Source organism: Solanum verrucosum, unplaced genomic scaffold (assembly GCF_900185275.1).
Source record: "Solanum verrucosum unplaced genomic scaffold, falcon-dt-bn FXZP01000261.1, whole genome shotgun sequence".
NCBI classification, from domain to species: Eukaryota; Viridiplantae; Streptophyta; class Magnoliopsida; order Solanales; family Solanaceae; genus Solanum; species Solanum verrucosum.
The window spans coordinates 13,515,727-13,997,196 of record NW_026019969.1 but is presented as its reverse complement, the minus strand read 5'-3'; the positions used below and the strand labels follow the sequence as shown (position 1 = coordinate 13,997,196).

General features: G+C 32.8%; 42 protein-coding genes, 5 long non-coding RNA genes, 3 other non-coding genes and 5 pseudogenes across 70 annotated transcripts; 23 read left to right on the top strand and 32 right to left on the bottom strand.

The window, feature by feature from the left end:
• Positions 1-3,521: 3,521 nt before the first annotated feature.
• LOC125816642 (polyol transporter 5-like) lies at positions 3,522-271,332 on the bottom strand. The gene is made up of 4 exons (XM_049496265.1): positions 271,072-271,332; positions 6,865-7,031; positions 6,205-6,567; positions 3,522-4,795 (listed from the first exon to the last, which is right to left on the bottom strand). The coding sequence occupies exons 1-4, from the start codon at positions 271,182-271,184 to the stop codon at positions 3,693-3,695; spliced, it is 1,746 nt and encodes a 581-aa protein (XP_049352222.1). The 5' UTR covers positions 271,185-271,332; the 3' UTR covers positions 3,522-3,692.
• LOC125816664 (uncharacterized) lies at positions 17,148-22,547 on the top strand. Its single transcript, XM_049496287.1, has 9 exons — positions 17,148-17,242; positions 17,324-17,449; positions 17,986-18,088; positions 18,959-19,006; positions 19,334-19,431; positions 19,516-19,630; positions 20,515-20,597; positions 21,220-21,784; positions 22,196-22,547. The coding sequence occupies exons 1-9, from the start codon at positions 17,201-17,203 to the stop codon at positions 22,252-22,254; spliced, it is 1,239 nt and encodes a 412-aa protein (XP_049352244.1). The 5' UTR covers positions 17,148-17,200; the 3' UTR covers positions 22,255-22,547.
• LOC125816703 (uncharacterized) lies at positions 22,908-23,848 on the bottom strand (annotated as a pseudogene).
• LOC125816688 (deSI-like protein At4g17486) lies at positions 27,377-31,708 on the top strand. 2 transcript variants are annotated; one of them, XM_049496315.1, is made up of 5 exons: positions 27,531-27,731; positions 29,509-29,605; positions 29,732-29,761; positions 30,258-30,545; positions 31,013-31,708. In XM_049496315.1, the coding sequence occupies exons 2-5, from the start codon at positions 29,551-29,553 to the stop codon at positions 31,261-31,263; spliced, it is 624 nt and encodes a 207-aa protein (XP_049352272.1). In that variant the 5' UTR covers positions 27,531-27,731; positions 29,509-29,550; the 3' UTR covers positions 31,264-31,708. The 2 variants fall into 2 exon arrangements, with proteins under 2 accessions (XP_049352271.1, XP_049352272.1); XM_049496314.1 differs by having other exon boundaries at positions 27,377-27,731; positions 29,509-29,761.
• LOC125816686 (probable NAD(P)H dehydrogenase (quinone) FQR1-like 2) lies at positions 32,344-34,589 on the top strand. Its single transcript, XM_049496312.1, has 2 exons — positions 32,344-33,001; positions 33,913-34,589. The coding sequence occupies exons 1-2, from the start codon at positions 32,508-32,510 to the stop codon at positions 34,178-34,180; spliced, it is 762 nt and encodes a 253-aa protein (XP_049352269.1). The 5' UTR covers positions 32,344-32,507; the 3' UTR covers positions 34,181-34,589.
• On the top strand, positions 35,719-50,155 carry LOC125816660 (dolichyl-diphosphooligosaccharide--protein glycosyltransferase 48 kDa subunit). Of its 3 annotated transcripts, none has more exons than XM_049496281.1 (13): positions 35,719-36,125; positions 36,295-36,431; positions 36,809-36,934; positions 39,382-39,435; positions 39,531-39,644; positions 40,239-40,294; positions 40,375-40,416; positions 41,036-41,111; positions 41,292-41,363; positions 41,460-41,585; positions 41,670-41,774; positions 42,780-42,863; positions 43,936-44,206. In XM_049496281.1, exons 1-13 carry the CDS (start codon positions 35,861-35,863, stop codon positions 43,981-43,983), a joined length of 1,305 nt encoding a protein of 434 aa, XP_049352238.1. In that variant the 5' UTR covers positions 35,719-35,860; the 3' UTR covers positions 43,984-44,206. The 3 variants fall into 3 exon arrangements, with proteins under 3 accessions (XP_049352238.1, XP_049352239.1, XP_049352240.1); XM_049496282.1 differs by lacking the exons at positions 42,780-42,863; positions 43,936-44,206 and adding exons at positions 49,145-49,228; positions 49,857-50,155 and having other exon boundaries at positions 35,720-36,125; XM_049496283.1 differs by lacking the exon at positions 43,936-44,206 and adding an exon at positions 49,857-49,989 and having other exon boundaries at positions 35,720-36,125.
• Positions 45,951-48,151, top strand: LOC125816684 (probable NAD(P)H dehydrogenase (quinone) FQR1-like 1). The gene is made up of 2 exons (XM_049496310.1): positions 45,951-46,508; positions 47,743-48,151. Exons 1-2 carry the CDS (start codon positions 46,009-46,011, stop codon positions 48,008-48,010), a joined length of 768 nt encoding a protein of 255 aa, XP_049352267.1. The 5' UTR covers positions 45,951-46,008; the 3' UTR covers positions 48,011-48,151.
• Positions 51,285-94,422, bottom strand: LOC125816669 (tyrosine--tRNA ligase 1, cytoplasmic). The gene is made up of 11 exons (XM_049496291.1): positions 94,135-94,422; positions 93,974-94,060; positions 93,559-93,706; positions 92,375-92,664; positions 92,192-92,288; positions 91,426-91,531; positions 91,249-91,331; positions 90,915-91,060; positions 90,699-90,804; positions 90,176-90,241; positions 51,285-51,296 (listed from the first exon to the last, which is right to left on the bottom strand). The coding sequence occupies exons 1-11, from the start codon at positions 94,170-94,172 to the stop codon at positions 51,294-51,296; spliced, it is 1,170 nt and encodes a 389-aa protein (XP_049352248.1). The 5' UTR covers positions 94,173-94,422; the 3' UTR covers positions 51,285-51,293.
• Positions 53,092-53,893, bottom strand: LOC125816706 (telomere repeat-binding factor 1-like). 2 transcript variants are annotated; one of them, XR_007442236.1, is made up of 2 exons: positions 53,686-53,893; positions 53,092-53,443 (listed from the first exon to the last, which is right to left on the bottom strand). XR_007442236.1 is itself a non-coding variant. In XM_049496328.1 (2 exons), the coding sequence occupies exons 1-2, from the start codon at positions 53,886-53,888 to the stop codon at positions 53,253-53,255; spliced, it is 327 nt and encodes a 108-aa protein (XP_049352285.1). In that variant the 5' UTR covers positions 53,889-53,893; the 3' UTR covers positions 53,092-53,252. The 2 variants fall into 2 exon arrangements, 1 of the variants encoding a protein (XP_049352285.1); XM_049496328.1 differs by having other exon boundaries at positions 53,092-53,376.
• LOC125816716 (uncharacterized) lies at positions 59,151-59,526 on the bottom strand. The gene is made up of 3 exons (XR_007442238.1): positions 59,462-59,526; positions 59,308-59,365; positions 59,151-59,185 (listed from the first exon to the last, which is right to left on the bottom strand). It is a non-coding gene; the product is annotated as an uncharacterized LOC125816716 (long non-coding RNA).
• LOC125816715 (uncharacterized) lies at positions 61,701-62,123 on the bottom strand. The gene is made up of 3 exons (XR_007442237.1): positions 62,081-62,123; positions 61,864-61,991; positions 61,701-61,767 (listed from the first exon to the last, which is right to left on the bottom strand). It is a non-coding gene; the product is annotated as an uncharacterized LOC125816715 (long non-coding RNA).
• On the bottom strand, positions 71,142-71,272 carry LOC125816942 (small nucleolar RNA snoR83). Its single transcript, XR_007442265.1, has one exon. It is a non-coding gene; the product is annotated as a small nucleolar RNA snoR83 (small nucleolar RNA).
• TRNAG-UCC (transfer RNA glycine (anticodon UCC)) lies at positions 74,076-74,147 on the bottom strand. The gene has a single exon. It is a non-coding gene; the product is annotated as a tRNA-Gly (tRNA).
• LOC125816671 (UPF0496 protein At4g34320-like) lies at positions 79,040-156,494 on the top strand. 5 transcript variants are annotated; one of them, XM_049496295.1, is made up of 3 exons: positions 80,779-81,228; positions 81,805-82,961; positions 156,483-156,494. In XM_049496295.1, the coding sequence occupies exon 2, from the start codon at positions 81,847-81,849 to the stop codon at positions 82,957-82,959; it is 1,113 nt and encodes a 370-aa protein (XP_049352252.1). In that variant the 5' UTR covers positions 80,779-81,228; positions 81,805-81,846; the 3' UTR covers positions 82,960-82,961; positions 156,483-156,494. The 5 variants fall into 5 exon arrangements, with proteins under 5 accessions (XP_049352254.1, XP_049352250.1, XP_049352253.1 ...); XM_049496297.1 differs by lacking the exons at positions 80,779-81,228; positions 156,483-156,494 and adding an exon at positions 79,040-79,093 and having other exon boundaries at positions 81,805-83,117; XM_049496293.1 differs by lacking the exon at positions 156,483-156,494 and having other exon boundaries at positions 80,683-81,228; positions 81,805-83,117.
• LOC125816667 (probable 1-acyl-sn-glycerol-3-phosphate acyltransferase 5) lies at positions 83,996-86,593 on the bottom strand. Its single transcript, XM_049496289.1, is given in 4 exon segments — positions 83,996-84,490; positions 85,485-85,593; positions 85,595-85,616; positions 85,762-86,593. Coding segments are annotated over 4 exon segments (1,227 nt in total). The 5' UTR covers positions 86,448-86,593; the 3' UTR covers positions 83,996-84,080.
• Positions 103,189-103,934, top strand: LOC125816697 (uncharacterized; annotated as a pseudogene).
• On the top strand, positions 106,045-122,750 carry LOC125816633 (uncharacterized). Of its 2 annotated transcripts, none has more exons than XM_049496251.1 (22): positions 106,045-106,245; positions 106,776-107,107; positions 108,226-108,329; positions 108,574-108,642; positions 109,129-109,189; positions 111,313-111,452; positions 112,203-112,392; positions 112,893-112,954; positions 113,314-113,402; positions 114,023-114,095; positions 114,191-114,250; positions 115,946-116,092; positions 116,219-116,257; positions 116,352-116,383; positions 117,253-117,339; positions 117,680-117,845; positions 118,778-118,855; positions 119,118-119,254; positions 119,741-119,817; positions 122,155-122,224; positions 122,374-122,439; positions 122,535-122,750. In XM_049496251.1, exons 1-22 carry the CDS (start codon positions 106,186-106,188, stop codon positions 122,667-122,669), a joined length of 2,274 nt encoding a protein of 757 aa, XP_049352208.1. In that variant the 5' UTR covers positions 106,045-106,185; the 3' UTR covers positions 122,670-122,750. The 2 variants fall into 2 exon arrangements, with proteins under 2 accessions (XP_049352208.1, XP_049352209.1); XM_049496252.1 differs by having other exon boundaries at positions 106,079-106,245; positions 116,355-116,383.
• LOC125816691 (uncharacterized) lies at positions 125,519-126,302 on the top strand. The gene has a single exon (XM_049496318.1). It carries the CDS (start codon positions 125,543-125,545, stop codon positions 126,206-126,208), a length of 666 nt encoding a protein of 221 aa, XP_049352275.1. The 5' UTR covers positions 125,519-125,542; the 3' UTR covers positions 126,209-126,302.
• LOC125816651 (protein DETOXIFICATION 32-like) lies at positions 138,808-141,152 on the top strand. Of its 2 annotated transcripts, none has more exons than XM_049496273.1 (7): positions 138,808-139,104; positions 139,238-139,779; positions 140,015-140,101; positions 140,188-140,244; positions 140,324-140,562; positions 140,658-140,863; positions 140,940-141,152. In XM_049496273.1, exons 1-7 carry the CDS (start codon positions 138,841-138,843, stop codon positions 141,036-141,038), a joined length of 1,494 nt encoding a protein of 497 aa, XP_049352230.1. In that variant the 5' UTR covers positions 138,808-138,840; the 3' UTR covers positions 141,039-141,152. The 2 variants fall into 2 exon arrangements, with proteins under 2 accessions (XP_049352230.1, XP_049352231.1); XM_049496274.1 differs by having other exon boundaries at positions 138,916-139,104; positions 139,242-139,779.
• Positions 145,915-150,437, bottom strand: LOC125816658 (4-hydroxy-3-methylbut-2-enyl diphosphate reductase, chloroplastic). The gene is made up of 10 exons (XM_049496279.1): positions 149,946-150,437; positions 149,526-149,722; positions 148,581-148,760; positions 148,366-148,497; positions 148,198-148,272; positions 148,001-148,106; positions 147,819-147,913; positions 146,357-146,542; positions 146,190-146,276; positions 145,915-146,020 (listed from the first exon to the last, which is right to left on the bottom strand). The coding sequence occupies exons 1-10, from the start codon at positions 150,205-150,207 to the stop codon at positions 145,955-145,957; spliced, it is 1,386 nt and encodes a 461-aa protein (XP_049352236.1). The 5' UTR covers positions 150,208-150,437; the 3' UTR covers positions 145,915-145,954.
• Positions 155,092-157,056, bottom strand: LOC125816672 (uncharacterized; annotated as a pseudogene).
• On the top strand, positions 159,821-163,902 carry LOC125816685 (uncharacterized). Its single transcript, XM_049496311.1, has 7 exons — positions 159,821-159,941; positions 160,016-160,112; positions 160,217-160,355; positions 162,987-163,069; positions 163,198-163,332; positions 163,517-163,621; positions 163,723-163,902. The coding sequence occupies exons 1-7, from the start codon at positions 159,868-159,870 to the stop codon at positions 163,849-163,851; spliced, it is 762 nt and encodes a 253-aa protein (XP_049352268.1). The 5' UTR covers positions 159,821-159,867; the 3' UTR covers positions 163,852-163,902.
• On the top strand, positions 167,160-174,155 carry LOC125816641 (probable E3 ubiquitin-protein ligase ARI2). 2 transcript variants are annotated; one of them, XM_049496263.1, is made up of 7 exons: positions 167,160-167,484; positions 167,924-167,956; positions 168,046-168,325; positions 168,809-169,289; positions 171,358-171,906; positions 171,979-172,145; positions 173,615-174,155. In XM_049496263.1, exons 1-7 carry the CDS (start codon positions 167,365-167,367, stop codon positions 173,755-173,757), a joined length of 1,773 nt encoding a protein of 590 aa, XP_049352220.1. In that variant the 5' UTR covers positions 167,160-167,364; the 3' UTR covers positions 173,758-174,155. The 2 variants fall into 2 exon arrangements, with proteins under 2 accessions (XP_049352220.1, XP_049352221.1); XM_049496264.1 differs by having other exon boundaries at positions 167,344-167,484; positions 171,979-172,214; positions 173,615-173,796.
• LOC125816647 (uncharacterized) lies at positions 181,863-185,171 on the top strand. The gene is made up of 10 exons (XM_049496269.1): positions 181,863-181,890; positions 182,073-182,147; positions 182,231-182,320; positions 182,558-182,962; positions 183,413-183,816; positions 184,081-184,180; positions 184,263-184,322; positions 184,404-184,490; positions 184,596-184,724; positions 184,817-185,171. The coding sequence occupies exons 2-10, from the start codon at positions 182,085-182,087 to the stop codon at positions 185,117-185,119; spliced, it is 1,641 nt and encodes a 546-aa protein (XP_049352226.1). The 5' UTR covers positions 181,863-181,890; positions 182,073-182,084; the 3' UTR covers positions 185,120-185,171.
• On the top strand, positions 186,189-191,515 carry LOC125816680 (plastid division protein PDV2). Its single transcript, XM_049496306.1, has 2 exons — positions 186,189-186,578; positions 190,771-191,515. Exons 1-2 carry the CDS (start codon positions 186,357-186,359, stop codon positions 191,383-191,385), a joined length of 837 nt encoding a protein of 278 aa, XP_049352263.1. The 5' UTR covers positions 186,189-186,356; the 3' UTR covers positions 191,386-191,515.
• LOC125816687 (uncharacterized) lies at positions 205,310-207,239 on the bottom strand. Its single transcript, XM_049496313.1, has 2 exons — positions 206,773-207,239; positions 205,310-205,905 (listed from the first exon to the last, which is right to left on the bottom strand). Exons 1-2 carry the CDS (start codon positions 207,151-207,153, stop codon positions 205,531-205,533), a joined length of 756 nt encoding a protein of 251 aa, XP_049352270.1. The 5' UTR covers positions 207,154-207,239; the 3' UTR covers positions 205,310-205,530.
• On the bottom strand, positions 210,788-211,498 carry LOC125816702 (CASP-like protein 5C1). The gene is made up of 3 exons (XM_049496327.1): positions 211,359-211,498; positions 211,068-211,200; positions 210,788-210,988 (listed from the first exon to the last, which is right to left on the bottom strand). The coding sequence occupies exons 1-3, from the start codon at positions 211,496-211,498 to the stop codon at positions 210,788-210,790; spliced, it is 474 nt and encodes a 157-aa protein (XP_049352284.1).
• Positions 212,288-216,984, bottom strand: LOC125816711 (mitochondrial import receptor subunit TOM6 homolog). Its single transcript, XM_049496335.1, has 2 exons — positions 216,696-216,984; positions 212,288-212,600 (listed from the first exon to the last, which is right to left on the bottom strand). Exon 1 carries the CDS (start codon positions 216,892-216,894, stop codon positions 216,730-216,732), a length of 165 nt encoding a protein of 54 aa, XP_049352292.1. The 5' UTR covers positions 216,895-216,984; the 3' UTR covers positions 212,288-212,600; positions 216,696-216,729.
• Positions 218,879-220,675, top strand: LOC125816662 (RING-H2 finger protein ATL65). Its single transcript, XM_049496285.1, has one exon. It carries the CDS (start codon positions 218,893-218,895, stop codon positions 220,138-220,140), a length of 1,248 nt encoding a protein of 415 aa, XP_049352242.1. The 5' UTR covers positions 218,879-218,892; the 3' UTR covers positions 220,141-220,675.
• LOC125816636 (probable CoA ligase CCL6) lies at positions 225,354-230,473 on the top strand. Of its 2 annotated transcripts, XM_049496256.1 has the most exons (20): positions 225,354-225,372; positions 225,483-225,634; positions 226,255-226,318; positions 226,424-226,513; positions 226,630-226,686; positions 226,834-226,882; positions 226,974-227,050; positions 227,305-227,344; positions 227,424-227,518; positions 227,599-227,763; positions 228,030-228,140; positions 228,246-228,333; positions 228,457-228,523; positions 228,621-228,696; positions 228,776-228,893; positions 228,977-229,222; positions 229,360-229,499; positions 229,623-229,805; positions 229,881-230,000; positions 230,201-230,473. In XM_049496256.1, exons 2-20 carry the CDS (start codon positions 225,489-225,491, stop codon positions 230,246-230,248), a joined length of 1,980 nt encoding a protein of 659 aa, XP_049352213.1. In that variant the 5' UTR covers positions 225,354-225,372; positions 225,483-225,488; the 3' UTR covers positions 230,249-230,473. The 2 variants fall into 2 exon arrangements, with proteins under 2 accessions (XP_049352213.1, XP_049352212.1); XM_049496255.1 differs by lacking the exon at positions 225,354-225,372 and having other exon boundaries at positions 225,431-225,634.
• LOC125816694 (cold-regulated 413 plasma membrane protein 2-like) lies at positions 230,946-232,095 on the bottom strand. The gene is made up of 4 exons (XM_049496320.1): positions 231,852-232,095; positions 231,629-231,736; positions 231,467-231,537; positions 230,946-231,337 (listed from the first exon to the last, which is right to left on the bottom strand). The coding sequence occupies exons 1-4, from the start codon at positions 232,031-232,033 to the stop codon at positions 231,084-231,086; spliced, it is 615 nt and encodes a 204-aa protein (XP_049352277.1). The 5' UTR covers positions 232,034-232,095; the 3' UTR covers positions 230,946-231,083.
• LOC125816652 (allene oxide synthase 3-like) lies at positions 246,875-248,907 on the bottom strand (annotated as a pseudogene).
• Positions 271,333-290,487: 19,155 nt separating the features above from the next.
• On the bottom strand, positions 290,488-294,783 carry LOC125815600 (uncharacterized). 2 transcript variants are annotated; one of them, XM_049495109.1, is made up of 7 exons: positions 294,617-294,783; positions 294,340-294,505; positions 293,772-293,830; positions 293,358-293,476; positions 292,248-292,482; positions 291,439-291,561; positions 290,488-290,740 (listed from the first exon to the last, which is right to left on the bottom strand). In XM_049495109.1, the coding sequence occupies exons 1-7, from the start codon at positions 294,674-294,676 to the stop codon at positions 290,660-290,662; spliced, it is 843 nt and encodes a 280-aa protein (XP_049351066.1). In that variant the 5' UTR covers positions 294,677-294,783; the 3' UTR covers positions 290,488-290,659. The 2 variants fall into 2 exon arrangements, with proteins under 2 accessions (XP_049351066.1, XP_049351065.1); XM_049495108.1 differs by having other exon boundaries at positions 292,248-292,494; positions 294,617-294,746.
• A 13,918-nt stretch (positions 294,784-308,701) lies between these two features.
• On the top strand, positions 308,702-310,270 carry LOC125816469 (protein JINGUBANG). Its single transcript, XM_049496080.1, has 2 exons — positions 308,702-309,755; positions 309,865-310,270. Exons 1-2 carry the CDS (start codon positions 308,760-308,762, stop codon positions 310,258-310,260), a joined length of 1,392 nt encoding a protein of 463 aa, XP_049352037.1. The 5' UTR covers positions 308,702-308,759; the 3' UTR covers positions 310,261-310,270.
• A 5,930-nt stretch (positions 310,271-316,200) lies between these two features.
• On the top strand, positions 316,201-331,990 carry LOC125814943 (extra-large guanine nucleotide-binding protein 1-like). Of its 2 annotated transcripts, none has more exons than XM_049494369.1 (9): positions 316,201-316,580; positions 316,681-317,946; positions 318,041-318,178; positions 318,262-318,366; positions 318,452-318,637; positions 319,029-319,203; positions 319,656-319,909; positions 320,018-320,181; positions 320,263-321,007. In XM_049494369.1, the coding sequence occupies exons 2-9, from the start codon at positions 316,858-316,860 to the stop codon at positions 320,855-320,857; spliced, it is 2,706 nt and encodes a 901-aa protein (XP_049350326.1). In that variant the 5' UTR covers positions 316,201-316,580; positions 316,681-316,857; the 3' UTR covers positions 320,858-321,007. The 2 variants fall into 2 exon arrangements, with proteins under 2 accessions (XP_049350326.1, XP_049350327.1); XM_049494370.1 differs by lacking the exons at positions 318,041-318,178; positions 318,262-318,366; positions 318,452-318,637; ... (2 more) ...; positions 320,018-320,181; positions 320,263-321,007 and adding exons at positions 329,024-329,161; positions 329,245-329,349; positions 329,435-329,620; ... (2 more) ...; positions 331,001-331,164; positions 331,246-331,990 and having other exon boundaries at positions 316,207-316,580.
• Positions 325,170-332,517, bottom strand: LOC125814945 (uncharacterized). Its single transcript, XR_007442151.1, has 2 exons — positions 332,417-332,517; positions 325,170-325,231 (listed from the first exon to the last, which is right to left on the bottom strand). It is a non-coding gene; the product is annotated as an uncharacterized LOC125814945 (long non-coding RNA).
• Positions 332,518-336,150: 3,633 nt separating this feature from the next.
• On the bottom strand, positions 336,151-343,518 carry LOC125814946 (uncharacterized). Its single transcript, XR_007442152.1, has 2 exons — positions 343,401-343,518; positions 336,151-336,212 (listed from the first exon to the last, which is right to left on the bottom strand). It is a non-coding gene; the product is annotated as an uncharacterized LOC125814946 (long non-coding RNA).
• A 1,527-nt stretch (positions 343,519-345,045) lies between these two features.
• Positions 345,046-345,375, bottom strand: LOC125815982 (uncharacterized). Its single transcript, XM_049495559.1, has one exon. The coding sequence runs from the start codon at positions 345,329-345,331 to the stop codon at positions 345,107-345,109; it is 225 nt and encodes a 74-aa protein (XP_049351516.1). The 5' UTR covers positions 345,332-345,375; the 3' UTR covers positions 345,046-345,106.
• A 2,310-nt stretch (positions 345,376-347,685) lies between these two features.
• Positions 347,686-347,758, top strand: TRNAA-CGC (transfer RNA alanine (anticodon CGC)). Its single transcript has one exon. It is a non-coding gene; the product is annotated as a tRNA-Ala (tRNA).
• Positions 347,759-348,728: 970 nt separating this feature from the next.
• Positions 348,729-369,907, bottom strand: LOC125816726 (uncharacterized). 3 transcript variants are annotated; one of them, XM_049496346.1, is made up of 18 exons: positions 369,641-369,907; positions 362,706-367,665; positions 362,445-362,633; positions 361,447-361,561; positions 359,881-360,934; positions 359,160-359,607; positions 357,052-357,105; positions 354,107-356,963; positions 353,833-353,946; positions 353,220-353,350; positions 352,369-352,461; positions 351,126-351,395; positions 350,664-351,053; positions 350,466-350,589; positions 349,735-349,810; positions 349,384-349,654; positions 349,231-349,281; positions 348,729-348,745 (listed from the first exon to the last, which is right to left on the bottom strand). In XM_049496346.1, the coding sequence occupies exons 1-16, from the start codon at positions 369,871-369,873 to the stop codon at positions 349,555-349,557; spliced, it is 11,208 nt and encodes a 3,735-aa protein (XP_049352303.1). In that variant the 5' UTR covers positions 369,874-369,907; the 3' UTR covers positions 348,729-348,745; positions 349,231-349,281; positions 349,384-349,554. The 3 variants fall into 3 exon arrangements, with proteins under 3 accessions (XP_049352303.1, XP_049352305.1, XP_049352304.1); XM_049496348.1 differs by lacking the exon at positions 348,729-348,745 and having other exon boundaries at positions 349,230-349,268; XM_049496347.1 differs by lacking the exon at positions 348,729-348,745 and having other exon boundaries at positions 349,231-349,293.
• Positions 369,908-371,924: 2,017 nt separating this feature from the next.
• LOC125815863 (diphthamide biosynthesis protein 3-like) lies at positions 371,925-372,344 on the bottom strand. Its single transcript, XM_049495426.1, has one exon. It carries the CDS (start codon positions 372,291-372,293, stop codon positions 372,048-372,050), a length of 246 nt encoding a protein of 81 aa, XP_049351383.1. The 5' UTR covers positions 372,294-372,344; the 3' UTR covers positions 371,925-372,047.
• Positions 372,345-374,101: 1,757 nt separating this feature from the next.
• On the top strand, positions 374,102-376,381 carry LOC125816218 (pentatricopeptide repeat-containing protein At2g15630, mitochondrial). The gene has a single exon (XM_049495801.1). The coding sequence runs from the start codon at positions 374,116-374,118 to the stop codon at positions 375,985-375,987; it is 1,872 nt and encodes a 623-aa protein (XP_049351758.1). The 5' UTR covers positions 374,102-374,115; the 3' UTR covers positions 375,988-376,381.
• A 1,029-nt stretch (positions 376,382-377,410) lies between these two features.
• On the top strand, positions 377,411-379,094 carry LOC125815630 (uncharacterized). Its single transcript, XM_049495151.1, has one exon. The coding sequence runs from the start codon at positions 377,650-377,652 to the stop codon at positions 378,922-378,924; it is 1,275 nt and encodes a 424-aa protein (XP_049351108.1). The 5' UTR covers positions 377,411-377,649; the 3' UTR covers positions 378,925-379,094.
• A 278-nt stretch (positions 379,095-379,372) lies between these two features.
• LOC125815631 (uncharacterized) lies at positions 379,373-380,192 on the bottom strand. Its single transcript, XM_049495152.1, has 2 exons — positions 380,045-380,192; positions 379,373-379,964 (listed from the first exon to the last, which is right to left on the bottom strand). Exon 2 carries the CDS (start codon positions 379,944-379,946, stop codon positions 379,575-379,577), a length of 372 nt encoding a protein of 123 aa, XP_049351109.1. The 5' UTR covers positions 379,947-379,964; positions 380,045-380,192; the 3' UTR covers positions 379,373-379,574.
• A 261-nt stretch (positions 380,193-380,453) lies between these two features.
• Positions 380,454-381,505, bottom strand: LOC125815954 (uncharacterized). The gene is made up of 3 exons (XR_007442201.1): positions 381,452-381,505; positions 380,888-381,030; positions 380,454-380,713 (listed from the first exon to the last, which is right to left on the bottom strand). It is a non-coding gene; the product is annotated as an uncharacterized LOC125815954 (long non-coding RNA).
• Positions 381,506-411,483: 29,978 nt separating this feature from the next.
• LOC125815918 (methyl jasmonate esterase 1-like) lies at positions 411,484-412,649 on the bottom strand. The gene is made up of 3 exons (XM_049495493.1): positions 412,206-412,649; positions 411,979-412,110; positions 411,484-411,765 (listed from the first exon to the last, which is right to left on the bottom strand). The coding sequence occupies exons 1-3, from the start codon at positions 412,647-412,649 to the stop codon at positions 411,484-411,486; spliced, it is 858 nt and encodes a 285-aa protein (XP_049351450.1).
• A 4,697-nt stretch (positions 412,650-417,346) lies between these two features.
• LOC125815093 (methyl jasmonate esterase 1-like) lies at positions 417,347-418,467 on the bottom strand (annotated as a pseudogene).
• A 2,285-nt stretch (positions 418,468-420,752) lies between these two features.
• On the bottom strand, positions 420,753-425,189 carry LOC125815413 (receptor protein kinase TMK1-like). Its single transcript, XM_049494874.1, has 2 exons — positions 422,661-425,189; positions 420,753-421,557 (listed from the first exon to the last, which is right to left on the bottom strand). The coding sequence occupies exons 1-2, from the start codon at positions 424,966-424,968 to the stop codon at positions 421,031-421,033; spliced, it is 2,835 nt and encodes a 944-aa protein (XP_049350831.1). The 5' UTR covers positions 424,969-425,189; the 3' UTR covers positions 420,753-421,030.
• A 9,076-nt stretch (positions 425,190-434,265) lies between these two features.
• Positions 434,266-435,731, bottom strand: LOC125815712 (1-aminocyclopropane-1-carboxylate oxidase 5-like). Its single transcript, XM_049495257.1, has 3 exons — positions 435,232-435,731; positions 434,783-435,110; positions 434,266-434,712 (listed from the first exon to the last, which is right to left on the bottom strand). The coding sequence occupies exons 1-3, from the start codon at positions 435,699-435,701 to the stop codon at positions 434,458-434,460; spliced, it is 1,053 nt and encodes a 350-aa protein (XP_049351214.1). The 5' UTR covers positions 435,702-435,731; the 3' UTR covers positions 434,266-434,457.
• Positions 435,732-440,128: 4,397 nt separating this feature from the next.
• LOC125815365 (protein DMR6-LIKE OXYGENASE 2-like) lies at positions 440,129-445,648 on the bottom strand. Of its 3 annotated transcripts, XM_049494822.1 has the most exons (4): positions 445,534-445,642; positions 441,010-441,375; positions 440,486-440,813; positions 440,129-440,409 (listed from the first exon to the last, which is right to left on the bottom strand). In XM_049494822.1, exons 1-4 carry the CDS (start codon positions 445,638-445,640, stop codon positions 440,146-440,148), a joined length of 1,065 nt encoding a protein of 354 aa, XP_049350779.1. In that variant the 5' UTR covers positions 445,641-445,642; the 3' UTR covers positions 440,129-440,145. The 3 variants fall into 3 exon arrangements, with proteins under 3 accessions (XP_049350779.1, XP_049350778.1, XP_049350777.1); XM_049494821.1 differs by lacking the exon at positions 445,534-445,642 and having other exon boundaries at positions 441,010-441,513; XM_049494820.1 differs by lacking the exons at positions 440,129-440,409; positions 440,486-440,813; positions 441,010-441,375 and adding exons at positions 444,168-444,567; positions 444,644-444,971 and having other exon boundaries at positions 445,168-445,648.
• LOC125815366 (uncharacterized) lies at positions 442,237-451,834 on the bottom strand. Its single transcript, XM_049494824.1, has 9 exons — positions 451,585-451,834; positions 450,133-450,324; positions 449,826-449,923; positions 449,043-449,133; positions 448,753-448,956; positions 448,411-448,667; positions 447,909-447,999; positions 443,433-443,649; positions 442,237-442,723 (listed from the first exon to the last, which is right to left on the bottom strand). The coding sequence occupies exons 1-9, from the start codon at positions 451,771-451,773 to the stop codon at positions 442,515-442,517; spliced, it is 1,548 nt and encodes a 515-aa protein (XP_049350781.1). The 5' UTR covers positions 451,774-451,834; the 3' UTR covers positions 442,237-442,514.
• A 1,633-nt stretch (positions 451,835-453,467) lies between these two features.
• LOC125815883 (pollen-specific leucine-rich repeat extensin-like protein 3) lies at positions 453,468-455,390 on the bottom strand. Its single transcript, XM_049495450.1, has one exon. It carries the CDS (start codon positions 455,318-455,320, stop codon positions 453,488-453,490), a length of 1,833 nt encoding a protein of 610 aa, XP_049351407.1. The 5' UTR covers positions 455,321-455,390; the 3' UTR covers positions 453,468-453,487.
• An 816-nt stretch (positions 455,391-456,206) lies between these two features.
• LOC125816133 (CCG-binding protein 1) lies at positions 456,207-458,401 on the bottom strand. Its single transcript, XM_049495723.1, has 3 exons — positions 458,062-458,401; positions 457,441-457,514; positions 456,207-456,753 (listed from the first exon to the last, which is right to left on the bottom strand). Exons 1-3 carry the CDS (start codon positions 458,300-458,302, stop codon positions 456,463-456,465), a joined length of 606 nt encoding a protein of 201 aa, XP_049351680.1. The 5' UTR covers positions 458,303-458,401; the 3' UTR covers positions 456,207-456,462.
• Positions 458,402-464,862: 6,461 nt separating this feature from the next.
• Positions 464,863-478,662, top strand: LOC125815127 (uncharacterized). Of its 3 annotated transcripts, XM_049494510.1 has the most exons (16): positions 464,863-464,974; positions 465,172-465,325; positions 466,161-466,563; positions 467,176-467,353; positions 467,436-467,575; positions 469,799-470,666; positions 470,875-470,975; positions 471,169-471,313; positions 471,392-471,460; positions 471,558-471,603; positions 472,872-473,350; positions 474,913-474,992; positions 476,181-476,316; positions 477,200-477,386; positions 477,982-478,064; positions 478,148-478,662. In XM_049494510.1, the coding sequence occupies exons 2-16, from the start codon at positions 465,226-465,228 to the stop codon at positions 478,268-478,270; spliced, it is 3,138 nt and encodes a 1,045-aa protein (XP_049350467.1). In that variant the 5' UTR covers positions 464,863-464,974; positions 465,172-465,225; the 3' UTR covers positions 478,271-478,662. The 3 variants fall into 3 exon arrangements, with proteins under 3 accessions (XP_049350467.1, XP_049350466.1, XP_049350469.1); XM_049494509.1 differs by lacking the exon at positions 464,863-464,974 and having other exon boundaries at positions 465,002-465,325; XM_049494512.1 differs by lacking the exons at positions 464,863-464,974; positions 465,172-465,325; positions 466,161-466,563 and adding an exon at positions 466,588-466,691.
• Positions 478,663-479,436: 774 nt separating this feature from the next.
• Positions 479,437-480,739, top strand: LOC125815128 (B3 domain-containing protein Os11g0197600-like). The gene is made up of 4 exons (XM_049494513.1): positions 479,437-479,551; positions 479,667-480,030; positions 480,189-480,307; positions 480,390-480,739. The coding sequence occupies exons 1-4, from the start codon at positions 479,471-479,473 to the stop codon at positions 480,660-480,662; spliced, it is 837 nt and encodes a 278-aa protein (XP_049350470.1). The 5' UTR covers positions 479,437-479,470; the 3' UTR covers positions 480,663-480,739.
• The last annotated feature ends 731 nt before the right edge of the window (positions 480,740-481,470 follow it).

Genomic DNA, 481,470 nt, shown 5'->3' with positions numbered 1-481,470 from the left:
AAAATGGCACAACATGACACCCTATAGACTAAATTAGCAATAAATAGCCCACTTTTAATTTTTTAGCAAGAAAAAAACTTTGTTTTATTTATTTGGCATTGAATTGTTATTTTTCTTTTCTTTTTTAAAAATGTATTTTTGTCCTCCTTATTTTTCTCAAACACACGTTTGATTGCTGCTTTTTTTTTTTTTTGAAAAAACAATTATTGTTTTATTATCCCTATTTTATCTCTTTTTATTATTATTTTGTCAACAGTTTTAAAATAGAGTTCTTCTCTTTTTTTGTCTCATTTTTCTCTTTCCAGAATTCTTTTCATTCGTATAGTTGATTCTCTTCCTAATTTTCAATTCTTCTCCTTAATTCAATTTGTTTATGAAAATCAGATATAACAATATGTTTTTTCATGGATACTTCTAAAAATCATCTTTATCTATAATCTTATTCTTGTCCAATTAATTGTGAATTTCATGATTTGTAGAATTGAAATTTTTGCGAAAATTTAGGTTATTCAACCTTCTTTTGTTTTCTTTCTAAAATCCTTTTCATATGTATATTTGCTTCTCTTCTAAATTTTCTCTTATTCTCCTTAATTTACTTTGTCTATGCAAATCAGATATAATTGTATGTTTATCTATTGATCCTTCCAATAATTTCTTTTAATATATAATTATGTAGCATTTCTTTCCCCATTAATTTTGAAATTTCGTGATTTGTGGAATTAAAGTTTTTATAACTTTTTTTGGCGAAAATTCAGGTAATAGTTTTTTGAAATTTTTGTTCTCAATTTCATGGGTAAGAAAGATTCTCGTTAGATCTTCGTAAAAAATCAGAATGTTGATTTTGATAAATACAACCCAATGTATACCAATGAATTCCAATCTCAATTTAAATTACAATATACGAGTTTATTGTGTGAATACAAATCACTGAATACACGATGAATACGAACTAATGTATACATAGTGCAGCTACTGTATACATAAACAAAATCACATGTACAATTAATGAATAAAATTTATATATGTATCATATTAATCTCATTCTTGTATTCATTATAGTAATACGTATAATTGATGGTAATATTCTTATGTATACAATATAAAGTTTATGTATACATGCTACAATTACTGTATACATCAATAAAATTTACAAGTCTATTTTTATGAATACATATTTTTTTTATGTATACATTATGTAATCGCAACTTTAATTATTGTATAATTTATGCATATGTATTATTACAGTTTCTAATAAAATGTCATTTAATATTATATGATTAATTATTGTCGATTATGTGATAATTAATACACGTTAGAGCATTAATAATACATTTTCTTACCTTAAAATTAGTCACAATCTTTTAATAAGTTATTTAAAGAATTCCTTAAAAGTTGGTGCAACCTTTTTTTAATGGGTTAATCAATAAATATATATATATATTTCACTTCTTAAAAGTAGGCAATCAGTTTTCTAATAAACTAAGTATTGTTGATTGGTAAAAAAAAATCATAAAATTACAATCAAATATATCTTTATGTTTCTGTAAATTGCGTTAATATTTTTTTTTAAATAGACAGTTAAATAAAGTTGAGTTTGAGAATTTAAAGAAATTGAAAAGCTAACTTCCTTAATTATAAGAGTTAACAACAAGGAAGAAAAAACAATCCCACATCTCCTTAATTAATGCGAGTTGGTTGCACATGATTAAAAGAAAAAAACTATAAAAAGTTGGTTTTATTTCTTTTAGGCTAATACGTGCTAATTTTGTTTTAGGCTATTAATTACTAATTAATTTGGGCTATATATTGCCAATTATATATAATAGTTGTATGTCTGTGTCAATTCCTCAAATAAAAAGACATTGGGTTTTGGCTCCTTGTAGAAGTCCACTATAACTAAGTATCAAATATGGGTATCTTGATTTTTTGAGCCCACACTATTTCCATGGATGAGGTTGCAGATTAGAACGTTTAATTAGGCCTACGTATAATAGGATAAAATTCACAAATAACCACCTTTGACCCATATGTATTGAAACATAATCAAAATTACAGATTTATAAACAAATGTTAATTTCCTCGCAAATCCTATAATTAAAGCTGACGCCATCCAGTTGGCCACTAATGAAAATAACAACAAAGATGGTGGCGTAATAGGACCATGAAATTTGGGGCACAATCAGGGGCGGAGCTACCGTTGCCCGAGGGGTGTCAAGCGACACCCCTTCATCGGAAAATTACGTTGTATAGGTAAGTCAAATTCTGATTTTATACCTATATATATATTAGAATTGACACTCCTGAACCAAGTTGAAGTGTTGGTTCAGTGGTTCAGGGGCTACAAAGTTCTGCCTTGTCATTGACCTAGGCGTTGGGAGTTCGAACCTTGCTGAAGCCAATATATATTAGAATTGACACTCCTGAACCAAGTTGAAGTGTTGGTTCAGTGGTTCAGGGGCTACAAAGTTCTGCCTTGTCATTGACCTAGGCGTTGGGAGTTCGAACCTTGCTGAAGCCAAATTTTTTTTAAAGGCTTTCAGCGTTTTTTTTGAACTTTTTAGACAACTTGTGTGCATACTACTTTATATTTTGACACCCCTCAATCTAAATCCTGGCTCCGCCACTGGGCACAATTGGGCTAATATACATGCACATGGCAAGAGTAAAAGACTAGAGGACCATCAACATTTTATGGCCTGGGCATTTTCACTTTTCAGCTATCATATCAAGCAAAGTTTGTGTGTCACTTGTCATATATTTAACGGAACGACGTGAAGTCAAAGATTATTTTTTTTTGTAGGAATCTCATATAAGTTAATAATAACATATCTAGTGAAATGTCATAAAGCAAGAATAGACGACACATCCTATTCTTACCTTTTGGAGGGAGAGAGAACATTTTCGAAAAACCCTTCGTTCAAGTGAAACAAAGCAAAGTAGAAATAAAAAGGGAAAAAGTCAAAATCTCACAAGTTATGGCCTAAATTTCTTCTTGAAATAGACGACACATCTTTTAGTGGCAGGACAGAGAAGGAGAAAGTGGACGATGGGCCTGAAAAAATATTAAAAAGGTGAAAGAGAGTGTTTGTAAGTTGTAAGAAGACGCAGATGGTTGAGATTTTAGTGGTACCAATTAACCATTGAAGTAGCAATTTCTCTATCATCTTTTCTTTGATCTGCATTGATTCCAACAGTTTGTAGGTCTTTCGAGAGAATGTGATCTTAGGGACAACTCCACCCGCTAAATTTTCAGAACTATGATACATTTAGAGGTTGATGCAAAGCATGATCAAAACATCTCAATCGACCTTTGCTCGTTTTATCTTGTGCCTTTTCGTGAGCTCAACCAAAAACGTCATGGGACCTAATTTTTATATTATGTTGGTTTGCTCGAATAACTACATACTCAATGCTGATCTCGAGTTTGGTTATTTGTTCGAAAGAAATTCATGGACCATTTTAAGGAAAAAAAATATTTTGGGTAATGAGACAAAAATGACATATTGTTTAAGATAATTTTTACCTCTGTTTACACATGATGTATTGGTTTTGAAAAATATTTGTCATATATCATCGTAAATGAAGTAGTTTTTACCCAAACTATGACATATTGAAGTAGTAGTATGTACAAAATTAGGAAATTGCTGTCTCCTTTCATATATTGTTATCCAAAGTCTCAAACAATCACACAACTATGTCATCAAATTTTGCATAGCTGGATTATTAGTACCCATCTGAATCTGGCCGTTATCGTTACTGTTTTTCTCCGTCTTCTTTAATTCTTTCAGTTCTCTCGCTCTCGCTCTCCAGTTCCAGAAAGTTCCAAACAATGTTTCCATTTCTTCTAGAGTCTTCCCTTGAGTTTCCGGCATCAATGTGTAGAAAAACACCCACGCCACCGCCGCGAAGGAGGCGTACAAGAAGAAGGCCGCTCCGATAGTTATTGCCTTTTCAAGGGACAAAAACGTCATTGACACTACTCCACTTGTTACTCTGTTCACTGCTACCCCTATACTGCATCCAGTTGCCCGGAGCCTCAACGGAAATATCTCCGAACTGTAAACCCACGTTATCGGACCCATACCGATTGAGAAGAGCGCCACGTAAGCTAACACCATTGTTATGCAAAGTGCTATTCCCCAAACTAATTTCTGTTCTGAGTGGTCGATAATTGTGAGGCCGGTGGCGAGAAGCACCAACGACGCCACCATTCCGCCGACACTGGTTAATAGCAACGGCCGGCGACCGGATCTGTCGAGCATAAATGTGGCTACTAGTATGAACAACGTTTTGACTACTCCGACGGCGACGGTGCAGAGCAACTTGTCGTGATCGGACTTGATCCCGGCTTTTTCAAAAATCTTCGGGCTGTACAAAACGACGGCGTCGATTCCACTTGCTTGCTGAAAAAAATGGATTCCAACGCCGGTGATTAAAATGTGTCGGATGGCCGGCGTCGGGGAGAAGATCAATTCCTTCCATACGTTGTCTCCATTTGCGCGTTTCGGTACTTCGACAATGTCGTCGTTGCAGTTCTCCGGTATGCCGGCGGCTTGTTTGATATCGGCGAGTCTCAATTGAGCTTCTTGTAAGGAGTCGGATGTTTTGTTGAGAACTCGCCTTGCATCGCCGAGTCGACCTTGCATAACTAACCAACGCGGTGACTCCGGCATAGCCAGAACACTAACGGCCAAGAATACAGATGGGACTGCTCCGATTCCGAGCATGAATCGCCAACTCAGGTGAGTTGGAAGTTTGGAGAACGCCACATTAGATACATATCCCATCAAAATACCTGCCATTAACAAATTTATCCGAGTCTATTTGATAAAAACTAAATATAAATATTTATCACGTAAACTTCGATTTAATTTTAAAATATGTATATAATTTTATTTAACAGCGTCTCTATAAAATTAAATATGGCGACGTTAACAGCCTCACCCTTGAAATAACTCTGATTTTATGTGTTGAATAAAATGACATGGTAGTATCTTTTCTAATACAGTAAGAATTGTGTTCATTTATAGATATCTTTTAAATCTCAACAACTTAGATTACTTGCAATAACTTGTCACACTTTTTATTTGACTTTTTAAACTTCACTCCTGATAGATATTTTCAAAACGTCTTTATGTTACCAACCAGAACTTTATTAGAACAAGCAAGAATTTTAAAATAAAGAAATCTCTCCCAAGTCATGGAATAAAAAATTAAAATGGAGAATTATATTATTTTTTATTTTAATTTATTTGATATATATATTGACTCGGCACAAAAAATTTTAAAAATAAAAAAGATTTATGAATCTTGTAATTATAAATTAAAAAACATATTGAATATATTTTATAATTTTAAACATGTCAAGTGAAAAATTCAATATAAAATTGCTACCGATTAGACAACAAACTAAAATAATAAAATAGGTGATGGCACGAAATCTGTAGTAATTACAACCGACAAAAGTACAGATTATTTTAGGATATTATATATAAATCATTTGAATCCACAAAAAAATATTGGAATAGGAAAGCTGGTGTTTGTCTTGCCTTGAGGGGTAGAAATTGAAGTTTTGTCGGACTCTACAAGATACGTTCAATTTTAGTTAAGATTCTAAAAGGTGTATTCAATTCTAATTAGGATTCTTTGAGGCTATTTAACTCTGAACCCTAATTCATGTCTACATAAAAGGTAATATATTTCCTTGAATAGACATCTAAAATATTTCACAAACTCATGAAATATAAGATCAAATCGAAATCATCTTTGAGAAATACGACGTCCTCAAATTATGGATAAATATTTTATTAATTATTTTTTTAATTTGTTGTAGAGGGATTCTACTGTCGAATTATATAGAGTAAAATATATTTTTTTCTCTATCGTATCAATAAAATGATACGACAAAAACATGTTGTTTGTCATTACTATTGACTCAGAAAACGACAATTTCAACGTTAAATTCAAAGTCCCACGCCATTGGTTTCAATTTTTTTCTTTTTTTAATTATAATTAAAAAATAGTAATAATTTCATAAAATATACTACTCCATTATTATTAAAAGGATCTAAAAATAGAGTTACATTGATATTTTATTAGTCATACTATCCATCTTTTTAGGATCATAAATCTTGCTCGAATGCGTGAATATTTATACTATATATAACTTAAACTTTTAACTGTTAACTAAAAATTACCACGTACCGAAATTAATGAAAACTTCGGGGAAGGAAGTAAGAAAACCGCGAGATGACGCCGGCGAGACTTCAGCTGTGTAAACCGGAGCAACCATGAGAGCATACCCGACTCCGACTCCAGCGACGAATCGACCAAACATGAGAAAGGCATAAGTTGTAGCAAAACCCATCAAGAGAGCTCCGGCGAAAAAGATTCCGGCAGCCACCACCATAGTATACCGACGGCCAATCCAATCGGAGGTCCGACCGGCGGCGGCGGAACCAAAGAGAGAGTAAACATTGAGAATTCCGACTAGAATCTCTACTTGGACATCAGTAATATGGAGATCTTTCTTAATATAGATAATTGCTCCACTCATTACACCAATATCTGCATGGACCAAAAAGTTATAAAATCGTCAGAAATAGATTCAAAATTTAAACTAAACGAATAACAATATTTAAGTGTTTTAGTATTAAATTCATTATATATTGATAAAATTAGTGGCATAGAATTCAATGATGATAAATATTACTGTCAAATAATAATAATAATTTGAGATAACTATTTTCAGAAAAAGAGACAATTAATTTGAGAGTGCTAGAGTATATGATATTTTAAGCAACTAATACATAGGTAATAAATGAAGTAGTATGTAATAAGAAGGGAGAAAATGAAAGTAGTTACCATAACCAAGCAAGATGGATGACAATGAAGCTAGAAAACTACAAGCAATTGCATATTTGTTTGTTTTTGGCTTCTTTGGTGGATCAAAATCTTGAATTCTAGCTACCTGGTTTTGTTTATTTTCCTCCATTGTTGGAAGAGAAAAACTGCTAGCCAGAGAGAGAAGGTATACTTGGGAAGAGTCACCCAAGAGTGTGTGGTCTTCATCTTTGTGTTTATCACACACCTTTATTTATATACAAAAAGGGCCCCTAATATTGACCTAATATATGTTAAATTATTGAGCTTATGGGGTCCATTTTAATTTTTGGTTTATTGGATCTTTATACTTGACTCGTTTTTCTAAGGTGGATGTGATTTTTAAATTTGATTATAGCTGATATTTATGTTTATTACTTTGGATGTGTATAAATAAATATTAATTAAATATATATAAAGTTGAATAAGTGGACATATAACGTCGTACTTAGCATCCTACATGTATTATATATGCCACGTTGGACATGTCTGGTGTGTGTCTACTTGTTCAATTTTGTAGTACAAGTTTAATTTACTAAAGCATATATAAAGTTGGAAGTTTTAAATGTTAGTTGAAGTCAAGTTAATTTAACTACAACAAGCTCATTATAAGCACCAGATGGTATGATCGATATCAATTATATTTTTACCTTTAAGTAGATATTTCAAATTTAAACTTTATGCTAATATTTTATTCCTCAAATAGAATTATACAAAATGATTTTAATTAATCGTACTCTAACATGAATAGGGAATGAGGGAGAAAGTCAAAAAAAGAAAAAAAGGTCATTATATATTATTGTTCGTTTCGATGATGCCGACATCCAATTTTATGGTCGGTTTACACTTAACCACGTCGATCAATTAATGACTAAATTATCTTCTTAAGTACTACGTACCATATATGGAACAGCAGTGCAGAAACATAATTAGGAACAATTGAATTAGCTAATTCGATTGTTTGATGTATATGCAAAAGTACTAAGTTTATACTCCTACTGGAAATTTTATCCAAATGTTCCGCAGAAAGATTATATCAAAACTCTTCCTTTCATAGAAATGATGCGGATAAAGAGTACCCAATATAAAATCAAAAAGTGAATCTATTGAAAATCAGATAAGAGTTACTTTATATAGAGTCCGTTTGGATTAATTTAAGAAAAATAGTTTTTAAGTTAAAAGAATAAAAAGTCAAATTTAAATGATTTTAAATAAAAAAAATAGTTAGTGAAATTTATTTTGGGTTTTTAACTTATTGAACTTCATTTTATACTTATTTTAAACTTTGTCAAATACTCCAAAAGGTGAGAATGACTTTAAAAAAGTTCTAACCAACTTTTAAGTTAATTCAAACATACTCATAAACTCATTAATGACAAATTGAATTTATGAGAATTATTAGGCAATTTGACTGTTCTTCACATAATCGTTAAAAAGACAATTTTAAATTACTACAAAAAAAAATGGAAAAGAATTTTACTTATTAATCAAACACCTCTAAAAAAGATAATTAAAAATACTTTTGGTTTTCAATTATTTTTTTTACCTCCAAATGACCAAATCGGTTGGCCAAACAGTTCCTTTTTTAAAAATTATTTTTTAAGGCCAAACATCTCTAAGTTGGACTCATTGGTCATTTAAAAGGCTAGAAAAGTCAAAGGAGAGTTTCCTCCATACCTAGGAAGGCATTTTAGTTTTTAAAATGAAATATTGGGATCCAATGAACCCTTATCCCTATCCAATTGCTTCATTTATGCTAGCTGCTTCCTTCTGTCATTATTTGTCTTTGATTACTATTCCCATTGTTTGTTTAATTACCTTTTTTTTGTTTTCGACCTAGTGTCAGAGTTTGTATTGGAGGTTCAATTAAATTTGAATGGTGCATTGCAAGATCCATTTGAGGATAACACTCTCAACAGAATTTTCACCATACTCAAAACTTGAAATCGAGATATCTAGTTAAGGATAGAACAGTTTCATCACTGCACCACCACAATCTATGTTCGTTTTTTAATTACTTACTCCTTACAACAACATAGAGATTTATTATTTTATTTGTGTATTTTAACAAATCAAAATAGATCTATTATTTTCATAATAGATTTGTATTTAGATAACAAATACTATAGGTGATAGGGGTTGGAAGTTGTAGGGGGTGTAGGATGATGGGGATGAGAGCTAGGGGGATGGGGGCGAGGATGAGGTATTTTGGAGAGCGGAAGGACACTATTTTCATTTGGAAGATCAATTTCTCTTTTTTAAATTAAAAATTAGAAAACTTCTGAAAAATGTTTCCTTAATTCGTACGCAACACAACCATCGCACAAGAAATAAATTATTTAGGAGTACTCTCACATTTTGTAAGCACTAAATTAAGCTAGTATTAATTAACTAAGAAAACAGCTAAATCCATGTGCTAATTATAATATGATGCTAGATTTAAATTGGATAATTTGCAACTCCTAACTTCTTGATATAAAGTAGTAATTGTTTTTTAGAGAAAAAAAAAAGGAACTGCCTTTAAAGCATGGGAAACATGAATTTACATGTCATAATCTAATAATCTTTGAATAGAAATGCCACATATTTTGAGAAGAACAACATGATATACCACTATAATGAAGTCATTATCAAAACCAATGAAAATAACTTGCACCATATTTTAAAAAAAGAGTACATGTTATAATCCAACTTAGTTCTAGTCATTAAGATTAAGGGGATTCATTATCCTAAGTTCGGTGATGATCTTATTGAACGAAAATAAATTTAAATAATTTTGCTACACGATTCTTCAAAAATGAGTGTCTTTTTGAAATATTTATTCAATTTTCTTCTATTTAATTTGTAAGTAATCATAAAAGACGATATAAAATAGTAGTTGCAGTTTTCAGTAGTAGGTATGCTTTCACGGAACACGCCGATGATGCTTATCCATAGTTTCTTACATTATTTCAGGCAAGAAAAAGATTATGGAAATATTATTATATTACAATGTTTATTTGTTGGACGTAAGTATTACTTAGGAAAAAGGTAAGATACTTCCTTTTTGTTCCATACTATGATGAGTCAATTAGTTTATGTGAAATATAAGTCTATTTTCATATAGAACAGTGAACTAAAAGTTAGTAAAAAAGATGAAACAAAGGCCCCTACTCTTGGGCGACTTTCATGTTATAAAAATAATAATTACTTTTTGAGATAGTTATTAATAATTGAGTCATTAGAAATGTGACCGATACTTTTAGTAGTAAAAAAAAATTAAATAAATAATTTTATGAGATAATTATCAATAATTGAGTGATGGTATACGAAAGAGTTACTTTCCAAATTGAAATAAAGTCAAATTAATGATTGCATCACGAAGAAAGAAAATTTGAAAACATGGATGATAACTGTTGATATGGAGTCAACACTGATGGGCTTGATATCTTGAATGCCCCACACTCATTTCATTAGAAAAGTCCTTATTATATTTAGTTATATATTCACACTACAACTTGTTATATTTTCTTTTTCATTTTTGTATATTATAAAGTGCATGTGTCGTAGTATGAATATGAAGAGAATAAAATATACGTAAATTTTATGCACCGCATATTGTTATGTGGTTGAGTGTCCCCAAATGTATGTGTCAACAAGTGTCTTTATGTATGGCGATGGGATAAACAAAATTATCCTATGGAATGAAATTAGTTATCCATGCTATATATATGTGTAGTTTATTTTATTACAATTGTATTAAAAGTGAGATTTTATCTCGAGATTATTATCTTTATCCTTCCTGCCAAACAACTCCTTCATAATCTAACTGTTTGTATTTTGTTAAAATTCTTGAATGACATGAGATATACTAGTGTATATAATTGGAATCTGTAACTCTTAAGTACAAATATCGAGGTATATTTGATAGTAATATATTTTTGCCACCTATGTTTCTCCACTTGCTACTCAAGTTGTCAGCAATTATACAATGCAAGTGTAGCCAGTATTATATATGATGATTGTTGAGCCAGTTGTTATACCTGGCTTCCCCGCAACTTCTCTTTTATTTATTTTAATTTTAATTTCTTAGCTTTGATATTATTATTGTGATGACGACAATTGACAAATATATTCCTCTACTATACTTATACCTTAAGACTCAATCGCATCGTAGCGTTTGTCATTTCAACTAGATTATGACATGTTAAATGGTCTTCATTTTCTCTAATAAATTACGTTTTTATTTCGATTTATTGCCGTTCATCAAATCCTTTAAATATAACAGGATTTATGATTGAAAATCACAAAGACTTTTGTGAGTTATCATAATATTTAAGGAATCGATATCTCTCTTTGGCACTCAACTACTGGCTCGTTTGGTGAATCATCTGACAGAATATTCAAGTATAAAATTAATTGTTTAAATATAAATTAAATATGGACTAGTAGACCCACAGGGGATATTTAATTGGACAGGTGGATATTTTTTACTAATAAATGAACAGACACAAATCCATAACAGGACTTCTCTAAATTCAAAGATTACTACAATTGCCATTGTTATTATTTTAAATATCGAATTAATATAATTTAATTTAACTTTAAAAATTAGTTAAATTAACTTTTGAAAAGCGCATGATAATTAAAAGTGGACAAAGTAAATATATATTATATGAGTATCACAACTAGTCTATTTCACTGTATCTTCAGTTCACCAAAATGTGGAATTTGTTGTCTTGTTCAATTCAAAATAATCTATTCATCGAAATCATGACTCATTACATATAGAGAATTGGAAAATATTTCTCTATGTTGCGTAATGCGTATTAGCTGTTAGTAAACGGAACGGTCAAGCCGAATATAAGCAAGTCAAATATTTATTGGTGTGTGTTTAATCATTAAACACATAATTTTCAATGCAGAATATATACTTATGTGTATACATATTAGATATAAATTTATAAAATTTAAATCTTGAATTCATTTTTTGATTAGTTAGAATATGGAGATAAAAAGGATTCGAATATGGGGATTAAAAAGGGGAGTCCGGAGCCTAAAGGGCAAAAAAAATTGTCAAAAATTTCAAAAGGGCACATCACTTTTTATTCTAGCCAAAAGGGCAAAATCGCTGCGCCAGCAGCGATTTTCCTCTGACAAAAAGACGAAATAGCAGCGATTTCGTCTAAAAAAAAAATTTTAATTAAAAATCGCTGCCACAGCAGCGATTTTGTAAAAAAAAAAAAAAAAAATATTTTTTATTAAAAATCGCTGCCGTGGCAGCGATTTTGTAAAAAAATAAAAATAAATTATTTTTTATTAAAAATCGCTACCACAGCAGCGATTTTGTAAAAATTAAAAATCGCATTTTGTAATTTTTTAAAATTAAAGATCGCTGCTTTTTCTTTAAAAAAACTAAAACGACACATAAAAAAATAAAATAACCAAAAGGGCTTCTGACAAAACAAAAATAAAAATCGCTGCATATTTTCTCATGATATAAAAATAAAAATTTTATTATTATTTATGATATATAATTCAATTTTCCTCATGCTTCAACAATTTTATTGAGTATACTGTCGTCTTGTTTATCATTTTTATATTATTAATAAGTAATAATAGGCATGAAAATAATAGTACTCGGCATGAAAAACACTGCCCCTGCAGCGATGTGTAAGGAAAAAATTTTTTTGACTTAAAATCGCTGCCACAGCAATATATTTTATTTTATTTTTTACAATGGCAGCGATTTTTAATAATAATAATAAAAACAAAATTTAACAAAATCGCTGTTGTGGCAGCGATTTTTAATAAAAAATATATATATCTTTTTTTTTTTACAAAATCGCTGCTGTGGCAGCGATTTTTAATTAAAAATTTTTTTTAGACGAAATCGCTGCTATTTAGTCATTTCGTCAGAGGAAAATCGCTGCTGACGTAGCGATTTTGCCCTTTTGGCTAGAATAAAAAGTGATGTGCCCTTTTGGAATTTTTGACAATTTTTTTTGCCCTTTAGGTTCCGGACTCTTAAAAAGGGTATCAATTTTTTTCAAGTGTGAAAGTGTAAACCCACCCACAAATAATTGAATATGTACATGAGATGATTTTTAAATGGATATTAGTGAATAGTTAAATGACTTATGTGTGACGGAAACAAATAATATACGGCTTTTCAATAATATTGAGTACCAAAAATTATTATTTTTTTTCCTGGTCAAAGTATTGACTTTTTTTTTTCTTAGTTGCACGTAATTATATTAGAACCTGAGAATTTCTTTAAAATACAGTTTAACTGATTTTGTAGGTTATTCATAAATTTTTTTATTTTAGAATTTACTTTTTATAAGAATTTTTTTATTTTAGATACAAGAGATCAGAAAAAAACAATTTTTTTTTAAATTCAATTTGTAAATGAGACCAACAAATCTTATTTTCCTTAGAGATAAAAACGGAGATGATAATAATAGCAGAATCCTTGAAATATATGTCCACATGAACAATCCGAATTAAAAATACTCTGATCCCAATAAATCAAGCTTATATACTCCACGTCTTATCATTTACCTAATAATTAATTACTAGTTAAATTTTCTAGTCAACCAACTCATGCCTTTCAATTATTGCTGCTTTCTGATCTAGTTAGTTGGATATAATTATAAAATTATGGCTGCCCACTTTCTGGCAAGTTAGACAATTCAACTTCTATAAATTATGATTCAAAAGTAAGATTAGTAGGCTAACTATACAAATTCAAATTTATGTTAGTCCATTCGTGTTGATTTAGTGTCGATAAAATTGTGTAAAATATCAATATATTTCAAATTTGATTTAAATACTTTTACTGTGAACGTTTTAGTAACTCCAACACGTCTTTGATATAGTTGATTTTTAATTTTGTCTCAATTTTATAGTACTGTTCGTATCTTGCAAAAAATAATTATTCAAACATATTGTGGTTTTAGAAAATTAAAAATGTATTAATGATGTTTTTTCATTTATATCCTAAGTATTAATAGAGTGAGCATTTATTGGAGAAAAAAAATGATATTATGTCAAATAAATTATAATCAAATCGATTATTAATAGCCCAACACTAAACTCCTGTTGGGTTGTAAATAGCCTGATCATAAAAGTCTATTATACGCGGTTTGACCTGCCCATGCATTAATCATAGTACAATAATAAGTTGAAATCAAGTATTACTAATATTAAAACTCATCAATTTGACGTGTTCATGAAAACACCATGATTAATACACCAAATTCATATTTAAGAAATTACCATTAGAAATTAGGACTTGTCAAATCTTATTCATACAATTAATTATTTAATTGAAGTTATAAATAGGAGTTGATGTCCACATTCCTAGCCTTTTCATGCTTACGTCTAATTAAACAGTTTCTTGTAATACAGGGTGTTAGGCTGTTAATAACAGCGACGTGCCATTATATATTTATAGATTTTTTAAATAAAAAAACAGTTAATGAAATGCTATAATCACCCGTAAGGGTTATGGAGTTGGTTAAGTAGGTAATCTTCAAGGTCTTGAGTTTCCAATCCCATCATGCTTTCTAGCTCGGTAGAGCATGTCTCACGACATTTTGCTTCGTGTGGTTTAGCCTCTGTAATTTGCAGACTATTATACTGAAGCGAGATTTATCATGTACGAATATAAAGAATAGCGACTGTGAATTTTCTTATCAACGATAAAAGAAATGCTAAATAAAAATCAATCAAGTTTCACTGGTTTTACCTATGCCCAACGCATAGTATTTCTGACATAAATTAAGTTAAAAATTCACACAAGAAAATATGTTAGTTATATAATTAATTTATCAATAACTTCTAATTCATTTGACGCTAAAAACTTATAGCTAATTAAATAATCTTTTTATAGTCCATCACTAAATGAAATTAACATGATTATTTTTTTTGCTATTTAGCTGCAATTTTTTGTTTATTGCTAACTAATTCTTTATTTTTTAATAGAACCTGTCTGTATCAAAAATATTTTGCTTTGGACTATTTGGTAAATCTAACAATTAGTTATTGTACTTTCACAAAGGTTGTTTTACTATTATAAAAATTATGGCTAATGTTGTGAACCTTTGACCAACTAATGTAGCCACATGCAATAAATCATTTATTTTCTTACCCTAATTAAAAAGTGTTTTAATTAATTGACGACAAGGATAGAAAATGATATTAAGTATTGTGAGTATTAATTACGTATCAAATTGTGGGACAACAATAATTGACCAAAAAATAATGCTTAAAAATCCACTTCACGTGGCTTTGAACATTACTATATTGTTGCAGATTTTCTAAGTCTTGCTGCCAACTTTATTATCTTGTCATAAATCATAAAAAATACCCCCAATTTTGGGGCTTTGATTTGGACTGCCAACAAATTACGAAAGAAACAACGATAACATAATTAGTATAATTTCACAAGTTAAATTTATTTGAATATGAAAATAGGACGTATGCAAATTTTATCCTTGCGAGGTTAGATAGATTATAATTTCCGATAGACCCTCGATTCAAAAGAAATGAAAATTTATGTAATTTTTATTTTAATATTGTGTTTAGGGAAGTAAATTAATTTGATGGCTTACATTTATTTCTCAAAAGTTTTTTATACACAGGATTTTAATATTAGGAAAAAACAGAAACCTTTGTTCGACATAATAATCGATTGATAGACTGTGCATAAGTTGTATACAATAATCAAATAACAGACGCGACAAATTAAATCATGCAGAGATTTTAAAATAACGTTTATATTGTCTGTTTAGTATACTTGTTTTAAATAAATAAGTTTATAGTTTATAAATAATGATATCAGATGCTCAATCTTTTATAATATTGTTGGTTACACTTATCTGTCAACAAGAGTAATACCACTATTATTAATTCTAAGAGTCAAAAGTCAAATATGATGTACTAAAGTCCAATTTGGTTAGGGCCATATAGTGTTGACTGTTGCAAAAGATCTCAAATTATATATCTTCATGCTCACCAATCACCACACGTATATACTACACACTTTTTGGACTAGTCTATTGCCTTATTTGACTTCGGGCATGGTTCAGTTTGTGCAGATCTTAATTATTTTATTAAATAATTGTAACTTTCTATCAATACGTATATTAGTGAATTTACCTGATAAAATATACATAAATATTTTTTCATCTCATATTAGTTGTCCTTTTTTTCGTTACAATTTCTTTATTTTTCATGCCCCAAAAATTGCTGTGTTTATGTAGGAATGTCATTCACTGACCATTTTTTAATCTCATCTTTGAGAAGTAGTCAATATCATGAAGTTTCATATTTCAAATGTGTTGCCCAATTATATCTGTGAAATTTAAAATTTTAAGACAAGTTATTTTTAATAGGATAAATATAGTCCTAAATACCTTAACCAACTACTTTTCAAAAATGTATAAAGTGTATAAGTTGTGTGTATATATATACACTTTTCTAGGATTTTGGACTTTTAGCCCAATAATATCAAACTCTTGTTTTTTAGAGCAACTTTCACATATAGCAAACACAAAAATTATATTTGTATGTTATAGCTATAATTTGCATAATTGCACTCCATAGCAAACTTTATATTTGTTATGGCTATTAATATGTATATTTCGCTATACATATATACAAAAGAAACAATTGTATAATCTGTTTCAGTATACATATACAAAAGAATCAATTGTATAATATGTGTTTGTATAAAGCGAGAAAAGAGAGAAAGACAAAAGAAAGTTGTCCAGGGAAAGATCTGTATTTGTATAATCATAAGTGTATAGGACGAAAATATATGTATTTGTATATACAATTTTATCTCGCTTTATACAAACACAAACACAATGTATACATTTGTGTTTGTATAAAGTGAGAGAGGCTAGTGAGAATGGCGAGCGAGATCTGGGAGAGGAGAATGAAAATATATGTATATATACAATTTCTCTCGCTTTATACAAATACAAACACATTTTATACATTTGCGTTTGTATAAAAGCGAGAGAGAGACTGCCGAGAGTGGCGAGCGAGATTCACCAGGGAGAGAGGCAAAATAACAACAATTTACTACGGGGTACAATTAAATCAAACTGTGATTATAACATTTAATTTGAATTAATAATTTGCTATTATATACAATTTTCCCTTTTTTCAAGTTACAAACAAAAAAGGAAGCCCAATAAGTGAATGGGCTACTGAGGGCCCAATAACTGAGATGAATCAGAATATTCTTCCCACCTCAATCAGTGCAGCTGCAAAGTGACAGTAAACGGAGAGTAGCGTTTTCAGTCAAAGAACTCGTTTTTCCGATATGAGTTCGCCGGAAAATGAAACCCCTCGTGGCGTCCAATCGGTGACCATTTTTTCTAGAGAATCGTTATTACTATTCAATATTTCTTGATTCGTAATTCATATTTATCTATGCTCAATTTAGGGTTTCTGCAAAGAGGATCAAGCTAGAAAGTGTACAGTACAGCCAATAGTCATTGGGGGTATGGTGTTGGATGTAAATGCAACATCTTCCATGCATGCTAATCCAAGGACCACCACTCCCGGAAAGGTATCAACTTTTTTAACTATTTTTTTTTCTGGATCATAAATATAAGTATGTACATAATGTTGTTTTACTGCTTTAGTCTGTAAAAGTGTAATATTTGATACTCATTTTTTCTTCAACATATCAGTCTTGTCCAAGAATTGAACTTTAGTGTGTGAAATTCGGTTAGCTTTTGATAATTGCAGCATTTGCCTTGTCACGGTTGCTGAAGCACAATGCTACATGGTTTTGAACTTGCAGATGAAAGGCCAATTTATCAAGTTCGAAAATTGTAAAAATATTAAGATATTGGAAGAAATAAAATCACAAAAGACAATGGACAGAACAATGAGAGAGATATTTCATAGATACTCATATAATGCAAAAGGAAAGGTTTCTTATTTATTCCTATTGCAAATCAATCATGCTAAAATTAGTCCTTGTTTTGTGACAGAATTAAATAATGACACCATCATATTCGCAATGGGTTAATTACTTAAAGTTTAAATGATCCATCCATTTGGTTTTGATGAACTAAATAATTACACCATCATATTCAGGTTATCTTTTCATTAGGTGGTGTGGCAAGGAACGTTGCTGACTGCATCTCGAAGCTTGAAGCGAGACCATTTATGATAAGTGCTGTTGGATTTGACATGGCAGGTGAATTCTCTCTATAGTTAGCACAGTTCCGTTGCCACTCGTCCCACATTTTATGGAGTTGGTCTTTTTGGTAATAACTGATAAATTCTCCCACAACATGATGGTTAGACACTTCTGACAGTCCTAACGGATTGGATTTGTTGAAAGAACATGCTGTCAGCAGGTTTAGGAAGGTGTTACCTTCATTAGTGTTGCTATCTCTCTCATCTCTTCCAAGAAATCTCAACTTTTAGCGTGAATGATGTAAGTAGGTTATGTTCTCCCCCGTCTTATATTTTGCAGTATAATGACCACTTTATAAGTGTTACTATCTCTGTCATCTATTCCAAGAAAACTTAACTTTTAGCGTGAATGATGTAAGTAGGTTATGTTCTCCCCCATCTTATAGTTTAGAGTGTCATATCAAGTGAGCTGGAAAAATAAATCCATTTGAATTTCCACCTTAATGTTACAGGTAAATCTATTGCTATGACCTTATTGACTGAATCTACAGTGATGCGCTGTTATACAGACACAGTGGCGGAGCCAGGATTTTCAATAAGAGGGTTCAAAATCTGTAGAAATAGACACACGAAGTAGCCGAAGGGGGTTCGGATACTACAAGGTGGCTCCGCCCCTGTTAACAGACATGTGTAGATTATGATAAAACTTAGCATTGAAATTTCCAATAATGTCGAGGTGCCCTTTAGCTTGTACTCATGCTGATTATGTTTGTCTATGGTAATATTAACAGTGTTACCAAAAAAAAAAAATTCCAATAATGGGATAGCTTAATGTTTTCTAGAAGCTTTTCTGTCTCATCACTCTAGAACAACAAATTAATACGAGTTGAGAACTGAGGACTTGCACATGGTGTTTCTATTTTTATAGGAAATATGCTACTGGAACACTGGGAATCTGCTGGATTATCTATAGAAGGTAACCTTTTTGACCTTTTAATGAACTGTCAACCTATATGTTCATTTGCCATTAACTATGTTGACATGAGAAGAGGGTTCATTTTCTAACTACATACACCTTTACTCTCTCTTTTTCCTCCCTGTAACACATTCCCAAGTGCTTGAGAAATCATTTTGCCTACTTTGGAATTAGAGTGATGCTTTCACTTTATGGAAGCGGATTGCCTACTGCCAAATGAAGGCTAGTTGCATACCATTTAAGTGAACAACTAGTCATGTTTTGACATTGGAGTCTTCTCATGTATTAAAGATCAACTGCAGAATCTGATTAGTCATCCTTGACTAGGTATCCAGAGACATCAGAATATTGAAACTGCTGTTGTTTGTCATATCTTTGATGAGAAAGGTGAAGTGGCAGCTGGTGTAGCTCATGTAGAGTCAATTGTGAGTTGATTTAAAGATGAAGCAGTTAAAAGTTAATACTCCCTGTTACCTACTATTAATGTGTGTTTAATGCCTCTAAAACAGGAACAGTTTCTCACTCCAAGGTGGATAGAAAAGTTCAAGTGCAAAATAAGCTGCAGTCCAATATTGATGGTTGATGCAAACTTGACCTCTTCTTCTCTTGAAGCATCTTGTCAATGTAAATACCTCCCTCTATACATTGTCAATTAATCTGCATTTCGTTGTTCAGGAGGTGCTAAGTTTCTCATTATATATATTTATCAAGTGGTGATATGCATAGCAGAACTTATTGATTCTCAAAGTACCACATACATGCTCTTCATTGAAGAAAAAGATATCACATATATGCTTAAAGCGACACATAAGTTGTATTTTAGGAAATAATGTTGAAGCTTAAAACTACAAAGCATATTTTCTTCTGCACAAGCAATCTACTTCTAACTGCTGTCTGTGTTGTCCGGCTAGGGGTGCAAGTATCCGATACAGGTGCAGATCTAGAAACCGGATTCATCATGATGTAAATCTTAAGATTCAGGGCACAGATCTACGTAGGGATAAAGTGTTGGGATTCAGCTAAAAGTATTTCAAACTTCTAAAAATAGAGCTACACAAATATGCTTGAATTATTAGAAATATTCTGTAGATAACTTATATGCAGCTTGTAGAGTCCATTTTGTTGCTTGTTGGTCATTTTCTATTGTCTAAATTCCAAAAGTTTAAGTTTTACTAGATGTTCATCTACTATTTGGAGTCTTATCTTGAATGATCATCTTCCTCACTGGGAGATGAATTACTCTTCTCCAACATTTCTCCATAGTAAATCTCTCGTGTTTATGTAACTGGGCAAATACTGAACCGAGTATTTTGTATTATCTATTGGGTAGGCGCAATTAATCAAAATTCTATCTAGAAAGCTCGAAACCTACTTACTGCCTTGCAGTCTAATATCTCTTGTTTGTAAATGTTGTAATATACTCAATATTGCTTGTTCTTTATCTACTACTTTAGTACTTTAGTACATGGATCGATATTTATGAACCATTTCAAACATTTTCCTCTCAGTGGCTGCTCAGTTTAATACTCCAGTATGGTTTGAGCCTGTATCAGTTGCCAAATCTAGAAGAGTTGCTTCAGTTGTTCAGTATGTGAGTTCTTGACATCTTGTGTATATGCCTTTTATTTGGATATTAAATAAAAAACCTGAAAAGAGGAGTGTACTGCATGTTAATATGATTAAAAAACTGTGAAGAATAACTAGCTTTGTTGGTATATGATACTAAATGCAAAACCCTTCAACTGTATTTTATGATTTCTACCTTCTATGTGTTTCCTCAAACAATATGTGTAGGCATTGCTGTTCTTAGACCGAATCTGGATGCTTAATTTGGACTTGAGCACAGTAATTTTTAAATTTCTGAATGAGTCAAATAGGGGTGGTTTCAGAGGCAAGAACTCTCGAGAAAACTTGTTGTTTTCATGCTCTACTGAAGATTGTACTGCTTAATCTTCTTATTGTGCTGAATTTTAAAACTTGAAAGCTTCAAACATGAACGTGACTCGTAGCAATTTGGCATTAAGCTCTTTTTAGTAGAAAATATTGGTGTCTAAATATTCTAGCATTGGGAACTTCCACAAGTCAGGAAGAATCATTTTGGATTGGCTGTATATCTTTCCTTGTTAGGCACACAGAAGGACCTTTTGTATGATTTTCTCTTCTTAGATAAGTAATATCATTGTTATTGTAACTAAATAATAAGGTTTTTGCAGGTAACTTTTGCATCACCTAATGAAGATGAACTTGTAGCCATGGCAAATGCAGTATCTGGCAAAGAGATATTTCATCCGATTTGGAGAGATGATAGTAGTACTAAGCTGTCCAAGGAATATTTCTTCCAAACGCTTAAACCTGCTATTTGGGTTTTGCTAGACAAAGGTGTTAAGGTACTTGTCGTAACACTTGGATCAGAAGGGGTACTCGTATGCTCCAAAGCAAAGTTCAATCTTCAGAGACTTGCTTTCAAGGGAAACCAATCCCCTTACTTCAGTAAGCAGTTGTATGAAGCTGTTAGTACAGTTTGCCCAAAGGACAAAATATTTGGTGCTTCAATGTGCAAGCCGATGTCAGATCTTTTTGCTGTCCATTTTCCTGCACTTCCTGCTTCAGTAGTGAGGCTTACAGGTGCTGGAGATTGTTTAGTTGGTGGAACGATAGCTTCTTTGTGTGCTGGTTTAGATGTCATGCAAAGTATAGCAGTTGGGATTGCGGCTGCTAAAGTAGTTGTTGAAGTAGAAAGCAATGTCCCTGATGAATATTGTTTGGCCAAACTAGCAGGTATTCACTCTCTGTTCCCTGATAAGATATAGCTAGGCCTGTATGTGTGATATTATACACATTCTCATTTGACATTGCTTGCGGACATATACAACACATAAATATGCCAGCATGGTTTTCTTAAATTGTGAACATTTCACTCTTCCGACCACTCTCACTCAGAAAATAAGAATCTTCTTCTCCCTCTTTCCTTGTGTTTTTTTTTTTTTTTTCCGTTGAATCATCTTCTTTTTTTTTCTTTCTGAAGAAGAATGATAGTTCACCTTAAGTGTGCTGGTCTTGTCTTCATAACTTCCCAAGCTATACACATGGGTTAACCGACAATATTTGAAGTGTTGCAGTAAGATTTATTTGCACAAGGTTTATTATTAATGATAATAAGTGATAACACCGGGTGTTCTCATTTTGCAGATGATGCAAGGTCTGTCTACTCCGGTGCCACCATGCTTCTGTGTCAATCCAAGTTGTAGGTCACCAAACTATGTGAATTCTATTGTGTAATCTTATTGCTTGTTCTTGCTGTAATCTGTTCCAAATAAGAAACAGGTCACTAAAGTCTGTAAACAACAAACAAGGTGATTTTTTCTCTTCTACTTAGCCGGGCAGAGTTACCGGTACTTCATACTTGTGCTAGTGGAAGGTAGCAAGTACCTAGTAAAATAGTTGAAATGCACAGTAAAGAGAGAAGAGCATGCAGTTGGAAATCATTATCAGAAACTCTAATCCAATAGGATAAATTAAAACCTTCTACAGATTGTATGAATTAACTTCTCCAGTTTACTTAGAATTGTATGAACGTACAAACACATCACAAATCATTCAGTTACAAAAAGTTGTTCACTCCTTTATTATTAGCATGGGTGTGAGTGAATCAGAATCATCTCCTTCTTCATCATCCGAATAGCAAGCCGTAGATGAGTTGGACTCATCCGATGATTCTGAAGAAGTCTGGCAGTGTTGTTCATTGTCGTTATCAAGAGATTGTGAATTTCCATCAGGATTCATGGCTTCAAGTTCTGAGATCTCATTCTTGCTGAGTTTATTCTTCAATTCTTGCTGCTCCATTTGAACATGTTATTTAACTTGTATTAGTATCTCCATAAAATTACTACATTAAACTTTGTTAATTCTGACAATAAGTGTTTATTATAAAAGTTTGTGCATAATCACCTCGCAAAGAAAAATTAATCAAACAATGTATATAACTTAAAACTTATAAAAGAAGAAGGGGGAACTGATCCAGCAAGTTGTAGTTCTCTTTTTTAAGTTCCATGCAAGATTTTGCACTCTTCTTCAGTAGGGAAGAGAGAGTACAAATTTCCTTCCTCAATTCATCTTCTTTTGCTTTTAAAGAATTAGCATTTTCCTGCAAGGAATAACAAGTATGTGTGTTTATTAGTACTTTAAAAGACAAATACTCTATCCGTTTCAATTTGTTTGCTTCATTATGATTTGGAGCGAAGTGTAAAAAACAAAGAAGATTTTTGAATTTTGTGATTTTAAATTAGAAATATGTCATTTAATCTCATTGTCATAAATATCTCAGGTGGAAAGTTGAAATTAAGAAATTGCAAAAAGAGTAAAGAGACATTTTTTGAAACGGACTAAAAAGAAAAATATGATAAATAGATTGAAACAAAGGGAGTATATGCAGCTTCCAGTATACTAAAAGTGGAAATACATATGTTGAAATTGTAAAATTATTTGACATGATTATAAGTCAAAAATCCAAATGTACTTACACTTTGGTGAGGGTTTGAATTGTCTTCAGCTGGTTGATTCTCATTCCCTCTGTTTTTTTTTAAAAAAAAACTTATAAATAAGTGAGAAAATGTGGAAAACTAATTAAATAGAAGAGTGCATATCATATATTATAAGATTAGAGAAGAATTAAATTTAACAAATTTGTCACGTCTAAAAGTACCTTTTTGGAGTCTGAGTATTTGAAGGACATTGTGTATCTGCCTCAACACATTCTGTACCTTCATGGCCTCCCTCATGACTTTCACTCCTCAAGTTCAATTTCATTAATATTTCACTTTGTATTGAGTTTTCACTTGTCATTACAGCATCCTAAGAAAAAGAAAAAAAAGAGGGAAAGGTTACAAGAAATTAAGAAAAACTATAGAAAGCTAAAGTTTAATACTTCTACGGCGGTGTAAAAAATATTTACGTAATCAGATCACTTATTATATAAAGTATAGATTACAAATAAATTTTTATAATAAGCATTAATTAAAGACATTGAAACATAATTCTACATGGCGTGAAACTATCTCATCTGAATAAAATTTTAATTTTTAAATGAAGTGATCACACAATTCAAAATTAAGTAAAACTAGGTTTTCAAATTTAAAATAGGGGTAAGGAAAGAGGACTACATGCATGAAATCGAATACTCATATATGAAATTTCAAGTAATCAACTAACTAAATTACTAAAATTCTTCAATTACACAACTTAAAGTATCCCGTTCAATGGAAATAATTCAAGAAAAAAAAAATATAGCAAGAATATGAACCGGAATGTTGACTTTGATTATCGTTCAATATATCTGGCTAATTTGACAAATCTTTTTGTTTGCAAAAATATATACCGTCAAATTGTATAAGAACGAAGAATTGATGAGAAAACGTACAAAATAATTAAAAGAATACTGCAATATATATATATATATATATAAATAAGAAATCTGTATGGCTCAAGGATTACTTGTTCATGTTATATTCAATTTCAAATTTTAATCGTAAATTTCCCATTTAATTTCCTAAACCTTTTCGGAATTGGGAAATCAAAGCACTGCCAGCTGGCACCTTTTGATTGGGACACATAATTCCTTCCATGTTTAACTTAAATTATAATTTCATATGACACGTATAATAATACTCCCCCTTTCCTATTTATACGTGTGCTTACTTAAAAAAATAAATGGTTCTTCATATTTGTCATTTTACAAAATTAACATATAAGTGACACTATTCTTTTTATTTTATCCTTAAGAGTTATTAGTCTTGAAAATATAAATTTGACCAATATAGAAAAACTAAATGATTAATACATATTCATTGATCAATTTAATTATTTTCAACTTCCAAACATTTAGTTTATACTAATACTAGGTTGCATATTTGTTAGTATTTTAATAATATATATGTTATTTATTTAACTATATACTTCGGTATGAATCACGGGTCGGTTTGGATCGGTTTTGATCAAAATCAAAACCAAACCAACTTAATTGGTTTTAAAATTATCAAAACCAAATCAAATCAAATATAATATACATTTATCGATTTGGTGGTTATCGGTTTCGGTTTGGTTTGGTTCGTTATTCGGTTATTAACCATACACAAAAATATAAAAAAAACAATTCATTCAATATGTGAAAAAAGTCACAACAATCAATTCAAAACGAAAAATAGTTAGAATGACTTAAATTCCTGAACTTTCGATCACTAAATTTACTATCAATAAAGCTTTAAAATTCACTATATTGGCCCAGAAGGAAGAGACAATAACATTTTCAACCCCATAAAAAATTGTCATAGACACTCATATACATGAAAACAATTAGATAAATGTTTCATCTAGGATATTTTTGTTTTCAATAAATAAATTATAAAGAAATTTGAATGAAAATATGTATAAGATCTGTAAAATTGTTTATAAAAACAATATATTAAGTATGTATATTAATGAAATATATGTATATAGTTCATCGATTCGGTTCGATTATTTCGAATAAAATCATTAAAACCAAACCAAATTCAAATAAAATTAATTTTATTTTATTGATTTGGTTCGATTTTTCAATTTGAATCAATTTTTATCCAAACCATGAACACCCCAACCTTGGGGAGTATTTATTATTTTATTTTTTATATTATAAAAGTGAGTTTAAAGAGAGAAAAAAAAAGGACAAGAAAAGAAAACTAATGTGGCCTTTTAGTAATTGACTCGTCAAAAGGAGCTGTCCAAGATTCCATGTTTTGAGCTTTAATTAATCACTCCGTACCTACGAATTTGGGTCAACAGTAAAAGACAGAAATACGGATAAAACAATAATAGTACTATTAATTCCATAACCAAACAAAAATATTCCTATTTTGTTTCTATTATTTTTCCTTTTTTCTTATTTGGATGTCTTTTTAGCAGATTGAGACACAAATTTTTATAAGTATTACTCTAAAAAAAAAAGTAATTATTTAGACCACAAACATTACTGTGTTCGTTTCGCAGACCGCGATCTGAAGTTTGATATAATTTGATTTCTCTTTTCAATATTTAACAGAAAAATTAAATGAAATGATTAATCTGAGTCAACATCAAAATTTATCTTAATAAGTAAATAATACACAAATTTAAACGTAATTGAACTAAGTATTCTTTTTTCCACCTTAACCTTCAATTTATATCTCAGACATTGTAAGGGCATATAGCATTGAAGTTATTTGAGGACTTTACACTATATGATAGTAATACAAAATTTAATGAATGCAATGCATTAAAAAGGATTATATTAACAACTTGAAATGATATTCCGTTTGTTCCAAAACGAGTGATGTTCTTAATTTGGACATATTTCTTAAGAAGTTATTCATTCTTAGAAAATAAAGAGTGTTTTTTATTATTTATTTCTAATAAAAAAAGAGGCTAATAAATAGTTCTTGATTACGTAAACAAGGATAATTTTGAAAGAATAAAATCAGTTCCTTCTTGAAATCCTTAAATACATAATTTATTTTAAAACAAAATAAAAAAGCTAAAACACCATTTATTCTGAAACAAAGAGAGTAATATTGTAGTGATCGTTTGATAGGAGTGTGTATTAGACCGAGTGTATAAAGAATAATATATTAACACTATATTTAAGTACATTACAAATTGAAGTATGGTTTGTTATAAACCATATTTAGTAGTATTATTTTTATACATGGTAAATCATGACATTAATAATATTCTAATACATCATATTATTCTCATTCTAGTAATATAAATTTTATTCATTTAATACAATCAATAAATAAAAAATAATATCAACATAACTAATTTCAACACTACTAATAAAACATCATTATTATTATTATTGTTAATACATGCTATTCTTAGTACTATTTTTATAATACATTATTATTATTATTAATACATGCTATTCTTAGTACTCCTTCAGTCCCTTTTTAGTTGTCTACTTTAGAAATGACACACAGATTAAGGCAACAATGATTAGCACAGTAAAGTTACAATTTTACCCTTATGACAACTTTTCACTTCAAAATTACAACCACTTATTTGAATTCAAGTGAAATAAATTGGAGGGAAACAACATACACTTTTACAATTTTCAAGAAGTGTAAATAAGGGTATATAATAGGAAAAAATTTGTTGTCCTTTCTTGATTTGTCAAAATGGACAACTAAATAGGGACAACTAAAAAAGGAAATATGGACAAGTAAATAGGGACGGAGGGAGTACTATTTTTATAATGTCAAAAACAATCTTTTGTGTTAAGCAATGTCTCTGTCATAACTCATAATAGAGTTTGTTTACTTTTGTGAAAAGGTGCAAAAAATGATCATGAAAAGAATTTATCTTATCTCACTTCTTGGACCTCTAAAATGGCAAGTCTTTCTATGATAAACCAAAATAATAAACTTTGGATCCTTTATAAATCAACTTTCACTTTCCTTTTTCTTTTCATTTTCATTTTCATTTTCACCTAAAAGGGTTTCAACAAGACCACTATCCCTTTTTTTTTTACATCTCTGATTCTCACAGCTCTGGCATTTGTCAATCAGTCACAGGCTGGAACAATGTGCATATTTTTTCAAGCAGAAATTATGCACTTTCAGTCCCATTTGCTCTTTTTATCCTGAATATGTATACCCTTTTGGAATCTCGACATAGCGACATTCTTTTCTTGGTCTCATGAGTGTTATTTCCAAAAAAGGTATTTGGGTTTATTTGGTTTTTGATTTTTATTGTGTGGGGTTCTTGAATTCTTGGGTATTTTTTTCTTTAATGTGTTAATGTATATGGTGACCTGCATTTATGTGAAATTGTTGTTTTGGGGTTTGTTTTTGTGAATCTGATCTACTTGCTTTCAGAGATTTATCAGCTTATTGTAGTTATATATTTCGTGAGATTTTTTGGAAATAAGATGCATATGTATCTGTTTCTATTCAGATCCAAATTTGCTTCTTTACCAAAATGACAATGTGTAAACCCAAATTTGTATATCTTTTTTCTTCATAACACAGTCATTAACACGCGATGTCACTATTCTAGAATTTAGAACCCGTAAAGTTCAAATCTTGGCTTCGTCTATGATTATTTATTTGTCGACTATTCAATGAATTTTGTCTGTCTGTTTAAGTTGCTGTGAAATAGGTCTTCACTCATAGTTTAGTGATCTCCTTTCTCAATTCTCATTGAGGACAGAAAATGGTTACAATTTGAAGTCTTTAAGTGAAAGAGGCTAAGTTATTGATCTTTAGGTGTTCTTTGAAGAGAAGTATTGTGCCAGTTGGTGTAGATTTAAAGACCTATAACTTGATATGATTCGATACATTTTTTGATGTTTTTTGTTTTCTGTTTCACTTGTTTATTTCTGTTTGTGTTAACCAGTGAAACCAGGTTCATTTTCTTGACAAAATTAAAGCTAGAAACATGATTTTATTTCTTCAGACCTTACTTGTTAGGTTGGTTGGAATGTTGTATGTTTAAATATCTTGCTGGAATAGATTCAACTCGAAAGTACCTAGATCATTTTTGCTCCCTTTCCCTTCCTTTAAAGTCCACTTTACCATTTTGAATTGAGACCACCTTTTTGACATTGTATATTCGAGTCTCTGTAGTCCTTTCTTTTTGCACAGAGGTCTGAGATATTTATTGTCCATTATCGCTCTCTTACACCAGTGTTACAAGTTGTTGAATGCTATGTACTTATTGAGCCCTTACCCATGACCAGTATTGAGATGTATAGATTGATATGACCTATTTGATAATTAAGTTCAGATATCACTGCATTTATGTTGTCAAAGAGCATGAATAAGATCGTATCATGAGAAGTTTGTATGGACAAATCAATTAGGTAGTCTTTAGCACAATAAACCTTGTTTTTAGTTCTGTCAGTTCCACAACCATCCCCCAAGCTCATCCCTTTGGAACCTTCAACAGATTTTCAGTCTACTTGCCCATCTACCTTTTCTACATCTAATTAAGTTGAACCTGGTTCACCACCTTTTTCTTCTCAATCAAAATGATTTCTTTTTGGCCTTGTTCTATCCCAAAAATCATGAATGCAGGCATATTTTACTCAAAAAAGGTTAAGAAGATACTCCCTCTGTCCCAATTTATGTCCCAATTCATATGACACACTTTCCTTTTTAGTTAGTCCCAAAAAGTATGACACATTTCCTTATTTGGCAAATATTTTATGACACTGTCAACATTTTACCCATGTTGGGTCCCACTTATTTAGCAAAAAGTCCACAAATGTGTACTCTTCTATTTAAAAATTTGTTTATTTTAAGGATAGTTTTGGAACATATCAAAGTCTTCCCATATTTCGTTAATTCCATGTCCATTAAAACTACATCACATAAATTGGGACAGAGGGAGTATAAGATATGGACATATTTGTTTGTCAATTTTGTGGGATTGTGCATCCTATATTGGCTGAACTTAGTGTAGTTGACACTTGACACTTGATTTTCTTGTTGCAGGTAGAAACTAGGTATTGAAGCATTCCTAGTTTTGCCTTGAACATGAAATCAAAATTAAAGAATGGCTTGTGTTCTGTGGTCCCTCTTCATTTGCAAGGTGAATCCGCAACACGTTTTTGCATGTTTCCCAAAGTGAAGTCAGCTTGTTGTAGTCCAGGCAACACACCTGTTTACCTTAATGTGTACGATTTGACACCCGTTAATGGCTATTTTTACTGGGCAGGCATAGGTGTCTTCCATACAGGGATTCAAGGTGAGTCCACATTTGATTTTTGATGTATATTTTTTGAGATCAAGACCTTATTTGGCTAGGTTCTTGGACATTCATCTTGTTTGTTTAGAGCATCTACTTTATGTTAAGTTCTTGTTGGCCTAAAAATCCATCCTTTGTAAATTCATAATCTTAAAATTTAGAGCAACAACAAAAATATTTGTGATAATACGAGTGAAGACAACAGATGTGGTAGCTTACTGCAACTCTCTCTTGTCCACGCTTGTGTATCCCACTGATTACTCACACTGAAACATGCTCCTTTCATTAAAGGGAAAACATGGTGCTGCCACATGTTGTGTAGCGCTACAATGGAGAATCTGAGTATTAGTTATCTGGGAAGTACATATTCAATTAGTCTACTTTTTTTCCTTGAGATGATGAGATAATAGTATCTTCTCGTACACATGTTTTCTCAAAATGCTCTTTATTAATAAAACATGAGTATATTTTTCTAATGCTTTCATCATATTTGCAGTTCATGGTGTTGAATATGCTTTCGGAGCACATGACTATCCAACAAGTGGTGTCTTTGAGCTTGAACCTCGACAGTGCCCTGGCTTTAAATTTAGAAAGTCGGTGTTCATGGGGACAACATATCTGGATCCTATCCAGCTTAGAGAATTCATTGCGCGCCAATCAGCAAACTACAATGGTGACTCATATCATTTGATTGCTAAGAACTGTAATCATTTCTCAGATGATATCTGTTACAGGTTGACTGGGAAACGGATACCTAAATGGGTGAATCGGCTAGCACGAGTAGGTCTGTAATCTATCATCTGCATCGTGTTTCTTGTTCTGCTTAATTTCCCAACATTTAAATGCTTCAGAGTGCTAACACAAGCCTCTCTTACTGCTCCAACATAAAACTTCAATTGTCATTCTTTTAGCAATCCTTTCTTTGATTGTTTGTTTCATTTTTCTTTTCTCTTTACTTATCTGCTATTGGGAAAGCTGAGTTATATGATGAATCATCTGTGAAGCTACATATGTCAGTCCACTTCTTTGGTTACATGGACATAAATTATAACTAAGTCATTGCTTTGGCAGAGACCATCTATATCTGTTTGTCTCTTGTTTGTCCTCTCATTCTGCTTGTTGAACTGAAGTTGTTGTAAATTTGAAAAGGACTTAGAAAATGAATTATATTGATCTCTTCTTTTTTACTTAATAAAACTGTATATTTCTTCTTTAAGTAAAAATAAACTTTTTTTTGGGGTATTCCTGTAGGTTCATTGTGCAACTGCATTCTTCCAGAAGCCCTCAAAGCTTCCACGGTACAACATGGCACAAATGCACAAAACTATGACAGTGAGAAGAGGAAACTAAGAAGCTCTTTTAACTGTTTGTCTTCAATCTCAATGCGTCAAGGTGAGAAAGAAGTATCAATATCATCGTTGTTCTTGCACTCCCACTATAAAGGATGTCTGCCGCCTTGGGAATCCAAAAAGTCTAGAAGCAGGTCTTTGAAGGAAGGATAAGGTCTTTTTAATCCTCTATATGGAAATCCTGTGTGAATACTGACTTCTTTGTCAGACAAGCATTTCTACGTATAGCCATTCTGTGAGCTTGTTGAAATATTTGCCGGGCTCTCATTTGACTACTGAATAGCGCTTGCTGGCTGAGATTCTTTTTGGCTTGCCTGTGGTGATTTATGCACATTCTCTGAGTTCAGATTTCTGGTGTCACAAGTTCTGCTGCCCAGTTCATATTCTGATCCTACTGAAGATCAAATCTATGCATCAGTATTTTGTCCCAGAAATGTATTTGTTTGTTAATTCTCAGTCGTTTTCTTGTTTGATACTTAAAACAGAGAGATTCTTGTTTCTCCTGTGGTAGAAATTTACTTTTGAAAGATCATGAGCTATTTGCAAACAATTTTCTCAACCAAATTATGACAAATATACCAACATCACTTGCGCAAAATCCTGCTTATATCCCCTCTAGTAAATTGGCATTACTGGAATTACTGTTTATGTGCTGTGTACAGTATACTCAACATGATTTCTGTACTGATCCTGCGCATAACGAGAGCTTAGTGAACTGAGTTGTCTAAGCTGCAAAACCAATGACAATGTCAACGCCCTGTAATATATGGCAATGAAGTTGCAGTGATTTCAATAATAATAGGTGAGAGATATATTGCCAGCTAAAACAATTTGGCAGTACATGTGCCATAATTTTATCACACTTCAAAACCCATTAGCTGTCTTCTGAAGTTCTATTAGTTGTATCGTATCAAAGGAAATCTTTTGACAAACTAACAATCTTGATCTTAAGCTAATAAAATATCATCTACAACACAAAATATTCTAACCGGAATATCTTTAATACATATTTCATACATTAAAAAGATAATTAAGGTAGTTATATGTCGTAATAAAAGATGAATAGTACTATCAACTATGTAAAGTTATTTGTCAGCAGAGTATAATTCTGTCAAAATCATTTGAATCGTGGAATCCACTTTGAGGTTGGCAGCAAATTAGAACTTGCCAGCGAAGCTTCTATTAGAAAGTTCCAACGTAGCTAAGGACTTCTGGTCAACTCTGCTTGTGATAATCCAAGAATCAAGATAATCTAAAAGAGCTAAAAGTCGCTATTAAATTCTCAATTCAAGAATTGCTCATAACCTATTCGGAAAAAGTCCCACCTGAAGAAAAAGTTGAAAACTTTGAGATAAAGGGTTGCGATAATTTTGGATTTCTTGATTAAATTCAGCTAAATGGGTAAAGGAGGGGGTTGTATGTCAAGCAAGAACAAGTTTCCTATAAATGAATCAGCAGAGAGACCAGTGAGTCAAACTGATATAACAGGGTCAGAAGCAGAAAGGTCCAAGAAGTTGAGAATATTCATTGTGTTTTATTCAATGTATGGACATATTGAAAGATTAGCTAGAAGGATGAAAAAAGGGGTAGATGGGATTGAAGGTGTTGAAGGGGTTCTGTATATGGTTCCTGAAACGTTAGCACCAGATGTTTTGGAACAAATGAAAGTCCCCCCAAAAATTGATGAGATTCCAGTGATATCCGTGGATGAGCTTATGGAAGCTGATGGATTCTTGTTTGGATTTCCTACAAGATATGGATGTATGGCAGCTCAGATGAAGGCATTTTTTGACTCGACGGGGAAGTTGTGGAGAGAACAAAAGCTTGCTGGATTGCCTGCAGGGTTCTTTGTCAGTACTGGTACACAAGGAGGTGGACAGGAGACCACCGCGTAAGTCTGTCTTCTGTCATCCATTTACTTGTGTTTATACTATTAATCGTTTCTTTTTATATCATCGGTGATGTCTGATCAGTGATCACTGTGTGTGAGCTAATTGCAACTTTCAGTTGGATGTTAATGCATTTGGGCAATGACTAATGTGTATGTGACATATATGTAAACCAGAAAAGAGGAGAGTAATATGACAATGTTGTACTTAAGCAAATTGATAGATACCCTTCAGATAATTGCTTCACCTAGTTGTAGTTGCAAATGAATAGACAGAAGAAACGGAGAACACTAGCAGAATCTAAGTCCACAACTTAACTGTTAAGAGTGCATACTAGTGACTAGTCTGAAAAATCATTTTGGCAGCCCTACAAAACTGTATGTAGGCTGTAGCTCTCCATAGCATCCAAAGGATTGCCTTTAACTGTTGATCCGTTTAACTGGTACTGATTGAGTTAAAGGAATCCCTTCATCTCAATGATTTGCAAGGTATCATTGAGGAAGAAGGCTCTACAGACCCAAAAATACTGTTTCTGATTGATCTTCCAACAATTAATATACTTGAAGGAATTTGATTTTCCAACAGGCCTAAGGGAAAGTATCTTGCAGTCAGATTTTTCTGTAATAGGTAATTAAGGCATCAAGAACACTTAACAATTGTCAGTATAGAATCTCATTTAGCAAACTGGTTGCCTGCTATGATAACTATCCATTATAGTTTATGAAGGACTATAAATGTACTCTTATGTAATCTCTATATCCTTTATCTTCTGTTCTATTTTCTTCTTTCTGATGATCCACTTATATCCTTGTTCCAATATTAATCATGCAACCAATTGGGGGACAAAGCTTGGTCAACGATAATCTGCTAACGAAATCACCATTTTGAAATGTTTCATTTTTCGTATTTGCAGCTGGACAGCAGTCACTCAGTTAGCTCACCATGGGATGCTCTATGTTCCAATAGGATACACATTTGGAGCAGGAATGTTTAGAATGGATTCAATAAGAGGAGGTTCTCCATACGGAGCAGGAACTTTCTCTGGAGATGGTAGCAGGGAACCTAGTGAACCAGAGTTGGCGCTGGCCGAGCACCAGGGCAAGTACATGGCAATGACAGTTAAAAGATTGGCTCAGCACTATTCCTTACCACCTGATAATGCCAGCTCCCGACGTTTTTAGAAATTGAAAAATGTCCAAATTTACCCCTCTACTATATGAAATGTCTTAATTTTAAGTTATACTTTGGGGCCATTCATACCTTTGTCGTTAAGAAATCGTCTTTGTATCTGTCTTTGCCTTTAACAGAGCTCCAAAGTGAACCGGATGATAAGGTTTCAATTTACCCCTCTACTTTTCACTATACTTTAAAATTACCTTCCGTTATACTTCAGGTTGGAGTTTCGTTAAGGGTGAGAACGGCAAGGGTGTGGATGCCCTTCAAAAGTATAACACATTAGTAAACTCAAGATCTTTCATTTAGTAGAATTGTAATTTTACCCTTTTTGGTTTAGAAACACCCTACATGTAATTTTTGTCCATTCCTAAAAACATTTCCTAAACTGAATGTATCAAAATTTGTGTGCCCTTAGAACTTAGAAGGTAATGTTTTTTTTTTCATTTATTAATTTGATTTTAGATTTTACAATGGGTTAGGGGGAGGGGAGGATGGAATTTGATGTGCCATAAAGTATAAACTATGATTTGTGTTCCATTTTCTATATGTTTTGGCCTCTCTTGTTTTGAGGAGTCTTTTGTGATCCGGAGAAAATAAAGCATTTAGATAAGCACTTTAATTTCGCGTTGGACGTCAATTTCAAATGCTAATAATTAAACTTTATATTTACTGATTTTTTAAAACACAAATACATAGTTTGAACAAAAAATATTAAAATATGCTGAATTTATATTTGGACTTCTACCTCTATTCGTGATGGTAACACTCATTAATTGAGTCTAATTTCATTGGTGACCAACCCAATTTTATTTTATTGAACTAAAGATACTAAACTACATTTTATAACAAAAAAAAGTCACTTAACTTTGTGTAAATATCATTAAAAGTCACTAATAAATAAATTTTATTTGATTAAAAAGTCACATAAATTTGCCTAAATATGAGAGAAACAATATTATGATTAATGTCATGTCTCTTTTGTTTCATCCTTGAGAAAAAAATGAGGACGAGGCTTAGATTATTCGATCATGCGAATAAATAATTCACAGATGTTCTATAAACAAGTGTGAGACACGGGTTATAGTGGGTTTAACGAGTGATAGAGGTAAGTCGAAGAAGTCTTAGGAAGAACTGATTAGATAAGACATGCCTCACCTGTAGCTTACCAATAGCACAATTCTAGATAGAAAAATCAGTAGATCGAGGATTAAGATAGAAGGTTAGTAGGCCGAGAGTTGTCTAGTTCATTTTTTAGTATTGTTATTATTACACTTTTACTATTTTATTTATCCTATTATTTATCATTGTTACTGTTCTTCATTGTATCTGACATGACTTTTTCGCTACTATGTTGTACATATTGTTTTTAGTCGATGCCCGAGGTCTAAACTCTAAAATGAAACTTTTACATTAAAAAAATTGGGGTAAAACTGTGTCTATAAAAAAGTCGAGTGAGTTTTTCTTTACCAAAAAATAGTTTCGCGACTTTGGTGCAATAAAGCGAAAGTTGAGTGATTAACCATAATTAATTGTGGATGCAATTACCTTTCGTTTTACCTGAACTGTAAACTTCTTCTTATCACTTGGTCGAAGACTGAAAAACTCTCGTCAACTCTGAAGTGGAGTGAAGGGATCTTTAAGCTTCAAATCTCGCTAAACCCTAGTGGCTTGCGAGCATTTTCAACATGTCTCGAGCGCCAGTAATCCTCAGTTTCCTTCTTCTTGCGGTTCTTGGCAATGCATTTTCCCCTGAAAACCCAACAGATCGGAAAATCTTGGTTTTGCTCGATGATTTATCCATCAAATCTTCACATTCTCTCTACTTCCAGTCTCTACAAACCCGTGGTTTCGATCTTGATTTCAAACTCGCCGATGATCCCAAGATCGCGCTACAGAGATACGGACAGTATTTATATGACGCCTTAATTCTCTTCTCACCTACCATTGATAGTAAGTCTCCATGCCAGATTTCTTTATGTTACATATGTGTATAGATCCGAGCTGAATGCAGTGGTTTCCAGTGAACCCGATGCGAAGGGATAGATCGAAATGGGTTAATTTTTTGGGTGTTTTAGGTAGATTAATAATGTCGTTCCTTTTTTTTTTCTTCTTTTTTAAGGTTTAGGTGGATCTCTTAATGCGGCAGCTATTCTGGACTTTGTTGACTCTGGCCATGATTTGATCCTTGCGGCTGATGCATCTGCATCTGATCTAATTAGGGAGATTGCTACTGAGTGTGGGGTTGATTTTGATGAGGTATCAGAAAACGTTTCTGTTACTTATATTTTTATTCAATCAATCACACAACTTTACCTATTAGGCCCAGTTCATACTAAAAGACTTGTGTTTTAAGTGAATGATTCATATTGCATACAGAAACCCTTTGCTTAACATTTTTACTGTGGTGAAGTGAATTCGATGGGATTTTCTTTGGTTACTAATGATGTTGCTAATTTGGATCCATGTTCTAAAAGCAAATGATGAACATAATTTTTTTGATTTTCTGAACCCCTATCAATCACTTTCATTCTTATGGGTGATTGCATCTTTGTGATAAGTATACTCATACTCCTCTAAAGTTAAGCATGACATGCTGACTAATGTTTTTCTACTCTTTATGTTCTACATAATAGGATCAGTCAGCTATGGTCATTGATCATACAAGCTTTGCAGTTTCAGATACAGAAGGGGACCATACCTTAATTGCTGGTGATGATTTCATTCAATCTGATGTAATCTTGGGCAAAGAAAAGATCGAGGTAAAGGACTATATTTCATCTATAATAATCATGATTTTTGAGTCTACTCTTCTATTTAATCATGGAATCAACGTGATCATAAAATATTAGCACATAAGTGTGGCCCTCCATTCCCATTTTTTTTTGGGGGGGGGGGGGGGTCTGTAAATACGAGAGATCAAAAATAGATCCTAGAACCCAATTCGCATACTGCTCTTAAGGGCTGATGGCCCAACTGTAGGAACACACCACATGCCCAAGTGGGGAAGAACCAACATCAAACGTGTCGAACCATCCAAACAGCGTGATCTCTTATGAAGATGCTATATCTATAATTTAACTGGAAAGGTTTGAACGAGTTTGTTGTGGTCATCTTTCCCTTAAGATTGAAAGAAATAATTAGCAGTTTGTCTTTCTGGAGCTATCGCCTATAAAAAGGATTTTTTAACTTATTTATCAATGTATTCTGTTGATGCCTTTTGTAGAAATACTGATATTTCATAACATGTAGCAATTTTAGAGATCAATTGGATTGTCCTGTCCCACAAGAGAATGGCCGAAACTCTCTCAACATGTAGCAATGTTTGTTTGCATTGCAAAAGAGTTGTTTCTTTCCTCCCAACATGGGTAGCTATCCATTAATTTTTTGCTTTCAACCTCCCATTTTGGAATCGTATCTACACTAATAAGCTGTGAAAACTCTATAAAGCTGATACATTCAACCAACCACTGTCATTTCACTCAATAATTTCTTAAAGATTTTAGAAACCTTTATTATTTAGGCTTTTTACTTCCCTAGCACATCTTATGTGACACTTAGCATTTTGCAATTGTTTCTCTTGTTCTCTTTGTTCATTTGTGTATTTGCCATGTTCGTTGGATTGTATCCTTGCAATTGTTTGTTGTAGCTTGTATATATGCTAATCCACATAGGGAAGTCATTGAAATAGTGACTCAAATTGCAGAAAGTACCACAATTTGAGTATTCTTTAGCTGTATACCACTCTCGTTCAGTCTATTATTCTTGAACAAGGGTGCTCTATTTTCTGATAATAAAGGAACAGATTATTATTCAAGCGGTAGAGTGCTTAGCCACATGAATAAACTTATACTAGACCTTCAATTAGAGATACAAGTTCAAAATTCTTCAGGGAAGTTCTGAGGAAGGATCTGGAACCAGATCATTATTAGTACACATAGAAGAAGGTTCTTTATTGATCTGTCTATGGGATAGGGATGGGGAAGGGAGGAAACAGAAGTTTAACTCCCTCAGAGTGTTCACCTTCTCTTTATAAAGTCCGGATAAAGACCAATGATCTTGAGTAACCGATATGGTGTAGCAACTGAAACTATCAATAAGTATACAGTAATTTCTTCATGCTCATTGTAATCTCTATTGTGCTCTCTTTTTGAGGTAGCTGCTTTTGTAAATAACACAAGGATTGTCATGTATCCTTTTTTAGAAGGTAAATAAATTGATTAATAATAGGAAACTCTCATTCTAAGGTGAAGAAATTGATTAATACCGGAGATTTTTCCATTATCTCTTATAAATAATAATAGGAAAATCTCACATAAACCAACAGTTCACCAAAGAGTAGAGAATCTATAACATAGTATAATTCACTGTGAATGACACCAAATCTTCTATATATATAAACTAGAACCTCAAGGGTGAACCTGAGAGAAACTAAATTTGAGAGGCTATCCCAAATGTATGTGGCCATTCTATACCCTTCAAATTCAAAAGCTCTCATATTTCTCTCTTTCAACAGAACCAACATAAGTGCTAATGAGGCAGATTCTCAGCTGTCAGGATCTCCTGTATCTTATCATATGTGTATCAAATAGGAGTCAGAATCTAACCTGAGGTACCAAATTAGACCAATGGAACTTAATCTACTCTTGCCATATTTAAAGCCAATAAACAAAGGCTTGTGAATTTATCTTCAATTTTTTTAATTTTCTTGTATTGATTAATAAGCTTGACATGGAATCAAATGCACTATATTTATCAGGTATATATTTAACCTCAAGTTTTCAATTAAAATTAGTTCATGAATCATGACAATGAAGGCAAATCATGATGTCAGAAAAAAGAGTATGCAGTAATAGGATAAGGTCGCGATGGAATAGATCAAGCAAGCTCGAATTGATGCAATAAGGAACCTATTTGGCCAAAGCCCTCATATAACAATGTGCAATTTTTGAGGTGGTCTTACTTGAATGGTCTGTTCTATAATCTCCTAACATAGACCTTTTGAGTTTTACAATGTCCATTTTTGAGGCATTTATGGTGTTATTTTGATATTGGCATTGGGTCATAAACTTTGTATGTACAAACTTCCCCAGTTACCTTTTTCATTTTTTACACTGACATGTGATTGTGTATCGGATGATACAGCTCTTGAGTCCTGCTGTAATGGAGCAGCTTGTTTCTAATACATATTTCTGTTATATAAATCCAGGCTCCTGTACTCTTCAAGGGGATTGGTCACTCTGTAAATCCGGCTAATAGCTTGGTAAGTTTCTGCAAGTTCTTTCTGGACATACATGTGTGTGAAGTACATTCTGTATAGTTATTTAATGTCAAAGGGTGCATCCATCATGCTTGCAGGTGCTGAAAGTTCTCTCAGCTTCGCCTTCAGCGTATTCAGCTAATCCTAAATCCAAATTATCAACTCCACCAACACTAACTGGATCTGCAATCAGTCTTGTTTCAGTTGTGCAGGTGGTTCATCTAATATGTGACCTATTAATATTCCTAATCATTTTCTTAAATTTCTACGTTCATTCAGATTATTGACCTTGAACCTCAAAAGTTGTTCAACCGGTGCTGTTTAGCTTTTTAAGATAATGAAGCCATGCTGGGATGCTTGCATAGAAGTTAAGCAGAAAAAGAATCATAATTTACTTTTTTAAAAGAATAAAGAAAAAGGGAAGATGGAAAGTTGTAAGCAGAAACGCCTCTCTACCTCCACGAGGTAGGGGTAAGGTCTACACTCTACACTCCCCAGATCCCATCTATGTGCTTACACTGGATATGTTATTGTTGTTGGAAAGGTATAGGCAATAGATGTTATACCTTTTGCAGTAGCTAGATCACATTTAGATGAAATTTATTTGATCTGGTCACTCTGGTGATGACGTATCGTGGCAATTTTCATATGTAAAGACTGCATACTTTGCTGACAATCGTTGCCTCATAATGCTACCCCTGGCCCATCGTCGTCCTTCCTTTTGTTGCTGAACAATTAAATGATGTTTAAAATAAGATCAACAACACGCCCAAAAAAAAATCAATGACAATTGTTTCCAATTGCAGGCAAGAAATAATGCTCGAGTTCTTATATCTGGCTCCTTAAGCATGTTTAGCAATCGGTAAGTAACTTTTGAGGCTTTAGATGGAGTAATATCTAATCTGAATTGATCAAATTGACAAGCCTTTTTCTCATGTCCAGATTCTTCAGATCTGGGGTGCAAAAGGCTGGAAGCACAATCAAGTAAGCACTCGTAGTTACTCTGTTGCTTCTGTTTGTTTGACATGATAGTACCTTGAGTCTGATGTGTGTGGAAGCCTCAGCATGAATTGACTTAGAAAATGAAAAAGAAAACAAAAACTAAAAGCCTTGGTATTGGTTGGACTTCTCTAAGACTGAAGCTGCTAAGAACATCATTGATATGTCAGTAATGTATCCATCACCTGGGAAAAGGTTTCTCAACTATTGGCATCCTGATTATGGACCTGTATTTCCTGTTTTGAGTTTTGACTACCAGAAAGAAGTCCACTAACCAAAAATATTTGTTGGATGTTGGGAGTTCTTTCATTGTTGTAATAGCTAGAATGTATTGTAAGGTTTTCTACTTGGTATACTCTTCAATGTATTGTAAGGTTTTCAATTATGCGGATCCACACAATTTTAGTTTGAACAGTGTATGTGTAATTTGATGTGATTTGATTTCTTTTCACAATTTCTTTGTTTTCACTTAATGCTGCTAGAGAAGCAATATCTTGAAGCTAATTGTGCCTCTTCCTGTCCTCTTCCACGTAAAGTAGAATTCAATTTTGTATTGTTTATGCTTTCTGACTTGATTGACCATAAATTTATTCCATGATCACAGCCATGAGAAATCTGGTAATGAGCAGTTTGTGACTGAAATTAGCAAGTGGGTCTTCCATGAAAGAGGCCATCTCAAGGTGCAGTATCAGATATAAGTTCTTAATTCATATCCACTTGCTTCTTTATTTTAATATTTTACTTTGGGCATTCTTGTAGTCATAAAAGAAATGCACTTCAATTGGCTGCATTTCACTATCCATATTTGCTGTTCTCAATATGTGAATTGGGAATTTATGTCTATACACTTTCATATATAGGCTGTGAATGTAAGACATCACAAAGTTGGGGAGGCAGATGAACCTTCTATATACAGAATCAATGATGATCTGGTACTACTACACTGCAAGTTTGAATAATCTATCAATCTTATATTATGTTTACTTAATGCTTTTGGATGTGTACTGAAACTGAGATTTTGATCCAAGGAATATTCTCTTGAGATTTATGAATGGTCTGGAACAAGTTGGGAACCTTATGTTGCAGATGATGTTCAAGTTCAGTTTTACATGATGAGCCCGTACGTTCTGAAAACCATGTCAACTGATCAGAAGGTACTCTTTAAGTGCTCCAGAATTAACTTATGGTAGGAATTGTTTTAGCACTTGGATTAATATTTCTAATTTCATTTTCTATAGGGTGTCTATTATACATCATTCAAGGTTCCAGATGTTTATGGAGTATTCCAGTTTAAGGTTGAGTACGAGAAATTAGGAGTCACAAGCTTGAGCCTTGCAAAACAGGTATGTTCTTTCGAAATCTACAGGAATCATCTCTTATGGAGGCATCTATTACTTTAAAAATTTTGTTATCATACTTTAAGCTGGTTAATTGTTAGAAGAGGTAGGTGCAGTCGTTATTTTCATGTTTTACAGATTTTGTAGTGAAGAGCTAATATATATGCTGTATCAGTCACTTTCTGGACACAAATTTATCTAGGACTTTTGCTTTCCCACTTATTTGGTGAGAGAATTACAACATGATAACCCATCGGGGTGGCCCAGTGGTTTGGGTTTGGGACTTCCATGTTGGAGGTCTCAAGTTCGAAACCTCTTGCCAGCGAAAGCAAGGGGTTTGCCTTCTGGGTCGAGCTCGTCGCACCGGGCTTGCCTAGTGCGGGTTACCTCTCCTATGTGGTTTGCGAGCTATTGCAAAGGAGCGGGGGTTTTACCCTGTGCGCACCCAAAGGGTAGCGGCTGCGGGTTTCCCTTGTCATCAAAATAAAATAAAATTACAACATGATAAATAACTTCTAATACTCTTTAGAATACACGCTAGTCTGTTGTCATTTACTCAAATGTATATGTAGAAGCAGCGCACCTTATTATGAAAACATTCTTTTTTTTTCTTTTTTTAGTTATCACGAAGTTTGTTGTATATCTGCACTTTGTCTTGTTTCATCATTTGTTTTGTTGCTCTAGTTCCCAGACATTGTTGGATGAAAGCAGTGAATATAGTCGTTGTTCCTCAGTGACCTGCTGTTCATAAAAGATACTCGTTTAAGAGATATATTTATGAAAGCCATTGACGCCTGTGCTCTCCTTATTGCTTTAGTTTTTTTTAAAAAAAATAATGGTGACAGTCTAATATTGCTTTAGCTTTGAAGTGCAAGAAAACGACTTTTGCATATAATTGGTCTTAACTATGTCATCTTCCGAAATTCAATAATGAATAATATAATAAAGGAGGTGTTTGACGACACCTTATATAGTTATTTGAATTAATATGGGGAATCTTTTTACTTGCAGATTCCTGTTCGACCCTTCAGACATAATGAATATGAGAGATTTATAACAGCTGCTTTTCCTTATTACGGAGCATCCTTCTCTATGGTACTTCTCTCCCCCACTCTTTCTTTCTCTCTCTCTCTATCTATCTCTTTGTTACACATTACAATTGATTTACCATCTGCATATTTTTAATGTACTATATGTAGTTCCAACCCCTTCTTTCTCTGTAGACAATTCCTCCCCAAGTTGTTGAGACTTAGGGGTCGTTTGGTTTGAAAATGAGTTATGATGGGATAAGTTATGTTGGGATAAGTTATGTTGGGATTAGTTATGATGGAATAAGTTGTGTTGGGATTATTTTTTATTGAGTGTTTGGTTTGTTGTATTCAAAATAATAAATTTTAAGAACAATTTATTTGTTTACAAAAATGCCCTTCATTAATGTAAAAAGTGATATAACAAAAGGGTTGAAAGAGACATTTTTGTCATTTACCTATTTTATCCCGGGATAAGTTATCCCGGGATTACTATACCACCCAAATAGAGGGATAACTTATCCCAGTACTAATTATTAATCCCGGGATAAGTTATCCCGAACTTGCCAACCAAACAACAAAATAAGCGGTACTATAATTTAATCCCGGGACTATATGGTATTATCCCTCACACCAAACGACCCCTTAGAGTATAAGGAGTCTTGTTATCTGATTTAATGAGGGTATTTGTCAAACTTTTAACACCTAAAAAGTACAGATATGGTGGTAAATTCTGCTTAGTTATATCAGGAAACTGAGGATACAGAAAATTTGTTGCAGTTGGTGTCCTATTGTGAAAGTATCTCTTGAGGAGTCTTAGATTACAAATTAATTTTACAAGATTTTATTTGGAAAACCTAGAAAAATCTAAAGATTCTGAAATATGTACTGTCTGTTAAGTATTTGTTGGATGCTCCTCTTAAAATGTTTAGAGTTGGAAGAGGGGGGAGTCAAATGAAACATACACGCAATATGATGACAACGTTTAGTCTTCTTATTTTATGATCTGATCTGTTGGATTATTTCGTACCTCTTTTCTGTCACGGGATATTAAAAAGCAAGTGCTATTTAAGATATTGTTTGGTTGTTGTTTCATCTACAAGAATATTTTGTATGATTCTGTTTTGTTTGTATGATAGATGGGTGGTTTCTTCCTCTTCTCCTTGGTATATCTGTACCACAAGTAGTAGCTGCAAAGACTGCTGGAATTATGAAGAATCAAGTGCAGATTTTGTATTTGATGGTCTAACTTTTAAAGTTATAAAATAGAGGATGTAGTGTTTCTTGGAACGGAAAAAGGTAGTTTTATTTTGTTTAGCAACAATGGATTATTGGGAACTTGTATTTGAAATTACATCCACTGATAGTTTTATGCATACAATTCCCAAGGAATTTTTGGTCTTGGCAAGTTGCTCCCGTTTCTTTCATTTTATTACTTACGATATTTTTGGGTTAATTGTGCAAAGGTTATCAAATAATTTAGCTTAATTGAAAATTACTAGTTTAATTTTAAAATTTTCGTTATACCCATCAATAAGATGATCAACCTCAAGGAATTTTCACAACACCTTAACCATTAGACTAGATTTTTAACTTGTGTCAAAAGATGTCAATACTTGCATATATATTTATTAAACCAAAATTTGATCTTTATATACAATGTTATATTTGTATGCGGGTCTGCCCCTGCATACAAATATTTATAACTTATCTAGACTATATATTAAAAGAAAAAACTTTTTAAATGTTTTATCTAGTTAAACACGGTCATAAATTAGGACAAAAAGAATAAATCAGAAGAGTAGACGGGGTAAGATGGTACTATATGCAGGGCAGACCTACATTGGTTCAAGAGAGTTCAATTGAACCCACTTTGTCATTTTTAAATTTTTGCTATTTATATGTACAAATTCATTGTAAAGTTGTATATCTAAAATGAATCCACTAAATACAATCAAGAAGCATGGCTCAGTGGTTACTGGGTTCATTTACTTGTTCTCATACCAAGATCAAATCTCAGTGTAAGCGATCTTAAATTGTTTGTTCAGTTTTCCTTTTAGTTTGTTATTTGACTGTTAATAATAATTTAGGTTACATATTTATAGCTTTTAAATAGTACTACCTTATATTATACTTAGTTTAAATTCTTTTGTAATCTACAAAGTTATGTAATTTTTTTTCTTATTTCTTGGTATACATAAAGGTTAGGTTAGTATATTTTTATTAATTTATTATTTACTAAATTATTTTTTCATTTTATTTATATTTTTTCAAAATTAGTACATTTTTATCGTTAGGTGAATTTTTAGTTCGCCCCCAAACTATTGTCAGTCTTAATAACTCTCATTTAATTGACTAACTGAACTTAAATACAAGTTTGCTTTGCCACATGGTCATAATTTCATATCACATGGTCAAACGGACCCTTAGTTAGATAAGAAGGAGCAATTGTACTTCAACAACTTATAATTTGCGCTTTTGATGATTTCATACTTATTTAAAGGGTTAATAGCATTTTTAGTCCATCAAAAATTAATAAATTCTAAATTGTGATTTTTAGTTATGCATATTTAACTTTTGATTAAAAATATTAAAACTTACAAATTCTATATACTTTGATATAAATTTGTTATAAGTATTAAAAACTTAACATAGAGAAATTATTCAAAAAAAAAGGAGCCCAGAAGCCTTTTAGTATTGGATATTTCAAGGCGGACCCAGTCCATTAAATTTCTTACCTCTGAAAAATTGGAGTTGGGCCGGCCTGTTTTGACAAGAAGTAGTGTGTATAGAAGAAGGAAGGGGCTTAATCGGAATAACACAAAACAAGGGAAGTTGGATGGTGTTCAGCCACTTCTCTTGACGGCAATAATTTCAAGATCCAGAAAATTGCTTATTGAAATTTCTTTGTTTCTTCAGTCAGATCTTTATGAAACATTTGTTTCTTCAGTATAATTCTGTCAAAATCATTTGAATCGTGGAATTCACTTTGAGGTTGGCAGTAAATTAGAACTTGCCAGCGAAGCTTCTAGTAGAAAGTTCCAAAAACAGTTGAGGACTTCTGGTCAACTCTGCTTGTGATAATCTAAAATAGCTAAAGCTCCCTATTAAATTCTCAATTCAAGAATTGCTCACAACCTATTTGGAAAAAGTTGAAAATTTTGAGATAAAGGGTTGTGATAATTTTGGATTTCTTGATTAAATTCAGCTCAATGGGTAAAGGAGGGGGTTGTATGCCAACCAAGAACAAGTTTCCTATAAATGAACCAGCAGAGAGACCAGTGAGTCAAACTGATATAACAGGAACAGGGTCAGAAGCAGAAGGGTCCAAGAAGTTGAGAATATTCATTGTGTTTTATTCAATGTATGGACATGTTGAAACATTAGCTAGAAGGCTGAAAAAAGGGGTTGATGGTATTGAAGGTGTTGAAGGGGTTTTGTATATGGTTCCTGAAATTTTGGCACCAGATGTTTTGGAACGAATGAAAGCCCCCCCAAAAAATGATGAGATTCCAGTGATATCTGTGGATGAGCTGATGGAAGCTGATGGATTCTTGTTTGGATTTCCTACAAGATATGGATGTATGGCAGCTCAGATGAAGGCATTTTTTGACTCGACGGGGAAGTTGTGGAGAGAACAAAAGCTTGCTGGATTGCCTGCAGGGTTCTTTGTCAGTACTGGTACACAAGGAGGTGGGCAGGAGACCACCGCGTAAGTCTGTCTTCTGTTATTCATTTACTTGTGTTTATACTATTAATCGTTTCTTTTATGTCATCGATGATGTCTGATCACTGATCACTGTGTGTGAGATAATTGCAACTTTCAGTTGGATCTTAATGCATTTGGACAATGACTAAGGTGTATGTGACATATATGTAAACCAAAAAAGAGGAGAAATGTGACAAAGTTCTACGTAAGCAAATTGATAGATACCCTTCAGATAATTGCTTCACCTAGTTGTAGTTGCCAATGAAGAGACAGAAGAAACGGAGAGCACTAGCAGAATCTAAGTCCATAACAATTGATGAGAGTGCATACTAGTAACTGGTCTGAAAAATCCTTTCGTCAGCCTTACAAAAATTGTATGTAGTCTCAATAGCATCCAAAGGATTGCCTTCAACTAGTGATCAGTTTAACTGGTACTGATTATGTTAAAGGAATCCCGTCATCTCACGATATGCAAAAAATCATTGAGGACGACGGCTCTAGAGACCCAAAAGTACTGTTTCTGATTGATCTCCAACAATTAAGTACTTTAAGAAATTTGATTTTCCAACAGGCCTAAGGGACTTGAAGTATCTTGCAGTCAGATTTTATTGTAATAGGTATATAAGGCATCAAGAACACTTTACAATTGTCAGTACAAAATCTCAGTTAGCAAACTGGTTGACTGCTATGAAAACTATCCATTATAGTGATAGAGATCTGTAGCTATAGCCACTACTCCATAGGTGCATCGTCTACTGTCATTCCAACCATATTTGCTCAGAAGTCATTTTAGAGGTATACTAATTCAAAAAAATTGTTATTATTGTAGTAACTTCCTCGGGCTAATAGGTCACTTTTGTTATTGATCTTACTGGTTTTGCAACCTTGGGAAGTCATCATGCATTCATGCTAATGGATGAACTTCAAATCTTGGATGAATTGGATTGTGATTAGTTATTTTATGAAAATGGCTTGCTTGTATGTGTTGTCGCAGAATCCTTAAACAGGACATTTTATCCACAGACTAACATAGTCTATGAAGGACTATAGTTGTACTCTTATGCTATCTCTATATCCTTTATCTTCTGTTCTATTTTCTTCTTTCTGATGATCCACTTATATCCTTCTTCCAATATTAATCATGCAACCAATTATTGAAGGACAAAGCTTGGTCGACGACAATCTGCTAATGAAATCCAGTGGACCATATTGAAATGTTTCATTTTTTGTATCGCAGCTGGACAGCAGTCACTCAATTAGCTCACCATGGGATGCTCTATGTTCCAATAGGATACACGTTTGGAGCAGGAATGTTTAGAATGGATTCAATAATTGGAGGTTCTCCATATGGAGCAGGAACTTTCTCTGGAGATGGTAGCAGGGAACCTAGTGAACCAGAGTTGGCACTGGCCGAGCACCAGGGCAAGTACATGGCAATGACAGTTAAAAGATTGTCTCAGCACCATTCCTTACGACCTGGTAATCCTAGCTCTCGGCGGTTTTAGAAATTGAAAAATGTCCAAATTTTCCCCTCTACTATATGAAATGTCTTAATTTTAAGTTATACTTTGGGGTCATTCTTACCTTTGTCGTTAATGAGTCGTCTTTATATCTGTCTTTGCCTTCAACAGAGGTCCAAAGTGAACAGGATGATAAGGTTTCAATTTACCCCTCTACTTTTCACTTTACTTTAAAATTACCTTATGTTATACTTCAAGTTGGAGTTCCGTTAGGGGTGAGAACGGCAAGGGTGTGGATGCCCTTCAAAAGTATGACACATTAGTAAACTTAAGATCTTCCATATAGTAGAATTGTAATTTTATCCTTTTTGCTTTAGAAACATCCTACATGTAATTTTTGTCCATTCCTAAAAACATTTCCTAAACGAATGTATCAAAATCTGTGTGTCATTAGAAGGTAATGTTTTTTTCATTTATTAATTTGATCTTAGATACTACCATGGGTTTGGGGAAGGAAAGGATGGAATTTGATGTACTATAAAGTATAAATAAACTATGATTTGTGTTCCATTTTTCAAAAATTTAACAGACAAAGTAATTTAGCTCCAAATCGATATCATGAAGAAAGCACATTGATTTCGCATAAAATGGTAATTGAAATTTAAATTTAACAATTGTTTTAACACAAACATATAGTTTACATGCTAGTCTGTTGTCATTTACTCAAATATATATGTAGAAGCAGCACACACCTTATCCTGTAAACATTTTTTTTTTCTTTTTTTAGTCATCACGAAATTTGTTGTATATCTGCATTTTGTCTTGTTTCATAATTTGTTTTGTTGCTCTAGTTCCCAGACATTGTTGGATGAAAGCAGTGAATATAGTCGTTGTTCATCAGTGACCTGCTGTTCATAAAAGATACTCATTTAAGAGATATATTTATGAATGCCATCGACGTCTGTGCTCTCCTTATTGCGTTAAGTTTTTTTTTTTTTTTAATAATGGCGACAGTCTAATATTGCTTTATCTTTGAAGTGCAAGAAAACGACTTTTGCATTTAATTGGTCTTAAATATGTCATCTTCCGAAATTCAATAATGAATAATATAATAAAGAGGTGGTTGACGACACCTTATATAGTTATTTGCATTAATATGGGGAATCTTTTTACTTGCAGATTCCTGTTCGACCCTTCAGACATAATGAATATGAGAGATTTATAACAGCTGCTTTTCCTTATTATGGAGCATCCTTCTATATGGTACTTCTCTCTCTCTCTCTCTATCTATCTCTTTGTTACGCATTACAATTGATTTACCATCAGCATATTTTTAATGTACTATATGTGTTCCAACCCCTGCTTTCTGTGTAGACAATTCCTCCTCAAGTTGTCGAGACTTAGAGTATAAGGAGTCTTATTATCTGATTTAATGAGCGTATTTATCAAACTTCTAACACCTAAAAGGTACAGATATGGTGGTAAATTCTGCTTAGTTATATCAGGAAACTGAGGATACAGAAAATTTGTTGCAGTTGGTGTCCTATTGTGGAAGTATCTCTTGAGGAGTCTTTAGATTACAAATTAATTTTACAAGATTTTATTTGGAAACCTAGAAAAATCTAAAGATTCTTAAATATGTACTATCTGTTAAGTATTTGTTGGATCCTCCTCTTAAAATGTTTAGAGTTGGAAGAGGGGGGAGTCAAAATGAAACATACACGCGATATGATGACAACGTTTAGTCTTCTTATTTTATGATCTGATCTGTTGGATTATTTCGTACCTCTTTTCTATCACGGGATATTAAAAAGGAAGTGCTATTTAAGATATAGTTTGGTTGTTCATCTACAAGAATATTTTGTATGATTCCGTTTTGTTTGTATGGTAGATGGGTGGTTTCTTCCTCTTCTCCTTGGTATATCTGTGCCACAAGTAGTAGCTGCAAAGACGGCTGGAATTATGAAGAATCAAGTTCAAGTTGCTCCCGTTTCTTACATTTTATTACTTATGGTATTTTTGGGTTAATTGTGCAAAGGTTATCGAATTGATAGTATTGTTGCAGTGTAAGTACAGCATTGTACCCAGTGTGATCCCATAAATTGGAAGAAATAATTTTTAGCATAACAAGTACTGCCGTGCCTGAAGGAGTATTATATTGGCAAAGGAAAAAAAACTGCCTTAATTTTTTGGAAAAAAAATGCCTTATTTATTTTTTTTGGCTAAACATACATACGTTTGACGTGTCCAAGTAATAAAAAAAATACATAGGTTTCCCTAAAGGTAGTTGTACTAGGAAACAACTAGTATATGAATTGAGTCAAGGATGTGAGAATTGGGTTATTACGACTCAAAGTCTGAATAAAAGATGAACTACTATTCATCAATCACTTCCAAGGAAAAAATTGATGTTAACAAGAAGGGGAGATATTGCTTGGCTCGTTGGGGTTTTTTCATTGACCGGACGGAATGTTTTGTTTGGCACTTCAAATACCACATACCAAATTCAAGTTCCCTTATTCTCATTACCACTACGATGAATGGACAAAAAAGCTGATCAAGTATGTTGTTTCCCCTTCAACGCATGAATATTTTCTCAACAAGGATGAATGCTTATGCAACGTCTCCCTCTACTTCAATGAAGAGCCGTATTTGCGGTCCTCCTTATTATAAAAAGTGGGTAAAGGTAAGACTTTATAAAAATAGCAGGTTGGTCGCCTTCTGTAATGGTGAGAAAATATGCACTTTGTTCCAGAAAGGGAAACTAGGCATAATACAAATGATCCCTGAAATAACTACTAGTCCGTCTCCTGTCACATTCAGGGCACCAACAGATGCCACTGCTCTCTATCGACACAGACACTTTGTAACTTGGCAAGACCAATTGTTTCTAGTTCAACGAAAATTCGGATCACCTTCCGTCTTTGACGTTGGGAGGCCGACTTTGAAACAAATCAATTCAACAGACTATTCAATTTGGACGGATTTATTATTTTTCTATGTAGACGATTCTCCGCTGCAACTTGTTCATCTCTGCCTCAAGAAAAAAACCATGTCTACTTCACACATAACAACACTTTATATGCCTTCCACATTCAGTTCTTCTATTCGTCAGGTAATTAATTTAGATATTTCGTCTATCATAAATGTTTGTGAATATTGTTCATAACATTTGATTTATTTTGACTTATTTAGGTCAGGAGGGGCCAATATTCAACATAACACTAGTACTGGAGGTGACAAGTTGAAAAAGTGTCCATCAGTGCCTGTAGACAGCAACATTTGCATCCATCTTTCTCTAGACCTTCAAAGGCAAATTTCTCGTTACCTACTTTCTCAAGAAGCATACATGAGTTTCCGCTTGGTGTGTAAATTATGGAGATCCGTTGCTCCTCCATTACGTTGGAAAGTGGTTGATCAATCAAGACTCCATGTGGCTTCTATCTCTAAACCAAAAGGATGGTTTGTGCACCTTCTATAATCCCTTTAGAAATTTCAACTGTTATATGACCAACAATGACTTAGTAGGCTGTGAAATTCGGTATGCTAAAGATGGATGGCTTCTTGTGTCTAGGGGAAAATCTATCTTCTTACTTTCGCCTGGGAAGCAAATAATCCATCTCCCACAAAAAACAGACAACTATTTCTGCGACACTATGTCATTCTCAGCTTCTCCAACTAATTCTTCTGCCTGGGTAATCTTTGGTATAGCTTTCTTAAACTTGTTTCAAGTTAGGATTTCATATTTGAGACAAGGGGATGATAAATGGACTAGCATCACAGCAGACAATGAGGTGCCTTTCCTACTTTCATGTTCTAGTCCGATCTACTTTGGTGAAGAATTTTATGTCATAGGCCAGCACGGTGATGTTGCTGTATTTGGCTTCTTTAGAGATGGAAACGGAACCCCTTACTGGGTTATCCATAAACTTTCTCAACAATATTCACCTCCTATTTCTGGTTCTTGCCGTTTATTTTTAGTTCAACAGGATCAAAATGTGCTACATTCCGTGGTTGTGACACCACAACATGATGTTCATGTTTATGAACTAGACTTTGGACGGAATCTAATAGTCAGATTAGTAAAACAAGTCAAAAATTGGCTTTTTTTCACTAGCGAAGCCTCGTCTGTTGGTGTTTGTGGCAAGAACGTAAATGTGGATAATGCAGTTTTCTTCCCCACTTTCAACACTTGTAACGACTATACTTACTATTCTTTGGAAGATGTCGCTTTCAAAGTATTGAAAGACAATTGTACGGATAAAACGCAACAGAAAGAGCTTTTAAATCGTGTTTGGATCCATTGTGAACTGATAGGGAATTGATCTCTCTACTCTCTCTTATGTATTGTAGTAGTTTTTTTTTTTTTTTGTTGTTGAAGTGAATAAATTAGTCTTAGTTAGACAAGAAGGACCAATTGTACTTCGAAAGCTTATATTGCTTAGCCTTTTAAGTTTCAAACTCTCAACAAAAAGAAAAATCATAATTTGGAATCCCAAATTGTGATTTCAATTTCTTTTTTTTAAATGTAAAACTTGACCCAAATACATGAAGATTCATAATGAATAGGTTGGAAGAGTAGTCTTTAGATAGTATAGATAATATTTATGTCTTGAGAATGTACAATAGGCAAGTGTTTGTAGTCCTACGGTTAGGATAATTGCCTTTTAAGCAATAGACCCGGGTTCGACTCCTGGCAGATCAATTTAGTCGGTTTACAATTAAATGAAAAAAATAACGATTTTTTCTAGTACAACCAAAACGCAATCAAGAAAAACCAAGTAACTGACCGGATATTGTACAAATATCTTACCATCGTTGGGGTGCTTCTCCCTTGTAGTGCTTTCATTGCAGCTTCAGCATCAGCTTCGGCCTCTCTAGAGAACTAAGATCAAACACAGAGGAAAAAATAGGCAATATAGCACCATCATATTAATGTTACAGTCATAGAAGGTAGCATTCAGTTCATACTGAACAGGATACTAAACCAGGACCCATCCATACTCAAAAAGTAGTTGAAAAAATTAGACTCCTACAATCTTATGCAGTTGATACTGTTGCGAACTGCTTAAAAAATTAACAACTGTACAAGGTAAGAACTAAAAACTATTAACAAATGAGTTCCAGAAGAACTCATACTTGAATTAGCAAGAAGCACCAAGAGCAAACACCATTCAGAATGTTATTGATGGCATGACAAGCAAGACTTCAAAATTCCAAAATGTGTTAAGAGGCCCTATGAAAGAATATAGTGCAATTTAACTAAGCAGTACTGCTCTAAATTGTCTTACTTTTCGGACATTAAGCTCAACAAGAAGATGAGTACCTCTATGTACGTTGCTATAGTAGTCTTGTTGGAACCACCCGGCTCCTTCAAGTTGCTTATAGCCTCCATTATAAGATTTTCCAATCTATAATAGTAGTAAAGCAGCAACACTTAGAGATAGTCGTCCTTCCAGAAAAAAGTAAGACAAAAAACTGGAACATAACAAACTTATTATAAGGCTAGGACAACTTTTATCCATCTACCACAGTCAGAATGCTAAAAACAAAACACAAACTATTACTTGGAAATAACATGGGTAGAATGTGAAAATAATTAGAACTATAGAAGTATGAGATCATGCAGAAGACAACATTTAACTAAATCCGCGAGCAGAAGCAAATGTATAAGGCGACAACTTGAGTCATGCTGTAACAAGTAATGAGCAAGGTTTAACCTTATGATAGATCTTTTTGACCCACGAATCTGTGGAGAATCACTAGAAGTAGTAGCTAGCCTTGCTTCAGCCATTTCCTCATCACTTTTAGCCTTAGTGGAGATAGATAAAGACCTCTTATCCTGTTTACGGGCTTGATTCATTCTTTTGAGAGCCAACCTTGCTTTCTCTCTAGAACCACAGCCGTTTGTCATGACACTCATGTTCCTCCACTTGTCCTGAACAACAACAAAGACAAATTAACATATCATGCATAAATACATCGCTAAGAGGAAAAAAAAAGATACGTGACCTTCATCAATTCGAATGACACCCAAGCTTCCTCTCTGCAAAAGAAAACTTTATCCTAAAAGAAATGGAGAAAAGGGAAATTCTACCTTTAGATCTATAGTAGTTTGATACCTATCCTAATGGATACTATTTACTAAAACTCAAAAGAACTTTACCTTCAAAGCTTACGATATCCATTTGGCCTCCCGTGAGTTTTGGTAACAATTCCAACAAAGAAACATCAGAAATAGAGCTCAGAGTCTCTCCTTTAAGGCCAAAGCTTGCTGGGAAAGCATGCATATCATCTGAATGGCAGTATTTTGATGTCGTCGTTGTAAAGCAAGCATACGAAACCATAGTTAAAATGGCGATGAGAAGGAAGCATAACAAAAGGCAGAAATGGTTGACCTTCTTTTTGTTTTATTTAAAAATACATGTAAAGGGAAAATGACTGAGTTTTTGAAAAAAACCGATTAAACTTATGGTTTAAGCAAATCGAATTCTCAAAAGAACAGAGTCGCCACTTAATTTTTTTTTTTATAGTAAAAATCAAGAAAAAAACTATAAGATTTTCAAAAGATTTAAACAGATAAAATCAATTGAAAAATGAAAGGGTTCGAAGTTCAATATACATTCCGAGAAGGTGTTAGGCCCTCGGAATGCCCGCTAACTTGCGATTGACCGGCAATTTGACTTAAAATGATTTGACTAATTTTGAGAAATTTAACATAGGAATATTTAAATAAATTACAATATTTAATTAATTCAAGAAAAATAATTAGATAAACGACACATTCTCTTTTTAGAGAAAAAGATTTCAATAATGACACATTTGGCTTGTGATACAAGTGATTAGAATTTTAATAAAAAAAACTAGATTAAAATTTTATTTTTTATTTTAAAAAATAATAATTTTAACCAATTTGATAAATTAAAGCATGAGACCATTTTAAATCAATTGGTAAAAAAAGAACACATACAATTTTTATTTTTTGGTTCATTTGAGAAAAGTGTTAACTTAAAACCATTTAAATAAGCAAGATGATTAAAGGAAGAGGCATTCAAAACATATCTTTTAAAGAACAAAAAAAAAAATTAATTAAGATAAAATATAGCCAATATATTTGATTAGTAAGATAAATGAATACAAAACAAATAAAAGAGTGTATTAAAAAGTAAGCCAATACAAAGAAAATGACTTATCGTTTGGGGAATTTAATTAGGTTAGTTAATAATTTAAAAGTTAGAGTCAACACACAATAAACAATAAATAATCATAATTGAATAATTAAAGAGTAGGGAGAAATTGAATTTGGGCCCTTCTTGGGCCAAATTCGCTGCTGATTTTAGGCTTAGGTTCAATCCCGTTTTTGTATACACTGGTTGTATATCAGTGTATATCGTATGAACCCAGCCCATTTTGTTTGTATATAAGACTGTATACCGAATGTATACAACTTAATTCAACTTCCAGAACACCTGTTTCAATTTTTGGACTTGTATATCGCTGTTTTTTTCCGTGTATACTTGTGTATACAGCTGTATAGGTCATGTATACAGTCCGTTTTTTACTTCTCCAAGACCTGTACATCAGTCCCTGCTTGCTGGGGGGCCGACTCGATGGAGAAAAAGTAAATAAATTAAGCCTCTACGGCTCATCTCGAGGATGCAAGAGAGAAGGAGTCCACCACGGGCTCGGGGAAAGGTTCACACAACAAAAGAAAGAAAAACAAAATTAGCATTCGAAGATAAGGAAGCAAATGAGACATAACTTAATTGAAAATTAAAATCAACTTAATTATCTCAAGACCAAAAGGGGACCACTGCCAAGGTCTACTGTTAGAACTTCTAAGAATACAAAAGATGAGCTACTGAATATTAATCAACAGACATTTGGCCCCTTAATAGTGACAAACTCAACAAGAAAAAAAAACCATTGAAGTTTAAGGTAAAAAATAAGGCTAAACAAGGAAGTAATCAAAACTAGTATGATCAACAAAATCCTAATACTAAATTGTGGAGAGTCCAAGCTTGGAGAGAACCAAGAATACATACGTATGAAAGAAAATAATCTTAGTAAAGCAAGCAAACATAGGTGTAGCAAAGGCAGATGGCATTACAATGGACAAGTGACAACTTAAAGTGTAAAGGGGGCATGCCAGACAACAATCTGATCAGTGAGAAAGACCACATGGTATAGTCTTAAGTATTCTATAAAGCTCGCAATTGGAACTAGATTACAAATGGTAAGCGATTTCGACTAAAATTTAAGCAAAATAGAGACATAAACTTAATTCAAACATGACCTGCAGGAGAGTAAGAACGTCATGGTTCCCAAAAATGGATAAAAACCAACTCCTACAGCCCATCAAACAATAGCTAAGACAATATACAACTTCATACTCAAAGATTTTTATTTATTTTTATTTTTTAGCTCTGCCCTCATTTCAAAAGGAAAACAAAGAACATTAACAGTAACAAAGTGAATAAACCCGGATGTTTAAGACAACGAAAACAAAGGGATACTAGTTCAAACATCAAGACAAATAAACGAGAAGCAAGCGATGAAACAAATTCGAAACAAAGAAACACCGACTACAAAAACAGCAAAAAGAAAACTTTGAATCAGCACTAAGAGTAGGCACTAAAGTCGCTTAATAAAAACACCCACAGCTCGGTAGCGAATAACAGAGAACAAACACAGCTAGTAGCGTCATGTCTTAATGGAAAGGAGGGATATTATAAAGGGGGAAATGTTACCTTTTCCTGGGCAGCAACTAGGACATTAACGAACTGACCACGAAAAAGCTTCCACCACCACACGAGGCTCCGGCGAGATTGGAATGGATAGAACACAACAAACGGGAAGTTTCAAGAACTTTTCACTCAAGTGGATTTCTTCCTCCAAACTCTAGCTAATTTTAATACTTACTCTAACTATTATTTTTATTTTTTAACACCAAATTTTTCAACTCCCAAAAAAAAAAATCCCCCTCTTACAAATGAATGATCCCAGAATATATAGCCGAAACTCGGGTTCAAAATAATGGGGGAAAAGGGATGAAAATTCAAGTGAGAATGAGGGTAGACTCGGAATTCTCCTCCTCAATCCTCAATTCAAAAAATTTCAAGAACCAAAGAGCTGCTCGTTTGTACCAAAAATCAACCAAAATCCCCCAAAATTCGGATGAAAAGATCGAGGTGGGCGGCTGTTGCAGAGAAAGCTGTGGGAGTTGTTGGATATTGACGTGTGAGGTAGAAGAAAAATGCACACTGCTGCTGTTTGGTTCACGTGAGCTGCTGGATTCGCGTGGAAGAAAGAGATGCAGCGCGTACAGGGCTTGCTGGACTCGGGTCACACTTTGAGGGCTGCGACAGTGGACTGTTTCTCACATTTTTTTGGGTTCTGCTCGTTGTATTGAGGAAGAAGAACGAGAGTACAGGGGTGCTGGGTCGGTTTGGTATGCTGTTCCTGTATGTATTGTAATGTTGTTAGAATTGGGCTGATTTGGAAAGGAAATGGGAGTGGGCTGGGAATTAGTGGGAAAAAGGGAAATTGGAAAGCTGAAAGTAATGGGCCTGTTTTAAATAGGCCCAAGTTGGGTCTGAAAAATGGGTTTAAAGTGAGGCTAAAAGGGTTGGATCTTGGAGTTTAAGAAATAGCCAAATTGAGTTAGAGTAACAAATTCGGCTAAAATCTAAGTAAGACGAATTAATATAAATCAATCAATGAGCTTCTTAATGTTAACAAAAATAAAATAATTAACTTAATTATAAACTAATCGACTCAAAAATATAAACTATCAATTAAACTAATTAACCAAATATTTAAATAAAACTAAAAACATTTTTTTTTGTAACAATTTTCGAACATCCGTAAAATGTACTAATTATATATAAATATATATATTATATTAAATAAATAAATAATAATAATACAAATACAAAATGACAAAATTACTTGAAAAATGCTCGGATTTTTTCTTAAAGTCAAATATTTTAAATCATTTGAAATTTAAGAAGCTCGATGATTAATATAGTCCAAAATTGGGTGTCAACACTTTTGACTCCCCATCGCGTGTACTTGTGCACTCTCTTGACCTTGTAATTTGATATTTCAGATGTTAAGAAGATTCATTTTCACACTTGGCCTGAAGAGAGAAACATCAGGTCATGCGAGTAACTAATATATTTGATTGAGAACTAGCAAAGTGATGTACATGAACATCTTCTAATAAACACAAAACCAAAGTGTAAGCATCAATATTTTGTGGTGTGTACAGAGTTACCACTTTCCTCAATTACAAGTAAAAACACAAAATAATAAATAAAAGGACGTCTGTAAAAAGACACTAATGAACACAAACTGTCAAAGAGCCTATCAGTCGAGTAATGCATGCAATCCTATAGCAGTAGAGTAATGCATGCAATCCTATAGACTACAACAACCATTCAAAGTTATGAACATCCTAGTTGTCAGGCAAAATAAATTATGCACAGCAGCATCAATACAATAGAAAAGATGATGTCAGTTCAACGTTTTGCAAAAAGATTACCACATCTTTCTCCCATCAGCACCAGTCCATCTGGTGACTCCAGATCCTTCAAATAAAAACGACGACTTCAGGTGATGAAGTAAAATAATAAAATTCAGCAGAACTTTCTGCATATCAAAATGCATTAGATTAATGTTAAAGAAACTAACACTTACCTTTGTCATCCACCTTGACATAGCAGGTCCCAATGCCTATAGCAACAGATACCTGGTGGAAAGTGGAAACTAGATTAAAGTTCAAACTAGTAGTACACAACTTATAAGAATAACAAACATCAAAAGAACAGTCCTATAAGGAAGTAAATCTCATGGAAAAAAGAACTAGAGTTGTGATAAAAGAATATTCATTTGAAAAAATAATAATAATGATGCTAGAAGGGGAGTGTCATACTAAGAGGAGAAAAAATAGTATCAATTTTCATGTAAAACATATGCCCTCATCATAAGAAGTAGCAAACAAAGGAACATAAGAATTCATAGAAGAGCCTCACTGGACAATAGTAGGCATGGAGAAAGAGAAGCACGTGTGCAACACAGGTCATTCTCACTGCACACAAATGGCAAACTTTAAGAAACCAGACAGTATATCCATAGGTTAGCTGGTGTAACAAAGACGGACCTTTCAATCTCAATAATTTGAAAGAGAAGAGACTCTTTCAGAGAATGCAAGACCTTCTTCGGGCTTCCGGATCATATATGCAAACCAAAAGATCAACCAGGTCAGAGTACAACTTTAGAAGTAAAGTATGTAAATCAATACTTTTCATTTATTTGAATTGTGAGAAAACTATAAGTACTTGGAGTGCATTTGCTTCCTTCTAACTGGCTGGTTGTAAAATACATCACGAACAATGACTGCAAAAAGAAAAATCCCAAGAAATTTCCTTATTAGCAAACAACAGTCAATTCATGTATCAGGTAGGCTTATACAGAATTACCTGTTGTACCAACATTTTGTCTACAATCATCAACTCCGAGGTACAAACACTTGCCGTTCTGTAAACAATGGCAATAACAAAGACCAAGTTAGTAGTTTTATACCTATCCTAATGGATACTACCAACTAAATCTCAAAAAACTGTACTTACGATATCCGTTTGGCCTCCCATGAGCTTTAGTACAATGTCCAACAAAGAAATGTCAGAAATAGAGCTCAGAGCCTCTCTTTTAAAGCCAAAGCTTTCTGGGAAAGCATGCATATCGTTTGAATGGCTATATTTTGATATCGTTGGTGTAAAGGAAGCATAAGAAACCATAGTTAATAAAGAGAAGGACGGGGCGCCAATCCTACAAGTACATTAAGAACCAACCAGTCACCACAAGAGATTCTTGAAAAACACATTAAAATAACTTTATCAGATTAACACAATCAGTATCAATGATGCCAACAAAGGGAGTTAAATGCTGCACATAATTTCTGGCAAGTTGACTGCACATCTAACATGGAACAAAGATGAACAAGTGACACATTTTTTCTTTTTTGGGCAATAAGTCAAACCACTCCTCTCTTAACCTACATTCAAACAAAAGATCATAATCCTTGACTATGTAAAAAGAGACGCACATTTATTTTGACTTGGGCCTCAGTTTCTACATAAGAATATACTCCACCAGACGGCCACAAAGTGATGGGATAATAGATAAAGCACCCTATATCACTATCCTTTTCTTCAGTAATATCACAAAATTGCAATACAAAAGAGTAAAGACATTATTTGGTGAAAGTATTAGTCATGCAGGGGATGTTTATGCAGTGATGATAATGTAAAAACTGTTATGCGGTAAATAATAATGTAGGTGATCCTAATGCGGTGAATAATAAATGAGTTATTCTATGCAGGGACTATCTAATATAAAGGGAATTTTGCCTGTAAATACTCATCCGTGCATTGGTGACACCTGCTTTCTTATTCCATATTCAATCCCGCATAAGTCATGAGGATAATTAATAATGAACAGTTAAATACTGCCAACCAGACGCTGCATAAGTTATGTTGAGCTTATTTTTCTTATGCAGATAACTGAGTGGTACATAGTTATGCAGTTATTATTTTTACTTACACGACCAACAGATGTTATTCTATTTATGCTAAGATTTATATTTGCTAATGATGGAACCAAACGATCCCTAAGAGAAACAATTTTTAAAGAAAATGCACTATAAAGAATTTTATGAGAAACCAAGAACGGACATAATGGACTATGCAAAGGCCAGAATAGACCTGATCAATTATAGCAACTGTTGTCCCGCCCACAAGCGGAATAAACTTCTTATCAACTTGTTGAAGAACTTTGGCACCCTCCACCAGGCAGTTTTATCAATGATATCAGGAACCAATGAAGCACCAACAAAATGCAAGATGCCAGAAGTGACATTGAGTATATTATTCTGATTCTTAAGACTGTTCCAGTAGCGCTCTGCATCTCATATTGGAAAGAAGAAATTCCACCATATTAACATAATAGAGAAGAAGTCACAAAACTGTCCGAGATATAGCTAAGGTACTTAACTGTAATCACTGGACGGAAGTCACTCCATTTGTCCCAGAATATAAGATACATTGAGTTTTTTGTTGGTGCAACTTCTGAAGATTTGAATAGAAGTGTCAGGCATGACAATTCTATCACAAAATCAGAACATAAGCAAGATGGAATTTGAAAGAGACTATGTGGCCTAGGACACTTAGAAAGAGACACTGTAGTATCTAGTGCTTTCATGATTTATAAGAATACAGTCTAAGATAATCTTGAAAAGTCGGTGAAAGAAATGAAGCTAATTAACTGAAACATGCACTAGAAATATTAAGCTCTTATTCAGGACAGGAACTGTTAAGAGTGGGTTGGAGAATGGATTGGTGGTCTGCTCATATGGACTTAGGCAATTCACCCCTCATGAGCAAGTTTTTGGGGTTAAATCAAGCCCAAGGGTCATATCTTCATATGGTATCGGAGAAAGGTTCATCTTGTTTGGGCTCCCGGTCTACGCTCTAGTTGGGACCTAGGCGTGAAAGGGATGTTAGAGTGGGTTTGAATCCCACATTGATGGGATAATGGACTGGTGGTTTGTCAAATGAACTTGGGCAATCCTCTCCCCGTGAGTCGGCTTTTGGGGTTTGGTTAGGCCCAAGGGTAATATCTTCACAGGAACAAATGGCAGGAATGGTTTACCTTCTTTTGACTCTCCATAGCGTGTACTTGTGCACACCCCTTGAGTATGTAATTTGCTATTCCACATGTTAACAAGTTTCATTTTCACACTTGGCCTGAAGAGAGAAACATCAGGTTGTGTAAGTTACTAACATATTTGAGATAATATCAGAAAGAGACCTAACCCTCCCAAGAAATTTGATAACATTACCTTTCATCAGAGAATACACTGTCACCACAACTTTGGGTGGAAGATTGATCACACTTATGGGACGACTGCTGTGGAAGCTCTGAGCAGATAGCTTTTGAAGAATGCTGAAGTCTCCTTACAGCTCTAGTTTCTGCACGGTGGAAACGAACATTAATTAGTTACACATATTTTCTAATATTGTTGATTATTAACACAAACAAGCACTCAAGGACAAATTATCTGGCATTGGATGAAAGGGGTTGCTCTGAGTTTCTGGATTTATAGTTTACACCAACTGTGCAATGAACAAGTGATCCATCAATTCACCAACTTGAAATTTAGGTCTGACAGAGGAATCTGGACTCGGTATCAAGCTTTTCAGAAGCACTTCCCAACAGAATATTCTGTGAAGATCGAATCTCTCTCCTGACAGTGCACTCTCCAATCAGTTTCTTTGGCTGTGGGGATGGAAGTTCAAGTGTGACTTTGCAACTCTGGGCCCTACACTTCTTTTTCTTGATCTCATAATTCACAAGTATATCTGAAAAGCGGAGCAGGGAATGGGATAGCAATAGATGAGGCGGATACTTCAACAACTATATTCTCATCTAGGTTTTCCAAAAGTAGCTTAAGAGAAAAGAAAGTAACTAAACTACACGATCTCATAACACTGAAATGCTTTGTAGCTTCTGATGGGTAAGGACTCTCTCTTCCACTAACCTTCCACAGTGCCCCTCCCCCCCTCAGGGAAGCAGGTGAGGGGCTGCAGCCTACAGGAAAGGGAATGTGGAGTTGCTCTCACCAACAGAGTTACTTCCAGTCCAAAGATTCATGACAGTATCCTCAATAAAGAGAAGAATGGAGCGCCAATCCTACAAGTACCATTAAGAACCAACTAGTCACCATAACAGATTCTTGAAAACACATCAAAATAGCTTTATCAGATAAACAAATTCAGTATCAATGGTTCCAACAGAAGGAGTTAAATGCTGCACATCATTTCTTGCAAGTCGATTGCACATCTAACATGGAAAAAAAATGAAGTGGCATGTTCTAAACCTCTAATAGACAAACAAGAACCACACACACACACCTCTTCGTTATTTTCCTTTTTGTGGTGATTAGTCGAACCTCTCTTAACCTACATATGGTACACAAAGTAGAAATTCTGAGCTGGTGATGACCAGCATTTCTAACAAATAAGATGGCATTGAAGTCAATAGCTTCCTATCCAGTTCATAGCAAGATATCTACATAATCAGACAATGTAATCAGTTGAAACAAAATTCAGTAATCCAGAAAAGTGCAACAGTTCTCAAGTTTGATCTAGTCCATGGTGTGCAGTTGAAAACTAAGAGGAACCAAACGCAGTCCTCAGCTTACATGTGCTCCCACTTCCTCCACTCATCAAAGAAAAATAAGAAAAATTTGTCACTGCCTCGGAGCCTATTCTAGTTATTCCTTAATCACCTCATTCTAACTAATAATTTCTAGTATTTATTAAAACTGTTAGAACTTAAGAGTAGTCTTAAAGTTTTCAAATGAAGCTAGTTCCTCTAAGATGTGGATTGTATCTCATACAGGTTAGACCTACTGGCAGTTAGTCTAAGCCAATACCGGCAACTAGTGTTACTGCTCTCCAGCAACCCACCCTACCTACCAAAGACCTGCACCTTGTACTATCGGTGCCCTTCTCTCTTCAGTATCACATCTCTCTCTCGTGGCCATTCCAGAGAGAACATACCTCTTTTAGGCAACTGATCAAGAAGACCTCTTTCCAATGATAGTTCTAGCGATGTCATGCCTCTCTACGACAACCATTCTAACAGAATCACGCTCTTTCCTATAACTTTCTGACAGAGGCGTGACTCTTTTCAGATGATCGTCTGGTCATGTCGCTCCCCTTTCCGAAGAGCATTCCCACAGCATTGTGCCTCTTGTTGGTGACTATTCCTGTAGAGAAGTGGTCATTTTTCTGACAGCAATATTAACTCTCCTGGTAAGCTTCCAACTACTGGAACTTCTCTAGCCAGATCATCCATAGATATTCAGTTTCTTATCTTTTCGCTATAAGAAAACTAAGGCGGCTTCTTAACTTTGTGCTTTTCTGGTGTCCAATATTAGATAATGCTAGGTGTTAGTACAAAGTTAGGTTCAACTTTAATGAATGTTGCAAAATTTAGTGCAATGGATTCTGGTAAATGGCAATTTTATTGAGTTTCACAGAGTGGTTGTGTAATGAAAATCTAATTAAAGATAGTAACTTACCAGGTAAATGATCTTGAAGCTTGTGAATGAATGTTGTACATCCAACCCCAGTTTTGAATTTGGTCAGCACAGTTGTGTAGTAATTGGTAACCAAAATCAATATACCAATTCTTGCTCGAAATCAAGATCAATGTTACCTATTATAAAGATCCCCACAAAACTCAAATTCAATGTTGCCTATTCATCAAAATCAATATACCAATTCTTGCTCGAAATCAAGATAGGTTGATGTCCTCATTTGTCCAGATAGGAATTGATAATTCAATAAGTTACAGACTCCAAGTACATGCGGGATTTCACTGGGTATGTAGTTGTTGTTGTTACAGACTCCAAGTCCAAGTTGAAATAACATGTTAATGAGCTTTTAGACAATCATTACCTTCTCACGCAGTTCTTCCAAAAGGATTCACTCATCTGCAGAATGCTGTAGAACATTACAATTAGTGTAATATTCAATATAGATAAATGCTAGAATCAAACAAAAGATCATAATCCTTGACTATGTAGTGCAGATAACTGAGTGCTACATAGTTATGAGGATATTGCTTTTTCTAACGTGGCCAACAAATGATATACTATTTATTCGGAAGTTTATGCTGAATTAAATTTGCTAATGAGTCCAACCAAACGATCCCTAAGAGAAACAATTGTTTAAAACCAATGCATTATAAGGAATTCATGAGAAACCAAGAATGGCCATAATGGAATATACAGAGGCCAGAATAGACCTGATCAATTATAGAAAGTGTGGGCACACCACTAACGGAATAAACTTCTTATCAACCATTGGAGAACTTTGGCACCCTCCAGACAGTTTTTATCAATGCTGTCAGGAACCAATGAATCACCAACAAAATACAAGATGCCAGAAGTGACATTGAGTATAGTATCTCATACTGGAAAGGGTAAAAGTCCACTTCTTCAGATTCTCTGTTCCAGTTCTGCTCTGCATCTCATACTGGAAAGGGTAAAAGTTCATCATCTTAACAAGATAGAGAAGAAGTTGCAAAAACATCCGAGATATAGCTAAGGTACTCAACTGTAATCTCTGGACGGAAGTCCCTCCATTTTGTCCCAGAATATAAGAAACTTTGAGTTTTTGTCGGTCAAAATTCTGAAAATTTGATTTTAAAATGTCAGGGGGCATGACAATGCTATTACAAGATCAAAACATAAGCTAAATGGAATTTGGAAAAGACTGTGTGGCCTAGCAGACATAGAAAGAGACATTGTAATCTCTATGGCTTTCATGATTATAAGACTGCAGTCTAAGATAATCTTGAAAAGTGGGTGAAGAAATGAAGCTAATTAACTGAAACATGAACTGGAAAAGTTCAGCTCTTATTCAGGTCAGGAACAAATTGCAGGAATGGTTTACGTTCTTTTGACTCCCCATCGCGTGTACTTGTGCACTCCCCTTGAGCTTGCAATTTGTTATTCCAGATGTCATCAAGTTTCATTTTCACACTTGGCCTGAAGAGAGAAACATCAGGTCATGTGAGTTACTAACATATTTGATTGAGATAATATCAGAAAGAGACCTCACATTCCCGAGAAATTTGAGAACATTACCTTTCATCAGAGAATACACGATCATCACAACTTGGGATGGAAGATTTTGATTATATTGATGGTATGACTGCTGTGGAAGCTCAGAGCACATAGCTTCTGAAAATGATGCAGTCTTCTTACAGCTCTAGTTTATGCACGACGGACAAGAACATTAGTTAGTTGCACACATTTTCTCTCATCATTGATTATTAACACAAACAAGCACTCAAGGAAAAATTACCTGGCATGAGTGGCACATCATGAACACTCTATTCTTATTTCCCGCTGCCTTTCTTGAAGACTCACTCGTGGCAAAGAACTTCATCTTGCCTTGGTAAAATGGAGAGCAATGGCTTATTCTACTCACTGTCTTCCTTATAAGTTCATCTATTTTACCTCCATTTTCAGCATCAATCCATTTATGTGAGTCCCCATCCACCCCAGAGGAGAGCATAGCTCGTGCCTCGTGGTATCAAATAATTCTTAAGATTCTTTTCACCGTGAGAATGCACAAGTATTAAATCATCTCCATCAAAATAGAATGCAGAAGGACCTGAACCATAAACACCCATAGATAAATCCCCCTATAGTGGCCATCTCTTCTCTAGAAAGAGCATAAAAATTGAGATCAAACTTTGCAGTCCTCTTTTTTTCAAATTATTTATGGCAGGGACCAAGAGATTATGTTCCGTGTCTCCAAAATTATATGTCACAATAACTTCACGTTTAACAGGAAATCATCCTCTGTGGGTAAAACATTACTTGAAACATTATTCTATCTAGGTTTTTCAAAAGTAGCTTAACAGAAATAAAACTACATGATGGCATAACACTTGAATGAATTGCACCATCTGATGCATAAGTAACTCTCTCTTCCACTAACCAACCCTCCACAATTTGTTTCCCCCCACCCCCACCCCCCTCTTCTTTTAGGGAGGCAGGTGGGGGCTACAGCCTACAGGAAAGGGAATGTGGAATGGACAAAGGCACGCACATGTACAAATAATATCAAATACAATAAATCCTAAGTGATGTTGCATAAAAATGTCAAGACAATTGCTCTCACCGACAGAATCACTTCCAGTACAGAGATTCGCGACAGTATCCTCAATAAAGAGAAGGACAAGGCACCAATGCTACAAGTACTTTTAAGAACCAACTAGTCACCACAAAAGATTCTTGAAAAACACATCAAAATAGCTTTATCAGATTAACACAATCTGTATCAATGGTGCCAACAAAGGGAATTAAATGCTGCACATCATTTCTGGCAAGCTGATTGCACATCTAACATGGAACAAAAATGAACAAGTAGCATGTTCTAATAGACAAACAAGAACCACACTTACCCACCCTTTTTTTTTTCTTTGTGGTGATAAATCAAACAAGTGGAAACTCTGAGCTAGTGATGAGCAGCATTTCTGACAAATAGCATGGCATTGAAGTAAATAACTTTCTTGCCATTTCATAGAAAAATGCCTACATAATCAGGCAATGTAATCAGTTGAAAGAAAATTCAGTAATCCTAAAAAGTGCAACCGTTCTCAAGTTTGATCTAGTCCATGGTCTACAGTCGAAAACGAAGAGGAACCAAACACAGTCCTCTGATTACATGTGATCCCACTTCCTCCAGTCATCAAAGAAAAGAAAAAATTTCTGATTACATGTACCAACATCTTGTCTACAATCATCAATTCCAAGGTACAAACACTTGCCGTCTGGTAAACAATGGCAAGAACAAAGACGAGGTTAGTAGTTTCATACCTATCCTAATGGATACTACCAACTAAATCTCAAAAGAACTTTACCTTCAAAACCTTACGATATCTATTTGGCTTCCCGTGAGTATTAGTAACAATTTCCAACAAAGAAACGTAAGAAAGAGAACTCAGAGCCTCTCCTTTTGAAAAAAGCCATAGCTTGCTAGGAAAGCATGCATATCATCTAAACGGCTGTATTTTGATGTTACTGGTGTAAAGGAAACATATGACACCATAGTTAGAATGGCCAGACAAAAAGGAAACAGAAAAAAAGATGAAAGAAACAGGCACATGTACTGGCTCCATAAGCACCAATATGTTTGTTCCAGCTCAACTTCAGCTAGAATAAATAATCAGAACATCTTTAGATACAATAGCGACTTTCTTGATTTTTTCTTAAATTAAGAATTTCAATGTAGTAACTTCAAGAAGACAACAAGTTCTTGGTTTTTTCTTAAATCAAGAATTCCAATTGTAGTAACTTAAAGAAAACCAAGAATTCCAATGTAGTAACTCCAACAAGTTCTTGACTATTTTTTTAAATTAAGAATTCTAACAAGTTAAAAAGACAACAAGTTGTCAAATTTTCCTTGAAGAATAACAAGATACGAGTGGCGAAATCTTATGAAAGAGCAGAAGCGTTCATAAGAGTTTTGATCGGAATCGTCACCGGGAAAGTTAAGAGCAGCGCCGGTAGCGTAAAAGATAGGCGGGTCGGGTCGGCTATGGTGGTGAACTTTTCCCTTTCTATAATGCGCAGGTGGGGTCTATTTATAGATATTAATAATTAAATACACGGAAAATAGAATGAAATTGAGTCTGATTGTTTTTTTAGAGCGTGTTTGGAAAGATAAAACTTATTTATTTTAATTGAATTTGGTGCAGGGGGATTAATAATTATTTTATTAGCAAGTTATTGGTATTGTGATTACCCTCTTTCAATTCTCAGAGCGATAAATTGTTGATAACTACATAATGTAATGGTAATCTGATTATTTTGTAATTTCTACATTTTATTTTTATTTTAGTTTTAATTTTATTGTTTTAAATTCCTTTTAATTTTTATTTCTAGTATTTTCTTTTTTTTTAAATCATATTTCATTTTTTTTCTCATTCTCAACCTTTATTTCATATGATTTCATATAATTTTTTACATTATCTGATTTTTTAATTTTATGTTGGTTTTTTCATTAGCATAATTTTGTTAGTTTTCTCATTTCTAAAATTGAAGTATGATTATTGTTGAATAAGGTTATAGACTTACATTTTTTAAAATTCTTTTATATCATATTTATGTGTGTTATGTTGAAATATGAAATAAGAGTATTGTATTTGTACAAAAAAAAAAGTATTGTATTCAAATTTTTGTTTAGACATTAGAACTTGTGTCATATTTTATGTTTAATTTGTCATAGAAATATTGATTTGATACTTCTTATTGCAAGTCATTTATTGTATAGTTAGACATGATAAATTATCTTTTTGTCAAAATATTTTAATAATTTTATGATATTGTATTAAATATACAATTCATAATATTCATAGAAATCTTATACTTTTAATTTCTATGATTAGTTTAATTAAAATATACTAATTTAAAATATATATATTAATTTATTTTATTATATTATTTAAGAACATACATTTATTAATTAATTAATACATTTTTAAAAACGATAAATATCTTAAATTTTGATTTTATAGCATTTATAAAGGTCTTTATTTATCTATCTAATACAAATTTTAAATGGTTAATTTTATTTTTTTAAACTTTAATACAGCTTTATGAATTACATAGTCAATGTCAGATAGTTAAGTTTTATTCTTAGACAATGTATCTTTTATCTATGTTGCCTTTTCAAATTTTTTTCTCTGTGTTCATGAACATATATAGTTGAGGCCAAAGCTTGTTGGAAAAGCATGCATAACATTCGAATTGAAGTATTTTGATGTGGTTGGTGTAAAATAAGCATAAAAACTATAGTTACAATGGTCAGATGAAAAGGTAAAATATTAGAAGATGAAAAAAAATAGACGTATCTCCATAAACTGGGCTAATAAATACTTAAGCACCAATATGTATAATTCAACTCAACTTTAGATAGAATAAATAATCAAAACATACATATCGTAATGATTAACAAAAACAAAATATTTGTAATTAGGATCAGATATTATATGTATACAAATACAAATATTTTGCTACATTCTAAATTAAAATACTATTATATTTTGAAATACAGCAAAATCTTGCAATTCTTTTGCCAAATGATTGACATTAGCTGATATTTCTCTCCATTCATCTTTATTTGACCAATATCCTACGCATTAGACATTAGCTGATACTTCTCTCCATTCATCTTTATTTGACTTAACATAAAATAATTGTAGATAGTTTATCACATTATCTCTATTAGTTGATATTTAGTATTAATTTTTGTAAAATAATATTTAATATTAAACATAAAATATAAAAAAATTAACTCCCTTTTCTTAAAATGTCCAATGACAAAATAAAAATAAAAATTTATTTTAAAAATATATGATATTGCTTTTGAAAAAAAAAACAATTTATATTTAATTAATTCATTTGAAAAGTGTATTCGATAAACAATTTGTATTTAACTAAGAATCAAATTACAAAAAAAATTAAAGTACCTATATATTTTTAATAATATTAAAATTAATGTCTATTATTTATCTTTTTAATTAAAATGTACATATTCCAAAGATCAAATTACAATCTCTTTAAATAAAAAATTTAAAATCCAAATATCACTATTAAGGTAATTTATAAGTAGCTCTTGCTCCTTTCAATTTATATTAAGCTAGCATTTGCTCATAGATTTCCAAATATTATTAGGTGAAATTTCATCATGTGTTTGGACATAGTATTTGAAAAACATATTTAACCTTTTTAGAAAAATATGATTTATATCCACAAGTTTTAAAAATTATCAAAACTAATCATAAGTTTGTATTAAATCAATTGAATCTTCGTTGCAACAAATAACAAATAGTGTCCACGACACTGGAGCCATGTGATAGACAAAACATATGACTTTGTTACCGTGATAGCTTTGTTATCCTGAGTCAATTGTTTATCATTTTCATCAACAATCATATCATCATATTCACTAAATATTTCATCAATACTTTGGTTTTCACATAAAAAATTATGTAATATAACGCAAACAACTACAATAGAGGTATTTTTGTAAAAAATAAAAATTTGGTGTAAAATTTCCCAAATAATTAAATTTGACCCAAATACTAGAAAAAATTAATATTTAAAAATTTGCCAAATAATGACAAATTTTATGGACAAATACTATCTGTCAAACTTTTCCTCAAATATTACTTGAGAAATAGGTCCTAAGATTGATAGTCAGGTTGATTTAATAGTCATGTTATTTAAACAAGAAAATAATCAAACTATTTTTTCTTGATATAAATTACTCAAACTTAAACTAATTGCTGCGAGTCATTTTGATGATTTTTTAATAAAATTTATACCTAAGGAAGGCTAGATCGTCTGTTATAGTAAATTTAATGATTGAATATAATTTTAACTTTGACCATATCCAGTACTAAAGTCACTACCAATCAATTTATCCAGATTCCAGAGAAATTGCTGTGTTCAGTTATCAAATAGTGCAGTTTTTTAACTAAAAAGAAACAATCTCAAAGAGAATTGGATTCAGAAAAAATAAAAGTATGTATGGATAGTTACTAGTAAACGCCTCCTTGAAAAAGTAGAAAAGGCATTATCAGCGAAACCTCCAATTGATTTAGGCCTCCCATGAATCAAATAAGCACTTTGAATTAACTCAGCTTATTTGGGATTATGAAGGCCATTAACACACTTAACAGCCAAAACAAAACACATTTTAACAACAAAAAATATTGAAGAAAAAATTAAGAGAAGAAGATGAAACCCTAGCAGGATGGTGGCGATGAGTACTACAAATCTTGTGCGGCGAGGCTTTATATAGTGATCAATGTGAAGCGTAACCCTATGATTATTACTCTTTTGACCCCTTAAATTTGTTCAAATTCACTTATTGCTCCCATTGTTTCAACTATTTCACTATTGATATACTTTTCTATATTAAGTTATTAACCTATGTAAATAAAAAGGGCAAAATCTTTGATAAGAGCTTTTTGAAATCTAGCGACCTTAACTTTTATCGGATACTCAAACTGAACATGGCAAAACTTTTTCCGACTACAAAATGGGTCATAGTTTAACTACAGTAAAATTTCTATAAATTAATACTCGGTAAATTAATAATCTCTTTAAAATAATATTTTTCTTCGATTTTGATTTCGATTAATGGAAAAAATCATCAATTTCGATAAGATAATAAGATAATATATTTCCAGAAGACCCCTATATAAATATATGGTTCTATTAATATCATAAATTAATAATTCTTTAAAAGTACAAATATATTTAAGACAATTTAGTAAAATATGATTCTATTGTGCTCTGTTTTTTCTTAAAATTTAAATCTAGTTGAAACTCATCTCTAACTTTTCTTATTGCATCCAAAAGCTCCGGTGTTGTCTTTTCAAAATGCACCATAAAATTGTAAAGAGTTCTAGATGCGATAAGTGTTTCCTTACGCGTAACTGGTTCCAAAGGTATAATATCATCTTCAATTTCATCATCAACATTGCGTTTTTTTTATGGTATCCACAATTTCTTCTAAGCTCTGGACCTCTGAACATGTATCACTTTCACCCGGATAATCCAACAAGTTATTGACATCCATTTTACTATGGTAACAGAGATAATTAATCAATGACCTCAAGTTCATGAATGACGTTTTCACAAGTGGGTTCATTCAAATTTTCTGAGATTGCATCCCCCGAACGAATTTTACAATGTCGAAAACAATTTGCTATTGTCTCTTGCTGAACATTTGTTGTCCAAACAGGGATTGCAAAATTGATAGCATCCAAAACATTAAACTTTGTTGGATCGGTTTGTCCCACTTCATAGTCTTCTAATATTCTACAATAAAATCTGTTCGATAATACATCTTGAGAGCTCTTATTATCCCTGCATCACAAGGTTGAAATTAGTAAGATGCAATGATTTTGATGTATTCGTTGTACTTTATGTATAATATTTTGTTATGTGAAATCAATAAATATGATACATAAATTAGTAAGATACAATGATTTTGATATATTCAAAATTAACCTTCATAAAATCTCAATCCATTCTTTAAATTAATAAATATTAATTCATCGATTAAATAATATCTCTATAAAATAATAAAATTTCATGGTCTCACCTATATTAATTTATAGAGGTTTTACTGTAATAAACTAAAAATACAATAGCATTTAGAATCGATAAAGCTTTTGATCTTCCTACAAATTCTAATTAACAATTTACTTATTATAATAATTCCTTTGAGTTCAAAATATAAATGACTACTCAAACCTAACGTTTTTTTTGGCACATGTAGACTAATATCTCAGAGTTATCTAACTAAGAAGCACATATCACACTCATCTTAACATTGGTTTGTAACTTTGCATTAACATGTCGATAGTAACAAAAAAAAATCATATATTCTAATAATGGATCAAATTTGGGCGAGTTGGGTAGGGCATACTTCTCTAATATCTTATACTTGAAGTGGAAGACAATCAAGGCATTACACTTGAGTTGTGTAGGAGGAGAAATACGAAAATATTTTTTTGTTTGATATCCCAAGACCATTTTCAAAACTTAAAAACAAAGAAAGTAAACTTGAATAGATAGAGTATGTTGTTATAATCAGATCTGGCAAATGACAGTTTAGATTGAATTGGGACGAATCAAGACGAATTGATGAGATATTAAATAAGTGCACTATTGATTCGTTCAATAGTTACTTTGACAAAAATAGGTTAAAATATAAGAAGATACTCGATATATAGAAGCAATAAGTGAGAATTTACTTTAGACAAAAATAATAGCAAAAAAGATGTCAAATAGGTTAAAATAGGGGTGTGCATTCGGTTTTTCGGTTTGGTTTTACACTATTCGGTTTGGATTTTCGGTTTTTGATTTTGTAAAAGTGTAACCCAATCCGATCCAAAATAAATTTGGTTTGGTTTGGGTTTCCTCTATTCGGTTCGGCTTTTTTCGGTTTAGTTATTCGGTTATGTCAATAATTAATAACATATATAACCAAAGTAATAATATTTAATCCCTTAAATATTCTTTCTAATATAAATCATAAGTAAAACTTAAAACACAATACTTATAAGTATACCTATTATAGATGTAATTCAAACATAAAATATAAACGTAATCATCATGAAAGACAATAACCAAAAAGGGACAAAAGTGGTTAACTCCAACTTAATTCTAAACCTAAACATTATATATATATATATATAATTCGGTTTTTTTTTTTTTAAAATCCGAAACCAAACCAAAAAACCAAACAAAGTAATTTATTAATCCAAAACCAATCCGAAAAACCAAAAAACCAATCCAAATAAAAATTCGGTTTGATTTGGTTTGGTTATTCGGTTTAATCCGAATAGTGCACACCCCTAGGTTAAAATATAAGAAGATACTTGATGTATAGAAGTAATAAGTGAGAATTTACTTTAGACAAAAATAATAAGAAAAAAGAATTGCGTCTGCCGGGAGTCGAACCCGGGTCTATTGCTTGGAAGGCAATTATCCTAACCGTTGGACTACAAACGCTTGATGAATCCTTTTTCTCAACCATTTTACAAGTCTCTAGTCGTTTTGATGGTATTATCATCTTGTTTAAAATCAAAATCAAATTATCTTTTATCAATTAATAAAATGAAAAACCAATTTCAAACCAAACCAAGAAATTTCATTTCTTTTTACTTATTTGATACTACTATTTTTCAGTTAATCCAATAATTTAATATGTCATTTTGAGTGCAATCAATTTTATCACATTAACAAACATATTGTATAATTCAACCGGTTTAAACTTGAACTGATTAGACAAATGGCTAGATCACCTCAACAAACAAAACGTCAAAGTTTATTAAAATAAACTATTAAGATCAACCACACAAAGTTGATCAACATAAATTCTTACCATAAAAGTAAAATAATAAAACAAAGCACATGACTATAGGAACCACACACTTAAATTCAAATTTCAAACAACAACAAATTAAACCAAACATTAATTCACCACTCACTACTCATTAAAGGGGTACGTGTCATTACTAATCTTCAAATCCCAAATTCGCTTCTAGTTTAATTAAGCGGAGCAATTAGGTGAATCAAGTTTGCATTTAGATGGAAGATCCATAGCAAGAGTGGAATTAATCTTGAAACTAGACAACATTGGACTATTCTTGAAAGTACAAAGGCAAGGCAAATCTGCTTTGGTTAAAGCAGCACAACATTTATCACATGGTGGCAATGGTTTAGGCCCAGATACTGCTGACTTACATGTCATTAAATCATTTATTGTTAATCCACACAAGGAATCTGCACTGGCCATTTCAATTCCAATGGTTGCAACTATAAGCAATGTTGCAAAAAATATGACCAAATTTTGCTTTGCTTCCATAATGATAGATCGATTTCAATTTTTTTGGTGGTGTGGTTTTTGTGAAAGTGGTTAAGGGCTTATATAGAGGATTATTATGAAGACCTTGGCTAGTTGATGATTTTTTTTTTATGTTGGTTAAATGACATTTCACGTGCAGTTCCAAATGATATGTTGTAGGATAATATAATGATTTTAGTACGTACTAGATAAGAACGTACAGTTACATATTCGGATTAAAGGTGTACTCGGCACGAAAGGAAAATAAATGAATTTTTTATTTATATTTCTGTGTTAGATACGTGAGTAAAAAATATTTGAGTATAATTTAGATAAATAATATGAAAGTTGGGGGTTGGGTGGTGGGAGTGAGGGCTAGGGGGTGGAGATGATCAGGTGTGTTGGACGGTGGGAATGACACAATCAATGTGGAATACGTGGAACTTGTTTTTCATAATTCCATTATGAAAGTCATTTTCTTCATTTTTAAGAAACTTTTTTTCTATCGAATAATTCTTTTTTTTAAATTTGGACAATCAAATATGAGAAAAAATAAGATAAAGAACTTCTAAACTTTATTTAGACACATACATAAGTAGAGGTTGAGCTAGAAGGTAGAAACGGAATCGTCTCAACAAGTTTGGGCCTAAAGTCAAACGTTATAGAGAGTCCTTATATTTTAAGTTTTGTGAGAAAAATTCATAGTTGAGTGATTTTGAGGTTATAGAGTGACTTTCTGTGAAAATAAGTACTCCTAGTTGAGTCACCATATGATATATTAACTCTACAATTAACTAAGTATTATTTCATTTCTCAATTATTACGACCTCCACATTAAATAAAGTAATTATAAATTCTATCCAAAAAAATCCTTATATATATATATATATATATATATATAAAAAAAAAAAAAACCTTTAGGAAAAATGAGGGTCCTAGTGATTGCTTTAGTGACCTTATGTTCGAGACGACCCTAAATAGAATGATTTATCTAATCTCTTTTATTGAAAAAATACACTATACAAATGAACTAAACATCCCGTGAGTAGGGTTTTAAAGGTAATAAGTGAATTAAAAGGAATAAGTTTGGGAGAATCTTAACACAGACTAAAAAACAGGCAAATTCTAAGGTTGCAAAATTGGCTTCACATATCACGGACTTCATATCCCTAATTATACTATTTACAATTATAAACTTTTTTTAGAGAGAATAGAAACAAATTTGTAGTGCTTTTAGTCTGTCTAATCAATTATTCTTTAGTGGTCACGAGAGTCATAAATTTTAATGTATAGTAATATATATAATATATGATATTTCTATACCATTGAAGTACATTGAAACCAGTTATTGATGCCCATGGTACTGTTGTGTTGTTCACATATAATTTACATTAATAACCACTTCTGGCATTATATTTAGAACTTAGCAACTTAATGAATATAAGAAAAGTTCGACAGTAGTCACCTCCTCTGAAGATTAAATTCATAAATCAAAACTAATATTAAGACCTTTAAATATAACATGAAGTGAGAAAATGGTTATCAAGATTTGATTTTAAAAACCTTATACAACAAATTAACGAGGGGCAAGTATATCATCTATTAGCTCATGAACCTACCTAAATGAAAATCTAAATTGGGAAGCAAGACTTGATAAATAGTGATCGCAAAAAATGAGAAAATTAGTGATATCTGTTTGTTACCAGTAGAATGATCATAAATATCTCATAAAATTAGTTGAGATATATCCGTACATCATAATTATATAAAAATATTTAGCCTAAGCAAGTCCCTTAAATTTAAATGGAATTGATTTGTACCATCATTACTACAAGACTTTTTACTCTTTGTTTCATCATTTCAATGGGGATCACAATTCTAAATGACATTCAGTCATTCAAATCATAATTTCACTTGAAGGTAAAGCTTCATTTATATTCCTAATTAACTATAAAGTTTTAAAATAATAAGCCAAATTATAAAACAAACTCCGGTGTAAATTAGGTAATAAAATTAGCTCATAAAAATATAATCATCATTTCAACTCTATCCGTACTATAGTTGATTTTAGCTCAACTTTTGAGTAAATCAATAACATGTCGATATATTAACCCAACTCATTTTAACCCACTCAAGAAAAAAATCATAGGAAACGGGAAGAAAACAAAATCAAAGTCTGTCGTCTTCTGAACTTCTCTTTTACTTTCTTTTTATCGATAATGTACAAAATAGTTTGGAGTAGAACACTCATATATCATAGATGAACAAAATGTAAGAAATTAAAATTATTACGAAATAGCTGCAAATGAGCATATTAAATATAACAAAATATAAGATGTAAACATATGCATGGCAAAACAATATTAATCAATATATGTATTAATATTGACACTTCATTTAATTAAAAGTTAAATATGCTTAGTCTAATAATATAAGGATCAAATTAATAATATGACAACAACTCAAGCACTAAGATTGCTCCTTATTTTTGCTTTGAGATTCAATTGAGTTGAATTAATTCGGTATAAGACCTTTTAAAGAAAAAATGTTTCTACCCATATACTTTAAATTTTATGAATTGCTATAATGATTTCAAGTTAATACAATTAATAATTTAATATGGGTAAGTTATTGTATTCATTTGATCCTGGTCTACCATTGTTTTTATCAAAACTTCTTCACTATTAGAAAATGATTCCAATTTTTTTTTTATTAGAAATGAAAATCTTATCCATCTCACGGTAATCGTGGGAGAGGCAAAAAGGTTAGGAAGCACGTGAGGGATAACAAATAAACTTAACTAAAAGATTGGTTTTCTCTATTTGACGTAGCGTACAATCCTTTTGAATCCTACTTAAGGCGGCAACCACTCAATTGCTGACACGCGTCCACTATGATGACGTGTCAACCCCCGAAATGCCCGGGTTCGATAAAAATTCCCAACTGCTCCGAAAATAACGCACCCTGCGTATGTTAAAGCACGCGGTGCTGTTTTGTAACATAACGGTTTATGCTTCTTTTTTATCCACCTTTTTTTTAAAGCTACCTTGAATTCAATGAAATTACGAATATACCATTGTCAACTCTAGTTGTGTTAAATATTTTAACAAAAAATGTGTTAAATAAATAGCTTTTTCTTTATCCTTTAAAAAAATAAGATTGACTGATGAGTACAAAATGTGAGCTTATGGTGGGAAAGGGTGGTCTCGATCTTGTTTGGCATGGTAGCACTCTCGATAATTGTAAACTCAATAAAAGATTTCGTGCTCAAGTTGAAAGGCACTCCTTTTATTCATTGAGTCAAGAATTAATTTGCTATTCGGTGTTTGATTGTCCTATATTTTCTTAGTTTTACATTGATTGATATTTATTGATATGCTTCAATATTTTGCTCATTTTTTTAATTCAGTATTTTCAACGAAGAGTATAGATTTTGTATGTGAAAATTTGACTAAAATTTTATGTTAAAGTAAAATGTATTCAATTAGAATTTTAAGAGGCAAATTTGTCTATACTCGTATGTATTATTGTAAATAAACTAGATTCATATATCGAAAACAAGTAAATTATTCTCCAATGTTATAATGTGGTACCTAAAATTTGATAGTAAAGAAAATATAGTGAAGAAAATATTGTCACAATAAAAAGGTGTATTTGTAGAAATTTTCGCAATAATTGCATTAATGTCATCGCGTAGTAATAGAAACTTCTTTTATCTTTTGACATCAAATACTCCATACGTTTAATTTTCATTTGCATAGTTATTAATTATGGAAACTATGATGCATTAATTTAACCTTTCTACCTAAACATTACGTACACAATTTCAAAACCATTGCATTCAAACATCATAGTTGACACTTGTAACAATGACAACTGTTATCTAAACAACAAAAGAAGAACCAAAAAAGATAAAAAGGGGAATAAAGAAAGCAACAACTAATGACTTTCATGGCAAGTCACTTGTCTTAGCTTGGTCTTTCACATAACTAATTTTGCCTATAAATATTGCTGCTTCCCATCATAATTTTAACCCAAAAAAACTACAGCTATAGTATAACAAGCTACTTCTCAAGTACGATTGAAGATTTAACACACTTTGAGATCATCGGTAAGTTAACTTCTCCATTAATTCCTTACTACATTGTGAATTAACGAATGATTTATCATCGATAAGCAACACAAAACGAATGCATGCATTAGTAAATGATTTGCTGCTCCTTGAAAAACATCATATATAGCAATTAGCTAATTGAGACCTAACAAAAATGTAGCATTACTCAGCGCTGTGAAGGTTTCTATACCATTTTCTTTAATTTTACTAAGGAAAATGGTGCCTTTAAAACAAATTTGTGACAATAAAATGTGTTGATGAGTTTGTCCCATCTATCAACATTCCCCTGATCATGAACTAATATTTGGGATTTGAGTTAGATTTAATAATAATGTTGATTCTTATCGTAGTATATTACAGTTGGACTCTTTCCATTTTTTGATGAATGCGTTGTTGGGTTCCCTTCTTATGTTGTCTTAGCTCCACTAGTGGCAAATTAAACCTGGGTGACGTGTGCAAGTGATACTAGTGTTAAGATTATTTCACATCAGTTGTGAAGGGATGAAGTTTTTTTATATGATCTTGAACAATTTCTCAGACTTTTTATTCTATAATTTAGATGAACACAAATGAATAAGCCTCAATATACCATTAAAAGACCATAAAATAATCTCATTCCTAAAAATATACCATTAGAGATTATATTTTTTAAAAAACTCGTCATTAAATCTTGGTCCCTAATAAATCTTTTTCCTATTGTGAAAGTAAGTGTAGAGGTAAAGGGGTGAGACTTGAGAGTGGGATGATTAGATCATCAGTCTAGAATAAGTTTAAACTTATTTCTTTATGATTAGATCATCAATAAGTTTAAACTTATTTCTTTTTAAAAAAGTATTTTTCAAAATATTTCGACCAGCCATATACCAAAACACACCCTAAAAGACACTAATTTGCATCTATACAGAGAATGGTCAGATTAATTAAGATTAATTAATATTGATGAAACCATATAGTCCGAATTTGACTTTTTCTCAGCCCAATTGGCTATGGAATCCATTGCTTTGTGTTCAAGGTTGACTCTTAAGTACATCAACTACCCTCTAGATTATTAAACCAGTCAAAATGCAGGAAAATGTGCTGCCCATCCATGTAATTTAACATGTTGTAGTTGGTTGTTCATTTTATTTTTTAAATAGTATTTAAATTTATTTTTTAGGTATAATATCTTTTTAAATGTGCATTGTCAATATATAAGAATCGAAGAAAAAGATTACAACTCGTGGAAATCTGAAAAAGGTAGAGTGTACGTATAACCTTATCACTATCTCGTAGAAGTAGATAAGTTATTTTCGAAAGATTCCCAGCTCAAGTGCGTCAACCCATATAAAAGAAGAAGAACAAGAAAACATAGTAGTACATTCATAAGAAAAGCACGGTAAAATCTATAAGAAAGAAACAATAACAATAGCAAAATAGTGTGGTAATTCAAAATGCTACTAATAAACAATATATGACAAGAATTATAAGATTACGACTATTACTACAACATATACTAACAAGCCCGAAACCTTCACAAAACAAGGTTTCAAAAATAATCTTTATTGAAACATTTAAAAAAAAAAAAAAAAAAAGACCCATGTTTTCTTGTATAATCTCTCTCTCCTTGACTCACTCTGTCTTTTCTTTAAGCTGAAGTTTCACAGTTTCTTCCTAGGTATCCTTCATTATTTTTCCTTGCTTTCCGCGTTAAATTAGAACTAACTCTGTTAGCATTTACATTTCTCTTTTCTCTTTATATATATGAAATTTTTATACATATCTATCTACACTGAAAAATTAAGCTTGAACCACAAAGAACATTGCTTCCCGTGTTTTCCATCTCAAATTTAGTTTAATTAAACTCATGCGTGCAAGCTATTTGTTCTAATTTGTGTTGTGTCAACCCCAAAGCATTTTACTTGGCTCTTAACACTTTCATTTCTCTATAAGCTTCTTCCTTTATCCCTAGCCTTTAATCTTTATCTTCCCCCTTTTTTATAAATACCTGTTCTTTACCCCTCTTTCATTTTTCAGAACCCCCATTCTTGAACAGAGCATCATAACTTGAAAGATTAGCTGAAAATTACATTTTTAAGTTGCCCCATTTGAGATCTTGGGACAATTTGTTGCTGCTAGTTGGGGGAATATATGAAGTAAGTAAGAATCTGTTGGATAAAGTTTGGATCTTTTTCTGTTTCTGAATTCTTCATATTTTAGGTGAATTTATTCAGTTGATGCTATTTCTTGTTTGTTTTGTTTTGTTTTGATTTGATGTTGTGTTGTGAAAGTGATTGTTTTGTGGGTGGGACCTATTATTTTGTTCTCCAAACTCAGATTCTTTAATAAAGCTTCTCATTTTAGCAGAAAGTCTTGAAAGTTTTACATGTAATTCAGTTGCCCATTTGTGATCTTGATTTATCTGTTGCTGCAAAGTTGGGGAATATATGAAGTATGATTCTGTTGGGATAAAGTTTAGATCTTTTCTGTTTGTTTGTTTTATTGGTTCAGTTGTTGCAGCTTCTTGTGTTTTTGTGTTTGATGTTATATGTATGAAAGTGATGTTCTGGTAGGACCTTTTTGTTTGGGCGTTTGTTATTTTGTTCCCATCCTATTATTTCCCTTTTGAATTTGGAGTTTAGCTTAAAAGAGGATTATTTGTTTTGGGTTTCTGACTTTCTGTCATAGTTTATGCTGTGAAATTACATTTCTAAAATTTTGCATTGTTGCAGCTTGTGTGGAGATTTGTACTGAATTTGAGCTTTGAGAGAATTATGGGAGGACACATGAGCAAAAAGCCTGGTGAAACTTCAGCTGCAATCGACAATCTGCAGTATAAAATTGAGCTGAATTCATATGAAGCTGCGTGCAGGGTTGACACAGATTTACAGTCCTTTGATACTAATCTACAAGCTCGAACCAGTCACGTTATCAATACCCTTGCTGATGGGGTTGAAGTTAGAGCACTTTCGTTTGATTCCTTGAGGGAAGTAACTGGATGCCTTTTGGAAATGAATCAGGAAGTTGTGAAGGTGATATTGGATTGCAAGAAAGACATATGGAAGAATCAAGACTTGTTTGAGCTAGTTGAGGAGTATTTTGACAATAGCCTCAAAACTCTGGATTTCCTTGCTGCTTTAGAGAAATGCCTAAAACGTGCTCGGGATAGCCAATTGCTGATTCTTGTAGCACTTCAACAATTTGAAGAGGAAAGCGGGGTTGAAGGGAATAGATATACCAAGACGTTAGAGGAACTGAAGAATTTCAGAGCTGCAGGGGATCCTTTCACAGAGGAATTTTTCCAAATTTTCCAGTCCGTTTATAAACAGCAAATGCTGATGCTTGAAAAGCTGCAGCTAAAAAAGAACAAGCTTGATAAGAGGCTTAAGTACATCAATGCTTGGAGGAAAGTGTCAAACATTATATTTGTGGCTACATTTGCAGCTGTTTTGATTTGCTCAGTAGTGGCTGCTGCTATAGCTGCACCTCCGGTCGCATCTGCTCTGGCAGCTGCAGCGTCGATTCCATTGGGCTCAATGGGAAAATGGATTGATTCCCTTCTCAAGAACTATGAAGATGCTGTCAAAGGGCAGAAAGAATTGGTCAACACAATGCATGTAGGTACTTTTATCACAATTAAGGATTTAGACAGTATCAGGGTGCTTATAGATCGATTGGAAATCGAGATTGAATCACTCTTGAAGAAAGTTGAGTTTGCTATTGATGAAGATGCTGTTAAGGTTGCTATAGAAGAGATCAGGAAAAAGCTGGATGTCTTTATGAAGAATGTTGAAGATCTTGGAATGCAAGCTGATGTGTGTAGCAGGGATATTCGTCGAGCCAGGACTGTTATCTTACAAAGAATCATCAGACCCCCAAACCATTGAAGGTTACAGCATGCTGAAATTTGCCTAAGCACTTTAACAGTTATCTGATTTTCATAGCTTGTGATGTTAAATATGTGAAAACTTAATCTGAAACATATATATCATGGTTAGAGGACTCCTTAACTTTTATACCATGAATAATAAGTTTTTTTATTGGATTCTTTTATAAACTATATCAATAGTACTTCTTCTATTTGTTGTTCATTTATTCTTTTACATGAATAAATAACTCTCTATTATACATGTTAATTTTATCTTCTGATACATGCTGAGGCTGCATTCGTCGATGCTTTTCTTTATTTTCTGATTTCATCATGGTTACGAGGGGGATAGTCGAAAATTTTCACTTTTTCAGTGGCTATATTTGCTTCCCTTCAATAACAGGTGAGACCATGTGACGCCTCAGCTTGGAACAATAAAATCTGATCGTTCTCTGAAAATGGAGAACTACTCGATAGAAAACGTTTTACCTCTTTAACTAGCTTCCCCGGTGCATTTGCATATCCAGTTTGGTCAAGCTTGTGAATTTCGAATAGCCGATAGTTAAACACAAAATATGATAGTTATCTTTCTTCATTTGACTGAAAAAAACATAACTTATATATGACTTTCTTCATTTGACTGAAAAAGCATAACTTATATTTGACTTCTCCAGTCGTACCTTCAGACAATTTAAGAGTCAACACGAGGACCATTGTTATTGTTATTAATACATACGAGTCATGGAAATGGTCCCAAATGCTTTGAAGTTTTCATCAAGGATTCAGTCAAGAAAAGGAAATAAGAAATTTCCACAATATGTGATGAATATTCACCTCACAATATAGAGTTGAGAGTTTATAGGAAACAACATCTCTACCCCACAAAGGTGGGAGTATAGTCAGTGTACTTCCTACCTGCCCACACGCCACTTGTGGGATATTATTGGGCATGTTGTTATGTTGTAATAGTATTCACATCACAATACAAACTATAGAAACATGACTAGTAAGGATTCATATAGCCCAATCCCTATGGGATTGAGGAAGGAACTTCAAGGGATCACAACAGAAATTGAATACAACACAACAGCACAGGGAAAGTTGTACTAAATTAAGGCTCCCTATAAAAGGCAATTACATTCATAAAGATACAATGGGAGAAGGTCGAAAGTTGAAGTATGTGGCTGTTGTCAAGTATGCACATACAGAGGAAACATATATCTTGAACCAAATGGATGAGAAAAGTGTTAGATATGTACAAAGTGCAGTCGATGTTAGCACAAAGATGAAGTTTGCTAAACACTTGGCCGTAGACAGCTCACTTTCTATTCCTTCGCGAGGGAAATGACCTTGGGAATGAAAATCAGACAGCAATTTATCCTTGTCACAGAATGTATCCATCAACCATGAAGCAGCCTCATTTTCAGATTCTGGTATATCCACAATAGCAATACAGCGAACGTGCATATGAACTTCAGCTGGATCAACCCCAAAAGCATTGTCCAAGAAAGAAGGGCAATGATGCTTGTAGCCAATTGTGATGTCATAAACTGAAATAGCACGAAATGGACAGTCAAAAGAAGCGTAATTGCTAGTCTCATTGAATGATCATTTATGGACTAGCAACCAAATGAAAGTATACTTGAGAGATAACTGCATGAAGAAATTCTGCTTCATTTGAATTTTAATGAGAATAATAAAACCGATAGGACATGGCAATGATGAATATAGCATGGCTTGTGTCTATCTGATTTTAATGCATATGCAACAAAAAGCATGGTATATTAGAAAAGACATTAAGACAGATATCTGTTTGACGGTACTCTGCTCTCTCTTAAGTGGACTACCAGACCACAACTATTTATATCAAGAAGAGATAGAACTTCTATTTTTGATATGTGAGGTACTAATGCCACATACATCAGGAGATTTAGAAACAGCAAAGCTATTAAATCTATCGACATCGAACACCCTTGTCCACCGCGGTCAGCTTTAACATGACAAGCCTCTAATATACCAACTGCATCTTATCCACAATACACCTACCAGTCTAAGAATATCCCTAATCAAGATGAGCAGATTATAACTTCACAGAGAAAAGCATGACTTATATTCTACCTCTATAATTACCAAATATCAGTAGAAGATGCGATGTTGCTCGCAAACAGAATATTAGATGTCCAGGAAAACGCAACAATTAAGTTACAACCAAATCTGAAGGCAATACTACTGAACCAAATGCAACAAAACACAGCCATATCTGAAGGCAATTAGTTATTGTACTGCCATTAAATTTAGTTCAAAAGCAGAATCCATCTAAATAAATCCACTAAATGCCTTATGCCCCCTCATTATTTAGGCAGGACAAATGAGGAAGTAATAGCAAATACTTGGATCATCTTGGTGAGAACATGGAGGAATGATACTGGATTCAATTTAGCATCAGAAAATACTAATCCTGCTTTATGGAAGGTCAAAAATAGGAAAACTATGATTAACATCAGCCCAATAGTTACACAAGGAAGAAGATAAAAGAAGTGCTACCTGCATCCAAGGAACCTCTCAATTCCTCCAAACATGCATAAAAACCCTTTGTCTTTGGAAGAAGTACATTGTTCAGGATTGGCAATCCGTTTTCAGAAGCATATTTTTTTACTACGAATGCACTTCTGTTCTCTGTTTTGAAAGTAAGGAAGCCAGTAAGTTCTTAAACTAGTACTGGAGAGAAAATGCACTAATTTAGCATGCCATACGGGCACAATCTCAAACATAAATATACATTAGAATTTTAAATACAGAGTTAAAAGGGAACAGGAAATACGTGAAATCAGTGCCTTCTGGAAAAACAACAAGCCACAGTGGATCTTCAGGATCTTTATAGGTGTAAAGAATCTGACGCAGCTTCAATGCATCAGCCTCCCATCTTCTCTCAACAGGTATGAACTCCATGATATGAAAAACCCATCCAAACACAGGCAATTTCATCAAACTGCTCTTAAGTATATACCTGATTGAACCCACACATCCCTTGCGCAAAGCAAGATCCCACAAGTACATCCAATCAACCTCAGTTCGATGGTTTGCAATAACTAAGACTCGTTTGGCAGGTGGAACAGAATCTCCAGAGATTACCACTTTGGTTTTGTTAATTTTTTCAAACCAAAAGGGCCACAAAGCTAACCAACATCCAAAAAAGAAGGATGTTCCCACTCTGCTATAATGGACACTGATAATTCGCAAGCCAGTAGCAGTCCAAAAGCCAAAATACACTAACACCATAAATGCAGAGAGTACTAACACAATTAGACAGAAAATACCCCTCATCATCCTCAGCGGTGTTAGATTACGGTGCCTTGGTTGCTTCCCAGAATCATCACCCATTTGAACATTCATGTAGTTGCAGAAAGCAGAGTACAAGTACCAAAAAGATAAATAACTTAATACAGGCAAGTAAAAAATTATGTATTTTCTGTTGAGCTTGAATCTGAACTTTCTCTCACATCTCATAAATCCATCACAGATTAGGCATCAAAATGTCAAACAAAGGCCTCCCTAACCTAGTCCCCTACCGGCCTACCCTGTAAAACATGAACAAAATGTTATTCTGTTAGTTAAACCGAAAGGAACAGCTCTACACTTGGTATAAACTCATCAAAAATCAAACTTTGATGGAAAAACACTGCTTAATACAGCAAGTATATTTATATGTATTTTTTTTTTTGATGACTAGGGAAACCCACAGCCGCTACCCTTTGGGTGCGCACAGAATTATATGTATTTCGTGTTGAGCTTAAATAAGAACATCCTCTCATCCCAGACTAGGCATCAAAATGTCACTCAATCCAAGTGGGATTTGGTCCATGTATCAAACAAAGACCTCCCTACAAATGGTCCCATACACTGTAATACATGAACAAAATGTTATTCTGTTAGCTAAAACAAAAGGAACAGCTCTACACTTGTTATAAATTCATCAAAAATTAAATCTTGGATGTAAAAACACTACAACTTAAACAGAAAGTTGAAGCTTTTTAGCTTTTTCAAGAAACACATACAAGTTAATTTCAGAAACAAGCAGCATTATTCCTCATCAAAACACCCAATTCAGCAATCTTAAACTTAAGGGTAAACTTTTCAGTAATATCAGTCAGAAATGTAAACCTGAAGTTGCAGAAAACTTTGTTGAATTGAAGGATCCAATGTGGCTCGACTCTCAACGGTACACAGTTTCAGCGGAGATACTTCGTAAAGTAGTAGTGCCAGCACACTGTATATGGAAATTGGGCTTCGGGTCGGTCCGGGTCAGCCCGTATCTGGCGGATCATGTGGGCCGGTTTTCATATAAGGTCTAATAATTGCTTTTTTTTGTCCTCTGGGTGGTTATCGATGATGGCTACGGTTTTCCTTTCAACCACATTCTCATGATGTGACTCTTATATTTTTATTTTATATTTATTACGTTTTGCCGCATAAGTATTTGTTAATTCAATTTATGTAAGTTTAGATTGATTTTTGAAAAAAAAAAACTTTGTATTTTCTTTTTGATACATGCTAATGAATTCAATATTCATAAAACGACATCATACCTAAGAATCCTTGAATTAGGTACTTTCTTTATACATGATGACATGTGAATCTTTTTTGCCCAAATGACATTTTAGTAGATATAAAATAAACACAACAATTAAATCTAAAAATGAAAATAAAAAATACACAGTAAAACTTTCGTTATTTTAAGAAGAGATAAGTGTCAAAAGCACATCTAAATTATACATTTTTTTTTAGTTTCATACCTAAACTATTGAGAGTGTGAGATTCATACCTAAACTATTACTTATTATTTTGAGAAATACACTTGTCTCTTTTATACCACTCTCATCACGATGTGTGTAATACACTCTCTCTTTTATTATAAAAAATTGTCATATCACATTTCACATGAACAAAACATTTCACCTTGACAAAATTAAATTAATTATTAGTATTAGTTAAAATTAAAGATTAAAATTATTATCCCAAAACAATAATATTTTTATATAAAATAAAATGTAAAATATTTTTCTTACCCCACTCCATCACTTCCTCTCCCCCCACCCCCCATCCCGTGCCCATTTTTTTTTTGTTTAAATTTCTTTTATAAAAGTATTTAATTTTTTTCTACTTCATCTCCCCCCCTCTCAAATACTAATTTAGATATTATTTTATTTTAAAAAAAATAATTCTATCCACTAGTCCACATAACCCTTCGCTTCCAAATTTTTTTCTTGTTCTGTGTTAGATATATATCAAAGATATTTGTTACTTTCCGCCGCAAGACTTTTTTAGAATTTTATTTTTAAGATAAAATAGTATCAATTTTTTTTGGGGAATGAGTGAGTGGTTTTTTTTTTTTGGGGGGGGGGGATGGTGAAGTAAAAAATATTTTATAAAATCATTTTTTTTAAAAGGACAGGAAGAGGGGGTGCAGGAGGAAGTGATGGAATGGGGTAAGAAAAATAATTTAAATTTTTTTTTTTTTTAAAATATCTTTTTGGGGATAGTAATAATTTAATTTTTAATTAATATTAATAGTTTATTATTTAATTTTTATCAAGGTGAAATATTTTATCCATGTGAAACGTCATGTGTTAAGGTTTTTTCAAGAAAAAGAGAGAGTGCATTATACAAACCACTGAGGTGTGTTTCTCAAACTAATAAATGATAGTTTAGGTATGAAACTAAAAAAAAAAGATAGTTTAGGTGTATTTTTAACACTTGTCTCTTATTTTAACTAAAACTTTAGTTCACTCTACCTTCACACAATAGATATAAGATTTCCCTATACATTATCTTTTTCAGATTCCATTTATAGGTTTACACTAATACACTGTAAAAGTAGAGGAAGTCTAGCCAATACGTTTTTTTTCTTCTTCAAATTTTGTCCGATAAAGAAGAAATACATAGTTAAAACACCTAGTAGATCATCGTATATGATTACGTACAATCAAATGGATGAGATATGCCAGACTTAGAAGCTGAATAAAAATACTATCTGGAAATCACCGTGTAGGTTGTAGCAAACAAATGTTTCAGAGGCATTTCCTCGGTGAAATTACAGTTGACAAAATTTAAATATGTGATTCGGGCATTTCAATAACACAAGTACAAGAAAATACTAAATCAAAAATGGTGTTGAAATTTCTTGTGAAACCAAGTTACTAAAGCATAGTGATGAGAAACGGCATGGAACTTCCAGACAGCCATCACCATCTCTCAATCCATTTACACTTCATTCAACTAGACCTCATCTTGTTACTTTGTAGCTCTGCACAACAGAACACAGAAAAAAATGAGATCAGAAAGTTGCCATGAAACTAGTTTTGAACACTCACCCCCCATTTAATACGGTCAAGACAATCGCCACAAAAATGATATACTATAGTGCTATTGTTTCTGAATGTTCAATTTTCAAATTATCTTTTAAGCTTGCTTACAGAATTTGACTATGTGAAACAGTGTTTCTGTGATTTGTACGAATGTGTTTTTGCCATTCTCACCTACATTGTGCGCTTTGTCATTGTCATTTTTTCATTAAAAATTGTATGTTTAGCAACAGAAGAAATGTACTCAATGAAGTAATCAATTTGATCATCCCTTTCAAAAAAGGGGTAAATCTGACTCTCAACTCAGCACATAATTCAGATTACTCTTTTCTTGTATCAAGAAGCCTCACTAGTAAGGAAAGCAATAACATGAGGTTCGGGGAAAAAAAGAAGAGAGATGATGGTGATTCTTGCACGGGGATTCAGAAAACTTGATATAAGAAACAACATCATATTTCAGCTCTGGCTCAACTTTATCACCAAAAAGAATAAACATTGATGGCTTAGTCCGGGTTAAGGTGGGTTTAAGTGACGAAGGAATGATACAAGGGGATCATTGTAGCCCAACCCACAACTTCAAGATGGTCTAAGAAGAATTACCTTTCTCAAAACTCATGAAAAACATCAATTATCTGTTTTATTATTCAATCATAATTTGCTTTTTCAATAATCTTCATTTTGATAAACAGAGCAACTTAAAATATACAGTAGTTGCACTTTCTTCAAGAGAGAATCAAGAAACTATATTCCCCTTCGCAATTGTTTTTTTTGAAAAATAAGCAGTGGTACCCTGACCCCCCAAGTGACAAAGTCTAATTAACACTGATGAGACAATTTATCCAACACACAGAACATTCAGGCAAATTCAAGAACGCATACCTTCACCCTTTTCATAAGGTCTTTGGCTTTCTGGTCATTCTTAAAATGATCACGCACCGGCTGCATATCACATTGAAAACTAGGTCAGGACCACAAAGAAAGGTAGAATTACAAATATATTGAACTATAACAAATAAAATTTGTGGTGTATCTTGAGAGACAGTAACTAGGCATCAAGAGTGCAATATCTTAAATTTAGTATTAGTTGATATTAAATTGCCGATATGATTGATTACTGATTTATTTTTAGCAAGTAAAAATGAGATACGCTACAAACAAAGAGTTATTCTAGGGTGTTGGGACTATATTAATTGTATATATCAAACTCAAAGAACTATGAGGTAATAACATCAACAATTGAGATATCACTTTCACATTAGTGCTGCAAAAGTAAAAGTAGAATATCAAAATGAAGAGTCAATGAAAACGAACAGAGCAAAATTTGCAAATTTATCAATTTGTAGTTAATACAAGGACTACAGAAGAGATTGGATGAAGAATGTATCAATGTATCAACCTGTAATATCTTATTGACTGCTTTTGATAATGCAGGTTTCAGGTCTGCAGGATGCAAACTCCCACTTTCATAGTCAGCAGCTAATTCTTCAAAATTTGTGTAGGTCCTAGAGTGGGAAAAAGAAGAATATGAAAAATGAGCCAAATTGAATAAATGACTGTACTGTAGTTAGCAAATCAGCTAGATGGATTTGAGCAAATGCGGGAAGTGACACACCTGTCACCACCATTCTCAGCACTTCGCTCAATTTTGAACTCATTAAACCAAGGGAGGACGATATACTTGATGTACTCCAGACATGGATTCTTTTCTACAACCTTTGGTGGACAAAAAGCCTTCTTTATCTTGACATTTACTTCTGCCTTAGGTGTTCATGCATGGCACAGGGAAAAAAATACAGTCAGTACACAAGGACCTCGGAGGCAACGAAACCACCAGCTAGAAAAATCTATTACGAACACTGACACTCTACCTAAAAACTATTGTAGCACTGTGTTACAGGTGACAAATATATATAGCTAGAAAGCCTAGAGGAAAAATCTGAAGATACCTCTTCATCTTCCATGTAAATGGAAGAAGAGGGGTCACTCTTGGACATCTTCTCTTGACCTTCCTGCAAACCAGGGAGCATATCTGCGCGCCAAGATCATAAGGAAACAAACATATCAGAAGAGTTAGTCAAGTAAAAAAAGAGTTTGAATTCTAGAATAAAAAGAGACTATCATACGATGGGACAATATGATAGGCTTGTTTTTCCTCTTGATGTCATCACAGTACTCTCTTGCAAGTACATTAACCTTTCGCTGGTCCATGCCTAGTTGACAGATGTCAGCCTATAAACAACAAATATCCTTATTTAGCTGGTACAATCATAATTTAAACAAATAATTACCATTGTCACACAGACCATAGAATTGAAAGAAAACACAAATTGTTCACAGGCAACAAATGAACAAAAAGTACGCAGCTCTCATATCTGTCCATATCAAGAAGCATATGCTTACTCAAACTAGAAACTCAAGGCAAGCCAGCTATATGCATAGAAAGTAGGAACAACAGGCAATGCATATTTTACTCATTGGTAACCTAGACAAACAAGCAACATAATAGCATTGCAGGGTTTACCAAGACAAGCAAGAAGTAGATTATGATACTAGAGGGGTAGCTTGCATGCCTAAAAAAATGCAGTGAAGGTGCTTTGGTTCTTTCTAATTAAGTCTCACAAAAGATGCTTATATTTGACTTATCCTTTTTTCCAAAAGTGTCTCTTTTTTTTTCCACCCCAACCCCAGGAGGATCAACAGTGCTCCCACTCATCCTCCAGCATGAATCGAACCCTCAACTTATCGGTTGATGGTGGAGGTGCTCAACCACTCGAGCAAGCCTCATTTGTCTTCCAACTAACTGAGCAACTTAGATTCTCCTTTGAGTTATCCAGCTAACTGAACAAGAAAGAAAATATTTCCAAATAGTTAGTCATAAAAACAGGTTACCTTAAGGAAGAATATATCAGCACATTGCATGCACGGGTAAAAAATCTGGGCTGCAGTCAACTCATCTTGCTCAGACCGACCCATAATTTGGCAGCACCTTATAATAAAGAAAAAACATGTAAGCAATAACTGACTGCTCCTTTTCAGAAGAAATAAGAAAGGTTCAAATGCTTTAGGCTTTACCTTAAAATCCTTGGAAGCTTGTTCTTTCGAGCTATGTCCATAACAAGAGGCCAGTACTCATGAGCTCTGGAGTTAATCTCTTTTGAAGACCACAAAAATTCCACTTGATCCCCTTCAAGATTCATTCCCACAGCCTTCCATATCTCAATCAAATATTGACCAACAACCTCAATTTTCTTCAAATCACCTCCCATCTTGTTATTTAGCTGGGCAAACCAATCTGCAATCCAGATCTTCACCTTGCAGCCAGCCGAAGTCAGTTTGTTGACATTTAGTGCCTTCAAAACTCCCTGTTTAGCAATGAAATTGCAAAAGAGAAAAAAAAATCATGAGATGCTAAAAGGAACACAACTGCACAAGAGCCCCTCCACTAATTTCAGTTGTTGACCTGCACAAATGTAACAGGAAGAAAGAATGGCATAAAATATAGATTTTCCTGATGATTTATTCAACAATGTATCACTTAGCTTGCAGCGATCTAATTGCCTAGTGCTTTTTATTTGGTTCTGAATATTTGACATCCCTTTTCAGAAAGTCCAATAATTAGTTGGTTGTCATTAACATCTTAGAAGATTCCACAAAACCTTTATCACTTAGTTTTCAACTTTATGGGAATATCTCATCTGATGAAATAGTAGTTGTTCTTCTTTTTCTTTAGTACCTTTAGTAGTTCCTGCACTTGTCATGTTTTTTGGATAATTTACAAGTGATAGTTAAGCTCTTATTTTGCAAGGTGAAATTAAAAGTAAGTTCTAGTGAAACATCAATAATTCCATTAACCTGATGTATATGCTTATCAATCTAAATAATTGATTATGGATTGATTTCATTGTATGACATACAAACAGTTCATATGAAATAATTCAGGCTTTTTCATCAATCATCACCCCTTAGAACAAAGACAAATCTTCCCATCCCCAAATCTGAAAACCACTTGAAGTCAACCAATGAGTTTCTTTCTTTCTTTATGACGTTTATTTTATGTTATTAACAAGTGAAAAAACCCTGCATCTGAAAGAAGTAGATTACTGATCAGGAGACAATGGGAAAACAATCAGATTCAAGTAGAATTGTGAAACAACGTAAGCCGCACACATTCTACAAACCAGACACTTGGCAAGTGGCAAATTTGTATCGTCTTCATTGCTGCAGTTAAAATGTGGGTGGAATTGAGGTTCACATACCTGAGCAATGTGCATTCGACCAGAAGGCTCAAAACCATCATAGCAAATGGGCTGTGGCTTCTTTGCCAAAAGATTCATCAACTCATCCTCCTGTATGCACTCCTCCCCAATACTCCTAACAATCTTGAACTTTTCCTCCAAACTCATCCTAAAACATCAGTATGTGATAAATTCAATATCACATATGAACAAGACTAAAAAACACCAAAGGAAGGTTTTCATAGACGAACAAAAAATAAAAATCTTATTTCACTAATATCAAACAACTAATCATCTATTCAAGTGGAACATCTATCTGGATCCACTATATCTTTTTCATGCTATTCAATGCACTTTCATTCCAATACTCAATAACTAAACATAAAAAGAAGTATCTCAAATCGAAATTACACTACCCGAGAGCATATTGACTTACTGTGAAGCTGAAATGGAAGGATTGGATGAGGAAGCTGTCAATGAGAGTGCATCAATAGCTTCTGAAGCTTCTTGGTTATCCATCTTCCTGCATTCACATAGAATTACGGTATTAACTGATTTTTCTGGTAATTTTTAAAACTAATTTGGGCTCAGACTTACTGGGAAGATGATTTTTCTGAAGCCTCTTTGTTATCCATCTATCTTTCAAAGCTGTTTTTGATTTTTCTGCGGAGAACAAGAATTAGGGTTTAGGAGTGGTTGGAGAAGATGATGGTGTCATTCTTAAAATATACAACAGATAGCATTTTGACACGTGCATGCGCAGCAAAGAATACGGGTCAACACAATTTAAATTAAATTCAAATACAAAATTAAATCTAAAGATTCAAAACAAAAGTAAAACAAACAAGAAAAGATGAACAGAAACAAAGAGAAAGAAAACCTAAACCTTCAGCAATGGCAGAGATGGAAGAAGAAGAAAGAGAAACAAAGAGACGAATATAAATTAGGGCTTTTGTTTGAAGGCTGTTTTTGGAATTACAAAATATAATACTTAGAAGAAAAAACTGATATTGTAACAGTTGGTACTATTATTTATTACTAGTATATATGCCCGCGCGTTGCGCGGGTGATTTAAAATGTAGTAATTTTATAATTAAAAATAATTAATAAAATGTATAATGCACTTAATAATATATTTAAATTATTATAATAATAATAATAATAATAATAATAATAATAATAATAATAATAATAATAACTTGTGTATTTGAGCAATATTAAATTAATATTATTAATACACAATTTAATTTATTGTATTAAAATAATATATATATATATATTCTTTTTATGTCGTTTGAATAAAAAATAATATTAATAATTTATCAATTCTAAGTTTCTAACCTTCCATATGAAATATTTGATATCATAAAAGACTAAATAACATGTTGAAACATTTTATATATGTTTTATTCAAAATTAAAAGATTCAAAATATTATTTATTGTATTAACTTGTGTAAAATATAATAGAAAATTGATATTAATGTAATAATATAATAATCTTAATTAGTACAACACTATATTAGATTTAATCAATGTATGTAGAGGATATATTAAATTTTAATTTGAATTATATCAGAAAACATATGGCTATGAGGGAGAGACTGTTTATTTGAAATTTATCCAATAAAGCATATTATGTGTAATTATAGTTATCTATGAATTAGATTTTAAAAAGGTAAAAATTGAAAATTAAAAACTTATCGTATATTTTAAAATCACAATTTCAACTTAATTTAATGTTGTTATATAATATTGTGAATGGTCTTAAATTTGCTAAATGACTTATAATAGTGATATTGTTCAAGATAGAATTTAATGCTAGCTAGATATAGATAAATATTATCTATCTTAAATTCAAAAGTTTAAATTTTATTTCTCATAAAATTATTTTCCAATTTTGAAATTTGATTGTCCTTTAAAAGTAATATTATGAAAACATAACTTAATGCCTTCTATGTTTATGACAGTGATAGAGATTATCATTATATAATTTTTGCTATGACAATTCCTCAATTATCTTGTGCTAAGGTTGAAAATTCATAAAAATAAATAAATAAATAATAATAATAATAATAATAATAAACATAGAAGACATTAAATTATGTTCTATATTTTTTAGATTATAGGTTATATCTTATTAAAAAATATTTATTTTAGAAGTAGGAGTGTAAATGGGAAGTGTTAAAACTCCCATTTAGTTGAAAATTACTTTTCTTTTCAAAATAAAGATTAAAATGTCATATTTAGTTGGATTTTTTTTTAAAAATTTAATATATTATTATTATTATTAGTATTATTGTTATTATTATAGATTATTATTAATTATTAGTTCAATTATTTTAATCAATAAAGATAGAACATATAGATTATAAGTTGTATTTTCCTTAGAAATATTTATTTTAATTACAAATAACAAAAAAGAAATTGATATAAAACTTCAAAATATTAAATATTATTTAAATGATGAATTTTAAAAGAAACTTATATACGTGGGTTTATAATATGAGGATATCTAATTAGATGTCATTTAGAAATGATAAAATAAGTAATATTTAAACGTAATTAGTTTCAATAATTTAAATTAAGATATTTCAAAGGATAATACTTGGTAGTTCCAAAAATTAGATAATGCTTGATAGTTCCATAAAATTAGGCTCAAAAACTAAATTTTAGATGCTGAACTTCCGTGTGATTTTTATTTTATTTTTTTATATTTTCAAAGTTAATATTTTTTATTTTAAACTTGAAAACCACAAAAATTAGCATTTCTATTTTACAATTTAATTTAAATATTTCAGTTTTTTTTTTTAATCTTTGTTGGAAATTTCTTAAAATTTAATATATTATTATTATTATTATTAGTTCGATTTTTTTATCAGTAAAGATAGAACCTATATATTATAGGTTATATTTTATTTAAAAGTTTTTATTTTAAAATTCAAATAAGAAAAAAAAATCTGATATATAAACTTAATATATTAAATAATATTTAAATGTTAAATTTTAAAAGAAACATTCATACGTGGGTTTTTTAAATAGATAGTTTTAGTTTAAAAGTTTTTCAATTTGCTTAGAAGTAGGATTGTTATGAGAAGTTTTAAAACTCCCTATTTAGTAGGATAATTACTTCTTTTTTTAAAAATAAAGATTAAAACACCATATTTAGTTGGATGTTTTTTTAAAATTTAATATATTATTATTATTATTATTATTATTATTATTAGTATAGATATAGATTTTTATTATTATAATTATCATTATTATTAATTATTATTATTATTATCATTATTATTATTATTTATTTATTATTATTATTATTAATAATAATATTATTAGTTTGATTTTTTTATCAGTAAAGATGGAACAAATAGATTATAACTTGTATTTTCTAAAAAAAAAATTATTTTAAAATGCAAATAAGAAAAAAAATTGAGAAAAAACTTCAAAATATTAAATATTATTTAAAATGATGAATTTTAAAAGAAGCTTTCATTGGTGGGTTTATATATTGAGGATATGGAATTAGATGTTAATTTTAAATATTAAAATTGAATTAATTTTGAAATGTAAAAATAACTGCCATTTCAAATCCAAATTTGAAAAATCTGGAAACTGTATAACCGTTGTTATGTGAAATTTTTTAATAATCTTATCCTTTTTTATTATACAGTTTTTTCTCTTTCAAATAACAATAGGCTCAAATATTTTTTAACTGATTCGCTTAAATTTTTCTGAACATTTTTACCCTTTTAATTTTAATACCATTTAATTAAAAAATGGAAAAACGATCAGTTTATTTAAAAACGATATTAAGACTTTTTTAATTTCTGCCCAAATTTTCTGACCATTTAGCATTACCGTTTTAGAAATTCATTACTGCCATTGATAAGAAAAAACTAAACTAAAAACAACTACATCACTTTAAAGTAATAAAAAAAAAAATCTAACCTCCAAATGTACATAAGCAAATTTAAAAAAGTTAACGAAAAAAACAAAACAAAGAAAGTACATCTCCTTTAAACTAATAAAACTCTTTAAATATAATTAGAGTTACTTCAATAACTCAATATTTGCATATAGCCTTGTATTCTTCTCGCAACCAATATCCTCACTCGTAAAACTTATAAACTACTACTTACGATGTGGATATTATTTCAATTTAGAATCCAAAACTATGTCATCTAAAGAGTCCAAATAAAACTAAAAGTGTTATGCAATTTTATTCACAATTAAAGTTAGTAGAATGAGAAATCTTAAATAAGAAAAATATGAATCTATCACTAAAATTTATGTGAGAATTTATCACTAAAATCAAATAAATATAAATAAACAAATAAATAATTAAACTTACATGGCTAGTGTTTCTAATGATAGCCTATTGTTGCGGGCTCGCGGCATAACGATTACAGAAGGACTCACAATTTCCAAAATTTTATGTCATGGAAACTGATTTTGATTTCAAGAAACAAAAGGAGTACAGAAGGCTATTACTTATACTTAAAGAGATAAAACCGCTTCAAGTGTGCTTATGTATATTTTTTATTTTTATTTTTAGAAAAACTTGGGATAAAAGTTAAAAGTTTTATTTTCCTAAAATTTAGTAAAATAAAATAGTAATATATTATTATGTAATTAATAATAATTTTTAATTAATATAAAAATCTGTTTTTTTGTGGTGCTGACACGTAGGCGCTATCACCTCTCCTATTATATATATATAGATTATTATTATTATTATTATTGTTATATGCATTTATTTTGCTATAAATAAGGAGGTTGTGGAAAGATAGTTAAAAATATTTTTCAACAAAAAAAGGAACCATAAACGTTTGAAATTAAAAGTTAATTTAAAAATCATTTAAAAATAAAATAGTAATATATTATTATGTAATTAATAATAATTTTTAATTCATATAAAAATATGTTTTTTTGTGGTGCTGACACGTAGGCGCTATCACCTCTCCTATTATATATATATAGATTATTCGATTTTATTTATTTCTATTATTTTGTCTTATTGCAACCTTTTGTTTCCCAAATTTTCTCTTTGCATTTCTTCCTTTTCTCAAAATCTCATTAATAAGAGTTATCGATTATTTACTACTCTAATAAATTAATGTTCTTTTTAAGTGATAATTGAAGCTTCAAGTCTATTAGAGGTACGTACTAAATTAAATGGTGTAATATATCATAAATGTAAAATATTATAGTTGAAAATAAAATGATAAAAATGAATAAACAAATTCTTAGACTGAGGCGCATATATCTCGCTTTCTTTAAGGAGATTCAAGCCCACTGCGGCATAATCTATACCGATCTAACAATATCACTCTTGGCTTGTCCACTCGAGGATACAACAGCCCAACAACATCGTATAACTCAACAACTCTGAATTAATAGAAGAGTCCAAAGCTCCACAATCTTTCTTCAACATATAAATACTTTCTTTTATATAATGAATATAGTTGAAGACTTGAAATATTTTATTTGTCTCAATTTTCTCTTTTACTACACTAACTCAATATACACGATATAATACTACTCTCTTTTTCACTCTATATTTTCTTGTACATCTCTTCCTTCTTATTCATAACATAGGAAGACCACACTATTTATAGGTGATGAATTATTCCTTGCAATGAATATGAAGATAGTGGGTAGTAAATTTGCCAAATTAATGGCTCAAATGTTAAATAAGTTACAGGACATAGAGATAGAATAATGAGTGAAATGAATAGTTGGTGGTTACATAAATTACTAAAAACTAATGACCACTTTCATCCACAATTGATGAGAGTAAAGAGACACAAATAGAGTGAAGACATAAAGACACAATTAAAGTTGTCCCGTATTTTCATAAAGACACCTTAACTTTCAAAGTGTCCTATCACCCCACAGAACTATTTAATATCGTTGTAAATGGGCCATTTTGACCCATTCCCTCGTCTATGTAGTGGCGCGTGTTGCTCACTCCCTGTGATAAAATTCATTCCGACCCGACCCCGACCCGACCCGACCCGACCCGACTCGACCCGACCTGACTTGTTCTTTGAAGAAAAGTATTTTCTCCTTTTCCTTTTCTTATTTTTCTCAACTTTTCCTAAAATCTGAAGAAATAGAAATGATTTCTCATCGTGTTGGTGTTGATAATCTCGTTGTTGATGTGTCTTGGTGAAGATTCTTGGAGATTGAAAGTCTAACAGGTTAGGGCTCTACATCATATGATAAAGATCTTCTCTTTTTTTGATTATTATGATTTTAGGGATTATTATAGAGTAAAAGTGTTGGAATCGACCTCCAATAGTTGCCATTGTTAGTATATTATAGTTTTTCGTTGTTACTGTTAGGGTTAGGGTGTTGTGTTATCGACTTAGTGCGACTATTAGTGATTGTGTTTTAGGTTAGGGTTTGATGTTATCCACTTAGTTCGAATCTTATTATTTGTCTCTTATACATTTGTAGACTTCAATTTGTACATTATCGACTGCTAATGTTAGTGCTTTTGTTCTGTTAGTGATGGGGCTAAATGTTAGTGCTGTTAGTCTCTTATACATTCGTTGTTATTGTTAGGGCTAAATGTTAATGTTGGGGCTTATACATTTGTAGACTTTAATTTGTACATTATACATTTGTTAACAGTCTTTTGTTCTGTTAGTGATGGGGCTAAATGTTAGTGCTACTGCTATTATTGCTTGTTTTGTTCTTGAAATGTGTGTTTGAATTGTGTTTGTCTTTGTTACATGCTTTTTCAGGATGGTTTTTACTCTGATAACTCTAAGATGGTATCATGGGGGGTAATAGAATTTGGTCCCCCACCTAAATATATTGGAGGGCATGTGACAGAATTCCTAGATGTAGATGTTGATAGGATGTCTTATTTTGAGTTGAGGGGCTACATAAAGGAATTAGGATATACGGTAGATTGTGATTTTTTCATCAAGTGGGATGGGTTATTAGTCCTTGTTGATAATGATAAGGTTATATTTGACCTTTTCAATATGATAAATGATGGGGATACAGTAGAGGTGTATGTTTTTCATGGGGTTAGTGAAGCCAATCAGGCCCCACTTGAATTGGAGTTTGTCCCCAATGTGAGTGATAGTGGGGTAGGTGAGGAATCTTTTAATGAGGCTTCTAACCCTAATAATCAGCCTCCTACTTCTACTTTTCATATCCCTACAACTGGTCCTTCTGAAACTTTTAGCACTCTATTTGAAGACCAGTCTACCACTGTGCCTCCACCATCTCCTTCTACTGTGCCTTCTTCTTCCACTGTACCTCCTCCTTCCACTGTGCCTCCACCCTCTCATTCTACTGTGCCTTCTCCTTCCTCTGTACCTTCATATGATCTTATAATAGATAATGATCCAACTGATGATGAAGTAGAAGATGAATCAGGATCTGAAGGGGATACTAATGAAGATACTGAGGTTGACAGTGATGTCCATCAAGAGTATGTAGATATAAGGGCATCCAAAAGGCATTTCAAAAGGTCACAAAGGAGAAGTAGAGGTACTAATTCATATCAGATTAATGTTGATGAAAAAGGTACAGATATAGGGTATGATGAGACAAATATTGGTATTAGGGAAAGCTTAGTTGGTAAGCTAGGAGGTGATGAACCTTACTATCTAAGTGATGAAGCTCCTAGTTTTGAGATAGATGATGAAACAGGTTGGGGAGATGGTGAAGAGGTTGATCAAGTAGTGCATAAACCTGTTAGGAGGAAGAAAACCCCAAATATAGTTGTGTTTGATGCAACTTTTGAAAAGATTGTTTGGGAATTAGGACTGGTTTTTGGAACTATTGAAGAATTTAGAGTGGCAGTGACAAGATATGCAGTCCAAGAACACATTCAAATTGAAAAATATGTGAATGAGCCTGGCAGAGTTAGAGTGAGATGTTGTAAAGAGACCTGTCCTTGGTTGTTGTGTGCAAGTAAGGATAAAACTAGTGGAGATGTCATTGTTAAAACATACAACCCTGTCCATAAATGTTTGACATCAACTCATAACTATCTTTGCAACTCAAAGTTTTTGGCCACCAAATACAAAGAAAGAATAACTCAACAGCCAAACATCAGCATTGTGTTGTTGAAGGACATTATTAGAAATGAGTTGGATATTAATGTTGGTAGGACAACAGTGAGAAGAGCTAGGACTAGAGTGTTACAAGAGATCATGGGTGATCACATTGTGGAGTATGGTAAGATTTTTTATTATAAAGATGAAATTTTAAGGAGTAATCCAGGTAGTACTTGTGTAGTGAAGGTTGGAGAAGAAGATGAAACTGGGCAGAAATTTTTTGAAGGATTTTATGTTTGCTTCAATGCTTTAAAGAAAGCATTTTTTGGAAGTGCTAGGAGGTTGATTGGTTTTGATAGGTGTTTTCTCAATGGTGTGTGTAAAGGCCAGTTGTTAGTGGCAATTTGTAGAGATGTTAACAACCAAATGCTGCCTATTGCTTGGGCAGTTGTTGAAGTTGAGAATCAGTTTACCTGGACATGGTTTCTTGAACTAGTGAAGAATGATCTTGACCTTGGAGAAGGGCATCAACTATCCATCATTACTGATATGCAAAAAGGTAATTATCTTACTGATCTTACTGTTTTATTGCTGTTGAGTTTTGCATTTTAATTATTCCTTTTCTATTATGTTGGTTTGTTAGGGACTAGAAATTGCAATTGAAAATGTATTGCCACTGGTTGAACACAGAAAATGTGCAAGACATGTTCTTGCAAATTGGTGTAAAAACTGGAAAGGAGTTGAAAGATAATGAGAGTTTTGGAGAATTGCTAAATCCACATTTGAAGCTGAGATAAAGGATAATATACAGGCAATGAAGAAATTAGGACAAGAATGTTTAGATGATCTTTTATGGTACAACTTGAATACATGGTGCAAGAAATATTTTCAAGACTATAGCAAATGTGATGTTGTGGACAACAATATGGCAGAAAGCTTTAATGCTTGGATACTGCCTGCAAGGTATAAAACAGTAATCACAATGCTTGAGGAGATAAGGGTGAAGATGATGAAAAGAATTGGTGATTTGAGAGAGTTCTCAAACACTTGGATCACTGATATATCTCCTATGTCTTTGAAGATTTTGCAAGAAAATATTGAAAAGTCTATGCAATGTAACTTGATTTGGAATAGAGAAAGAGGTTTTGAGATTAAACATCATGGATTTACACATACTGTGGACATTGTTAGTAGGAGTTGTAGTTGCAGATCCTGGCAGCTCAGGGGCATTCCTTGTCCTCATGGTGTTGCTGCCCTTCATTATAAGGAGTTGGAACCAATCCATTATGTGGTTAGTTGTTATAGCAAGGAAACGTACCTCAGCACATATGCCCATTTTATTCAGCCAATGAATAACATGAAAATGTGGCCAACATCAAATAATCCAATTGTAAAGCCACCAAAGATCAAGAAGTTGCTTGGAAGACCAGGTAAAGTTAGAAGAAAGGAGGCAGATGAAAGAAGAACAACTGGAAAGCTTAGCAAAAGAGGTGCTGTTATGACTTGTAGCAAATGTGGTACACAAGGACATAATAAAAGAGGATGTCCTACAAGAAATCAAGCTGGTCCAAGTCAATCAACTGAACCATCTTATCAGGCACATGTACTTTTATTTGTTACTTTCAAATGTAAGTTATATGTACATGTATTGATATATTAATAGACAGGCTACTGAAAGTGGTAGAGGAAGAGGCACAGAAAGAGTTTCAAGTTCTATAGGTGTTCCAACTCAATCACATGGAACTGCTACAAACACAGAGGTAATATATCTAATTATTATATCATTTTTAGACAACATAGATATGGTTTAATATTTTGGTTTCAAAGTACAGACTGTAAATGGTAGAGGGAGAGGTAGAGGTACAGGTACAGGTACAAGTAGAGGTAGAGGTAGATGAACAGGTAGAGGAAGAGGAATACCTCAAGAAAGAAATGTGAATGAAGGACTAGGTAGAGGAAGAGGAATGACTCAACATAGTCAAACTAGTTCTGAAGCAACCTGTAGTGGAAGAGGCCTAGAAAGAGGGAAGAGACCAGTAGAATATGAGGACAATAGTGGAGGACAAACAAGACCTTTTAAAAGGCCAAGAATGGTAGGTGTTGGCATATACCAAGCTGGAGATGGATTTACAACTCTAAATGTAAGTTTACAATTCTCAATGTAAGTTTACAATTGTCAATGCAAGCCTAAATGTCTTATATTTGAATGTGTATTTATCTGACTAAGCAGCCTGGATTGCCAAGTAGAAGAGTCATCAATACTGGTACAAGAGTGACAAAAAGGGCTGATGTTGTTACTAGTGATATTGGCTACACACCAATACGTGGATTCAAATGGAAGGGGAAGACAACTATTACCAGGAGCAACCTAGAAAGAATGAGGGCTGAAAAGGTTATCCAAACTAGGTCTGCAGCTGCTGCTGCTACTGCTAATAGCCAAAGCCAAACAACTTCAAGTAGGAAGACTTCTGTGCCATGGAAGTAGGGCATTTTGATGTTGTCTTGTTCATTTTGACAAACAAAATTTAATTATGTATATTTTGGTGTTGTTTTTGGTTGGAATCAAACTCAATTTTGCGTGTAACCAAACAAAACTTGAATGATTATGTTGAAATGAAGTCCTCTTTTTGATCAGTTTTGTTGTTGCCTTTTTATTTGTAGTTGAACATATTTTTGAAGTTTCTCAAATGGTTGCCACATTAATATAGACAAGAGAACCAAATACATTAACAACTTGTTCATATCATAACTATTTCAACAACAAAGACCAACAATAACTTGAGCATTCATCAAGTTCTATCCTTCAAGTTACACACACCTACAACTAGCAAGATCAAGACAATTAGCTTAGCTTCTAGTTACACACACCTGCGACTTCAAAAACTTGAAAGTCACTAAAGATGTCTATGGCAATTTTGGTTGCACACACCTACAACTTCCATCCTTCACATTCTTGGTTAGACTTAAAAATAGAAAACACACAATAATAATCAAAACAATTAGCTTTAAGTTACAACATTTGTTCTTCTTTTTCTCCTTCATCACGACTTGGTTACTTTCAACACGACTTTCATAAGATGACAATACTTCTTCCAACTCCTTAATTCTCTTTGCTAATCTCGAAATTACGTACTTAGATCGTATATCAACATCTTCACGATCCCTCCATCTAAAGAAGTTGCACGCATCCTCCTAAAATACGCAAAAAAATAAATTAAAGAAAAATACATAAACAAAAGATCTCCATAAAAGAATTAGGAAACATACACGATAGCGTGGACAAGACCAAAATCTTCGAGCTGGATTGTGCTCCGACCATGAAGTTTGCATTGATAGTAAGTCACCATGTTTGCATCGCAATTTCACTCGCAACATCGGATCATTCTCATCATTACAAATACGATTCAACATTGCATTTGACATTTTCAATCAAAACCTAATCACAAAATTCAGAAGAAACTAAACCATAAAAAACTTTAAATTAACGTTTTATACTGGAAATTAAAAGATAAAACGAATTCCTACCTTATTTTCTTGGGGAAGATGATGAAGTCGTCAAACAAAGAGAACCAACATTGATCTTGCTATGGAAAAAACCATGAAATCAAAAAATTAGGGCTGCCAACAGCTATTTTTGGGTTTAAAATTGGGGAAGATGACATAAATTGATTATATAATTAATAATAAAGAAAGAAAATGACACGTGACACTTTTAAATTGGTCCATGGCAGTAAAATCACTGAATGACGCGCCTCATGTGCGTGGTAACAACCCAGACGAGGGAATGGGTCAAAATGGCCCATTTACAACGATATTAAATAGTTCTGTGGGGTGATAGGACACTTTGAAAGTTAAGGTGTCTTTATGCAAATACGAAACAACTTTAATTGTGTCTTTATGTCTTTTCTCACACAAATATAATATCTATCAATAGACATAACATAATACATAATGTGACATAATATATTTTTATTACTATTAAAATGTCACATCAACATTAATTACGTCAAATATTGAAATAATAAAATTTAAGATAATAATATGCATTTTTCACTCAACTTATTATTAAAGTTCGATAAACCATTTGATATATATTAAGCAATTTTTTTTTTTACCTAGCTAATAACACAATACGTCTTATTTTTCAAAATATATATTTTAATGGTAATAATTTCAAATCTTTTATATACTTAACATTTTTACGGACACAATTACAAGGAGCATATTTTATTAGAAGAAAATGCATAGCAGCTTCAACGGAAAGAGTAGACCACTATTTTTTTTTCTTGTTGAACTTGTACGTAAATAATTTTTTTACATAAAATAAATACATTAATTTAAAATAATTTAACACCTGCATAGCGTAAAAATTCCGAAAGAAAAAACTTAAAAGAGAAAATAATTTTACTTAAGTTTGTTTTCTTTCTTTTTCTTTTTCTCACCCTATAAAGTTTAGATTGCTATTATATATCCTCACACAAGAAAAGAATAAAGAAATAAATATAAAGGAAAATCGCGGAGAAGGCGGAAAGACGGTGGAAAGAACTCAGTAGTAAGTCTTGGAGAGCAAGTGATTCTGTTCTCAATCTAGTCGGAACCCTAGTTTCCTCCGTCAAGATTACTATGGAAATCGATTCTGCTGAGTATCAGTTGAGGTGTCAGCTTACAGGTCACGAAGACGATGTATGATTCTTTCTTTTCTTTTGCATTACGATTATTTAGTAATTCCTGGCTTTACATGTGAATTTCAGCGCCAGGAACTTATTGGTTGCGCAATTGATTGGATTCTTGAATATATTCCGTGATTCAAGAAAATTGACTTAGAATATATTTTCATTCAAGAAAATTGTTCTTGCATATAAGGGACATGAATCTTTGGAATGTGGAAGTAATTTTTTCTAGATACATGAATGATATGAGCTAATTTCTGTTTAATAATTCTTGGCTTTACATGTGAATTTCAGTCCGGTTAACTTATTGTTCCTAAGAGTTCAGTTATTGGTTGCACAATTGATTTGTTAATACTACTATTAACAAATCTTCCGTGATGATTGACTTAAAATTTACTCTTATTCAAGAAATTTGTTGATATATATATATGTATATATATTCTTGCATATACAGGGACATGATTGAAAGTGTTGTCTTTGGAATGTGGATAATTTTTCTGGATCAGCTTTCAAATTCTTATTATTTTTGTTTGTCAAAACTAGGTCCGGGGTATATGTATCTGTGACAAGGTTGGTTTTGCAACCTCATCTAGAGACAGAACCATTCGGTTTTGGTCTCCAGATGAATCTAATCACTGCAGTTTTACTACGTCAAAGATACTGCTAGGGCATACAAGTTTTGTTGGCCCAGTTGCTTGGGTTGCTCCCAGTGAGGAGTTACCTGAGGGAGGACTTGTATCTGGTGGCATGGACACTCTTATCTTGGTGTGGAATTTGTCTACTGGAGAGAAAATTCAGACACTTAAGGGTCATAAGTTGCAAGTTACAGGTATTGCTTTGGATGGCTCAGACGTTGTATCAACATCTGTTGATTGGTATGTGAAATTTCTTCGTACTGAATATGCTATTTATTCATAGCACAGTTCCTCACACTTACTAATCTAATCTATTGACCTTTGTTTTTCTAGTTGTACAATTGAAAAAAGAGAATTTGCTCGTCATTTTTCTTGTATTGAATCAGCGATTATAGTACTCTCTCAGTGTATACTAGGTTTCTCATTTGAGTGACAATGGGCAGCAACAACAACTACAACAACATTCCCTGTGAAATCCCACAAAGTGGGGTCCGGGGAGGGTAGAATGTATGCAAATGACAATGGGCATTAAGTCAACAGTTGAGTTTTACGGTACGTACAGAAATAGATCTTAAAGGGGAGATAAAGTGAGCTCATCAGAGACAAAAAAGCACTAGGTGATTTCTCCCCATTGATCAAGTCTTGGTGGATGGAGTTACTAGGTACATGTGCTAGTGAGCGGTAGTAAGTATCTGTGGAATTAGTCGAGGTGCGCGTAATGTGGTCTAGACACCATGATTACAGAAAAAAGTGGAGATAGAGTGGCTTTAGACAGAATTTGAACTTTTGTTAGTTTATGAGTGATTCAATGCTCTGCCTATATTACCTCATTTGGTTATTCAAAAATATTGATTGTTGAGTGTGGTCAAAGACTCTTTTTTAGGAACTACTTAGAAAAAATGATTCTCTTTTAGGAACCATGAGGTTTTGACAATTGCAAACTGTATCTTTTAACAGTGGATGACTAGCATTTGTAAGTAGGATATTTTTTGGGTAAGGAATCTAAGTAGGGTTGACAGATTTTTCTGTTCATGTTTGTTGGAGTGCCTTGGGTATTTCCGATCTTTGCAATGTACAGCCAAGGTCTTGTCCTGATAGCATCCTTCTTGCAATGTGTTAAGGTCGATGGCCGTTAGTTGTTCAAATTAGTGGTTATGCATGCCTGTCTAGTATTCCCCTTCTCAAATACCTCACTGGGTGCATGCCTTCATGGTGTTCCCCTTGTTAAATGGTTTGCTTACTTGTCATTTGTGCCAAAATTTCCAGCTGGTTAATGTCTGTTGTGGGAGGCATGCATATAATTTTATCAATGTGTCAATGGACTTTTTTGTCTGAAGCTTTCATGTTCCTTATCTCAGTACATTAAGACGATGGAGGAAGGGCCAGGAGGTTGAAGTTTTGGAAGCTCATAAAGCAGCAATCCAAGCAATTATTAAATTGCCCTCAGGCGAGCTTGTTACAGGTATCAAGTGAAGTTTTACATTTTTAGGCATTTCTAATTTTTCTGTTCATCTCGACACTCTTTCGAATTTTGAAGATCTTAAAACTTCGTTGCATTATCAGTTCATCCAAATATCAAGTTATTTGCATTCTATTGAAACTTCTCCTTTTAAGTGTCATCAAGATAATATGTAGGTTGATACTATAAAAACTAGGTTTTATATCGAATAGCGTTGCCTGAATAATGTTGATTACATTGATACTAGGCTCAAGTGACACAACACTGAAGCTTTGGAAGGGAGCAGCATGTATACACACTTTTTCTGGGCATACAGGTTCGGTGCATGCTTTATTCATATGAATGTGACTTTGGGATATTTTGTGACATTTATGTATTTGTTTGTCTTTGTCATCTCTTCTTAAACCACATGTGCTACATTCCCTCTCCATCTATTCAAGTTCTATTAATGTCTCTCTTTAAGTATGGATGTTAAGAAAGCATTTGTTAAAAGGAAACAGATTTAGGTTGGTGGTGTGATGTGATGACTTTCATGATTAAAAAAGTTGTGATTTCCAGAAGTAGCATTTGACATTTAGGCTGTTCCGTGAGAGTTTAATCATTCTATCTCTATTAGGTCATTATCGTTCTATCTTATTATACATATCTTTCTCTGTGTAAAAGCATGTTTACTTGTTCTGATTTCTTTCTTTATTTGCGGTGTACTCCATGCAACTCCTTATGCTTGTTTGTCAGTCTTGTCCTTTTCAAAAGTTTCATGCTGTGCTTGCGATATGCGCTTATGAAATGTTGCATCTTGCAGACACTGTTCGAGGCCTTGCCGCGGTGCCTGGTCTAGGAATTCTTTCTGCATCCCATGATGGGTAAGGTTTTGCTTTATATTGTCATCTCTTTTTTCTGTACAGTTGTTTTTGATCTCTAGTGTGTTATGCTTGGTGACCTTTAGTACAAAATACAAGAACTTCTGATGTGGGATCTCAATGGAATTTTATGTCTTGTACTTTAGTAAATAGTACGACAAGAGATGAGAATCAAAGCAATAGTCTGTTTCTCGTCTTGCCAAATGATAAAGGAGTCTTATTTGAGTTGGCATACTTTGTTATAGAGTAAGCTGTGTGTGTAGCTGGAAAGTTAACCTCTTTCTTTCCTTTTGGATTCGTCTTGGTTAGGAAAAGACAGCAAAGATAAATTGCACACATTAATACGTCGCCAAGAGTGACATGTTTAGTGTTTCTTTTGGAAGAACTGGGGAATATCATATTCGCTCTTTTTGGGCGTTACAATGATTGGGCAATATTCAGGGCATTGTATAGAATATAACCACACCTCTCGTGATAAAGTTGCCATTATTCCCCGTTTATTATTTGAAATCTCAATAGCTTGTTCAATGTGAGAGAGGTTGTGTCAGTAGATCCTATGTTGCTTGGATACCGGTGTTGATATCTGGTACAGTTGTGGATCTAGAGTTTGGATTCTTCATCACATAAATTTAGGGTTCAAGGGTATGGATTGGAATACAGGTATGAGTGCTGGATACGACTATAAATGTATGTTACAACATATATAAGTGTACTTTTCGACAATTAATTGCAGTGCCAAATGCAATAAATAATTTTTTTGTGAACACTTGATATTTTTTCACAAGTTATCTTGGGTAATCACAAAGTATTTTAGTACTTTATGTGTATATAAATCAAAGCTCAAACTGAATAACCAATCAACTTATACTTATTCACCATAGGTGTAGTCGAAGCACCCAAGTTAGGTTACCAAATCCGGTGCAGATCTCACACACGCCACACCACAACCAAATCGTGTTGGATCGACACAAGTGCAACAAGCTTTTTGAAGGAACTGAGCAACATAGGATCCTTGCAGTGAAAATTGATAGCAATACATGGTGTATACGTGTAACTTTGTATTACGATAATCATTTGGAAATACATATGAATGAGTAGGAGTTTTAATGGATATTCAACAAAGACTCTTAGGGTATAGTGCTTGGAGATATAACAAGTTAACAACAGGGTATAAACTTTATGGAGAGTTGTGATTCCAGAAAGTATGGTAGGGGTCAGAAGAGTTCAATGGCAACAGTAACTTCAAATTAGTGAAAAGAGGTAGAGATCATTCCTGGAAGCACAGATGGATGGCAGCTTGAGCGTTGCCTTTTCCAACCATTTTTCAGCATCTCATGTAAGTGGAGCATGATAATTCAATCAAGTGCACATGTTTGAAGATGAAAAACCTTGTGAGACCCAAGATTCAGGAGGAATTTACAAGATCTAGAGGTAAAAGAACTCCAGAAACTGTATGTAATTTATATAAAAGCAGAATCATATAATTAGAATAGAACAGTTGGTATACTACATTTTCAAACTTTCAGGAGAAGATGTGGGTCACTCTGTTAGTGGATTTGCGGTTGTGAGGAAGTTGTGATGGTCAACACTAAAGGTTTATTAAGTCCGACGTCAATCCCGGAAACTGTAAAGCAAATTGTTTAGTTGGACCTTCAAAAGGAGGATGACGATGGAGAGCATGGATATAGCTCCATTGGCAGTTATGTTGGTGATTGATGGAGAGGAATTGGAGACTGTTTGAAGGGTTAAAAAGTGACATTGTACAACTGAGATCACGACTGTTGTTTTTTGATAAACTACTATTGCACTCATGAGATTCCCCTTAGCACTTGACTTATAGCACTCATGAGATCCCCCTTAGCACTTGACTTAGCATAGATTTCTGGGTGTGATTCGTGAAGAATCAATTCTTTCTGTAGGTTCTCTACTTTTTGTGCTTTTCCTTCTACTATTCTCATCTGTAGGGTTCATAGTTCATACCACCAGTTTAGTAGGTGCATGGTTAAGATTCTGAAGTTATTCGGTTATCTCACAGAGCCCTAGTTTAATCTCCCAGTAAGTTTTTTTGGTCCTTTTCCTTCCTAGCAAAGTGTTATTTCTAATCTGTGCATATCTCATTTTGACAGTACCATAAGGCTGTGGGAACTTAGTGGTCAAGTTTTACTGGAGATGGTTGGTCACACTTCTATTGTATATTCTGTTGATGCTCATGCCTCTGGGCTTATTGTCAGTGGCAGTGAGGATCGTTTTGTGAAGATATGGAAAGGTAATATTTTTGACAAAAATTGTAGTTGTGTACATTTTTTCACAATGATGTTTCTGTATATGCAGCTCTTGCCATACCTATCTCAGCCTTTTGGCTAAGATCAAATATATGCAGCTCTGTCTATTTAACCAGTAAAGTTTTGTTTCAGAAATATGATGGCTGATAAAAACCATTTATTGTAAATTGTGAAGATTGGAATAGTGCATGCAACTGTTTTGGTTGTTGCTTATTCAAGTGAAGCTCTTTGGAGTTTAGCCTCTGACTTTGCTGAATTTGTTCTTTCTTCTTCTTTGCTCTTCTAAAACTGGCATTGGTCTCCTCAATTAGGCACTGATTATTACATAATAGTATTTCAAAGGTCATTAAATTACTGATGGGACAATTGGAAGCTCTCTTCTCATTCTGTTATTCATATATAAAGGGGGGAAATGTATCATGACCACCACACCCTTTATTGTGTAATTTCCTGTATAATGAAAAAACACTAATGTACTGGATGGTGAATGCTTGCTGGTAGCTACTGTGACCCCACATGCCCCCCTTTTATTTTAATGTGGTTCCTTTGGCAAAGGACAGTTGCATTAAAGGAGTTTAGGGAAAACTGTCTTTCAAATACCTAAGTCCTAGTAGTCACTGCTGTATCCTAACTGCGATTTGTAAATGTCCTCTATTTCCTTGATTTTTTACATTGTGATATTTCTTATCTGATTGTCTCCCTCTAATGGTGGACGTGAAATCACTGTGTTGCAGATGGAGTCTGTGTCCAAAGCCTAGAGCATCCCGGCTGTGTTTGGGATGCCAAATTCTTAGACAACGGCGACATTGTGACTGCATGCTCTGATGGTGTGGTGCGCATTTGGACTGTCCATCAGGATAAGATTGCTGACCCGCTAGAACTAGAGTCATATGCTGCCCAACTCTCACAGTACACGCTCAGTAGGTTTGGCATCCAGACTCTTCTAATTTGTCTTTCTTGCCATTTTTTTGGGATTCGGATTAGTCCTTACTGAGGTTTGGCATCCAGACTCTTCTAATTTGTCTTTCCCGCCATATTTTTGGGATTCGGATTAGTCCTTACTGTATCCCTTTCGGCAGGCGTAAAGCTTTTGTGTGATTAATAGTGTAAGATGAAATACTTTGGCATGCTGCGCTTGTTCATGATAATCACTTTGCCACAAGTCTACAATTTTCATGTTATCTTTATGTTTTTGTTTTCTCCTTTGCCCTTTTTTGGGTTCTAAAGGTGCTTGCTTTCTTAGAAAATTCTAAATTCCTGGTTTAGTTTGTGCATGGAGTTTGTCAAAACTAAACGTTTTTCTTGCTGTTCATTTTCTCTTACATGCAGCTGTTGAATTAAAAGATGCTCACAAATGCATTGCTTTTTGGATACCAAATTATATATTGGTGGTCTAATTCAAGTTATATTTCATTTTATCTTAGGAAAAGAGTTGGAGGGTTGAAATTGGAAGAGCTTCCTGGGCTTGAGGCCTTACAAACCCCAGGTGAATATGATAGTGCCTATTGCTGTTGTCCTAAGTATCAATGGTTTCAATCATCTCATCATTTTTCATAAGATGTCTCGTCAATTTACTGTTGGACCAATTAAAAAGAAGTGTGGAATTCGAGTAGAAGTTGGATAAGTGACCCATCAAAAGTAGAAATGGAAAAGAACTAGTAGTTGCTTATGTGACTGTTTTTTCTTCTATTTCAATATTCAAAACTAAGAACCTGCTCAAAAGAACCTAAGGGTAATAGGAAAAATCTAATATCTGACACTGCCTGAAACCTTTATGATTGGAAGTGAAAGCTGGATTGAAGTTCTCTCCTCACTATAACACTTTTATTTTGATGTGTTGAGCAGGTACTAGTGATGGACAGACCAAAGTTGTCCGTGAAGGAGACAATGGAGTGGCGTATGCATGGAATATGATGGAGCAAAAGTGGGATAAAGTAATAATAATGTTTATGTTTGTATTTTGCTTTCAATGATATATTCTCCATATATTTGGTAGTAGTCAATGACGTGGGTTGAGAACCATGAGGTCTCAAGTTCAAATCCCAACACTAGTTGTTGATTTCTTCCCATCTGTCCCAGCCTTGGTGGACATAGTTACTTGGTACGTGCTGCTGGTGGGAGGTTTGCAGGTACCCTGTGAAATTAGTTGAGGTGCCTGGGCACCGCGGTTATATGAAATTTTTTTGGTCATTTTCATTGCTGGTCTTTTTGGGCTTTTTACTTTGTTGTGTTTCCTTCTCGCTGGGGATACCCTGGGAGTTGGGAAGGTGTGATCCTCTACTAGTGTATATTTGATTGTTTCTTGTGCTCTATAGGTAAAATTTTGGTCTGAATATGCATAAACATCCTTATAGCTAATTTGTATTAGCGTATGTCACTGTCTGCATTTTATAGGGTCTGCATTTGTTGTGGATTTACGTTCTTCTGTGTTGTCAAAATTGCACTTGAGTAGTTTCTGACTTTTTCTGTTGCTAGCCCGTCTACATACTTTTGATGCCTTTGTCATATGCAATTACGCATGCTGTTGTTCTTATGATTTTTGTTATCAATTTAGATTGGTGAAGTGGTTGACGGACCCGATGATGGCATGTCACGCCCTCTTCTTGATGGAATCCAATATGATCATGGTCAGCACTGCTTATTCTGCTCTACCCTCTTCACACTGGTCTTTTATATCATCTTTTAACTTCCAATCACCGTTTATCTTGTTTTTTGGATACAGTGTTTGATGTTGATATTGGAGATGGTGAACCTGTTCGCAAATTGCCCTGCAATCGCTCAGGTATTTTAATTTTCTGTTTTGAGTTATTGAGGAGGGATGTTTCTGTAGTATCTGGAATTGGGGTCTTCCTCTCAGGTTTTGTTGGCATGGCATGGTGAACTTGTATTACTTGGCCACATTTTCCTCTGAGTTTTTCTAGAGTTAGCATCCATGGTTATGTTTGTCTATGTTCTGCATCACTTGGAATAACCTTGGGAAATGTGGATAGGTTTGGAAAATGTTTTATCCAATTGGGGAACGTATTTGCGATTGTCACTACTGCCTTCCGATCATTATACGCATGCCATTTACTTAATGATGAACCAAAATAAAAAATCTATATTTATGTGAGTTTTCCTATTTGATATAATTTAGGCATGAAACCATTAATGGCATAATTTAGGTTTTTCTTGGCTATTGAATTAAAATCATCAGAATTTTTAATTATATTAATTCCTGGAAGTAAAAAGAGAGAATTCAAGAAGCCAAGGACTTCTTGGACCTTTTGTTATTGTTTGTTTATTCGTTCAATTTTTTAAAAATCTTTTTTGGTGTTTATTATATATTAATTTAATACGACTAACTTAAAAAAAACAATTTATGTTTAAACTGTTTGTGGTTGGAGTTTTTAAGTAGGTCTAGGGGTGGACAAATTACCCTGTGAAAATATGACCTGCCCAAAGCAGATTGGGATATTCTGTCAGGTCAATTTTCCACAATCCAAGTCGACCTATCTAAAAGTCGGATTGATTTGGGGTAAATATGCTCTACCCATATTAACCAATAAAGAAACTTGTCAGTATATGCTTTTTAATTTTATTGTTTGATATGTTAAATATAGCCATAATATTGAGCAAAAGGTTTTATTAGTTTCGTTTTGTAATTCATCAAATTATCAGAAAAGAATTTAAAATTTGGTCACAATTGGGTGAGTTGCTCTGTGGCCCATTGTTTAGCCCATTTTGACTCATCTCATCCCAGTCAAAGTGTAACCTTTTCGTTGATTTAGCCTATTTTCACCCGCCCAAATTCAGGTGAACTTGTCCATTTGATAATCAAAAGTAGGTTGTATCACTTACAAATAGCATTTAACTAAACCACATTTTGAATAGTAGATGAAACTCTAGAAGCAAGCTGAGGAGATTAAGTTTGAAAGATTTGGGAATTTTCCCCGGAAAAGACGTGTCCGTGTTGTTGAAGACATTGTTAAGTAAATAAATCAGAACTATACTCTCTCTAGTAATTTAGCTTTTAGATGAGGATGATCACACACCTAAATATGGTATCAGAGTAAGCAAAGGTCCTGGTTCGAGTCTCACTGCCTCCCATCATAAAAAAAGTATCTTCATGTGCTCGGCTCATGTAAAAGAGTCAGGCTTGTACTTAAGGGGCCGTTTTGAAGATACGATTAAGTAAATTAATTATAAGTGTATGTGTTTCTTCTCTCAAAATGAAGTGTGTATTTTATCCTCTCTTCATCCTTATAAACCTTTCTCTGTTTTACTTTTTACGTTAGTTAAAAGTGTATGTGTTTCTTCTCTCAAACTTGGTCCTGCATGACTTCTGCATGGATTTTTATGTTTTGAGGATTATGCGTTCTTTTTCTGTCATCAATCTCTATCTAATTTCTTAGAAAATTGAAGGGGTATAAGTTCTCTGTTTCTTAGACAACTCTTCGTGACCTGACATCCAAAACTTCTTTTGAGTAATTGACAGATAATCCATATGACGTTGCTGACAAGTGGCTACTCAAAGAGAATCTGCCTCTTTCTTACCGTGAACAAATTGTGGAGTTCATTCTTCAAAATACTGGTCAGAAACAGTTTACTCCGGATCCATCATTCCGTGACCCCTACACTGGCAGTAAGAAATATTTATTTGGTTATGGAATAATACTTTGATTTTGATTTTGCTGCTGCCTCCACTTTGTCCCTCTGTTTTTGTGGCACTAAAACATGTCTCATATTTGTTCCTATCTCTTACTTGCAGGTAGCGCTTATACACCTGGTCAACCTTCAAAGCCAGTTGGTAAGTTTGAAGTATTTTAAAATTTACTTGTTTCCCAATTTGCCTTTTTTGGCTATTTATAAAATCAACTTACTTTTGTCATTATTACTTGCAGCAACAAAACCTACTTTTAAGCATGTCCCCAAGGTAATCTTTCTATAGAGGAACCGAACGAGTTGACCAGACTCATTCTACAGACAGTCAAATGGTCTCCTTGTACTGAATGTTCATGTACATCCAGTTATAAAACTGTAGGCACAAGTGCAGCAAAGCATAGTAAAGATGATCAATGTAGAATTCGTATGTTCTGTGTGATACAGTTAGTATATGTGGTTTTAGTGTTGCACATACAAGTTGCTTAATCTTTGTGCAAGGAATGTTTAATATTTCAAGAGGGTTTTCAGATATGACAATTAGAAGGGTGTCAATTTGTTTTTGGCACTTCAAAGCAGTGAACTCTTGTGGCTTCTATGCAGTCATAGCTTTACGTTGTTCTAGATCTTTTATGATAGGAAATAGCTAATAGATTTATTCGACTCGGTGTAGTATTCAGTGATCACAGTAGCACAATTCAGTTTGTCTTTTGTCAGGATTGTAGGCTGTTCTAGTATATGATAAAAGGTAATTATGGATTATGATGGTGTAAACTTATTATACACTACAAAAAGCTTATTGTACACTATCAGTCTGTTATATATGGATGAATTTAATGATACAAACATATGGAATGGATTTTCCCCTGTTGTGGTTCTCTGAAGTTAAGTGTGGAGAAATGAATAGTGTCAAAATAATATGAAGCAACTGTCATATGTTTGACTATATTTATAATATTACATTTCAGAAAAGAGACCAACCACACCATTTAGTCAATTATTGTGCATGCAAAACTATGAAAAATTGAACTTGCTTGTATGAAGTATTGAACTGATGAAAGAGCACTTTGCTACTTTAAAACACAAAAGATATTTTGGTTTTGTTTTACTTATACCAGGATTTTTCTTTCATTTTCTTTCCAGAAAGGAATGCTTGTCTTTGATGCAGCACAATTTGATGGTATCCTCAAGAAAGTTTCAGAGTTCAATAATACTTTACTATCTGCCTCAGTAAGTTGTGTTTGTAATCGGTATAAACTATTTCTTGTCCTGCCATTCACAAGATGTTATAATTCTATATCCTGTTAGGAAACTATTTTTGCACCGTGATAAATATTTTAACTAAACATTATAAAAACAATAAAAAAACTAACATTTTGAGATGACTACTCATCTTCTTGCTATTTATTGATTGAGTTTTAATTTGCTTAAGCAGTGTTTGAAGTCCTTATGATACAAAATGCCAATATACTCTTTTTTGCTATAAAGTTCAGAATATGAGATTTGAGAAGGTTCAATTTTTCTATTTCTTCTTTCATTACTCACGTTTGTTCAATAAATCATCCTGAAGGAGCAAAAACATATGGTATTGACTGAAGCTGATATGTCCAGACTGGCTTCTATCATTCATGTTTTGAAGGACACATCACGCTACCATAGCAGTAAATTCTCAGATGATGATGTTGTAATGGTGCTGAAGGTTCTAAAATCTTGGCCACTGACGATGTTATTTCCAGGTGACCGTTTCTTCTGAAATATAGTATTTAAATTGTTAGCAATATTTGAAGTGTAGGCATTGAATAATGAACCCACAACAAAACCAAAACTTTGTTCCAAAAACTAGCTTCCTGTACGGACATCCTGTTTTGTCTAAATTATGGAAATGATGTTCATCAGTTGAACACTACTTTTCATTATGAATATTATTAAACCAGGAAATTCAAATTAAAGCACCAGGTATGAGATTCCAACAGAACAGGCCTTGAAATTGATAATCAATTCCTTCTAACCCGTAGCATTCTTTTTGGCATGGTTCATCTGTAAGGAATTGTAGGTGCCAAAACTAAGCAATTTCAGGTGGTTGTCAGATGACACAAGTAAAAATTGTACTCTTATATTTCAGCTTCTTTTTCTCTTTTTTCTTGTGAGGAGTTGTAAACGGTAGATTATCAGATTTCATCTCTACCAGAGTAAAAAGATTAGTTTAGTTCATAGGCTTTACCTTGGGTTAGGATTACTTGTATTTTATTTTCTTATGTGTTCAAAGTGTTTCTTATTTACTAAAATTTGTGTTTACGAAAAAGTATTGATGGGAGAATAAATCAAGAATAAGTGGAAAACAAAACTACAATTTACTTGGATTTATTGAATACATAATGGATTATTTGAACTGTTTCATGTAAATTCTTCCATCTTTGATCATAGAAATGGAAGTTGTTGACAAGAAGCAGACTCAAAAGAGATTGTGGAAGTTTCAATATTTTTCAGTTGCTATATATGCATAGGATATTAAAGTTGTTCACTTGTTCCTGTGAAGTGGTTGATGCTATGCTAGATTGCTAGTCCTTCACTATTAAGGAACTCAACATGGTTGCGATTATGCAAATCCTAACTTGATTATTCTGAATCAAGGTTGTCTTCTAATCTTATTGTTCATTTTTGTTGGCAGTAATCGATATTTTGAGGATGATCATACTGCACGCTGATGGTGCTGCTGTACTTTCCAAGCATGTCAACAATGCGAATGGTACTGAATTTGCTCTCTTTATGACTTACCATGCTTGTTATTAGTCTATATCTGTGAGTGAGTTATAAATGGTGAATGCTGTCTTCTGCCCCTTGCCTAACATGCAAAGTGGGAGGGGGTGAATCTTGAGTTTCCGTTGTTAATTTAGCCAAGTTGAAATGCTAGATCTTCTAATTAATTTTGCATGGGCCAGCCATGGTGGTGATCACCAATTTTAGTACAATGTGGCTTTCATAGTGATTTGTTTTCTAATTTTACATAGATGTGCTTATGGAGTTGATCAAGAAGGTTACAACCAGTCCTCCACTTCCTGCAAATCTTCTGACAAGTGTTCGTGCTTTGACCAACTTCTTTAAGAATGAATCCTATCATGATTGGCTGTTAAAGCATCGTGGGGAGGTTAGTGATTTTTCCATGTTGAATTCTACGGCAACCATACTTGATAGGATTTCTCTCGTTGAAAGTTAAATTTGTTCAGAGTTTATTATTTTTGAGAAAAAATATGATATTTAATTATTTTTGAGAATATTTCCTTTGTGTTTCCTTGTATTTCTGTGATGGTCGCTGGTAAATGCTTGGGGTCATTGGATTGTGAGGACACTGGCATAGATGTCTTTTGATTATTTCCCACCAATCGAAAATAAAAAATCTTTATTGCTTCCTGTTTGATGTAGATCCTCTGGGATTTCTTGTGCCCAGGCTGAATAGATCTCTTCTGCTCAACTTGAAAACTTGATTGTTAGCTTCCTTATTTTCTTGCTCTGAATATGTACATAATATTCCTATACCATTTTTTGCTTTATCCAATATTATGGAGCTTTTATTTGACTTGTACAGGTTATAACAGTGATTTGCGTGTTTGTTTTTCTTTTGCTGTCCTTGTAGGTTCTGGATGCCTATTCCACTTGTTACTTATCTTCCAATAAAAATGTTCAGTTGGCTTATTCAACATTGATACTCAAGTAAGTAGCTCAATAAATGTCTGTCCAAGTTTTTATAACCATCCATGACAAATATTCTGTATCCTTGAGGATATTCATGCGCATTTATTGTGTTAGATTAGTTTTACACTTAAAAAATCCAAGTCTCTCCCTTCAATGTGAACTTATAGAATTCTCTAATTTTTTTTTATAGTTAAAGTAAACTAATTCATTAAAAGAAGGGCAAAAGCGCTCCTGTATACAAGAAGTATACCAATCTTTGATTCAACTAGGAATCTCATGGGTGCACCAAAAGGAAATAAGGGAAAAAGAGTTTTTTTCAAGTGAACAAAATCTTTCTCAACTCTATCAAAAGCTCTTGTATTCCGCTCTCTCTCCATATGGTCCACATTAGTATGGAGCAACATTCCATGCGCTGCTGCGTCTTTTCTTTCTTCTTCTAAAGGTTCAGCTAAACATTGGTTCTTTCACAGTGCCTTGCATCACCCACTCAATTCCAAACCATCTCAGAATTTCCCCCACAAACAAGACGCTACCCAGAAATATAGAATTTAGTTCTTTCGACTTTGTTGTGCATTTATCTCATCCCTGTTTCAGTTTGTTGTCTACATTTATATATTAAGATCAGCTTCTTCTTTTTTCTGCTTGACCCCATGGAAGTGTAGTCAGAGTTAATTAGGTAAAAATTTCTCTGAGAAAAGGAGCTTATTCTGTAAATTCATCCCTTTTTTTTTTGATAATAACTGTGAAATATTACCTTAGACAAAAAACAAACAGATAACACCCCATTCCTTGACTTCTTTCTAGGAAGGCTATCACACATGTGAGGCCTCAAAAAAACAAATCAGTTACATATTTTGTCAATGAAAACCCCCATTTCTTAGTTCTTTTTGATGTTCTGAACATGTCAATTCTTTCTCTAAGTTCTAGTTGTATTTGTTGTATGATAGTATCCCTTTGCACAGTATGTGGTCCCATTACATCTTCCAATTTCTAGCTATCCAAGTGTGGACTAAAGCTCCCAGTTCAGCAGCTACAATAACTTTCTTCATTCTCCTTGAATGCTTGCTCTTTAGTTTGAGTTGAGATATTACAACATCATGCTGTTGTAGTGCCAACCCAAACCATCTAGTGAAGTCGTCCCTTAATGCAGTAGTCCAATCACTTTCAAGCAAACAGGTGATGAGCAGATTCCATGGTATCAGTCACATAAGCAGCAGGTATCAGTTTCTCAATGAATTCCATTCTTTAGCAGTCTTATCTTTAGCTAGAAGCCTCTTCCCTGCACTTCCAACCAGAAAATGAATCTGGGTGTAGGAATTGTCACTGCACCCCATATACACTTTGCTAGATTCCAAACAGGCCTACTTTCAAGCTAAGATAAAACTCAGTACTGAGTACTTGCCATTAGCAGCCAAGGAGTACTTACTATCAATGTACCAGTTCACCATATCACCTTTAAGTTTGTGCAAGGTTTTCCTGTACCAACTGCAATCCACCTGAAGGGGTCTGCATCCAAAAATCTACAGTATGTTCCATATTTACTCTATGCTCCCATTTAACCCAAAGCACATCTTTCTTCTCATTTAACAGCTGCACAAGTTTACACACAGAAGCAATGGTCCGTAGCTTACAATCCCTGATGTTGAGACCACTCCCCACAACCCTCATAGGTACTCCCTGCATTTCCGATCTACTGCCTTTAACACACTTTAGGGTAAGATGAATACTGAGCCCCATAAGTTGTATAGTGAAAAAAGGACTGAGTTGATAACATGTAGCCTTCTAACATATGATAAATGTCTAGCAGAGTCTGAACATATCTTCAAGCAGTGATCTTCTCCAGTAGTTGGTGACACTCCAGCTTACTCCATTTTTTTGGAGAAAATGGTAAGCCCAGGTATCTTATTGGGAAAGATCCCAGGGAAAAACCAGTCAAATCCGAAAGGCTATTATTTGTATCATCCTCAACACCAGCTATAAAAATATTTGATTTCTCCAGATTTGCCGCTAGACCAGTAGTCATAGTGAAATGCTGGATGGCCTCCTTATAGATTCATCCTTTTATTAGGTAGAGCATGCACGGAAAATTTGTATTGCATTTAGGCTTCTGGGGGATGAACTGATTATAATCTAATCCTTTTGCCTTTTCTTTTTAGCTATTTTCACTTGTGTACTACTAACTAATGTTTTGAAATGGGTCACATGATGTTTTGGACTTTATATGCAGTGGAGCAGAAGTAATTCTGCAGATGGTTATATATATCTATTTCTGCACTGCCTTTATTCTCATATTATCCAGCTTCCACAAGTTCTTTTGTGTTCTTGTTCTAACCCAGTAATTTATTGAATTTGCAGCTATGCTGTACTCTTGATTGAAAAGAAGGATGAAGAGGGACAGTCTCAAGTTCTTTCGGCTGCACTTGAGGTTTTTACCATTTAGTGATTGCTTCTGCCTTCCCCTTCCCCTTCCCCTTCCCCTTTGGAATTCTGTCTCCCCCCTCCCGTGCATTTCACTGTCTACTGAGAAACAAAATATTAATGTACTTTTGGTGGGAATATCTTTTCTACCTGAAGATTGCAGAAGAGGGAAGTGTTGAAGCTGATGCAAAATTTCGGGCGTTAGTTGCCATAGGATCACTGGTATGTTTGGTACTCTCGTAGGTCTTTTCTTGAATTCCAAGTAGCAAATATGCCTCAAAGCCTGTTATTTAATTCATAATATCTCTCATTAATAGATGCTTGAGGGTGTTGTCAAAAGAATTGCAATGGACTTTGATGTTGCAAATATTGCAAAAGCGGCAAAGGCATCTAAAGACACAAAGATTGCTGAAGTTGGAGCGGACATTGAGCTCATCACAAAGCAGAGTTGAGCTGGTTACATAGCATGGGTGGCAATTTAGGACACATTTTTTTGCCAGAGTGAAGATGCACGCGAGTAAATTATGCTATAGTTGTTTACAGCTTTGGCCAACAAGAAAGATGTGGATAGTCCCTTCATATGTTTGTTGCTGTAGGAGGGTTCCTTTATACTTGAAACAATCTCACAACTTCTCTCTGGAGACAAGATCTTTTCAGTTTTGTTATTTTTGTGGTCGACAACTGTGGTGAAACAAGTATAGCAAGGGAAAAGAAAAAAAAACATGAATGTGATGAGAGAGGGAGCTAAACTTGTAAAAGCAGTCAAAATTGGCAATGAAATCTAAAGCAGTGTGTTGAAAATTAAAGAAATACAGAAACCACTTAAGTGACAAGAATGGTATATCCTCTCGATTCCCAAACTATATAAAAAAAGAAGTTAAAACTTGCTATGCTACATGCTGTTTAAGTTCTTTAGAAAGTCAAATTTAATTTGTGCCAAAGTGGGTATGGTTGCCTATAATTGTATGACTTTATAAAGGATTCTAAAATTAGGCAGGAGTTCACGTAAAAAGCCTCAACCTAATTTAATTAAGAAAGCCATTAGGATTTCGACTGTAGTTACTTTTAGGTAAGTGAGAAATAACAGATGTTTACTCTTCATATTTTGTATTTAAGAATATTGGATAAAAGAATTTGTTTTATAAAAAATGATTTTGGATGGTATAGGCTGTTTTTCCCCCTTTCTGTTAAAGCATCAAAAAGCTGGAAATTGAGCATCTTTTTTTTGTTGTCTCTTCCGATGTTTTGCTAGAAAAGGAACTTTTTTGTAACGCATATAAAGCCATTCCTTATATTATTGGGTGTACTAATGTTACTAGGCCGAACCAATCATGTGCTACTTTTATGTACTATGATGCATAATATTAAATATATATCACCTTTTAACCCAAAAAAATAAAAATTAGGCCACCTTACCACAGCTCTCTACGTGGCAATATTGTACAATTATCGAATTGTTATAATTCACTAATAGACAGTTCGTAATTGACTGTTTCTCTTTAATTTATTTATTGACAATTTAGATCGCGTACAATTATTATAATTCACTAATAGACAATTCATAATTGACAAATTATATTGAAATCAATTATGAACTTATAATAGTTAGATTTGTTGTTTGCATAATTTTACCTTCTACGGCAATAAATCAGTCTTATTTTTATTTTGATAAGGTAAAAAGGATATTTTCGAGTACTGTTCACAAAAATACCTTCCACGTAGTTGAGTTGAAAAAAAGCATAGCGATTAATTAACATTGACAAAACTAGCTAAGCAGACTGTATAGGTGACTAGAAAAATTAGGCAGCTACCGACAATAGAGCTGAGAAAATCACTTTATGGTATTAGCCAAACCCATTCCAAATTTCCCTTTTCATCTCATCTCATCTCATGTAGTGTCTGTCATCCATTTTCTTTTCCCTCTTCTGATTCCTGGTGGATTCTCTCTCTTTCTTTCTTTTTTAGCTTACTGTGTCACTGGATCTGTTTTGCTTCTTCTTTTTGCCAGTTTTTAGGTAAGAGAATTTGATACAATGTTTTCTTGAATAAAAATTGTTGCTTTTGAGAAGATTAATTATGGGTAAATAATGTTTGAATTGACATCCTTGTAGTAGTATATTTTTGTGGGTTCAAGTTCAACTACGCTGGGATCTTGTTTTGGAATATTGTCTTAAATAGACGTTTCTAATTTTAACTTGTTGGTAGTTTCTTGGGAGATTTAATTAAGGGTCACAAAAAAGTCTTAGAATTCAATTTTCTTTTGATTTTATTTTTCATATTTTAGGTTGCTATCTTATATCATTGCTTTTTATTGGTATTAGTATCAAGGAAGTTAGATGGTCATCATTATAGTGAAAGTTAGAGACTCTGTGAGTTTTCACTTCATGGAAAAATCCTTTCTTTTTGATAAGCAATGCTCATTGTGAAAATAAACTCATAGAGGACAGCCCTGTAGGCTATGTGCAGTTTTTGCACTTTTGGGAGAGGTTATTTCCACGGCTTGAAATTGTGACCACCCTTGATGACAGAGAAAGCTTAAAACTGAACTTATTACCACTGTGCCTTCACTAACAAACTCATATCTAGAAAGCTCCTTCACTTATATGCAGGAATGAGTTTCTTTGGCAGTTACTCCTTCTGTTTCTTGTTGACTTAACTTGAAGTTTAAGAAAGTAAATAAGACTAATGAATCTTGTGGTCTTAAACATGTCATGTGGAAAGTTAGAATTAACGAGCTGCCAAAAAAGCAAAGAGACGTTCTTTTCAACACGGACTAAAAAAGAAAGTAAGACAATCAAATTGAAACGGAGGAAGTGTTTCTTACTTAAATTTATGCAGAAAATATTTTCATTTCCTTCAGACTTGGTTCTTGATCAGTCTGTGATGTGAAAGTTCAGAAGTAAGATAGTTGAACTGGAGGGTAGTAAGTTATTTACACTATTTGATGTTTACTCCTACGAAGGTAATACAGTGTGGAAATTGGTCCATGTTAGCTTCTTCAATACCCCTAGCTGTAATGTCTATAACTTGTGATAAAGAAAAACTTTTAGGCCTTAGGAGAGGAGCGTTACATACTACTATTATTATTTATAGATTTTCATTTCTCTTTTCTCCGGAAGGCCATTTAAGTTATTGTTCATGTGTTCTTGTAAATGTACTAAAAAATAATGGTTATCTCTCTCTGCTCTATGCCTGGTTAACATTTTCTGCTCTCCTTGTTCTCTGTTTCTTTCTTGTCATTTCATTCCATGATTTCACTAGGTTAAGTAAAGTCCGGCCTCTGGTTATGATTTGCTGGCAGGTTTTTGATTCTTGGTTTGTGGATATGGATTATACGACAGGTGAATCATTGGATGCATTGCATTCAGCAGATATGAATTCTGATTCTGGTGATTTTGAATGCAATATCTGCTTTGAATTAGCTCAAGATTCTATTGTAACTCTTTGTGGACACCTTTATTGTTGGCCATGTCTTTACGAATGGTTACAAGTTCATTCACATTCCCACGAGTGTCCAATATGTAAGGCTCTCATAGAAGAGCACAAGTTAGTTCCAATTTATGGACGAGGCAAAGCAAGTTCTGACCCAAGAACTCGGTTAAGACCAGGAATCAATATTCCTAAACGTCCAGTAGGGCAGAGACCTCAAACCGCTCCAGCTGTAGATATGGACTACCTCCGACATGATGAATTTGATTCCATAGGGGGGCTCATGTCCATGCCCATGCCGAGTGCAAGGTTTGAAAACTCAACATTATCTGCTCTTGTTGGAGCTATTTCAGCTTTGTTTAGTCTTAATAATGTACAGGGATTTCATGATGCTACTGTTTATGGGGCGACTAGCGGAGTTCCATACCTCTTTTCTGGTTCATTTCACGGAGGTTATGCTCATGGTTTCCATCACTCTAACCACCTAGATTGGACAAAGTTCTTTATGAAGGTGCTTTTCTTGATCGTCGGTTTCCTCTTAATTGTTTCCCTAATTTCATAAATATATAAGTGTATATCCTATAGTGTGCTAAACCTGCATATGTGTAGTAAACCAGTGCAACTTTCTTGCACGTCGTTAGGATTTAGGATTATGTATTTACTGGTTTTAATTAGAGCTAGTCTCTACACCATGTTTTCCCTCTCCAATAAAAAGATGGTGGTAGCTTCTTTGTATAAACCCATAGGGGCCTTTTGGTAGCTGGTTAAAGTTATGCACGTATTAGTAATGTATGGATTAGTTACGAGTGAATCTATGTATTATTTTACGCATGTATTAGCTATTCCACCTTCTATCCAAATAATACATAGATTTTCTCATAACTATACATGTATTAGTTATACGGATATTAATACATGGACAACTTATTTCTTATCCAGCTACCAATCGACTCCATACAATTGTGTATGAAGTTTTTGGTGGGTAATATGTTTGGGCTTGGATTTCAATCAAAGTACAGTTTCAAGTTGGACTAACGGCAGCCCAGGTGAAAGTTCAAAATGAGTTCTTGTTTGGCCCAAAAGGGTTATAGGTCCATCCTTTGGATTATTTGCATCGCATGGCCTTTCTTGACGTCACTCTTTAAATTCTGTCCCTCATTATTCAAATTTAGCGCTCTGGACTAAGGGCATCTCCAACCCGATCCTTTATTTTACTCTCTAAATATAGAGTTCTCTATTTTTCCAAACAACCAACTCCAATTCATTCTCTATTTTACTCTCTAAAAAAGAATTTTTTTCTCTCTCCTCAATATTATATTATTATTTTTATTTCATTTTTATTTTCTTATTTCATAATATAAATCCTTTATTTCTTTTTTCCCAAATAATTACTTTATATAATTTTTTAATATGATATGAAATTATAATTTATTCTAAATTTTTAAATAATATAAATTGCAAGAAAATATAATATAATACATAAATTAAGGGACAAATTCAAATAAAAGTGATGTACAATTACATAAACACTCAATTTTCAAAATTATTACGTTGCTCCCATAAATGCTCTATTAATGCTTTACGGAGTTCAAAATGAGCATTTTTGTCCTTAATTTTTTTATGTCTAGCTAAAAATTGTTCAAATCGGAGATTTTCATCTACCACCATTTCTATAGTTGGAGTTGGAGCCTCTACGGCATCTTGAATTGGTGCATTGAGATCACGTTCATCCTCAATTATCATGTTGTGCAGTATAATACATGTAGTCATTATATCATGTAGCACTTTCTTTCTCCAAAAGTGTGACGGTCCTGCAATAATTGCAAAACGTGATTGCAAAAAGTTCGAGGACAAGGCTCTATTTTGCAATCATCGGAATCCAAGACGAAACTAAAATTTTAATGAAAAATTTAGAAATCATTAGTGATCCAAATGTTTGTGATTATTTGCAACGAGAACAACAACGAATACTTGAAAAAAGAAATCGACAATCACAACCACAATCGCAACAATTCTTGGAGTCATATCCTAATTTTTTTTCGAATAGTGCTAAATCTGGAAACGACCTATCGGATTTCTAAATTATTGTTGTGATCAATTAATTATTATGTCATGTATTGTATTTTATCTTGTATTTAAATTATTATGTTATGTATTATATTGTATTGTTATCTTGTATTTAAATTATTATGTTATGTATTGCATTGTTATCCTGTATTTAAATTATCATATCATGTATTGTATTTTTAAATTAAATTTTTTCATCTTGCCATTTTAATTTTGCATATTCTTTATAACGAAAATGAATAATTATTCATGAAAATTAGAAAAAAAAAATTAAAATACTATTAATTTGAAATTAAAATAGTATATGTTAAAGCGATAGACGGAACTGCCATGAAACGACTTATTAGTATAATATTTTTAAAAAATATTATATTACATTTAAGAAAGAATTATAAATATTAGATATTTAATTAATGGAATTATATGTAAAATAATATGTTAATTAGAAAGTAATAGAAATAATAATAAAATAATGAAAAAGTGAAATAGAGTGTGAATAGTAGTTCTCCAAATTTGGAGAACTACTATTAACTCTCTAAATTTGAAGAATAGAGGGTGATTTGGAGGTGGGTTGAAGTGCCCATTCTCTATTTTACTCTCCAAATATAGAGAATGGAGAGTAAAATAGAGGTGGATTGGAGATGGTCTAAGAAGGGACAATTTAAATTGTGGCCTCACGAAAGGCCATTTGTGCAAATGCTTCTGGTAAATCATACGTTGGGCTTCTGGTTTTGATTAGTTGTGTATGTTTGCTACTTCTCTCTTATATAATCGACTTTCTTTCTTAAAATGATTGTATTATTCATGATTTCTTGGTAACTTCTAATTTGATCGGGAAATTACAGAAAATGAATATTTTTCAATAATTACATTATTAATATATCGGTATCCTACAAGCTAAGTAAAGCAATATTTGAAAAATTGTTGGAGTGCATTGCATATATTCATCCTTGTACGTAAAGGTAAAGAAAGTCCTTATTTTTTCTGTTTTAATTTGTGGTTCACTTTCTAATTTGTTGGAATCAAACCATTTTCAACCCTTTGCATAAATGGTAAGTTAAAGTATTAGCATTAAAGTAAGCAACATACGTTTAAACAAGACGCGTGTCTTTTTTTTCTTTTCTGAAGTGTGAGATGATACAAATGCAAATAATCAAAATGAAGTTACCTTGTTGGGAAGTGATTGAAAATGGTTTCATTACGCAAGAAATGAGACTTTTGTTGAAAGGAGTGAGTGTTGAAATTGGTTAGTGTGTAGTCCAATGGAAGTCTTACAAATAGCACATGTCCTGTGTATTATAATGCAAGTTGTAGGCTTATCCTAGCACGCCATCTCTGTCTCGGCGAATCTAAAGTTTATAAGATTTATATTGACAACAAATTTATATTACGTACTATGATAATAACTATTTGGATTTACGTGAATCGTACCCTACCTTGTACACTTCCTTTTCTTTATAAGAAAATGGTGTTAATTTTATGAGAATGAAAAAGTAAAGTTCTGCTATATATATATTGGTAAAACAATATATAAACGATTTCTTTCCATGTAATTTTAGGTCGGACTTGCCATGTATGTGCCTAATAATTAACTAACCTATGATAAAAATACAACGGAAGCAAATGATCCGTACGAGCAATATATACTAATTTTGAGCTTTCATCAGTCTAATTAGAGACTTGTCGTATATATGTTGACATTGGCAATTCAAATTGGTTTAAGCGATGGTATTATTCTTTTATGAGAATTATTATAAATAATTAAACATATCCAATTAAAGATAAAATAGCTAAGTTAGGATATCCCACAAGTAAAGCAATACTTGGGAATTGTTAGAGTGCATTGCATATATTCCTTGTGCGTAAAGGTAAAGAACAAATAAAATCCTTATTCTAGCTGTTCTCACGGCAAGGTTGGAATCTTGCTTTTGCATAAATGGCAATTTAACAATATTAGTACCTAATTTCAAGGAACTAATTATTTATGAAGCATACGTATTGTTATTTGTCCTAAACTAACAAGTTTGAGATGAGGCAAATGTAAATTCCCCCTTATTGGGAAATGGGAAGTGATTGAAAATGTTTTGATTTCGTAAGAAATGAGACTTATGTTGAAGCATGAAAGGAATGTAGAATTGGTTAGGTTAAACACATGCATATGGTCATGGAGATAGTGTGTATTATAATGCAAGTTGTAGGCTTATGGAAGCACGTCATGCATGGTTGTCTTTGTCCATATGCCTAAGCTTGCGCCATTGTTGTATCATTTAGTACATTACATATTTTTGGGTATTTCTCAATTTTCAACATATTCAGTGTAATCCTGCAAATGGGGTGATCTGGGAAGGGTGTGTATGTAGCCTTAACCTTATCTTGTGAAGGTAGAGACGTTATTTCCGAGTTGGCTCAAGTAAAACATAACATAAATCAAGCATGTAAAACAAATACAGTATTGAAGAAATCATGTTGAAAATGATTAAGAAGAGATCAACAAGTAGCAGCAACAAATAATACGATAATTGAAGCAAAATAAACATGTAATATTAAAATTGAAGAATAAGATCGTAGGATAGTAGTAATAACAATAGAACTACCGATAAGGAAATTAGACAAATTTCGATTATCTACCAAAATGCATTTAGAAAAAAAAAATGCAAAATGGGTTCATCAAAATATGTATTCCGATTAATTTCTAGATTATGGAGAATGACAGTTTTATTTACGAGAATCAAAACATCTCAATTTAATTTAGTGTGAATTTATCATCAAATATTGATTCTTCAATTTCTTTAATATAATAAAATTTATATACTCAATAATTGTATAATAAGTTTTATTAACTCGCGATTTTAAGAATGTAAATTGCAAAAAATATACGTAAAACCCTTTTTATCTCAAATATAATACACTACTAACAATCAATAATACTAATATTATACAAAATGAGACAAATATTTTTGAGCTTGGACTCTTTAGAGAAATGAAGAGGAAAATTATGCATTAATTTACTCTGATCCTTATTTTGTTTGCTTAAAATGTTGGCCAAGTAGTACAATTTGTGTAAAAGTACGTTGGAGTAAGTACTAAGAAATATTAACGAAGTACTAAGTATAAATAGTTGTAGTAGTACACACCCTCTCTTGCACCCCGGGCCCTTATATATGTAGATAGATAAATTAACCAAAAATAGTAGTTACAACTCCATTAACTAAACCAAATTAATTAAATCCTCTTTTAAAAATTCCCACATCAATGGAAACTCTTAAATTTTCAATTAAGCCCCTCCATTCACATAATCATTTATGGATTCCTCAAAATTCAAGAATTCTTGGTGTTTATAACAAAAAAGGTACCTTTTCATTTACTCTTACTGCTAAGTTCAAAACTTCAAAAGGGAAGAAAATTAGCAAGAAAAAGAAAATTTCTTGGCCGGATTCTGGCGTAGCGCCGCTGCTTTTGGAGAGGAAGAAGGCGGAGGAAGCAACCACTAGCAATAATGGAATTAAGCTTAAAAGGGAATTATTGAGAGGACTATTGGATTTGCCTTTGGCAATTAGTGAGACGTTTGTTGTTGCTGCCTTAATCGCCTTAGGTAATGACAAATACTTGCGCTCTTTTTTCGTTCATCCATGCAGTAGATAGTGGATGTAGTTAAGAACATACAAGTTCAACTGAACCCAATTTTATTTTTTTTACATGAAGCTGATGTATGTTTGTCAAACGTCTTTAACTAAAATTTCAACAAAATATCAAATTTTAACACATAATTTGTAAAGTGCAATTGTTGAATGGTAACAATATAAAGATTGAGACGATCAAGTTTAAATTTTGAATCTACCTCTACTTGCATGCTAATGTAAATATGAAAGACTTGGGCGGGTACAGCTATTAGTAATTCCTCGATGAATAAGCCAATCCTTATGCCTCGTATATTGCACATATTTGTATACATACGGAGTATAAATAAAAGTGTGAATTACATGGGGATTTTCCTGAGGATTAGTATGAAAATCTGTAGGAAACTTATTTTCCTACAAATTTTCATACTAATCCCCATGTAATTCATACTTTTCTTGTAGAAACATTTGCAAAATATATGCACACCTACAGAGTCAATCATAAACTATTGGTGTTCGTTATATGAATCCTCAATGTCTATTCCGTGTTCAATTATACGTGTGTGTTTGTATACTTATGATCAGAGATTGCATTATTATGCTTGGATGATTTTTACTTAGAGAATTTTGTCTTTGGGCTATTCCTTTCCATATTATTTGGGCAGCAGCCATTCTAATTGCAGTTCTAGGCTGCAGAACATGCATGATAGACAGAAGATACATTCAATTAATGAGTTATTGGTTTGGCCTTTGATCTTTTGTCATTCATTATTCGGGAATTAGTAGTTCAAATAACAGTCCTAGACTGCAGAGCATCCGTTTTATGGATTACGTGTGATTGGAGTTGTCCATCGATATCAAAGAGGAGAACAGAAAATAGAGCCTGCATTATTTCTATGGTAATAGGACTCGAGTATATTGATGTCTATATATGTACTGAACATTGTTGTTTTTACTAGAATTCACCTTGATGATCAGTTTTCATGTCTACTTAAACTAATAGGAAACCTTGTTTTTATACCTTCTTGCTTTGGGTTGTTTTTCCTTGAGTCGAGGGTTTATTGGAAACAACCTCTCTACATCTGAGGTAGAATGTCTGCGTACGCTCTACCTTCCCGGCTCCTAGACCACACACTTTATGGGACTGCACTAGATATGTTGTTGTTTTTATACTAGTTGATAACACTCAAGTATTGAATTCTTCACTTGTTCTTTCTTTTTTCAATTTCTGTATTATAATGTGTGCCTCTCTATTAGAATATTCTGTGATAACTGGATTTCTTTCTATTTTCCGTTTTTTCCTTACCTGCAGGAAGTTCTATAATTGGCCAAGGCGATGTTCCAGAATTTGTCTTTCAGAATTTTCCTGAAGATCATCCTCTCTTTGGCCTTTTCTCTTCGAAATGGATCACCCTCGACCTTGATCACATGTTCTCGTTGCCTATTTTCCTTGGGACACTGTCTCTGTTAGGTGCATCATTGATGGCTTGCACATACACAACACAAACTCCACTTGTGAAGGTAGCAAGAAGGTCAGCTTTTGATTTCCAGTTCGAATGAATTTTTTTCCTAAGGTCTCTAAAGGAGATTAAAATTAAAACTTACTGATTATATCTGCAGGCAGTTTTTCTTGAATTCAGCTGAGGCAATTCATAAGCAAGATGATGCAGACACTCTGCCTAGAGAATCGGTTAACAACTCGGGTGTCACACCAATGGGGGCTGGATATGAGGTATATACATAGCAATGTGTTCTACTGATTAGTCTATCATTTATCTAAGTCCTTAGTGTAATAACTGAAATGGCAGAGTATACATAATGGAATTAGTGAATCAAGATATTTATTGCTCTACTCGTAGAACAGATGCTAGAGTGCATTAATCGAGAATTATCAACAAGGCTGCTAAAGCACTTCCCTAGCTTTTTTCTCGAAAAGTTACTTCGTTAAACAATATAGAAAAAATTGGATTATATTAACATTTCAGCAACCTGTGCATCTTTAGGTATTCGTAAAAGGTCCAACTCTACATGCACTTAAGGGGTTGGCTAATCGAATTGCTTCAATTGGAGTACATTTAGCGCTGCTACTTGTAATGTCAGGAGGAACTCTCGATGCAGCAGGTAGTTTAGGAGAGGTTGTGACTGTTCCACGGAGTTTAAATTCTGTTGTGGAGGATGTACTTGCACCATCAGGGGTTCTATCGTCTCCTTCTGATGATGCTTTAAGTACTGATATTCATGTCAATCGATTCTACATGGACTATGATGAAAGTGGAGAGGTATGCACATTCATTTAATGCGAGCTAACTAACTACAGTTTCCCTTTCCACAAACTGCTGAATAGCTCATTTTGTCATTTCTATTGACTATAATATATATTGCAGGTTTCTCAGTTCCATACTGATATTTCTCTGTTTGACCTTAATGGAAAGGAAGTACTGAGGAAAACCATAAGTACTGGAGTTAGACGACCAAACTCCAAACTCCCAATTGAGATTGACAGATCAAAAACTGTTATTGCAGATGCGATTGGTAGTCGTGACTCAGACCTAAAGGTACAAAAATAATAAATCCTCATTTGAAGTAGCAAGATTCAAATAATTTTTATTTTTTATGTTATGTTTGCATTGGTTATTTAGTGTGTACTATGTTTGCCTACAGACTGATTCAGAAGCAATTGTCTATGCTAATCTTGGTTCTTTAATGCTTTCAACTTGCATTAGTTATTTGTCACATGCACAGGTGAAACTTTGTCCCATTTAGACTACAACTTTGACCTAGTAAATTCAACTTCTGAATAGTTTTGATTTGTATGAATCTTTTCGATAGATCTCGGTCTTTCAAGATGGAATAACTGAGGCAGTTCGTGGTAAGACTAACCGAGACAAGGGAGAGTCCTTGGACACAGTGGATCGCTCACTTGATCAAGTCCCTGAGGTATTTGAATCATCTTGTACAGAGGAATTTGATAGTTTCATTGGCATCAGAATGCAAGTTGGAATTTGGAACAAGAAAGATTTTGATATGAAGTTAGTACAAAAATGAGAATGCACAAGTCAAAAAAAGTTGATCACAAAATCTTGATTTGATAAAGACATGTGTAGGACAAGTTATAGATCAAGTTACTGACTTTGTAATGTAATTAGCTGTCCCTTGTTGTGGGGGGCTGATAGGTAGAGATACTACAGGTGTATAAATTAGTATGTATGATAGGTAAAAAAGATTCTTGAGGATAGATTTTGACTCTTTTACATCACAAAAAATGTTATGTTTCTGTTTATAGCTAGAAAGAGTTGTATATCTACATGTAAATAGTAGTTGTTCATAAAAAAACATTTTAGGTAACCTGTCTTATTTTCCGGTTTATTAATTCCACTTTTTGCGGACGATATTTGTGGTTATGTGGTAGCATAAACATTTTCGGATGCAGCTTAATGTTAGCAGCAGGGGTGGAGAGAGAGTGTTAGTTTAAAATCGATAACTTAAAAAGATTAGAATCTAGAACTCTTGAAGGTTCAAACATTGGTTGTGCCTCTGGTTATCAGGTTCATCTGAATCCAGTATTTTGAATGTGGAGCATAAATTTATTTGTAAGAATTTACAACTTACATCGCAAAGCATAACTTTAAAAATATAATACACCATAATTTCCTCTAGTATAGTGTTGTTTCTTGATAATTATTTCCCAGTAACATTTTAATAAATGAGGGTTGTGTAACAACTTGTGTTGGTGGGGTTTTGATTACTGTTAGTCGACAGAGTTTGGTGGGACTTGTTTGTTCATAAGATGTGTAAAGAATTTGAACACAAATTTGTTTCGTATAGCTAGCTTTGACAAATAACAACCAGGTTTGCTAAATACCAAACCTTTTAAGATTTCCTATCTACATATATTATGGCTGAGCTTTGGCCATTTAATGATCATTTCTTTCTTTTTCTGTCTTTTATACCCCAAAAGAGCGTTTTCGCGTTTAATAGGTCTTACACGGTGTGAATCTAAATTAATTAGATCAATAAGTAATGTCATATGGTTATATACAAATAATTTTTTTTAAAAAGGATAGAGTAAAAAGTTGACAATTAACGCAAAACTAGTTGGCTTGTGATAATACAACCAATCGGCTTTAATAATAAACAATGATGAAGACTCAATTGGACGAAAAGTTATCTTTTTGTGGTACTATGGACAATTTTTTTCACGAGGGTACACAATTTGAATTCTGTAACATGGTATTTTGATTTGTATTAAATTATCGTGGTAATTAAGAGTGTGGTCTAATAGCGGATGAAAAAAAGTGTAAATCACAAATATCATAGTTAAATTCTAATGGAGACAAAAGAAAAATATTGGATTATTTTTTTGGTTATGTACCGTCAAACTTTGTTACAATGATAGGGTTTGGTTGTAAATATTATGAATGTTATTGTGAAGTGTTATTATATATGTATACTGATATTTGACATTTAGATTTCATCTAGTTGTTATAAGCAAAAGTACACAAAAAAATAATTTAATGATTTAGTGTATGGAGAAGAACAAATGCATTTTAAACCAATTTAACCTAAAAAATTGAAAGAGTATGAATGTAAAAAGGTAAACATCAGTTATGAGTTATGACCATAATCGATAGACATCATTTAAATACAATTTCTTCTTTTTAAATAGTTATACTTGAAATTTACTTTGTGAATGACTTGCTATATACATTTTAATATTTTATTTTTATATATAATATATTTCTTACAAAATATCATTACACAATAATTGAGTATGCTTGTTATGGAGGAATAGTTTTACAAAAAAAATATATTGTTATATATAATAAATGTCGATGATATATAAGTAGAATATTGTTAGTAAAAAGTAAATATAATATGAAAATCAGTTGCGGAGAATGCTAACATTAAAACGAGGTTTGACGATACCCAATAAAATAGTTCACTTATGTTGATGAGAGATACCACCACATATTTTACCTGATGAAAAATTACGGTGCATCATTTTACCTTTTTTCTCCCCTATTGTTTCTTCTTAAATACGATATATTATTCTTTAACATTATGAATATAGTTGAAAACAAAAAAATCAATTCAAATTTCTAAAATAGTATAATTATGTTTTTTTTTTAAAAAAAAAACAAACTAAAATGACGTTTATAATGTGAGAATACCAAAAAATTATCCTTAAAAGAAGTTTAATTGGATAACCGACTTTTCCTCTTATAGCTTCCTTCCTGACTTTTGTGTCATTCGATTTCAGTGAAAGAGAAAATGACAACACATTTGATCAAATTATATTTCTTAAAAGTTGTTACGTGACCAAAAAAGTAGTTTTCGTAATGACTTGGTTCTTAGACTTCAGTGGGAAAATATAGGTAGTAGTAATTAATTAAATTAATATATGAGTACCACGTATGAAAACGATAATGATAATTTCAAAATTAAGAGGTTGGTAAGATGAATATGTGTGTAGTTAGTTCTTGCTGTCTAATTACGAGATGGATATCATATCATTATCAAATATTATATTATATTATATGATAAGTATAAGATAGAGTCAAAGTATTATAGAGTTTGGTAAGAGTTGAACTTCTACAAAGATTTTATGTTGTACAACTAACTTGCATGACACCAACTATTTACGCTTTTACATCATCCAAATTAAAAGTGTTACTTTAGAAATACTTTGTATCAAATAATAAAAATAAGCTCGCAAATCAAAAGTTTCTCTATATTTGAAGAAGGAGTTTGTTGTTAGGCCATCGAAACATAGATAGGGTCAATAATGGAACAAAGCGCCTTTTAGGAAGTACTATCTCCGTCCACTTTTAATTATCATAGTTTCTTTTTTAGAGTCAAAGGATACTAACATTTTACGATATATTATTTCATCGATAGACAAAAAATTAAAATTTATAGTATTTTTCGTATAATTTTTGAATATATATTTATTTGTTAAAAATATCGAATTAATGTAATCTAATTTAACTTTAAAATTAATCAAATTAACTTTCAAAAAATACACCATGACAATTAAAAGTTAACAAAAAGGAGTAACACTTTGAGGCAAAAAAACCCTAGAGATAGTTGGTCCAATTGGTCCGCTTCCCAAGTACCAACAATCCAGTAATGAAGATTTTACTTGAAAGGATTTTGCTCGTTATTAAGAAAATTAAAGTAAACATACATAGTAATAAGTGTCTATCGATCAACATGGGTTGTGGTGCACTGGTGGAAGTGTTTCATCCTTAACTAGAGGTCTCGGGTTCGAGCCCTAGATATGGAGAATATCTTGTTGGGAGCGCCACCCCCGAATGGACCCTGCAGAGTGCGATCCGAATTAATTAGTTGGAGCTCCAATGTGAGCTCCAGACACGAAAACAAAAAAAAAAAGTGTTTATCGACTTCTTTATGCTATTATGAAGTTTTTCTTTAAAATTCCATAATAATCATATATATGTTTTGTTTTAGTTGCACATTTTTCTTTATATATACAAGAAAGGGAAAGAATCATATTCAATGTTCATTCATAATAGTCAATACTCAATACATTGATAGATCAACCGAACGAGTATTACAATAATATGATCGAAAAAATATTACTAGCTCTCTCTCTATATATATGTTTTTAATAATTAGTACATCCAGTTGTATGGTACAAATTCAATATTCGATTAGATTTGAATACATTTGTTATACATGTATATGTGTAATATGTCTATGCTAAATTGTTAATAGTGCTACTATTTTATGATATATATGAAAATAGAAGGATAGAGAAATGATAACAGAAATACGAACAAAGTGGTTGAGTTGTATTGAAAGTCAACTATGCCTTTCACCAAATTTTTGATATATTTATTTTTCCATCATGTATGATCTAATAATTAATTAAATTTTTTCTCATTTTTCAACTACGTAATTAGTTCCTAATTTCATAAATAATTAACCTCCCACCTTATCATTAATAATATTACACTACTATTTTTGCAACTGTGTTTTATTCACACCTATATAGTTTGAAAAGGTTGCCATTATAAAAGCAAAAGTAAAAATTAAAAATGGTTTTCACATACTGTAATGTTTTCTAAGCACAAAAAAAAAATATTTTTTCTTTATGGTCAAAGTATTCATGTCTATAAATAGTTGAATAATTTAGAAACTAAAAGAAGAACACTAGTAGCTAAAATCTTTTCTAGAAAGAGTATATATAACTGACATCTCAATTAATCTATTTTCGTATCTAAACATATCGTGAATAACAATATTTATTGTGACAAGACCTCGATATTTACTTGTGGTGAATTTATTTTCCACACAACAAAGTGAAAAAAAAAAAAAAAAAAGGTCAGTGTTTTATTCTTGTAGTCTATTATTAGTGACTTTTTATTGTATGCACGTAGTCCGTAGCTACCAACTTTTATATATAAAATATAGTTGAATTTAACTAACAAGATAACATGTAATTAGGAAAAAAAAACAGAGGAAGAAAACAGGGGATTTTGTTACAATGGCAGTAGAACCATTGGGGAGTTTTGAAATGGAAAGGAGATTTGAAGGTGATGATTGTGATGATGCTAAGAAGATGAGTAAAAAGAGCTTGAATGAATCCAAGAAGTTATGGGAAATAGCTGCTCCTGCCATTATCACCGCGGTTTCTCAGTTCTCCATTGGATTTGTTAGCATTGCATTCGTTGGACATCTTGGTTCTCTAGAGCTAGCAGCCATCTCTGTTGTTCAGAATGTTGTTGAAGGTTTTGTTTTTGGAATTATGGTACGTAATTGCAATGTGTTTGTTAGATTGTGCTACTATAAGCTGTTAGAGAGAACACACTTTTAATTAGTTACTTAATTTTGTGTTCATATGGATTGAATGTTTTCTTTGTTCTTTGTGTGTGTTGTATTAGTTAGGGATGGGAAGTGCTCTTGAGACACTTTGTGGACAAGCTGTTGGAGCAGGGCAATTTGATATGCTTGGCATAAATCTACAAAGATCATGTGTGATTACTCTAGCGACAGCGTTGTTATTGACACCTTTTTATGTATTCACATCAGAAATATTGAAGCTACTACATCAGGACAAGGAAATTTCAGAAGTTGCAGGGAAGTACGCGATTTGGGTGATTCCTCAACTCTATGCTTACGCGTTGAACTTTCCTGTTCAGAAGTTCTTACAAGCTCAAAGCAAAATATGGGTTATGACAGTAATCAATATTGTCATATTGGTATTTCATATTGTATTGAATTGGGTGCTGGTGACAAAGCTCGGACATGGACTTTTTGGTGCTGCTATGGCAGGGAACGTCTCGTGGTGGCTCGTGGTTTTAACTCAGATTTTCTATGTTATTGCTGGGTTTTTTCCTGAATCATGGACTGGATTTTCTATGTTAGCTTTCAAATCTCTCTGGAGTTTTGTTAAATTATCACTTGCATCAGCTGTCATGTTATGGTAAGTTCTATTGATTTTTAGTCATACAAGTACTTTTTATTCTTGAGTTATGGTCAAAAACACGTCTGAACTGTCACTATGCGTGAGTTTCACACCTCAAATAGTTCAGATTGATAGTTATAGGTGCTCGCGAAAAAAAAAAAGATAGTATAGGTCTGTTTTTAAGCATTCTCTTTATCCTTATATGATTGTTATGATGATTCGATGATATATTTGACTTGTGAAACATTGGCAGTCTGGAGCTTTGGTATTTTACTGTGGTGATCCTCATGGTTGGCTGGTTAAAGAATCCGGAAATAGCAGTAGATGCTATATCAACCAGGTACTAAACTTTTGAATTTTAATAGAATTTGATTAGTTTTTTCTAGGCACGCGTTGTTCTTACTCTTTTCTCATGTTTTTTCACAGCTTGGCGTTGCAACTTTGGGTACTAATGATCACTCTAGGTTTCAATGCTGCAATCAGGTTTACAAAAATCACATTTTTGTGTTATCTATTTCACGTCAAATATTCCTCTTTGACACTTCAAATTCCATGGTTGCAGTGTTCGTGTTTCCAATGAGCTAGGAGCTGGTCGTCCAAAAGCTGCAAAGTTCTCAGTACTAGTTGCTGTAATTACATCAACTCTAGTCGGAGTTGTATTTACAGTTGCTGTAATTGCTACTAAGAACTATTACCCGAGATTGTTTTCTGATAAACCTGAAGTCATACATGAGACATCTAAGTTGGCATACTTCTTAGCTGCTACTATCTTTCTAATGAGCATCCAACCTATACTTCATGGTAATCAAAATTCATCCCAAATGTTGGAAAAAAACGATACTAAAGACAGTCGTAGTGCTAAGTTATTTGAACGAACATATCTTGTGCAAGTGCAGGGGTAGCAGTTGGTGCTGGATGGCAATATTCAGTCGCGATTATAAACATCGTTTGCTACTATATGGTTGGGCTTCCATTAGGTGCTTGTCTTGGTTACATTGCCAATACTGGTGTTAAGGGAATTTGGACAGGAATGCTCGTTGGTACCCTGCTTCAAACAATAGTTTTGACGTTCAAAATGTGGAAAGCTAATTGGCGAAAAGAGGTTTGAAAGTTTACAATTCTGAAATTTGATCCACAATTTATTTCGGGAATGTGAATGTATACTTTATCTGATGCAGGCAATTCATGCTGAAGAACGCATCAGAACATATGGCGATCAGCCTTCTCAAGATGAGATTGAGCACATTGGTTCGCGTAATACCTCGCCTCTGCAATAAACAAAGTAGATCATAAAAGAATCGGATAGGTATATAGTATAGTAAAACTGGAAAATTTTGCATTAGAATTGTTTAGGACTGCAACAAAAATTTGGTCACAATGGACCTGATTGCGCAAGTCTTATATTTTCGTACTTACAATTTTTGGTGTTTACCAAACGCGATAAAGATGTAAAGAATTGAACTCTGCTACTTCCTAAATAAATTGTGTTTGCTGCTGCCAAAGGGGAGGCTAGATGGGGGTTCGTGGGTTGGAAGAATCAGTAGCTTTTATTTTCTGTAGTTCTTGTATTTGTACTAGAAAATTAAATAAATATATATGTATATTAATTTGTGTACTTCTAATAAAATTGATAGATGATTCAGTGGTAAGGAAATATCTTCCATGCTAGTGGTAAGGAGAGTACTATTTTTCATGCTAGAGTTGTGGGTTCGAAACCCCAAACTCTTTTTTAAAAAGAAGAAATTTAGAACTCTTAATCTCTACATATAGAGATAGTGGTCTTTATATATCATTCCATGAAGGTTGAAGATGAGTCAAATATGATGATTATTCAATCCCGATATCTATCAACTCTAGATGCTTCTCCATCTATCATTTTCTTTGAGTTCATGCAAATTTTTCTTTTAAGGGAAAAGAAAGGGTAGATTAAATAAAATTAACCTATGTATTTATCGGTTACTAATTTAAAAGTCCTAGAATTTGAAAAGCCAAAGTTAAGAAAATGAAAATACAAATTATAGGAATGGTATAGACATTAATATGTGATCTACTAGCATTTATGAGAATTTACAAAATTCAAAATGCTGGTAATCTAGTCAAAGACTATATAAATCCTTGTCGATTAGTATTATTTGCCCTTTATTTATGTTAGGGCTATATATAACATCATTCAAGAAGTAAACTACCACTAAGATTTATTTATTTTAATTGATGAACAGAGTTACTTGCCCTTTCAACAAATTATAAGGTCAGATACCTGCTATTTCAAAGCTTTTATTAAAATTTTAAATGCAATCTTTTGCTCTTTGTTGATAATTTTAAATAGTGTTTTGTTTGTTAAATATACTTTTGACAGTTTGAATTATTTTTTTACTGAGTTGAGATCTGATGTTATAAAGTTTTCCCTAGTAACATTGCTGGATTCCCCTCACTGCAGTACTTTTTATTATTGTATTATTTTCTCATAGGATGTTAGAGTACAAAGTTTTCCCCAATAAAAAGTCGTGTTACTTTTTAAACTCTGTTTCAAATTAAAATTAAACAAATAAATTGAAACGGATCGAGTAGTTTGATAGAGAGATGATATGAGTCATTGCTTAGATAGAACTGAATCTACACATCTAGAAGTAAATAAAGATTTGTTTCCTTTTTTATTTTTTTATGAAAGGAAATTAATAAGAGAATAAGAACATAGAAGTAAACAAACCTGACCAAATATTTTCCTATTTTAAGGAATATATTTCTTTGGAAAAAAGACTATTAAAACTTCTGTAGAGAAAAAGATAGATCTGCCTACATAAAATCATGGACAATTTAAATATTTGACAGATCAATTTGCAGTACTCACTCCGTTCCAATTTCAAGTATTTTAGTTTGACTAAACAGAAAATTTAAGAAATAAAGAAATATTTTTAAATTATGTGATTGTAAATTAAAGATGTGTGTAGTCATTAAGTCTTGTGGTTATAAACTTGGTAGGTAAAATGTTGCAATTGAAAAACTTAATAAAAATTTGAAAGAAAAAAAAAACACTCTCTTTGAAACAAACAAAAAAGTAAAGTAAGGGACGACAAATACTAATTAATTTAGTTGTTGCGGAGATAGATGTCAAATTACTTAATATATCTGCGGTAGAAACGTACACACAACTCTGTATTTAAGAATAACTTTGACATCCACATATTATCCCCTTTTAAAAAAAAAAAAAAAAAATTTGATAAAATGGAGGAACCGATTAAAAGCTAAGGCGAATCCAGAATCTAGAGTTAGTGAATTTTGAATGTATGTGATTATATTGTACGTATACATCTGAATAATTTTTGCATAATATATACATAGTTGGAGCAAAAACACTACTAATTTTGTATGGTACATTGAAGGGTTGCAAGAGCATCAGGTATGAAATTATGGAAGAAAGCAATGTACTTTGGTTATAGAAAACAAATAGCAAAGAAATGGATAGATGAATTCAAAAAAGTATGGCACATAGCAGGACCAGCAATTATAACTTCAGTTTCTGTATTCTCTTTGGACTGTGTAACTGCGGCCTTTGCTGGCCAACTTGGAAAACTTGAGCTTGCTGCAGTCTCTGAAGTTCAAAATGTTCTACTATGCTTTGTAATTGGAATAATGGTATGTTCGACCTCAAAACAATGAATTCAATTGAACTCTCACACAACTGATTGATTCAAATTTCGTGTTGAATTCTATGATATTATTAGTTAGGATTAGGAAGTGCACTGGAGACGCTTTGTGGTCAAGCAGTTGGTGCAGGGGAATACAACATGCTTGGAATTTACTTACAAAGATCATGGATTATCAGTATAGTGGCAGCATTGCTATTGACACCGACTTTTTTCTTCGCGTCTCAAATACTGAAGCTCCTACATCAAGATCCAGAAATATCTTATCTATGTGGTAAATTTGCAATTTGGATAATTCCTCAAATATTTGCAAGTGCATTGCACTATCCTACAGAGAAGTTCCTTCAAGCTCAGAGCAAAGTCTGGTTTATGGCTTTTAGTTCAATGTTGACATTGGCAATTCATGTGTTGTTGAATTGGATTTTTGTGACAAAGTTGAGTATGGGACTTGTTGGTGCTGCAATAGCTGGGAATATATCTTTTTGGATTTTGGTTGTGGCGAAGATTATTTATATTGTTTGTGGTTGGTTTCCTGAGGCATGGACTGGTTTTTCATTTTTGGCTTTTAAGTCATTAACCAAATTCTTGAGGCTCTCAGTTTCCTCAGCTATAATGTTATGGTAAGTGTGGTGAATGACTACAAATTCATATGTTGCTCGGACTCTCCAAAAATGCTGCACCCATACATTTTTGAAGGACTCGACGAGCACTTATTCACATTTATGAAGAGTCCGAGCAACATAGACAAATTCAGTTTCAGTACATCTGAGAGTGTGTTACATACTCTGAATCAAATTTTTTTTCCCTGACGAATGAATCTAATGATGGCAGTTTAGAGGTATGGTACTTCACAGGAGTGATCTTAGTTGTAGGAGGCTTGAAGGATGCTGAAGTTGCTGTTGACTCACTATCAATCTGGTAAAATATATTCCGTAATTTCATTCATTCACTTTCAGGTTCAATTCCCGATTTCCCCATTTGCAACCCCCCTTGTTTTAAGCATTCTGAATCCTTAGTACTTTTTTTTTGGATATTGCAGCATCAATTTGCAAGTATGGGCACTTATGTTTATCTTTGGTTTCACTATATCAGCCAGGTTAGCAGTTTCAAACAAGCATCTTTTATCTTATAAAAATTGATATTAGTAATTTGGCTAAATATATTATGTTTCACATACCAGTGTGAGAGTTTCAAATGAACTAGGGGCAGGAAATCCAAAAGGTGCAAAATTCACAATTGGAGTCAATGTCTTGATAGCAACAATATTTGGAGTTCTTTTTTCAGTTATCATATTGACCACAAGAAGACAGTTTCCAAGAATGTTCTCAAATGAGCCAAAGGTTATAAGTGAAACATCCAAGTTGGGCTATATTCTTGCATTAACCATCTTCATTAACAGCATCCAAACTGTTCTCCATGGTATGTATTTTTTTACCTCACATTAAATTTACCAACTACAACAGTAAAGTCAGATATTGAAATCATTTTGTAGGGGTAGCAATTGGTGCAGGATGGCAATTTCTAGTGGCCTTTGTAAACTTTGGATGTTATTATGGTTTGGGTTTGCCATTAGGAGCACTTCTTGGGTACAAGTTTAAACTTGGTGTACAAGGGGTATGGTATGCAATGCTTGGTGGAAGCTTGCTTCAAACAATCATCATACTTGTCATTATTGGTCGAACCAATTGGCAGAAAGAGGTAATTAACATCGAGTTTACTGTAATAATAGCTATCTGAAGGGACAATGTAACTGCATTGATAGTGTAAAACTAAGAAATCACATAATTGCAGGCAGTTCAAGCTGAGATAAGAGTGAAGACATGGGGTGGACCAACACAGACTCAGCAAGATTCGTGATGACGTGGCATTTTATTTTATTTTATTTTAATATATGATATAAAACCATTAATACTCAATTTTAGGACAAGTCAGCAGACTTTTCAAGTTAACAAAAGTATACTTAAGATTCTTTTCCCACAAAAAAATGGAGGAAGGTGTCTTTTTCAACTCTCTTTTTCTCCATTTTTTTGGCTAGGTATACAATAAACTTTTGGATTAGACTTTGATCAAATGAATATGTGTTTCAAATGGCTCTTGGTCCAAACAGGTGATTATTTCATTTTTCTTATGGGATGACTAACGAAAATATCTTCTCTCAAAATATTTATGAATTAGGCATAAATTACTAACACGACTTTGCGTCATTTGTATTAAAAAAAAATTGGAGAGAAATTTCAAAACTCCAAGTCAAATTTTGTATACGAAAACAGGCAGTCATCAAAATTATATCGACTAGTAGTCTTCTCATTCTAAGAAGTTCATATTACTGTATCTAAAAAGGGACTCACCGGCAAATTGACATTGATTCTGGCAAGGTTTACATCACTACAGAGAGCTGGACAGCGGCATATTAATATTAAAAAACTTGAGTTATACATCTACAAGAACATGTTATTTAGCATAGTTGAGCTAGCACATACAGCATATCCTACATTTTTAAAAAAAAAACAAATTGCAGCACTCCTATTATCTTGGAGCTCCAATCTTGTTTAGGCCAATTGTAAGGCTTCTTCGCGCTTGATATCAAACAGCTTGATGAGGACATCTTCAACAACCTACAGAAGTCCATTATTCTCATTATGATAAAGTGATCACAGAAGAGCCAATACATCAAAGTGCTTCATAGAAGGAAACATATAACTTGGATTGGTAACATAAGAACTAGAGGGAAAAGGATAATTATAAAAAGCACAATAACCATATTAGCAGCTTCAGTAGAACTACCTTATCGGGGGTGGATGCACCAGATGTCACCCCAATTGTAATAGGACCCTCTGGTAAGAAGTTCTCTTTCTCAACCAACTCACCATGCTGTCAAAATAAGGTGGGTATGAGAACCAAAATACTCTCTTAAAATTTAGTTGCAAATCACAAGGTGTAAATCAGCTCACCATTAACTTGTAACTTATTTTGTTTCCAGGACCTACTCTCTGCTCACTGTCAATCCAGTATGAGGGAATTCCACGTTCCTCTGCAATCTCCTGTAGATGTGAAGTGTTGCTTGAGTTCCAACCACCAATCACTAACATAAGATCCAGCTTTTGTTCGACCAGCTTATACATTGCATCTTGACGCTCCTGTTATAAGTAGGGATAAGTTATAGGTCAAGAAATAATGATATAAAGCAACACAAGAAAGGAAAATACAGAAGGTCCTATAATGGTTTGGTAAGAAAGAATATATCCAATGTCCAGGCCTTCATACAACAAATTCTGTGTTTTCTTAATCCAAAGAAAATTAACAACAGATGACTTTTAAGAAAGAAATAAAAGAGGGCAGCCGGGTGCACATCCCGCATTTACGCAGCGTCCGGGGAAGGGCCGCACCCTAAGAGGTGTGATATAGACAACCTACCCTAATGCAAGCATTAGTGGCTGCTTCCACGTCTCGAACCTCTAACCTATAGGTCACACGGAAACAACTTTACCGTTGCTCCAAGGCTCCCCTTCTTTTAAGAAAGAAATAGATAACAATAAATGACTCTAGAAAACCAGGCCAAAAATCCACCCTTCTAGTGCCAGAAGCAAGAGAAACTTTGAGATGTATTATTAATGTCTAGTTAATCATGCCTTGCACGAACATGTCATGGTGCGTGCACATAGTACATCCACATATAGATAATGCAATCTTAAGTATCAGAGGTACAAAGAAGAGGGAAGCCATAGATTATGGGGGGGAGAAAAGGAAACCAATGCAGGCTTTTTTTTCATAACCGTAATTTCCATTAATTAATCCCATCTAAATGAGAAGAATACAAATTTTCCAACTTAACCATTGTAAGGAGAAGGCATTATCCACCCAAACATTGTGGTCATCTGTTAGCGTGAGGTGAGAAGACCAGTTGGTAACCACTTTCTAGTATCTTAGAAAGAGAAAAGACCAACACTTGTCCTAAACAGGGATCACTTGTCTCCACTCCCCAAACCGCCCCCAATCAAAGAAATATGATTATCGATGTTAACCGAAAGAACGAAGACTTGGTAGTTTGGGCTAGGAAATAAACAAATTATACTAGAGAGTAGGCTGAATTTACCTTCTTTGATATTTTACATCACTTTTAATAAAACATATTATTAGTTAGGTAATTGAGATCTAAAATTGATATATGAAAGGAGTACTGCTGAAGAAATTGAGGTTGGTGCTATGGGAGGAAAATAAATACCAAAAATGGATGTGCATCACACAGAATGATAGATGTAGAAAACCGATTTGTAAGTCAGATGTTATTATGTTAACTGGAATGTCTCAAGGCAAAGAGGAAGAAGGGAACAGATGATGCAATAAACAAGCATATAACACATCATCTGTATGTACAGTGAAATTTAGGGAAAACAAGGATGTAAGAGAACTTACTTGAGTCGCATCGCATATAGTGTTGAAACTTACGAAGTGGTTGTTAACATTTTCCACCCCATATTTTTGCATCATGGTCCTCTCGACCAACTTCCCTGTATATCAAAAGAAGCTAAATCACTACATGATTGCAGTATGGAGGAATTCTATAATAGGGAGTGATACTCTAAATATAATCTAACCAATATCTTCTGTTTCTCCCTTCAACATCGTTGTTTGGTTTGCAATACCAGCTTTTACAAGATCAACATCCGGATCAAACCCTTCAGAAACTGCATATTTAAATTTCTATACAGAAAAATATTCACAGAAAATATCAGTATTAATGCAAAGTACTGCAACTGTAGACGGCAGGTCAAATAGACAACTCAGGCAGCACCTGCATAAATGCCTCTTTGGTTGAGCTAGAACCATCAAGTTTACCTCCAAGAATATAATCACAGACATAAGTTGCCTGCATCAAGGAAAAATTTCCATAGAATAAGCAAGATGAGATTCCAACTCATTATTTCAAGCAAAGAACACTTATGGTGTGAGGTTGAAATACCTCTGCCATGTTCTTCACAATGATGTATTTCCCAGCAAAGGATGCAGTCGCAACAGTTTCCTCATGAGCATATTTACCATGGATAATGGAGGTATATTCTCCCTTCTTGTGCTTTTCAACGGTGTTCCAAACCTGTACTAAGAATTATGAGGAATCCTAATATAGTTCAAAGGACATAGAGGCCAACGATTCATTTTAGCAACTGTATCACAAACCTTAGTCACCCACGGGCAGGTTGTATCAACAATTTGTACGTTTTTATCACTCAAAACCAACATTTCATCAACAGCAGCCCCAAAAGCAGGCAAAACCACAACATCATCCTTGTCAACAACATCAAAGTTTTTCTTCCCTTCCTCAAGAGGAATGTTCTTAACATCCATATCCTCTAGCCTCTGATCCAGACAAAGTAATTTATCAGAATTTATATGAGATAAGATAGAACACAAACAGACAACTGGCATCAACTAGAACATAGCCTGTCTAAGAAAGTACAAAAAGCACAAAATGCAGAGGATGGCATCAGTGGTATCGGAAATATACTTCAAATTAAGAATGTTCACCAGCTATATATCCCATTCGAAAATTCTGCACCAGAAATTTACTTTTATACTATTTTAGCTTTTCAGCATACTATTAAGTAAACTAAAAATCCTTTCTTCTCACATATCCTTCTCAATTTTCATGCCATTCAAGGACTTTTTATGTCTAAAAGAAGGGAAACAGACAATAAACCTATCAAAGAGGAATGGGGCACCAGAGAAAACCTATACATGATTTGAAGTAATAACTACATGTGAAAAAGGACATTTCAAAAATCATCTATAGGATCCCAGCATTTGAAAAATTAGTAGAAGTCATTACTCTTCTACGTGTAACTAGTCTCACATAAGAGTGAAAGCCAATGTCTTAAAGCACGCAGCAGTTACTATCCTTAGCTGCAACTTATTCTGAGTAAGCAACTACTATAAATACGAAACCACTAACAGCCTAAAAGTCAAGGCACATTGAAGGTAATTTCTAAAACTGCCAAGATATTTGTAGAGGTGGGAAGACCGGAGCAAAATGATGTAAACAATTTCACAGTCTTCCTCCTACAATAAAGAAAAACTGAAAATCTTGAACAATGGCATGCACATCTGCGGATTATAAGCAGAAACCTTATTCACAGTGGGGTTGTGAATAATTTCATTAGTTATCCAAATCCTCTCTGTTGGAAACTGTTTCCTCGCTTCATAAGCAATCTGAACTGCACGCTCAACCCCCCAACAGAAACCATAGGACTCTGCAAGTTTTACGGTAACGTTTCCCCAAGTATACTCAAATCCATTCTCCTTCAATTTCTTGATGATATCACCTGAAATTCATAAGAACAAATGAAGAAAAAATGTTATTTATCATCCAATTCAAGAAACTGTTTCTTGAAGAAAAGAAATCGGAAGACTTTTTATCCAAACAAGTTCTCTAAATTCACATGTCCAAAGCCTTGTATAATTTTGAATCGCAAATAATTGATGATCGGTAACAGAACCTAAAGTAGGCATTTCAAGTAACTGAAATTGAAGGAGGCAAGAACTTACTGGTATACTCGCGATTCATGAGTTCAAGAGTAGCTTCTTTGTGTCCAAAACCTTTACGATTGTAATTAGCACTTCTGGTCAAATTCTTCCGGAAAACCTTAGCATCAAACTCTGACTCAGCAGTAGCCGACGAGGAAGGAACAGCTTCACCGGCGGAGCATCTGACGACGGAGAAAGGTTTGGGCAACCGGAAAGTTCTAGTCTCCGGCAAGGAGAGGTCTCTACGAGTGGATATACTAGAGAATTGGAGAGGAATAGCCATGGGAGCAGCGAGAGAGAAGGAGAGTGCGCACGTTAGCGAAATGCGTTGGCGTAGCAAAATGGGTGAAGTTAACTAAATGGTGAGCGCAATTTATCCTTGCCAAGCTAGTACATGACCACATGCTTTTCTCGTTTGGTTCAATTTTTGGCTTTTAGTTAATTGGTAATTAATTTTTATTTAGGTTGTTATAAGAGGGAGTTTGGCCTTAAGCTTGAAGAGGATCCCGTAACTAAACCGGCATTTTGATACTGTCGAGCCTAATATGAAGTGGGATGGAATATTTGTATTGGTTAAGTTTGTTCCTTTTTTTTAAAAAAAATGTCTGGCAAGTAAGCTGAAATATATTATTACACGAGTATTTATATATATGTTATTTAGCAAATCACTAATAGAAAAGGAGATACAAAGTTGGGGGAATTGGATGGGTGCAGGAAACAATAAACTTGGAAGTTATATGTCCAATTTGTTTTTCTGCTTGGGTTAGAAAAGTCATCTTCATTTTTAAGAAAGTTATTCCTGTGTCCCTAATTACTTGTCCACTTTTGAATTGACACATCTATTAATAAACTAATTAATGACATAATAAGTTTATTATTTTACCCCTATTAATTATGAAGTGGATGAAAAATTCTATATTTTTCAAAATAATTAGTCATTTAATTGAGGATATAATAGGTAAAAAGAATTTGTTCTTTCTTGATTTGTCAAAATGAACAAGTAATTAGGGACAACTATAAAAGAAAAAATGGACAAGTAATTAGGGACAAAGAAAGTAGCTTTGATAGTTTTCTTTCTATTTTCTATTTCATCATTAAAAATTATTAGCTTTGATAGTTTACACTTGTCCAATATAAAAAACTAACTAATTGATTCATGTTCATTGATCAAATTAGTTAATCAAAGTAAATTAAATCGTGTTTATATTGAAAATTTGACTTCAAAAGAACCTTAAATAAGGATACAAAGATAAACTTACTTGATTTTTTAAAGAGCGTAAAACCTAAAATGATGACATATAAATAGAAACGGAGGAAATAGTATTTTAAATTATAAGTCCAACAAAAGAAAAATTGACTTCCTTAAACGGCATTGACTATATTGACACATTGTGTTTTGTGTTAGAGGAAGTGTCCAAAAATATTAGGTTCTCTCACTAATTCATTTTGCCTTATTTAGGCTGTGTTTAACATTTTTCAGAAATATTTTTAAATTTTTTATATTTAATTAATCAAAAAAAAAATTAAAAATACTTTTTAGTTAAAAATAAAAAAATATTTTTTTAACTTCATTATTTTGTTATCAAGCATCTTCGTTTTTATTTGCTGTTAGTGTTTTTTCTTTTTTTTTCCAACACGGTTGTTGGAACTTTCGCATTCCAGTGATGTGGAGCTTTCTTATTTTTTAACAAAACAAATTTATTTATTCTACAAAAGAATTGGGGATAAAGACGTGGAATTTTTATAAATTGAGGAACTATTTAAGAAAAAAATTGATGGTTGTACAAGTCTTATTGTGGACTCAAGTAGGGACAAGATCCACGGTGGTGACATCCAAACTTGTCGGAGAGATCTAAGCCGTTGCTCATTCAATAAGAAATCAATGGATGCCACGTGTTTACATACTTTTTGTCCTTCCTATACGATCTACAGTAAAATCTTACTAAATTAATATTTGGTAAATTAATAATCTCTCTAAGATAATATTTTTCTCCAGTCCCGATTAGGATCAATGAAAAAATCACACATTTCGATAAGATAATATATTTTCAAGAGATTCCTATATAAAATATATCATCCCATTAATATTATAAATTAATATTTCTTTTAAAAGTACAAATTTATCTAAGACAATTTATTGAAATATGATTCTATAATATTTTGTTTTTTGTTAAAGTTTAATTCTAGTTGAAGTTCAGCTCTAACTTTTGTTATTGCATCCAAAAGTTCTGATATTGTCTTTTCAAACTGCACTGTAAAACTGTGAAGAGTTTTAAATGTTATAAGTGTATCCTTACGCATCACTTGTTATAAAGGTATTATATCATCATCAACATTGTTTTTTCCGATGATATCCTCAATTTCTTCTAAGCTTTAGACTTCTGAACATGTATCATTTTCATCTGGGTCATCTAACATGTTATTGACGTCTATTTTATTGCGATAACTAAGATCATTAATCATGACGTCAAGTTCTTAAATGACGTTCAAATCCCTTGAGATTTCGATCCCCCAACGAATTTTGCAGTGTTGAAAACAATTTGACATTGTTTCTTGTTGAACATTTGTTGTTCAAATCGGAATTGCAAAATTGATAGCATCGAAAACATTTATCTTTACTTGATCCGTTTGTCCCACTTCATAGCCTTCTAATCTTCTATAATAAAATATGTTGCGGTAATGCATCTTGAAAGCTCTTATTATTCCAATATCATAAGGTTGAATCTCAAAACATTTTTTAAATTAATAAATATTAATTTATCAAATAAATAATATCTCTATAAAATAATAACATTTTATAATTCCACATATATTAATTTAATGAGGTTTTACTACAATTTTTTGTTCACGTGATGAAAAGCTATATAAATAAGTGTTTGATTATATGAAATTCTAAATAATAATTTTATTTTTAAAGTGAAAAAGATACTTTGACATAAACAATATAATTATTTTTGAACACAATTATAAGAACCTAAAATATTTTTGTTCAATTTCGTATAGTTGAAAACCTTTTTAAAAATCTGCAAATCCTTACACTTCCGCATATTTTCAATATATATAATGAGAGGGAAGGATAATATGATTAAGAAGTTGGAAATAAATCTCTCAGACTGTCCAAAAAATAAAAATGAATACGGAAATGGGTCAAAATTGCCTCCGAACTATATGAAATAGACCATTTATACCCTTCGTTACATTTTGGGATCAAAGATGCCCCTGCTGTTATCCTAAGAGACCACAAATACCCCAAGAGTTAACACCCCAAATTTTGTTGACGTGGCAAGCCACGTGGGACTAATCCTTTCACCTAAGCGTTGCCAACTAGGATTCACTACAAAAGAACTAGACCTTTAGCGGCAACAACAGTCGCCACAAAAGCCCAGAAAATCGTCACTAAAAGTTTTTAACATTAAATTCTAATTTTGTGTTTTTTTCTTCATTGTTTTTAAAAAACCAAATATGATATCGATTAAGTAGGAGTTTGAATATGTTTTATTTTTATGTCATATGTAAATGTATAAAATGTACAATGATGCATTATATATATATATATATATAGTAGGAGATTTGAATTGAGAAGTAATTTTGATTATTTTTCGTAATAATATTGGATGTTTTTAATATGGATATTGCAAGTTATTTATTTTAGAAAATTAGGTCGCAATCAAAAATTAATTATCATATTTTTTTGTTGAAAAAATAGGTTTTATTAGCGAATGGTTGTTAGAGCCATAGTCGCTACTAAAAATCACTCATAACCTTTAGTGGCAATATTTTTGGGATTTTGTGGCGACTTTGTCGCCACTAAAAGTCAAGTTCTTTTGTAGTGAATCTTAGTTGACAATGCTTAGGTGGAGGGATTAGTCCCATGTGGCTTGCCATGTCACTAAAAAAAATGGGGTGTTAACTCTTGAGGGTATTTGTGGTCTCCTGAGATAACTGCGGAGTATTTTTGATCCCAAAATGTAATGGAGGGTATAAGTGATCTATTTCACATAATTCAGGACAATTTTGACCCTTTTCCGAAATGAATAATTAGAGACTTAGGGGTCGTTTGGTACAAAAATGAGTAATGCAGGGATTAGTAACGCAGGGATTAGTAACGCAGGGATTAGTAATGCAGGGATTAGCAATGCAGGGATTATTTTTTATCCAGTGTTTGGTTTATTGCTTATTCAAATCTTGTGTTTGGCTTAGAACTCTTAAAAAAGAACTTTTTTCCAATTTTACCCTTAAATTATTATGTTATCTATTTCATGTAATTACCATATTTATTACGTTTAAAACTTGAATACGAAGTGCTTAACAAATTTAATTCACTTGAGGAAGTCTCAAGTCATAAACGAGAAGACGTTATTTTAAGTACCCCGACCAAGGCATACCTTCCTCCTCTCTTAAGAAAACAAGAAAATATAAAATAAAACTAAAGTTCAAGTAGTGTGGACAGCAGCAGAAGTTTCTAATGTTAAAAGAAATATAGTTTGATCACAGCTTCATATAAAGTTAGTAAAATTAAGCAACATGAGCAAGCCACCTGAAGCTTTCCTGCTACATTGTCTCTATCCCAAATATTGAACATTGTAAAACTTCAAACATTTTCTTTGCCAATCTATCATAGACAATGCTGCATAATCCAAAGACGAACCCCTTTATTGCAGGTTTGAGGTTTCTTTCAACTGTTTCAAGCGAATCCAAAGTCTATTTTTGGCTGCTGCCAGTTTTGTCCGAAAGGACTGTATGAACCTACCCCAACTCCTCATTTAAGTTTAAAGTATGAGCTTGAGCAGGAGTTCCTGTCTCATCATCGTACATACTGATATCCTGATTTATGAATGATCATGTAGGACTTCCGCGACTTCAATAAAGATATAGAGCGATATGGAAATTAAATAACCACACAAAATAAGTGCAGTGAGCAAATACAGAAGGCTAGACAACTCAGTCTCACTTATATCAGCTTGACTTTGAAGTGAAGCACAACAAAGGAAAAGAAGCAAAAGAAAGAATATACGTATCGAAAATCCATTCATTTCACATTTCAGTATATACTGAGAAAAGGAGAAGCGAGAATCATGTACATCAATTGACAAAAGCAAGCCAAATAAACACATTTACATACATCATTTGAGTTTATCACAAGTGACACCACATTCAAGTTTTTCCATAGATTCTAGTTACACAAAAGCTATTGTCCTCGTGTCCGTCTTACGCCAATCATTTTCAATATAGGACATAATCTGAGGTATCAGAAAGTGACACTACACTCAAATATTTAAAGGTCTTCAATTAAGCAAAACTAGCAAAATGAACTTTCCACTTATCTTGCAGTCTACCATACTTTAAAGTTTATCATTGATGATCATAAACATCATAGTTTGACGCTCAAGTTCACCCATGCGTATAAATAATTCCATCTTTTTGACGTCATCACAAAGAACCATTGTTGCTTTGATGCGTTGCTCTGTGGAGTACAAGTCAAATATAGGGGATTCAATGATGGAATAAATTTGATCACGAAGATCAGATTGGTCACGATTTTCAATCTTGTCAATCAAGGCACCCATTCGTTTGTCTTGACTGTCAGTAAAGTTTTTTATAACCTCAACCATACCCTTAAGAAATATCTCAGAATCATTCTCCGGGATCTTTTTTCTTTTCTTGCATTTCTCCTTTTCATTGACATTAGACGACCTTTTGGTATACTCACCTTGTTTATTGGTTTGTTGAAATCCAGCTTCTTCAGGTTCAAATGCTCCAGCATTTTCATTTTGAGATGCTTCAGGAAATGTAGCAGCTCCAGTAGCATTTCCAGCTTCTCCCGTAGTCACATTAGGTCTATGACTAGAACCAGCTTCTTCATCGCCATCAAGATCAATAGGAAATTCCAAACTCATATCGTTAAACAGTACTGAGGATTGACTCCTTTGAATTTCCTCAACAGCATCTAATGGGCCTTCTGCAAACTCCCCTGTTGCTCTATCCTTGCCAAAGATTTCCTCCCAATCCACAAACATCGGCCATTTTTTCTTATTCATGTTTTTGGCATTTGGATCAACCTAGTAAATAATCACAAAATAAAACAAAGTGATATAATTAATAACTCTTTCAGAGAACACATATATAAATACATAACTATAATCATGAACAACTAAAAAGCTCTCTAAGTTGTGCAATCGGTATCTTTGAAATCTAAATTTATTGGACACAACTTTTCAGTATTCAAGCTAAAAGACTTATTAATGCTCACTGTAGCAGCTATGTTTGGGTTGACACTAATTCATATCGAGAAAGGCTTTGGTGGCCCGGGACAGGGTGTGCACTCCCAAAGCAGTAGTTGACTTGAACCTTACCAACATTCAACTCTGGAACAAGACAAATATAGACGAGATTGGTGGGTAGTTATCCCCTATCAATGTTTATAGTTGAGGGCAAATCGAGGATTACCCGCAACTTTTGTCCATAAATTTAGAACACAAAGAGCGTAAAGTCTGAAACAAGATCATTCATTTGTTTATCCGTGAGAACACGAGGCTAGTATGATGGATATTATTGAAGTGGATGCAGAAGCACGCTTACTTTTCTAGTGATAGTCGTGGACAGTCCACATGAAACATATTCAACAAATTCACTCCCTAGTGAAGAAGTGCAGATCTAAACAATTAAAAGCATCAGGCAGATAGTGTAAAAAATTATAATAACTTTAATAAAGTATTAATTACCTTTAGGAAGTCATCCCAAAATTTGGGATCATCAACTATTATAGCTCCATCACCGTATTAAAATCCCAATCCACTTCGACTCTTTAGCATAGCTATACTTGCATAACATCTCTTCCAATATCTTATTCTAGATAAGACATGTGGTTCACCTTTCAATCCGCTGTTAGGGTGATGTTCACATAAATAACATTCTAATTCCTTTAGGTATCCTGGCTTGAAGGTTCCATTATCACCTCTCCAACCATTAACACATAACTCTTTTAATCCATCTATAAGAGTTTGTTCTTCTGCTGCAGTCCATGTCCTTCTAGTCGAAGGAGTTGAATTTCTTGATCTTTTTGATGCGTGGGAAGATGTTTGACTGCTCATTTTGCCTTTATATTCTTGTGGAATAGATTATAAAAATAAATAGGAAGAAAATTATAATGATAATAACAATAATGCACACATTAAATAGTTGAATAAATCTATAACCTTGTCATGAACTTAAGAACTGATTATAGAAACACTTTATATAAAAAAAAAAAATGTAGGAGAAATTGATATATTCAGGAAGTGGTTGGCTCTCCAGATTAGTAGCTTAAAAGATATTGCATTCAACAGGTGGTCGTGCAAACATTCACAAGTGGAATTATGTCAAGAAACTGACTAGCTTCATGTGGATACATTGTCTACAATACATAGGTAAATTCCTTTCTCTATATCCTTTTATGTAGACGTTATCAATTTGTTCCTTTCTCTAATGACCATCTTCATGGTTGCTGGAAATCAAATATAGGAAGAGCAATACTAATTCCTTTCTCTCTATATGCATACTTATCATTTAGTTTTCTTTTCCTCTATCAACTTTCAAAAATTATAATCTGCACTAGTGTTGCAGGGTTCTTTTAGTTTTAGGAGATTGGAGTTGTAAAATAAAGTCAAATTTTACTAGTAGAGGAAGTGATGAAGAGTAATAATTATAACATATTAAGAAAACCACAAATTTCATAATAACATATACCAAAAGTTACAAAAAGGATTCAAGACTCCCAATTAACTTGTATAAGATCACTAGATCACTGAAACAGAGGAGAGATTCTAACTTTTGATATAAGGCTGACCTTAAAAGCCCAAGTTAGCTAAATTCATCGCAAAAAAAAAAAAACTTAACATGTCATCACTGATTAGATCTTGCATTCCACATTGATTGAGCCAACTCATCCCTCCAAGTGGTCCACTCTTCAGACGATTCAACAACATCAATATGTTCAGGTTGATTCTCAACCTGTTCTTCCATATCCATGTCTAAAGGATCCACATCCATCTCTCTACGGATATAGTTGTGAATCAAACAGCAAGCACTTATAATTCTGTTATGAACTTTAACAGAGTACCACGAAGAGCTCCTAAGAATTCCCCAACGTTCTTTCAAGAGACCAAACGCCCTTTCGATAACATTACGAGCCCTAGCATGCTTCATATTAAAAAGTTCTTCTCGACATCGAGGTGGGGGGTTGTCACCTTGCCAATCCCTTAACCAATATCTATACCCTCGGTAAGGTGAAAGAAAACCTTTTCCATTTGTATATCCTCCATCACATAAATAATAATTACCTATAATATAACATGAAATTTAGTTACCTTTCTATTCTTTTCATGTACAGTTACCTTCTCAAAAAAATAAATACATCATTCTTTTTGTGTTCTTATATGCATATATACATGGCATACCCTCAGGAATTTTTAAACCATTGCGCCGCACTACAGCGTCTCGTAATACACGACCATCAGCAGCTGATCCTTCCCAACCAGGTAACACATAAGTAAAATTGAGATTTCTATCACAAACTCCCAATACATTAGTAGCTATATCTCCCTTCCTTGTCCTGTATCTTGGTTTGTACTCAGATGGAACTCTAATGTGAATGTAAGTACCATCTAGTGCACCTAAACAACCCTATAAAAAATATAGAGTTATCTCGCACTAAAACGAAGTCTTAGTAAAATTACCTTATTTAGTCATATACAAATGCTAAAATTAAAAATCTCACCTACCTTAAACCATTTCCATCGATCTTCAATCTCATCTTCAAGGATCGGTTTAGGATTGACAAGGAACAATGAAGTTAGTTTGAGTATAGCTCTCAAGCATTCATTAAAAGCTTGACTTACGCTCCATCCAGATCTAATATAATCGACCTTGATAGATCTATTCTTCTCGTGATGAGCCAAGATGTTTAAGAACATTGCTAGCTTTTCACTACTTGACATATATTTACCATCAGTCAAACCTCCGACATCCTTAGTTAATAGAACTAAATTATGAAAGGCATTTCTATCCATTCTTAACTTGTCGATACATACAATGTCACTATCATTTATGATACAATTTAAGTGAGAAATAACTTTTGGTATTCGGACACTCATACGGTACCTAATCTCATGCACATTTCTGTATTGCCTTCTTAGTGAATGACCATGAATAGCCATAAAAAGGCAAATAAGGACTACAAGAAATTGTTGGCACATTATCTCCTCAAGAATAATATAATCAGTACTCGAAAGATGTTGAAGATCCATAATAACACCTAAGTTTTTCATAAAAATTAGACAAAATCAATACACACAATATGAACAGAAATCTATAAATTTTAAGCATAGATACTAATAGTGACGATGTTGTTCAGAAACTTTCAACCCACAAAATACTAATTAATTTGCAAGCACATTTCAATTCACCTATTTACAACCATTTGGGAACAAGAACGAAAGAAAAGAAGAAAAGAAAAAAGTTCAAACCTGTATAAACCCTACACGGCTAATAGTGACGATGTTGTTCAGAAATTAACCCTACACACTACGCCTTCTCCATAGCCAAAGAAGAGAAAAGACCGCGAGAGAAAAAGGAAAGGCGCCAAAAAGCAGAATAGCGTGAATTCTTTACCAATTCTGAAGGATGTATATAGAAATTGAGGGGCAATTCAGTCATTTCGTTTCCTTGTCCAAGTATTAGTAAACCTGGGATTAGTAATCCCTAGATATCCTTGGTATTAGATAAGACCACATATGATGTATTAAGTTATCCATGTATTAGGTATGTTTGAGTTGAATTGTGTAACCAAACATTGTATTAGGGGGATTAAATTTTAATCCAAGGACTATTTTAATTAATACATCCTACCAAACGGCTCCTTAAGGTTTAGGGTTTTCATCAAGGAAGCGCCCCCATTTTCATCGTCATGGACCGGCCGGAGCCGGAAAAACCCGACGTCCTTCCTTCTACAGCTTTGGCATATCTTGATCGGAACTACTGGTAAGTAAGTAGCAGTATGTTCGTTCTTTAGTCCAATTCGCTTTCTCCTTTTAATCTCCCTTTCACATGCTCAGGGATAAGAGGTTCGCTCAAGAGGAACACTACGAATGGTTCAAAGATTACTCCCATTTCCGTCACATTGTTCTTCAACACATTAAACCTCAATCTTCTGTAAGTTTCTCTCTGTCTGTCTAATTCAATCTACTAAGTCTTGACGTTGAAAATAAGGGAGTATTTATTGTAAAAGTGGAACTTAGTTTTAGCTGAGGTGACAGGTTTTGGAGCTAGGATGTGGAAATTCTCAGTTGTGTGAAGAATTATATAGAGATGGCATTACTGAATTGACCTGCATTGATTTGTCTCCCATTGCAGTGGAGAAGATGAAACAAAGATTGATAAACAAGGGATACAAAGGTATGAGATAATTTCTACTTGTTCAAATTTATGCTATTTGATTGGTTGCTTTAGCTTATGTTTGGCTGTTATAGAACAAATTGGTTAGTCTTTTTGTTGTTTGATTGCCTTAGAATATGATTCTATTTGACATGTGAATATTTTTATATACAGAGGGCCAGATATGATTAACTACTTTCCTCTTAACGTTAAGGCAAACAGAGGAGGTTACCAACTAGTAATGTAGTTCCATCTTACCAATAGGAAGGAGAAAGAAAGGAGAGGATCATTACCTTTCTTCTTTATTTTCGTTACTCAAACTGATAGTCTATTTTCTTTATGAGTTGATCAGGGTCTAATGATCTTTGGACTTTCCTTTGGTTTTATTCTATTTTGACCAATTTTATTTTTTTTATTTGTTGATGTGCAAACGTTTTATTCATTGCCAAAGAATGTCATATGAAGATACTGATGAATTCCCTTTAGCTTTTTTACCTCTTCCGCTCCATCAGAAAACTGTGCCAAGATTACACATTAGTTGTTGTAGCGTTTACTCTAGTAGGAGCCATCAATGCCAAAATAACAGTTATTGGCGCTGATCCTTTATTCTGTTTTCTCTTTAGAACTTTGCCTTTGCCTTTGCTTTGATTAGTTTTAGTGTCTGATTGGTAACGTTGGGTTGGCATGCTGGGACATCTTGGTGTAGCCATTGAATCCTCTACAATAGTTTTGTTTACGCATTTTACTCCCATCTCCTTTCCTTCAATCCGCTTGTTAGAGTTCGTAACTTCTGAACTACTCTGTGTGCTTAACGGTGTAGAATTAGCTCCACAATTTGACAGTTCTTGTTTATCTGCACCAGTACCATCATGCGCTACGCTTGTCAGTTTGTGAACAGTATTTGCACCAAAATTTAGAGTGTCTTCCTTAGGAGTGAGTAATGTCCTCAAAGTGCGAGATAAGCCCTTCTCAGTAGGAGCTGAGCTTTCTTGAGACTCAATCTCAGTTTCAATGTGTTCTACATCATCTTGGGAATCACACGTTGTTTCGTTTGCCCCAGCCAATTTTTTAGCTTCTCTGTGTTTCAGGTTTTCTCTGATGCCTTGTTATGTGCTTTCAAGATCTTAAATGCATCTGGAAAATCACGAACTGCAGACACTTTACGTCTTTTTGGAAACCGACAAGGGTACACCAACAAACATAGCTTGTTTAGCAAATGAGGATTTTCCGCATCTTCTAATGCATTCTCTACAATTGGAACATTTTCAACCATTGGAAAACTGTTATTATCATGCTCCCCACATTCAAACTCGCCAATGGCTTCTTTATCCTTGATAGCCTCATCATGGAACTCCAAATCTACATCAGATTGTAATACTGCCACTAGTTTGACCGTCACCACAGGCTCTTGTTTCTCAAATTCTTCTCCACTCGAGAATGCACCTACCACGGGATCAGCTAAACCTCCTTGAGACATAAAATCAACCTCAAATGTTCGTGACATTCATCATTTGTTTCTACATCACCAGATTTCCCCACGCAGTGCTCTTGGCATTTCTTGTCAACTACTTCATAACTCTTAAGATCCTTTGGAAAATCACGAAGTGAGGAAACCATACGCCTCTTCGGCTTAATCCTATCACATTCTCTTGTTTTTAACTCATTTACCATATCAACACAATCTCCATCACCCACCTGAAAATTCTGTTTAAGCGTATCTACAACCTTAATCACATCTATATGCTCAGTGCTTCCACACTCATCAACACTTCCTATCTGAACAATTTGTTCACCATCCTTCTTATCCCCTGAAATCTCATAACCTAATGTTGAATCTGCATTTCGTTCACAAACAACTGGCTCACCATAGACTAACTTTTCTCCAACTGTTCTTAGAAGGTTTTGTGGAAATTGTTTATTTTGACCAATTGAACCGTAAAATTAAAACATTTTTCGTTAGCTTAAGTGGAGTGTGATGGATGATCCTTTGTATGAAGATTGAGGTCTCAGGTTTGAACCTAGGTTCTCATTGCTTGCCCACTCCAGATAAATTATTCGTTAACGCCTAAAAGAAAAAAAGATAAACTTAAACAATGATGGCATATAGAAGTTAGGAGGAGTTCTCGAGTAAATATAATATCTTCTAAGAGAGAAAAAGGAGCAAGAAGATGCTAAGAATCAGGTAACTTTTGAAAGTTGATGGTAACTCATATGTGCATTGCTGCATTATACACAAGCTTGTCCAACCCTTGACTCTAAGCTGCCTGAACATTCTGTATAATAATTCTTTTTCTGGTTGAGATAGTGTCTTCACAATTTTCATGCTTATGAAATGCTCTGTGCAAAGTCAAAAACAGGTTTTGACAAGGAATTTCTATGGTAGCTTAGCCAACATTTTTCTGAAACTAAGATTAGATGACAGAGAGTTGTGTTTTATAAGAATATTTGTTTATTATCATCCCATCCGGAGTTTAAGAAATTTTCTGGCTACAAAAACTTAAATAAGAGTATTCGCATTTGGTGATTCCAAGTAAAAGAGTTCAATTGTATTGGATAAAAGAAGGTTAACACATAACAAAAGTTTATATGTCTGACAAATTAAGGGTGTTGAGATGCTCCACTGTTGATGTTTTATGTTATCAATGTCAACAGAAATAAAAGTGCTGGAAGCTGATATGCTAGACCTGCCTTTTGAAGATGGATGTTTTGATGTGGTTATAGAGAAAGGAACAATGGTATTATTAGAAGTTTTATTTTGCATGTACTACCTAGTGCAGCAGACTGCCAATCATTTTTCCTTTTCAAATGATCAGTTAATTATATGTAAGTTTTTGAACTTCATTTATATTGTTTGAAATTGAAGGATGTGTTGTTCGTGGACAGTGGTGACCCCTGGAATCCACACCCTGCAACAGTGGAGAAGGTGATGAAAATGCTTCATGAAATTCACAGAGTTCTGAAACCTGAGGGCATATTTATATCTATCACATTTGGCCAGGTATTAAGAGCTTTTTCTGCTTTATTTTTTAGTTTTTATTTGTAAATAGTAAGAGCAGCAGGACGTAACCAACACCTTATCTCTTTTCTATCAATTCCCTTACTCAAAGCCTGTTTTTTTTTTTTTTTTTTTCATTCTGTTGCTAAACGCCTCTAAATTTCTTCATTTTGCTTTTGTTGGCCAGCCACACTTCAGGCGCCGGTTCTTTAGTGATCCTGAGTTTACCTGGTCTATTGAGTGGAACACTTTCGGAGAAACATTCCACTATTTCTTCTACGTCTTGAAAAAGGTAAGTTGTAGGTCCAGAAAAGTTGTCTCGCTCCATATGATGTTGGCTTACCTAAAGGGTTTTAAAGTTAGATACTGAATTGAAGTACTAAACTAATACAGGGACAAAGATCATCAGAGAGCGAGGAGTGCAGGGAGAAAACTCATATGCCATCAATATCTCTATACCATGACGAATTAGAGGGTGAAGACTTTTTATTCAGAACCAACATTGATGAGATGGAAAGCTAGAAGTGAAATGTAAATTGCGATTCGCCACCCATTGCTTTATGTCTTTGTTTTAGGATTGGGATTTTATATTTAAAAAAATGTAATTTTTCCATCACTATGACATTAGTTAATTTCATTTTTAACAATTTGGCTGTACATTCTGGGACCAAAAAAAAGGGGTTGAACCAACCTTCGAACTTGTGGTTAACAGCCAGACGCTCTAACCAACTGAGCTACTCCAGCTTCTTGTTATTGCCATCTCATGAAGAGCAATTTGACTGGGGCTGGAACTTGGAGGAATACGCTCTTTCTCATCCATTCAGGAGAATGACGGGAAGTGAATAGTAGTTAAGGATGGGTGTAGACCCGTAAGGCATGAATAATCATCATGGGAAACCTGACTATCATTCTGAAGAACCAAAATTAAGTTTTATCTATTCATTAATGGGAAACCTGCAGCTGTTCTTTTTCTTTCTATAAGAAATTAGCTATGGGAAGTAGATAAATTTCTTTTCAAAAAAATATAGTTGAAATTAATTATACTATGTTACTCCACTTAAATTTTCTTTTGGGATATCGTAACAAGTTTTAATATAGCAAGTTGTTGCATAAAATATAGTGAGGTGCAAAAGTCGTTCTTGAAGTATTAAGGAGCAGATTATCAGTCCTACTCAAGTTGTATTATCCTCTTTACCTATTATTCAACACAAAATTACAGGTTTGTGTTATGTTCCTTTGCTTATATTCTTGGCCATGGAATGGACATTAAAAATTGGATAGTTTTTGTTCTTCAATTTCTTAGTTCTAATTGCTAGTTAAATTATTTCTCGATTTTATTCCTTCAAGTCATTAGAGGCTACAAAACTTCTAGTCTAACAGTGATCGCATGATTTGCAAATACAGTAAAACTTTACCGAATTAATACTTGATAAATTAATAATCTTTCTAAGATAAAAAAAATTTTGGTTCTGACTTAGGTCAATAAAAAGAATCACTCATTTCGATAAGATAATATATTTTCAGAAGAGTCCTATATAAATATATGTTCCCATTAATATTATAATTTAATAATTTTTTGAAAGTACAAATATATATTAAACAATTTAGTAAAATATGATTCCATTGTGTTTTGCTTTTTGTTAAAATTTAAATTTAGTTGAAATCCATCTCTAACTTTTCTTGTTGCATCCAACAATCCTGATATAACTGTAAATCTTTTTGAGTGCATGTGGAATGATATCATTTGTACTCTCATAATGCTTTACGTATTTGATTTGTCATTGTTGATTTTGTGACACATTTTAATGAGAAGTCATTTTTTGATATTATTTCAAGAATTTTCCTATGTTGCGTATATAATTTATTCTCTCATCATCATCATCATAGATCAATTAAAAATTTTATATGGTCTTTAAAATTTATATGTTGTTAATTATTGTTATTTATAGTACTTCATCATTTTAAATAATATATGTTACTTCCTTAATCCCAACTTATATGACAGTGATAGAATTTCAAAAGTCACCCAAACTTTTTGTATGTCTTTAAAAAATTTTAAGTTGCTAATTGTATAAAACAATTCTAAAATTGCTAATCTTAAAGTTAATATTTCTACTAAAACTAAATATGAAATAATCTCATTTTTTTTTTATGAAATTATAATTCAATTGTAGACAAACCACCGCTAAGGCTTTGAAATAACATTGTCAGATGCAGGCATATCGACAAACAACTCTGCGTCTGGACGCTTCTAATACTAAAGCAATCACCACAATTATAATATAAACAAATCTAAAATTGTTATAATTCCACTAAAAGTAAATATGAAATAATCCCACGTTTCATTATGAGATTATAATTCAATTGTAACCAAACCACTGCTAGGACTTTGAAATAACCTCGCCAGATGTAGATATATCGATAGACAGTTGTCTGCGTCTAGTCGCTTCTGGACGCTTCTAATACTAAAGTAATTACCACAATTATAATATAAAACAATTCTAAAATTGTTACGTTTTCACTAAAAGTAAATATGAAATAATCCCACGTTTTATTATGAATTATAATTCAATTGTAACCAAACCACCGCTAAGACTTTGAAATAACCTTGTTAGATGTAGGTATATCGACAGACAGCTGTCTGAGTCTGAACGCTTCTAATAGTAAAGTAATTACCACAATTATTACATAAAACAATTCTAAAATTGCTAATTTTATAGTTAATATTTTTACCAAAAATAAATATAAGATAATAGCTTTTTATTTTTTATTTTTTTAACTGCTACTATAAACTATAAAATTCAATTGTAACCAAACCACCGCTAAGACTTTGAAATAACCTTGCCAGATACAGACAACTGTCTGCGACTAGTTACTTCTGGACGCTTCTGATACTAAAGTAATTACCACAATTATAATATAAAACAATTCTAAAATTGTTATGTTTCCACTAAAGGTAAATATGAAATAATCCCATATTTTATTATGAGATTCTAATTCAATTGTAACAAAACCACCGCTAAGACATTGAAATAACCTCGCCAGATGTAGGTATATCGACAGACAACTGTCTGCGTCTAGTCGCTTCTAATACTAAAGTAACTACCATAATTATAAGATAGAACAATTCTCAAATTGTTATGTTTCTACTAAAAGTAAATATGAAATAATCCCATGTTTTATTATGAATCACCGCTTAGACTTTGAAATAACCTCGCCAGATGTAGGTATATCGACAGACAGTTGTCTGCGACTGGTCGCATCTAATAGTTACCACAATTATAACATAAAACAATTCTAAAATTGCTAATTTTATAGTTAATATTTTTACTAAAAGTAAATATAAAATAATTTCATATTTTATTATGAAATTATAATTAAATTATAATCAAATCGTTGTAATTCTTTGAAATAACCTAGTTAGATGCAGATGTGTTAACGGACAACAGACTGTTTCTGACCATTTTTATAAATGAAAAAGTAATTACCACAATTTATAATATAAAAACAATTCTAAAATTACTGATCTCAAAGTTAAATTTTTTACCAAAAATAAATATAAAATAATAGTTTTGTTTTTTAATTACTACTGTAAACTATAAAATCCAATTTAACAAATTCACCGTTAACTAAACAAAGGAGGATACTGACAATCTTCTCCACATCAAAACGCGTCGTTCTGTTAAATTCTTCCTTTGTAAGCCTCTCCAACGACGTCGTATGACTGTCCCAACTCCAACTCTAACTTGGATTCCCAGCCTCAGCTCCGGAGAAGCTAAAAATAAGTAAAGCCCTTTTCCCATAAAATTAAAAAAAATCACAGAAACATACATATTTTTCTCTATATCCTCTCGCCGGCCGGAGATATACCTCGCCGGAAAAACAACAACTTTACTCAAGGAATCTCCGTTTTTCTATATCATCTTCGGTGATAAGCTGATTGGAAAGCTCGAATTCTCTCTTCGATCCATCTGTTTTTTGATTCATACATTTTTTTTGGGGGGGGGGTTTAATCTGTGCAGCGGCGGCAAGTGAATGGAGGATTACGGGAGCAGCGACGAAGATATATATTCGTCTGATCAAGAATCTTACGACGGACTCGAGAATGAGGAGGCTGATTCTCAATGGGGCTCTTCCACAGGAAATTCCTGCAAGGTGCTTTAGAATCCCTAGAATTTTTCTTTATGACTGATTTTTTAGTTTAATTGTTTCGTGTTTTGTGTTGAACCTATAATTTTGATGATCATGTATGTGATAGGAGTAGTAATTTGTAATTTCAAACATTTAGGATTTTAGGTCAGTAAGTATTTGTGTAATTATCTTGCTAGTTTGGGATTAGGGCATAGTTGATTGATTGAAGTTTAGGGTATTTACCAGGCTTTTTTATTTATAGGTTTTAAGTTTTTTTTTTTTTGCAAATTTCTTTGTCTAAACTGTAGTAAAGAAAGTGTCTTTGAAATTACCACCTTCAATTAAGGTGGGTTTTCTGTGGATTTCAATTGAATGCTTCGCCATTGTTGTTGGCTCCCTTTTTTTATATTCTTTGGCCCTCACATTATAGGTTTTGTTTGAAAATTTACACTTTGTTTTACAGGTAATCACAAGGGAGTCTCTCTTGGTGGCACAGGTAAGAAGTCTTGCAAAGTTTTGCTTGACGCTTGAAGTTTGTATTGTATTGTTCGTCTTAATATCTCAGATGTTTCATGATTGTGCTAGAGAGAAGATTTGCGGAGAGTAATGGACTTGCTCTCACTAAGAGAACACCATGCAAGAACCTTGCTCATTCACTACCGTTGGGATGTTGAGAGGTTGTTTGCGATTCTTGTTGAGAAGGGAAAAACTTGCTTATTTGCTGAAGCAGGGGTAACTATTCTTGAAGAAGTTGATGTTGACTCGTCTGTGTCTTCTTCGACTATGATGTGCGGCATATGCATGGAAGAGGTAGCGGGGAGTGAGGTCACGAAAATGGACTGTGGCCACTGCTTCTGCAATGACTGTGAGAACTAATTCTTTGAGTAGAACCACCTATTTATTGATTCCACCAGACTTCATTCTACTTCTTATAAACTTGTTAATCTTGAATTTTTGGCCTTCTGGTTCTAATTAGTAAGTAGCATAAAATACAATTTTGTTGCGACTGTTTTTAAGATTTATGAGCAGAGGGTCTATGGGAAACAACCTCTTTACCTCTGAGGTGGGGGTAATGTCCACGTACACTCTACCTGCCTAGACCCCACTTTGTGAGACTACACTGGGTATGTTGTTGTTTTTAAGATTTATAAGGTTTTTGCTTCTATATCAAAAGGTGTGCTCTTTTTATTTTCAAATGGTTTCTACATTTGGTTTCTTTAAGACCTGTCTAACTAAAGTAGTTCCAGTGTTCTCTTTTTTGTTACATGCTAATCAAATTGCAATCTTTTCTGCTACTTATTTTCATTTTTGTGCTGGAGATAGACTAATTCTTATTTTGTTTGTTTAGGTTGGACAGAGCATTTTATTGTGAAAATAAAGGAGGGGCAGAGTAAGAGAATAAGGTGCATGGCTCATAAATGCTTTGCTATCTGCGATGAAGCTGTTATCAGAAAGCTAGTTAGTAAAAGGCATCCTGATTTGGCAGAGAAATTTGATCGGTTTCTCCTTGAATCATACATTGAGGACAATAAAATGGTGAAATGGTGTCCAAGTATCCCTCATTGTGGGAATGCTATACGGGTAGAGACCGATGAGTTCTGTGAAGTAGAATGTTCATGTGGTTTACAGTTCTGTTTCAGTTGCTTATCAGAAGCACATTCGCCTTGTTCTTGCTGGATGTGGGAACTTTGGACCAAGAAGTGCCGAGACGAATCAGAGACTGTTAATTGGATTACAGTTCACACTAAGCCTTGTCCGAAGTGTCATAAACCGGTCGAGAAGAATGGAGGTTGCAACTTAGTTAGCTGCATTTGTGGGCAAGCATTTTGGTGAGTTTATTCTGGATGTCTATTTTGTACCTAGATTTCTCTTAACTGAAAGCTTATTCTGATGTTATTGATGAACAAATCAATAACATATATGTCAACACCGTTGGTGCTCCATTTGCAGAGATCATGGCTTGATGGCACAACTTTTTGTTTTACCCTAGTACTTTAAAAACTGGAAAAACCTTAAAGATTGAGACTCCTTTTGGAATTTTAGGATCAGGGTCGGATTTGATGCAATACTTTCTGTTATAACTGAGATATCCCCGAGGATCAGTGGTGCACAGACCGAAACTCAGCGGACAATGGCTCCACTCCTCTGTCCTTCTCCACTTAAATACCATACTTTTATCTGTGGCAAGGTTTGAACCCGTGACGTGCTCCTAGCTCACACATCACTCGCTGCGCTGCACTGCACTCTTACCACTAGACTAAAGCCTGGAGGCGATCCAAAATTTTAATCTAGTTTGAAGTCAACTTATATCTAGTTTAACTTGAGTTGTATTGATCTTTGCTTGGAAGAATTTGGATTTCTAGGGCTCACTGTCTTGTCTTTAGTTGAGGTTCCTTTTTTTTTTTGGATAAAGTAACTAATTTTGTTGATGATGGGAGAAAAAGAACTTCAGAAATATACCAAAAGTAGGAACCTAATTTTGATTCTCTATGGAAGTTAACTACTTATCTATACAAGTAGGAATGTTGTGGATGCACCACACAACATTGACAACGACACGTTAGTGGCGGGGACACCAAAACGAAGCTGATCCTCAAGTGTATGATGCCATCTTTTTTTTGATGAAGTAAGGAGATTTCATTAGAAGGCATCAATAAGATGCAAGTGTACGATGCCTTTCTCAACCCCTTCAAATGCTCTCATATTCCTCTCTTTCCAAATCACCCACATTAGGGCTGAGGGGCAACTTCCCACGCGTTGAATCTTCTCTTTATTTTCCCAAAAGACCATGGTACAACATCCCAGTATTTAATTAAGGTTTTTTAAACTAGAAATTCTAGACCTCACACTTATTTCAACACTAACAACGTCTAACCAAACCCAAAAGGTTCATGTCAGCACATGTAAGTATACCAACAATAACTAAACATTAGTCTCAATCAGTTGGTATCTCCTGTATATATACTTAGTTTACATTGTGTTCTATGCTTTACTAAGTCTGCATGAGGAAATTATATGCCTTTTGAGACAGCTTTTCCTCCATGTAAGTTTAAGTTTATTTTGTTCCCATATTAATATCTCCAATGATCATGGTGTCAGTGCTATGAGCTTGTGCATTTGGATGTTTGTGTAAGACATGACTTAATCATCTCAACAATCTTATCTCATTCATCCGTATGTTTCTACTTGCACTATGTCATACGTGATGATTTCTATTGTTGTCTAGTCTTGAATGATTGCACATATATCTTTGTCTGTTCGCACTGCTGTAACATTTATCTTATGGGTATGGCTTGATTTAGTGGCCAATATGCACACCTATTTCCATTGTTAGTCTTACAATTGTTACTAGGATTTTCTCTACACTAGGTATTCTCTTATCACATAGTACTCCCTTAGCATCCTTCATTTCAACATGATATTATTCCCGAAAATGGAGTCTAAGTACCTTAATTGTATACATTTTAGGCACTACAACAGTACAACCTTGTCTAATCTCACTTCAACCTCATTTTTGTTATATTGGCTAAACTTGCAATGCTTATATTGTCTTACTTGAACTGTGTTGAGCTATATCATTGTCTTTATATGGACTGTGTAATGGCTTCCAAAGGGGTTTTTGAAGATTTTATACTCACTCCACCTTAACTTTAGAGTTTTGAGTTGGATGTTCAAATTCTTTTGCCTGGTGCGCATATTCACTCTTTTAAGTTTGAGTGTTGTTTGACCCATTTCGTTCCAATAATCAACAGTTTGGGTTTCCTAACGCTAAAAAACTTCTCTACATTCTCTCATAAGTTTGAGTGTTGTTTGACATTACTTATGCCAGCACTAAAGGGAATTTCTTCTTTCTCAGTTTAGTTGGTTGATCTTGTTACATTTTTCTTTGTGCTGTAGTTGGCTATGTGGTGGAGCTACTGGCCGAGATCATACTTGGTCAAGTATCGCTGGTCACAGCTGTGGTCGTTATAAAGAAGATCAGGAAAAGAAGTCTGAACGGGCTAAGCGTGATCTCTATCGCTACATGCATTATCACAATCGTTATAAAGCTCATACGGATTCTTTTACACAGGAGTCTCGTCTGAGGGAGACCATAAAAGAAAAGGTAGCAAGTTTGGAATCAAGGGATTCAAGATTGAGAGATTTTAGTTGGGTTACAAATGGACTTTATAGGCTTTTCAGATCAAGACGGGCTCTCTCGTTTTCATACCCATTTGCATTTTATATGTTTGGTGATGACTTATTTAAGGATGAAATGACAAATGAGGAAAAGGAAATAAAACAGCATTTATTTGAGGACCAGCAACAGCAGCTTGAGGCCAATGTTGAAAAGTTATCAAAAGTTTTTGAGGATCCATTTGATGGTTTTGAAGAGACAGAGATTATGGACATGAGGATGCAAGTCTTGAATCTCTCTGTGGTAACTGATACACTATGTAAGAAAATGTAAGTAGACATTTGGATGTCCTGAGTTATTGGTAGTTTTAGTGAGAAACTGATGTTAATGCTGATTTTCAGGTATGAATGCATTGAGACTGATTTATTGGGAGCTCTACAGTTCAGTAGTCACAATATAGCTCCGTACCAGTCAAAGGGCATTGAGAGAGCAACAGAGCTTAATGGAGGCCGGAACACCAAAGCAAACAACAACATTACATGTCAAAAAGCCCATGACCAGACAAATGGTGAAGTTTCCATCCTCTCTCATGCCAGAGTACCTATGTAGATCAGTCATCTCTTCCTACTGGGGTGTGGTAGTTTATTGTGTCTACCTTACAGTTTTCATTGCTTTTGCAAGTGATAGAAGTACTTTACATCATCTCATAGTTAATCAAACTTATTCCCCCAAAAAAGGTTACCCCACACCATAGAACGGTATTTGACTTGCTTGGGAATGCTTTAATTTAAGTGTTTTAGACATGCTATTAGTTGTTTGGGAATGCTTTTTACTTTTAAGTAGTTATGCTTTCTATTATTCAATAATGCTTTGCATCATCATCATTCAGTTGAGCTGGTGGACTGGCAAACTGTGTCAAAGGGAAGCAGGTTGCCTTTCTTTAGTTGTTATCTTAGAGAGGGGCAACATTCTATGTTGCTGCTGTTTAAGGTAGTGGGTGCTAGTTGGAGTGGTCAGAGAGTTGGAGAATGGAAAAGTAGCCTTAGTCTCAAGCTATAGATTGCTGAAGCTAATATGAGAAGTATGTTTAATTAAAAGAAATGCCATGATTCGTAAATTTTACTTTTTTTTAAAAAAAAGGAGAGAGAGAGGGAGATGTCGTGATTGGTTGTTGCCCAAAGTCCCAAACCGTTTCTATTCTCTAGAAGGTCCCTATCTCCAGGAACTAAACCTATGAGAGAACTTGGCACTATTGATGATGGTCTTTGATTATTTTATGTGATGAATTTGTTAAGCATCAGGCAAGAGCTAGGTCGTAATTTGCAATTTTGCAAAAATAATATACTGTTCTAGTAACTTAATTGGTTGACCTGTGATTGATCAAGTACTAGACAAGTTTTCTGGTTATGTTGCAATTTCACCCAACCAAGCATTTGAGTTCAATATTATAATTCTGAACTGTCAGTGTTGAAAACATCTCCTCTTATTTCATCCTTGCAGTCGTCCACAATGAAATTAACTCATGTACTAACTTGTAGTGTTAAATCTCATAAACAAATTTGCGTTTTACATTCGAGAACTATTTACTTTCTTATCCATATCCATAAAGCATCTTCATCAGTTTGTTACCAAAAAGCACTTTAAGAACTATGGTTCCAAACATTAACAGTCACCATCACCATACAACAGTTTTTACCTTCCATATAAGAATTCTATTAGATCTTACTCAGTTCAATATTACACTACTAATTTTGTAGACAATCAAATCAATGCAAGTTATGTGAAATGCCTATTTTCTTTAGAAATGCTTCTGTTCTTGCCTACGTTCCCTCTTCTCCCTTATTCTCTTTTGCAGGATACGTCTTCCCTCTGTTTTTAAGGGGGGGAGGGTTTGATTGGGATGTACGGTGACTGTTTATCTAAGTTTGTTTCCTTTATTTTCATTCTTTTTGTTTGTTTTGGTAATGCAGGTTGTACATTATAACCAGAAAAAAGAGTTGTATTTGAACATTGTACTGCTTCTTGTACATCTTGCAGGAGGTTCCATAGAATTGGTTCATCCATCAGGTTGTGGAACTTCAGATGAGAGTGGATGCTCCTCAAGGAAGCGTACAAGAAAGGATTCCGGTGGTAGCTTTTTCGATCTTAACTTGCCTGCTGAGCTCATTGATAGGAATTGACTTTATTGAGTTGCTAGTTATTTTGAACCAAGTGTACAGCTCTGAAAAAGGAAAAAAGAAAAAAGAAAAAAAAAAAGACAGCTATTCTCAGAGAGTTGAGATGATAGTTTAACAGGTGATTGCATTTCACTGCGTCATCCTATTCCGTTCTTCAAATTTTTTGAGATGCCCTGTTAGAGGACAAAAATTACCTTAAAAAGTCGTTAGTTTTGGTCCAGATTTCAAATGTATAGCCTTTATTTGGCTTCTTTGGGCTAGGTAGTTATGTATTTTCTTACTGTCCCTTCCCAACACCCTCCTGTGAGCTCCTCTCATTGTGCACTCTAAACGGGCAATGCTCCCTTAGAACTTTTGGTTTCAAGTCCATTATGGGAAATATATTTGGTGAAATTTCTACATCAGTGTTGTTTTCTCTCGTAATTAGATGTCTCCTAATGCCTCTTTACATATTTGATGAGATTGATTCATGTATATTTGTAGACCTCCAGCATGATTTCTAACTAAATGCTGCAATTTCCCTGGAGATACAAATTTGTATCGTGATTTGAAATTTGTATCCTGCACAGTGAGTTATAACTAGTTTAACAACACCATGTATGTATGTTGGCTGCTAGCCTAGTGCAACCTTCTTCCTCTGTCTTGGTTTGGACCTGAAATATGAGTGAATTTACAGGTGGAGTTTTAGATTAGTCTAACAATGTTGCAACATGTAGGAGGAAGAGTAAGAGGAAGGGAAAAGTTCACTATATTGAAATGCTTTTCAAAAAAAGGTTTGTATACATGCTAAGAAAATAGATAATTCTAGAATCATACCAACTAAATGCTTTCGCGCAACATGCACCAAAGTAACATAGAAACAATGCATCTAATCACATAGGTATCCTAAAGGGCACATAATTATTAATAACATCAAAATTCATGAACTTTAGTGTATATAGAAATAATAAGAGAAAAAGCCCAAAATAGTCCGTTATCTTTAGGTTAAGACTCAAAGTCATCTTTGAATTTTCACATGGAGCACTAACAGTCCCTCATATTTGCAATATTGGTGCATTTTTTATCCTCCTTCAATTTTTTGCCTATTTTTTAATGTTGATTTGGTCCACAATTTCATGTATGGAATGTTCAACCATATTTATATATGTTTATAAAGAAGGTGAGAAGAAGAATACCTTATTCTATTCAATAGAAATATTATTGCTTCTAAACTAAGAACACCTTGACATATGACGTTGCAAGAAAATTATTTTTTGTACTATTGCACGTGAAATCAATGTGATTAACCTTTTGATTTTAGCTGCAATAGTGTTTATACTAATTAGAACAATATTTTCTTCTTCTCACCTTCTCTCACATCGAGTTATTATTTCTATTAAATACATAAAAGATGATTAAGTATTCCATACATAAATTGTGGATAAAATCAATGTTAAAAAAATAGGCAAAAGTTTAAGGGAGGTTAAAAATGCACCAATATTACAAACATGAGTGCCTATTAGTGTGGAAATTCAAAAACGACTTTAAATATTAACTAAAAAATAAAAGACTATTTTAGATTTTTCTCGAAATAATAATAATAATAATAATAATGATGATAATAATAATAATGTTTTTGGCTATTTAATAGCATAGCATATAAAAAAGAGTCCTATTTGCTATAATTCTTATCTACAACAACCTAACTCCTCGATATGCTGAAATTGTGGACAATATAAATTTATGTTGCTGCCTGTTATTCTCAATGTCTAGGTCCTCAGACACCGGGTTTTCCTAACACACTTTAATTACTATGACGTAAAATATTTATGCAATTAGATCACTTATAACAAGTAAATTTCTGTTATATTTGCACATGCAATATGTTTTGGTAAGATTTCCAGTAAGTCTTTAGAACGTTCTTTTCTAGATTCACACAATTACAAATACAGCACAAAGTGTACATTTATCTATGCATTATTTTTATTAAAAGAAAATATGGTTTTATTTTCTTATCTTCATCTAAACAAAATGGTATCCAAAGAAACAAAATAAAAAATATACGTAGTATTTATCAGTTATAGTTCCGAGAAAAATAAATGAATTTTCTACTGATTGAACATCTTTCTTTATCTAACCCCAGATTCTCTCTTTAATATTACTATTCATGTCCCCAATTTCCCATAGTCCAATTGTTGTTAATAAATTCAACACATCATATTGGTTACTCCCTCTCCGTTTCATTTTATTTGATCGTATTGATTTGATACACTCTTTTAAAAATTGTTTTGTAAGTTATCAAGAGATCTAAATTCTTAGAACAAAAAAAAAAAGGAAAAGTTGGGTTCTTACAAGATGCTAAGTTCTTTGATAACATTATTGACATTAACTTTAACATCAAGAGTCAAGAGATATTACAGGTAAATTAAATAATACAAGATTTCTCATATTATCTTACACTAAAGAAAGAAATATAGGTTAAAACAAATTCTAGAGCAAAGAAAAAGCAAAGTAGTTCAATACCTGGAAACGGAAAGTGCTAACCCTGAAAAAAAATGTAACAAAAAGATTATAAATAATGGAAGAGAGATAAAAGAAGTTAATCTCTATAGAGAAATTGTAGGAGATATTTGATTCAGTTTCAGAAAATTAAGGAAGAATTATAGGTACCGTTTCACAAAATAAATTAATCTATTAATTTTACGAATTCACTGTTTTAAAAATAATTTTTATTTTTAATGTATTAAAAAATGTAATTATTCTTTTTCTATTTTAACTTCAATATTAATAATTTTTCAAAATCTAAAACTAATGACTATTTTAAATATCAATTAATAAAATTTAATTTAATTTTAAAAATTAATAAAATTAACATTCAAAAAGTATAACACAACAATTAAAAGTGGTAGAAGAGAGTAACTTAAAAGCTACCTTTTTAAAAAAAAAAGTCAAATCAACTTTTAAGTGTGGCGTTATATATGAGATGATCATTAATATTGAACCTCTTACAATATATATATATTTTTAAAGTCAAATAAACTTTTAAGTGTGGCGTTATATATGAGATGATCATTAAGGAAGCTCTTAATTATCTATATACTTATTTCTATTACTATATATAATTGGTCTGTGAGCATGTGGAAATTATTAGCACTTTGGCTTAAAATAAGTAAAGCCCTTTCCCCATAAAATTAACAAAAAAACACATACATATTTTTCTCAAGTAACCTCCATTTTCTATATCATCTTTGGTGATAAGCTGATTGGAACGCTCGAATTCTCACTTCGATCCATCGGTTTTTTTATTCATTGGTCATTTTTTTGGGGTTTTCAATCTGTGCAGCAACGAAAAGTGAATGGAGGATTACGGGAGCAGCGATGAGGATATATTTATATATACATCTGATCAAGAATCTTACGACAGACTCGAGAATGAGGATATATAACTCCTCGATGCTGAAATTGTGATCAATATAAATTTATATTGCTTCTCAACATTTAGGTACTTTAATTACCATATCATAAAATATTTATACAATTAGATCACTTATAATATGTAATTTTTGTTACAAATATTTGTGTGACTTAAAATCACCGCTGAAATTTTGTTTTAAAATTTTAAGGGGCACATGCAATATGTTTTGGTAAGATTTCCAGTAAGTCTTTAGAACGTTCTTTTCTAGATTCACACAATTACAAATACAGCACAAAGTGTACATTTATCTATGTATTATTATTAAAAGAAATGTGGTTTTGTTTTCTTATAATCTTTATCTAAACGACTATGGTATCAACGAAACAAAATAAGAAATATATTATTTATCAGTTATAGTTTCGAGAAAAATAGAAATAAATAAATTTGGTACAGATTGAACATCTTTCTTTATCTAATCCCAGATTCCTTCTCTTTGACTAATATTACTATTACTATTCATGTCCCCAATTTCCCATAGTCCAATTGTTGTTAATAAATTCAACACATCATATTGATTACTCAATAAAGTTAAGTACTCCTTTCATTTCATTTTACTTGATCGTATCGATTTAACACTCTTTTAAGGATCTTTTTTTAATTAATTATTTTATAAATTATCAAGAGATTTAAATTCTTAGTAAAACAAAGAAGGAAAAGTCGGGTGCTTGAAAGATGCTAAGTTCTTTGATAACATTATTGACTTAAACTTTTAACATCAAGAAATATTATATGACTGTATATATTATATATAAAATGTCTCAGATTATTTTACACGGAAGAAAGAAATATAGCTTAAAAAATATTCTAGAGCAAAGAAAAAAGCAAAGTAGTTTAATACCTGAAAATGCAAAAAAGAACTACTGAAAAATGAAATAGTAAGTCAAAGAAAGAAGGCAGAGAAATTGTTGGAGATATTTGATACTGTTTCAGAAAATTAAGGAAGTTACGTGTACCGTTTCACAAAATAATTTTTTATTTATTTATTTGTTATTTTTAATATATCGATAAAAAAAATTTTTATCTTCATATTAATAATATTTCAAGACCTAAGATTAATGATTATATATCAATTAATATGAATGGCGTCGTAAAAACTTATATTAATTTATTTTTTTAAAAGTGAAAATTTTAAAGTGGACTAACAAAAATTAACCTTAACTTGTGATACTCATCCTAATGTGTTGGGAGTTAATCGAATCAGCGGTAAGTGTGGCATCATATGAGATGATCATTAATGAAGCTCTATTATCTATATACTTATGTTTTTATTAATTGGTCTGTGAGCATGTCTGTCACTTCCTTTAAAAATTGTTAGCACTTGGCTTACCAAGACCTATGGTTTTTTTTTTTGTTTTTTTATAATGATAGTGTGGAATCAGCTTATGTATCTCGATTAAATAACGAATTACTTTTTATTATGAAATAAAAAAATAAGAATAACTTACATAATAATGTATCTCGTGATTTTCTCCTATTTTATTAATCACTAAACTACATTGCCATGACCTAGGTTTTCTGCTAGGATCATTAGCTAATATTTTACATATTTCTTGTATTTATTTTTCAGTAATTAAATTAGAATGGATTTTTGTAAATAGCTTTTTCGTTTTACTGTTTGGCAAGTTACTTACGGTTCTTATATTTTAGACGAATATATGAAGTTGCTTGTTTTTTTGTTCTAGACATTTTAAATAAATACTCTTAATTAGGAATAAGTCAGTTTATGTATCTTGCTATGATATTAGTTCAAGTTGTATATATAATTGAAATAGTGAAAGGTAATATTCCTTCAATTTGCCTTAAAGAGACAAATTATTTACTTGTATTAGATTGAAACGTGACTTATCGCTAATCATAATTAGTTTGGAATTGATTGATCAATTGAGTGGAAGAGAAGAGAATTCACACGTAATGCAAGAGTTAGCTATCTTATTTTTTTAATTCAAAATTTTTATTAATTATTTGAATATAATTATCTTTGAAGTAATTAGATGTGAGCCAGGGAATAAACGAGGAGTGGATGTAGTTAAAAAGTAAACACGAAGTAAATTTTAAGTGTAAAAAATTATAAAAATACTGTAATAAATATGAACTTATAACTTTAGAATATAACGACTTCAATCATAAAAATCTCTGAGAAAGTAAAAATTCTGAATTTGCATATTAGCTATAGCTAGGAGTTAACCCCACATAAAAATATATCAAGCTAAATTAATGACATTGTTATCCCCGTTAATTTGAGTCTCGACTAAAGCCACAAAACCATAGGAAAGAAAGTGATTGTCGTACCAACATGGGTTGTGGTGCATCGGTAGAAGTGTTTCATCCTTAATTAGAGGTCTCAGGTTTGAGCCTTGGGTATGGAGACAATCCTGTTGGGAGTGTCACCCCCGAATGGGCCCTGCAGAACGCGATCCAAATTTAGTTCGAACTTCAATGTGAATTCTGAACACCGGATGAAAAGCCAAAAAAAAGTGATTGTTGTAAGGTGAGGCAATGAGTCACACGTGGGCGTTGGTCATCGATGTGTGCACCAAGAAAGTATTCACCCTTTAAACCAAAGAATGCATGTTTGTCTTTTCTCTATCAATATTTGTTCATCATCACTTTACAACTTTTAGAAAGAATGTCGTCTTTTCTTCTTTCAATTCACTGTTAAGTAATCATCCAAAATGCACATTGTCCCATGCATCTTACTAGCTGTGACACAATATATACTTTTCGGTCGTCCCACAACTAACAACATTCTATTACGATGTTTAGATTAATCTGAATTCACGCCGCGTCACATAGAATTAATATATAAAAAAGTATTTCTTTAACTATCAAAAATTTCCTTAATTTTAAGATTTAGATTCATGACTTCAAATAAAGGTTAATCTATAACGAATCATATTCATCTCGTCACACTTTTTTTATTATATATAATTACAACATAAATTGTTGACAAATGAATATTACTACTAGACTAGTCATTTCAATTTCTCACATTCTTTTTGCTTTGACCCTTCACCTTTCAGCCCTTTTGAGGTGATCTCTTGTTAGTGCATCTCCTTGAAGGATAAAGCCCACCAACTTACTTTTTTTAATATATCCATTCCTTTTCCCCCACAACTACGTACTGATAAGATTTGTTTCCCCCCGTGATTGGATTTGGGTGATATGATCTTATTTTTACGGTGTTATAATTAAATGATTTAAAAGAACGGTGAAGGAGAAAACATTATAAAACGACAGAGACATAAATATACAAAATTTTATTTATAAGAAATGCGAAGTACTTGTGAGGTATTGTGACGGCTATGATAGAGGACAAGTCAGAGAAGGATTGGCAAACTTCTAGGATAATAAGTTTTTAATTAAAAAGTGTGCATATGATACTTTAGGCGAATCATACATGAGACATATTGGATTAAAGCAGACAATACGTGTCATGATTTTGAATCGTGACATTACTTAGCTAATTAGTTGAACTAAATTACATCTCTAATTTTAGTTAGCACATTAGCATTGTATCTTTATATCATGATTAACAACCATTATATTGGTTTTTTGAATGTAGCTCAAATTAAAGAAGTAGCTTGTCCACGTTAGTTCTCATTTGAAATAAAATTGGGAACATGTTCATGTGTAAGCTAGGAGGACCTTTCAATTTATAAAATCAGTCCTTTCCTGTCGGATATATATGTTAAGTGATAGTACTGCTTCTTATAATGTCAATTTTAAAGCTAGAGCATACATTAAATACGTTATACAATTTCCTTTTGCCATTTGGTAATAATTGGGCAAATGCATTAAAGAAAAACTTTGGTACTTCTTTAGCATAGTGTATATTCCAAAGTCTAAAATGTGACTTTGTTGAAATAAAAAAGGTTACCAGCTAATTTACTTCTTTTAATGCAACAAAAGGCTCCTGGCCCCTTTTCATAAAAGTAGTCCACTATAAAGGTAGTATTGTTTTCTAAGTGACTAGTCAAAGCCTCACCAACGAAGAATAATATTGTGCAAAATATAGGATCCAAACTGCATCTAATAAAAAACCTCGGTTTCTATTTCACTAGGTATTTCATTTGGACATTGCTATTTAACTTATATTTTTTTTTCACGTCTATTCATTTTGAAACAACTTCAAAGATGCAAAAGCCTAGTGTTGTCTGAACTTCAGCTATATCTACATGAGCATTAGGCAGAAATGACTCAAATTTAGCATCTGAATTTCAGCTACAATATGAAACTTCACACATTTGTGTGAGGTTCAAGTCTAACTTCAGTCATCGCATTTCTAAAGTTATTCCAAAGTGAATAGACTTGCAAATTTTTACGCACTTGAATGATGATCCAAATACGAGATGATTAAACAAAAAGTAAAGGGTAATGAAAGACTTAAAATAAGCCACACGTTTAAAGAAACCTCAAGTGAATGAATGCATGCGCTCATAATTCATAAATATAAGACCATACCTTGGAGTGAAAAATATGAAATGCTACTAACAATCAGAGTGAACCACTAGATATATATATATATATATATATATATATATATATATATAATTTAATTGAGTATTATTTTAGGAAACTTGTGGTGACTGGGTAAGTAGTCTCAATATTTAAAGTATTCTTGTTGTTACCAATTTAATGTTTCTTGGAATTTGTCATAACTTGTTTTTCTTGCTTCTGTTTGGGTAGATGTACATCTTTTGTTATACATAGCTGCAATAAATGCTCTGTTTCAGTAAATTTTATTTTTAAATTTGTGGGGTCTTTTCCAATATGCTTAATTATTTTCTCTACTTATACATTTTTTTTCCACTCTGCTATACTACTTGTCATGTTAAAATGAGTGAACTTTCACATTGACATGCAGTTTAATTAATTGATGAAGACAATGGAGGAAGAAGAGATTAGTGAATTGTGCAAATATTCATACCATCTTGATTTGGTAAGACTTTATTTATTTACCATTACCTTTTGTTCTAAAGCAGATTGTTCGATTGAGGCGTAGTTCATTGTTGTTGTAAATAGGATACTGGGATAGAAAAGAACTATGTTGAGCTGAAGAAGAGACAAATATATGGCGGCAGACGCCATGATTCTTCTAAGAAAGAGATTGATGTAAGAAGTTTGTTTACCTGATTTTCTTCTTTTTTTTGTACTTGTTCTGCTTCTTGTTTACTTTAATGTGTTGAAAGGAAAATGACTTCCCTCCAAGAGTTTTGATGATATGAAGTCATTCTCCGCGTTTTGATGGAAAATGTTTTCCCTGGAAAATATTTTTAGTCATACGAAATACACCAATGCTGGCTGAATTGTTCTGTCTTTAGTAATTTATCTTTACTTCTTAAATTTCAGCATGCTCATGAGGATCTGGTTAGAGAAATTGCTCTTCTGGAGCTGGATATTGTGTGTTTGGAGAAGTATCTTCTATCAATGTATCGGAAAACATTCGCCAAGCGATTAGAATCACTGTCCATGAAGGATGATAGAACAAAAACTAATTCAACTCCCAATGAAAAGAAGTTTGCACAAGTGAAGGAGACTCCAAGGACTAATATTATCACTAGTCCTATTTTGCCTACTTTGAGTAATGCAATCAAAGAATGTGATGATGACAAACAAAAATTAGTTGACTCAACCATTTTGAGATGCCATTCTTCCCTATCACATGCTGCTTGCTCATTCAGAGCTTCACCTTCAGTTGCAGCTCTTGCTGATGCTGTAGACTCATACCATTCTATGCCTTTATCAATGCTGGAGGTAAGTGTACTGCTAGGAAAAGAAATAAAGTCATTTAGTGTTGCAACAAACTCTCGTGACTATAATTTTGTACTTGGAGCAACAGAGGGTGGCCTCCTCCTCTTGTTCCAGCCCAGTGACATAGTCGAGTGGGGTTGGTAGCGAGGGCATTGGGTTCGAGTGTCACCTCCTCCTACATTGGACATGAGTTAGAGAGAGGCCTAGTCAGTTTATAAATGCTCTGCAACCCTTCACCTCATGAGTTAGCTTTTGGGGTTGAAGTTAGGCGTGTCCTTAACATTAGTCTTGGGCTCTTGGGGTTGAAGTAACTTTTACCTTACTGCTAACTAGATTATTCATCTTAATTTAGTTTTATTTCATTTACCACTCTGCACATAATACAAGAACTAAGTTTTGTTAATATGCACAGTAGAGTAACTAATAATTGAAATCTTATTATGTTGCAACCAGCATGCTCAACCATCAACTTCAAACAGGAGTCTCACGGAGCATCATGTTACTAGTTGTTCTAATAATCTTTATGATTACTCGCCAAGCCGGTTGTCTGAGGAAATGATCAAGTGCATTTCAGCCATATATTGTCAGCTTGCTGATCCACCTTTATTCAGTCGTGATTTAAGTTCGTCTCCCATCTCAGTATCATCATCAACACTTGAATCTTTTCCTCAAGCTCAGAGTGATATGAAGGGACATCAATGCATAGAAAATTTACCTTCCAATTTGTTGAGCAATCCTTTCCACTTTGAAGACTCAAAGGGATTTAACGGATTCATTGTTAGAATGGTTGAGGTGCAACGATTGTGTCGAGATAGTCAGAGCTTAGATGGTGTTGAACAAATGCTGAAACAATTTAGGTAAAGCCTTTTAACTCAATTTGTACCTTATATTATACCTCTTACATACAAGCCAACAAAATCTTAAACCACTCTTCTGCATTATGATGATTATAAGTACATTTACATGACTATTGATGGTATTTTCGTGTTGATAGCTTCTGCCTTCTATAAAAAGTTGTTCATTACATGGATAAATTAAATTTCTGTTTGGTGTAACTTTTGATCGTTCAATAAGCTTGCAGAATAGTGCAACTCTGAATAATCTTGAACTTGCCAATGCAGGTACCTAGTCTCAAAATTGGAAGAAGTCGCCCCCAAGGAAATGAGACATGAAGAGAAACTAGCCTTTTGGATTAATGTCCACAATGCATTAGTAATGCATGTAAGATTTCTGTACCTAAGAGTTATTCCAAGACCTTTTTTACTACGCGATAAATTATGAACCAGCATCGTGTATTTTACAGGCATTTTTGGTTCATGGGATTCCAAGAAGTAATCTCAAGAGAGCATCTTTACTTCTTAAGGTAAGAAAATTCTGCTAAAATGTATCAGTTTTTGCTGTGTAACTTGCTCTTTATAACTCAGTACACTTTTTCATTTTTCAGTCAGCTTACAATATTGGAGGGAATACAGTAAGTGTGGACATGATTCAGAATTCTATACTACAATGCCAGTTGCCTCGTCCTGGTCAGGTAACTAATCAAATTCAGTTCCTGTTTCTGTAGTACTTGAGAGAGCTCATGTTACTACATTTCCTCCTTGAATTCATATGTATTAATTTTTCCTGTACGAAACAGTGGCTTCAGTCATTTTTCTTTACGAAACAAAGATTTAAGGTTGGCGATGCAAGAAGAGGATATGCAATTGAGCATCCAGATCCTCGCCTACGCTTTGCTCTTTGCTCAGGAAATCATTCTGATCCTGTGGTAATACACTGACAAAAGCATTACTGTCATTTCATCCAAACTATCTTTTTTCCTGTTTTGCCTAAAACTGATGATATCTTGTAAATATGCAGCTTCGTTTGTACACATCGAAGAGAGTATTCGAAGAACTAGAAGTGGCTAAAGATGATTACATTCAGGCAAACATAAGGGTACACAAAGAACAAAAACTAGTCCTTCCAAAGAATGTGGAATCTTATGTTAAAGAAGTGAATGTGAGTCCATCTGGTTTGTTCGAAATGATAGAGTTAGCATTACCTTCTTATTTGAGGAAGAAATTTCAGCAGCCCAAGCAACAAAATTTGTGGAAGAAAATTGATTGGATTCCTCACAACTTCAGTTTCAGATACCTTATTTCAAGTGAATTGGTTGAATGATCAGTTTCAAAGTTTTGAATGTCAGATGAATCACAATCAAAGGGGTTATTCAGATTGAAAAGTGGTTCAATTTTGTGAAAATATTTGAACCTATAGTTGTGATTCAACTGTCATTCCTAATGACTAATGAGTGTATCCTCATTTTCATAAGTTAGTTTGTAACAATTTGGATGGTCCAAACCTCATTTATTCTCTTGTTTTTCTATTTTTCTTTGTTGTTGAGAGTTTTTCATTGGTTATTGTAGCTCTAAGCAGAAGAATTGTATGCAAAAGCCTAAAGGCAGTTAGACACTATAAACAAGTGGTGTTGTAAATTATAAAGGAGTGAATAGGTTAAATTTACTTCAGTTTTGTGAGTTTTATATTTAAACTATTAGGTGTTTTCATTATCTTTAACTATAACCCCTTTTAGATTTAAAAAGCCTCAGTCAAATATGAAAAAATATGTGGGATAATTTGCCGAGAGTTGAGTGAAGATGAAAAAAAATAACAACTAAATCTGATCAGAGACCCCTTTCATATATTGGTTGAAATATATGAAAGACTATTTAACTAGATGTGTGGCAAATGCAGAAAGGACTATAGTCAAATATTGAACCATTCAACGTTAGTCAAACCAAAAAACTTGTTAGACCATTTGAGAATTAGCTCCAAAACCTCCTCCTTACTCTTGGAATAAAGTCTGCCGATATCATGTCAAATTAGGTCTTGAAACTAATTCACACCTCAAAAACTAGTTGTTGGTTTTGTTGTTATTACATTACTTTCCTTGCATCCACATTTTCAAAAAATTAATATAATTTAAATTAATTGATTTATTTTTTTGTGACCTCATAAACAAATAGTTAATGAAAGATAAAACTAATAAAGTAAAAGTAACAAGCTTCAAGTACTATCGTTATTCATTAATTATAACCCAAAATAAATAGCAACACTGATCGTGGACCAAAAAAATAATTTCCGAAAATCAAATGTTTGTTGGAGATATATTAGTTTCAGGTAAAGGACAAAATCGACAATTAGAAAATTTGTTTTGTTTTTTTTGTTAAGAGGGTTTATATAGAAAAAAGTAAAGCTCTAATGTCATCTCTTTAGTTTCAAGAAAGCACCACAATCACTTGTATTTCGCTACTTCTTTTTTCTTTTGTCACTTTCTTGCCACTTCTTTGTCCTCATTGCAGAAACCCAATTCGAGATTTTCAATTTGCAGAACCCAAAAATCAAGAATCTTTAAGTTATGGATGAAGATAGAATAGGGTTAGTACTGGCTAGAATCTCTGAGCTGAGGGTAGAGATAACGAATTGTATTCATAAAGCATCTAAGAAAGATGAAGTGGAATCTGGAAATGGAGAAGACCCAGATGGGAAAACCCATGAGGATGATGATGAAGCAGTGGATTGCTTGTTGAAGATTAAGGATGCTCTTGAATCACTTGAAGCCCAAGTGTCTTCTTTGCAGGTCTCTTCTTGATACTTGTTCTACTTCAATTTTGAACCTTGGAATTTTTCCCCTGTTTGGGTAAATGTGTGATTATTGAAGATTTTTATCTGTAGCTGACTGACTCCAATTAGTTTGAGATTGAGGGGTTGTAGTTATTTTTTATATGCTACAGAATTTTGCAAGATTTTCAATTTTTTTGATTTGATAGGCAAGGCGGCGCCTAATCTAGGGTTCAACCCAGGGTTTACATAGCTCGGTTTGGTTTAGTTTTTCATTAAAAAAAATCTAAACCAATTATGTCGGTTTATTAAATCTAAAAACCAAATCAAACCACATAAAGTTGGTTTTTTTTGGTTTCGGCTTTACTCGATTCTTTCGGTTTTTCGTGTTTTCAGTTTTTTACAACTATACGGTGTTTGAAAAATAGATCCAATATATTTTCACTTGCATGTGTGATAAGCTAAACTTAAAAAATATTAAATGAATAAAATTTTTCAAAAAGACGGTAAAATTCACATGAGTATAAAATATTTTTTTTGAAATATCAACCCTCATTATATTAAAGGCTACATGCAAACTGAATACAAAACAAAATATTTACAAAGTAAATTGTTAACTTTGAATTTCAAAAACTATAACAATATAATTGTAACTTCGGATCTAACTACAAAATAAAATATTTACAAATTTTACAAGCCCAGATTTGAAATAAAATATATAAACATTGAAAACTATAAACTAACTAAAAATATATTAACAAAGCATATTATAAATAATATTTTTTATCTATATATAATATTTACAAAATTTTCCAAGCCCAAATTTGAAATAAAATATATAAACATTGAAAATTATAAACTAACTAAAAATATATTAACAAAGTAAATTATAAATAATATTTTTTATCTATAAATAAAATAATATATATATATATATATTATGTCGGTTTGGTTTGGGTTCGGTTTGACTTTTTTTCTTTTAATACCAAACCAAACCAAGAGTGGTCTGTTTTTTTTTTCAACCGCCAAACCAACCAAACCAAACCACAAATCGTTTTTTTTTTTCGGTTTGATTTGATTCGTCGGTTCGGTTTGACTTTACTGTTTGACTTGTACACCCCTAGTTCAACCTTAATGAGTAGTTGCTAAAAGCTTTGTTTGATTTTCTTAACTCACTTACATCGAATTTCTTGGTGGGGTTTCTGTAGTTTTTTTTTTCTTCTCTCAAAATCGGGGTAGGGAAAAATGGGGAGGGGATTACAATGTGGGGAATCGAACCTCACTAACAATATGGAAGTTCAGGTAGCCTAGCCAACCGTCTGAGCTTTGTAGTCTGGTTTATCTGTTGTGCTATGAACATATTTGCTTTAGGAAATATTCCCGTGTGTGATTACTGATTAGTGATTTCTATTGTTCTCTTGTTGATGCTTTCATTGCGCATTAGATGTTTTAAAGTTTTTAGAGTTGAAATTTAGGATACAAATTTGATGGTTAGCCTAAGGTTATTTTTTCTGGATGGGAACCTGTGGCTGGATATTCTGTATTGAATTTTCTTCGGTGAGATTAAGTAATGTATAATGTTGAATTAGATGGACTTAACATGGTTTAGATTTGTATCATGAAGTGGATAAAAGTCTTCTTGACAGAAATGGATGAGAAGTTCTCCGTTTCGATAAATTATCATGTGTGTTCTTCAGTTCCAATGAAATGTATAGAATTTCAGGATTTGACATGCAGTAATACATCTGACTCTAATGCCGTTGCACATTACCATATACACACACGCTGATGACCGAGATATCCGCGCCTCTACCCTCCTCCAATCAAGCACCAGAGTTTTTTGTTTGTGGCACAATGGCAGAGTTTGAAACCGTGATGTGCGCTAAATCCAACTCACATCACGACTGCAGTCCTACCACTAGACCAAAGCCATGGGGCTCAAATGTTGTTGCACGTTGCTGTTATTTACTACTGTTGGGGTTTGTACATTTTGTTAACTTTGCTATGGCCTATGTACATAATGTTTATATATCTACTCCACGTAACATGAAGTCATTTTGAATTTGGTAGAGTTAAGTGGAGCCAGCCGTTTTCAAATTCTTCGGTGAGATAAGTGGGACTTAGGGGGTTTAAAGTTGCCTGAGCAGCCTATTGACTATTGTATGCAACTTTGAGTTCACGGTCAAATGTTAAATGGTAGTCTTTGAATCTACTTTTTTGTGAGATGAAGTGTCTGACTCTGTCTGTATGTTGCAAGACAAATCGGAGCTCAAAATCCTGACCAACCTTAATGTGGATAAAGTTCTTAGCACCCTTAAAAGCAATCCAGTTGAGATTTGAGTGACAAATCTTTTGTGTCTTCAATTACTTTTGTATGCAAGCGATGAAGGGCCTACAGAGGAGAGGGTAAAGAGGTAGGAGAATGTAGCTCCGGGTGGGAATAGAACCTTTGCCTATTGTAGTGCAAGTGAACCTGGATACTATTACTTATATTGTGATTTTCTCATCTCTCTTTGAAGCTAAAGATTTTGAGGTGCTACTTTTTACTACTCACTAATCCCTTGAATTATAACTTACCTGAACGACCTTCCCCTAAAATTGTTGACTTTTTTAATTGATTCATTGATGTGAATGCTGATTCCTAGCGCTAGCAGTCTCTTTGTAGGTCAAGTAGATACCTGATTTTAGACGCCGTTTCATAAACGAGACCAGTCATGCTATTCTAACAAGAGAAATGGAAATCTCAGTGTCGAACCCCATAATCCATCCCCTGTTTTGACACACAGCTGAAAATTGATCGGGTGTTTTGAAAAGTCTTGAATTCTCAACTACTTAACAAGAGTTCCAGCTGTGATATTTCTCTTTACGAATTTGTTCTTATCATGTTACCTTTAAATTGCTTAAAGATTATTATCCAAGGTTTGATAAAGTAACTTCTGAGGGTAATGTGTTGGCAAAATATTGATCAATCAGACAGGAATTCCTAGCTCACTTTGTCATGGAGGCATGTGTTTCAAGTGATAGTGTTCTTATCTAATGTGCAAGCTAGGATCTGTTGCTAAGTGTCTGTTGCTGTTACTATGCATAGCCAACTGGAGAGTGACTGTATCATGTTGCAAGATGAATTACATTTTGCTTCTGGAATAAGAACGCCACAGCCTAAATGTGTCATCACTGGCTTTCATCATAGAGTTTGAAGTTTGTATAAAAAATCTTCATGTAAATTTAGATAATTGTTATGCTTAAATTACCTCTTGGTCGTGGCATGTTGGGCTTGGGACGGTAGCACGTGCTTGGTTGTGATGTTCTGCAGAGGGCAAACTTTGTATCCTACCATCCCTAAATGCAGGGTTAAACTTTTGATCCAGTAACCACGATAGTCGATCCTGGTCCAATCATTGCAATGCCATTTATAAGCTTTAGAATTACCACTGAAACAGGCATAATCTTTGTGAAGAGGCCAGTACTAACTTTTAGTCAATTTTTCTCTCTTTATCATAAGTGCTTAATATGTGTCAACTGATGCACTTGTTTTGATATCTTTATTTCATGAAAAGTCACAAGGTGCCTCTGGTATTTACAAATGAAACGATTCGTCAATTTTAGAAGAGATTTATTTTCCTGTTAAAGACATTCTTTTGCATTTAGTTAATGGCTAGTGTCGCCCGTTACTGGTCACAGTAAAGCCAAAGGTTGTTCTCATCCCTACCGATGCCGGGTGAGATGGCAAACATCTCTTCTTTGTACGATCCCGTCTTTATGAAAAATCTTTATATGAGGTTGGTACTTATATGTAAAAAGATAGTCTTCCTATTTGTTTCAAACTCAATGTAGTCCAATATTCCATAGCAGCAGTATTTTTTTGCCCGGGATTCTTCCAATGGTATCTGTGAGTAAATTAGTTTTCGTCTTGTCAAAAGTCCAATATCCCAATGCTCTGCAGTATTTTCTTGTTCCCTAAGGATTCAATGGCCTATGCCTCTTCCGAAAAACAGTATTTCTGAGTAACTTAGTGAAACTCCTTATCCCAGTTGCCTGCCTGAGATCATTGACTGCATCCTCTAAAGTTGTTATTATCTTGCTCTCTGGTTTTACATGTATACAACAAGGCTTTTATGGCATTCTTTTTGTTTTCGAATTTATGCATTTCAACTATGTTGTCCCCCTTTATTGAAGCTATACCTCATTGCCTTTAATTTCGAATGTTTCAGGCACTACAAGAGCAACAATGGTATGAAAAAGAAGCAGCGCTGGCTGAGATTGGTTATAGTCAAGAAAAATTGCTCCAGACACTGAAAGGGTACGAAGGCAAGGATTATCAAGTCATACACGAGGCAATTGCTTTTGTTTCTGAAACAGTAGAAGACAACAACGATCTTCTACTTCCTCCTTACCCTAGCAGACCTTCTCGTACCCTGGTGTCAGACAAGGGTTATGGTGTACACTTGCCATCTGCACGGAAACTCACTCAAAATGGGGTAACTGGTAGCCACAACCACCATTCCAGGAAAGATGTCGATGAAGCTAATTATGAAAGATCCGAGCCTAAAAGCCCATTAAGAATGGTAAAATTCTTCCTCAGTGCAGCAGCCAAGACAGCACTCACAGTTGTTGGTGTAATATCTGTCTTGACTTTGGCTGGATTCGAGCCTCAGATAAAGAAACGGGATAATCAGATCAATGTTTCAAACTTGTTTCAACAGGTGGCAAGCAGAAAAGTCCCCGTTGTTGAAAATGGTGAAAATCAGTGCGTCGTGAAAGAGAGAGTTGAGATCCCATTTGAATCAGTTGTGGCTACTCCAGATGTAAATTATGGCTGTGGATGAAAGGTTGTTCGTTTTTCTGTTTTCTTTTCGTGTAAATCCCACTTAAGTTTTTTACTCTATTAACTCTGTGTGGCCTGACAATGTAATTTGTCTTAGCTAGAGAAAGTTCAGTCAGAAAATAAATTTCTCACATCTCTCATTGTTCCCTGTATTCCTGATTTGAGTCGAGGGTCTACCGAAACTATATGGATACACTTGTGCGATTATGTTGTTATCTCAATGTGCCTCGTAACTTACTCTGCATGTTTGTTTTTTTTCAATTGTCAATGAGTGTTATGTATTATTTCTTTATTTTAAAATCGATCCTACTCGCGAGCGACGTTTTTCTACAATATTTAAGAAAATTGGTGACCTGGGAAATGCATGGCAGTGAGATGTGAGTTAAGGTTTTTGTCTTTTTTTTGTGTGTGTCCCTTGATAGATCTGCTGTAGATTTGCCAACTTAGTTCATTACTATAATGTCGCACGAATGGATTGAATAAACAAGTTGGTGTTTTATTAAATGAAGGGACACAATTGTTGCACATTCATGTTTTGGCTCACCTGAAATTTGAAGACTTTTTAAGTATCAGAGCAACTTCCTACAGACAAAAGCACATGCTATCCATCCAATTATTGAGTTGAAATTACAAGAGTTGGTTTAATAATTTACTGTTATTTTTCCTTTTTTCTACAAAACCAAGATAAGATAATTTTGTTGGCTGTTGCACTTTCTTGGGCCCTTCTTGTTGTGCAATTGGCAATTTTATACTCTAGTTTATGCACATGGATATATAAGAGACTCTAACTCGAGACATCTGATTAAGGAGCAAAGAGTACTTACTATTCCACCACAACCTTTATTGGTCTAGATTTTGTATCACTCAAAGCTAGAAGCTACCAATAAGCTAAGTTAAAACAAATACCATAAATTATTAGTTGAACAATAATTGCACTTCAATTCCCAAATTAGTTAAATTGGTCTATCACAATTGACATTTCGTAGTACTTGTCCAGTTTTCCTTCCTGATTATTATAATGTCCCAAACTTCCAATTATATGATGGACTTATTTGGACCAACTAATTAAATCACGAGTATATAAAAAAAATTATGTTCAATAAGGATGGGTACAAAATTTCAAAATTCTAGTACCAATCCTTAATTTAACATCATGCGCTAACTGCTTAATACTATCAACAATTTGCAAGAAATGGGAACTTCCTATTTAAAAGCATACTTCTTTTTTCTGGGAATTTCCTTTGCAAATTTAATACTCCCTATTCTTGAATGGTACTCGTAGGTCTGTTCACTTTTACTTGTATTATTTTTGATTTGTCACTTTTTACATATCAAAAAAATCATGTTAGATTATTTTCTTAATAAGTATACCGAATCCAAATATAACAAATAAAAATGAACGAACGGAGTATTACTGACAAAATTAACATGCATTTGTGTTACAATATACATGTAGGACATGTGGGAATGCCTACCATCCATTCTATTTCAACATATACAGAATTACATGCTAGTATTAATACCAAACATAAATTGATTTCTTCATGTGTTACGCAAGACCTTTTCACTTTCACTAACTATTAATAAACTCACCCATAAAATATGATATGAGATCTCTCGATTCTTAACTAAACGTTTCAAATTAAGTCTTGAGATAATAAACTTCTGGATAAGGAAGCATTTTCCCTTAGCGTGCCTACCCATACAAGTCCATAGTAAACAATAAGTGAGTTGTGAATACCAAATGACTAAATCGAAAAAAATTACATATAATTTTCCTCCGACATCCTAGGTCATTTTAAATCATATGACGCTGATTGATATATATATAAATTTTGAATCCCCGAAAGAAAACTTCTAGTACTGTAGTGGCAAAGGTGACTCGAAAACTTCAGGTCTCAGGTTCAAATCCTTAGCATGACAATCGTGCATTTTCTTGTATTTTCTTGTTAATATTCCTGACGACCCGGTTACTATATTGGACAAATTACAGTAATCGTTAAGAGCTGTGCTTGCTTTAACAGCAAGTACACACATATCTTGAAGTGAAAGTGGGGTTTGCAATTTAGAAACCGGCAAAAGAAAATAAAGCTGACCAAGCTGCAAGATTTCATCTTTGGCTAATTGAGGAACTAATGAATTGACATTCATGGCTTCTGAGCTACAAAGGAAGAAATCAGGGTTTTGGATAACGATCTCGCCGGCGGTAAGGGGTTGCCGGAATTCTTGACGTTTTCCGTTCATCTGAATCACCATGGCTACTTTTGTAACTGGCAAATTCATTATGCTTCCATTTTGTTTTGTCATCAATGGTGATGATGTACAAATACCCATTTCAACTGATTTTTTTAGAAAAGAGAGAAAAAAACAGGGGAAAACAGAGGATTTTTTTAAATTTTGTTGTGTGGATAGAGTTGAGGAATTGGCAGTGAAGGAGTTGTGGTTTATATAGAAGTGGAGGGTACTTTGGGTATATTCAGTGACTCGGTTTTGACCGCTAATCAGGCTCAACTAATTAGTTGTGAATACCAGAAAAAGTAGACAAAGTACTCACTCGTGTCTTTACTATATGGTGTTTTTAGCAACTAATGAAATATTCTTTCCTATTATAGTCGTTGTCATGTTTCGCTTTTCAATAGTTGAATTACATTTAACTTGTCACTAATTTATTTTTCGAGTCATGATAAAACCTATTATAATCTACCACCAATAGATAAGTCAATCCGTACCCAGAACCTGGAAGTCACAAGTACAGAGTTGTCTAATATGAAAATATAAGTCCTAAAAGTGAACCACAACAAGTCGTCTCAAAGGCAAAAAACTAGCTAAACATATATACAGAAGGAGACAAGTTGATCCACGACGTCAAGTGCTCACCCTCGTCTCCGATTCTCAAAAGCTATAAAAGATAGCACGAACGATTACCGTTGGTAGCTTGTACTAGGACCTGCATCACGAAACAGATGCAAAATATAGCATGAGTACCAAGTCAGATTATATGAATATTGACTAGTATTTGAAAATGTATATTTTTATCAAATTAACATGAAAAAATTTACGAGTTGTTGTGCTTATTGAATATTTAATGAATTTTAAATATAACATATTGAGTTGATCTAATCTAATTTAGTCTTAAAATGAGTTAACCTGACTTTTGAAAGAAAAATATGACAACTAATATGTACAAGTGGGATAGTAATACGTATTCTATTTGTGTTCCTGATTATGTAAACATCTATTTAATTAAATAAGAGTAAATTCGAAAAGAAAACAAATTAATGTAAAAGAAATATTTGTTTTGAATTATAAATAATATGGACTCGGAGGAGTATTAAAAGAAATATTGTGATGGGAAAATATGGAGTATAAATAATTTAACTTATAGGAATAATAGAGAGAATAATTGGAACTTTAAATTAAATTAACTAAGTTCGAGTAATTTGACACATGAAATTGTTGGAGTGTTTTCTAAGAAGACATGCAAAAGCAAAACACATAAATACACACATATAAGATGTGAAAAAATATAGTAATTAATACAGATCCACCGGCCACATTTTTTAATACTGACTTCTCTGTAGTACTGATTAATTAATTAATTTACTTATTTGGCAAGTGGAGTGATAAAAATATTGAGGAACGAAAAGCTATAATTCCTAACAATTATTTAATGACTGAAAAAGAAAAGAAATAATAATATTTTAATAGAGCATTGAACTTTTTAGGTAGCAGAAATCCCAAGCATGCAAATGTGCAGCAATTATATGATCTTATGATTTCCAATTATACATTATCTAGAAGAATATTAATTAATTAGTTAAAGAGTATTTTTAAACAAATGAGCATTAATTAGACGATTACTAAATAGTTAGCTTAAATTAAATATGGACTTAACTTTGAAAAGTAGATCTCTTGATGATTATCTAGTGGAGAGTTGCATCAAACACTAACGAAGGTAGTGGCAGAGGTGTACTTATTTTTTTACTTTAATTTAGAAATTTTAATTATAAAATAGTCTTTGATAAAAGATACTTTATCCTTTGATATATGACTTTTCGACATGAATTCGAATTTAATCAACCTTAATACAAATATCAGATTGAGTGGGTGACCAAGTGAAAATATCATTTTAATTTTGGGAAAGTTTAAACATCATTTACTAAGAAATTTACTTATCTTCTATGGTCCATCAAATTAAAATTACAATCCTATTTGAGTGTTTAGACAACCTTATATGAATTTTTTTTGGGAGGAATTTGTGTAAGTTATTTATTGAAAACCTTAATTTTGGTCAACAAATTGAAAGAGGAAAAATAGCAAAACATAACCATACGAAAGACAAGCTTTTCCATAAATAATGGACATCAACGTCAAGAATTTATTCGTTTCTTGTAGTATTCCTTTATGTACGTGTTTTATAAATTGAAAGACATTTTAATTTGGTTCACACTCACCGCGTGAAATTCCGAAAATTTAATTTAGATAGTGAGTGATCCATTGATCATCGAAAGCGAAATACATCGATAACTTCGGTATCATAAATTATAAATGTATATTCATATGAATATTTATATCCAATCAGTAAATATGGAGTAATATATATTGAAAGATAAATTTTTTATTTATTTTTACTTGTCCAATGAACTTTGCAGACATAAAAATAATAAATAAAGTGCATATTAAGGAGTAGTGTATAGTTTTTGATGGACTTGAAAATAATTTGAATGAGTAGTTAATATAAGGACAAAACGAAAAAAAAAATCAAGATATGGCTAAACAATTAAAAGATATAATATATTTTTAATATAGTGAATAAATAAAAATAAAAACTTAACTATAATCAAGTGTTTTTTTACTTTATTAAATTATTTAATAATGATAAATTTTATTACCCAAGTTCATAAGTTACCTTTAAACCTTTTTATCTTGATTCAAAATAAATATCCTTTAACATAATCAAATTATTAACTGTATCGTTTCAAATTTGTACTTATTTATATATCCCTAGAAGTCCCTTTTTCCTCATATTTTCTATGAAGAATAATTTAGTTAAAACACCTTTTTTTGTTTCTATATATTTTCTTATAAAGGAGTGTGTCAAAGGTCAACAGATTATTAGCTAATATAGAAATCGGAGATCATACTTATTTGACGTAAATATTTGATACGAATATTTGAGTAGTTAAACATATTGTGCAATCGTATATTATTATTTTTTAGAAGAACATTATATATATAGGACATCATTTTGAGTTTAGTGGGTGATGTGTGGGGTAGCTATCTGTGTTTTTCTTTTGTTTTCTTTTATCCAACCAGTACAATAATTTTATTATATGATATGGACCTCTTTTATTTACACTTTCCACTATCGTCGTTGCTTCCTTTTCCACATAATGCATATGCACAATTATTCATTTCTTCTTCAGTTCTTTGTTGTCTTCTTATTTACGTATATCACATAAACGTATTTTTTAACTTTTTAAATTATCTTATTTAGTAGGCGTTTGGATATGCGGTATAAAATTACACTATGAAATCAAGAGATGAAATCAGCGTTTGAATATGCGATTTCATCTCATGATTTCATATCATGAGATGAAATCCCAAATTTTTCAAAAATTATGATTTGAGATTTTTCAAATACAAAAATTGACCACAAGTTTATATTTTATAAAAACAACCCACATATATATCTATTATCTACTAACCATTTATTTAATATGTAAATAAAATTTATAATTCATATATCATTTCTTTTTAAACCATTTAGATCTCATATAATGATTATTCTCACTAACATATAATTTATTGTTCAAATCAATTTCTACTCTACCATTATATTCACCAAATTTATTATTTTTATCAAATATATTTACCAATCAAATTGACCAACAAATGACTCAAATTAGCAATTGCTTCGTCTTCTCAATTACATGAACGAAAAATGTCAGTTCAACGTGAGAAGATTGTCAATACTATGTGGGAGGATTATATTAAAGAGTAGTACACCACAACTTATGTTTAATTTTATTTTTTCATTGAATCAAATTTGTCAATAGAAAAATTATTTTTTAAGAATATCATTGTGATAGTGTATTGTGCGATTTTATAAACTTGTGCTTAATTAATTAATAAAATTGTATAAAGAATTGGAACAATTTTAATAGTTTTACAATTTATTGATTTTTAACGTTTATTAGAAAACATACAACATAAAAAGTTTAAATCGCATTTTCAAATAAAACTTCAACTTTATTTCATGATTTCATATCATAATTTCATAACAGTATAAGTAGACTCTTAAATCTGTATAGAGTTAAACAAATTGATAAACTAATTTTGCATGTCATTTTATATCCTACACAACATTATGTGGTCTCCTACATGTTTACACTTTCCACTATCGTCGTTGCTTCCTTTTCCACATAATGCATATGTACAATTCTTCATTTCTTTTATATTGGCTTTTTCTTTAAATTATTATACATCTTGAAGGGGATGTGGTGTGTGTATTTGTTTGGTTCACAATCACTTATTCCATTATTGATGTTTTGCTTCTCCTTTTTGACTTATGTTTTTATTCATTTTAAGTTAATTTGTGAGTCTTTCTTAATTTCCATTTATCTTTTCTTCGTCGAGAATCTTTAATGTCTCATTGGTTCTTTTATTTCGTTGAAAAATTTATGTATGTTCATATGGGATGAAGTGTGTGTGATTATGATAACTTTTTTTAAAGAAGCCCTAATTATTTGGAATATGCTTTATTAATTTATTAGTGTTAGAATAAAATTGACTTTGATATAGAAATATATATGTACAACTAACAATTCATGAATCTAACTAATTAAAGATTTAGCTTAGTTAATTGATTGAATTATCACCTCATAGTGAGAGTATTGACTTACATATTCAAACTAATTCAAATTTACATCGTATAATGTCGTCAAAAGATTAATATATTTTTTAATTTATTTTCGTCAAAGATTGATGTATCCTTTGATTTAAAGCCCGTTTAGATTGACTTTAAAAAAAAATAGCTTTTAAGTAAAAATAAAATAAAAAATAAAACTTAAATGATTTTTAAGTAAAAAAATTAAAAGTAGGAAGAGAACTATTTTTAATTTTTAACTTTTTAAATCATTTTAAACTAATTTTATGTTATTTTTAACTTTATCAAATAATTTTAAAAACTAAAAAATAATCTACTTTTAAGTCAATTCAAACAGACTCTTTATTACCGGCCTTCTTGGTCTAAGTGGTTGACTAGTTGAGGAGTTTACTCCTAACCACTGTCACGACCCGAGCCTACACCCTGGACGTGGCCGGCACTCGAAGACCATTGCTGGTCCCCAAGCGAACCCTCATCCTGGCTGACTACAAGCGGAAAACTGATTCAAGCATACAAAGCTTAAAAACTGAAATAAAAGTTCATAAAACTTAAATATAAACTTTAAGTCCAAAGAAAACTCTGTATAATAAAATATATACAACTCGCCATAAAAAGGCAACTTTAGTCTTTAAAACATTTAATAAAATAAATGATACAGACTTCTCAACTGTACTGACTATCTATGAAGCCTCTAACTGATAAAGATGGAAGTCAGGACAAGACCCACGACATCCTAACAACTGATATAACTGAAAGGTAAATGAAATCCTCCGAAAGTAAGGAGGCTCACCATAGCTAACTCGAACTCTCAGATGTATCAACGAAGCTCCTGTTGATGATCCTGAATACCTGTGTCTGCATCATGAGAAGATGCAGGCCAAATGGCTCAGTACGTGGAATGTACGAGCATGTAAGGGGAATTCTAAAACATAAATATAAGCTTGAAACTTGATAAAAAGGAAACATACTTGCCTCTTTTCAATCTTACTCAACTCAAGGAATACTCCAAACTACTCAAACTTACTCAACTCAGAAGTACTCAAGGATAAGATACTCAACTCAGAGATTAGATACTCAACTCAAGGATATGATATTCGACTCAAAGATATGATATTCGACTCTGGATACTCAACTCTGGATACTCAACTTTGAATACTCAACTAAATATGACTGAACTCATTTCAATATAAAGCAATTTAAAACAAGTGCAATATAAAGAAACAAACTGTTTAAAAACATGCTGTCAAATCTGTGTGTATGCAAGGATACAACATAACTCTGAAATGTATATAAAAATACAATAAACTGATGTATATAAAAATACAATAACTTCTGTGGGAGTTTCTCTAACCGACAACCATCACATAAGAGCTATAGTGATGATACAGCGATCTACCTCACGCTGCCAGCGCATCCTATACCCGGCCAAAGGTATAGAACCTGAACTGCCTAATGGATCCACTAGTCTATTTCGAAAAAGGTTCATCTAAAAAGTATGACCCTTTTCTACCCATGGTGGCTACATGGTTTATGGAGGCTGTGAGTTGTCTTAACTCTCCCCCATATCGGTGCTCAATACTACTCCCAAAAATATACTAGCTCTTATGTTTTAAAAATATACTTCTTTCTGCTGATTTGAGATAATTGCTCAAAAACTTAGCTCAAAGGCTATCTTGGAAATCTCAGTTTCCCTGTTTGCTTCATTTAGAAAGCTATTACTCTTTTCTGAAAACTAGCCCGAAGGCCCTTTGGAAATCTCAGTTTCCGTTCTTATTTAAATGAGAAAACATTTATAAACTCTTTGGAAATACTTAGTCCCCATATACTTTTGAAGAAAAGGACTTCAAACTTTACTTTTTACTCTTTACTGAACTCAAAACTTAAGTCTTAAAACAAAGTTAAAACGTTTGTAAAAGACTTTTTAAAATATGGTTCATACCGAATTATGGACATGAACTACTCAATGCAAGGTTTTCAATAACCATAGATAAAACTCAAATACTTGGAACTCAAGAACTTCAATGATACTACTAATTTCAAGAATGCTCAAGTCAGAGGGTCCGTGCGGAATTATGAGCATGAACGACTCAACTCAAGGACTCAAAGATACTTTTCTTCTCAAGACTGCTCAACTTATAGGATTCATGCGGAATTATGGGCATGAACAATTCAACTCAAAGACTTTATGGGTAACATGTAATAGTCCCATGCTTAGAAATATAATCTCAAAGGGGATTAGGAACTCAATACTCAAGACTTAGAACTTGAAGATACTACTCCTCTCAAAGATACTCAACTTCTGGAGTTCATGCGGAATTTATGGGCATGAACGACTTGACTCGTAAGTCTACATAACATTATGAAACTCATGTATGTGACTCTTCTCATTCTCTGACTTACTTCCTCAAAACTTAGTTCAAATCGATAGTTGATCTCAAAGGATTCACAATTGAACTCAAAGGCTTTCTTGAACTCTACTCTTAACTCTCTCTTGAATTTGAATTATGAATTCAAGAGTTATGATTCATGATATGAAGGATCTCAATAACAATATAGATATTCGATAATTAGGAATAGAACTTTTAAAACAAACATGAATTCAAGAACTCAAAATCAACTTATCTCAAGAATACTCAAATCTAGGGAAAGTATCCTATATTACTCTTTTTCTTATTTGAAAGTAGATGTAGGGCGTGAGGATGAACTAGCCCAACACTATGATAGCCTTACATACCTAGAAGAACAAGATTCTTGAAGAATCTTGAAGAATCTTTAAGAATCTTGAAGAATCTTGAAGAAGAACTTGATTAGAAGCCTTGAAACCCTAGCTTGAAGGTAAACAATCATGAAGACCTTTCTTGAGATTCTCGAGTTAGTTTCTTAAAATCTCTATAGCCAAAAATTATGATTTTCATGAGGGAAAATGAAAATCTGATTGTTTTGAGCTTTTTAATTAGTCAAGAAACTCGTTGATGGCTTTCTTGGAGGTAAAAAGACAAAAACCGATTATTTTCAATATTTTCCCGTTGGCTAATTCGTAACAGCACTGTATAGGTTACTAAAATAGTCATAACTTTTTACTCAGATATTGGATTGACGTGAAATTGGTGGGGTTGGAAAGTAGATTCAATTACCTTTAATTGGATAGGTTATGGCTCACGTAACTCTTAATATTCTAAGAGATATGGTCGTTTAAAGTTGACCTAAGCAGAATCTTACTTCAAAACTTAATAAACTTCAAGAGCACTTATCAAGAACTCATCAAGAACTTAAATCCATAAATTTCAAGAACGAAATTACGCTGAATAAATCATGATTGGCGTGTGGGTGAAAGAACCCAACACTATGGAAGCTTACATACCCTTAGGGATTAAACCCATGGCGAAAATCTGCAACAAGATGCAAGAATCTCGACGAACGCTTTCATCCTTTCTCTTTTCTCCTCTTTTCTCTTCTTCTTGAACTCTCAACTAAAACCCTAGGTGTATTTTAGAATTATAAAACTGAACCTAATCAGATTAGACCCCTAAAATATTACTAAAAACGAATTAAATCTGTTTTGGTAAGGAAAAGACCAAAATACCCCTTTCTATTTTCGGCTAACCTTCCTTAACTGGTCAGCCTATCTTCAAAAGGACATATCTCACTCATCCGACCTCAAAACTTAGCAAACTCAGCGGCGTTGGAAAGATAATTCAAAGATCTTCGCTACGGTATCTTGTAGTACACCTAACTCATCCTGAGCTAGGATTTATGGTTGTTTGAAGTCGACCCAAAACTCATACTTAAGCATAACTTGCAAAATTTCAGATTTTGCTATTTCCAATTTAGTTCTTTTTCGAACTCAAGGTGCTACATCTAGTGAACTTAACACTTAAGAAATTTTAATTCCTCGGTAAAATCCTACTCACAACGAAGGATGGTTCAAGTCTTAATTCAAAAAAAATTCTGGGGTGTTACAACCACTAGGTCAAGGGTTCAAGGCTGGTAAACAGAAAAAAATAAACAAGTTAAAAAAATAAAAATAAAAAACAGACTCTTTATTAAGCTAGCGTTTGGCCATAAATTTCCAAATATTCTTGGCAAATATTATTTAGGTGAAATTTCACCTTGTGTTTGGCCATAGTATTTGGGAAACATATTTCACTTTTTTTAAAAATGATTTATACCCATAAGTTTTAAAAACCATCAAAACTAACCATAAGTTTGTATTATAAGTCAATTGGATCTTCGTTGCAACAACTAACAAGTAGTGTCCGTGACACTGGAGCAATGTGATAGTTCAGAATGAGTGCAACAAGCATCATTCCATACATTGTGAAGCAGACAAAACACATGACTTTATTACTTGAGCCGATTGTTCATCATTTTTAATCAACAACCATATAATCACTTTCATATATATTCATTGAATATTTCATCACTACTTTGGTGTTCACGTAAAAAATTATGTAATACAACGCAAATAACTACTATAGAGGGTGTTTTTGTAAAAGATAAAAGTTTGATGTAAAATTTCAATTTTTAAAAAATCTCAAATAATGAGATTTGGCCCAAATACAAGAAAAAACTAGTATTTGGGAATTTGAGATATTTGCCAAATAATAATAAATTATATGAACAAACACTATTTATCAATTTTTCTCCAAATATTACTTGAGAAATCTATGAACAAACGAGTCCTTATTTGCTATAGAATCAAACAAGGAACTTTCCTCGAATAAAGAAACAAAACTATAAAGGATGTAAATAAGGAGTTTGGAAATTCATATGATGGTCACACAGACACTAACTTTTTGACTTGGTTGACTGATAAAACTTTTTCTTTATTGTAATTTCATTCCTTTTTCCTTTTACTTTTTTGACGATAAGTTTCTACTAGTATAACATTATTTTCATGATAGAACTAATTTATTAATTTAGTCTTAGTGTCTCATAAAGGGTGTTATTGTTGCAAAATGCAATCACAGTCTATTGAAATTCAAGACTTCAATTTTTACTAAGTCAAAGAACTTTATATAATAGGAAAAAAAAATTATAGTCTTTTATATGTCCACACATAGAAAGAATGTCGATTAATCAGGGTCTAAAGCAAAATCAAAATACCATGTTAAAAAGGAAGAATTCATGAAATGCCCGAGTAAGTTTCCATAAACACAAGGCTACAAATAAAGTAGTCTACATAACAAGTTCTAGCTAGCTACTAGTAAAATGAGGGATCGAAAGTATAAAGTCTATTTTGATAGAGTAAGTCAATTTGAGCTTGTACTTTAGCCAATTGGCATTGTACATGATAAGTTTCTTCATGTAAAACAGTAATAATTCCAACACAACCATATACAGGATCCTTAATTCTATAATATGCCTCATAATACAATGAGTCTGCTACATCTCCTCGTTGATGCTCTTCTACTTGCTACAATTTTATACAAAAATAAAATTAAAGAAATTAATTAAACAAAGAATTTAATTTCTATAATAAATTATAATATAAGTCAAACTTGTAAGTAGGAAAGATGAATAAATAAGTTAAAACATTACTTCTTTCTATAGTTCTTGCTTCTTTTGTTACTTGTCATAAAATGATTGTTGGAATTAATATATAGTTAAATAAATATTCGGAGTAATATAATAACTTATACCTGGAGCATTTTTCCAACATTGCTAGCACCATAGATTCTATGAACATAAGAAAATCTTTGAGGATTATTTGGAGGAAAATATGGTAAAAATATACAATCTGAAGGACATTTTCTTCTTAATTGTTTGCAAGCTGCACAACGTGTGGAACTCATTATTATTATTATTATTGTAGAAAGATTTTGTGAATCTTTTCTTTGTGAAGAAGAAGATTTAAGCAAAGATCTTTAATTGCATAATAATCGAATAAAGATTAAAGAGGAGTGTATTTAAATGAAATGAAATTAAAATTATTAACGGCTATTTCTTTTTAAAAATATGTTTTTTAAGGAAAGTTACCAGTACTACAAATCAGCCATTTAGTGATTATTGAGCTAAATTTGGTAGTAATGGAATTTATATTTTTTTCTAATTATGATTCTCCACTTCTCCCCTTTTCTTGTAAAGAGTTTATTTTGACAGTGTATCCTAAATATAATATTAAAAGCTTAGTTTTTACTTCTACAATATTTTACATTAATAATATTAATGACAATTATCTTTTTACTTATATATATGCTCTTCGTTAACTTTAACCTGTCACATATTTTAAGTCAAACGATATAAACTTTGATTAACGCTTTAAAATATATTTTCTTAATCATATTAATATTAGTATGAAAACAATTGCAACTTATAATATTTTCAACATCTAAAGTTAATCTATTGAATTAACCTAATTCTATTTAGCTTCAAAAATTAATCAATTCCCTTAAAGGGTAACATGACAAATGTAAATAAACGGAAGGAGTAACATTTTCAGGATATAAATTATTTATTTTTATGGGAGTATATATAAATGGAGAAAAAGGAGAAAGGAAATTTCTTCAGCTACGTTTGGTCATTTTTCAATCATTCAAATTGGATCTAACACACACACGCACAGTGTTGGGCTCCAATTTCGAGAAGAGTTGGACCATATTTCTTGTTTATTGATGCTGCTTTTAGGTCAAGATTCCACTGTTAAGTTAGGTTTCAAATTCAATTAAGCTGTTTAATGTAGTGAATATATGTATTAATTAATTATGGTTCGGTGATAGAATTATATGTATAAACACATACCTTATATTCATTTGTGTGGTATATATAAACATTGGGTCTGAGAAGTTTTAACAACCATATCCATATAAAGTTGATTAAATTGTTTAATATTAATCGTTGAAACTTATGTAAGAAATTTTTTCATATAGTGGCGATGAGGATTCAAAATAAACTTTATGTCATAGGCTTTATTAATAATTACATTATTTAAGTATTTTTTTGAATCTCCTTATTTGAAATTCTATTTCATAGTCATTGCGGTTAAAAAAGGAATGGAAATAAGTAGTAACATATGCATAGAAAAGTAGTACATTTTCTAGAAATAGAAATAACGTTAAAACATATGCATGTATAATGATTAATACATTAAATTTCTACATTAGTGGTTGAACATCCCCAATTCTAACAATCCACCTTTTTTTTTTCCACATGATAACTATTATTAGTCCAACTTAATTAGGTCCATAATCAAGTCGATCTCCAATCTTGACCATATATTAAAACCTCAATTTAGTTTGGTTTAATTAATTTACATTATTATTTTGACATTAATGAACCAACCACCCCAGCAATAAGAGTTGTAGGGTCTCCAAGAACTGCAGATATAATAAACTGCAAAGCTAAACCAGCCATTTCACAACATTTTTGGGCTTTGCCTTTACTTTTTTTATGATGAGTTTGAAGTGTACCTTTTAGACTTGGGATCCTATTTTCCAATTTTCTATAATTAGTATTATTATAAGTATTATTGTTATAATTATGATCTCCATGACCAAAATAGAGCTCATGCCAACTATCCACAAGCATCTCTTTGACACATGCCACGTGTAAATTGTATTTCTTGCATGTAGATCTGTAACTCCAGCTTCTGTTTCTCCCTTTCCTTCCACACCTATGGCATGTTGCACTTACCTGTTAAAGTCGAATTCAAGATTTAAATTAGTGAATTTAGAATAAGTATATCATAATCCGAATCGAAAATTATGAGTTTGGTAAGTTTATTAGAAAGACCATGTGGATGATAAAGAATGGTAGGGCAAGTCTTTGAAAATTGAAATTGTCCTTCATAGAAAATGTTTTACTCAAAAATAAAAAATTTTGATATGAATTCAAATTAATTAAGCATATGAGACAGATGAAATTGAACATAGTTTTGAAAAAAATAAAATAACCCAATTATTTCTCAAGAAGCAGAGAAAATGAGTTTTCTTTTTTAATTATAAAAGTTATTAAATTAATAATTTATGTCATTTTAAACTTACTAAATTTTGAACTGATTACTTAGAAAATAAATCTGGACAGTAAATCTATTATTATAATTATATATCTCTAACAGAAAAATTAAAGCAGGGCTAAAATGCAAAATTAAATTTTTATTAGGAAACAGAGAATCCTATTTCTCCCCCAAATATAAACACAAAACAAATTAAAGTGTCATCTTGTCATTTTTTATACGAGTATATGTGCACAAAATAACGTGGATTGATCACTTTTGCTATGTCCTTGAAAAATAGTCATTGTCCTTAAATTTCAATTTCTATACAATTGAACCTCGGGGCTTCTTACTTCCCAAATGGATCCTCCTTCATCTATATATAAACGCTGATTTATCAAGAATACGCAAGAAAGGCACTTCGAATTGTTGATAGTAATTGAAACTTGAGGACAATGATTATTTATTTTCAATTACTTGACAGAAAAGTGGCTATTTTCTAAATTAACAAATATATCATAAAAAAGATTATGTTAATATGTCCATCACCAACAATATTTACGTACCTTTCTAAATAAGTAAAGCTTAACATCTCCATCATCAAGCACCATAGGAAGCTTAGCACAACATGGATGAAGATCAAATCCACAAGACCTACAATGGTACATAAATCCAGTTATGTCCTTCTCACAAGCGTTGCAGTAGCGCGGTACGTTACCCGGGGGACGAGAGAGGAATTGGAAAGAACATTTTGTGTAAAATGGATGTGTAATTGAAGGTGAAGGAATTGCACAATGCATATGTAAATCATAGTCACAAATTGTGCATTTGTAACGTGACCCTATGCCTACTTCTTTACAACCATCACATTTAAATGGAAATTCTGAGTATTCATATCTTAGCTTGTGTTGAGGGTGGCTAAAATGAGCTATCTCGTTGTACTTCATGTTAGAAAGTTTTTGGGTGGCTAGCTAGCAAAAGAAAAGAATTCTAAGTGGTCATTATATAAAGATGATTCTTGGACTCTACTATTAAATTTTGATCAGATTAAGTTTAAGTTATATATATCGTTATTATCTGTGTAAGGTATTTTTATTTTATCAGGTCATTTTTACTTGTATCTAGTAATCTAATTTATTTTTAAGATTACAAATATAGTGCTCTAAGAAAGTTTATTTGTAGATATCTTTTGAATGACTTGATGTTTTATGCGGACAATGTATGATGTTACTTGAACCCTTTAACTTTATGTATTGGAGCTAAGAGTGGCTTGTACTTGAAGCAAATAGAAAGATGGAATTATGCTTATTGGTGGATAATGCCAGTTGCAAAATTATGAGTCTAGTAGAAGAATCTTTTTAAACATCAACAAGAAGTGAAGAAGAGAGACATAAGGCATATATTAGTTCCATACCCCACCCAAAGAAAAGATTAAAAAAAAAGAAAAGGATTTTTTGCTTTAAATGATTAGTCAGCTAATATTTTGATATTGCTAAAAATCAAGACATATGTGTGTTTGTGTATATTGTAATCAACTTATCCCTTTAAACCCCCAAAATTAAGGAAAATAAAATACCTTAGTTACAAGCAAGGTTTTCGATATTGGGGCCACTAGAAAGTTCAAAAAATCTTATAAATGTCAATTTATTATCAAGAGAATGTGATTAACATGTCTTGGATCCTCTAAGACAAATGAGGAAACAATTAAGTACAATTTTCTTAATTATATCTTGAATTTCGAAAAAAATTAATCGGATAATTTTTCGTATCAAAATTTTAAATTAGCACTTGAATATTCAAAATATACGTGATATATATATATATATATCGATAATTTCAAATATTTGTTGTCTTATGAGATTAAAGAACCTTTATAATTGAATATAAAATTCAAAGAAAAAAAATACTTCTATATCTTATGAGGACTATAGATTTACTCAAACAATTACAAGATAATTAATTTCTTAGGAGAATCATGAGATGTAATGAAAATTTAAGGAATATCTAGTCTAGAAGAATAAGAATTGGCACCTTTGAAAGTGGATATGGCTAAGAAACGTTATGCTAAATTCTTGAATTTAGAAACATTGGGAAGAAATTCATATAGTTGAAATAATATAGCCGCTGGTGAAATTAAAAATCTTTACAATATGTTCAATTTTCCATAGTATACAATAAAGTCTGACGTGAAATAATTCATAAGTAGTTTAATTAGCTAAAACAAAAAAATAGACGTGGATCCAATTATACACTTGTGAATTCGATAGAACTCAAAATTTCAAAATTGAACCCTAATACTTATACGGAAAAATATTGTAGAATGAGTTGGATATGTTCAAATTCTGAATCTGTCATTAATAATCCGAAAGTTTATCTTCCAAATATTTCACCTCACACATAGATTTTTTTTACTTCAACTAGAAAAGGATATGACACAGCACAAATATATGGGATATAATAGAGGAGGAATAACATCTGGTTCTATTTAATTGATGACACGAAGGAACAAATTCCTAGCTTGTTATTATTCTTCTTAATCCAACTATTAATATATATTTTTATTAATAATGTTATCCTTTTTTCCAATTGACTAAGTAAATATATAGAATTGGAACAGTAAAAAGAGAAAATGATTCTTGGTATTGCTTACCTTTGAAAATGCGTTCAAAGTTGTTAAGCTTACACGGAATATTAACTTCAACACTTTGTTTTTCTTCTTCAAGATGCTAAATTATAGTACCATAAAGCATTATCATTTCTTTAAGCAACTTTAATTTTCTTCCAACTTAATTTTGATATATCATCTTTTTGTATTCCCTTTCAAAAGAAAAAACAAACAAACAAAATAAATAAACCAAAAAGATGATGAATGAATCCATTCGTTGTCCATCCTTAATCAAAGATTTCGCGTTTGAATTTTAGTAAAGGCAAAATTCCTAGTATAGACCGCTTTTTTCTTTAGTAACCCTGCTTGATGTTAAAGGCAAAGTTAGAATTTTAAGTTTATGAATTATAAATTCTAGAAAATCAGTTGACTAGGTCTAGGCCAAAGTTATTAGATTCAACTAAACTGTGATAAGTTTATAGCACCGCACCCTGCAGTGTTAAATCTGAATTAGTCATAAATTTTGAATATTGGATGGCTATACCAAAGAAAAAAGAAAAATATGAAATACAGAATCATGTCCAGCTTGATCGCTTGTCTTATTTACCCTTTTCTTAGCGGGTGGTTTATGTCTGGTCCTTTCGGGTCACCTGACCTGTATTCTGAAATAGTTCGCCAATTCAATGCTTTATTTGTCGAGTCAATCTTCCTGAAGAAGACTTGAAAAGGTTTCCCGAGCATGGTTGAGATCAATGTGAAAATAAGAATGCTGAATCCACATTCTTTGGAAACGAAAGACCCCAAGCCTGCAAGTATTATAATCTTCTAAGAAGATTACTAGAGGAGAGTGATCAGAGGATACTCTAGGCAAATGATCAACTCTGGTGGAAGCAAAACGGCTTTTATATAGAAGCGGGCAGTCCCCATTCAAATGTCCTAATTATGGTCAAGACTACTAGATTAAGGCATCGGTTTACTTGTGTCTGTCTCATAATGTTAAGATAGTTATTTCACTTTATTCAATTTTGTTTTCTTTTGCTCACTTTTTTTTTTTAACCTTTGTTTCTCTTTGCTCTTTTTAGTACAAAGAGACCTATGGAATATTTGAGTGTAAGTGATATTGAGTATTGTACTTGCCAGAATATAAAAGCCAAATTGCATCTAATTCCATTCTTCTTTTTTCTTGATGAAGCACCTGAGAGTGCTGTTTCTTTATTTATTTTTTTTGGATCTTTTACGCAAATAATAGGTCGGATTCATAATTTACTTTTTCTAATATATATATATATATATATTAACAGAAAATTATACTGTAATTATACACACATTACACATAGATTATATATACATATATTGTTGCGAGCTATTTTTGTTTTTAAGTAGTTGGATGAACCGCTATTTAGGTTAGTTCTTGCAAGTTTTCATGGAAGGTTGGAAAGTTATCCAATACATTGGGCCTGCCCTTCTTTGTAGGAAGCCTTGCAAATAGCCCAAATTTTGGTAAAACATCTTTAAAAGAAAGTGAGAGAGAGCCCAATTGTATTTATTCATTGAAGCAACCCAATAATAGTGTAAGAAAAATGTATGTCAAATGTACCAATATTCTTTTTCATCTTGTGGTCGTAGATAATGTCATTCAGAAAGTTGGAAATTTAAAGAGAAAAAATGAATACATTCTTCTTCAAATGGACTAAAAATGGAAATAGACCAGTTTCTTTTCATGAATGTAATTTAACAACATATCTCTATTTGTGACTCATCACACTTGAGTTGGAATTTAACGAGGGGTTTACCTCCATCCATTGAGTCAAGTAATTCGCTATTGGAAATTTCCCCCCACCTATCTCATTTCATGCTATTCTTTCCCCTTCTCCTTACCGGATCCTAGTTTCAGTCAATCAAGACTTTGGCAGGAAAACAAATAGTTCCTCCAATATTTACATACAACTACTAAAACCATAGTTGAAAATTGATGATCATCTTGTGAGAGAAGAAAGAAACCAAAGATTGGAAAGAGATGAAGCCATGGATAGGAACCATGACAAGAAAGCTAATCCAGCAGATATCTGATATCTACTGCATAATCCAGCAGCACAAAATGTTTCATCTGCCCTCTGCAAAACATCAACAATACCAGCTATTGAACTTGCTGCTGCTAATGTCAGGAATGATAATGCCTGTAAAACATGTTCTGTTTCATCAGCCCTCTGCAAAACATGTTCTGTTTTCTTTTTTAGAGAAAGAAAGAAGACATACCCAATCTCCAAAAACAATGAAGAGAAGAATTCCGGGGTGACGAATGGGGCAACGAATCAAAACAGAGTATATGTCAGTCAGTGCCAGTGTAATGCTCCACGGGATGACCAAACCCATGATTGTTACTAAGAAGCTGTGCAACAAAATATATCAACAAGTGATTTTTTGTGTATGCATATGTATAATTCGAGTTGAATAAGCAACGGGAACTTCCTAAATATTTGGAGATTATTATGTTTAAAAAGAAAAATAAAACAAAGAGTAATGGTTATGGGAGTACTAAGAAATTACCAGAAGGCAGTATAGTTGTGGAACTCAACTCCTAAAGACATGAACAAAAGAGAAGCAGCAGAGAAGATGGTCTGCCCAAATCTCAAAGCAAAACTAGCACTTGTCCCAACAGCTCCTGGTACTTCATCATCCATGACCATGTGCTATTACTAGAAAAAACAATATGATCTACAACCCTCTTAACTGATCACAACTAAGACAATAGCAACTACTTTTTCTTTTTCCCAAGTTCATCGTGTGATACCAAATCTTTGTATTCATGACACGGCAGATAACACAATCCTATTTCAACCAACGTGTTTGAAGTAGAGAAGTTCAAAATGCTTTTATTTGCATATTACCTCTCCTTTTACTTTTTTAGCTTTGGGAGACGGCTATAAATTATTTGGAGTTTGTTTTTTAAGTTTCGAGTATCCAACATGAACTGGACACAAAATGGGTGGACAAACTAAAGTGCGAATCAAATTAGTGCTAACAATTGTCCCATTCACAAAGTAGGTGGCAAAGCAAATGACCAAAATACACAAAGACCAACTAAAAAGACACTTGCCAAGTAGGAGTAGGATCTGCGCAGGAGAGTCTCCAATTTGACCAGAGTTGTTCATAGTTACCTTGTGAGTAATATTTGTTTCTAACTGTGCTATTATCCTGCCGATTCAAAGTATTAGTACCGTGCCCAGATGAAATCACGTATTTAAAGATCTGCATCAACCTTTCAAGCATGACAACTCTACAAGAACATTTGTATGTGCGGCAATTTCTGGTTCCTCTTCTGACAATTACTGTTACCTGAAAATTTTGTACATACTACCAGCCATTTAAACATCTTTGCTGCAGATTTCTGGATGGGTTAATAGAGATCTTTGCACCAGGCACTTGGTCCGCCTTTCACAAATCCAACAATGTACACATAAGGAAGATGAAATTGCCAATTCTTTTTTATCACATTTACTTCTTCTACACAAGAAGAAACTTGTGTGTCCTGGGTTTCTCCCATGAAAGAGAGCATAGCACATTCAAGCATTTTAGCGAGGTTGCATTTGAACAATTAAGCAACACGCCTACATAAACAAAACAAGTTGATAAAATGTATCACTTGAACTGTAAGTTTTATCTCAAACAACTAGGATCATAACCAAGTTACATGTCAACAAATTTCAAAATAGGGACATATATGGTAATGAAAGGACAAGAAATAAATGTTTGCTCCGTTCCTTCTGATCCTCCATTCCTCGAGAGAAGCTGCACAAGGAAAACACAAAAGCATAAATCAACGAGTTTATACGATAACACTAGCTTTATGCACATAAGTGCCAAGTAATACAATATGTAGTTTGATAAATTGATTAAGAACCCACAGAGTGTGAAGGGCTCCAGCGAATATTGCACAACATAATTGTTAGGGGAAAAAACGAAGACCGAAAATTTTGAGGCATATTCTTTTGAGGGATACAGACAAGTTCCTTCAGGAATCCTCACAGCCAAAATGTTACTGCAAAATCTTCAATCACTTTCACAGTAATGTAATTTATAGAAGAAGACCATTCTGAAAAGGTTTCTTTTATCTAAATGATGTTTCAGCTATAACTTAAATATAAATTCAAAATTTAAGTTTCAAATAAATTAAACCTGTAACAGAAATATAAACACGAAAATAAAGTCTTTTACTTGAAGGTTCGGCCCGGCCCGTGCCCAAGTCATTAGATATATAATATTTATTTACAAATACAAGGACATTTCGTGGACTCACACATTCAAGTAAACATAAAGGGCCAAAGTACTTGAACCTTCTCACTCCTCCTTTTGCCATCGATGTGGGAAAGATTCTATATGTACAAACTATTCCAACAATCCCCGACTAGTTTGTAATGTTTCCCATAATATGGGTATCTTAAATAGATTTGATTTTTCTATTAGTGTAAATACTTTAAAGTTTGATGACGTTGATGATTAACCACAATTCATTATGTCAAATTGAAAGTATCACACATATGACGTTATAATAGCGACTAAAACAAACCATAACTTACTTTAGCACTAAGACGGCCACGTGCTACTAATTCTAACTTCATGGATATTTACAAGACCAACTCTCTAGATCTTGTTTAAGGTGACACACCACTTCAATACTTTTTTTATACCATGGTGTTCGAGTCAACTTGCGTGCACCTCTACTAATTCCATAGGGTATCGACTACCTCCCACTAGTAACAGACATCACACTTGAATACTCATATAGGTGAAACTAGACATTGTCCGTGTTACTTTACACTTGCTAATTTCATTAAAAATTAAATCAACCTATCCTCGTAACAGATTGCATTATAGAGTTTGTCATTGTACCCTTGTTATGATAGGCATTTAACAACTCTTTAACTCCTAACATAGCAATATGTGATACTCGGGAATCAGGATCTCTAAGGAAGATCAAATCAATGTTTTAACAATGCATAGTAACTTGTTAGTACCCATTGAACTTGTATTGCTATAGTGTATACTTACTCAAAGTTGAGTTCCCATTACTTGTGCTTTTAGTCTCATACCTTCACGATGTATTTGTACTCTAGTTATTGCTTTTGTAAGTGGATAGGCCATATACACTAAATCTCACATACAATATAAAATTAATTCCATTACTTATTAATTCTCTTATATAAATCATGTCTTACGTTTATGTGTCTTGATTTCCCATTATAAATCTTATTGTGAGCTACACACATCGTAGTCTCACTTTGGCAAAATATGGAAATGGCTGACATAAGTTGTGGCCACAACTTATGTCTAATAGGTAATAACATGTTCCTCAACCATTCCCCTTCTTTTGCCGCAACTACTAATGAAATAAATTCATATTTCATTGTAGAATGGAAAATACAAGTTTGTTTCTTGGATGCTCAACTAATGGCACCACCCCCTAGAGTGGATTTGTTTTAATTAACACTATTAAACCAACTTGCTCATACATAGCCTTCCAACACAGTTGGAAAACCATGGCATACATCTTTTTTTTATGACAAGGCCAACCCACAGCTACTATTCTTTGGGTGCGCACAGGATAAAACTCCCGCTCCTATGCAATAGCTCACAAACCACATAGGAGAGGTAACCCGCATTAGGCAAGCCTGGTACGACAAGCTCGACCCAGAAGGCAAACCCTTTGCTTTCGCTAGCAAGGGGTTTCGAACTTGAGACCTCTAACATGGAAGTCCCAAGTCCAAGTCCAAACCACTGGGCCACCCCGAAGGGTAGGCATACATCATATTACCTATGACACTTGTATATTCTAGTTATGCCACATTTATGCTAGTATATTCAATCAACTTAACACTAAAGTCACAAGGATTATTAAAGTTCTTTATATCCAAATGACTAAATGTGTCAAGGAGTTTGTCTAGCTTAGTAATAAAATATCTTTTACCACCTCGAGTTAATTCTCCTTATAATTCACATTTATCATTATGTATTAAATCTAGTACTTCGCAACTCTTTCAACTTTTCAAAAAGGTTTCTTAGTCATTTTCATGTGTATGCATATTTTACATTATTCTACATGTTTACTATTGCAAGCAATATAATCATTATTCTACATGTTTACTACTGCATGCCCATGGATCCCCAATCCAATATGTTGGGAAGTAGGGACTATTGAAGTGAATGCTATTAGGAAAGCTCTTAAATGCGCTATCAATAAAGGTTGGAAGAGAGTGATGTGCCTCTAAATGAGTATGCTTCTGAAACGAGTGGTTACTTCATGGTAGATAGATGTGATATGAGAAGACATTTGAAAGCATTCATGCATGTTGAATCGTGTCGAGTTTCTTCATATCCCTAGATGTTTGAACACATTAGCTGATAGTTTAGCTAGATTCTCTATCGCTTTGTTGAAGGAAATCTCTTCTGAGAATGTTTTCCCAAGTTGGATCATACAGAAAGCTATGAATATGTTTGAACTACGTAGTTCATTGATGCAACATCATGTCAAATCTCTTTATATCCCTAGATGTTTGAACACAATAGCTGATAGTTTGGCTAGATTCTATCTCTTTGTTGAAGGAAATCTCTTGTATGAATGTTTTCCCAAGTTGGATCATACAGGAAGTTATGAACATGTTTGAACTATGTAGTTCGTTGATGCAAAAAAAAAAAAATCTATCCTGAAATGGAATTTATTTCAACAGTCCTGTTTCCTGAAACATCTACAATGACATGGTTGTCCATCAAAACTTTCTCGGGCTTCTTGACCTTTGCATAGGTTAAGAACTAATTATCATAACAGATGTGAACGGTTGCACCAGAATCTAGCCACCACTATTGACTAGCAAACATTAAATTCTTCATCATTTCAAGAACACAATGCAAATTTAGCAACGTCAACTTCTGTGACAAGGTGATATTTATTTCAACAGTCCCTCTCTTTTCCTCTCATTTCCGAAACATCTACATTGACATAGTTGCCCATCAAAACCTTCAGGCTCCTTCACTTCTGCACAGGTCTTGAACTGATTCTTATCATAACATACATGTTGCACTGGAATCCAGCCACCAGTATTACCTAGCACAGACATTAAATTCTTCTTCATCTAAGGAACATGGTACACGTTAAGCAATGTCAACTTCTGTCTCGAGGTGAAATTTATTTCAACAATCCCCTTTCTTTTCCTTTCCTGAAATATCAGCATTCACATGGTGTCCCTTATTTGGTTAATTAGAGGTTTGGACAACATCTGGAGATGGATTATGTCCCTTAGTTAATCTGCTTGTCAAAGTTATCACGCAACATAAAGTCGGAAAGTCAAGTAAACTTGTTTTCTTTTGTATCTTGAACTTGAAGTACATTTGCTGAAGTTAACCCTTTTCCACATTTGAGTTTTCAGAAAAGTCATCATTGAAGAATTAGGATTATTGCCTTCTTTGATCTTTCCTTGACTCTAATTCGGAAAGCAACTGAAATTCACTGTTGCCAAACTGGAAAGCTTGAAGTCCCGATTAACCAGAAAAAGAACTCTACTTAAGAGTCCAAAAGTCAAACAAGATCAAGCTCGTATAGCTCAACTCAGCCCCATAACATGATCACTAATAAAAATGAGCTGAGCCAAATACAAATGCTTAAGGTATTAATACATTAATCAATTACACCTCTATTCCAAAGGATTCCTCAAAGTTTCACCATTTTTGTACTACCGTAACCCTTTTCTTATATCTAATCAAGAACTATATATACAGACACTTTAATAATAATCACAATGATACAATGCACTTGATCATGTATCGGGAGACAAATGCATAAGAAAGCACTCAACTATGAAGTCGAAAATTGGATAATCAAGAAAAGTTTACCTGGGAAGAAAGAAGAGCAAAACGAAACTTTAATCTAGAATTCCAGGTTGAGTTCTTCTTTCTGATCGGAGAAATAGTGGAGGATGTATGGGGCGACTCGAATCACGGCGACCCAAGTACCGAACAGGACAACGTGGGTCTTCAACTGCTTCAAAGCAGCTGCCTTGTCAGGTTTACGCATGAACATTCCTGGAAACATTTTTGCTTCTTCGCTAAATCCAAACTCTTGAGATTTGAGATTGAACAATCTAAAACCCTAGCTTCCTACTGAATCGGAGTATCGGTGAGGGTTTTAGGCTTTTTGTGCCGAAAATGGGACTTGGGTCGTGTTTAATGGTAATCGTTCCTGGGCCTCAGGCCCATCAGCCTTTAGGGGAGACTTGGACCGACCGGGTCTTGTTTTGTTTTTGGGTTCTTTTTTGTTATTAGGTGAACTTTATTTTTAAATGATTTTTTGAAATTAGAACTGCTGGAAATGATTAGAGCCCTAGCTGGTAATTACATTTTTTGACTTATCAAACTATGTATCGTAAAATAATCAATTATATCTATACTTCAAGCTGAATATAGTAGCGAATAAAAAAAAATGAGATGACTCTTGAATTATTTAGATAAATTCTCATATTTTTCGATTGATTGATCGAATCAAATAAGAAAATTTGAATAAGTTATACATATAGGTGGCAACATGTGCGTAAAAAGACAAATGATCCAAGTTTAGGTGGGTTGATGATCCCACAATTACTACTTCAATTATTTTTATTGGTTAAAATTTTAAAAATATTAGTTATGTTTACTACTAAATAAGTTACAAGAAAATAATCATCTAGCCATTTTGATCCGGCTCATTTTAATTAGCCAAATCAATGATCTTTTCATTTATTAAGTTGGTGAATTTTAATTGTCCAAACTCCAAGTCTAGTTCATTCTGCTTTATAGCCGATGGTACACTCGTAGTTGACAAGTTGGTGATATTAGCGTTATTTTGCACTTTTCCAGTCAAAAATATTCTCAAAATCCACATGCACTTGTCGATTGTACGTATGGATCAAATTGTTGTCATTTCTTCTCTTTTTCTATTTTCTAAAAAATAAAATTAAACAAAATAGAGAATCCACAACAAATCATTGTGGACTCCAGTTTCCATGAGTCAATTGTATGTCTAAATGGATTGCTTTTAAGGGAATTCCATCTTAAAAGGTTTGTAATTTTTGGATATATATATATATTTTTTAAAATCTAAGTTAAGATAATAAAACTAAATAAAAAATCACAAACTTATGGTCTGAACTTCCATTCACATCATTCATATTTTTTATTCCACACTTTTTTTTTCTTTGTTGTCTGATGTTCACATTGAAACCTGATTGAATTTGAATTTGTGCTCTAACAAAGACGACTTCATGCCAATAGGACTCGAACCCAAAACTTCTTATTAAGGATGAAAGAATACTTATCATTTCATCACCACCCTTATTCTCACATTTCTTTGTTCCACGTCATATGTAAATTGTACATCTCTAAGTTTATATTGTTGATCTCAATATATTTCATACTTTACTTTATTGTAATAGTTTCGTATGATTTTGTAAATTTGATTTGGCGTTTTCACCAAACATATTCTGAAACTTCAATTTGATTAAAATCTTTAGAATCTTTATTGTGTTATCGTATCTTATATGGCCCGACTTAAAATGACGAGAAAGATTATCACTCTTTGACCACAAAAAGAAGAAGATTTATCATGCCCCATAAATAAACAGCTAAGCATACTTCAGTCTTCGAGTCTTCTCTCTGTTTGTGATGTGCTCTCACTTCAAAAAGAAAAAAAAAACTCTTTTTCTTGTGAACTAATCTCAAATTTATTATTAGCACAAAATCCCTCGACTGTCGACACATCCAATTACATGTCGCCACATCAGCAAAACTGTAGGACCACCCTACACATAAAATTCAGTAATGGTGATGAGTCGTTCCTCCACAAACTTATTGCTAGTTCGTAGTAATAGTGACGCAACGCACCACAAAAAATATCACCCTCCCTCTCTTCGCTAGTCAAAATCCCCACACAAAAAAAAACGCACTAAACATTTACACCAACACATTCCCCCCATTAACCAAACCCCCCTCATAAAAGGAGTAGGAAATAAAAGCACCAATTCCACCTTTCGTTAATTGCCCCCTGCATCTCATCATCATGATCCACCACCACCATCATATAGCTCCTGCTCCTTCACCGATGCCGCCACACCTAAATAATTCTCAGAAAGCTCCTTCACCTTCATTGAATCATTCGTCGACATTTCAACCTGCAACCACCTCATCAACGTCCACGTCAGCATCAGATTTATCAACTACTCCACCGCCGGCTAAGTTACCGGTTGATTTCAGCCCTCCTTTGATTGCGATGGTTGTTATTATTGCTACCGCTTTCGTCATCATTACTTACTCGCGGCTACTCTCTCGCCATCTGCTCCGTTTACACGGCCGTTATAGACTGTGGCGCCGCCGTCGCCGACGTTACGTTCCGTCGTCATCTGCCGGTGATATTGAGTCGCCTCCTTATCCGTTTGATCCTACTGATGCTTTCCATGTCTTATCTCCTTATGGATTGGATGATTCAGTGATCAAAACGATTCCTCTTTCTGTCTACACTCGAAAAGGCGGTGTTCATGATTGTGCGGTTTGTTTACTGGAGTTCGAAGAGAACGACTATATGCGTACGCTTCCGGTTTGTTCACATGCCTTTCATGTGGACTGTATTGATATATGGCTCAAATCACACGCGAATTGCCCTTTGTGTCGCGCTGGAATATTCCGCCCAGAGTCGCCGTTTACTCCGTTGATGGCAGCAAGGATTCGCCCGAGCTTCGATGACATGCTGTTGGAAAGCACAATTCTAGAGCCTTTGGATGAAATTCAGCCAGAATCCGATACAACGACGGTGTCAGAGATCACACAAGAACCGTCGCCAAGGAGGAACATCCAGTCAGAGGAGAGATTTAACAGACGTGATATTTTGCTAAAACGTTCTTACTCCTTCGGATTCGAGAGGAATTTGGGATCAGAGAGATTAATGCTCGAACCAGCAACAGCTTCACCATGGCGGTACCGCAGAGCAATAGGATCAGGTAGCTTCTGGAGCAAAAGGCCTTCACCTTTCAGCTCTTTAACAAAACCAAGAGTATTCTCCTCCCGCTATTACAGAGGAATGAAATCACCCTTCTTCCGGCGGACCAGAGGTGGATTTTTTCCTTTATCGGAATCAAGCGCGAGATACAGTACCGGCGGAGGTGGAAGTTCGTCAAGAAGAAGCAAATCATTCGCAAGTCCAATGTTCATGAGAACATCGGCGTCGGGTGGTGGTGGTGTATTCTCATCTAGCCGTCTAAGGAGCGGTGATCCAGAAGCCTTACTGTCACCGGACAGGTATCACAGACGGTGAAGATCGATGAACAGGTGATTTTTTGGGAAACGACAACCGTCCGATTGATGATAATTATGGCGGACGGTGACCGAGGAGGCGCGCGGGGGATGGGGTCAGTGACATTAATGGTTGGGGGAGATTTACATTGGGAAGAAGAAGAGGAAATTAATGCGCTGCCTGCTAGCCTGTGGAGGTCATTTAATACAGAGAGAGAGAGGGGCTATTGGTTAAGTGTTGAAATGGTGAGATAAAGAAAAAGCTAATAATGTGTGCATTTATTGGGAAATTTTGACTATTAGTATTATTTTATTTTAGAAGAGTTACTGAGAGAAAGTGTTGGAGCTTATCCCAAAAAAGGTTACTCACGGAATGGACCTAATTAAGCTTACTTTTTGCATTGGATGATGCTAGAGTGTAGTAAGAAAGAGGTACCTGGTCTTTTGATTTGATGCATGATAAATCCAATTCAAGATTTAAGTTGGTAGTACAAAAATAGAATTTTGGTTTATTCATTGTTTTATTGCTAACCCGTTTTCCATCCGTGAGTCAAGGTGTACCAAAATAGTGAATTTTATGGGATCAGAGGTCCTTTTAGATGATAATTTATGTGGTAGGCAAAGTGTAGTAAGAAAATTAAGAGATGACATGTGAAGGTGAGTAAGACACAATAGGAGAATCAAGGTGGTGAAGTCCAATAATATACCCAACATAACAGGTACCATACCAATTCACCGGCTCCGGTGTGTTGATGCTAATAGCTAGTAAACTTAGCTCCGGAGTACAAAGATTGATATATAATTTACCAATGTCCGATTCAGATAAACTTTCTAATTGATTTCTGATTCATCCAGTAATTGCTCAATCACATATGTAACATTGACTTTAAAGATTTATGCTAAAAATATACTCCTTCATTCAACACAAATACTCTCTCCTTATAAATTAAAAGCTGCACTTACTTACTCGTGAAATGTATACATCTACTCATTCATAAGATTATTATTGGTCCGGTGTGTGCTTGTCAATATGTATGTCTCTTGTTTAAACACATTAAACTCTAAATGAAAGATATATTCTATTCTATATTATTATAAGAGGGGTGATAATGAGTACTACCGTAATATTTGGAGTTACGCAGGTGAACATTTGACTAATGATGTTACATTTAGGGCCCGTTTGGCCATAGATTTCCCAAATAATATTTGGGAAAAAATTTGACAAATAGTGTTTGTCCATACAATTTACCATTATTTGGAAAATATCCCAAATTCCTAAATACTAGTTTTTCTAGTATTTGGGCCAAATCTCATTATTTGGAATCTTTTAAAAATTAAAATTTTACACCAAACTTTTATCTTTTACAAAAATACCTTCTATAATAGTTGTGTGCGTTGTATTACATAATTTTTTACGTGAACACCAAAGTAGTGATGAAATATTTCGTGGATATGAAAGTGATGATATGGTTGTTGATGAAAATGATGAACAACCGGCTTAGGGTGACAAAATCATGTGTTTTGTCTACTTCACGATGTATGAAATGATGCTTGTTACACTCACTCCAAACTACCACATTGCTCTAGTGTCATGGACACTACTTGTTATTTGTTGCAACGAAGATCTAATTGACTTGTAATACAAACTTATGGTTTATTTTGATAGTTTTTAAAACTTATGGGTATAAATCATTTTTTTTTTAAATGAAATATATTTGGAAAAATTACTTAAATACACAACACTTCTTTACCTATTCTCAATATTTCCCTACTCTTTTACTAAAATACAAAAATCCCTATTTTTCCCCAATTCAATCTAACCGGATACTTTATTAATTTAAGTATCCGCTCGTTATTAATTAAAGTATCCGCGCTGTTATATTATGCATCCGCACGTTATTAATTAAAGTATCCGTGTTGCTATATTAAGTATCCGCCCTTTATTAATTAAAGTATTTGCGCTGCTATATTATGTATCCGAAAAACACTTAAAAAAGGGATTTTTGGTAATTAATGAAAGAGTAGGGAAAGGAGGTAATTTCTTTCTTATACTATGTCATTTGCCTTACAATATATTTCCCAAATACTATGGCCAAACACATGGTGAAATTTCACCCAAATTTTCATTCAAATAATATTTGCCAAGAATATTTAAAAATCTATGGTCAAACGCTAGCATTTCCTTTCCAACAATGAAATTTATTGGTTGAGCAACCCTTCTGGTAAAACCTTTAACATGTAGAATGTTTTTACAAGATTCTATCCATTCTCGAACTTTAAACGTAACGGGTTTTTACATTTTAGTACATTGAATTATTTTAAAGGCATATTGAAAATACTGATTCTTATTGAAAATATTATTTTCTTAATATAAAATAAAATTTGTTGACAATCGAACAATGAATATGATCTCTTATTACCACTTACAAATTGAATAGAAGAAATAATATTTTCAGATTTTTTATGTACAAAAATCTAAAAAAATCTCTTATAAAAATTAAAAAGTCAAATCTCTGAAAATAATCTTGTGTGATAACTTCATATTGGTGTCAACTTTTTTTTTTTAACTTTCAATTACTCTTCGAACATCTATTTTTGGTTCTAAATTGGGTTCCACAAATCTGTATACTGACAGTACCAAACTACAAAATAAATTGACGATAATAAAAAGTACGATAAGATAGCTTACGAAAATACTGTTGTTATGAAAAATTGACAAAGATTTAACGATACTTACAAGTATGAGGTAGTACTGGGGACATATGGACCGGTAAATATTTGTCTGCATATGTTTCTTTTTATTATTTTTGTCGTCACAATTTATACATAAAATAACATGTTACATGTCCAAAGGTCAACCTTTTTTTCCACTGCCCGCTTAGAGTTACTAACGACACGACAAAAAAATTGTTTTGTTCTTAATAGAGGCAAATTCAATAGGGTTGTGACGCATATGGTAATAGGGAACTTTCAACAGGGTTGTGACTCAAATTCAACACGATAAAAAAATAATTTAATTATGCTCCATGACTATAATTTGCTAATTACAATATGTAGCCGCGTCTCCAGGGCCCCGTGGAACTAACCGTGGTGCACCCACCTTGAAACAGCGGGACCCGGTGGGTACAGCTAGTTGGGTTCGCAAAGCGACACCCGGAAACCACGGTTAAAAAAAAAATATATAAAAAAATATTTAAAAAAAATGTAGCTACAAGTTATAGGGAGGAGAGTGACGAGCAAGATTGGAAGAAGGAGGAGAGAGGCGAGCGAGATTCGGAGAGAGGGCAATAATTTGTATAATTCGCATCTCATTTGTATAATTCACATGTTTTTGTATAATTGAGTAATACAAAGTCTGTAATTATACATATATGATAAAACTCGAAATAACGAATTGATACAAATATAAACATATGAACTTTAAACAGTTATACAAATTACATTATATAAATTATATTATACAAAATCTGAAAACTATACGTTTGTACAAACTTTAAAAAGTTATACAAAAAAAATTTAAATGTATATGGTGAGAAAACTGAAAAAGTAAAATCCAACCTAACACAATATTTACTAAGCTTAATTGTTTTATTTGTATTTTTTTTCTTTAGTATGACTATATATATCAAATTGAAAAAAAAAATGTTTTAAAAAAATAATTTGACGAGATTTCTCATTAGCCAATACGGGTTACATATCAATCCAATTTTTATTGGGTTGAGCTAAAGAATGAGCGGATCAATAACCCGCTCAAACTTAAACGGGTTGGGTGGATTGAATTTGATTTTGCCACTCTTAGATAAAATGTAAAAGAATAAACTTCATTAGCTTGATTACTCTCCTTGTTCACTTTTACTTGTCTACTATTTTAAAAATAGATTTTTTATTTTTACTTGTGACTTTTAACATATTAAGAAAAAAAAAAATTTCTCACGTTTTACTCTTAACATTAATAACTTATTTTTTCAAAATCCAATATTAAACATCAATTAATAAGAATACTTTAATAAAATACTCATGTCAAATTTTTTTAATAAATATGTCAAATTCAAATGTAACTGGTAAAAATAAATGGAGAATTATAAACAAAGAAACAAATAATAAAGAAAAAAATATAAATTGGATGGGTTGAATTTGACTCATTATTTAGCTCAAATTAACCCGTTCACTTAGAACCAATCAAACATTAAATGGGTTATGATCCGCTTTATTTATTGACTTGACCAACTTTAACCCGTTCATATGAAGCCCATCACACATCTAATATGAATACCTCTAATACTACTCTATTATTTTACAAAAAATCTTCTATTTTCTCTGTAAGTAAAAAAATGATCTATTTCATTTTTAATCTATTTAAAAAAAATGGCCTTTTTTTTTACAATACTTTAATTCAGATTTTTACGTGATATATATAAGATCGTAAGATTAAAGAATATTTTGATACATTTGACATGAATTTAATTTAGAACTACAAAATTAAAAAATCTTATTTATTTTGTTAAATTTCATATCAAATCAAACTAGATCACTTTTTTTCAAACAGAGAAAATAATACATAAGGATAAGAAAAAATGATTCCAAGGCGAAAAATTAAACTTTAGCCGGATAAGTGAGCTACTACGATCCCTGACGCAAACAGAGTGCTACGAAAAAGAAGAAATAAAAACAGTGAGAAGATAAGGATTCCTAGTTGTTTCATGAAAACATCCAAATAGTTAACTCTTGTACCGTTTACGCATTTCCCTTTTTAAGTATTCTTTTCATTTTGGCACCAAACTTGTTACTTTTAACTTTCTGGACTGTTTAATTATTTGTAGTTATTAAATGAACAAACTTAATTACGTAATCAAATTAAGGAAATAGCTTTAAATTCAACATCAATAAATTTTCAACCACTTTCTTCACAGCGCATTTAATACAAATGTCCTTTTTTTCATCTGCAAAGTCCAAAGCCTAAACTGACCCTATTACTTGTGTATTAAATGCATGTGTAAATATGTACTAATCTTTTTGTAATTTGTTGCGTCCGGATCAGTTATTTCATCAAAAATACATTAAATAATTTCGTCTAGATATCAAGTAATTTTATCCGTCAAAACTGAGATAAACATTGAGAATAATTGACACCAGCAAAAGTAGGTACCAGTTAATTAAAGCCTCCATAACTGGTTAGCTGGTGTGTCATGAATTTTGCTGCATTGCATCTGCTCAACTAACTCATTTCCTTTTTCTCATAATTTCTATGGACTAGGTCTTAGCTAAATTTGATCTATTCACATATATTTATATAATTACATTACTTTACTGAGATTTTATAGAAATTAGCTTTCAATTCTCAATTGTGGATTTTATATATCTCAGGGAAGAATGTCAAATTATACAGTGAAAGTTGAAGAAAGCCGACCTGCTGCTGACGGAAAGCCGTCAGCAGGGCCAGTTTATAGGAATATTTATGCTAAAGATGGTCTCATGGAAATGCCTACTCGTTTTGAGTCACCTTGGGACTTCTTTAGGTAATTAAACTTCAATTTCCAAATTGTATGAAATTTTCACTTCAGTAATGTGAGTTTCCTTGATAATTGCTTGTCATATACAGTGGGTTGACAATTGTTTGAATTGATTAGACCATGGTTCATAAAACAGGTGTTTGCAACAATTTTAAAGTGATCAAAAATATATTAAAAATCAAAAATAAAATATGATTGGACTCTCGTCTTTTTAGGGTCCCACAAAATTTCAATGTTTATAGCGCTTAGATTGATTCAGACGAGTATTTCAATGTTTGTGTTATAGTACACCACACTGGGTGAGGGAGTGTAAATTTTGTCTTTATTATATGATTTTTTTTGACAATCCATAACTCATAATCTAGCTTTGGGAATTGAAGCTTCGTTGATTGATTGACGTGATTCTTTCAAAATTTGTGTTATAGATGCCCATAATGGTTGAGGGACGGGAATTGTTTACTTATATAGTACTGGACAATCCACGTCTCATGATCTTAGCTTTTGGGATTCAGCTAGACTCAACTAATATTGGTGCTCCAGTTGTCTTTATTCGTGCTCCAGTTGTCTTTATTAGTTTGGTTAGATATTCATTTTCTTATCCTCATTTTAATTTTTTATGCTCGTAGTGAATCAGTTAAGAAGAATCCTAAAAATCAAATGCTGGGACGCCGTCAGGTTGTTGACAAAAAGGTACATTTTCTGCAGTGTTCAATTGTTGAGATGACTCTAAGGTTATGTAAGTGATCTTTAAGCTTATTGTAATTTCAACATATATAAAATTCAAAATGTTTACAGGCAGGTCCCTACAGTTGGCTAACATATGAGGAGGTTTATGAAACTACAGTTCAGATTGGTTCAGCCATCCGAAATCGTGGTGTTAATCCGGTGAGTTCTATCCCTAGTTATCATAATCACAAAAAATATACGATGAATTTTGAGGATAATTCACACATTTAGGCTAAATTGCATCTGAACTCTAAAGTATGCGTCTGTTTACTTAGGGAGACCGGTGTGGCATCTATGGTGTGAACTGTCCTGAGTGGATAATGGCAATGGAGGTATGCATTTGCTGTCTGAATTATCTGTTTCCTCACGAAAACAATGATAGATGTTCATCTTGCATCCCTATTAAGCAAACACTTGTTTTACCTTCAGTTTATTGTTTATATTGGAGCAGTAATTTTATTTGTTGATTTTGATCACAGGCTTGTAACAGCCAAGCAATTTCGTATGTACCACTCTATGATTCTCTAGGTATGTTCTTGCTCTTTATCTTTCTTCTTGATTTTGAAACAAAGAAAAGTTATAATTGTAGATTTTTTCTGTGAATTTGCCTGAATTGCAGGTGCAAATGCAGTTGAATATATCATCAACCACGCTGAAGTTTCAATAGCTTTTGTCCAAGAAAGCAAGATCCCGGCTGTATTTTTTCTTCTCCTTATGCTCAATGTCATACTTTTTGCTTTCTTATTCGTGAAATGTTATACTGAGACAATGAGGACTGAAGTGATGGTTCTGAAAGTACTGCGTGGATTTTCATTGAACTGCTCATTATGTTCTTCCGATGAATTATCTAATGTATTTAATACGTCTAATAGATATATCATCTGAATTTAGCAGAAAATTAGCTTTAGGTAACATACTCAAAATTACCTAATCATTGAATTCTTTTGCAGATCTTATCATGCTTGTCTAACTGCAATTCTTATCTAAAAAGTAGGTGAAATTATCAACTTTCCAAAATAAGCTGCTATATGCAAGTTCAGTAAGAGTAACTTGTATATCTTTTCTTAAGCTATCGTCAGCTTTGGAAACATTTCAAGCACACAGAAAAGTGAAGCCGAGGAACAGGGAGTAGCTTGCTTCTCATGGGAAGAGTTTGTTCAAATGGTAAAGGCAATATGTAAAATGATGCATTCTGATCACTCGTTATTGCTCCCTTCACTTACACGTTATGTCACTCTATGTAGGGAAGTTTGGATCATGAACTTCCTCAGAAAAGGAAGACTGATATTTCCTCAATTATGTACACTAGTGGAACTACTGGAGAACCAAAAGGTGTCATTCTGACTAATGGTGCTTTCATGGGAGAAGTTCTGTCAATGGATCAACTTCTCCTTGAAACAGACAGAGAGGTAATTTTGAGTAATAATTAGCAATATAACTACTATCATAAATTTTTGTGATTGGTTAGTGTCTATTCTTGATCCATCACGAGCAATTAGTTCGATCAAACTTGAACTCAAGACATCATAAAGTAATCATTAGGCTACCAGGAAATCCTGTTTGGCTAAAACAGATAAGAAAATCAACTGTTGGTTTATATGTTTTCTATCTTATTCTCATTAATTCAATAAGAGCAAAGTGTGATCTCACTCTTATCAATTTGTCTTAATTTCAGGGAACGGGGGAGGACGTTTACTTTTCGTTCCTTCCACTGGCTCATATATTTGATCAAATAATTGAGACATATTGCATATACAGAGGTGCTTCAATAGGATTTTGGCAAGGCGTAAGACACATATATTCTTTCTGCACTGAATTACTTATAACTTTTCTTTTACTATAAACTTGCTGTGTCAATTGATTCAAATATATATTTGCAACTGAATAACAGGACATTAGATACTTGATTGAAGATCTTCTGGTATTAAAGCCGACTATATTCTGTGGAGTTCCACGAGTTTATGACCGGATATACACAGGTTCCTGATCTACTAATTCAGTAAACAAAGTTTCAAATTTGACATCAAAAAGAAAGTATTGTCTGATGTTGCTTCCAATTTCTTTTCGGTTAATTTTTTTATTTTTCGGTGTGGGCAACTCAGGGGTGATGGATAAAATCGAAGCTGGAGGTACATTGAAGAAGCTGCTTTTCCAGTTTGCATACAACTAGTACGTCCTGTCATAACCTTTTCATACTTTAGATGAACATCATATGCATTTGGTTCCCTTCATTGCCATCATATATTAAGCATTATATATTTTACAGCAAATTAAGGAATATGGAGAAAGGACTGAGACAAGATGAAGCAGCTCCGCGCTTTGACAGGCTTGTTTTTGATAAGGTTAGCTATCTGATCCCCAGCATTTACCTGGTCCATACGTAGTTTGGTTAACCTTATTTGCATATACTTTTCTTTCCAGATCAAACTAGCATTTGGTGGACGAGTTCGTCTGATGCTTTCTGGAGCTGCTCCTTTGCCCAAGCAAGTCGAAGAATTTCTAAGGGTGACATGTTGCTGTTCTTTATCACAAGGCTATGGTATTGAATTTTCTTCTTCACTATTGTTACTTCTTTATCACCTTTTTATCTGCTTATTTTGACATATTATTCTTCATTGTTAGGGCTTACTGAAAGTAGTGGAGGATGTCTCACATCCATAGCCAATGTACACTCCATGACAGGAACTGTTGGTGTTCCAATGACTACAATTGAGGCAAGACTTGAGTCAGTGCCAGAAATGGGATATGATGCTCTTGCAAGCGTGCCTCGTGGAGAAATTTGCCTGAGGGGAAAAACCTTGTTTTCGGGGTACCATAAACGAGAAGATCTTACAAAATCTGTACTTGTGGATGGATGGTTTCATACAGGTAAGAAAACACTTGAGAAGTGAATAACTTCTTTCTGCTATATGAATGAAAGTTGCAATGCAATTATCAATGATCTGTGATATTTCATATCATTGAACTTGAGTTGTAATAACTCTGAGCATGAGAAAAAAATTCAGGTGACATTGGTGAGTGGCAACCAGACGGAGCTATGAAAATCATTGACCGGAAAAAGAATATATTCAAGCTGTCCCAAGGGGAGTATGTAGCTGTAGAAAACATTGAAGGTGTATACTCCAGATGCCCTCTTGTTACATCAGTAAGCCTAAACATTTGAACTTTGGGGTGGTCTATCTTCCCTGTTTCCTTAATGCTAATTAGGTTTTTTCGACATGGATTATGTATGTGTTATACTCATACTAACTCATCATCTGGTTCACAGATTTGGATATATGGAAACAGTTTTGAATCCTTCCTAGTGGCTGTGGTAGTTCCAGAAAGAAAGGCACTTGAAGACTGGGCCTCGAGTAATCAAGAAACCGGAGATTTTTCATCTCTATGTAATAACACAAAGGCAAGGAAGTACATATTGGATGAACTCAACAGCACTGCTAGGAAACACCAAGTATGTAATGTTCCAAATTTCAAATCCTCTTTTTTCTTTCTGGTTCTTATTCTGATCTAGAAAATACTTCCACAGCTTCGAGGCTTTGAAATGTTACGTGCAGTTCATTTGGAACCAAATCCATTTGACATTGAGAGAGAATTAGTTACCCCTACATTCAAACTCAAAAGACCACAACTGCTCAACTATTACAAGGTATTACAAGCTCAACTCATGTATGTTTTGTTGTTACGGTTGCTAAAGTTCAGTGACTTTACTGTTATAGTGGATAAAGTTCAACATCAAAAAATGGTTTTGTGAATGAAGTTATCAATGACTATATATGAAATTAACAACTAGATTTAGCAAATATTTGTATCAAGTCACTTGATAGTGTTATATGTTAATGTTTGCAGGATATTGTCGATCAACTATACAAAGAAGCAAAGGCAAAAACTGCATAAAGCCATAGAAATTGGAAGTGCTAATCAATTTGCAAGCTCCTATTGATTCTTTCGAAAGTTCAATGCTATTATCGAGTGCTCATTACATATAATCTACATTTAGAACTTGATATATAGAAAGACCAGATATATATGTACTGTCCCAGTCCTTTCCCTTATTTTATGTGTATATATATGAACTCCATCATATATTTACCAAGGTATGAAAATTAAGTATCTTGAATTAAGCTCAGAGTCTACAAAATCTCAATATGCCATATCATTTGTCACACGATAGAACAGAGTGATGTTTTAGGAAGTCCTGACTTGCTTTATTATGGTCCCGTCTTTCTCATTATGCATAATAAGAGCTTAGTACACTCGATTGCCCTTTTGATTAAGTTTTTTCGTTTGAACTGCTTACTCTTATGGAAAAACTTGAAACAAGTAAAAGAAAAATTCTATTGATTCACTTGAAGATTGAAAGAAAAAAACACAGATCCAAAAATAGAAAGGTAAAACGAAAAACATCCACAATTCATGGTAGATAAGATAACGAATTTTAGGTACATAAACAAATTATATTCACATAACAAACAAGCAATCTAAAATTCTATTGATTCACTTGAAGATTGAAAGAAAAAAACACAGATCCAAAAATAGAAAGGTAAAACGAAAAACATCCACAATTCATGATAGATAAGATAACGAATTTTAGGTACATAAAGAAATTATATTCACATAACAAACAAGCAATCTTTCACAAAATTACCAGACAAATCTATATTGTAGAAAAACAATCACACTGAAATCTTCTCCAAACAAATTGCAATCATGATATATCGAATTTTGTTGTTTATAGAAAGTGGAGAATCAATGCCCAGACTGGATATACCAGAAGAAGGATGATTCCTATAGTGTTTGAAATTCCATTAGCTTTAGTGAAGGAATTTCTGAATCCACCAGATGCTCTAATGTGTTCTTGCAACAGATAGCATCCAATTACAAGGCAAATGAACGTACCGATCCACATGTCCCTTATGGTGTCGGCGAAAAAACTTGGAGATACTACCATCAGAAGGACCAATGCTGCTGGTGCTTCAAGCCAATCTGCACTCAAAATTAACGATGAACTAGTGGCTCGTGGCCTAAGCCTTTCTATAAGTAATTAGGAGACCCTAATATTCATTTATACGTAATAGAATCCCCTTCATACAAATCAAAAGAAGGTGTGTGAACCTGGAAAGTGTTTTGGGAAAAAGAGGCGTGTTATAACAGCAATCAAAGATAGCCATTTTCCGAAATCTCCCCTGCAGATTTAGCACCAAAGATAAAACTTGTTCAAAGAAAAGAAGTAAGGAATTAGGAGGGAAATTCCAATAAAAATTAAAAATTAATTACCTGAACAAACCAAAGAGTAATGAAGGGAAACTCAAGAAAATGTATGGAATTAGGAGAGTTGTGAGCATGTTGCTCCTCCAGTTTGTTCGATCCAAGATCAACAAGTAACTGTAAAATACAAGTGAATTAAATAAGAGGACCGACCGATAATCAATGGACCTTAACAAACTCAACCTCAAAATGAACATAAACACTAAAAGCTAAAGCTAGAGAATTTACATACATAGCAGCAAAAGAAGCAATCCATTTGAGAAAAGAAGTGCCAAAACCGATTCCACCAAGCATAATAACATGATTAGCTAACTTCTTAGCAGCAATCCCAATTTCCTTCAAATCTGAATCAATCAGATCACTGCCTACTGATGCTTCTCTCTTCATTGCCAAATAACTCTTCTTCATCCCCATCTACTAATTATTCTCAAAACTAATTTTAGTGACAATCAATTATATATTTTAACTACTTTGAAGCCTCCTGGAATGAGTGTGACCGTTTTGTTTTGTTTATGCACATTGGGTGCCACGTGGAACCATATTGATCGCTCTTCTATACGTTATCATCTAAAATAATAACAACAATTACTTTGCCACTTGTTGTTGCTACCTTCAACTTTATTTCATCTTTAATACTGTTGTGACTTTTTTTCTGTATTACAATTTGGATATGCCTTATAAATATTCTATATTATTAATCATAGCGCATTTATAAAATTATGCCACGTCAGGGCAAAGAGAATAGTATATAAAAGAAATTTATCCATATGTAATGATGACTCATTTGTTATCTGGAAGAATTAAAATGCAGATATGTTTGATAATGTATTTTATTTTTAAAATTTGGTCAGCTCTTGAAATATCCCTCTCACCTGCCTTGTCACGTCGATTGTATTATTTGTTTAATTCTAATAATGGGAACGGCTAATTGATTGATTGATGCATAAAGTATTGTATTGGTGAACTACATATCCCATTCATCCTAAAAGATAGAACTATTAGGTGGAAAAAAGATCATTCATTCCAACATTATTTTATAGTAGAAAAACAGAAACGTAACATGGGGATTTAAATGCTACTTCCTACATTTTTTTACTTTATTGTTAATCCCAGGATGACAATTAGGCGGGGTAGGGTAAAGCTTAATTCGTAAAAATTTTAATCTGTTTCGCCCCGCATAATATTTTTCTACAATATCAATCGGCCCCATCTCACCCCGCATAAACTCCCCCGCCCCGTTCCTCCAAAAATTCTTATTCGATCCTTAATATTTTTTGTTTGATCACGTAATCAAGAATATATACACAGCACAGTATACAACTTTGCATCCAAACTTCAAATAAAGAAACTATAGTTTAATTCATTGTTATCCTTGATTTTATTTTCTTTTATATAAATTTTGATATATTAATAGTATCCAATTTCCATAATTCAACTGTGTGAACAATACATACATCCCTGGAAATCCTTGGAATTGACAGAAATAATCTTCATTTTTCACTTGACCGCTAATCTTCATTTTTCAGCCGCAATTGTTGACACCCAATTTTGATCCTCCATGATAAGAATTAATTTTTGAGTTTCTTAATTTCAAACGATTTAGTTTTATAAAAATTCAGACAAGTTTTTAAAGTGTTTTTAGTCATTTTATAATTTTTAAATAATAAATATATTTTATGAATATTTGAAAATTGTCTCAAAAAGATTTGATTTTCAATTAATTATATTTTGATTAATTATTAACAATTCATCTTATGGCTGAATTCTACGGATTGCCTCAAATTGGTTGAAATTGCAATTCGGTGGTTATTTTCTGCAGTCAAATTGATGACTTCGACCCCTTTTAATCCAATTTCCAGGTGCCCAATACAACTATATGAGCAGCCCATTTTCCCTTGAAGAAACATACAACACCAACAATACGTTCAGTTTTTACTTTCCAAATGCATGCTGCATCTTCTTCTTCTTGTCAAGAGCATGCAAGAGTGTGATGGATGTTCTCTTATTTTATTCAAGTTTTAAAGTCCTCGTCTCATTCTTTTGTGTCTAACTTGAGTTTTGTATTTAGTAATTATTGGGCCAAAAACCCATTTATTTTGACTACTACCTTGTTAGTTTAGGATAGGTAGAAATTGGGAAAGAAAAAAACAATTTTCTTATGTTAGTCTAGAATAGATACCAAGTGTTGGGTCAAAAACTCAAAAGGTAGAAATCAGGCCCAACTACCGGCCCAGACGGACAGAATCAGACTTGAGCCCAAACTTTTCTTTCCTTATCTATTTAATTGTTATTGTGTGTTTTACTTGTTAAATTAATTTTAAGATTTTCCTAATTTAATTTCCAAAAGGGTGACCGTTTTGAGTAAATTATCCATATTTTTTTCTGAAATAAAAGGAAGTACTTATTTTCTACTCAAGCTTTTAAGGATATTTGCAAAAATATTTATTTAGAGATATTTTTATGTTTCCCTTCCCCAAAAATGATTTTGAGTTTTAAATCTTTGTTTGCCTATCTCTTTTAAATAGTTAGCCAAATATTTTAATTACCGAATAATCGCAAGTTAACGGATGTTTTAGGTGCTTTCAAACCCTTCCTAAAACATTAATATGAACCCCTGAACCTTTTTTATAAAATTTTCAATTGATTTACTGTTTTGATCTTTTGAAGATTAGTTTTCTTAATTTTTTTTTAAAAACTAAGTGATGACTCTTTTCATTTTTAAATAAAGAAGCAAATACAAGTATACAACCATTCTCTTTTCTTTTTTTTCCTTTTTAATAAATAAAACATTCAAGAATAAATAAAATATATTTATTAGGGTAGGCCCCACGAATAACGTAGGACTTGAAAATTGAACCATTTAATCATTCCTAGACTTGATGTAAATTATTAGTTTCATTTTAAAACTATTGACAACCTTAAAAATGCTAATTTAAGTAATTTAAAAACACACCTTAAAAACACTATATATAAGTTCATGTTATAAAAAATCTGGTTGTGTTGTCCAACAACCTGAATACATGATGAATTAAAGTTAAGCCGTAGACTGTTAAATATTGTGTCAAATATATATAAGTTAAACACGATAAAATAAAAGGTTATTAACCTGCACAACAACACAATCAGATCTTTCGTCGGGGCTTAGGGGTGTACATAGCCGGGTTAGTTCGGGTTTTTCAAATATCAAACCAAATTATTTGTGTTGGATTTGTAAATTTATAAACCAAACCAAACCAAACCAATAAAACTCGGGTTTTTCAACCTCGGGTTTTTTTGGATTTTTTCGGATTTTTCCGGTAAAGTATTCATACAAACATATAATTTACTTGTACTTCAAATATTTCTTTAGTCCTATCAAAACACAACTATCTAAGATGTTTCTTAAAAATATAACACAATATGGTATGATTAATGACACTAAAATATCCAACAAAAATAATAATAATGAAATCGCGTAAAATAAATATTGCAAATTAACAAGTCATAATGAAAATGATCATAATTTAAAAGTACTAAATCATGCTAAACTTAAGTTTAATAAGTATTAGTTACATGACTAAATATTAAAGGAAATTAAAATTAGATTATGTATTTTAATTGTCTAAACCAATGTAAAACTAAAGAATAAATATTCAATATTATTGTCATTCTTAGTGTTGAATTGATTTTTTTTTTTGCATTAGTATTAATTTGATTTTGATTTAAGCTTTATTATAATTACCAACATCTGTGGACTATTATCTTTATTGGCCCATTCATAATTCTAAGTTTCAAACTTGAAATAATATATTAAAAGATAAAAACTATGAAAAAGTATAAGAAATATTTAAAAATTATATCAAAGTAAATATTCTTATGTATAAAATAAAATTTTAAAATTATATATATAATGTCGGGTTGGTTTGGTCTCGGGTTGTTTTTTTTTAGTTAAAACCAAACCAACCCAAATATAGTCGGGTTTTTTTTATCAAACCCAAACCAAGTCAAACCAAACCACTAGTCAAGTTTTTTTTCCGGGTTGACTCGGTTTGCGATTTGGTTCGATTTTCAGTTCGATTTTGTACACTCCTACGTCGAGCATTGTTTGTTATCTATTGTTATTGTGGCTAAAGTGCTACTATTACTACAATAAGTTTCAACTCGTAGCAAAAACTACTAATTGGCTACAAAGTTTTATTATAGTAGAAAAGACGTGATTATGTCATTTACTATTGCCATAAGTTTTTTTTTATAATTTGAAGCAAAAATATTTATTTTGCTACAATATTTTGATTCAAATAAGTTATTGTGGCAAAGTGCTACTATTACTACCATACGTTTCAACTCATAGCAAAAAACTATTAATTGGCTCCGAAGTTTTCCTATAACAGAAAAAGACGTGGCTATATCATTTAACTATTGTCACAAGTTTTTATTTTATAGTTTGAAGCAAAAATATTTATTTAGCTACAATATTTTGTTTCAAATAATTTATTGTCGCTAAAAGGTTACTATTGCTATATTAACTTTTATGGCATGACAAAAACTTATGATCCGCTAAAAGTTTTATTGTAGCAACACTAAAGAATTGACTTTGTCAATTAGATTTTTATGGCTAAGATAATTTACGAATAAGTAGATAGCTATGGAAGTCAAATTTTTGTGGCTATTATGCAGTAATTGCTACGATTTTTACATTCATAACTTAAATTTTGTAGCTATAGATACACTGTATTGTAGTGCAAATAAATAAAGTTATATTATCCCTCATAATATATGGATGACCGTGGATTGTCCTCAAGCGTCACCGGATGTAGGTGATGCATTTTTAAGGTGGGTCTAATTCCACTTTAATTTCTAGATCCAAAGTACTTATAGGCTGAAATAATTTGAATAGTGGTGCTTTTTCTTTTTAACTTTTACAAGTAGTACTTCAATGATTGTAGTGAAAATTAGGATGGTCCTAATGATGAATAAAAACCCTACACTAAGTGGAATAGGAATGACCATTTCACATTGTTTTGTCACTTTTTCTGATTTTATTTTAATACGACTTTAAAACCACATCCAACTATAATACTCTTAAGAATTTAAGAGGCACGTGTTTCACTATTTTGGTGATTTTATATGCTTAGAATGAATTGTCTCTGGTTAGTTAAACAATGCCAATATTTGGTGTATCTTACATGCATGTCGTTTCCTACTATGTGTTAATTAATGTAAATTAACGAGTTTCTATGACATAATCCATCCATAATTTTTTTAAGTTGATATCAATTTTTACTTGAACCCTTTAACTAAATTTTGTTCATTTTAAATGTTTCAAATAAGATCCCATTGTATCATTTAGAGTCAGATGAACGTGCAATTTGTTTTTCTAAAATAAAAACTTGCATATATACTTTTCATATAGGTACTTAAGTCTCTAACACATTATCTCTCTCTCTCTCTCTCTCTCTCTCTCACACACACACACACACACATATATTATATTAGGATATATACTCACTCAAAGTATGATCAATCTGAGAATCGCTTGAAATACTCCGTCATCATGAACCATTCAACTTGAACTTTTCTTTTAAGGCTTCCTTTAGCTTAAAATTTTGGTTTAACACTTCAAATAACTTAATACCATCGTTCCTTTTATATATTTAATTACTTATTGGCAACTTATTTTCTTCAAATAATTAACACACACCTGATGTAGATTGCATGGTAAGATTTTTGTGTTCCTATAGTCCTCCATGTTTTAGTGTTTTTTTTTTTACCCATGAGCATTATCGAGGGTATAAAAAGGACAAGTTACGGTAAAATTTGAAAAAAGAAAAATATATGAAGAAAGTGAAACAAAGTTTTGAGTGTTTTCCAAATTCTAAATACAATTTCAAGTTGATTTTCAAATAAAGTGAAAAAACTCAAAAAAGAAAAGGTAAAAAATTCTATGAGTTGTATTCAATCATTTATATTGTGAGTACGAATATAAAAATTGAACAATACCACTACGTAAAATATGAAGAAAACAAAACTCCAACAGATCTAGTATATTGAATTGGAATTCTTGTATGTGAAATTACAGCATAATATGCGAGAGTTCAAAACTTCAATATATGTAAACTCGATCTAATATAAATATTTACAAAAATATTCCTTCTGAACAAAGAAAAAAAAGTAGTCTTATGATTTTTTTTGCAAGAATTAAACTAATAAAACGAGAGGATCATATATATCTGAAAATAAATGGAAGATAAATAACGGAAAATCTAAATTAACATGAAAGTTTTCATAAACATTTAAACAATTATTCTAGAAAATTTCATACTCGCAAGAGTATAAATTTGCTTTGACACTTATAATTAGGGATGGCAAAATGAGTCTAAATTTATGATTAATTACTCGAATTATTCAATTATTTAAAAATGAGTTAAAAATAAATAAACTTATATTATTCATCTTAATATATGGATTGCCCTCATTTTGAAGGTGGTTTAACTCCACGATCCAAAATACTTATAGGCTGAAATAATTTGAATAGACATGCTTTTTTCCTTTTTAACTTTTACAAGTAGCACCAACATGGGTTGTGGTATGGTGGGATTGTTTCACCCTTAACCAGAGGTCTCGGGTTCGACCCTTGGGTTTGGAGAAAATCCTGTTGGGAGCGCCACCCCCGAATGGGCTCTGCAGAGCACGATCCGGATTTAATCGGAGCTCCAATATAGGCTCTGGACCAGGTGGGAAACAAAAAAATCTTTTACAAGTAGCACTACATTGTAGTAAAGACTAGGATGGTACTAGGGGCGGACCCACATGGGTTCCAGGGGGTTCACCAGAACCCCTCGACAAAAAATTACATTGTATATATAAGGTAATCTTCTGTATTTATGTGGATATATATATTTTGAACCCCTCAATGACAAGGAGAAATTGATAGCCTAGCGGTATGTCCCCTTGAAATTAAGCTTCACGTCAAGGGTTCAAATCCTTGTCTTAGTGTTTTCTTTTTTTCTTTTTTAGTTTTGGTTCAGTTTTCACATTTTTTTAGTTTTTTATTTATAAAACATGTGTGGTTTTAAATCCAAAAAAATTCAAAGGTCCGCCACTAAAACTATATACTACTACTTCTTTGAAATTTTGTTTTGTTGGCTTATATACAAGTTTATACTTTTATTTTTCGAATCCCCTGAACGAAAATCCTGGGTCCACCATACCACTGGATTGTACTAACGATGAACAAGAACCCTACACTTAGAGGCGGATCTAGGATTTGGAGGTCCTGGGTGCCACATCGTTCAAGTTAAATAAACGGGTCGATTGTTTTAATTTTGGGTTATAATTCGGGTTATTATCCTTTTCGATTTTTATAAACAAATCAATCAAACATGCATGCTAGTAATATTTTCTTTTAGATATTCTGTGATTAGAGATAACTAAACAATTCAATTTATTTTTTTTAGGAATTAAAGGCCTTATTCACTTAGACTTTGAGGAAAAATGAATTTTTTTCACATTAAAATTGGAAATTGTATAAACCATCTTATAGTGTTAACTGAATATATTCATATTCCATTGACTTTATGTGTTGTTGCAGATATATAACAGAGAGAATAAAATTGTAGTTTCAACCTAGTCATCTTACTTAGCAATAATGTCGGTGAAGATCGAAAGAACCTTTAAATTGAAAGAACTCTAGTAATAATATTCATCATTTTTAAAACTTATATTTTTTAAAAACTACTATTTAAATACATTCTTAATAATATTTATCAATAATTAGTGAAAGTTAAAAAATTAAAAAAAATTAACTACGGTGGAAAGGAGTCAATATGAATTAATAAAGTATAGTAAATAAATAAGAATGAATGGAAGAAAAAAAACTAAAGACCTACACATTAATTAAAAAAAAGACAAAAAAAAAATGAAGAAAAAAAAAAGCTTCACTGCTCGCACAAAATAATATTTGCTAGCAGCGAGATTCGAACTCGCATGGCGAGTATGGTATATCCTGCCCTTCGCCATTTGAACCATTCAGCACTTTGTTTAGTGGGTGGCAAAGTTAATATATATTAATTTATGATACATATATACATATCTATACAAAGATTTTTCCGAAATCACTGGGTGCCGTGGCACCCCACCCGTACCCTTAGATCCGCCCCTGCCTACACTCCAGTGGAATAGGAATATGACCATTTCACATTGTTTTGTTACTTTCCTTCTTTTATTTTATTACAACTTTGAAATCACATCCAACTATAATATTGTTAAGAATTTAAAATGCACGTGTTTCACCATTTTGGTGATTATATATTCTTAGAATAAATTATCTTAGTTAGGTAAATAATGTCAATATTTGGCGTATCTTTCATGTATGTATGTGGTTTCCTATTAAGTTAGTGTAAATTAACGACTTCTATGACATGGTAATGTTTCACTGTTTGGGTAATTATATATGCTTAGAATGAATTGTCTTTGGTTAGTTAAACAATGCCAATATTTGGTGTATCTTACATGCATGTCGTTTCCTACTATGTTAATGTAAATTAACCACTTCTATGGCATAATTTATCGATAATTTTTTAAAGTTTGCATCAATTTTTACTTGAACCCCTTAACTAAATTTTGTTTATTTTTAATATTTCAAATAAGATCTCATTGTATCGTTTAGCTATGTTGCTTGAACTCTTCAAAAATGTCGACGGGTGTATGTCGGATTCTTCAAAGTAGTGTAATTTTGAAGAATTCAACACGGATACGACATCATTAATTGTTAAAGAGTCCGACCAGTCATTTAAAGCCAGATGAACGTCCAATTTGTTTTTCTAAAATAAAGACTTGCACATTTTATAGGTACTTGAGTCTCTAACACATGATCATATATATATTAGGATTATTGAGATTATAATGTATGATATATATATATATATAGTACAACTGGTAGTTAATAGTATTGTACAGTACAACTGGTAGTTAGTTAGAAGATTCCTTTCAGTTAGTTTGTTACAAAGCATTAGTTTTACATTTCTTGTATAAATACTCATTAGATCAATACATCCAAAGCTAAGCTTTGCATTTTACACAAACAAGTTTTTTTCTTCTTCATCACTGATGATAACTGCTTGTATCCAAAGCTTCCATGGTTGTTGAGTGATTTCAAGGTTTCACTGTTGTGATTTTGACATGGTATGAGAGCACACTCGATTCTTAAGTGTTCGATTTGTATTCGTTTTCTAGATCAAATCATTCTATGTTTTTCTTTTGTTGTATTCTTTGATCCTTCTTTCTTGCTGAAAAATGGTCGTTCCAGATGATTCTACTCAGTCAAGTGATTCAGTCGTTCCCTCAATTGATTCCAACCATCCCTTGTATATGCATCCATCTGATAATCCGGGTGCTATGTTGGTGTTAATACCTTTTGCCGAAATTGGTTATCGATCATGGAGGAGGAGTGTTCTACGATCACTGTCAGTGAAGAACAAATTGGGTTTCATCAATGGAGAATGTCGGCGACCCAAAAGCACTAATCCAACCTACAGGCAATGGAAATGTGTGATAACATTGTCAGATCATGGATTCTTAACTCCTTATCGAAGGAAATCGCTGATAGTGTTAAGTATGTTGTGGATTCTGCAGAGCTCTGGAGAGAATTGGAGGACATCTATGAACAAATTAATGGAGCGAAGTTGTATCAATTCCAAAAAGAGATCAATGATACATCTTAAGGACATTGGATATAATTGGGTATTATACCAAATTGAAGAAGTTGCGGGAAGAGCTTAGTACTCTGAGTGCCAAAGCTAACTGCACATGTGATTGCACTTGTGGAGCCAAGGCAATTGTTCACAAGGCAGAGCAGGATCGACGTTTGATTTAGTTCCCTATGGGATTCAATGAAGTTTACACAATAATGCGAGGAAACATACTCATGATGAATCATTTGCCATCTATGGCACAAGCTTTTTCCTTGTTGGTTCAAGATGAACAACAAAGGGAAATTAAGCCAGCCAATCACCCAAACTTGGAGTCTGTTGCGTTACGTGTTAGTACCAGCAAATCCTCCAATTACAGAACAAATTATACCACCAATACTTCCAAACCCTCTCTGCAATACAAAGACAAATCCTGTGACTATTGCAAGAGAACAAATCATCTTGTTGAGAAGTGTTATCGACTTCATGGTTATCCATCCAATTTAAACCAAACCTTCAGCCAATCTTTTAATCCAAATTCCAACAAACCAGTTCCAAATCGGAGAAACAATGACTACCAAGGCTCCAATCAAAGATTTAACAATGTTCGAGGAGGACATAATCCACAGGGCATTAGATTCAAAGGTAATGGAAATAGGGCAGTCGCAAATGTCCATTGTGCCCAAGATTCCAGGAATGGGAAGAGATCTGCATATGACTCTAACCATGAGGAGATGTATAGTGTGAATCTTACCAAAAATCAATATGGTCGAGTATAGGAGATGCTTCAACATTTTCAGGGAAAGCATGGTGATGATGGCAACTCAAATTTCACTGGTGGACAGACTTTGCAGGTACTACAGTTTGCACCTCATCTATTAATTTTGGGAAACTATCATGTGAATGTTTCAAAAATAAGTCTGACTCATGGATACTAGATTCTGGAGCATCAAACCACATGACTCTCAACATATCCTTACTGCACAATATTATCACACTCTCATATCCAATATTAGTAGTATTGTCAAATGTATATAAGGTTAAGGTAACACAAATTAGTAGTGTGACATTATCTCTCATGATTAGTTTGAAAAGGTTTTCTTCATTCCATCTTTCAAATACAACTTAATCTCTATTCATACCATGACTTCACATTCAAATTGCACTGTCAGTTTCAACAAAGTTTCTTGTTACATGCAGAGCCTTTCAATGAAGAGGCCTCTGGTGATTGGTATGGCAGAAGATGGGTTGTACTTTCTATGTCCCAAGTGTGTCCAGAGTTCCAACCCATCTAGTTCATTGTTTTTTAAAGACTCTGCTTCATCTAGGAATTTAACTTTGTGCAGTTCTTGTAAACCTCTTGTTGCAGCTGATACTTTTTGTTTGAAAGATCATAAATGTACACATTACCCTGAAAAAGGGACTTTGAGAAATAAAGATTATGTTGCCAAGTCTCATGTTCTTTCTTTTCCTGCTGTTTTTCCTTCTCATTTGCATAATACAATTTTTTTATCCTCATGCACATGCTAGAAATGATGTAAATGTTTTGTGGCACAATAGGTTGGGACATGTTCCCTTTGTCAAATGAAAGACATTTCCATTATCCCTGCTAGTTTTTCACCACAACAACCATTTATGTTTTCAGTGTGTCCTATGGCAAGACAAGAAAGGCTCTCTTTCAAAACAAGAACCTTTCTAACTTCTTCCATTTTTTAGTTGATACATGTAGATTTATGGGGTCCCTACCACACACCTCCACATAACCATTTTAAGTACTTTATAACAATAGTAGATGATTTCAGTAGATCTACATGGACCACATTGTTAAGCTCCAAGAGCAATGCTCTACAAGCATTAAAAGTTTTTGTTGCCATGATAGAAAATCAGTTTAACACCACTGTGAAGACGGTCAGAACAGACAATGGCTTAAAGTTTGTCAATTCAGAAACAACTCTTTTCTTTCAAACCAAAGGTATCCTCCACCAGAAAACATGTCCATACACACCACAACAAAATGGTGTGGTGGAAAGAAAACACAAACACCTTCTTGAAACTGCTAAAGCACTTTTATTCCAATCTAAACTCCCTATAAAGTATTGGGGAGACTGTCTTTTGTGTGCCACATACATAATCAATATACTTCCCTCAACTGTGTTGAAAAATAAGTCCCCTTATGAAGCATTATATCACAAAAAGCCTTTTTATTCTCTTATGAGAAGCTTTGGGTGTTTATGTTACCCTACTGTTTCAATACCCCACAAAACAAAATTTGAACCTAGGACTACACCTCACATTTTCATTAGATATCCCTTTGAGACTAAATGGTACAAGGTCCTTAACCTGTCCACAAAAAGGATACATGTATCTAGGGATGTTGTTTTCTATGAACACATTTTTCCTTTTCATACAAATCCAACTCAATCCACTCCTTCCTCTTTGTTGCCTTCTGTTCCTTTTGTTGATATTTTTTATTATACTGATAGTCTTAACACATACAGTTCTCAAACTAATCTAAAAGAATCACTTGTCACATGCAATTTGCCATCTGAACCTATAATTCATTCACCTTTACCATTCACAGTGTCTCATATACATAAACCACCTACTACTCCAAATCCTGTTGCACCTCTCATTGATGCATCTGTTCAACCTAGAAGATCTATTAGAACACTGAAAACTCCCACCCATATGACTGATTATGTTCACTCTATCCCACAGCTCAAATCACCCAAATCCACTTCCCTTCAGGCCCTTTTTACCAACCGCCATTATTTAGCCCACACTGCCCTTCATCCTAACAGTCAGACTTTTGTTAGAAATATTTGCATTGACAGGGAACCATCCTCATACAAGGAAGCAGTTATTGTCCCTGCATGGCAGCAGACCATGACTCAAGAATTTGATGTTTTGCATTCCAATCATACTTGGGATTTGGTTCCACTATCTCATGGGAAGAAAGCTATTGGATGTAAATGGGTATATAAAGTGAAGCACAAAGCTGATGGGTGCATCGAGAGACTAAAGACAAGGTTTGTAGTTAAGGGTTACACACAACAGGCTGGTATTGACTATACTGAAACTTTTTCCCCATTAGTCTAGATGACCACAGTTAGAGCCTTACTCATCATAGTTGTCAAACAAGGGTGGGATCTTTATCAATTGGATGTAAATAATGCATTTTTGCATGGAGATTTGCATGAAGAAGTTTATATGGAAGTGCCACATGGACTTGCAGTCTCATCTTCCACCTTAGTATGTAAATTGAACAAGTCTTTATATGGACTTAAGTAAGCTAGTAGGCAGTGGTATGCCAAGCTTACTGAGGATCTTTGTTCAAGAGGCTACACTAATTTCATGTACGATTATTCTCTGTTCTACACGAAGAAAGACACTTCTGCAGTTTATGTAGTTGTTTATGTTGATGATATAGTGCTGACAGGAACAGACACAGCTGAGATGGCTGAGATAGATGATCTGAAGTTGTACCTGGACAAGAGGTTCAAGATCAAGGACTTGGGGCTGCTTAATTATTTCTTAGGTATGGAAGTCTTACACACAGAAGGGGATATTATCATCTCAAAGAGAAAATTTGTTCTTGACCTGCTCAAAGAATATGACTGCTTGCACTGCAGTCCATTATCCTCCCCACTTGATCCTACTGTTAAGCTGAGAGCAAATGAAGGGCCTGCACTAAGTGACAGCACATACTACATGAAATTGATTGGAAAGCTTAATTTTCTGTCCAATACACGACTTGATATAACGTACAACACTTGAGTCAGTTTATGCAAGATCCTAGAGAACCCCATCTACAAGCTATTTTCCATTTATTAAGATACCTGAAGTCTGATCCAACCTTAGGACTGTTTCTCTCAAAGGATGCAGATTTCACCATTAAAGGATACTGTGATTAAGACTGGGTTTCATGCCCTGACTCTAGGAAATCAGTGAGTGGTTACCTGGTTCTAGTTGGAGGAAGTCCTATAAGTTGGAAGTCAAAGAAACAAGAAATCATCTCACTATCATCTGTTGAGGCTGAGTAAAGGTCCTTGAGAAAAGTGGTAGGAGAATTAGTCTGGTTAAGCAGATTGCTTGGTGAACTGAATGTGCCTTTCCCAAGGCCTATCCAGGTATTTTGTGACAATCAATCTACAGTACATATAGCCAAGAACCCTGTTTTCCATGAAAGGACCAAACATATCGAAGTGGGTTGCCACTATGTGAGGAATGTTCTACAGGAGGGCCTAGTCTCTGTACATCACATTGCAACTCATGATCAACTTGCTAATATATTGACCAAGGCCCTGACAGGAATCAAACACTCATCAATCCTCGACAAGTTGGCAGTGTTGTTCCCACCACCAACTTGAGGGGGGGGGGGGGGGGTATTGAGATTATAATGTATGATATATATATATATATATATATATATATATATATATATATATATGTATGTATGTATAGTACAACTGGTAGTTAATAGTATTGTATAGTACAACTGGTAGTTAGTTAAAAGATTCCTTCCAGTTAGTTTGTTACAGAACATTAGTTTTACATTTCCTGTATAAATACTCATTAGATCAATACATCCAAAGCTACGCTTTGCATTTTACCCAAACAAGTTTTTTTCTTCTTCATCATTGATGATAACTACTTGTATCCAAAGCTTCCATGGTTGGTGAGTGATTTCAAGGTTTCACTGTTGTGATTTTGACAAGGATATATGCTCACTCAAAGTATGATCAATTTCGAAATTGCTTGAAATGCTCCTTAATAATGAACTTTTGTTTTAAGGCTTCCTTTAGCCTAAAATTTTGGTTTAACTTAATATCATGGTTCCTTTTATATGCTTAGTTACCTATTGGCAACTTATTCTTCAAATAACACTCATATTAATCAGTGTATGTTTTACAAGTCGGACATGTACCTATAGAAACTATGCGTTGTGACTCTCAAAAGAACATCAATTACTCTCTTCGTTCATTTTTATTTGTCATAGTTTAACTTGACATACTTATTAAGAAAATAATTATTGATATATACATTTTACCAAACTATCCCCTATAAATGATGTCTTGAAAAATGATTTGGAAAGTAAGTATTTAATGTTGAGGGTAAACATGAAAAAAAATTATTGTCTTTTCTTGATATGTCAAAAGTAACAAATAAAAATGAAAAATTTATATAACAAAGAAATGACAAATAAAAATGAATGGAGGTCGGCGAGAGTTTATGTTAAGTTGCCTTTATTAGACATGTGGTGTCGGGAAAAGGCATTAAAGCAGATTTACAAAAGATTTGATATCTTTGAGTTGTATTCCAATCATTTGGGTTAAAGTTCTACGACTTTCAATGTGTTCATGAATCATGACAAATGAAAGTTTTTTTAGCCTGAATGTTTTCCAACATGTGAATATTGTGAGTAGATTTATATATATGAAATATATAAAGGCGTTGGTTAATAATTACTGGAATTAATTCAGGAATAAAAAGATTTAATTAATTATTACATCCACTAAATTCATCACTAATTAGTACAAATACACCAACAAACGTTCAGAATAACAACATGCAAATAAAGACCTTGGCTGAGTGAAGATTAATCAATTCAAATCGCCTTTTTCTCCAATGTCTTGAAAGTTATTAATGGTCCAGCTAAGTATTTACTTGACTCCACTGTAAATGTGTCGTAACGCATGAAAAATTCTACAAGCATCAACCTGCATACATTTATAGGTCCACGGATCAGTATATATAAGTTAAATTCGATCGATCAATGAATAAATTAAAAGATTATTAACCTGCATAACAGCACAGCTAGATCTTTCCCTGCACATTGTTTGTTATCGACTGTTGGACTATCAGTTTCTCTTGCATTTGACCAATAAACATATTTTAACAATTTTTCTCCTTCACTACCCATAAATCTCTCTGCAATAAACTCTTCTGGATTTTCAAATATATTTGCATCTTTTGTTGCAAATGTTTGATATCCAAATATCATTTCACCTTTTTTTATCAAAAAATTTGAATCATGGGTTTGGACCATGATATCTTCTTTAGCCTTACCGTACTGGAACGGAATTGGTGGTTCAATTCTTAACACTTCATACACCGTTGATTTAATCTAACTCATCTTGTTGATTGCTGATAGAGTAATGGACCCACCTTCTTCCTTGATGATCGTCCTGATTTCATTTGCTAGACGAGTGTGTAAACTCTTTCCTCCACTTGCCACCCACTTCATCAGTGACGGAAACAAAATTTTCATTCCACCATAAGCGTTGAATCCTACAATGAAATCAATTAACTTTAATTACTAATTCGCTCAACTCGTCTCCAAATTACACTTCACAGCTTGAATTTGTCAATATCTACCACAATTCCACTTCTTTAAATGTCAATGACTAGTACCTAACTTAGACAAGTCAAATTATCTTCAATGTAGCTCCACTTCAAGGATAGAAAAAAATAAAAAATCCTTCATACGAATTTTATAGCAAGTCCTACAATCTCATACTTCATCACAAATAATCACATTTCATGTTTTTGTTAGATCACCAAATAACATTATAATAGCAAAACACTTTTTTGTTCCAATTTACAACCTCTAGTTACAATAGTAGAATTTGTCATGTCAAAATGTAACTCAACCTCTATCATACAAAATCGAATTTGAAAATCGAGAATTCCATAAATTTTCAAGAATTGAAACAAATGTATAAAATTTGACATACCTGCAAGAAAAACTAAGTTGTGACAAGCTTCATCTCTTTTGATCCCACTCTTCTCAGCATCATCAAGTGTACTTCCAGCATGCTCGTTAAAAGCATCGAAAAGCTTCTGGTATTTCGATTTAATTAGAAAAAATGGCAATTGGAAAGTATGCAACATTAAATCTTCGAGAAAATTGGGGACAAATTTTAGACCAATAGTGACCAATGGAGCCAGTTGAGGCAACATCCATAAATCAAAACAATTTGGTCCATTAGTGCCAAGATTTGTGTCATGGGGATTTGTGTTGTTACACAACAAACGAAAAACGAAATCAAATGACATTGCATCGCTAATGTCGTTGAAATTCCCTTTCTTATTTTTAGACATTTCAATTTCAAGATTTTGAAACAGTACGGAAACAGAGTTTTTAAACATAGGAATAAATTGAGTATGCAATTTTGAGATTATAGATAAATAAAACCCTTTATGTATTGCATGTTTTGGCTCTGATGCATCGAGAAATGCACAAGGACCATATCCACCGAAGAAATCAGTTGATGGCATGAATGTGCCATCAAGAACGTTCTTCTTTTCGACTTTTGAACAGTCGAAAAGAATAGGAAAACTTATAGCATCGAGAAGAACGATGACTTTGGGATCTTTAGCAATAAATGGACCTGGTGGCATGTTTGTTCTGAATACAGTAGAATTATACTTTAGGGATTTTGTACGGAAGAATTCGTCCGCTCCAAGGCTGTAGTAATAGTCATATCTATCTTTAATAGCTCCGAAGAATGGGAAACCATAGTCACCTGGGATTTCTCGAACTTGAACAAGTGGTTTACAAGACTCATTGTCTGAAGAGTTAACAATGGCGGAAGATTTGGAGAAAATTGAAGACATTTTATTTTTAAATTGTAATGTGCGTTCTGAATTTAGTTTAGTACTTATAGAACGAAGGAAGAATGGATAATGGACATTTTGGGCAGGATTCACGTTTTGAGAATTAATTTCATGGTATGGTCACTCGATTCATTTTTATTTTATTTTATATTGGGTAATTATTATAAATTATAATAACTATTGTACATTTTTTAAAATGATTATTTTATGTTATCTAAGTATCATAAGAAATAATATCGTGTACACTGTCGCACTGCTATACTTAGATAAAATTTTAAGAAATTCATTATGAAAAATAATAATCTGAGTAATAATTTTGGTACAATAATGAAAATTTGAATGATTCATCTATGACTTTAACTTATAAATAAAGTAAACGATAGCTCATCGGTTGAGGTGGGGTTTGGTATGGTTAACGTGGATAAATATACAATTTGGAAAATATTCTTTTTGATTTAGATATCTGTTTATTGTCTTAAATTTTATTATTAGCCTTCATTTAGAAAAAATTATCAATGAACACTTGATTAGGAGACTCCTTGTTATAGAGTCTATTTTTGAGATATTGTAAAACAAAAAGATAACAAATACACGTCACAAGACAATAACAACTGACAATCTTTGCTTGAAAGTCATTTTCATTAGTTTGCAAGTTTATTTAATAAAACCTTTTTATATAAATACTTCTTGATATTAAATTTGATTTGTTTATCTTACCATAGAAAATTGATGGAAACAAGTAACAACATATAATATAAGGAAATAATAGGATAGCAAGCAACATAGTCGCGATAATAATTAAATTTATCTTTTGGTTTGAAAATATTTGTATCGTTATATTTTTTTTTCAAAAGTATATATATTCAACTATCCGAATAGCACCTTTTATTTTAACGATTGTTCTATCACAAGAAAAAATTAAACCAACTTTGTCATTGAACTATTCAAAATATGACAACTTTGCTCTTATTTTTTTCCTGCACAATATTGATCATCATGTGTATCCCACTAAGTATGATCAGTAAACCAAAATATGACAACTTTGCTCTTATTTTTTTCCTGCACAATATTGATCATCATGTGTATCCCACTAAGTATGATCAGTAAACCATTGTTTAATGAATTCTTAAGAAACGAAAAGGGCAATTATATTAGTTTAAATCGAGAGAAGAATAAATCCTCATTGATCTAATAATGACGTAGACAAGTTGTTTTTAATATTAATGTTATAAGCTTGACTTTGTAATAATTATGTCTTCGAGATGCTAATAATGTGAGTCGATAGGATGATACACAATATTTTAAAACTAATTGCGTAGTTCCTTTTTATTTTTTATTTTTTTGGGGAGTGGAAATGTGGAATTATTATTTTTTTCCGCACTAATACAAGCATCTTTTGTAAATTCTTATATCAGATCTCTCAAGTCTCAAACATATATAAAACCGATATAACACCAAAATATTCTTTAAATTATAATCATAATTGTGGTTTCCACGTACTCATTAAACCAAAGTACTACTCCCTCTGTCCCAATTTATATAACTTACTTTCGTTTTTAGTCAGTTCCAAAAGAATGACACATTTATATATTAATTATTAACTATAAACTATCTATTTTACCCTTAATGAAATGATTTACAGTCACACAAATTTCTATCATTCATTTTGAACCACAAATTTTAAAAGTCTTCTTTTCTTTCTTAAATTCCGTGCCAAATCAAACTACCTCACATAAAATGAGACTGAGGGAGTACTTACTATCCCCGTATCCCGGGCTTCGTCTCAAATTATATCTACTTTTACTTAACACGCTTTTTAAAAAAATATTAATTAAAATATGTAATTTTTAAGCTATTTTATCCTCATTTATATTTTAAAATATAATCTCTCACTATACTAAAAATAATTAATTAATATCGTGAATTTTTTTTAGAGGCAACTATTGATGACAACCACATTATAGCAGTCTTTGTAAATGCCTCTCGTAGAAAAATAATTTTTGACCAAACTTGTCTATTTACATTATTTTTAGAGCTTAAGTATTTGTTTTAAACCTAAATTAAATATTTTATTTTTTATCTTACTTTATTAAGTTTATTTTAAAAGATTTTAAAACAACAAAAAATGAGTCACATTTAAGATAAATTTTGTTTTCAGTTTATTTAAAAAAAAACTAAATATATGTTTTTATTTAATTTAGATTTAATAAATAAGCGAGTAGTTCTTATTTTTAGATTAGCTACTATTTCAATTTTTATTAGTTTAAATAGTTAGCTAATAATTTTTATTAGTATTATTTTTATTTATATATGTATTTAATTAAAAAATTCACCGACCTAAACTACCCATACACCCATTTTTCCTACCCCATTACACTCATTTTTCTCCACCTACACACTACCCCACTCACCTTACACACCACTCAAGCAGACATACATACCCAAATTCCCACATGAAGAAAAAAAAAAAAAAAAAACTCACGCACGCAGAGAAAAGAAAAAAGCAACACCAAAAAAAGAAAAAAAAAAAAAAACCCAATACATATATCACTCCATATAACTTACCAAAAAAATACTTCTAGGTGTAATAATCGAGCTTCAGTCAAAATTTTACAGTACATATATTCTTCATTTGAGGTTCAACTTTAACTTATCTATGAAATTTGATGTAATTATATAATAAGTCTAATGTCTTATAATTTTGTTTGAAATGAACATTGAATTAAACGTTATATCTTTATTTAATGAATGAAGATAACACTAATTGGTGATTATTTTTATTTATTTATTATTATTATTATTTGTTAGTTATTATTTCTTTAAAATGAACGGGTCATGGTGGTATTCTTGTCTTGATTTAGATGTCAATAATGATACAATATGAATTATTAGGCTCAAAAAATTAGTATTGATTTTATTTTATCAAACAAAAAATAAGATTTATTTTAGCAATTCGTCATTGTTTTGTTGGATTTGTAAGAAATTTCAATGTGTATGCTTAATTTTGACGTTAGTTTTAAGCTAAATAAATTTAAAATTATAAAATGATCCAAAATTTTATATTGTATCCTAGAAGTTTAGATTTATTTAGGTTATTTGACTTTCGTTATACGGAATGAATATTTGATTTTAACATTAGACCTACTTTTAGGCACGTTAAAATATTTGTTTCAATAAAAAATACGATTGCGTATAATTTTTGAGACAATTAAAAGAAACTCAAGGATGCGGTGAAATATCTTATCCAAAAATACATAATTAAGTTTCATTAATTTAAAATAAGACATACTAAACAAAATTATTAAGCGAGATGCGAAAACACATTTATGCCTCTAAATGTCAAAATCCAGAAATGCACTTGATGCATCTAGGTTGAGACCAATAAAAGTTCAACAATAAAATATTGACAAGTTGTAGCATGTAACAATTCATCCAAAAATAATTTAAGATAGTATAAGTTGATAAAATCGACCTTGCAAGAACCACCAGACTCGAGGGGTGCCGCATACCTTCCCCTCGATCAATAGAATTCCTTACCCGAATTTCTAGTTCAAAGACAATTAATTTTCGCTCAACTCGTCTCCAAAATTACACTTCACAGCTTGAATTTGTCAATATCTACCACAATTCCACTTCTTTAAATGTCAATGACTAGTACCTAACTTAGACAAGTCAAATTATCTTCAATGAACCTCCACTTCAAGGATAGAAAAAAATTAAAAAATCCTTGGTACAAATTTTATAAGGGAAAATTACAAAAATATACACGTTAAGACTTTAATTAACTTAAAATCAATATATTTATATAGAATTACATAAAGAGTTTTTAAATTACATAGATAACAAAATAATTATTAATTTTTTATTTTAATGTATTTTTTTTCCCGATTTTCTCTTTCTATTCGGTTTTATCTTTTTATGGTTTTTAATTATGTGCCTTTTCATGTGGAGCATAATTAGGGTATTTAATAATTTTCAATTTTATCTCTCCTAAATAGTCCCGGTTATATACGTTTTCATGTACATGATATATTTACTTTCCATGAGTTAATGACTATTTTGTTGGGATCAATTTATTTGCTTCCTTTTTTATAAAACCTTTTATGTTTTCAATAAAGTTAGTGTTCTTACCTAGGTGATTCATTGTTTCCAAGTAAAAACCATTCATCTTCTACTTTTCAGATTTCAATCTCCATCTTTCTTTGTATTACATTTCAAGAACAAAATTGTAACCTTCCACTTTTTCAAGTCCTTATTTTTTACAACCAAAATCACCATAGTTCTTTTCCGATCAGAATTATATCCCTCCACCGATGGATAAGACTCCACGCAAGAGCCCTCGACTTAATAAACAAGTAATGGGTGTTGATAGTACGCCCATAATGTATTTCTTTATGAATTTTATTCCCTTGTTTTACGTTTGGATGGTATATTAGTTGCGTTTTGGATATGTTTCGATGATTTTGTGAGTTTTCATGTGATTTTTTTATTTTTAGTTTTTCGGCACTTTTTTGCTTTTGGTTTCTCGAAATCAGTGTGTTAGTGAGGGAAGTTGATACTTTCTTGTATTTTGCCTTTTCGTTAAGTTTATTGTGTTCTTTTTCCCTTTATCTGTTTGGTTGCTGGGAAAAGTAAGATATGATCCTATTTTTTTAATTTCAGATTGTGGAATTATATGTGTGACCTTAGAATTGATCTTTATTGTATTTACAGAAATTCCACTTTCAGTGATTAAGATTGAAAATTCACTTATTTTAAGTGCTAGTTTTCTTGTGGGGCTTCATTGACAGCCAATATATACTTAAACATTTCTACAAATTTTTGTGCTTACTCCACCAAAAGTAAACCAATTGTGTATATCAATTCAAATAAAACTATAAAATTTTCATATTCAATCTTTCAAGTGTGTAGGCAATATCAAAATATCAGCCATAATATACACCACAATTTGTGATTATTTCATCAAAATTATACGTGTTAGCAATTATAATAAGATAAATATTATTGGTGGTTAAAACTTTTGGTATTTCTCAAATATTATACCAAAATTTTCAAATTAACATTGTATATTTTTTTTGTTACATCTTGTTGTTTATTTTCAAGATTCCAGGTTGGTATTTAATACCAGAATTTCAGCCAAACATTACAATACCAGAGACAGGTTAATTGCATCAATAATAATATGAATACACTTATCAAGAATAAACAAAAGTTGGATAACTACATTTATCATTCATAAAAAATTCCAGAAGTTTTACATAACACCAACAAAAAAAGTTCAAATTAATACATCATTATTCTTTCTGATTCGCAAACTTTGGGCATGTCTTTTTGTTATACCTTGATGTACCACATTTACTACAAGTGATTTTACTCCTCTTGTATTCCTTCGTTGAATCCCTTTTTTCGATCATTACCTGGTGGCCAGCAGTAGTACCAACACCAACAGGTAATCGACATGTTCACCATCAGTAGTACCAAGAAAACCAATTCAAAATTACACCAAGAAAATCAGTAATACAATAAACATGCAGTCAACATTTTCACCAAATTAATTACCAAAACATATATTATCACTAAATATATTTGTATTTCGATTGTCAAAACCCTAAAAATAATGAATTAATTAAAAAATATATGAACACGGATTTGGTGAATAGCAAAAACATATATTACACCATTAATTAAATAAGTAAACGACTCATAATAGCTAAAACGCAATTTTAAATATGGTGTTTACTTACACCATATACACCATAGTTATGTACCAACAATTAATCAACATGTTCACCAGCAGTAGTACCAAGAAAACCAATTCCGAATGACACTAAGAATTTTAGTAATACAAATATATTTGTACTCTGATTGTCAAAATCATTAAAAAAAACCAAAGAATTAATAAAAAAAATATATGAACATGGATTTGGTGAATAACAACAACATATATTACACCATTAATAAAATAAATAAACGACTCATAATAGCTAAAACACAATTTTAAATCTGTTGTTTACACCATATACACCATAGTTATGTACCAACAGGTAATCAACATGTTTACCATCATTAGTACCAAGAAAACCAATTCCAAATGACACAAAGAAAATCAGTAGTACAACTAACATGCAGTCCAACATTTGATAATTAAAAAATGTTCACTTTCACCAAAACAATTATCAAAACATATATTATCACTAAATATATTTGTATTCCGATTATCATAACCCTAAAAAAATCAAAGAATTAATAAAAAAATATGAACATGAAACTGGTTTATAGCATAAACAACACACACACACACACACACACACATATATATATATATATATATATATATATATTACACCATTAATTAAATAAATAAACGACTCATAGTACTCACAATGAACCATCAAGTTTTCAATATATTTGCAACGTTATTTTGTTCATTGTAATACAAAATCAAATATCAATCATAGTACTCACAACATAACCATCAACTTTTCAATTACAAAAAAGAATTAAAAAAGTAATACCAATCAAATATTGAATTATCACTAATACCCGATGCATCCCAACGTCCTTTATGGTGAATTAGGATTGAATAATTATTGGCATCCATGATTGAAGTGGACCAGAAATGAACAGAAAGAGAGTTCTATATTTGTTAAGAAACCTTTTGGTGATAGGAGAAAATATTTATAACCAATTTGAGCAAATCATGGAAGGTAAAAGATTTGAGAAATATTGGGAAATCGTGGGCCATTAATCAACCGTTTTTTTTATTTTACTTTTTTACCTTTTTTTAATAGTAAAACACAACTTTGAAAAAAATATATTATTATATAGGCGGAAAAAAAAATATTGCTATATAGTGGTAATTAAGGTACTTAACTTGTATAGTTAAGTTTTTTACCCATTTTATAACAAGTCCTACAATCTCATACTTCATCACAAATAATCACATTTTAGCAGTCTTTGTTAATTCTTATACCTTCCCCACGATCAACAAAATTCCTTATTCAAATTTCTAGTTCACAAACAAAAAAATAAAGAATCATTTCCTTTTGATTAGGGATTAAAAAGGTGACTTGGAACAAAATAACTCAATTCCAAGTGACGATTTTGAAAAATAATCCATTTTCAATATTATCACTTAAATTGAAAAAAAAAAACCCTTCCTGCTTCAAAAAAAAGGGGGTGTGACACCTCTAGAGCCTATAGCGGTATTAGATCCAATAACAATTAACTATTGTCAGGTAGAACTTTAGCACGATTTGTTAATTTACATATTTATTATCACTAAAAACTTTTTTTGTTATAGTGTTTTTTTCACTAAATATTACTTTATTAAAATATTTGTATTCTTTCATATACAATTATCACTAAAAATAAGATAATTATTTTTTTCTTAAATTTTTAAAATGATAAACAATTTGACATGACTATTTTTTTTAAGTGAAAATGGAAGTGTAATTTTACTTACGGAAAAGGGTCAAAACTATCCTTAAACTATTCGAAATAGCTTAAATATATCCTTAAACTATATTTCAGCTAAAAAATACTTTTCCCATCAAACTATTGAGCCACACTTACCCTTCTAGTTAACGAAAGTATTCATGTGTGTGTTAAATGCCCTTGACATTTGTGTAATATTTAAGCTATTTCGAATAGTTTAAGGGTAATTTTGACCCTTTTCCGTAGTCGTCTATGTGGAGGTGGGGTCTGTTTGGCGTGCACATGTGGCATCCATGTGGTATTTAACACACACATGGATACTTCCGTTAACTAGAATGGTAGGTGTGACCCAATAATTTGACGGAAAGGATATTTTTGAGCTGAAATATAGTTTAAGGATATGTTTAAGCTATTTCGAATAGTTTAAGGATAATTTTGACCCTTTTCCGTTTTACTTATATAATTGTTGTTCATGGTGTGATGATTTTTTATTTTTTTTGTTTGTGATAGAAGCCAAAAAGGGCACTATCCCACATGCATTTTGCTGTTTTTGTAGTTCACTGTCTGTATATCCCATCATTCTGTACTCATGTGTTTTTAAAGGAAAAATAACAGATATTGGTGAGACCGAGAGAAAAAATTTACCCGCACTTAATGTATATATTAAATTAAGGACAAATTACTTAAATACACTCTTTTACTTACCTTAATATCCATTTATCCCTACTTATTTCAAAAATTTCAAAAATTCCTTATTTTACCTATGTATCCCGCATGTATCCTGTGCACAACGCTATGTATCCCGCTATGTGGAATGTATCAAACGCTATGTATCCCATGCACAACGTTATTTATCCCGCATGTATCCCGTGCACAACACTATGTATCCCGCTATGTGGAATGTATCAAACCTAATGTATTCCATGCACAACGCTATGTATCCCGCTATGTGGAATGTATCAAACCTAATGTATTCCATGCACAACGCTATGTATCCCGCTATGTGGAATGTATCAAACCTAATGTATCCCGTGCACAACGCTATGTATCCCGCAAACATCATTTTTAAGGGATTTTTGGTAAATAGAAAACTAGAAGGGATAGGATGTTATTTAGTACTTATACTATGTGGTTCCTATAATTTATACTTAAATTAATGTAATTTTTATTATTATGTAATTTAATAAAGTAAAACACATGTTGATTAATTAAGATTATATAAAATGAACTATAAATTTAAACACATGATATACATGTATTGAATTGATATATATATCCGATGCAGGTAAATTTTACCCGAGTCTGAAACATAAACAATAAATAGCATCACCAACTTTGCTGGCTGCTGCTCATCATTTAATCAAATAATCATAGAGTTATATTTTACCTAGACTACTGAACCAAAAAATGTTTTTCTGGTTGATATCGATCATAGAAAAATCTGTAAATCAAAACTTCCAATTTTTGGATTATACTAGTTTAGATTTCGGATTTTGAAATTAACTTTTGAAATCTTAGACATTAGTCCAAACGTGCTATTAAAAAAATAATGATTGAAATTAAATTTTGAAATCTTAGACATTACACTAAACAAATACTTTTATCTGTCCATCTTTACTTATCTACTATTCTATTTTGGGATGTCCACTAGTTTATAAAACCAATGAATATTTATCATGCTGTGTTTATTTTACTCTTGCTATTAAGTACTCACTATTCATTTTGTAATGTTTAGATGATTTATATTCAATAAGGGTGATCTGGTAAAATAATCCCTATTATTTAACTTCTTAATTTTTATGTTAAGTATAGTTGACAATTATTATTGGACGGAAGGAGTATATGATTTTCTTCCATCCTTTCTAAGTATCTATTTTGACAAGGAACTCTCATTAGTGACGGTAGTTGGGCCGAAATCCGTGTGATGGTTTGAAAGTCGTTTCAAATATTTCAGAGGCTGTCTAAATCCATATCTTCACATTTATCCATCCTCCGGGGAACCCATTTCGGACTCCTTATTCCATTTTTAGACCGTTTTGAGGCGTTGGCTAAGATCAAGTTCATCTATCTCATTTTCAAGGATGAGATAGATGCAAGTGTATATTCCCATTCTGCCTGGATCCGGTATCATAAGTCATATCGTTTCTACTTTTTCGAGAAAACCGGTTTTCGGATATCTAGGCATGGTTTATGCCAGATTGGTACACACGAGTTACAATCAAATATTATACCCGCTCAACTTTAGTTAAGATTAAATTTTATATGCACGCGAATAAAATATATTTTTATTATGTTTTAAATGAAAAAACACAGTATTATGTTGTGAAAATGAAAAATCTCGCTATATTTTGCATAAATAGGCGATAATATAGCTTCTTATGAAATTTTCCTTTTTGTAAACTCTTTGAGCCCTTTTTTTGGGAAAATTTTCTCAAATAGCCACTAATAAACTTAATTATGTTTCATAGTTATAGTTTGCATATTTATGAGTTGTAACTACGATTTAAACTGCATCGTTTGTATACTTCATGGGTTTGTATAATATGTGGGTATATTTGTAAAATTGAGTTATTTTTCTGTAAACTCGAAATAACGAATTTATACAAACACAAACATCTGAACTTAAAAAGTCATACAAATTACATTATATAAATTCTGAAATATACAAACGTGCAAATTATACAAACTCGAAACCCCAGCCTACTAATTATCTCTGAATGTTGGTCACGAGTGGTAATTGACTAAAATTATAACTATGATAACTAACTAATTAGTTTATGTTTGCTTAATCATGTAATTCTCGTGGGTACGTTTGTAAAATTGAGTTATTTTTGTATAAACTCGAAATAACAAATTGATACAAACACAAACATCTAAACTTTAAACAATCATACAAATTATATTATATAAAATTACATTATATAAATTCCGAATTATACAAACGTGCGAATTATACAAATTCGAAACCCAACATATGTAATTATCATTGAATATTAGTCGCGAGTGGTAATTAACTAAAATTATAACTATGATGACTAATTAACTAAGTATATGGTTGGCCATGTAATCCCCCCCTCCCCCCCCCCCCCCCCCTTTTCTTTCCCCCCCACCTCTGTTTAAGCTAGCCACAGGAACTTTTTGGGTTACAAAAGTAGCATTATTATTTTCACAGATTTTAACTTTCATAAATTGACATTTTTTTTAACGCTATTAAGTTAGATGCAGATCAATTACAGGTAACATTTAATAGTGATCATGGATTGGAATCCTACAATAAAATGATACCTAAGTGAGGAAACTTTTTTACTGTTTGCGCTTATAAGTCAGTTTTTTAAAATTATATTATTTGATGTACAATCATTTTCATATGCCTATTAAGAATTTGAACCTCCGATAAAGATAAAACTATCGGGTTTTATTTACCAAAGAAATTTGACTTTGTGCTAAAGTTAGCTCACTTGGACTCCATTATCAATTGTCCTTGTCGAAAGTCGAGTTGATTATTAATTTCGAAAGAACTGGAATTACATCTCTTTTTCATTCGATAGTACTTATGAACGGGTTGAATGAGTGATTTGAGGACTTAACAGGTGATTAATTTGGGATTTTGTAGGTGTCAATATCCCAAAAAAGTCATGAAAAAAAGATTCTTGGGCTGATCGCATAGCCCAACTCAGCCCAATTGAAATTTCAAACTCTTTAAGTTCATGATCCAGCCCATGAAACTACTGGCATAACGAGTACGTTACACTTTTTTAGCTTGCGACGTTAACAACTATGATTCTATCTTATAGAAATAGAGAGGTCTCAAATAAAGCGAACTAACGAAAATAAGGATATTATTATTAGTATACTTATCTTGCTTTACAACTGACTCATTCCGCGGAGTCTTGAAGCAATAGTAGTAGGAAGTTCATTACTTGAGTTCAAGAGAAGTAATTCTATAAACTTTGAAGGGTTATGAATTATGTTTTTATGGGTTAATTTTGTTATCCCTAGGCACAGAGTTTTTTCTTTTTTTAAAAAAAATGAAGACATTAAAATTAGTAATTTTAGATATACCATATGTTTAGAAAGAGAGTCTTCACTTAGTTGTTATCATGTGACCAGGAGGTCATGAGTTTGATTCATAGAAACAACCTCTTGATGAAATGCAGGATAAGGTTTAATACAATATACTCTTTGTGATCGTCCTTCCCTGAAATCTGCGCATAATGAAAGCTTAATGCTGGCATAACTTTTTTTCATATAGCTATAAACCCTGTCATTAAAGATGAAATGAGAAGCTTACTTACGTTTAATTATTTCTCAAAAAAAATATCATTATTGTTGAAACATAGTAATAAGGCAATAGTCATATCTCAATAAAGAACTTGTTGATCAATTACTCAAATTGGTTCACCTAAGCTGCAAGTGGCATTAATGTTTTTAGGCTTGTTGCTATTATTCAGTTTTTGTAGTTTTTTGAAATACTTTATTTGGGTTGAATTAATGAAGGAGGAAGCAATATGAGGAAGGTTTTACTAGCAGAATGCCATTTTTATTTTATTTTATGCTGTTTTGAACTAATTGTTTTTTGCTGGAATATATTCCCAATTGAAATAAAATTGTCAGAAACTGTCCATTAGTTTGAATGGACTATTATGTAAAGTATCATGGAATCGAGTTTGGTGTGTATAAGCAGACTAATATGGAATTTTAGTGGTATATAATAACGAAGATACGTAAATAAAATGCATAATTTTTTTTATGGAAAAATTATATAACTAAGCTAACATTAAATAGATAATTATACTATGTGAATATACTTTTAATTAATTATAGAAAAGAGTTACGTATTGTTTAATAAAATGGTTATGATGGGTCTCATATTTTTATCAAATAAACAAATCAAATTGTAACATATATAAACTGATACAAGTAATGGAAAATTACTCAATTAGGTACAATATGCATAGAAAAAATCACACACAAACGAACTTAGTTTGGAATTCGATACAAATTATATACATCTATAAATTATTTTCAAACAAATCAACTACTTCATATCTTAATATCAATCTAATGGATCTTAATTCAAATTAAACACGAATTAGCCAAGAAATATATGAAATGCATATATACATATAGAATAATATACAACTCGTAATGAATAGATTGTTGTGTTTATCTTTTCGTTGTTTAAGCCACAAAAAATCAATCATTTCTATTCTAATACTAAAGAAGCTTTGATTGAATGAAAACAATGACTAATTGTGTTTCCTCAAGAAGAAGAAGACTTATTTTGATAACATATTCTAATTAAACTAAATGATCTTTCTTTAAGGAATTGTTTTCCTTAATTATCGCATAATTAGTTAGATATAATTAAATAAGATTTTGTATAATTACTTATAAAAAGGACAAATTATACAAATCAGAATCATAATAGCTATTTAAATTATAGCTATGATGCGTAAATAGATAAATTATAATTAAGGATGCTAATTGTTGACAGCCAATTTTGACCCTCCACAATATAAATTAATTATCGAGCTTCTTCAATTTGAAACGATTTAAAATAACTAGTTTTATAAAAACTTAAAAATATATATATAGTTTACAAATTATTTTAAATAGTTTTGTCACTCTTATAATTTTTAAATAATATATATGTTTTATATAATTATGTATATGATTAATGTATTTTATGAATATTTAAAAATCATCTCAAAAAGATTTTATATTTTAATATTTATTAGTGATGGTTGTAATTTTGAATTTTATGAAATTCAAAATACTTGCAAGTTATTTTTAAAAGTAATTTTGTCTTTTTGTAATCATTTTAAATATTGAATATGTATATTTCTACAATCATGTTATTTTATAAATATTTGAAAATCATTGAAAGGGATTTTACAATTTTTAGTTAAATATTTTATTAGTTTAATTTACTTTAAGTTATAGTTATAATTTCGAGTTAATTAGTTTTGTAATTAAATTAATTAGTTTTGTAATTAAATTAATTAGTTTATAATCTAATTAATTATTTTATTTTTGTTAAGATTAAGAAGTTCGTTAATTAATTTATGAAAATTTGTCTTGTTACAATTTTTTGCCAATTGTTTATCATGTCCTTAACCCATTAAAAGACCAAGTTTGGGCCTTACTTCCAATTTCCAGCCCAATAACCCACAACATTACATACACTAATGTTCTTAATAATATAATAAGACCCAATACATACATAATGTGCACCATCAACATGTACAGCAGTACATAGCCGCCCCACTCTGTTTCTTCATCTTCTTCACGCCTAAAATCACCAGAAATCGCGGAAAACCCAGAGACGTGATCATCTGCGAAAACCCATAACCCTAGAATCCTAATAGATCACATCGCCATCCCATTTTCCCCATTTTTGGGGATTTCCGAATCTCTTTCACTATTCCCTTGAAAAGAGCAAAGAGAATTCAAATTTTGGATTCAAAAATCATCCAAAATTTCTGCCCGTTTCCCCTTTTTTTTTCAATCCCAAATTCGGCCTATAAATACCCATGTTCACTCTTGAGGAGAGGGGGGAGACGGTTTTGAGGTTGATTTTGAAGCAATAGTCTCTTCTACACTTAAATTTTATATTTAGCTCCCTGGTTCAAAGTTCCGAGAAGGACGCCGCTCAGGTTTTCTTGGTTTGTTGTTCGCATTCGATTTTGGTGGTGGAAGAATCACTGTCCTCCCTTACTCGTTCGTCCCAGTCGCTGCTCCCAAATAGGTAAACTTCTTTTAATTTCTAATTCGTTTTTTTTTTCTTCTCTATTCGTGAATGGACTCTTGGTTGACTCTTTTCTTCCTTTCTCAAATGTCCCCTGTTCCTTCTTAGTCTACTGTTAATGTTCAATAATTGTTCGTTTGGTTTTTTTTTTTTGTTGGCGTTCCTTTAGTTGTTGAAGATAAAAAATGTGTTTATTTTGGTCATGATTTAAGCCTGGAATCCTTTAGTACAAAGCTTGGGTTTTCTTATTGTTGGTTTGTTTTTATTCTGAGGAAGATGCGGAATCTCCACTAGTTAGTGTGGAAGTTATATGTCGTGTTCTTTGTCGTCTGTTGGTTGTAGCAGTAAGTTTCTCCATTTTGCAACTCCGCGGTTATTTGTATTAAATTGTGTCTTCATATCATCCAATTTTTAGTCAAAAATGCTTTGACATCTACAGTTGAACTCTTAAAAATATGATGTTCTATAGTTATTATTATTTTTATTTTTATTTTTTCCAAATTTTAGGCTTGCCCCAGCATATTGTTTCCTCTCAGTTCATTGCTTAGTTTTTTTTTTTTTCCTTTTTATTTGTCCTCTTTTAGTCCCTCGTATGGTTCAAGTTTTCTTAAATTGCATTTGCTAGCTCATGTCTTTAAATTAATCTTGCTTCAGTTAAATACATGGTAATTGATCATATTGTGGTGCTCGGCTATTTGGTTTTTTTTTGAGGTAGTATCTCTTGTGGTAAGAATGGTTATCCGTTAAACTATGGGTCTTTAGCATCTGAGTTCGCTCGTCTTTAAATGCTATAATCAATGTACCTATACTACTCTCGCGTGTGTTAAAATTAGATGGATCCTTTTGCTTCTCTTTCGCTTTTAAAGAGAGCACTTGCTAAATTTTTATTCGTTTAGATTGAATTTAGCCTCCAACTCCCCTTATCATTGTTTCATGTTTGTTGAGTTGTAAGAGTGTTGATAGATTAACTCATCATGTTTGAATGTTCATGTAAGTTCACTTAGTTATAGTCATCGTTTTTATTTCGAGTCGTCCATAGCATGTTCGCTTCATTCGTTCTCAATTTGCTAAAAAAAAAAAAAAAAGAAGTTAGTCAGAAACAGTAATCTAAGTTGAAGAATTTGATCACCATGGCTTGCTTTAATTTTCTAATCATTTGCTTGCATTTTGCTCAACTTATGGTTACTGCTGATTATTTGCAGCTTGTTAAGTTGCAAGTTACTGGTCCTCTTTGTCATTTAAAGTCATAAGCTTGATATATTACTATCCTACACTAATATATTTCCTCTTTTCCGTTGTTGGATGTGAATTCCCACCGAGTCCATTGTGGACTCCTTTCCCTCCTCCACTGCATTTCGAAGTAGGCCATAAAGGCCTAAATTCATCTTTTTTTACTCTCGAGTCAAGTGGATAAGATGATGGACAGATTGAAGGTAGCAAACATGGTTGGAAACTAAAATTCCAGATCTTGAAAGTCTGAAAGTGGGCAGTATACAGGTGGTATACAACAATATACGCTGATATACAGGTTCAGTATAACGAATATATGGCCAAAAAACGAGAATTACAGGGCTGAGGCGAAATACAAGGATTCGGAAGCAGGAGATACACGAAAAGAGCCGATATACATACCGATATACACTGATATACATCAGATGTATACCAAAAACGGGTTTTGGTTAAACCCCAAAAAATGCCAACGAAATTGGCCCAAAAGGGGGCCGAATTCAATTTATCCCTTACTCTTTAATTATTTAATTGTGATTACTTATTATTTATTGTTTAATTCTAACTTTAGAATTTTTAATCAACTTAGTTGGATCCCCCAAAAGACGAGCTATTTCTCTGTGTTGTTTTGTTTCTAACAAATCTCTTTTTATCAATTTTTGTATTGTCATTTATAATCTTTAGCCAAAACTTTCTTTTTTCTTTTATTAGTTTAAATTAGTTTTTTTTTTTTTTTTTTTTTTTATAAATCAAAATGACTCAAATAAAAACCAACTCATTTTGTTTCGTTAAAATTCTAATTACTTGTCTCTAATTCAAATATTTCAATTAAGGTCCCATTTTCTTAAAAAAAAAAAAAATGAAAATTACTCTTTGTTTAACTATTTTTCAAGTTAATCTAATAATGTAAAATATGATTACAAATACTTACTTAGTCATTTTCTCAAAAAGGTTAGTCAATTAATTAAAAAATGATTTTTATGCCTTAATTTATTAAATTGGTTTAAATTATTATTTCAAAAATGAATAAAATAAATTCTAATTAATCCTGTTCTATTAATATTCTAATCACTTGATTTTCGAGTCAAATGTTCCATTTCGGATCCTTTTCTCTAAAAAATAGAATAATATAAAATACATCATTCATTTAATTATTTTATCAAAGTTAATCAAATATTGTAAGTTATCTTCTTTTTTTTTATGTTAAATCCTTATTTTCCTAAAGATAGTCAAATATATTTTAGTCAAGTCGTAGGTCAACCGCATGTTAGCGGACACTTCGAATGCTTAAACTCTTCTCGAAGTGTAAATTGAACCCCGAACCCTCTTTGGTATTTTCAAATGATTTTTTCTGTTTAAATCTTTGAAAATTATAAGTTTTCTTAATTTCTTTAAAAAATTAAGTGGCGACTCTTTTCTAAGTATTTTCTCAAATTGTTTTATACTTAGAACATGTCAAAAAGTGATTTTTCTAGAGATAGTCAAATTACGGCATAACACTAATTATGTTTCCATAAATAAAATTTTCCTTATTTTATTCAATTTAAATTGTAAGTAAATTTCATATCAGACAAGTAACAAAGATCTCAAATTTCCGATATGAGATCCACCTAAAACTTAAGCGTAATAAAATGATCATACAAAAATTTCATATATTTTAAGTACGTAATAAATTTTATCATTTTTCTGGAAGAGTATAAACGAATAGCATATAGTAACTTAAATAATTTGACTTTTGACCGCAGTTTGGATAGCCTCCATTTAGGAATCTTAATAATGTTCATAAAAGAATTTTCTCAAAATAAACATGAAGTTAGTCTTCTTATTTTTGGATAAGAGAAAGTAAGTCATGACAAGATACAATATCCACACGTATGAGTTTTACATAATTGAAATTATTTTAAATTGAAAAACAGTTACATAATTGAATTATTTTAAAAAGTTAAAATTATTTCTTCTAGTGATATCTTATATATTGCTATCTATATCCCTTACCCCAAAGCCCCCACAAATTAACAAAAAAGTAACAACAAAAATAATTAAGAATAAAAATCTGATTTTTGCTCGAAGACGATCGTAATATATATATTTATCTCTTCGCCATATAAGTTAAATATTTTTTTATTATTATTAGTAGTACGGAACACACATATAATTCTTAAATTATGAATTTACGGGTATTCTTTTGTTTGATACCAAAATACTAATTTCAATAGAATTCATTAATTTACATTAACATACCTACATAAAAAATGATATTTAACGGTAATTAATTAACGACAATAGCTCAATTACAACTAAATATGTATTTTTAGCGGCAATTAGCACTCTTTGTATCCCTAAAACCTTTAGTGACATTGAATCTAATGACACTTAACTAATGCCGATAAAGACTTTAGTGCCCTTTATTCTAATAAACTCCTAAATCCGCCATTATCTACTTCACTAGGGTGTAAGGTTTTATTATTCATTAGGACCATCCTACTAGTCCTCTCATGTAGTGGGACATATAATAAAATCAGAAAGAAAAAGTCCATGTCTTGAAATTATTTCAGCTATATATATTTAGCGCACAAGTAATTTGGTTCTACAAATTAAAGATTGAAATTAGACCATGGAAAAAATGCATTACCTACATCAAGGCAAGGCTCAAGTTGATACTATGTTTTGTTTAATTCATTTGTTATTTTTTTTTATTTGCTAAAATATTTAATTTATTATTTCTTCCGTCATTTTTACTTGTTCACATACTATAAAAATAAATATTTATTTTTATTTGTCCAGTTTAAGAAAATTAAGAGATAATGTTTTACTTAATTTATAATTATCATAATATATTATTAATTTAAATTAACGATTGTTATATCCCAATGCATTTTTCAAAGCATTAAATTTAATATATTTAATGAGTAATATAAAAAATTTGTCATTTTATTTATTGAGTTCATATGTACTAAGATAATATCGGACAAATAAAAATAAATGTGAGAAGTATATTCAAATGGTGATAAAATAGGCATGTCATTTTAACAATGTATCTTTGAATATGCTTTCTTTTACCCTTTTCCCTTTTATTAATTAGTTTTCTTGAGGGTGTATTAAGTTAAAAATGAATGGAGGGAGTAGTATCGAAAGTAAGTACTTTCTATTTTCCATTCACTTTCCTTTTTAGTCTATCCAAAAAAATGATATAATTTTATATTAAATATCTATTTTATCATTAATGAAATAATTTATATTCACATAAATATATATATATATATATATATCACATATTTTATACCACAAATTTCAAAAGTCATTCTTTCTTTCTTAATTTAGTGTCAAGTCAAATTAACTTATATAAAATGAGATGCAATGAATATTTTTTTATTAGGGTCCCACAAACTAATTATAATTGGTTGAAAAATATAGAGTCCAAATATGAATCAGTTTTGTGAGTCCCACAGAATAATTGTTATTGGTTGGAAATAGAATATAAATTTTGCAAGTTGCACTAGTGGTGCAACTTACAAAAATGACTATATTTATAGGATTATTGAAGTTCAATAACTATAAGTATGTTATTTATAAAAAATAACTATAATTTATATCTTTTCCTAGCTGTATTTCTTTATATGTTTTTATTTTTCTATTTATACACTAATACAGTTTTAATTACAATGAACTAAATAAGGAACATGTATTAATTGTGTAGCATATGAATACATTGAATTCAAATTGGTATATCTATTTATAAGACTTAAAGTATTAATATATCAAGAATACAAGTATTTATAAAAAACGTAATGTATTAATATATCAAACAAGGTAAAGTATGACAATTAACATATGAACACGACAATTTAAAAAATGAACACATTGTTGTTATTCAAAAAATGAATACAATATGGTATATATATGAATACATTGTTGTTAAACAAAAGATGGATACATTGAACAAGATAGAAACAAGAAAAATGGAAAATAATAGAATGTGTAGGTATCTAAAAGTGTGTAAGTATTCGCTTGTATAAAAATTGATAAATACAACAAACGTCAATCTCTTTTTGGTCAAGTTTTTTCTATAATACTTGAGGTTTGGTGTTAATTCATGTATTTGTTTATAAAAATATAGTATTAATGTATTCAATTATACTTGTATTGCCTAATCAATCTTTTAAATTAGATAGATTACTTATGTATCCAGATATACTTGTATGCACAAATCACCATTTCAACTTGTGTTAATATTACAATACAAGTTTCTATATCTATAAGTATTCTACTATAAAAATAGATGAAAATGTAGATGGATACAAATATAATCTTCATAAAAAAAGAGAGAAAAAATCAATTACGTAAAAGATACTTGATGAATTCAAATTACAATCACACAAACCTCAACTCTTTTTGCTCATGTTCTTCCTTTACTACTTTTTTTATAACTATAACCATTGCAATGGATAAAACAAAATAATTCTTCAATCGAACCCCTATAAAAATAGAAGAAAATATAGATGGATACAAATATAATCTTCATAAAAAGAGAAAGAAAAATCAATTCAAAGATACTTGATGAATTCAAATCACAAAAATTGCTCCTAGAATCATCAAAAAGATCATAAATTGGAAGGAATATGGTAGGAAAATTTGAGAATATGTGATATAGTAATATTGATGAAAGAGAAAGTATATATTAATGAGGATAAAAATGAAAAACTGATCACATAAAATGTGCCTAGACATAATTAATTATCCTTGTAATAATAATTTTTCTATTTAATATTTAATAACTTTCTTATTATTTGTATAATTAACTTTGCTATTTATTGTGTAGTTATATCCATATAACATAAAATAATAAATTATAGCTACTTATTTCAAATATATATTGATGTTGTAGTTTTTCCAATGTAACCTAGGACCGAGGTTTACAAGTCTTTGTCATAGACATGCCGAGTCAACAACTTTAATTAATACTAATATACTACTACTACTACTACTCCTACTACAACGAATAAATGATAATAATAATTTCCGTTAGTGGAATATTTTGAAAACGCAAAAGTTACTTCAATAATGTGTTTCAAATTTTCTATCTCAATTTTTGCATCAGTATTGTATTTAACATAGAGTTTAAAAAAAGAAGGGAGACATTTGAAATTGTGTTTTAAAATAAATTTTAGATTTCTATTTGACTATAAATCATTTTACTAAAGATAAAAGAGAAATTTCAAATTAGAGTGTTTTTGACTATGAAAAGATAAAGTTTTTTTAAGACAAACTTAAAAGAAAGAGTGTAACGTAAATTAGAACAAAGGGATTGAAACTACATTCTTTCTTAGTAGACATATATCCACAACTTGTAATGTTCAATTCTTTTGACTAGATCTAGAATCAACATTTATTCATTTGAATTATTAAGAACACGTACAACAAAAACGAAATAAATAAATACAAGAAAAAAACAAAAACAATACAAAATAATACAAATTAATGAAATTCAATGTGCGCGTGTGCGCACACACTTTGATCACATAGAAAACTATTTACTTGCTTTGGTTAACGTCTTGAAGGCAACATTTGGTGCACGAAATAGAGGTGTAATTTCCACGGTGAACGTATCGTATCTCATGAAAAATTCAACCAAAATTAACCTACCCAATAGGTGCACCAAATCTTTGCCTGGACATTGCTTGTTATCTGGTGCTGGATTCTCTGTTTCCCTTCCATTAGACCATAGAACATGTTTCAGCATTTTCTCACCATCATTCATGAACCTATCAGGAACAAACTCATCAGGGTTCGCGAAAATCTTAGGGTCCCTACTAGCCATAGGCTGATATCCAACGACGAATTGTCCTTTATTGATCTTGTAAGATGCATCGTGGCTTTGAACCATGAAGTCTTTCTTCGCCTTACCATACTGTAATGGTACTGGTGGGCGAAGCCTCAATGTCTCGTACACTACGGATTTGACCAAACTCATTTTGTTAATCGCTGATAATGTGATTGCACCACCTTCTTCTTTAATAACGGTCCTTATTTCTTTAGCAAGTTGTGTGTGTAGACTAGCCCCTGCTTCGCCCACAAACCTAATTGAAAACATTAATGAATACTGCTTCCACGTAACATATTCTTATATATTTTAAATCGCGATACTAACCTGAAGAGATGAGGGAAAAAGGCGTTCAAGCCAGCGAACATATTGATCCCCACGAGAAAAAGAATGTTTTGTACAGCTTCTTCTCTTTTGATTCCAAGTCTTTCTGCTTCATCCAATATGGACACAGCAGACTTGCTAAATGCATCAACAAGTTTGTTGTAATCACTTTTTATAAAACCAAATGGTATTAAAAAATTATGGAAGAGCGTATCTTCTATGATGTTAGGAAGTTTCTTAGCGCTCAAGGACGGAATTAGCTGAGGGAAAAGCCATTTACGTAGATGTTCTGGTCCTTGAGCGCCAAGAACTGTATCAGACGGATTAGTCTGATCACAAAGCAAACGAAAAATGAAATTAAACGTCATAGTTGGAAGCAAGGCGTTGAAATCCGATTTCCCTTGTTCAGTAACCTGTTTTTCGAGATTATTAAAAAGATGATCAGATAATGAGTTTTCTGAATAGAGGAATGAATAAGTTATGTCGCTTTGCGAACGCTGATAGAATGTAGCCTTTTAGTGCTGCATGGTTTGGATCTTTCGTATCGATAAACGCAACGGGGCGATAACCACCGTAGTATTCTTTACCAGGCTTAAATGTACCACCAAGAGTGTCAGTTTTATCGATGAGGGAATTATCAAACATGCAAACAAAGCTATTGGCATCTAAAAATGCTACCAATTTGTAGTCATTAGATGTGAATGGACCTGGTGCCATGTTGATTTTGACAACAGTAGATTTGTATTTTTCAGCTTTGTTATGGAACCAAGCATCTTCACCTTGGTTATAGAAATAATCGTATCGATCTTTAATTGCGCTAATTATAGGGAAACCATAGTCCCCTGGAATTTCGCGAATCGGCAGATTTGATGACTCTGTATAAGAAGACATTTTCTTAAGAAGTTTTGGTGTTTGGTTTAGTGAGTTTTATTAACATTGAAGGTGATGTATTTATAGGAATTTTTGAAGAAACAATGTCAAAGGTTAATAGTCCATTTTCAACAGGGAAATCTATTATTCTAATGAGTACAAACAGCAATTTACAGGCGGCTACGAAAACATTGAATTCAAAAGTTTGATCATTCAGAGCAACCACAACAAAACTTATAAGTTGTAATTTTGTACTACATGGGGTTGCATGGTATATCAAGTTGCTTTATGATAATATAATATTTTGATTTCTTGAGTCTAGATAGGCCATAGCATTTAATTTCTCATCATGTGCTTTCTTTTAAAAAAAATAATCTATGATACATTCCGGTTCATTTGTTTTAATTTATATGAAGGTGTTTTATCGGAAACAAATAGTGGAGCAATAAGGATTTTCATTAAGTAGGTTAAAAAATATAAATAAGTATATAAAAAAATAATTGGGACCTTATATATAAAGTGTAACTTTAATTTCTATAAAACGAAATTCGGGTGAACCTTTTCTCTTATCTGACTTCAGCTGTGGACATGGAGTTTAAGAAAAAAAGTGTTTTTGAAACTTATAATTTAATTTATGTGATTCATTAATTATTTTATTACTAAATAGTAAAGTGAAAAGTTTGAAGTTAAATTAAAACACGAGAGGGAGAGTATTTGTATTTTGGAATTAGGGAAACGAAACTTCAACAAATAATTAAATAGCAATTTTCAAATTTTGATTCTAGAAAAGACTATTGAAGGAGCAATACCTACAATATTTAATAAATTTCTGGGTCATAATAGAAAAAATTGCTACGCTAACGTCTTTTTTTTGAATTTTGTATCAGTTCTAATGGATTTTATGTTTCATTTGAATAGTAATTTTTTTAATTTGATATATACTCCGTTCATTTCTAGTTGTTATGTTGCGTTTTTTGATAATTAATTTGACTAATTTCAAAGTTAAATTAGATTACATTAATTCGATATTTTAAACAAAAAATTTAGATATTAAAAAACTCTACAAAAAGTACTATAAATTACAATTTTTTGCATATTAATATGATAAAAAAAATACACAATAAAATGTTAATCACTTTTCTTATGATTTGACTCTCTAAAAAAAAACTATGACAACTAAACATGAACGAGAAAGTATATATATATATTCGTTTTCACCCAATTGTAAAGTTTAAACGTGTTGCAAACGACTCTAGTGCTTTGAGATATTTTTAATTATATTAATTATGGTTCCAAATTTTAATCTTAATTTGACGGACGAAATCATCTACCAAATGAACGAGTATATCTATCCAATAGTCAAGTAGTGTATACTTATTATTCATGCAACACAATTCTTAATTTCATGTGTCTACACATGTTTTGTTTAACTAAATAAACTTTATTAGGCTTGAGTTTGGTTTAATTTTAGATTTTAAAATTGATAGTATTCTAATTGAGTTAGGTTTTATCCCAAAAATTGAAAAAATAATAAACTGAATCGAACCTATAAATTATCTACATATATTTTATTATTACACATGCATAACATATTTTTTCTTATAAATAATTTTCTATATCTTATATATACTTTTTTTTTATCAAAATTTATTTTTTGAAAGCAAAAACGTCCAAGATGAAAGCATTTATCTATTGGTTTCATGTATATGAGAGACTACGATAATTTTTTGTGGAACTAGGAATGTCATTGTCTCTACCTTCTAGGTCAAATGGTGAATTTTGAAACTTTACTCACAATGAATTTAGTAATAGAAAGTTTTGTAATGTTAATCGTTCTAACTATTTTTTGTTTTGAATGAATTGTTGGTTTTTCCCCTTTGAATGAATTTTTTTTAAAAAAATTGTCGACTATTGTTAATAACCGAACCGAAACTGATAACAACTAAATCGATAAACAAGGGCGTAACTACACTACCTTGTTTTGTACATTCAAATAAATTTACAACTGAAAATAGATTTGTTTTGAATCTTTGAATTTGAAATGTATCATATAAATTGAGACGGAATAAAAATAAATTTATAGTTAAAAATAGATTTATTTTGAATCACTAAATTTGAAATGTATCATATAAATTAGGATTGAATAAAATGAATATCTTTTTATTCTTAATACATGAACTCCACAAATAGTACAATATCAAGCAGATCCATATCAGAGACGGCCAACTCATCCAAATACAAATCAGAATGAGTCATTAAAAGCCCTATTTTTCATCTTTGACGGCTAGAAATAAAGATTTGGAATCAGTGAAAATATATGTTATAATATATATATTTTTTTCATTCTTTTTTCATCAATGAAAAAAATACATGGAATAGAGACGGCCTTCAACTCTTCAAAGGCTCTTTGGCAGCTCTCCGTCCACTCCTAAGGACTGTCTATTAAATTTGACCAACCATTAATGAGTAATTCTAATGTAGGAGAATTTAGTCAAAGAATATAAAAATAGTGCTTCAAGATTCATTACATATTCAAGAACTTTTATTTTTCTTGACTCCGTTATTTTGGCACATATACTAGTGGGAACTTTTTAATTTTTTCATATGAAAATATTAAGCACTATTTTTCCCAATAAGAATATCTATAAAAATAGCTATTCGTCTTTTTTCTCTGAAAAAAATAGTAATTTTTTAATAGTGTTGAGACTCTACACTTTTTTTTCTTTAATTAAAAAATAAACACAAATAGCCTAAAATACCTTTGAAGTATTGGAAATGGTATAAAAATGTCCTCCATCCACTTATTGGCTTCAATATACCCTTGTCATCCATCTTTGGGTCCAAAATTGACCACTTATTTAACGGTTTTAAATTTTAACTATTTAAGTATATTTTTTTAAATACGCGGTGCTCAACTATTGGTAATAATTTAATATATTAATATAATTTATAAACCTATCCATTACCCATCCATTACTAATTAAATCTGCTCCAAATCCGACCCAATTTTAGGCCCTTTTTCAAAAACTTTATTTTCGAAATAATGAAATAAAAAAACAATAAGCTATCTTAAACCAAATTAAAATTCCTTTTATTTTCATGTTTAATCAATATCCACGTAATTAATATCATTGTTATTAGCTTCCCAATTAAGTTTATATTTATATTATTTAATAATATTTTAAATATTTATAAAAATTATTGAGTTCAATCGAACATTTAATTAGTACATTGTAGTTCTATATATATCTTTTATGTGCATGTATAATGTAAGTCACGTGTTTGTTTGAGAACGTACAACGAAAGAGAGAGTGGTAGGGTTGCGGTGTTTTTTCTTGAGGGCGTCTTTTTCCATAATTCTCATTTATTTTTTTTGGGATTAAAAATATAATTCCGCAACTTTTAAAATTGTAAAAAGAAAATCCTATTTTTCTTCCTGTTGAACGTAGAAAATGACGACATGGAAATCAAACCTCTATCTTTTTTTATTCATCTTATGATCTATGGTACTTTTTTTTCAATGAACGCGCCTTAAAATATTTATTCACTCTAAAAGTATATGACAAAAAACGAGAAAATAACAAAACACGAGTATTTATACAATAATATATCCAGAAGTTGTCAAAATAAGTTTGCTTTATTTCATAAAGACAAGAAATATGATAATACACGCTGTTGAGGATAAAAAGGAGGAAGAGATGTTTTTCTATTTAAAAGTTTTTGTAATTGACATATTTTTGAAAAATTACATGAAAAATGCATTTTTTTTTATAAAATAAACTATTCTTCAGTGATGTGGGATCATGTATACCATCAGAAAATTAGTTTTTGGGAAAGGAACGATTCAACATAGTTAAATTTAGTTCGTGTTATATTTCTTTTAGATACAATTATTACTAGAGATAAAATAAAAAATGATAATTAATTTTATTTTAAAATTTTAAAATGATAAATAATTCGAGAAAACTATTTTTTTTAAAACGAACTTGAAAGTATTATTTAATAAGCTTATAATTGTTGTTCATGGTGTGATCAATTATTCTTAGTGACAGAAGACAAAAAGCAATAAGGTTTTTCTAGGCACGACATCCCATATACATTTTGCTGTTTTGTTTGTTTTTGTAAAGTATTAATCATTACTCTCTGTTCAGTTTTACTTGTCATGTTTTACTCCAAAGTAGAGCCTAGAAAAGAGACATATCTGGTGGAGGACCATACACACTCTTCCACGACATTGTAGGTGATGTATTTATAGGAATTTTTGAAGAAATAATGTCAAAGGTTAATAGTTATTTTCAACAGGAAATTCTATTATTCTACTCCAATGAGCACAAACAGCAATTTACAGGTGGCTATGAAAACATTGAATTCAAAAGTTTAATCATTCAGAGCAACCAGAACAAAACTTACAAGTTGTAATTTTGTACTACATTGGGTTGCATGGTATATCAAGTTGCTTTATGATAATATAATATTTTGATTCCTTGAGTCTAGATAGGCCATAGCATTTAATTTCTTATCATGTGCTTTCTTTTTAAAAAAATAATCAATGGTACATTCTGGTTCATTTGTTTTAATTTATATGAAGGTGTTTTACCGGATATAAATAGTGGAGCAATAAGGATTTTCATTAAGTAGGTTAAAAAATATAAATAAGTATATAAAAAAATAATTGGGACCTTATATATAAAGTGTAACTTTAATTTTTATAGAAGGAAATTCGGGTGAACCTTTTCTCTTATCTGACTTCAGCTGTGGACATGGAATTTAAGAAAAAAAGTGTTTTGAAACTTATAATTTACTTTATGTGATTTATTATTTATTTTATTACTAAAGAGTAAAGTGAAAAGTTTGAAGTTAAATCAAAACACAACAGGGAGAGTATTTGTATTTTGGAATTAGGGAAACGAAACTTCAACAAATAATTAAATAGCAATTTTCAAATTTTGATTCTAGAAAAGACTATTGAAGGAGCAATACCTACAATATTTTATAAATTTCTGGGTCATAATAGAAAAAATTGCTACGCTAACGTCTTTTTTTGAATTTTGTATCAGTTCTAATGGATTTTATGTTTCATTTGAATAGTATTTTTTTTAATTTGATATATACTCCGTTCATTTTTAGTTGTTATGTTGCATTTTTCGAAATCAATTTGACTAATTTTAAAGTTAAATTAGATTACATTAATTCGATATTTTAAATAAAAAAATTAGATATTAAAAAACTCTACAAAAAGTACTATAAATTACAATTTTTTGCATATTAATATGATAAAAAAAAATACATAATAAAATGTTAATCAAAGTTCTTATGATTTGACTCTCTAAAAAAAACTATGACAACTAAACATGAACGAGAAAGTATATATATATTCGTTTTCACCCAATTGTAAAGTTTAAACGTGCTGCAAACGACTCTAGTGCTTTGAGATATTTTTAATTATATTAATTAGGGTTCCAAATTTTAATCTTAATTTGACGGACGAAATCATCTACCAAAAGAACAAGTATATATATATATCCAATAGTCAACAAGTAGTATATATTAATTATTCATGCAACACAATCCATGTCGTTGTCTTTCTTTCATGTGTCTACACATGTTTTGTTTAACTAAATAAACTTTATTAGGCTTGAGTTTGGTTTAATTTTAGATTTTAAAAATCGATAGTATTCGAACTGAGTTAAGTTTTATTCCAAAAATTGAAAAAATAATAAACTGAATCGAATTTATAAATTATCTATATATATTTTATTATTACACGTGCATAACATATTTTTTCTTATAAATAATTTTCTATATCTTATATATACGTTTTTATCAAAATTTATTTTTGAAAGCAAAAACGTCCAAGATGAAAACATTTATCTATTGGTTTCATGTATATGAGTAACTATGATAATTTTTTGTGGAACTAGAAATGTATTGTTTCTACCTTCTAGGTCAAATGGTGAATTTTGAAACTTTACTCACAATGAATTTAGTAATAGAAAATTTTGTAATGTTAGTCGTTCTAACTATTTTTCGTTTTGAATGAATTGTTGTTTTTTTCTCCCTTTGAATGAATTTTTTTTTAAAAAAATTGTCGACTATTGTTAATAATAGAACCGAAACCGATAACAATCAAATCGATAAACAAGAACATAACTACACTACCTTGTTTTGTACATTCAAATAGCTTTACAGCTGAAAATAGATTTGTTTTGAATCTTTAAATTTGAAATGTATCGTATAAATTAAGAGAGAATAAAAATAAATTTACAGTTAAAAATAAATTTATTTTGAATCTCTAAATTTAAAATGTATCATATAAATTAGGACAGAATAAAATGAATATCTTTTTATTTACATACACATTCTCCACAAATAGTACAATATCAGAGACGGCCAACTCATCCAAATACAAATCAGAATGAATCATTAAAAGCCCTATTTTTCATATTTGACGGCTAGAAATAAAGATTTGGAATCAGTGAAATATATGTTATAAAATATATATATTTTTTCACGTTTTTCATCAATGGAAAAAATACATGGAATAGAGGCGGCCTTCAACTCTTCGAAGGCACTTTGGCAGCTCTCCGTCCACTCCCAAGGACGGTTTATCAAATTTGATCAATCATTAATGAGTAATTCTAATATAGATAAATTTGATCAGAAAAATGTAAAGTTAGTACTTCAAGATTCATTACTTGTTCAAGAACTTTTATTCTTCTTGGCATCTGTTATTTTGACACATATACTAGTGAGAATTTTTTAATTTTTTCATATGAAAATATTAAGAACTATTTTTTCCCAATAAGAATATCTATAAAAAAACTATTCAACCTTTTTCTCTGAAAAAAATAGTAATTTTTTAATAGTGTTGAGACTCTATACTTTTTAAAAAAAAATACCTTCGAAGTATTGGAAATGGTACAAAAATGTCCTCCATCCACCTGTTGGCTCCAACCCTTGTCATCCATCTTTGGGTCCAAAATTAACCACTTATTTAACAATTTTAAATTTTAACTATTTAAGTATTTTTTTAAATACGCGACGCTCAACTATTGGTTATAATTTAATATATTAATATAATTTATAAACCTATCCATTACCCACCCATTACTAATTAAACCCGCTCCAAATCCGACACAATATTAGGCCCTTTTCTGAAAACTTTATTTTCGAAAAAATGAAATAAAAAAAACAATAAACTCTAGGGTGTGCGTTCGGTTTTTCGGTTTGATTTTGCACTATTTGATTTAGATTTTTTGGTTTTTGATTTTGTAAAAGTATAACTCAATCTTATCCAAAATAAATTTGATTAAATTTGGTTTTCCTCTATTCGGTTCGATTTTTTTCGGTTTGGATATTCGATTATGTCAATAATAAATAACATAACCAAAGTAATAATATTGAATCTCTTAAATATATTTCTAATATAAATCACAAGTAAAAATTAAAACACAATACTTATAAGTATACTTATTATAGATGTTCAAATATAAAGTATAAATGTAATCATCATGAAAGACAATAACCAAAAAAGGACAAAAGTGGTTAACTCCAACTTAATTCTAAACCTAGCATTATATATGTATATAATTCAATTTTTATTTTTTAAAATCTGAAACCAAACCATAAAACAAAACAGAGTAATTTATTAATCCAAAATCAATCCAAAAAACCCAAAAACCAATCCAAATAAAAATTCAGTTTGATTTGATTTGGTTATTCAGTTTAATCCGAATAGTGCACACCCCTAGACTCGACCCACTCATTTATCATACCTACATATAAGCTAATATGTTTGCAATATGTATTAATTAAGCGGATAATAGAATACTGGACAAATGAACGTCTAGATGAGGTTGAAACTTGTAGGAAACATTTTACATTGTATTTAGAAAAAAAAAATGTAGGAAATTTTAGGGGGAAAAAACTACTTTATAGAATCAAGTTTAGAGGGAAATAAGACTATACTAGTTTCTCGACATGTGCCCATACAAGTAGTTCATACAAAATAAATTATATCAAAAATTCATTGTAATGAATAATAGAATGAAATGAAAAAGTACAAGTTAAAATAGATGAATAGTTAGCTTATATTCAAATGACTTCTTCGTTGAACAATATTAGATGATTAAATATTATTTTAAACTACAAAATTAAATAACTAAATTTATCTAGATAGGTAAAATGTATAATGAATTATATTTTGAGCAATATTTAATGTATTGATATATTACGTGATACTCATTCATAAGTAATGTTCTTGATGTGTATTCCATTTGTTGTTTTGATTACCGATTTCACTAGTTAGAGTAGTTTCATTCATCCACTTTAATTATATAATTAGGAAAACATTAATAAACATATATCACCAAAATATTATATATGAATACCTATTCTTTTTCATTTATCCATTTTTTTTTACCAACTTCATTAAATTTAAGATATCAAAAATTAAAGTTTCAAACAACTTCAAGCTAAGCAAAGACTCAAAGCTAATGGTAAAGGTATGACATATAAGAGGACCAAAAGTCAATCTCTAACACATCTATGTCAATACATCAGTTTAATTTTAACTCATATAAGAAACATTGATAATTTATAAAACTTAAAACTCATAAAATATTATGTAAACAAGAATAATATATTTTTACAAACACGTTCACAGAAAATAACAAAGCTGAAAAATGAACTTACTCTTTAAAATCTTTCCTCTAATGCTTCCCCTAATGGAGAGAGTTGTACATATTCTTGGTTTATGAATTCATTTATATAAGTTGATCATTGAGCATAATTTAATGTAATAGATAAGATAATTCATTATCAATTAAGTTAGGTAACTAAAGAAAATCATAAGTTTTATTGTTGGAGACGAAAAGACTTAAACTATGATACAATGTTCTTTAATTTCCAACTTCCAAACAACAGCTAAGTACAACCATTGTTATGAGATTCATACATTGTAAGTACAAAAAAACTAAGAAAAAGAATAAACGAAAATTACACAAGAAAATATTTTGTTGAGAAAACATTGTATTCTAAATTACTACATATTAAGATAATATGCTATAATAAGTACTTGATAGATGACAAAATATAACATGTAGAAGCTTCAATCAAACTAATAAATGTTGGAATGTGAAAAGGTTGTATTATAATTAATATTGAGGAAATTTGCTACTATAATAATTACTGGCAGATGAACCATCTATTGCTTATCAGGTTCAATGCATATGATTATTAATAAGTTTTATATTTTAGAATTATAATTGCTGGACTTTTAATGTTATCTTTATATAATTAAAATATTATTATTTATTAAGATATTTGATTAAATTTATATTTAGTGTAGGAATAAAATGGTAACTCAACTTTTCATTTTGGAGGTTCCCACTTATAATAATACTAGAAAGCAATGGCCCGTGCCAGCACGGGCCCAGTATTATTAAGTATTATTATTATTATTTTGTTAAGTTTGTTTTTACGTGAAATTGGAAAAAAGAAATTTGATGGATCTAAGGTGGTGTTCGTTATGTAAAATGTTAATTTTTCTATATTTGATCAGTTAAAATCTTTGCAATATATTTTCTCTAGAAAATAATTTTTTATCCTTTTAAAATGAGGAAATGATTTCTATAATAGACGTATGAAAAATAAAAGTTACACATAATATTCTACATTGATAATGTCTTCCTCCGTTTTCAACCACACCTCATCTTTACCCCATAATATGGAGCTCCTCCCATCTTCATCTCCACCACCACATACATCCCTACCCTCTACCTTCACCTCTTATAGTATTTGTCTAAATTATATAAAAATGCTTTTAGGATCATAATTTTTGTCAACCTATCAAAAACAAGAAAATAAATAAGAAACATATTTATTTTCCTACAAATCATTCCAAATTTTTTTTTTAATCTTAACAAACACATCCTAAGTAATTATTAATCATATACTCATTGTATTGAATACGCTCTCGATCCATGAATAGATGTTGATTGTCAAATAATAAATTATTATACTCATAGAAACATTATACCATTAGATACTGAAAGCGACACTTTATACACATATAGAGTATTACTATTATATATTAGCGAAAGATGATACTTTTTTTTTCAATAGTCATCAAGGTTCTTATTTTTAGTTTTTTTACCAAAAACATATTACGAAATAATTTTATTAATTATATTTTAAAATTTATTATTGATATATCATTGTTAAAATAACAATTAGGATAAAAATAAAGAAAATGTGCATACTCTACTAATTAATTTAATTTTAGACTCTCAATTATATAGGAGTGGCCCCGTGACACAGGCCCAATGTTATAAAAAATTGAAATTGTTAATATATATCTTTGTTAAAACAACAAATATTAAGATAAATATGTATATTTATTTATTTTTCAAATAAAAATGAAGAACTGTTAATATCCTAATTAAAGTCTAAACTCTTAATTATTTAAGGAATATAGCAAGAGTAAGATATTTTTCAACCTTGTCATGGTAAAAGCTGAATTTATTATCCTTTTCATTTAATTTTATATGATATTATTTTTTCTATAAAATCATTATATATGTTTTAATAATTTAAATTTCAAAAACATTATAATTTAATTTTAAAGATTTTATTTTATCAAAATCTTGTACATTGAAATATATAGTTATGAACCCGACTTAATAAATATATCTTTAAATTTCGTTTTACTTGGTCCATATTGACTTGACATAACTCATAAGAAATTTATTTATCATATATTAATTTTATTAAATATGCATTGAAAGTTAAATTTGACTATTAGTATTTAATATAGTTACTTAATCATAAAGTCAATATTAAGAAAAAATAAATAAATTTCTCTTAATTTGGTAAAATAAAAATAAAATTTGGTATAAGATCATTTTTGTAAATGACCTAATTATATTAAATTTAAGGAATACTAAATTTAACAGATAATAATCTGAGTTTTCAAATGAAAGATATAATGATGAAATTATTTACTTTTCATGTGATTCAAATGAGAAATTATATGGAAGACATTAGAATAACCATTTTCATTAGAAAAAAAAAAAGAGTTGAGCATCTTGTACATTTGTCGAGTTAGAAAGTTCAATGCTCTATAAATTTAATGCATTTCAATACTGGGTAAGGCATAATGTATAATTTAATTGAAAAGAGTGATTAAAAAAAAAATTATTGATACAGTCCACATGACAAAATAGAAATAACAATTTTTTTTCAAGCAAGCTGATATTAAAAAATATTTTAAAAAATATAATACCCATAATCTATTCATTTAACGATGAAAAACTAACATGTTGAAACTATTATTATACATTATAGGATAAATTATCTATATACACACCTTTTGTTTCCATAATTCCCATTATTCCCTATTAGTTCTAAAATTCTCCAAAATACCTTATTTTATTCCCAAACCTCCAAAAGTTGGATACATTAATTCTAACTCCCAAAATCAACGTTATTCCTTCCTTATTTCACTCCATAAATCTCTCCTTATTTTTAGTCACACAATCTTAGTAGTTATTTTCTCATTCACGTTTGAAATTCAAAATCAATCTCTTTTCAAGTAGATTAAGGATATTTTTAGACAAAAAAAAATAGAAAAAGATATTTATAGATCTTTTGCCCGTTTTTAAAAATACACCAAAATTTATAATTAAATAAAATAAGTGAACTTCCAAATTTATACACTACAACGTATATTAGAAAAAATGTTATAGTAGTAATTATTATTTGGTAATAACTCACAAGTTTGATTTTGGTAATGTCATATCATAAAAGGATGCTTTCTTGAGTTACAAAACTTTTGTCCATCGTTAAAATAAAAATAAAAATTTGATAATAATCTTTGTAAATTTTTCATAATTTGAGTTGGTTATGGACTCTAACAACTAATTCCTCATTGAAGCTGATTAGGATTCTTGTATTATTATTTAAACTTTTCATTGTCTCATAATAATATTAGTTTCAATTTTACCAAAGTTTCATACCGTCTAATATTTTCCTCTGTTTTCTGATGTTTCTTATAATTATATTTCTATGTATCAATCACAAACAATCAAATAGCTAACCTATATATAATATAAGATACAAATATAAATATAATCTGATACATACCCTCATTCTTGAACATTTTGATGCTTTTATAACAAATTAAATGTATAATGTATCATCTATAAAGTGTAGTATTTCACAAGCACAACAAGATACAAAAATAGTAATGTATCATGCTAGACATTTGGTCATGATACAATAATTTAAATTAATACTACATGTATATGATATATAATAATTATCACACAGTAATGTGTCAAACTCTAACCAAACACTTTACGTGCAAAATTTACTTATTTAATGTATCTAATTAATAGGAATACAATACTTATCAATTTATACAAGATTCATAAATACTAATGTATCACGATTGATATAGTCTTCTCAAAAACACAAATAAAAATTAAATTAACTACATGTATCTGATACTTAATAGTTAATCACTACCACACAATAATATATCGATCTAACAACAAAACCTTATGGACAACCTTTACTTTAATGTATCAAATAGGATTACAATACTTGGAACTTCTTCAAACCCCTAACAAAGATAATAACAAGACTAACGAAGATATTCATAATACATCTTCTCAAAAAATTTGATAATTTTGAATAACAAATGAAAGTTTCTTCAATGAACTAAGAGAAGAATTTTGAATCTCAAAATTTTCAACAATTTTGAATCAAAATTGAAAGAATCTTCGATGAACTGGAAGATTCACAAATAAAATCGTTTGTCCAACAACAATTCCATCAGTTTTGTATCCTTCATAACTCACCTCGCTACTCAAATTCCTGAATGTCTTAACAAAATTGATATATTCATCTTGTGTCAGCCACTTTGATCGAATATTTTGGATATGTTACGATTTCTAATAGATGGAGGAGATGAAAATTTTGTATCAGCCACTTTGGTCGAACACTTTAGATCTGTTACGATTTCTGATAGATGGAGAAGATGAAAATCTTATATCAATCACTTTGATCGAATAATTTGGATCTGTTACGATATCTGATAGATGGAGGAGATGAAAATCTGGTATCAACCACTTTGGTCAAATACTTTGGATCTGTTACGATTCTTGATAAATGAAGGAGATGAAAGTTTGAATTTTCAATTCTTTGAAGTTGTTACAATTTGAATAGATTGACATCAATCTGTAGCGTGATTTTGGGGATTAGAATTAATTTTACATTTAGGTTCCATATTAAGTGCAACTGACTAGGTTTGTAGTGTATCATGGGTGATGTATCCGGATAAATCTTATGTATCCGGATGGATGATTCTTTAAGGGATTTTTGTAAATTAGAAAAGAGTAGGGATATGATGTATTTTAGATCTTACACTATGGGATTTATGTAAGTGATACTTAATTATATTGCAAAGTTTTGAATTAACTATTAGTATTTCAGATAATTACTTGAAAATAATTAATTTTCTTAATTTATCACAATAACAAGTGATATAAAAGAAAATATTTTTAATATAAGAGCTAATAACATGTATTACTTTATTTATTTATTCATTTTTACTTGTTATATTTGAATTTGACACACCAATTTAGAAAATAATAATTGATATAACTATTTACCATACTATTTTTATTGATTGATCTTTAATAGTATTAGATCTTGAAAAATAATTTGAGAAATAATAAGTGATTAATGTTGAAAGCAAAATATGGATTAAAAAAAATCATATTTCTTAAAATGTGAAACTGAATAGATAAAAAAAAAACTCTTAAATAACAGACAAATAAAATTAAATAAGGAGAATATTTATTTATGACAGTAAAAAAGTAATAAGTACTTAATATTCAGCGGACCCATGTCTTATGACATTAATGAAAAAACAAAAAAGTAGGACCCATCATATTCTTTAATGGCAAGCATGATTTGTAAATAAATAGAAAAAGATGGACTTTTTAAAGAGCTTTTGCTGAGGTCCAAATAACAAAGCAAGAAGTACAAATTTTCTAAGCAAGTTTATCTTGCAATTTTGTTGCGTCCCTTCTAAATAAGCAAGGGGCAATGACCAAATTGCCCTGAAGCTTTCTAAATATGGCAAAAAACAGTCATGTTGAAAGTGTCTCAAACTCTCTCTTCTAATATATTAAAATATAATATATGAATGAAATCTTTCTAAATCAAGCTAAAAACTCAACTATTTATTCACTCTAAAAGTACATGATAAAAACGAGAAAATAACAGAACACGATTATTTATACAATAATATATCCAGAAGTTGTCAAAATAAGTTTGCTTTATTTCATAAAGACAAGAAATGTGATAATATATGATGTTGAGGATAAAAAGAACGAAGAGATGTTTTTCGACTTAAAAGTCTTTGTAATTGACATATTTTTGAAAAATTACATGAAAAATGTATTATTTTTATAAAATAAACTATGCTTCAGTGATGTGGGATCATGTATACCATCAGAAAATTAGTTTTTTGGGAAAAGGACCAAAATATCTTTGAACGATTCAACATAGTTAAATTACTAGAGATAAAATAAAAAATGATAATTAATTTTATTTTAAAATTTTAAAATGATAAATAATTCGCGAAAACTGTTTTTTTTTAAAAACGAACTTGAAAGTATTATTTAATATGGTTGTAATTGTTGTTCATGGTGTGATCAATTATTTTTTGTGATAGAAGGCAAAAAGCAATAAGTTTTTTCTAGGCACGACATCCCATATACATTTTGCTGTTTTGTTCGTTTTTGTAAAGCATTATTCATTACTCTCCATTCAGTTTTATTTGTCACGTTTCACTTCACAAAAATTAATTTAATCAATCTTTGAAGCTATACTAAATTAGAATAGAAAAATATTTTAAATGTTGAAAATTGTAAGAAAAATACTATAAGGTGTAATCCTTCTTATTTAATATAATGAAAAAAATAAATTTACAATACTGATCATAATAAGTAAACTTTTCTTTGAATTATTTGTGTGACATTAATATATTATTTGGACGTTCCTCTTTTGGTAAAAAGGAGAAGCCCAAAATCAATAATTCGAAATAATCAAATAGATTAATTTTACTACAAACTTAAAACAAATAGATCTTATCCACTTTACTTGATTTGAAGGGTGATTTAATAAATTAGAAATTGAAATCCAAACTGTATGATGCTGGCCTAATCCCTTTACTTTCAATAACGTAGACAAAATAGTAGGTATCGAGTTCATCTGAATCCTTTACTTGAACATATAAAAATGTTATAACTAGTCTATATGAACACATAAATTTAGAAATATAATAAGTTTAATGCAAGAACTGAACCCGTAAAACTTAAATCCTAGATCCTTATTGACGGGGGTTTAAATTTGGTTTTATGTATGAATAAATTATAGTCGTTGAGTTTTATTTTGCTGAAAATCTGAAAGAATTATTGAACTTTAGTGGACTAATAGTTTCTAGAGGGAATCTTTTCCCTACATTAGTATGTTTTATGTGCATGTATCCCCTTTGGTTTGTTTGAATATGTTCACTATACGTAATTAGGGGTGTGCAATCGGTTTTTCGATTTAGTTTTGTACTATTTGGTTTGGATTTTTTGATTTTTGTTTTTGTAAAAGTATAACCCAATCTGATCCAAAATAAATTTTGTTTGGTTTGATTTTCCTCTATTCAATTCGGCTTTTTTCGGTTTGGATATTCGATTATGTCAATAATTAAAATATAAATGTATAATCATCATGAAGGGCAATAACCAAAAAAGGACAAAAGTGGTTAACTCCAACTTAATTCTAAACCTAAGCAATATATATATATATATATATATATATGATTGAAATCTTTCTAAATCAAGCTAAAAACTCAAATATTTATTCACTCTAAAAGTACATTACAAAAAACGAGAAAATAACAAAACACGATTATTTATACAATAATATATCCAGAAGTTGTCAAAATAAGTTTGCTTTATTTCATAAAGACAAGAAATATGATAATATAGGATGTTGAGGATAAAAAGGACGAAGAGATGTTTTTCTACTTAAAAGTCTTTGTAATTGACATATTTTTGAAAAATTACATGAAAAATGCATTATTTTTATAAAATAAACTATGCTTCAGTGATGTGGGATCATGTATACCATCAGAAAATTAGTTTTTGGGAAAAGGACCAAAATATCTTTGAACGATTCAACATAATTAAATTTAATTCATGTTATATTTCTTTTAGATACAATTATTACTAGAGATAAAATAAAAAATGATAATTGATTTTTTTAAAAAAATTTTAAAATGATAAATAATTCGAGAAAACTATTTTTTTCTAAAACGAACTTGAAAGTATTATTTAATATGCTTATAATTGTTGTTCATGCTGTGATCAATTATTTTTTGTGATAGAAGGCAAAAAGCAATAAGTTTTTTCTAGGCACGACATCCCATATACATTTTGCTGTTTTGTTCGTTTTTGTAAAGCATTATTCATTACTCTCCATTCAGTTTTACTTGTCACGTCTCACTTCACAAAAATTAATTTAATCAATCTTCGAAGCTATACTAAATTAGAATAGAAAAATATTTTAAATGTTGAAAATTGTAAGAAAAATACTATAAGTTGTAATCCTTCTAATTTAATATAATGAAAAAAATAAATTTACAATACTGATCATAATAAGTAAACTTTTCTTTGAATTATTTGTGTGACATTAATATCTTATTTGGACGTTCCTCTTTTGGTAAAAAGGAGAAGCCCAAAATCGATAATTCGAAATAATCAAATAGATTAATTTTACTATAAACTTAAAATAAATAGATCTTATCCGACTTTACTTGATTTGAAGGGTGATTTAATAAATTAGAAATTGAAACCCAAACTGTATGAAGCTGGCGTAAGCCCTCTACTTTGAACAACTTAGACAAAATAGTAGGCACCGGGTTCATCTGAACCCTCTACTTGAACATATAAAAATGCTATAACTAATCGATATGAACACATAACTTTAGAAATATAATAAATTTAATGTAAGAACTGAACCCGTAAAACTTAAATCCTAGATCCTTATTGACGGCGTTTAAATTTGGTTTTATGTATGAATAAATTATAGTCGTTGAGTTTTATTTTGCTGAACATCTGAAAGAATTATTGAACATTAGTGGACTAATAGTATCTAGAGGGAATTTTTTCCCTACATTAATATGTTTTATGTGCACGTATCCTCTTTGGTTTGTTTGAATATGTTCACTACACGTAATTAGGGGTGTGCATTCGGTTTTTCGCTTTGGTTTTGTACTATTTGATTTGGATTTTTTGATTTTTGATTTTGTAAAAGTATAACCCAATCCTATCGAAAATAAATTTGGTTTGATTTGATTTTCCTTTATTCGGTTCGGCTTTTTTCGGTTTGAATATTCGATTATGTCAATAATTAATAACATAACCAAAGTAATAATATTGAATCTCTTAAATATACTTTCTAATATAAATCACAAGTAAAACTTAAAACACAGTACTTATAAGTATACTTATTATAGATGTTCAAACATAAAATATAGATGTAATCATCATGAAAGGCAATAACCAAAAAAAGACAAAAGTGATTAACTCCAACTTAATTCTAAACCTAAGCATTATATTTGATTTTTTCGGTTTGAATTTTTTAAAATCCGAAACTAAACCAGAAAACCAAACAAAGTAATTTATTAATCCAAAATCAATCCGAAAACCAAAAAATCAATCCAAATAAAAATTCGATTTGATTTAGTTTGGTTATTCTGTTTAATCCGAATAGTGCACACCCCTATACGTAACTGATCATTAAAAAGAGTTAAATCAATCGCAAAACTCGAATATGTTCACCACCTTTTTGTTATAATAATTTAGTAGAGTATTAATCAAATAAGAAAACACAATAAGGTGAGAGTTTTTCAAACATTAAAAAGAATATGTTAATAGTATTAAAGAAAGTGTATTAGTATGAAAAAATTAATTATTTTATTTTGATACAAAAGAATACGTTGGTCTGGTCGTTGAGAATAGCCAAACGGGGGCGAGGAAGATATAACAGCAGCACCAAGTGGCTTACTACTATTATACAAAAGAATATTACGTGAACGTATGTGATCTTCATCTTTGGATCAACTCCAATGGATTATGAGTGGAATATGGAGTAATAATCATCCATAATTAAGAATATTCTGGCAGTCAGTCATCCATGTAACTTAACAGGTACTTGGCCTGAGATGGCTTTCTGTTAAGGGTACTAGCAATAATCATATTGCAGCAAAATTCGGAAGTCAGTGGTGCATCCATCCATCGCAAATGGTTTCAACAACATACACATAGAGCTTAACTCTATGACAAGTTCAAAACTATCATTCAACAAGATTTTGAGCAATATCCCATTGTTTGAGAGAAGCAAATAATGTGGCTTATCACTTACTGCTACCAGTGGAGATGGAACCTTCTACCTCTCATACCAACAATTACCAAAGGAGGTTAAACGCTTAATACTTTTGGATAAATGGCAATTTCATGGAGATATGAAAAATGTACTACTTTTTTTGTTAGTTAATATTTTATATGCTTAGTATGAAAGGAACTTGTATAGGCTAATCCTTTCATCATAATTTTTTGGTGCTACTTGTTTCTCGTGTTCCTTCAACAACTTAGAGGTTAGGTCCATGTCCCCCTCTAACTAATTGTAACTTTTTGTTATGAATAGACATGGTAGGGATCAAGCCTAACCCCCCACACCTTAGGTCCACAACCTAGGTGATGGCTTAATTTTTTTAAAAAAATAATTAATAATCATCACCTTATTTTTCTCAAGTTACATGTGTCATGAACTACTGTCAGGTGTAATGCTTTTAGATTTTCTTATTTAATCATGCTGCCAAAATGATTAATCAACTCTTAATTTGACGGATGGATTAGGATGTGCCAGTTGACGTGTATGTGATGGAAATTCATTGTAATTTATTTAGACCATACAAATAAAATGAAATAATTCGGACAAGAGAGGTTCCTCAAGTGATAAACATCTTCTACCTCTAACCCTAAGGTTGTGAGTTCGAGGAGCAAAAAGGGGTGCTCAAATGATGATTCCGAGTTCAAAATTACTTATCTATTCATTCGGTTGAAATTGTAATGGCAAAAACTTTGAACCTACAAATTAACTTGTACAAGCCCAAGTGAATATATTTCATTTTGATCATAGCCAAAAGGCCGAGAAACATTTAACAACAGACTTAAACAGCTCCAAAGTAGAGCCTAGAAAAGAGACATATCTGGTGGAGGACCATACACACTCTTCCACGACAACGGCACAGTCCAGCTTCCACCTTCATTACCCAGTAAAAGAGCTCATTTAGTGCCTCCAAAATTAAGCTACAGTTTTCCATCAATCTTGTAAAAGTTACCAACATGAGACTCACTCTGTTCTATATTGACATTCATGATTCAATTAACAGGTGTTGACTTGCCATATTTTTAGTTAAGGACCAAGAATTCATTAATCTACCTTTAATAAATTAAATAGATTTGGATGTTTAAATACCTACATCTCTTAATCCACAAACACCCCCTCCCCCTCCGCCCACCACAAACACACACATAATATTTAGACCGCCCCAGCCTGTCCTGCGTTGCCATTTCTGATGTGCATCCAAGACATTTTTTTAATGTACTACATAGGTTTGAATTTCCTTAAGAGCACCACAGTCCATATCTATGCATTTCGAAATAAGTATAACCATACTCAAAATGCATAAATATTCCTCCCTCAAACATCCGAAAATAACAATTAAAGAGAACCCAATTATGCTCATTATCTCAGTCACGACTTATGTTCTCTAAACTACATAAATTTATCAAGAAGACACTAGACAGCACTTAATTTTGTCAGCCAGATTTAGATAGGGGCGATAGGCTAGGTCAATATTCAGCAGCTGAAGCACTAGCTGACAGGATAAGACTTGCTTGATTTAATTGGACAATATTAGAGATCTCAAAAAAAGAAATCGCTTCAAAGCAGGAAACAACCACTCACCTTGAGAACTGTTGGGTCTGAGCCCCAGAGTTTTTGATACTGCATCAGCCAAATGGAAGGCATCGGGAATGTTGTCTCCCTCCGAGCAATAACACAGTAGACAAGTAACCTTCAGACCTTTGGCCTAAACCAATAAAACAGTAGATTAATACACGAACTCAAACAGGGTAGAAATGTATACTTGCCATGAAAATCTCAATGAATATTCGAGTTCATATTACATACTATGCATAGTATTGAGATACAAATATATAAGAATTACAAACCAAACCAAACAGTAGTTTTGTATTGCTCTCATTTCATCTTAAACATATCTCCAAAGTTCTTTCAAATTCTTTCGTTGTGCTGTATGTTTGAAGTGGGACATGTCTAGTGATGCTTTGCCTCATGAAAAATTGCAAGTTGTTCTAATGTTAGCTGGAAAAAATAGTTCTATGAGAATTTTAGACAAAAACTGAAAAGCACACCATACTTAGATGACACATCAAAAAGATGCAAAAGGAAAATTCATATATATAATACATGTCACTTCTGCAGCATTCAACTTACCCCCGAATAAATACAATTCCAAGACAATACCAGAAACCTGGTAATTAGAATTTCAAGCTCATGAGCAATGTTCATGGTGCAAGAATAAGACAGCAGAGTTTATAAACATAAGCAAAGACAATTTGGAAGCAACTATAAAGTAAACAAAGTAGAATTCTATATAATATGACAGTCACATATGAAAAATGAAATCCTTTTTCGAGCAAGATATTTGCGCATCAAGTTATCCATGCTGAACAAGTAAAACAATAAAATTACAACCTTAAAACAAGAGAACAATGCAGCATAAGGCAAACTGGCATAGTAATCCTCATCTCCCAGCTCTTCAAAAGGCAATTCCTCAACCTCCGAGGCAGCATTTTTGGCTAAATCATCTAAATGCTTCCACATTCTCTGTGTAGGATTATACTCAGGTAATCTCTTCCAGCCCTGTTTTTCACAATGATCGTCTGCTCCATCCAACTTGGAACTAGAAAGGTAATGAATCTGCGATCCACTGGGACAAAATCTCCATGAGATCAGTTTCACCATAGAATCAAGTAAAATATTCAAGTAAAAGAACTCGACACAACTCGGTTTAACATGCAACAGTAAACTTAATAGCTTAAACAGTTAACAGTTTGGTAATGTTCATCTTGACGAATAGAAGAACTCTTCACATCCACACAATCTTGCAGTAATATCTCTAGCAAAGAAGCGTCATATTTGTTATTTACTTATTAAGTCCCTATTTTCAAAGTCAACAGATGTTATTTGAGTCAGCAAAGTGTAGGGACTAGCAGACATCTTTTACTAAACTGCACAGTGTCAGCTGACATATGAAACATGGTCATTGTTCATCTCCCTTTTTGGACTTAGTTGGGCGATGCCAGGGAGTATCGAGGATGCATATGTGCGCTGGAGCACTTGGAAAGTTGGGAACACCATCAAGAAAATATGGAGAATGATTCCTACTTGCCTTTTTTGGTGTGTTGGAATGAAAGGAACAAAAGAAGTTTCAATGGTTTATCAACTCCTAGACACTCCCTCAAAGCTAGATGTCTACTAAAGTTGTATAGTTGGAGCACCTTATCCCCTGTAGATTCACCTGACACCTTTCTGGATTTTGTTGACTCCCTTATTTAGCATAGGCCTCAGTGTATGGAATTGTACAATCTTTTCGTATTTCGTATCATTTGTAATAGCAACATCAGAAAAAAGTGAAGTCCCTATTTTCAGTATTGGTCAAGATGCAAGAAGCTAAAACACTCCTAACAGGAACAGTCTACAATTCACGGGATCAGTAAAAAGTAGAATCATAGAGTTACAATCATTGAAGCACATAAAGACAACAGAAAAATATGTTCGAATAGGAAGCTCTTATGTAGATACCTTGACATATCAATGCTCTGCCAACGCCCAAACTCCAAACTAGAGAGCACAACAACATGTTTCTTCCCATTTGCAGCAGCAAAATTTGCCAAGTTCCTAGCAAATTCAACCATCATGCCCTGTTGAGTAAAGCGATTAGAACTAAACAGCCACTTACAAGCAAAAAGCTGCATGTGATACATTGCAATAAGAAGTTGGGTTTAAGTTATATAGACTTTCAATGTACTTTTCAAATTATCAATGTAGTTTATCCAGTAGAGCAGTTTGCATACCATTATTCTGATTTTTCACACTTACTATTAACAGCTAGCTATAGATGCTTTTGAAAACCCGATGGTATAAAAGATGTTATACCATCACCGTATATAACAAGTCAAGCAACAATGATATTCGTTGAAAAGAAAGTATGCTAACCTTAACAATCGGAGACCTCTGTTGTACAAGAGCCAATGCATCAGGAGATGATTCATATACTGCCAAGAACCAAAATTAGAAACGTTGCCTTTCTAAACTGTTACTACTGAAAATTATCCTCCTTCTATTTCAACTTATAAACAGCTCCTGAATTTCTAAATTATCCAAACATTCCGTTAACATTGCTATTCTATAAAATTTTCAAGAATTGATATCCATTGAACAATTCCAAGTTGATGCTAAATTAACATCTACAACTTTAAATACGTAACAACTACTCTAATATTTCCTTCACTTGTGCTCAATACAGTGCACTAACTAATATCTAGATTTAGTGTCCGGTATAAAATGAAACAATTAAGTACCCCCTCTGCTTCAAATTGTTTGTCTAGTTTTGACTTGGAACGAAGTTTAAGGAAAGTAAAGAAAGATTTGAATCATGCGATCATAAACTAGATATGTCAAATGTTGTGGTTTTAAACATAAGATGAAGAGTAATTCAGTAGGACAAAAGAAAAGTAGGACAAAAGAATTGAAACGAAGGAAATAATAAGTAATTCAGTGATACCTTCGAGAGGAAGAGCGAGTTCACCAGGTGGAGAAGGCCAATAAGCATCATTCCCAACGCATGGAACGACATTTGAATCATCCAAATATCCAATTCTCTCCGCTTTCAAAGAAGCTACTAGAAGATCCACCGCTAATTGCCCTACATTCCCTATGGACAGCGCCGGCTACATTGCAAAAAGATCGAAAAAGAAATTACAGGACCCAAAAAAAAAAAAAAAAAGATAAAGTAGAACAATCAGTAAAGAAGATAAAGAACAAAACCCTAGAAAACAAACCAGAACCAACGTGGAATTATCCAAACTCAAATTCTTTCCATCCTCAGCATAAAACTCCATTAATTTAAAAACTGAAACTACTGTTGAATTGTTAGCGCACTGATTCGGAGTTACCCAAGTTCTTGAGGAACAAGAAATGCAAGTTTCTTTTGAATCTTGCTTGTTTCGTGTTCCTCTGACAGGTTGGAGTTGGGCTGGGCTCATTTTAGCCCCATTCTTCATTAATAGGCCACTCTATTATGGGCTGGGCCAGTCCCTGGGAGGATTGGACCAAATTTCCATTGTTCCAGTAGTTACTCACTTTACCTTAAATAATTGTACGAAGAATTATTTAATCAATCAAGAATTACTTTAATCTAGTAATGATGGATTATATATATAAAAATTACATTCATTTTGTTTTATTTAGATCCATGTAATTAGATTATTAATTAATTAACATTTATCCTGACATACTCAATATGACAAATATATACTAGTTAGCTGACAAGTTTGTCTACGGAGGAAACTTTGTTGAAATTTTGAGAAATGAAAGAGTTAAGCTTACAGTAAGTGATAGTATTCATTTGAGGACGAATGATCCCAAGAAAGGATAATGTAACACTCCATAACTATTAGTATATGTGTTATTGAAGTTGACGTCGAGAAATTGAAATATGGATACCATCTCTTACCAAATAAATAGAGAAGACCAATAGTAAATATTTGCCTTAATGTAAATGAAACAACAATTAAGTGTTAATTTTAACTAAAAAAGTACTCTATTAATTAATGTAGTTTTGGGATAAAATTCGCAAATAACAGTTTTTCAATCATAGTATTTGAAAACTTGACATTTTTTTGGAGCTTCAATTTTAACAAATGAAACTTTGTCTGGGGGTTTCCTTTGTGGAATTTTTAATATTATGATAGTACCTATTTTTCAAAGACATGATTGAAAAGTGGCTAAGGCGACACTATTTTATTATATATTTTGTTGCTTTTATTTTTATTTTATTCCTAACTAAATCTCTATGAAATTCAAAGATATTAACACAGTTTCAGATGTACTCTGACCCCATTGATTGAAATAATGGACTATTTGCACAGTGTAAACCAATTATTATTTACTATTTTTGGCTTATTTATGGTGAAAACATATAAATCAAACACTTTGCTGCTGAGATAGTAAACATTGAAGCCAGCACCTCAATAAAGATGATTTGATAGCTGTGGTTTGTTCAACATAATCAAGATATTTATTCTCCATCATTATCAATAAGGAATTTAATAATGTATGCTTAATTTGGATTTCTTTCATCCAAATTTTAATCATGATTCAGGTCAAAATTAATGAGGACCAAATAATTAAAGGACCATTTTGCCTACTTTTGATTAGCTTCTTTCTTTGATTAGAAACTCATTCCTAAGTGTCATTTGGACAGCATTAACATATCCTTATCTTGAATTTTGTGCATTTCCCACCAATATTATTGGATCATACATTTTATCAGCAACCTTTTCTCATTTTTCAATTTATCTTTTATATTCACTTACAATGTAAATAAATTTTATAATTTAACAAGTTGTAGAAGTTTACTTACATTTTTCTTTAAGTTACTAATTTCATAGGTTAAACTTACACTTGTAGCCTATATAGAAAACTTTACATTAATTGTCTATGTTATTGTACAAAATTTATTTTATGTCTCACATAACTAATATTAGTCGTGTGGGGCTTCTTCTTGTCTCACAAACTTCTGATTATTTATTTTGTCGTGAAAAAAAAAGTGTCTCACACAACTAGTGATAGATATATTCTTTCTAACGATATTGGGAAAAAAAAACATAGAGCACCTAGCAAGAGAATGTGAAATATCTTTCACTTATGGTATATAACATGTTTACGAATCTACTATTAGAACTTCTACTTTACATTTGGGGTTTAATATTAGATTATCTCTTATTGCAAACGCGGCACATAAGGAAATAAGGAGTTGGCAATTTCAGAGATAAAAAAGTACCATTGTTTTTATACAATTTGTTTCTAATTCTTAGTTTCTTTCTTTGATTTTTGACTAACTCATAATTGTAATTATAAAGTTGGTGATGTAGAAATGCAATGTTGTGAATTGATACTTTTTAATTATACCAAAATGTCCACTTATAGTGAACACTGATAGTTACGTTACGTTATGTTCCATGCATGTGTGAGAACTTGAACCACTATTCCTATTAATGCCACTTCCAAAAATTCTCAACACACAAAATGTCTTTCTTCTTCTTCAATGATTTCGTTCCAGAATATTCTTGAATCATCCATCTAGCTCTAACCAAAACTATAGTTCATGAAGGGGTGAAATCATTCATCTCTTGAATGGTCGATGTGAGACTCTTTCAGTCAATATGGAGATACAAGAATTGAAATGGTTGATATCAACTATCGATTAATAAATGAACTTTGAATTTGACTCAACCCTAAAAAAGAAAAAAAGTTGTCTAAAGCAAAAAACTATCATCCCTTGAATGATCGATGTGGGACCTTTCATACGAGTGGCTGCATAACTACTCAATATATTATATACTTGTTATATACAAAAATGTGTCATCTTGTTCTTAAATTATATCAAACACAGAGCTATTGCAGAGGAAACATTAAATAAATAATTAGAAATATACATTCAATATATAATATATTAATGATTCAAATAGCATGTGAGTGATCCCCGCTGCGTGGGTCACTATGTCAATTAGTAATTTATATCAATCCTATCTAAGCGTGTGATATTATGATGAGAGAAGATTTATTTCAAGAGTTAATAAATGGATGAATTAATTATTGACTTAATTAAATTTGAGCGAGTTTAAACGGATCACATTTCTATAGATTAATTTTGCCATCCGATAGAATTAACTACAGAGGAAATTAAAGTAAAGCACATGCTGATTGATTAAGTTATAATGATAAATTAATAATCAATACAAAATGCTTTTTAAGATTTAATTCTAACAAAATAAAAGTAGTATTGAATATACAACAAAACGGCGTTGACAACAAAATATATCCAACAAGCTGATCTTCATTTCTTGTTAATAAATATAATTAGTTTAACCTTTTTCAGATACTTTGTTTAGTTTATAAATAAATTGACGATTATGTGTACGTTGCCTCTGAAATGCGGGCATCTAATTCTTTTTTTTTTTTAATTAGAGGTTTAGTGGAACATAAGAAACTAAAAGACTGCGATAAAGGGGAGACATGTATGTCTAGATTCGGATGACATAATTTCCCTTTTAATTTGTTCAATTACCAGTTACACTCTAATAAGCAACTAGAGTTAAATATAATTATCTTTAATTTAGCCTTTTAATTAATTACTGGTCTCCTACGCTAGAGATAATTTAATTAATATGGTAGAGCTGCGTGGCTACATCTGTATGATAACACATAGAAGATTTTGGTGATACTATTATTATATGTTAGGTTTATAATAAGGCTAGCTGCTATTAATTAGTAGTAGATAATAAAGTGAACACGTCTTCTTTTGCCACCTTTCTTCTTAGAAAATAAATTTTATTTTTAACCTTTTTTTTACCTTAATTAATTATGAAGGATGCATAATGAAAGTCTAAGATTACGAAATCCCAATATCCAGAAATATTGAATACAATATCAGACAAGTTAAGAAGACTAGATGTGTTCAAGACGAAAGAAAATGTATCCCTAGAAAATATCTTTTTTTTAAAATAAGTAGTTTTCTTATTTATTTTCTGATTTTGGTTAGCAATAAGAAAAAATCATCCTAAGAGTATTTGGGTATAATCTAGAAAAGTACTATGACACTGAACTTGAAAATATTATAGTTTAAAAAATATAATAATCGAAAATTAGGTCCGAGTCGAGGATTGGAGTTGAGTCTTGAGTCGATGTTAGGGTCAAGATTTAGAGCTAGGAGTCGAGTTTAATTTGAGGGTTGGGTCAAGCGTTGGGTCTTGAGTCGAATTCAAAGTCAAGAGTTGTTGGGTATGTAGCAAGAGTTAATGGGAAATGGAGGGAAGATGAAAGAGGAACTTGAAAAAGTTGGGAACTTCGAAAGTTGAGAACTTGAAAAGTCCTCTTATGTTTTATTGAAAAGACATTTGTCCCTCATCGGTGGTGGAAAGAAAAATAGGAGAGTTTAAATATAGAAACACTTCTATTAATTGTTAAAAGGGTTGGAAAGAGGGACCCCCCTCGCGCCGTCGTCATCACTCGCTCGGCTTGGGCTTTGGCTTTGGCTTTGGAAAATCGATCGAGAGATTATTTTTTGGACACTTTCGGAACCAGTTCCTCTTGCCTATAAATACATTGATTCCTCAGACTTATTCCTTACGATTTTTTCTAATTTCTTCTTCTTCTTCTGCACAAAATTTCTTCGTGTACTTTACTACTGTTAAGTGGTTCGCTGACACTAGAGTTTTGGGTATCAATACACTGGTGATTGAGATCATTCTATCCTGGGAGGACATATTCCAAATCAAACCTCGGATACTAGAGGGGAATAATTTCCTTAAGGGGACACTGTGCATTCAGTGGGCTTGATCTTTTTCCTGATTCTGTTTTTCCAGATTGTGGTACATTTTTTACAGATTTTAGTTTTGTCAATTAATTTATGTTCATCTATTCTTACTGGTTTATTAAACTTTGGTTACTTCGTGTTTCTGCAAAGTTCATTGAAATCAGTAATTCTGGTTTTTTATACACAGATTGATAACAAGAGTCGGATCTTGGGTCGAGTCACAAGTCAAAGTCGTCGAGAGTCAAGGCAGGGATCAAAATGTAGGATCGGGAGTTAGGTATTTGAGTGTTGGTCAGGAGTCGAGAGGCAAGTCTCGCACTCGGGAGGCATTTTTCCTAAAGTTGAAGAAAGTAAGTCCATTTGAAAATATTTTAGTCAACTAAATACGAGGAAATTGAATATATATTTTTTTTCAGGAAATCAGGTTTTCCTTTCGTACCAAAAAATCCCCAAAAACCAAATACTTGCATTTTAATCTTTACTAAATGTGTATGAATTTCAAAGGATGTTAACACTCAAAGTGGATTGCACAAATTAAAGTTAAACTAATAGTTGAAAAGAATTTTTATTTTTTTTATTTTTGGCTTATTTAGGGTGAAAACATAGTAATCAACCACTTTAATTTGCTGCTGAGAAAATAAACATTGAAGCCACCTCATTAGCTGATTTGATAGATGTGGTTTGTTCAACATTATTATTATCCAAATATATGATATGACAGATCGAACTTATTAAAGAGCATTATCAATAGGAATAATTTAATAATGTATATATGCTTAATTTGGATTTATTTTATAATTAACTTCAATCTAGAGCCACGTCTTAAAATAGAAATAACAACAATATAAACATTAGTTCCAACAAATTTAAATCAGCCTACCTTGACGTATGATTCAGGTCAAAATTAATGAGGCCCCAATAAAGGACCATTTTGCCTGCTTTTGATTAGCATTTTTCTTGATTGAAATTCATTCCAGCATTTCGTTAACTTGAATATTGTGCATTTTCCACCAAGATTTTTGGATAGTACATTTTATCAAATGCTTTTTACAAAAAAAATATAAAAAGAATTAGCGACGGACAATAATTCATAACTAAACATAAAAAAATCTCATGCTAATTTCATTTCATTTAACTATAGATTACATAAAAATCCATTATTTTGCTAAAAATTATTTAGTGATGGATTAATTGGATATCACCAATAAATTCTATAGCTAATTTCATACTTAATTTTCTGAAAAAGGTTAACACTATATACGTGGATTCATTTTTTTTTAATATAAAGGCCTTACAAGGTGCAGGCTGTCAGAGTCTTGTAAGACGCACAGCGGCGCCTTATAAGGCACATGGAGTCCACGCCTTGCTGATTTTAACCTAATTTGGACGGAGTTAATTTGGGTGTTAAAAAGTTATTCTTTTGATTCTAAAATTAATTTTATTGTCCTTTTGGATTTTTTGTCAATTTTTTTTATCTTTTTGGCTCCGAACTCGACATTTTAGCATGTGTTAGAAGTTTGCTTACATTATTCTTTTAAGTTTTAACTTACAAAATTCCATCAATTTCACAGGTTAAACTTAGACATATAATATACATTGATAAATGATAATATAAACAAAATTTATACTATCAAATATCAATAGTATATAATTTAAATATTCTCGTGACTAGTGGTGTCTAGTGATGTGCATTTCTCAAATATTCTCTGTTTCTTTTCAAGTGGGGATCATGTTTTTGGATATTAATCTAAAAAAGCCTCTGATTTGATGATAAGAGGATCCCATGCATTGTATATTACCAGAAAAAAATGGACACCTAGCAAGAGATCGATCTAGACAATTTTAAAAATTGTCGATTTTATTCTTTTCTTAGATAATAACATAACAAGAATAAATGATTGTCTTTTAATATGAATATACGTACGATCGATATGTTCTTCATTGTCCCTTTCTAAAAGTGGGATTATAAGTAGTAAACTTGGTTTTTAGTGCTTGTTTTTTTCTTTGATTTTCGACTCACTCATAATTACAGTAAAGTTTGAGATTGTGAAATAACACTATAGTGGAAGATGATACTTTATATCTACTATATAACATTAATGTCCACATATAGTGAACTGTGATAGTTACTGCATGCATGCGTGCTATATACTTCCACTTAGAAGTATATATAATTCTCAACACAGAAAAAGTATTATTTCTCTTCTTCATCAATAATTTAATTCTAGAATTTTCTTCAATCATCCATCTCGTATAATTAAAATCATTTTTTCCTTTAATCATGTCAAGTCGAGAAATCTTAGCAGTTTAATTGGTTGACTACTTAAACTTTCACTTTTATTACGTTCCACACCCTTTTTTATATATAAAAAAAAGAGTATGTATACATGTCATGCCAATGGTTGCACAACTGCTCCATATAACTTTGTAACAATCTGTCATCTTGTTCTTGAATTATATCAAACGGCAGAGTTAATAATAATAATAATAATAATAATAATAATAATAATAATATATATATATATATATATATTGGGGTCACGTATGTTAATTAATTTCTAAAGTATTAAGAGTGATACCATATTGCTAGAAGATCGTATTTGTAGTTTTATGAGTTTAGTTTTTTTGGAAAGGCGCAACGTGGCAAGTCTACGCAAATAGGAATAACTACAAAGGAAAGAAGAGCACATGCTGATTCGAATTATCGAAAATAATAATAATATGGAGTATTAAACAAAAGATTAAAATAAAAAGGCCCTTTATTATAAGAAGTCATGATTAAACTACTAAATTATAAATATCCAACAAAACGGCGTTTACAACAATGTAAATCCAACTAGTTGATCTTCATTTCTTGCTAATTAGGTTAACCTTTTTCAGATACTTTAATTTGTTTAGTTTATTATTAAATTTATGTACATGTGCTGTCCCGGAATGTCCGCATGGAAATATGTATATTTTGATTTTTTAAACTAGAACTTTAGTCGATCGAACATAAGAAAATAGAAGAATATATATGGTCAACCTTGCAATCCTTTGAGAATTGGCCATAAGAAGTCTATCTTATTTGATAAGACGAAATTGAATAAAGAAAAAAAGAACATCAGACATGTCTAGATTCAGATCATGACATTTAATTTCCCTTTTGCTCAATTGCTAAATACACTTAATTAGCAACTAGAGTTGAATATTATATATATGGTTTTGTTTAATCATCTTGAATCGTTCAAATTAGCAGCCACTAATTAATTAATTAGGCTGAATAACAAGTCTACAATATACGCTACAGATATTAGTATAATTTATTATGGTAGCATCTATATGTGATCACACATATTACTCAGTAAGAAGATTTGACAATACTATTGGTATTAGTTAGGTTTAAAATAAGACTAGCTGTTATATTAATAGAAAAGATTTTGATGATACCATACATGATTATTGTTGATAAAACTATTATATTTGATGATCTATCACTAATCCATTATTTAGTAGGATTAACAATATAAATTACGCTGATTCTTACATTCTGATTTAGGCAACGTAATGAGCAAATATGAAAGATATAAAAATGGGAGTTACATAGTTTCCCGACAAGTCGACAAAATAAATAAATAAAAAAGATAGATTAAGCTAATTAAATATTTAAACTAAGATCTCCAGCTAAAATTTAAAAATCATAACATTAAGACAGTTGGAAGCCAGCTTAGGACAAATTTAAATAGCCATTTTATATTTCTTTAAGTTTATACTATATGTTATTTCAAGGTTTGGTATCAAATTTGAATAATAAGTTAAAGTATTAGTGATAAGCATTGATACGTGGCCCAAACCTGCAGGATCTTAAAGTCAACAGCTTGTCCCTTGCTATAATCTAATAATAATAATAATAATGCAACAATAATAAATTTTAAATTACAAAACTAGTCATGAGATTTTGCTTATGTCATTCTTATTTTGTGAAAACAGTATTATTCATGAATTCTTACATGTATTAACAATTTGATTGGCTAAATATATATGGAACTCCCATATTATTATTTTTTGGAGCTTTATATATGTAGGATTCATGATCACAAGGAATATATAAAGAGAAAAAGAAAACCAAGAAATAATAAAAGATTATTGTAAATGTTAGTACTACACTTTTTGCACTTTCATCTTAGTTAGAATAAGAAAAAGGGAGATAGATAGATATACCCAACGACAAGACGGATCAAAGTTAGTACAAACTCAATTAGCATTTTATTATAATTAAATTACTATATATATATGGATATTGACAGTGTATTATTGAAAGTCATCAAGAATATAATCAAATAAATAAAAGTCTTTCTATCGTTAAATTACAGTTTTTTTTAGATAAGTTGCTTAGGTTTATAAACTTTAACAAGGGTCATGAATACACATACCGACAATTCAAAATTCAAATATCCCTTCAATTTAATCGACTGTGATGATATAAATAGATCTGAATATAATTAATAACAATATTTGGCTGGTGTGTGCCGGGTATGTACATGGTCAATTGCATTATCCAACAACAGAGACAAATATGATATTTAGATTTAATGAGTTCAACTTTTAAATATTTTTTGTTCTGAATATGAAATTATGAGTTCAGAACAAAACTTATATATTTTGTGGCGAAAACACTCTTATCCTGTTTTTATTATGGGATCGATTGATGATATTTTAAATCATAATGAACGACTATAATTTGAAGAGGAACATATTCTATCACTAGACAAACATGGAGCCCTTAATTTGTGGTGTAGATTTACTATTCCTATGACCATGATTATTGGGACTTGTACTTTGTAGTTATAAAGTATGGAATATCATTTTCTACAAATGCACAGTTTGCAATTTCAGAGAAAAAGCAACAATAATATAGTTGTCGTTTTTATATAAAATTGTTCCTATTTCTTTGTCGTTTTATCTCTCGTCTATTCTTCTTTGATTTTATTAACTCATCATGGGGAGTAGATTAAACAAGAGTTTTTGGGGGAAACTGGAACACAAATTATTTTAATGGAATCTGTCAGTCACTAATACTGAAAAAATAATTACTTTTTTTTATGGGATCGATCGATGATAGTTTAAATCATAATGAACGACTATAATTTGAGTTATTTTTAGAATGCCCCGTAAAGAGTCTCAAACCAATCATTTTATTCTAGAATATATTTGGATCAGTAATTAATTTCATAGAAAATACAACTTTATTTATCATAATAATTGTGATTAATACAAGACTTGGTATTAATCTTCCCCTGCTCAGTTCTTTTTTGTCTTTCTCGCTTTATACAAACATAAATTATTCAAAATACAATGTATAATTTGTGTTTGTATAAAGCAAGAAAGATATTTGATATACAAATACAACTGTTTTAATTCGATTCAATTATATACAAATTCAAATTTTATGCAGATATACAAACACAAAGAACATATACATATTCAAACGCGATTTTCATAGACACAAACACATGATTTATACAAATCGATGTGATTTATACGCATCAGATGCCTGCAATTTTATACAAATCTGATACTCCATAGCAAAATTATAGCTATAGAGTACTATATGATTTTTATGTTTGTTAAACCTAAAATTTTCTAAAGAAATGCTTTCTTTTAGTTTAACTAGAAGATGTTCGTTTAAAAAAATTTATGCTGCTAAATATCCAACAAACTTCATACGTCTATTTATATTATATTCTATATTCTATAACTATATATGTATATATATCCGAATATCATTTTCTTGTTTATGTCATCCTTAATTATTTCCAAAGCACTTTAATTTGTTTTGTTTGTAATCCCTTAAATTGCTATGTGCTAATTCTTTAATCATGAATCTCTAATAGGTGATCAAACCACACTAATATTGTTTTTCCTTAAATTTGTCACTCATTTAATTATCTGGTAGTATGGTTTAGTGATTTTACTTTCTAATTTAGGCCAAGTATATAATCAAGAGTCAGAGAGGAAAATGATTTAACTTAAAATAATATTGTTTCCCAATAAGATGACAAATTTAACAAAAAAGTAGGTTATCTATGATGCTGAGTTTGCTGACAAGCAAGTCATGATTTTTTCCCCATAATAAGATCACTAAGTTAATATAAAAAAAAAAAAAAAAAAAGCATAATACCCTGACATTTGGAAGCTTAAGACAAGATGTGTATCAATTAATTAAAACTAAATATTGCTAACAAGTATTTATATATTTGCAAGATCTCAAAGTCAATGGCTTGTCCAGGATGTGCTAATAACCTTAATTAATATAAAATGATGACTAGTGAGATACTGCTTAGCTCATCCTTATTTTGCTTACAAAATATTTAAGTGCCAAAAAAATATATAATACTACATATTAACTAATGGTAAACTGAGATATTGCAGAGTTATTATTATTTATTATCTGGTACGTTTCATATTAAAATATGATTAAATTTACATTCACGTCACAAAGTATTATATTAATGAAATTTTTTTTTCTAACAAAGACGATTTCATACCCAGACTCAAATCGAGTAGAGGCATATCCGATGTTGACAGAGTTCTTAATAATAGAGGAGGAAACTCATAAATAGGGGCTTTTTTCATATGCTCCCACGTATTGTATAATTACATATTAGATTAGATAGACAACTGCTTGAAATGGACAAACACAAACCTAATTTTCGACCAAGCTTTGAACTTCAAATACTTCACTTCACCAAACCTTATGAAAAAGAAAGCAAACTCTTTCTTGTTTAGAAATCACAACATTTTGTTTCACATTTTTATAATTAATAACGTGATTAACAACATGTTATATTCTTCTAAATTTATTTTATTCATCGAGTAGAAGTTGTATACGCTAACATTACAAAAAATCTTTTACATGCATATCACCTAAAAGATATAAGTACTAATAAATTAATTTTCATAAAAAGGTAGAGTTAATACGTAACCAAGAAATTAAGATTGGCTATACTTGTTATAACGGATTAAGATACAATGAACTTGTAACAAAAAAAAATTACATTGCTAAGTTAATCCTCAGTAAATATAACAACCATTTTAATCAAACACTAGCCAGCTTTTTCTATACTCAAACAAAATTTTAATCAGCAACGGAATTTCTTTTGTTTCTTTTGATGTAGAATTTCAACCTAACATTCAAAAAGTTCTTCACTTTTTCATTAAACAAATTAAAGTCAAACACAAGAAGCCGAAAAGTATGTATAAAATTCATCTTAATACAGAACAATGTAAACTTTAAATACCTTCATTCCAATTTACACTTTTCAACTTTCAAGATTCAAACTTTCTAATTTTAAATATATTTTTTAAAATAAAATAAATTATAATAATAAAAAAAAAAATTTAAAAATTATTTAAGGCTCGAAATTCGAACAACTGTTACATAACCCTTCCTCCCACAGGTGTCAGTTATAATTTGAAGCCCCTCTTCCTTGGATATTTGGATGCAAAATGCAAAATGCATAATTTTTGTGCTTTGGCCGTAATTTAATAACACCTGGCAAGTTATAAAAGCCGTAATGGGCATCAGGCTGACATCAGCTCGGCCCATGGGCTTTTTTACAGTACGTGTCACGTTGACATTAGAGATGAATGTGATAAGTAGCAGTTTACGTGGCGGCTTGATTTATATGGGTCCTTATCATTGGGCTGACACGGCCCATCAATTCGTTTCGTTCGTTCAGCTGCCCTGTTCCATCTGGCCCACCACTTCAATAAACTAACCGTTTTCGAGTCCAACGCCGTCACGTGTGCCTTGAGAAAATTTCACAAATAAAAATATAATATAATAAAGTTCTATAGATGTAATTTCGATAATTGCACTTTATATCTATAATTTCGTTTATTATAAAAGCTGTGGTTGTATATTTTTGCTCGTTTGTATATTTTACTTGCAAATATATAAATAAAATATATAAATAACATTTAATATGATTTAAATATTTGTTATTCTGCACAATTTTCCCTTTCTTAAATCCTTCAATTTTTTTATTTTCTTGATAACTCGAACTCACAGTTTAAATTTTTTTTAATCTTTCAAAGAATTACTAATATACCTTAAATTTTTGGCAGCCTTGCAATTAGAGTATATTTTAAACACGATATATACCAATATTAGGTGAAGAGGCAAATGGGAATACAGTAACATTATTTTAGTAAACAACACACAATATACGTACGGCACAATTTTCATGTGAAATATTTGACTAGATTCTATTTCCATACAAATTTCATAAAGGTCAAAATTATTCATCAAGCTATCCATATTATGAAATCAATATTTGACGCTTTCTTATTGAACTAACTTTTCAAAAGCCAAGTTTTTTTTATTGACCATTACTATTATTGAGAAAGTCAATTCTTTTTACTAATCGCAATTCATTAATTTACTTTAAAAGGTTTGAGCTCAATTTTAATGAAACAAACCGAGTATAATATATAATATAAAACAAACATTTTAAATTAATTATAGTAATATAAGTTTATGAAATGAAAGGGAAAAATTATAGTACTTCCTTTTTTTGGAAAATCACAGTAGATAATTAGGCATAATTAAACGACCATTAACGACAGCTGACTATGAGAATTAAAGAAAATAAAATACATAAACAGTAATTTGCCCACTAATCCAAATTTCAAAGTCAATTACCTGTAATCCCATTTCCTAAGTAGGAAAATACATGTCGAAAATAACTTAGTCATTTCTACTTATAAAAATTCAACATTTGAACCCTATTTTTCCACGTTGCCTTTTCTAGAATTCAACGCTTCCTTAACAAGCACAAAACATCTCGTGGAACACAAAACAATCAAAGAGGCAAAGAAGCACCTGATCGTAAATTCTTTCATAGTATAAATTTTATGCATAATTTTTATATTATTATTCCAATAAAAAATATTATTTTTTAATTCAAAACTATAATTTAGTGATATTATATACAATTAGACTCATTTACAATTTCCTTTTAAGTGATAAATTATACAAATATTTTGTATATCATATATATGACTTGAACTCTTTAATTCAAAAATATAACTTAGCGGTAAATGAAATAAGTTGACAATTATGAGCTTTCATATTCAAATCAATGCAGATAGAATTACATGATATCAGAGGCATATTCATGTCAGAGCAAAAGATTCCTCTAAACTCTCTTGACGGAAAATTACATTATATATAAAAATTGGAGTATAATTTATGTGTGTACGCGTTAGATTTTGAATCCGTAATCTTTTACGTGTTATAAAAATTTTTAGTGAAAATTTCGACTCTGCATACTTTTTTTCCCCTTCTTCTTAAACCTCACGTATCATACTCCCACGCGTCTCTCTACCATTCCCCCTACTACCCCCTACCCCCACAGGCCACAACCAACCCCCAACTTCCATTGCTTATATATCTCTCACCTTGCTCTTCCATTATTTCCATATACAATCTTCTTCTCATTCTTCCATTACTCTATTCACAAACCTCTACATTTATTACAAACCAAATTCACTCCAAAAAGATTCAAATCAACAATCATAATTCATACCTACCCTCATTCAATTCATCTTTGTTAAAAAAAATGACGAGAAAAAATAATAGTATGGGAGCGATCTTGCTACAGAAAGAAAGCTTTCGAAGAACAAAATTCGGTACCCTTTTATACTCCGATCCAATCAGTGACCATGAAGAAAGCAGTAACAATTCCGCTCGCAGCAGCAATGCTTCTTCTGCACCCAGTCCACCTAGAACGTCGTCGTTTAACGGCACAAACACTACTGCTAACAATTCCCCAAATTACTTCATGTCTCCATGGAACCAATCTGCTTCGCCTTATGTAAAATCTCCATGGATTCACCAACCATTACTCGATTCCTCCGAAGAATCAGAATCAAGCGATTGCAAAAATGGTCTAATCGGGTCTCTTGTTCGAGAAGAAGGACATATATATTCATTAGCTGCATCTGGAGATTTGCTGTATACCGGATCAGACAGCAAAAATATTCGAGTTTGGAAGAACTTGAAGGAATATTCCGGGTTCAAATGTCAAAGCGGATTAGTAAAAGCCATTGTTGTTTACGGAGATAAAATATTCACCGGTCATCAAGATGGTAAAATTCGGGTATGGAAATTTTTAGGGAAAAAAAGAAAAGCGTATAAACGTGTTGGTAGTTTACCTACCGTTAGAGATTATTTAAAGAGTTCAATTAATCCTAAAGCGTATGTTGAAGTAAGACGAAATCGGAATGTTCCTTGGATTAAGCATTTTGATGCTGTTTCTTGTATGAGCTTGGATAAAGAGAGAGGATTGCTTTATTCTGGATCTTGGGATAAAACACTGAAAGTTTGGAGATTATCGGATTCGAAATGCCTTGAATCTATTAATGCTCATCAAGATGCAATTAATTCAGTCGTCGTTGGATTCGACGGGTTGGTTTTCACTGGATCAGCAGATGGAACGGTTAAAGCTTGGAGAAGGGAATTAGTTGGGAATAGTGCAAAACATGTTCTTGTGGAAACACTATTGAAACAGGACAATGCTGTGACATCACTGGCCGTAAACGCTGCCGCAGCAACGGTAAGAGCACACTTTTATTTACTTAATTATTTCGTTATTTAACTCATTCATTTTAAAACGTTTATGTTGTTAGACAGAACACACGTCTAATTATTTTATGTGTTAACAGGTGTATGCCGGATCCTCCGATGGACTAGTGAATTTCTGGGAGCGACAGAAGCATTTTTTGGAGTACGGAGGTGCGCTGAGAGGTCATAAATTAGCTGTGCTGTGCGTGGCGGTTGCTGGTAATCTGGTATTGAGTGGATCGGCTGATAAATCCATATGCGTGTGGAGAAGAGAAGAAGGTAGTATCCATAGTTGCTTAACGGTGTTAACAGGACACAACGGCCCCGTTAAATGCTTGACTGTCGAAGAAGATTCAAACGGCAGCGACAATGAAGATGAAGCTCCCATGGAGAAGAAAAGTGACAAATATTGGAGAGTGTATAGCGGTAGTTTGGACAATTCCGTGAAGGTTTGGAGACTATCGGAGAACAGCTTTAGTGGTTTCGAGGAAATATAAAAAGAAAATGATGCAACCTGAGAGGTGAATTCAGAGTTAAAAAACGCACGTGGAGGAAGTGGTGGGAACGCGCTGCCGAGTAGGAGGCTGAGATGTGGCTGTGAATTGCCGTGTGGGGTTGAGTTATTGGTGGTGACACATAAAATCAGTTTTCCCTTTCACACGAAGAGAAAACTGTTTGTAATGTGCCGTTAAAAAAACCGGTCAGAGGACGGTTCTGTAGGTGGGGGACCAATGAGCAGACTCTTCATTACAAAGGAACGTTAATATTGAAGCAGAGAGGAACTAACATTATTCAAAATGCATTCATTAATGTTTTCTTTTTCTCCTTTCCCACATTTTGGTTGATGATTGTCTTGTATAAGTTGTAAATTCTAAGTAACCATGTGTTTGAAAGTTCTCAATCATCCAATGGAACGTCTTTGAATGTACCTTTTTTTTTATCAATGAATAAGTTTTTACTTCTTGCATATAATTAGTATTATTATTTTTTGTTATCTATTTGTTCAATATTCATGAGAGAGGTCGATTATTTGAGGGATATAGAATGTTAAAAGTATATTGCTAAATTAATGATGATTCTATTTTTAAGGCTTTGCCGTCACATGTGTGCTACTAGTTAATGTGAAAAGCAAAGCTAAGAAAAAAGTGTGCTTAGTGAGATGCATGACAGACAAACAAATTCTTAAAGCAAAGAACTAGAGCTGAAGTTCAGCTTTTGATCATGTGAAAATAGAAGCGGTAGCTTCCTGGATTCTCTCGCGCTTGCTTTCTTGTAGGCTTAAAGCCCTTTTCGTTAGGTTCAAAAGCTCCCCAAAACATATGATCCAACATAAATCTCGTATTGTATAAGCAAGCATCAGTAATAGATGTCCCCATTCTCTTAGGAATTCTCTGACGTTTGCATATATTTCATTGAACATCTTAGTGTTAAATTAGACATGATCAAATAAAAATTACATGTTTTTTTTAATTCATTAATGTATAGTATAAGTTAAACTCTAAAATATATAGGTATAGTTTGTTTCTAATTCCTGCATTTACAAGTCTAGTCGATCGAGGACCACCTAGAGTTGGCTGAGCCTATAAATTAAAGATGTGGCACTCAGAAAAAGCAAAAGAATTGCTAATAAAGGAGCAATGTTTGAAAAGAATAAGTTGAAAGTCATACTTTCTGGTTCTTTAGAGTAATTTATAGTTCAATATGGCCTAACATAATATTAATCAACATTAAAAAAATAGTTGGTTCATGATAAGAAATACTTAGAAATGTGACAAATATTTAACAAGGAATAGTTCAAAGCAAAAGAAGAAAGGAAGAATGGGATTTTTGTTAACTCTAAGCCTTTAATTGGCCGGTGAAAAGGGCCAGTGGGCATCATTAAGATCTTTGAAGACAATGAGCACTTTTACCTTGTTCGTACTGAATTTATTTGGTGCCAATTAAGAAATTATATCGGTAAATTTTAAATACGGTAAATAAAAATTTGTTTTTAAAAATAAATAAATTACGAGTATAAAAACGAGTCCAATAATAGTTGGTTGGCCATTGCATAATGGCCCAAAAGCTAACTTTAATAGCAAAAAGTCGTAATGCACACCTAACATAGAGAATTAAGTCCTCAACAACATTATTATTTAATACAAATTGATATGATTGTCTCTGAATTATTGTTAATTTTCTCTCCCTTCCCTAATTAACATATATTATCCCACATCTTATGTTAAGGTTTATAGCGATCTTGAAACATTCGATTCTTTCGTATGCTATGAGAGTCAAAACTTTATTATTAAAAAACGAAATACACATAGAAACACAAGGTAGGTACGAATATTGAAAGGAAAATTTCGGATCTTTTTCGTCTTGGGCTTCAATTTCATGTCTTTCAATTTCGGATCCTTTTAGTCTTGGGCTTACTGTCCTTTTTATATGACATTGGGCTTAATTAGATTGGGCTTCAATTATCCTGGGCTAATGGTTAGTTCTCAATGGAAAAATTGAATAAATGACATATTTAAATGTTGTTATTACTAGTTTTAACAGGATTTTTAATTGCAGTCCATAAATTTCTCTCAATTAGTTTGTCCCATTAATCTGAAAATTTTATTTTTCTTACTTATTTTCTGTTGACATTTTTTAAGTATTTTTTTTCGTGGTAGATGATTAAATGTTAGGTATGTTTTTTTAGTATCTATATTGTTTTTTTTTTTCTAAAATAATAATAATAATTTTTTTAACAAAGTAAATATACATAAATTAAAACATGGTAATGTTAATAACAGTATTGTATATAATTGGTATTATGTAATGAAAACTGTTTGTATATAATATTAATGAAAACTGTTTCTATAAGTATACATGGTATGTAATTGATATTAAAATAGGTTTGTATGTAATGTTAATGAAAACTGCTTCACTAGCTTATTCATTAAGTGTATAATTTTGGTATATAAATTGATAACAAATAATGAATTAAACTTACTTTGGGAAGGGTTAGAAATCTTTTTTAATATAGATTTCAAGCATTATATAAACATAAAAAAATTTGCCTATTTTTAATACCTACTGGATCTAGTACAAAAGATAGATTATATACGGTAGAGTATATAATTGGTATTAAAATGGATTTTTAATTATTAATAAATTATACACAAAGTGTATAAATTTGATATATGAATTGGTAATAAGTGGTGAATCAAGCTTAATCAATTGAGAGCTAATTTTATACCGTTTAAGAAAGGTTAGGAACCTATATTAATATAGATTTCACACATTTCACTAAAATCATAAGTAATAAGAATGCACTTTTAATAGATAGATTATATATTGCAGAGTATATAATTGATATTAAAACAAGTTTTTTAATCATTAATAAATTTATATACAAAGTGTATAAATTTGATATATATATATTGGCAATAAGTGGTGAATCAAGCTTAATCAATTGGGGAGATAATTTTTTACCGTTTAAGAAAGGGTTAGGGACCTATATTAATATAGATTTCACACATGTCACTAAAATCATAAGTAAAGTAATAAGAATGCATTTCAACACCTACTTCATACTAACATCCACCAACAATGATATATAAAATCAGTTTTATTTAAAAAAAATAAGAATGCATTTTTAATACCTACTTCATATTCACATCTACAATAATAAAATGCCATTTTCATACCTATTTTTCAAACATATGAACGTATTTCAAGTTCATTCATAATTCGTATGCAAAGATTGCATGCAGAATATATATCACTTAATAAAATTATAAAATATAACATACAAGTTCTAAAAAACAAAAATCATCAAAAAATGAAAAAAAATAAAATTGAACTGTTAATACATTTTGAACAACTTTTTCTTTTTTAGACTTGGAATCCTTCAATAATTCCTCCCTAAATTATAGTAATTTGATTTCCTCCGTAATTCCTATCAAAATGTATATTTTTTTATACTTTCTCTTACATACATTAAATATTAAAATAAATAAAAAAGAATAAATTTATTTTAATATTAATTAATTCGAATATGTTATCACTCGTAATTAATTTGTTATATTACAAATCATTAATTAGTAGATGTATAGGATGTAATATAAAGTCTTAAATATATATATGGATTAATTACTCCTTCTCAATTTCCTAACCAAACTCGACCATTTGGATGGATAAGTGTAGACAGATAACAGTCAAATTGATACTTGAATGGAAAATTTACAATTGAAGTAGTGAAAATAAGATAGTAGTAATTACGAATACTAGAGAAGAAAGGAGATGAAATACTAGAACATAGCAGAGAGATGAGGAGATAACAGACTTTGCAAGCTACGTTATTAACCCGTTATTTTTTTTTAACTAGTACGTCTGAATCTTAAATTAACCGTTTTTAACGCCTTTTATCCTTATGATTTTTTGTTGGCCCAATAACTAGTTGTGTGATATTCTTGTTGATATCCACATTGAGGTAGGAGAAGAGAACCTCAACTGCAAGAAACTATTGGGCTAATGAAAAAATATAACTTAACACTATTTTATATGTTTCTCTTATGACTCATTTTACATTACTAATACCTATGAAATGAAGGAGTTTAACATTTACAATAAATACTTAATACATGCTTAGATAAATTGATTTCAAGCTTGAAAGTTTAACATTTTAAGCTCAGTCTCAAATTGAAAAAATAAATAGATTTTGCTGAACTAGACCCCAAGTCGAGCTAAATTAAAGTTTGGCTAAATTAATCCATAAAATCACAATTCATTCAATCAATTCAAGTCTGACCGATTATTAACTCGTTTATTTATTAACTCAATTCATTTCGATCGGATATTTAGCTCAAATTGATCAATAATAAATCTTGTGAAGATATTTTAAAAAAGACTTTTTTTTAAAAAATAAAATAATAAATTGATAGGTTATATATAACCATACGAAAAAATAATAATATAACTTTATTAGGTACTAAAAAAACATAATATTGTTAAAATTTAGTAAGAAATGGGCGAATCGAATTTTGACTCGCATTTTAATATCTAAGTAACTTTCAAACGAATTAATAACTGCTTTATTTATTAATACAACTCATCTAAATCAGTCGACCTGCTCATTTAACACCTCTAATCTTTAAATCCAATGTAACCTTTGAGGATCTTTGTTGTTGATTTAGTATTTGTCATTTACAGGTAGAGAGAGAGGTTGAGAAAAGGTTAATTAGTGTGTATAATAAAACGACACGAAAAATAGGACAATTCGTTTACTTGACCCAATTTGTTTTTGACGGACATTGCTATGTGTTTTTTTTTTCTCCTGTTGGTGTGAAGTTTAATGAAGCAAGTTTTTTTTTTTTTTTTTAAATAATAATATATTTATGATCTAAAATGAGGCAAATACTCTGTAGCTATAAATTATTTTATTAAAATAAAAATTTAAATTTGTAAGTTAAGTTATTTTATAAAATATGAAAATATGTCATATTTTTTTGAAACAGACAGGATAAAAAAAAATGCTACACATAAAAATTATTCTTAGACTAGCTGTGGTTTTGGTAGAATTTACTTCAATTTTTTTTATTATTGTTAACTCTATTGAATTAGAATTAGCTATGTTATATGGGCAGAATGTTGATCAATCAAGAACTTTCACATCTAGAAGATGAAAGTAATAAAAATGAAAATGTTGCAATGGATGTGTGAGCATACTCGAATGTCCTAGCAAGCAGGTGTGAGAGTGGAGAGAGATAATTAGACATGACATAACACACCTACAACTTACCGAAGACATGATCCTAAATGTAAGGATATGTATTTGAAGATTAGGATAGAAAATAAAAAGGTAATTGAGCGTCAACTAGTTTTCCATTATTATTATTACTTTCTACTCAGTTATCACATTATTCATTATTGTTATTGTTCTTTTCGCCATTATTTTCAGCATGACTTCTTTTCTAGTGTATTTCCTTTCCTATTATTTTTATATGCGATTGATTACCTGGCCCGAAGATCCTTCGGAAACTATATGAGTATTATGTTGTTGTTTGACCTCGAAGGAACTTACAATTAACTCAAGAAAAATAAAGAGAAAAGACTCAAAGACTTGTGGTTCCTAATTAACCGCCGGGTCAACAACGTGATTGCTGTTTGATCAACATTCAAACAACGAAAGACTTGACAACATATTAATAAAACACACTTGTCGTTGAGATTAATTATTTTCAACTTTGATTAGTAAAAAAATACTTCACCTAATCTAGGATTACTCAGATCCCAAATTTCCAATTCTTGTTCACATGCACCTGATTTGCTGATGCTATGCAAACAGCAACAGCGCCAAAATTTCACGTCAATTGTCAGAAATACCCCTCACCCTCCAACCCCCATTGTAAAAAAAAATAAAATTCAATGTTTTGGACCAATTCAAAGTTCAAAAATGAGGTAACCATCAGCCTCAGTAATAGTTGATCATTTTTTAGACATATTTTCTTGGAAATGTTTACTAAACGCGTTGATCAATAAAATAAAAAAAGAGTATAACTTTGATGAATTGAGAAGTTGAAATGGTCTACGCAAAAAGAATTGGAAGACTTTTTTTATGGTCTCCAGTCTTGAAGTTCTACTGGTAAGAGTTATGACTGAAGTTTGAAGACCAGAAAAACACATTATATTCTCCAGTCTTAGTTCTCTACCGCCCAAAACTGTAAAGAATCAAAAAAAGTTTAAATTTTGGCGTTTGGGTATTATCAAGAATCAGGTTTTTAGGCTTGTAATCATCAGTTGACACAACTTTCAAGAACCCTTTTTGGATTCTTGGAGATTTTTACTGGTAAGGTTCAAGTTCAAGGCCAAATACTCCTTATATTGTAATCACTGTATTTTTCAGTTTCTATTTCTAAGTTTTTATTTATCCCTTTTCCCCAAAACAGGAAGGAGCAAAAGGGTTTGCATTTTGGATTCTGGTTATATCAAGAAACAGTTTTGTCTGGGGTGTAAATCATCATTGATTACCCTTTTTTGGTAGAAGCCTAAGAGTAAAGAAAGTTTCTGTCTTTTAATCAAATTGTGGTTTATGGGGTTTTGAGATTAGGACTTAGTTAACAAGTATGGCTGCAATCTTGAAAAGTCTTTTCCCTGTTTCTTCCTCAAAAAAGGAGGATAATTATGAGGAGTTTGATGTAGAATACTCCTTTGCTGAGGAGTATTCTGGTCCTCCTGTTAGTTATGACATTCCTCAGGTTGTTCCGGTTGATGTACACCGGATTCCAACTGCCTCAGTAGTTGCTACTGCTGCTATGTTGAGTAGAAATTTGTCACTACCAGTTATTGAACCAATTCTCAAGAGTGATTCCAAATTAATCAAGAATCAGAAGTCAAAGGAGTCTGATTTAGAATCAGAATATGTTGAGAATGATCATGCCTATAGAGGATCAGATGGAATTGAAAGTTCTGGTACCTTAGGATTTTCTGACAGTCATGATAACTCCCGTGAACTGTCAGGAAGTTCGGATGTTGAGGACTTGGTAGATGAATGCAAGGAAGAAGTAAGATTTGGGAGTCATCCGAGCTCCGTTGGCTTAGAACCTGAGGAACCAATTTTGAGCTCTCCAGATGTTGCCTTAGAAGTATTGTCTTGTGAAGATTATGATGATGAAGTTGCTGGCAACCAAGGTTGCAGAACAGCTGTTGTAACTTTCTGTGAAACTCAATCAAGTGATGTTTCTACCGACAGTGATGAAGACGAGCCAGGAATGTTTCCCGAAAAACCAATAGTAAGCAGTGATTCCAAGAAGTGTTTTCGGTGTCATAAAGGGAAACGATTCACTGAGAGGGAAGTATGCATAGCTTGTGGTGCAAAGTATTGTATCAATTGTGTGTTGAGAGCAATGGGAGCAATGCCGGAAGGAAGAAAATGCATTACTTGCATTGGTTACCGTATTAATGAATCAAAGCGAGATTCTTTAGGTAAGTGTTCTGCAATGCTTAAGAGGCTGTTAAGTAAATGGCAAATGGATGAGATTATGGAATTGGAGAAGTCATGTCAAGCTAATCAGCTTCCACCCCATCTCGTGAGCGTGAATGGGAAACGTCTTTCCCTTAGAGAATTGGTCGACTTGCAAAGCTGTGCATATCCACCAAAGAAGTTGAGACCAGGGAATTACTGGTATGACAAGGTGTCTGGATTATGGGGAAAGGTGAGTGTTAATTCGATCCGACTTTCATTTTTTGGCATTGAAATTAATCTTGTTGTTTGCCTGATATTTTTTTTGCCTTGGCTTAATAAAACAGGAGGGACATAAGCCTTGTCAGATAATTTCTCCCCAACTAGCTGTTGGTGATACAATTAAGAAAGATGCTAGCAAGGGAAATACAAATATTGTGATAAACAATCGAAAAATTACGCAAGTAGAGCTGTATATGTTGAAGGTTTGACTTCTGAACTACTTAAGTCTTCTGAAATTATGAATGCTTGCGGTTGGAGTTCTTAGCATGTTGTCAAATCATTTCAGCTGGCAGGAATAAACTGTGAAGGAGATGTTTGTTTTTGGCTCAGTGCTGACGGATCCTGCCAGGAAGAGGGCATGAACAATGTAGTTGGAAAAATATGGGACAAGGTTGGTTTCTGTTCATCCATTCATTTCTTTTGACCTCTTTACCTACTTTTTCTCACATTCTCTGATAATCGTGATCTTTTTACAGACTACACACAAGCTGCTTTGCCATGCTTTGAGATTGCCTATTCCTCCTGCGTCTGCAAATTCTTCTGGTGAAGAAGTTAGAAATGGATTGGATGCAGGTGACCCTTGCAGCACAGTTAGCAAAAAACTGAATAAACTACTTCTTGCTGGTTGTGATCAATCGGGAACAAGTACTCTGTTCAAACAGGTACAGTATGGGTGGAACATTTCACTTAAAAAGAAGACATTTCTCTATGTTTCTTTGGACTCAGTTGATAGCCAGCTTAACTAAATCTATGTAGTTTATTCATCGGAATCGCACGTATAAGCTGGTTACTTACATAGTTATGCTAGATCGCAAATAGAATGCATGATGTGTGGTTACTAATGAAGTCAAAACTGCAACTGTTGGGTTGTTACCATCCTGGCTTATGCTAATAAGAACCCAAGTAATGGATTTGATTACATATTTAATTATAATATTCTGAATGAAGATATATGTATTCTGATTAAATGCATTTATATCACTTAAAATGTATAGAGGATGAGTGATTCTTGATAACATATGTTGCTAAGACAGGCATTTATTTCTATTTCAGGCCAAAATTGTATATCGCGTTCCTTTCTCAGAAGAAGAGCATCAGAACATTACGTACACGATTCAAAGAAATTTGTATAGATATATTGCTATACTCCTCGAGGGACGTGAAAGATTTGAAGAGGAGTACCGTGTTGAAATGAGGAAGAAACGGCTTGATGAACCTGGCCCTTCAGGTATAGAATTTAATAGTTGTTCCTGACCTCCGTATGAACTGAGCTTTCTGTTACCTTTTGTCTTTACCTCTTTAGAAATGCAACGTCAATGTTTCTCAGAACCCTCCTTTTGTCCACTTAAGTCTGCATTGCCTTTAATATTAATGTTGAGCAATTGAGCAGTACAAAGACTGATATATAGAATCCTAAAGATGTTGATGTCAACGATTTAAAGACTGTTGATATGTGGATCTAGTGTTGCTATAGTTATGTTATTTACTATTCTGAATTTAGTTTTTTCGCTTCTGAGATACAAATCATAAACATGATTTTCACAGTATTGTTTTTTTATCACAAAGAGTTTATGTTTTCTCATTAAGTATACTGTAAATTTTTTGTTTCAAATCACTTTTATCTATGAAATCATTTGATCCTATCAAGCATTAGTATCTGAGTATCATCTTTGCTAACAGCGCTTCCAGACCTGATTGAAGAAGAGATTAAAGAAGAGAATGTCTATTCCATCAACCCTAGACTGAAAAACTTTTCAGATTGGCTTCTTCAAGCTATGATGTTAGGAAATTTGGAGGTCATTTTTCCTGCTGCCACTCGAGAGTACTCAGCCGTAGTTGAGGAGTTGTGGAAGCATAAAGCATTTCAGGCCACATATCAGCGGAGAAATGAGCTAGAAATGCTTCCGAGAGTTGCCAATTATTTCTTAGATCATGTAGGTTACTCTTTGTCTTCTGCCTCATTCTCAATTAGGGATTGATAGGACATCATTTTTCTGTTCTTTGTTTTCATCTACAACTTACAAAATTATTGTCTTTCGTAGGCTGTTGAGATTTCAAAGGTAGACTACAACCCTTCTGATATGGATAAGTTATATGCTGAGGGCATTACTTCGTCCAATGGGGTAGCGTCCATGGACTTTTCGTTCCCTAATCCAACTCAGGATAGTTACATGGAGGCAGTTGATCAGTATTCATCCTCAATGAGGTCAGCTCTCTCTCCAGGCTACAACTTTCATAAGAGTACTTGCGAGCTCTCTTCCATCAACTCATCCTTTTTCTAATGTAGGTACCAACTAATAAGAGTACACGCGAGCTGTGTAGGGAAAAATTGCAAGTGGTTGGACATGTTTGAGGATGTTGACCTTGTTATCTTTTGTGTTTCCTTGACGGAGTACACCGAGTATCTAGAAGACTACAATGGAGTTTGCACAAACAAGATGATGGAAAGCAAGAAGCTCTTTGAGAATTTCGTCAGTCATCCAGCTTTTGCCCAGAAACATTGCCTCTTACTATTGAACAAGTTTGACATACTAGAGGAAATAATTGAAGAGTGTCCCCTTTCTGAATGTGAATGGTTTCAGGACTTCAATCCAGTGATCAGTCGTCATCCCAACAGCAAAACCAGCAACAACAACCCATCGTTGGCTCAACGTGCTTATCATTACATAGCTGTGAAGTTTAAACGCCTATATAATTCCATCACAGAGCGAAAACTGTTTGTTTCACAGCTAACTGCTTTAGAGGCTGATAGTGTTGATGGAGCTCTTAAATACACTAGGGAAATTCTTAAATGGGATGAAGAAAGGCGTAAAGTTATGCGCGATTGGACTACAGAAAGCCCTGAGGCTAGCACAACACTGGAGGCCAGCACAACTACATAGTTACTATCACTCTTTTGTTGAGTTCACTTTGCCTTTTAGCTGTACATAGTTTACTACATAGGAGGAATTCACTTTACTAAAATGTTGAGTTTTTTTCTTCTGCAACAAACATGAGGCTCTCTTCTGCATTTTGCAGATACAATCTTGTAAAATGGCATTTATCATTCAATGAGATACATTCTTTTTAGCTTTAATAATAGGCCCTTGCTTCGACTTTGATTGTTATAGACTATAGTACCAAGATCGAATCGTAGACAAACAAATTTAATATATATATATATATAAGAAAAGAAATTCTTACATCAAATACATATACAAGAACATTTATACATACAACTAGTATAAAACAATGTAACAAAAACTATATATATAAATACTACAATTAGATACTTGATGGTATCAACAAGGTGCAAAACGGTCCATTAGCAAAAACATAGTTGCTTCACACATTGTGCTATCATTTTTGCTCTCTGCCATTTCTGAAGAAGAAGAAAAATTCTGCCTTTTTTTGCTTTCTTCCATATTTTTTTCCCCTGTTTTTTTCTTCTTCAACAGAAAAAGGCTTTTGGCTCTAACCTTTTCACTTATCTTTGTAATCTCACAAACACAAGCATCAACTACTGTTGCCATTTTCTTTCTAGGAAAAAAAAGTTCTCTTTTTCTCTTTTCTCTTGATTTTGTAATCTTCAAAATATGTAAAACTCAGATATGAAATTGGAAAGTGAAAAAGGGCCTACTTATATAGTATGAAATCAGAAGGTGAGGGTGTGGGTAGGGGTAGGGGTGGAGTGGTCCTGGTGGAATTGAGTGGTTTTAGGAAAAAAAAATCTACAGGCAGAATCTGCCCACCAGATACAGGGATTTGGTATATTATATTTTACTAGAATATTCTCAACTTTTATACCTTAGTTTGAGAGTATATGCAATAATTTTATGAATATTCATACTGAGTTTTCACAATTTGTAACTTGGCTTCAAGTTTAAATAAATTGCATGCCTCATTTCTAGGCAGGGCTCGAATCCAAGTCATTTGATTGAGGGTGGAGAGATTCCAACCATCTCACCACAATTCATGTTAGATAAACTTCTAGATATCGGTTGAATAGTACAAAATTCATTACTCAATTTTCTTAAACTAAAATCTATGTATCTGGAAGGTACATAAGCAACCAATTCCAGTATTTTGTCATTAAAAAGAACATTTGAGTAATATTTTCATAAAATTGGTGAAAATAAAAAATAGTAGAAGGGAAGAGAATTGCAAATAGTAAAAATGATAAAATAAAATAGAAAGAAAAAATAAGGAAGAAAATGACTAGGTTGTTAGTTTGTTAGATTAGGACCACAAATGAAATCTACTTTGTTTATTCCACTCTATTACGCAGAAAGTTGTAAAATAATAGACAAAATAGTGTTCCATAACTCTACGCCTCTTTAATTTACATTTGTGCGATAATAATATGTTATATTATATTTTGTTTCATTACACATGCCAATATGTAAAGAATCTGATCCATTAGATTATTGAGAGGACACATGTAATAATTTTAAAGAGTTAATTGAGCAACTGGAGTGATCCCCTACAGGGGGATATATAGCTAAATAAATACCGTGATTGGTGGCATTTTAATTTGTTTTTTATTCGATATACGATTTACCATTCACTTAAAGAATTAAAAATTGAAATTTTTGAAAAAAGTTTATATATAGTTAGTATATTCATTTTTCACTACATGGGAAAAAGTAAATGTACACAACAGTTCAACACAAGAATAAATAAGATGGATAAAAAAGTCGGTTCCAATTGGACATTTCATACATATATATATGACTAGATAATGTTATCCGTGCTATGCACGGGCCCAATAATATAAATGATATGTTTTGGGATAATAATCGAGTTTTTGAAGCGATTATTTGCGTGGATAAAGGAATAAGTTTTTTTTATCACAAATCTGTACTTTCTTTGACGTTATTTAAGGCATAATAAGACTACCCACATATAACATTTTTGAAATCTTTTTTGTTGTCAATTATCATGATTTATAGTATTTTTACGATAAATTCACTTCAAGAATCAGTGAAATTTTTTGTTTTTTTTTCAAAACATATTTTATATTGTCAATTATCATGATTTATAATATTTTTATGCAATTTTTAAATATAAAAATAAAATAAAAAATAAGACAAATAAATTAAAATGGACCCAATATATGTTATTTTTGTTGTCTCAATTTATGTGACACAAATGAAATTTGGAGAGTCATCCAAATTTTCATATTTTTTTTTAAAATGTTTTAAGTTATTAATTATTGTGATTTATAATATTTTTATGTAACTTTCAATAACGTACATTACTGGTCACTTTGTCTTAATTTATGTGATATGGATAAAATTACAAAATTAACCCTTTTAAAATGTCTTTTAGATATTTTAAGTTGTTAATTATTATTATTTATAATACTTTTTTGATAATTTTAAAATGATATGTGTTATTTTTTCTGTCCCAATATATGTGAGCCTGATAGAATTCTGAGAGTCAACGTATTTTATTATATAGCTTTTAAATATTTTAAATTGGTAATTATTGTAATTTTTAATGCTTTTTAAGTCATGTAAATGATATATGTTGCTTCCTTGATTGAGACTTTTCCATTTGTGACACATATATATAGATATTTGGTGCCCGTGCCAGCACGGGCCCAATAAATATTTTTTTTTTGTTTTAATTTATGTGATATAAATGAAATTTGAAGATCAAACGATTTTTTATATGTTTTCTTAAAAATATATTTGAAGTTATTAAATTGTTGTGATTTATAGTATTTTTGCGTTAGTTTTGAATAATATAGGTTACTCATGTTTCAATTCACGTGAATAATCATAAATATTTTCAGTTGTTAATTTATTGTGAATTCTATAAATTTTGACGTTATTTTCAAATAGTACATGTTACTTATTCTATTCCAATTAGTCAACCAAATTTCTTATATGATTTAAAAATATTTTTAATTGCTAATTATTGTGATTTATAGCATCTTTTATGTAACTTTTAATAATATATAATTTGTTCAAATTCATATGACAATGATAAGATTTCAAGAGTCAACGCAATAAATTTTTATTTTTTTTTAAAAGTTGTACCTCTAATATATTTTGTAGCTAAAATATACTCTCTCCGTCCACTTGTATTTGTCATGTTGCACTTTTTGAAAGTCCATTTGATTAATTTTCAAAGTTAAATCAGAATGTATTAATTCGATATTTAAAAAAATAAAATTAAATATGCAAAATCTATACAAAAAGTACTATAAATTGTAATTTTTTGCCTATGAATATGATGAAAAAACACATTGTAAAATATTAGTTAAAATTCATATAGTTTGACTCTAAAAAGGAACTCATAACAATTAAAAGTGCATAGAGAGAGTAATAAATAGGTAATTAAATTTCAAGAAGTTTAAAATAAAAGGTTGAAAAAAAGAATTAGATAGACAACATATATTGAAAATTGAAAACATATAAATAAAAAATGGGCCCAAATGAGGTCAAACTTTTTGGCTAATAAAGTAGTAGGTAATTAATGGTGTTAAATTGTCTAATAATATAAATTTTAAAGATACAACCATAAAAGAAGAATGTACAACACTATGAAACATATATCATTCAACACTTGTCATGTGGTAAGTAGTAGTTATTCTCACTTATTATATATAGTAATATGCTGGCATGACCCATAAATAAAAGTCTCATTCCAATAATGTATCTGAAAGGATCATAACTTAAGGCTTCTAGAATATAGATTATTGAGGTGACTTTCTCTACACTTGATTTATTAAGGCGGAGCTAGAGATTAAAATAAGTTTAAGGTATGAGATCTCGATCGAATTCAATAGAATTGAAGTATGAGTTTGATTGATTTTAATGATTCTGATCAAAATATTATGTTTATAACTTAAAATTTTTCAAATTCTAGCTCCCTCTGTGCGGACCTAATTGATATGACATTAATTTCCTCATCATCTATTTGCCAAACACTTTTGTTTTGAAGATTAGGAATAACCAAGTATGATGATAAGAATAAGCTTCTTTCATTAAGTACAACTCTTGTTAACAAGAAGCTAAATTATAAAAAAAAAGAAATTCATATATATATCATATACATATACAAGAACATTATATTTATACATACTACTAGCTGGTAGTTGATCAACAAGGTGCAAAACAATCCATTAGCAAAAATACAGTTGCTTCACACATTATGTTATCATTTTTGCTCTCTGCTGCCATTTCTACAGAAGAAGAATTCTGCCTTTCTTCCACTTTTTCCCCTGTTTTTTTCTTCTTCAACAAGAAAAGGCTTTTGGCTCTAACCTTTTCACTTATTTTTGTAATCTCACAAACACAAGCATCAACTACTGCTGCCATTTTCTTTCTTGAAAAAAATTCCTCTTTTTTCTTGCTTTTGTATTCTTCAAAGTATATAAAACTCACATATGAAATTGAAAAGTGAAAAAGGTTCTACTTATATAGTAGTATGAAATTACAAGGTTGGGTAGGGAGTTGGGGGTGGGGTTGTCCAGGTGGAATTGAGTGGTTTTAGTAGCAAAATAAAATTAAATAAAATCGATAGGCACACTACACGGAATTGGTATACTTTAGTAGGATATTCCCATTGGTATAATTTTTGAACTTTGAGTTCATACCTTTTTTATTTAGAGTACTTATTCTAATTTAATTTTTCTTAAAAAATAAGTTTGAAATAAAGTGATTTCTTCTAACGATCTAAACCTTGATAATGAGTAGAGTTATCCAATATTTATATTGGTAAAATAATATAGATTCTTTCAGTTTCATAGTAGTTGATCACTTTTTATTTAATACGGTGTTTAAGAAATCATAAATCAAAAGATAATTTTACTAATTCACCCTTAAAAAAACTTCTTAGGTAACACTTTAAAAAAATATTCTGCAAGGGTAATATAAAAAAAATTAATTAATATTTTCTTGATTTAGTAAAATAGACAACTAATACAATACAATAATTTTTAATATAATGACAACTAATATGAGAAGAAGGACTATCATAAACTAATGGCACAAGCTTAGCAGGAACACTAGCATCAATTAAAAAAAGAACACCCGGCATTTGAAGTAGCATAGCCATAACTTATGGGCATGGATTTTTACATTTGGCTACTAAAATTTTAATTTGAAAGCATCCGGAAGAAGTATATTATAGATTAGAATTTCTAGTCATTAAAAACATTTTGATAAAAATTTGAAAAACACTGGGTCAAATAATATAATATTTCAAAATAGTGAAATGATAAACATGGAAGAAATTGAAGAAAAGTAGGAATAAACTGACAAGTTTGGACCACAAATTTTTTAATCATTTATTTATACTTTGTATTATTATTACTTTACTACGTAGAAAGTTCTAAATAATTGACAAAACACTGTTCAATTTCTACGGGGGTGTCGCTTATGAAGGAAGGCCTTCAACCACGTGATTGGTCATCTTTAATTCTTCTTGTTTTTATTCTTCACTTTCTTTTTTATTGAATTAAAACTTATTTATTTGAATCTTCAAAAATAAAATAAAAATCTTCTTACATTATTACAGGGTGTGTTTGGTATGAAGGAAAACATTTTCCAATTTTTTCATGTTTGATTGGGCTAAATGTTTTGGAAAATGTTTTCATAATCAACTCATTTTCCTCAAATTTAAGGAAAATGACTTCTCTTCTAAACTTAAGGAAAACATTTTCCAAAACTCTCTTCCAACTTCAAATTACAATTATTTTTTTGTTGAAAAAATTAATTTATTTTGTCCCTACCCTCAAACCACCCCCAACCAACCCCCCCCCCCCCCCCCTAAAAAATAAAAATAAAAATTTAAAGCTTATTTTTAAATTCAATTTTTTTACCCCACCCTCACCCCTACCCCCACCCCTCCCAAAAAAATATTAAAAATCGTTTTTAAAAGATATTTCTAATTTCAATTTTTTTTTTTACCACCCACTCACTACCCTGGCCCCCCCCCACATCAACCCCCTTATCAGCCCCCAACCCCTTTCAAAAAGAAAAAAATTTAAGTTTGTTTTTAAAAAATATTTTCAACTTCAAATTTTTATTTTTTCATCCCGATCCTCGATCACCCACCCCTTTTCCGGTCACTCACCCACCCCCCACCCCCAAAAAAAATTGAGTTTGTTTTTAAAAAATATTTACAAATTCAAAATTTCATTTTTTCACCCTACCCTCGACCCCCCACCCACCTCCTACCCAACCCCCCACCCACCCACCCCTAACCCCCCCCCAAAAAAAAAAAAATTAAGTTTGTTTTTAAAAAATATTCTCAACTTCAAAATTTCATTTTTTTCATCCTACCCTTGACCCCCCCCACCTCCTACCCAGCCCCCCACGCACCCCCACCAGCCCCTCCCCCCCCCCCCCCCCCACAAAAAATTTAAGTTTTTTTTAAAAAAATATTTTTAATTTCAAAATTTCATTTTTTCACCCCTAGAACCCCCACCCACCACCCCTACCAGCCCCCCACCCCCCCTCCCCAAAAATAAAAAATAAAATTTCAAGTTTGTTTTTAAAAAATATTTTCAATTTCAAAATTTCATTTTTTCACCCCTACCCTCGACCCCCACCCACCCACCCCCTACCAGCTCCCCCCACCCCCAAAAAATAATTTTAAGTTTGTTTTTCAAAAATATTTTCAACTTCAAAAATTTTCAATTTTTCACCCCTACCCTCGACCCCCCCCTTCACCCACTCCCTACCACCCCCCACCCCCCCAAAAAAATTGAAGTTTGTTTTTAAAAACTATTTTCAATTTCAAAAATTATTTTCTACTCTAGTAAAAATAAAAGATATTTCTCAAAAATATTTTTCATTCATAAATCAAACACTAAAAATCTTTTTCGGAAAATATTTTCTACTCACCAACCAAACATGAGAAAATAAGTCAAAAATCAACTTGTTTTCCAGGAAAACATTTTTGATGGAAAACATTTTCCTTCATACCAAACACACCCACAATGTGTGAAAGCCATTTCTATACTTTCTCTCACGCGTCAATTTAGTGTCGGCCAATGAATACGTGGTTTGATTGCAGCACTTAATGAATTATTGATCTTGATATTAGGTTCTAATTAAAGTTGTGATAGATCTAAGTAAAAAAAATTTATGTAACCACATATAATTTTGGGAAAACGGCATTTTTAGTCCCTGTGTTAAGACTATATTCTTATTTTAGTTCTTGTGTTACCTAACTTAGTACTATTAACCTTTAATTATATGAAGTGAGAATGATCATGCCTACAGAAGATCAGATGGAATTGAAAGTTCTGGTACCTTAGGATTTTCTGACAGTCATGATAACTCCCGTGAGCTGTCAGGAAGTTCGGATGTTGAGGACTTGGTAGATGAATGCAAGGAAGAAGTAAGGTTTGTGAGTCATCCGAGCTCCGTTGGCATAGAACCTGAGGAACCAATTTTGAGCTCTCCAGATGTTGGTTGCTGGCAACCAAGGTTGCAGAACAGCTGTTGTAACTTTCTGTGAAACTCAATCAAGTGATGTTTCTACCGACAGTGATGAGGACGAGCCACGAATGTTTCCCGAAAAACCAATAGTAAGCAGTGATTCCAAGAAGTGTTTTCGGTGTCATAAATGGAAAGGATTCACTGAGAGGGAAGTAGGCATAGCTTGTGGTGCAAAGTATTGTATCAATTGTGTGTTGAGAGCAATGGGGGCAATGCCAGAAGGAAGAAAATGTAGTACTTGCATTGGTTACCGTATTAATGAATCGAAGCGAGATTCTTTAGGCAAGTGTTCTGCAATGCTCAAGAGGCTGTTAAGTAAACGGCAAATGGATGAGATTATGGAATTGGAGAAGTCATGTCAAGCTAATCAGCTTCCACCCCATCTCGTGAGCGTGAATGGGAAACGTCTTTCCCTTAGAGAGTTGGTCGACTTGCAAAGCTGTGCATATCCACCAAAGAAGTTGAGACCAGGGAATTACTGGTATGACAAAGTGTCTGGATTATGGGGAAAGGTGAGTGTTAATTAGATCCGACTTTCATTTTTTGGCATTGAAATTAATCTTGTTGTTTGCCTGATATTTTTTTTGCTTTGGCTTAATAAAACAGGAGGGACATAAGCCTTGTCAGATAATTTCTCCCCAACTAGCTGTTGGTGATACAATTAAGAAAGATGCTAGCAAGGGAAACACAAATATTGTGATAAACAATCGAGAAATTACGCAAGTAGAGCTGTATATGTTGAAGGTTTGACTTCTGAACTACTTAAGTCTTCTGAAATTATGAATGCTTGCGGTTGGAGTTCTTAGCATGTTGTCAAATCATTTCAGCTGGCAGGAATAAACTGTGAAGGAGATGTTTGTTTTTGGCTCAGTGCTGACGGATCCTGCCAGGAAGAGGGCATGAACAATGTAGTTGGAAAAATATGGGACAAGGTTGGTTTCTGTTCATCCATTCATTTCTTTTGACCTCTTTACCTACTTTTTCTCACATTCTCTGATAATCGTGATCTTTTTACAGACTACACACAAGCTGCTTTGCCATGCTTTGAGATTGCCTATTCCTCCTGCGTCTGCAAATTCTTCTGGTGAAGAAGTTAGAAATGGATTGGATGCAGGTGACCCTTGCAGCACAGTTAGCAAAAAACTGAATAAACTACTTCTTGCTGGTTGTGATCAATCGGGAACAAGTACTCTGTTCAAACAGGTACAGTATGGGTGGAACATTTCACTTAAAAAGAAGACATTTCTCTATGTTTCTTTGGACTCAGTTGATAGCCAGCTTAACTAAATCTATGTAGTTTATTCATCGGAATCGCACGTATAAGCTGGTTACTTACATAGTTATGCTAGATCGCAAATAGAATGCATGATGTGTGGTTACTAATGAAGTCAAAACTGCAACTGTTGGGTTGTTACCATCCTGGCTTATGCTAATAAGAACCCAAGTAATGGATTTGATTACATATTTAATTATAATATTCTGAATGAAGATATATGTATTCTGATTAAATGCATTTATATCACTTAAAATGTATAGAGGATGAGTGATTCTTGATAACATATGTTGCTAAGACAGGCATTTATTTCTATTTCAGGCCAAAATTGTATATCGCGTTCCTTTCTCAGAAGAAGAGCATCAGAACATTACGTACACGATTCAAAGAAATTTGTATAGATATATTGCTATACTCCTCGAGGGACGTGAAAGATTTGAAGAGGAGTACCGTGTTGAAATGAGGAAGAAACGGCTTGATGAACCTGGCCCTTCAGGTATAGAATTTAATAGTTGTTCCTGACCTCCGTATGAACTGAGCTTTCTGTTACCTTTTGTCTTTACCTCTTTAGAAATGCAACGTCAATGTTTCTCAGAACCCTCCTTTTGTCCACTTAAGTCTGCATTGCCTTTAATATTAATGTTGAGCAATTGAGCAGTACAAAGACTGATATATAGAATCCTAAAGATGTTGATGTCAACGATTTAAAGACTGTTGATATGTGGATCTAGTGTTGCTATAGTTATGTTATTTACTATTCTGAATTTAGTTTTTTCGCTTCTGAGATACAAATCATAAACATGATTTTCACAGTATTGTTTTTTTATCACAAAGAGTTTATGTTTTCTCATTAAGTATACTGTAAATTTTTTGTTTCAAATCACTTTTATCTATGAAATCATTTGATCCTATCAAGCATTAGTATCTGAGTATCATCTTTGCTAACAGCGCTTCCAGACCTGATTGAAGAAGAGATTAAAGAAGAGAATGTCTATTCCATCAACCCTAGACTGAAAAACTTTTCAGATTGGCTTCTTCAAGCTATGATGTTAGGAAATTTGGAGGTCATTTTTCCTGCTGCCACTCGAGAGTACTCAGCCGTAGTTGAGGAGTTGTGGAAGCATAAAGCATTTCAGGCCACATATCAGCGGAGAAATGAGCTAGAAATGCTTCCGAGAGTTGCCAATTATTTCTTAGATCATGTAGGTTACTCTTTGTCTTCTGCCTCATTCTCAATTAGGGATTGATAGGACATCATTTTTCTGTTCTTTGTTTTCATCTACAACTTACAAAATTATTGTCTTTCGTAGGCTGTTGAGATTTCAAAGGTAGACTACAACCCTTCTGATATGGATAAGTTATATGCTGAGGGCATTACTTCGTCCAATGGGGTAGCGTCCATGGACTTTTCGTTCCCTAATCCAACTCAGGATAGTTACATGGAGGCAGTTGATCAGTATTCATCCTCAATGAGGTCAGCTCTCTCTCCAGGCTACAACTTTCATAAGAGTACTTGCGAGCTCTCTTCCATCAACTCATCCTTTTTCTAATGTAGGTACCAACTAATAAGAGTACACGCGAGCTGTGTAGGGAAAAATTGCAAGTGGTTGGACATGTTTGAGGATGTTGACCTTGTTATCTTTTGTGTTTCCTTGACGGAGTACACCGAGTATCTAGAAGACTACAATGGAGTTTGCACAAACAAGATGATGGAAAGCAAGAAGCTCTTTGAGAATTTCGTCAGTCATCCAGCTTTTGCCCAGAAACATTGCCTCTTACTATTGAACAAGTTTGACATACTAGAGGAAATAATTGAAGAGTGTCCCCTTTCTGAATGTGAATGGTTTCAGGACTTCAATCCAGTGATCAGTCGTCATCCCAACAGCAAAACCAGCAACAACAACCCATCGTTGGCTCAACGTGCTTATCATTACATAGCTGTGAAGTTTAAACGCCTATATAATTCCATCACAGAGCGAAAACTGTTTGTTTCACAGCTAACTGCTTTAGAGGCTGATAGTGTTGATGGAGCTCTTAAATACACTAGGGAAATTCTTAAATGGGATGAAGAAAGGCGTAAAGTTATGCGCGATTGGACTACAGAAAGCCCTGAGGCTAGCACAACACTGGAGGCCAGCACAACTACATAGTTACTATCACTCTTTTGTTGAGTTCACTTTGCCTTTTAGCTGTACATAGTTTACTACATAGGAGGAATTCACTTTACTAAAATGTTGAGTTTTTTTCTTCTGCAACAAACATGAGGCTCTCTTCTGCATTTTGCAGATACAATCTTGTAAAATGGCATTTATCATTCAATGAGATACATTCTTTTTAGCTTTAATAATAGGCCCTTGCTTCGACTTTGATTGTTATAGACTATAGTACCAAGATCGAATCGTAGACAAACAAATTTAATATATATATATATATAAGAAAAGAAATTCTTACATCAAATACATATACAAGAACATTTATACATACAACTAGTATAAAACAATGTAACAAAAACTATATATATAAATACTACAATTAGATACTTGATGGTATCAACAAGGTGCAAAACGGTCCATTAGCAAAAACATAGTTGCTTCACACATTGTGCTATCATTTTTGCTCTCTGCCATTTCTGAAGAAGAAGAAAAATTCTGCCTTTTTTTGCTTTCTTCCATATTTTTTTCCCCTGTTTTTTTCTTCTTCAACAGAAAAAGGCTTTTGGCTCTAACCTTTTCACTTATCTTTGTAATCTCACAAACACAAGCATCAACTACTGTTGCCATTTTCTTTCTAGGAAAAAAAAGTTCTCTTTTTCTCTTTTCTCTTGATTTTGTAATCTTCAAAATATGTAAAACTCAGATATGAAATTGGAAAGTGAAAAAGGGCCTACTTATATAGTATGAAATCAGAAGGTGAGGGTGTGGGTAGGGGTAGGGGTGGAGTGGTCCTGGTGGAATTGAGTGGTTTTAGGAAAAAAAAATCTACAGGCAGAATCTGCCCACCAGATACAGGGATTTGGTATATTATATTTTACTAGAATATTCTCAACTTTTATACCTTAGTTTGAGAGTATATGCAATAATTTTATGAATATTCATACTGAGTTTTCACAATTTGTAACTTGGCTTCAAGTTTAAATAAATTGCATGCCTCATTTCTAGGCAGGGCTCGAATCCAAGTCATTTGATTGAGGGTGGAGAGATTCCAACCATCTCACCACAATTCATGTTAGATAAACTTCTAGATATCGGTTGAATAGTACAAAATTCATTACTCAATTTTCTTAAACTAAAATCTATGTATCTGGAAGGTACATAAGCAACCAATTCCAGTATTTTGTCATTAAAAAGAACATTTGAGTAATATTTTCATAAAATTGGTGAAAATAAAAAATAGTAGAAGGGAAGAGAATTGCAAATAGTAAAAATGATAAAATAAAATAGAAAGAAAAAATAAGGAAGAAAATGACTAGGTTGTTAGTTTGTTAGATTAGGACCACAAATGAAATCTACTTTGTTTATTCCACTCTATTACGCAGAAAGTTGTAAAATAATAGACAAAATAGTGTTCCATAACTCTACGCCTCTTTAATTTACATTTGTGCGATAATAATATGTTATATTATATTTTGTTTCATTACACATGCCAATATGTAAAGAATCTGATCCATTAGATTATTGAGAGGACACATGTAATAATTTTAAAGAGTTAATTGAGCAACTGGAGTGATCCCTACAGGGGGATATATAGCTAAATAAATACCGTGATTGGTGGCATTTTAATTTGTTTTTTATTCGATATACGATTTACCATTCACTTAAAGAATTAAAAATTGAAATTTTTGAAAAAAGTTTATATATAGTTAGTATATTCATTTTTCACTACATGGGAAAAAGTAAATGTACACAACAGTTCAACACAAGAATAAATAAGATGGATAAAAAAGTCGGTTCCAATTGGACATTTCATACATATATATATGACTAGATAATGTTATCCGTGCTATGCACGGGCCCAATAATATAAATGATATGTTTTGGGATAATAATCGAGTTTTTGAAGCGATTATTTGCGTGGATAAAGGAATAAGTTTTTTTTATCACAAATCTGTACTTTCTTTGACGTTATTTAAGGCATAATAAGACTACCCACATATAACATTTTTGAAATCTTTTTTGTTGTCAATTATCATGATTTATAGTATTTTTACGATAAATTCACTTCAAGAATCAGTGAAATTTTTTGTTTTTTTTTCAAAACATATTTTATATTGTCAATTATCATGATTTATAATATTTTTATGCAATTTTTAAATATAAAATAAAATAAAAAATAAGACAAATAAATTAAAATGGACCCAATATATGTTATTTTTGTTGTCTCAATTTATGTGACACAAATGAAATTTGGAGAGTCATCCAAATTTTCATATTTTTTTTTAAAATGTTTTAAGTTATTAATTATTGTGATTTATAATATTTTTATGTAACTTTCAATAACGTACATTACTGGTCACTTTGTCTTAATTTATGTGATATGGATAAAATTACAAAATTAACCCTTTTAAAATGTCTTTTAGATATTTTAAGTTGTTAATTATTATTATTTATAATACTTTTTTGATAATTTTAAAATGATATGTGTTATTTTTTCTGTCCCAATATATGTGAGCCTGATAGAATTCTGAGAGTCAACGTATTTTATTATATAGCTTTTAAATATTTTAAATTGGTAATTATTGTAATTTTTAATGCTTTTTAAGTCATGTAAATGATATATGTTGCTTCCTTGATTGAGACTTTTCCATTTGTGACACATATATATAGATATTTGGTGCCCGTGCCAGCACGGGCCCAATAAATATTTTTTTTTTGTTTTAATTTATGTGATATAAATGAAATTTGAAGATCAAACGATTTTTTATATGTTTTCTTAAAAATATATTTGAAGTTATTAAATTGTTGTGATTTATAGTATTTTTGCGTTAGTTTTGAATAATATAGGTTACTCATGTTTCAATTCACGTGAATAATCATAAATATTTTCAGTTGTTAATTTATTGTGAATTCTATAAATTTTGACGTTATTTTCAAATAGTACATGTTACTTATTCTATTCCAATTAGTCAACCAAATTTCTTATATGATTTAAAAATATTTTTAATTGCTAATTATTGTGATTTATAGCATCTTTTATGTAACTTTTAATAATATATAATTTGTTCAAATTCATATGACAATGATAAGATTTCAAGAGTCAACGCAATAAATTTTTATTTTTTTTTTAAAAGTTGTACCTCTAATATATTTTGTAGCTAAAATATACTCTCTCCGTCCACTTGTATTTGTCATGTTGCACTTTTTGAAAGTCCATTTGATTAATTTTCAAAGTTAAATCAGAATGTATTAATTCGATATTTAAAAAAATAAAATTAAATATGCAAAATCTATACAAAAAGTACTATAAATTGTAATTTTTTGCCTATGAATATGATGAAAAAACACATTGTAAAATATTAGTTAAAATTCATATAGTTTGACTCTAAAAAGGAACTCATAACAATTAAAAGTGCATAGAGAGAGTAATAAATAGGTAATTAAATTTCAAGAAGTTTAAAATAAAAGGTTGAAAAAAAGAATTAGATAGACAACATATATTGAAAATTGAAAACATATAAATAAAAAATGGGCCCAAATGAGGTCAAACTTTTTGGCTAATAAAGTAGTAGGTAATTAATGGTGTTAAATTGTCTAATAATATAAATTTTAAAGATACAACCATAAAAGAAGAATGTACAACACTATGAAACATATATCATTCAACACTTGTCATGTGGTAAGTAGTAGTTATTCTCACTTATTATATATAGTAATATGCTGGCATGACCCATAAATAAAAGTCTCATTCCAATAATGTATCTGAAAGGATCATAACTTAAGGCTTCTAGAATATAGATTATTGAGGTGACTTTCTCTACACTTGATTTATTAAGGCGGAGCTAGAGATTAAAATAAGTTTAAGGTATGAGATCTCGATCGAATTCAATAGAATTGAAGTATGAGTTTGATTGATTTTAATGATTCTGATCAAAATATTATGTTTATAACTTAAAATTTTTCAAATTCTAGCTCCCTCTGTGCGGACCTAATTGATATGACATTAATTTCCTCATCATCTATTTGCCAAACACTTTTGTTTTGAAGATTAGGAATAACCAAGTATGATGATAAGAATAAGCTTCTTTCATTAAGTACAACTCTTGTTAACAAGAAGCTAAATTATAAAAAAAAAGAAATTCATATATATATCATATACATATACAAGAACATTATATTTATACATACTACTAGCTGGTAGTTGATCAACAAGGTGCAAAACAATCCATTAGCAAAATACAGTTGCTTCACACATTATGTTATCATTTTTGCTCTCTGCTGCCATTTCTACAGAAGAAGAATTCTGCCTTTCTTCCACTTTTTCCCCTGTTTTTTTCTTCTTCAACAAGAAAAGGCTTTTGGCTCTAACCTTTTCACTTATTTTTGTAATCTCACAAACACAAGCATCAACTACTGCTGCCATTTTCTTTCTTGAAAAAAATTCCTCTTTTTCTTGCTTTTGTATTCTTCAAAGTATATAAAACTCACATATGAAATTGAAAAGTGAAAAAGGTTCTACTTATATAGTAGTATGAAATTACAAGGTTGGGTAGGGAGTTGGGGGTGGGGTTGTCCAGGTGGAATTGAGTGGTTTAGTAGCAAAATAAAATTAAATAAAATCGATAGGCACACTACACGGAATTGGTATACTTTAGTAGGATATTCCCATTGGTATAATTTTTGAACTTTGAGTTCATACCTTTTTTATTTAGAGTACTTATTCTAATTTAATTTTTCTTAAAAAATAAGTTTGAAATAAAGTGATTTCTTCTAACGATCTAAACCTTGATAATGAGTAGAGTTATCCAATATTTATATTGGTAAAATAATATAGATTCTTTCAGTTTCATAGTAGTTGATCACTTTTTATTTAATACGGTGTTTAAGAAATCATAAATCAAAAGATAATTTTACTAATTCACCCTTAAAAAAACTTCTTAGGTAACACTTTAAAAAAATATTCTGCAAGGGTAATATAAAAAAAAATTAATTAATATTTTCTTGATTTAGTAAAATAGACAACTAATACAATACAATAATTTTTAATATAATGACAACTAATATGAGAAGAAGGACTATCATAAACTAATGGCACAAGCTTAGCAGGAACACTAGCATCAATTAAAAAAAGAACACCCGGCATTTGAAGTAGCATAAGCCATAACTTATGGGCATGGATTTTTACATTTGGCTACTAAAATTTTAATTTGAAAGCATCCGGAAGAAGTATATTATAGATTAGAATTTCTAGTCATTAAAAACATTTTGATAAAATTTGAAAAACACTGGGTCAATAATATAATATTTCAAAATAGTGAAATGATAAACATGGAAGAAATTGAAGAAAAGTAGGAATAAACTGACAAGTTTGGACCACAAAATTTTTTAATCATTTATTTATACTTTGTATTATTATTACTTTACTACGTAGAAAGTTCTAAATAATTGACAAAACACTGTTCAATTTCTACGGGGGTGTCGCTTATGAAGGAAGGCCTTCAACCACGTGATTGGTCATCTTTAATTCTTCTTGTTTTTATTCTTCACTTTCTTTTTTATTGAATTAAAACTTATTTATTTGAATCTTCAAAAATAAAATAAAAATCTTCTTACATTATTACAGGGTGTGTTTGGTATGAAGGAAAACATTTTCCAATTTTTTCATGTTTGATTGGGCTAAATGTTTTGGAAAATGTTTTCATAATCAACTCATTTTCCTCAAATTTAAGGAAAATGACTTCTCTTCTAAACTTAAGGAAAACATTTTCCAAAACTCTCTTCCAACTTCAAATTACAATTATTTTTTTGTTGAAAAAATTAATTTATTTTGTCCCTACCCTCAAACCACCCCCAACCAACCCCCCCCCCCCCCCCCTAAAAAATAAAAATAAAAAATTTAAAGCTTATTTTTAAATTCAATTTTTTTACCCCACCCTCACCCCTACCCCCACCCTCCAAAAAATATTAAAAATCGTTTTTTAAAAAGATATTTCTAATTTCAATTTTTTTTTTTTACCACCCACTCCACTACCCTGGCCCCCCCCACATCAACCCCCTTATCAGCCCCCAACCCCTTTCAAAAAGAAAAAAATTTAAGTTTGTTTTTTAAAAAATATTTTCAACTTCAAATTTTTATTTTTCATCCCGATCCTCGATCACCCACCCCTTTTCCGGTCACTCACCCACCCCCCACCCCCAAAAAAAATTGAGTTTGTTTTTAAAAAAATATTTACAAATTCAAAATTTCATTTTTTCACCCTACCCTCGACCCCCACCCACCTCCTACCCAACCCCCCACCCACCCACCCCTAACCCCCCCCAAAAAAAAAAAAAATTAAGTTTGTTTTTAAAAAATATTCTCAACTTCAAAATTTCATTTTTTCATCCTACCCTTGACCCCCCCCACCTCCTACCCAGCCCCCCACGCACCCCCACAGCCCTCCCCCCCCCCCCCCCCCCACAAAAAATTTAAGTTTTTTTTAAAAAAATATTTTTAATTTCAAAATTTCATTTTTTCACCCCTAGAACCCCCACCCACCACCCCTACCAGCCCCCCACCCCCCCTCCCCAAAAATAAAAATAAAATTTCAAGTTTGTTTTTAAAAAAATATTTCAATTTCAAAATTTCATTTTTTCACCCCTACCCTCGACCCCCACCCACCCACCCCCCTACCAGCTCCCCCCCCACCCCAAAAAAATAATTTTAAGTTTGTTTTTCAAAAATATTTTCAACTTCAAAAATTTTCAATTTTTCACCCCTACCCTCGACCCCCCCTTCACCCACTCCCTACCACCCCCCACCCCCCAAAAAAATTGAAGTTTGTTTTTAAAAACTATTTTCAATTTCAAAAATTATTTTCTACTCTAGTAAAAATAAAAGATATTTCTCAAAAATATTTTTCATTCATAAATCAAACACTAAAAATCTTTTTCGGAAAATATTTTCTACTCACCAACCAAACATGAGAAAATAAGTCAAAAATCAACTTGTTTTCCAGGAAAACATTTTTGATGGAAAACATTTTCCTTCATACCAAACACACCCACAATGTGTGAAAGCCATTTCTATACTTTCTCTCACGCGTCAATTTAGTGTCGGCCAATGAATACGTGGTTTGATTGCAGCACTTAATGAATTATTGATCTTGATATTAGGTTCTAATTAAAGTTGTGATAGATCTAAGTAAAAAAAATTTATGTAACCACATATAATTTTGGGAAAACGGCATTTTTAGTCCCGTGTTAAGACTATATTCTATTTTAGTTCTTGTGTTACCTAACTTAGTACTATTAACCTTTAATTATATGAAGTGAGAATGATCATGCCTACAGAAGATCAGATGGAATTGAAAGTTCTGGTACCTTAGGATTTTCTGACAGTCATGATAACTCCCGTGAGCTGTCAGGAAGTTCGGATGTTGAGGACTTGGTAGATGAATGCAAGGAAGAAGTAAGGTTTGTGAGTCATCCGAGCTCCGTTGGCATAGAACCTGAGGAACCAATTTTGAGCTCTCCAGATGTTGGTTGCTGGCAACCAAGGTTGCAGAACAGCTGTTGTAACTTTCTGTGAAACTCAATCAAGTGATGTTTCTACCGACAGTGATGAGGACGAGCCACGAATGTTTCCCGAAAAACCAATAGTAAGCAGTGATTCCAAGAAGTGTTTTCGGTGTCATAAATGGAAAGGATTCACTGAGAGGGAAGTAGGCATAGCTTGTGGTGCAAAGTATTGTATCAATTGTGTGTTGAGAGCAATGGGGGCAATGCCAGAAGGAAGAAAATGTAGTACTTGCATTGGTTACCGTATTAATGAATCGAAGCGAGATTCTTTAGGCAAGTGTTCTGCAATGCTCAAGAGGCTGTTAAGTAAACGGCAAATGGATGAGATTATGGAATTGGAGAAGTCATGTCAAGCTAATCAGCTTCCACCCCATCTCGTGGAGCGTGAATGGGAAACGTCTTTCCCTTAGAGAGTTGGTCGACTTGCAAAGCTGTGCATATCCACCAAAGAAGTTGAGACCAGGGAATTACTGGTATGACAAAGTGTCTGGATTATGGGGAAAGGTGAGTGTTAATTAGATCCGACTTTCATTTTTTGGCATTGAAATTAATCTTGTTGTTTGCCTGATATTTTTTTTGCTTTGGCTTAATAAAACAGGAGGGACATAAGCCTTGTCAGATAATTTCTCCCCAACTAGCTGTTGGTGATACAATTAAGAAAGATGCTAGCAAGGGAAACACAAATATTGTGATAAACAATCGAGAAATTACGCAAGTAGAGCTGTATATGTTGAAGGTTTGACTTCTGAACTACTTAAGTCTTCTGAAATTATGAATGCTTGCGGTTGGAGTTCTTAGCATGTTGTCAAATCATTTCAGCTGGCAGGAATAAACTGTGAAGGAGATGTTTGTTTTTGGCTCAGTGCTGACGGATCCTGCCAGGAAGAGGGCATGAACAATGTAGTTGGAAAAATATGGGACAAGGTTGGTTTCTGTTCATCCATTCATTTCTTTTGACCTCTTTACCTACTTTTTCTCACATTCTCTGATAATCGTGATCTTTTTACAGACTACACACAAGCTGCTTTGCCATGCTTTGAGATTGCCTATTCCTCCTGCGTCTGCAAATTCTTCTGGTGAAGAAGTTAGAAATGGATTGGATGCAGGTGACCCTTGCAGCACAGTTAGCAAAAAACTGAATAAACTACTTCTTGCTGGTTGTGATCAATCGGGAACAAGTACTCTGTTCAAACAGGTACAGTATGGGTGGAACATTTCACTTAAAAAGAAGACATTTCTCTATGTTTCTTTGACTCAGTTGATAGCCAGCTTAACTAAATCTATGTAGTTTATTCATCGGAATCGCACGTATAAGCTGGTTACTTACATAGTTATGCTAGATCGCAAATAGAATGCATGATGTGTGGTTACTAATGAAGTCAAAACTGCAACTGTTGGGTTGTTACCATCCTGGCTTATGCTAATAAGAACCCAAGTAATGGATTTGATTACATATTTAATTATAATATTCTGAATGAAGATATATGTATTCTGATTAAATGCATTTATATCACTTAAAATGTATAGAGGATGAGTGATTCTTGATAACATATGTTGCTAAGACAGGCATTTATTTCTATTTCAGGCCAAAATTGTATATCGCGTTCCTTTCTCAGAAGAAGAGCATCAGAACATTACGTACACGATTCAAAGAAATTTGTATAGATATATTGCTATACTCCTCGAGGGACGTGAAAGATTTGAAGAGGAGTACCGTGTTGAAATGAGGAAGAAACGGCTTGATGAACCTGGCCCTTCAGGTATAGAATTTAATAGTTGTTCCTGACCTCCGTATGAACTGAGCTTTCTGTTACCTTTTGTCTTTACCTCTTTAGAAATGCAACGTCAATGTTTCTCAGAACCCTCCTTTTGTCCACTTAAGTCTGCATTGCCTTTAATATTAATGTTGAGCAATTGAGCAGTACAAAGACTGATATATAGAATCCTAAAGATGTTGATGTCAACGATTTAAAGACTGTTGATATGTGGATCTAGTGTTGCTATAGTTATGTTATTTACTATTCTGAATTTAGTTTTTTCGCTTCTGAGATACAAATCATAAACATGATTTTCACAGTATTGTTTTTTTATCACAAAGAGTTTATGTTTTCTCATTAAGTATACTGTAAATTTTTTGTTTCAAATCACTTTTATCTATGAAATCATTTGATCCTATCAAGCATTAGTATCTGAGTATCATCTTTGCTAACAGCGCTTCCAGACCTGATTGAAGAAGAGATTAAAGAAGAGAATGTCTATTCCATCAACCCTAGACTGAAAAACTTTTCAGATTGGCTTCTTCAAGCTATGATGTTAGGAAATTTGGAGGTCATTTTTCCTGCTGCCACTCGAGAGTACTCAGCCGTAGTTGAGGAGTTGTGGAAGCATAAAGCATTTCAGGCCACATATCAGCGGAGAAATGAGCTAGAAATGCTTCCGAGAGTTGCCAATTATTTCTTAGATCATGTAGGTTACTCTTTGTCTTCTGCCTCATTCTCAATTAGGGATTGATAGGACATTATTTTTCTGTTCTTTGTTTTCATCTACAACTTACAAAATTATTGTCTTCCATAGGCTGTTGAGATTTCAAAGGTAGACTACAACCCTTCTGATATGGATAAGTTATATGCTGAGGGCATTACTTCGTCCAATGGGGTAGCGTCCATGGACTTTTCGTTCCCTAATCCAACTCAGGATAGTTACATGGAGGCAGTTGATCAGTATTCATCCTCAATGAGGTCAGCTCTCTCTCCAGGCTACAACTTTCATAAGAGTACTTGCGAGCTCTCTTCCATCAACTCATCCTTTTTCTAATGTAGGTACCAACTAATAAGAGTACACGCGAGCTGTGTAGGGAAAAACTGCAAGTGGTTGGACATGTTTGAGGATGTTGACCTTGTTATCTTTTGTGTTTCCTTGACGGAGTACACCGAGTATCTAGAAGACTACAATGGAGTTTGCACAAACAAGATGATGGAAAGCAAGAAGCTCTTTGAGAATTTCGTCAGTCATCCAGCTTTTGCCCAGAAACATTGCCTCTTACTATTGAACAAGTTTGACATACTAGAGGAAATAATTGACGAGTGTCCCCTTTCTGAATGTGAATGGTTTCAGGACTTCAATCCAGTGATCAGTCGTCATCCCAACAGCAAGACCAGCAACAACAACCCCTCGTTGGCTCAACGTGCTTATCATTACATAGCTGTGAAGTTTAAACGCCTATATAATTCCATCACAGAGCGAAAACTGTTTGTTTCACAGCTAACTGCTTTAGAGGCTGATAGTGTTGATGGAGCTCTTAAATACACTAGGGAAATTCTTAAATGGAATGAAGAAAGGCGTAAAGTTATGCGCGATTGGACTACAGAAAGCCCTGAGGCTAGCACAACACTGGAGGCAAGCACAATTACATAGTTACTATCACTCTTTTGTTGAGTTCACTTTGCCTTTTATAGCTGTACATAGTTTACTACATAGGAGAAATTCACTTTACTAAGATGTTGAGTTTTTTTCTTCTGCAACAAACATGAGGCTCTCTTCTGCATTTTGCAGATACAATCTTATAAAATGGCATTTATCATTCAATGAGAGATACATTCTTTTTAGCTTTAATAATAGGCCCTTGCTTCGACTTTGATTGTTAATAGACTATAGTACCAAGATCGAATCGTAGACAAACAAATTTAATATATATATATATATATATATATATATATAAGAAAAGAAATTCTTACATCAAATACATATACAAGAACATTTATACATACAACTAGTATAAAACAATGTAACAAAAACTATATATATAAATACTACAATTAGGTACTTGATGGTATCAACAAGGTGCAAAACGGTCCATTAGCAAAAACATAGTTGCTTCACACATTGTGCTATCATTTTTGCTCTCTGCCATTTCTGAAGAAGAAGAAAATTTCTGCCTTTTTTTGCTTTTTTCCCCTGTTTTTTTCTTCTTCAACAGAAAAAGGCTTTTGGCTCTAACCTTTTCACTTATCTTTGTAATCTCACAAACACAAGCATCAACTACTGTTGCCATTTTCTTTCTTGGAAAAAAAAGTTCCTCTCTTTTTCCCTTTTCTCTTGATTTTGTAATCTTCAAAATATGTAAAACTCAGATATGAAATTGGAAAGTGAAAAAGGGCCTACTTATATAGTATGAAATCAGAAGGTGAGGGTGTGGGTAGGGGTAGGGGTGGAGTGGTCCTGGTGGAATTGAGTGGTTTTAGGAAAAAAAAATCTACAGGCAGAATCTGCCCACCAGATACAGGGATTTGGTATATTATATTTTACTAGAATATTCTCAACTTTTATACCTTAGTTTGAGAGTATATGCAATAATTTTATGAATATTCATACTGAGTTTTCACAATTTGTAACTTGGCTTCAAGTCTAAATAAATTGCATGCCTCATTTCTAGGCAGGGCTCAAATCCAAGTCATTTGATTGAGGGTGGAGAGATTCCAATCATCTCATCACAATTCATGTTAGATAAACTTCTAGATATCGGTTGAATAGTACAAGACTCATTACTCAATTTTCTTAACTTAAAATCTATGTATCTGGAAGGTACATAAGCAACCAATTCCAGTATTTTGTCATTAAAAAGAACATTTGAGTAATATTTTCATAAAATTGGTGAAAATAAAAAAAAATAGAAGGGAAGAGAATTGCAAATAGTAAAAATGATAAAATAAAATAAGAAGAAAAAATAAGGAAGAAAATGACTAGGTTGTTAGTTTGTTAGATTAGGACCACAAATGAAATCTACTTTGTTTATTCCACTCTATTACGCAGAAAGTTGTAAAATAATAGACAAAATAGTGTTCCATAACGCTACGCCTCTTTTTAATTTACATTTTTGCGATAATAATATATTATATTATATTTTGTTTCATTATACATGCCAATATGTAAAGAATCTGATCCATTAAATTGTTGAGAGGACACATGTAATAATTTCAAAGAGTTAATTGAACAACTGGAGTGATCCCCTACAGGAGGATATATAGCTAAATAAATACCGTGATTGGTGGCATTTTAGTTTGTTTTTATTCGATATACAATTTATCATTCACTTAAAGAATTAAAAAATGAAAAAAAGTTTAGTATAATCATTTTTCACTACATGGGAAAAAGTAAATGTACACAACAGTTCAACACAAAGAATAAAGAAGATGATTCCAATTGGACATTTCACATATATGCTGGCCTGGCATGACCCATAGTAAATAATAGTCTCATTCCAATAATGTATCTGAAAGGATCATAACTTAAGGCTTCTAGAATATAGATTATTGAGGTGACTTTCTCTACACTTGATTTATTAGGGCGGAGCTAGAGATTAAAATAGGTCTAAGGTATGAGATCTTCGATCGAATTCAATAGAATTGAAGTATGAGTTTGATTGATTTTAATGATTCTGATCAAAATATTATGTTTATAGCTTAAAAACTTCAAATTTTAGCTCCGTGCGAACTTGACCTTAATTGCCTCATCATCTATTTGCCAAACACTTTTATTTTGAAGATTAGGAATAACCAAGTATGATGATAAGAATAAGCTTCTTTCATTAAGTACAACTCTTGTTAACAAGAAGTTAAATTATAAAAAAAAGAAATTCATATAATATATATATCATATACATATACAAGAACATTATATTTATACATACTACTAGCTGGTAGTTGATCAACAAGGTGCAAAACGATCCATTAGCAAAAATACAGTTGCTTCACACATTATGTTATCATTTTTGCTCTCTGCTGCCATTTCTACAGAAGAAGAAGAAGAATTCTGCCTTTCTTCCACTTTTTCCCCTGTTTTTTTCTTCTTCAACAAGAAAAGGCTTTTGGCTCTAACCTTTTCACTTATTTTTGTAATCTCACAAACACAAGCATCAACTACTGCTGCCATTTTCTTTCTCGCAAAATAAAACTTCCTCTCTTTTCTTTCTTTTGTATTCTTCAATGTATATAAAACTCACATATGAAATTGAAAAGTGAAAAAAGATCTACTTATATAGTATGAAATTACAAGAGTGGGGTGGGGTGGGGTAGGGAGTTGGGGGTGGGGTTATCCAGGTGGAATTGGTATATTTAGTAGGATATTCCCATTGGTATAATTTTTGAACTTAAAGTTCATACCTTTTTTATTTAGAGTACTTATTCTAATTTATTTTTTCTTAAAAAATAAGTTTGAAATAAAGTGATTTCTTCTAACGATCTAAACCTTGATAATGAGTAGAGTTATGCAATATTTATATTGGTAAAAAAATATAGATTCTTTCAGTTTCATATTAATTAGTTGATCACTTTTTATTTTATACGGTGTTTAAGAAATCATAAATCAAAAGATAATTTTACTAATTCACCCTTAAAAAACTTCTTAGGTAATACTTTTAAAAAAAATTCACTGCAAAGGTAATATAAAAAAAATTAATTAATAATTTCTTGATTTAGTAAGATAAACAACTACAACACAATAATTTTTAATATAATGGATCAATTTATATAAGACAAAGGAATATTATATACTAATGGCACAAGCTTAGCAGGAACACTAGCATCAATTAAAAAAAGAACACCCGGCATTTGAAGAAGTATCCGGAAGAAGTATATTATATATTAGAATTTCTAGTCATTAAAAACATTTTGATAAAAATTTGAAAAATATCGGTCAAATAATATAATATTTCAAAATAGTGAAATGATATACATGGAAGAAATTGAGAAAAGTAGGAATAAATTGACAAGTTTGGACCACAAATAAATTTAAAAAATCATTTATTTATACTTTGTATTATTATTACTTTACTACGTAGAAAGTTCTAAATAATTGACAAAACACTGTTCAATTTCTACGGGGGGTGTCGCTAATAAAGGCCTTCAACCACGTGATTGGTCATCTTTAATTCTTCTTGTTTTTATTCTTCACTTTCTTTTTTATTGAATTAAAACTTATTTATTTGAATCTTCAAAAATAAAATAAAAATCTTCTTACATTATTACAATGTGTGAAAGCCATTTCTATACTTACTTTCACACGTCAATTTAGTGTCGGCCAATGAATACGTGGTTTGATTGCAGCACTTGATGAATTATTGATCTTGATATTAGGTTCTAATTAAAGTTGTGATAGATCTAAGTAAAAAAATTTGATGCATAAAATATTTTATGTAAGCACATATAATTTTTCTATAATTCTATTAGTGAGTTATTATTTGTAAAAATAAGCGAGCAATACAACTACAAAACAATCATATAAGAAATATATTTAGCTAAACGATCAATTTCCAACCTTTCTCTTCATAGGTGTTCATATTTTTTTAAAATCAAATTCCCTTTCATAGTTGTTGATGCTTGAAGTGAACAAAAATCCAATTTTAATTCAAAAAACTTATTCAGATCGTAAATATTTTCTATTTTCAATTTTAAAATTGTGGATTCGAGTCACGAATAGTGGAGGATTAGACGGAAAAAAAAGAGCCAATCCGAATTGGACGTGTACGCATGACTCATAAATATATTGTGTATGATCTTATCCAATAATGTATATGAAATTATTGCATTCCAAGTCACTACAAAAGAGTATTGATAGAGGTGACTTTCCAGACGTGTTTGCTATGACCTTTTCTAATTATCTATTTGCCTAACTTTTTATTTTTGTTATTTATTAGTAATTTGTATCTATTAATTTGCCTAATACTTGCTGAGTTGTGATGATAAGAAACTTCCATTATTTATATTTATTGTAAACTAAAACAACTAATATTTGAAGCACTGTACCATTATCAGAGAAATATATTTAAAATATTGTGTTATTGATTGATATAAGAACTAATTAAGTATTCTTACTTTTGACTCGACATTGAATTTAAGAAAGTAAATAGTTATTTTGAGTTTTGTAATGTTAAACTAAATGTATGTAGAACGTATCGAAATGTGTTTTAACCTTGTGGTATTAGACATACCAAATTGAAAGTTGAAATTAAAGAGTTGATAGAAAAGGAAATAAACATTCTATTTTAAACGGACTAAAAAAACAAAAATAAGACAAACAAATTATAATGGGATAACTATTAAAGACGAGGAAATAAGTAAATAAACAATTAGTTTAAAAATATTATAGAATTTGAGTAAATATGCAATTCTCAAATTTCATACACTTATTAGTTAAAAAATTGTTGGAAGGACAAATTATTGAAGGAAAATATGGCATGAATAGAATATATTTACAAGAATTATAATGTGAGAGTATAAAAGGCGAGGGGGGGTGTAGCTCATATGGTAGAGCGCTCGCTTCGCATGCGAGAGGCACGGGGTTCGATTCCCCGCACCTCCATAATTATTTTTATACTGCTCTGCTTGGTCTCAGGTATTGAGCAATTTACCCTATATTGATTAACTAACGATCAATTCCCACTTAATACATTTTATCTTTTTTTAGTTCCTATTTTAGAAATTCTAGATTTGCCACTACAAGACGGGGTTGATTTGGAGCCATTTGTGAAGATGGGTTCTACAGCTACTACAACTTGAGCCGTATTGCGTGACTAACTTGGCATACTCATAAATATCACATTCTTCTTCTTGTCTTTATTTTCCTTTCTAAACTTTTTCAACCTCACATCACAAGAAGAAAAAGAGAAAATTGCATAGATATTTTGTTCGAATATCTCATGTCACTGTTCATATATATCATTGAATGTGATTGAAAGAAAAAAGACTGAAAAGTGCGTCTCTTTTTTTCTTTTGAGTTTGTTTGTTAGTTATACAGATTCACAAATATCTGTGTGCATTATCCCATGTTATACCAGTAAAACACCTCGTCTAATTTACAAACCTAACTGTAATTTGTTTTTTTTTGACAACAATCTAGGAGCTGTTGTAATCTATTAAATTACTACTTCCATTTATACAATACTTGAAAGGGCCATTTGGATTCCACTCGTCTAATTTCCCAAAAAAGCAACTTTGTGGGTCCAGCAAACTCCCAGAGACTTGAAAAAGTGCATTTATATCTTTCCTATCTCGTCCCTGTGAGCATCCAGTGGCCAATGACAGTATGATCGAGAGATGGACGATGGTGGCAGGTACAGAGATCAGGAGTCCGTTCCAGCCACTTGCTCCAATATGGCTGTGCAGTAAAATCTCTCAACATTTACAATCATTACAGATATTTACAGGATATACCAAGTGCTTCATGGTAAAGCCAGACCCCAACTAGCAACAGCAGGAGCTAATAATGTACCCACATCAAAGTCTATAAGCAGCTGTTGCAAATGCACATTGCTTCGTCAGCATCAAATAGGAAGTGACCAATAGACCTATCAAACAAATAAACAAGAGGCAGGCTCAGAACAAAAACTTGCACAAACAATTGAAGAGTAGTGTAATAAGTCTTAAAGAGCATGGCGTACATATCCATGCATAAATACATCTAAAATAAAGCTAACACCTACACATTGAAAGGTCATTCTAGACACAGTTCCACAAGCTATTCAACTCATTGATAAATGCTATAGAATCATGCAAAGGAATACTTGAGAGAAACCACAGCTCGACATCCAGATTTTCATCTTACCAGATGATACTTTGAAAAGGTTATTATTGCCAATTAGTGGATATGGATGGATCATGCTACCCTTCGAAGCAACATTATATTGTCTTCCAACTGTGTTTGAACCATGATCAAATTGCTGCGTTCCGGTATTGCACATATGCAGATTCAAATAAGGAACACACAGCAGTTTCTCAAAAGGCATCATGTAAAGGAAGAACATGCAGATGGAGAAGATGAGAGTACTCTACCTACAGCCTTCAAATTGGATCCTCAAATTCGCTTGCACAGACTGCATCAGAAAACTACCAATCCTCCTAGTTACAAGGAGATCCAGGATGTATAAACAAGATTATCTAGGTACACCTAGAGAAAACATTAAACAAGATTAATAGAATATTTCTCACCTATATTTGCTTGCCAATTGCCACGTCTCTTGAAATGAGGAAGTCAAAGTTCCAACATGCATCTTGTGGTTCAGGAGACTAAGCTCCAATATACCTCAGAGCTTCTTCAATGTATCACAGAATATCATGAAAAGAGCTCTCGTGTTGAAAAAAAGAATAATGTTCACCAGCTCAAATCCAAGGTGTCCAGCCCTCATACATGTTGCAAAGATTATCTACACTCGTTGCTTGCTTGAGCAGATAATCCACTTGTTCTGCAACACTGATTTCCCTGAGGAGAAATATAAACCAACATGGTCATTCACATTTACTATAAGATACTCATCTAAAGTTTTCATGGGAAGGATATACCTGTTATCAGCTACATCTCGACCATCTAACTTCATCTCCACTCTCCTTAAAATTGATAGTGCATATGAATTTTTACCTAGGAGAACAAAACCATATATTTACTATATGAAATGTAACCATTCATGAAATGTTATTGAATAATCAAAAACTATATTGACAATTAAAGAGCCAGAGAATAAGAACAACCAATTACTAAGACTGTGTTAGCACACAGTTGGCTAGTCCTTCAGTATTTTGATACGGAAAAAAAGGGGACACATTTTATCATTAAGATAGCACCATTAAGTACCTAACAGCAGAAGTTTATCAACACTTCCTTTGGTTGTTCAAGTTTAAACAACAACATACCCAATGGAATCCCACAAGTGAGATCTGGGAGGGTAGAGTGTAGGCAGACCTTACCCCTATCTCATAATTTTAGAGACTGGATCTGATAGACCATCGGCACAAGTAAAGCATCTCAAAGCAGTTTGAAAAAGAGAATACGGAAATGGAAGCAGTAACAACAACGAAAAGACGAATGGCTAATCAAGAAATTGCAATCAGCTGTTGGAACTATTATGAAATAAGTATATAAACTACTTCTCAAGGCTGGTACCTACTCGTTCAAATGTGTAAGCCTATATCATGATAGGACAATGGTGTTGATTGATTATGCCACAGAAGTGGTTTTTAAGTTGCATTATGTTCATTCAGTAAGAATTGGAAAGAAACAGTAGATAAATCCTCACCTCTGGTTGTTCGGTTGGCAGCCTCTACATTGATAAGTGAAGTTTCATGAGCAGCCTCCTCAACCCTGTCTTTGCTTGCCAAGGGTTCTTCATTTCCAAGAGAGAGTTTCATCTCAAACGTCTCCTGATCCAATCAATAACAGTATCAATAATGGGTAGAATTCAGACTGTCACATTGTGCAACTACAGAAACAAAACCTGTGTCTTTTCAGATTCCAGCTGTGGCAATCCTGGAAATGCACTTCCAACTGAGGAAAAATTATTTGAGTATTCTCTTCTTTCTGTGTCATCAGAACAATATGGAGTAATTGGATCAGTTAAGTCTGGGCCATTGGAACTATTTGCAAGACTAACTTGAGATGATGTAGCTGCAGATTCTGAACTGCTACTGGTCATGCTATCAGGAGCGGACAGCCATCCCTTATCTTGCAAAGACAGTCCATTCACATCAAGAATATCCATGCCGCTTTCTCTGTCTGATTGGGAGAAGATCTCATTCTTGCCATCATATTGATCGGCAAGATCTGGCCTATAGGAGTTGAGATCCTCTGACCTTGCTTCCTGACTTTCTCCTAATCCCTCAAGAGCCTACATCAAATAACAATTTGATTAGAATCTTAGAAAGAGTACCGTGAAATGAGTGTTTATTCTCTTTACAACCTTATGCAGATTTCCTGCATGCAGACTTGCAGATTGGGCTAGCCTGGTCAACATTGAATAAAGTCCCTCGACAGAGATTGTGAGAGATTGAACCAAGGGCTTAAAAACTTCATAAGTTTTTTCAACTTTAACATGATAAGACTGGAATATAGCTTGTCCATGAACAGGAGATATTTCCATCGTTGCCTCTCTTTCCTTTGTCATAGCTTCAGTCATGGTAGCAACATCCTTGCATAATAAAGATTCAAGTGGAAGTAGGATGCCATTTGCCTGTCCATCAAGAAAATAAAATAAATGGGTTTCTTAAATGAGAAGGTTCCTAGGGAAAAAAATCCACTCTAATGAGAGTATGAGACCCTGAAATCATCTCTCTATCTAGTATCTATACCTGCCTAGACGCATCATTCCCCAATAAGAAAGTAATCCTTTAATGGAAATCAGTGTTAAACTACATTACTACCTTCCCAATATGATGGAAATTATTTGGTCGGAAACTGTAGGAAAGACAGTAAATTAACAAGGAAAATGAACATGAATAGGAAAGGGAACAGATACAGGAAACATCATCCCTTTCTATTACCGTCACTTCACAATTTTATTTTACCTCACTTTTTTCTGTAGCAGACCACAAAGTAAAAAATGACACCTAAAACTGTCAGAATATGCAGTATCAGAATTCAGAACTAGGATCTGCTCGGAATAAGGACAAATTACAAACGAAACTGTCACTACACCCTGCTGGGAGCTTTTCTTGAACCCTGGTGGTGTCACATGGGCTATGCCTTCAGATATTAGGAGCCTACTGGATAGCTGGCTAGGACAAAAGACAGCAAAGATCCAGAAGCAACTTTGGAGGACCCATCCCTTTGTGCATTTTCTGGACCATTTGGAGAGAAAGGAATAGTGCTTGTTTTAAGAATAAAAAGAACCACATTTCAAGAGTCAAAAAACTTTTATCAGCACGATCTGTTATTTTGGTGTAAGAGGTGTCTATTAGAGAGTATGCAGTATATGGAATTTTTGAATTTGCTAGGAAAAATGTAACTGGATGCTCTTGCAGGTGCTTGTCTGTTTTTGTAGTACTTATATGTACCTTATTGGTACTTCTATTAATAAACTTTACCTTATCAAGAAAATAAAATAAATCTGCCTCCTGCTCCCCCACCTCTCCACCCCCACCCATCTAAAGATGAAAGGAAGGAAGATAAACAAATGAGAGTAGAGGAAAATAAGAAAACGAAACCTTTGATAGATCTTCCATTAGAGACGAGTGCAAAGCAGTAGCCTCTTTTGCTATACTGTGAACATCATGCACACCTTCTGTTACCGCCAGAACCTTTAGGAAAGGACAAATTATTAACAACAAGAAAGACTAAAAGATAGCTGATTAGGTGATTTCATCTGGATACTGCAGGTACAAAAACTCGCTAATCATATAAAATGACTCTTTATTTTCTTTTGAAAGCGAATAAAATGCCTCTTTTTCATGTATGCTTGCCCAAGATAAATTATTTATACATGTGATCAACAACACTCAAAAAGGTCAACCTAGAGAAAGTTTGACCATCATTCACATCAAGAATGACATCCAGGACGCTGCTATAACAAAACGACGACATTATGGCAAGGTAAGAGAATCTAGGAATATTATTGTATGGCCAAACATACATTTAGAAGGAGAAATCCTGCAAAAGCCACGTTCACAGTTGTTAAAGGTGAGACAACTTGCTTAGTTTTGCCTTACTTGTATAAAGTTATTCTGTGATTTTTACAGATTTAATCTTCAAATTTTCTGGAATTACTCACTGAAACCTTCAAGATGCAACCCTTGGTCTATGGCATTTCTACCGATTCATTTTCTTAGGTATATTCAAATCTACTCTTGCTGCTTTATTAGGAGAATAAGCTATGCAGATGAAATTAAGTATGCATGTTCTGTTTCAAAAAGATACGCATGTAGGTTAGGAGAAAAGGCTTAGCAGATGAAGTCAAATATTCAGGTGGCCGAACAAACCAATTTGGACACCATTTGATTGAAAGCACCGACATAAATGAACCTTCAGAAGAACTTCAATTTAGTTGTGAGCATCCTACCTCTTCAAGCATCGAACCACATTCAGATGTCAAAGCAGTACGCCCCCTTGTAATGGCCCCAAATGCAGATAGTGACACACTTAATTCATAGGAACAATCCCTCATTGCTAGCAAGGTGCTTTGCAGATCCCCTTGGAGAAGAGAAAAGTCAATGGCATTAAGAAAATAGGGGAAAGACAACTCTAAAAACATCTTGCTCCAGTTAGTGATAAATTAAGAAAACACTAAAGAAAACCATGTTATAGATTACAGGCTGCGGACTAGTAATATGTGCATTCCCTGTTATAGATTAAAAGATGAATGAAATTGAGTGGTTTATTGAACATATGTACTGTGGAATTAATATATAAAATCATGCAACAACCATCTTATGGTAGGCCAAAACTCCATCTCTTGCTTTGAGCAGAGAAAAAATCAAAGTTTTCGTTTCACAGTGACCAATTGTAACTATAGTTCCACGAGCTTGGTCAAACTAATAAAAAGCCCCAGCAGCTCATGTAAGAAGTAGACCATCAAGTTAAAGAGCTTGATCTTAACACAATTAATCAGCTTAAGATTTTAGGTAGGCACATACTGAACTAGCTACATAAATAGTATCATAAAGTCATCTTACCTGATGCTGACTTAGCTTTAACAGAAGCAACACAGAGTTCGTTAGTTGCAGAAAATAAACCACTTGAAGCCGCCTCCATGTTGGTCTGTGCAAGTTTCCATTCTTGTTCAGTATCTGATGCATAAAAGACAAAAAGACGATTTTTGCCAATGAGAAGCATGCAACACCACTAGCAATGCACTCTTGTCATTTATAAAATAGAGAACATATAGATTTGAGCCTTCATTATTTTTAAAAATTCAATTACCCATACTAAGGTCACGTTGAGACTTACGATTAAAGGAATGATAAGTAACGTCCAAGTTTGTCAGAGCATTTAAGTAAGCTTGCTGCCAGGTCCTGCCATCTGCAATGCTCCTAGATGGATAAAATTCTTCTGAAGTCTGGAAAAATCCATCTCTTGATAATTCAAATTTCAATATGGAGATGCAAAGTTTCATCACATCTGATGCTTTTTCTCGAACTTCACATATTAACTGTTGGCGCCTCATTAGATGATCATGGAATTCCTGAGGTATTCCTGGATTCCTTGCCAAAGCATTTCCAGCAGAAGTTGAACTTGCACCTCCACAAGCCCAGTTCATAGCTCTCTCAAGCTGCCCTTCTGCTGTGACAGAAGTTCTCTCACAAGCTTGCAGGCCCTCTAGAGCTCTAGCTATTTTTGCAATCGATGATTGAAAATTTTCAAGCAATTGAGGTCTGCTGATGTTTAGAAGAACTGGAAGGAGTCTAGCATCACTTGAAAGATATTTATGAGATATCAGCCTTCTCTTTTGCAGAATATTAGCATTTATATCATGCATCCATTCAATCTGAACAATTTCAAGGCTGGTCTTAAGAAGAGCCTCCTTTAACTCACTCACCTGCCTCTTCATGAGGGAAGCAGCTGATTTCGCTGCTCTGACAGTTTCATGTGCATTGCAGTACTCCTCAAGCATGATTTGCACATTTCTTACAGCGGCAAAGTTGTTATTTCCTTGATCACAAGTAAGATCTTCTGTTGACTCTGTCACTTGTTTCAAATATTCAATTTCTTTATCTAACCTTGTTATTAAAACAGGCGCAACTTTCTCTTTCAAGTACTGCTCAACATTTTCTTGAAGCTGAGATTCAAGTTTTTTCTTCACTATATTTACAAGTTGATCAAATCCCAAACTCTGATCAGCTTGTAAAGCTATATTTTGTGTGCAGGAATCAAGGAAAGAGTCCACTATATAAACCTTCCACACAAAGAAGGCATGATTGCTCCATATGCCAGGAAATTTCCAAATATATTCAGATAGCGGGCATCCTGAATTAAATAAATTTTTTAGGTGAGAAATCCTAGTTGAACCAGATTCAACAGGTGCCCCAAGCACCGACAATTCTCGATCAACTGCGTCCAACTCAGAGAAGGGCTGCATTAGTGCAGCCATAAGAGCTCTGCTTCTGAAAAGATGTAGTTCCTCATCATGTTCATGAGAGATCATAGATTGCAGATTCTGTTCCAAAGAAACCAGAGAACTTCTAATGGCAGTTTCTTTCTGTATAAGAGATGAAAACCGGACGTCCTTCTGGTTCCAACTTTGGTGGAGCTTGTCAAGTTGGGCTCTACATGCTTCTTCTTGAGAGGCTAATTCCTCAGCCTCTTCCCAAGATAAGTGGTCTCTACCCTTAACAGCAGCTTCTTCAAGAGCCAACTGCTGCTCAGTGATGTGACCAACCTTAACAAAGTAATTCTGCTCAAGTTCAGCTAAAGAAACTCTCTCTAATTCAACCTCAATAAGCTGCTCTAATGCTGTATCTATAGATCTCCTGATTTGCGAGAGTGATGCAAACACATCCATGATTTCCGTATTGAACAAAATGACCGATCTGATGACCTCTGGTAGAACAACTTCAACCATTTGGCCAACCAAATTTTTACAGGAAAGCAGACTGGTTTTAAAAATTGAAGTCCAATTACTATCAAATAAAGATTCAGAAGTATCAACAACCGTATCGATACCCCTATAATCCATGCTGACATATTGCTGAAGCTCATTCAGAAACTTTGCTACTAGCATGCATTTTTCTACTTGCTCCTCAAACTCAGAGAAAAAAGTTCCAAGGTCTGAGCACAATATCATGTCTGTGTGTCTTCTCCTAGTGAAATGACTCAAGTTATTGAGTATTTTATGTTTAACGTCATTATAAAGAGCACTGAAAGCTGCTTTCAAAACTGATAGAACTTTTTCCTTGGTCTCTTGAAATTTTCTGTGCAAACCACTATATTGTGAGCCTCTGTGAACTGAAGATCCAAACTGACCAGCATCCTCTTTCCTCTCAATACCAGCAGACTCCATGTAGTTCTTGAAAGCAGACAATAGACTGTTTCTAGCTCTTAATTCAGTTTCAGGACCAATTGAGTTAATGAGCTCTGCACACTCTTCTTCCATTCTCTCTATTTCTGCTGCATACTGACCCACTTTTAGGCAAAGATCATCATATCTATTTTTAACAGAATCAATACCATCTGCATGCGCCTTTCCAATAAGTTCAGCAGCCTGTCTTCGGCTGAGCGATAGAATGTCAGAGGACAGCGTATTTATTGCAAGCTGAAGAACTTGAGCCCAACCATGGACTGGACTGGAGGTGTGGTAGTTGATTGGCAAGATCCGTTGCAAAGACAAAGAATATGTTTGGATTGTTGATATTGCTGAAGAAAGTCCATGATCCAGCTCAGCTACTAAGTGAGAAACTTCTCTATCTATATCATTGCACTGAGCTTGGGTGGGTTCAGGGACAACTGTCAAAGGAACACCAGCTACTAGAACAGCAGATACAAGAGATAGAGATTCCTCTTTACCAGTCAGTTGTATGCAGGCTCTAATATCTGGGATCGAACTGCTTCTTAGAGCATCAAGGGTCCTTCCATGCTGTTCAATCCAAGTTGTTGCTTCTTGGGCTTTCTCCATTACCACAGCTTGAGCTTGTGCCAATTCTCGAGCCTGCATTTCAAGAGAAGCCCGGATACTCTCTAAAGTAGAAGTAGTGTCAGCAACAAGTGACTTCGCAGATGTCTCACGTAGAACAAGGCTAGATCTCTCTTGGTCAGCACGACGGTAAAGACCAGCGACAACTTCATATTGATTCATGATGTTTATAAATCTCTGCAAATCAGTACAAAAAGCATTAAACTAAGTTCATTTTAACTAGAAACTAAATTCCATCACTAGCAGAAGGAAGTTGACAACATACCTCAAGACCAGACTCAACAGCTGGTAAGGTAGACAGTAGAAGGTCATGATGCTCCTAGATAAAGAAAACAAAAGAAAAATCATTAATTGAAAATACTGATTCATGTAACACTCTGATTGCATCATCTTGCATGTATTTACGGTTTGCCTTACAGTTAAAATAATAATGAGAAGGCAAAAAGAGATCCCGCAGTTAAACATCAATCTATTATATTAAATGATCTACATTCTGGGTGTTCTGCACGTCTTATTAAGATATAAAACTTAGATTTAGTTTACCACTTGAATGACCAAGATATAGTGTAAAATGTGGAATTCTTATGTGATTTTTTTCTAACGAATATATACAACTAGACAGGGTGTCTAGCGACATTTTATTAATACAGATAAAAAATCTCAATGGAAAAGTACAAGCAAGGGGAGTTAGACCTCACCTTACCAACCCTAATGAGGTAATATTAACAAGCGTGCAAAAAATAACACTCCCTCCATTTCAATTTGTTTGCCTGATTTTGACTTGACATGGAGTTTAAGAAACTAAAGAAGACTTTTGAAATCTTGTGGTCTTTTCTTTTTTTTTTGAAACGGGTAACTTTTTCTGAAATCTTGTGGTCTTAAACTAAAGATATGTAGAATATACCAAAATGCCCTTCAATCTTGTGCTCTTAAATATGCCAAGTGGAAAGTAAGAATTAAAGAGTTGTGAGAAAAGGAAAGAGACATTTTTTTTAAAACGGACTAAAAAGGAAAGTAAGACAAACAACTTTAAATGGAGGGAGTAATAATTTGGACCATTTATATGATTAAATTCCAATATTCCTAAAGAACATTGAAGTAAAAGAGTACAAAGGGGTGAAGCTTTTTATTTTTTCCTTTGATAATATGTTTAGCTCATCGAATATTCATTCTGCGTTCATTTTTTTTTTTTGGATTTGATCTTTTTACCTGGATTATGTATTGCTGTCTGCCCCAATATGGATTATTTTCACTATCCTTGTCCATTAAAAAATAGAACACACATCGCTTACATTTTTATTTTTTTTGGAGAATGGTAAAGTTGTACTCATCAGCAATGAGGGTATGCTGGCAACCAAACAAAAAATTCCAAGGCAAAGTAGTAATGATTCCAAGGCACATCACTTACATCTATGTGTGGTTAATTGACTATTGTCCATATACTTATTTCATACAACACGAATTTTGAAAAAAATATAGATTGTTGTGTGGAAGAGGGAGTAAACCATTTAATCCAACTCTAACACTCAAATTAAAGTACCTGCAGTTCCTTGATTCAAAAATTTTAAATATGGAATCTTATGTAATAACTATCAATTTTTATCTTACCAATTAAAATAATATATCAAACCTCCAGATCATGATAACTTATTTCATGAAAATAAAATTCAGCTTTTTTTTTCTTTTTCCTCATGATGAATGATTCCTGAATATTACTCTTTAATTTATCTTCGTGGTTTTCATTTGGATTATGTATCGCTCTCCCAGATCTGGGTTGTTGTCATTATTCATCCATTAAAAAGAGACAGAAGAACAACCTTTATCACACTGCACAACTTTCTCTGCATTCTCTTAGTGTCGTATCGAATACAATACCTTAAAGTATCTTGAAAGAAGAAAAACTAACTCAAGAAAAATAGCTGAAGAGTGAAGACAGCCTAGAGAACAATGGCTAAAGAAGGGGCTGTGAACAGGAAAGACTTTTTCATCGAGTAGCAGCAACAAATCCACTTTGTAGAGAGGATAGAAGTAGGGGAAGCAATATACTGGGAGAAAGAGGTTAAATGGGCAATAGTGGAGGGAGATAGTAGAGAAGGAACTATGGGAAGCGGTCCAGAGTTGTGCCTAAGATGAAGCATCGGGACTCGATAGATTTCACTATGATTTTTTCCAACGTGTGGTGATACAGGATAAAAAATGACGTGGTGGAGACAGCAAGAGTTATAGGATACTCTGGAACTAAAAAGAGCCTTGTATATAGCATTTATTCCAAGGAAGGAAAGAGCAACTAACATCAAAGAGTAGATACCCATTAGTCTAATTGAAAGAACTTGCAAGATTATAACAAATGCGATTATTGCTGATAGAAAGTACCTGCAGGGGAATACGAATTTCTTGCATGCGGGAGGCAAACAGACTCAAACTGACAGCGAGATCCATCCCCTTCCTTTCCTCCCCAAAAATTGCTGCATCATCATGGAAGTCTCCACGTGTCCATTCGACTAGGGGATCCCACACAAAGACCTCAAGTAACATCAAGATTATGTCCTTGTTCTTCTTTAGAACACCAAGAACAGCTTCACAATTAGCTCTAAATGTACCCTCTACGCCAGTTAACCCTAGAGCTGCTTCAATTGTCTGGGTCAGGCGAAAAGGCACTATTTCTGGGATCTTTAATCTTTGCCCTTTATCAAAGCAGACATTGTAATCAATATGCACAATATCCCCAGAGCAAAAATCCATAAGAATATTATCCAAATGGCGATCCCCAAGGCCTAAAATGTGGCCAATGATACTCATGGCTGCCACACTACCTGAATATCTGCAAGCAGATAAAAATCAATTATTATAGAAAAGCCACCAAGCCAAGATCCACCGACAGCCTTGCTATAAAATGGAAACTGCATTGACATGAAACACTACTCTCACAAGAAAAGAGGATTATTCTCAACCCCTTTCTTGAGTTGAAGACTAGGATGACAACCGTTGACAAATTTCCTTTGCAGAAAATCTTCAATAGAAAACTGTAAAACTCATATCGGATGCATTGCATTTACAGAAGACTATTGCAGGTAGATAAGGAGAAAAACATTACCTCTTTAGTTTCGAGCTGAAGGCCTTGAATCCCTCACTCGCACACCAAAGTTCCTGGTAAAGAAGTTGCTTAGGGGCTTCCTTCATGAGATCCAAAAGTACCTTTCGTTTAACTTCATGAGGCCAATCTCTTCTTGATATTACTCTTCTTATTCCTTTCTCCTTAAGTGCAGGTATGATCTTACCATAAAACATGTCCATTGGCCGAGGAACAGGTGGAGGAACTGTCTGTTTTGCATTAGCACCTAGCGCAGAAAGTTGTGCCAGCTGAACTCGACTCTGCCATGCCTTAAAGACACTGTAAATACTTACTACATTATCCACCCACTGGATGAGACCAGCTCGACCACTAATAGGTGTGACGGAGTAGAAGCGTACACAGACAGACTGACTCTGTACTGCAGATGATGAATGCAGAAAATTGTTAACTGCTTGTAGCAGCTGCATTATTCTGGCATCAAGCCGCAGATCTTCACGTCCTTTCAACAGATATGTGTACTTCACCCCATCAGAGCCTACTATAACAATCTTTTTAGGTTTTGTCTTGGTAGATAGAATTGCCACCTGTTCACAGAAAGAAGCAATTGTGACAATTCCACTGGAAGAAGTATTAAGTCCCCCTTCTGATTCAGAAACCGTAATTTGCTTCTCAAGACCAGGCATCGGAGCATCAGATGATGAAAGAAGAGCCAGTTGTGGTGCAACTTCTCCTAGTGATACTGAGGATTTCCTTTGATAAGATGCCAAGGATGCAGCCACATTATCAAATGGTCGCCAAACATCCCCAAGAGCCACAGCAGATGCAGGAGGGTTCTTGAAAGTTATGATAGCAGATTTTATTTGTTCCTTGTACACCTCATGGAACCAAATTTCATGAGGAGTTTCAGGTTTACGAGAAGTAGAAGCAAAACGACGCTCTAAGACAACAACAATAGGAGCCATCATGGCTGAGTACTTAGCAGCATTTATCTTGTTCTTCTCTCCATGGCTAAGAGTTGGGTTTTCTGCAATTCGTGCAGCCTCCTCTTTCAGCAAAATTATGCGCCTCATTACATCTGGTAAATTATATATCAATGTAGAAAACAAGAAGAGGTAAGACAATTGCACTAAATTTACTGCTCCCCTTCCCAATTGAATGCTCATTGACTTGGAACAAGTACTGTGGTACATCTAAGTATTGATTGTTTATTTCATAATGAAAAAGTTTGGATAATGCTACTTTTTGATTTACTATGAACTAAAACAAAACGTTGAGGAAGTTAACCATGACAATTTTTCAACTTGTACACAATATATGTAACTTAAAGTATGATTCTTGAATTATCATTCTCTTTCTCCAAGATAATTTAATAACTTCTTAATATTGTAAAACCAAATATTCACCCTCAGAGTTCTCTTATGCTTCTCGTATGAGGTGAGAGCTTTGACTTCTATTTAACCTTTACGAACTTCAAAGATATGAGCACCCATCCCTTCAATTTTGATATTCAGAAAAAGGTAAACCTCACTTAATGGGGAACCCCAGAACCAAAAGCAGCTCATGGCTAAATAAAAGAGCAACAGTTACCTGCATGAAGATCTTGAAGTGTGCTGAGCCATAGTTCCTCCCAGAGGACTGTTACATTTTCAAGCTCTGTTATCATCAACTGGACATCCTGTACTAACTTAGGATACAGCTCATTCTGCAAATCATATAAAGATCTAATTATTTTTTCGTTTTCAAAACATATTTAAGTCGATATAACCAAATCTGGAATGATTGTATCTGCATAAACCTAACAAACTAATGCATCATAGGAAAGAAGAAGAAGAAAGTATCATTTTAGGTCTAAGTGAGACTGTGGGATAAACTATTTCAAAAAATGTGTCTGAGATTGCAAATCGGAGATTAAAGTAGAAGACCAACAGAAAAAAAAAGAAGGCGCAAAAAAAGGCACTCTGCAGCTAGCACAGTATTTATTTATTCATCCTTTGGGGGGGATGTCATTTCGCAGAAAGTTGTACTGGTCACCTAGCTTTAGTTCAGGTATAAAGCTGATCCACTACCTTTGGGCAATAAGCCAGAATAAACCACTATAAGTGGACTCGAACATGCATCAATTTATCCTTTTAGCTTACAAGTAGAAAGGACTTTCTCTCATAACCTACTGATAAATTTTTTTGGAAGTTGGGAAGAATAATTCCAGAAAGATATCATAGTTCAATGAGATACTTCAACAGGTTAAGAGTTTCTCTACCAGAAGAAGTGACAGAAACTGTCAGGATTGCACAAAAGGTAAAATGAGTTCAAATACTTCCATTTGGAATCCAAATGACAACAAAGACTAGATCGATGTAATGCTGGAAAATCCCTTGGAACATTTTCCAGTTAGCTACAGAAGTCTCACTACAAGAAAGCAGACTGAAATCCCAGATGCAGAACCACGATTAACTACAGGAAATTATACTCAATTTAAAAAGCTATGATGCCGTCTGACAATACTTGAATTGAAAACACAATTGCATGAAAAAATTCTCTCATCATAAAGACAATTAATAAGATACAATGGTAGAGAAGGATTTTACCAAACAAGCCAGTATTTTCTGAAGCTCCTCAGAAGGTTCTCTTTCATATGAATTTGCATCAACTAGAGTTGGATAGACAACAGACCTAGGAGATAGCTTAGCCAGCTTTACTAGTAAGGTCTCCAATTGTTTTCTAACCGCTTGTTCAGGGTGGGAACTTAGACGAGCAAACAGCTGAGGTGTTATCTCCTACAAAAGGAAGAGATCATTAAAATATGACAAAGCAGTCAAAACCAAACCATAAGTAGAAAGTGAACCTACCTGCCATGGTAGCAAGGGAACTGCCGAAAGTGCAGGTTCAAGTGTGTCTTTCAGCTCAATCCCATAGTTGAGAAGAATATGTAACACATAAAGTGTGGATCTAAGTGTATAGTTGACAGACTTATATTTTGACTCCTCATTACAGCTGGTTAATTGGCCATCTAAAGATCTGGAAGATGCATATGAAAGAAAATTCACAAAAGCTTGGGCCGCATGGCCAAAGAGAGAGACCCTTCTAACCCGCAAAGACCACCAGATATTAACCAAATCAGTAATTAAGGATTTGACACTTGTTTCTTCTAGAACAACATTTGCTTTAAATAAGCATTGCTGCAACTTAGAAGTCAAAGTATTGGGGAAGAATTCACCATTATAATCTTCTACTCCAGGGGCTCCAGCTTCAGCTTCGATAGTATCTACTACCTCCTGCAACAGAGAGCAAGCAGTGCCATCACTTTGCATGCTTTCAGAATTTCCAGAGCAGAAAACATCAGATTCTCCATCTTCATTCAATACTTCGCCACAATATCTGCTCGCAAGAAGCTTTGAGATAATATCTTTCACTTTCAAAACTTCTTCCTCAGTTAACTTATATCTTGTTGGTTGGATTTCAGAATCAAGAACAGCAGAAAATGAGCATGAAAAAAGGGTAGCTTCACAAGGGGCATGCAACGATGATCTAGCTTGATTATAACACCAAGAAGCATATGAAATCCAAGATTTTCCTAAAGTGGGACAGAGTTGGGACGACAACTTTGTTGCAGTGCCCACAAGTTCCTCAATAATAGCGTTCACATTCTCCTTAGAAGTCAGATTATCAAGAATGACGCTAGATTCCTCTCTGCCGGATGAGGTGTTGAAATCACATCTTATTTTGAGGACTATGTCTTTCACCCATGAATTTGAATAATCTTCTTGCAACCAATTAGATAGTTTCAGGCATGCCTTTGCCTTTAGAACTTTATCAGTGGTGTCAGATGCTACAAATGAAGATGAGATCATCGAAGGTCGGATAAATGACCAAAGACTGGTTAAAGCATCTTCAAATTTGTCTTCAGCATGCATCAATAGTACTCGCTCATACTCCAAGCCAAGAGTTATATAATCACGGATACCTCCATCAGGGAAACTAGAAAGATGATCTTTGAGATAATTGTCAAGATGATTTGCCAAACGGAAGTTCTTTTGCTTACGAGCTAGGCTCATCAAATTCCTGCAAAGTTTGAGTGTCATGGATGATGCGGGGTAAGCCCTTTGATATATTCGTAGGACCTTCAACCATATATTGCAATCTTGACGATCTTTGATAATGGGAGACTTCATCACTTGCATATGAGAACTTAATAGTGATGGAAAATGCTTGTCTTGGCTTACATTGAGATTGGAACACTCTTCAAATGCAGAGATGCAGTATAACTGGTTGACATGTGATGCTGCCTCTACAAGTCCATCCAAAGGCAAGACAGACAATGGTTCCATCAGCATTCCCTTGGCCTTCTGCAATTCCTCTGGCACCTTCTCCACTCTTCCCTCAACTTGATGAAGCATAGCTTGCAACAACATTTGTTCACTCCTTTGCAAGGCCAACTTGGGATCCAGAGTGAGTTCGCTGCTACTTTTAGGGGTCAAATCCAGACAAGCCCAAGCTGCTTGAAATTCACCCTCATCAAAACGTGCCAACGCTTGAACGGAATTTACTTCATTGCCAGCAATTGTTAGAGCACCAGAATAACTTTTTCCAGCATGCTTAGCACGAAGTGTTTGCAGTTCCAACAGCCAGGATTCCAAGGACTTCCAATCAGAAACTGCTGAGTAACTCTCAATAATACGTGCAATCGAAAACTGTACACCATCAGAACCCATAAAAGTGAGTGAATCCTCAGTCTGTAACAGATGAATAAAGTGAGCCGCAGCTTTTTCATGCTGACCTTCAGCTTGATATACAAGCCCAGTAATCCATGAAAAATGTCCAATTATTCCACTATCATCTAAACTTTGGTTTTCATCAGTAAACAAAGGAGAGAATACTACTGTTGCCCAATTTTGGATTCCAATTAATGCCTCTGGCTCATGTGTTTTACAAAAAGCCAAACATATGTGCCGTAAAACCCTCAAGATATCTGCAGCATACCTGGCTCTGACATTGTGGATATTTTCAGTCACTTGCACTCTAGACTTGTCTTTTATAGCTGAAACCACAAGGCTCCTCAGCTCCTGCAAGCGCAATGCGCAATAATATATTGTAGCATCATGACATTGGAGCGCCAATCCTGCATTCATCATAGGCTCACTTATCCGAGAAAACCACTCTTCACAAACCTTTCTATTTGCCCGAAAGAACAAGGAACTTTGCCGAGAAGCACTGGGTAAAACAGTTGACCCTTCATATGCATTGTACACATTTTTCTTAAGAGCCTCAACAAAATCAAGCAACAATCTCATAGGTAACAAGTGAGCATAAGAAGAACCAATAATATTTAAGTTTCCATCACTTTGATCAGCATCAAGCTGCAGGACATGAGCAACATCAAGAAGCATGCGTTCCAATGCTGCAAAAGTTTGAGTTGGACCACCAAGGTTTGTCCGAAGGCGAGTGGTAATACAATATCTGGCAGCTTCATGTATTGCCCACCATGCACCAGCAAGGGTGTTAACAGAGCAAATTCTCTCAAGAATATCTTCGTCAACTTTGATATCCCACAACAGCCCATTTGAGCTAGAATTAGAAGTTTCCTCAGGCTGAATCAAAGCGACATTTTTGGTGCGCCCACAGCCACAAATGAGCCTCTGGATCCATGAAGAAAGAGGTACTTTCCATCTCTGTGCAATGTAACTAAGTATGGTAACAAGTTGCTGTGAATGAAGTTGCTGAGGCAGTTGCTTAAGTGCAAAAAGTTGCTTCCAATGCAAGTTCGATCTATTGTTAAATCTAAGAACACCCGGCCAGCATGCAGTAGCCACTCCATTGTCACGGACACCACATGCATACACTGTAATAGGTAGCACATTTGAGAGCAACCTGACAAATGCATTCCGTATATCTTCATCTGGATCACCAAGTTTTTCAAGAACTGCCTGAGTAGTAATTATAAAGTGTGTAGGATGAATAAGCTTTGCTTGTAGAAGCTTCTGAAGGACTAATGCCACAAGAGATCTCAATTTTGGTTCTCTGTCTGACGCAACATCCAGAACTGAGAACAGCAAATCCTGGACAACATCTGCATATCCAAGTACTTCATATGGAAAATATAATGCCTCCTCAGTCTCATATATGTCAACAACTTTTCCACAGAATTCATGTATCCACTGTAGTGCTACTATTTTAACTGCCAGAGGAGAAGCGACATGAAGAGCTCTTATAAGAAGGATAGCATACAGTTTCAGATGCTGTAAGACTAGCCCAGGAAGCTCAGTACTCCCACTCTCAACCTTTTCGAGTTTCTCAGGTGTTGGTTGCTGCAAAATTGTGGCACTAACTTGTTTGCTTAGAGAGCATTTGCTTAAGAATTCAAGTGCAGCTAGTCTTTCTAACGTTTTGAGAACTATGACTTGCAATTCTACATGCCCAAGGACAGGTGACTCAAAAGGGTTGAAATTGCCAATAATGCTTGATATTAACTTTCCGGACCTGTTAAGATACAGAGTGTCAATTTCTGTTTGGCCAATCATGCTAGCTCCACTGCCTAAAGAAACACAACTAAGTAAGACCGCCAAATCAAACTTAATCAATGCAAATAGCTCAGATCTCGAGTAAGATTTAAGAATTTTGACATCATATCCCGGATTCTGCAGGTCTGATTTTTGTCCGAGCATACACCTCAACAAATCCAGCTCCTCAAGAAGTACAATCACTGATTTTTCAACAACCTCAAAGTTCCCATGTTGAAGCAAAAATATGTAAGTAGCTGCTGAACTTCCGGGTACTAAGTGGTTGGGATGCAAACGCAGCTGAGATATAGGCGCATCAAATTGTAATATCTTGTGCACAGATGATGGGGAAAGGCCAAGCTTTTGCAGAGACAGCAATTGCAAATTGGTTTTAAGAACTCCATGAACCTGAAAGGAATCAAGCCTCTTCATCCTCATAGACTGGTCTTTGCATTCCATAACCAAGCTCTGAAACAAGATATCAACTGCAATAGGGTAATATGTTGCAAACCGTTCACTCAAAATTTCAGCAAGCAAAGTCAAGCATCTCCAAGAATCATCAATCCATTTTGACCACCCAAACTTTTTTCCTATCATAGACATGCATCCTAATAGAATAGGAACCATTTTACAAAGAGGTTCACTTATCTGTTCAAGCATATTCATCTCTAGCAAACCCGATGCTGTGGACTGTAACACTGTAGAAAAACAAGACAATAATGCAAGTAATCTTTGGAACTGCTGGGAGCTACCAGGACTTGCATCCTGAAGCAGCACGTCCATATCACCTAGAAACTTTGAGAGCAATCCCAATGGGAACTGCATATTGTTCACCCAATATTTCTGAAACTGCAGGAAACTGTCCATAATAACGCGCCTATCAGACTCTGCAAGGTCCGGTACCATCGCCCACCCAAGGAGGAGATCGACAACATCAACAAAATGGGGCTGAAAGCATCTAAAAAACTTCAAGGAGATTAGTGTTAAAACAGCGAGAAGTCTGCGCAGTAAGCTCAAGGAGGTTCTTTCATCCTCTAGAAGCTCTTGGCAAGCCTTGAGAATTGGCAATGCAAATCTCTCAACTGCAGAAACATCCCCAATATTAAGAAATTCACGCAAGCCCTCCAATGCAAGATCAGTTGTCCCATCTACTACAGTGCTAAGCAATGGCAATGCCCAACCAATGAACCGATCAACCAAACTGACAAGAATGACATGGTTCTGCCTTCCATTTGGAGCTATCGAGATTAAACATAGTACAGAACACAAAGCACCATAAGCAGTGGCTGCTGCCTGGCGCACTGAATATGACCTGAGCAGCAGTTTTTACGCCAAACAAAAATCTTCATCAGATGACTTCATAATTTATAGTACAAATTATTAAAAGAATTGATGTGGAAACACATTAAGTTAAGTAGACTGTCAATTTGATGGTGTGTGATCAAAACATCTGTATGGCAGCTTCTGTCACAAATGATTGTGTAATATGATTCCTCACAAGCAAATAACAGAATTGTGCTAATAGCACCAAGACCCAGGAATCCGATGTAAATCCAAAAAGAAAAATAACTACAATATATAAAATTTCTTTCGACACTTATCCGAAGATACAGAGAAGGGTGATTTATTTTTTTATTTTTTTATGACAAGGGAAACCAGCAGCTGCCACCCTTTGGATGCGCATTGGGTAAAATCCCCGCTCCTATGCAATAGCTAACAAACCACACAAGAGAGGTAACCCGCACTAGGCAAGCCCGGTGCGACGAGCTCGACCCAAAAGGCAAGCCCCTTGCTTTCGCGAGCAATGGGTATCGAACTTGAGACCTCCAACATGGAAGTCCCAAGCCCAACTCCAGTTATGTGATCTTGATCACGTTGCCTGTATCAAGCCCCAATAAAGGAGCGGGGTATGTTTAAATCTAAACACTTCCGAGTTTGGACAGAAATTCCATCATGCTTCTTACCTCCCCAGTCATTACCTTCCGAACTTGGCGTTCTATGTATCTGCTTCCCTACGTTAATTCACAGTAGCTACAGGGCTATTCATAAAACTAAATATTCCTTGATGCCTTTTTCAATTCAATAACTTATTTCATTAAAAAAAAACTAAATATATCTAGAAACTCCTCCTTCAGTGTTGTGTTGCGCATCTGTTTGTCCAGACAGAGTAGTATGGTCTCCCCATCACCTATTTTAATTTGAATGTTGCTGCTAAACCTTACCATTTCGCCAAATGAAACTTATGATGAGTATTGTTGTCTTCCTACACCTATGTTCTAATCTCAAATTAGGGTCAGTTGTGTAAATCCTCAATATTGCTCCGGCTTTGTTGAACCAGTTTTATCCCAATGCTTAACAATTTATGTTTTGAGGGAAATTAGAGGCTCGCAAACACCAGATGTTCTTTACATATTCTATTAGCACACAAATCTTTAAATAAACTAAAAGACTTTTAGCAAAGTGTATTAACACAACAAGCTTAAGCTGAATTAATCTGTATTTCACCTATATAGGTCTTTTCCATTGTGTACTGGATTTCAAGAGATTGCAAGCTCTTTATAATAATTTCCTTCATGCAACTTTAGGTTTATTTACCTTAAACATAACAATGAGACTCTGCTTCCCAGTGAAAGGGCTTGTTCTATGTCCTAACTATAGAAATAGATGACCACATTTGGACAAAGTATGATATACCAATTACATCAAGGCAAATGGTTAAAATGTTCAACTACTTGCTATATCTACCAATTTTTAGTTTGTTAGCATGGTCATGAGTACTTTATATTAACTCTTCAAATAATGTCAGACCTTACTAAATATGAACACACTCATGTAAGATCTATGCCCGTAATGCAGACTCATAGCCTAATCCATGTAATACAGGTTTTCACAAAAAAAAATAAAAAAAAATCTACGTGGTCATACACAACAATCCTTATTATTATTGACTGTAGTAATTAGTTCTTTTCTAACATGATGCAAAAGACAAAGTTGAAAATCAAGAACCATAAAAATCATACCAAGAAAATGTATGCGGAGTATCTTTAACAACTTATCCGGGACAAGTCCTTCCTCCACTACTCTATAGATCATTCAGGTAGCAATAATGAAGACAAAGAGCAAAACGGTGACTATAAAAATTCCATTACCAGATTGTAAAGCCCATTCAAGAATAACCAGCCCCTCAATCACAAAACTAGCATTAATCAATGACCCTATTTTATTAGGGGACATTGGTCGAAAACATGGCGTGCATATATAAGAATAAGTGAGAGAAAAAGACATACTTGTCGGAGAGTAGCTGAGAGAAGCCCTGGGCAAGAAAAGAAGCGGAGTGAGTTATGAGGAGAGAGTTTGGAGGGTAAAGAATGGCGCGTTGTAGAGAAGTTATAGCGGCAACACGAGAAGACTCGTCATCTTCAGTAACAGAAGTTGAAGTGGATTTGGAAGGATCGTCTTTGGGTAAAGCGACGGTGAGAAGTGCCGCTAATTGCTGCTGCTGGTGATGAAGTCCTTGCATTATCCCTTATTCTGATGATGAATTCTTCATTGTCTTCTTCAGTTACATGTGAGAGCACTTCTTGAAATTCCGTTTATCGCCGTTCACCGGGCGACCGACCTTTCAATTTCAACAAACGTCGTAATAAAAAAAATAAAAAATGCACCACTAAAGTTTTTTCCTTATTCATATTACGCCCCCACAACTTTCCTTTTATACATTTAGAAGTAGAATTTTTGGAGTAGATTAAAAATGGTTCTTCCTATGTGACTTTGTATTTTTTTTTATTTTGGCAAAATACATTAATAGCCCTTCAAATTTGCTAATAAATTTTATTTAAATATTTAAACTATGATTTGTTTATATTAGATATTTTCGACTTAAGAGGTTAGGTTATATTCTCTAACATTCATTATGTAAATAAGTTAAATTATTTAAAATATGTCATATCATTCAGTTATGCGCGTTAACTACAACAAGTAGTAAAATTTTATATTGTTCCAATTGATGTTGATGTGAATAGATTAACCTATCTACTTAATAGATACCGAGAATACATGCATAAACTTTTTCAAAATATGAATTAGGAGCATCTAATAGAAATAACTTTATCATAGTTTACATATCTAAATAAAATTTACTGACAAATTTAAGGTTTGTTGATATATTCAAACTTCTTAATTTTCATAATACATGCTAACTATATTAGATCCTATAAAAGTGTGTTCATCAGCTCCACTTCTATAAATGTAACCAAGAAATGTGTAAAAACAAAATTGTAAATGGAAAGATTTATTAAAATTCAAATCCTTAATCCTTAAAAGCGGATAAAATGAAACACAAATTTCATCGGAATACAGGCAATTTTACTGATAACTCAGAAGTCTATAGATTTGCTCCGACCTTTGACCTCATTGTAACCATGATTTATCATCTAAGTAATTCAAAACTCATACATGTTTATAAATCCTATTGACCACATTATATTTCCATTTATTTAGACTTCGATAGCAAGAACAACTTTGTAGCATTGCCTAACTTAATAATTTGAAGATAAACAAAAAATGTTCAGTTCGAATATAACCCTAATGCATCATATTGACATCCCATAAATGACATCACGAAAGAATCCTAAACTTGCTTCATAGACAAGATAATGCGTGCATGAGCACCTCTTTTCTCCGGAGAAATCGATCATGAAATTCTTGCTCTTGGTAATCAACCAGCCCTTAAGGTACCTAACTTGCAGAACAATGAACAAAATGGAAAGAGGAGAGAATTCAGGTGTTCTTTAGAAGGGATTGCTTACACCTTGTTTGGATGGTTATTACCCGTTCTGATGTTTTGCTTCAAACTTGTGCTAGCCGAATGATTGTTATGTTTAGCTTCATTTGTAACAACGACAAATAGAAGTGGTGGATAAATACTACATATTCATCTGTTTGTTTCTTCTGTTTAATACAAATATTATACAGACTTCAAGTTATTGAATGGTAGGTACCAAGTACTTGATCAGAGCTGGGACTTAGCCACAGGCCCAACCATTTGGTTGAAGTGACCATATCTGGAAACTGTTCCTCTGTTAAATTGTCCAGAAACCAGCTGTTCATGGTGCACTTCTATAATTACTCAAGTTACAGACAACCTTCCAAGCATCATAACTAAACACAACAACAATTTCAACTTCAGCATGAACAGAGAAAGAAGACCATAACCATGTAATCTCACAAGTGTGGTCTAAAGAGTAGGATGTAGGCAAACCTTACTCGAGACATGTTCAAGAAAAACATAAGATGATTCCAAATAACATATAGTTTGAAGAAGCAAAACATTCTGAGATTCGACATGTACACAAGCACAAGAGCAAACAAGCGCAATACTTCTCTCCAACTAATGAAAAAATAGCACATAGTAAAACAATTATCAGCATTTCAAGATGAACAGCTTCATAATAATGATGTCAAAGTTTAACATAATTGTTTACTCTGCACAAACAAACAATCAAAGAACAGAAATAATTTATTGCAATGCCAATAGTATTCATAATCCAAAGAGGAGACACACTTCAAATAAAACCATACATTCCTTTCTTTTCCAATAGAGCAAAATTTCAGGCAGTTAATGCCAGTTTAAATCACTAGGTATTACAATATGATACCAAATTCTTGAAAACAAAAAAACACTCAGCGTGAACCTCAAGCGACAGCAACTGGCTGTTGTTTCGAGGGCTCGACGTGTTTCTTGGAATCTCCGAGGAAATCTTCGAGATTATATATAACGGTGATATAAAGGGAACAACTAGGGCATCGAGCGATCTCTTCCCCTATTTTCAGCTCTTCCTTTGTGATTTGGAACAAGTCACCGCACGGACAAGGATATGTGTATGATTGGAGCTCATCGTTCCACTCCATGTCCTCAATCTCTACGTCGTCGTAAGACATCCTCGGTGGTTTATTTCTTCCTTCTCTTTAGAGATTAGGGTTTGTTGTTCGGGAATTTGGTCGAGTTTGTAAAGTCCGGTCGTCAAAGTTGATTGGGTTTAAAGGAAAAGCTAAATTGCACCTCAAGTCCTTTTAATAACTTAGGGAAAATGTACAATATGACCTTGAACATTAGTAAATTACCACTTCAGCAACACCATTTGATTTAACACAATTTTTTTTAAAAATAAAATTTAAAATTTCTGGTCTAAAATACTTATTTCGTTCATATTTACTTGTTTAATTTAAAAAATCAAGAAATAAGTTATTATTTTGTGTCTGTTTTATCCTTGATATTAAATATTATTCAATAATCAATATATAATACATTTTTTAAAGCATCAAATTTAATATATTCAAATGGTAATGTAGTAATATTACCCCTATTATTTAATTCATTCGTCTCATATTAGTTGATTATTATACTAAGTATAGTTATCTCATATTAGTTGATCACATTACTAGATTAAGAAAACATTAATTACATTTTTTCTCCCTTGCAATTAATTCTTTTTGAAAGTATTCACATTTTTTTGTAAAATTCTCAAAAAAAAATATTATTGGATGAATTAGTAAAATTTTCTTCTTATTTTATGATTATTTTAAGCACCGTACAAAATGGAAAGTGATCAACTAATATGAGATAGAGGGAATATTGTTTCTTTAGATATGTGTCAAGTTAATAGTAGACAACTATTATGAAAAGAGGAAATAATTCTTAGATATTTATGTGCTTGTAAATTATTTCATTAAGGATAAAAGAAAAAAAATTAAAGTTAAATTATTATTTTTTTGGTTTCCCACTCGGTGTCCGGAGCCCACATTTGAGTCCCGATTAAGAACCTATTTGACATTGCTATTGGGATTAGGCCAGAAGCACTTATTTTGAGAAAAAAACACTTTTATTGAAAAATTAAGTGCTTTTAAATGGAAGCAGAAACAATTTTTCTGTTGTTGGAAAGAAGCTAAAAAAATTTATTTTAAAAAAAAGTAGAAGCAAAAACAAAAAATTATTTTTCTCAAGACTAAAATATCTTTTTCATATATACATAATTACATATTTACCAATATATTTCTTATTAATTAATTAGCATATTTCATAAGTTTGGTTAAATTTCATTTAAAATTTTTACTATTTTTTCTTTTATATAATAAATTTTATAATTTATTTTACATTTATGTATTATTATTTTATATATTATATATTATCTTAAGTATTATTTTGTAGAATTAGAAAAAAGGAAACAACAATATTTTTTCAAGATTAGAAAAAAGAAGAAAATAATAATTAAATATTTCAGCCTCCCAAAAAAGGTGTAATATTGATTGAGAATTTAAATCTGTAAATTTTAATTTTTAAAAAATAAAATTTTGATTAATTTTTTAATAATAGATACTTAAAATAGTTTTTCTCTATAAAATAATTTTAATATTAGAAGTAGATTAACAATTGTTCCTTCTTATAATTTGACTCTTAAAAACACTTTTTAAAAAAGATTAGGCAAACACAATTTGCTTATGAAAAACACTTTTCAATTAGTCACACATAAATTGTTTTTTTTTTCAAAAGCACTTTTCTAAAAAATAAAAAAGTGTTTCTAAAAATAAGCTATTTTTAGCAACAACGTCAAACATGCCTTAAAATCTAGATCGTGTATTTTAGGACCCATTTGAGATAACGGTTCCAACATAATTTTCTTCGTATTTAATTGATAGTAAGGTTACTTTGAAGACAGCGCCGTCTGTAGGGCAGCGCCGCAGCGGCAGTGGCAGGGGCAGCGACATGAGAAGTGTGGAAGGTCTCAGAAGCTCCAAGCTTTCTTCACTTTCACTCCGGCGTTTCTCTACACTTACTCTATCCAAATCCACTTCTCCTACCATTCCTATTACTGCCGAAGTTCTGCGAGAATCAGTCACTTCTTCTCAGTGGCATTTTATCAAACACCTTACGGGAGAACTAAACCCCACCTTGATTTCAGCTACCCTCCCAGACCTTCGTTCATCTCCTGACCGAGTACTCACTTTCATCGAAAATCTCAGTCCTAATTGCTTAGACATATCCTGTTATTGCCTTGCCATTTCCATACTCTCTCGTCTCCCCTCGCCTAAACAAGCCACTCACCTTCTCAAGCAAGTGATCAGTTCTCGCTTAGCTTCGCATAATGAGATTTTTGATGGGCTAGTGAGTGCTCGGGAGAAGCTGGAGATAAAGAGTTCGATTGTGTTGGATTTGCTTGTAAGGGCGTATTGTGAATTGAAGAAGGGGGAGGATGCGTTGAAGTGCTTTTATTTGATGAAACAGAAGGGAATTTTGCCAAAGGTAGAGACTTGTAATGATTTGTTGAGTCTTTTTCTTAAATTGAATAGGACCCATTTGGCTTGGATTGTGTATGCCGAGATGTTTAGGATGAAAATGAGTTCTACTGTATGTACGTTTAATATAATGATCAATGTTCTGTGTAGAGAAGGCAAGTTTAAGAAGGCAAAGGAATTCATTGAACACATGCAGTGTTCAGGGGTTAAGCCAAATTTAATATCGTATAATACTGTGATTCATGGTTATTGTTTGAGGGGGGATATTGAAGGAGCAAATAAGATTTTTGAGGCGATGACAGCAAAAGGAATTGAGCCTGATTCGTATACGTTCAATTCTCTAGTTAGAGGGATGATGAAAGAGGGGAGGGAAAAGGAGGTCTCTTCCTTGTTAGAGAAAATGAAATCGTTTGGGTTGATCCCTACAGCTGTGACTTACAACACTCTGATAGATTCATGCTGCAGTAAAGGGGACCTAGAAAAAGCATTTTTTTACCGGGATGAGATGGTTAAGATTGGCATCGTGCCAAGTGTTGCTACCTATAACTTGTTGATCCATGCATTATTTCTTGATGGCAGAATGGTAGAAACTGATGATTTGCTGAAAGATATGTCGGAGAAGAGAGTACTTCCTGACGGTATTACATACAACATATTGATCAACGGCTATTGCAGGGTGGGAAATGCGAAGAAGGCATTTAAGTTCTATGATGAATTGTTAAGTAGGGGTCTTCAACCAACTATTGTCACTTATACATCACTAATCAAAGTCTTGGGCAAAAGGAAAAGGATGAAAGAAGCAGATGATTTGGTTGTTGAAATATTGCGGAAAGGGATATTACCAGATCTAATTATGTTCAATGCATTGATTGATGGCCATTGCGCCAATGATAATGTTGAGCGTGCTTTTGATACAATGAGCGAGATGAATAAAATGAATGTTCAGCCTGATGAAGTTACCTACAATACTCTTATGCAAGGGTATTGTAAGAAGGGTAAAGTTGAAGAAGCTTGTATGCTTCTCGAAGAGATGAAGGGAAGAGAAATTAAACCTGATCATATCAGCTATAACACTCTAATCAGTGGGTATAGTAGGAGAGGCGACATGGATGATGCATTCAGAGTTCGTGATGACATGTTAGGTGCAGGTTTTAACCCCACTCTTCTCACTTACAATGCTCTCATACAAGGTTTGTGCAAAAAACAGGAAGGTGTACTTGCTGAGGAACTTCTCAAAGAAATGGTTAGTAAAGGCATTACTCCTGATGATAGTACTTATCTTGCTTTGATTGAAGGGATTGGTGATGTTGATAGTTTCTTGGGGAGAAAAGACACATCATAAGGGATCTTGTCATGGTGTTTGTTTATACATACAGATAGAGAACTCCAAGGACGGTGTCTATTGTGGTTAATGATGGTTATAAGGGAAATAGGAAAGAGGTTTGCATTAATATCAAAGGCATGCTGATAGTTGTCATTTGGATAATGCTGACAACTCCTTGGTGATTCTTTGGATAAAAGGGGACTCACGTGGCTTGAAATATCACTGTTATGGTGCATCCTTCCCGAGTGGCTTGCATCTTCAGATTTTTTCTGATCAGATCGACATGACTGTCCGACTACATAGCCAGTTACGCATTGCTTCATTGCCTCATAGCTTTTGGCCGGAAAGAGACTGTGTATTCCATGTGTATTTTGCAATAATTATATCCATGTTTAGCTTCTTTAACCTATTGTGCCTCCAATGACCAGTGGCGAATTTAGAGCCAAAAAATAGGGCACCGGCACCCGTGGTCTCTTCGTAAAATTAGATATTTTATATATATATATATATTTTCTAAGATTTGTATAATATTATATTTTGGCACCCATACTACAAGAAGTCTAAATGGTCCACATGATTTAATGTTGAGCTTTTGACCTTGAGGATTAAGGATCAATTCCCACCCTTGTTCGAAAAATCCTAAATTCGCCTCTGCCAATGACCACTGGCTGATCAAAAGAGAAGGAACTTATGGGCTTCCCTCAATTTCTGGTTTAGTGAGACTTTAAGTTCTCTGTAATCCTAAGCACTGGAGTTACATATGTTCTTGATCCTAAATCCACAGACAACAAATGATTTATTGATCCAGCTGTTACCCTTAATTAAGTCATTTTCTCGAAATTTCTTCCAGTTGTGAAAAAGTGTAAGTTTGGATCATTAATAGAGACCTGCTGTTAAAGAATTGTAGAAATTGGTTCTTCTTAAGATGTCTGGTTTGAAATGGAGGTTCTTCAATTTATGTTAGTGTTTGACTGAACGTAATATTTAAGAAAAAGAATTTTTTTGAATCTTAGTCTAAAATAAGCAATAGACATTTTGTAGCTATAAACTGATCTTTTTTCAAAAAAATATTAAAGGTAAAATTAAATTGCTTTCAAATGAAAAAATGATAATTTTTCTGAAACCAACTAAAAAAGAGAAGTATTTTATGTTGACATTATTACAACCCACTCAAAAAATTATTGCTTTCCGGCCAAACTTATGAAAAAGCAAATGAAACCCAATGAGCATTTTAAGTGGGCAAATACCTAGATCCCATTTAGCCATAAAAAGAAAATCTTGAAAACAATGTTTGTTTAAGAAATTTGGTAAGTTAATAAAAATATTTCCCAAGTTAGATCAGACTTGTGGTCTTTGGAAGAAATTTTACTTCCACTAGTAAAACTTCAAATATTTTCCAAATAAAACGTATCTCAAATAAACTTAAAAATTTCAATCCAAATTTCAACAAAAATCTACAGCCAAAAGTACAAATTCTCCCTTAACAAAGTTCAAGCTGAACAGAGAAATGAAGATAGCAGAATCAATAAAATATTAAGGTTCAAGTTGTTTTTGCCTCGAGATCCAGGAAATACAATAAACAACTTCACTTCTGTTTTAGCCCCAACTTTACTGCAATGTTTTTTTTCTTCTGATAGAACAACTCAGATAGGTAGTTTCTGACCACTAACTGCAATCCTCATGGCTCGATTCTCATCAAGAAACAGATGTTCATACCCTTTACTGGTTTGTAGCTTGGTGGGGTTCTTGATTTTGCTTCATTTCTCATCTTTGGGTAGTTATAGAGGTATTAAAAAAGGGCAGATTCAAGAAAGATATGAAGAGTTGGAGGAGATCCAAATTCCTCAACCAAGTGGAAGCCAATCCTCAGAAGCCAACATGCTAATTGATGAATTCCTTGATAAGTCTTCTAAACTCAGGCACATTTTCTTTCCTGACATGACAACTAGCATAGACCCTAGAAAGAATACTAAAGATGACACCTTTTACTATTACCCTGGGAGAATTTGGTTAGATACTGATGGACATCCTATTCAAGCTCATGGGGGTGGGATTCTTTATGATGAAAGATCAAGAATGTATTATTGGTATGGAGAGTACAAGAATGGTCCTACTTATCAATCCCCCAGGAAGAATGTAGCTCGGGTAGACATCATTGGAGTTGGCTGCTACTCTTCTAAGGATTTGTGGACTTGGAAGAATGAGGGTATTGTACTAGCTGCGGAGGAACATGATGAGGATCATGACCTTCACAAGACTAAAGTATTGGAGAGGCCTAAAGTGATCTACAATGAGAAGACAGGTAAATATGTAATGTGGATGCACATTGATGATTCAAATTATACCAAAGCCTCTGTTGGAATTGCTATAAGCAATTCCCCTACTGGTCCTTTTCGATATCTATACAGTAAAAGGCCTCATGGTTTTGAAAGTAGGGACATGACTTTGTTCAAAGATGATGATGGTAAGGCATATGTTATTTACTCCTCTGTACACAACAGGGAGCTTCATATTGGTCTTCTTGATCAAGATTATGTAGATGTTACTAATGTTATGTCAAGGGTTCTCGTGGGGCAGTTTAGAGAGGCCCCCGCCTTGTTCAAGTACCAAGGAACTTACTACATGATCACATCAGGATGCAGTGGTTGGGCACCAAATGAGGCACTGGCTCATGTGGCTGAATCAATTATGGGTCCATGGGAGACTATAGGCAACCCATGTATAGGAGCTAACAAAGTTTTTCGGGTCACCACATTCTTTGCTCAGAGCACATATGTGCTCCCCATTGCACCTGGTTCGTTTATTTTCATGGCAGATCGCTGGAATCCAGATGATTTGGATGATTCTAGATATATATGGCTTCCTTTGAATATGGAAGAAGTAACGGGCAGCCAACGACCAAGAGTATCTATCTTTTGGCACAAAAGATGGAAGCTCTTTAAAAGTCCAGTATAGAAGAATGCTTATAGTTTTCTCATCATTGAGCAAGGTACTAGTTTTCTGTGGAGTATTAGAACTAATGTGAAGTGATGCAAGGATATCTATTAGAATACCTTGTTACCTTGTTGGAACTTGCATTACACACAATTTTATGCCATGTATATCAAGATGTATGATTGCAGCTTCTTATTTATGCATTTTCAAGCAACCAAAAACTATCTCCAACTCAAGGAGACAGAAAATACTTAATTTTTTTCATCAGTTTTGTGACACGCAACCAAATTATAACCTCCCGCCAACTTGCAATTTGGTGAGCTTTTCAAAGTCATTTTTTCCAATTTTCCTTAATCTTGAAGTAAGACTAGAGTTTCATCACATAACAGGGAATTCAATTACATTCTTATAATGAATGAGTAAGCTAGATAGATGGTATTGCTTATATGGTCCAAAGCCCTACAGGTACAAATCTTGTCAGGCAACACATAACATTTAGAAAGAAGTGTATACAATAAGAAGGTTAAAGTTTCTGGAAGAACTCATAGTTTATAAGTTTAACATATATATCCAAAACAAATCAATTCTGCCTCAGTACAGAGGATTATAGGAATTAGAAAGAGAGTGAATCTTGATGCAGGAAAAAAGAAAATGTTTAACAGACCAAAGTTTCATTCAGATTCCTCTACAGTAGCTTCGATTCGGAGGAGGACGAATCCAACAGCAACTCCAACAAGAACCAAGCCAGGAATAATGGTAGCAATCCTGAAAATCTCAAGAGCAGCATTGCAAGTAGAGGACAAAGCTCCACCATTGGCATGTGATGATGGGGTTTTCAATGAGCTAACAATCTTTGCAAAAGCTTGTTCAGTGGACAAAGGGAGGCCTAACGAGGCAACATGGTTATTTGCCTTAAGCCCTTCAAATGAATTCAATCCACTAATGTACTTCACTTTGGTTCCTTTCTGGGAAGAGTTTCTGCCTGTGCCTATAATGGCTGCTGAACTTACTGTTGCTGCAGAGAATGTTGTCATAGTTGCCATTGTTTTCTGACCACCAAGCTATACAAAAAAAATTTGAACTTGTAACAAGTTTATACAAAATCTTGGAAAAGAAAGAACTAAAAAGATTGGGGTTTTACCTGGTTGTGATGGCTTGTGGAGTGCTTTAAGTTTGCCAAAGTAGAGAGATAATAAAAGGGTGAACATGGGATATTATTTTTTGTGAGGTGAATATGAGAGCAATGGATAAGGGGAGTGTTGAGATGGTTGGCTCACAAAGAAAATTGGATGAAGCATCTTATAGCTCATCAACTTGTAAAACTAGCCAGGAAAGTGGGTGGGCCATGGTACTTTTGTCCAAATTTAGCCTTAAGAAGCAGCATAATTGACTTCTTTCTCCTTTATTTTCTCAAAGTTGTTATGGAGATATTTCCAAAATTGCACAAATGATATGTAAGCATTTAAAACAGAAGAAAATCAAATAATGGATGAACATTCAAATGTAAATAAACCAGATTTTAGTCTTAACACCAGTCAACAGGCTTTAATTGTCAGAGCTATTTTACAAACTAGATAAGCCTTCAATATTTGTCAACAAACAACACTACTTGTTACAAGTTCACTATTCGGAAACTGATCCTTCATGGAGAACATGAACTTGCAAGTAAAGGCCGTTTTTGCCTTTTCCTCTCACAAATTCACAAATGCACCTGTCTTTTTCCACAAGGTTCCACCTACATAAACTGCGCCATCCGCCAGCTAGCCATATTCTACCGTCCTTCCAATTTTTGAGTTTCGTCTCAAATTCTCTTCCAGCAGAATCGCGAATGATCATTCTTGAAGGGAGCTCAAGTTTGTAATCTCTCACCACATCAATCGGAATGTACTGGAATTAGGAAAAACCGACTTTGTTAAATTGGAATGCTAGAATATTAAACTATAAAATCATTCACTAGAATCTATAGTTATAGGTTTTTCGTTACCAGTTGATCTCTCCTTTTTGCTCGTATTTTCGCTACAAAGTAAGGATTTTTTGGCTGAGTTGCACGCCCACTTTTGAATATATCTGCACCATATTGGTCAGGGACATCCCTCACCTTGCAAGCAGTGTCTCTTTTGCATCCAACTGAATCAAGAAAGTTAACAAGTCAGATTCACAAATAAAAATCTCACGCAAACTCAGGGATACACCATCCGTTTCATTTTACATGGTGGTATTTTATTGAACATGAACTTGAGAATGAAAGACGACTTTTGACACATATCAGAAGTGTTATAAAATGTTTAACTTTATTCTTCTCTGCTGTTCCAAAAACTAACAAACAGTGCCCTTAGGCTCGTTTTGTCAACGAACCAAGCAACCAAACCTTTTAAAAACTTTTTAGAACTTGTAATCCTAAACATTTTATGACATTTATATGACTACGAGATCATGTACAAATAGACAAAGATGTGGTTTTTGTAGTAACATACTAACAAGAAAAGAATTGAATTGGGTAGAAAATGAAATAGACGAGTAAATATAAAGACCTTTGATTTGTGTCTACCTTTTGAACGTGACACATTTTTCTTAAATGTACCAGTCCTTTCATCCTCCTCTGTTTCTCCGTCCTCTTCAGTTTCTTCCTCCTCTTCATCATCATCATCATAATCTTCTTCTTCTTCTTCGTCGTCTTCCTCTTCCATGTGTCTGGCCACATCAACAATGGGTTTAAATAAAATTTCAGAACAAGATTGTTATGGATATATTTCCAAAACTTGAAGAACGATGTGATGACTATAAACAACTCACAAATGATATATAAGCGTTTAGATCAAACTTTACCCCCCTGAGCATTTAAAACAGAAGAAAACCAAATAATGGTTGAACATTCAAATGTAAATATACCAGACTTTAGTCTTAACAATAGTTAATAGACTTAATTGCCAGAACTATTAATACAAACTAGAACAGTTCCCAATTTTTGTCATCAAACAGCAGTACTTAGTCTTCAAAACTGTCAACTCATAACAGCACTCAAGGCAATAAAAATTTGAAATGCTATGTTAAGTAGCAGTAAACAATTTCTTATACTTAGTGTTGGAGTTTGAAACTGATCCTTCGTGAAGAATTTGAACTTGCAAGTAAAGGACTTTATTTCCTTTTCCATTCACAAATTCGCAAATACACTTGACATCTTTCTCCACAAGGTTCCACCTGCATAAACTATGCCATCCTCCAATTAGCCATATTCTACCATCCTTCCAATTCTTGAGTTTGGTCTCAAATTCTCTGCCAGTAGAGTCGCGAATGGTCATGCTTGAAGGGAGTTCAAAATTGAAGGCTTTAACCACATCAATTGGAACGTACTGCAATTAGATTAAATTTTTTGGTAAGTGAGAATGCTATAAGATTGAACTACAAAATCATTCACTAGAATAGTTATAGGCTTTTAATTACTAGTTGGTCTCTCCTTTTTGCTTGTAATTTCGCTATAAAGTAAGGATTTCTTGGCTGTGTTGCATGTCCACTTTTGAATATATCTGCCCCAAATTGGTCATGGCTGTCCCTCACCTTGCGAGCAGTGGCTCTTTGGTATCCAGCTGAATTAAATAAGTTAACTGGTCAGGTTCACAAACAGAAATCTCATGAAAACTCAGAGATACTCCATCCGTTTTATTTTACGTAGTGGTATTTCATTGAACATGAACTTTAAGAAAGAAAGAAGATTTCTGGAACATATCAAAAGTGTTAGGCTCGTTTTGTTAACGAACCTAACCTTTTAAAACCCTTTAGAACTTGTAGTCTTAAACATTTCATTACATGAATATGACTACAAGATCATGTCCAAATCTACATAAAGATGTCATTTTTACAGTGACATACTAACAAGAAAAGAATTGAATTGCATATAAAATGAAGCAGGGGGTTAAATATAACGATCTTTAATTTGTGTCTACCCTTTGAACATGACGCATTTTTCTTAACTATGCCAGCCCACTCATTCTGTTCTTCCTCTTCCTCCTCGTCTTCATATTCCTCCTCCTCAGTTTCTTCCGCGTGTCTATGTTTTGAACGTGGTGCCTTATCTATCTTCACAAAGTTTTTTCCCATCATCACAATATCAGTTGCACTTTTCTTTAACACAAATCTTTAGAGCTATAGTTGAGCTTTAAGGCATATATGAAAAGGAAAATAAAAGAGTGCAATAATGTCCTCATAAAGTTCAAGTCTTACCCCTACATTATTATTATTTTTAGAATTCATAGTTTCCTTACTAAGTTATCATATAGCAATGAAGAATGAAGATAAGATGCAAAATTTAATACCAAAAATGGTATGAAGATGGAGAATTTTCCTAAAAAAGATTAAGGAGAAAAGTAGTACAAGAAGTTGATACTGTTTTCTTTTTTACAAAATTTGGAAGGTAGGACAGGACCACCTATAATAATAAAGAAAACAGCTAAAAATAGTGCCTGCAATACATAAAAGGATTGAAAAATTAGCAAACTATACAGGGCAAACTGATGGGGTTTGACGCAAAACACAGATTTTTATGGAGTTCACATGTGATACACTAAAAATGCAAGATATTATCTTTCCTCCTTTGGAATAGTAACTCTATATCTAGCTAAATGGTGTGATTTAATATAAAAATATAAATATTGGGTACAGCAAGTGTTTTCCGTGAACATTTCAATCATATTATACTTTTGAATTTAGATTTTGGATTTTAACTTATATATAATACCGTTGATGTACATGATTTTATGTTACCAAGACAATTTTGTCATTTGTCAGTCCATGCTTGATATAGATAATGACATATAATTAACTTTTAAGTGATATTAGAAAGTAGTTTATACTGTCAAACACATAAAATTTCAACAGAGCTCTCTCCATCCTTGTTATCACCAACAATGTGAGAAAGATCCTGACCAATATCACGTAATTTAGCATTGCCATGACTCGTAAATTGATAATCAATCTCAGTAGCCGCTAGGTCAAATATGTGTCTGGCATGCGCTGCAATAACAAACATAGATTTTTATACTTAAAATTTGGTATTACGACAAATGGTAGACAATATTAAGTAGAAAGATACAACAGAAACTTTGTACGTCAGAAGTTTATCAATTTCAAATAAGAGTGCTTATGTACCAGTGAGTAGAAAAGCGAACTTAACAAATAAGCAGGAGCCAGGAGACTAGAAGACGATGACAGACAATCTCAACAATGCAATGAGTACCAACAGTGTAATGAAAAGCATCTCTAAGATGGGATGCCAACAGAAGTATTGGATTGCAGACATAAATCCCCTACTACTCACTCCCTAACTTTTACCTTCATTTTCACTGTTGTCAAGCAAAAGGGAATGACCAAGTTGAATCAGTTGAAATCTTCAAATTTTTTCATGGTCATTCTTGTACATCTTTATGCAGCAAGTTCAACAGAGATTCCGGATGATCATTGAAAATGAAACCTTCAGTTCATTTGTATTGACAAGCTGAAACACACAGACATGTCCTTTATTAAGCTTGTAATCACTCAAAAACTGTTTCCATCCTCCACATAAAGCGCGATATCCTTTTGGTGATATACGATATACTTTCCACTCTTTTCCTTCTGATTTATGGAGAACAATTGTTGTCTTATTTCCTCCTCCTCTCCAGCAAATTTTAAACCTCCAACTCAGTTGTCCTCTTTTGCAATGATCATAGCATCCACGCTCTACAGGACTGTAAATGATTTCCTTGTGTATCTGCAATTTATCAAATTAGCTCTCAATACGATGCAGATAAAATTTCAAACTTGCAATATTTTGTCGCAAAAACAAACTAGCCAGTCTTGCAATTGGTTTTATTTGAAGATACTAGTCCAAATGCATCTGGAGTCTCTGTATATTTACTTTCATTGAAATGAAGTATATTGTTTTCAATTCCCTCTTGTATATTATTTGGATAAGTCATACCTCCAGTCTCCACTGCATAATGTACAGGAGTTTTCATACTTCGCCGAACTAATTTTCCACCGAGTGACTTAATTAAACTGCTATTGCCCGATAGGTTTAAATTCTTCGCATTTAATAGCAGTCTGTCATGTAATTTGTTTGTTCTGCATCTTGTTTCATAGCAACGCCAAAGTTTAGTCCTTCCAGATGCAATTTTACGTCTTTTAACTCCATAGGGAAGTTCAGATGACTTAGCTGAACTCTGAGTAGCGGCTTAATCAAATATGTGGACTCTGAAACATGAGTTCTGTCCATATTTGATGAGTAAAAAGTACCAAGATCAATTTTTTTTCTTAAAATTTAGTCCTATGGCAATGGTAGTGTAGCTATTGCAATTTTAATTAGAAAGATACAACAGAAACCATGTACATCAGAAGTTTATCTATTTCAAACACTAGGCTGTAAGTGGTCACAAACCTAAAATTGATCTGGCTAAAACAATGTGAACAAATAAGGAAAAACAGCACGAAGAAGACGAATGAAAGAACATATCTAAGATGGGACTTCATATATAAATCCCCCACTTGCTCCTCGAACTATTTCTGCAAAAGGGAATGACCAATTGAACATTATCATTAAGTGCAGAACATCAATTCAAGAATTCAAGAACCAGGAACGTCAATTCAAGAATTCAAGAACCAGCAATGTCAATTCAAGAACCAGGAAAAAGTAGTAACCAGTAAAAAAGTAACCTAAATCCTCTGATTGAGGGCAAAGGGGGTAGGAGTACTACAGTACTATTCAGAAAGAACTTGCAAGTTGACGGAGGGTTCAACAATCACGCCGGATTCCGTCATCACACTGGATTCCGGTTGGGCAATTTTTTTTTCCTCTACTCAGAAAAGAGGGATGCTGTTGTCTTTCCATCATTATCAAATATCTCTTTTTGCATATACCACATCAAGTTCAAAATAATATGTAAGAAATACTGTTTTACACAAGTGCAGCAATTGTAGATGGCAGACTTTGAAATCTAACAAGGAACAGAGTTAGGTCGGTCACTCTCAGTAGTTCTTTCGAAAGAATATTAGCTGAAGTGTCATGCTAAATAAATCATATTCTACAATAACATCAAAAAAATTAAGTTTATTACATCAATGATCAAAAATAGAATTGTGAAACATTGATAAATTACCACATGCATTTATTTTATGAAGAACTCTCGAGAAAATCCAGTGTTGTAAAAAAGATTTGAGGCATAACATGTCAAAAGTCCCAAAAAAGGAACATGCACTAAGGTTTGCTAAAAAGGGACTCTGCATTATTGTCATTTTTGTAATCCAAACTATTTCTCTTCACCAATCAACAGTTTTTTTTTTCCATTTGTCATTTAGTTAATGTAATCTGTAAATAGTGCAACTCCAGAAGCAGAAGCCAAGAAAAAATTGATTTCAAAGGTAAGCAATTAAGATGGAAAAGTTACAATCAGAAAATTAAATGCTTACATCTTGAATCCATTTGATTCCCCGAGCAATAACATCCTCTCTCGTAGCCAATGCATTTGCCTTAACAGCCAATCGACAATAGCATCCTCCATCATTAACTGCATAATTTCCTATGATATCCAAAATACCTATCTCCTGCGCAAACAAAAATGGCTGTGTTAGATGCTTGTTAATGAAGCCATATCCTGGAAATAATACGCATACAAAAGATACCTTACATGCAGGGTTTTGCTAACCTACTGTATAGGTGTGTTAGGTTACACCCACTCCATTTTCCAATTTCCTTAAATGTCCTTGATATCTCATTAATATTTAGACCCCCCATTTAACTAAATATCCATACTTTTTACTTTCCAGGTCTGTAGCTTCATTTCTTTCTCTTCATTCTTGGGTATTTCTCAAACAAACAAAAGAAAGGAGTACGTCAATAATTTGGTATTTCTGAGTTTGGTACGTCAATAAAGCGAAGTTAAATGTAGGAAAAAAACTCTCAGTTTAATACCAGGAGGGGATGGGATAGGAAGTAGAGAAGTACAAAACATGTTGTCACATTAGCCAGCCTCTTCTGTTCAGCTGAAAAATCTTGTCCACCAAATTTAATATAGGTACACTTAAATTGGGCGGCGTCCACTAAAAGAAAAAAAAACCCACATGAGAATGAGTGAGCAAAAACGAATCAAGTTATATAACGGGTAAAAGGAAGTCCAGCACAAAATCAAGCACCAGTAGCCAACTGGAGGGACAAATAATCAGGGGTGGAAATGGGGCAGGGATGGGAGGGTTTAAGCTGATGCGGGAACCAGTTTTTTAATAAAACTTGGTGGGTGGAGTTGACCTGGTTGCGGGTGAAATTTCTGCTTCCCAACACCTTCATTTTAGCTTTGTTTATCTAAAAAATATTCCACTTCACTGCTATCTCTAATCTGTAACTGCCTATTTCTTTCTGTAGTTTTCTTATATTTTTTAAGTGAAGCATGTCATACAATAGGTACAAAGAGACATATAGTTAAGACTGGTTAGCAAAACTATATTACTAAATAGTTAATACTAATGATGGAGAACTATTTACTATGTCATTCAGAAATTTTTGGATCTATTACTTTACTTACAGTAGCATTGGACTTTTGATAAAGCAATATAAAGTCTTCATTAGTTAAAATAATCAAATTATAAACATGTCTATTTTAACAAAGTAACAAAAGGAAGAAAAAAATGACAGAAACTAAAATAGGGCAGGGTGGGGCGAGTGGGTTGAAGGTAGAAAAAAAAGCTATGTGGGGGGTGGGGGGGGGGGGGGGGAGGTTAAGACTCAACCAACCCCCATTGCCATCTTTAATGAAATGTATCAGATGAAATACAGTAGATATCATTTGATCAGAAGGCTGACAAGAACCTCACTTGTAAATATCTCGCATCCAAGCTCTCCAATGAGCTAGACATGCATCAAGCAATTATTACTCCCTACCAAATTGAATGCCCATAATCTTTTCCAGTTGTTTCACAGTGATATCACTTTCCTGATTTTTTTTTGGCTAAATTAAAAAGATTTTATTAATGTTTGGGAAAAAACATGCTAGTATATGAGCAGTATACCAATCCTTTCCTGAAGATTAAACTTTAACACCCTTTCATTGCCCCAAACTGAAGGGAAAGTTATCCTCGGGGAAACCCTGGCCCTACTGTATAAGTAATCCAATTGGAAGCATTCCAGACATGAGACTAGACCAGACTGATTTTATCTCACCAAATATGAACCTTAATAAAGAATGTTTAATCGACTCCTTGATACAAATAACACATCCGAATATGCAGAAAAAAAGATGAGGTCATATACATTCACTTGCAGCCCTCTGATAAGACATGATTCCTAAGTTCAGATGTCTTGTAGCACATCTATTGGTCTTCCTTCATGTTTTCAGCAGAATAAATTTCCAATGAAGATCAGAACATCCACATGTTACTCCCAGTGGATATCCCATTCACAAGAAGTAGAAAAAGGAGAAAAAGAAAGAGATACCTCTGGTGGCACTCCAACTGGATCCTCTTCTTGACTGGGAAATACTACCAAATTTGTCTCCGGAAATCCTCCAGAACTGAAAGAATCACATTGTAGCCTAGAACCATTCTTCAAGTCCGCTGCTGAGCTTATCAGCTCTTCGTCATGTTTAACCATCCAAGGGGTAAATCCTTTTGAATTCAACTCATTGTCCAAATGCCGCCCATGTCTTCTGAACTAGGTCCTACTTCCTCATGCCCGTGGCGGCTTCCATCTTTATCACCGTCATCATTGTCAGAGAAACTATTAACTGACTCAGAGTTACTTTGTGTTAAAGCCAGTTTATGTATTTCCTCCACGTTCAAACAAATTTCTGTCTGAAGTAGAGGTAGTAGGTTTATAAGAAGAAGATGAAGGAGAGTCAACAACTTTACACATCAAGCCATCAGAAACACCTTAAAATGGACGTACAATATCATCCACAGCATCATCCACGTTAACTGTCACAAAGGATGAGTTCAATCAGATTATAACAAATTAACTACCATATACCAGGTAACTCACTCATTATGTTCATTTTTACGCAATCAGAGAAAGACGTAGAAGTATATTAAGGAAAAAAATAGTCATCTTTCGTAGTTATTCACTTAGCTGACTGATTGAATGTGACATTAAGGCTTCTTATGCATTGATACACCACAAAGGATTCATTACTGAACAATTTAAAAATTACTCACTTAAATCCCTGCCAAGAACAGACAATAGTTTTTCCTAGTCAATAGCCTTGAACATAATCCATCGTCCACCCTATTTTATTTTTTTGCATGAAAGAAGTGGTGCCAAGAAAGGACAAGAAGATGAAAATTATGAAAAGAAAAGGAACTTAGGCCAAAAACTGGCATAAGGCTGCCCCGTTGAGGTCTATCAAGATCGTAGGAGTTCAGATACCATGTGAAAGTTTGAGCAAACCTTAAGACAAGGATGAAGTTGTCAAAGACCTTATAAACCTAATTGGATACACGAACTGAGAAACTTTTATATAACTCAACAACCTTCCACATGTGTAACCACCTCAAGGGTTCACTCATGTATTTGAATGTGGACTTACGAGTGCGAGAAAAACCTACAAAGGTAGGCTCAGATCTCATGTGAGTGAATGAGACAAGAAAAAACATATTTGATAACTTGAAAATTCAGTGGATACAACACGCCTATTTATAGGTTTCAAATATAATACATTTGGTACTTGTCCAACACGGAGCAATATGTAAATTAAGAACTTAACTCTATTCTAACACAATTAAATAAGCATACTACTTAAAAGATCATGACTGCAGATTATATGATGTGAAGAAAAGTAACACAGCGTGTCGCCTCACATTGTGATTTAATAGTACAATACTCTGTTCAAACTTTAGCTTGATAGTTTAGCAAAGCAGACTCCCCAACTCACTTCAACAATTTAGCATTATCTGAAGTTGGAATCAGATGCCCACACTGCATCCTATGTGAAGAAACTTGGTACAAGTTATTCTGGCCTTCAAATGGAGATTCATTATTGCAGTCATTTATACAAGTATATGGAAGTAAAAATATCCAATGGAATCATCAGACCCATCACATAAATAAAGAGCACAAACATGTTGGTTGGAAAAATCACTGAAGAAGATTTTCAAAAGGAATTGTTCTTCATAGACATAAATCAGGTATTAGTTAGGGTTAAAACAGCCAGATCTATATGAAATGATGGTAAAAGACCTAACAAACTTCAAGAAATATATACCTTGGAAGAGGCACTGAGAAAATCCTTCACTTTATGTTGCTCTGCCACATTGGCAATTGACAAGAGATCCTGTTGGAGAAAGAACATTTAAAGCAACCAGAAGGCACAAATAATACAAATAGATATGGCAGTGCAGAAACATACTAGCAGATATTTGTAAAGCTAAACGCAACGCTGATGAACGAATGCATCTTCTGTACTAGACGAAAATATTCTCTTAGGAGGCAAATGCAATGTGTAATTAGCAATATCCTTCAGGTGACTATGAAATCTCTTACTATGCAGTTTCTTGAAGTTCCTGTATCTGTTTTAACGGCATCCAATAGGATATCAGCTAAAGACAGCCAGCGAGAGTTGAGAAAAAGAACTTGTTCAGTGTCCAAAGGGACTTCTTTAATTGCAATACCACAAAATTCTAAACACGATAACATTGAAATGAAAATGTTTTTAGATGATAGGGCACCATTAAGTAGTTAAAATTTATATACATGAAAACAGTACCTTCTCTTTACAAACCAAGTACTGTTATTGGCATCAGTAACTGCAATTGAATATACAGCAAAAGATTTTGAGCCCAGCTTCTCAAAATATGCACCCAAAACCTGGGGTAAGAGGAAACAGTATTGAGAAACAAGAATCTTAGAAGACAGAAGTCAAAGGTAACTGTGTGTAAAACAATCAAGACTTGAGACCATAGATCATGAAATTGCATAAACAACACACCACACAAGTTTTTTATTTCTTATGAGCCAGCTTGACTTCTTGGAACATATTTTGGAGTATGAGGGAAAGATTAAGGAGAATTCACATACTCTGCACTTCAAGCTTTGGACGATGATGTCCCTCACCACGAATCACCATGTCCGAAGCACTCATAGTGCTAAGTACTGCACTCCTAAATTCTGCACTGAAGAATTCTGATATAATGGATCCACCACCTTTGCTCATAAACCTGTGCCATTTTCGACGTCCACACAACTCTGTCTAGGGAATTTAAAACTGTAGGGTTATTTTTCTGGCCTTTTTCGCTTCCTTCCCCCAGCATATTTGAAGCTTGTTGATTTTTTCCCATGGCTGTTGACTTCATACCTCTCTCAAGTCCATTCTTGCTGAAAATTCTTACTGTAAATAGCAGCGTCTCGTACCCAAACAGAGAAATTCCCCATATTCTAGTTGGTAATTTTTCTGAAATTTCTTCCAACCTTTGTGTATAAGAAAGCCCTCTTCCATCACATTGTAGTTTCACATTCCAAGTTCCTCCAGAAAGACCCTTTAGAGTGGCTTTATCAGGTGATTCTTCAGATATATGCCTAAGAAAATCGGCTAGGTTCCCTACAAATTAAGAGAGTCAAAAGAAGAAGAAAAAACAAGAAGAAGTGAACTGGGATCTCTCGAAAAAGACTGTTCTTTTATCTATCTTCAGTAGGTTTTTTCCATCATCACAATTGCAGTCGCACTTGTCTTTAACACCAAATCTTTAAAGCTAGAGTTAATTCACATATATAGGATGAACAAAGAAAAACACAAAGAATTCAGTGTTTTGTAAGTGAAGTCATGGTCATTCCAAGTTTTCCAAGCAAACATAGCAATTGAGCCAGAAGTAGACCAGATAATGGTTTAACATTCGAATGCAAATAAACTAGACTTCAGTCCCAAAAATTGCCCTTAGGCACGTTTTGTGAGCAAATCGAACTACCAAATATTTTTAAAACCCTTTCAAACTTGCAGTCTGAAACTTTTCATGACATTTATGACTACAAGATCATGTTGAGATACACAAAGATGACATTTTTTATGTTCATTTTTTTCTTCCTCCTCCTCCACAGCCAATTTTGGACCTGTAACTCGTTTCTTTTCATATCCAGTTATTCCATGTAATTTTAAGTCAAATGTTCCATTTCCATGATTCCATCATAATCAGTTTACAGAAGAAGAATGTATAGGGACAAAGGCTTACCAGTTAAGAATCTGCAAGTAAGGATTTACTGGCATGAATATTTTGGCAGCTTTAGTGTCCCTGCTCGCTTCTGAAGCACTCAGTTATCCTATTTTGCGATGATCATACCATCCACGCTCTACAGATTCTCCCATTGCAGGACGTTGAATGATTTTCTTGTATCTGCAATTATCAAATTAGCTCTCAATATGATGTAGATATATTTTCAAACTTACAATATTTTGTTGGAAAACAAACTAGCCGGTCTTGCAATTGGTATTATTTGAAGATACTGGTCCAAATGCATCTGGAGTCTCTGTATATTTACTTGCATTAAAATGAAGTTTATAGTTTTCAATTCCCACTTGTGTATTATTTGGATTAGTCATACCTTCAGTTTCCGCAGCAGAATGTACAGGAGTAATCATACTTTGCCGAACTAATTTGCCACCGAATGACTTAGTTAAACTGTTATTGCCCAATAGGTTTAAATTCTTCACATTTACTAGCCGTCTGTCATGTAATTTGTTTGTTCTGCTTCTTGTTCCATAGCAACGCCAAAGTTTAATCCTTCCAGATGCAATTTTACGTCTTTTGGCTCCATAGGGAACTTCAGATGACTTAGCTGAACTCTCAGTAGTGTCTTGGTCAAATCTGTGGACTCTGAAACATGAGTTCTGTCCATATTTGATGAGTAAAAAGTACCAAGATCAATTTTTATACTTAAAATTTAGTCCTATGGCACAAATGGTAGTATAGCTATTACAATTTAGAAAGATACAAGAGAAACCATGTACATCAGAAGTTTATCTATTTCAAACACTATGCTGTAAGTTTTCACAAACCTAAAATTGATCTGGCAACTACCATGTGAACAAATAAGGAAAAAAACAACGGGAAGAAGACGAATGAAGCAACATCTCAAAGATGGGATTTCAGACATATATCCCCCAACTTTTACTGCAAAAGGGAATGACCAATTGAACATAATCATTAAGTACAGAACATCAATTCAAGAATTCAAGATCAGTAACATAAATATGAAAAAGTAGTAACCCAAATCCAAAACAACTCAAGAACCAGGAACATCAATTAAAAAACAATAAATTTAAATTACGATGGACATATAACCTAAAATTAATCTGGCTACAACCATGTCAACAAATAAGGAAAAACAATGGAAAGAAAAATGAATGAAGGAACATCAATTCAAGAATTAAAGAACCGATAACTTCAATTCAAGAAATCAAGAACCAGGAACATCTTCCCGAACTATTACCCATTGAACATTATCATTAAGTGCAGAACATCAATTCAAGAATTCAAGAGCCAAGCAAGTCAATTCAAGAACCAAGAACATAAATATGAAAAAGTAGTAACCTAAATCCAAAACAATTCAAGAACCAGCAACGTCAATTAAAAAACAATAAATTTAAATTACAATGTGCATTAACCTAAACTGATCTGGCTACAACCATGTGAACATATAAGGAAAAACAATGGGAAGAAGACGAATGAAGGAACATCAATTCAAGAGTAAAGAACCGGCAACTTCAATTCAAGAATTCAAGAATTCAAGAATTCAAGAACCAGGAACATCTTCCCGAGCTTCTATCTAAAAGGGAATTACCAATTGAACATTATCATTAAGTGCAAAACATCAATTCAAGAAGCAGCAACGTCAATTCAAAAAGTAGTAACCTAAATATCTCTGATTGAGGGCAAGGGGATGAGAGTAGTGTAGTACTATGGCTGAAACTTTTTTCCGGTTGGCCAATCTTTTACCGTCGTCATGGCCGGATTCCGGTTGCCTCTACTTAGAAAAGAGAGCTCACTAATCAGAGTTACCTCCTTTTATAGATAACGCATCGGCTTTCTAAAATATCTTTTCCCATATATATATATTTTAAAAAAAACACGCTATTTTATCAATTAAGTAAAATAATTTTGGCTAGTTTTTTATTTATTTTAATTACTTATTAAAGTTTTACACCGTTGTGATTTATTATAGTCTTCTTATATATTTTATTTTCTATAAATAAATAAGAAATTAATATATGAGAAAACTAAAGAATTAAATGTCCTTACCAAATTTTTTAAAATAATGTTTGAATTAATCAGAAAAAAATTAACCACTCTTTAATTCGAATATTAGCCTTTTGACTCATTATAAATTATATAATTAGTAAATATTGAATATTTATAGTTTAAAGTATTATTAAAACAAAGCAATATATTATTTTTATAGCGAACTCTTCCCCTCTTCTCACTTGCCTCCCCTTCCTTCTCTCTTGTTCTCTCCCTTTTAATTCAAATATTAGCCTTTTGACTCGTTATAAATTATATAATTAGTAAATATTGAATAGTTATAGCTAAAATATTATTAAAACAAAACAACATATTATTTTTATAGCGAACTCTCCCCCTCTTCTCATTTGCCTTCCCCTTCCCCTCTCTCTTGTTCTCTCCTCTTTCGCCCCCTCCTGATTTGTATATCTATCTGTTATACATGGCTTTTTTCCTTAATTCTCTTTAAATTCTCTATTTTGTTTTCCTTTCCCGACTATTCCTCTCAATTTGATTAATGAGCATACCCTTCTCCATTTCTTTCTGAGCCCAACCTTTTTCTTCCCCCCTCCCCCGCCCAACCGTTTTTTTTTTGTTGTTTTCCCTTTTTCTCTTGTATACTAGGAAGGGAACGAAGTATGTGCTTTGCGCATTATTATTTGAAAACTAGTAAAGTAATATTAATTTGAGGTATTTTCAATATTTTAAATTTCATAGTATTTTTTAAATAATAATATAATATTAACGATCTAGCATTAATATTTGAAATAAAAAGTAATTTATAGATAAAAGGATAGACAAATAAATAAAAAAAATTAACTTTAGAACATCGTAAATATTTTCTATACTTAATTAAGTAGTACTTATTTAATATGTTTTTATAGTAAAAATTCATTATGTATATAAGGTTTTCTTATAATAATCATCATTATTTGGAAATTCATAATGTTTATTTGTGGTACTTTTAATTTTTAAATTCAATGATTTTTTAAAAATAATAATGATATAACAATACTTGTAGTCTTCAAAATTTGTCAACAAAACAACATTTATAGTCTTCAAAATTTGTCAACGTACAATAATACTCAAGGCCATAAAAGTTAAAATGCTATGTTAAAAAGCAATAAACTATTTCTTTTCTTGTTTGAATGGATAACTAAACTTTGTAGTTTTCTAAAGAGAAGTAAAAAAAATTGTATTATTATACCAAATCCTTATTTTGTCCTTTATTGTATTGTCCTAAATTTTGCAATAAAAAAAGATTTTGCGAGCGAATATTTACTCTTTCAAAATAATTGTTGTGATGGGAAACTGATCCTTCATATAGAAATGAACTTGTAAGTAAAAGATTTTGCCTCATTTTTCTCTCACAAATTCACAGATACACCTATCATCTTTCTCTACAAGGTTTCATCTACACAAATTGCGCCATCCAGGGGCGGATCTATAGTGTGTCGAGGGGCCCCCCTCGGAAAAAAAATTACACTATATATATAAGATCAATTTTTTTGTGTACGTGTATATATTTAAAATTGAACCCCCTGAGCATATGTCAAAGGAGTAGCTCAATGGTTTATGGGGGTCAGGATTCAGCCTATATGAGCTTTGGGTCACGGGTTCGATTCCAGGCAACAACATTTTTTTTATTTGAACCCCCTTAATAGAATTCCTGTCTCCGCCACTGGCGCCATCTACCCACCAACCATTTTCTTTCGTTGCTCCAATTATTGACTTTTGTCTCAAATTCTTTGCCAATAGAGTCGCGAATAGTCATGCTTGGAGGGAGTTCAAGTTTACAGTCTCGCACCACATCAATTGAAACGAACTATAATTATGAACAAGGATTTTATTAAATTAGAATGCTGCATAAAATCATTATCTAGTTCAATATATAATTATAGGCTTTAGTACCAGTTGATTTCTCTTTTTTCTCGTATCTTTGCTACAAAGTAAGGATTTTTTGACTGAGTTGCGCGTGCACATCTAAATACACATGCACCATATAGGTCATGCATATTGCTCACCTTGCAAGTAATGGTTTTTCGTCATCTAGCTAAATCAAGAAAGTTAACGGATCAGGTTCACAAATAAAAATCTCATGAAAACTCACAAATACTTCATTAGTTTCATTTTACATGGTGATCCTTTATTAAACATGAACTTTATGAAGAAAAAAAGAAGAAGAAGCTTTTGACATTATACAAAAAGTGTTAGAAAAAGATATTGACAAAAATGAAGGTTATTTTAGTCAAATATTATTGTTTTGATAAAAGAATTGAGAAAGTTTCCATTTGATCTTACTCATCATACTATACTAAAAGTGGGAGCTCCAAAAGTAAAGTTTTAGTTTGATCTTACTGTTCTACTATTGTTTGTTCGCTAAATTATATTAAGTGATTATGGTGAGGTTAAGACCTGTATTAAAGTCTACTTCTCATGTTTATTGAATTGCTATAAATATAATTAGCATGTTTTTTATTTATTAATTTTGACTAGCTCCATCATTTTTTCCATTTATGGTTATTATATATATTAAATATTTACTAATCCAATATTCAAATTAAAGAGTGGTTAATTCCATTTTTAAAAAAATGATTAATTCGAACACTCCCTAAATTTTTTTTTTGATAAGGATCTCTAATTCTTTAATTTTCTCGTATATTTAATTTCTTAGTTAAAGAAAATATAAACATATAAGACTATAATAAATCACATTTGTTTGATGTAAGTAATTGAAATAAATAAAAAAATTGCCAAAATTATTTTACCTAATTAATAAAATAGCATTTTTAAAATAAAATAATTTATATATATATATATATATATACTAGTAAAGAAAGCCCGGGCGTTGCCCGGGCCCAACATTAATAAAGTTATATTGTTACTCTCTCCGTTCCATATTAGATGAGAATCTTACTAAAAATATTTTTTTCATATTATTTGAGCACTTATTAAATTAGGATAGAATTAATTAATTCTTTTCCATTTTACCCCTACAATTAATATGACCATTCCTATATTGTATGTGTATTTTTTGTAACTCATTTCAATGTGCATTGATATAAACAAAGGGCAAAATGGTGAAGTCTTCCAATGTATTAATGATTTCTTATTCACCGTGTAAAGTTGGAAGTGCCCATCTAATATGGGACGGAGGGAATATAGTTTATGTATTGTTATAAAATTAGTAAAGATTGTTATAATATATTTTGCTCATAGTGAGCTAATATAGAAACTTATTTGTCATTTGTCTTTTTAATTTCAATTTTAAATAGCAAACAAATGTAGCGAAAAGATTGAGGGTAGAAATGAAGCATAACTTTCTAAATTAAAGTAAAAATAAACAGAGTAGAAGTAACACTAGGGTTATCGATCGGATTATTCATTCGGTTATTTTAAAAAAAATTATATCATTCAATTTTTCGGCTATTTTATAATGTATAGCCAAAATTAAAATTTTAAAATCATCCCAATCCTAATTTATGTGACAGAAGCAGTACAAAAATTAGTCTTTTTTTTGTTGTCTTGTAGATATTTTAAGTTATTATTTATTGTAAATTATAGTACTTTTTATTAAAGTTTTCAATAACATATGTTACTTTTTATGTTTGAGAGTTAAACCAACTTTTTTTTATATGTCTTTTAATTTTATATGTGTTTTGTCCTTTTCCATTTTGAAAAACTAATACTCTCTCCATTTTATTTTATATGTCATTTCTTTTTATAAATATATTGGTTATTCCCTCTTTTTATTGGAACACATGTTGACTTGTGGTGAATACTTATTCCCTCTTTTATAGGACGATTCATTCGGTTATTTTTTTAAAAATTATATCATTCAATTTTTCGGCTATTTTATAATGTATAACCAAAATTAAAATTTTAAAATCATCCCAATATCAATTTATGTGACAAAATGTCACGACCCGATTTCTCAAGTCATGATGACACCTACTATAACCCACCAGTAGGTAAGCCAACCCGTAACCCGGAACAACAAGTAATGGGTCTGAGGGTAGAAACTAAACAAGAGTAGACAAATAACAATATAAACAGGCGGAAGCAAACCAAAAACATATATATACAAATAAAGATCCCTCCCAGAACCTGGAAGTCACTAGTACAGAGCTACTAACAAAATGAGTACAAGTCCCAAAAGTGGACAACTGAGACTGGACTGTCTCGAAAGGTAAAAGACAAGTCTATATATACAGATGGAGACTGAAATAGTACAAAACGTCGTGTGCTCAGTCCCGTCTCCGGATCAGTCTGCTCCAAGCTCGATCAACGCTGGCTACTAATGCCCGGACCTGCATCACGAAATAGATGCAGAGCGTAGCATGAGTACCAAAACAACAGGAACCCAGTAGGCATCATAGGCCGACTGAACTTGAAAAGTAAAGGCAATATGAAAAGAAGGAATACGCAAATCGAGGTCAAGAACAAAAATCTAACTAACAAAGGAATGCACACGAGTGTACAAAGAATTAACTAAAGTAATTTATAAGCTAACTACACCTAACTGGACCCCCATAAGCCCAGAAGGTACACTCGTGCGCAAATTAAATAAAAACCCGAACGGACCTCCATAAGCCCGACGAGTACACAGAATAACTATAACTAAAGAGAATTGCATAAAAGAACCCAAGAACGAAGAACATCAAACCAGAACCTCAACCCTAATTAGTAGAATCTGACAGTACGGAGGCCGGACCTCGAACCGGATGCTCAGCGGAAGTACCCAAGTAACCAATCACAAGTATCAAATATCTGAGGCCGGAACTCTAACCGGATGCTCTATATAAGTATCTGGGCAATAGAGGCCGGACCTTAAACCGGATGCTCTATATAAGTATCTGGTCAATAGAGGCCGGACCTTAAACCGGATGCTCTATATAAGTATCTGGGCAATAGAGGCCGGAACTCTAACCGGATGCTCTATAAAGGTGCCAATGTAGCTGTTGAAAGAGTCCTAATCGATCCACACTCATAAATGTCCGTGGAACGCCGTCCATACTTAGCCAATCAATGTAAGTCCTTGGAACCAAATCGAAAATCAAATTCAAATCGCGAAGTAGAACTAGTGTCGCCGACGTAACTCGTGAAGCCATAACATCGGGGAAAATAAGGATAACTAAAGTCGGAGCAAGCGTATCGCCTAGCTAAGGCCCAATCTATCAGACTCAAGTCTGCTACACCAGTCTACAGGGATCTAAGTCGGCCGAGCGACGTCGGGGCAAAACTAAGGCCTATTGAATCCGAATAATGTATTTCTAAGGCAAGCCCTAGTCAAACCTAAACTAAGGCCTAACATGCTTCAAATAAACAATAATTAAGCATGCAAGCACTCCACATAGCGAGGAGGGTCCGTTAATAACACAAGGCATGCTCACAGTTACCCGATAATTCCCGAAATAGATCGAAAACATGATTTCTTAACACCTATGCAAGATTCAATAACTACCCAACCCAAATCCCAACTAATCAACATGAATTCACATTCTCGAGCTCAATCTAAGAGATGAAAACCGTAGCCTACCTGTAGGCCGATCACACGCGCTCCAAAATCACTCCTTCGGAGCTTTCCCCTTCCGAACGTCCTCGAAACGCTGCCCCGCTATCAAAAATAGTATCACAACGTTAATACGGTCGTTTAGACACCAAAATCACAACAAACGGAGACGGGTCAATTTTGGAGTCAAAACGGGAATCGTGGGACCCGCGCAGGAAATTCCGAAATTAACCCCAAAAGTGGGTCCTAACCAGTTCCCCCAGATCATGTCCCAAAATGGGACACAATTCGGGGCTTGGGAACAACACAATATCAACAAGCAACTAAAACCCAATTTTTTCTCAAAAATTAGAAATGGGACAGCAGCTAATTCAGCGTATTTACCAAAAACGGGCTATCTACAGTAAAATCTAACAACACCACAATGTTCTCCTCGAAAAACTACTCAAGATAGCCTCAAAAATCACCAAAATCGGATCTAAAATGACTAAGAAAACAAGTCTCACAAAAAGGGGTCTGGCAGCAGGTGTTTTTCGAAAATTACCTCAAACGGGGACTCCAAATCACTATCCGAGCTCACCAACACGTTGTCCTCAAAAAATCTCACAACTTAGCCTTTTGGATCACCCAAATCAGTTGAGAGATGAGAGAGTTATGAGGGTTTGAAGTTTGAGAAAATTAGCTGAAATCTCTGCACTAAATAGTAGATATTTCTGCAATTTTCAAAAAAATTAAAACTCCGAGGGGGTGCTCCGATCTCGTTCGGAACCCCGTGCAGGCAAACGAGATATGCAACCATACCAAATTCGATATTCCAGACTCAACGGCGCAGTCGAAATTTTCATCAGAGGTCATTTCGATAAAATGTGGGTCCCACTTCCAAAAGCCCTTTTAAGTCAAAACCCACAAAAGGGCTCGGAAAGATATCGAAAACCTCCAGACACAAAAGAAGGGTCAATCTAGACCAAACTCGACATTCCGGAGCTAACCAAGCTGACGGAATTCTCATCCGAGCGCGTTTACTCAGAATGTTGACCAAAGTCAAACTTAAGCCAAAATTCAAAGGCTAAAACGCCTAATCGCACCGACTCACACTGAAAACCTCGGGAGTCATGTCGACCATGCTACTAGCCTAAAATGACCCTTCCGGAGCTGATGGAATCGTCAGAATTGGATTCCGATGTCATCTTCTTGAAATTTTGATCGAAAATGATCGTTCAAGGTTCATAAGCTCCAAAACACAAAAACTCTCACCAAGACCAAACAAACGACCAGGTGACCGAACTGTCAGTTCCAACAAGTCATAAATGACTTGGGGTCGCTATAGGAACGCTCTAAACGACACACAGAAGGCAAGACACAGAAATGACCAAGAGGGTCATTACACAAAAGCAGTACAAAAATTAGTCTTTTTTTTGTTGTCTTGTAGATATTTTAAGTTATTATTTATTGTAAATTATAGTACTTTTTATTAAAGTTTTTAATAACATATGTTACTTTTTATGTTTGAGAGTTAAACCAACTTTTTTTTATATGTCTTTTAATTTTATATGTGTTTTGTCCTTTTCCATTTTGAAAAACCAATACTCTCTCCATTTTATTTTATATGTCATTTCTTTTTATAAATATATTGGTTATTCCCTCTTTTTATTGGAACACATGTTGACTTGTGATGAATACTTATTCCCTCTTCGTATATAGTAATTTATATGTGTTTTGTCCTTTTCCATTTTGAAAAACCAATACTTTCTCTATTTTATTTTATATGTCATTTCTTTTTTATAAATATATTGGTTATTTCTTTTTTTTATTGGAACACATGTTGACTTGTGGTGAATACTTATTCCCTCTTCTTATATATATCTATACTACATTAAAAACATGAACTCCAAAAGAGCAATGTTAAATTACGTAAATACACCTCACTTAAAACTTAAGAAGATTACGCAGATACCCCTCACATAAAACTTATAAAGATTACGCAAATACCCTTAAATTTTTAAAAAAAAAACCTAACTACGCATCCCTCCCGCAACAAACACCTTGCCTAGCCTACGAATAGACACCACTTTCCCTGGACAGACTCCACGCTTTCACTGGAAAGACACCAACTTTCCCCTGCAACTGCCCAACGTCTAAAAAATTACCAATCAACACAACCTCTGGAGATTTCTCTAATTATATCAGCCACCGGCACAACACCGTTTCCCAATAATAATTCAACTTGTGCATAAGACGCAAAGGTATGCCATTTTTCCTCTTCTGAAACAAGCCAAATTTTAAAAAACTCAAGTCTCACATATGCACTTTCTAATTAAATTAGGTGAATATTGATCATCCATCTGCAACCACATTACAATATTGGACTTGTCTTTTAAATATTTCACTCCGCATCAAAAGTTGTAAGTTTTCACTCTGTTTAAGTTTCCTGTTATGCTTTTCATTGGACTACTTGCAGCACATACATTGCTACAACATACTTACTTATTCCTTTGTTTTAACTACTACACACTGCGGCCTTGAATTACTATTGATATTCACTTTCCGCTATGCACCTCTAACCATCCAGATTCATCACAAATGGCGACCGAAACTGAACTATCAAAGCAGTGTGTCCCCATCAACAAGATACCAAAACACTCTGTTGATTGGGTGAATCTAGTATTATTATAAGTGGGAAGCTTCAAAGTGAAAAGTTAAATTATCATTTTACCCCTACATTAAATCAAATATTTAATTAATTAAATAATAAATAGTCAAATTTAAATTAACTAAGACTAAATACACGTTCTAGGGTGAGTTAATAATCAAACATCTAATTCATTTAATAGTAAATAGTAAAATTTAAATTACCTCAAGGGTTTATAGCAAAATTTCAAAAGTTTGAAGACTTAATTACACTTTTTTTTTTTAGTATTATTATAAGTGGGAAGCTTCAAAAGTGAAAAGTTAGATTATCATTTTACCCCTACACTAAATCAAATATTTAATTAATTAAATAATAAATAGCAAAATTTAATTAACTAAGACTAAATACACGTTCTAGGGTGAGTTAATAATCAAACATCTAATTAATTTAATAGTAAAATTAAAATTACCTCAAGGGTTTATAGTAAAATTTTAAAAGTTTGAAGATTTAATTACACATTTTAGGTTTAACAGCCCTATTTCTAGGTTTACTTGCATTTCTATATTAATGCTCCACATTTTCTAAAGGTGTGCAGTTTTTTTTTTTAATCATCTGTCTGTTAAAATTCTTTCTAAAGTAAATTTTCTATCCCAACGTTCTCAAGGCTGAATTCTAGGAGTAAGAATTAAAGGAAATTTCTGACAAAGAAAGAGAAAAATTATCAAGTGATTTGACACTTTCCTCTACTTATATGAAGTATAGATTAAACATTATCCATAAATAATACTCCCTTTGTCCTTAATTACTTGTTCTGACACACCTATTAAGAAATCAATTAATGATATAGTGAGTTTACTATTTTACCCCTATTAATTATGAAGTGGATGAAAAGTTCTGCATTTTTCGAAGTAATTAGTCATTTAATTGAGGGTATAATAGGTAAAAAAAATTGTTTTTTCTTGATTTGTCAAAATGGACAAGTAATTAGGAACAACTATAAAAGAAAAAGTGGGACAAGCAATTAGGGACAGAGGAAGTATTAGCAAAGAAACTCAAAAGACTAAGCAAATAATTAAATGCTTGGAATGTGAAAAGATATATTTTTAGATAATATCAATTGTACATGTATGTATAGCCTAGAATAATTATTGGTATATGCAAAGACCCCCCATTTACTCGATTAATGCTACTGATTTTATTTATTTGATTTATTACTAAGGTATTAAAAGTGTATTATTATATATGAATGAATTAATATCAAATTAATAATTAATGAGATGGTTTGTAATTGCCTTTTTTATTACTAATTACAATGATTTATATTTTTCATCTTCTTATCCATTCAAACTAGACTAGATTCCACGCAATAATTAGTGGCAATGTTAATTCTCTTACTTAGTCTAATTATGATTTGTATTTTTCATCTTCCCATCTATATATTAAAAGACACTATTATTTAGAACTGAAAATAGAATTTGAACAAACATTTTCACTACTATTTAAGAACTGGATGATAACCATTGAAAAATGAAAGAAACTCATGTCATTCGACTTGAGAAGAATGATAATAAAAAAAACTATCGCATCTATATATGATAGGCAAAAAAGACAGGAAGAAATGGTATAAAGGAGTAAATAGAATACATGGGAGAAGACTTCTTTTTAGATGTGCCTAAGTCCTCTTATCTCTTTCGGTTCTCCGTTAGGAAGATTATTGTTTTTTATAATTTCTTTTGCATTTCTAATGAACTCATTGTGGTGTTGTGATCTTTTAGCTATTGTTATGAGCTTTTGGAATAGTTGTATGTATGAAGTCCAGTTTGTTAATTCTTTATCTGTCACTTTTATATTTTGAATGTAATTGCTTTTTAATCTTGTAAAATTTTCAAAGTGTATCTTCATGTATTCTTTGATTAGCCTTTTAATTCTAGAACTTTACTTAAATAATACAAATATTTCACGCTCCGTTTCTCATTAAAATAAAATAGGCAATCTTGTCAATAAGCCTGCATGATTTATTTATTTTTATCCATTCATGGCTATAAAAGGTTATCAATGATATTTAGATCATAAAAAAAAACGCACACACCGTGACATAGAGTTAAGAGACTATATTATTTTAATTAATTTCACATACTTCTTGTTTGATGCCAAATGTTCAATCCCTTTTTATGTATTTTATTTAATACATGAAATGTAATTGGTAAAATTAATATTGTTGATTTAAGCATTTTCTATTTGATAACACATTTTTAAATTATATAACAATAGTAAGGGATAAACATGCAACGCACGTTGCCAAAAATTAGTATATATTACTAAAAGTAGGAAGATCTTAACCTCAAAGTTGGATTACTATTTTACCCCTACAATAAATTAAAATTTTATTTTTAAAAATCTAATTAATTTTTATCTAATTAATTAAAAATTAGATAGAAATTATACTATATCCTTCTATTTAATTTTCTAAAGTATTTAAAGCAGGGAGAAAGTTTTAATTTATGTAGTCAATGTCTTTCAATTACGTAAGGCAAATGATCAGATTTTTTAAAGTCTTTCTATTACTCCTATTTATTCATGCATCACTTAATTACTGAAGTTGAAAGGTTTTTTCAGCTTTAAATTTTGAACACACTACTTAACTTACATTCAATTACAATGAATATGGTAAATGAAAAGATCACTCTTTTGAACTTTCATATGTCACTTCAACCTTTCTAATTAACTTGAATTATTTTCATCTTCCACATATTATTGAAATGTATTAGATATTTAAGACCTGTAGAAAGAAATTAACAAAACAAATCAAGAGAGCACTCAAAAGTACAAGAATTCATATTCCAACCTTTTTTTTCTTGGAATGAAAATTTTCTTGGTCTTCTCTATTGCATGAAACTATATGATGGAACAGAAAAGTTCTAATACATTTGAAAGTGTTATTTTGACATTAAGATGGACGTACAATAAATCTATTGAAAGAGTAAGCCACAATTTAGCTATCAATTTTTTCCTTGTTACATTCTGTTTTAGGTTTGTTATTTATATTATTCTTCCTTCTATATTTAATGATTTGATTGTTATATTTAGATAATATATTGGTATATTAATAGGAAAAAAGTAAGGTGGACTACAATCTTGGGATATGTTATTCATAATGTTTTTTATATTTCTTTGATTGTTTGTCATTGTATAAAATGAATTTCATTGTGTATGTTCTTTTTGGCTATGGAATCCTAATGCATAATTTTTCTTTCTGATATGGTGGCCTCTCTTCAATCTTTTTGTGCTATATTACATTGTGCGATACGTTTCCTTTAAGTTTTCATTGTATTTGTCCCTTTTATTTCTACCAAGGTTGTTTTTGGTTGAAGGGTAAAAAAGATTTAAACAGTAGAGTATAAAGTTAGATTATCATTTTACCTCTATGTTAAATCAAAATATTATAAAATATTTACTTAATTAAGTATTAAATAGTAATCATTCTATATGCCACACTAAATATCAAAAATTTGAAAAAGTTAAGCCAAAAGTTGAAAGACAAAATATTCATAAACAAATATTAGGCATTTCTACCCTTTTAAAGACTAAATTAGTTCCATTTTTTAAATCTTTTTCTTTATACTAAAAAGTAAATTATTTTATTATGAGACCATTGAGTTGAATCAATATATGAAGACCATAATGCCCACTAAAGATTGAATGATTATTTTAATCTCTAAGTGTAAATTATTCCTTCATTTTAATAAAGGAATGTTGATCGAAAAGATGGAGGATCTTGCAATGTTTCATCGATAATAATTTAGACAAATTACTTGGTGCAGCTTTAATTGTTACTATTATTTTGAATAATAATTGCAGTCATTGTATTCTTTCTATTCATTGTGATAAAGGAATAATATATTCATCTTTCATAACTTATACTATCTAATTATTCTATTTTTATCCATATAAATTGATTTTTATTTGTTACCGCGTATATCATTATTGTTCTATTTGATTCATACTTTAACTAAATGAAGAAGACTCTTGAATTATAATTGCTTATGGGAGAAGTGTCAACAAAAACTGGAAAAAATGTATAGTGAATATGTATTTCTTTTTCCATATACATATTGTTATAATTAAAGTCTTAAAAAGGATGTGTATATTGTTGCATGTTTTTTTCTTTGTTTATTTTTTGTATGTGTTTTCTCTCTATTAATTTTCCTTAATTTGATTTTCCATAAATTTCTGATTGTTCTAAGTGTATTTTGATTTAGGCTAAAATTAATTTTTTGTGACTATAATGCAAATTGGCTAATTACTATCTAAAGTTCTAAATTTGCAATTTGTTGCTTAAAATACATTTTAAACATTAAAATAAGATCCCTCATTTGATGTTTCTTGTCACAATTTTAAAATTTTATTTGTAATTGTTGCATTTTATTATTCGTTATAGGCATGTACACGTAGAATTCTAATTGTTCTTATGAATATATAAAAATTAGCATGGGACACACGTGCAACGCATGTGTCGTGAAGCTAGTTACCTTAAAAGCATGAACTCCTAACTTGAATGTTAAATACTATAATATCCCTAACTTAGGTTGTGACTTTTTCGATGAGTTGTGACTTTTTTCAAAGAGTAGTGACTTTTTCGATGAGTTGTGACTTTTACAAAGGGTTATGATTTTTCAATGAGTTATGACTTTCCAAAGAGGTGTCACTTTTTCAATAAGTTGTGACTTTTCCAAAGAGTTGTGACTTCTCGAAAAGATCATAACTTTTCAGATAAGACATAAAAAACATTTGTTCATACTACCCTTTGTTGAATATAAATAGAGCGGCTTCGTCTCATTTTTCAACCATAATTTTTTTTAATCTTCTACTCTTCTTCTTCTTGCATTTTAATATTTTTTGTGATTTATTATCGTTGAGTGAGTTCGAAGTGTAGCGGAATATGAGGTACCACTATTCTGATGAAGTAAGTCATTCTATCCTAAGAGGGTATATTCCATTACCTCGAGTACTTGAGGAAAATAATTTTGATGATATAATAATTATTTTTTTGCTTGATATATACATTAGTATGTAATGTTCCAACATACGAAGTTAACATGATGTAGTCTAAATTCATTTGTTTTTGTTAACGATTTCTCTTGTGATGTAGTTATATACTTTTGAATATCTTTTTTCCAAAATTTAGAGAATTGTCACGATTTGTTTTTTATGCTCAAGACAAAAGAATTATTTTATTTATCAATGTTACTTATATGATTTAGACTCTCATGAAGTTTGTTTCAAAATAACTATTACTATATAAACATTGCCCCTTTGTTTTACTTATTTACTATTTCTTAATATTTCAGTATTTTAGACGAAGAAAAGTTCATATGACTTGTAATAACGTCAGTTGAAGTTTGTATTAGTTTAATTTTTATTATTTATTTAATAGCTAATTTTATGAAATACATATTTTCATTAATGCAAATATATATTTATATTTGGGTAGGTATTTCTATTTAAATTAAAGTATTATATACGTCACAAATATATTATCAAGTTAACAAGATCTTCTAACTTCAAAATATATTATTTTAAAATGTTCCGAGTTCTTTTTTTTTGAAAAATAATATTCACAACAAATGTGAAAATATGTGAATATATAAAATATAGTTATTCTCTTCACATGTTCATTTGACATCTAAACAATTTAACGTGGAATACACATGCAAAGCACATTTGTTAGATGACAAGAAAACACAAAACAAATAATGTCTGTAAGATAATATTAGTGAGATAAAACTAATTACATGATTGAACCTCATCAAATTGAAATAAATATATACATTATTGCATTTAACTAATAAAATTTTTCATTGACCATCTTCATAGGTTTGCATGAAAAAGACATATATATGACAATCCACATTGAACATTCACAAAAGAAACTGCAATATTATTTTTTCCAAAGCTTATTATTCAAATCTTCGCTTAAATAAGCAATACTATATTTACTATAACATATATTTTTGGAATTCATAATCACGTGCAACGCACGTGTCAAAAGTAGTATACCAAAAGACACAAAGATTTAACTTTGTTCGGTCAATCAACCTACATTTACAAGAGGAGACGAGCAATCCACTATATAAAAGAAGAGAGCATAAAATATAGAGAGGAATAACCTCACCCAATTCACTCGAAATACAAAGAGGTAACGTAACACTTGTTGCTCACACATTTTCCCCTACACAAAACTCTCAAAACCCTAGGAGTACATTGTGAATGCTACTGTATTAGAAGGAATGAACCCTCTATTTATAGAATCATAAAAATTTTCCTACAAGAAAAGAACTAGCCAAATATGGAGATTACATTTTTTTTTCTAAAAGGAGAACTCAATTATGGTAAGAAACTCAGGGCAAATACCCAACAATTATTACACTATTAGATTAGTGATATGAATTCAATAATTTTGTAAACTGTGCTTGATTAAATTTTTCATTGGTATCAGAACTGCATTTTATTTGTTTTTTGGTCTAGATGGGGGTGTCGGAAAGAAGTCCATTCACTTCTTCTTTTTTTGGTGCTTTTTATTTTTTTATTTTTATGTATTGACATGAAAGCCATATACTGAAAAGAAATAAACTTAGCTCTTTTCTGTTGGAGTTCACGTGATAAAAACAATGGGTAATGTCAATTTTTTCTGACAATTCATATGTAACATATTGGGGGTTTATAGATTTCAAGTTTGTTTTCTTTTTTTTGGAACCCCAGGATAACCCGCAGCTGCTACAATCTCTGTCACAACCTCTGCCCTTCGGGTGAGCACTCTGTGGTGAACACTTTGTGTGCACTGGGTAAACCCCCCACTGTGCAATAGCATGCAAACCACACAGGGGATGTAAACCGCACTAAGCAAGCCCTATGCGATAGGCTCGACTCAGAAGACATTGAGGGGGATCGATCCTGGGTCATCCGTGTGGATAACCACCCTCCAAATTAAACCAACTGAGTCACCCCGAAGCATAGTTTGTTTTGTTGTTTTGGCTATGTTAGCCACGTTTTGTTGAATTTTGGTGTCAAGAATGGGATGAATATATATTGCTCTATAGTCTTTTTCCATTTTAAAAAGTTCTTTTTTTATAAAAGAAAAAAGGAGGACCACAAATAATGGAGTTTAGAAGAGGAACTAGTTTTTACTCTTTCAATGTACTTGAATGCAAAAGAAACGGTAGTAGATGAACATAGAAAACGTCTTCTGATAGACATCTGATGTATATTTATGTATATATGTACAGAAAGGTTGTTCATGTAAACCTTTTCATGAAAATAGTTTTAAAATTATTTAGTAATTTTAATTGTCCCGTTGAAAACAAGTTAGGTTATCCCAACAATATATATTGATTCTATATATACTTTTAAATAATTATATATCTTATCACTAATTAAGAGTTTTCTACAATATATTGAGGAAAATACACCTATATACATGTATTTTGCTACAGATATACTAAAATAGGAAGAGAGGCGAGCGAATAAGTCATGGATCTACACACTAGATACATGTATTTGTATGTATCTAGTGTGATTAGCATGTATCTGGGATACTAGATACATAGGAGAGTCGCGAGATTGGAGAGAGATAAGCGAGATTTGTCTTATGTATCTTAGATACATGCGAATCTATTTGAATACAGTGTATCTAGAACACATTAAACCTAATTTTAATTCCATGTATTTCAAGATACATATATCGAGACGTATCCGAATGCCGTAAGTTTCCCTTTATTAATATAGTTTTCAAGATATAATATTATCTTAAATGCCTAATTTAATACTCCATTCTTTGCAAAGGCATATATTTGTTAAATATTAACTTCTAATTTTTATAATTATCTTTCATTTTAAATTTTAATTTAATTATATAATTAAACTCGTACAACCAAACAATAGCGCTTATAATCAGGGGCGGACCCACATGTATAGGTTGGGGGTGCACGTGCACCCGTTAACTTCGGAAAAAATTATATATATATATACATATCTATCTCAAGAAACTGATAGAAATAGGAAATATACTAAAGAATGCACCCTAACAGAACATAAAACTGCTTTGGTCTTCATCATATGCAATAAACACTCAAGTAACACATCCATAATTCTGTTATGACAAAGTTAGTTTCTTTGAAATGTCTTATTCATGTACAAATACAGTTATCATAGAAAATGAAAATGGATCTCTAATTTGCATTGGTTTGTTATTCATATCACGCTGATGAGATTTAACTGTTTGGTCTTTAACATAAATTAAGTAATTACATGAAATAGAGGTTGTTTATTGATGTCAATTCATGAAATGTCAAATTGATTAGCATGATAATAAGGACTTCGATGAAAGTAGTGAGATCGCCATATAAATGCATTAGATATGTGAATTGACTCAAGTTTTATTGTCAGCCTTACACATATCCGCCTTATTCTTCTTAATTAACAGCTACTATTGTTTGAGGCATTTGATTTTTAAAGGAGTTTGGCTATTATTTGAAGAAGTGGGCAAGCAAGGTACCTCTAGGCTTGTGACTTCTTGGATTTCCAAAGCACATCCTACTAAAGGCACTCCACTAAATGCTATTATCGTCTTCGGTAACTAGTGTTTAACTCTGTGATCATCTGATGTAAAAGTTTAAGTTATTAGAGAAATAATGAACTGAAATCAAAATTTTAAACAACATTTTTTGTTGCACATTAATCTGTCTATCACAAGAACAGAAGACATTTTGAACAAATTTCTCAATCATTGCCTTCATTTTACTACCATCTTGCATCACCTAAATATATTACTAGTATTTAAATTCGTCAAATTGTTTGCAAAGCTAAAACAATTGCTAGCTATAAGAAAAAAGAACGAACCACCAGACTAGTTTATATCTCTCCTGCTCTGTTTGTTGATTTATTAAACTGTGTGTTGCTCGAGAATCCACCAGGGCCACAAACTTCTTTTTCTTAGCCACTATCTTGACCCCATTGATGAGATTTAACCAAATTGAACTAAAATTCAGCAATTATAGGAAATAGAGATCGTTTATTGATGTCAATTCCAAACACTGAAAATACAATGAAGGAAATAACAACCGAAAGAAAATGATTAAAATGTCAAATTAAATGCATCAGCCATCAGATATGTGAATTATCTGAAGTTTTATTATCAGCCTTACACTTGTCCCACTTATTCTTCTTAATACTTGTTGGCAATGCTCAGAAGAGTAGTGTAAAGTTGTTGGGGCTTAGACATCATTGTCACGTGGTCAGAACCCTGGATCTCTTTCACTTCATCGGGTGGATTCTTTTCAATCATCAACCTTAAAAATTTCATCTTAAAAGCTTTATTTTCAGGAGCAACAATGAATACTCGCCTAACGGATCCATATCTTTTTCTTGAAAGAACTATCTCCTTAGAAACATCTTTTGCGCTGTATAAATAAAATGGCCTCACTAGTGTAGTGGCCAACGCCAAATCCTAAGGAAAAAAAACGATTTAAATCAGTTCCAAGTTGATGTTACAAATAGATCTGTAATTTTGATTAACTATTAAAATTTTCCAGTAGGTAATGCCGATTAATAGTTTTTGGCGAAAGTAGTCACTTTAGGGCCATTCTCATGACCAGAATAACAGAATTTAATAAGCTATATATTTCAATTACTGCATATATTTGTATTAGGATTTTCTTACCTCAATTGGGCTTAGTTGATAAATATAAGTTCCCAAGTACTGTGGACCTAGGATGACTGTAGTTGGGGGATTTGTTGGTCCATTATCGTATGTAACACGAGTACCAAGTTGAGTTATTACTGCATTGATTGCCTATAACGAAGTGTTAGTTTCAAAGATGTAAAGTTTAAGGAAACATAACAGATCATCTCATGGCTAAAGTTTGGAAAATGGAAATTAATTGGTACCTTAGTGTAGACGGTGGTTGCATTGATATTTGGACCAGGCATTAGACCACTGAGAAATACAGCAGCTGAAATCTTATCTGGGAAGGTTTCCATGGCTTTAGAAATGCCGAGTCCACCAAAGCTATGGCCTACAAGAACTACTTTTTTATCAGCAGAGAGTGAAGCCATGAATTCCATTAGCGGACTCAAGTAATCAGAAAAATGTGGGATTTCGAGGGCCTGTTTCGGGTTGATCCCTGAAGCACCCAAGTCCAGAGCTGTGACATTATGCCCTGACGATCTCATCAATGCCACAATCTTGTACCAGGTCCAGGCCCCATGGCCTGCCGTATGCACTAGCACAAAGTGCTTCTTAGCTTTAGGTCCTCGCAAGGTAGCATGACTTGCATACGGCAACACAAGTATTACAACTACTAGACTTATCAGAAACTTGCTTTTCTCCATATCTTTTTTCCCTTCTTTTGAAAAATGAAACATTACATGGCAACTTTATAGTTGGAGGAGGTTGGTTTCTCCTAACTTACTTACCCACAGAAGCAACCTTAAAGTTGGCAATTATTTAAGGAGTTAATAAATTTTGATGGTCACTCGACTATCAATTTTTTTCACTCAATTTTCATTTTCAACTCAAAACTCACTCAACTATGACTTTTTTGGATGGAAAGTCACTCAGCCTATTTAATTATTTTTTTTCACTAAAATTTGTTGATATGAAATTTTTATTTTTAACCAAAATTTTAAGAACCAAATACATATCCATTTAATGACCCGACTCGCTAAAAATATAATATTGAAAATTTTATTTTACCATTAATTCCCTAAATTATTCTCTCTTGTTTCCTTCTTTCTCCTAGCATTCTTTTTTTTTTTTTTTTAATTTCTCAATTTCAAAATCTCTATTAAGTAGGAATTTATAATTTCACTATTGAAGATGGAATATGCTCCTGAACTAAGGAGAACAACAAGTGGATCTCAAATTAAGGGTTCCAGCTCATCACCTCAATCCTTGTTTCATGAGGGAAGGGGACACTGCGTGGGTATTTCACAAGAAAACAAGGTACGCTTCAGATTATTTTTGAGTTTTTTTTTATGAAAAATGTATATTTTTGTTTACTCTAGGGTTTATTTTTATCTTTAACTATTTGTTGTTGAATCGAAGAACGGCAAGTGGGGTTAGAGGCTCTTTATCAATGTGGGAGTTAGACCTTTCTTAATAGATATGATCAGGATTTATTATTTTAAGACTCTTTGAATTATGTCTGCTTTATGATTTTTCTTCTACTTTAATCTGTGTTTATAGGAAATATCGTCAGTTTGAAAAAAAATTAAGTGTAGTACTAGCTGAAATTGCCACCCCTATTGATTCATAAGAAAATTATTAAAATGTCAAATTTAACTAGCTCACTAATAGGAATTCCATAGAAGAAATGAGATCAGGTATGTGAATTGACTGAAGTTTTATTATCAGCCTTACAAATGTCTCCTTATTCTCTTTAATTAACAGCTCTTATCTATACTTGTTTGCAATGCTCACAAAAGTAGTATAAAGTTTTTGGAGCATAGACATCATGGTCACATGGTCAGAGTCCTCGATCTCTTCCACTTCATCTGGTGGATTCTTTTCAATCATTAACGGTAGAAATTCCTTCTTTAGACTTTATTTTTGAGCCGCAACAATGAGCACTCACCTAACTGATTTATACCTTTTGCTTGAAAGAATTATCTCCTTACAAACATTTTTCGCGCGGTATAAATAAAATATCCTTACTATAGTGTCGTGGCCAGCGCCAAATCCTAACACCAAGAATTGTAAAAACATATTTGATTAGTTCCAAGTTAATGTTGTGATTAAGTACTTAAATAGACCTGTAATTTGGATGAACTATTAAAATCTTCCAGAAGGTGGTGATGCCTACTAAGAAATTTCTGCGAAAGAAAAATATATTTTCAAATGCTTACCATTCTCATAACCAGAATAAGAGAGGCAGCTTTATAATAAGAAGAGTTTGGTTTCTTCCAACTTACTTTCATGCACAAGCAACCCACAGTAGCTATTATTTGAGAGATTTTGAGTAGGGCTGGCCATAAAATATCGAAATCGAACCAAAATTTTTGGTAATTGGTAATTCGGTATTGGATGTGATATTTGAGAGTAAAATTTTAAAAATACTATATTCGGGTTTGGATTTGGTACGAGACGTTAGAACCACAATATTTCACGAATACCAAATTATTTACTTAATGAAGACCATATACAACAGGTTCATAATCATTAGTACAAGCCTAAAGAGAAAGTTAAAAGACATATATCTTATAATTGTATCAATTTACTTTTCTTGGCTTCTTGCTTGTTGATTTTCTGTTATATAGTCCCTCCATATAGAACGATATTAATACCGTACCGAACCGAATCGGAAGTTTAATTTACCGATTAACGAATCAAAATTTAAAATTTTGATATTTGGAAATCTATTTAACTACCAATTACCGAATTACCGAACTCGAAATTTGGAAATCCCAATCCGAATACGAACGCCCACCCCTAGATTTGAGTTCTAGGGGAGTTTGACTTTTACTAACTTACTTCCACGCACAAGCAATCGTAGTAGGGGCTAATGCAAGCCTGGGGACTGTGGCCTCTCTATTAGTAGTCATCTTGGCCAAGCAAGGTACCTTTGTATCATTGGGATGGCTAGATGCTTTTATCGTCTTCGGTAAGGTGTGTTAAACTATGTGATCATTCTATCTAAAAGTGTAAGTTATTAGAGAAATAGTAAATGATATGAAATCAAAATTTTAGTGGCACTTTAATCCATCTATCACAAGAACAGAAGACATCTCCATTCTTTATATTTGGAGAGTAAAATAGAGGATGGGCACTCCACATCACCCTCTATTCTTCAAATTTAGAGAGGTGAATAGTAGTTCTTCAAATTTAGAGAACTACTATTCACACTCTCTATTTCACTTTTTCATAATTTTATTATTATTTCTATTTACTTTCTAATTAACATATTATTTTACATATAATTTCATTAATTAATTATCTAATATTCATAATTCTTTTTTAAATGTAATATAATATTTTTTAAAATATTATTTAATATATACTATTTTAATTTCAAATTAATAATATTTTTTTTCTAATTTTCGTGAATAATTTATTTTATTATTAATTTTAATTATAAAGAATACGCAAAATTAAAATGGCAAGATGAAAAAAATTAATTTAAAAATACAATACATGATATGATAATTTAAATACAAGATAACAATACAATACATAACATAATAATTTAAATACAAGATAACAATACAATATAATACATAACATAATAATTTAAATACAAGATAAAATACAATACATAATTGATGACAACAATAATTTAAAAATGTAATCTTCATATTCACCATTAGATGGATTTCATCTTATTATAAACGGTTGGATGAGATTCTCATTAGTACATTTAATATTTTTTAGATAAAACATTACTTATTATATAATGAACACCATTTACCGCTTGAAGTCTGCACATTCATTTCATTTCAAAACATATTCAAGTAATTTGGTTTGTCCTTTGAAAATGAATTTCAATCTTGGAGATTGTTCTAATAATAATGATGAAAATTTTCTTCTTCATCATCATCTTCGTTAGATTTGAAATTTTTTTCCTAGTACAGAACATCATGATAATCTAATAAATCAGCTACGTATGAACAACTACATGTTCCAACAAGTTCTACAAAATCATACTAATGAAGTTTTCATAGGTGGCTCCATTCCAGGTCATGTGGTAATCAATCGTGATCGTGAGGCGACTGATGATAATTTATTTCGTGATTATTTTTAAGCCACACCACGCTTTAATGATGCAATATTTCGCCGTCGTTATCGAATGTCCCACAATTTGTTTCTTCGTATCGTTGATGCAATTAAAGATCACGACACGTACTTTGAACAACGCATTGATGCATTGGGTAGATTTGGATTATCTACTTTGCAAAAAATTACCGTTGTGTTTAGAATGTTGGCATTAAAGATCACTACACGTACTACATGATATAATGACTACATGTATTATATTGCACAACATGATAATTGAGGATGAACGTGATCTCAATGCACCAATTCAAGATGTCATAGGTGCTCCAACTCCAACTATAAAAATGGTGGTAGATGAAAATCTTCGATTTGAACAATTTTTAGCTAGACATAAAAAAATTAAGGACAAAAAATGCTCATTTTGAACTCCGTAATGCATTAATAGAGTATTTATGGGAGCAACGTAATAATTTTGAAAATTGAGTGTTTATGTAATTGTATGTCACTTTTATTTCAATTTGTCCCCTAATTTTATGTATTATATTATATTTTCTTGCAATTTATGTTATTTAAAAATTTAGAATAAAATCTAATTTCATATCACATTAAATATTATATAAAGTAATATATGGGGAAAAAGAAATAAAGGATTTATATTATGAAATAAGAAAATAAGAATGAAATAGAAACAATAATATAATATTGAGGAGAGAGAAAAAGATTCATTTTTAGAGAGTAAAATAAAGTATTGGGTTAGAATTGGTTGTCTAGAAAAATAGATAACTCTATATTTGAAAAGTAAAATAGAGGATTGGATTGGAGATGCCTTACACTCTGCTACTATGACATTCATTTTGTGCACAAAAAGGGGAAATAACATCCATTTCCTGCTCTGTTTGTTGATTTATTAAACTGTGTCTTGCTCGAGAATCCACCAGCACTACAAACTTCTTTTTCTTAGCCACTCACTTGACTCTAAATGAATTCTAATTATAAGGCAAATGACCACAGTGGGATCTATGAGCTCTTCTACAGCAGATTCCACATTCATATGTTCTTAATTCTTCAGTTTCGACTTCTATCTCCTCTCTGCATTGATGAGATTCAACCAAATTGAACTAAAATTCAGTAATTAGAGGCTGTTTATTGATGTCAATTCCAAACAATGAACAATGAAGGAAATGACAACTGAAAGAAAATGGTTGAACTTATATGGGAGAGCTGAGATCATCATATAAATGCATCAGATATGTGCATTCACTGAAGTTTTATTCTCAGCCTTAGACACGTCCCCCTTATTCATTTTGATTAACAGCTCTTATCTATACTTGTTAGCAATGCTCAGAAGAGTAGTAAAAAGTTGTTGGGGCTTAGACATCCTGGTCAGAGCCCTCAATCTCTTTCACTTCATCAGGTGGATTTTTTTCAATCATCAACTCTGAAAATTCCTTCGTCAGAGCTTTATTTTCAGCAGCAACAATGAATGCTCGCCTAACAAATCCATACCTTTTGCTTGAAAGAACTATCTCCTTAGAAACATCTTCCGCACGGTATAAATAAAATAGCCTTACTAGTGTAGTGGCCAACGCCAAATCCTAACACCAAGAAGGAAAAAAACCGATTTTAATCAGTTCCAAGTTGATGTTGCGATTAAGTACTTCAATAGATCTGTAATTTGGATAGACTATTAAAATCTTCCAGTAGGCGATGCTGACTAATATTTTTTAGCGAAGGAAGTCACTTTTAGGGCCATTCTCATTACCAGAATAACAGAACTTATTAGCTATTTCGATTAGAGTATGTATTTGTATTGTGATTTTCTTACCTCAACTGATAAATGGTAGTTGCCAAGTACTTTGGACCTGCGATGACGGTGGTTGGAGGATTTGTAGGTCCATTGAGTAATTAATGCATTGATTGCCTATAACGAAGTGTATTTAGTTTCAAACATGTAAAAGTTTAAACAAACATAACAGATCATCTCAGGGCTATAGTTGGGAACACGGAAAATTGGTACCTTAGTAAAGAGGGTGGTTGCATTGAGAGCTGGACCAGGCTGAGAAAAACAGCAGCTGAAATCTTTTCTGGAAAGGTCTCCATGGCTTTAGAAATGGCGAGTCCACCAAAGGCATGGCCTACAAGAATTATTTTTTTATGAGCAGGAAGTGAAGCCATGATCTTCATTAGCGGACTCAAGTAATCAGAAAAATGTGGGATTTCGAGGGCCTGTTTCGGGTTGATCCCTGAAGTCCAGAGTTGTAACATTATGCCCTGAAGATGTCATCAATCTTGTACCAGGTCCAGGCTCCGTGGAATGCGCGCGGTATGAACTAGCACAAAGTGCTTCTTAGCTTTAGGGACGGACAAGGTTGCATTTGCATATGGAAACACAAGTATCAGAATTACTAGACTTGTTGAAAACTTGCTTTTCTCCTCCATATCTTTTTACCTTCTTTTGAAGAATGAACACATCATATGAACCATAACAAGACTACTTTAAAATTCTAGGAGTTTGGTTTCTGTTAACTTACTTTAGAGAGGAGTTCGATTTCTGCATCCCCACACTGACTATTACTTCTACTCATTTAGTCAACTCATCTAAAAGTTGGGCAGATTTGGACTAAATATGTAGTCCATATTGATACACAAGAAAGCCTGTTTAACCATCCACTTGATCTGGCTAATATCTATCAGTAATCCATCTTTACAGTATGAACCTGAATTATTAAAAAAAGGCTTGAATGTTTAATTCTCTATTCTGCTCAACTAGATCTATGGTGCAATTTTGGGAGTCAATTCCCTAAATGGTCACCCAAGTTTGGGGAATTGCCTTGAAATATCATTTATGTTTCACTTAGGACCAAAATATCACCCAACTATCACTATTTTCCTCCAAATATACTTAAAACTTTAAAAACTTTACTCTCTCCTAGTTGGTATGCCATGCTATTAAAGTCTTTTTTAAAATAATAGACTTATTCAATTCATCAAACTCATTTAACTAAAATAATAATCTTATTATTTTTAATATATATATATATATTTGTTTATTAAGAAGAACACTTCATACTAAAGAATCTTTTATCATAATTAAATTTTTTTATTTTTTTATGCTATGAAAAAATAGGGTTTTAAAATATACTATACTGTCATCAATTTTAAATACTTATAAACACATATATTCAATAAATAAATAAATTGATATACAAATCACTCATGAATGTTAACTTACAATAATTAATCATAAATTGTATAATGAATCAATAATATTAAATGTCAATTAACTACTACAATATAATTAATTGTGTACTTTGAAATTCATGCTTACAATATTATTATTTTTAAAAAAATAGGAAGTGACTAATATTATTACTAATTTATTTCCCCCCAAAAAAAATATACTAATACCTCAAAAGTCCCCTTCTATTCTAGTTGATATGCCACGTCATTAAATCATCATTTAAAAAAAAAGAATAATAGACCTATTTAATTCATTAAACTTATGCCTCTACAAAACAAATATATAAATTACGTGAGAATTTATGAAGATTATAAAAAAAAATACTTTTAAAATATCTAATTCCTTCATATTGTTCTACCAAACAAAATTCAATGAATTTTTTTTGTGTGCAATTGTTACCTGAGAATTTTTGAAATCTCTAAGTAAATTATTTGAAAATTTTAAGTAATTTTTTTCATAAAAGTATTCAAATAAAGTTGTAAGGTTGACAAAATAGTTGGTAAAAAGGAGAAATTTATTATTTAACTTTTGTTTTTAATTTAATTATGATCAGTGATTTATATATCAATATTTTTTGAATATATGTGTTTATAAGTATTCAAAATTGATGACATTATAATAAGTTTTTTTAAAAAAACTATTCTTCATAGCATAAAAAAAATAAAAAGTTAATTATGATAAAAGATTTTTAAGTATGGAAATTTCTTCTCAATAAATTTATATATATAAAATTAAAAAACAACAAGATCATTATTTCAGTTAATTGAGTTTGATTAGTTAATAAGTCTATTATTTTAAAAAAAAGGCTTCCATGACATGGCATGCCAACTTAGAGAGAAGGGTTTTTTGAAGTGGTAAGTATATTTGGAGGAAAATAGTGATAGTTAAGTGATATTTTGGTTCTAAATGAAACATAAATGATATTTTATGGCAATTCAATAAACTTGGGTGACCATTTAGGGAATTGACTCCAATTTTGGTACAACACATGGAATTTTTACCTCGACAAGGCTGATCTGACAGGAGATTCAGTGTTTCATTACAAATAGACAAAATGGAAAAAGGGTAATAATATCCATTAGTTACCCCAATCTTAAAGAAATAGGCAAAATGGAACTTTACATTAGTTTATTATTTATATCACATGACACTAATTAACAAGTAATAATTCTTCCACGTCTCTTTTCACAGCATTTTTAATGGATGTGGTTGACTTAAATCTCTGCAAATCATGACAACAAAATCTGCAGCCCCACTCTATTTTTGTTTTGTAGCCCAACGTGGCCACAAAGCATTGATCCATATCATCATTTCTCTCAGTAATTAAGATGATAACATATTTCATTACAAAAAGGTTACAAGAGAATCTATATCTGCAAGGCAAAGTGTTGATATTCCCATATTAGAATCTTGATGACTTATAATCTAGACACCCTAGAAAAAACTTTCAAATCAGATCAGAAAAGATGAATGAATCCAAACTCTAATTAATATGAAATCAGACATTGCCTCATAATATTTGCATATTGGATAACTCCTAGAAAGAAGGCACAGGCAGGGTAGTAAAAGTTCAAGAAGAATCAGATGAAAGCAACTCCATATTGTCACACTAGGATCTTAACAAAACCTGGAAGAACCAAGACAGGGAGAAAAAGAAGGCAAAGATAGATATAAGGGATGAGCACAAGGAATGAACAAACCAACCCTCTAAAGGGCAATACAATAGGCCAAAAGCCCCACCAGTATAGTTGGACAATCAAATTATCGTCCATCCACTGACGTAAATGAATCGGCAAATCCAGATGGCCGAGTGGGTATACTTGTTTGTGTATTTTCACTGCTGCCAATGTATGAAGAAGAGCCGTCAATGCCACTCATTCCCTCGAGAGCCTGCCACTTCTTAACTGCTTGAGGTAGTGTCATGTCATAATCGATTCCATATATTTCATCCTCGTCCACTTCTGCTGGTTTCCAGAGCTCAGCCAGGGAGGAAAGCACGTTGACAGCATGACCCATGTCTGGTCTCTGATGGGGTTCCCTAGCACAGCAGTGACCAGCCAACTCAGCAACTGTGCTGACACTGGCCAGAGTTTCTTCATCAAGATCGATTGTGTGGTCAATGGCCTTACGGAATGTCTCCTTATTTATATGCATTCTGCGGAACCATGGGACCAGATGCATGCTTTCCTCGGGCTGAGATTCATCCAGAGCTCTTCTTCCAGTAATTAGCTCCATCAAAATTACACCAAAGCTAAACACATCAATCTTTGTGGTTACTCGGCCCGTAACTGTCCAATTAAATAAAATAGTCAAGTGTTAACAGTTTCTTTCATACTAATGATGCAATTCAAGATGAGAGCTATTAAATTGAATTTAAGTTGGATAGGGAGAATAAAATGTAAACAAGAAACCAAAGAAAGAACTCGATCAATGCCTAAAGGAGATAAACTACACTTGATCTGAGCCTAAAGGAAATGAACAATAGCAACACAGCTTTATCATCGAGGAAGAAAATACACAATCAGAAAGGCAAGTGTTTTCCCGTAATACGAAAAAGTCATCATTCAACACAAGAGCACAACACCTAAATGGCGGTAACATAACTAACTTGTGGAAATAAAAGAAAGGTTACCAGGAATTCCCACATCTTACTGAAGAAGTAGATTTAAGTTTTGACTGTCATGCAAAAAGTCAAGCATTTCTCAGAAGTATTTAAATTTGCCTTGATTAGAGGCATATTTCTTATTTTTATGTTCTCAGACTTGCACTCCACCATTCGAAGATATAAGGTACAGCATAAGTTCATCTGCTGCAATCCTACCATAGAAACTTCTCTAACTCTCTATAAGAATTTATTCATTTTTTTGATAAAGGTAGTGTTCCCAACTCTCTATTGGTTTTACTTCCACTGTATCAGGGTGATGATATTAGCAAAAGTGTACAAGCGAGTTAGCTCCAGTACAAGAACCTAGCTAAAATCAAAGAGCTTACAAAATCCAAAAAAAGTGTCAACACTATTTAAAGGACAAAATCCAGCTAAACAAATAACTAGGTACTGAATTTTAGAGAGTGATTCAAAGTTGAGACCCGTTCAAAACATCCGTGATTTCTTTCATTCCAGACACCAAAAAATACTGCTGGAATCTCCAGATCCTCTTGATAGCTATATCAACTTTCCAAAAGATCCAGCTAGAATAGGCTTCCCTGATGGTCTGTAGATGCAGACCAAAACAACTAAACAAGAGAGGAAGCAGTTCCTACTTCCACTGTCACCTGTTAAGCCTATTAATCTAATATTATTGGCCTTATATACACTAACATACGTCCATTTATGTAAGCAAATATATGCAAAAATATAAGGAAAATTAACAGGTCACATGATGAAGTTTACCTGCATACTCTGGTGCAAGATAGCCAAAAGTTCCAGCCAACCTAGTAACCAATGAAGTTTTTCCCTCAGGAGCAAGGCGAACAAGTCCAAAATCTGCAACTTTAGCCCTCATATCATCTCCCAAAAGAATGTTAGATGGCTTCAGATCTCTATGAATGAAGCTCTGTTGAGCTAAACCATGAAGATATTCAACACCCCTTGCAACATCCAGTGCAATGATTAGCCTCCTTGTCCATTCGAGGGGATTTATCCCTTCTTCCTTCCAGTTGAAAAGATACCTGCTGACTGTCCCTTGTGGCATATATTCATATACAAGTAACCTCTCGTTTCCATCCAAGCAATATCCTAGCAGTGCCACCAAATGCCTGTGGCGGACCTTAGTAAGCACCGCAATCTCAGACGTGAACTCATCCAACCCCTTCTCGCTCATAACTCCAGATTCCATCCTCTTAACAGCAATTTTAGTTCCATCATGTAACTCCCCCTTGTAAACAGTTCCAAATCCACCTCTCCCCAATATATTCTCCTCGCTGAAGTTGTTCGTGACATTCCTCAAAACTTGGATGGAAATCACCATGTTACCAGCCTCAACGATGTGCAAGTCCCCAGGTGCACTGCTTCCACAACTATACGTTTCAGTTGTCCCTCCATTGACACTTGAACCAGCAACTGTGATCTTAACAACACCTTGGTCAGATCCTGAATGATGAGGATGAATAACCACTGCGTGTGGACTCTGAACTCTACCGGACCGCATGCGCTTAGTCCTGTAAAGACAAAACACAAATAATCCAGCAACTGCAACCGCACCACAAACACCACCTATCACTGAGCCCACAACAACTCCAGTTGAAGATTTTTTATTACCATTCCCATGAGTTTGTCCACCTCCACCCCCATCCCCATCGGGTGAACTAGGAGTTCTCCCGGACGGTGCAACTGGAGGTGGATTATCTTTCCCAATATTGACATTGCCATCATATTTAACCAATACATTGCTCTTAAATGGTGGGATTTTTCCATAAATTTGATTGTTAGAAACATCGAATTCCTTTAGGTTTGGCAGCAATGCGAGCTCATTTGGAATAGTTCCTGTAAGAAAATTGTTTGCTAGGATCAACTTCTGTAATGATGTAATGGACGAGTAGTTGGGAGAGATTGTCCCAGTAAGTCCCATTTTCTGAAAATTCAGCACTGTAATGTTCCCACCATCACAAGTTATGCCAATCCAAGACGAACAAGGATCATTCGCCTTCCAATTCTCAGCAAACACCATGGGATACCCCACATCCTTAGCCACAGCCAACAGCGTATTAACTTGTGAGTCACAAGGACCCGGCTGTGACAAACAAAAACTATTGGTATTATCCAACATATCCACTAGCACTGAAGGTGGAAATTTTGGCGTAGGCCCTTGAAAAAAGTTGTTTGTCAAATTAACCATCTTTAACGAAGGAAGATTAACCAATGAGTCTGGCACTGGACCAGTGAAGCTATTGTCTCTCAAATTGCACTCTCTCAACTGAGTCAATCCCGAAAAATCAGGCAAAGGGCCTGTAAACTTATTGCCTGAAAACCAGAGTTGGGTTAATGCGGTCATGTTCTGTACCACATCTATTGAACCATTCAACTTACTATGGAGACCATTTAACCACAACGTTTGGATAGAAGAACCCGAAAAATTCGAGGGCAGGGGACCCTCAAAATTATTAAAGGCCAGATGCAAATCTGTTAAACTAACAAAGGTATCTCCACCAAAGAAATCAGGGATTTTACCAGTAATATTAGCAGAATTAGCAGAGAAACTTTGAAGAGAAGTGGCATCTTTCAAACTCTCTGGTACAGACCATGGCGAAAAGGAATTGGAATCCAAGTTAACATTTTGTAAATTAGTCATACCCTCAAAAAAGTCGCTAGGAATTGAAGTGAACCCATTGTTGTTAAGAAGAATGATCTGCAACGAGTTCATCCCAGCAAAACTCGGAATCGCCCCAGTAAGTGCATTGTGTTGAACCTCAAACACCTGCAGTTCCGTCAGGTTATTCATGTTTGGTGGTAGAGAGCCTTTTAGCCCTTGATTCCCTACTTGAATCTTAGTTACACGGCCATCTTTAGCACACTGAACTTTAAGCCATTTGCAGGGGTCTGGATCGTCCCAGCTGAGTGAACTCGGTGGGCTGATTCCCTTCTTCAACTCTTGCATCACTACAGCATCTGTTGCTGCACTACCCTGAGAGTATACAGAGACAACAAACGACAAGAATATCAAGAAACACACAAAACCCAGATGGGGTTTCTTCAACTTCATTTTGTTCAAGAAAATTCTTCAGAATGACTCAAAAACTGAACTTTTTTCCTTGAAGAAAATGGTTGTTAGGGTTTTCTTCAAGTTGGGGATAAAGAAGAATCGCGGAGTGTGACAATGGAAAAGGTGTGCAGATTGAACGGCGGAGACTGTGGGAAGAAAGGGAGGAAAAAGGTTGGGAATTTGGAATTTTTGTTTGCTTTCTTTATAGAGTGGATAAAAAAGTCAAGTGAGTAGGAGTGGGGAGAACATATATACTATATGATTTTGCATTTTCGATACCTATATATACTACTTTTTTCCACTTTACCCCGTCCTCTTAATTTATTTTACTTTTACAAATTTGTTATCACCTCCATTTTATTTTTTGTCCTAAAAAAAATTATGCAATATAATTTTAATTAAAATATTATATTCATTATTGAGTATGTATATCAAGTATTAATAATTAACCTTACATTTTCAAATAAATAGGATTAATAAAAATAATTTAGTAAAATAGGTCCCTAGTAAATTAGTTATTAAGGAAAGTGACAGGACAACAAGTATATTATTTTTATTATTGAGTAACAGCATAAATCATCAATAGTCAAACTTAGATTTTCATAATATTAGTAATAAGAATAATTTTCTAAAGCAGATCTATAATAAATAATTTCTTAAGGAAAGTGTCTATTCAATAACGGACAAGTAAAAAAGAAAAACGTTCATTTAAATACCATTTTTTTAGAACCAATTTATTTGACACGTTTTTTTCTAGTTATCTTTATATAATTAAAAATGAATTTAATTGTGGTGAAATGTAGTCCTATCACTAAAAAAAAAAAAAAAGGAGTAGAAAAGTTATTTAAAAAGTGGGTTAGAACATGCAAAATAGTGGATATATTAGGGTGCAAAAGGTAAATATGGGAGTTGTTAGGCTTTCCATAAAAGGGAGAAGTCTGTTCTGTTGAGTTGTGGGTAATGAAAGTGAGAGAAAAATAAATGAATACAGCTGTCACTTGCGCGTGGGGTCCCCACTCTGGTCTTAATGTGGACATGCTTGATCAATTTTTGGGATAATTCTAATTAATATTATGTTTATTTTATTTTTAACCTATTTATCATCAACGTAATAAGTTATAATTTGGCCAATTTACTCTAATTATTATAAGGAGATCAATATTATTAATAGTGATCTCCCAATATCGATGTGGAGATGACAACAATGTCGTGTTAGCATCAACATAAAATATACTGAATAATTGAGATCCTTCTAGGTATGAATTTAGTTAGATTTTAATATGAATATTGAATATTAGAAGAAATTTAACTCAAGACATAAAGTAAATTATAATTTATGCTAGGTGGGTCGATGATTGCTCTTATTTAGTCATGGGAAGAGGTTTTGCGGTATATTTTTTAAAAAATAAAAATTGTCATCATCAACGTATAATGCCTTGATGTTAGGTTTGGTAAAATGACCTTTGTCTTGCCTATTTATTCATACAAAAAATAGGTGAAAGACCTAACCTCAAAGGTACAAGAATGATGGTAACTTACCATATGCAAAAAGAGGGATCCTACACATCTCCCATCTACAACTAACTATTCATGACATATATATACTTAAAACAAACTAAAAGTTCTTATCATATTTTCTTCTTATTCTAGGAAATTGACTCCTATCAAATTGAAATAATAATTGTATCTAAGCGTCGTATAATTTCCATGCAGTTTTATAGTTTCATGCATACTCTGAATGCAGTATAAGTACTATATATACCTTTGCCATTATGCTAGAGATCTTCATGTATATCTTTGTTATTAAGTACTAATATATATATATATATATATTATATTGTAATTTTTCGACCAAGCCCCGTAACGTAAATGATAGCAGTGATGACCTTCTTTAGGCTAAAATTTCTTCAACACATCAATAATAATTTGGCAGTCCAGCTCCATCTGAAAATTAGTAAAATCATTATGAATGCATCGTCTTAATTACTTTATACTATAGTTAGCTTTCAATGCTTCCTTTTGGTATTCAGGAAGCTCGCCGTTTTTCGTATTTAATGAAGCCAACCATATATTTTTCTTTCTTATTCGGTGTTCGCAGGGCTTTGGGGGCCTAAAGCCAAACATTATAAAGATGCCCTATTTTTTTTAGTTGATAAATATAAATTGAATAATTATAATATACTAGTGTAATCCTACAAATGAGGTCTGGAGAGGCAGGATATATGTAGAGTTATGAAGTAAGAATGCAAATAATGTAAAATTTCAATGAAAATTATATAATATAAAGTTGGAATAATAAAACATGACTCAAAAATTAAAAATGTGATGATATTAAAATAGTGTAGCGATGAATTTGATAAGTTAATAAATAATATTAAAATAGTGTTGATTATTTTTAGTGCTTGAAATTTGAATAAGACACCACAAACAAATTTAGTCTTTTTATAAACACACAACAATATACATCACATAATGTAGAATGTTTAAACGTTTGAGAGACTTAAGAATATTCAATAATGAAAAGTAAGTATAAGAACATAATACTGTTGGTTCATGATAATTGTCAAAATATAAATGAGCTAGAAAACAAAATAGATAGCCACATGCGAAATTAGAAAGGATACTACAACTAACTAGCCACATGAGAATCTAGAAAAGACACTACAATCAACTAAACAATATCCAATTTCTCAATTATATTTTCTATACAATTTTTTTTCTTCAAATTTATCAGTACATAAATTTTTTTTTAACAATATATATATATACATCTTTAAGAGAAAATGGGGGCCCCAAAAAAATTTGGGCCCCAAGCGATTGTTTTAGTGATCTTATGGTCGAGACGATCCTAGGTGTTCGATACTCATATTAAAATTTGACTAAATTTGGATTTGTATCAAAAAGTTTCAATCATGTATTTCTTTTATTTTTTATTTGGCATTTGATATCCACATTAAAATCTAATTAAATTTAAATTCGTACCGAAATGTCTCATATTGGAGTTAAAACGCTAGTTACAAAGGAGGAAGCTCTGACTAGGAAGCCAAACTCATGTCATTGTCATTAAATTGATTTTACCTCTTATTTCTTACATTTTATATAATATAATATTATCACATAGTAATGTCTTTATCATATTCACCCCTAATAAACTGGGATACGTTGTCTTCCGGACATTTCATATTTATACAGAGCAGCACATCTTCTAATTTATGCTGCAAAATCAAATTTTTGAGATTCAAATTTTTAATTTTAATCGTGAATTTGGATACAAAAAGTTTAAAATTTTAAAATAAAATTTATATATAATTAAAAATTACGTAAAAAGTAATATAAATCACAATAATTAATAACTAAAATATTTTAATAGACATATAAAGAGACTCAATTAAAAAAATATTTAAATGACTTTCAAAATTCCAACTATGCCACGTAAATTAATACACAAGTCATAATAAAAATTAATCCTCGAGATATTCTTTCTAGGAAGAGCATGAAATAGTTCCTAATTACTCCCTCTGTCCCTAATTACTTGTCCACTTTTTTCTTTTATAGTTGTCCCAAGTTACTTGTTCATTTTGACAAATCAAGAAAGGATAAAAAAAATTTTACCTATTATATCCTCAATTAAATGACTAATTCTTTTGAAAAATGTAAAAATTTTCATCCACTTCATAATTAATAAGGGTAAAATGGTAAACTCACTATGTCATTAATTGATTTCTTAATATATATGTCAATTGAAAAGTGGAAAAATAATTAGGACAAAGGGAGTATTTCTGTTGGGTGTATTATTGGTGGTCTCATTTTCAGTGTGTGGGGACAAAATTTGAACACAACAGCAAAATGACAAGCCAAAAAAAGAAGAAGAAAGGAGCAGAAAATACGAATTAAGTAACGACAACGAGAAAAAGATGATTTGGTTTATCTACGTAGAAATATCAATCATATACAGTAATATAGTGTCGTATTCAGAAATTTCACCAATGATATTCAGATGTCAAGAAAAATTTCTCTAATAAAAAACGAATTACAACCAAATCAACCAATAATTAATTACTAAATTATAAAACTTTTAAAATAGAATCAACGATTATATAGATTTGAAACTAACATAAGAAGACAAGAAGAAAAAATTACTATCAAAAACATAATTTAAATATATTATTAGTAATTGTATTCAATGATCTAAAATTTCATCATTATTCGATAATATACTTCATGGTTGAGAAAGTTCTTTCAATCGTTACAATAGGCCAATAGCAATGGAAAATAACAAAGCTAGTCTTTCTAATTGGAATATAAAAGGATAACTAAAATTCTTCTTTATCTCAACTAGTATTTTTTTAAAGTTCACTAAATCCACCTAAATTAAAGATTCTTCTATCAATATCACATACTGACATACATCAATAATATAATTAATAAATTGATTTGACACCCATACTAAATTGATCAAGATCATCAAAATATAATCAGTCATTCTTATTATTATTATTTTTTGTGGAAGGTCAACCCAACTGCACCCCTATTCAATTTTGGGCACATAGTATGGTCCATTATAACGTCAACTTGATAGATACTTTAGGTGTTTAACCTTCTAACTTTTAATTCCCTGCTGCCAGGTATTATTTGTTGGGCATTTTATATTGAATATGTGTGTATTTTTTCCCTGTACATTAATAGTGATGGATAGTTTTTTTATTTGGACGTTTGATGATTCATCATTTCAACTCATTAGGTTGATTTGTCTGTTTCACTGAAAAGAATGGATACCAATTACTATCAAAGTCAACTGTTACCTAAACATTAAATTAAATCACTGCAATTTCACTGTCCTTTTCTGCTTAAAATTGAAACCAAGTTTGTTCAACAAATAGAACGAAACAAGAAAAGGGAATTTTGACCTATTTCGGAAATCAAGTAAAATCTTGAGCCATCGGTTGGTTACTAGAATGGGACAGACAAAAATATCCCATAAAATTAGCTATTCCATCTTTCGTGGGATAACTAATCACGCCATTTTAGTAATTAATTACGACTTGCAATTGTGTTGGTCCAATCATTCTCACTCAGACAACATTTCACTAAGTCAAAGATGGATTTTTTTAGCCTAGAGCCAGGAAAGTGAAAGCTCGAATGGTAGGTTTAAGTTAATCTTGCCCTCCTTTTCCTTCATTGATTTTATTTTTTCAATAGATACCGAGATTCAATCATTGGAATGCCATCTGCTTCAGTTATAGTGAGTTTGATACCAAAATTAAGTAAAAAGTTCTTAGTTGAGAGACCATATAAGATATTATCTCGAAATAAATGAGAACCATAACTTCAATATAAATGAACTACATAACTGAAAACAATAGCTTAATAGTACAAGGCTTCTCATAGACTACATTTGTTTGAACGTGCTTCCAGGTGCAGATGTAGGTGGCTTATCTTTCCCAATATTGACGTTGCCTTCAGTTTTAACCACTACACTGCTCTTAAATTGTGGGATTTTTCCGTAAAGTTGATTGTTAGAAACATCCAATTCCGTTAAGTTTGGCAGTAATGTGAGCTCATTTGGAATAGTTCCTGTAAGAGAATTGTCTGCTAGGATCAACCTCTGTATTGACGTAATGGACGACAAGTTGGGAGAGATTGTCCCAGTAAGTCCACTTTTCTGAAAATTCAGCACTGTAATGTTTCCACCATCACAAGTTATGCCCAGCCAACGCGAACAAGGATCATTCCCCGTCCAATTCTCAGCAAACTCCGTGGGATACCCTACATCCTTAACCACATCCAACAGTGTACTAACCCGTGAGTCACAAGGACCAGGCTGTGACAAACAAAAACTATTGGTATTATCCAACATATCCACTAGCACTGAAGATGGAAATTGTGGCGTAGGCCCTTGCAAAATGTTGTTTGTCAAATTAACCACTTTTAACGAAGGAAGATTAACTAAAGAGTCTGGCACTGGACCAGTGAATCTATTATCTCTCAAATTACAATCTTGCAACTGAGTTAAACCCGAAAAATCAGGCAAAGGGCCTGCAAACTCATTGCCTGAAAACCAGAGTTGTGTTAATCTGGTCATATTCTGTATCACATCTATTGAGCCATTCAACTTACCTTTAATACCATTTAACCACAACGATTGGATAGAAGAACCCGAAAAGCTCGAGGGCAGAGGACCCTCCAAATTATTAAACGACAAATGCAAAGTTGTTAAACTAGAAAAGGTATTTCCACCAAAGAAATCAGGGATTTTACCAGTAATATTAGCATAATAAGCGGAGAAAATTTGAAGAGAAGTAGCACTTTTCAGACTTTCTGGTACAGTCCATGACGAAAAGGGATTGGAATCCAAGTAAACACTTTGCAAATTAGTCATACCTTGAAAAAAGTCATTAGGAATTGAAGTGAACCCATTGCCATTAAGAAGAATGCTCTGCAATGAGTTCAATCCAGAAAAACTCGGGAGCGGCCCAGTGAATGTATTTCTTTGAACTTCAAAAACTTGCAATTCAGAAAGGGTATTAATGCTTGATGGGAGAGAACCTTTTAGGCCTTGATCCCCTATTTGAATCCTAATTACACGACCATCCTTAGTACATTGAACTTTATCCCATTTACAGGGATCTGGATCGTTCCAGTTAAGTGAATTCGGATTCATTATTTGTTTCTTCAATTCTTGCATCACTGCAGCATCACTACCCTGAGAGTATACAGAGACAACATTGGACAAGAGTATCAACAAACACACAAAACTCAAATGGGGTTTTTTCAAATTCATTGTGTTGATCAAGAAAATATAGAACAAGTTCAAGAAATTGGAATTTTTGTTTGTTTTCTTTATGAATTTATAGAAAAACATTATGAGAGTTCCAAATGGTAAGTTTGACTCATGAAGAAAGAATGAGCTTATTCTACCCTTTTTTATGGATGGTAATTTAATGATTGGATCAAATATTAAAAATTTAGGGAAAAAATTAATCATAGCAAGATATTGTTACCAAGAAACCTTTTTAAAGAGAATAATTTTATGAATTCAAACTGAAAAACTGGCTAGATTAAACATCATCATTCATATACAACCTTTTTCCACTTTACTGCGTGCTGTTAATTTATTTTATTTTTACAAAATTGTTACTTCCTGATTCTATGTTATGTCACATCATCATTAATACAATTTTCTATAATAAAAAATAAGTTTTAACTTTAATTTTGGCATACATCACTACCCTTCCCCTTAACATAAGCGGATCGTCATGGCCTTCTCCTGAGTTCTCAAAAGAACCTATGTCGCTCTATCTTCGAAGTCTCGATTTTGCTATCGGAAGCTCTGGAAAAGTCAGAATAGGAGAGTACTCGTTTTGGAATGGACTTACCATTTAGATGCTTTCAGCAATTATCCACTATATATATAGTAGGTGCATTCTTTTCGCCCTTAATTACTTATTAAGATTGATTTATTATTCATTTGGAATGGTATAAATTTTACTTATTCATTTGAGCAATTAAGATAGATTTATTATTTCTCCTTTTTAATATTATTCTTATCATTGAGTAACTACATGAAGAATTAATAGTCAGACTTAAAATTTAAAATATATTTAATAAAATAGATCTCTAATAAATAAATTCTAAACAGACATATCAATTCAACAAATTACAAGTAAAAAAGAACAAAGGGGTTACTTCGATCACTAAAACATTCACAAAAAATATAATTGATGAATTTTTTTTCTTTATTTTTCTCTAAAATTATTATGAAATTAAAATTCTACCTAAATTTCATTATAATACAAGATTAAGAAGAAAAACGCCCATTTAAGTACTACTAATTTATTTGACACATTTTTCTTTTTTATTTCATTCCCAGAAAATTTTTATCCTTTTATAATTAAAAACAACTTAACATTAAAATTCTCTTTTTACCCTTAATAAAAGGGAAAAGACATAAAATCCCCCTTCAACTTGGCACGAAAACTTACTTTAGTACTTAAACTACACGAGTGTTTATATATCCCCTTAACATCTTTTAAGTGATTAAAACACCCCCTAAGGGATGATGTGGCAGAGAGAGTGAGTGCACTTTCCTGAAAGTGCGTGAAAAAAGAGGAAAAATAAGTTGAATTTTTAAAGCCCTACACATGACCTTTTTTTATTGGTCAATATATAACAAATTATTTAAATAGTTTTTTTTTATATATATTAAATCTTTAAAATATGTAAATTTTCTTATTAAGAGGTAAATGAAATTAGTGGATCCCCTTTTTATTTTCTTTAATTTTTTTTATTGTTATTTTGTTGTCTTCTTCAATACACATTTTTCTCCATTGAAACATCTCTTCCTCCATCTTCTTCCCCGCCTCTATCCACTATTTTTATTTCACTAATCTTTTACTAATTCGTAAAATTCAATAGCAATGTCATTTTATTGACGTCGATTTCACTCTATTATTTGTATCGATTTGGCAAATGTAAACTTTCTAAAATTTTGAGCGACCCATTTTGATTTCTAGATCATTCAAACATTTCTCATAAAATTTATAAATTTTTTTGGATCAACTTTCTTATGCAATCTTCATTTCTTATTTGAGGTGTCAAGAAAAAATTGGCTTTCAAAAAAATCCATTCTCCAAGAGGGTAAATTCATTGGGAGGGTTCGAAGAAGATATGTGAATTTCTTCTTTAAAGTGACTTAAAAATTTGTTGAATAGTGAAGAAGAAGAAAAGAAAGTATTGAAGGTTGGAATAATGGTGAACAACAAGGAAGAAGAAAGAGAGGGGGTGGGGGTGGGGGTATGCATTTATAAATTAATCAATTGATATAATTAATTTTAAAAAGTGTTTAAGAAAAAATAGTGAATAAGTAAAAAAGAAATAAAGATTAATGACATGGTGCCTACATGGTTATGATGTGGCGCTTACGTGGCTATGATGTGGCGGGTGAGAGTAGTGTTATAGTCTCAGGGTGGAAAAAAAATCACTTCAAAGATCTTAAGGGGGGTATTTAAACGCCAGTGTAGTTTAAGTACTAAAGCAAGTTATCCGACCAAGTTCAGGGGGATTTTTATGTATTTTCTCTTAATAAAATGATTGAATTTAGAGTCACACGAATATCTAAGATTTGTTACTTTCACATGTAGTCAGTTTTGCAAGGAAATCAGTCTCACAGTTAGTTTTCCTGTTCCGGACATCAGTCACACAACTTGTGGATGTTATTCTTGGATATGATATGTTAAGCCAAAGATAAGATCACATTAAGCATTGTAATATAAGATGAGATGAAAACAATTACATTGACTCTACTGCAGAAGTAACACTTTTTGCTGGGATTACACACATAGGAGATTCAGTGTTTTCATTACAACTAGACAGAAATTTATTAGTTACTTATCCCAATCATAGACACAAAAAAAAAAGAAAAAAAGATGTTATTATTTATTTTACATGACACATTTACTTGAAGAAGACAAAACATAAAATTGATTTGTTTCAAGCCTTGAAATGATCAACTGGAAGGTTTTCCTCATCACAGGTCTTGGGATCGTGTTTTCTGCGATGAGTGTAAAGCATTCCCCAGTTATAGGCCTTATACTTTGCAGGGTTCTTCTCATTGACCTTCTCCTCCAAGGGTTGTATCCAAGTACTATGCGATGGATTGACGAAGAATGGAATTGAAAATCTACTCCTTTCAGTGTTGAGCACAACGCGATGTTCCACACTCTCATATTCACCATTGCTATACGCCTGGTGATCATTTATAATAAGTACCAGTTATCAAGAATACAATATTATTTTCTTTGATAAGCAAGCGTACCTGTGTAGCGTCACCAAGATTTACAATGTAAGCATCAGGAGTAGGTTTAACTCCTATCCATTCTCCATCAGTTTTCCTCTTTATTTCAAGCCCTCCGGTATCATCTTGAGACAAAATGGTGAATAAACCAGCATCTTTGTGTCTACCAACTCCTAAAGCCAGATGAGGAACAGGACAAGGAGGATAATGATTTATCCTTCCAAAAACAACTTGGTCTTCAAAGAACTCATTCAGCCTTTTTGCTGGCAAGCTTAAGCTGAGTGATATCACTTCTGCTAACTTGTAAGCCAACTTTTGCATTTCTTGAATATACTCTTCACACACCTCCCTGAAAATCAAATATTTGGGATCAATCATACCCTTGACGTTAAAAAATCATTTAGAGTAAAAACAGCTTTCTCAAATTCAGGAATAAGTTTTCTTCCTTTTTGATAGTAGAATATTATTACCTCAATCCTGGAGGGTACTGAGGCCATTGGTTGTGAAACTCCCTGAGGTCCTTGTCATTAGGATCTTGAGAAAGTGGGACCATAGCTGTCTTCTCCACAATAAAATCAAAGACTTCTTTCCAGTCCCTAATCTTTTTGGTGAGCTCAGTATCATAATATCCGATGAAGTTCACCTCATTTCTCTTCACTTTTATCTTTTCTTCTTTAGGTAAACCAAAGAACTGTCTTGATGCCAGTTCTATCTTTTCCCTGCACTCTAAGGACACCCCATGATTGATCACTTGGAAGAATCCCCACTTCTTGCATGCATTTCTTATTTCAGCAACTAGACTTTCTAACTCCACGTCAGTCGATGTATATGGACAATTCAGTATTGAGATATCAATCACTGGAATGCCCTCTGCTTCAGTTTTGGTGAGTTTTGGCCTGTGTTCAACATCTTGGATGATTGCTGGATGGACTTCTACCATTGCTCAATTATTTGCTTAGAGGGTTACAATCACAGATTTTAATTTGGACACTGGAAAGTGCTTTGTCATACAGAAATTGTTTTAGGTTACTGGAGTTTTATAATCACAACGATAGCTCAAGCGCATACTCCATGCCAAGAAATTATATACCTACTACATTTCTTTATTACAATCATTGGAGGGGTTTTGTTTGCATCAACTTTAGATGATTAAGTAATTATGAAAGTAGGCAATTAGTACCTTTCACACTTCATGTAATTTGTAGTTTCTCAATAATGATTAAAGGTTAGCAAGATAAACAAACCATTTACGAGAAAAAAATAAAAAATACCCCACTTTATTCCCTCCAGCATAATAAAACAAAACTTCTCATAGACTACATTTGTCATTTCTCTCCTTCAAGTTCTACTGCACCTTTCGGTCACAGAAACACTGATGTATCGTACTCTTTCGACCAAGTCATCATAAGAAAATACAGCAAAGAGTAGGAAAGAATAAAGCTCAACAGGCTTTACATAATTAGTACCATGTTATCTGATCCTTCAATTTTATGAAAGTTTAATCATTCACCATCAAATAAAGGAAGCGAAGATAAATAATCAACAAGTTCAACTGACTTGACATCAGGACCTTGCAATCTGATCCTTCAATTTCTAATTAATCATTGCTTCTTCAAGTCCTAAGATCAAATAAGGCATACATTAGGTGATTAGGAGTGGAAAAATCAAATCCAATCCGTTCAACTCGCCCAACCTGGTTAAGTTTGGGTTGGTTATTGACCCGTCCATTCATTAGCTCAAACCATTAAAAATTGGGTCGATATGTAACCCGAATTGGCTCATGACAAATCTTGTCAAAATATTTTTAAAAAACTTCTTTTTCAATTTGATATGTTATATATATAGTCATAATAAAGAAAAAATAATAATTTTATTAGGTACTAAAATAGTTTAAAAGAACAAATAAAATAATTAAGCTTATTAAAAATTGGGTGGGGTTGGGTCTTGACCCGTTATATAACTCGTTACCTAACCCATTTTGACCCAAGGAAATTTGGGTTGGGTTTTGACTCGATTATTGTCTTAACTCGGAGAATTTTCACATATAGCCACTTAAAATAACTTAATTATGCTCCATAGCTATAGTTTGCTAATTACGATTCGTAGTTACATGTTAGAGGGAGGAGAGAGGTGAGCGAGATTGGAAGAGGGAGGAGAGAGGTGAGCGAAATTGGAAGAGGGAGGAGAGAGGCGAGCGAAATTGGAAGAGGGAGGAGAGAGGCGAGCGAGATTGGGAGAGGGAGGAGAGAGGCGAGCGAGAGAGGGCGGAGAGTGGAGAGAGGTGAATTGTATATGTATATCAGTTAGATAATTGTATATATGTAACTAGTATGTATATGTATCAATGATTGTATTTGTATATTCGCATCCAATTTGTATCTGTATACCATTGAATTGAGTTCAAACATTTATATTTGTATATCTAGTCTCTCTATATACAAACACAATTAATGTATTTGTATAATTATTAGTGTAGAGGGCGGAGAGATATATATTTGTATAATTATTAGTGTAGAGAGCGGAGAGATATATATTTGTATTTGTATATCGAGTCTCTCTCTCGCTTTATATAAACACAAACATAAATTATACATTTGTATTTGTATAATTTGTGTTTGTATAAAGTGAGAGAGACTGGCAGAAGAGAGGCGAGAGAGAGACTAGGCAGGAAGAGGAGAAAGGCGAGGGAGTGACTAGGCAGGGAGAGGAGAGAGGCAGGGAGAGATAATTGAAAAAGAGGAGAAAGGCGAGAGAGAGAGAAAGAGAGAGGAAGAGAGGAGAGAGACGAGAGAGGTGAATGTAATTATAACTAGAAGTAAGTTTTAAATTGTAATTAATGCAAACTATAGTTATATTAGTTAATTAACTAATATATGTTTGCTTAACCGCGTAAGAATTATCTCCAAACTGCAAAAGGAAATTAAAATTGTTAACCAGATGGGAACAAATAGTTTGATAGTCACAACATTGAAACTGTTGACACCCAATTTTGACCCTCCCCGATAATAATTAATTTTCGAGCTTCTTAATCTTTCGAACAATTTAGAATATTGAATTTGAATTTATTGGGCTCTTGTTCTTATCCGCTTTTGACCCGAAATCCCCCCCCCCCCCCCAAATCAACCCTAAAAATCTCTATATGTATTCCCTTTTATTCACGGTTGGGGGGAGATTTTTTTTAGTGGGAAATTCTTTACTAAGGCAGAGAAGAGTTGGAAAAAAGAGACGTTGGTAGGGAAAACAAAATTTACAGAGATAATAGTCTCAAGGCTTAAAATCGTATAAGAAATACATCTAAGAGACATTTCCTTTTTCTTGTTTCGTGGGTTGCTGGGATTCACAAGAATTCTCCAAGCTCTAGTGTGGTCGGAAAGCTCATTCTTTCTCGTTCTCGTCTCAGTTCCCTGCCCGAAATAAGGTAACATTTCTTCCATTCTCCCCATTTGTTACAGTCCTATTTCATATGATAAAAAAATACATATTCCAGTGATTTTCCTTTGTGTTTTCTTATGTGCATTTAGTATATCTCTCATTTCTTTAGCTTCTGAGTTTCAGAGTTATTCTAAGGCTTCTATATGTTTAAATTTTACTCCAATCACGATTTTTGAGTATAGTTTAGCATAAATCAACCTTCTGATGTTTATTCCATTCTAAGTGAAGTGTTTTCGCTTTAGCGGTTCGTTTTAAACTTTGTTGTTAAGATAGCCTCATGCTCGCTTGTTTCAAACTAATGGTACCTCGACTATAGCACAATTTCTGATTCCTTGGATTATGATTTTGATGTTGGACTGCGGGATACATTCTTAAATACATGTAGTCTTTATGTTCGAGTTTTTGATGTTCAATCGTTCCAATGGAGTTTATAGTATTGTTGTTTGTTTGAATGACTTGGGACACATGCTTATTTTCTCTGCTGCTTAGGGATACATTTTGATCTTAATCTGAAATTCCCTCATGCTCGTTCAACTCAACCCCCTATTTACTGTAGCATCGTTTTACTTTTTCTCTTTATTGGCAAAAATCTGGTTGCGAATCGTTGTGATATAAGTTTAAATTTCAGGTTCTAGTTTGTTTAAAGTTCATAAATGTTTTAAGTCTTGTGTCTACTTTAGTTTCTATTCGTCTACCCACCTATTCTGTTTTGATTCGCACTACCCCGTTCTGAATTTATTTGGTATTCACTTGGTCTAGTTTAGCATCGAATTTTGTCATCTGAACCAAGTGTTCTCTTGGAGCTTTATTTTCTTACATTAAGCCTATGTAAGCGTGGTTAATTATTAAACATTTGTCCAACATGTTTCCATCTTCTTCTTCTTTTTTTCCCTTTGCCTAGTTGAATTCATAAGATGATATGCCCCACTAATTTCCCTAGCTAAATTAGGCTTGTTTGAAGTGCATTTTGCCATCAGTTTTGTTAGTTACTGCCTTCAGGGGGTTTATTTATTTCATTTCATTTTGGCCTGATTTGGGTGGTATTTCCTAATATGTTGTAGTAGCAGTGGTTCGTTCTATATGAAATTATATTCATTGTTAAAGTGACTATGTTGGTGTAGCTCCAAGTTCATTTGGTTATGTGAGATTAAAATGCTTCATTTAATATCTTTCGAAATGGATGAATATAGGATAGCAACTTTGACATTAACAGTGGTATATTATGTTGTGCACTATTCTATGGCATTGTTCTTTTATTTATTTATTTATTTATCATTTTGAACTTTTATGAACCTTGCTTACGTCCATTTCTTTTGCATGTGAAATCTGCCTGAGTTCACCATGAACTCCTATTTCTTTCCCCGCATTTTCGAGAGAGTCATAAAGGCTCAAGTCCTTTCCTTTTGAGTCAGCCGACAAGAAATTGAAATATAGGATGCATTGCTTTGGCTCAGTAAGTAATAGATTTATTACTTAGTGTGAGATTAAGAGTTTAAACTCATTGTTGTATTTGAAGTCTGTATTCACTTTTGCTTGTGATTAGTGAAAGCAGTTGAAAATCCTGTGTCGTGGTTTCTCCCTTGAACAAGGAGGTTTCCACATAAAACTCCTTGTTCCCATTGTCGATTGTTTCAACTCTTTACTGCATTCTCTTTGTACGTTTAACCTGGTACATATTGGTGGACGCTTACATTCCAACAGTGTCCTTAGAGTGCAGTTAAAAGATTGATTTGGCATCAAGAAAGTTCCCCACTTCTTGCATGCATCTTTCACTGGTGTATCTTGTTTGATTTACAGATCATTAACTTGTAATTCAAAATAATGCCTTTAAAGATTATAGAAGGATAAGCAAATCATTTACAAGAAAGAGAGTAAAAGAGTAGCACTTTATTTCCCTCCAGCTGAAAACAACAGCTTAATAGTAGAAGACTTCTCATACACTACATTTGTCATTACAGATCACCATTTCTAAAATGATATATTTGAACGTTCTCAACATTCAGTTTCTTGAAATTACTAAGGTTTCTTGTAGTGCGAAATTTTCCCCAGTTGTAAGCCCTGTATTTTGCTGGACTTTCTTCATTTGTCAATTCCTCCAGAGGCTCAACCATTACATAGTGAGACGGGTGGAAGAAAAATGGAACGGAGAATCTCTCTTTCATGGAGCTTGCTATCACCCTATGTTCAACACTTTCATATCTGTCATTGCTCCAAACCTGTGAAATTTTTTGGCTCAATTCAAGTGTTTTGCTTTTCTATCAAGAATTAGGCAGCATGGGACAGTAGTCATACCTGAATTATGTCACCAACGTTGATAATATAAGCATCTGGAATTGGTTTAACCTGTATCCACTCTCCATCTGTCTTGCGTTTCACCTCAAGGCCTCCAACATCATCTTGAGCAAGAACAGTCAGGGCACCAGAATCCTTGTGCCGCCCAACTCCCAAAGCCAAATCACGAATTGGGCATAGCGGATAGTAATTTAATCGCATAAAACTTGTTTGTTCCTTAAAGTAGCTGTTGAGCCTTTTGGATGACAGGCCTAAGCTTAGAGCAATTAATTCTACCAACTTATAGGACAGTTTCTCAATACCTTGAGCGTATTCTTCACATGCCTCCCTGTAAAGTCCAAACTACGATCATAGAACCATTTCTAAAAGCAGCTACGATACAATTTGTGATGCCTCAAAAACTGAAAAAGGAAAAATGGGGCACCCCAATATGTTTGCAACAAAAATTGATGAGGAGAAAAAACCTAGTAAGTTTTCCACATTTTAAATTTAAGATCACAAGATTCCATGCCGAGTCAAAATACCTGAAATTGTTAGGGAAATTAGGCCATTGATTCTTCAGTTCCATGAGTTCCATATCATGGGGTTCATCAGAAGCAGGCAAGAGAGTTGGATTCTCCACAACAAAATCAAAAACTTCTTTCCAATCCCTAACATTTTTGGTATGCTCTGTATCATAAAAACCCAAAGGGTTATCTTCATCTCTACTCACTTTCCTCTTCTCCTCAGTAGGCAGCAAGAAGAATTCCTTTGATGCTCTCTCTATTTTCTCGCGACAGGTTGATGGAACTCCATGGTTGATTACTTGAAAGAAACCCCATTTCTGACATGCATCACCAATTTGTGCAACAAGATTTGTAATTTCTGAAGAAGAGTTTGAAGAATCAGAGGTTAGAATTGGAGAGAGATCAATTAAGGGTATGTTTTCTGCCTCAATTGTACTCTGTTTTGGCCTGTGCTCTGTTTCTTGAAAAAAGGATTCATCGATATTTCCCATGATAGATATTTCACCTTCTTTTCTTTTTTGTGGTTACAAGTGAGAGGGTGAGAGGAGAATTTGGTAGTTCTGGGTGTAATTTGTCACATGATATATAGCGACAGGACTAAATGGATACATTGAATATGGACATATTTTGATGTTTGCCATTTCATTAACTTTGGGACATTTGTTTCTTTAGCATTGCAAATTTGGTTTTAATTTTTTTATTTTATTATTAGAAATATGGAAAAGGACGTAAGAGATAATTTGGAAAAAAAAATTAATTCTGTCAAATTTGATTTCGTAGCCTTTCACAAACTTAATTCTAAAAGAGAAGTATTGAAAACGCACACACCCCTAAATTCTCACCAAATTTAGGAGTGTTCTCTTGATTTTTTTGTTAAGAGTCTCCACGCCCAACAAGTGTTTGAGACTTGTTAATCAGGGGTATATATGAAATATTCAGATTGGAAATGGTCATAAGAAATCATATCCTTTATAATTCTTCATATTATGTACTTAACAAGGTTTACAAACATCAATGTAAAAATATCTGCCATGATAATCAATATCTTCTGGAGACATGACCAGATTTGAATTTAAAGTTAGTAGCTTAGGTTGCTGTTTTTTAAGAAAAAATCACATATATAGTCGACTGTACTAACAACTTATCACTATAGCAATAGATCCACACGTCTGCACAAGAGAAAGCCAAAACAAGAAGGTTCAAACTCGTACAAGAATACCCATGTGTCAAAGGCTAAGATTCGAATTCTTCAATAAAAATAAAATTTATTTCTTTCCTTTAGATAAAAACAGAAAGGAAAGTATACTCTCTGTAGCTAAGAGTTAATGGAGATATCACACAAGTTCACCATATGAAGAATGGAAGACACCACTCCCAGATTGTACAAGTCTCAAGGGATAAAGGTATATGGAGAACTAACCAGATACAGTTATTTACACGAACGAAAGAGAGAGAGGAGGGCGGGGGGAGAGAAAAAGGAAAGCTAAAAGGACTAAGTGTGAAATTTTGCATCAAGAAATTCTTCAAGCAGCAGGCATTGAGGTTGAGATGACCACATAGGGTAAATATTGAAGGCCGTCCTGAATTTTGCCCATGGCTGTGCTATGAGCTGCACGAAGATTCTCAGCATATGCATTGGCCTTATCCTGAATTGATTTCTGTGGAACCTCATGTGAATCAGCAGCAACACTCTTCACTGCTGCTAAATATGCTTCAGCCACTTCCGATATCCCTGTAAAAGCATAACAAAGCTAATCAAGAGAGATAGACGCCATCCACTTAACCCAAATTTTTTACCCCAAGAACAAGACATATCATGAGGAAACACATTCCATAGGCAAAATCAGCTGAACTGTTCCTTAAGGTGTTATTCATACCACGGGTAGACAAAACAGTCTCAAAGAAGGCAAACCTTTCTCCAAATTCAATCACCTCATTACAACATTATCAGACCAGTAATTTTGAATTCAGGAGCAGAGAAACCCATCTTCAGTTGAATTAACAATCACTAAACAGAGCAGTTCTCATAGTTATGTTCCAAATATTTACGAGGACACCTGGAAAACTAAATTAACTACAATAAAACTTTATACAACTTATGGACAGAAGAAACTAGACCAGCAAAATATACTTGATTTTACCAGTTGACTAAGTAGTTCTCTCTAGCAACAAATGCAAAACAAAAAGAAGTATCGTAAATCATAAAAATTACTACTTTATTTGTACATAATCCTCAAATTCCTACCCATGTGCTTCTAATCTACGTTTGATGATCTGTTTAAAAAAAACTTATATACAAAACTAGAGATCGTAAATGGGTTGGTCATCTATCAATATTAGATGCAGAAACAATGAACTACAGATGAAATTACTAAGAAGGGAATAAAAAAACAATATAAAAGTCATAAAAGCGTAGAAGTATATGTTAGACAAAGATCTACCTGTAATAAAGCTGGAAGAAACTGCTTCAACACATCCAGTCATTGAACATGCCTTCGATCGGATTACCTTAGCTCTTTCAATTGAATCCTCAGGCCATTCCATTTTCAGAATTTCCACATTTGCATCTTGGTCCGCAACTTTATTTGCAGTTGAAATGATTGATTTCCCAAGCATTACAAGTTGAGTTGCGGCAAAACAACACAACTCTGAAAGTCTCTATGTACATAAGAACAATCAGTGAGAAGTCAAGTAAATTCATTACTCCCAAAGAAGAAGCTGCTAGTTTCTTTGATCAAAAAAAGGTTGCAGACTAACTAAACATTTACATACATGAACACCCTCTGAATGAAGAGTATCCCGTCTTCGAGTAGTCCTTTGAACCATGTCATTAGGAGCTAGTCCAACCAAAACATTTGTAAATCTGCAATTCAATGAAATCCAGAACTTAACACCAGTATCCCAGTTCTTAGCAACTAGACACAAACTTTAAGGTAATCACTCTACTAAGCACAAGAACTTAGTGCCCATTTGGATAAACTTATTTTTAGGTGCTTTTACTTTTAAGTAATTTTTTTGTTTTGGAGGAGTTTGGAAAGATTATAAAGTGCTTTTAAGCATCCACTTTTAGGCCAAAAAATTTAAAAATTAGTCAAAAGTAGGGTAACATTTACTTCTTGCATGCATCTTTCACTGGTGTATCTTGTTTGATTTACAGATCATTAACTTGTAATTCAAAATAATGCCTTTAAAGATTATAGAAGGATAAGCAAATCATTTACAAGAAAAAGAGTAAAAGACTAGCACTTTATTTCCCTCCAGCTGAAAACAACAGCTTAATAGTAGAAGACTTCTCATACACTACATTTGTCATTACAGATCACCATTTCTAAAATGATATATTTGAACGTTCTCAACATTCAGTTTCTTGAAATTACTAAGGTTTCTTGTAGTGAGAAATTTTCCCCAGTTGTAAGCCCTGTATTTTGCTGGACTTTCTTCATTTGTCAATTCCTCCAGAGGCTCAACCATTACATAGTGAGACGGGTTGAAGAAAAATGGAACGGAGAATCTCTCTTTCATGGAGCTTGCTATCACCCTATGTTCAACACTTTCATATCTGTCATTGCTCCAAACCTGTGAAATTTTTTGGCTCAATTCAAGTGTTTTGCTTTTCTATCAAGAATTAGGCAGCATGGGACAGTAGTCATACCTGAATTATGTCACCAACGTTGATAATATAAGCATCTGGAATTGGTTTAACCTGTATCCACTCTCCATCTGCCTTGCGTTTCACCTCGAGGCCTCCAACATCATCTTGAGCAAGAACAGTCAGGGCACCAGAATCCTTGTGCCGCCCAACTCCCAAAGCCAAATCATGAATTGGGCATAGCGGATAGTAATTTAATCGCATAAAACTTGTTTGGTCCTTAAAGTAGCTGTTGAGCCTTTTGGATGACAGGCCTAAGCTTAGAGCAATTAATTCTACCAACTTATAGGACAGTTTCTCAATACCTTGAGCGTATTCTTCACATGCCTCCCTGTAAAGTCCAAACTACGATCATAGAACCATTTCTAAAAGCAGCTACGATACAATTTGTGATGCCTCAAAAACTGAAAAAGGAAAAATGGGGCACCCCAATATGTTTGCAACAAAAATTGATGAGGAGAAAACACCTAGTAAGTTTTCCACATTTTAAATTTAAGATCACAAGATTTCATGCCGAGTCAAAATACCTGAAATTGTTAGGGAAATTAGGCCATTGATTCTTCAGTTCCATGAGTTCCATATCATGGGGTTCATGAGAAGCAGGCAAGAGAGTTGGATTCTCCACAACAAAATCAAAAACTTCTTTCCAATCCCTAACATTCTTGGTATGCTCTGTATCATAAAAACCCAAAGGGTTATCTTCATCTCTACTCACTTTTCTCTTCTCCTCAGTAGGCAGCAAGAAGAATTCCTTTGATGCTCTCTCTATTTTCTCGCGACAGGTTGATGGAACTCCATGGTTGATTACTTGAAAGAAACCCCATTTCTGACATGCATCACCAATTTGTGCAACAAGATTTGTAATTTCTGAAGAAGAGTTTAAAGAATCAGAGGTTAGAATTGGAGAGAGATCAATTAAGGGTATGTTTTCTGCCTCAATTGTACTCTGTTTTGGCCTGTGCTCTGTTTCTTGAAAAAATGATTCATCGATATTTCCCATGATAGATATTTCACTCTTTTTTTTTTTGTTACAAGTGAGAGGAGAATTTGGTAGTTCTGGGTGTAATTTGTCACATGATATATAGCGACAGGACTGAATGGATACATTGAATATGGACATATTTTGATGTTTGCCATTTCATTAACTTTTGGGACATTTGTTTCTTAGCATTGCAAATTTGTTTTTAATTTTTTTATTTTATTATTAGAAATATGGAAAAGGACGTAAGAGATAATTTGGAAAAAAAAATTAATTCTGTCAAATTTGATTTCGTAGCCTTTCACAAACTTAATTCTAAAAGAGAAGTATTGAAAACGCACACACCCCTAAATTCTCACCAAATTTAGGAGTGTTCTCTTGATTTTTTTGTTAAGAGTCTCCACGCCCAACAAGTGTTTGAGACTTGTTAATCAGGGGTATATATGAAATATTCAGATTGGAAATGGTCATAAGAAATCATATCCTTTATAATTCTTCATATTATGTACTTAACAAGGTTTACAAACATCAATGTAAAAATATCTGCCATGATAATCAATATCTTCTGGAGACATGACCAGATTTGAATTTAAAGTTAGTAGCTTAGGTTGCTGTTTTTTAAGAAAAAATCACATATATAGTCGACTGTACTAACAACTTATCACTATAGCAATAGATCCACACGTCTGCACAAGAGAAAGCCAAAACAAGAAGGTTCAAACTCGTACAAGAATACCCATGTGTCAAAGGCTAAGATTCGAATTCTTCAATAAAAATAAAATTTATTTCTTTCCTTTAGATAAAAACAGAAAGGAAAGTATACTCTCTGTAGCTAAGAGTTAATGGAGATATCACACAAGTTCACCATATGAAGAATGGAAGACACCACTCCCAGATTGTACAAGTCTCAAGGGATAAAGGTATATGGAGAACTAACCAGATACAGTTATTTACACGAACGAAAGAGAGAGAGGAGGGCGGGGGGAGAGAAAAAGGAAAGCTAAAAGGACTAAGTGTGAAATTTTGCATCAAGAAATTCTTCAAGCAGCAGGCATTGAGGTTGAGATGACCACATAGGGTAAATATTGAAGGCCGTCCTGAATTTTGCCCATGGCTGTGCTATGAGCTGCACGAAGATTCTCAGCATATGCATTGGCCTTATCCTGAATTGATTTCTGTGGAACCTCATGTGAATCAGCAGCAACACTCTTCACTGCTGCTAAATATGCTTCAGCCACTTCCGATATCCCTGTAAAAGCATAACAAAGCTAATCAAGAGAGATAGACGCCATCCACTTAACCCAAATTTTTTACCCCAAGAACAAGACATATCATGAGGAAACACATTCCATAGGCAAAATCAGCTGAACTGTTCCTTAAGGTGTTATTCATTCCACGGGTAGACAAAACAGTCTCAAGGAAGGCAAACCTTTCTCCAAATTCAATCACCTCATTACAACATTATCAGACCAGTTATTTTGAATTCAGGAGCAGAGAAACCCATCTTCAGTTGAATTAACAATCACTAAACAGAGCAGTTCTCATAGTTATGTTCCAAAATATTTACGAGGACACCTGGAAAACTAAATTAACTACAATAAAACTTTATACAACTTATGGACAGAAGAAACTAGACCAGCAAAATATACTTGATTTTACCAGTTGACTAAGTGGTTCTCTCTAGCAACAAATGCAAAACAAAAAGAAGTATCGTAAATCATAAAAATTACTACTTTATTTGTACATAATCCTCAAATTCCTATCCATGTGCTTCTAATCTACGTTTGATGATCTTTTTAATTTTTTTTATATACAAAACTAGAGATCGTAAATGGGTGGGTCATCTATCAATATTAGATGCAGAAACAATGAACTACAGATGAAATTACTAAGAAGGGAATAAAAAAACAATATAAAAGTCATAAAAGCGTAGAAGTATATGTTAGACAAAGATCTACCTGTAATAAAGCTGGAAGAAACTGCTTCAACACATCCAGTCATTGAACATGCCTTCAATCGGATTACCTTAGCTCTTTCAATTGAATCCTCAGGCCATTCCATTTTCAGAATTTCCACATTTGCATCTTGGTCCGCAACTTTATTTGCAGTTGAAATGATTGATTTCCCAAGCATTACAAGTTGAGTTGCGGCAAAACAACACAACTCTGAAAGTCTCTATGTACATAAGAACAATCAGTGAGAAGTCAAGTAAATTCATTACTCCCAAAGAAGAAGCTGCTAGTTTCTTTGATCAAAAAAAGGTTGCAGACTAACTAAACATTTACATACATGAACACCCTCTGAATGAAGAGTATCCAGTCTTCGAGTAGTCCTTTGAACCATGTCATTAGGAGCTAGTCCAACCAAAACATTTGTAAATCTGCAATTCAATGAAATCCAGAACTTAACACCAGTATCCCAGTTCTTAGCAACTAGACACAAACTTTAAGGTAATCGCTCTACTAAGCACAAGAACTTAGTGCCCATTTGGATAAACTTATTTTTAGGTGCTTTTAAGTAATTTTTTTTGTTTTGGAGGTGTTTGGAAAGGTTATAAAGTGCTTTTAAGCATCCACTTTTAGGCCAAAAAAATTAAAAATTAGTCAAAAGTAGGGTAACATCTACTTATGACTTTTGACTATAAGTCCATCCAAACAGGCCCTTAGTGCTTGGATTCATGAACTGTCAACATTTCAATCACATACTCTCCGTTTCCATATATTTCTCCAGAACATATTAAAGTAGAAGAAAATTAATTAAAAGGTAAAGCATATTAAAGTTCAATGTTTACCCTGCTGCCAATTCTGCAGCCTTGTCCACACTAGAATCATGCAAATTCTTCACCTCATCTGTGCTGTCTGCAATGCCAGTTTCAACTTCCTTTCCTTTTCCCGACTCTTTACCACTTTCATATACTTCAGAACTCAAGTCAAAAATCTGTTGAACCTCTTTAAGTTTTCCATCATATGAAGACCTTTGATCAGATGGAATTTTCGCTTTTCTTCTGTTGAACAACAAAGCATAATGGTTGGACAATGCCTCCAACTCCTGCATGTAATTCACACATGATAAGACACTGGATTTCCAGAACAAACTCAACCAAGTACAAAGATCAATATGAGTAGGAACTGACCTCCAATTGCTCAGGACCTCCATAAATATAAAAGCATCTATCAAATGTAACTTCTTCATAAAACTGATCTTCATCTGTTTCTCCTCCCCCTTCTTTGGAGCCTGGGTCAACTCTAATACCAGTTTCTGAGATCAGAAGATCCATAGTTTCTTTTCCAAGTAGCTCAAGCACGTGCATTCCTTTAGCAGTAAAAGCTTTTCCAGTCTGCAAGAAATTGTTCACAATAAAAATAGCAGCTAAAACACACTCCACCTGCCCAAAAAGAATAGAAAATCAAATCTTATGCAAACCTCTAGTATGGATGGTGCAACAGAACCAGTTGTGGCAGGTAAGCCACCATGCTGAACTGATTCAGCAATACTTGCAGCCGAATTTTCAAGCCTGAAAACAAAAGGCAAAATAACATTTGCCTGGCAACTTTGGCATCACTCAACAAAGGAATAAGCAGATAACTGAAATTGGTAACAGTGTATTCATAAGCATAAAATTCTATGTTGGGTCCAAATTTACAAAAGAAGATCAGTCAGTCCTACTGTCCTTTCCTACTTACGAGGACTCCAAAACTAACATTGCAGGAGCACTAAGTTCTCATGCTTAATGGGAAGGTTCTTAATTTCCATGTTTCCAGGCAGTTGGAGTTTGTGACTACTTCTCTTAGTTCAGATATATGTAAACATAAAATTTCTATTACTCCAGGTCATATTTTCACCTAATTTGCCAGAGGAAATATTCATCAATTCATGTGTCAAATCATAAAATTTTATCCATTGCCACAATAAACTAAGCACAGCAAACTGTAAAAGTCAACAAAAACAAACTCCCATTTTGTCCCCCAACAATCAGCTCCATTAAGTACAGCAATTCTTTTCAAACACAAGATGAGCAACTGCCTAAAATAAATCTAAAAACTTGCTCTGAAGAAGCTGGGCAAACACCCCTGTGAGGTGAAGGTTCCAGAGAACGGGAGTAAGAAAAATAGCAATCATGTTGCGATCAGTTTTATTTTCTTTTTGGTCAAGTAAAATTTAGTTTTTTTCAACAGTCATGTCACAATCATACACAAGAAGACATACTTGTGGACTAAATCAGAACTTCCTTTGAATGCATTTCCTAATGCTTGCCAAGCTCCTGAAGCGAAATTCTCGACTGAATGGTCAATAACTCTCAAACCCTGCACATATTTTAGAAGGTTAAAAGCATGACCATACCAAACAATTATAGCATATCTACTTCTGACCTTACGATACTTTTGTACAAATTAGCGGAAAATGGGCATCGATTGTGGAAGGGATATCAATGCTCAAGAAGAACTTTTAAAAAATAAAAATTGGATCCCCTATTGAGTCAAGTAAGCAGCACAACTAGTTTGGTAGCACTTGCCTGACCAAGCAACGAGTCTTCACTAGCTTTCTCTAATTTTTCAAGAGCAGCCTTGCGTTTTTTGTCATTCTCATCTTCACTTTCCTCTTCAACCAATACTTCTCGTTCATCCTCTGTCAAGGATTCGGTGTCTTCCAGAGCATTTTGCACATCTGCAAGGCTCTTTGCAGCTGATTTAGCAGCTTCAACGGCCTGCAAAAGTGAAAACACATATAAATATAATGCATGGAGCTATTCAAGGTGTATGTTTAAGTGTGCAATCCTTCCATAACAACAAAGAACAAGTACCCACAATTGTCAACCAAGAGTTTATTAATCTGATGGCCTTCAACTCATTTTGTTGTTCTAACGCTCAATAAACAAAGTGTAGGCTAGTCCTATAAAAACGGAAGGTGAAAAGAAAAAGAAATAGCTAAATTCAAATGGCATGCAATCTAGTGATAGGACTTAATGTTTGGATTATATCAAGTTACGGTACTACTCTCAAGCACCAATACATAATTACCTAGAGCTCCTTCCAGAGACAAGAACAGATAACTACAAAATTATTAACAGAATCTAAATGCCAATTAGAATTAAGTTGTTACTAAATTACAGAATGGATAATATTTGGTTCTGGTTTCAATGAATGTCAATTTAATCTAAAACAGTTGAAGTTAATCTTTGCCTCCCAGGAAAACCCTCTCCAGTCTCCTCCTGTCAAAATTCCATAATGCTACTACGTTGCAAAACAGAAATTTAAAGGGATCTTATCAATAATTCATCTTGCTTAAATAAACAGGCACACCAGCCACAGGTGTGCATCAGAGAAAATAGTACAACAAATTAGCTACAGGCTTACCAGTATCCAAATATAAAAGATTTTGTTTGGGTTTCTGCATCACTATGACACTTTCCAAGTACAAAAAGACATAACGCCAACTATAATATTGCTGATGATCATTACAGAATGATATCACAGTAGCTTGTAGAAATGATGTAGACACACACATGCTCCCCTAGGAATTCTATCCAACTCCAGCCTCATACAAAATACTCTGAATACCCAATTATCACTAATATCATATAGCAATCTTAGGCATCTTTCAGTTGAGGCATTGCAAAACTTGTGATATGTACCAAATTACTGAAAGGGGGAGTTCTAAACACACTAGCTGTCTAATTCCTATATCAGATCGTAGAGCTAGTAGAAACTGTTTTTTTCCAGAATTTTGAAGATGAAATTACTCATAGCTCATTCACATAACTTGTGAAGTTGCGCCTAACATTGTCACATCTCATTAGTACCCAAAAGAAATATAACAAATTTCTTACATTTGAAACGACGCTAATATATTCTGTCAAAACGAAGTAAATCTAAACAGCAAGATCAACGAGATAAAAACAGCTACATAACAAAATGCAACAAATAAAGGAAAATTTTGGAGTTCAAATGCTAGGAAAGATGAGTACATTGCGAGAGATCTCTTCGGCAGCGGTGGTAGCAGCTTTCTGAATGTCCGAGATATAAGAAAACGCAGAAAATCCCCATCCTCCCCATCCTCCACCACCGCCGGCGACTTCTGGTACCGGAGGTGGCTGAGCTTCTTCTTGCTTTTCAACAATCCCTTCAGTCGAAGGCTTCGTCGTGTCGTCCACCATCTGAGAAGATCGTAGCGTCGATGTAGCTATTGATTTTCACCGCCGGAAATTGCTGAGAGGAATAACCAAATTGATAATCTTCGCGATCTAGTTGTGAAAGTTCAAACGTGCTTCTTACGGCGAAATGAGTGCGGTGCGATGTCGTAAAATACCATTGCACTGCACTGCTGACCCGACCCGGCGTTGTATTTGGGCTCACAAAAAATTAGGTTACCACTGTCAGGTGCTTTTTGTTTTGACAAAAAAAATTTAAAAAAAATTGATAACAGTTGGTGCACACTCCAACTAATTTCACAATATTTGATCATTCATATCAATAACAAATACGAGATAACTTTATCCGTCAAACAAAAGAGATCAACTTACCGTGATTGTCTTTGGCGAAATTTGAACATATGAGATCGTGATTATTTTTTTCGAAAAAGGGTAAAAAATATTCTTAAACTATTCGAAATAGCTCATATTTACCCTTAAACTATTTTTCAGCTCAAAACTACCCTTCCCGTCAAATTATTGGGTCAAAAGTACCCTTCTTATTAACGGAAGTTGTTAAATACCATGTGGATGTCACATTGCATGCCAATACTAATTACTTTTTTTTCCACTGCCACATAGACTAAATCCCTAAATCCTAATTACTCTTTTTTTCCCCTCATTTCATTATTTTTCAGAAACAACTTCAGCCCTTCTCCCTCATTGAAGTATGTTATTGAACGAGTAAACTTTATCACTGCTAACCAAAAAGTATTCAGCAATAGAACACCAACAATCGTAACTTGATAAATTAATTTACAAAATGAGGAACATTAACAGTGGAAGCAAATATTTGAACTTCATACAAAACATGTTGAGCACAAAGTACACTACTCCACATACAAAACCCCCCACTAGCTTGTTGTTTGTTAAAAACCAGCAGAGTTGGTCGATAGCTGGAAATAAACTAAGTAAAGAACTAATGAAGAAATAGAGAAATTGGAAATAAACTTCACAAAAGCTGGACATAAACTAAGTAAAGAACTAATGAAGAAATGCATTACCAAACATTAAGTAAAAACTGAAAATAAACATCACAAAATCTGGACAAAAACAAAACTTCAATGAGGGAGAAGGGTTGAAATCGTTCCTGGAAAATAATGAAATGAGGGGGAAAAAAGAGTAATTAGGATTTAGGGATTTAATCTATGTGGCAGTGGAAAAAAAAAAGTAATTAGTATTAACATGCAATGTGGCATCCACATGGCATTTAACAACTTTCGTTAATAAGAAGGGTACTTTTGACCCAATAATTTGACGGAAAAGATAGTTTTGAGCTGAAATATAGTTTAAGGCTAAATATAAGCTATTTCGAATAGTTTAAGGATATTTTTGACTTTTTTCCATTTTTTTAAAATAAACACAATACAAAAAGGATAAAGCGGTCCTACAAGGTTTTTAGCGCAAGTTTGTTACCAACAAATGAAATGTGATGCAGCTGTTACATCAGTGATTCAGCCTCATTTTCAATGAAGATAATTGATAGGATTTAAATACTGAAATAAGTTGAAACTGCAGAATGATTTATTCGATCAGCACCATCTAATAGCAAATTTCCAATTTTCAGTGTACAATTGATAATGTAAATGTTTATTTTTTCATTTGATATGTGTTTACAGATTGATTGGTACACATTGTTTTAAGTAGTTTTTGTGCCATTGAAATCATAATGGCGAACCTCTTAATAACCTTGGAAAATTGGTGGTGGTGGTGAGGCGTATAGCGAGCCCAATGTTGGGGGAAGAGCGACATCCTCAAAAGTGGGTGGAGGTGGAGACATTACCGGAGCTGGTGGTGGTGGTGGTGAGTGGACTGGCGGTGGAGGTGAAGCTACAGGTGGCGGTGGTGAGTGGACTGGAGGTGGAGGTGATGCTACCGGTGGTGGTGGTGAGTGAACGGGAGGTGGAGGTGAGGCAACCGGTGGTGGTGGTGAGTGGACTGGTGGCGGAGGTGATGCTACCGGTGGTGGTGGTGAGTGGATGGGAGGTGGAGGTGAGGCAACCGGTGGTGGTGGTGAGTGGACTGGTGGGGGAGGTGATGCTACCGGTGGTGGTGGTGAGTGGACTGGAGGTGGAGGTGATTGGACTGGTGGTGGTGGTGAGTGGACTGGAGGTGGAGGTGATGCTACCGGTGGCGGTGGTGAATGGACTGGAGGTGGTGGTGAGTGGATGGGAGGTGGAGGTGAGGCCACTGGTGGTGGTGGAGGTAAGGTTTTTGGTGGTGGAGGAGGTGAGGCTACTGGTGGTAGTGGAGATGGCTTTGGTTTTGGAGTGGTTGGTGTTGCTGGTTTTGAAGGAGTCAGGGTTTTAGGTGGATCTTTTGGACTCTGCCCTTCCCTTGAAACTCCGCAATGACCTTTACTGCAATCAACAGGCTTGCTCACTACTGGGAAACACTCTTTCTCCGTCCTCTGCTCTGATCTTCTCCCCAAACAATTCTCATTACCATCTATCTTAACTTGTTTCGACTGTGATGGCGTACATGTTTCATCCATGCTCTCAAAGTAGTTCTTAGAGAATGTGAAATTCGTCAAACTAGGCAACGTGCAAAGGTTCTTTGGAACATTTCCCATGAACTTGTTCGATGCAATGTCAATGATTTCCACTTTCTGCATCGATTTCAAATCCTGAGGTAACGATCCAACAAACTTATTTCCACTAATATCGAACAGTGTTAGGCTCGTGAGCTTAGTAATCTCTTCAGGCAAACAACCAGAGAGCTCATTGTTGGTGAATACAAGCTCATCTAATGAGTTGCCCATTTTACCAATACTGCTCGGGATGCAACCATAGAACTTGTTATTTGCCAATACCACCACGGAAGCATTGGAATTGCCCAAGCTTTCAGGGATGGTGGAATGGAATCGGTTATTGTTGATCAATATTGCATCAAGATTCTTCTCAAATAGCGCGGAAGGCACTTGACCTTCAAAGTTGTTGAACCTAAGATCAAGATAGTTGAGTTTAGGCAACTCAAGAACAACATCAGGGAATGGCCCCACGAAACGATTGTTGCTGAAATCAATCTCATCCAAAAGCGTAAGATTTTTAATGCTCTTGGGAATGATTCCACAAAATCGGTTAGAATTAATGTGGATGAGACTCACATCAGCCAAGAGGCCAAGCTCCACAGGGAGATGTCCAGCTATGTCTGCATGGTTAAGATCAATCCCAGCAACAACAGAGATGTTGGGATCATCAAGAGCATTGTCACAAAAGACACCATTATAGGCACATACATTATTACCCTCCCAATTAGCTGTGAAGTTTGTTGGATCAGAGTAAATAGCTTTCTTCCATGCCTGAAGAGCAACATAAGCTTTCTTCAACCTGGCATTTTCGAATTTCATGTTAATGGTCATTTCAGACTCGTATGTATTTGGAAGCTCGCCATTGTTACCTAAAAGTTGGCGACGGGCAATAGAAGCAGCTTCAATATCAGATAATGCAAAATATGATGGAGAAAAAGAAGAGAAAGATACAAGGAAAAAGAGAAAGCAACCCAAGGCCACCATGTTTGTAAGTCCACCTGTGGGTAAGGCCCAAGGCTGCTTATTGTAATATATTCTTCAAAGCAAAATGGGGGGTATTATATATGTAGGCAAAGGAAGGAAATTTAATGGTTGATAAGCTATCATGAATTTTGAGCACCATAGAATTTGGAGGGTCAAAATAAACTTGAAACAAATTTTAGCGGTTTGTTGAGTTTCTTGGAATTAAAAAAATGAGTGAACAGAGTTATTCTTGATCCATCCTTTACCTATTAGAATGGAAAATCACCAATTACATAAGTTCATTTACCGTCTAAAACAAATGGACATTATTTCATAAACATGTTTTATTTTCTTTATGCTAGTAAATAATTGGTTGATTTTTCCATTAAAGTTCGAGACTTTCAAAGTGTCTTACTCTTGTTTATTCTTAAATTCACAGTTTAATGGCTTTTGTGAAATAGTTAGGCAGAGGCTGATGCAAATGACAGTGGAAAGTGGATGTATTCACGTTAGGAAAGTAATCAAAGTAAACATAAAGATACTTCGCAGCAGTTCGCACGAAACTGATTTCAAATACAGATCACTTCCAAAAACTAGACTTATGTAACCCCTAAACTAATTGAATTTTCAAACAAAAATAGGCTTATGCTATTAATAAAAATTATGGCCTTAATTGCAACTTATTAACTAGAAAAATAGGAATTTGGAGGAAGTCAGTCACCACTGATATTTACATAACTGCATACACATCACATCCCTCCGAGTGAGGTACTTTACCAAACTCTACATGAATGCAAGATGCTTCGTGCACCAAACTCTTTTAAAGTGAGGTATTTTGTGTGTATACTTGAAGAAAACTGAAAGAAAGGGGCATCAGTTTGACACCATCCAGAAAAGTTCACAAGGGTATTTAGAAACTTCACTGCTGTTATAATTTTCAAAAACAAACCATATTTACATTCAGAACAAATGGTAACTCCTAACCTACCGATACAGCACACTATTTTATGCTAACACTAACAAAAATACGTGATAACATCCCCACAGGCTTAACATTACATCACCAGATAATTTTTACCACATTGGCCCAGAATACTATTCAATTCCATTGCTTGACCTTATTATCTGAAGCTCCAAAGGAGCGTTCTTTTTATGAAACTAGTCTAGTACCACACAGGGTGTGTTCCTTTGGCTCTGAGCAGTTTGGTATAGGGTGAATCTGGCATTCTAGCTTTCTCCTCTTCCTCAAGCTCTTCTCTCGACTTTGGCAATCCATCTGGTATAGGACAAGTTCCTCTTGCCCGTTGTGCATCAAGATTAACAGCTTTGGCTGATTCTTTGCTTTCCTTTTTGGCTTTATGCATGTCTGAAACTCCATGTAAGCAGCCAATGAGAGTTTTTACTCCCCCTGCTTGAAGTATTAGCCTCTCTACCTCCTCCTTAGATGCTTCTTTCTGGAAAGAACATCAAAATCTCTTTCAATAACAGAGTAGGAAGGTGCTACGCTTAACATAGCTTAAGATCATTACAATATTTGGACAATAGATCACTTAAACTGGATTTACAAAAAATCAACAAGTAATTGGCTTGATGAACTTTTTCTTTAATAACTGTGATGTCCAGGTCAATTTGTAATTCCTCAGCGCAGCTGCCAAGTAACTATGTCCACCTAGACTTGGGTAGACAAGAAGACATCACCTAGTATTATTGACATTTCTAACTTAAGAATACAATTCAGATGGAATTGTTAGCTTACTTTATGTGGTCGTAATATATACACACACACTGAAAACACATTTTTGTTAGCTCTTTTTCATCAACTTTTACCTCATAGTTCCAAGGAAATATTGAACCTCGAATTTTAAGTTTTGTGTACTAATAACATCTAAATATTTTACACCATCGGTTTAAGTTGACAACTAATGCAAATTTTACCCCAATAGCCCATTCTCTGGACAGGGGGGGTTAACTAATTTGTTGACAACAACATACCCTACAACAACATATCCAGTGTAAGCTCACAAGTGGAAAACCTATTATCTAACAACACATAATAAATACAATAGCATGTCGCAGGCAAATAAGATTGTTGCAGAATTTTATTTGAAGAACCTATGATTGTGTGCTGATAAAGAACTTACTTCAAGATCTTTGAGTTCAAAATAGGCTTGCCAGCAGCTATAAGAATCATCTCCGTCTAGAACAGAACAATAATCTGTACATAACCATACACAGAGTCCGTTAGTATTTCAACAAGCAGATAGAGCTAATACTTTAGACAACAAGAAATCAAGTTCAATTAGTAGATATTCCCTGCATTCCAATTTTTGGGTGTTAATATGTACATGGATTCAAGTCATTTAACAACTACAAAAACTAGAATAAATCAAAGATTTAATTAATTAACCATATTTAATAATTCTTTAAACATATAAAAACCATCGGAAACAGCCTCGCTATCTTCACAAATAGGGGTACGGCTGCGTACATAATTGTTGTATTTAACCCCAATTATAGTTCCATGCAAAGCTAGTTTTTTAAAATTAGTACTAACACGCTATTTTCTTGTAAAAGGACATTCTTTTCTCCTTCAAGAATGGCGAAAATTTCAAATCTTCAAATCAGAGACGGATCAATAACCCATAAACTTCAAATCTTGAATTCATGTCTGATGCTAAATCCAAGAAAACAACTTATAAACAAACTAAGGAAACGTAACAATCAAGAAAATAGACGAACAAATAAAGAAGATCTGGACATACCCGCAAGTTCATTTTCTGATTTTTCAATCAAAGGGGGGTCTTTAACAACTCTATCAAACTTGGTTCTGCTAAAAGGCTCGAGCTTGGGTATGTAAGCATGACTTCTTGAACAACAACGAATTGTCGACGAATTTACTTGAAATCTTGAAGATGAGGTTCTTGAAGAATGAAGCTCATTATTAACTCCAACAAGAGAAGAAGAAGAAGATAAGGAATTGAGAGCCATTGATTGTAACATCATCGTTTCTGTAAAAACCCAGATAACAAATCATCAAAATGATGAAAATTTATATTTATAAATAGAGAAGAAGAAGTCAGAAGGAATTGGGAATGGATAAGGATGAGATATTTTTTATTACTTTTTCTGTAAAAAGAGACATAATGTTACTTGCCGGTGATGATTGGATTCGTAACAGACGAATCCTGGCCGTTGATTAATTGTGTTTTGTGTGTGATTTTGATCAGATTGGCGATCGTATAAGAGGAAACGAAGGATGCGGCGGCCCTGGGATATTTTTATTGTAATACGGTATGTGGAAATTTTAAAGATATTTTTTATGAGCCCACAAGTTTCTTTTTCTACTTTTTGCTTTTTTTTCAACTTTGTAATTTGTCTTGATGCAAAAGAAAGAAATTTCTTATTACCGGTCTTTTTCGTAAAAGTGTTTTTTTCTCTAGATACTTATCTTGATCAATGCAAAATATTCTCTTCATTTTAATTTAGAACCCATTTGAATTAACTTAAAAAATTAAATTTTACTTCTAAAATAAAAGTCAAACAGAAATAACTTTTAAATCAAAAAATAAAAAGTATGGGAGACTTATTTTTGATTTCTAACTTATTTTTAAGTCATTTTTTACTTTGTCAAACACTTCCTAACTTATTTTAAGTTACTTTTTATATTTGTCAAACACTTTCAAAAGTAAAAAATTGACTTAAAAGTAAGTTTGACCAACTTTTAAGTCAATCCAAACACACTCTTAGTATAAATTCAAAAAAAAAATAAAAAAAATCTGTAGTTTTAGACTAAAGTTATGTAAGAAGTATCAAAATGTTCTTTAATTTTGTATTTAAAAATATGACATATGAAAAATTGAAATTAAAGAATTGTCAAAAGGAAAAAAAGATGAATTTATTAAAATAGATTAAAAAGAAAAGTAAGACAAAATGGAGAAAATAACATGTTTGTTAATTGTACCACAAAAAAAATTGATAAGCTAATAAAAGAGTAACTAGAGTTTAAATATTTTAGGTTGAGTAGGACTAAAGCATACTACATAAGTACGAATTCATTGTTGCATCACGGAAGGCTGGGTGAAGAAGTTATTTTTGATACACAAGTCATCTTTAAAAGAGAGAGTTTTAAGTATATGGTCGACAATTTAAGAAAATGGAGGGATATCATGAGTATGTCGTACAATGTATTGGAATGGAATGTACAAAATAGAGGCTTGAACCCCGTGTTCTATGTCACAAAAACATATAGTTGAGAATTAAAAATAATTATATAGAGAGGTTGTTGGGTCGGCTTAATTTGTTGTTCAAAATAGATTGTCAACTAAGCAAAAACTCGCATGTTCGGAAGATGAAGGTACCAGAAATGAGAAAGCTTAGATGGATGTGCAAGCATATTAAAATAAAAACTATTGGAACAAAGATATGCAGGGGTAAGATGAAAGTAGCCATCGTAATGAAAATATGTGAAAAATGAGATTGAGGTGGTTTGGACATGTGAAGAGAAAAAACATAAATTGATCAAATAAAAAAGGTATGAAAGGTTGACTGTAATTAATAGATTTAAGGAGAGAATAGGGTAGATAAAAAAGGAATCGAAGTGTCACAACCAAAAACATAATTAGGATATATGATTATTAGATAGTAGAACGTCTTCACTTTCACATTGGCAGAACATTTTAGTTTGGTTGAGTTATCTATTTGTAACACCCCAGAAATTTTTTTGAATTAAGACTTGAACCATCCTTCGTTGTGAGTAGGATTTTACCGAGGAATTAAAATTTCTTTAAGTGTTAAGTTCACTAGATGTAGCACCTTGAGTTCGAAAAAGAACTAAATTGGAAATAGCAAAATCTGAAATTTTGCAAGTTATGCTTAAGTATGAGTTTTGGGTCGACTTCAAACAACCATAAATCCTAGCTCAGGATGAGTTAGGTGTACTACAAGATACCGTAGCGAAGATCTTTGAATTATCTTTCCAACGCCGCTGAGTTTGCTAAGTTTCGAGGTCGGATGAGTGAGATATGTCCTTTTGAAGATAGGCTGACCAGTTAAGGAAGGTTAGCCGAAAATAGAAAGGGGTATTTTGGTCTTTTCCTTACCCAATCAGATTTAATTCATTTTTAGTAATATTTTAGGGGTCTAATCTGATTAGGTTCAGTTTTATAATTCTAAAATACACCTAGGGTTTTAGTTGAGAGTTCAAGAAGAAGAGAAAAGAGGAGAAAAGAGAAAGGATGAAAGCATTCGTCGAGATTCTTGCATCTTGTTGCGGATTTTCGCCATGGGTTTAATCCCTAAGAGGTATGTAAGCTTCCATAGTGTTGGGTTCTTTCACCCACACGCCAATCATGATTTATTCAGCGTAATTTCGTTCTTGAAATTTATGGATTTAAGTTCTTGATGAGTTCTTGATAAGTGTTCTTGAAGTTTATTAAGTTTTGAAGTAAGATTCTGCTTAGGTCAACTTTAAACGACCATATCTCTTAGAATATTAAGAGTTACGTGAGCCATAACCTATCCAATTAAAGGTAATTGAATCTACTTTCCAACCCCACCAGTTTCACATCAATCCAATATCTGAGTAAAAAGTTATGACTATTTTAGTAACCTATACAGTGCTGTTACGAATTTGCCGACGGGAAAATATTGAAAATAATCGTTTTTGTCTTTTTACCTCCAAGAAAACCATCAACGAATTTCTTGACTAATTAAAAAGCTCAAAACAATCAGATTTTCATCTTCACTCATGAAAATCATAATTTTTGGCTATAGAGATTTTAAGAAACTAACTCGAGAATCTCAAGAAAGGTCTTCTTGATTGTTTACCTTCAAGCTAGGGTTTCAAGGCTTCTAATCAAGTTCTTCTTCAAGATTCTTTAAGATTCTTAAAGATTCTTCAAGAATCTTGTTCTTCTAGGTATGTAAGGCTATCATAGTGTTGGACTAGTTCGTCCTCACGCCCTACATCTACTTTCAGATCAGAAAAAGAGTAATCTAGGATACTTTCCCTAGATTTGAGTATTCTTGAGATAAGTTGATTTTGAGTTCTTGAATTCATGTTTCTTTTAAAAGTTCTATTCCTAATTATCGAATATCTATATTGTTATTGAGATCCTTCATATCATGAATCATAACTCTTGAATTCATAATTCAAATTCAAGAGAGAGTTAAGAGTAGAGTTCAAGAAAGCCTTTGAGTTCAATTGTGAATCCTTTGAGATCAACTATCGATTTGAACTAAGTTTTGAGGAAGTAAGTCAGAGAATGAGAAGAGACACATACATGAGTTTCATAATGTTATGTAGACTTACGAGTCAAGTCGTTCATGCCCATAAATTCCGCATGAACTCCAGAAGTTGAGTATCTTTGAGAGGAGTAGTATCTTCAAGTTCTAAGTCTTGAGTATTGAGTTCCTAATCCCCTTTGAGATTATATTTCTAAGCATGGGACTATTACATGTTACTCATAAAGTCTTTGAGTTGAATTGTTCATGCCCATAATTCCGCATGAATCCTATAAGTCGAGCAGTCTTGAGAAGAGAAGTATCTTTGAGTCCTTGAGTTGAGTCGTTCATGGTCATAATTCCGCATGAACCCTCTGAGTTGAGCATTCTTGAAATGAGTAGTATTATTGAAGTTCTTGAGTTCTAAGTATTTGAGTTCTATCTGTGGTTATTGAAAACCTTGCATTGAGTCGTTCATGTCCATCATTCGACACGAACCACATTTTAAGAAGTCTTTTACAAACGTTTTAACTTTGTTTTAAGACTTAAGTTTTGAGTTTAGTAAAGAGTAAATAGTAAAGTTTGAAGTCCTTTTCTTCAAAAGTATATGGGGACTAAGTATTCCCAAAGAGTTTATAAATGTTTTCACATTTAAATAAGAACGGAAACTGAGATTTCCAAAGGGCCTTCGGGCTAGTTTTCAGAAAAGAGTAATAGCTTTCTAAATGAAGCAAGTAAGGAAATTGAGATTTCCAAGATAGCCTTTGAGCTAAGTTTTTGAGCAATTATCTCAAATCAACAGAAAGAAGTATGTTTTTAAAACATAAGAGCTAGTATATTTTTGGGAGTAGTATTGAGCACCGATATGGGGGAGAGTTCACACAACTCACAGCCCCCATAAACCATGTAGCCATCATAGGTAGAAAAGAGTCATACTTTTTAGATGAACCCTTTTCACATAGACTAGTGGATCCATTAGTAGTTCAGGTCCTATACCTTTGGCCGGGTATAGGATGCGCTGGCAGCGTGAGGTAGATCGTTGTATCATCACTATAGCTCTTATGTGATGGTTGTCGGTTAGAGAAACTCCCACAGAAGTTATTGTATTTTTATATACATCAGTTTATTGTATTTTTATATACATTTCAGAGTTATGTTGTATCCTTGCATACACACAGATTTCAGAGCATGTTTTTAAATAGTTTGTTTCTTTATATTACACTTGTTTTAAATTGCTTTATATTGAAATGAGTTCAGTCATATTGAGTTGAGTATCCAGAGTCGAATATCATATCTTTGAGTCGAATATCATATCCTTGAGTTGAGTATCTAATCTCTGAGTTTAGTATCTTATCCTTGAGTACTTCTGAGTTGAGTAAGTTTGAGTAGTTTGGAGTATTCCTTGAGTTGAGTAAGTTTGAAAAGAGGCAAATATGTTTCCTTTTTATCAAGTTTCAAGCTTATGTTTATGTTTTAGAATTCCCCTTACATGCTCGTACATTCTACGTACTGAGCCATTTGGCCTGCATCTTCTCATGATGCAGACACAGGTATTCAGGATCATCAACAGGAGCTTCGTTGAAACATCCGAGAGTTCGAGTTAGCTATGGTGAGCCTCCTTACTTTCAGAGGATTTCATTTACCTTTCAGTTATATTAGTTGTTAGGATGTCGTGGGTCTTGTCCCGACTTCCATCTTTATCAGTTAGAGGCTTCATAGATAGTCAGTATAGTTGAGAAGTCTGTATCATTTATTTTATTAAATGTTTTAAAGACTAAAGTTGCCTTTTTATGGCGAGTTGTATATATTTTATTATACAGAGTTTTCTTTGGACTTAAAGTTTGTATTTAAGTTTGATGAACTTTTATTTCAGTTTTTAAGCTTTATATGCTTGAATCAGTTTTCCGCTTGTAGTCAGCCAGGATGAGGGTTCGCTTGGGGACCAGCAATGGTCTTCGAGTACCGACCACGTCCAGGGTGTAGGCTCGAATCGTGACACTATTTTCCTACCAGTATTATTGTTTGTATACTAACATTATCTTATATTTCAAGTCTATGACTACTATTATTTCATCTATTTTTATTATCTTTAATTGTTAGTATTATTGATACTTTCCGTTCTTTATTGTTTTTTAATCATACGTCTTACTACTGCATATGATTCAAATTATTTTTACTGACAAGTTTATTTTTTAAATTGAAAATTTATTACAAACAACTTTTCTACCCTATTTTAATATTCATATATACCCACCCTCTTCCTGCTCTATTTATAAGAAAATATAGTCAATATAGTCGATATGTTGTTTTATTTTACTAGAAATATAATTTATTCCTATGGACATAAATTGGATGATAAAAAAGGTAGAAACAAAACGAAGATGAAAAATAAGACTTTACATTTGTATATGTTGGTACAAAAATAATAATTTAATACCTCAATTGATTGACTATCTAAATTTTTATCTTATTGATAAAAGTTTAATTCCTTACTTTATAATTCTCTTTCCTATTTTTCAAGCAAAATTTAATAACTGAAAATTAAAAAGACAACATAACATACTCTATTAAAATAATTTTTATAATGACAAATTGTATATATATAGAAAAAAATTGTACATTTTGAAAAAAATATCAAGGCGGATGAAGTTTTGTTTTTTCTAACTAGAACCGTCAATATAAACTTGATTTATTGATTACTTAATTCAACCTGTTATTTGTTAGGGATTGAACAAACATTTTAAAACTCATTTAAAAAATATAACTTTTTAATTCAATTAAGTAAATTCGTCTGACTAAACAAGTCAACACATGTATTTATAATTTGTTTGAATCACAAGCTTTAAAAACTTTATTTTTATTTTTAGATTGTATGACCAATCAAATAAATTTATATAAAAGAAAGTATCACTATTCAAAATCATTTGAAGCATTTTAGAAAGAAAAACACTTTTTTTTTAAAAAAAATACTAATCATTTTCAGCTTAGTTGGATTAGGTCCCACCACATATGCAACAATACTATCTCTCCCTTTTTTTTTTTTTTTGAAAGATAAGATAAGAAGATGAGTATTATATTCATCGTCATAAAATCATGATTATAAATTACTATTAATAATTTAATCTAAAGACGATAATAATATTATGCATAAATCCTTTTTGAGATGGAGAAACATTATTTTTGTGATAGTAACTATGATTATAAATTATTAAAATAAAATAAGTAATAATAAAAATAAAAATAAAAAAGTAGATCACTATTCACAAATTAGTAGTACCACTAACTATTCCTGTAAAAAAATAATTTAGTTTAAATTTTGCTCTGGCATGTGGTAGAGGGTAAAATCATCAAAACACCCCTTCCCCGACAATGGTGGAATTTAGAATCCAACATTAATATTCAATAGCTTGTCCAGCTCCAAAACGAAGGTGGCTCTAACGTGTTTTCCAACCGATAACGACGATTTCACCTCTCTTTTCCCACGTTTTCTTCTTCTTTTCTCCCTCTTCTACAGCAGCAGCCAAAAGCAGAGGAACCCAGAATTTTCTTGGTTCAGAATTTATCGATTCTTGTTGACTAGTAACCAAGATTCTTGATGAATCAATCGATTTTGATGCTGTAGATAACGGATTCTTGTTTTTTATCATTAGGGATTTAATTGGGTTTCAAATTCTTGGAAGAATTCTAGGGTTTGGGGGGTCACAATGAAGGCCATGGAGACCCTTCAAGATCTGATCGAAGAAGTAAAAGTTCGAGCGGTTTGGTGGGGTTTGTGTATATTTGCTGTCTGTTACTTTTTAACACGTAAGTTCTATTCAATTTTCTCTCAATGAAGTTATGGGATTACTTACAGTGTTTTTATCACAATAATTGCGCATGTTTTTGGCGTTCTTTTGATCAATGGCCGTTAAAAGATTCAGTTTCTTGATGTTCTTTGGTGGGGTTTCGTGAGTATTGTTCTTGGAATGAAGATTAAAATAATGGTTACTTTCCTTTTCTTTATCTCAGTTTCTTTTGTCAATCTTTCTTTCATTGCAAGTCGTAACTATGCACCTTTTTGATGCCTTTTGTTAATGAAATACTTTACTGAATAAAAAATATAAAATAATAATTGGTTACTGAGTTTGTTGTACCTTTACATTGGGTGGCTTTGGCACTAAAATTTGATGTTACTATAGAATGCTTAAACATGCACTCATTTTGTTGGTCTTGTTCCTTAATTTCTACCAGAGAAGCTTCAACTGCTGTTGTGAAATTCAGATGAGATTGGATTTAAAAGAAAAACTCTCAAATTATTAATTCTTTGCCCCTTTTGTTTTGGTATGATGTCAGTGGTCTTCTGGTGGGTGGTTCCATTGACCACTTCAGTTACTTCAAATTTGTTTTATACTTCAACAAATGAAGTAACTTTCATTAAAGTTTTCAGAAAAAAAGGGGAGAAGGAAAAGGGAAAAAAATCGTGGATAGATTCGCAAGCTTGTTACCACCTGTCATACTTCAACAACATGCTTTCTTTGAGTAAATTATCATACTTCTGAGTATTCATTCAATTTTTGTGGTAAATTGCTTGTCACAACCGTCAATTTGCTTTTCTATTGATGCATCATGGTTGTTTTTTGGATTCAACTCTTGATTGCAGACACCAGTACATCAATGTGGATGAATCTACCTATAGCTTTACTCTTGGTTTCTGGATCACGCATATTGTTTAATGAAGTGGAGTTCCGCTGGAAAGTTCGGAATGTCCGACCACCAACATACTTGGCGCACTTAGAAAAGAAGCAGCTATCTGTGAATGATAGCCGACTTTCTACCTCACCACCCACACTGAAATGGAAGAGGAAAATCGGTTCTCCACTCGTAGAGGCAGCAGCAGAGGAGTTTATTGACAAGGTTATGCATGATTTTGTGATAGATTTGTGGTACTCCGATATTACTCCTGACAAAGAGGCACCAGAGCTGATACATGAAATAATCATGGATGTCCTTGGTGAAATATCTGGAAGAGTGAAAGGAATTAACCTTGTTGAGCTGTTGACAAGGTATTTATTTCCCAGTCATCCCTCTGACTTAAATAGAGATGACGCAATGGGGCAGGAAACACATATCCCCAACTTACTACAGGGATAGGAATTTACGGAGGGAACCCTTTCTTTTTGTTTTTTCATAGGTGGGTTCTGTCTATGTAAATGTACTAGTACAAACTTACCACTAGATTTTTATTTTCTATCAATATATGCTTTACTACTTGTTAAAGAAACACATTCCCCTACCCTGCCATCCCCTCCCTTTATTATTGGTTACTTCTTCTCACATCTAATAGCCGTTGTAGTGCCTGCAATAATTGAAGACACAATACTTTTAGCTAACTAATGACTATTTTCACTGTTATTCGTGATCCTATTAGTGAACTATACCATCATTGGCAATAACTTAGTCATGAAAAAATACAGTCAGTTTGTTCCCAATTTCCCACTTACGACCCCCTCTCTCCACTCCACTAGGGGCAAAGTGGGGCATTTATTTGATTACTGCTCCCATTGCTATTCTTAAACACAAATCTTTCTTTGTTATTCTATCTGTTGTTTCTCACTTTATGACTGTTGTATTGGTTTTGAGTCACCAGCAATTGAACCGAGTTATTTAATTTTTAGGGATGTGGTGGACCTGGTAGGAGATCACCTAGACCTTTTCCGCAGGAACCAGACAGCTATTGGCGTGGACGTCATGGGTACATTGTCTTCGGAAGAAAGGGATGAAAGGTTGAAGCACCATCTCTTGGTCTCTAAAGAACTCCACCCTGCTTTGATATCAGCTGAGAGTGAGTACAAGGTGTGAGTGGAGTGTTCTGATGGAAAAATCGACTCTTTCTCAATTGACATACTTTGCATGCTATCTAATGCTTATTTTATAGGTACTTCAACGGCTCATGGGTGGAATCTTAGCTGTTGTGCTAAGACCCAGAGAAGCGCAAAGCCCCTTAGTTCGATGTATATCCAGAGAACTATTAACTTCTTTAGTGATACAGCCTCTTCTGAATTTCGCAAGCCCTGCGTGAGTTGATCTCTTACAAATGTGAACCATCAAAATTTATTTCTCTCAGTATATGTAACTTTGTCTATATATGTGATGCTTTCACCGGCTAGGTTTATACCATGGAATTAGAAGGTTGTATGTTTGTTTATGCATTACCTTGAGAAGAAAGAGCCCTGTAGTATAGCTGCTAATTGGTTGTAAGGGTCTAAAGTTGTTGATTAGGCATTACTGACTAATCTCTTACAAATGTGAACCATCAAAATTTAGTTCTCTCAGTATACATAACTTTGTCTATATCTGTGATGCTTTCACCGGCTAGGTATATACCATGGAATTAGAAGGTTGTATGTTTGTTTATTCATTACTTTGAGAAGAAACCCCCCTGTAGTATAGCTGCTAATTGGTTGTCAGGGTCTAAAGTTGTTGATTACTGCCTTACTGTTCAGTAAATGTTACCAGTGAGAACTAAGACTCAATTGTGTTGCCTCCGCAGTTAGGGGTATTGAGTATATTTTTTGTTTTTTTCATGTGAAATATATTAGATTCAGAGTGGTTGTTTTTGGTCGTGATATTTAGGTCTGCATAGCTATGAAATTTGAGTATTTATGTTTAGGATGTTATCAAAACATTACACTTGAGCGACTAAGAGAGCTAGTCCAAAGCTTAGATTGTTCTTTGGTGATTCTTTATGGTTAAGAAAGTTCTTGATGATTCTTTTTTCCCCTTTCGTGATCCTATTTGGTATTTTCTTATGAGTACTGAGATGACTGGAAAGAAACAAGAAAGAGGATCTTGATCCCCTCCACCCAAACACCCGGGAAAAAAAATGTTAAGGAAGAGCGCTGGGAGAGAGAGGAAAAAGGGCCTCCTTCTATAGATAGAAGTATGCTTACACTGTGGAAAGTAACTTTTCTTCTCCTCACCTTCCCCCCTCCTGCCTCAGCATATTTTTGACTTCCATTTTTGTTATTGCAGTTAGGTGTCTGATGACGAGGAAGATAGGCACACTGTATATGTTTTCAGCTAATATAGAGAAGTTATTTGAATTGAATTGAAACAACGGGATAAGGCTCAAAAGACTAGTACAATTTACTGAACTATTTTCTAGTCAAGTAGTTAAAATGAACTGTATTTACAATTTATATTTTGGTGTAAAGAGTCTTTTGTCAGGGATGCTGAATCCATTTTGCAATTTTTGGAAGCCTTGTAAAGCACACAGGGGCCTTTTTTTGTAAACATTGCTGCCAGCAGTCTTTAAGCTGATGAAGATATGTTACCATTTTGAAAAATTTACAGCACAATTTTATGTTATCCTCATGGAGACGAACTTAAAACGTCTAATGGTTACTTAACCAGTAACTTTGTCTATCTAGGAAACTATTGCCTCAAGGACATTTGAATCACATATCTTTGTCCTGGGATGAACTTTCTAATCAGTATGAAAGGCAAATGAGAATCCCTTTCTGATCTCCGGAACAAATGTTACTTTTAGTTTTATTCCTTTATAATCCCGCATACATGTTGAAGATGTTCAGTAAAAAGTTATGATCACCTTGGTGTTCGATGCTCTTTATAATGTGAATTGAGGATATCTTATCCTAGCTACATCTCCCCCCTTTAAATATTGAACACTTCCTTAATTTGAGTAAATTGAAGTTTCTTGCAGTCATTAAGTTTTTAGCATATTGGACTTTAGTAGAAGATGATGAACTTGCGAGAGTTTGTCTATGGGAGGGAGACCAATAACTTAAATGTAGTCATTTCCCCTTCCTGTTTTGCGGGAGGTGGTTGGTGTTGGGGTAATTGGGGCCACTGCCCACTTGTTATCTAGGTTGTGATTTGCTCATTAATGAAAATAAGTAAAAGAATTTTTAATGACCCGTGGTTTGACCTTTGGTTTGCCGTATAAGTGTCAAGACTATTAGACTCATGTGTGGGGTTGTTGCTGGTGAGAAATTAGTGGTCTACATTAGTAATTATGACCTTTTAATTGCAACTCAGTGCTGCTTTTTCCTCACTATCTAAGGTGCTCTTGTAGTTTCCCAAGATTTAACTGCTGATATGGATCGACTGTTCTTTCACTGTTTTAATTGATCACTGTACAAATGGGAGTAAGAATTTCACAGTTGATTCACATTTTTGATTGATCAATCTGGCCTATCCCATTTCAATTTGTGTAGCTACCCATTCCGTATTAACTTGTTACTCATTTGCTATTGTACTTGATATATTTTCTTGCAGGTATATTAATGAATTGATTGAATACATTTTCCTTGCATATAATGATGAGGGGTGTAAGGAGTCTGGCGATGGTAAATCGACTAAAGTAGAAAGTCATAATCGCAATCAGGTTGCTCCCTCAGACACTGTAAAATGTGCAGAATCTGATCATAAACAGAAAACACCTACCAAGAGTCAAGGGACTGATGTCCCACTTTGCCAATATGACCATCGAAGAGAATTATCATCAGCTAGTGCAGGAAGTTCAATTTCTGGTTCGATTCAAGACGAGGCTAGCCATCCACGGCCCGCTGACTGGGCTCGTGTCCTTGAAGCAGCTTCCCAGAGAAGAACAGAAGTTCTGATGCCTGAAAATCTTGAGAACATGTGGACTATCGGCAGAAATTATAAGAAAAAACTCCAAAAGAATTCTTCCACGGGAAGAGTTCAGGTTCCTGGAGTAAAGGTTACAGTAAGCAGTGGAAAAGATGTGGGGAAAGAGTTACCAACTCAGAAATCTGAAGTAGCCATGATAATGGAAGATGAACCACATGATCCAAATCAGCCACATGATCAGAGAAGTCATCCTTTGCATTTGTCTCAAGAGCTGATAAAGGATGCTCCGTCCAAGGGAGGAGTTCTCTATGATGTTGGCAATGCTTCTGCCATTGTTGCATATGAGACTAAGAGTAGGCTTAAGAAATCAAATAGTACATCTGATTTAATTATCCAACAAAATACTGAAGATTTGTTTATGAGCAAAGGTGGTGGATCCATTATATCAGAATTCTATAGTACAGAATTTAAGAATGCAGTACCTAGCACTATGAGTGCTTCAGACATGGTGATTCGTGGTGAGGGACATCATCTACCAAAGCTGAAGTGCAGGGTATGTGAATTCTCCTCAATCTTTCCCTCATACTCCAAAATGTGTCCCAAGAAGTCAAGCTGGCTCATGAGAAATTTAAAACTTGTGTGGTGTTGTATAATCAATTTTATGAGCTATGGTCTCAAATCTTGATTATTTGCACACGGTTACCTTTTGACTTCTGTCTTCTAAGATTCTTGTTGATCAATAATGTTTCCTCCTGCCCCAGGTTTTGGGTGCATATTTTGAGAAGCTGGGCTCAAAATCTTTTGCTGTATATTCAATCGCAGTTACTGATGCCAATAACAGTACTTGGTTTGTAAAGAGAAGGTATTGTTTTCATGTATTTTAACTACTTAATGGTGCCCTATCATATAAAAACATCTTCATTTCAATGGTATTGTGTTTATAATTTTTTGGTATTGCAATTAAAGAAGTCCCTTTGAACACTGAACAAGTTCTTTTCTCAACTTTCGCTGGCTCTGTTTAGCTGATATCTTCCTATTGGGTGCCGTTTAAGCAGATACAGGAACTTCGAGAGATTGCATAGAATTCTGAAGGATATTCCTAATTACACATTGCATTTGCCTCCTAAGAGGATATTTTCATCTAGTACAGAAGATGCATTCGTTCATCAGCGTTGCATTCAGCTTGACAAATATCTGCAAGTATGTCACAGCACTGCTTTTATATCTATTTGGAATATTTGTGCCTTCTGGTTGCTTTAAATGTTCTTTCCCTAACAGGATCTCTTGTCAATTGCCAATGTGGCTGAGCAACATGAAGTGTGGGATTTTCTCAGTGCCTCTTCCAAGGTATGTATTTCTTGAAATTTGTTAGGTCTTTTACCATCATGTCATATAGATCTAGGCTGTTTTAACCCTAACTAATACCTGATTTATGTCAATGAAGAACTATTCCTTTGGAAAATCTTCTTCAGTGATGAGAACGCTGGCAGGTACTTCACTTCTTCCAACCAACATGTTTGTGTTCTTTATTTATGTGATGAGTCTGGTGTTTCCATTGGATATTTTACGTCTATATACTCGTATACATGGAATGTGGTAAGGGTAGTCCTGTTGATGACTGCAATAATAAATCTCCATTGGCCAGAATAACTTGTACCAAGTTTCTTCACGTAGTATGCAGTGTGGGTATCTGATTCCAACTTCAGATAATGGTTAATTCTTGAAGTGAGTTGGGGAGTCTGCTTTGCTAAACTATAAAGCTAAAGTTTGAACAGAGTATTATACTATTTTTTTTTTTTTTTGAGAAGGAGAGTATTATACTATTAAATCACAATGTGAGGCAAAACGCTGTGTTACTTTTCTTCACATAATATTATCTACAGTCATGAACTTTAAATAGTTTGCTTATTTAATTGTGTTAGAAAAGAGTTAAGTTCTTAAGTTACATATTGCTCCATATTGGACAAGTACTATATGTATTATATTTGACACCTATAAATAGGTGTCTTGTATTCTCTGAATTGTCAAGTTATTAATGTGTTATCTTATCTCATTTTCTCACATGATATCTGAGCCTACCTTTGTAGGTCACTCTTGCACTCGTAAGTCCACATTCAAATACATGAGTGATCCCTAGAGTTGGTTACACTTGTGGAAGGTTGTTGAATTATATAATAATGTCTCAGTTTGAGTATATAATGGCATCCAATTAGATTTATAAGGTCTTTGACAACTTCTTATTTGTCTTAAGGTTTGGGTTGGATGCTCAAACTTTCACATGGTATTAGAACTCCTATGATCTTGATACCTCAACAGGGCAGTCTTATGCTGGTTTTTTGCTGAAGTTTCTTTCCTTTCATAATTTTCATCTTCTTGTCCTTTCTTTGACCATTTTGGCACCACCACTTCTTCTTGACTCCAAAGTTTTCATGCAAAAAAATAAAATAATGTGGATGATAGATTTTGTCCAAGGCTATCGACTAGGAAAAAATATTGGTTTTTCTTGGCAGGGATTTAAGTGAGTACTAGTTAAAATGTTCAGTAATGATTCCTTTGCGGTGTACCAATGCTTAAGAAGCTTTAACGTCACATTCAATCAGTCAGCTAAGTGAATAACTACGAAAGATGATTGCTTTTTTCCTTAATATACTTATACGTCTTTCTCTGATTGCTTAAGAATGAACTTAATGAGTGAGTTACCTGGTATATGGTAGTTACTTTATTTGTATAGTCTGATTGAACTCAACCTTTGTGACAGTTAACGTGGATGATGCTGTGGATGATATTGTGCGTCAATTTAAAGGCGTTTCTGATGGCTTGATGCGTAAAGTTGTTGGCTCTCCTTCATCTTCTTCTTATGAACCTACTACCTCTACTTCAGACAGAAATTTGTCTTGGAACGTGGAGGAAATACATAAACTGGCTTTAACACAAAGTAACTCTGAGTCAGTTAATAGTTTCTCTGACAACGATGACGGTGATAAAGATGGAAGCCACGGGCATGAGGAAGTAGGACCTAGTTTAGAAGACAATGGGTGGCATTCGGACAATGAGTTGAATTCAAAAGGATTTACCCCTCGGGTGGTTAAACATGACGAGGAGATGATAAGCTCAGTGGCTGATTTGAAGAATGGTTCTGGGCTACAACGTAAATCTTTCAGTTCTGGAGGATTTCCAGAGACAAGTTTGGCAGTAGTTCCCAGTCAACAAGAGGATCCAGTTGGAGTGCCACCAGAGGTATATCTTTCTTCTTCTCCCTTTTCTACTTCTAGTGAACAGGATATGTATTGGGAGAACATATAGAAGCTTTGATCTTCTTTGGAAATTTATTCTTCTGAAAACATGAATTAAGACCAATAGACGCGCTAAAAGACATCTGAACTTAGGTATCATGTCTTATCAGAGGGCTGCAAGTGAATGTGCATGAGCTCATCTTTTTTCTGCATATTTGGATTGTGTTATTTGTATCGAGGAGTGATTAACATGCTTTATTAAGGTTCATATTAGGTGGGATAAAAACAATCTGGTCTAATCACATGTCTGGAATGCTCCCAATTGGATTACTTGTACAGTAGGGCCAGGGTTTACCCGAGGATAATTTTCCCATCAGTTATGGTGCAATGGAAGGACGTTAAAGTTTATTTTTCAGGGAAGGGTTGGTATACTTCTCGTGTACTAGCATGTTTTTGCCCAAACATATATAAAAACCTTATTACTTTATCCAAAAAAAATATTGGGAAAGGGATATAACTGTGATCAGCTGAAAAAGATTATGAGCATTCAATTAGATAGGGACTAGGGAGTAATAATTGCTTGATGCCTGTTTAGCTCATTGGGGAGCTTGGATGCAGGGTATGATTTCAGAGTCAGCATGTGAGATATTTACAAGTTAGGTTCTTGTCAACCTTCGGATCAAATGATATCAACTGTATTTCTCCACCCCACATAACATTTTTTTCTACTTTCAACCTACTTGCCCCACCCTGGACCATTTTAGTTTTCTTTCATTTTTTTCTTCCTTCCGTTACTGTGTTAAAAGAGACAGTATTTTATTCATTATTTTTTAAAATGGAGACTTTATATTGCTTTAGCAAAAGTCCAATGCTACTGTAAGTAAAATAACAGATCCAAAAATGTTTTGAATGACATAGTAAATAGTTCTCCATCATGTTCATTAGTATTTTATAATTTATTTTTGCTAATCATTTTAAACTATATGGCTTTTTTTACCTATTATATGACATGCTTCACCAAAAAATCTAAGAAAACTATAGAAAGAAATAATTACAATGTTATCCACTATCTCTGTTATCAACTTGAATAGTCAAATAATTCTATTTTAAAGATAAAGAAAGAAACTATCTTTAGAAGTAACATATTGCTTGTAATGAATCGGTATTTTTATCTGTAGCAACTCAATGATTCTTCAATAAATGAAAAAAGAAAATCAAAAATGATTTTGAAATAGAAAGTGAAAAAGAAATAGTTGCACATTAGAGATAGCAGTGAAGTGGATTTTCTTAGAGAAACAAAGCTAAAATGAAGGTGTTTGGAAGCAGAAATTTCGCCTGCAAGTCTGCAACCTGCCCCACTCCACCCCACCAAGTTTTTTAAAAAACTGGTTCAACCCTCCCTGCCCTGCATCGATTTAAACCCTCGCATCCTGGCCCCATTGCCACCCTGATAATTTCTCCCTCCAGTTGGCTACTGGTGCTTGATTTTGTGCTGGACTGCTTTTTTCCCCCCTTAATATCACGTGCTCTGTTTTGCTTATTCTCATTTGGGGTTTTTCCTTTCAGTGGACGCCGCCCAACTTAAGTGTACCTATCTTAAATTTGGTGGACAAGATTTTTCAACTGAACAGAAGAGGCTGGCTAAGGTGACAACAACATGTTTTGTACTTCTCTACTTCCCATCCCATCCCCTCCTGGTATCAAATTTAGAGTTGTTTTCCTACATTTAACTTCTCTTTGATAGTTTCATTATTGAATCAGTTTCATCATCCATGTTTAACATCTTCATGCTTAATTTGGTTCCTAAAAATGATTTAGAAGGGTCGATATAATATTTGTTATGAAATTATGCCAAAACTACAAACTTGCCATCCTGAAAAACTGAACTATTAAAGTATGGACATTCTTCGCATGGGAATACATGAAGGAGAGAGGGAGATGATCCAGGATTTCACAAATTTAGACATAGTTTCAACAAAATTGTAACAATATCTAAATGTCCTCGCCACCTCATCAAAGATTGGTCCTTTTTGGGACTTTCACCATAGATCCACAATTCCCAATTTTTTCTTCCCTCCCCTACATCACCCAAACTTCGTTCACTAGTGGGAAAAGGGGAAAGAGTAGCCATGGTTCTTCTCTAAATTTTCAAGTTATTTTCCTTTTGTATCTTTTGTCTTCTTCCAACATTTACAGTGCCATTAATGGAGGTAAGAATTAATGTGCTTCCATTTTGTTGATCAGATTATGGGTAAATATACTTTTTGCCTTTCTCGATGGGTGTTTATGCCCAGCGATCAGATTAAGAATTTCCATCTGTAGATTTGCTTTTTTGCCTTTCTGTTTGTTCTTGCCTTCTGATTGATGGACTCAAGGTTTATAGTTTCCAGTGAGCTGAATTCAATGAATGTACAAAAGAAGTATTAAATTGAATAAAATCTCTATCTTGGTGGATCCTGATTGCTCATTGTTCATGATTTACTCTGTGCTCAGAAATTCCAAATTATTGACAAACTCCTTTCTTTTGATTGTTTGAGAAATACCAAAGAACGAAGAGAAAGGAATGAAGCTACTGATCTGGAAAATAAAAAGTATGGACATTTAGGTGAATTGGGGGATTTATGGTGAAAGACCAAAAAAAGAAACCCAAAAGACTAATATTAATGAGATGGCAAGGACATTTAAGGAAATTAGAAAATGGGGAGGGTATAACCTATAACACACCTATGCAGTAGGTTAGCAAAACCCTGCACGGAAGGTATCTTGTATGCGTATTATTCCCATGACATGGCATCATTAACGAGCATCTAACTAAGTCATTGTTGTTTGCGCAGAAGACAGGTATTTTGGATATCAAAGGAAATTATGCAGTTAATGATGGAGGATGCTATTGATGATTGGCTGTTGAGGCAAATTCATTGGCTACGGAGAGATGATGTTATTGCTCTCGGAATTAAATGGATTCAAGATGTAAGCATTTAGTTTTCTGATTGTAACTTTTCCATCTTACTTGCTTACCTTTGAAGCAATTTTTTCTTGGCTTCTACTTCTGGAGTTACAGTATTTACAGATTGCATTAACTAAATGACAAATGGAAAATAACTCTTGATTGCTGAAGAGAAATAGTTTGGAATTACAAAAAAAGATAATGGTGCAGAGTCCCTACTTAGCAAACTTTAGTTCAGGTTCCTTTTTTAGGATTTTTGACATGTTATGCCTCTAATCTTTTTTACAACACTAGATTTCCTCCTTGAGAGTTCTTCATAAAATAAATGCATGTGCCAATTCATCTATGTTTATGATTCGATCTTTGATCATTGATGTAATAAATCTAATGATTTTAATATTGTTCATTTAGTATGACACTTCAGCTAATTCCGTTGCTTATTAGATTTCAAAGTCTGCCATTTACAATTGCTGCACTTGTGTAGATAGTATTTCTTACATATATATTTATTTTGAACTTGATGTGACATATGTGAAAATAGATAGAAAGACATCAGCATTTGGAGATTAGTGTCAGGGGAAAGAATATTAATATGTGCTGCAACATAAAATGTTAAATTTGTATGCACTTTTATATTCGTCGATGGCTTCATAGAAGGTAATTTCTTTTTTCTTTGTTTGAGAAATAAGCTTTATAATATGGTTTAGTCAACTCATATAATGGAGCATGCCATACTCATAACGTATGGAACTTGACTAATATCATCTTGATTTCTTTGGTTGTGGGGTGTCTCCCGACTTTCTTATGTGTCATCATTGCGCTACTTTGAGATTAAAAAATGAGGAAATTATGCAGAAGGATTATTTGGAAGTGACTTTTTGGTTCTGTTGCTGATTGCATTCCTAGGTTCTCTGGCCCAATGGCACTTTCTTCATAAAATTAAGAAATATTGTTGAAACCAGCAACAAACCAAATCAAGGATCTGTTCATAGCACGAAACAATCTGGAGGAAGTAAGGTCTCTAAGGCAGGATCTTTTGAGGAGCAACTTGAGGCTACTCGTAGGGCAAGTGATGTGAAAAAGATGCTCTATGGTAAGTGTGGCTCTCGATTGTGCTTGATTGCCAACATTACTTCTTACCTATTTTATGAAATGGAAGTTCCTTAAAATAAGATTTTTCCATGATTTTTCTATTGTTCATTTATGTAATTGACTGCAAAAGTCATGAATTTATTCATATCCCATTATTGCTTCTTTTTGAATTGTTTTCAAACTGTACTACTTTTCCTTCAGCTAGCCAGTTTTCGTGGCATGTAACAGTTGTCTAGAAGCTATTATTTTCTGGGGAGTAGATGTCTTACACTATTGATTCTCACACAATTTCCATGCTTCCACTGGGGGTAGTTCATGTTTATTTAGGTTGGGTTGTCTGTTCGATTTCACCAAAACCAATTTGACCCTGTGCTTTCTGTTGCCCTGCCACTCTACATCTATTATTCAGGGTTTTGGAGGGGGGGGGGATGAACTGCACATACAGTTGGGGTTTATAGCAATTCCGCCTTGAGAGGGCCAGGAATGAAATTAACTAGTTCCTCTTTAAATTCTTAGATACAGTTGGGGTTTATAGCAACCCAGCCTTGAGAGGGCCAGAGATGAAATTATTAACTAGTTCCTCTTTAAATTCTTAGATGGTGCTCCTGCCACTTTGGTCAGCTTAATTGGGCACAAGCAGTACAGACGTTGTGCTAGGGATTTGTATTATTTCCTTCAGGTAAGACCTCTCCGTGAGAACATTGGTTTCCTATTTCATGTTTTCCGCTAAACTAACAACAACAATTGTCTTATAATGTGCAGTCTACTATCTGTTTAAAGCAGCTTACATATGGTGTCCTCGAACTTGTACTTATATCAATGTTCCCTGAACTGATGGATCTTGTGAAGGATATCCATGAGAAGGCACACACTCAACCTGTATAGGCTGCCTCTCTTTTTTCTCAGTAACTACATCAATGAGCTCTTTTAACTCGACTCTGCCTATAGATCCAAAATTCTCATGAAAAGCTCGGAAGGAGAACGAATCTTAGGCCTGGGGGGATGGAAACTTAGTGACTTAATTTTGTCGTCTTCATTTATTTTTTCGTCTAGGGTCTTGAGGTGCTGGAAATTCTTTATGGAATGCCAAGGTAGCAGCAAATGGTCTACTTTTGCTTCTCATTGTACAAAGTGTGCATTAAAATTTGTATAGTTATCAGTTTTGGTGTGCAGTCTTGTATATTCATTTGAAACTACCACTTCATGATATAACTCGTCAGACTGATGATTAAATGCACTTTTATGATGAATCCAATTTTGCTCTTGCCATTGAGAGTTCATTCCACCTCCCTAGGCTTGCGTACACTTTATCCTCTCTGGACCTCACTTGGGAGATTACACTAGGTGTGGTGGTGTTGTCATTGGGAGTTCGTGAAGTTTTTTTTTCCTAATGCATGTACTGTTGATTAAAAACATGAAAGACTATCAAGCCATGCTCAGTGTAGATATGTACACTTGCAATTAATTTTGAAGTGACTTTTATCATTGAGTTTTTAAGTGTAAAAACTTTTATGTGTGGACTATATAATATAAAATACTTTTACATGTCACTTAATAAACAAAAAAGATGTCACTGTTATTATGAAGCATGGATTGGTAAATGGTTAAAGGCCTATTATAATGAAATTGATCTGTTACGTCCAAACGTTAAACCCAATAGTATAATGACTCAATATGTCTTGCATTAAAAAAGTTACTTTGTATAGTTCACTAATTCTTCAATCTTTTCATGTATTGCAGACACTATTTTTAGCTGTTTTCCTTTTTATTCTATGTGGTCCTGTCCGACCTTCCAAATTTTGTTTCAAAAAAATAAGGCACTATCAACTTCTTGTACAACTTCTTTTCCTTAAATCTTCTTTTGGGAAAATTCTCCATCTTCATACTCATCTTGGTAATTAATTTTGCATCTTATCTTCATTCTTCATTGCTATGTGGCAACTTAATAAGGCAACTCTGGATTTTGAATGTTTTGAAGAGGACATTATTGCACTAGTAAACGGAAAAGCCCTATAACAAATGGAAATAACTCATAAATACACTCCATCTGCCCAAATCAGTAGAATTGTACAAACTGCAATTGATATGATGGAAAACTCCTTATTGAAGATAGACAAAAGAGCAATTTTCTACAAGATTTTTTGTCCCTCAATCACTAATGAACTGGTAATTCTCTGCTTCTGTTCATCATTTTAGAAGCAATCTTACATTTTCTGCTTTAATTTGAACATACTAGATGTTTTTCTTCTTTCTGATGGAGTAGTTGATGTTTAATTTGTAGAGAATCCCAGCCCATTTTCTTAGGCATATATCAGAAGAATCACCTGATAAAGCCACCCTTAAGTGTCTTTCTGGAGGCACTTGGAATGTGAAACTACAGTGTGATGAAGATGGTTTGCTTATACACAAGGGTTGGAAGAAATTTCAGAAAAATAATCAACTAGAAAATGGGGAATATCTCGTGTTTAGGTACGATGGCGCTCTGCAATTCACAATAAGAATTTTCAGCAAGAATGGACTGGAGAGACAAATGAAGTCAACAAACATGGTTAAAAATAAACAAGCTTCAATAGATGGAGGCAGCAAGCGTAAAAGGCCAGAAAAATTCCCTAAACAGACTTGTGCTAACGGTGAAAATGACACAGGTATGATGATTTAATCATACATTTCCAATTCTTCTAGCTGTTGTTGAAAGTTAGCATAAAATGGAGTAACAGTGATCAAATTTAGACTTTCAGCACCCGATTTTTCCCTTGCAGAAGACGTATTTTAACATGTAATATACTATGTTGTGTTTCCTTAGAACATGAAACTCCAAGAAAAAGAGCTGCACTTGAGAAAGAAGAGGACCTTCTCACTCCAAATATTCCTCAATTTGTGAAATGTTTGAAAGGCTACAATGTGAAAAAGTCTTGTTTCTTGGTAAGTGTTTTCTTGAAAACAAGTTTAAGATATGAAATGTGTAAAATTTATGTAAACCAAATAATTAATACTTCTAATGCAGTATGTTCCAAGATACTTCTGTGAACAACTTTCGACATCAGAAAATAAGACAACAGCAGTCCTCCGTAATTCAGAAGGAAAAGGGTGGAAAGTGAATTGTATAACACAAAAAGGATATCATGCTTTCTGTGGAGGATGGAAACAGTTTGTGAGTGATAACAAGCTTAAGGAAGGACAGGTCTGTGCTTTTCAGCTTGTCAATGCAAATGAAGTAAAGGTTTCTGTTTTCAACGATCCTTCGGAATCTCTGTTGAAACTTGCTGCACAAAGATGATAAATCTTAGTTTTGAACTGCTACAATTTGATGTCATTATGTTGGAATCTGAACTCTGTAGCTGCTTAACATGAACAACCTTGTTTTCCTTCATTTGTTTTTTTCTAGTTGTTGTTCCTTTATATGTTCACATGGTTATAGCCACATCAATGGTAGATTCACATGAAATATATGTTCATGTTGATGATTTCTGGTGTGAAGAAGACTGCTGAAATATTTTTTGTGTGAACAAGGTTGGTAAGGTGTTTCTGGTGTGAAGAAGATTGGTAAAATGATTTTTAGTGTGAATTTTGGCTTCATCATTCTGTAGGCTATTTGTAAACGTGACAGAAAACGATAAAATTGGTGATGGTAAAAGTTGTGTTGAAAGTGTGAACTTTTGTATGGAGCAAAAGAGAGTTCACCTTAAGTCATGTGAAATTTTGCAAGGAGCCTAAAGACTTTTTTTTATGCTTGCAACAAAAAAATAAAATAAGGGAGAATGTGCAAATATACCTTTTTCGTCAGAAATCAATTTTTATATTATACTATGAAAAATAAATTAAAATAGCAAAATATTGAAATTGATATTTTCGAGTACTTAAAAATATCAGAACGCCAAAAACTGCAATGCACTATGAGAACATCTTAAGATTCTTATAATCTTTCCTTCTCTTATATATATATGCTTATGTGTAGAGTTGTCAATACAGGTTGACACATCCCATTCGGGCTAATTCATACAGGCTTTGAAATTTGATGGATCAGGTTGGACTAGCCCATTTTTTGTGTAGACCAGAAAATGGTCGGCCCAACCCATAAGTACGTG

Excerpts from the sequence above, each read along its gene's own strand:
- LOC125816685 (XM_049496311.1), top strand. The coding sequence starts at position 159,868 with ATGGACCGGCCGGAGCCGGAAAAACCCGACGTCCTTCCTTCTACAGCT. Across the intron at positions 159,942-160,015 it reads TATCTTGATCGGAACTACTG|GGATAAGAGGTTCGCTCAAG; the intron begins GTAAGTAAGTAG and ends TCACATGCTCAG. Across the intron at positions 160,113-160,216 it reads ACATTAAACCTCAATCTTCT|GTTTTGGAGCTAGGATGTGG; the intron begins GTAAGTTTCTCT and ends CTGAGGTGACAG.
- LOC125816664 (XM_049496287.1), top strand. The coding sequence starts at position 17,201 with ATGAGTTCGCCGGAAAATGAAACCCCTCGTGGCGTCCAATCG. Across the intron at positions 17,450-17,985 it reads GGACCACCACTCCCGGAAAG|GTTATCTTTTCATTAGGTGG; the intron begins GTATCAACTTTT and ends CATCATATTCAG. Across the intron at positions 21,785-22,195 it reads TTGTTTGGCCAAACTAGCAG|ATGATGCAAGGTCTGTCTAC; the intron begins GTATTCACTCTC and ends CTCATTTTGCAG.
- LOC125816662 (XM_049496285.1), top strand. The coding sequence starts at position 218,893 with ATGATCCACCACCACCATCATATAGCTCCTGCTCCTTCACCGATGCCG.
- LOC125816133 (XM_049495723.1), bottom strand. The coding sequence starts at position 458,302 with ATGATGTTACAATCAATGGCTCTCAATTCCTTATCTTCTTCTTCTTCT. Across the intron at positions 457,515-458,061 it reads ATCAGAAAATGAACTTGCGG|ATTATTGTTCTGTTCTAGAC; the intron begins GTATGTCCAGAT and ends GGTTATGTACAG. Across the intron at positions 456,754-457,440 it reads TTGAACTCAAAGATCTTGAA|AAAGAAGCATCTAAGGAGGA; the intron begins GTAAGTTCTTTA and ends TGTTCTTTCCAG.
- LOC125815600 (XM_049495108.1), bottom strand. The coding sequence starts at position 294,676 with ATGGAGTTTTATGCTGAGGATGGAAAGAATTTGAGTTTGGATAATTCC. Across the intron at positions 293,477-293,771 it reads AGAGGTCTCCGATTGTTAAG|GGCATGATGGTTGAATTTGC; the intron begins GTTAGCATACTT and ends TTTACTCAACAG. Across the intron at positions 290,741-291,438 it reads TCAGACCCAACAGTTCTCAA|GGTAATGAAGGTGGAAGCTG; the intron begins GGTGAGTGGTTG and ends GCTCTTTTACTG.
- LOC125816669 (XM_049496291.1), bottom strand. The coding sequence starts at position 94,172 with ATGGATAACAAAGAGGCTTCAGAAAAATCATCTTCCCA. Across the intron at positions 93,707-93,973 it reads CCTTCCATTTCAGCTTCACA|GATGAGTTTGGAGGAAAAGT; the intron begins GTAAGTCAATAT and ends CTGATGTTTTAG. Across the intron at positions 91,332-91,425 it reads GCCTATCATATTGTCCCATC|ATATGCTCCCTGGTTTGCAG; the intron begins GTATGATAGTCT and ends CTTGGCGCGCAG.
- LOC125815630 (XM_049495151.1), top strand. The coding sequence starts at position 377,650 with ATGGCTCGATTCTCATCAAGAAACAGATGTTCATACCCTTTACTGGTT.
- LOC125816636 (XM_049496256.1), top strand. The coding sequence starts at position 225,489 with ATGTCAAATTATACAGTGAAAGTTGAAGAAAGCCGACCTGCTGCTGAC. Across the intron at positions 226,883-226,973 it reads ACCACTCTATGATTCTCTAG|GTGCAAATGCAGTTGAATAT; the intron begins GTATGTTCTTGC and ends CCTGAATTGCAG. Across the intron at positions 229,500-229,622 it reads GATGCCCTCTTGTTACATCA|ATTTGGATATATGGAAACAG; the intron begins GTAAGCCTAAAC and ends TCTGGTTCACAG.
- LOC125816642 (XM_049496265.1), bottom strand. The coding sequence starts at position 271,184 with ATGGCACCAGGTCCATTCACATCTAATGACTACAAATTGGTAGCATTT. Across the intron at positions 7,032-271,071 it reads GATAAAACTGACACTCTTGG|CCTTCTCTCTCTGGCTAGCA; the intron begins TGGTACATTTAA and ends TTCCCAAGTATA. Across the intron at positions 6,568-6,864 it reads ATCCATCTTGCTTGGTTATG|ATATTGGTGTAATGAGTGGA; the intron begins GTAACTACTTTC and ends TGGTCCATGCAG.
- LOC125815712 (XM_049495257.1), bottom strand. The coding sequence starts at position 435,701 with ATGGTAGAAGTCCATCCAGCAATCATCCAAGATGTTGAACACAGGCCA. Across the intron at positions 435,111-435,231 it reads CAGTACCCTCCAGGATTGAG|GGAGGTGTGTGAAGAGTATA; the intron begins GTAATAATATTC and ends TTTGATTTTCAG. Across the intron at positions 434,713-434,782 it reads ATCTTGGTGACGCTACACAG|GCGTATAGCAATGGTGAATA; the intron begins GTACGCTTGCTT and ends AATGATCACCAG.
- LOC125816680 (XM_049496306.1), top strand. The coding sequence starts at position 186,357 with ATGGATGAAGATAGAATAGGGTTAGTACTGGCTAGAATCTCTGAGCTG. Across the intron at positions 186,579-190,770 it reads CCCAAGTGTCTTCTTTGCAG|GCACTACAAGAGCAACAATG; the intron begins GTCTCTTCTTGA and ends CGAATGTTTCAG.
- LOC125815366 (XM_049494824.1), bottom strand. The coding sequence starts at position 451,773 with ATGGTGGACGACACGACGAAGCCTTCGACTGAAGGGATTGTTGAAAAG. Across the intron at positions 449,924-450,132 it reads AAGACTCGTTGCTTGGTCAG|GGTTTGAGAGTTATTGACCA; the intron begins GCAAGTGCTACC and ends AAATATGTGCAG. Across the intron at positions 448,000-448,410 it reads GCTGCAGAATTGGCAGCAGG|ATTTACAAATGTTTTGGTTG; the intron begins GTAAACATTGAA and ends ATTGAATTGCAG.
- LOC125816647 (XM_049496269.1), top strand. The coding sequence starts at position 182,085 with ATGAAGACAATGGAGGAAGAAGAGATTAGTGAATTGTGCAAATATTCA. Across the intron at positions 182,321-182,557 it reads CTTCTAAGAAAGAGATTGAT|CATGCTCATGAGGATCTGGT; the intron begins GTAAGAAGTTTG and ends CTTAAATTTCAG. Across the intron at positions 183,817-184,080 it reads CAAATGCTGAAACAATTTAG|GTACCTAGTCTCAAAATTGG; the intron begins GTAAAGCCTTTT and ends TTGCCAATGCAG.
- LOC125816691 (XM_049496318.1), top strand. The coding sequence starts at position 125,543 with ATGGATTATACGACAGGTGAATCATTGGATGCATTGCATTCAGCAGAT.
- LOC125814943 (XM_049494370.1), top strand. The coding sequence starts at position 316,858 with ATGGCTGCAATCTTGAAAAGTCTTTTCCCTGTTTCTTCCTCAAAAAAG. Across the intron at positions 317,947-329,023 it reads TGTCTGGATTATGGGGAAAG|GAGGGACATAAGCCTTGTCA; the intron begins GTGAGTGTTAAT and ends TTAATAAAACAG. Across the intron at positions 329,350-329,434 it reads TTGGAAAAATATGGGACAAG|ACTACACACAAGCTGCTTTG; the intron begins GTTGGTTTCTGT and ends ATCTTTTTACAG.
- LOC125816684 (XM_049496310.1), top strand. The coding sequence starts at position 46,009 with ATGGGTAAAGGAGGGGGTTGTATGCCAACCAAGAACAAGTTTCCTATA. Across the intron at positions 46,509-47,742 it reads GGTGGGCAGGAGACCACCGC|CTGGACAGCAGTCACTCAAT; the intron begins GTAAGTCTGTCT and ends TTTGTATCGCAG.
- LOC125816671 (XM_049496295.1), top strand. The coding sequence starts at position 81,847 with ATGGGAGGACACATGAGCAAAAAGCCTGGTGAAACTTCAGCTGCAATC.
- LOC125815982 (XM_049495559.1), bottom strand. The coding sequence starts at position 345,331 with ATGGCAGCAGTAGTTGATGCTTGTGTTTGTGAGATTACAAAAATAAGT.
- LOC125815918 (XM_049495493.1), bottom strand. The coding sequence starts at position 412,649 with ATGGAGAAAAGCAAGTTTCTGATAAGTCTAGTAGTTGTAATACTTGTG. Across the intron at positions 412,111-412,205 it reads CAACCACCGTCTACACTAAG|GCAATCAATGCAGTAATAAC; the intron begins GTACCAATTAAT and ends ACTTCGTTATAG. Across the intron at positions 411,766-411,978 it reads ATCAACTAAGCCCAATTGAG|GATTTGGCGTTGGCCACTAC; the intron begins GTAAGAAAATCC and ends TTTTTTCCTTAG.
- LOC125816469 (XM_049496080.1), top strand. The coding sequence starts at position 308,760 with ATGACGAGAAAAAATAATAGTATGGGAGCGATCTTGCTACAGAAAGAA. Across the intron at positions 309,756-309,864 it reads TAAACGCTGCCGCAGCAACG|GTGTATGCCGGATCCTCCGA; the intron begins GTAAGAGCACAC and ends ATGTGTTAACAG.
- LOC125815127 (XM_049494510.1), top strand. The coding sequence starts at position 465,226 with ATGAAGGCCATGGAGACCCTTCAAGATCTGATCGAAGAAGTAAAAGTT. Across the intron at positions 471,314-471,391 it reads AGCTTGACAAATATCTGCAA|GATCTCTTGTCAATTGCCAA; the intron begins GTATGTCACAGC and ends TTTCCCTAACAG. Across the intron at positions 478,065-478,147 it reads ATTTGTATTATTTCCTTCAG|TCTACTATCTGTTTAAAGCA; the intron begins GTAAGACCTCTC and ends TATAATGTGCAG.
- LOC125816702 (XM_049496327.1), bottom strand. The coding sequence starts at position 211,498 with ATGGTCATGGATGATGAAGTACCAGGAGCTGTTGGGACAAGTGCTAGT. Across the intron at positions 211,201-211,358 it reads CACAACTATACTGCCTTCTG|CTTCTTAGTAACAATCATGG; the intron begins GTAATTTCTTAG and ends TTTGTTGCACAG. Across the intron at positions 210,989-211,067 it reads TCATTGTTTTTGGAGATTGG|GCATTATCATTCCTGACATT; the intron begins GTATGTCTTCTT and ends CATGTTTTACAG.
- LOC125816218 (XM_049495801.1), top strand. The coding sequence starts at position 374,116 with ATGAGAAGTGTGGAAGGTCTCAGAAGCTCCAAGCTTTCTTCACTTTCA.
- LOC125816711 (XM_049496335.1), bottom strand. The coding sequence starts at position 216,894 with ATGTTTCCAGGAATGTTCATGCGTAAACCTGACAAGGCAGCTGCTTTG.
- LOC125816641 (XM_049496263.1), top strand. The coding sequence starts at position 167,365 with ATGGAGGATTACGGGAGCAGCGACGAAGATATATATTCGTCTGATCAA. Across the intron at positions 167,957-168,045 it reads AGTCTCTCTTGGTGGCACAG|AGAGAAGATTTGCGGAGAGT; the intron begins GTAAGAAGTCTT and ends TGATTGTGCTAG. Across the intron at positions 172,146-173,614 it reads AGCCCATGACCAGACAAATG|GAGGTTCCATAGAATTGGTT; the intron begins GTGAAGTTTCCA and ends TACATCTTGCAG.
- LOC125816726 (XM_049496346.1), bottom strand. The coding sequence starts at position 369,873 with ATGCAAGGACTTCATCACCAGCAGCAGCAATTAGCGGCACTTCTCACC. Across the intron at positions 360,935-361,446 it reads ACTTCAAGATCTTCATGCAG|ATGTAATGAGGCGCATAATT; the intron begins GTAACTGTTGCT and ends ATAATTTACCAG. Across the intron at positions 356,964-357,051 it reads CTGTTGAGTCTGGTCTTGAG|AGATTTATAAACATCATGAA; the intron begins GTATGTTGTCAA and ends ACTGATTTGCAG.
- LOC125816688 (XM_049496314.1), top strand. The coding sequence starts at position 29,551 with ATGAAATCAAAATTAAAGAATGGCTTGTGTTCTGTGGTCCCTCTTCAT. Across the intron at positions 29,762-30,257 it reads CTTCCATACAGGGATTCAAG|TTCATGGTGTTGAATATGCT; the intron begins GTGAGTCCACAT and ends TCATATTTGCAG. Across the intron at positions 30,546-31,012 it reads GAATCGGCTAGCACGAGTAG|GTTCATTGTGCAACTGCATT; the intron begins GTCTGTAATCTA and ends GTATTCCTGTAG.
- LOC125816633 (XM_049496251.1), top strand. The coding sequence starts at position 106,186 with ATGGAAATCGATTCTGCTGAGTATCAGTTGAGGTGTCAGCTTACAGGT. Across the intron at positions 109,190-111,312 it reads CTTTCTGCATCCCATGATGG|TACCATAAGGCTGTGGGAAC; the intron begins GTAAGGTTTTGC and ends TCATTTTGACAG. Across the intron at positions 116,093-116,218 it reads CCGTGACCCCTACACTGGCA|GTAGCGCTTATACACCTGGT; the intron begins GTAAGAAATATT and ends TCTTACTTGCAG.
- LOC125816686 (XM_049496312.1), top strand. The coding sequence starts at position 32,508 with ATGGGTAAAGGAGGGGGTTGTATGTCAAGCAAGAACAAGTTTCCTATA. Across the intron at positions 33,002-33,912 it reads GGTGGACAGGAGACCACCGC|CTGGACAGCAGTCACTCAGT; the intron begins GTAAGTCTGTCT and ends TCGTATTTGCAG.
- LOC125816687 (XM_049496313.1), bottom strand. The coding sequence starts at position 207,153 with ATGAAGTACAACGAGATAGCTCATTTTAGCCACCCTCAACACAAGCTA. Across the intron at positions 205,906-206,772 it reads AGCTTTACTTATTTAGAAAG|GTAAGTGCAACATGCCATAG; the intron begins GTACGTAAATAT and ends CGACTTTAACAG.
- LOC125815631 (XM_049495152.1), bottom strand. The coding sequence starts at position 379,946 with ATGGCAACTATGACAACATTCTCTGCAGCAACAGTAAGTTCAGCAGCC.
- LOC125815883 (XM_049495450.1), bottom strand. The coding sequence starts at position 455,320 with ATGGTGGCCTTGGGTTGCTTTCTCTTTTTCCTTGTATCTTTCTCTTCT.
- LOC125816694 (XM_049496320.1), bottom strand. The coding sequence starts at position 232,033 with ATGGGGATGAAGAAGAGTTATTTGGCAATGAAGAGAGAAGCATCAGTA. Across the intron at positions 231,737-231,851 it reads ATTGCTTCTTTTGCTGCTAT|TTACTTGTTGATCTTGGATC; the intron begins GTATGTAAATTC and ends TGTATTTTACAG. Across the intron at positions 231,538-231,628 it reads TTACTCTTTGGTTTGTTCAG|GGGAGATTTCGGAAAATGGC; the intron begins GTAATTAATTTT and ends CTAAATCTGCAG.
- LOC125815128 (XM_049494513.1), top strand. The coding sequence starts at position 479,471 with ATGATGGAAAACTCCTTATTGAAGATAGACAAAAGAGCAATTTTCTAC. Across the intron at positions 479,552-479,666 it reads CCTCAATCACTAATGAACTG|AGAATCCCAGCCCATTTTCT; the intron begins GTAATTCTCTGC and ends TTTAATTTGTAG. Across the intron at positions 480,031-480,188 it reads TAACGGTGAAAATGACACAG|AACATGAAACTCCAAGAAAA; the intron begins GTATGATGATTT and ends GTGTTTCCTTAG.
- LOC125815863 (XM_049495426.1), bottom strand. The coding sequence starts at position 372,293 with ATGTCTTACGACGACGTAGAGATTGAGGACATGGAGTGGAACGATGAG.
- LOC125815365 (XM_049494820.1), bottom strand. The coding sequence starts at position 445,640 with ATGGGAAATATCGATGAATCATTTTTTCAAGAAACAGAGCACAGGCCA. Across the intron at positions 444,972-445,167 it reads AATTTCCCTAACAATTTCAG|GGAGGCATGTGAAGAATACG; the intron begins GTATTTTGACTC and ends TGGACTTTACAG. Across the intron at positions 444,568-444,643 it reads ACGTTGGTGACATAATTCAG|GTTTGGAGCAATGACAGATA; the intron begins GTATGACTACTG and ends AAAATTTCACAG.
- LOC125815413 (XM_049494874.1), bottom strand. The coding sequence starts at position 424,968 with ATGAAGTTGAAGAAACCCCATCTGGGTTTTGTGTGTTTCTTGATATTC. Across the intron at positions 421,558-422,660 it reads TCTTGCACCAGAGTATGCAG|TTACGGGCCGAGTAACCACA; the intron begins GTAAACTTCATC and ends TTAATTGGACAG.
- LOC125816658 (XM_049496279.1), bottom strand. The coding sequence starts at position 150,207 with ATGGCTATTCCTCTCCAATTCTCTAGTATATCCACTCGTAGAGACCTC. Across the intron at positions 148,761-149,525 it reads ACAACCCCACTGTGAATAAG|AGGCTAGAGGATATGGATGT; the intron begins GTTTCTGCTTAT and ends TGTCTGGATCAG. Across the intron at positions 146,543-147,818 it reads CTATATGCGATGCGACTCAA|GAGCGTCAAGATGCAATGTA; the intron begins GTAAGTTCTCTT and ends TACTTATAACAG.
- LOC125816706 (XM_049496328.1), bottom strand. The coding sequence starts at position 53,888 with ATGAGTGTCATGACAAACGGCTGTGGTTCTAGAGAGAAAGCAAGGTTG. Across the intron at positions 53,377-53,685 it reads TCAAAAAGATCTATCATAAG|ATTGGAAAATCTTATAATGG; the intron begins GTTAAACCTTGC and ends CTACTATTATAG.
- LOC125816660 (XM_049496282.1), top strand. The coding sequence starts at position 35,861 with ATGTCTCGAGCGCCAGTAATCCTCAGTTTCCTTCTTCTTGCGGTTCTT. Across the intron at positions 39,645-40,238 it reads GTCTTGTTTCAGTTGTGCAG|GCAAGAAATAATGCTCGAGT; the intron begins GTGGTTCATCTA and ends TTCCAATTGCAG. Across the intron at positions 40,417-41,035 it reads AAGGCTGGAAGCACAATCAA|CCATGAGAAATCTGGTAATG; the intron begins GTAAGCACTCGT and ends CCATGATCACAG.
- LOC125816651 (XM_049496273.1), top strand. The coding sequence starts at position 138,841 with ATGGCAGTAGAACCATTGGGGAGTTTTGAAATGGAAAGGAGATTTGAA. Across the intron at positions 139,105-139,237 it reads GTTTTGTTTTTGGAATTATG|TTAGGGATGGGAAGTGCTCT; the intron begins GTACGTAATTGC and ends GTGTTGTATTAG. Across the intron at positions 140,563-140,657 it reads CATCCAACCTATACTTCATG|GGGTAGCAGTTGGTGCTGGA; the intron begins GTAATCAAAATT and ends GTGCAAGTGCAG.